At 42.2% G+C, this 576716-nt stretch overlaps 4 protein-coding genes, 2 long non-coding RNA genes and 1 pseudogene across 7 annotated transcripts; 4 read left to right on the forward strand and 3 right to left on the reverse strand.

The window, feature by feature from the left end:
• Positions 1 to 226: 226 nt before the first annotated feature.
• Positions 227 to 96575, reverse strand: PLEKHH2 (pleckstrin homology, MyTH4 and FERM domain containing H2). The gene is made up of 30 exons (XM_065929362.1): positions 96439 to 96575; positions 88079 to 88208; positions 75851 to 75913; positions 67196 to 67345; positions 65608 to 65691; positions 64929 to 65010; positions 61046 to 61228; positions 58613 to 59574; positions 55107 to 55182; positions 53692 to 53786; positions 52944 to 53088; positions 50261 to 50397; positions 50057 to 50167; positions 49810 to 49896; positions 48417 to 48575; positions 41641 to 41721; positions 37336 to 37515; positions 34883 to 34991; positions 33826 to 33938; positions 29303 to 29482; positions 27334 to 27431; positions 25538 to 25715; positions 24488 to 24643; positions 21897 to 21994; positions 15002 to 15143; positions 8536 to 8681; positions 7368 to 7497; positions 6531 to 6617; positions 4033 to 4170; positions 227 to 2489 (listed from the first exon to the last, which is right to left on the reverse strand). The coding sequence occupies exons 2-30, from the start codon at positions 88199 to 88201 to the stop codon at positions 2307 to 2309; spliced, it is 4476 nt and encodes a 1491-aa protein (XP_065785434.1). The 5' UTR covers positions 88202 to 88208; positions 96439 to 96575; the 3' UTR covers positions 227 to 2306.
• Positions 77593 to 78685, forward strand: C1GALT1C1L (C1GALT1 specific chaperone 1 like; the record flags this gene model as incomplete). The annotated part of the gene is given in 7 exon segments (XM_065927252.1): positions 77593 to 77798; positions 77800 to 77942; positions 77945 to 78012; positions 78014 to 78169; positions 78300 to 78347; positions 78349 to 78395; positions 78397 to 78685. Coding segments are annotated over 7 exon segments (957 nt in total), but the record flags the coding sequence as incomplete, so codon positions are not given.
• Positions 96576 to 125374: 28799 nt separating the features above from the next.
• On the reverse strand, positions 125375 to 125616 carry LOC136164012 (SS18-like protein 2 pseudogene; annotated as a pseudogene).
• Positions 125617 to 131541: 5925 nt separating this feature from the next.
• On the forward strand, positions 131542 to 456969 carry THADA (THADA armadillo repeat containing). 2 transcript variants are annotated; one of them, XM_065929363.1, is made up of 38 exons: positions 131542 to 131653; positions 135246 to 135345; positions 135643 to 135737; positions 136677 to 136807; positions 141600 to 141751; positions 141869 to 141901; positions 142145 to 142193; positions 145453 to 145634; positions 147814 to 147908; positions 149209 to 149429; positions 150401 to 151098; positions 152779 to 152930; positions 154067 to 154222; positions 155093 to 155215; positions 160012 to 160135; positions 172593 to 172744; positions 176283 to 176496; positions 181379 to 181514; positions 181790 to 181926; positions 185771 to 185929; positions 187320 to 187477; positions 197257 to 197366; positions 210129 to 210261; positions 212787 to 212900; positions 217917 to 218039; positions 230432 to 230523; positions 275717 to 275806; positions 277046 to 277177; positions 310659 to 310827; positions 357942 to 358057; positions 379372 to 379466; positions 401103 to 401482; positions 402254 to 402372; positions 402781 to 402853; positions 404994 to 405147; positions 408779 to 408910; positions 454321 to 454490; positions 455932 to 456969. In XM_065929363.1, exons 2-38 carry the CDS (start codon positions 135270 to 135272, stop codon positions 456325 to 456327), a joined length of 5841 nt encoding a protein of 1946 aa, XP_065785435.1. In that variant the 5' UTR covers positions 131542 to 131653; positions 135246 to 135269; the 3' UTR covers positions 456328 to 456969. The 2 variants fall into 2 exon arrangements, with proteins under 2 accessions (XP_065785435.1, XP_065785436.1); XM_065929364.1 differs by having other exon boundaries at positions 181793 to 181926.
• LOC136162957 (uncharacterized) lies at positions 326231 to 353068 on the reverse strand. The gene is made up of 5 exons (XR_010662179.1): positions 353006 to 353068; positions 352719 to 352818; positions 327620 to 327723; positions 327305 to 327379; positions 326231 to 326630 (listed from the first exon to the last, which is right to left on the reverse strand). It is a non-coding gene; the product is annotated as an uncharacterized lncRNA (long non-coding RNA).
• Positions 456970 to 460413: 3444 nt separating the features above from the next.
• On the forward strand, positions 460414 to 464640 carry ZFP36L2 (ZFP36 ring finger protein like 2). The gene is made up of 2 exons (XM_065929365.1): positions 460414 to 460772; positions 461267 to 464640. The coding sequence occupies exons 1-2, from the start codon at positions 460722 to 460724 to the stop codon at positions 462686 to 462688; spliced, it is 1473 nt and encodes a 490-aa protein (XP_065785437.1). The 5' UTR covers positions 460414 to 460721; the 3' UTR covers positions 462689 to 464640.
• Positions 464641 to 465871: 1231 nt separating this feature from the next.
• Positions 465872 to 473293, forward strand: LOC136163271 (uncharacterized). Its single transcript, XR_010662206.1, has 3 exons — positions 465872 to 466037; positions 469147 to 469357; positions 472996 to 473293. It is a non-coding gene; the product is annotated as an uncharacterized lncRNA (long non-coding RNA).
• Positions 473294 to 576716: the final 103423 nt, after the last annotated feature.

Below are 576716 nucleotides of genomic sequence, written 5' to 3' on the forward strand. Positions count from 1 at the left end.
TGTAAATTGAGAGTTAAATTCATTTCTAAGCTATGGCAGTATTTGACTTGAGGACACAGACACAAATCTAGAACATTTAAAATAAAATTTTAGACACAGTCCAATCAACTTACCTATAAGGGGCTTATTATGAAATCATGGGAGAACGTCATGATTTATACATATTGTATATATGTCAATAAGCACACATATATATGATAATTACAATTTGCCCAAACAGCTTCTTTTTATATGGATAGAGCAAAGCAACAAAGACAAAGAATGAGTGCAGAAGGAAGTAATAACTACCATTTTCACTAGTAGTACACTTCAGCTTTGACAATGAAAACATTAGGTATTTCTTGAAGATTATTCAAAAGATAATGCTTGAAATGGGTTTTGTAAATCATTTATTATGATTGAAAGGGAGGAAAATGATAGGAGACAAATATTACAATTAAACATGTAACATTATTCTCTTGTAACCAATCATAATAACATACTTTGAATTTTTAAATGGCTATATAAAAGTAATTTCCCAGAAAATAAAATTTTCACATCATCAGTTACAGAAAATTGATTTCTTTCCATCAAAATATTTTATCTCTGCTCTATCAAAAATAAATGCCAAGTCTAGGCTACTACCATTTAAGCTAAGCCTTCACTATTCATTTAAATTAGAAGATTTTAGGGGGGGCTTACCACATGGTGAACTAACTACTGCCTGAGAATAAACTCCTCATACATATGTAACAGCTCCGCCAAGCCTCTGGCTCACCAACTAATGATTATTAAACGGTTTTCTGGGAACTTAGAAACTCCACCGTATCCCAGCCAAAAGGTGCCTGAGAGACATCCTAAACTGGTAACCAGTTTATTCTCAAAAATTAATTTGCTTACACAGTGAGTGGCTGTGGCTCAAAAGATTAGGAGAACTAGTAAATAGCAATGTATTTCTATGGGTGGTTTCGACCTTTGTCATTGTCAATAAAGCACAATCGTACTTGATCAGTGTATTTCTTGGCTCTGCTGTTTCTAAGGATGCTAACGTAGGATGGAACATTTTTAAAAGGCTTAGTGTGAGGACAGTACATTGCCACAGGGAGAAAGCAGCAAAAAAGAAAACAAGAAGGCTCGCCAACAAATTAATTCAGCAGCTAACTTTTTTTCCCCAACTGGTTAAAAAAATACCATACACAAAGTGATAAATATATGTCCAAAATATAAATAAAAAATATTCTACACATAAATAAAATTAAGTATACTTCTGATTACTATTTCAATTAAACATTTTTACAATATAATTTTCATGTCTTATCACAGTTTCATTTTCATCATGAATAATAATAAGTACTTTATTTTGATACAAACTGGAATGTACTAACCATTTATGTAACCTAGGAAAGCAATAGGTTTCTAGACTCAACTAAAATTTATCTCCTTTGAAGAAGAGTTACTTTCTCTTTTCTTTAAAAAAAATATTTTGGGGAATTTATTTTCAAACTATAATTTAAAAGACTGTGTGAAGCAAAGCTTTAAAATTTCTTTGTTTTCAAAGATATTATTATTTAACAAAGCAAGGTCAAGATGACCCAGCACCAATGGAATGAAATGTGGGCAATATTCCAGTGAACTTGGGTTATGTTGATAGCCAAGGAATGTCAGGAATCAATGTTTCATTTTAAGTTTTACACTCCAGTGATCTGAAAAGGTGACAGGGTATACTTTCTAAAACCACATTGGAGGTTCTGGTTACCTAGCGCCTGCTTTTTCACACAGTGATTCACAGAACTAAAAACTTACCCTTCAACACCACCCAGCAGCTGCTTCTTAAATTGTATACTCTACTTCTTTCTAAACACCATATCATTAATTAAAAGCACATTTAATTATAGTACATAATTTTCTGGCAGTGAGCATGTCCAAATAATCAACTGGTTTGCCAAATGAGAGTTTGGCAAAATTCCCTTGAATCTCCCTTTCTAAAGATTGCTAGAATATTTTTTTTTAAGAGAAAAAAAGGCTTGATGTGTCTGATGCAAAGGAAAAGGTGATGGGAAAAAATGGCAAATTCTAACCCAGCTAAGGTAAAAGAAAATTAGCATGTGGGAAAATTTGTTTAGGTTTTATGTGTGTGTGTGTTTAAGTTTTATTACAAGCATTTATTTGAATATCTATGAATCAAATGGCAGAGAGTAACTCCCATTATTTTTAAAGAATGGACTTCTACTGTGTGGGTGTCATGCTGCCATGATGTAGATGAACGTATTTGGAGCTGATGCAGCCATGCTTAGAGGACAGGGGGAGGTGTTCAGGCCCCCGAGCTTTCAGAGCAGAGTGGGGCCTTTGGCTGGTCTGCTGCTTGCCAGCAGGGGCTGGCTTCCCATCACCCTGGCGTGGAAACCCTGGGTCTGAGCTGAGAGCAGCGCTGGAGCAGAGAGGTGGTGAACCGCCTTTTGCTGGTAGAAGTTGTTTATGTAGCTGGCGATCAAAAGGGTGATTTCAAGAATCTAAAACAAGAAAAGTGGAATTGTTATCCTCTTGAGAAGTTCTCATCATTTTCAAAAGAGTGAAGGGTTGGCCATGAGGGCACTCCATCTGCAAGTGCCCAGGCCACCAGAATTCCCTTTCAACCAGATCAAACAGTGGAGTACAGCTGACCCTTGAACAACACAGGGCTTAGGGACCCTGACACTCTGAGCAGTCAGAAATTTGTGTGTAACTCTGCAGTGCCCCTCTGCAGCCACGGTTCCTCTGTATCCATAGTTCCACATCCATGGATTCAACTAACCATGGATCGTGTAGTAATATAATATAGTCTTTACAATTGAAAAAAACCTATGTGTAGGTGGACCCGTGCAGTTCATACCTGTATTGTTCAAGAGTCAACTGTAACTTACATGTTCAGCACCATCCATTTTTCCATTAGTTAAACCAGGACAAAGTGGTACTTAAAAAAAAAAATCAAATTTAGTGGCAATATTAGAAAATGTGACAATAGTACAATTCTGTCAGTTATCTTAAATAGCCATATTTGTGAATACATGAATAAGAAATTCAGTGTATTATATTAACTCTTTATTTAAACTGAAGTTTGCCATGATCTTCTGCACTTACTATCTGCCTTCACTTAAATATAGATTTAATTAAGAAATATATATGCCATTTTTTAAAGCTTCAGATTATTAAAAAAGTAGTCTCTTTTAGTTGATAATTTTAAGACAAAGTTTTAGAAAAATTAGTTTCTCATTCTTTTCCCTAAAATTGGAATCACATGTTAGAATGCAGACCTTTTATTTATTGCTTTTACTTAGAGACATTGAAACTACATAGCTTGTTAAAATTGTAAAGAAACAAGTATGTCTTAATTTTAAAACTTCACTCTTCTCACTAATGAGTCCATTAAGTGAATTATTCCAAGTAAATAAGATAATGCATATAAAATACCTGACAATAACAACTTACAGCAGGACCACTTATTTTGATCTCTCTGTATACCAGGCACTGAGCTAAACATTTTAGGTTTTAAAATTAATTAGTTAATTAATTTTTGGCTGTGCTGGATCTTTGTTGCTGTACGGGCTTTGTCTAGTTGGGGTACGTGAGGGCTAATCTCTGGTTGGGGTTCGTGGGCTTTTTGTGGCCATGGCTTCTCTTTTTGCGGAGCACGGGCTCTAGCTCAGTAGTCATGGAGCACGGGCTGAGGTGCCCCACAGCATGTGGGATCTTCCCAGACCAGGGATTGAACCCATGTCCCCTGCATTGGCAGGCAGACTCCCAACTACTGGACTACCAGGAAAGTCTGGGCTAAACACTTCACGATTCTCTCATTTAATTTTTAATTCAGGAAAAAAAAAAAAAAAAGGAACATTATACCATTTTTTAGATGAAGAAACCAAGGCTTAGGGAGAAGATGCAAGCCAAAATTTGGACCTATGACTGTATGATTATAAGCAGTTTGTTTTCACATCAAGAATTTAAGTCTTCGCACAATTAATATTTTAGTGTGAGAAAAACTAGCATAAAAAAGTTAGCCTAAAGGCTTCTACTCACCTTGGGTTTTGCCATAGCAAAAATCAATTTCTCTGTTGGTTTGTCCTTTGAATGTGCATTGTTAATGACCACCATAAAATCATCTTGATAACCTCCAAAGGTCATTAGACTCTTGTATACATAGCTGACTATTAACCTCTTCAAAGAGAAGAAAAAAGTAAATATGTTATACACTATTTTCAAAGAAAGATGAGAGATGATTAATAACATATATCTCCATTAAGATGCTGATACAGATGGAAAACAACTGTAGATGGAAAATATTTTTAATTCTATACAGTTTCAAAAAGCAAAACTTGAATTTGCTGTGTACCAGTAACTATTTATGTAGCATTTACACTGTATTTTTCCTTAAAGATTTCTATCTATCTGTCTATCTGTCTGCCTACCTACCTACCTGGTTGAACCATATGAACCTGATGCTTTTTTAAGGTAAAAAATGGTCAAAAATTGGCAAATCCATGTAGTTAACCCTGATAAACAGATCTTGATATATGTAAACATAACCAGTATCAAGCATACTATTTCTTTTTTAACTTTCTGCTTCTTTTAACTTAACAGCATGTTATGAACATCTTTCCATGACACCGAACATACTTGCTATATAGACATTTATTTAGATTTTATAGACACAGACATTATTTAACTAATCTATTGAAGAATATTTAAATTTTTTGTTACTATCTTACTCCAATGAATATTTTGGGACATATTTCATAATACACTTAGAATAATTATTTCTATGGTTATAAACCTCAACAGCTAAAATTGTTATCTCAAAAAAGTAAACCTTTCGAAACTCAGAACCATTATACCCATTTACATTTCCAGCATTTTGCAGTCTTGATAACACAGGATACCATCATTTGTTTGAAGCTCTGCCAATCTGATTGGTGAAAAGTAGAATCTCACTGTATTAAACTGAATTTACTTGATTGATGGTGAGATTAACATTTAAAAATACATTTACTGAATATTAGTATTTCTTCTGTGAACTGCCTTAGCCCATTTGTCTATTGCTATGTTCATCATTTCTTTACTATCTGGAAAGACATCCACGTTCCTAAAGGGTAACAACTCTTTGTCATACATGCAGCAAATACTTTTCCCCAATGTGTTACTAAAACAATTTTTAAAATATAATTCAAAGATGTACAGCCTAAAAGGAAAGGAATCTATGTATTTAATGATTAGCTTGCAAGACCTGGAGCAGATCATCCCAGTACTGGACACCTCCCCTGTTGCAGGACAGCAGTGTTAATCTCCTGGTCTGTACATCCATCTCTCAGAATCAACAAACTGGTTTACTTAGCCAAGGTAACTCAATACTGGTGTAAAATTTTTGTTGACTTTAAGTCACTGGCTTTATAATCTATCTTCAGATTGTTTATTCAAGAACTAAAAGGCATTCAAGAAACATGCCATGGCGTGCTAAGTCGCTTCAGTCATGTCCGACTATTTGCAACCCTATGGACTGTAGCCTGCCAGGCTCCTCTGCCCATGGGACCCTCCGGGCAAGAACACTGGAGTGGGTTGCTATGCCCTCCTCCAGGGGATCTTCTCGACCCAGATTGAACCGATGTCTCCTGTGGTTCCTGCATTGTAGGCAAATTCTTTACCCCTGAACCATGGGGAAGCCCACTGAAGAAATATAAACACCTTCAAAAGAGTTTTCAACAGTTATAAGGAGAAACAGTAACTAAAACACTAAAGGATAGTCTCATTTCCAAGAAATTCTCAGTGATCCTGACTATAGCCACAAGTAGGAGAGCCCACTACACCTACCAGGTGAATTGAGCAATCCCTGTCCACCAGGTTAAAAAAAAGATTTTTTTTAAAGTAATCTGATATATATATATATATATATATATATATATATATATAATATGATAGAAAATAAAGTGAATTTCAGATAAACAAATGAATAAATAAAAATCACAGTTTGACTTTATAATTAATCATGTAAATAACTCTAAGATACTGTATATGTACAAGTGAATGCGTAAGTGATATTATGGCAAAGTATAGAAATTGTTACAGAAGCTTCAGTGAAACTGAACTTAAAATTTTGCTAACTAAAGTTTCTACCTTAATGTTATCTTCAAGAGATATCTTAATGTTGTCTTAATGTTATATATTAATGTTATACCTTAATATTATCTTCAAGAGATATGTTATCTTAGTGTTATTTTACACAGGAAGCCATCTTCTGAACACTATAAATGAGTGGTCATTTTACAAATACAACCGTGACTGCAATTTAGTCATGGTATCTTAATATTTTTCTCATACATAATACATAGCCTGTCTAATCTTGTTTTAAAAGATTAAATTGTAATCATGGTTGTATCTGTAAAATGATTTCACGATATAGTATTAGGAAGGATATTTTTCTGTGTATAAGAAAAATAAGATTAAGGTATCATTACCTTCTGTTTATGGCACACTGAGCAATGGAAATAGTTGACTCAATGCAAAACTTAAGGATTTAATCTTACCATGGAGTTGTATTCTAAGATGCTTAAACCATCCTCATGTATAGCCAGCCACATGAACGTACTTCCAAGGGATGATGGGGTTATGGGCTATGAAAAGGTGAAAATATACTATATAATAGATGCTAAGCAAAATTACAGAAATGTTTTAGTCTAAATGCAGTACGACATTTCTAAGAACCACAGCAACAACATCTTATTATTAAAAATCTCACTTGAGGAGTAGACAGTGTGGTATAATGGAAAGAATAGTGAATTAGGAGACCCAAATTTGGGTCTTGAATTTGGGTTCGAGACCCACATCTGTCATTTATTAACATGTGTATTTGGACAGGCCACTTAATCTAACCCCTAGCAGGGTTTGCCTCTCCTTCCTCAGGGTCACGTCATCTTAACCACCAGTGGTTTCCAGACCTATTGCAACACTGGTTGTGAGTTCCTGAAAAGTGTGAGAATAACTTATCTGAAACTATGGGCTTCTGTATCTCTAGAGCTCAGCTATGTGTTTGGCAAACAAAATTCACAATTACCAAATAATACAAATGAGTGGATGGATGAATGAATAAAGAGAAGAAAGCAGAGCTAAGCGGCTGTCTTCAGTCTACTGATTAAGCCTTCTGAGTGTAAGAAATGATTTTGGCAGGGTACACGGGAGCAGAAGGGAAAAGGCAGAGATACCGGTGGCTTTCCTGCTCTTTCCTCAGTGTCCTGTCATGGTTTTCTTTATATTGTTGGAAATTCCCTTATTTTCTTTTAAAAAGTTGAATATATTAAACCTGGGGTCACAGTTATCACTTTATATTCTACTAAACTGGATAACCTCCCCCTACCATTTCTTACTTTTGCAAGAAACAGCTTGGCACCAAAGAATGGCCACTTCCTGGCGACTGTCAAATAGATTCGCACACAGTCAGCAGCACTGTGTCCTCGGAGGGCCATCCACCTGGTTGACAGTCGCTGGCAAAGCTGCCTAAAAAAAAAAAAGAAAAAGAATAAAAACACACACAAAAAAACACAAACAATGTATCATCCTCCCGAGATAAAGCTCTTGTTGAGCCAATCCTAGACACCACTGGGAGACCTACTCACGGGGACGCTCCCCAGGGGAGACCTACCCAGGGGAAGCTGTGGTTTAGTGGCACCCATTCTTACCACTATCCACCCCTTGTCCCTTGTGTAGCATTCCTTTCACCAAATTCCCCTATCTGTTAGTGCTCTCAGTATGACCTAGGTTCCCTGCTCCCCACTCCCTTCAGGTAAAAATTTAAAATCTGATAAGCTAACATCAAACTTTTGCATAATTAGCCTAGAATCTCATGGGAATAACTTTCATTTTTAAAGAAGTACAAGAATTGGAGACTGAAGAATGACTCCCCAACGGTGGAATTTAGGTGCTACCACTCCTGGCTCGGAGAGAGGCTGGGTACAGGGGAAACCTCTTAAATAAAATCATGAAGGCAACCACTTATTCTACAGAGACAACAGACTAATCACAAATGTTTCTGTTTTAAAAAACTTCATGGTGAATTGGATTTGCCTCTATTTTTGAATCTATGCCTTTTCTTCATTAAGTTTTCAAAAATCAAAACTCCAAATTAGTAGAATGGAATTAAAATTTTTTATTAAAAAACTTTGTGTAAGAAAATACTTTATTTTTATTCTAATTTGTTTATAATGTAATACCCTAAGAGGTAAACATTTCATAAATTAAACATATTTGCCAATTTTTCCTTTTATTTATTAGCAAGATTAATTTGGACAAGAATGAATAAGATCAAATAATAAGAAAATCTTAAGGCAGATTTTTTTCTTATTGAAAAAGTTTAAATTTAGCTACTAAAGTTTCCAGACACATCTCAAATAAAAAGAACTATAACCTCTTGGTATTCAACAGTACTTTAAAAATCTTGAGCAAATCGTTACATATAATTTTTTTCATCTTTAAAATTTGTACAGAAAAATATCACTGAAAAACTAGTGCATATCTGCCCTTTAAATAGTTCTTTACCTTAGCTGTTCTTCAGAAGAGTCATCTCTATACCTTTTAGGATAAAATTTCTCTATGACTTGTTTTAGAGTTTGATTTGCTTTGCACTGATTAGTAACGTGACCTGCTGGAGTGGAAAAAGGTCTTTCAAAATCTCCAATCTCCACCTAATTGGAAACCCAAAAAAGAGAAAACAGAGGATATTTTAAAAGAATTTTTAGAAAGAAAATCAGTTTTATTTTTTTCTAAGCACTGTAACATACAACATATAAATCTATTTGTCATGATCATGTGATTATGGAATTTGTGATCATATATAAATACTATTATTTAAATCTAAATTCCACTTGAAGTTTAATTATGAGACAAATCTACAATTCAAGCATTCCCTGCGGGCTTCCCTGGTGGCTCAGCTGGTAAAGAACCTGCCTGCAACGCAGGAAGTGAAGGTGAAAGTGAAGTCACTCAGTCATGTCTGCCTCTTTGTGACCCCATGGACTGTAGCCTACCAGGCTCCTCTGTCCATGGGATTTTCCAGGCAAGAGTACTGGAGTGGGTTGCCATTTAGGTTTGATTCCTGGGTTGGGAAGATCCCCTGCAGAAGGAAATGGCAACCCACTCCAGTATTCTTGCCTGGGAAATCCCATGGACAGAGGAGCCTGAAGGGCTACAGTCCACAGACTTGCAAAGAGTTGGGCATGACTGAGTGACCAACATGATATGACATAGTTTCATTTCTATATTAAATTCTAGGTTAAAATCTGATAGTACAATATTTGCTCAAGATCACTTTACTATTGCCTGTAACAACACTCTAATTTTTCATTTTAAAGGTACAATTTTGGTTGATGATAATAAGGCAAAATAGAAGTTAGAAATAAAAAATAGATATAAAGCTATGAAAAATCTTTTAAAAGTATTACTTGCACTTTTTAAGGGTCTCCACTGAATATAATGGGAGCAAGTCCTACATTCTCATCACTTCCTGGATTTTCTCCATAAATGTGACTGTATGCATCCCCTCAAACTATTGTTCCATTTGTTCTGGAAACAAAGTCCTTCGTTACCTTTTTTTCCTGAATGAGAGAATGTTCAATCCTATTTCTATTAACAGACTACACAGATGCCACCCCTCTACCAACCCATCAAACCATCCATCCATCCATCCTTCCCTCTCTCCATCCACTCTCCCACCCATTCACTCATCCAAACCTGTACTGAGTTCTCATTATATGTCAGGCACTGTGCTAATTTATATGAGAAAGAAAACAGTTGAGCACAATTCCTGTCCTCAAAGAGTTTACTGTCTAGTAGAGGAGACTGAAGAATAAATATACACTTGTGATAAACTGTGTTAAATGCTTTCTTTGTATATGGTACCAAAGAGGGTTCAATGAGTGAGATGGGGTGGGAGGCACATTGAACATCCACATCCTTACCTATAACACACCCCAGCAAACAGATGAAGGGTTCCATCATGACTGAGATGGTCCTACAGAAAGCACTGGTTCTCCCTCTCAAAAGGGTTTCTCTGTCTCCAGGTAAGCTGTTGGCACAACATGCCTCTGAGATTCTGACTCCTGTGACTTCTCTTATCTAGTTCTTACTCTGACCAGCTACTGTCTAAATTCCTCAGCTGAGCTTTGCTCTTACAATCAATTATTATAATTTTCTAGGTTCCCTGTTCTTGGTTTGGCTTTGCTGTGCAACTTTTTCACTCCCATCTCCTATCTAATCAGTTGTTGTTTAGTTGCTCAGTCCGATCCAACTCTTTGCGACCCCATGGACTGCAACACACCAGGTTTCCCTGTCATTCACCATCTCATGAGGTATTATCCTAATTTCCTCACACCAAATAAAAGATGTCCATCTGCTCTTCAAATACACTGAAATCCTGCCCCCAGAGCAAGCTTTTCATTGTCCCCACCTATAAGCAGGCGGTACTCAGCACAGCTACCTGTGAACCCTCAGACCAGGATTTAACCTCCAAGGATATGGCAGTTGTACAAACAATAGCTACAAACATAGTAAGCTATCTAAGGCAACCCTGGCTGTTAGGGAACCCTGTAATGCAATATTCAAGTTCAAGGTCACTCTCTCTGGCCCCAGGCATACTGTGTAGCACAGAATGATCACAATAAATGTTTGGAGAATTAACTCCAAATAGTTGGAGTCAACTTAGGAAGCACCCTAGGTGGTATGAGTGGTAAAGAACCTGCCTGCCAATGCAGGAGACATAAGAGACGTGGGTTCAATCCCTGGGTCAGGAAGCTTCCTTGGAGGAGGGCATGGCAATCCACTCTAGTATTCTTGCCTGGAGAATTCCATGGACAGAGGAGCCTGGCGGGCTATAGTTCATGTGTCTGTGTTAGTTGCTCAGTCGTGTCCGACTCTGTGCAACTCCATGGACTCCTCTGTCCATGGAATCCTCCAGACAAGAATACTGGAGTGGGTTGCCATTGCCTCCTCCAAAGGAGAAGTCCCTGGGGTCACACAAAGTGGGATACAACTTAGCAACCGAGCATGCATGCTTGCCCCACATGCCTCACATCAACGTGGCACGTTACCAGACACCATATACAATAAGACATCAGCTCCAAGAACTTCCTGATTAAGACAGAGGATATCAACAAGGACCTACAGACCCTCAAATTACAACAGAGATAACTATCTTCTACAGAGCTCAGATTTCCTTAGTATATTTCATTTACCTCTGCAAAAACTATTCTGAGGAAGTGATCAGAAGTATTATTTACTTTTCCTTTTGTAGATGGAGAAATTACACTTTTTAGTTAGTAAAGCACTCAGAATTTTCTAGATGTATCGTTTTACCTTTCTACTCCTTTCAAAAATTCATCTAAAATTTTAGAAGCATGTATCTCCAAAGAATGTGATAATTTTTCCTAAAGAATGTGATAATTTTTCCTGGAGATAGTATTTTCTTTTCCCACAAAATTAAAAGTTAAGAAAACGAACTTAAATTTTAGCAAAAATGAAAGTGCTTTTAACAGAGCATCTGTGATGTTAGAGGATCAAAGCCTAGAAAAGCACATGATAGGAAATTACTCCTAATCCTATCATCAAGAAAATAGGTGACTTAGTTCTTTCCTCAGCTTTTCATCACTGCAAAAAGAAATACTTAGTGTAGCAGGAATGCTTTAGAGTCTGATGACCATAAAGTTGATATGAAAGTAAACTACATTATCAACTATTCATGCATCCAAGAACATGATGGAGAATGGACTGTGTGTAAAGCACTGTGCTAGATACAAAGACGAATAAGGAGAGCCCTTGCTTTCAGGAAGGCCACTGGGGTCAGGACAGTAATAGATACGTGCAAGGCATTGCCAAAACCTTAAGAGGAACATTTAACCCATCCAGGAAGAATTCAACAAGGGTTTCTGGTATGAGTGACACCCAAGATAAAAATGAAAGGATCAACTGAAGTTAACAGGTAGAGGCATGGGATTAGAGGTGTCTAAACAGAGGAGACAAATAAGTAAAGCATAAGAAGAAAGAATAAGTGAATCATATACAAATCAGGACCATAAAGTTCAAGGTAGAGAGCATTAAGAGATGAGGCTGGAGGGGCAAAAAGAGTTTAGATCATGACAGTCCTTCCATGTAAACAAGGGAATGACACGGTGATTCACGTTTTTTTCTGCGTCTCCATTCCAGTTTACTGTATTATCAGTGCTGCCTGACAAACCACCAGGCCACAGTTTCTAGGCCCAACCTTAGGAAAATGGCAGCTTCCACATACTGTCTCTTCTGGGACACTGCTCTTGTCATCCTACCACCATTCTGTGAGGAAGCACAAGCAGACACCTGAAGAGGGGACGAGCAGGTGTTCCAATTGACGTAAGTTCCAAGTAACAGCTGGCATCAGCCACCATGTGCAAGTGAAAAAGTTGGCTTAAGACTCAACATTCACAAAACTAAGATCATGGCATCCAGTCTCATCACTTCATGAAAAATAGATGGGGAAACAATGGAAGCAGTGAGACACTATTTTTCTGGGTTCCAAAATCACTGCAGATGGTGACTGCAGCCATGAAATTAAAAGACACTTGCTCCTTGGAAGAAAAGTTATGACCAACCTAGACAGTATATTAAAAAGCAGAGACATTACTTTGCCAACAAAGGTCCATCTCGTCAAAGCTATGGTTTTTCCAGTAGTCATATGTGGATGTGAGAGTTGGACTATAAAGAAAGCTGAGCGCCGAAGAATTGGTGCTTTTGAACTGTGGTGTTGGAGAAGACTCTAGAGAGTCCCTTGGACTGCAAGGAGATCAAACCAGTCAATCCTAAAGGAAATCAGTCCTCAATACTCACTGGAAGGACTGATGCTGAAGCTGAAACTCCAATACTTTGGCGAAGAACTGACTTGCTGGAAAAGATCCTGATGCTGGGAAAGACTGAAGGCAGGAGGAGACGGGGTCACAGAGGATGAGATGGTTGGATGGCATCACCGACTCAATGGACATGAGTTTAAGCAAGTTCTGGGAGCTGGTGATAGACAGGGAAGTCTGGCGTGCTGTAGTACATGGGGTTGCAAAGAGTTGGACACGACTGGGCAACTGAACTGAACTGAACTGGCAGATCGAACAGAGGCAGTGTCACAGTGAAGATGCAAATGTGAAGAAAGAAAAAGGAAGATAATTAGTTCCTGGTATGTTGAACTTAAGGAGCCCATGAAAGCAATATGAGCTGAGAGAAAAGATTTGGGAATCATGGGCATTGGTGGTAGATAAAATGAAGAGGATGACTAAGATGTTCTAAGATGGTAGAAGGAGTGAGAAGACCGAAAACCCTGGGGAATCTAAGCCAACAACACACCATTTTCCCTGAATTAAAATGTGCAGAGACCCAGGTGGGGTAGAGACTGCACATTGCGTCTCATGACCATTCTCTTATCTTTCTGAGCAATAAAAACTTTGCATTTTTTAAGGCTCATTGCTGCCCAGCTGAGACCACATTTTCTAGTCTCTAGTAAGTTGGCAAGGTCAGGTGACTTAAGTTTGACCAAAGAAACATAAATGGAAGCATTCTATATAACTGCTAGGAAGATTCTCAAAAGCAGGAAGGCAAGCCCTTCTTCAGTTCTTCCTCCATTCTGATGCCTGGAACACTGATGTAATGGTGGGAACTCTGGCAGATCCCCAGGACCATGAAAATGTCGGCAGAATGGAGGAGAGGATAAAGCACATGTCCGTCTTGACTACAGACACACCAGAATGCCTATCTCCTGCTGGGGAGGGGAAGATTTCTCCCCACTAACCATCTAGAGAACTTCAACTCGGTCTAATAATTAAATTGACACCAGACAGATTATCAGGAGAAGTGAACCAGCTGAATGCAGAGGTCTCATAGATACGCTGTAAGCATGTGAAGTCATTCTAGTCATGTCTGACTCTTTGCGACCCTATGGACAGTAGACCCCTTGGCTCCTCTGTCTACGGGATTCTCCAGGCAAGAATACTGGAGCCGTCGGTTGCTGTGTCCTCCTCCAGAGGATCTTCCCAACCCAGGGATTGGACCCATGTCTCTTGCATCTCCTGCATTGGCAAGCAGGTTCTTTACCCACTTAGCCACCAGGGAAGCTCGCTTATAGATACAAAACCCCTGAAATGACCAAAGCAAGCTATTTATATATCACTTTTAGACAAAGAAATAATTATTTACCAAGATCTAACAAAACAAAGAGGCCTGTGTTTGGGGTAGAAGATTAGTGAAGTAGTAACTTCAAAAGCTGCTTATACAACTTTCTTAGCCTTGAATTCCCTAACTGTTGACAAGGATGCTTTCTATCCTCCTCCTACAGGGAGGATTCCTTCAGATGGGAGATTTATTTTCAGCTTTTAGGGCAAAATAGGGAGGTCAGAGTGTTTTTTAAGTATATATCATTTTTTCCCACCAGTTGTTTCTAAAGTAACTTTAATTCAAAATAATCAACATGCCACTGAGGCATATTTGGGGGCAGACTGCCCTGGGCCCCAACACTTTCTATCTGAGGGTCAAATAATGCCAATATTTCTTTCTTGATTGTCTCTATTAATTTGCATGTGCAGTTTATAGTCATCTTAATTTAATCTTAATTGATATAACAGGCAAATATCAATAGAAGAAAATGTTTTAGCTTTTTAAAGACTGATCTTACTTGTTTACTGAACATTTTCAGCAAGGCATCCACAACCCCACAGCTCAACACTCAAAATTCTTTATTAAATGCAAAACCTAGTGGGATACTTTCAAGACAATTAAGAAACTAGGTTCTCTTTATGGTACATTGTCTCATTCTACATCACCGCAGTTGTCAGCAATGGGAGTCAAACTGTAATTATAATGCCTGTATTCTTAAGGTGTTAATCACAGCAAATTGAATTTAAAGAATTATGAAAAGTATATTGTTTTAGTATGTTTAATTCAGTGATGAAATTAGCATTTTATCTTTACAAAATATTGCTCTACATAACATGGAAGTTACCTGAGCTAAAAGAGCTGCCATTTCTAATGCCAGGTCCCTGTTCAGAGGAAAAAGTCCATTTACTATTTGATCATTTATCTGATACATTAACAGCAACTTTTCTCTCTCAGTCTCTCCTCGAACTTGCATTGAGAAATATAATCTGTAAAAAAAGAGGAAATTTTTCATTATATGATATACTTACAAAAGAAGAAGGTAAAGAGAAATCCAGATGACTGATATGGGGTTGTTCTAACAATAGTTCTCTCAGTGATACAAACATTATGATCTGTTGATGAACTCTGTTTCTATTCTTTATAACATTTACCAGCAAACTGAGAAAAACTGCTCTGAAGCTGAGGTTGAGGGGTGCTTCTATGCTATTTTTATGCCCTGAAATACCTTAGCTGCTACTGAGGAAGGACCTGACACCAGTGGGCTGTATCAATCCAATTTTAAAAACACTCCTGATCTTTCCTACACACCTTGGACATAACAGGGAATAGGAAATGAAGGTTTCAATTAAAAATCAATATCAAATGGTCAAATGGGGGCAGTTTTCTCCAGGAATCTAAAAGATGGCACATCTATCTGAAAGTAATTGCACATTTAAATGCTTTGACTTTTTTTCTTTTTGCCACATTCTGATAAACAGCCCTAGGATCTCAAATATAGTTTACATGCTATCATTATTACTTGTTGAAATATGATCTGGCTTTTGTTCACCTAGGTCTTCATCGATTCAGTGACCCTTTGTATTTAATCACTGTACTGTTTCTTTGTTCTTTTAAATTTTATTTATTTATTTGGCTGTGTTGGATCTTAGATGCATCATGCAGAATCTTCTTTGCACCATGTAGATCTTTCCTTGTGGCATGTGGAGTCTCTCTAGTTGCAGCGTGAGGGCTCCAGTAGTTGCAGCGCCCCAGCTTAGCTGCCCTGCAGCATGTGGGATCTTAGTTCCCCAACCAGGGATTGAACCCGTGTCCTCTGTATTGCAAGGAAGATTCTTAACCACTGGACCACTAGGGAAGTCCTGGGCCACTTCTTTATATGAGGTTTCTGAGGCTCTGACTCTAGGCTACAGAGCAGGCAGAGAGCCCTGTAAACACTGTAAATACGGCGACAGTGGGGCGGGTAAGCAGCACGGTGACAAGCCTTAACATTGTCATGACAACACCGTGGCAGGAAAAGAGAGATTTAGATCTGACATTTGTCAGGTGTGTGCTCAATTAACTGTAACTGGATTTCCAGCCTTTTTTCCCCCATCCACTTGAAGAAGAGGACACACTATCATCAGTTACAAAATTTCTCATGGTAATTATCTCAAATAGCAAGAAATGAGAGGGCAGCAGGCCAGAATCTCAGGGGAAGCATGGGCAGGGGGCGGGGGTGCACTTTGAAAAGCTCTTCTTCCCCATCGTTCTGATAATTCTTTCTGTTCACGCCAGCTTAAGAGTCACTGGCCTGGGCCATCATTCAGAGTGATTTCTTGAAAAAAATAATTATCTGTGTCTGCATGATGGCAAACTGTTAACTGGTAGAAGAACATGGCTGGGTAACAGAAATAGCTTCTAAATTCAAAATGATGTCAGCAAAGGGATATAGAACAAAAAGAATAAAATTGAAGATGAAAGCCCTCCTTTTCTGGCATGTGAACATTTTTGTACTTAGCATATTTCCTTCACTTGAAGTTAAGAACTCTGTCTTATTCATCACTATCATGCACTAGGGTTTATTTAGCTAAGTGTAGCCACTGGAAGGTTCTTAGTAAAAGTTTGAAAAGGTAATACACTAGGAGGGAGAAAAGAACTAAACGTTCAGATGGCTTCAGACAAGAAGATCTAAAGTGCATCTTCTATCATTTCTGGCCTGCCAGTGAGACTGCACCTGGGAAGGGAAGATGAAGCAGTATGGGCACAAAAGAGAAAAACAATTCCAGACACACATACAGGAACACAACTTGTAGGAATCACAGGCTCAAGCCCCGAATGGAACAGCCTGGGCCCCAACAACTATACAGGGATTTGGAGAGAATGTGGAGAGGAACTAACGAGTCCCCCAAATGATAAAGAAGTCAGAAAATCAAACCCATGGATCTTGAATAGGAAAGGCCCCAGGGAACACAATCTAAGTCGGTCCCAATATGACTAGCTTCCAACTGCTCCCCAACCCTGAAGGGGTCTGAAGCAGAGAAGTGGGGCATCTGTCACAGCAGGAGGGCACATGTTGGCTGGCGGGGGCATTCCCAAATGTCCCCACTTGACATCGAGGAAACTGAACACTGTGTGATGGAAACCACATCACTATGTGGACCAGTATCAGCAAACACACACCACTCCAAATGGGGCAGAGCTCTCCTGGTACTGCTGGGTAGTCCTTTAGCTAGCCTCCAACCAGCTCCAGATTTCAGTCCTCAGAGCATGTGTTTCCTACTGTTGCCTTTCTCATCACCATGTAAACCTACTGAGGAAGCAGCCTGCCTTCACTCCCTTCATCCTCCTTACTCCTCTGTCCACCATGGCCTGCTGATAACACTACAAAGCCTGCCGTTGTGACCCGTCCCCCTTCCCTGTTCTCCCCCGGCTTCTACGCCCACCACCTCTAGTCCTCTGCTCAGGAGTCATCTACTGCAAAGCCTTCCTCTCTGCTCCCACAACACCTTGCACACAGACATGTTATACTCACAGTAAGAGCGAATATCATTGGGGCATCTACTGTGTAAGCAGGCCCTGCTCCAACTGCTTTACACCTGCTAACCTTTAGTCCTTCAAGTGACCCTAAGTAGGTACTGTTTCCATCTCCATTTCACGATGAGGGGACCCGAGGCCCAGAGATGGTGAGTGACTTGCTTATGGCCACAGAGTGAGTGGGGGAGCCAGGATGTAATCCAGCAGTTTCTCTCAGAGGCCATGTTCTCCACTGCCCCGCTAGAGTGTGACTGTTACGGCATTAGTCTCATTACTAAGAATTCATGTCTTACATGAGCTGTAAGATTCTATAAGGCAGGAAACATCTATTCACTTTTGAATCTCTAGGGCTTCAATAAGACCTGGCGCTGGCAGACACTGGAGAGATGTTTATGGCATGAATGGATAAATGAATGGTGGTGAGAATTGAAAACTATGGAAATTATTTGCGAGAAAAACCTTGAAAAATCCTTCTGTAGCCTTGGGTAAATGGTTTAACTCTAAAGCTTCAGTTTCCTCATCTATAAGATAGAGATGATGATAATACTTACTGAGAGGTGCCGTTAGGCTTAAATGAGATGATGCATATAAAGAGCTCAGCACAGGGCCCGGTATATGGTTAAGTGCTCAATAAACACTGGTGGTAGTTATTATTACTACTACTATGATAACGATTCTTCTCTAGAGGTCTGTAGACTCACAACAGTCTCTTCATACAAGAAGCTTTTTTTTTTTGGCATGAACACAGCTGGAAGAAACGGGATAAACTAGGTGATCTGTCAAGAGGCTTCTTGGTTTAGGATTCAATATTCATGCTCTCACAGTGCACTAAAGGTGGCAGAGATGGGAACCTTAAACTATGATCCAGAGAATAATAACAACATAGAATTATTGATAATAAACTTTTGTTTCAAAGAAGGGAGAAAGAAGAGCTGTTCTCCATAGGGAAAGACCCTTGCCAGCTTAGTTTTGTTAAAAACATGCCTTGGTTTTGGAATTTCAAATAGACAGTAAGAAACCAAATTAAATAAGTGGTTTATTAATAGATATGAGTAGAATTTAAACATTACCAAATAGTTTTATTACCAGAGTTTTCCAAATGAGAATAAGTTCAAAACCTATTAATAAGAATCTTTAATGTCTAATCTAAATAATTAAAATTTTATAACTTACTAAACATAAATAAAAATTCCATGATAAAGAGAGGTGGTACTTTAGTTTTGCTTATCACAGTGCTGCTTGACAGATGAAGAATCAAGTCTGTAGCTGTGTGGTAGGTCACAGCCAGTTCCCTCGTAACTGTGTCACTGGGCATTAGGGCTCATTTCCTAAGCTATTTATACACATATGCAAAGCATGATCACATTTAGAAACAGTACTTTCTCATAGCTGTGGCTACCCAGCCATTTCAGATTTCTGTTACAGATTAAACCTTAGAGTTGAATTGCTTTTCTTCTGATGTTAAAGATACTGTCATGAAATTGTTTGTGTTTTTTTTTTTTTTGCTAACAAGGCAATGTGTTATTCATGACTGCTTTTGTCCTTCCTGGTGGAATTTGCTAGAGCTGGCACATTCTTCTTCTGTCTCTTTCAGACCACCTTTCTGCATTTCATCCATTTAACTTTGGTTCCAACTGTGGCCATCATAGTCAAAATCAGTATGTATTCAGCATTTGTAAGACATGAATTATTAGCAATAGTCCTAGACACGGACGTAATTCCATTTAGTGCCAACAAAACCAAATGAGCATTCCTGAACCTCTTCTAAATACATAAAAAACCAAGCAGGTCAGGTCGAGGTGCTGGCCTCCTTCCACAAAAGACACAGGCAGCAACATGGACCTCTGGATCAGTGCTTCTCCAAACTTAGCATGAGTAAGAATCACCTGGAGAATTGTTAAAACACAGACTCCGGGGCCTTTTCCCCAGAGATTCTAATTCAAAAGGTCTGAAGTGGGACTAAATAATGGGCATTTCAATGTGTTTCCATGTGATACTGAAGCTGCAGATCCAGGACCCACACTTTGAGAATCACTGCTCCCAGCGACCACAGAACTAAACCAATCATCTAGAAGGTCCGTAACTTCCAGCTGCTGTTTTATGCCAGTCATGAAAGGGCCAGGGTGGAAACAGATTCCTCCAGGACGAGAGACTGTTCGATTTTTACTTCCTAAGTAATCCTGCATATCTCTAGGAGCACAGGATTTTAAAATCTTAGATACCAAAGCTCAACAGTCACTGTCTCATTACCCAGAACTCTTGTGAATCACTCAGCTCATGATCCTTGAACAGAGAGGCTCTAGTGGCTCATGTGCTAAGTCGCTTCAGTGATGCCCAACTCTTTGCGATCCTATGGACCTTAGCCAGCCAGGTTCCTCTGTCCATGGGGTTGTCTAGGCAAGAATGCTGGAGTGGGTTGCCATTCCCTTCTCCAGGGGATCTTTCCGACCCAAGGACTGAACATGTTATCTCTTAGGTCTCCTGCACTGACGGGTGGGTTCTTGACTACTACCGCCACCTGGACCTTTTATTCAGATCAAAGGAGTCTGTTCAAACAGTGGTGGCCTTTTAGTGGCTGAGTGTATGAGAGGAACCCACAGTATGAATGCACAATATTTATTTAACCATTCTCCTACTAATAAACATGTGTCCCGTAACACATTTATTTTTCACTGTTACAAAAATTAGTGGAATACTCTTTCCCACTTATGTGGGTATTTCTCTGGGATAAATGATCAGAAAAAGAGATCCTGAACTGGATCAAAGGCTGTTACATTCTTTCTGTTATATAGTACCTTTACTTCTTACATCTCAATATCAGAAGAGCTAGGAACATATTCCAAAAGTAGGCCTCTAAAAATTTTAAAGTCAAGACTACAGCAATAATTCTACCAGGCTCTTACTCTGATATCTTAGATCCCTTATTTTATGAAGTATAAGAGTCAAATAAAAGAAGCAAACAAAACATTTTTTGTTTTTGTTGTTGTCGTACAGTTAATGTGACATGGTCAGTGAACACTGTTTATTAAATACCACCTTCTGCTCATACATGGAAGAAAAGAAGTGGTTTTTTATTTTGTTTTTTGTTTTTAAAAAAAGAATAAAGAAAACCCTAGTTTCTGACCATATGCTAAAGTCTATTGAAACTGTACCTGTCGTGGGCTTCTCTGGTGGTCCATCTTTACTCAGTGTGCCAGTGAGTTCATACACACGGGTATGAACCCTGGCCTGGGAAGCTCCCACGTGTCAAGAGGCAACTAAGCCCAAGCACTACAGCTACTGAGCGCGTGTGCTCTGGAGCCCGTGCTCGGCAGCAGGAGACGCCGTCACAATGGGAAACCCAGGGATCGCGACTAGAGAAAGTCCTTGCAGAGCAACAAAGACCTGGCACAGCCAAAAATCAATCAATAAACACTGAAATAAATTTTATTTGTTGAGCAAGTCCTACCAGCTCTTTCCCAGTTCCTGAAACACTGCTCAGCCTCCCTCTACAGGTTTTGTACATCCTTTTCTACCGGTTTCAACACTTTCACTCTCAGCCTCCTTCTGACCTTGACATAAGCATCATTTCCTCAAAGAACCTCCCAAAGCCTCCAGTCTAGGACAGGATTCTTGTTAAGTGCTCTCACACAGACATGTGCTTTTCTTTCAGAGAAAAATTAGCAACTATCTTCCTCACTAGCCTGTAAATTCCAAAAGATCAGGGATTGTGTGTTTGTTTATTATTATTTCATCCAAAGCATCCAGCTAAGTGTTGGGCTTATAGATGAAGCTCAATAAATACAGAGGAAGAGAGAATATGAAAGAACAAGAATGAATGAATATGAACATACCACTTCTAAAAGACTTGGGTAAACAAACGATTCTTATTACAGATCTGCAGTAGGATATTTGAATATTCAGTCTTATGGAAAAAATGTAATATCAGTGTTAAAGAAAATTTTGAAAGTGAAAAACTGCATCAACTGCCCTAAGAGAGCAACTATAGTTTTCTTCTAATCTTTGTCCAGATACATATTTTTATAAAACACAAATATTCATGATATTACTACAATTAGAGACAAAATTTTAGGTGACAGTTTCTTCCTACAGAAATAGAGCTACCATTTTAGGAAAACATACAAATAAATGTAAGTTTTAAGGCTATTAAACAGGAAACTAAATTTTAGGTGTATGATTTGAAAATAAGGGTATACTCTTTGGCTCTTGGCGATGGTATTACACACCTGTTTTTATAAGTGAGACGAACAGTTCTCGTACCTTCCCATTTCCCAGGCTGCTGTTCTTTAGAAGCCTGCTCCCATTTAGAGATAATGTCACAAATCTAGAAGGGAAGTAGAAAATGGAGAGTCATACTGTTTTTCACATTGGTTATTTTTTTAAGACAAGCATGTCTACAGACTGAAAATTTTCAATTAATACAATCAAACCAAATGGACTGAAGCTTTCTGTTTTAAGCTTCTGCAGTTCTGAGTTTAGAATTTAATTATAAATCACTCTTTGGTCCTCTTATCCTTTTGGACACACATTAACTTTGGACTATGGCCATGAATTTTTTACTCAAAAAGGAAACTTAACGAAGGATTGCATGAGACTGGAAACAAGAAGATTCCAGGAATTTTTTCATGCTTTAGTCACCGAAAAGCAACTTTTCCGCCTTCTGAGTTTAAAAAGATTGGAATAACTGAAGTTATACCAAAGAAATCTGAAATATAATGTTAAGGTTCTTGGGGAAAGAACAAAAATTCTTCAGGAACAAGATAAATTAAAAAAAAATCTTGTCATTTACAGAATAGTAAATAAAAGCTTTTAAAATTATGGGGTAAGCAATTATTCACCAAAGCCCCTGATATTTACTCAACTCAAGTCAACCAAAAATACTAGCTTATCTTCTTGATCAATTATTAAAAGTATTCAAGGGATGTCTGTCTCAAAAATTTACATTTGGAATTGTTGATCTGAACAGGATATACTTGAAACTGCAAAGAAAAAGACATTCATTTATCTAGATGCCTCAAAATGCAGCTGAAGAAACAGGTGGGAGTGCGGTGGAAATCCTATCTTCTGACCAGCACTCCTAAGGAACTAAGTATGAGTTTTAACATATCGCATATTTAACCCATGGAGATCCAACAGATCATTCCGCAAATGCAGTTGGACTTTGGGAGTTAAATGAAAGTACTGATGTTTTATATGCTCTGAACTTATGGGTGCATTGCTTGCTTTGCCCCAAATATTTCATCTCCAAATCAGAGAAGTACCTTTACTCCATAACAAGGTACTTATTCCCAAGAGCAATAAGGACCACATAAAGTAAGAGGATCCAAACCTGGTTCCAGCTATTTGATTTGCCATAAATTATTTTTCATTCTAAGCCTTGGTTTCCTCATTTGCAAAATAAGTGGGTTATTTCTCTAAGGTTCCTTACGGTTCTGTATCCTATGTTTTTAATCGTTGCCATCGCTAGATGGAAACTTCATTAAAGCTATTTTACTATGACCTAGAAAACATTTTTAAAGAATCTTCCAATTTTCTGTCTCTGCTCATGATCTTCCCTATGTCTGGAATCGCTTCCTTATTTCCACAGGTGCATTTTCTTGTGTGTGTTAGTTGCTCAGTCAGGTCCGACTCCTTGCAACCCCATGGCGTGAAACCCGCCAGGCTCTTCAGTCCATGGGATTCTCCAGGCAAGAATATTGGAGTGGGTTGCCATTTCCTTCTCCAGGGGATCTTCCCAACCCAGGGATCGAACCCACGTCTCCCGCATTGCAAGCAGTTTCTTTACCATCTGAGCCACCAGGAAAGCCTGGTGCATTTTCTACCAGTCAAAGTCCAGATGAGCTCTTCCCTAATTTCCACTGAAAGCAATCTTTTCCCCTGTAGAATGCGCACCACATTCTTAAACTATTTATCATTTTCAATTTTAAGGTTATCAGTGTATAAGGCTACTCTTCCCTAAGAAGATTAGGAGTTCACTATGCGCAGGGAATATTTCTGTTCCTTCTTTATATTCCCCAAAGGGTCTGCTCCAGCTCCTGGGATACAATGTGTATGTGTGAGTGCACAGTCGTGTCCAACTTTTGGCAACCCTATGGACTGTAGCCTGCCAGGTTCCTCTGTCTGTGGAATTTTCCAGGCAAGAATACTGAAGTGGGTTGTCATTTACTACCCCAGAGGATCTTCCTGACCCAGAGATCAAACCTGCATCTCTTGTGTCCCCTGCATTGACAGACAGCTTCTTCACCACTGTGCTACCCAGGAAGCCCTGGGACACAATATACAGTTAAATGGGTACTGCTGAGTGAATGAATAAAATGGAAAGCCATTTTATTAGAGCTTCCATACCTCCACTCTTTCTACCTTAATATTTAGGGTATTATTACTATTATTAATCCGCTTCCTCTCTTTAACATGTAGGATGTATGTGTGTGAGGGGTTTCCCTGGTGGCTCAGTGGTAAAAAAAAATCTGCCTGCCAATGCAGGAGATGTGGGTTTGATCTCTGGGTCAGGAATATCTCCTGCAGTAGGAAATGGCAACCCATTCCAGTATTCTTGCCTGGAAAATCCCATGGACAGAAGAACCTGGTGGGCTACAGTCTAAGTCAGACACCACTTAGCAACTAAACAACAACAATATATGTGTGCACAGACTTTATTCAGAATTCCTTGGCTTCAACAAAGTCCAAAGATATTTTTTTATTATGAAGCTTAGATTGCTTATATTTTTGGAAAATTCTTGAACTAAACTTTTTGCAAATAGCAGAATAACTTCTTTGCTGTTTGCTGGGTCTGCCTCCTAAAAGGAGTTGGTTTTACCTTGATGTTTCCTTGAAGACAATGCTCTAAATCTCGGCCGGAAGGATCATCTGTGAACAATGCAAATCCAGACTGTGCTGGCTTCCTCATTCCTGTATCTTGGTTCAAAGTATTCAAAAACTCTTCCACTGTGGTGGATGCATCAAATCCAACTACCTAAACAGAAACAACATAGTCCTTCTCTTAATAAAAAGGTTCAGACATTTCAAACCTAGATTTCAGGGGGGAAACAGGGCATACATGACGCACGATTAATAACATATATTTATCAAGGTGCTTTAACTTCTTTCAAAGTTCCCCTGGAGAAAATTAATGTCATCTTAGTCATTAGCCTGACATAAGAACTCCTGGCTTTAGCCAACAGACATGAATTCAAAATAGAAAGATCATTTGAGAGCTATAAACCTCTTGCAGAGATATTATGCTGGCCCATTAGGAACTACAGAACAGTATGTAATCTTCAAGCAAAGGGGAAAATAAAAAAAAGAAATACACTTAAACAGATGAACACTTTTAAGCATTTAATTTTGTTTCTTTAATATGCAGTTAAGTATCTGAATTCCACGATAAAAGGCTTAGAGCTACAAAGACTAACTGCCAGCTTTGGAATACATTTGCTAGTTAATAGGCAACCACCTAGATGTGAGTTGGAAGGGCCTGGACAGTTTTCCCAGAGAATTCCCAAAATGTGGAGACTTTAAAGGGACTAAACCTGTACACGTCCCAGGTCAGTAATCATTTCCTCACCTAGCTGGTATACTGCTGGGGGAAGCCCTCAACTGAAGTAATTTTGCTTTTCTCCATCAGAATTATAATGGTAATGAAAATCCTCCCTTATTTCATTCAATATGGATATTTTAGTGTGCATCATTTTTTAGCAAAACTGTTTCAAAACTCAACTATCCTGACAGAAAATCTAATATATTTGCATGTTTATCATTGCCAGCTGCTGACAGAAGTAGGGTGACAGTCCCACCTCTCAACACCACAGAGGTTATACACAGGATTCTGGGCTAAGCACGTGTTCATTGGGTAGAAAGTCTAATCTACCTGATATATTCCATTCATGAAGTGCACAGGGATGCTGAAGGGCAAAGAATGATGATATGGGTTTCGAAGAAGGGTGGAAAGAATCTCCATTCTTGAGGGTCTTGCTTCTCGATCTCCATTCTGTTGTGTTCTTTCTACACATCTCTGGCAGTAAATGGCATATTTTCCAAATTCTGTCCTATAATACAAAACTTAAGATAAAACCTAAGAATAAATTTAATTAAGATATATGCAACCATTAAGGAAACTTTCCTTGGTATACATTATTACAATGTATCATGCTAATATTGACAGCATAATATTATATTATCATTGAATGATAATATTAACTGCTATATTAATATATGTTAATATTATATAGTGTTAATTATCATAATCACAATAATATAAACTAAATATTATATAAGATTGATATATATTACTATAATATTATCATTATTGAGTGATAATATTAACTACTGTCACTTTTTCTCAAATTCTACTGTCTTTACTTTCGCCACAGACTTCCCACAAAGCAATCTTCATCATTATTGTATTATTATAATCACAAAATAAATTTAAAATTACCAGACATTACATGGTCAACATACAGTGATTATATTAACAAATATAAAGAAAATAACTGTATAAAGACTAGAACAGGATAACATGATGAAGAGAGTTCTCTTCTGAAGAACACAGAAGTTAATGCCATTCCTGCTGAGCAAGATAAGAAAATATCTTCAAACAAAAATAAAAATGTATTTTCCTTGCGACTTCCCTGGCGGTCCAGTAGCTAAGATTCTGTGCTCCCAATGCAGGGGGTCCAGGTTTGATGTGGTCAGGGGACTAGATCCTACATGTCACAGCTAAGACCTGGCCCAGCCAAATAAATAAGTAAATATTCCTTCTTTATAAAACAAGTACTTCTTTAAAAATGTTAAGCATTAAACAAAACCGCTGGGGTAAATAAATACAGTAAAAGCTGGATAGAGATCTTATTTGTCCTTATTTGTAACATATAATTTTTATTTCATTTATAAAAGCAGATTGATAATGTACCTACATATATGTGCATTCAAGTGCCTTTTAGGTGGGCTTTAAAATCTCACTTTGTAGGGGGCGGGTGGTTCTCAGTGACTAAAACTGTAATCACATGACCCTGATGACAGAGTCCCCAAAAACACATTATGAGCTAGAAGATATTTTCCTACTGCTTCCAAGCTGCTCTTTCGTTTCACTGTTTGTTTGAGTCCCAAAGTCTATTTAAACAACCTAATGTGAACCTCTTGAACAAAATGATCCCAATCACCCTTGGCTGGACACCCTAGGCCCCACTGTAAGAAAGTCATTCTAACAGTGAATTGGAAAAGTCTTTTTCAAAGGAGTAAAAATTCTGAGGTAATTCAAATACATACAATTATAAAAGGTGGGAAGACTATCAGAGAAGTCTTCTATATAAAAGAATTAAATGTGAAGAAAATAGTAATAGAAAAAATAAGGAAACAAAATAGTTGCTTTTATTGGATGAACACCCACTAACGATAAGACATTCATACTTGAAATGTACATAGACTATTAACTTAAAATATTCTTTGTCAGCTTTTCAAGCTTTTAGTGCAACCTTCCATGAGAGATTTTACGTAACAAAGGAAATATTTTTCTAGCTCTGCATAAATGATAACCAAAGGCTTCCTGTATCAACATTTGTTTCACACATTCTTCCACAAATGTACCTGGCAGGTTACTAAATACCTATGATTTATTGCAGACACAGAGGCCACATAAGTGGGACAGTTGTCTAGAACTCTGCGTACCTGGAATCTGCATTTCTCTTTAGGTGGAGCCTGAGGAGCCACAGGAAAGGATGATGGGGAAGGAAGAGCCCAACACAGAGTGCCAGGAGTTGCCAGCCCTGGGCAAAGAGAAGCATCACAGGTTAGACACCACGTGGTCATCAGAGATCTAAGTCAGGGGGAGTGTGACTGAGAGAGGAAGTGAGAGCGAAGGGATGATGACAGTCTTTCTTGATCCCAAAATGTTTTTGCTTTTTTCCACATAGACATCATCTCCTTAGAGCATTTATAATACATAAAAGCATAAAAGCTTCATATTGGGTCAGAACCATAATCCATCTAGTTATGTATACAGTTGTATACAACTGAGGTATCAGAGGATATCATATGGTAATCCTTTTTGATATTACACAAGGTTAGGGAAATTGTTTTCTTTTGTTCATTTATTTGTTAACTCTTGCACTGAAATATAAGTAATGGCACTAAGTAAGGGCAAATTGAAAAGTAGTAAAAAAATAATTTATACAAAAAGCAAAACGGATCTACCCATACATACATACATAGCTAAACAAGAGGCAAGCACAAAAATATTAACAGAGGTTATCTCTGTCTAGGTAATAGAGTTATATATGACTTTTATTATTCTCTTGCTCTGGCCTGTATTCTATTTTATATCTTAATTTTTTTTAATTAAGTAAGTATAACTTCAATATTTTTTAAATGTCATACAAAAAAAGGAAAAGCGGGAAAGGCCCTGCCCTTGAAGAATTTATGATCTAGGAGAAGACATTATATATATATTTAAACAGTAATCTATAATACAGCACCACTAATACACTGTAATAATGTTTTTTTAAGTATGACCAATGGACGGAATGATTACTGATGCGGGAGTCAGGAAAGAATCTACAGGAGGGATGTTGCTTGGGCTGGACTGTGAAGTCCACAGGTAGGAAGAATGCAGAGGGATCTGGTTTCCAGGTGAAGGATAATGAAAGGCAGGGTTGTTCGAAGAATGAGGAGAGTTTATTCATTCAATGTATACTGGAAACAGGATATACAAAATGAAGTGGAGAAAGAGGAGGCCACTGGAGCCAGATTATGAAGGGCCCCCGATAGACATGAAGCTTAAGTTTCAGAACCCCGCTCAATACAAAAAAGTCCCCTCCAAATACCTGGGACAGGCCCTATGAGCTGTCATAGTCATATGACATGCTCATTTGTTCTTTTAAAATGTGTAAAAGTAATAAATTTTGTGTTTTTTTTCTTAGTATTCATTGCACAAGTTTCAAGTCCCACAAAACCTAGGTCCACTCCCAAGAGTCTAGGGTAAGAAATTTCTATTTTATCCTGTGATTGACAGGGAGTCAGTGAGCATATATTAAAAGAAGCATTCATTGAGGAGTAAACACAAGTGACTAAAACCCTCCTGAAAATAAATCTGACTGTAATAATTAAGGAAATGTATCCAAAATCAATAGTGAAGTACTACTTTTTACCTGAAAAGAAATTAACAGAAGAATTACACTGAATATTGTTGAAGATATGGAAAATTCTAGAAGTGGACACAATGAAATTCACTAGACTTGCACACAAAATTTAGGTTCAAAGATATCTACTGTAGTGGCATTTATCATAGGAAAAGTAATTGGAAAAACCTAAACATATAGCAGTTGATATTAAAGCAACTAGTATTAATGTTTTGAAGACTGCTGAAAGCTATAGGGGAAATGACTATGTTTTATAGTTTTTAAAAAGTATATGCACATGGTAATGTTAGTAATGTGAAAAACTGTGAGTGCATAAATATACACATATAAACATTTATATATAGATTATAGAAACTGAAAGGATATACACCAAATAGTAATAACTGTTTTTCCATTTCATACTTCTTGTGTTTTCCAAATGCCTATATTGAATATGTATTATACTTACAATCAGGAAAACAACATCATTCAAAATTGCATGTATATGTATCAACACATACCTGCAGTGGTCCTGGTTGATTCTGTGGCTGTCTCCATCTTGTCTGTTTAATGAGCTGACAGCAAATTTCATTCTGTAGCTCAGGATGTGTCAGACAGATTTGCAAAGCACTCTGGGCTAGAGATATGTGGTAATCAATTGCGGGCGAGTCGACTGCTGCATTTATAAAAAGCTGGCAGGTCTGAATTAAATGAAAAAAATAGATATACTCAGGGTAAGAAATGATAAGATTTATTCTGCATGAATTATATTGATTCTCTTACTAGCAAAAGTTTTTGTTTAAAAGGATGGAAAAACTGAAAAATAAATAAATAAAAGGATGGAAAAGATATATTGTGATAACATTAATCAAAAGAAATCTGGAATGGTGACATTAATATCAGACAAAGTAGATTTCCAGGCAAGGAATTCTGCCAGAGATAAAGAGGGTCATTTTATAATGAAAAAGGGGTCAGCTCATCTAGAAGGAATCACAATTCTAAATGTTTTAATAATATTTTTAATAATAAAAATATGTGATGCAACAACTTATAGGACTGTAAGGAGAGACAGACAAAATTCACAATTAAAGTGAGAGACTGCAATACCCTCTGTCAACATCTGAAAGAACAAATAAGTAGAAAAATCACTTTGGATTTAGAAAACCTGAACAATACTATCAATCAATCTGACCTAATTTGTAGAACAGTCCACCTCTGAGCAGAATATGCATTCTTTTTAAAGACATATGGAACATTAATAGCCTCTAGAGTCTACTGGAACACAAACTTCATAAAGACATTTTCTTGTTCATGTTTATACTCTCTACACAGAACAGAGTTCAACCCCTCCTCATCTTTATTTTTTTTCTAGTAATATCAATTGGCATCTTTAAGAACTAATTTACTGAGGAAAGTATTTTGGGAAATAGTAGCCTAAATAACTTAAAGTGAATGTTAATACATAGTATTTTTCCTCCAAAGAGATTAAATTTTAGAGTAGGTTACTAGGAAAAGGTTATAGCATAATCTTTCCTAGACATTTTCCAAACTAGGATATTAATACTTATCATTCTTCATTTTAACAGTTCATTGTAATAAAACTGTGAAATTTCATTTTGATCTTGACTAGAGAAGTAGCTACTCTTGCTTGAGGAAGTTTGGGATGGATTGCCTAAAGGCATGGGAAGCAATACTCATAAAATGTTCTATGAATTCTGAAAAATATATGCATGCTAATTAAACAACCCCAAATCACTGTTATAAATGTATCAAATAACTTTAGTTATGGTGTTTTACATGTATATTTGTTTCAATGAATTAAATACATTGGGCTTATTAGTGACATTGAAATTTGAGAGTAAAACAAAGTTCTGGGAGTGAAATCTTTTGCGAGAGCTATTTAAGAAAGATGGTAATGATAACCCTATATGCAAAAATGTTAGTCTTTTTTTTCTTATAAGAAATGTCAGGAAACCAAAAAAGTACTGCTTGTGACAGGATATAGTTGGATCTTGCTTTTTTATACATTCTGACAATTTCTACATTGTAGTTGAAATGTTTAGACCATTTAAGTTGAATATTATTAGTATGTTGTTGTTGCTCAGTCTCTAGGTCACATCCAACTCTCTTGTAACCCCATAGACTGTAGCCTGCCAGGCTCCTCTGTCCATGCGATTTCCCAGGCAAGAATACTGGAGCAGTGTTGCCACTTCCTTCTTCAGGGGATCTTACCGACCCAGGGATCGAACCCGTGTCTCCTGCTTGGCAGGCGAACTCTTTACCACTGACCCACCTGGGAAGCCAATTATTAGTATGGTCAGGAATAAATTTCTCTTAGTCATGATTAGTATCATTTTTTTAAATTTATTTTTAATTGGAGGATAATTGCTTTAGAATATTGTGATTTCTGCCAGACATCAACATGCATCAGTGATAAGCACACATTATGTCCGAGGGTTACTATTCTTTTAATATGATGTTGGAGTCTGTTTACTAATATTTGATTAGTTTTTGTATGAAATGCTCTTGTTTTCTATAATATTTTCTGGGGTTTGGTATAAAAACACTACTTACTTCACAAAGAGAATCTAGTGACATGATGACTGAGAACTGCTTCAAAATAACTAGCCTTGGGGAGCAATAGAGATGGGGAGAATAAAACAAAACTGGTCATAGGTTGACAACTGTGGAGCTGGATAGTAGCATCTTATACTTTATAATATTCTCTCTACTCTTACGTATGTTTGATATATATATCTAAGCTTTGAGCTTTACCCTAAACAAAGTAAAAGAAAAAATTTTTTCAAAATTTCTTTCTTTCCTATGCTTTGGGACACCTTGAACAGCACTGAAATTATCTATACCTACAAAGTTTGGTAAATTCCCCTGTTTAAATTTTTATTCACCTGTGTAATTGGTTTTGGCCATTTATATTTTGTTATATAGTCGATCACTTCATCCAGATTTTCAAATATATTTGCATAAAGTCTGTCTTACTTTGGGTATTTGTGTATTCTACAGGTGGATTTTTAAAAACACTCCATGATTGTATTTTTAAAACATGAACAAAAGTAGAGAGAATAGTATAATATACCCATTACCTAGTGTCAACAGCTGTCAACAAGCATTTTGCCATATCTGTTTCATTCAGTCCCTGTCCTCACTTTTTTCTGTAGTATTTTAATGTATATCATGTTATTTTACTAATACTTCAGTAGGGCTCTCCAACTGACACCGATTTTTCCACGTAAGCATCAGGTCATCATCATCCACTTCCCAAATTAACAACAATTCCCTAGTATTATCTAGTAAGCAAATAATTTTTTGAGATGGGAGGAATATAGGCAAGAAAAAGAGAAAGAAGAGATAAAAACTGAAGACTCTAAGAGACTAAAGGGAAAATGAAGTACCAAGGTGCCAGCACAGAGTCAAGACAAGAATCCATAAAAGATACATTATATTCTGAGACTGAAGTAATGGAGGAAGAAACAGATGAAACAATGTCTCTTGGGATGAGAGATTCGAGGTGATCATTTGTGATGCCCTCTAATTTTTCCAATGAAATTAAATTTGTTCTGAGGAGCATTATTGAGTAGGGAGTTGGAAGGTATGTGACCAAAGACAAGCAAAGAGAGACAGTTGGCCCTGAGGAATGAAGACCATAGAGTCACATAGGCTCCAGTCCACACAGCTATTTGATGCTCTCTAGCATTACACATGCAATTAATACAGAAGCAGGCAAAACCACAGCAGGGATCTTGGCAGGAGCTTGGCTGAAGAATGCATGGGACCATAGGTTCTAAGGAACTACAGTGCTCTTTCTTGATCTCAAAGAAAATAAATTACTCAAAAAAAGGTCTTAGTGAGGATGAGAAATGGAAGAGTAAGAAAGTAAGAGAGCTCATGGGCTAAGAGATTATGGTTAAAGAAAGATATATTAGGATTTAAGATTTTAGAAGTGGTGTACTTATGAGGCATGTTGGAGTCAGGGTGTGGACATGGAGAATGGAAAGGTGAAGCAGGGTAGACAGCAACCTTACTGACACTGAGAAGGTCAGGAATCTTAAGGTCATAGCATTGGAGAGCAAAGTGATAGCAACATCATTTTAGCGTAATGGCAAAGGTTAAGGCAGAGAGAAAGAATGTGAGTTAGGAGCCAAAATCCTTAACGAAATTTGAGGAGTTACCAGAAGGTGACTGATGACAGAGATAATGGAAAGTGAAAGTGAAAGTGTTACAAAAGTGAAAGTTTTAGTCACTCAGTCATGTCGGACTCTTTGCGATCCCATGGACTGTTGCCTGTCAGGCTCCACTGTCCATGGGATTCTCCAGGCAAGAATACTAGAGTGGGTTACCATGCTCTTCTCCAGGGGATAATGAGGCAGGGGTAAAGAATGATATAATTGGCAAGTTTCAAGTGATCAGGGACTTAATAGAGGTTGAGTAATAAGAATTTGAGCATATTAGCATTGGAGAAGAACAACAACAGAAGAACAACTCCTCTCCCAATAGTGAGGTATGGTGATGTCAGAAATCTCTCCATCTGAGAAGCTGAAGAGAAAATGACTCTGATATTAAGTCTTTCACATGGCCCAACCATAGTTTATCATAGAAATTTCAAATTCTCACTCAGAAAGCATATTAAATTCATCTAACTTTAATTCAGTATATTTTGTCATTGTTATCATATTTTGAATTTTCTTGAAAAGAGTGAAACTTTATAACCTAGATTTTCATTTTTTCCTATTAAAATGCTTAACAATATATGTGCTGTGCTAAGTCGCTTCAGTCATGTCTGACTCTTTGCGACCCCATGGACTGTAGCCCGCCAGGCTCCTCTCCTCCATAGGATTCTCCAGGCAAGAATACTGGGGTGGGCTGCCATGCCCTTCTCTAGGGGTTCTTCCCAACCCCAGGATCGAACCTGTGTCTCTTGCATCTCCTGCATTGGCAGGCAGGTTCTTTACCACTAGCACCATTTGGGAAGCCCTGGCAAAGGTTAATTTCAAGTTTTTTTGATATATAATGCCACATAAAGTTTTACCTTAAATAATTTAATTGCTTCTGTCTGTAGAGCTTCTGAAGGTAGTGTTGTCAGAGGGGAAATGATTCCTTCTTTGCTGTGACACAAAGTAGGGTGTCTCCATATCTGAGAAGCTAAGTACAAAATGAAATGTAAATAAGAAACAGAAAGAATCATTTATTTGGGCCTCATATTAAATTAGCCCTTTAGAAATTAGCTCATTCAGATCTGGCTCCCAATTTACGTCATAAAAGTCATGAAAAACCTCTGATAACATTATTTTATTTCAGTTTCTAGGCCACTGGGATTCTCATAATTCTCTTTAGGATAAATTAAAGTTAGACAAGGTTGGTACAAGAGTCTAGGCCAAAACAAGTCTACCAGGACATTGGTTATATTGCTTATATGTGCTAAAGATTGGTGACCTAGGTAGGGAGATGACTGTATATGAAAAGGAGCTGGGGGCAAGTTGCAGAGAAGAAACTAGAGCAGGAGGAGATATAAAGATAGAGAAGAACTTGAAGTCATTCCTAAAATCAACATTTATTGAATTCCTATGCCAGATCACAAATAAAACGTGATCTCTATTAAGTAGAGCATCTACGCTCTCAATGGGGAAACTTTAGCCATTAAAAAAAAGAAAATTCAAAAAATAAATAAATAAATAAATAAATAAAAGAAAATTCAATGCAAAGCAACAAATGCTACGAAAGGGTTAAATGGTGAAGTGCATTGGGACATAATTATAACATTTATTAGGCACCTTTTATGAGCCATTTGCTGAGTTGGGATGGGCTGGATGGGGGACCTCCTAAGGTACATAGGATTTCATCAGGTTGGTGGGGAATATGAAGGAGGGTGGGCAGTCCAGGCAGAGGGAGCAATGCGAGCAAAGGCAGAGAGGTGAGACAGGATACAGCATGTTGAAGAAGGATGGTGTCCCTGTAGCTGAAGAGCTACAGTGAGAATCCTAGTCCATGACAAGCAAAGCCAGTAAGAATGGGTATACAGGAATCCACAAATGAAAACTCTACTAGGCACAGGGGGTTAGGGTCCATTTCATACATTATAAACTTACAAGGTTCCCCTTCTATATTTAGCAACTTGCAAACAAGTTGTTCAAATTCAGATCCAACATTCACATTGTTACTTCCAGCTGCAACCGTCAGGTGATAAAGCCAAGTGTCCTTAAAAATTAAAACATATAATAGAGATGTTAACCATGATACAGTTTTTGATGACTTAAGGAAAAAACAACTTGAATAGACAGTATAAAACTTTGACACTGGAAAAAAAATCTCTTAATTTTTAAATAAAACTAAAAGCCACTTAGGCTCTTTTGAATTGTGCTCATAGTGCCTTTCTCCCATTGCTCACATTTTTATTATTTTCTTAGAAAAGCATAAGAAAACTAAGACAGTAATATGACATTAAGAGGCTAGAATAAATATAACTAATTAATAGCCTTTTAAGGAATACAACAAATTCTATCAAATTTAAAATCTGATTCCTCATACATACAAATAACACACAAAAAATACTTAAGAAGTCCAGAAAATTTAAAGAAGGAAATAAAAGCCAGAAGGAACATACCTCAACACAATAAAGGTCATCTAAGAAAAATTAATAGCTAATATCATACCCAACGATGAAAAACTGAAAGCTTGTCCTGTAAGATCTATAACAAGACAAGGATGCCCACTCTTGCCACTTTTATTCACCATACCACTGGAAGCCCTAGCCAGAGCAATAGAGCAAGAAAAAGAAATAAAAGGCATCCAAATTGGAAAGGCAGAAGTAAAATTATCTCTGTTTGCAGATGACATTATCTTACTTGTTGAAAATCCTAAAGACTCCATAAAAACACTGTTAGAACTAATAAATTCAGCAAAGTTGCAGGACACAAAATCAACACACAAAAATTAATTGTGTTCATATAGACTAACAATGAATTATCTAAAAAGGAAATTAAAACAATCCCAAAACAACAGCCAAAATAAAAACAAAAGGAATAAAATAGTTAGAAATAAACTTAACCTAGAAGGCAAAAGCTTCATACAACAAAAACAATAAAATACTAATGAAAGAAACTAAAGTTGACACAAGTAAATGGAAAGATATCCAGTCATGGGCTGGAAGAATTAATATTAAAAATGTCCATGCTACCGAAAGCAACCAATAAAGGTTCAAAGTAATCTCTATCAAAATCCCAATTTTAAAAAACAGAAACAGAAAAAACAACCTTAAAATTCATCTGCAACCACAACAAATCCCAAATAGCCAAATCAATTTTGAGCAAGAAGAACAAAGCTGGGGAGATCATACTTCCTAATTCAAAATATATCACCAAGCTACAATAATCAAAATAGTATGGTGCTGCAATAAGAACAGACAGTAAGTTCATTAATGGGTTTAATGATTGTCCTATTAGGCTAATGGGACAGAATAGAGTCTAGAAATAAACTCATGCATATATGGTCAACAGATTTTTGATAAGGTTGCCAAGAATATAGTGGGCAAAGGATAGTCTCTTCAATTAATGGTACTGGGAAAACTGGGTATCCATATGCAAAACAAAGAAATTGGACCCTGATCTCCCACAACACACAATATCAACTCCAAAAGGAATAAAAACTTAAATATCAGACCTGAAATCACAAAACACCTGGAAGAAAACATTGAGAAAAAACTTCTGGACATAAGACTGGTCTTTCTTATGACACAAAAGCACAGGCAACAAAAGCAAAAATATATAGGCAGAATTATATCAAATTAGTAAACTTCTGCACAGCAAAGGAAATCATCAATAAAATGAAAAGACAATTTACTGAATGGGAGAAAATATCTGCAAATCATTTTTCTTATAAAGGGTTAATATTGAAAATATACAAAAAGCTCATATAACTGAATGGTAAAAAGACAAACAATCCAATTAAAAAATGGGAAGAGGATCATTTGTCCAAAGAAGACATAGAGATGCCCAACAGGTACACGAAAAGGAGTTCAACATCACTAATCATTAGTGATCACTAAGACCTAACATAGCCAAAAATGATAAATAAATATATATTTTTTTAAATACCATGAAATCTAACATCTGTTAAATAAAAAAGGGTGTATATTTTCTGAGTTTTAAATATATTAGAATAAAACTATTTTTAAGAGAATATTACATCTAATAAATGTATATGTGTCTTTGATTGTACTTGCCCTGCTGTGCTATGTCGCTTCAGTTGTGTCCAACTCTGTGTGAACATACGGACTGCAGCCCTCCAGGCTCCCCTGTCCATGGGCTTCTCCAGGCAAGAATACTGGAGTGGGTTGCCATGGCCTCCTCCAGGGAATCTTCCCAATGCAGAGAACGAACCTGTGTCTCTTATGTCTAACCTGCATTGGAAGGAAGGCTCTTTACCACCAGAGCCACTTGGGAAGTCCTTGACTGTACCTACTTATGCTCATTTGAAAATTATTACCAATTCTTAATCATATTAGTCTAACTCATTCTAAATCAACCAGTTAGTCCTTACATACCTTTTCATGCTTGGATCCAATTAGTAGGTAAGTTGGACCTTGCTCTTTGGGATGGATCACAATAGTGTAATGTGTGGATAACAGACTTCGCCCACTGGCTTCATAATCTTCATCTGAATCACAGGATCTGTCAACCTCTTCAACTTTAGCCTCCCAGAGTTTGATCTGACCTAAAGGAAACTAAAGTAAATATTAGTAATTGTAAGGAAGGAACTTTCTGAATCTTTTCCTGCTAAAGTTTTTCATAGTCCTCTTCATTCTTGGCTTTATAAACCATATCTGCTTTTAAATGAATGCCTAGAGGTAACTGGATTATCTACACCGTTACAAAAGTGGGGTAGCCACAGTTAACATGCCAAATGTGATATAAAACAACAATCTGAATACTAGGCATTTAGTTTTTATGGGAAAAGCAAGAAGCCATTTCTGTACAGTGGTTCAAATTATTCAATTTAACCAAAATGATCCACTACCTAGTCAAGCAATTAGGTTATTCAGTCAAAATATTCATTTGACTTTTAACCCTTCAACAAAGTTGATTTGATTAACCTATTGGATTAAAAGGACAAGTGTAGACATAGTCCCAATACTATCGATAAAAAAGTAAAAAAGTCAGACAGCTAGTGTGAAGAAGTATGATTAACTATCACCGTAAATCCCAATAAATGAGAAGTGTTTTGAAGCTATTTTTATATATGAAGAGTGAAAATGTGAAAGTCACTCAGTCATGTCCCACTCTTTGTAACCCCATGGACTATATAGTCCATGTAATTCTCCAGGCAAGAATACTGGAGTGGGTAGCCATTCCCTTCTCCAGGGCATCTTCCCAACCCAGGATTGAAGTGGGGTCTCCCTCATTGCGGATAGATTCTTTACCAGCTGAGCTACCAGGGAAGCCCCCAATACATACATACATATATATATATATATATACACATATATATGTGTATATATATATGTGTACTGTTGTTTAGTCACTAAGTCATGTCCGATTCTTTTGTGATCCCATGGACCCTTCAGGCTCCTCTGTCCATGGGATATCCCAGGCAAGAATACTGGAGTGGGTTGCCATTTCCTTCTCTAGGGATCATTTCCCAACCCAGGGATCAAACCTGTGTTTCCTGCCTTGACATGCAAATTCTTTACCACTGAGCCACCAGGGATATATGTACATGTATATACAAAATAAATCACAAAAAAATGCCACGATTTCTTCCATCTTAATTTAAGGGTAAGAAAAAAATTTTTTAAATAATTTACATTAAATTTTATCTACTCTTTTACTGACAAAAACAATTATTTGCTATGTTTTAAAACTTTTGCTTTAATTAAGTACACTTATTCCAGGAACATATACAGTCTGTTTGAGATTTGTTGCTTTTAAACTATCTCACCTAGATATTTTATCTAAAATGCAATATTATCTGCCTAAAACTTAATAGAAAAAAATTAATTCACTTAATTACATGTGTTCTATTTTATGAGAAAACTTCTTTCCCCATTAAATTCATAACAATTATTTTCTGAGTAGTTACTATGCGCAAAGTACTATTCGGGGTACTGAATGAAGAAAATTTACTTCTGAAAAAAATATAAAATTAACTTATCTATATTTTCAGAAAAAGAAAGGTAGTAAAACAAAAATAATAGGGCAGTAAAGTCACCTTAATAAATAAAAAGCAAGTTTTAAAAAATTGGATAAAGAAAACTAATTCTATTATGATAATACATGACAATACTATCCTAACTGTGTGCTCTAGGCTTGTCTAACCATATGACAATCAAGATTCCATCCACCACAATGTTAAGGATGGTTATTCCTTTTGAGAGTCCCTTGGACTGCAAGGAGATCAAACCAGTCAATCCTAAAGGAAATCAACCCTGAATATTCATTGGAAAGACTGATGCTGAAACAGAAACTCCAATCTTTGGCCACATTATGCAAAGATATAACTCATTGGAAAATACCCTGATACTGGGAAAGATTAAAGGCAAAAGGAGAAGGGGGCGGCAGGGGATGAGATAGTTAGCTAGCATTACCAGCTCAATGGACATGAATTTGATCTAATTTCAAAGGAGAAAGTGGAGGACAGAGGAGTCTGGCGTACTGCAGTCCATGGAGTCACAAAGAGTCAGACATGACTCAATGAATAAACAACAACACTCCTTTCACCAAAGGATCACCATGGCTCCATAAACAGTGAATAGACCTGGAGTTTTAAAATATTTTGACTGAATTTTTTAAAAGACACTGATCGAGATAAAGACAAATTGTTTCTGAAACATGTATAGCACAAAATGAAGTTAGCCTATACTGATTCACAAGCATTCTAGTACTTTTCCACTAATTATCATGGATTTCTGCTCATCTATTTACATTCTTCTAACTTGTTTCTTCTATGATCAATGTTATCCATTTTTATTAAATAATAGAAATTATTATTAGTAGTGGTAGTAAGAACATTTAAATTCTACTGTTGGTAAATTTTAAATTACTTTTCTATTTATAAAACACATACTTATTATAGAAACTTGGTAAAAACTGAAAGGTACCCAAAAAAGGAGAGGCTTCCCTGGTGGCTCAGATGGTAAGTCTGCTTGCAAGGCAGGAGACCCGGGTTCAATCCCTGGGTTGGGAACATCCCCTGGAGAAGGAAAAGGCAACCCACTCCAGTATTCTTGCCTGGAGAATCCCATGGATAGAGGAGCCTGGCAGGCTACAGTTCATGGAGTCTCAAAGAGTAAGACACAACTGAGGGACTGACACTTTCACTTTTCACCCCAAAAAGGAAAAAAAAAAGTCATCCATAATTCTACCACCACTCAACATTTTGGTACAGTTCTTTCTGACTTTTCTGCTATGTGTGTTTTAAAACAGATGTGCTAGATGGAGGATTATAAACTCAGCATCCTAACCTCCCTCTTCTAAAGTCTCCCTGTAATTGCAGAAAAGCAGCTGGGCACTATATGTGTCAGAATCCCTTTTACAGCATAGTTCCAAATTAAAGCCTGCCTGAGAGAATTTGCATGTAACGTGGAAGGTAAGGGTGTCAGAGGAGTAATTGCAGAGACAGCTGCAGTCAGATGCCTGGGCAGCTGGGAGCGTCACAGAGGCTTCGCAGTCAAGTGCTGAGGACCAGCTGCCTCTGTGCTTTGTGTTCAGACCGCTGGTCCTGCCTTCTTGGACCTTCAGTGGTAGCTTCTTCCCCAGCCTCTACCACCCTGACTTTTCTAAAAGTTATGTAAGTCCCTAATTCTACGTCAAAATTGTTGTAAATGGAATACACGGTTTTCCTGATTGATAACTGAGTTGGGGTTATATTGGGATACACAATTTTGTAATGTGCTTATTATTGTATTATTTTAATGAGCATATTCCCACACTGCTTCAGAGATAACACTCTCAAAGATTCATTGTGTTAATTTCCATCCCATGAGCAATACTGAGAATAAGGAAAAGCCTTTTAAATATGGCTAGTCAGGGGACTTTCCTGGCAGCCTAGTGGTTAAGACTGTGCACTCCCAATGCAGACGATGTGGTCAGGGGACTAAGATCTCACATGCTGCATGAAGTGACCAATAAATAAATAAATACAGGTAGCCAGAACCGAGAGTGCAGGCAGCAAAAATAGAACAGAGAAATACTAACTGACCTATGTGGTCAGTGGACCAAGAAGTCTGGTCTCATTAATACAGTAATCACTCACAGGCTGCTATTCTGTGAAGCAGGCATCATTGTTTTATGCAAATACTCTTGATCCAATGATAATTAGGCATACATTTCACCTTTGGAAGACATCATCTTTTTCCTCTGAAAATGAAGGTAACTCGAGTTCTTTGGGGGAGGAGATTAATTAAAAATGAACCAATGGGACATAAATAGGTAGGTGGATGGATAGATAAGTGGTGTCTAGGAATTCAAGGGCCTGGGACAGGACTGAATTCTTTCTTCTCTCCAGCTTCTTTCCTAGCTTGATGCTCCCATCATTCAAACTTATCTATTCTGTCAGGCCTGAAAAATATGAGGAACTGATGGCTGAGAGTGGGGAAGATTTTTCTAGGTCTTAGAAGAAGCATTAATTAAAAGTTGCTAAGGCTTATAATTAAGAATCAAGATCCCTCTGGGCTTGATTACCTTAGTTATAATAAGGTACCTTTATTACCTTAGTAATAAATTTTATGCAAAATTTCAACATCATCAAAAATTCTAAAGTTTGGGCTAGCAATAGAACAGTAAAAGGAAAAACTTGAAGCCATAATCAACAAAAAATTTCTCTAATCAGGATATTAAAAACATATACATACCTTATCTTCTTGACTACGAAAATAATATAATGTTTTTCCTATAAGTTTACACCAGACTCTCTTGGAATAACCATGTTTTACCTGAAATCATATTTTAAAGAATTATAAATGTAGTTCAGAACTCTGACACCTTAAGCTATGGCATATACACTCTATTTGAAGCTATTTGAACAGCTATCCAGTTTGCTCAAGTTATAAGTGACATTTCAACCAGACTATCTGAATGCTATTTGCAATTTACCTGTTATACTAGTATCATGGCATGTTTGCTTCATGCTCACCACTCAACATTTAATGAATGTTTACTAGATGTCAAGTATTACACCTAAGACTAAGGCTTAAAAGATGCCAATTTCACAAGTAAGTATTTTTCACAGTTTCCATATTATATAGATTTCCAACAATCCTGTGACTCTCCAGGTTAACACATGTTAGAAACAAGAAGACTGAAACCTAAGAATTCCAGTGATCTCCAAAATAGAAACGTTTCATTCATTCAAAACACTTGATGCCTTCTCCAGAAGGATAACACACAAAATAATAAAAGCAACATTAAAAGCTACTGTTATATATTAAGTACTTCCTATATGTCAGGAACTATCTTTCGTGGCGGGGATGGAATCTGAATCTGGTTCTTGACTGTGAGTAGTCAGGGACTGGTCCAGGCACTGGGGGAACAGATATGAACAAGACGGTTTCCTTCCTCGAGGAGCTCACTGCCTCACGAGGCAGACGGACAAGCAAACCAGCAGTGTGCTATGTATCTTCATTAGAAATACAAAGTTTGCACTTAGATGTGTGTGTGTAAGACACTTCACACACACGTTCTACATGTTTACACATAAATTTGTCCTGAATATTACAGGTTTTTCACTGTTCAGTGGATTTAGTAAGATCCTCACTATTGGGTTTCACAGGTGGTGCTATGGTAAAGAACCTGCCTGCCAATGCAAGATCCTCTCTCTGAGTTCCTCCCTGCCCCAGTCCTGTCCAGGTTCAGGCACTGAAGATCTCTGTCAGACAGTCCCAGCTATACCCTCAAGTCTAGAAAAACACCAAGAACCCTATTCCTTCCAGTGGATAAGATCTGTAATGGGTTCTGTTGCCCCAGACCTAGAATGTGGTATGCCTGGTTGAGCTTACCCAATACTTCCACTACCTGGGCAGCCCCACCAATTTTTGCCTTGAGGTTTGGCCCTCTCCTTCAATAGTCAGAGTGGACTTCAACCTGGAGAGACCCACCACTGGAAAACCAAGACACTGGCTGGTAAAACCAAAGCCCAACATTCTGTTGTCATGCTTGCCCATGGTGATAAATATGAAGAAGAAAAATAAAGCAGGAAAAGAGAAGGAAGTGCCTGGAGAAGCAGGGGATGTGTTTTACAATTTAAAATACAGGGGTCAGGAAGGCGTCATCAACACTGAAGAGTCAAGCCCTAGAGGAGGGAGGTGAGCAGTCACCCGAGAGAACACTCCGGCAAGGACGCAGCAAGCACCAAGGTCCTGAGATGGCGTGTGTCCATGTGTCCGAGGCTGAGCGAGTAAGGGAGACGTCACGGGGGGGGGGGGGGGGGCGCACGTGGGGCTGGGAAGCACACATATGTTGCGAGGACCTTGTAATGACAACATTTAAACAGAGAAGAATGGATTTTGCAGTGGGCAAGTCACAACAGCAGAAAGGGCCTGGGTTCTGAGGTCAAATGGACCAAGGTTTAAATCCTAGTTCTACCACACACTGGATAGACGATGCCCTCAGGCAACTGACTTGACCTCCCAACTTCTATCCTTAACGTGGGATAACTACACTTCAGCGGGCTGTTGTATGACCAAAGGAGAAAATGTAAATAAAGGATACTAGTAGTTACTCAATAAACACTTCCTTCCTTGCTATGCATAAGGAGAAGTAAAACACATGTTTCATTTAAACCCATAAATGCAGCCAGTCTTTGGGCTTTCCAAAGTATGGTTTAAGCAAACAAATAACTCCACCATCTAACAGTCTGATGGATTTAGAATGTTGCTTAAGGAGAAACAACAACAACAAAAAATGTTTCATTTGGCAAGAAATGCTTCAGTTTAATTGAATTTAGAAACATGTACTTACAGAAAAATATACTGGACGTTTTAAATAGTTTGTGTTATACAGATTACTTTTTTCTTCTTTGAAACAAACTCCAGAAAGAAGTCTCACTAAAATTGAAGCATAATGTATCTGGCTATAAACAGTATACTTCGGAAATGATTTATCTTTAAATAGAGCAATGTGCGCCTTTGAGGAACTACAAATTAATGAGGACTTCTGCCAAGTCACTGTAAAAGCTGTGTTTTAAAAACATAGTCTATCTTTTTAGGTAAATCTGATTATGTTAAGATTTCTCCCAACTCTGACTTATTCTGGGAAAAAAAATATAATAAATTACACTAGAAGAATTCGCACAAAGATTTAAAGACAATTTCAAACTTCAAGGCTTTGGTGAACTAAAAACCTGAAAGAATTTTTTTTTTTTTTTTACTTTGCATCCATAACAAAGGTACTTGTACCAGTTCTCTCTGAAACTTTGATGACAAACAGTGTATTGTATCCTGATTGGCCTTTGTCATCACACAAAACACAAGCTCCCATGGTCTTCTCTCCTCTACTATATTTTCATGCCTGTAATCTTCTCCAACTACAAATCCTGTCACCTGTCTCGCTGACTTCATCATCCAGAGGAAACTCTTTTGATAATAGTAGCTAGCATTTTGGATGTCTTTATGATGTGCCAGGCACTGTTCTAAAGCACTTTACACGTTTAATTTATTTAATCTTCCCAGCACCCTATGAGATTGGCACCAATGTTATTCCCACCTTACAGAAAAGGACACTTAGGCACAGAGATGCTAAGTAACCTATTCACGGTCCCACAAGCGGCAACTTTCAGAGCCAGGATGTGCACTGGTGTGCAGTCTGGCTCCTGAACTCTTTCCCGAGGCTCTATGCTGCACTACCTCCCTACAATCTTAACTCACAGTACCTCTTGTTCTTTTTGTTTCTAAAACCTTTGCTGTCCCTCCATTTTTGCTACTCATCCCCTTGGCCACACCCTGGTCCTTTTTCTTCATTGGGAACGGCTCCACTTCTGAAATTGACATCCTACTTTCTGATCTCAGCCTCCCCGCAGCTCCCCCTCTCCTTACTCATGCCACGCTCTTCTTTGACCTCAGTGCCTCTCCTGACACCATGTTCCCTCCCAGCTCCATTCTCTCTCATGTGCCAGGAAGCAGGGACAGTCCTCCAAATTCAGTACCTCTCTTACTCATCTCCCCATCACCCCTGAACACACCACAGTGCACTTCGTGCATCTGACACTGCAGATCACTCCCTCCCTGTCAAACACTCCACTCCTGGCCTCCATGACGTACTTTGCAGGGTCTCTTCATATATCTCCTTTATGTGTTCTCAAATTTGCGAAACCTAGTGTCCTGTTAATACAGTCCCCTGCTCTTCTCACTATACACATTTTCCTGGATGATTTCTCTCACTGTCATGGAGTCGACTATCACATGCACAATGATAATTCCCCAAATCCTTCTCTCCAACCGAGCCTTCTCCTCTGAAGGAGATTGTGTTGCCACAGCCTGCTGGACTTCTTAATGCAGATGTCTTCACAAGCTGTAAAACTGACAAGTCCCCAAAAAACCTTTTGATCATCCTAAACAGCTCCTCTTTTCTGAGGTCTCTATCATCTGGCACCATCTTTCACCCAGCTATCCTTCTCTTTCCCACTTCCTAGTCGCTGGCCTCAGTCTAACTGAAGATTTTTACCTCCCAACATTATTTAGATTCACCCTCTGGTCTCTCTCCCAATGACCAGTTCAGAGTCTCATCCTCTTCAGGAAAACCACCTCCACTTACTGTTCTTAGACACTCCAGCTTGCTTCCCACAAATTCATCTTCCTCTCAGCAGAGCAATCTGTTAACAACTTGAACACAGCCATGTCCCTATTACAAACCCTGAGGGGTTCCACATCACCTTTAGGACGAAGAACAAAGTCCTTAACAAGGTCAAAATAGTCCTCCGCGATCAGGACCCTCCAACTCTTTCTTCAAAGGACTTGCTCTTTACATAGGTGGCCATGCTTTGAGACACTGCGTCTTTTGTCCATGCTGTCTTCCAGCCCGGAATACCTTCCTTTGCTCATTTCCAAAATTAAATTCTATTTCTCCTTGGAGACTCAGTGCAGGCAAACCTTCTCTGAGAAGTTGTTCCTGATCCCACAGTCTAAATTATTCGGCTTTTCTGTGCACCTTATGATGCATGTCAATAATAGTGCTTTATGTATTAGTATATCATTATAAATATTCTTATGTTCTTTTCTTTCCCACTAGATATGAGCCTCTCTGGGGGATGGGGCAGCAGTCTAATCATCTAAATATCTCAGCTGTTTGCTTGACATGGGATAACTGTTCAATACACGTATTTTAAAATAAGTGAATTTCTATATAGGAAATGTTCTTCCAAAGCATTTTAAGTTGCAAGACTGACTATCCAGAATCAAATTAGTCAAGTTCTTAATATCTGCCTACATATTTTTGTACTTAATAATAACAGTGTGACAACTTGAAAAAGTCTCCTCCCCTGCAAAGTATTCAAACACTGCTCTGCTGTATCTGGGATTGTAGCCTGAATGTGAGCTCAGAACAAGTCACTCGGAAAGAGTTTTTCTCATATAAGGCTTTGCAGGTGAAAATATGGGGGTGGACAACCCTTCACAAATGGTAGGAAGGAAATCTAATAAGCATCCTGTCTATAAATCCTAGTGGTTTAGTCATCTGATAATCACATCAACTTGCACTCATTTAAAATGCAGTTGTAAAATGGGAAGCAGGGAACAGTAGAAATGTAATAGGAGTGAAAATTGACAAGGCATGCCAATAATTAAAAATAAGCAAAAAAACCAAAAATACTGATTGTGAAAGAAATTATAAACCCTTAGCCATGAGATTATATTAAAGCCTAAGGAGTTGATATACACCGTCCTTGAAACAGTAGACAATTAGTTACTATGAACTGGAATAAGAATGTGATTTAGAGTAGCACTGGGTTCATTGGAAAACATATATTAGCAGAATACCAGGGAGTTCTCAAGCCCATGAGTAAGAGAAAAAACATTTTCATGGTGATAGAATGATCCGGAAAAACACATAGTGCATCTCTTTGTTGAATGTATTTGTTAATTTTTTCTCTTACTTTTAGAATAGTTGGTCGGTCTTTGTAAATATTACTGAAGAGCACCCACCCATATTCCCACATTAATATTAAGTATAAATTACAGGGTGGCATAGCTCACCATAGTTAAATTTCTCTTCTCTTACATAAATAAAGCACATGAGTAATGCATGATGATGCAAAGATTACTTTTGTGTGCAGTATTTTATGTGTAAATATTTTATTGTATTGTTAAAAAATTTAAAATAATATTTGTCTTAGCATAAATCAATATTTACTCATTCTAAAAAAGTTAGAAAATAATTCACCTATGTATGTTTGAGGTTGACAGACTTGTAAAATCTTTTAAAAAAGAAAGCCAGACTTTATACTATAAAGTTAGAAAACAGAACTAAGCAAAAATGAAGTAAAAACCACACAGAGATATCCAGTATACCTTAGTATATTTCCTAGTCAGACATTTTTCTACAAATATGCTTACCAAAAGTGGGATAACTATGTAATACTCTACACTTATTTTATCACCTAACAACACATCATAATCTATTTCTAAAACATTAAACATTCTTTGCACATTTAAAATGACTGCACAGTAAAGCATTACCTGATTATATAAATATTTAAAACTATCCCCTACTCCATATCTAAGATGATCTCAGTTTTTCTGTATTATAAACCATGGAGTGCAAGTAATATTTCTGCAGCAATGGAAATGTTCTATATCTTGAGAGAGTGACAGTAAATATCTACCAAAACTGATTCAATCCTGTACTTAAAATCTGCATTTCAATGAATGTTAATTATTATCTCTCTTTTTTTCTAAATCAGAAAGAGGATGCTGTAATGGACATCTTCATACTTAAATGTTTTGCAAATTAAGATAATTTCCTAAGCATAAATTTCTTAGACTGAAACTGCTGGATCAAAGTCTAAATATTTATCTTCTTAAAACATTTAATATTTATTCATTTATTTGTTCATTCAAAATATTTACTGAGTAAAACACTTTGGCCAAGACATTGCCAAACTGCCTTCTAAAGTAAACTCAGTAGCAAACTTCTTAATTTGTGTCAATACTGTATTTCATACTTTTTAAAAAGGTCCTCCCTTGATCAGATTTTTTAAAATATTCATTACTTCTTGCTTTTCAAGAAAATTATTAATGATAGTAGAACGTTTTCTTATATGTTTATTGATCATTTGTGCTTCTATCTCTACCTCTCTCACTGTGTCCTTTGTTCTTTCCCCTCACTGATATTTACCCTTTGCTTACTGATTAAAAAAACTTGTACTTAAGTTTCAAATACATTTTCAAAGCTTCTCATTGGTCTTTTAAAAATTTGCTTAGAGAAGTCCTGATAGTAAGAACATTTACATTTTTATGCAGGATAGTCAAATTTGTCATGTTTCATCTTTATGGTTTTTGTCTTTGGTATCATACTTAAAACACTCTTTCCCACCGCAAAACAACATAAATAATATATATTCTGTGATGCCCACTCTTCGTCACTGCGGGGCTAACTCTCTCGCTGCCTGGGACGCTGCTATTGTATATGGAGTTCCCACCTTGGTGAGCAATCCCTTCACCGTCGGTTTGCCCTCAGGTTGCAGGAAAAGGGGGCTGGCAGCTTGTACTCGAAGAACGTTTTGTAACACTTTAATCCATTCCTCCAATATATTGGGGGAATCTGCAGTCAGATAGTATGTGTGTTTTTCAGTGGTCAACTAGAACGGGATGAGAAAGAGATAGAAAAGGAAACTAGAGATTTTAGAATAATTATCATTTCCTTGTCCATTTTTCAAATATCACTACCTAATATGGAAACAAATAAGCTGCAACTTGAATCCTAGGTTCCAGATAAACAATTCTATAAATCATGCAGCATATTTTAACCACTTTGTGAGAAAGACAATTAACTTTTTGTGGAAATAGTTTTTTCACTTCCATTTACTTTAAAACTCTTCATAGTATTATGCTTTGGGGTCATGATTTTTTAATCTTGTTTTCTCACTAGATTTTCCTTTTCTCCCTTAAATGTGCTATGGATTCCTAGTTGTTGAAATGAGGAGCAGAATAGTTACAGTTTCAGAAGCCTACAAATGATTCTTTTTTTAAATAGATGTTTATATTTTTTAATTGGAGGAAAACTGCTTCAATGTTGTGCTGGTTTCTGCCGTACAACAATGCAAATCAGCCTTAAATATACTGATTCTCCTTTCTACATTTTGGGGCAGTCCTCAGGTACTAGCCACTGAAAACAATGAAAATGTACTTTTCTAATAAAATGTTGTATTTCACCCTTCAAAAAAGGAAGATAAGAAAATAACAATTATGGAAGGCATTTCAGAAATAAATCATCTGAATTTTAAGTCACCTATCCAAACTATTTCAATAGCTTGTTTTGTTTTGTTTTTTAAACTTGGCAAAGGTTTCCCAGTAAGACTGGCATTATGTGTGTGTGAAATGGTCAGCAGCCCCCTCTGTGGTGTGACTTTGTGGGAACTAGGACAGCCCCTCTGCTCCCTAATATCCTTCCCACTTAGGTGTAAGAGCATCTGAAGTTCACAGAACTGACATTTTCTGGTTCTCTATTAAATTGTGAACACTTCTGAATTCAATAGTACATTAAAATATGGGTATCTTATTGGGAATTCATTTATCAAATAACCCTCCTCTAAAATAGCTTGACAGGTTGAGAATTAAGAATGGCTGGGAGGGTTAGGAGTGGGGAACAAACAGTGTAAGGGATCAAGGGCAAAGAAAATACAGTGGAGATTTACTTAACATAAACTCAGGTTATAACATAGTTTTAACTAAGAAATCCCAGGGTTTTACCCATTTTAGGGGCATCAAACTGATCACCAAATGGAATAAAAAAATACTGAATACCCAGTCTTCATTCTATTAGCTTATAAAATTGAGAACTGAGTTTTACATGATATAAAAAAAAAAAAATACCTGAACTGTTTGCTTGTTATCTCCTCTTAAAATGCTGCAGGACGCACTAAGTTCAATATGGCCCTGTGGTTTTCTGATTACATCGCTCTGTATGAAGGGAAGAAAACCAATGCAAAGTGATTACCTGTAATAGTCATAATAAGAAATGATTTGTCTCATTAACTGAATTACATGGAAGAAAATCTGTCAGGAGTCTGATTTATAGATTGAGGAATTCAGTGCTAAATAACAAGCAATTTCCACTCACCGGAGATTTGTAGTAAAGTAATTCACCACCTTTAAGAACAAACCATCTCCGCTTCCAAGTCTTGACTTTACCACTCATTTTTAATAAGTAGCCAGATTTTTCCAGTGGTTCCTAATTAAAGAGATTTAAAAAAATATTTAGGTTCCCTTTGGAGACTCTAACAGATTCATTAATTAAAAAAAACCAAAAACCCTAAGTGTTTACATTTTTCCCATTATCACTGGAAGATGAGCAAGTTTTCAGGAGCTTCTGCTCTGGCTGTGAGTACTCCAAGTCTGTGGAGTAAGCATCTGGGGGAATAGCATAATCGCTTTCAGAGGCCACAGAAGAGAGAGACACACCTAGATGAAAAGAAATAAATCAAGTCAATATTTAGCAATTGGATGGTCCAAATGCTGGTTGTCAGTTTTCCTAAGAAATACATCCATATCGCAAATCATCACCCTTCCTAGACTAGATGTATTCCATGCCTTTGACCATGAAGTACCTTTAAGGCAGAAAACAGAGCTAAAGGGTTAAGGACAATCATGCAGATCTCCGAGGAAGTCAAAGAAACAAAAATAATATTTGGGGATGATTGTAAGTATAGCTATTTTCACATATATAAAATGTATGTGATAGTCTAATAATGTATTTTATTAATAATTAAAAATACATGTATTTACATATTGACATGTAGGCAAGACACTGAGTTGGGAAGATCCCCTGGAGGAGGAAATGGCAACCCACTCCAGTATTCTTGCCTGAAAAATCCCATGGACAGAGGCGCCTGGCAGGCTACAGTCCACAGGGTTGCAAAGAGTCAGACATGACTGAAGCACCTGAGCACAGAGAGCACATGCACACGTAGGCAAACAAGTGTTGAACCTTAATTTATCAAGATCTGTACGATCACACTTTAATACACTTAATTTTTGTGATCATTTTAAAGTAACATCACATTAAAAGAACATAGGAGTTCAATACTACTAGTGCATAGATTTTGAAAATCTTGCATAAAAGAGAAGCAATAAAAAAGATATAAACTGACTATTTCATTTGCCAGCAGCTATAATGCAAAATTCAAAGGAACATTTTTCGCAATAATTCACTTGCCATTTTGGAAAACAACTTGCAAGTTGCAAGTCACATTGGAGAGCCACTACAACTGGAGATTTTGAAAATATTAAATAAAATCTAGAACTTAAGTCATTATTCATTATAGTATCTGGCAATTTTTTAAGTATCTACTAACATTTAAGGGCCATGTTAGGAGAATTTCACTATATTATTCTAATTTATTTGACTGAGTCAAGTAATGGATGTGATAATAGTAGTATCTTTATTTTTCAAAGAATAACAGAAATTCCAATCTACCAAAGAACTCAGAGATCATTCAGGTTCAGACCCTCATTCTCTACGGAGACTAAGGTCCACAGATTAAAGGATTTGTCCAAAGTCAAATAGCCAGGCAGAGGCAATGTTGGAATGCAAATCTCAGGCTCTTAGCCTCAAGATGCTAGGGACAGAGCAGAGAACAAAACAAATTTCTGTCCTCGTGGAACACAGATTCTAGCTGGGGGAGAAAGACAAAAAACAGAGAGCAAATGCTATGGAAAAATACACCATAGAGCCAACTAAAGGAAATAAAAAGTGCTAGGGAGTTGGAGAAGAGTAAAGGACTTCACTGGAATAGTGTGGTCAGGGCAGCGCTCACTGAGAAGGCAGTGTCTGAGCCCAGCAATGAAGGAGAAAAGGAACCAGCCATGATGACATCTGCGGGAAGAATACCAAGTACAGCAAATACTCAGTGCTCAGGTCCTGCAACAAAAGCATACCTGGCATGTTCCAGGAATAGCAAAAGGGTCTGGGTGGCCAGAGCTGAGTAAGAGAGGAGAAAGGAGGAGATGAGGTCAAAGACATCAAAGAATCATGTAATACCTTAGAGTCAGTATAAGGAGTCCTTGCACTGTTTTGCACAAAAGTGTGATATAACCTGATTCCAGCTCTCAAGGGGGCAAGGTAGTAGCAAAGAGACCAACGGAAGCCAAAATATTAAACCTATGAGAGCTGAACAGGTCCTGTTGAAGCTGAGGGGCTTGGGAGTACATAGGGGTTCCATGGAACAGTTTCAAAACCAACATAGCTTTTGTGAAATACAGATATCATTTAATATGACTGACTCTCTCTAGAACCTGTATCTATGCCGAACATTTCTTCAAAATTCACAAAAATTGTAGACCTGCCCAAAGTAAGTTTTCTTAATATCAGATTAACCACCACATTTTTAGGTGTATTCTCTGCCATTTAGCAGTGTAATGAATTTAGCTGAAATAAGTCCATCCATCCTATAAATTACTCAAAATCAAAAAGTAACTGTAAAAGAGAAATCTCATTTAACCTAAGTATTTCACTTTATTCCTATAACTAAGTGATCTCTCTTTTACAGATAAGCTTTAAAAAAATAGATTATCTTGTCTGCAATCACAAAGAAAATTCAGAAGAGGATTAGGACTAAAATATGTGTCTTAGTCCTCGGTGAATATTCTTTCACTATGAGCTTCCTGGTGGTGCTAGTGGCAAAAAAAACAAAAAAAAAAACCTACCTGCCAGTGCAAGAGATGTAAGAGACGCAGGTTCCATCCCTGGGTCAGGAAGATCCCATGGAGGAGGGCATGGCAACCTACTCCAGTATTCTTGCCTGGAGAATCCCATGAACAGAGGAGCTTGGCAGGCTACAGTCCATAGGGTCATAAACAGTCGGACACGACTGAAGTGACTTAGCACGTGTGAGTGGAAAGCAGTACTTTGGAGATTTTTTTTTTAAAGTCCTATTGTAGAGATAAAATTCCCACTAAATATCCTGAACTATTTGGAGCTGTCTTGTGTGTGTGCAACCATCCCTTACCTCGCTTCAAGGCTCTGGGGCTGCCTGGCCCACTCCGACTGCGGGAGTCTGACTCCGAGGTCCGGGAGCTGGATCTTGAACTGTCTTCTTCTTCTGACCCAGAGGAGTCATCCAGGAACGGGCTGCTGCTTATCTGGGTCGCCTTCTAAAGAAAACAAAATAGCGTCCCTATGTGTCCATCTCCAAAGTTATCTCTCTCTTTAGGTACAGAATTTTACCAGACGTTATGGAATAAGGTTTTTTTTTTTAAGGAATAGAAGAAAGCATCTTGCTATTATCAAAGTCACACTTGTTAAATTTCAAATTCCAATCAGAAAGGCATTTGTAAATGATAAAAGATTTCTAAGACTGTTCATATCTGATACTTTTTTTCTGATGATACTTAATCAGGCACTTCACACAAGGGAGGGGAACCCTGGCAGTGATTTGAAGAGCTTTCTAAATTAGTTGCTTTCTTTACACCATTAACACAATTTCCTTTAAACAATTAACAGTTATGGATGGGGCAGAGGCTCACATGCAGCATAACAAAAATGGAGCATATCAGACCTCTATTACGCTGATTAAAATAAATATCTTCTCGAGATTTTTTCCATTTCTTCTCTTTTAATAATGTGCTAGTGTGAACTTCTAAAACTCCTTATAAAGGGAGTTTATATAAAATGTTAAGATTGGAATTTGGAGCTTGAATAAACAGTTTTTTTGACCCACCATGAAGAGACCCACGTGTTTAACAATAATGAGTTACCCCCTTCAGTGTCGTATACACTGGGGTTGTCACGTTCTTGTATATCAGAGACGTATAAAGTCCTGATGCGGTGTAGGAAAGCATTGCAACAGAATCTGAAACAGAAAACAAAATGATTTTTTAAAAAAATAGATCTAACTAGCACTTAGGTCTATTTCTTATGAATGTGAATTAACAAAATTTCTAATTAAAGAGACACTGGATGAACACACGATATTTATTGTGCAGCCTACTTTAAGAACGATGGCATCTACAGTTTAAATTATACACTCTCTTACATGGTTCATTACATACCCAAGTGTGCTAGCTCCCCAACTAGCCGATAACCTCTTTGAAAGTGAGGATCTTAGCTTTTGTTTCTTTGGTATCTCCATTCAGCTCAGGTTGGGCGGAAATGAGTACAAATACCTATTGACTGATCAGTGAGCAGTACCCTGTGAAAATACTCTCTGATTATCCAGAGCCCTATTGGCGACCTGGCATTAAAATATCATCACTTTTAATCCTTTAGCAGGTGAACCTCAAACTGAAAGGTTAGAATATATTTCCTGAATGGCAAAAACCAATGATAAGATAGCTGAAAAGGAATAGAACATTAATGGTTACCTTTAAGATACAGATTACAGATAGGAAAGGAAGGGGCCAGTAGAAGGAACTACAGAAACATGTCTCTTTTTATTTCAGACAGTTCTTTGTGGTTTGGTTTTATTTTTCATAATGAGCATGTATTTTTTTCTATAATAAATTTCTGAAGAAAGAAAGAAAGGAGGAATGTGTTTTAAACTCTGGAAGAAGAAGACATAGAGATCAATATTTTTACAATTTAAACAGCTGAAATTGCAGTGTCCAGGATTTAGCTTCTTTGGGGTAAAATCATGAGATACTTGCTACATGAGAGTTGACCATCAATGTGCCCCTATACTAACATGAATTTCAATTTTAAAATATAAATCAGCAACTTCAGAAAGCATTTTCTGAAAGTTGGCAAAGCTGTGTTTATTCAAATGACTTTAGACATTTAGGAAATTCTTGGCTAGTGAAATGGCAATACAAAATCACTTATTCTTTAAAAAAATATTTTTATTATAGTAAAAAACACATAAGATAATATTTATCATCTTAACCACCTTTGAGTTCAGTTAGTGTTAAGCATATTCACACTGTTGTCAATCAGATCTCCAAAACATTTGTATCTTGAAAATCTGAAACTCTATACCCATTAAGCAACTGCTCCCCTTTCCCAACTCTTCGTAACCCCTAGGAACCACAACTCTGCTTTCTGATTCTATGAATTTGACTACTTTGGATACCTCATGTGAGTGGACTCATACAGTGCTTGTCTTTTGTGACTGCTTATTTCAATTAGCACAAAGTGCTCAAGGTTCATTCATGATGCAGCATGCAAAAGCACTTACTTTTATGAACATTCTCCATATTGAAGGCCTCAGACATTCGAATGCCTGATTTGGCTACAGCATAAATTCTGCTTTCCTAATGTAAAAGAGAGATTTAAGCTGGATATTTGAAGCAAAGAAGCAATTACTTTCAATACATATGTTTTTCATTTGTTCTTCATTTAACAGTCACCAGAGTACAGCATTATTATAAAACTGTCACCAGTGCCAACTAAAATATGCCACTGTGAACAGCACTGCAGAATTTTTTTCCATCCATTAGTCACTCCGTTATCTTTGTTCCCAAATTTTTGCTTAGTATTTTAAATTATTTTGAAAAGACAAGTAAAAAGTAAAAGAAAGCTTGTTCACAACCACTGACTATTCATAAATACCACCGTTAATATGCCATCATTTCAGAACATGGTCCAAGAAAAAGAAAACCTTGAATGGCTGTAACATAAAGCCGGAAACCATCTCTTATCTTTCACTACACACAAATATCATCGTTAACAATCTACCATTCTAGAATATGGTTAAAGAAAAAGAGGAAGCCAAAACTTGAAGTCAGAAAGCACATACAAAGTAGCATTAAGTGCTATCACCTTCATATTTCAATGAAGTTGAAGAAACACCTGAAGTCAAATAATAAGTGAATTTGAGAACTGCAATAGAATTTATACAATCTTGTTCCAAAAGTAGGTTGTTATTTTGTTTTCTCTTCTGTGAGATTTCTCAAATGGGTACTGGAAGGCTATTGGCCCTGTCCCTATGAGAAAAGGGACTCCAGGTTGTTCCTCACACATAGATCACCATGTCCTGAACTTTGTAACACACCTAACCTGCACAATTGTCTGGGTCAGGACACAGCAGGCAACTCAGGCAGTCCTCTTTAGGACTATGCCAGTCAGGGGCTTTGAAGCAATGTGTATGAAAACTCTAATCATCTGAGACACTTTAGATTGAAGAGTTATTGATGGAATGAATCAGAGGCAGCTTCTCTGACAGCGTGATGGTGAGACACACACAGAGACAAATAGCAGAGTGGGGAGAACAAAAAGACACATGAAAATAAGATCGTAAGTGAGAAGCCATGAGAGAGGCAAAGGTGATAGTCAGCAGTCGTGAGAGAAGCAGACAGTCACTGCAGACAGAACAGGGCAAGCTGAGCCATGGGACCAGGGACAATGGGTGTCACCTGTCTCTAAGGTGCGGACCATCAGAGGTGCCGCTGAATCATCACATGACCTGCTAGAGTGAGTGCTGTACTTTTGAATGATATTCCAGTTCAATAAGGATGGGCTATGCCCTAAAACTGCCTTAAAAAAAAACCCTAAAAGCCCTTAAAATAAACTTTCATAAATTGAGGTGATTAGAATATACCTCTTTAACGTGAAACTTGAAAATACCCAACAAACAGAAATAAAACCTCAAACTTAGCCAATGTGCTGGAAGGCTTCTGCAAGGCAATACTACTTTTTCAGGACTGGATAGCTTCAGAAGATAAAGTGAAGAGAGAAAGGCAAAAAAGCAGTAAAAATGGTTTGCCAAGTAAAATGAACGTGAAAGCCTAGCCTAAATCGCCAACATAATCTCAACATAACAAAAGCAGCAAAATTTCAACTCCTAACTGCCTAAAGGGTAACATAACTGGAATTCCAGAGATTCACGTGCCAATAATGTCCATTTTTTATGTTATCCAGAATTCAGTAATAAACTGCAGGTGGTTTCAAGTGGACTTTGCAATGAAATGTTCTTTTTAAAAGTCAATAAAAAGGAATACATCTCAAGGTCTGAATTTATAGCTGGAAAACATAATTGCCTTATTTGCTTAAAACTGCATTGGTCACTAAATAAAAAATAATAACAGAGCATGACTCTGAAAACCTCAAAATCCTGCAAACCAGATGATTCTCTTGAGGCTAAAGGTTAAACTATGTCCGTATGTGAAGGAAAACTTCAATCTAAAAAACAGATAATTTCACTTTGTTTCAAACATAGGAGGAATTTTTAAAAATTATTTTCATGAATTTATCTGGGGGGCTGTGCTGGGTCTTCATGTGGCACATGGGCTCTCTACTTGCACCTCATAGACTTAGTTGCCTGGAGCATGTGGGATCTCAGCTCCCCAATCAAGGATTGAACTCCCATCCTTTGCATTGGAAGGTGGACTCCTAAACACTGGATCATCAGGGAGGTCTCAGGAAGAATTTTCTTAATCTAGTGATTCCCAAGAAAGTGAAAGTGTTAGTCACTTCAGTCGTGTCTGACTCTTTGTGACCCCATGAATCGTAGCCCACCAGGCTTCTCTGACCATGGGATTCCCCAGGCAAGAATACTGGAGTGGAGTGCCCTTTCCTTCTCCAGGAGATCTTCCTGACCCAGTGATCGAACCCAAGTCTCCTGTATTGTAGGATGATTCTTTACTGTCTGAGCCATCAGGAAACCCAAGAATCACACAATTAATAGGTTAATTATTATATTAACGGTCAATGTTTAAATGGAAGAAATTTCAAACTATTCTAGATACAGGAAGATGCTTTTGGTTAAAGCAATGGATTGATAAGCTCATGACGAGTAAAATTAAATTTCTCTTAAAGTCAATCAAGTAAATAATTAAGTTCAAAACTTGATGACCAGTAGGTATCCTGGTCCAGAATTTACCCACCATTAGAGAGAACCCTTTTTCCTCACCCTGATATTTCCACATGGTATGCATGTGTGCCACGTCGTTTCAGCTGTGTCCGACTCTCTACAACCCTATGGGCTGTAGCCCGCCAGGCTCTCCCACCCATGGAATTTTCCAGGCAAGAATAGTGGAGTGGGTTGCCATGCCCTCCTCCAGGGGATCTTCCCAACCTAGGGATCAAACCCACATCTCTTACATCTTCTGCATGGGCAGGTGGGTTCTTTACCACTAAATCCACCTGAGAAGCCCCCTTCCATGTGGAAGGCACTCCAAAAATTGACCACTCCTGATCTCTAGCCTCTCTAAGCCTCTAAGCCTCACTTCCGCCTCTCTAAGAAAAAAGAGTGGCTTAATGTGACAGGAATGCCTAGAAGGAGAAACTGGACATGCAGAAACCAGCATCTTCCCCTTTCCTTTCTCTTGAGAAGTAGCTGTTGCACAAAAACAACCATTTGTTCTTTCTCTAGACCATAAGCGTTAGAGAAGCTGGGCCTCACTGGAGGGAGTCTGTGGCAGCTGGTCCAACACTACCTGCGCCTGGGTGGCAAAATCCAGCAATTTCCTAGGTGTGGTATTGGCTCCTGTGCCCACTAATTCTCTAAAATCTGTTTTATCAGTAATAAAGGTAACATCTGGATCTCCCATTTGTCTTACCCTTGTGTCTTATTTCTCAACTGATTCAGGGGAAAAGAGAAGGGAAAACTGAATTCTAAAAACTGGGAATGGTCAGAACAAAGCTGGACTGGAAAAGAACCAGGAAAAGAAGTAAAGCAAAATCAGAAAATGAGTGTTGAGAAAAAACAAATGTGTGTGCACTGCACACAGCAACATAATTTACCCAAGAGGGAAACCGGTGCAGAGGTGGAGTTGGAGGTTTGCCACAGGCTGCCTTCTTTGCTGAGTCACAGGCTTCCTGGTCCTCTGAACATGGGGATTCCAAGCAGTCATAGGAAAATAATCCATCATCACAATTAGTGTCCATGGTCTCTAAAATTTCTGTATTTTCGCCATCAACTAGATCAAGATCTGTTTCCTGAGGTCTCAGTGGGCGTATCATGCTTATAGCGTTTCTGTTTGTGCCAAACATCCTGTCGGAACTTAACTGTGGCTGGCTTAGGTGCCTTTTGGCTAGTGCGATGCTTAAGCTGAAAATATTAGGAATCCTTAATTTGGGGGGTGGCAGAGTTGAGGAAGGTCCTAGTTCTGTGCCTTTTCCAAGGAGTGGGTTAGGATGCTTTGGACTCAAAGCTGGGGTCAGAATAGGGCTTGGGGTGTTGGCTTCACTCGAGGAAGACGAATAATCCAACCTCTGAGACTGAAATTTTTTATTGAGTTCGTCTGAGGAACTATCACGCTCCTTTTTCCTTGATCCGGAATTTCCCTTTCCAAGAGGACAATTCTGAGCCTTCCACTGTGCCTCCTGTTGCCAAGAATACAGCTTCTTGTGTTCTGGTCTCTTTATGCCAAAGGTCTCTTCTTCAAATATTGAACTGCTGTCGTCAGAGGCTGTGAGATACGTCTCACTGCCCATCCTGCTACTTTGGACCCCCTCCTCTGATGTGTGGCTGGAAAGCGTAGACGTGTACCTGGACTTGGATCTTCCTTTGCTCCCATCTTCCTCATCGGAACTCCAGTCACTCCCGGGAGCCCCAGAGTTCTGGGATGCGCCACCATCCATCACAAAGCTCGTCCTTGTTTTACGAGTCTGCTCTGACATGCAGGGGCCTTGATGCAGTGTTCTCTGACCTCGGTTGTTTTCTTGAATTTGGTTATCAGCAGATTTTTCTGGAATTTCCATCTCTAGAAAAGTATACAGTATATTGGCACGCTGTCTTTAATCATACAATCTTTCTGTATATTTAGCTTTATATATCTACACTGTACAGACTGGAATTTTCATTTGAATCAAGTTGATTTACATTACGCTTTCAATGTCTTTTTTAAACCCAAGTTTGAAAACTGTAAGCTTCCTATAGACTACAATGCCCTTACACTCAACAGAAGAGTATCAAAATGAAATTGCTCTTTACAAAGAAACATGGAGGAAAAAACTGACAATAGACCAAGGAGCGATAATACAAGAAGCAAAATGAAAAACAGGGCCACACTGACTATCAAAGATAGCAGCCACTAGAAAAATGAACACCATTAATTCTATTTGAGAAGCAAAAAAAAAAAAAAATGACAACCCTATTTCTACTAAATTTCAAAATTATCATAAGTAAATTAAAACATAATAAATATAAAGCTATTGTTTAAAAAACCTTTATTCCCAAGCTTCAATACATGAAATATGCAAAACCGTAAAGAAAACATACACAGAGAAAAGCTTTACTCACTCTACTTTTGGTTTAATCATAACTACAAAATGTATCTTTGTAATAAAAATAACAGTCTTTAAAAATGTCTTTAGACATGGCTTATTTTTGTTAATAACATAACTAATAGAATGAACCACTGACTTCATAAACAATGAACTTAAAATGTAGTCTGAAGAGTACAAAAGAAAAACTTTGAAAACGTGAAAACACAGACAGGACCTTCGTAATTAAGGCTATACAGGCTCCGAAAATTGGTATCAGGCAGTTTGTTAAATCTGCAGAAGAGCAAGAGCTACAGTCCAGGCAACCCCAGCTGAACTGAGCTGTACTGAACTGAAAGTGAGAAAGTTAGAAAGTGAGGAAAAAATGAAAATGATTTCTCAAAAAAAAAAAAAAAAAAATCCACGTAACGGCATAGAAGCAAGTACCAAAGGAACCCTCTGAACGGAAAAAACATTATGTAGTTTTCAGAAGTTCATAACCAAGCATAGAGACAGCTCTTAGGGCTATAATTTTTCTCCTTCGGAGGAAGGAAGCAGGAGCTGAAAATAGAAAAGATGCAAGTTCAAGTCTCTCTAAAATATTTGGGAAAAGTCACACTGGTGTTGACAAAGCCAGAAACCAAACAAAGCAAAATTTAGAAGGGCTTTAAGACTAAAAGAAGGGTACAAATCTTCACACAGGTCCAGTGTTTGAACATGTGGCAAATACTTTCTTCTTTGAGGCAATAAAGGGAAATCAAAGCAGTTAACTAAATTTTCACCTGGTTTTCTTTTTCTTTATGAGTTTGCTGCATCGTATTTAATTTCATATTGAATATTAGATAATTTTTTATATTTTAAATAAATAATGAAGAGGAAGGTCACACTCCTAATCTGAAACTTGCATTACTCTTAACAAATGATTTTTCCTTTTTAAAAAAATATTAAATTCCTCTAGTCCATAAATACCTTCTATGTCTTTTCCTTCCGTGAACTCAGGTTCTTTAGATGATATCTTGCTCGTTTCCTCAGATTTTACAACTTGAGGAGGACTCCTTGCTCGGGACAAAAAGCACCCAAAGGTCAGACTGCTCAGACGCTGGCCTTCTGAGAGCTTTGGTGTGGAAACAAATGACTTCTTTCCTTGAACTTCTACAAGACCATTAATCGAAATCAAGATCTGAATTTTTCATAACACTTTGTTAAACAGAGAACCAAAGCATAAATAAAAACATGGACAAATCACTCCTTAGACCAGAAGAAAGACTAAAGTTCATCTTTATTTCTGTATAATAACTTGGAACCCTCAATGTCGAGCACCACACACCAATGTTTAATATCTGCTTATATATTTTGATGGTACAAAATATTTTTTAACTGCAAAGAGAAAACTTTCTAATCCTTTTAAAAGTAGTTAGCTCTCAAACAAGCTACAAACAAACAAAAATCCAGATATAAATATAAACAACTAGAGAGTTACAGCTTCTTGCAGTGTCAAGTACTAGTAAATACCAGTGAAGTATGTACTGGTAAATTTGATTGTTGGGTAATGCTACTAATAGTAAGAAAGTGGGAACGAGGTCTTGGTTGTCAAGACAACCCAGGAAAATTTAGAAGATCACTGGGGCAAAAATCACATGTTCACTGGAGTAACTTTTGCTTGTCATAGTTTTCAGTGTGGTTCTCATAAGAGAGCAAATAAAGGGACTTAGTCTATGACCATGATATGGAGAACCTTAATCACATAGAGGAAAAAAAGGGGAGGGGAAAGTTTCTAGACAGAGAATTCAGATAGCTGAGTGATTACTCAAGCACCTAGTGAAAGTGAAAGTGAAAGTCGCTCAGTTGTGTCCAGCTCTTTGTGATCCCATGGAATTCTCTAGGCCAGAGTACTGGTGTGGATAGCCTTTCCCGTCTCCAGAGGATCTTCCCAACCCAGGGATGGAACCCAGGTCTCCTGAATTGCAAGCGGCTTCTTTACCAGCTGAGCCACAAGGCAAGCTCAAGAATACTGGAGTGGGTAGCCTATCCCTTCTCCAGGGGATCTTTCTGACCCAGGAATCAAACCAGGGTCTCCTGCATTGCAGGCGGATTCTTTACCAACTGATCTATCAGGGAAGCCTGATAGAAAGCATCTAATCATGGGTTTAATTCATCTTCTAGGACTTCTAGCACTGCTATTTATAAGATTAAAAACATGGAGTTTTCAGCGATAGTAAGAAAAGTTTCCAAGAAATTAAATTCTCAACTCTGAAAGAGCACCAAAGGGTAAAGTTAAATAGTAACTGATAATTGAGTAGAGATACAAAAATATCTTTAAGCAGTGTCCACCTTCAGATGTATCTTTTAATATTTTCATATTGACCAAAGAACTCACAGAACTAATTCATGACATTTTAATAATCACATATGCACATGAAGTGAAGTGAAGTGAAGTCACGCAGTTGTGTCCGACTCTTTGCCATCCCGTGGACTGTAGCCCACCAGGCTCCTCTGTCCATGGGATTCTCCAGGCAAGAATACTGGAGTGGGTTGCCATTTCCTTCTCCAACATATACACATAGATATTTTGAAAGCACTACATCATATCTATATACGTCATATTTATTCTTCTCCAGTAATGCCTAGGTTCCAAGGATCAATAATCCTTAGCCTCCAAAACTAGAAGGCTACCAGTGAGGACTAGAATTGCAAGCAAAAAGTATCAGGGAAATAGCATTTTGTGATTAGGCTTAGTACATACGATCTATTTCAAAGAGGGTGAACAACACGAAGACCTAAAGCTTTACTTATAAATATGGAATTCCAGATCAACTAAGAAGAATACCAATTTTTTTTTTATTATACAGGTAGAGGAAATGTGTTACATAAGAAATATATTTTGGTCTTCATCCATGGTTCCTGGCACACAGCTCCTAAAACCCTTGGAATTTCCTAAGAGTGATAAAAATGTCTTTTGTTTTCATAACAAGCCCTTTCAAACACTTCTGAATATATATTAATGAGGCGATTTCTGGAAAGCCCTGAGATGGCCTCAGGAGGGGGTTGCCAGGGGAAACCAACCAAATCATGAGAGGGTTAGAAATTTCAGCCTCACCCCCCACCCCCTACCTCTGACCTCAGGGGAGGAGGAAAGGGGCTGGAGGTTGAATTGATCACCAGTGGCCAATGATTTCATCAATCATGCATCCCTACGTAGTGAAACCTCCATAAAACCTCAAAAGGATAGGGTTCAGGATGCTCCAAGTCGATGAACACATGGAGATGCTGGGAGGGTTTTTACCTGGTAAGAGCCTAGGAATTCTGTGCCCCTCCCCCCGTATCTTGCCCTATGCATCTCTTCTATCTGACTCTTCTTGAGCTACATCCTTTGTAATAAACCAGTAATCTAGGAAGTAAACTGAGTTCTGTGACCCTTTTTAGCAAATTATTGAACCCAAGGAAGGGATCTTGGGAAACTTGAATTTACAGTCTGTTAGACAGAAGCAAAACTATCCCTCTGTATTTGTGTGTGAGTTCAGTGCCTGACCAGAGTGGAGGTGGGTAGTTTTGTGGGGCTGAGGGATCTGGTGCTATCCAAGTAGATAAAGTTGGAAGTGCGTTAAATTTGTAGGACACCTAGTCGGTGTATGTTGAGAACTGAATAATTGCTTAGTGTAGGAAAAACTTGCACACATCTCATATCAGAAATATTAAGAGTCAGAAAACAGGAGTCTTTTCCCTTTACAGAATGACAGCAATAGATACTAACATGCAGTAGACAAAAGGCTTTCACACATCCTATGATCAACATCCCCCATGAAACTAGTTAGACACTATTACAATCACCATTTTACTGATGCAGGAAGAAAACTGGAGATATAACACAGCTATTTAATTGTGGGGCATTAAAGTTGATTTCAAAGCCCAAGTTCTTTCTACCACACCAGTATTCTTCCAATGCATTCTATGAAACTCCAGGGCTTTGCAGAAATGTTGCAGAGAAACAAGAAGAGGCAAGAAATGCAAGAAGAGGCATGGGTGAGACCAGGTCTGCAGAACTCTGGACCCATAACCCAATACAATTTTTACTTAAGATTCTACAGGAAAAAATGTTTTAAAAAGGGTTCTTCTAAGACTTCCCCAGCAGTCCAGTGTTTAAGACTCTGCCTTCCAAGGCAGGGGGTGTGGGTTCAATCCCTAGTCAGGGAACTAAGATCCCACATGCCACAGGGTACAACCAAAAAATTAAAAAATAAATTAAACTTGTTTTTTAAAAAATCACTCATTAAAAAAAGAAAGGGGTCTGCTGCTAAATAAAAGTGTGAAAAGCACTACCCTAGGCCATTGGTCTAAGAAGCACAAGCTAAATATACCCCCTGGTGACCTACCTTCTGGTCAGCTATATATGTACTTGCATGGTTATCACACCAATAGTGTATTAATAAGTAAATCTCTATCTTTAACTCTATTACCCATCCTTTGGCTTTGGAGTTAAAAAGAAAACAGGCCTAAGTATTGGAAAATGCAAAGAGCTTATTCACATAAAATATTGTGCAAAGTATTCAGGCTGTAAGAATTTCAATCACCAATGAGCACAACGCTATAAAGTGAAAATAGAAAACAACAAGACTGATTATTTTAAGTAAACATACCCCAAATTTAAATGTTCAAATTACCCTCTTTGGGTTATTCACTACTGTCTAGCTGTGCTCATATGGACATGTGGCTATTTAAATTTAAATCAATTCAAATTAAGTAAAATGTAAACTTCAGTTCCTTAAGTTGCACAAGTCATATTTTAAGTACTCAACAGTAAAATTCTACATAGGCAAATAAATCGAATTAGGCTACCTTAGTCAAGTGCCCATACCTTGTAGTTTTGACTGTATTGTTTTTATCTCTTCAGTTTGGTTTTGGTTGATCAAACGAAGATTCTGATTCTCCAATTCCAACTAAAAGAAAATAATTTCTAAAATGTACCAGTAAATTGTACCATTGAGAAAATGTTAATACCTCATTAAACATAAACAAAATACAAAAGAAATAACTAAACATCAGATGAATTTATCAGCACAGAATACCAACCTAGATAATTATGACTTTAATATTTATTCTTTCCAGAGCTAAAAGTTTTCAATGTTTTTCACGCCTATGCCTTTACCACTGTGAAGTTATTTTAAACCAAATTATTTCAGCATTTAGTCTGACATATAAACTAAATAATGTGTACCACTCAGATAATATTGAATACATTAATTTTATGAGAAATTAATATTCTCACTTATTCTTCTCTAATTACTTAAAGTTAACTATTTAGAACTAAAATCAACTAATTAGAACGAGGCTACTTAAGACCGATTATCATGATTCTATCAATCCTTTTGTAACTTTAGAATTGCATAAGCCATTAAAGTGAAAGCTACCTATCTCATATTAATCAAAAGTCAGCAGCACCACCAACTGATCAAAATTTTGTTTCAGATATTCTGATGACTGATCTATTTGAAAGAAAGAAAAGGTTAAGAAAAGATAAATATGGCAATAAATACCTCATTCAACTTAACTGTTACCCATTCTTTGATCTTAGCTGCTTTCTCTTCTATTATTTTAGCTTCTTGAATCCTTATTTGTTTCTGAAATAACATTAGCAATTTGTTTAGTTCAAACATAAGCTCACTGGCCTGGAAATAGTACAGTTACAGATATGAAAGACAAGTCTACTTAAAACTTGTTTCCAAGTTAAGATGTCTACCTTTAAATTACCAAAAGAGGATAAAATGAGAGTGGCTGTCCAGCAGACAGAATAATAAAAGCATACATATATATTTCTAGTTTTAACATCTGCTAGTCTTTCTCTGAAAGGTCACATGCCAAAATCAATCCACTGAATTTATCAATAAAATAAACCATTTCTGGAAACACCAGGGTTTAGAACAGTGGAAGAGAAGTCAACCAGCTGAGTGAGAGGAGAAATTAGAATCTCTTCTGGGGTATGGCTTGCTTCCCCCTCAAGTGCTATAGTTTTAAAAGGTTCAGAAAAAATAAAGATTGAGAAACTCTAGCTCACATCTTGGAAAAGGAAACGGCAAACCTCTTCAGTATTCTTGCCTGGAAAATTCCATGGACAGAGGAGCCTGGCGGTCTACAGTCCATGGGGTTGCAAAGAGGAGGACACGACCGAGCGACTGAGCACAGCTCACATCTGCCAACCTTTAAATCCAGCTATGGTCACAGAACTGCTGGGAATGTGACTATCATATAAATCCCAGTCGGTGGGGGCTGAAAACCACAGCTCTACAGCAACAGTGACATCCAGAGAAGTGAAAAAAAATGCTAAAAATAAATGATTAATCATTGAGTAATTTCATAGTGGTTATATCTAATTGATGCTAAATGACTTTTTTTTTTTTTTTTTTGCTAAATGACTTTTTAGGTTAATAACCTTAATGCAACTTTTTTCTTAAAAATTAAAAAAAAGAATATATACTATAAATTTGATCTCAATAGTGAAAGTGAAAGTGAGGTCGCTCAGTCGTGTCCAACTCTTTGCGACCCCGTGTACTGTAGCCCACCAGGCTCCTCCATCCATGGGATTCTCCAGGCAAGAATACTGGAGTGGGTAGCCATTTCCTTCTCCAGGGGATCTTCCTGACCCAGGAATTGAATCCAGGTCTCCCACACTGCAGGCAGTCGCTTTAACCTCTGTGCCACCAGGGAAGCCCTTAATCTCAAAAAAGTGATTTAAAAACAGTGTACACATTTCTAAGCAGAAGGATTAGTGTCAAACTCATGTTTAAAATTTAACCTTCCATTATACATTTCTAACACCCTAACAATCTAAAGCAAAGATTTATTGGAAACATTTTACAGGCATAAAGGCCTGCGGATAACCAAGTGTTTCCAACATAAAGACTCACATCCAGAAAGTGGTAGATACTGCCTTGGAATCATTCTGGACTTAAAGATAATGTATTTAACTTGCACTTTTCACCAGTAAATGTGATGCAATCTTAGGGGTTACCAAGTGAGATTTCTGACCAAAATTTAGAAATTTAGGCTTTCTCTTTTTAATTTTTGCAATTATGTATAAATGAATGCACATATTTAGGACTCTATGATGATCAGATTCTTCCTAACCTGCTCTTCAAGTTGCAGTTCCAAGTTTTGAATGATGTCTTCTTTTTCCTGTATTAGAGTTTCCAGATCTTGACACTTTTTATACAGTCTTGTCTCTGATTCACTGGTTTGAATATTAGCTGCTTTTAACTTCTCTTCCATAACTTGTACCTAAATTCAGAGGAGAAAATATTAAAACTATGCATGTACTTAATTTATCATAGTATTAAATTCAGATTTTACTTTAACATTAAATAGATTCCTAAAAGATACCATCATAAAAGGAAAACGGCAAACAGTTTTAATATTTAACAATTATAAAGTTTAAAGACTAGACTATTTTCCCAAGTGATGTTAATTCTGAGGTGTATGAGGATACATAAAAGATTCCGGATGGGATGGGGTGAGGAGGGAGGTGGAAGCGGGGTTCAAGATGGGGAACACGTGTACACCTATGGCTGATTCATGTCAATATATGGCAAAAACCACTACAATAATGTAAAGTAATTAGCTTCCAATTAAAATAAATAAATTAATTAAAAAAGAGTCTCAGAATATTGCTGTCATGTAAGGAAATGTACATGTTAATTAGATCTATGATAATATGCAAACTATCATATAAGCATAGAGTCAGAAAGTTTCCAGCCCTCATTTTTTCATATTTAAAAAAAGTAAGAATATCAAGTAAAAAAGTTGAATGGTGAGATAACACTCAGTTTGGAGGACCTAGTATAATAACACACCCTAGGAAAAAAAGCTGAACTTTAGGTGAAAAAGATACATATTTTTCAATGGAAAACAAAAGAACCTTAAAACCCCAATGATGAAGTCATAGAAAGTAAAAAAGCGTGACAGTCAAGATAGAGGTAGGAGAGTACAGTCTGTGAGAATTTACTGATTCAACACTTTAAAAAATATTCAATGAACACTTGCCAAGAGCCAGGCCTAGTCCAGGTCCTAAGAAGACATCAGTTTTAATAAAAAAGGCCCCCTCTCCCCCACAAATCTCTACCTGCATAGAAATTACCTTCTAGTAGGTAAGAGAGATCATAAATACAATAAAGATTAAAAATCACACAGTATGTTACAGATGGCAATAAAGCTAATGGGCAAAATAAAGCAAGACAAAAGAGATCGCTATACGACTAGGGACTGTTATGCTTCACTTTAATATCTAATATACACTGGCTCTGCTTGGATATTCTGCAAAACACATCTGGGTATACAAAATCTTTGGAGAGATATGTGTGATGCTAATATTAGTAAGAAAGAAAATAAAGTACTGGGCACAATACACAATATTAAGACTTTTATTCTATATACTCCCAATAGTTAAGAATGTAATTTTAGTCATGTTTCAGAATATAGGGGACAAAAAGAAAAACATATAAGGGCATTTCAGAAATTAAAGATGATAGTTAAGATGAGAAATCTTAAGCTATTAAAACATCTCTGAAAAATCACAATGGACTTACTTAAAGCTCAAAAATACTTGATTAATGAGGACTCCTAGAAGGAGGTGTTAAGGCTAGTTCAGTTTTGTTTTTTTAACCATGAGTACAAAGTTTCATTTGTGAATTCACTGTATAAATGTAAATTCAACTCAACTGCCAAAACTGTCCTATTTAAATACCACTCACATGGCTGGAAACTATGAAAATAAAAGTAGATCCAAAAAAATAGGAGAAAAAATGTATTCTACAATCCAAATGACAATTTTAAGTAACTTTAAGATTTAGATTTTTTAACATAATATAGCAGGCTTTTTGCAGGAACTTCAGACCAACAGGTCAAGGACAAAGGCCTATTTCAGAGATGTTGTCCTGAAAAAAGCCAGAGGCAGACAGAGAGCTGGAGAGTAAATACCAAAGGTCAGTCTTAGGATCGTATAGGTATTCTGTAGCTTTGGGAGCAAGGAAAGAAATCAGAGGCCAAGTTCAAAATGGTAGTTCTCCAAGGAGAAAGTAATAGATCATAATAGTCCAGAAAAACAAAATTAACTAAATATGAATAAAAGTAAATATTACCAGACCTACATCTACAGTCTCCTTTTATTAAGCTGGAGCAAGTCACCCTATGGACATTGGGCTGCCCCATAAAACTGTCCTACTATTACTTAGAAAAGATCTACAGTTCTGGAAAGCTATGACTTGGGAGGACTCTTCTTCCCTAAAAAACACATCCAACCTGAAAGGTGTTCTCATTTTATGAATGAATGCTATAGTCAGAGCTCCTTTGCTGCATCTTCGCCTTGTACAACTGTTTCATTAGACTATGACTTTTAGATAAACAACTTTCCTGGGCAAGAAAAATATTGACAGAAGTGGCAAAATCTCCTGGGGAGAGAGATCACAAAGTTGTTACAGGCAACCTTCCTACCAAAGGGTCCTGGTGAAACCAAGTTCCATAAGATTCACCAGCTTTCCTTAGCAACTAATGTGAATAAGAAGGTCTACAGAAAAGCTAAGAAGCCTACAGATAAACAAAGCGGCCTTTAAAAATATCTTACTACAAGTATACAGAAAATAGGCCAGATCTTCTTCCATTCACTTAACTTGAACCATATAAAAATGATTCCCTGGTGGCTCAGTGGTAAAGAATCGCCTGCCAAGGCAGGAGACACAGGAGATGTGGTTTTACCCCTGGGTCGGGAAGATCCGCTGGAGGAGGAAATGGCATCCCACTCCAGTGTTCTTGCCGGAAATCCCATGGACAGAAGAGCCTGGCAGGCTACAATGCATGGGGTTGCAAAGAGTCATACACAACTGAGCACACAAGTACATATAAAAATTTTAACTACTCAGAGACCGGTCAATAATAAACACTAAAAGAATTTAAATTAGTTATTATATAAACTCTTGCAATTATCAATATATGGATATTCTCCAGTGAGGAATGCTTTGTATTTTCAGGCTACCTTCTCTTACTTCAGGGGCGCCTCTGGTTACATCAAACCCTCAGCACACTCCTCAGCCATTTCCCCAGTCTTGATGGTGAGCTTTTGTGCAGCCAAGGGCTAATTTAGCAGGCTTGGGGTACATTCCCCGTACATTCCGAAAGAAAGAACTTGCCCTTGACTGTCTTCTGGGAAAGAACCTCTGAGCCCCTGGAATTTTCTTCCTGATAAGGTTTTCTTTATATATCTGATATATTGGGTCACACCAGTTAGTTTATGCTCAGTGTGATTTATACTGAATGTCTTTTTTATTTATGTGGGTCATGGGCCATGCTGTATCAGTTTGATCTCCGGAGGGGCTGGAGGTTGAGTAGCTAAAGTGGATATGCATTCCATGCCTATAAGACTGACCAGGGGAAGAGGTCTTGTAAGCACGGAATCAAAATTATGGACACCTAGGCTTGGATGACCAATCCTGGTTGGCAATGTGTCATATGTGTTGTCCGACATCACTGATGGAAGAATCAAGAACATTCCTGTGCAACTCCACTGTGAGAGGACTACTAGACGCTCATACCTGGTGTCTCCTGGACTCTGCCCTATGCGCATTTCTCCTTTGCTGAAGTTAATCTGTACTTTCACTGAAATAAACTGAAACCACTAGTATAACAGCTTTTCAGGATTCTATGACTCTTTCTGTGAATCATCAAACCCGAGGGTACTGTTGGGGACCCTGACGCAACTCCCAATGGTATTTTCCATTTTCTTGCCTATACTGGAGAAAGCAAAAGCTGCAAATATTGTTCCCATTGTAACTATCCATATCAATATTTCCGTTTTCCCACCTCTAACCTCATCCCTTCCTCTCCCACTACAGGTACTCAACATGTGAGTATATTTTTGAGTGGGGAGTGCAAGTTTCTATTCCTATGTAAGTATTGCAATTATGTGACAAAGACACTTAATCATTCCAAAATACAACAAAGAAATGGCTAAGGGTAGTTTGAATCCATACTATTTTCCAGTTATACAAAATTATTGCAAATTAATCATTCTAATCCTATTTTAAACAGTTTTTTCAGCAGAGTGCTCCATAATTTATGTAGTAAGGTCAGACCCATTCTCACTGAAAGTGAAAAGGAACATTGTTAAGTAGTTTTCCATATAACGAAGCAAATCATTATATGGTCCTAAATATTAGGATGACTGAGTAGTTATTTATTAAGAACCAGAAATGACTTGGATGCTAAGAACCAACTGTAAGAAAAGTAGATTAGCCCACATATTAGAAGGAAATTTAAATCTAACTCCTACTAAAACTGAATCAAACACAGGCAAGGGACTGGGTCCTAAAGATATAACTGAAAAGACAAAGTTTCTACAGGAGAAATTATCCACTCCTTTTTGGTTAGCATAAATTAGTGTATTAGATTGTACCAGGTAGCCCTAGTGGTAAAGAACCCATCTGCCAATGCAGGAGACAAGAGACAATCCCTGAGTCATGAAGATCCCCTGGAGGAGGGCACGACAACCCACTCCAGTATTCTTGCCTGGAGAATCCCATGGACAGAGGAGCCTGGCGGCCTACAGTCCACAGAGTCACAAAGGGTTGGACACGAATAAAGGGACTTAGCACACATGCATGCGTGCATACAACTGCCTAATCAGATAGTTGAGAAGGAATCCTGTATATCAGTGTCTCCCAAATGTGCTGTTTGCTTCTTTTCTGCCTCACTAGATTTCTCATAAACAGTACTGGGTTGAATTGCACATAACTGCTTTCAAAATTTATAAACAACAACAATAAAGATGTACTACAACATTGCCAGGATATCTCTGGAAGAATGTGTGATTCTTTTTTCTACAGGCAATTTATTTGATGGTTATGCAGGTGAAGCCCACACATTTAATACACAAGGGAAAAAATGTACAAAGTTAAAGTGTAGAGTTGAACTGGTTGCAGCTGACAATTGCTTTTTGTGAGGAAACATTCTTTCTAGGTTAATATAAATACAGTTTAAGTCTTAGGATATGGCTCAATGACAAAGGATAAGCTGGATTTAAGCAACATAAACAGCAGATAGGCTGCAGTCCCATGGAAACTGTTGAAGAGAGCAAAAGACTCAGTTACTCTAAGTTAATAATATTTACTTAGTCTTAACAAAGTAAGACTAAGGCAAAAACAAAGGCAAAAAAAAAGGGTAATATAATCAGTGCCTTAGAATTAACTTGCTCTCTGTTTATATTTGCTGTTAACTTTCAGATTCATTATGAAATATTTAAGCCAAAAATTCTTCTGAAGCATAACAAAATAGGTACTGTATAAATTTAAAGTGTTATGACAAAAAGCAATATCTACTGATTGATTATATGGAAACTCTGGGAGATAACTATTGACTTTTTCACCCGGGTCAGGGTGGGGGCGGGGGGGCATTAGTAGTGTTACTTTAAGGCAGTATATCTAAAATAACCAATAATTTTCCCTAAAATTTTATAATTTTATAAAATTGTATAATTTTCCCTAAAAATGTGGCAAATAGAATGAAATAATTTTATACTTGATATCCTCAAAGTGAAAGTCACTCAGTCGTGTCCAATTCTTTGTGACCCCATGGACTACACAGTCTATGGAATTCTCCAGGCCAGAATACTGGAATAGGGAGCCATGCCCTTCTCCAGGGGATCTTCCGAACCCAGGGATCGAACCCACTGCAGGTGGATTCTTTACCAGCTGAGCCACCAGGGAAGCCCAATATCCTCAAAGGACAACTTCAAATAAGAAATTCTTCTTGTTAACTTCTTAAGACCAGAAGTTGGGCACTGATGGCTACAAACTGCCATGGTTTCCTTTCTTTAAATTAGGAATAAGGATTCCTTTTTTCTTTCAAGATCCAGTGAACCAAACAGGAGGAAAATTAAAACTACAAATTAAAAAAAAAAAGATATTTAATTTACTTTAATTTTCAGAACTAAATAAATTTGCTGCATATATCAATTTAGAAAGTTAACTTAGGAAAAGGCAAAACAAAAACATCTTTAATTTTTTTCTTTTTTTCCTATAATACAGGCAGTTAAATGGGAAAAAGGGAAGGGAAGGGAGGGAAAGGGAGGGGAAAAGAAAGGAAAAGTAGCAGAACAGACAGAGATGCATGGAGACAGCCATGGGCGCAGCAATCAAGAGGGATGTCACCAGGAAAGGATAAAGTCAGGGAAAGACAGTGAAGGAGACACGGAAGTTAGAGAGGCTGACAAAAGGACAAATAAGTGCTGCAAAGCTTCAGGGTGAACTGCGACACATATAAAGAGCCCACTACAGAAAAAGACATTTGGTATAGAGTGACAGGGGCTTCCCTGTGGCACTAGAGGTAAAGAAGCCAATTGCCAGTGCAGGAAACATAAGAGAAATGGGATCGATCCCTGGGTCGGGAAGATCCCCCTAGAGGAGGGCACAGCAACGCACTCCAGTATTCTTGCCTGGAGAATTCCATGGACAGAGGAGCCTGGCGGGCTACAGTCACAGGGCTGCAGAGACGGACACGATTGAAACCAAGACGGACACGACTGAAGCAACTTAGCACGCATGCATAGAGTGACAGAATGAGGTAAATGCAACAATTTTCCTCTTAGAATATAAGTGGCCTTTAATGACTTTACTGTTAATTATTGGCTTTTTCTAGATATAAGTAATTACTACTTGGTCCCATCAGCTAAGGAATATAAAATACAAACACCAAGCACAGCTTACATCCTTACCATTTACTACCAGTACTTGTATCAATATCTACATTTGAGGTTTTAAAGAATTATGGCTAACTTTTTGGTGAGGTGATGGTACCTGCAGTTATGACTTTTAAGTCTTTATTTTTAGATGGGATGCTGAAACACGTAGGTAGAATGATGTGCTATCTGGGATTTGTTTCAAAATAACCTTGAATAGGGACAGGGAGGCAAAAAGTGGGTGGGGTATAGACTTGCTGTGAGTCAACTAATTGCTGAAGTTGCTGCTGCTGCTGCTGCTAAGTCACGTCAGTCGTGTCCGACTCTGTGCGACCCCACAGACGGCAGCCCACCAGGCTCCTGTCCCTGGGATTCTCCAGGCAAGAACACTGGAGTGGGTGAAGTTGATGATGGGGGTTCGTTATCTATTTTCTCTACTCTTAACAGTGGTTGGATTTTGCATAATAAAGTTTAAAGATCTTATTTTCAAGTATAATTAATTTAAGAAAATTAAGGGGGCTTCCCTGGTGGCTCAGCAGTAAAAAAAAAAAATCTACCTGCCAATGCAGGAGACAAGAGTTGGATCTCTGATTCGGGAAGATCCCACATGCCACGGAGCAACTAAACCCATGCACCCCAACTACTGGGCCTGTCTTCCAGAGCCCGGGAGCCACAAACACTGAAGCCCGCATGCCCTAGAGCCCATGCTCTGCAACAAGAGAAACCACCACAATGAGCAACGCGGGCACCCCAGCTAGAGCGTAGCCGCCACTCGCCGCAGCTAGGGAGGAGCCTGCGAAGCAACAAAGACGCAGCACAGCCAAAAGCAAACTTAATTAATAAAGTTATTTTTTAGAGAAAAGAAAACTAAGGATTAGGTTAAATTGGGTTAAGTTAGTCAGGCCACTAAAACAATCTACTGTGTAAAATTAAATCTTTTAGATGAAAATAAGGTTTGGTAGTAGTCAAGTTGAAGAAACAAATATAACAAACCTAGAGCAAGTGTAAGAAATTTAATATACACTTCTGAGAAGAAACAATTTTGTACTTAAGACTTCTGAAATTCTTGACTTGACTGAATCTGACAGAGATCTTTTCATAAAATGTGAATTTATCAATGTATGCTCCTTAGGCAAATTTTAAGGCTGGCAGGCTCATCCAAACCGCTCATTTCACTGTGGGCAAGGCCTAGGAAGGGCTAAGTGACTCATCAAAACTTTATTTTTTCAGAGTAAAAGTAGTACCAGAACCAAAAACTAGAAAAGTATGAGGATATACAAAAAGAAACCAATCATCTATAATTCCATCTATAATTATAACTCCTGTTAAATTTTGGTGTTTCCTAACAGTTTTTTTTTTTACTCACCCTGCCCCCACATCTATTAACATGTTAAATACAAAAATCTGTATATATTTTCCCCAATATAACTCTAAACATCTTTTCACATTGGCTCAGTCGGTAAAGAATCTGTGCAATGCAGGAAACCCGGGTTTGATTCCTGGGTCACGAAGATCCCCTGGAGAAGGAGATGGCAACCCACCCCAGTATTCTTGCCTGGAAAATCCTATGGACAGAGAAGCCTCGCAGCTACAGTCCATGGGGTCACGAGAGTTGGACACAACTTAGGGACTAAACCACCACCACCAATTGTTATTTTTAATGGCTGTTTAATATTTCATGGAATAGATACAGTTCACTAATTCATTCTCCTATAATATTGCAGTCATATTGTTTCCAACTCTTTATTACTATAACTAAAGCTGCCATGAACATCTTCATACATAAAATGTCATTATGGTTAGGCATAACCATAAAATTCATATTTGAGTTTCTTTAATAAGTAAAACTTCCTAATAGAAGCATTTGTGACCTTTTGAAAATTTGTTAAGGGGCAAAACAAAGTCAGAGTCTACATTTTCTCTATGGAGCTAGCTCATAAACAGTAAAAATTACAAAATGAAGAGGACAGCTGAAAACTATTTTCAAGATTATTTTGGGCAAAACAATGCTTACATTGGTAGAGGCAAAAAAAAAAAATTTTTTAACCAAAACTATACCCTACCTGTTGAAAAGCTTTTTCTGCTTGACGCTCAGCATCAATAACTTGTCTCTCAAGCTGTTGCATCTGAAATGTGAGAAAAGACATAAAACATAGAAAAATTCGTATTTCCCTTTTGGAATTCTTTAAGAACACTTAAAGTACTTCAGTGGATATTAATTGCATAGAATTTAGCACATTAAAGGTTCTTTCAGGGCATATGTAAAAATTGATCAAACAAAATACCAAAATTTTGATACTATTTGCAATATGTACTACATGAGTATTAACCAGTATAATTTTCTTCATTGGATTATATGTTAGAAATTACTGGTCATCATATTTTAAGAACAGTTAAAATCTAAGATAATAGTAAGACCTCAAATGTCATATTGCTTTGCTGACCAAAAAGTCCCAATGATGGGGGGAGGGATAAATTAGGAATTTGGGCTGGTGGCTCAGACGGTAAAGAATATGCCTGCAATGTGAGAGACCCAGGTTCGATCCCTGGGTTGGGAAAGTCATCTGGAGAAGGAATTGGCAACCCATGCCAGTATTTTTGCCTAGAGAATTCCATGGACAGAGGAGCCTGGCAGGCTACAGTCTATGGGGTCACAAAGAGCTGGACATGAGTGATCAACTAACATATATACATTACTATACATAAAACAGATAACCAACAAAGACATACTATATAGTACCAGGACTATACTCAATATTTTGTAATAACCTATATAGGAAAAGAGTCTGAAAAAGAATATACATGTACATACATATATATGTAAACTGATGGGATGTTCCTGGTGGTCCAGAGGCTAAGACTCTGCACTCCCAAAATGCAAGGAGCTCAGGTTCAATCACTGCTTGGGGAACTAGATCCCACATGCTGCAACTAAGACATAGTACAGCCAAATAAATAGATTTTTTTAAAAAAAACCTGAATCACTTGGCTGTATACTTGAAACTAACAACACTATAAATCAACTATACTTCCATAAAAAATAAATAATAAAAAAATTTATAAAGAACAAAAAAAAAAAAAAGAAAAAAGATGCACTGAAACAGGCTTAATATAGGGGGAAAAAGCCCCAGTGATATCAGAGTGGTACATTTTCATAAGCTTCATGGGTGGTATGTATAAGTCACAACTGAGTAGCTTTAATTCTTAAAGATTGTGATAGAAAGAATATAGAAGATACTCTGATAAAATATACATATGTCCACAAAAGCATACAGCACAGAGGTTGAAAAAACATCTGGGTATTTTTTTAAAGTTCTGTGGATAATAAAATGTTTGAAGATTTCAGAGGGTGGGAAATTAAAAAAACTTTGGAGATTTTAAGTAAAATACTAAACTGAATATAAGTAAAAAAACAAAAGTCTTAAAAAGGATCTAATACCAATTAACATAATACACAATGATGATGTAAAACTAAATTTTGAATTATTCTTTTCTGAGTGTTGAAGTCGCAACACTGGAGCCATCTGTGGCTCAACCCATGCTGTCACTTTTATTGTTGGCTGACATTCTCAGATGCCCTGAACTTCTAGAGCATCTCAAACTCACAGCATCCTGGGTGTGATACAATGGCACCCATGGCTGATACAACAGATCGCCCTCTTCTCAAAACCATGGAGGAGAGGCCTCCTGCAGCAGGAAGCAAGGCTGCCAGCTCTGGACCACATGGGTGACAGGAATCCCAACTGAGGCGTGTATTGTTCTCAATGCCTGAAAGATGGTTTCCGTTATGAACATATAATTTTTTAAAGCTGTACTGGTTGGGAGCATTTGCTGCATTGTGATATTTATGTTTGGGCAAATTACCAGTCGACACAGGTAAAACTCAAGACCATGATGAACACCATCACTTCGCCCACCTAACAGAAAAGATCTCTTAAACATTTCAGAAGTGCAGCACATGGAACTTAGTAAAAGTATCTGTATTTTCTGTATCATCCATGAAAACCCGATGGCATCACTGGGTACTCAAAGGATTGTATACCAAACACTGTGACAAAGCAGAGCACCATAATACTAAAAATAAAAAACGATGGTCTAAGATAAAAAATGACACGTGGACACAGACGAGGAAAATGTACAAATATGTCTCTGGAAAGACAGCAACAGCCACAACTGGTTCTTTCTTGCACATCCCACCATATTTACTGTCACTGAAAACTCAAGAGTATATGCAGTTTACTAAGGATGTATCTCAGCCCTTCTGTCTGGGCCACACTGTGACATCTGGTAACCTTGATTTCATGACAGTAGAAGGAGGAGTTGCTTTAACTATGGAGGCTATGAAAAGAATTACAGACTTCTGAATAAGGCTGCAAGCATGCGTGCTAAGTCACTTAGACGTGTCTAACTCTGGGACCCTGTGCACTATAGCCCACCAGGCTCCTCTGTCCATGGGATTCTCCAGGCAAGAATACTGGAATGAGTTACCATTTCCTTCTCCAGGGAAATAAGTCTGAAAAGTATGCAAATCAAAGTGTGATTTGGAACTTATCAGAAGATACGCATCTTAGCAGTCTGCCTGAAATATGCAGGAGTTCCTGCAGAAAGTAGAGGATTCCAAAGGAAGAATTCTATTTAACACAAAACCAACTACACATCTTATTCAAGAGACAATGCCTCATAACCCTGAGCAAGTAGTAGAAGGCTGCTGTTCAGATACAGCTATTACTTTTAATGGACTGACTCCCGAAAATATGATAGTAATGACATATGGTGTGTACCAGCCTAGAGCATTTGGACATTATTTTAGCAACACACTGATTTTCTTGTCCCCAGATGATTCAGAAAATCACAGAGGACTGGGGAATAATAGAACTGTGCTGTCCAAGAGCACTTGAAATGTGGCTAGTCCAAATTGAAATGTGGTAGAACTGTAAAATACACACTTCATTCAATAACACAGTATTTGAAAACCTATTACAAAAAGAATAAAAATCTCAGTAATTGTTCATATTGACTCATGTTGAAATAATATTTTAATGTCACATTAAATAAAATATAATATTAAAATTAATTTAATATACTGTTTCTTTTTCATTTTATTAATGCTATTAGAAATTTTTAAATTACATATGTTTCTCACTTTATATTTCTATTCGATAATAAAAGTGTAAAACATTCCATTGTAACTATATATGGCAATTTAACTGCCTGTCCACATAGCAATATTTTTTTAAGGTAGTTTATTGCAAGGATCTAGATTCTGGAAGAATTTTTGAATATTTGGATACATAAATAAGTATTTCCCAAGTGCATTCTCTGGACCTCAAATCACCTTTAATTTTTGTGAAGATATTTCCAGGTGGCACTAGTGGTAAAGAATCCACCTTCCAGTACAGGAGACGCAAGAAACGCAGGTTTGATCCCTGAGTCGGGAAGATTCCCTGGAGAGGGAAATGGCAACCCACTCCAGTATTCATGCCTAGATAATCTCATGGACAGAAAAGCCTGGTGGGCTACAGTCTATGAGGTCGCAAACAGTTGGACATGACTGAGCACATCAACACAGCACACTTCATGTTTCATAAACAAGCACTGTTGTCTAAAAACATTTTATTGAGTCTGTTACAGACTATCGTATTACATAAAGAAGCTGGACAAGCAATGTATCTCCTGTCTAGGACAGTCCTTAAACAAAAAAATTAACTGACATGCACACACTGACATCACATTCTTTCACTACTGACAATATGCTGACAACTGTCATTTCTACAATGCAACGACATTGTGTTTTCAGAGGAATTTCTACACTTGTGCAGCCTTGTCGCCAATTTTGAATATTTTTGAGATTTCCAGGGAAAACAGGAAAATCCACAAATGCGTTGCTGCTTTGTAAACTTTGGCTAGTGAAAATAAATGACTGACATACCTATGAGAATGGCCGAAATCCAGAACACCGACAATACCAAATGCTAGCAAGAATGTGGAAGAACAGGAACTCTCATTCACTGCATGCTTTCTTATAAAATTAAACATACTCTATCATACTATCCAGCAAGTGTGCTCCTCGGTATTTACCCAAAGGAGTTGAAAACTTATGTTCATATAAAAACTTTCACACAGATATTTACAGCAGTTTTATTCATAATTGCCAAAACTTGGAAGCCATCAAGATTTCCTTCAATAGATGACTGGATAGATAAACTGTGGTATAACCAGACAATAAAATATTATTTACTGCTAAAAGGAAACAAGCTATCAAGCTATGAAAAGGCATGAAGGAAACGTAAAACATATTATTAAGTGAAAGAAGCCAAACTGAAAAGGCCACATAAAGTATGATTCCAACTACATAACATTCTGGAAAACTATGGAGACAATAGAAGGATCAGTGGTTGTGAGGGTGGGGCTGGGGGAGAGCGTGGAGAGGGATGAATAAGCAGAGCACAGAAGCTTTTTAGGACAGTGAAAGTACTCTGCTGGAGAGGGAAATGGCCACCCACCCCAGTATTCTTGCCTGCAGAATCTCATGGACAGAGGCTACAGGCCATGGGGTCACAAAAAGTCAGACATGACTGAGTGACTAACACCACTCCACTAAATACTCTGTATGATACCATCATAATACACACATGTCACTATACACTGTCCAAACCCATGGAATGTACAACACCAAGAGTGAGACTATGAACTCTGGGTGATGATAATGTGTCGATGTAGGTTGAACAATTCGTAACATGTACCTCTCTGGTGAGGAATGTTAGTAATGGGGATGGCTAACTATGGAGAACAGTGTGGAGATTTCTTTTAAAAACTGGAAATAGAACTGCCATACAACCCAGCAATCCCACTGCTGGGCAAACACACTGAGGAAACCAGAATTGAAAGAGATGTGTACCCCCATGTTCATCACAGCACTGTTTACAATAGCCAGGACACGGAAGCAACCTAGATATCCATCAGCAGACGAATGGATAAGAACGTTGTGGTACATATACACCATGGAGTATTACTCAGCCATTAAAAAGAACGCAATTGAGTCAGTTCTAATGAGGTGGATGAAACTGGAGCCTATTACACAGAGTGAAGTAAGCCAGAAAGAAAAACACCAATACAGTATATTAATGCATATATATGGAGTTTAGAAAGATGGTAACAACGACCCTATCAACTCTGTGGGAAAAGGCGAGGGTGGGATGATTTGAGAGAATAGCAGTGAAACATGTATATTACCATATGTGAAACAGATGACCAGTCCAAGTTTGATGCATGAAGCAGGGCACTCAAAGCCGGTGCACTGGGACAACCCAGAGGGATGGGATGGGGAGGGAGGTGGGAGGGGGATTCAGGATGGGGGACTCATGTACACCCAAGGCTGATTCACGTCAATGTATGGCAAAACCATCACAATATTGTAAAGTAATTAGCCTCCAATTAAAATAAATAAATTTTAAAAAAGAAAAAAAATAATGAGGATGGCTATACATATGTGGGGGCAGAGAATACATGAAAAATTTGTATCTTCCACCCAATTTTTCTGTGAATCCTAAGATGCTCTAAAAAGACAAAGTCTTAATAATAGTCATTTTTTAAAAAGATTGAATAATTTCTCAAAAAAAAAAAAGATTGAATAATTTCTCAAGGGGGACACTTTGAATGTTTGCCCCCCACCCCAGCAAATTCACATCTTGGAATCTTAATGCCCAATGTGATGGTGATTAAACCTTGAGGGTGGGCCCCTCATGAACTGCGTTAGTGCTTTTATTATAGAGATTCTACAGAGCTCCCAGCCCCTTCTGCCAGGTAACAGTGCAAGAAGTCAAGTGACCCAGACCAGGGCCCTAACCTGACTATGCTGGAATCCTGGTATCATACCTCCAGCCTCCAAAACTGGGAGAAATAAGATTTCTATTGTTTGTAAGCTACATATTCTGTTGTTATTTTGTTACAGCAATCCCCACAGACTAAGACAGAGAATTGGTTCTGAGAGTGAGGTGCTGCTTAACAAATATCTAAAAATGTGGAAGCAATTTTGGAACTGGGTAATAGATAGAGACTGGAAGAATTTCAAGGTGCATGGTAGAAAAAACCTACATGACCATGAACAGACCATTAAAGCAATTCTGGTGAGAGGTCAGAAGAACAGGAAAGCTATAGAGAAAGCCTCAATCTTCCTGGAGTGCATAGCTAAGGATTGTGAACAGATTGTTGATAGAAATGATGGCTGGTAAACGCTCTTCTGATGAGATCAGGTGGACATGAGGAACATATCACTGGAAACCAGAGGAAAAGTGAGACCAGAGCCTACAATAAGCACTGGAGCATCCTGAACTTCTCCCCTAGAGCTGAATGCCCTGCACAACCCTGTAAAGACCTACAGGGGAAGTGAGTGTGGGGCTGGGAATAGTGCGTATTAATGGAAAACATGTGGCCCTTAGAGCCAACTAGTTCTCTGAAACATTCTCATTTATACCCATGTGCCCAATGTGCAGCAGCTAAGCATTTACTTCCTGTTAAAAGACTGAATGTTCTTCTCCTATAAAGTTGAATAAATTACTTGAAGGACTCTAGTCCAACAACTGTGGCATTTATGGGCTCATGGTGTAATAAGCAGTCTCAGACCCACTCATTCTAAAGCAAATATTGATAGTCAACCAGCACTGATTTTATACACAATTGTTGGTCAACTTTTCAGATATCCCATCCTTAAATATAAATGGACCACCAAAGATCATCAGACATTTGAGAAAAGCTTGCAACCTGAAAAAGAAAAAGCAAACTGAAAAGTGGAAAATAATCTCAGAGGAAAGAAAAATAATTCAAGGAAGAGAACTTAAAAAGAATTAAAATTAGAGTTCAGGAACCAGGAATTTTCAAATACATTATTTCGTAGCGATGTCATAGACAGAAATTGTCATTCCAATTAGAAATACCAGGAAATTGGTGTTTCGAATGCCCCCAGCCAGTGACATGGATGGGATGTGAGCCTTCATGTTCAGAATCCCTAGTGCTCTTTTAGTTGAACCACAGCTGCTTAGGTATTTATAAACTCCACCCACAGTGTATAGTTATACAGAACCAAATGTAAATCAGTCCCAGATACATGAAACCACAAAATCCTTGGCTGGAAAGCATCTGTCTTGATTTTTGTCCCTTGTATTCTATTCTTTTGGCGTAGGAATCTTTTATTAGCAACTTAAAATCATTAACATTCATAATAGGAACAATTTTAAGCTGCATGGTCTCAAGAAACCTACTGCAGAAGGAAACACACCATTTAAAAAAAAAAAATTGTCATCAAAAATAATATCCTCAGGATTTCCCTGGTGGTCCAGTGGCTAAGATCTGCAACTCCCAATGCAGGGTACCCAGATTTGATCCCTGGTCAGGGAACTAGATCCCACATGCCACAACTAAAGGTTCTGCATGCTGCAACTAAGACCTGGTGCAGCCAAATAAATAAATAAAAATGTAAAAATAGTAATAAGAGCCTCAATCAATAGCCCCTAAATAAAGTTATTTAAAATAACTTTAAATCAGCCTGAAAATCTCATTATTATTATACGTACAATTTTCATTGTGTGTTAGTTGCTCAGCCATGTCCAACTCTTTGTGACCCCATGGACTGTAGCCCACCAAGCTCCTCTGTCCATGGGATTTTCCAGGCAAGAGTACCGGAGGGGGTTACCATTGCCTTCTCCAGGGAATCTTCCTGACCCCGGATTGAACCTGGGTCTTCCAAACTGCAGGCAGATTCTTTACTATCTGAGCCACCAGGGAATGTGCTGTGAAATATTAGGTGGGGCAAAAGAGTAACAGGACATGTGTGATTTAAACAGGATAACCGTGGTGTTGACTGGACTTTTATATGAAAGCGAACACAATGCTGTCCAGGGACTCCTTATTCCTAGACAAGAATCCTAGACCACCTCAGGGAAATCACATTGACAAGAGGAAGGTCAAGTGGCAGGAACCGCCAGGCAGCAATGTTGTATCAGATAAAGGCAGCATTAGGTTATAGGAGCCATGCTGATGCCTAAAGGGAAAATTCTTCACTTGTTTCACCTTTTTTTTTTTTTTCACTGAAAATCTAACTAATAGGAAATAACATTCACTTCAACAGAAAAAAAAACTTTCCCTTTCCCTCCCTGACTCTGAAAATGAACTAGTAATACTATAAAGTAGAAAACTACTTAAATCTCAGCTTCCCTGAAGAGTTTATGTTTGGCATACTAGAGATATTTCCAACACCATTCCTTAAATTCCTCCAAAGACCTCTCCCACTTACAGCAGGATTTGCCCAACATTTCAATAAGGACTTTTTCTTCACAAGCTTCAGTATTCAAAGTTACTTGGAAATTGTAATGGAAAAATAAATAAGGTGAAAAAAATAGTTTAAAAAGATCTCATGTATTCTCCTAATCCTAACCTCCAAAATATATAATGTATATAAAATTGAAATCCATCTTTAATTATAGGAACATTCTGAGATCCTCTCACACATTTTTCCTAAAAAAATTCAGAAAGATGTCTATCAATCTATAGTTATACTATTTTAGTTTTTAAATAATAAAATAGTTATTTTTATTATTATTTAAAATAATAAAATAAAATATTTTAAATAATAAAAAATAATTATAATTTTTAGGTCATCTCCTTGTACACTTAACCAGTGTGTCCAGTCAGAAAGATACAGGAAAATAATAGTGAGTTCCTTCTATATGCCAGGCACTCTTTTAGCTGCATCACAAAAAAAAGTGTGAAAGATCTAAGGTTTTATGCCAACTGTGCTATTTGTTACCTGTGTGATACTGGGCCTACTGCTCAAATACTCTGTCTTAATGTCAACATCTTTAGATTGTGGATAATAATAGTTACCTCACAGAGTTACTCTGAGGTTTAAACTAGCCAATGGTTGTAGTCAAGGCTTAGGATCCATAGTTGGCACCTAGTGTTAGCTGTCTTATAATCAATGCCAAGAAGAAAGAACTAAGAACCAGAACTGTAGCAGAAAAGAAAAGTTGGACAGAATTTCTGGCAAAGAGCTGAGGAATCAAATTAGTATTCTCTCAAGAATCTTCAGCTTTAGGCCTGCATCCATCTGGAGGGAAGGTACAGAGAACTATTAGGAAGAATCCTTGGGGCAAACTGGTTCTAACACAAAACCAAAGATCACAGATGGGAACAGACTAGCCTCTGGAACGCGATATTTGACTCAAGTTGGGTTGGCATGCAGAAGCAATGCAACGGGGTTTGCCTTGAAAAATACGTAACATTATGTAAACTGTTATTACTACATACGTACAAACATCCTAACTTACACAGACATATGCTGCCAAGCAGAGATGGATTTATATGTTGTGTGACTGAAAAGAAGACAACAGATGAGTTGGTAAGAATATCAGAGAAAGCAAGGAATGTGGTAATAAAACTAGGTTAGAGATGTCATACAGGGTGATGACTAAGCATTCAGGCTCTAAAAACAAAATGCTGCACTTGCTTGCTCAGTCACGTCCTACTGTTTGCCACTCCATTGACTGTAGCTGGCCAGGCTCCTCTGTCCATGGGGATTCTTAGGCAAGAATACTGGAGGGGGTTGCCATGCCTTCCTCCAGGGGATCTTCCCAACCCAGGATTTGAACCGGGGTCTCTGGCATTGCAGGTTTTACTGGGTGAGCTACCAGGGAAGTCCCCAAAACAAAATGCCTATTTACAAATATTGGCCAAATATTGGCTTCATCATTTACATTTTAGCATGAACTCAGCCAAGGTAAATAACTTTTATGTGCCTTAGTTTCCTCTTGTGTAAATATGAATAATATTAATATATACCTCATAGGCCGTTATAAAGATTAAAAAATTATATATATAAAGTACTTAGAAGATTGCCCAGCACATAGTAAGCATCAGTTCCCTAATCTGTAAAACGGGAACAATAACACTTATTACTTCATAGGTTGTTATAATAACTAAGTAAGTCATATCTGTACAGTGCTTAGTACATAATAAATCAGTATTTGGTATTTTTATTTTAATACCAGTATTTGGTATTTTTATGGGTGGGTACCAAAAATAAATTTTAATCCAGAGAAAAAATTAGCGAAAAATACAGAAAATATCATGAAAAAGTGTTATTCCTATTTTGGTGTTGAATATATTTACTGGGAAGCCATGAGTAACTTGGCATGTTTATCCTCTTTCCCCTGTATAAAACACATATGAATCACTCCATCTCTGAGATCTGTCAAAGGATTTAAGACAAATAAAATTACAGAAGACACCAAAAAAAGGAAGAAGAAAAAGAAACCACACCTAAAACAGCAATTCTGAAATAATATTCCTCTCAATCTTCATTCACTGACAAAGCAAAAAGAAAACTTAGTAACTAAATTAATGACCAAAAACTATTTACAATCTTACTTACAGAGAAAATTACATTTTTAAGATTGACAAAATGGGCACTCACAAAGAAATTTCCTATGACAAGCCTACTGAAGAACAAAACAAATGTTGGCATTAAGAATTTAAAGGTCAATTAACTGGAATCCAAATAAGCATAACTTTTTATATCTTCTTATAAAGAAAGTCCATAAAGAAACCAGGAGAGTACAACAGTCAAGGGAACCAAGAAAATTTTAAGTAGGGGGCTGTGGTCAACAGTGGGCCAACTGTTGAAGGGCTGAGGTACCTGAAACACTTGGGAAGTGTCCAGTGAGGTTGAGCAGCAAGATTATGATTACCGATATTGCTGAAATCACTACAAGGGGGACAATCATAGTACAACCTGGGAAATGATTTTTACAGAGAGAGGAGCAAAAGACAAAGCATGAGTCACTAACTCTGAGTTAGGATAAGCTTTCCCAACTTGGAGATAATCAAACTGGGATTTTTTTCAAGTTAAAATTTTTTATTTTAATAGTGACAAATAAAGTAAATTGATAGTGGGGATTCATTCCACAAAACCTATGACCAGGTCATCCTCGAGCCCAAAGTGAATAGAGTAACTTCAGTCTTTCCATCTAAAAGCTGTTAGTGCACAAAATTTAAGAAGATACATATGAAAGTTTAAACTGAATGGTGTTTTACTGGATTTTATTACAATTCTTCTGTGCTAAGAGATTCTTGGTTAACAATGCAAGTAAGATTTAACATGATGTTTAGAGATGTGATATGTGTACCAGTCTCCACTCTAAAAGGATTATGCAGGCTAGAGTTTAAGACACCACCTGTAAGTTCTCCTGGTCAGTTCTGAATGATCATTAACACCATTTATACAGCCATCCAAACACTGCCAATACAAATATAATGTGAGTCACGTATATAATTTCAAAACTTCTAGTACCCACATTTACAGTTAAAAACAGGTATATAATTTTACTATTTTCTATTTAATCTACTGTCCAAAATATTATCATTTCAACATGTAATCAATATAAAATTATTGCACAGGTATTTCAAACTAAATCCTTGAAATCCAGTGTGTATTTTACATTTCCAACACATATCAATTTGAACTAGTCTCATTTACAGTGTTCACTAACTGCTTGTGGTTGTGCCTGCCACATTGGACATTGCAGGGCTAGAATCCAAGCTCCCTGAAAATAGCAACATGCATTGTCTTATTCACAGATTTGTAACTGTAGCATTAAGAACAGTGTCTGGCACAAACACACTGGCACAAACGCAATGAATATTTGTTGAATAAATAAACGAATTAATCTATTGGTTTTATACACATATATTAAAAAATCCTATGACATAAATGAAATTTTAATTACATGGTTAGAACTATTAAGAGAAGCAAAGAATTATATCAATTCAATTCTATAGTTTAGTGATACAATGTTTGTCAACACAAATTCTAAATAGATATATACTTCCATATACAATGTTTCACTGTATTTTATCTTACACAGGAAATGAACAATAATCACTTTAAAGATAATTTTTCTAAACATTTAGTAGAGCAAAATGCTATCACACCACACTAAAATCAGATAAATTATAGCTGCTCTTTCTAGCATGAATTAATTCTACATTCATCAAATACACACAATTATTACATAGTCCACCAGTATTTGCAAAGAAGTGTTTTTGTCTTAATGTCCAATCCATTCTAAAACTAGCAAAAGAATATGCCCAGTAGAGCATCAGGTCCCTGAAAAAAATTAAATAATATTCATTATTTTTTAAATGCTTACCTCCTAAAGTCCTGAGATTACTTTAATATAAATGAAATGAGCCCCAAAGAACTGATGTTTTACTAACAAAGGTGAGGGAGAAAAGCTTACCTTCTCTGCTAAGAGCTCTCGTATCTTGCTTGCTTGAACTCTAAATTTCATGAGCTGGGACTCCAGGGCTACACAACGTTCTTTCCAATCTACTGGCCCTTCTGACTCAGAAAGCTCTGCCATAATTATTCTAGGAAAGAAAGCATTCAAACAGCGTACTATCAATTAGCATTCAGGATAATTCCTTAAATCATCCAATGCACACATTCTAGCCACCATCTAATGATATCTAAATGCAAGTTTTGAATCCTAAGATAAATTCCAGAACCTGGTGACTGCTCATGGAAAGAACTTAGGAGAGAAGAGGCCAGGAAAGGAGGCCCAACTGGGTTATTTAAACTTTCTGTGTAACTTAACCCTTCCATGTCTCAGCAATCTAGAAAAAAGGGCGAATTCAGCAATAATGAACCATTCTTCTCACAGATAGGTAAGGAACAAATTAAATATTGCTGTTCTTACATCACTTTGGACACTATAATAGTATCACACAAGAGTACTGTCATTATTTTAGCTCTGCTCAACATGTAAGATTTTTAAAAATCTGTCAGTTCACAGTTTTACCACATTAAATTTACAAAATTATTAGTTTTGCTTCCATTGGTGGCATCGTACGTGCGTGTGCTAAGTCACTTCAGTTGTGTCTGACTCTTTGTGACTCCATAGACTATGGCCTGGCAGGCTCCTCTGTCCATGGGATTCTCCAGGCAAGAATACTGGAGTGGGTTGCCATTCCCTTCTCCAGGGGATCTTCCCTACCCAAGGATCGAACCAGCATCTCTTACATCTCCTGCATAAAAATAACCTAAAGAAACTTCATATCAGTGTTTCAATTATGACCTAGATTTGTATTATAATTATTATTTACCATTACCATAAAGTTATCCAGGTCCAGGTTATCTTTCAAAACAGAAACACTTTGGCACAATTAACTGGGTAAAGTATTATGACCCTGTACAAGTTTAGATAATTTTTATTTGGTGTAAGAAGAGAAAACATAGAAATATGACATTTGGAACCACCTACATTAAATAGATCTGGAGTCAGGGTATTCCATGATAGTAACCTTTTTTTGGAGGAGGTTAATCCCATGGAGAATCACCGTAAGGGGGAAGCCAAGAAGCAGGGACACAGATTTTGAAATTCTAAAGTGTAAAAAAACTACTGCTCGATTTTGGAAACACAATTGTTTCTAGTTCTGGGTGTTGAAAATGTAGTTTTAAATGTTACTATTCCATCAACTCATTTTCATAATGGCTTTATAATGTGTTTCTGAATTGCCCTTGTTATGAACTGACAAAATGTGCATTAGGAATGGCTCTTCTGGAGATGTCAAGCCCTAGTCATGGATTATGTGTGTGTGTTACGTTGCTTCAGTCATGGACTATACATGACAGCAAAACTCAGAATCCCAGGACAGAACTGCAGTTGAAGCATATTATTCTGTTCTTTTGTTTTTCAAAAACATGCCTGCTTCACACATTAACCAAGTTGATTTTCCCAATATTTCATGCAATATAACCCCTTCTTAAACCTATAACAGTTTTTTAAACCTGCAAATGATTGTTTTCCTAGCATAAATACTGTTTTGTGCTTAGACTGGCTTTCATATTAATACTTATATTACCACTCAATAATTTAGAAGTAAATATAAGCAAAGTTGTTCTACAAAGGCTACAACTTCATTAAGAGTCCCCTGGTCATCTCAAAGCCTTCAGATGCTACCAAATTCTAGCCATAATGTAAGGGAATCTTCCTGTAGAGCAAGTAATCGCTTTCCTCATTTCCTCATTTTTTCTAAAAGCCCCATCCCATTGTTTTATGAGTTTTCCCTAACGATGTTAATCATGTTAATGACCTTTTTCATTATTCATAATAGCATTTACTATCAATGTACACAAACTCTTTCTCAATTCTACTGCTACTTCATTTCTTTTCTCATTAGCTTTAGACTGGACAAAGAAGAAAATACAGATGAAATCTTAAAAATAGAAAGCAGACCTGAAATGAAATGCTTAAGTCTTGAACCATTCTTATCACTGCACAGAAATATAGGGAAGCTTCTATGTTTTAAGTAACAAGAAGAGTATTTCATACTGATAAAATTTTGCTGTACACTTAAAATAACCTTTTTAGTTCCACTATAAAATTTCTACAGCTTTAAAAATAACAAAAATTTTTCAACAAGTGAAAAATCAGTGTAATGAACCATATGAACAGAATAAAAGACAAAAACCATATGATCATTTCAACAGACTCAGAGAAAACCACTTGACAAAACTCAACATTATTGTATGATTAAAAACACTCAACAAACTATTAATAGCAAAATAAGTTAACTTCCTCACCCTGATATACAAGTATCCACGAAAGCCCACAGCTAACATCACACTTAATTGTAAATGAATGATCCACGTAATATCAGAAACAATATAAGGGTGTTTGCTTTCACCACTTCTAATGAGTCGCACCGGCCAGTACAAGAAAATAAATTAGGAAACACACAGATTGAAAAGGAAAAACTAAAACTATCTCTATTTTAAGATGTCATGGTCTTATATACAGAAACTTCCAAGTAATCCATTAAAAAAAGAAAGAAAAAAGCTATTAGAACTAGTTGAGATTAGAAAAGTTTCAAGAAACCAGATCACTATATGAAAATTGTTTTTCTATACACTTGCAAGGAAAACTCCAGAAATGAAATCAAGACTATATTCCTCTTACACCAGCATCAGAAAGAATTAAATACTTAGGAGTAAACTGAACAAAAGAAGTACAAGATTTGTACTCTGAAAACTAAAAAACATCATTGAAAGAAATTAAAGAAGACCTAAAGAAATGGAAGATTTCGTATGGATGGCAATACTTGCAAATGGATATACACATTCGATACAAAATCTATCAAAATTTTCACTGCATTTTTTGCAGAAACTGATAAGCTGATACTGTAATGCATACAAAAATTCAGAATACTCAAAACAATCTTAAAGACTCACACAATTTCAAAAATTACTGCGAAGCTATAGTAACTAAGACTGTGTGGTACTAGCATAAAGATAGATACATAGATAGATGGATAGATAGATCAACAGAATAAAATTATGAGTACAGAAATAAAGAAATAAGGATGGGGACAAGAATAGGTGAAGGGGATCAAGTGCACAAACCTCTTATATTAGCTATATAACAAATAAGGGCTTCCCTTGTAGCTTAGCTGGTAAAGAATTCGCCTGCAATGTCTCGGGAGACCCTGGTTTGATTCCTGGGTCGGGAAGATCCGCTGGAGAAGGGATAGGCTACCCACCCAATGGGGTGCAGACGACACCAACCTGATGGCAGAAAATGAAGAACTAAAGAGCCTCTTGATGAAGGTGAAAGAGGAGAGTGAAAAAGTTGGCTTAAAGTTCAACATTCAGAAAACTTAAGATCATGTCATCCGATCCCATCGCTTCATGGCAAATAGATAGGGAAACAGTGGAAACAGTGGCAGACTTTCTTTTGGGGGGCTCAAAAATCACTGCAGATGGTGACTGCAGCCATTAAATTCAAAGACACTTACACCTTGGAAGGAAAGTTATGACCAACCTGCTACTGCTGCTGCTAAGTCTAGATAGCATATTAAAAAGTAGAGACATTACTTTTCCAACAAAGGTCCATCTAGTCAAGGCTATGGTTTTTCCAGTGGTCATGTATGGATATGAGAGTTGGACTATAAAGAAAGCTGAGCGCCGAAGAATTGATGCTTTTGAACTGTGGTGTTGGAGAAGACTGTAGAGAGTCCCTTGGACTGCAAGGAGATCCAATCAGTCCATCCTAAAGGAGATCAGTCCTGAGTGTTCATTGGAAGAGTGATGTTGAAGCTGACACTCCAATACTTTGGCCACCTGACGCAAAGAGCTGACTCATTTGAAAAGACCCTGGGAAAGATTGAAGGCGGGAGAAGAAAGGGATGACAGAGGATGAGATGGTTGGATGGCATCACCGACTCAATGGACATGAATCTGGGTAAACTCCGGGAGTTGGTGATGGACAGGGAGGCCTGGCGTGCTGCAATCCATGGGGTCGAAAAGAGTCGGAAATGACTGAACAACTGAACTGAACCAACTGAACCCACCCCAGTATTCTTGGGCTTCCCTGGTGGCTCAGCTAGTAAAGAATCCACCTGCAATGTCCCTGGTGGCTCAGCTAGTAAAGAATCCACCTGCAATGTGGGAGACCTGGGTTTGATCTCTGGGTTGGGAAGGTCCCCTGGAGAAGGGAACAGCTACCCACTCTAGTATTTGGGCCAGGAGAATTCCATGGACTGTATAGCCCATGGGGACATGACTGAGCAACTTTCACCTTACCAAGTAAGTCACAGGGATGTAATATACAGCATAAGGAATATGGTCGATGTACTAAATTTGTATGGGAATAGGTGGTTGTTAGACTAATGAGGATCATTTCCTAACATATGCAAATAAGAAATCATTATGTAGTATACCAAAATTAACATAATAATGTACATCAACTCTATTTCAATTATAAAATATATCTATAACAACCATACTTCCAAATAAGATCACATTCTGAGATACTGTGGGTTAGGACTGTAACATTTCTTTTTTGAGGGGAAGAGAGCAATTCAATTCATTTTTAAAAATACACAAATAAAAAACCCTCATGTAGAGTGAACTGATTTTTGACAAGGTGGAATGAAAAGCTCTTTTTAAATAAATGGTACTAGGCAATTGGACATCCACATGCGAAAGAATAAATTTGGTTCCCCACCTCATACCATACACAAAAATTAACCCCAAATGGATCAAAGACCTAGATGTAAGAGCTAAGGCTCTAAACTTGCAGTAGAAAAAAGAGTCGTTAAGTCTTTCTGATCTTGAATAGACAACAGTTTCCTAATATAACATTTAAAGCATAAATAATCAAAAAAATAGATAAATTTAACCTAAAATTAAATATTTTTGTGCTTCAAAGGACACCATCAAGAAAGTGAAGGTTTCCCTAGTGGTCCAGTGGTTAAGAATCCACTGTGCAATGCAGGGGACACGGATTTGATCCCTGGTGGCATCCTGGTCATGCCACAAGGCAACTAAGCCCGTGAGCGGCAACTAAGCCCGTGAGCTGCAACTAGTGAGCTCAAGCCTGGAGCCTGGGTCTGCAACAAGAAACCACGGCAATGAGAAGCCCCTGCAACGAGATTGTAGCCCCCACTTGCTGCAATTAGAGAAAGACTGCATGCAGCAAAGATGACTCAGAGAAGCCAAAAATAAATAAAAACATAATTTTTTATTAAAGAAAAAGAAAGTGAAAAGATAACCCACATAATGGGAAGAAATATTTACTAATCACACTAGCCATAAAGGACTTGTATCCAGAAAATAAAAAGGACTCTTACAACTCAACAATAAAAAGCATAATTAAAAAGTAGCAAAGTATCTAAAGAGATATTTTTAAAGAAGATATTCAAATTAAGAATAAGCACATAAAAAGATACTCAACACCATAAATATTAATATAAGGGAAAAAGGAAATCAAAATCACAATGACATCATACTGTATACCAAATAGAACAGTTATAATAAAAAAGACATGTAATAACATGTGTCAGTAAGGATGCAGAGAAACTGGAACTCCTATATACTGCTGTTGAGAATGTAAAAATAGTACAATTGCTTTGGAAAATAACAGTTCCTCAAAAGTTTTAACATAAAGTCACTATATGACTCACTAACTCCAATGTTAAGTATATACTCAAGAGAACTGAATACAGAAGTCCACATCAAAACTTGTACACAAATGTTAATAGCAACATTACTCAAACAGTCAGAAAGTAGAAACAAACCAAGTGTCTACCATCAGATGAATGGATAAACAAAATGTGGTGTATCCACACAGTGGAATCTTACTTTGCCACAGAAGAAGGAATAAAGCTCTAATACATGCTCCAACAATGGATGAACCTTGAAAACATGACCTTAAGTGCCAAGTGAAAGAAGCCAGACACAAAAAGTGAAATATTGTATGATTCTATTCATATAATAGGCAAATCTCAAGACACAGAATATTAGCTTAGCGGTCTCCAAGGGCTATGAAGAGAGAGCAATGGTGATCAACTAATAATGGGTTGGGAGCTTCTTTGTGGAGTGATGAAAATATTGTAGAATTACACAGTGCTGTTGATTGCATGACCTTGTGAATACACCAAAAACCACTGCACTGTACACTTTAAAAAAGTAACTTTTATGGTTTGTGAATTATACCTCAATTATAAAGAGTATATATTTACTAATGAACAAACAAAACGTAAGTGGATGTATATTAATAAATCTATTCTTTGTGGTTATCCCTGCCAAGAATTCCACCATTAACTCAATCTAGAGTTAACTGTTAATCTCAAATATGACAAGTATCAGACATATATTTCGCCAAGAGTATTGTGCTATGAAAATGACATCAAATAAATTCTGTTAAACACATCTATTCATTTCTTTAGTTATGTAATTACATACTTTTACAGTGAAGTAGCAAAATGTTAGGAATATTATTGGTATTTAATATCTGCATTCCTTATTAATAGGGTCATTATTTTAAAAATTCAAAACTACAGATTGGTTGGCTTACGGCCTATAGTTGGCTAATGGTTGGCTGATGGTCCTGAGATCTAGACACCTGATTTCCTCATTTCATCCTGTAAATTCAGTTAATATAAAGTAACTGCCATGTTAATGCGCCAGCTTTCCTAAAGATTCTAATCTTGAACAACAGTCACCATCTTTTCCCATTACTACTGATTTTATAGAATCTAACAATATTCACAGCTTTGAGAACAATAGAAAGAAAGAAACAAGAAAGTGAAATTGCTCAGTTGTGTCCAACTCTTTGCGACCCCATGGACTGTAGCCCACCAGGGTTCTCCATCCAATGAATTTTTTAGGCAAGAATACTGGAGTGGGTTGCCATTTCCTTCTCCAGGGAATCTTCCCGACCCGGGGATTGAACGCGGGTCTCCCGCATTGCAGGCAGACGCTTTACCGTCTGAGGCACCACGGGAATCCCCTTGAGAGCCATAACTACCTGCTAAATAAATATCATTTTTAGATTTCGAATTTAAAAGTAATCTATCTTCACAGCAGCGGACAGGAAAAAGTCTTTGTTTTCCAAATACCCCCAATGACTTTTGGAAACATTTACTGACACAAAATGAACTGTTTACAGTTGTGGAATGAATGCTCTTTTCTCTGAATCTTTGACTTCCTGTTTCTCTTAACAAATCCCTAGAGGGAAAGAAAAAGAAAAGAAAGAATTCATCTACTTAGGCTTACCCCGATGAAGCTCAGGGTACCCACTCATATCCTTTAATTCTCTCCTCCTACGGGACAGATGAACTTGGCCAGGTAAGTGTGTGTGTCGGTGTGGATTGGTAGTGCTGCGGGAGGGGTGGGGGGAGCGGGCGGGGGGAGCCATTCCTAAAGCAGAAAAGATGTCTTTCTTGACCGCACTGAGGCTTGCCTTGTTCAAGGAACCTCCCGACCACCAGGCCGCCAGCACCCCTTGGGCAAAGCCGGCCGTTTGGCAGCACTGCTCAGAACCCGTGCTGGTCACTCCATAGCTCCTTGGGGGTACACACAGATGCGTGGTCGAGGCTTGCGACTGGCACTTTAACAAAGAAAGCAGTGACCTGTAGGTAACATAGCACTAAGGCTTTTCCAGCGTAAATGTTTCAACTTCTCTTTCCACGGCGTTTCGCACGTCAAAATCTATGGCTCAAACGTCCCATCTTTTAAAAAGTTGGGGGAAAACTTCAGAGACAGTGCAGTTTCACAGCGGGTTACCTAAGGGCATTCTGACATTTTGGCAACTCAAGGTTTAGAAAAAGGTTCTTTAAAGTTTTGGGAAGTTTCACCCCCGTGGTTGCAGTGGGGCTCCCAAGAAGTTGAGGCCGAGTCGCAGCATCTCTAACTGCGTGGGCCACTCGGCAGCGGACGCGCCGCAGCCCCGTGCGCCTCCTGACCAACCGCGATGCGCCACAAACCTGGGCCCAACGTTTTCAAACAAATGTCACGGGAGACCAGGGGGCGAGGAGTCGCCGACCACCGCTCCCACACGAAAGCCCAGTTCTGGAGGCAGCAAGGGAATCACCGCAGAGTGCGGGGGCTGCGGCGGGGGGCGTGAAGTTGAGTCCGGTACCAGCTTGCTCCATCCCCTGGGTCCCGGCACGCCGGATTCGCCCGCCGCCCCCATCCTCCTTGCGACGTGCCCACCGGGGGCTGCGCGCTGTAAAGAGGGCGGGGACCCCCGGGCATCCCCGGGCACCGGAATCTCTGGGGTCGCCTTTCGGCTCCCGGCCTGTCTCATGTGCCTACCTCTGCGCGGGTCCCGGCAACACCGCCCGTAATCCCGGCCACGTCTGGTGCGGGGTTCCTGGGATTCTCAGTGTAAACCCTCCTTACACCAAACTCCGAGCAGGCGGGAGAGAGGGGCGGGATGCCGCCTCCTCCAGGGACTGGCGGCCGTGTAAGCCAATCAGATGCCTCAGACGGCCTGTGACGTCACTAGGAGGTGTGGCCAGGACTTTGACCCCGCCCTGTCCCTAATCCCAGGAGAGAGTTCTGTCCAGGAGTTTCTAGCTCTGGCCTTTGCCACACTCAGAGCTCAGAGTCTGTTGTAGGGCTCACCTCTTTTCCATTCGCTCTGACCTGACTCAGCTCCTTCTTGTTTGGTCTACCTGCCTGAAGCGAGTCCTTTTACCAATCAATCCTTCACCCTTTGATCAGGTTAACTGTCCTGGTTTGATGTACACTCTGACAAAGACCTTCATTGGCTTCCTTTTGCTTAAGTTATCGAAAACAGATCCCTTAGTCTAGTGTTCATGGTCTCCATCCTACTTTTGTCAGGTTTATTCTTCACAGCTGCCCTTCACCTACCTGAGACTGATGCTATGCACTTCCCCACCCTAAGGAAGTCTATTTGGAACATTTACCTACTATTTCAAACTCTGTCCATATTTAAATGGTCCATCTATCCTCTAAGACCCAGCTCAAACAATCTGCGTGTAATCATGCTTGTTGCCCCACCTAGCAGTAATCTCTTCTCTTGTTTCTGCTCCCTGAGCGTTTAGGTTTTCACTCTTCTTGCTACTTAGTTCGTTCTGCCTCGTGTACAGTTCCTTGCATGTGTGTATACATGCTCAGTCGTGTCCGACTCTTTGCAACCCTTTGCAACCCTGTGGATTGTAGCCCAACAAGCTCATTTCCATAGAATTTTCCAGGCAAGAATACTGTAGTGGATTGCCATTTCTTACTCCAGAGGATCTTTCTGACCCAGGGATCAAACCCACATTTCCTGCACTGGCAGGAGTATTCTTTATCACTGCACCATCTGGGAAGCCCAATCCTGATCTCTCCATTAGGCTGTGATGTCTTTGAAACCAGAGATTTGTTTCCTTTCTTTTTGTATCCTCCTTGGCACCTAGCGCAGAGCCTGAGTGAGTGATCATTTTAATGTAATTGGATTTTTACATCCCAAGATGGGGTCTGGAAAGGCCAATCTCAGGATTAACAAAAAAAAAAAAGAGAGAGAGAGAGAGAGAGAGAGAATTCTGAATATTGTGGGTAATCCTTCTTCAGGTTACAAAGCTGGGTCAGACACATAACTCTCATTGGTTCACAGTTGGCCAATAGGAAGTGCAAGGAAGTTTTTCCACTACAATCTTTTTTTCTTTTCCCTTCCTTCAACTTATCTCACCTTATATAGAAAAAGCACAAAACAGATAAAGATTTACAAAGCTGCATTGAGGGGAGGCAATAAAGGAGTCAGACTAAAAGGCCAGGAAGGGAGCAGCAGGCTTCCATATCTCTTCCAGATGAGCACTAATTTTGGACTGGGTCCCAGACTACCCCCACACACCAAATTCCTCTTGCCTTCTGTGGGAGCTGATGAAGCACATCATATGAAAAAATTGTCTCCAAACAGCTTTGGCAAACAAGCAGGCTGGACTGGGCTTATTTTATAGAGCACACAGGAGTTAAATAAACAAAGTTTAAGTAACTTGCAAAATTTAACACAGCAAGTCAGTAGAGACCAAAGAGCTAAGATCAGGAGAAGAAAGAATGCCAAAATAGAATCATTTCCGCTTGTGAATCAGAATACTAAATAGACCAAGAGAGCTGAATGAATAAAGTCACTCATGAAAAGAAGCTTTCTAAACACGACTGCCACCCTTAGAAGGCTCAGCCAACATTTACTTACCGTCACTTTCTTCTAGCAACATGACAAACTGAATTTGCTTGGCTGTAGAGAACACAGAATCCTGTTTCTGGTGTGCTAAGAAAAATACATGGAACGATGGAATATTATTTAGCGATAAAAAGAAAATAAGTACCTTTAAATGCTACAATATGGATAAATCTTGTAAACATTATGCCAAGTGAAAGAAGTCAGTCACAAAAAAACATGTTTTGTGTGATCTCATTTACATGAAATGTGCAGAATAGGCAAATTTATAGAGACAGAATGTAGATTAGTGGTTATAAGGGGCTGGGAAGGATGGGAGTGAAGGCCAAGGAGAGAGGGGTTTCCTTTCGGATAATGAAAACATTCTAAAACTTGTGGTAATGATTGTGCAACTCTGTGAATATACTAGAGACCATTGATGGGTACAGTTTAAATGAGTGAATTGTATGTTATGTGAATTTTATCTCAATAGAGCTGTTCTTTAAAAAATACATGCTGAATTTTACATTTTCATTTTAGTAGCAGCAGTTGAAGAATATCTCTGATCAGCCCTTATGAATGTTCATGGCGCTACATACCTTTGTCTCATAGTATTTACCTTAGTTGTAATATTATGTTTATTTGTGATTAGTTGATTTTCTGTTTCCGCCCACTAGACTGCATGGAGAAGGAAATGGCAACCCACTCCAGTATTCTTGCCTGGAGAATCCCAGGGACAGAGGAGCTTGGTGGGCTGCTGTCTATGGGGTCGCACAGAGTCGGACACGACTGCAGCAGCAGCAGACTGCAAGTGCCATGAGAGTAGAAACTATCTGGATTCCCTCTTAAACATATACCCAGCATCTAGCATGTATGCACCAGGTACACAATAAATATTCATTAAATGAATGAATAAAGATTGCAGAAATATATATTTCATTAAGTATTTGTAATGTTCCAGATCACCAGGAGCAAAACAGGCATGTTTTCTATCTTCATGGAATTGTGTTCTAAGGGGAGAGACACATATTCATTAGGTCTTCACACAAATAAACATATAATTACAGACAGCATTAAGCGTGTTGAAGAAATAGCACAAGGTGCTATGCAACTGAAGAACAAGAGGATCTGGAAGTCAGAAAGTCTTTCTTTGAGAAAATAAAAGTTGAGTTGAGGTCTGAAGCCAAGCAAAAACAAAGAGATCATGAGAAGAGCACCCTAACTCATGGGAGCTATAGGTGCCAGGCCCTGGGGTCTGAGAGGAGGAACCTGAGTTGCAGGAAGGACTGAATGAAGACCAGTGAGGCAGGGGGACAACGGGGCACAGGGAGCGAGGGGATGCGTGGAGCAGGACAAGGCTGCAGAAAGAAAGAGGGCTAGACTGTGGGCCCTGGATTAAACAGGGCTTCTCCAAATTCAATGGGAATCTTTTAAAAATCCATGTTCAGACTAGTAAGCCTGGGCTGGGGACCAAGACTGTGCATTTCTAATAAGCTCCAGGGACATGCTTTGAGTAGTAAGGCTATGACAGTATTCCCAGAGCCCTGAGAATCCACTCAAGTTTTTATTTTTTTTATTTTTTTGTTCTACCAGTTTATTGCTACCAACCCATCTCCCTCCACCCTCTTGCACACATGCTCAGTCATGTAACCCTATGGACTGCAGCCCACCAGGCTCCTCTGTCCATGGACTTTCCCAGGCAAGAATACTGGAGTGGCCACTCAAGTTTTTAAAACAAGGATGTGATAAGATCAGATGTGGCATGTTATAGAGCGAATTAGAAAAGAGCAAGAGTGGGGACTTCCCTGAAGGTCCAGTGGTTAGGACTTCGCCTTCTAATGCAAAAGGTGCAGGTTCGCTCCCTGATTGGGGAACTAAGATCCCACATGCCTCGGGGCCAAAAGACCAAAATATAAAACAGAAACAATACCGTAGCAAATTTAATAAAGGCTTTAAAAATGGTTCACATCCAAAAAATCTAAAACAAGAAGAAAAGAGCAAGAGTGGATTCAATGTATTTCTGTTATCCTAGTGAGAAGTGGTGGCAGCTGGGGAGTGCTGGTGACGGATAAAAGCAGTGGGTGACCCAAGTTGTACTTAGGAACTCTTTCTAGTGTCCTAGAAAGAATAGCCAGAGGGAGAGATCATTCAGAAGCTAAGAGAGTAGTCCAATGAAGATCTGAAGTAGGGTGCTCACGGTGGGAGAATGAAATGGAGGCCATGGTGGGAATTAAAAATTTTGGGGGGAATAGGGGCTTCCCTGTTGGCTCAGTGGTAAAGAATCCTCCTGCAGTTCAGGAGACACGGGTTCGATTCCTGGTCAGGAAGATCCCTGGGAGGAGGGCATGGCAACTCACTCCAGTATTCTTGCCAGGAAAATCCCAAGGACAGAGGAGCCTGGTGAGCTATGGTCACACAGAGTCCAAATGCAACTGAGCATACAGGCAGCACCATGGGTGGAACAGATAAAAATCAGTAAAAAAATATGTGGCAGAGTCAAACACGACTGAACAACTGAACTGAACTGAACAATGCATAGTGAACAATTCCAAGTGCTTTCGTGTATATAGTCTCATGGCAATCCTGTAGTGTAGGTACAGTTGTTATTCCCGTCTGAGAGATGGGGCAGTTGAGGCACACGGTTTAGGTAACTGTCCCAAGGTTATACAGACTTTAGGTAGAGGGATCGGGAATTCTGCCTTCACAGTCATCTCTACTGCATCTCAATTTCTTTCAAGAAGTTGAATCTTCAAGTTCTGAAAACTGATTAGAGCTTAGGGATGTGAAGCTTTGGGAGGCTATGAGTAACTGGGAAATGATGGTCCAGAAGCAAGGAGAAGAAAGAATTAGTTTAGGGGAAGAAGAATGAGATCTGGCTTGGATGAGCCAAGTGCAACCTGAGCTGCCCTTGAAATAGCCAGGAGAGAGCCAGTAGAAAATTAGGCTGAGTTGAGGACAAAGGCTTGGGTTTAGGTTTACATTTCAAGGTAAACTGCACAGAGAGGAGATTTTTGTAAATTGCAGAATGATTGCTGACCATAAAGCCACTTGGCATAGTAGGAGTAAGAGCAGAGAGGTTGAAGGAAGCAGGGATAAGGGAACTGGGTAAATACTAGGGAAGAGGAGTCTGGCTCTTTAATCCAACTGCACATAAAATCCAAAATATACAAGGGGAAAGGAGATATTGATGCCACTAGAATGAGCAGGTGGCTTCTGGAACAGAGATACTGGAAACTCCATCTCAGAAAGTAGAATTCCCAGCACTTGGGGAAATATACAAAAGACAAGGAGAAGATTGAAGGAAAAAAATAGGGCTTGTGGGATCAAGCTTATTGGCTGACTAGGTTGCAATGTTGGGTGCACCCCATGTTGTTTGCCTGCAATTCAAGACATCAGCAAACTCTGTGCCTCTAAGTGTCCCTAGAACCAGGGAGACAAGACAACAACCTGGCCCTCCTACCGGGGATAAGCAGGAAGACGGCCTGCCAGGGTGTTTCCAGTGCCCAGGCATAATGGCCTGTTCAGTCCTCTGGATCTGAACGAAGGCAGGATCTCTTTAATCTCACCTCACCGGGTGAGCGGGGCCCCCTCTGTCATAGACGGGTGTGAGCAGCAGTTTGTAGGTGAGGCCAGGCCAAGGCCAAGATTGGTGGAAGTGAGAGTTTAATGCGCACTGGAAAGGCCACAGAGAGGACAAGTGTGCCCAGAGGAAAAAGAGAAGAGCTGAGGCAGAGCTTTGCATGTGTGCATGCTAAGTCACTTCAGTTGTGTCGGACTGGGGCCCTCCGGGCTCCTCTGTCTATGGGGATTCTCCAGGCAGGAATACTGGAGTGGGTTGCCATGCTCTCATCCAGGGGATCTTCCCAACCCAGGGATCGAACCTGCATCTCTCAGTCTCCTGCATTGGCAGGTGGGTTCTTTTGTGGGTCACTTATTTTAAGGGCTTCTCTGGTAGCTCAACTGGTAAAGAATCTGCCTGCAATGCAGGAAACCCTGGTTTGATTCCTGGATCAGGAAGATTCTCTGGAGAAGGGATAGGCTACCCACCCCAGTATTCTTGGGCTTCCCTGGTGGCTCAGCTGGTAAAGAATCCACCTGCAATGGGAGAGACCTGGGTTTGATCCCTGGGTTGGGAAGAGCCCCTGGAGAAGGGAACGGCTACCCGCTCCAGTATTCTGGTCTGGAGAACTCCATGGACTGTGTAGTCACAAAGAGTTGGACCTGACTGAGCAACTTTCACTTTCGTTATTTTAAGGCAAGTGAAAAGAAGTGCGGACCGTGGGAGCAGATTGAGGGGTAGTCAGCAGTGACTTGGTCAGGACCCATGAAGTTCAAAAGAAAATACACATAAAAGTCACACAGGAAAACAGTGACCCAAACCATATAAACAAGCATTAAATGTGAACAGAGGATTTTTGTGTTTGGAGTCAGTACCTAGCAGGCAGAGACAGCCATTCTGGTTCAGATTCTCCCAACAGCTAATAACTAAATGTTTTCCTCTCTTATGACATTGCATAAAGGGACAGCTTAAATCAGAAGAAAACGAACAAAAAACACAAGGAAATGGACCACAACATCCCCTGACACTGACAATTAGAGAAAAGACACATTATAAGGACATTATTACATGCCTTGGGATAACTGTAAAATCATTGCCTTCAGAACAATGGCAATTGTTTTGTTTGTTTCAGAAAACTGGCAAGGTGACTGAAGAAGTATTTGAGTGCCACTGATGAGATGGTTGGACAGCATCACTGACTCAATGGACATGAGTTTGAGTAAACTCTGGGAGTTGGTGATGGACAGGGAGGCCTGGCGTGCTGCAGTCCTTGGGTTGCAAAAAGTCAGACACAACTGAGCAACTGAACTGAACTGAACTTAATAAAGTACAATCTTAATGTTTTTGATGGGTATCAGAAGCTTGCATGAAGCATTTGTTTGAAGGATAGCAGATACACAGCAGGAAAATCTGAAGAGTTGAGGTGAGCAGGAGTGTACAGATAGAGCAAGGGAAATGTAAAAATGAGAGCAATCTTCCCTGGGCTGGGAAGATCCTCTGAAGGAGGGCAGGGCAACCCACTCCAGTATTCTTGCTTGGAGAATCCCCATGGACAGAGGAGCCTGGTGGGCTGCAGTCCATGGGGTCCCAAAAAGTCAGACACGATTAAGCAACTAAGCATAGCACAGCACATATAATGTAGGAACAGGAGAGAGGCAATGCCTTGTTGAAGAGGTGAGTTGAAATAATGTGTTATGACTTGGCAACAGCATTTTGAACTAACAGTTGGATAAAAATAATTACTTTCATCCTTGTTTTCAGTAAGTCTTTTCCTTTACTTATCCAAATTCATGTGGCCCGAGATTTTGAACTTTAGTGCTTTTTACCCCGTTACATATGCAAATCAATACACAAACTTTTTTTATAGTTCCCCATAGTTGTTTTTTTCTTATATTGCTTCCTGATTATAAAAGAAATATAAATTAATTTTCATTGGAAAATATAAAAAGATATAACAAAGAAATCTAAAATTACCCACCATCCATCATCAGTCCTGTTTTCTATAATACACTCCTTTCCTTTAATGATATTCCCTTATAAAATTATGCTGAATTCATACTTTTTACCTATCACACTTAAGATTTTACTGGGAACATTTTCTCTTTTTTTGAACAATTAGTTTATTTCCCAATTCTTCACTAGTATAGAAAGAACGTAACCACTTCAATACTTTCATGTCTTCCTAATAATCTTTTGGAAAACTTTTAAATAACAGCTTTATTGAGATACAATTCACATACTGCATAATTCACCTATTAAAAGTGTACAAATCAGTACACCATCACCATAATCAATTCTATAATATTTTCATCAACCCAAAAAGAAACTCAATACCCTTTAGCCATTACCTCCCTTCCCCGTACTAGAGCTAGGCAACTACTAATCCTCTTTCTGCTCCTATAGATTTGCTTATTCTGGGCATTTCATATAAATGGAACCATAAACTATGTTTTCTTTTGTGATTGGCCTTTTTCAGTTAGCATAATGTTTTTAAGATTTGTCTATGCTATACAATGTATCAGCAATATATTCCTTTTACAGCTAAATCCTATTCCATTGGGGAGAATATATCACATTTTGTTTATCCATTCACCTGATGCTAGACAGTTGGGTTGCTTCCATGTTTTGGTTATTAGGAATAGTGCCGCTGTGAACATTTGTGGACAAGTTTTAGTGTAGACTTAGGTATTCAGTTCTATTGGAAGAATTAGAGCAACTCTTGGCACTGGATCGGGAAGATCCCCTGGAGAAGGGAATGGCAACCCACTCCAGTATTCCTGCCTGGAAAATCCCATGGACAGAGGAGCCGGGCGGGTTACAGTCCACGGGGTCTCAAAGAGTCGGACACGACTGAGCAACTAACGCTTTTTCTTTCTTGGCACTGGAATTGCTGGATCATATGGTAACTTTAAGTTTAACCTTTTAAGGAACTGTTTGCAATGTGGTTGCAGGATTTTACATCCCCACCATCCGTGAATGAGAATACCACTCTGTCTGCATTCTTACCAACACTTACTACTATTTGTCTTTTTTATTATAGCCATCCTAGTGGCTGATGTAGTATCTTATTGTCTTTTTGATTTGCATTTCTCTAATGACTAATGATGTTGAGCATCTTTTCATGTGCTTTTTATTCATTTGTATAGCTTCTTTGGAGAAATATCTGTTCAAATCTTTTGCCTATTTTTCAATTGAGTTATTTTTCTTTTTATTACTGAATTGTAAAATATATATTCTAGATACAAGTCCCTTACCAAATATAGATTTGCAAATATTTTCATAAATTCTGTGAGTTGTCATCTCACTTTCTAGAAGAAAAAAAATTTAATTTAGACAATATCCAGTTTATCAGTTTTTTCTTTTGTTGTTTGGACTTTAGGCATATGAATGAGGCATGGACAGTCTCTGCCTTAGCACCTACATGTATGGTAGCTTGAAAATTAAAATATATATTTGCTATTCATATTCATAAATTTCATATCATGAACACCACAATGTCAGATTTTGGTGATATCATAATATTTATAATTTGTATCATGAACACAATGTCTATTTTTTCTAGTTTCCCTCTGGGTCAGCTTATCTATTAGGCAGAATAGACAAAAAGTTCAGTGCCCACAACACCTTTAACAGCCCATGAAAATATTTTAATTTTAAAATCCAAAGAGAAAAAAGGAAATTTGTGGTCAAAGAAATGTTCTTACATACCAGTATTAATACACTTCTTTTCATACTAGCACAGTAGTAAAATATCATTTTTAATATTGGTGGTGGTTTTTTTTCCATTGAGGAAAGAACCCACAAAGACAAAAGTGTCAGGTCTAGGAAAGTACTAATATGAAAACAAGAGGATTTTGGTTTTGTTCCTGAGAGAGAAAAGAAAAGAGAAGGGGCCATGAGGTAAATGGTAGGATGACAGAGAGCTGGTATGGTGTAGGGCAAAGCGGCAATGAGAAATACCAAGGGATGATGTGGCCAAGGACGTTTGAAGAACAGGAAGCCTACTGTGTTTTAGGTTATTTGCTCTGGGATGTATGCTGTGGCTTCTCTCAGGAGCCCAATCTTCCGTAGTGTCTGCAAGACTTATAAATGCTTTGCATAAGTAAGAAGATGGTATCAACTTTCACGTCTAATACTTATGAAGCAAAACAGAAAATCAGCAACCCAGAGGCAAAGTGATCATAAGTCCATCAGCCTGCAGAGAAATCACAAAAATCTTAGGTGTGCCTTATTTTCCCTATGGAAGAATGGGTGGAACTGGGCGATACGGGAATTGGGCTGCAAGGAAAGGAGATTGGACAGACCGATCCACATCTCAAGAGATTGAAAGGGCCTAGCTGACATCTAGTTAAATTTAACTTTTAGTATAACTTTTAGTGGGCCTCCCAGTGGCTCAGTGGTAAAGAATCTGCCTAACAATGCAGGAGACATGGGTTCGATCCACATCTGGATCCAACTGTAGCTGGCGGGCTACAGTCCATGGGGTCACAAAAGAGTCAGACACGACTTGGTGACTAAACAACAAAACTGGAGCCTAAGTTGATATATTATTTTCTTTAAGTTTTTACTTAAAAACATAAGATTTGTAGGAATAAAAATAGTATAGAAAAAAACTATATGAACTTAGCTATTATCACTTTATTCACCTTATTTGTTTTATACCCACTTACTTTTATCTCTTTACACCCACTTACTGAGACATCATGGTTCCTCATAGTGTGTGTCTATCTTAGCTGCAATAAGTAATAAACCCAGCTTGTTTACCTACAAGTGTGTTCCTGGTGGTCTCTGGCCGGAGGGAGGTGACAAAAGTAGCTATTCCATTGAGACTCGGAGGAAGCCCTCACCACCGTGCACAGGACCCCCAGCCCAACAGTCCTGCGAGCATCTGAGAGCCCTGTCTCTCTACCTGCACATACTAAATTAAATTCCAGTATTTCACTGAAGCCCTTCAGTGTTGGCTTTATTTTGTTTTCGTAGGAATATGCTCCCTTAAGATCTTTTTTTAAAACCTACCCAGCTTTGTATTGTTCTTTGGTGAAATTATTTTCTAGCCAACGCCTGCTTCTGCTTGACAAGCATTTTGAGAGTTGTTTGTAAAAGGAAAGCCCTACAGAGAGAGGATCTAAACTTTCTTCCCTCTCCTTGCAGAGAGAACAGAATTAGCTTTTTCAAAGAACAATTTCATATTTGTAGAGAGAGGTTCATCTTGAGCAAGTCTCGAGGACTAAGGCGTTCAAAGGTCTCCACAGACCAGCTTGAAAAGTTTGAACAAATTTTCCATGGGTTACCTTTACAGACCTTATAAGGATTCCCTCATCTTGTCTTTGTTCCCCTGAGAACTGCTGTGTTTAATTTCATCAGTGGCGAATCAGGAGACTCAGCTGAGCTCTGGATTAGCTACAGCTGGCCTTTGGCCAAGCTCTGGAGACACAGTTAGCCAAGCACCGTGCTTACGAGCATTCCATTCTCAGGGGGGTTTCTCAGTATAAAACTGCACCTCTTCCAGGCTAAACGCCTGCTGCCTTTTTGTTTTCTTTTTACATGCAAACTTGTGCACTTGACTTTCTAACTGGCACAGTTTCACCAGGGACATTTTCGAAGGCAGTGGCCAGTCAAGGGAACTTTTGACATGAACAAGGTTTTTCATTGGAGAAGTGCCTCAGAACAAAAAAAAGAAGAAATTTTCTTAAGGAGAGTGTCTATGTAAAAAAAAAGTTTTTCTCACCTAAGAAATATTCCCCCTTCCTTTTTTTTTTTTTTTTTTTGTAATTTAGAGATTAGTGATATCTAACTTCTAATTTATTCCTTGGTAAAAATTTTCAATGATTCAAGTTATGTCAAAATCAACTGCATATCACTCTTTTGTGTGTATATCATCAGATGTATTTTTCTATATCTAAATTTTCTTCCTCTCCTTGCAGAAGGAACGTGATTTGCTTTTTTTAAAAAAAGATTTTTGTATTTATCTGACACCAGCTCTGTGGCATTTTTTTCTTTTCCTCTCTTTTTCCTTCCTTGGGAAACTTTAAAGATTAATCAATTTTAAAAACTGATCAGTTGTTATGTGCTCACTCTAGGGGGATAGTTGAAGCAAGCAGTCAAAAATATCTGAAGGAAAGAAAAAAGTCATTAAACTGTGTTTCTCTTTATTAACACTAAAAGTATATTTACATATTAGCCTGCATAACAGCTATAAGACAGGAAGAAAAACATTAAACTTTAAGATGAAAGATCTTTTTGTCATGATTGAATCTTTAAAATTAGTTTATCATATAAAAAAATAATGTCAGCCAAACAGTTTGGTTCAAATAATACCATTAAATCACATTTCTTGTGATTTAAACATCCTATATTTCCTACATTGTTTTTCTGAATTAAATAAATTACCACTGTTTCTATAACTTGCTTTAAGTAAAAAATTATATATATAAAATTGTTTTCAACTAATTGAAATGATAGTGAATGTTCAAAGGGTTTAATTTTACGAAATTCTCACAATGTTGCAGATCATAAGAATTTAATGCTGCAAATCATAGGATTTAATGTGCTAAATTATGATTTCCAGATCTTTAACTAACTTTAAAACCTTAGACAAATGACTAAGTTAATTAATAAATAATCTTTGGATACAGAAACAGTTCCTAAAAAAAGAAACAGAAAAATTGGTCACTAAACAAAATTTGCTATATCATTACTTGAATTGACAATAGAGTAACAAAATTTGCAAGTACATTTAAATGATATTACACACAGCTTAGTTATTTTTGCCTCTCAAATTTGTTAGAATTATATGAAGTAAGTATTAAAGGAAAGAAATATTTTGGTTTTCAACTTTCTAGTTTTCTTTTGTGTCTGAATAAAAGAAAATCTGGTTACTCTGGTTAAATATGGCAATTAATATGAATGTTTAACTACACTAGATACAATAATATTTTTAAAATTCAAATATATATATACAACAATAATGTATTATCACTTTTTGGATTTTATTAAGAAAGAGAATTCCCTGGCAGTCCGATGGTTAAGAATCCATGCTTTCACTGCCAAAGGCATGGGTTCAATTTTGGGCTTGGTAACGGAGATCCCGCAAGCAGTGCAGCACAGCCAAAAAATATAGAAATTTTAAAAAGGAAGAAAAAGGAAAGTTTGTTCAGATGGCAAATTTACTAAACTATATACATTTTTTATCTACTCTAAGTTAATTATCTACACTAAGTTAATTATATTTTAAAACTATAGTTAAAGGCTTCAAATTAATATCTACTTTTATATTTGTATGTCTGTTTATGTATGTGGTATTATATATTTGCATATCTGTTACATATATACACACATGTTAAGACATCCCTGGTGGCTCAGATGGTAAAGAATCTGCCTGCAATGTGGGAGACCCGGGTTTGACTCCTGGGTTGGGAAGATCACCTGGAGAAGGAACTGGCAACCCACTCCAGTATTCTTGCCTGGAGAATCCCCATGGACAGAGGAGCCTGGCGGGCTACAGTCCATGGGGTCACAAAGAGCTGGACACAACTGAGCGACCACATAATGATGATAATTAAGGCATATCAATACGTTCTTTACTGCAAATGGTTACATGAAAACACACACAGGAATAAAAATAGAATTTGGATCCTTTTCCTATAAAATTAACAAGTTATTTTGTGAACAGATCAGTGAAGGTAAGAAAATTATGTTGCTAACTTTTAGCACAGAGTCAGACAGGGCTGAAGTGACTTAGCAGCAGCAGCAGCAGTGCTTCTTGACATAGTTTTAAATCATTTTTCAAGAGTCTTTACTGTTGAAAAAAGTTGAATTCCTAGCAAACATCATTGCTTATTGCTGTGTTTTCACAACTTTGCTGCAAGTTATTTTGTCTTTAGATATTTATGAAAATATTTCCCTGGTGGTCCACTGGTTAAGAATCCGTCTGCCAATGCAGGCGACATGGGTTTGACCCCTGGTCCGGGAAGATTTCACGTGCCGAGGAGCAACTAAGCCCATGTGCCACGACTGTCGAGCCTGTGTGCTAGAGCCTGGGGGCCACAACCACTGAGCCCACGTGCTGTAACTACTGAAGCCTGCGTGACCTGGAATCCATGCTCTGCAACAAGAGAAGACCCTGCAAGGAGACGCCCACACACTGAGACTAGAGAGTAGCCCCTTCTCGCCACAACTAGAGAAAGCCCACATGCAGCAACGAAGACCCAACAGAGCCCAAATGAATAAATACATAAAATTACATCAGCAAAAGGACAGAGAGTTTATCTTCTTAGGCAAACTATACTTAAGTAAACTATCTTTCTTAAATACAAATAGTTTTTATGATTAAGCAGTTTTCAAGTTTCAGAAAAAACAAAACAACATGTTCACGTGTAAGAGGTAGAAAAGCTGCCTATCAAAATGTGTTTCCAGGATTCTAGATTCACAATTCCTATTTTCCTTTTTGTTCATACCAAGTCTGAATAAACACTAGTGGTATTAATGCAAATATATGGTCATCTTGAGAGAAACTATTGCTCATTTGAGCATTTCACTGAGTAGCCAAAACATAGTCACCTTGTCCAAAAGTGTGACAGCAATAGTAAAATGTATAAAAACTTTTAATAATTTTGTTTTAAGGTTTTCACTAACCTCAGTACTTCCTGTGCTGTATAGACTCTTCCACTGACAGAAAATACTCCACTTTTCAACTTGTCATCTAATCTTTATAAAATATAGTTGTCTTTCCCCTCCCATATCACTGCAACACTAACACAGACACTTCCTCCCTTTATCTGAAAAAAGAGAACCCTGTGATTACTTAATCCCTATCAGGGAACTCTTCATATCTTTTATTGGCCTTATAAAGACTCTTGAGCAGGGGACCCCAAAGAATCTACCACCTGATGATCTGAGGTGGAGCTGATGCAATAATAATAGAAATAACGTGCACAATAAGTGCAATGCACTTGAATCATCCTGAAACCATCCCCCGTCTACCCCACCATCGGTCCATGGAAAAATTGTCTTCCATGAAACTGGTTCTGGGTGTCAAAAAGGTTGGGGACCGCTGCTCTTGAATATTAATAATAAATATTCCTGATTTAATTATGTAATAGCTCATACCTAAAAAGAAAATTGAAAAATTGCCAAGTGGACTATTCTATCACAGACATGAATTTATCCTTGAAATTTGAGCTTCTCATAGAAATTAAACCAGTTCAGATGGCCATATTAACTGTTCTTGCCAATGCCTGCTAATGAAAGATAAAATATTTGTACTGATAGTGGGTATTGTTTGGGTTAGTCTATGATTTCAAAAGGCTTTAGAAACAAAGAAATTTCCTGAGCATTACAAGAACCCTCGCAAAATGGACTGTGAAAAAAGAATCTTGAGATGCTTTGCTAGTACCTAAAGAGATAGCCACAATAAAAGTGAAAGTTTCACAAAAACCCCTCATGACATTATTCAAAATAGCTAAGAGAAATTAACCATGATGTAGAACTGAGATTCATACAGTAATTTTAAGAAGTACTGCTGCTGATTTTTTCAATGCATATCTTATTTGCCAAATATTTATAGTTCATTTCCTCATTTCCTTGGGACTTTGCTCAAATATAACCTTATGAATGAGGTTTTCCCTAACCACCCTATATGAAATAAGAAATTTCTTCCCCATCCTGCTTTATAGTTAAGAGCTTGTCTATTGTCTGTTTTCCCCAGTAGAATGTAAGCTCTATGAGGGCCTTTGTTCTTTCATTTTGTTTTTTTCCAGTGCCTAGAAATATCTAGCATATGATGGACACAAATAAGTATTTATTCAATAAATGAAATATGCCTTCCTAAGTCCATTGCACTTAGCAGCATTCATTTATTCATCAAACAAATAGTAAGGTTTATCTTTCAGGCAGTATGTTGAGATCTGGTGATGAACAGTGACTAACCTCTGCCTTCAAAGTGGTTATGGTCCACTCAGAGGGAAACTGACTAGTTAACTGGCAATTAGAGCAGAGTGTAGTAAATGCTGCATCAGGAGAAGAACTGGATACTACGGATCCATACAGCAGACTCATCTAGCCAGTCTTCAGGGAATGGAGAAGGAATTCCTGACAAAGACAAAGACATGAAGGACAAGGAGTTAACCCAGGTGAAAAATTAGTAGAGTCAAGAGTGTTACACACAGAGGGGTCTACAGAAAGACTGAAAGAGGCTGTTGCCAGATTAAAGACTTACACCAAAGGTGCCGATTGTTTCATGTGTTCAAGTCTTGCACCATGTTGTTTCCTGTGTTGGGAAAGCCTGGAATGCCACCCTATTTATAGCTTAATCACCTTTACAGTCTGAAAAACCTTTGACTATGTATCTTATCCTGTCTCACAAAAGCCGATGCAGACTTGCTTCTTTGTCCCATCATTAAAATCAGTGTTTCCTCTGTTCTAGCCTTATCAGTGTTTTTCTTCAGTATTAGATGGAATTTCTTAGAGAACAGAAAATATGAAAATAATGACTATTATTAGATAGATAGTTTTTATCCAGTATATCTATCATCTTCTAGCTCTCCTTTGAGTAGTAAGGAGGTGAAGAACCAAAAATGTGTCTTTTTCCACAAACTGGTTAATGTTTTTCTCCACTTGTCATTGTTGTTCAGTCACTCAGTTCAATGCGACTCTTTGTGACCCCATGGACTGCAGCGTGCCCAGCTTCCCTGTCCTTCACTATCTCCCAGAATTTGCTCAAACTCATACCCATTAGGTTGATGATCCCATCCAACCATCTCATCCTCTGTCACCCCCTTCTCCTCCTGCCTTCAATCTTTCCCAGCATCAGGGTCTTCTCCAATGAGTCTGCTCTTTGCATCATCCACTTAGTTTTATGAAAGCAAAAGCTGAGATGGAGCTTGACATGCATACCTATTCAGTTCAGTTCAGTACTCAGTCGGGTCCAACTCTTTGCAACCCCATGAACTGCAGTCCACCAGGCCTCCCTGTCCATCACCAACTCCCGCAGCTTACTCAAACTCATGTCCATTGAGTCGATGATGCCATCCAACCATCTCATCCTCTGTCGTCCCCTTCTCTACCCACCTTCAGTCATTCTCAGCATCAGGGTCTTTTCAAATGAGTCAGCTTTTCGCATCAGGTGACCAAAGTATTGGAGTTTCAGCTTCAACATCAGTCCTTCCAATGAACACTCAGGACTGATCTCCTTTAGGATGGACTGGTTGGAACTCCTTGCAGTCCAAGGGACTCTCAAGAATCTTCTCCAACACCACAATTTAAAAGCATCAAATTTTCAGTGCTCAGCTTTCTTTATAGTCCAAATCTCGCATCCATACATGACCACTGGAAAAACCATAGCCTTGACTAGATGGACTTTGTTGGCAAAAAATGTCTCTTCTTTTCAATATGCTCTCTATGTTGGTCATAACTTTTCTTCCAAGTAGCAGGCGTCTTTTAATTTCATGGCTGCAGTCACCATCTGCAGTGATTTTGGAGCCCAAAAATATAAAGTCTGTCACTGTTTCCATTGTTTCCCCATATATTTGCCATGAAGTGATGGGACTAGATGCCATGATCTTAGTTTTCTGAATGTTGAGTTTTAAGCCAACTTTTTCACTCTCCTCTTTCACTTTCATCAAGAGGCTCTTTAGTTCTTCTTTGCTTTCTGCCATAAGTGTGGTGTCATCTGCATATCTGAGGTTATTGATATTTCTCCTGGCAATCTTGATGCCAGCTTGTGCTTCATCCAGTCCAGCATTTTGCATGATGTACTCTGCATATAAGTTAAGTAAGCAGGGTGACAATACACAGCCTTGATGTACTCCTTTCCCGATTTGGAACCAGTCTGTTGTTCTATGTCCAGTTCTAACTCATGCTTCTTGACCTATATACAGATTTCTCAGGAGACAGGTCAGGTGGTCTGGTATTCCTGTCTCTTTCAGAATTTTTCAGTTTGTTGTGATCCACACAGTCAAAGGCTTTGGCATAGTCAATAAAGCAGAAATAATTGTTTTTCTGGAATGCTCTTGCTTTTTCAATGATCCAACAGATGTTGGCAATTTGATCTTTGGTTCCTCTATCTTTTCTAAACCAGCTTGAACATCTGGAAGTTCATGGTTCACATATTGTTGAAGCCTGGCTTGGAGAATTTTGGGCATTACTTTACTAGCGTGTGAGATGAGTGCAATCGTGCGGTAGTTTGAGCATTCTTTGGCATTGCCTTTCTTTGGGATTAGAATGAAAACGGACCTTTTCCAGTCCTGTGGCCACTGCTGAGTTTTCCACATTTGCTCGCATATTGAGTGCAGCACTTTCACAGTATCATCTTTCAGGATTTGAAATAGCTCAACTGAAATTCCATCACCTCCACTAACTTTGTTTGTAGTGATGCTTCCTAAGGCCCACTTGACTTCGCATTCCAGGATGTCTGGCTGTAGGTGAGTGATCACACCATTGTGATTATCTGGGTCATGAAGATCTTTTTTACATAGTTCTTCTGTGTATTCTTGCCACCGCTTCTTAATATCTTCTGCTTCTGTTAGGTCCATACCATTTCTGTCCTTTATTGTGCCCTTCTTGGCATGAAATATTCCCTTGGTATCTCTGATTTTCTTGAAGAGATCTCTAGTCTTTCCCATTCTATTGTTTTCCTCTATTTCTTTGTGTTGATCACTTAGGAAGGCTTTCCTATCTCTCCTTGCTATTCTTTGGAACTCTGCACTTAGTTTTATGAAAGCAGAAGCTGAGATGGAGCTTGACATGCATATCTATTAGGGACCAACTTCTGGTTGAAAATGGGAGGATGTAGGCTTGGAGCAAGAACTGTGACATAGGCTCCCCTAAGGCTCAGGAAAGGCCAGGGGGAGTCTGAGAGAATACACACAGCCCCCGTCAGAGACGTCCCACAAAGACCACACATATACTAAGAATGCCATCAGTTGATCAATACTCAGATGGAAGGGTGTGAGCTTGGGTGTGGCAAATGGTTTCAGGAAACCTTGACGGGAATGTCAGCTGGACACTGTCTGGTCACTGAATTCCCAGAAGCCTGGGTAGTAAGTCCTTCTTTGAAGCACAGTCTTATTCCAGAAACACACAATCATGATTTCCAGTGAGGTAGGTTATATTCAAATTCCCCTAACAAAAATGTGTGTATTTAAAAAAGTGTGGAAAACACCAAAGGTGTATGATTGAAATCAGTATATTGGGAATATAATACAAATACATTTTTCTCAGAGATTTTATTGAAATCTGAACCACTGCCGTGTGGCTTCCTTTCTTTAAGTTTGATGGTAATAACTTTAAGTCAGGATTTTGGTTTACTTTGTCCCAGAAGACATCTAACATTTTCCATGTTGGATTGCAGATCACTTTTTCCTTTGAGGTACTATGAACTTTATTTTCCCATCCGTTTTCCATGACCTCAAGGGCCAAGTATCCAAACAAATTTCACTTAAATTGATTCATATGGTAGCTCTGTACTTTGAAGTTCAGTGTTGATCTTTTGTATTATAAAATGATTCTTAAACTTATTTTAAAGCAATGAAGTCAAGTGATTTCTTGAAATATATTCAATGTAATAGATATCATTAAAGAAGTTTAACATTATAAAAATTACCTTTTAGTGGGAAAAAAACCTTTCCCTCTGGATCTAAGAATATTTTCTCTTGTGCGCTTTTTTCCCCTATCCTTGTCATTCTAGATCATTCTATTCTACTGCTGCTCTTTCTTTCTGACTGCGTTTCTTACTGATTCTAACCAACATTTCAAATGTTTTTCCCTAGCTGCTGTCTTTCATAGCTTATATGGAATTGCTATCAATAGGATCTAGAGATAACCAATTATACATTAAGGGTTAATTCTCCATTAAAAAAACATTCGACTCTTATATAGACATTTAGAAAACTGTTTGCCAGACTCTTAAACCTCAAGACTCTTGTGACTCAGTTGTGCTTCCCTGTGCACTTAAATCTCTAGCTGTCACTTGAGATGGTAGCCTTCTCCTCTTTGTTTTACTCCACCGTAACAGAACAGCAATTGGGTAAGACCAGCTCAGTTCTTTGGATGCTGTTGGAGCACTTGTTTGCAGCAGACTATAGCAAGGCTTCTCTGGTGACTCAGATGGTAAAGAATCCACCTGCAATATTGGGAAGATCCCCTGAAGGAGGGCATGGAAACCCACTCCAGTATTCTTACCCATAGACAGAGGAACCTGGTGAACTGCAGTACTCGGGATCACAAAGAGTTGGACACGACTGAACGACTAAGCATAGCACAGAGCAGAGACTAGAGGAATAAAGATAATTCCAGTCCTCCAGGATTCTGCTCTCTCCTGGGGTAGACTTTAGTATAAAGCTCAGTGCTAACGAAGAGGTATACACAGTGTTCAATGAGAAGACAAAGAAAAAACACAACTCAATCTAGAGGCTTATAAAGATGAGAGCTGATTTGAGTATTAAAGGATACTTAATAAGAGTTATCCAGTCCTGTATTACTAGAGAATTGTGTAGGAGGCACAGGAGGGGGACCATTGAAGTAATACATGCCATGCCAATAGCATGTATTGTATTCTATAGGGCATGGAGACCACTAAAGAGTTTTAAGCAGAGAAGTGCCTTGGATTTTGGAAATATCATTCTCGCTGACATGACAGAAAGGAAGCATCGAAAGTAGTGGTTCTCCAAGTGCCCTGGACCAGCAACTTTAGCATTACCTGACAACTCAGAAATGCCAATTCTCAGGCCCCACTCCTGACCTACTGAATCAAAAACTCTGAGATTGGGACCCACCAATCTGTGTTCAAATAAGCCCTGCAGGTGATTTTGATCCAGGCCAAAGTTTAAGACTTACTGCTCCAAATCAGCAGGTGAGTGCTCAGTCGCTTCAGTTGTGTCTGACACTGTCAGGGATGGAACCTGTGCCTCCTGTGTCTCAGGCAGATTCTTTACTTGCTGAGCCATCAAGGAACATTTGACAAAGCCTAGAGTGGGGCTGAGATTAAGAAGGAACTCAAAATTTAAGAGGGTGTTAAAATCTTCAGAACCCAAGATAAATAATACGTTAAATTAATGTAACATTTTGAAAAAATCAAAATGAATGCCAAAAATTCGCAGTGTTGTTTGTTTTAGGGCCCCATGTTATTGTGCAATGGAAACAGTTGTTTCCAATCTGCTTGGGGTTCCCAGGGCCCACACAGCTGTCGTATTTCCCAACAGGCTGATTGGGTAATGTGGGGTTCGGGTCTGGCTTCAAGGGTATGGGAACTGTGCAGGTGAACACGGCCTCGCATGCAGAGGGACCTACAGTTAGGGAGGGTTCCCCAGTCGTTCACTGTTCTGCTGTCACTGTCTTGGAATTCTTCATAATTTAAGAACGGGCCATGTCTTTTCATTTTGTACTGGGTTCTGCAAAGTATCTCTGGAATGGTTTTCAGTTATCTTTTTTTTTTCCTTCAAATTTCACATTAGCAAAGAGTAAATTCAGTTTTCTTGTTATTGTATAACTTTTTGCGTTTAGTTTAAAATATGAGAGGACATTTTGATAAGTGTACATAGGGCACACATTTTTCCTTTTGCCTCCAACATGGCCCAGCACAGGACTAATACAGACATTAATTGTTACAACTAACGGTTCTACTGACATCTAGTGGGTAGTGACCAGGGATGCTGCTAAACCCCCTACAATACAAAGAACACTTCACAACAAGAAATTATATGGTTCAGAATGTCAGTGGTGCTGGGATGAGGAGGTTGTTAACTGTGTCTTGAATTAGGACAGTTATTGCAAATATGGAACTATCTAGAACTTGGTGACTAGTCAGCTGGGAGGGAGTGGAGTTCAAGGGAAAGAAAGATCCTCAGAGTTTTTGCCGCTTTAGGAAACAAGCTATATGGAGAATTCAGGAGAATTCTGAAGCAAGACAAAAAGAAACAGGAGTTTGAAGCAGGGCATCCAAACAGAGATGTTCATTTGAAGGATAGCATCTGAAGCTCTGAACAGGGTTTAGCACAGTCTACAGGTACCTCTATTACGGTCCTCTGCCCATACCCAAACCTCCAGGACAATTCCACTCCTCCTGCTTCAGGGAGTGGACACCATAGCTCAACCTGGGGACAAGGAAGGCAATTTTTAACTTTTTAAGGTCCACGTGATTTTTCTGAAACTCATGGCTGAGAAATTGTTTTGTTCATTTCAAATATTTAGACCCAAAAGGGCTCAAGTACAGAGTTTATTGTCATGCTATAAGTAATAGACTGGGATAACAGGCAAGCACTTTTCTCTGAGATGAAATAAAGATTCTATAGGTGGAAGAAGAAGAGGGACAAAACAATGTAGGGAAGAGGATGGCTGGGAGAACGGGATTGGGTTGGAGCACCAAGCCGACAGGAGCTGAATCAGTACCAACAGCAGCACACCCCACTTGCAAAGGCAGCCCTCTTTTCCAGTAGCTGAGACCACTTGCAGGCCTCAGCATAGAGATAAAGGCCCATCACCTATTCTTGGGTAGGGCTGAAGGGATCTACCGTCCATTACAGATGAACACCAAAGTAATCTCCTGTGGCTTCAATTACATTTACTACGCAAGCTTCTCTAGAACAGTTCCTGAATGACTTTTATTTCTTCTTCGATTTTTTTTATCAGCAGAGAGTGATGATTTTTCACCCTAAATATTTCAACCTTTTAATTGCCATCAATAAAACGCAAGGATTTTTCTTTGTTAAGTTTATGGGATACAGCTTCTAACGACAAGATTATTTTCTATTTCCTGGTTTTTTCTTAAAAAACGTTTTTGCTCATTCTTTAACTCTGCATTCGTAGTTACCTTTGAAGGCAGAGACCTTGTCTTGTTCAATATCATATCACTAGACCATGGCATGGGCTTCCCGGTGGCTCAGATGGTAAAGAATCTGCCTGCAATGCAGGAGACCCAAGTTCCATCTCTGGGTTGGGAAGATCCCTTGGAGAATGGAATGGTTATCCGCTCCAGTATTCTTGCCTGGAGGATTCCATGGACAGAGGAGCCTGGCGGGCTACAGTCCACAGGGTCAGAAAGAGTCGAGCATGACTGTGCTAGTAACATACACACACATAGACCATGGCACAGTGCCCAGAACACAGTAGGGGCCAAGGCATTTGTCCCCTCGGTGTGGCTTGTCTCAGCTGCGACAGACAGCTCACTACCTGATCCAACAACTGCTTGATGTAGGACAGAAGCTCTGTCCCTTCCAAACAACTCCAGAGCTCCCAGGAGGATTGGCTAAGGCCTCTGTAGCAAATTCATCGCAGTTCAACACTTTCTGACCGGTTCTGTTTCCTTCAAGCCCTTGCCAGGGCTGTTCTCAAAAGTACTTCCCAGTAACTCTCCTTTACACAAATCTCTGCCTAGAATCTGTTTCCTGGGGAACTGATTGAAGACAATGTTTAATAAATATTCATTGAATAAATGGATAGAGGAGCTCTTTCACTGTAAACTATGAGGTTCTTCACACTAAGCAGAAATAATTGTGGAAACCTCTGACCTTTATTTGGAGACTTAACATTTTATCTTTGTCATTTCAGGCCCTAAAAAAAGTCAGAGCTCACACTCAAATCATTCACTCAGCTTCTAGGTCATGCATGACTTTCCTATGATGATAGTATCAATACCCAGTTGTTTCAGTTATATTGTCATTTGGCCACCAGACACTCAGAAAGTCATTCTTTCTGGCTCTGGGTCACCTACTCCAGGATTTAACATTAAACCCAAATTACCCATTTAGTACCATTAATTCCCCAAGACCTTATTATTATGGCATTGTTTCATTTTGTAGGAAAGTGTCACCGAGAGAGTTGGTCTCATTTGCATTTGAAAAGGAGAGTTTGGAATATAATGGAAGGAGCCTGGACTAAGTATCAGCACCACTGCACACTGGTCATTTGTTCCACTTGAATGTTTCTCCATCAGTCAAGCGAGAATCCCAACTCGGCCTGCTCTAAAGGTCTGGGTTAAGGAATACCTGAAAATGATTGGAATTGGGGGAAGGGGTCTAGCTGAAGGGACCACATGCGTTTGTCCCTAGTACAGGATGGCTCTGAGTATAGGGGGCTAGGATGTTGTCCCATAGGTAGTGAGAAGCTAGTCTAAGTCAGACTCCTGGGCTAGGCAGTAATTCCTTTTCTTGTAGGACCCTCTGAAGTATGTTCCCCCTCTGAGAACAGCACAAAGGTTTCTTGCATGCTGGGGTGCAGACAGCATGGTTTATTTCTTCTGAGAATCCTCAACTCCTGCTCACTTGGGTGGGCTACCAGACTTGGAAGAGGTAGCCGGGTTTGGACAAATATTTCACGTGGTTATGAGACGGACCCTCACTGTCTGAATTTACCCATTCCCACACCAAACTTTGAGCACAGGCAGAGGTGAGTGCCACACCAGCCAGGAAAGTTTGGGATAGGCTTAGGTCTCCCCCAGGAGACCACAGCTGTCAGCCAGACCTGGCCCCATAGGATCCACCTGAGACCGGAAGACCATGATGAAAAATGTACATGTGCTTAGGAGATGTGCAGGAGATGCTTAGGAGATGCGCAGGTTGGAATGCACTGCTGGTGGGCTGGAGAAATACGACCTAGAGGGCACTGCAGCCCCACACCCGAGGGAGTTTGTTAAGAAGTACGCCCCCACCTGGTGCTGCGTGGAGGGGAGGAACTTCAGTGGTCCTATGGCACAGGAAATCCAACACTGCATCCACTTCTACCACTGGACCAAGCGACCATCCTTCTGTTCCAATCTGGTTGAAAACGTGCATTGTGCTAGGCACCCAGGGATCTACCCACAAACAGGGCCTGCAGCCTAAATTCCAAAGTCCAGAGACTCAATCTTTCAACCTTTCTAAGCGAGCACCTTGATTTTTGAACCTGTATTGTGATGTTTTGTATTGGGTTTGTTGTAGTTTACTGTGGTTAAAAAATAACTAACAAAACAGCTTGCACTTGTATTCGTTTTCAATTCTATACTTCTCTGCTCCATGTCTGTTCTCTCCTCAAAATCTGTTCTTTCAATTAAGAAAAGAAAAAAAAAGCACCACACAAAAGTCCCAGCAGCACAGGGTTTAGTCTCCCTAGCCCTAAGGCTGTCTGAGCTAAGGGGCTGAGGGGAGAGGGCCAGGTGAGTACACTGGAGAGGGTCTGGCTTGGACATTGAAGTAAACAGAGCCTAGAATCCACCCTCTTTTTTAGTTAGGGAGTATATTAGTTTGTTATTGCTTCTATATCAAATACTACACGTTTGGTAGCTTAAAACAATGCACACTCATTTTATTACAGTTCTGCAGGTCAGAAGCCTGAAATGGGTCTTATGGAGTTAAAAATCAAGGTGTCAGCATGGTTGTGTTCCTTGTCTTTCTGTTTCTTTCTTTCTGTCTGCATTCCTTGGCTCATGGCTCTTTCCTTGATCTTCAGAACACGTCATGCTAACCCCTGCTTGTGTTATCACATCTTTTTCTGATTTCAATCCTCCTGCCTCCACCTCATGAGGACTCTTGTGATAGAGGTCACCTGGAAATCTACAATAATCTCATCTCAAAATCCTGTATTTAATCACATTTGCAAAGTCCCTTTTACCACATAAAATAACACATTCACAGGTCCCAGGATTACTACATGGACATCTTTGGGGAATCTTTGTTCAGCCCACCATTGGGGGTGCTGAAAATTAAGTGAGAGGCAGTGAGTGCAAGGGGGCTTATGGTTGACCATCAAGTGTGAGTGGGAAAAAATAACAGACCATTTATTGAACATGTTTTCTGTTCCAGAAACCCTGATAGGCACTTCCCATGTGCAATCTCATTTACTTATCACAGCAATGTAGGAAAATAGCTATTATTAAAAGATGAAAAAACTGAGGCCAAAAGAAGTTAGTTTACTTAGTCAGTGGTAAAGCGTCACACTTGGGTCTCTGACTCAATCCTTTCTCTTAACCTCAAGAAAAGTCAGTTTTCTCATTTGCACAATGGAGACAGTAATTAGCTGATATTAATACATTTGTATAAAGATTAAGAGAGCTCTCCTCTGCGGAGGGCTGAGAAGAGGTGTGGCTTGTGTTGAGTGCCCCATTAATGCTGGCTGTTACTATTATAGACCTGACCTTCCCTGGTTTCTCCTTGCTCAAGTCCCTCCTCTCTCAGGCAGGGAGAGCATCACCATGTTCTAAGCCAATTCTGACCAAAGGTGGCAAAAGCTCTGGCAATGTAAGTCTAGGCAAAGTAGGCTATAAGTGCTGACATTAGTGTGTGGCCAGAGAACTGGTACATTAGACACTAGGGTGGAGCATTCAGTTGAAAGGAGACTATTTTGCATGATATTTTAAAATAAAGTTAAATGGTCCTATTTTGTAGACTTTCTAACAGAAGTGCCCACAGAAGTGAACTGGGCTTTGCCTGAAAGGGGCAAGAGTGTTAACTATATTTCAAGTGAAGTAAAAGTTGCTCAGTCATGTCTGACTCTTTGTGACCCTATGGACTATACAGTCCATGGAATTCTTCAGGCCAGAATACTGGCGTGGGTAGCCTTTCCCTCCTCCAGGGATCTTCCCAATGCAGGAATCTAACCCAGGTCTCCCACATTGCAGGCAGATTTTTTTTTTTTACCAGCTGAGCCACAAGGGAAGCCCAAAAAGGTACTTGCTTGCTGCATATGACTTACGGCCATCTCTACCACACAGTGCATTCTATTCCCAACCCTGCAGAGTAACTCTGGTTTCCTCTCTGCCCTTTATTTATAGAACATAACTATATTTACTCATACCCCAAAATGCTCCAAGCAGCTATTCTGCAGGCTTTCAACTCAGTCCTGCCAGAGGAATAGGACTACTCCAGCATATTAACTTGAACCAGAATCCTAGAAATCAGCTCCAATTTTTGTCTTTCACCTACTGCTGTACTCAATCAGCCCACCCTGAGTTCTATTGACTGGGCCTCCTAGTCATTTTTTAACACCATTTAAGTTCCTTTCAAAGGTACTTCTACTATGTTCCACAAGTAGAACAGCTGAAAAAGGGTATTTGGGGTATTGAACAATATGTCTCCAAAACATTACCCCAAACTAGTCAATTTCTGTCCTCATGGCTGAAAGAACTTGTCAAAGGATTCTCATTATAGACACAGAAAATATGAATATGGAATAGTACACAGGTATATGGAAGCAGCCTATGTGTCTACTGACAGATGAATACACAAAGAAGATGTGGTGTGTGTGTGTGTTTGGGTGTGTATTAACATATACACACAATGGAATATTACTTGGCCATAAAAAGTGAAATATTGCCATCTTCAGCAACATGGATGGACCAAGAGAATATCATACTGAGTGAAGTAAGACAAAGTCAAATATTAGATAATATCACTTACATATGGAATCTAAAAAATAATACAAGCAAACTTATTTATAAAACAGGCCCATGGACAAAGAAAACAAACTTATGACTATCAAAGGGGAAGGGGGGAGGAGTAAATTAGGAATGTGGGATTAACAAATACACACTATTATATATAAAATGGATAAACAACAAGAACTTACTGTATAGCACAAGGAACTATATTCAATACTTCGTGATAACCTATATAGAAAAGAATCTGGAAAAGAATATGTATGTATAACTGAATCAATTACTTTTCTGTACTCTTAAAATTAATATTGTAAATCAACTATAGTTTAAAAAAAAACACACAATCTTTACCTTTTCCAAGAAATTCTGTTTTACAAGCTTTGTTTTCTTCCCTCACAGGACCCAGCTGAGACCTACTCTTAAAATTTAAATCAAGCTTTCCATCCCTTCCTGTCCTAGAGATTTCCTCTCCAGATGTCCCAAAGAAACAGTGGTAGGTATCTACAAGTTTGCTCCTCTGAAGAGATTTTGTTGTTGTTTAGTTGCTAAGTCATGTTGGACTCTTTTGCAACCCCACGAACTCTAACTCTCTAGGCTCCTCTGTCCATGGGATATCCCAGGTAAGAATACTAGAGTGGGTTGCCATTTCCTTCTCTATGGGATCTTCCTGACCCAGGGATAAAACTCCCATCTCCTGCATTGGCAAGTGGATTCTTTACCACTGGGCCACCTAATTTTTAAATTACTCACTGAAATTTTTTAAAGCTTAAATATGTGATTTTTTATGTAAAAAAAATTATATGCACCCATATGAATTTTAAAAACATAATATTGAGCAATTTTTATAAACAAAATAATTTTCTATTTGAATGTGGTATTTCAAAATAAATATATCATTTAAACTGAGCTGACAAGTTTTTCTAACATAATTCTGGGTAGGAAGTTAATAACCTAAAATCTATTTGTAAATACTTGTTTTATGTATCTTTCTGGATGAATTCTATAATCCACGTGAAAAAATATGCTATCATTCAAACAGTGCTGAAATAAACAACTTGGTAAGTGAATGCCCCTGTAATTTCACCCCCAGAAAAATCAGTCGACATATGGTGAACATTCATCCTGGCTGAACTCCTTATTAAAAGCCAAAAATAATTCTGTAGTTTGCTGCCACACAGTGGTAAAGTAAGCATCACTACACATGAACAAGGGAAAGAACTTGATGGTCTATTATTCCAAGCTAACAAGGAGATCCAATCAATCCATCCTAAAGGAGATCAGTCCTGGGTGTTCATTAGAAGGACCGATGTTGAAGCTGAAACTCCAATACTTTGGCCACCTGATGCGAAGAGCTGACACATTTGAAAAGACCCTGATGCTCAGAAAGATTGAGGGCAGGAGGAGAAGGGGACAACAGAGGGTGAGATGGTTGGACGGCATCACTGACTCTATGGTCATGAGTTTGGGTAAACTCCGGGAGTTGGTGATGGACAGGGAGGCCTGGCCTGCTGCAGTCCATGGGGTCACAAAGAGTCGGACACAACTGAGTGACTGAATTGAACTGAACTGAACAAGTATTTGGTGAGTTACACTGGGCACTGTTCTAGTCAACAAGGACCTAAGAATGGCTCCTGTCTTGGAAAAGTTCATAAATTAGTAGGAATACTGGCAAGGATACAAATAACTAGCATGTCTCAACAAAGTGACAATGCCGAGACAAAACTACTGGTAGAAAAAACCAAGAACTTCTCTATCACACATATGAAATTTCACTGAAGAGGTGATATGTGAGATGGATCTTCGAAGTGTGAGAAAGTTTCTTGGGTGAAAATAGACCTTCTGAGCAGACAGCATAGTACAATGCATGAAAGATCAGTGCTTTTAGGAAATATTGAGAAGGTCTCATAAATTGGAGCCTGGTATATGGGGAAGGAAAGAAAGAGTACATAGAAGACAGTCAATATGTGCTCTTAGGTAGGGAAGGGATAAGATCAGAATCCTTACTTATAATAAACCTAGGTTTTTTTTTTAAGGGAATTTGCTTAATTATTAAAATAAATATTACACTAAGCATAGTTAATTCTGTGACTTTCTTCACATTTTTTTCAGAGTCACAGAAGTTGCATTTATGTTTTAAGCAGTTGAGATGGTAAAGATTCTGTCTCTACTTCATAGGAAATAATTACATTCAATGACTCCTCACAACAGCCATTGGTTTTGAAGCACTGGTTGGGCTGGCATCTGTGATGGTAGCCAAATAAATGAGATTTCTATGCAACACATGCTGGTACTGGGTGCACTTGTTTGCCAGGCTTTTGTTCTGATACTCACGATAGAGCAGATCAGCTGGTCATTCTCCTTTAGGACCCATTGGATCATTTTGATTGACTTTTGCTCTGTTAGCCAGTCTGGTATGAAGGTTGCTGTCATCCATGCCCCATGAATCCCTGCGCATCTGGTAAACCTAGCCTCATGATTAAATTCTGTGGCTGTCTTCTATGAAAATGTATGTCATTAAAGGCAAGTAAGTTTGTAAAAACACATGTAAGAACATTTAAGTGTTTCTATAAGGTCTACTGTGGAAATTATAATCAAACAACTCATAAATAATTTCTTAGTTGTGATCCATTAGTCAGTATATTTTAAGTATTAAGAAAAATTTGCAGATGTGTTATAGACAGTGGCAGCTACCCTCTAAAGTGGCCCCCCAGTTACACTGGCCTTCTGGCATTTATGTTGGTGTAGTCCCCTCTCACAATGACCAGTACAATGAGTAGGGCTGACCTTTGTAATCAGTACTGTATTACTGAGATCGCATGTGACTTCTGTGGCTGGGCCATATAAACCACTGAAGCTTCTACCTTGCTCTTTCTGGGGAAGGCCAGCTACTGTGTTGTGAGAATGCTCAAGTAGCTTGGGGGAGAGGCCCACACAGGGAATAACTAGGGCCTTTTATTAACAACAAACACCACTGAATTAAGTTATCTTAGAAATGGATCCTCTAGCCCGAGGGTACACCTTTGGATAACTGCAAACTCCTCAGAGACCTCTGGCCAGAAGGACTGAGCCAAGTAGCTGCTGAATTTCTGACCCGCAGAAACTGTGAGATAAAAAGTGTTAATAGTGTTTATGGGCTTCCCTGGTGACTCAGACGGTAAAGAATCTGACTGCAATGCGGGAGACCTGGGTTCGATCCCTGGGTTGGGATGATCCCCTGGAGGACGACGGCATGGCAACCCACTCCAGCATCTTGCCTGGAGACTCCCCATGGATAGAGGAGCCTGGGGGGCTACAGTCCATGGGGTCGTAAAGAGTTGGACATGACTGAGCGACTAAGCACAGCACAATAGTGTTTTAGACATTAAGTTCAGGAATCATTTATTATGTATCAATACGTAAGTAATAGAAGCATCATGCTTTCTTTCATTGACTTGGGGACAAACTTACATTACCAAATAACATTTTTATTATATTAACAAAGAACAAAATACATTAACAAACAATAAATCATATTCATAGCTCTAGTATATGCTTTTGGATTTCATTTTACACATGAAACTATTAAACAGGGATTATTATGAGGGATTCCTTAATTACATAAATCACCAAGCATTGCTGGCAGCTGATCATAAAGTATACCTTTTTAGGATGTGGTGACTGATAGACTATTATGATTTTCGGTTATGGAAAACAACACCTATAGGAGATACCCACAACTGGAGTGAAGTTTATGAACAAATATTAAATGAATAGGCAATTGGTTTTAAAAGGTCAAATTTTAATTATCCAAATGTAAAAGAAGTAAAAAAATCATTATGTATGAAAATGTATCATTAAATTAAATAAGTAAAAAAATACTCCCCTAATTGAGGGAATTTCTACCTGCTTTAACAGGTACATATTTAAACTACACTTAAAACCCAGATATACTAATAACTTTTCATGATTTTTTGTAGTCCACACTTTCACAATAAGATGCCACTTATGTGTTTTCTTTTATACTTTTATACATTAAGGATTACTGTGTCTTCAAAAATTCCCTTGGAATACGTCTTTACTAATAAAATATATAGCCACTTAAAAAATGGTTCATAGCCCAAATTCATGCTATGTTCTGAAAAATCTCAAGCAGAGAATTTAAAATAGTCTCAAGTTGGGCTTCCCAGGTGGTGCAAACTGTAAAGAACCTGCTTGCCAAAGCAGGAGGTGCAAGAGATGTGGGTTCGAACCCTTCTGGAGTTTGAAGATCTTCTGGAGTAGTAAGTGGCAACCCAAGTATTCTTGCCTGGAAAACAGCATTCAGCCTGCTGGGCTGCAGTCCATGGGGTCACAGACATGACTGAGTGAGCACTTACAAGCTGGCAATGCAAGGTGACTACAAAAAAAAAATTTCTTTTCCAAACATGTTACTCTTTCAGTCTTTAAAACCTGAACTTTCTCTTGCCTCTATTTCCCTTAAACTTACACTCCATTTATTTGCCCCTGTGTCCTAGAAGCACTGGAGTTGTCTCTGCCTGATCTCATCACTGTCAGTTCCTTTCCTCCCAGCCTCTTTTACACCCATTCCAGCCCACTCTGAGCAAACTTTTGCTCCATCAGTCTATGAATGGCAACTTTATCCTTCCAGTTGCTCAGATCAGAAATCTTGGAATCATCTTTAACTCCTCTTTTCCTCATACCCTATTTTATCTTTCAGGAAATCCTGTTGGCTTACTTCCAAATCATATCCGGAATTTGTCTCTTCACTCACTGGTCTTCCCACTTCTGCTAAAGTCTAGTCTCAACAAAGTAGGTCCAGTGGCTCTTTGTAGATTAATTCTATCACTTCCTGCTCAAAATGACTCCCCACTTCACTTAAAGTCCTTGTAAGACTTTACATAATGGAAACTCCCTTGTTTCATCCCCTGTAACATATACCTTTGCTCACTTGGCTCCAGCCACACTGGCCTCCTTGTGGTTCTTACACACCAACCTCCTGCCCTGATACCACTGCAGTGGCTGTTCCCTCCACACAGAATTTTTTTAAATCTTTACTCCAGGAGGCCTACACTGACCACTCTAAAATGGCAACAAATCTCCCCACAGTCCATTCTCATCTTCTATTTCCCCTGTTTTCTCAATGGCAGTTACTGCCTTTTCACATACAAGTTTGTTGTGTTTGTTTGCCTCCAAGATCATGCTCTAATTTTGTGGGGGAAGAGTCACAATGTCTGCCCCTTAATTTCAAATGGTTGGGCCAAAATTTAAAAAGGGTTGGAATTCAGATCATTAGGATGCTAATTTCAGTGACTTCAAAACATATACTGAAAAAAGGGAAACACTTAAAAAGGGTGTTAAAATACAAAACTCAACCAAGTAAATTTGAAGATCTAATTGGCTTTATTCAATGATTCAAGGATCAGGCAGCATCCCACCTAGATAATAGGCAGGCACTCCATAAGTGGTACAAAACGGGAAGCTTCTATAGAAATGACACGGGACAAGGAGGTTAATAATAAAAGAAAAGAAAGGATTGTTTCAGGAAAGGTTACCTCTCTAGTGCTGTTTAGAAATTCCATTCTTGAGACAGGCTGAAACTGCAATGAAATCTTAGTTTGCAATGAAGTTTGGGGCTAGTGGCTCCACCCTGGGCCTGTTCTTTCTTTCTTTCTTCTTTTTTTTAAAAACCATGGTTAAGATGGTAAATTTTGTTTTGCGTATTTTACCACAACTTAAAAAAAAAAGACAGAAAATATCAGCGCACATAGCTCCTATAGAGTAATAAACAGTTCAAGAAATTTTTCTTTCAGTTACAGTGTATGAGTATTCAGGTGTAGTTGGTTTAAGGTACAATGCATTTCTTACTATCAGTCCCAATCAAAATTAGAAAAAAAAACTGATACAGAGAAAGTTCTACACACACTCATCAGCTGACACATACAAGAGAGTTCACAGCAGCATTGTTAGAGGAAAAGCTGGAACCTATCCAAATTTCGAGAGGAGAATGGATAAATGTGGTATATTAAACAATGGAATAGGTGGCACTAGTGGTAAAGTACCCTCCTGCCAACACAGGAGACATAAGAGACTCGGGTTCAATCCCTGGATCGGATCCCTGGAGAAGGAAATGGCAACCCACTATAGTATTCTTGCCTGAAGAATCCCATGGACAGAGAAGCCTGGTGGGTTACAGTCCATGGGGTTATAAACAGTTGGACACGACTGAGGTGACTTAGCACATGAATGAAATAACTACAGGAACCTGCTTTTCTGTGGATGCCAAAAGCAATGATGAGAGAAGCAAAGTCCTGGAGAAAACGAACCGATTCCATAAATAAAGCTCAAAATCAAACAAAATAAGATATATTTAGTAATACATAAACAGGTGATACAATTACAAAGAAGAATAAAAGAAGGTGAGATAAAATTCAGAAAAGTCATGACTGAAAACTTAAAATCATTAACCTTGCTAAAGGTGTCGGGAAATTCAATGTTTATCAATATGTCCCAAATTAATTGCATTTGAATATAGATAGATGGGAATACCAGACCACCTGACCTGCCTCTTGAGAAACCTATATGAAGATCAGGAAGCAACAGTTAAAACTGGACATGGAACAACAGACAGGTTCCAAATAGGAAAAGGAGTACGTCAAGGCTGTATATTGTCACCCTGCTTATTTAACTTATACGCAGAGTACATCATGAGAAACACTGGGCTGGAAGAAGCACAAGGTGGAATCAAGATTGCCGGGAGAAATATCAATAACCTCAGATATGCAGATGACACAACCCTTATGGCAGAAAGTGAAGAGGAACTAAAGAGACTCTTGATGAAAGTGAAAGAGGAGAGTGAACAAGTTGGCTTAAAGCTCAACATTCAGAAAACTAAGATCATGGCATCCGGTCCCATCACTTCATGGCAGATAGATGGGGAAACAGTGGAAACAGTGTCAGATTTTAATTTTTTGGGGTCCAAAATCACTGCAGATGATGATTACAGCCATGAAATTAAAAGACACTCCTTGGAAGGAAAGTTATGACCAACCTAGATAGCATATTAAAAAGCAGAGACATTATTTTGCCAACAAAGGTCAGTCTAGTCAAGGCTATGGTTTTTCCAGTGATCATGTTGTATGCATGTGAAAGTTGGACTGTGAAGAAAGCTGAGCGCCGAAGAATTGATGCTTTTGAACTGTGGTGTTGGAGAAAACTCTTGAGAGTCCCTTGGACTCCAAGGAGATCCAACCAGTCCATCCTAAAGCAGATTAGTCCTGGGTGTCCATAGGAATGACTGATGCTGAAGCTACTTTGGCCACCTGATGCAAAGAGTTGACTCATTGGAAAAGACCCGGATGCTGGGAGGGATTGGGGGCAGGAAGAGAAGGGGACGACAGAGGATGAGATGGCTGGATGGCATCACTGACTCGATGGACATGAGTTTGAGTAATCTCTGGGAGTTGGTGATGGATAGGGAGGCCTGGAGTGCTGCAATTCATGGGGTCACAAAGAGTCGGACACGACTGAGTGACTGAACTGAACCGAACCGATAGATAGCCTCAGTTTTTATTTACTGATCTTATCGTCTCCCCACCCCACCCCCAGCTTCTAGAGTAGAGGTTGTTGTTGTTCAGTCGCTAAGCCCTGTCTGACTCTTTGCGACCCCAAAGACTGAAGCAAGCTAGGCTTCCCTTTCCTTCACTATCTCCTGGACTTTGCTCAAACTGATGGTAATTGAGTCCGTGATGCTAGAGTAAAAGTTGGCACCTACTTATTTATGCATTTTTTTAAAAAGTCTGAACAATCTGATAAAACGTGGTAATCGTGTTATTCAGTCACCTGAGACTTTGCAACCCCAAGGACTGTAGCCCAGCCAGGCTCCTTTGTCCATGGAATTCTCCAGGCAAGAATACTGGAGAGGGCTGCCATGCCCTCCTTTCATCATCTTAGTCAAAGTTCGAACAGTAGTTTCAGGGGACTGCCCGTCCCAGCCCCTACGCCATCTCAGAGGCTCGAAAGTCTTTAGGCTCCGGTTCTAGCGGCCCGGAGGCAGTTTTCTCCTCTCTGCGCTGAGGAGTCTGAGTGGGAGGAGAGTAAAACATCTGGATTAAGGCAAAAGTGCATCCAGGTACTCAGGGGTGTGGAGGCCACAGTGAGAGCTGCCCTAAACGGAAGGATGCGAGCGGCGCCTGGCCCTTCCAAGGCGGTAGGTGAAGCACTCCGCGCTCTCTTTAAAGTAGAGTCAAATAAAACTCACTAGCACCGGTTCCCGGGTGACATCAACACCTATCTGAACTCCTGATTGGAGGAGCTCCTGACTCAATTCTCGCGATGATGCTTCCTCCACGTTAATTATTTCGCTCCCTCGCCCTGACCCGGTAGTCGATTACAGACCACGCTGTGAGCTATCGAGACACCGTAGAACTAGACCAGTTTCTGGGACTCATCCTGACTGCGGCGACTCTTCTCAGACGCTCACGGGCACGAGGTTTGACTTCCAAGCGTCTTCTTTGCCAGAGCCGCGGTGCGCGACTCTCCACCGCTCGGCCACTTTACTAGGGCTGCCAGGGGCTGCACATCAATTCCCGTTCTTTGGTTACGCGAGAATTTGCCGGTTTGGAAACTGATTTCCGGAAGCTTAGGTCTCCATGGAGATAGCACTTTAACCCCTCCCCCCCTTGTCATTCCCTAGACTCCTCGTGGTTGGGAAATTGTCCACAGAATGTTTGCGGGAGTCAGCCAGAAAGGTGTAGGTTTCACTGGAGCAGCAATCATAAGGGAAGCAGCCAGTGGGTGCAGGAGGAATATAATTTACTGAGCATCTTCTGGCTACTTAAGGAGTGCCTTAAGGTGGGCACGAGGTTTTCCACTGTTGGGAGGACAAACGTTTGGGCATCCACTGAGCACGCATAAGCACCAAACCTCTTTGTGCAGCCTTGAGGGTTCCAAGATAAAATTCTGCGGCAGATTTGCTCACCATTCATCACAGAATCGTCTCCCATTTGCTTATCTCTATCCCTTCTAAGCTTTGTATATTGGTGACTTACCTAGGAAGTGACCCCTAGTGCTATTCCCCTTGATTTAATCATGTCGCTTTTCAAATTTTTACCTTGTCGATGCGTTTATAGCAGTGTCCATTTTTACTACCATTTTCTGTTAAGCGGTATTTCACTGCTGTATTAATTTCTTACTTTGCACAGGGACCATAAGTTCCTCAGTGTCAGGACTAGCTTGTCACTTGGATATAGAATTTACTTAAGAAGTCCACTTTTCTGCTGTTAAAAGTACACATACTTTTTAGAACATCACTGATAAATGTTTGTTACCTCATTAGTTTATTCATCAAAAATTTTTTAAAGACCTGATATATGTCAGGTACTGTTTTGGGAACTGATGATTAAAACAGTGAATACATCAGATTAAACTTGCTGCCTTCATTAAATTTATTACTAGGGGAGACATATATGCAAATAAACAAGTTCTTGTAAGTTCAGGTAGTAGTAAGCGCTATAAAGAAAATAAAGCAATAGAAATGACCTATATGTGAGTAGAAGTGGTGGAATTTTAAATAGAGTGTCCATGGAAGGCTTCTTAGAGGAGGTAATGTTTGGGAAGAGACCTGAATGGTGAGGAGTTGGCCTTGCAAAGATTTGGTGGAATAAGCCTAACAGTAGAGATATCAGGACGTGCAAAGTCCCCTAGATGGTCAAGAGAAGATTGATTTGAAATGAACTGCAGAGGAAGGAAGGGTCAGGTTATTTAGGGCCTCAAAGGCCAAAGTCTCAAATTTGTATTTTATTCTAAGTATAAATGAAAGCCCTTAGAAATTTTTAAGCAAGGGAGTAGTTAAATTTGAAAGAAATTGCTTTGATGACTGTGAAAAGAGTGAACTCTTCAGAGGCAGAATGGAAGTTTGGAGACCAATTGGGAGTTTATTGCAGTGATCCAGGTTAAAAGGGTTCATTGAATTTCTGTTTGGATATTCTCAGTGTTGGAAAGTTCTCTGAAAGGCAGCTCATTTTGAACCATAGATTTCTTCCTTTGTATTAAGCTGTAATTGGCCTCCCTGAAGCTTGCACTGACATCTCCTAATTCTATAGCCATCTAAGACAGAAGACATCTGGGACTTCCCTGGTTGTCCATTGGTTAGGACTCAGCGCTTTCACTGCTGTGGCCCTGGGTTCAGTCTCTGGTCCAGGGAACTGAGATCCTGAAAGCTGCGCAGCAATGTGGCCAAAAAAAAAAAACCAAAAACCATCACAACAAAAAAAAAACAGAACCCCGAAAACTATAGAATAAAATCTATTCCTCTTTCTCCCAATCAGTCCTCCAACAGCAGCTCTTTTAAGGCACTCATCCTGTCCTCTCTTCTCTAGGCCAAACACCTTTGGTTTACTGAACTGTTTTCTGAAGGGAGGTGCTGTCCAGGCCCTTCAGAAGTCTGGCTGTTCCTTGGAAAGTGAAAGTGAAAGTGGCTTAGTTGTGTCTGACTCTTTGCGACCCCATGAAAAGATACAGTCCATGGAATTCTCCAGGCCAGAGTACTGGAGTGTGTAGCCTTTCCCTTCTCCAGGGGATCTTCCCAACCCAGGGATCGAACCAAGGTCTCCTGCATTGCAGGCAGATTCTTTACCAGCTGAGCCACAAGAGAGACCTAAGAATACTGGAGTAGGTAGCCTGTCCCTTCTGCAGCAGATCTTCCTGACCCCTAACTGGGGTCTCCTGCATTGCAGGCAGATTCTTTACCAACTGAGCTATCAGGGAAACTTGGAAGCTCCATCATTTGCTACAGATCCTTAAAACATGGCTACTAGCACAGTACCTAATGCTCTCTACATTCCCTGACCTGTGAAGATGACCATCCCTTAGTCTAGCTGATTTCTAATGTGGTTTTTAAGTCATGTGTACTGTTGGCTTGTGGCTCACAAACCACATGTTGAATTGTTTTAAATCACATTTTATCTCTCTTACCTCCCCATCCTGTATTTCTGGGTATTATAAATCCTGTACTGCATTGCTCTTATCCAAAAGCAGCATTTTACATTTCTTTCTATTTCATCTTGGTAAGTTTATTCCAGTTGATTAGCCACTTTTTAAACCCTGATTCCATCATCCAACACATGCTCCTAGCTCTGTGTCTTTTCTTAATTCACTGTATTGTGTCCTCTAATGTCTACATGATAAACACCGCTAAAAGTTCTCAAGAAGAGAGCCCCATGTGGCATTTCCCTAGTTACTTGTCTTCAGACCACATGGTATTCTGAGTGTGTATCCTTTGTGTATCTTTGTTCACCCTATTGTGAATCCTGTTAGCTGAAACAAACTGTGTTTATTAGCCAAACGCAAACTCGCAGGGATAGTATGTGAAAGTTTCCTCTGTCAAATATTTTTCAGAAATCAAGATACAGCTTGTTAGGATACCTCCTGATCTATCAGTCCAAGAAGTCATGGAGGTTAGGTAGGCCTAGTATATTTTTGAAAAGCCGTTCTGGTTTCTTTGTTTAAAATGAAGGTTTGTTGTATTTAAATCCAAAGACTGGGTAGGTAAAAGTAACCTTAGACAATAATAAACTCTTCTTGAGTCTAAAAAAACTTTTTCAGGGCAGCAATCCTTAGGCCAGTAGTTTTAGCCTGTGGCAACTTTGCTCCCCAGGGGACATTTGACAATGACTGGAGACCTTTTTCAGTTGCCCCAACTTAGAGGAAGACGGATACTACTGGCATCTATCTAGTGGGCAGAGGCCATGTCCTACAGTGCTTGGCATGATACCCTGTAGCAAAGGATTACCTGGCGCCAAATGTCAGCAGCACGGAGTTCTTCAGTGCATTAGACAGTCTCTTTAAAAAAATACTTATTTTTATTTATTTATTTGTTTGTTTGTTTAGCTGTGCTGATCTTAGTTGCAGCACGCAGGATCTTTCTTCTTCATTGCAGATCCGCACTCTTAGTTGTGGCGTGTGGGATCTAGTTCCCTGACCAAGTATGGAACCCAGGCCCCTGCATTGGGAGCATGGAGTCTTAGCCACTGGACCACCGGGGAGGTCCTTCAGCAGTGTCTTAAAACTCTTCTTTCTTCTAGTGACTACTGTTAATTCTACTTAAAATGGGTGTAAAGAAGAAGAGAGAAACACAGGTTACTTCATTGACCGTTTGTCATCAGGACCTTGAAACTCTGAAAGGTAAGTGATTTCTGACTTAATTTGTTTATCTCTATTCTAGGTTGCAAGTGGTTTGTTTATCTCTGGGACTCCATATCACAGAATGTTCAAACTCTTGGAGTTTCATTTTTCCATGTTCTTTGCATTCAGTTTTGGATAGAAAATGGTTTTCTTAAACATCTGTCTTCAGTCTAAGTTCTCCTGGGTTTTATTTGTTTATAAATATTGAAATTTTATAGAACACATAACAAAGATAAACTCTTATCTGTATATTGTGAAATCACTGAAGAAATTTTTGTTTTGTTTTGTTTTATGTAGCCTTGGCTGATGTGGAAGGGCAAAATCTAGCCTCTTTGCTGTTGCATTGTGTACAGCTCACTGATGGAGTGTCACAGATCTGTTACGTTAAACAGGTAAGGCTGATCTGATGTTCATGGATGCATCTTGGAGGTTATCATGCTATTATGGACTTCTAAAATGAACTGAGCCACCAAGGAAGTCCTAAAATTAACTGATAATTTTTGACTCCTAATTATGTTTTTAAATTTGGAGTATATGTATGCTCCACACTGTTTGTTAGTTTCTACTGTACAGCAGAATTAATCATCCTTATATATATGTGTGTTGGTGTTTAGTCGCTAAGTCCTGTGGACTCTTTTGTACCCCATAGACTTTAACCTGCTAGGCTCTTCTGTCCATGGGATTTCCCAGTCAACAATACTGGATTTAGTTGCTATTGCTTTCTCCAGGCTCCTAATTATTTAATACTGAGGTATCATTAAAGAATAGGAATTTTTTTTCTATTCATTTTATGATTTTTTTTTATTCAAAGTGGCAATGTAAGCCATATTGAGGCTTTACCACTGTTGGAGTTGTATATAGGTAGGATAGTGAGATAATAGTGCATACCTTTTTGGTGGAGATAAATTAAAAAAATATTTCTTTCGATCTGGATCTTCAAAACTTTTTAGCAGATGCATTAAAAAGTTAACGTAAAATGTAAAAATTGTCCTTATCAGTGTTTTGATATTAGGATTTATCACTTGAACTTGCATAGTATTTTTTGGAAAGCAGTTAAATGTGTCATTGGCTTTCAGTAATGCTACAGAATTCCTGTACCTTAAGCCATTAACAAGTCAGTAATTTTCAGTGAAGGTGGGTCTAGAGGGTAAAGTGAGTGTTGGGGGTTTGGTTTAAAAAAGTTGATAAATATTGAAATAGGTGTTTAAAACAGTGTAGTGTGGAAAATATTACACATTAAAGTTGAGACTTAAAGTATTTGAATCCATGTTACTTTGCTATACTTGATATTAGAAAAAAATTACTGTAACTTTGAATTTTTTGGTTTCTAGATTGTGCCCTTACTGGAGAAGGCAAATAAAAATGGCACATGTGATCCCACTATTCGAAGTTGTTTGGATATTTTAGCGGGCATTTATCTTTCTTTGAATCTAAAAAATCCCTTGAAGAAAGTCTTGGCAAGGTAAGGAAGAAAAGAAGGCAGAGTTAGGCACTGTAAGTGTTCAGTCTGACCGAAAGTAGCTAGTATTGAAGGTTCCCTCTTTGGTAAAACTGAAATGAAATATATCACCTAGCAATTTCATTCTTACAGTTTTGTCTTTGTTTTGTTTTATTTGTTTATTCATTCATCATAATTCTTTAAAAATGTAAAAGGCTTCTTAGGTCACAGACCTTAAAAAAATAGGCTGTAGACTATAGTTTGCAGACTCCTGGTTTAGTATATTTACATGTAATGTAATTATTGGTTAAATTTAAACCTGTCACCCTATAGTTTTTTTTCCTCTCTGTTCTGTCTGTTTTTGTTTAAACATTTTAAATTACATAGGTAATATAGAAATATATGCTTAGTGTAAAAACTTAAAGCTGTATACAAGTACACAAAATAAAAAGTGAGCTTTCCATTGCACTATTTCTGGTCTATCTTTTTTCTTAGTAAAGGTTATCACTTAACATTTTGGTGTTTTTTTCTAGATCTTGTCTTTGGATTTAGTGTATGCATGCTTTTACATAAATGGGGTTATACTCTGGGTGTTTCTTTGTAGGTTATTCTTCACTAAAGAACGTCTTAGAGATATTTTCATGTCAGTGTAGTCTTTACTTTTTTTTGTTGTTGTTGTAGTTAAAAATCCCCCACATAACATAAAATTTACCACCCTAACCATTTTTGAGTGTACAGTTCAGTAGTGTTAACTGTATTCACATCATTATGCTGTGGATCTCTAGAATTTTTTCATCTTCTAAAACTGAAACTGTACTCACTAAACAAGAACTCCTTGTTTCCTTCTCTCCCTAGTCCCTGGCAACCACCATTATTCTTTCTGTTTCTATGGTTTTGATTATTTTAGTACCTTGTATAAGTGGAGTATTTGTACTTAGCTTTCTGTGACTGACTTGATGTCCTCAAGATTCACCCGTGTTGTAACACATGACAGCATTCCTTCCTTTTTTTTTTTTTTAATTTTTTTTTTCATTCCTTCCTTTTAAGGCTGATTAATTGTTGTGTTTATATAGCACATTGTCCATCCATTCACCTGCTGATAGAGATTTGGGTTGCTTCTTCCTCTTGACTGTTGTGAGCAGTGCTGCTTTTTGGACGTAGGTGTGCAAATATCTCTTAGAGATCCTGCTTTCAGTTCTTTTGGGTATATATGCAGAAATGGGATTGCTGAATATGGTAACTCTAGTTTTAATTTACCAAGGAACTTGGAGCAATTGTCCATATGGCTGCACTATTTTCCATTTCCATCAAAAGTCCTCATTCTTTCTAACAGCTATCAGTTCAGTTCAGTCACTCAGCTGTGTCCGACTCTGAGGCCCCATGAACTACAGCACGCAGGCCTCCCTGTCCATCACCAACTCCCAGAGTCCACCCAAACCCATGTCCATCGAGTCCATGATGCTATCCAACCGTCTTATCCTCTGTCATCCCCTTCTCCTCCTGCCCTCAATCTTTCCCAGCATCAGGGTCTTTTCCAATGAGTCAGCTCTTTGCATCAGGTGGCCAAAGTACTGCAATTTCAGCTTCAACATCAGTCCTTCCAATGAGCACCCAGGACCGATCTCCTTTAGGATGGACTGGTTGGATCTCCTTGCAGTCCAAGGGACTCTCAAGAGTCTTCTCCAACACCACAGTTCAAAAGCATCAATTTTTCAGCACTCAGCTTTCGTTATAGTCCAACTCTCACATCCATACATGACCACTGGAAAAACCATAGCCTTGACAAGACGTACCTTTGGTAAAGTAATGTCTCTGCTTTTTAATATGCTGTCTAGGTTGGTCATAACTTTCCTTCCAAGGAGTAAGCGTCTTTTAATTTCATGGCTGCAGTCACCATCTGCAGTGATTTTGGAGCCCAAAAAAATAAAGTCTGCCACTGTTTCCACTGTTTCCCCATCTATTTCCCATGAAGTGATGGGACCAGATGCCATGATCTTAGTTTTCTGAATGTTGAGCTTTAAGCCAACTTTTTCACTCTCCTCTTTTACTTTCATCAAGAGGCTCTTTAGTTCCTCTTCACTTTCTGCCATAAGGGTGGTGTCATTTGCACATCTGAGGTTATTGATATTTCTCCTGGCAATCTTGATTCCAGCTTGTGCTTTCTCCCGCCCAGCGTTTCTCATGATGTACTCTACATATAAGTTAAGTAAGCAGGGTGACAATATACAGCCTTGACGTACTCCTTTTCCTATTTGGAACCAGTCTGTTGTTCCATGTCCAGTTCTATCTGTTGCTTCCTGACCTGCATACAGGTCTCTCAAGAGGCAGGTCAGGTGGTGTGGTATTCCCATCTCTTTCAGAATTTTCCACAGTTTATTGAGATGCACAGGCTTTGGCATAGTCAATAAAGCAGAAATAGATGTCTTTCTGGAACGCTCTTGCTTTTTCAATGATCCAACAGATGTTGGCAATTTGATCTTTGGTTCCTCTGCCTTTTCTAAAACCAGCTTGAACATCTGGAAGTTCACGGTTCACGGATTGCTGAAGCCTGGCTTGGAGAATTTTGAGCGTTACTTTACTAGCGTGTGAGATGAGTGCAGTTGTGCAGTAGTTTGAGCATTCTTTGGCATTTCCTTTCTTTGGGATTGGAATGAAAACGGACCTTTTCCAGTCCTGTGGCCACTGCTGAGTTTTCCACATTTGCTGACAGATTGAGTGCAGCACTTTCACAGCATCATCTTTCAGGATTTGAAAGAGCTCAACTGGAATTCCATGACCTCCACTAGCTTTGTTCGTAGTGATGCTTTCTAAGGCCCACTTGACTTCACATTCCAGGATGTCTGGCTCTAGGTGAGTGATCACGCCATTGTGATTATCTGGGTCATGAAGATCTTTTTTACATAGTTCTTCTGTGTATTCTTGCCACCTCTTCTTAATATCTTCTGCTTCTGTTAGGTCCATACCATTTCTGTCCTTTATTGAGCCCATCTTTGCATGAAATGTTCCCTTGATATCTCTAATTTTCTTGAAGAGGTCTCTAGTCTTTCCCATTCTATTGTGTTCCTCTATTTCTTTGCATTGATCACTGAGGAAGGCTTTCTTATCTCTCCTTGTTATTTTTTGGAACTCTGCATTCAAATGGATATATCTTTCCTTTTCTCCTTTGCTTCTCACTTCCTGTCTTTTCACAGCTATTTGTAAGGCCTCCTCAGACAGCCAGTTTGCTTTTTTGCATTTCTTTTTCTTGGGGATGGTCTTGATTCCTGTCTCCTGTACAATGTCATGAACCTCCGTCCATAGTTCATCAGGCACTCTATCAGATCTATTCCCTTAAATCTATTTCTCACTTCCACTGTATAGTCGTAAGGGATTTGATTTAGGTCATACTTGAATTGTCTAGTGGTTTTAACCACTTTCTTCAATTTCAGTCTGAATTTGGCAATAAGGAGTTCATGATCTGAGCCACAGTCAGCTCCTGGTCTTGTTTTTGCTGACTATATTAGAGCTTCTCCATCTTTGGCTGCAAAGAATATAATCAATCTGATTTCGGTGTTGACCATCTGGTGTTGTCTGTGTGTAAAGTCTTCTCTTATGTTGTTGGAAGAGGGTGTTTGCTAACAGCTATAGATACTCCATAATATGGATGCACTGAAATTCATAAGTGCCATATTACATATTATTTAATCTCTTCTCCATTGGTAGATTGCTTTCAAGTTTTCATTATTCCAGCCATGCTACAGTGATACTCTTAATTGTGTATGTAATTTAATATGTGTATTTCTCTGCAATGAATTCCTTGAAGTGAAATTTCTTGACCAGATTTATGCCTATCAAAATTTTTGATAGGTATTGCTAAATTGTACTCAATATTCCTATTTTTCAATATTTTTTCCTTCCAGAAAAACTTTAGAATTGTTGACTCAATATTTTTAAAAATGTTAATTTAGATTAACTGTGGTAAAATTGGCATTATATTTAATTTATCAATTCAGTAGATTTTTACTGATTATCTACTATGTGTCAAGTATTCTTCTAGGCACTGGGGACACAGTGAATGAAACAGTCCATAATGGAGGTTATTTCTAAGAGGAAGATAGGAGATAGAAAATTAAGCAAGATATATAGGAATTAGAGGGATTGAGTGCTATGGATAAAGAAATAAAGCAGAGAAGTAGGAAATGGAGTACCAAGGATGGGGGAGGGCTACAGTTTAAAATCCAGTAGTCTTTTCAGCTGTCTTTGTTTAGTGTCATTGATAGGGTGATCTTTGAGATTGACCTGAAAGGGATGAGGAAATGATTAATGGGAAATAATCTTTGGGATATTTGAGAGAAGAGAATTCCAGGTGGAGGAAATAACAAGTACAAAGACTTTGGCATGTTGTTGGAATGGAGGAAGGCTGTGTAGCTAGAGCTAAGTGAACAAGGGTCAAGATGAACCAGAGAGATAATGGGGGCCCATATTGTGTAAAGTCTCATAAGCCATCGTAAGCACTTTGGCTACTGCATTGAGTGAGAAGGACTTTGTAGGATGGCTTTAGGCAGAGCAATAAATGGTGTTTTAGTAGTATCAGTCTGGCTGCTCTGTTGAGGTTGGTTAGTCCTTGGAAAGGGAGAGAAGCAGGTTGAAAACAGGAAGACCAGAGGAGAGATGATAGACCAAGGAGTTTCAGTGATAGTGGTGTGAAGTTGTTTTCTGATTGTATTTTGAAGGTATAGTTCAATATTTCTTCATTTGTAATTTTCTCTTCCCTCCCAACATTTCCTTGAACATACTCTAAGGTTGTCAAATTTTTAATATTTGATTCTTTTTCTAGCTCACTAAATGGCCTACCTGAATTTTTGCTAATTGAGGCTACGCAAAGTTTTACTTCTCGTCTTCAGGAAGAATTGAATACCAGTACTGATCTCTACTCTTACAGAAAAGTTATTGACAATATATCTTCCTGTATGGAGAACTTCGACTTGGGTAAGCTAGCTTTTTTCTAGTACTTTTTCTGGCTAACATCTGTCATTCCATCAGTGTTTTGAATGGTGTTAATTTTAGTTCTGAAACTCCTTACCAGTGTTAATTTTCTCCTCACAGGTAGATCAAGTGTTAATAATCTTCTTGAAAATGGTAAGTTCTATTTTATTTTATTCTGAGAGGTGACTGCTTGTATAAGTCATTTTGTAACTGATTCTTTTAAGGTTCTTGGCAGTAGGTGGAGTATTACAGATGATAAAGGTATATTATACTCCTTCCTTTTAAATTTCTACTTCTATGATATCATTTTAGGTAGCAATGATTTTAGTATTTTCTTGTGCTGAAGTCAGAGTTCACAGTTTTAAATTCTGATTTTTTATGTCCTTTTTGTTTCAGTGCTTCATTTTCTGCAGAAGAGTTTAATTGAAATCTCAGAAGAAAATAGGCAAGTGTTACATGTCTTCATGCTTGTGCATGTGCATATGCACATTTGCAGTTGTATATATATATATATTTTTTAATATATATTATCTTTGTACGGGCTTCCCTGGTGGCTGAGTGGTAAAGAATCTGCTTGCAATGTGGGAGCTGCAGGAGGCGCATGTCCTATACCTGGGTCGGGAAACCCCGCTGGAGGAGGGCATGGCAACCCACTCCAATAATCTTGCCTGGAGAATTCCATGGACAGAGGAGCCTGGTGGGCTACAGTCCATAGGGTCGCAAAGAGTCAGACACGACTGATGCGACTTAGCATGCACACACGCCTTGTCTTTGTACAAAGAAATTTTTAAGAATTTTTCTTTCCATCTTTCTTCATTAATATTAGATGTAATTATTTAAATTTATTTTTTGAGATTTGATATTTAATTTAAAAAAATCAAATAAGTTGTGAGAATAAATGAGAAAGAGAAGAGTTCTTTTCTTCACCTGAGTGTTTTTCATAGCATCCTGTTATTATTTCATGGATGGCATATGCTCTGTTATCTCTCTGAGGATATTAATAGTAGAGTTTTCTTTTTTTAAAGTTTTCGTATCTTTACATAGGTCTCTGTTTCTTTCAAGCTGCTTATTTGTTTGTGGCTTTTGGTCACTATGTTTGTTGCCAGAAGCTTTCCTTGGAAGTCTGGTAATCCTTGTCTGAGTGCTCATTTAAGACTGGGGCACTGATACTTGATTTGAACCTCCGTACGTATGGGTGGGGGCTTCCCTGGTGGCGCAGACAGTAAAGAAACCACCTGCAGTGCGGGAGACCTGGGTTTGATCCCTGGGTTGGGAAAATCCCCTGGAGGAGGGCATGGCAACCCACTTCAGTATTCTTTCTTGGAGAATCCCCACGGACAGAGGAACCTCGTGGGCTGCAATCCACAGGGTTGCAAAGAGTCGGAGATGGCTGAACGACTAAGCACACACACACGTATGGATGGGGTTGATTGTAGGCTTTATTGAAGTCTGGTCTAGCTGGACTGTTTCTTTGGGGAACCCTTGATGTCAGTATCTTGAGGTCTTTTTGCATGGGTAGTGGATTTGTCAAGGAAGAACCTTTCAAACCATTGACTTAATATTCTGGTTGCTGGGTGAGGGAATAAAGCTGAGATCTTGGCGTTTAGCATTTATTGTGCAGATATTTTCCTAATTCTCCTGCTTGCAATATGGTATCATTGCCTTAACTTTGTGTGTTTTCTTTCTGTCCAGTTGCTTGCTGTTTTACCTTCCTTAGAGGTAAAACCAAGGAATGTTTGCTAGCTGGGAGATATGGTCCAGAGTTGGCATTCTTCTTCAACAGACTTATAACCACTCTTCCTGTTTTCATCCCTACATTTTCCTTCATGTCAAGGAGCACCTGGTGGCAACAATTTTTTAGCCTTTAGGGGCTGCAAATCAGGTTGCTCTGGTTGTGTTCTCTGACTTAGGATTCAGAATCACTCTTGATTCTGTTAAGTCAGTTATCACTCATCCTTCTGCTACTAATGTTTTAGTATTGTCTTGTTGTCTGTTTGTTACCCTTGTGTATTTATGTCTTTTAGTGTTTTAAATCCCTTGGCTGTGGTTTAGGGAGGCTCTGAAGGGAGAGTAAAAGTTACACCTGTGTGCCATCTTTAACCCAAGATCTCTTTTGCCTTACGAGGAGCTCCTCATCCCCTTTTAGGCTTCTCTTTCTCTGCTCATCTCCTCAGTGTGAGTTCTGTCCTTTCCATTCTGTTTGTTTTGACTGCTTAGTATTGTCCACTTCTTTGGTGTCGGCTACATCGCTATACTTAGGATGCCCAGATTTATGACTCCAAGTTAGATCTCTTCTCTGAGTGGTAGACTCCTATAGTGGTTGTCTTCTGTACATCTCAACTTGGATGTTTTACAGGTGCCTCAGATTCGATGTATCCAAAAGAAAATTCACTGTCTTTTTATCTCTTCCCCAAACCCCTGGTAGCCTCTATTCTACTTTCTGTCTCTTTGAATTCTGGATACCTCAAATAAATAGAATACAGTATTTGTCTTTTTTTGTCTGACTTATTTATAATGTTTTAAAGGTTAATCTCTGTTGTAACTTGTTTCAGAATTTCACTCCTTTTTATGGTGAAGTCATATTCCATTGTATGCATAGACCACATTTTGTTTATGCATTTACTTGTTGATAAACATTTGGGTTGTTTCTGCCTTTTGGCTAATGTGAATAATGCTGCTGTAAACATTGATGTATAAATAACAGTTTGAATCTCTACTTTCAGTTCTCTTGGCGTATACTTAGAAGTAGAATTGCTGGATCATATAAATATTCTCTGTGTAACTGTTTGAAGAACCCCCAAACCGTTTTCCCTGATTTTTCTTTTAATATCACTCTTGCATTCTGCTATGTTGAGAATAGGCTGCGAGTAGCAGGCATAGAAGCTGGGAGACTAGTTCAGAGACTCTGGCAGTAACAGTGAGAGAGAGATGGGAGTGGCTGGGAGTTATTTTGAAGGTAGAACCACAGGATTATTTTACAGATAGGTTGAGTGGGGAAGGAGTCAAGGATAATTGCTTTTTCTGTAGGATAGAGATTCTAGCAGGTGGAGCGAGTGTGGAGTTGCAGGTAAGTTCATGTAGCTTGAAATGTGTGTCAGACATCCAGGTGAAGATATTGAACAGAAAGTTGTACATACAAGTCTGGAATTAGGAAGAGAGGTCTGGGCTAGAGATGAAAATTGGGGAATTGTCAGCACTAGATTGTAATTTAAAGCTTTTGAGCTAAATAAGCTCAGCATCAAGGGAGTGAATTTAGATGGACAGAAGACGTAAGAACTGAGTTGTGGCGAAATCTAATGTAAGGACGTCAGGGAGAAGAGGATGAATTAGCCATGTTATCTCAGAAGCATGAAAAAAGTGAAATAGAAAATCTGAGAGCATTTTGGAAGTCAGGTCAAGGAAATTGTAAAGTTAGGGAGTATTCAGATTTTAAAATTGTGTCATTTATTCTTAATTTGTTATTTTTACTCTTGAAGAAATGAAGTTCGTCATTAGCTGAGAAAAAGGGAAAATTTTGAGCTAAAAGAGTGTCAAAAGTTTGCAATAAATGTCTACATAGTTGAATATTTGTGGGAATGGAAAAAAGAGGCATAGATGTTGATTATAATCTAAAATCAATTTTGGCTGTTTGATGAGGAATTATTTTGGTGTGAAAGAGGTTACATTTTGACTTTTCTTTTGTTGTAATGTCTTTGCTGTTGTAGAAAATTGGCTGGAAATCATATTGTTCAAACGCAGCTGATGAATGACTTGTTGGTGAGCATTAGAGTTTCCGTGATGTTAGTACAGAAAGTACAGGGCTCCCAGAGACTTCATTTGACGAACTCTCCTACCTGGCAAAGTATGTGTGGACTGCTGAGTATGTTTGCCAACTTCTTAAGTGATGGTAAGTGTAAAACATACAAATAATGATTATAATTGAGTGTTCATCAGTTTTCACTTCTAATGGTATGAGATATTCAATACTTAGCTGTGATAATAGAACTTCCTTTCCCTCAGCCCCTCAAAGTGGGGAAAGAGCCTGGATGATAAGGTTTTAGTACTTTTTGTCTTTCAAAGATACCAGTTCAGCTTATCAGGATAACACTGCATGACTTTTCTAAATGTGTGTGTGTATGTATGTGCATGTGTGTATTGTATACAAAGCAGAAAACTTAACAACCTTAGTGTTGAAAAGCCACAGACTTTAAAAAGTGAAAGAAAATTCTTGAGAAATTTCCAAATTTGAAAGTAAGGTCTGGAAAGTTTAGTGTAACCCATACCTTTTTCCTTAGCAGCAGATGCTTCCTTCAAATAACGCCCGTGGTTATTGTGGGGGTCATTCTTCCTCCTTATGTCTCATGTTGATTCTGTCCATATGATCTGTACCACTGGGAAACCAAGTGAATTAATGAGAGAAAATGTCCTTTTTTTTTTTTTTTAAAAGTATTTCAACCAAGAAGCTGAAATGATAGAATTAGAATATCACCATTCTGTACCCAGAGAAGGCAATGGCACCCCACTCCAGTATTCTTGCCTGGAAAATCCCATGGATGGAGGGGCCTGGTAGGCTGCAGTCCATGGGGTTGCTAAGAGTCGGACATGACTGAGCAACTTCACTTTCACTTTTCACTTTCATGCATTGGAGAAGGAAATGGCAACCCACTCCAGTGTGCTTGCCTGGAGAATCCCAGGGATGGGGGAGTCTGGTGGGCTGCTGTCTGTGGGGTTGCACAGAGTCGGACATGACTGAAGCGACTTAGCAGCAGCAGCAGCAGCAGCAGCAGCATTCTGTAACTCCCAGTGACTTGAGATGGGCATTAAGCATCAACGGCTGTTAACATTACAGGAGGAGACAACCAGATAACACGTGCCTCTTGCTTTGAGGTCTTGATTTTACCACTTGTAGTTTTTCCCAAAGGGATTGAACTTGGGATTGATCCATCTCTCAGTCACCCGCCAGTTTGCAGGAATTACAGAGGACAGAAGAATGTGTTGAATTGCACTAGGGGTAAACAAACATCCAGATTGTAGGAAACTGTACAGGTTAAAAGGCCAGAGTTCTTCAACAGAAATTATAACAAGAAGAAAAGGTCGAAGGGGGCACCTGTAGATTAAAGGACATGTCATATTTGTTTAAATGGATGAAACATCTCTGCCTTTCTGCTTTGCTGTCTTCAGTATGTTGACTTTCATCCACGTATTTGTTGTTTCATGGTTACTATGTGACTGCTCTATCTCCAGACCTCTTGTCTGTATTTAGGGCAGGAAACAGGACCAGTTACATCTTTATCTTTAATCTGAAAGAAAAAAATTAGCCAAAAGATTTCTACTTATATTCCATTGGCCTGAATCATCCTCTGGTACCTTCAGTTTTAATGAAGATTGAGCAAACAGGTAGCCCGTCTTTGCCTGGGCACATGGATGTCCCAATCCAAGTCAGAGTTGTTAACAACTGTGGGATGAAGGGCAGAATGAATTTTTGGAAGTTCGTTTATAGTAGCTGTTCGTAATTCTTACTCCATGTTGAATAATCCACTGTATTGTATACTTTCTTACAAACCCAGAGGCTAATAGATAATGAAAAGTATGCCAGCATTGTTTGGTTACATTGGGTACAGTGCCAGTGAGAGCAGAATTTGTAATTAGTGCTGATGTAGGCCATTTACACAAGCCTGAAATCACTTTCAGAAAAAGTAATGTACATGGGAGTTGAGATGTACAGGCAGCAGTGGAAGAGGGGGGCCAGGAGGTACTGCTGGGGCATGTGCTGGGAGACAGTAAATGGAGAGGAAGAGAATGGATGTCTGGATTGAGTATTTCTGTGCTGGGCATAAAAGCCTTTATGTTCATTATCTATTTCAACCTTACAACAATTGTGTCAGATATAGTTATTTTTTCCCCAATTTATGGAAGAGAAAACAGTCCCTGGGAAGTAAAATAACTTAACCTAGGCTTATTCACCTAGTAAGTGGTCAAGCTAGAAATTGCACCCTGTACTCTCTGGCCCCACAGCATGTGTTCTTTCTATTACACCACAGTATCTATCATCATTTAATACATGCTTTCTGCTTTTTTGCAAATAGATGGTCTCTTACAGACAATTCAGAGTACTTCTGGATTAGCTGTTATTCTTTTTATTAAGGCTATGTTTCATCCACCTGAAAAGATTCCTGATTTGGTAAGTGCATGTCCTTTTTAGAATTGTACTTTGTTGATAGTTAAACATGTTTTAAAAATATTTATAAAGAAGTGAAATAAAACATTTTTTTCATAGTCTTTCTGATCACCCTTTTCTCTTATAATGAGTGACAGTCTCGGGACTTCCCTGGTAGTCCAGTGGTTCAGAGTCTACTTTGCAATGGAGGGGACATGGGTTCAATCCCTGACTGGGGAACTAAAGATCCCACGTGCCAAGGAGCAGCCAAGCCCACACACTGCAACTGCTGAGCCTCCATGCCATAACTAGAGAGCCCATGAGCCTCAACGCAAGATCCTGCATGATTCAACTCAGACCCAACGCAGCCACATAAATAATAAGGAAAATAAGTGACAGTTTCACAAATTTGGATAAAGCAGAAAGAAGGCAATAATAGTCACGTGTAAATCCATCTCATGGAGATAATCATTGTCAACATTTTGGGGTGTATATCCTCGTTTTTTTCTAGTGTTGTTTTCAGTTCCATCTCTCAGTATCATAAAAGATATTTATAACATTAAAATTATACAGATGGAGAAGGAAGTGCCAACCCACTCCATTATTCTTGCCTGAAAAAGTCCATGGACAGAGGAGCCTGGTGGGCTGCAGTCCATGGGGTTACATGACTGAGCACTCATGCATGAGGAGGATGGAGGGAAATGGGTTGGTAGCAATAACCTGGAGGAACTGGAAAAAAAATTACACAGAGATTGATGTATAGGTATATTTGGTAATAACTTTTTGGTAAATATGTTGTTTTTCTTAAGACTAACCCAGATATTGCACTAGAATCAGTTAGTTGTTCAGTGAATTTGATTATATGGAAAGTATAAGTTCATAATTTGGGCCATAATTCTTGGATTTAGTACTAGCAGTATTTTTTTCTTATGGAGGAAACTTATTTTAGTTCTTTACTAAGAGCAAATTTACTTTATGCAAAATAGATGTGTACTGTTTTATGAGCTCACACAAAGTAGGATGAAGTTTAAAAATTCTAATTTCTCAAACCACCTCTAAAAACAGCATTAGTAAGTACACTCATCCACCTGCAGGTGGCAATGTGTTGTGCTCTACCAGTACATTCAGACCAGCAAAATGGTTCATATACTTAGATTTAATTTTTTTCCTTTTGATAATTTAAACTCTTGTGGCTTTTTGCCTTTAGGTTCAGCTGTTTTTCCTAGGATGTTTCAGGGGAGAGAGCATTTTGGATTTATATCTTGAAGTATCTCTGGAAAGTTTTAGAGGCTTTATGTGTATCAGCTCTGTTGTATTTTTGCAGATAAGCAGTGTACTTCTCCGTTCCGTGGACCCCACCAGCGCCCCTGAGTGGCTTTTGAGCTGCTGCAAGAGCCTTTGTTGTGCTGATGTTCCCCCCTCAGCTCTCCTCTTCCTGTGTCAGGGGACACTCACTATGTTGGATTGGCAGGAGGGCAGGATGGGCCCCAGTGGGGAGGCCCTGCTCTTGAATACTGTGCATGTTTTGTTCACCTTGAGCTCACAGTGAGTTTTGTCTCATATTTTGCTTTGCTTGTCAGACGTTTATAAGATGGCAGCTAAGTTAACTTGCTTAGTAATTCAGTGAACAGTGGTCAGAGTAATCTTAAATTAAAAGGGAGACATGTGTAGAGAATGAAGTGGGTGTGAAAGTAGAACAGGAGAAGATGGGATGATGGAACAGAGAGAGAGAAATTTTAGTGGAGGTTAACTTGTGACAATTTGTTACACTAATTTTAGCATTCAGTCTCTTATGTAAGCATTTTTAAAAACCATAAATATTTCTATATGAATAATGTTTTGAGTTTATGAATAACTTCAACATAGGTAGTTCAGTTTGATCCTCATATTTCTGATAGATAGGATAGGAAACCCAATCCATTGAATGGGTAAAATGAAGCTTAGCAAAGTAAATGCTTACCTGACAGCATATTACCTACAAACACCCAAGCCAGAACTGTAATGAGGTCTCTGACTTCATCGGATTGTACTTTGTGTGTGTTTTTTTTAATGTAAGTTATGTACATTTTAAAGCCATTGTAACAGCTTTATTGAGGTATAATTTACATTCCATACAATTCACCTACTTAAATTGTGCAATTTCAGTTATTTTTCTTCAGTATATTTATAGGGTTGTACAACTCTCACCATAATCAACTTTAGAATAATTTCATTTACCCCCAGAGAAACCTGATTCACTCTAATTTTCCCCCCTCCCTGGCCCCTGAGTACATTTTTAAACACCTGTGAAACCATCACCACAATTGAAATAATGAATCAAGTTTCTTTGGATGATTTTTTGGATTAGCTTTTTCAAAATAGAAGGATTTGAGATTTGTTTTGGCTGTGTTGTATTTTTGTTGTAAATATAATGATAATTCAATTTTATGATCATTATATTTTTAAGGTCTAAATGATTATAAAATTAGACTCCTTTCATTTGTCAGTTTATACTAATGTGCCTCATTTTTCTTCAGGATCAAGGAGTCAACTCTGGAAATGTTTCTGTCTAGGATTTTGGCATCTTGGACTAATTCAGCTATACAAGTCCTTGACTCAAGTTCCCCAGGCCTAAAGGACAGCCTGAATGGGAATGCAGATGTGGTTAGGAGGCTTTTGGACTATGTCTATACCCACTGGGAACATCCACTGGATGCTTTGAGACACCAAACTAAAATCATATTCAGAAATATTCTCCAAATGCACCAGCTCACTGTAAAAGAGTCAGGTTCAGATTTGTCTGCTGACCGTTTCATTTTTGAGCTGACTGAGAGTCTTTTGCAGTTGGAATGGCATAGTAAAGGGAAGTACTCATGCCTCGGTTGTTTAGTAGACTTCATAGGAATTGAGCATATTTTGGCATTAGCTAAAACCATTCCATCACAAATCTTAGAGGTGATGGGGGACCAGTCTTTGGTGCCTTATGCAAGCGACCTCTTGGAAACCATGTTTAAAAATCATAAGAGTCGTTTGAAATCCCAGGCTGTCGACAGCACTTGGATTGACAAGTGGCATGAGACTTGGGTTTCTCCTCTCCTTTGTGTACTGTGTGAAGGAAATCTGGATCAGAAATCTTATGTGATTGATTATTACTTGCCAAAATTACTGAATTGCAACCCTGAGAGCTTAAGCTACATGGTAAAGATTCTTCAGACTTCTGCTGATGCTAAAACTGGTAAGAAAATGAATTTTTTGTTTTAGTAATTTCTAGTTAGGCTGCTTAAATAGAGGTACCTAGGCAGATGTTGGCCATATTCAAATTTTAATATTACCATGTCTATAAATAGTAAAGGAGGATATTAAAGATAGAAATTTTGTATTGAAATGAATGTTCCTATATCCAGCTGAATAGGTTTTTTGGCTAACGTCATTTCTGCAAGCTAAAGATTGATTGCATTTATGATTATGGGGTTTTCTTATTACTAGGTTTTAATTCATTTTACCAAGTTTTTATTATTTGGTTGTCAGCCTGAAGTAGATGTTTGTGTGTTTTATATAATTTACTTATTCAGTTGGTTGAAGTAGTAATTACAAATTGGTGTAGGCAAGGTTAAAGACAGGTAAATTAGCAGTAGTAAGTGATTTCCTCGTCTTTCCTTGTCTCTAGGAAAGAGAGAAAAATTTAGAAGCATGACCTCAGGAAAAAGCTCTCTCTGGCTATTGAGAATAAGTATAAACATCCCACTGGAATTCAGTAGCTTTGTTTTTGTTTTTCAAAGTTTGCTTTTTATTATTAAAAAATTATCCATTTCTTTCATTTTCATAAGAAAATTTTGGTAACTTTTCCGTCATCATTAAGCACAGAGAAAGAATCCTCAGTATACTATTTTCACTATTAACTTTAATTCATTAGTAACCAAATCTTTGTTAAAGGTAGTGATGGGATATCTAGCCTGCTAAATTAATTTATTTAGCTTCCCAAAGAATTCAGTAACTTTGAAGAAATTGCATTAGAGCATAATTTAGTAATTAGTGTATAAAACAATGATCCTGATTAATCATGTAAATCTTACATTTATTATATTCTATTTAATGCAGCAGGAATAGGTACCCTGCATCACATTTTAAAGTTATTTCCAAATAAAATTTGAGTTATTCTTTCAATCCTTTAAAGAAACCATGAGATAGCTGGAAGATTTGATTCCTGTACACAGAAAAGAGCCATTATTTATAATCTTTATCAATGATCCCTCTTGCATTTTTGAGAAACCATCTAAAGCTGAGGATCCATGAGTCTGTTCTGAAGCTACACAGTCTTTATATTAAATCAAGGTCTCCTGTTAGCCCAGAGCTCCCTGTCCTCTTAGTAACAGCTGACGTCCTGGCCTCTGAAAGCATCAGGGTCTTTGTGATCTCTTTTTATCTTCTTTACTAAGAAGACACAGTAACTCCAAAATATACAGAGAGGTTCAGTGTTTGTTTTTAGAGAAATAATGGTGTTTAGCGACAGAAGTGTTTTTCTTATTTTTGGCTGAAAATCATTTTAGTTTTTTTTATTGTTTTAAATATTTCTGATTAAATTAAACTTGATTTTTTTTTTCCCCTGATTAACTTTCTGGTTTATTTTCTGTCAAGGAAAAGGTAAAAGGATAAGCAAAAAATTATGATTTCTTAAAGTTAACAATAAGTGGATTCAATTTACAGAAATCATTGACATAAGACCTATTTAATCCTTTTAAATAATGATTTTATAATAGGAACATTAATTAATGTTAGAGTTTAGCTAAAAATAAATTTTTACTTCATGAAATAACAGTGTTAATGGGAAACATGGGGATTGTTGAAGTTGTTAATAGCACAGTGGTGGTCTTTGTTGCTGTATTTTTGAGACAACAGTAATCTTTTCCATCCTTAGGATCTTGTGACAGCAGAGGGGCTTTGGGAGCTTTGATGGCTTGTCTAAGAACAGCTCGAGCTCATGGACATCTTCAGTCTGCAACTGATGCCTGGAGGGACCTTGTGTCCAGCACAAGAATAAAGCAAGGCTTAATTCACCAGCACTGCCAAGTAAGTAAACAGTGTAACTGGGAATTCATACATGCAGTAGATCCCTGATTCATTTATTCCTTTATTAATAGCAGTGCAATATGGAAGCCCCCAACATTATGCCCACACTGTTTTAAGGGCTCCATAAGAAGGATGTGAAGCGTGTAGACATTGCACTTGGGCTACTTAAAGTTTAGTTTAGGGAATAAGAAAACCTGCGTAAGACAACTGGAAAGTCTTTTAAAAGACAGCACAAGTATATCTTTATGCATAAGAACTTGGAAAGCTTAGAAGAAGAGACTCGTCTGAGTATAGGTGATGGTTGAGTAGGAAAGTGATAAATGTGATTCGAGGCAGGGAAGCCCTGGTGCCCACTCGTACTGGGAGGACGCAAGTAAACCAGGACTGGAGGGTGACTAAGGACATTGTTTGGCGAGAATGGAGTACTTTGTCCATTTTACGGATGCACCCGGTGCTGGGGCTGAAGACTTCGGGTTCTATCCAGTTGGTACCTGGGAGCCAGAGTCACTGCACCTTTAGCCAGGAAAGTGGCATGAATGGAAACAGAGATGAATTTTCAGAGTGGGAGCAAAAAACCCAGTGAGAAGTTCATAACAATAATAGGAGAGTGAAGTGATGTGGTCCTGGGGCAGAATGGTCACTGAGGAAAAGGAATGTAGTTAAGCATTACTGTGGAATAAGAATCTTTAAGATTTTTAACTTTTATAAATACTCAGTTTATACATTTAATGAAATAATTTTATAAGAAGTAACATAGAATCTTTGGGATTATAGGACCTTTCTGAAATGCATGTATGTACACTGAGATTTATCTTTCTTTTCTTTTTGATACCTTGTGTAAATAATTAAACATGTCAAGTGGTTTAGGATTTGCTTATGTCTTTGGGGCTTCCATAGTGGCTCAGATGATAAAAAAATCTGCCTGCAATGCAGGAGACCCAGGTTTGATCCCTGAGTCGGGAAGATCCCCTGGAGAAGGAAATAGCTACCCACTCCACTATTCTCGCCTGAAAAAGTCCATGGGCAGAGGAGCCTGGCAAGCTAGAGTGCATAGGGTCTCATACAGTTGGACACAGCTGAGCAACTAACACTTACGTCATTGAAAAATGAACATCTTATTCTTTGGTGTATTTTAGGTACGGATCGATACGTTAGGCTTGCTTTGTGAAAGTAATCGAAGCACAGAAATTGTCTCCACAGAAGAAATGCAGTGGATCCAGTTCTTTATCACATACAATCTTAACAGTCAGTCTCCAGGAGTGCGACAACAGATTTGTTCTCTTCTTAAAAAGGTAAAATTTCTCTTCAGAAAGTGTAGGAAAGTGGTAAACTTTGCCCTGAAAATTATTTTTCAAAAGAGCCCAAATTTGGGGAGAGCGTGGGAAGAAGGGTCAAGGAATTGGACTACCAGAGCTCTTCATGGCACTTCTGTGAATTGCTTGTTCTGTGATCCAGTTGAGTTTACATTTGGGCTTAAAATCCAGAGTGAAAAAAGTCCATTCACTTTGGTGTAATAAATCAACCTTGAACTCTTTTTTTGAAAGGAAAAAAAAATCTAGCACTAGAGTTTTCAGTGTGTAAAGAAAAACACTTTAATTTTTTGGCCGTACCTCATGGCATTTGGGGTTTTTGTTCCCTAACCAGGGATCAAACCTGTGCCCCTTGCAGTGGAAGCATGGAGTCTTAACCATGGGGCCACTGGGAAGTCCAGGGTGTAAGGTATTGTAAGAAAACTTTAGTAAGAAGAGGAAGGATGTCCTTGTATTTTTATCGTTTCTATAAGTGCCTTTAGTAATGGTCTTTATTGAATCATTCAGCTTAAATTAATCACCTGAAATGTTTCTGAGGTGAAGAGTTGGTAGAGGATAGAAGTGAGTAAACCTCTTCATCTTTAGGTTCACGTTGACCTAAGGGAAATAGGAGAACTGTGGTTTAATGACTGTGTATTCTGATTTGCAGTAATGCTTGAGTTTTTGGTTTTAAAAATGTAAATGTTAATTTTCTGTCAGAAAGAAACACTGTGGTAAATACTAAGAGTTTGAAAAGCAGTACTCCCCTTGCCTGAAGTTTTAGTCGGAAAAATTTAGAAAGTTCTTTGCCTTTCAAGCTGGTATTTCAGGTTAATGTGGCTCACATACACTTCATTTTTCTTTTTCTCAAAGTTGTTTTGTAGGATACAGGAAGGCTCTCAGGTACTTTATAAACTGGAGCAAAGTAAATCCAAACATGAACCAGGAAATGAGTCAACCAGACAAGACCCTTCTGTTTCTTTACAGCAGTATAAGGTAGGTGATTTCCAGACATACAGATTTTTAAGACACCTGAAACAATTTTGCATCTACATTAAAGAGAAATAACACTCGTGCTGAGTAGTATTTCTGTGCTTTTTTCCTTCAGGCTGGGTTTTACATATTCCTACTGGTGCTTTGTTACTTCTCTTAAGATAGCCTGAGTTGTGGAACCAGTGCTGGACTTGAAGGCTGTTACAGAATAACATTAACGGGCTAACCTTGATATTTGACAACTTATGTGAGCCAGATAAATTTAGTACTTTTTGTAAAAGGTAATTGCAGCCCTGACTCCTCCACCCCCTCCCCAAGGAAGAGGACTGTTGTGTCTGGACCTGTTGCCCCTATCATCCTTACATGAAAGTGGCTTGACGTTTGTGATTCCTGACCCACGGTCCGGTGACCGGGGTTCCTCTCTATCCTGTTCTGAAGTGGGCTTGAAGAATAGGACTGGATTTTAGGGCACTGGAGTTAATGACCTGGATGGAACCCCAGATATAGCAGCTGTAGTCTGGGCCAGGGTTCTGTTTGTGTCCATCAGAAGAGAATGAACTTTTCAGTGGTTTCTTACTCCAGATTTGTCCTCTCAGAAGCAGATGCATATTTTCTCCTAAGACCCAGATAGAGGACAGAGCTCACCTGTTTTATTTCATTTAGGGAAACAGGTATAATAAATGGTATAGTGGAACCATGACATACTCACTCATCTACTTAAGGTTAAACATTATCTAAAGAAGAATATTCCCATACAGAGATTGAAATTAACTTCGTCTTTGTAAAATCTGAACAACAAAAGTTAAGAAAGTCATAATCTGAACTTGATGGACATGAATTTACTCACAATTCTGCCACTGACCACTTGGCTTACCTTAATGAGTCTATAAGTGGGATGAATAATCTCTCTAAAAAGGTTGGTTTTGAGGATTAAACAGGAATGCTGTCTGTAAACTCTAAATCACACTGTGTGTGGAGCAGTTATTTTTTAGTCCTTCAGAAGCACATCTCTTTTGCTTCCTTTTTGCAAGGAATAAAATGACATTTGTGAAATGTCAATTAGGTACTTAGAAACACAAAACCAATTTTGTGGATGACATTCTGAATTTTTGTGTATGTGCAGTTTCTTAGTTTGTGCTTTTGAAAACCAGTCCTTCAGAGTCTTGATCTGAGTCAATCTCCTAGTTCTGCCATTTTCTCCCAATGGTAGACTCTTGTGGCTTTTGAAGGTTGCAACTTTGGAGCTGTTTTATGATCATCATTAGAATAGTGGGTGTTGTGTGCAGTGTCTGGTAGATTCTGCTAATCAACAAACTAATTGCTGTGGGAGAAGAGGAGGCTATGAGTTGGAAAAGGTGTCTTCTAGTCTAGTGAAGAAGGTTATTTCATATCTAAGTGATAGCTAGTGTAGTTAAAAATACATTAGCTATAGCAGTGGTCCCCCAACCTTTTGAGTACACAGTCCCTGTGTTTGTGGTACCAGGGGCTGGTTTTGTGGAGGACAATTTTTCTATGGACTGGGGTGGCAGTGGGTGATGGTTTCAGGGTAATTCAAGTGTGTTACATTTATTGTGCAGTTTATTATGATTACATTGTGATGTATAATGAAATAATTGACAGCTCACAACAGTGCAGAATCAATGGGAGCCCTGAGCTTGTTTTCCTGAGCTCAGGCAGTAACGCGAGCGCCGGGAGGCGGCTGTAAATGCAGGTGAGGTTTCCCTCTTGTCCGCTGCTCCACTCCTGCTGTGTAGCACGGTTCCTAACAGGCCCCAGACTGCTGCCGCTCTGTGACCCAGTGGTTGGGGGTCTCTGAGCTAGAGTACGTTAAGGTATACAATGCTTTATATCAGTGTTCTCATTTATTCTTTAATGATATAACTGTGAGGCAGAAATTATTATTGTCACTTACCAAGTGAGAGAAGTGAAGCTTGGAAAAGTTGAATAAGCAAACTATCCAAGTTTCCTTAGCCCAGAAGTGGTAGAGCCAGACTCGAATCCAGATCTGCTCTGGACAACCAAATCAGAATAATTTTCCCCTTAGTACCAGCTTGAGTGAAGGTTTGGAGGTAAGGGAGTACAGAGAATTTGGGGAATGGTGAATTCACTAGTATGAGTGACGCATAAAATACCTGAGGGACAGAGGAATTGAATAACGGGAGATGACTTGGAAAATCAAGTTGGGAATGAGTAGTAGAGAGTTCTGAACGCTAGGCCAAGGTATCTGGAAGCCTCGCCAGAAGCCTTTTCTAGTGGAAAAAGATTAGAGCATATATATTGAGCCCTTTCTGTGTGTGAAGGACACTATGTGCGGGACTAGGGACACAGAAGTCCATAAACTGTCATTCCTGCCTCCATTGTGGTTACAGTCTGGTTGAGGGAAAGAACTATTTCTAAAAGTATAATTGACACTGCAGTTAGGATAATTCCTAAAGGATGAACTTGTTGCTCTTGAATATACTACTCATTTATAATTAAAACTAGTTTTCTGCTAAGTCGCTTCAGTCATGTCCGACTCTGTGCAACCCCATAGACGGCAGCCCACCAAGGTTCCCCCGTCCCTGGGATTCTCCAGGCAAGAACACTGGAGTGGGTTGCCATTTCCTTCTCCAATGCATGAAAGTGAAAAGTGAAAGTGAAGTCTCTCAGTCATGTCCGACTCTTAGCGACCCCATGGACTGCAGCCTACCAGGCTCCTCCATCCATGGGATTTTCCAGGCAAGAATACTGGAGTGGGGAGCCATTGCCTTCTCCGTAAAACTAGTTTATTGGATTTCAAAGGAATAAAGTAGTTAGAGCCTACAGGATAAATCCCCAAGGTTGTTTATCCTTGACTGAAGAAATGAATGCAGGGATCCTGTCTAAAGACAGGGACTGGGGCTGCTTATATGCTGATGAGTTATATGTTGTTGAAGCATAGCAATATATGAGAGTCTTGAGGATAACAGCTTTTCTTATAAGTTTTTTCTTTGACCTTATGTAGAAGTTATAATTATTTCTTTTAATTAGATGAAGAATACTTTATCTTGGATGAAGTATTTCCCACATTGCTTTTTTTTAAATTGCATTTTTACTAAAAGTTTTCATTTTTGATCAGTTGTATAAACAGAAAGGCAGAGTAACAATCTCAAAGGGGCAGATAGAAGACAGTAAAATAGTTGGTTCTTTGTTTTGAATTGTTTCTTTATAGTCAGATATCAAGTACTTAGGTATCACATTTATCAAGTAATATATATTGGATATTTCTTTGGTCATTTTAAAACTTTAAAAAGTATACATACCTTTGATGCTTGAATGCTTCTGGTGAAGAAAATCAGTATTCATACAGTTTTAACACAAGTCAAGGCAGAATGGGTCATGTTTTCACCAAAAAAAGTTTTTTTTCTTGTCTGGACTACAGTTAGAATTGTACTTTTTGTTGTTGTTTTTAACTTAAAAAAAAATCAGGTATACTGATGTTTAGTTTCAGGTCTATAGTACAGTGGTTCATTATTTGTGTATATTGGGACATGATTACCACACTAAGTCTAGTTAACATTTTTCACCATATAAAATTATATAAAGTTTTTTTCTTAGCAGCTTCCAAATATATAATAGAGTATTATATATTGTAACTATAGTCACCATAGTGTACATTACATCCCATGTAATTTTATAACTTGAAGCTTGTACCATTTTTTCAGTGCCTCCTCCCCTCCACCCCTGGCATCTGTCAATCTGTTCTCTGTATTGCTTGGTTTTTTGTTTTGCTTTTTAAAATTAATTTATTTTATTCTATATACAGTGAGACCATTTGTCTTTTCCTGTCTGACTTATTCATCTGTTTATCCATCCATAGACACTTACGTTGTTTCTGTATCATGGCTATTGTAAACAAGCTGCAGTGAATGTGAGAGTACACATATCTTTTTAATGAGTGTTTCCATTTTATTCTGTACTTCTTGTTGACTCTATAAAGATAGGATTCTTTGAAGTCATGAGCCCATGGTCAAGGGTGCCAATCTGAATTGTCAAGCAAAGTGAACATCTAGTATTGCTTTGAAAACCTTTTTTTCTCTAAAGCAGAAAAAAAAAAAATTCACCCTTTAGAATGATACTAATGGTACTTTCAAGATAACCTGTTGTTCAGTTCAGTTCAGCCGCTCAATCGTGTCCGACTCTTTGCGACCCCACGGATTGCAGCATGCCAGGCCTCCATGTCCATCACCAACTCCCAGAGTTTACTCAGACTCATGTCCATTGAGTCGGTGATGCCATCCAACCGTCTCATCCTCTGTCGTCCCCTTCTTCTCCCGCCTTTAATCTTTCCCAGCATCAGGGTCTCTTCAAATGAGTCAGCTCTTCGCATCAGGTGGCCAAAGCATTAGAACTTCAGCTTCAGCATCAGTCCTTCCAATGAACACTCAGGACTGATCTCCTTCAGGATGGACTGGTTGGATGTCCTTGCAGTCCAAGGGACTCGCAAGAGTCTTCTCCAATACCACAGTTCAAAAGCATCAATTCTTTGGCACTCAGCTTTTTCCTAGTTCAACTCTCACATCCATACATGACCACTGGAAAGACCATAGCCTTGACCAGATGGACCTTTGTTGGCAAAGCTTTTTAATATGCTGTCTAGGTTGATCATAGTTTTCCTTCCAAGGAGTTAAGAGTCTTTTAATTTCATGGCTGCAGTCATCATCTGCAGTGATTTTGGAGCCCCAGAAAATAAAGTCAGCCACTGTTTGCACTGTTTCCCCACCTCCTGTGAGTTAGCATAATTATGTTTACAAATGTTTTTTGTTTTTCTTTTTTTTTAGAATTTCATGTCATCCATTTGCAATAGTCTTTTTGAAGCATTGTTTCCTGGCTCTTCCTACCCAACTAGATTTTCAGCTTTAACCATTTTAAGCTCAATTGCTGAAGTTTTTCCTGTGCCAGAAGGTAAGTTTTCAGTCATGTTTGGGGAAAGTGTTTTCTTGCAAAGCATACTTTGTCAACATTTTGCTTTATTTGAAGTTTCAGGTTTGTTGTCTTTTGTTTAGATTCTTATGGGAGGTGTTAGTCTGTTTAAGGGGCTTTCCTGGTGGCTCAGTGGTAAAGATTCTGCCCGCCAATGCAGGAGACACAGATTTGATCCCTGTGTTGAAAAGATCCCCTGGAGAAGGAACCTGCTCTAATAGTCTTGCCTGGGAAATCCCATGGACAGAGGAGCCTGTTGGGTTACAGTCCACGGGGTCGCAAAAAGATCAGACACAACTTAGCAACTAAACAACAAGTCTCATTATATAATTCTTATTTGGAGATAATTCAGTTTGCCAGTAAAGGGCATATGGGAGAGAAACTTTTTAGATTGTTATTTGTAGACCTGAAACTGCAGTTTTCATGGATTATGCTTATTTTGAGAAGAGTTGCTAACGTCATCCCACTAATTTATGTGTTTCTGTTTTAGGATAGTGCCCAATCTGTTCTCTTAAGTTTAAGCAATTAAAATAATAATAGTTTCTTTTATGTATAACATTCCTCAGTGAGTCTCTGTGGTTAAAATGTGGTTCCCCTTATATGCTATCTGTTTCATTCATCTCAATCTGGTTTCGAAAAGTCAATATAAGGATGTCATTTCCACGCATTCTGGTTTAATTGTACCCTTTGTTTCTCCTTCTGTGAAGTACTCAAGAAGATGAATATTTAATTTCCCTCTTTGAGTTGTTTCATTTTCATTTTGACAAGAAATGATTCTTTTTATCCCCATAAATGAGTGTATATGTGTTTTAATGATGATTTCTTCTTTGTGCTCAGTCTTCCTTGACTGCAGACAAACAGGAAAATGTCTTGCTCTTTTGGAGAGGATGGCCAAAGGACCAGACACTCTAGATGGATTTTTTTTTCTGTTTAAATTTTTAGGAAAAGTGTAATTATTTGGCAGAGAGACAGTTATTTGCTACTAATATAGCTTGCTTCATTTGAAGAAAACCCATTTCTTGCAAGTTTTTGTTTTGAAAAAGTTGGAATTAACAGAAAAGTTTCAAGAATAGTTCAGCCATGTACTCTCTACTTAGATTAATAAGTTGCTCTTTTGTCAAATTTGCTTTACCTCACTGTTCTTTAAATTTTCTATCTATCACACAGTGATCAAATTCCAGAATTAATGTTGATATGATGCTGTTATCTAATATACAGTTCTTATTCAGATTGTACCAGTGGTCCTAAAAAGTGACTTTTTATAGGAAATTTTTTTCCCTCCACAATCCAGGAACTACTCCAAAATCACACAGTACAATTCATTGTTGTGCTCTTTCAGTTTGGAAATGTCCTTATTTCATGACATTAACATTTTGAAAGAATGTATTTTGGTTTGGGCTGTTTTATTGTCTTCTTGTGACTTGATTCAGGTTGTGTATTTTTGGCAGGGAAATGCATAGGTGATGTAGTGTGTTTCTCAAGGCATGATAACAGGAGATGCATGATGTTGGTTTGTCCCATTATTCATGATGATAAATTTTATCACTTGATTAAGCTAAGTGTAGTAAACTGAAAAATGACCTCCAAAAGAGACCCACACCAAATCCTTAGAATTCATGAGAATCTGAACCTTACTTAGAAAAGGGATTTTTGTAGATACAATTAAAGATCTTAAATTGAGATAATCTTGGATTATCTGGATGGGCTTTAATGCCATTGCAAGTGGTATTGTAAGAGAGAGGCAGAGGGAAACGTGACAAAAAGAAAAGGAGTCCTGTGACAGTGGAGGTAGAGGTTGGCGTGCTGAGGCTGTAAGCTGGGGAATGCTGGCAGCCACCAGAACTGGAAGAGACAAGGAATAAATTCTCCCTTGGAGCCTTGAGAGTGATCACGGCCCTACAGACACCTTGATTTCAGACTTCTGGCTTCCAGAACTGTGAGAAAATAGATTTCTGTGGCTTTAAGCCACCAAGGTCATGGTGATTTGTTACGACATCCACAGTAAATAAAGTCAGGAGTACCCATCAGTTCATGGAATTTCAGTGGTGCTACAACTGAATTTAGAAATGAAGTTTTACCTGAGAATGATTGATTATCCATTTACCAAAAAGTTTTCCGTACATCTACTGTATTTATAGTTATACCTAGGTGTATGGGAAATTTTCTTGAAGAGATCTTTAGTCTGTCCCATTCTGTTGTTTACCTCTATTTCTTTGCATTGATTGCTGAGTAAGGCTTTCTTATCTCTCCTGGCTATTCTTTGGAACTCTGCATTCAAATGGGAATATCTTTCCTTTTCTCCCTGCTTTTTGCTTCTCTTCTTTTCACAGCTATTTGTAAGGCCTCTTCAGACAACCATTTGCCTTTTTGCATTTCTTTTCCGTGGGGATGGTCTTGATCCCTGTCTCCTGTACAATGTCACGAACCTCAGTCCATAGTTCATCAGGCTCTCTGTCTATCAGATCTAGTCCCTTAAATCTATTTCTCACTTCCACTGTATAGTCATAAGGGATTTGATTTAGGTCATGCAAAAATGGGCTCAATAAAGGACAGAAATGGTATGGACCTAACAGAAGCAGAAGATATTAAGAAGAGGTGGCAAGAATACACAGAGGAACTATACAAAAAAGACCTTCATGACCCAGATAATCACAATGGTGTGATCACTCACCTAGAGCCAGACATCCTGGAATGTGAAGTCAAGTGGGCCTTAGAAAGCATCACTACAAACAAAGCTAGTAGATGTGATAGAATTCCAGTTGAGCTATTTCAAATCCTGAAAGATGATACTGTGAAAGTGCTGCACTCAATATGCCAGCAAATTTGGAAAACTCAGCAGTGGCCACAGGACTGGAAAAGGTCTGTTTTCATTCCAATCCCTAAGAAAGGCAATCCCAAAGAATGCTCAAACTACCGCACAATTGCACTCATCTCACACACTAGTAAAGTAATGCTCAAAATTCTCCAAGCCAGGTTTCAGCAATACATGAACCGAGAACTTCCAGATGTTCAACTGGTTTTAGAAAAGGCGAGGAACCAGAGATCAAATTGCCAATTTCCTCTGGATCATCGAAAAAGCAAGAGAGTTCCAGAAAAACATCTATTTCTGCTTTGTTAACTACGCCAAAACCTTTGACTGTGTGGATCGCAATAAACTGTGGAAAATTCTGAAGGAGATGGGAATACCAGACCACCTGACCTGGCCTCTTAAGAAACCTGTATGCAGGTCAGGAAGCAATAGTTAGAACTGGACATGGAACAACAGACTGGTTCCAAATAGGTAAAGGAGTACATCAAGGCTATATATTGTCACCCTGCTTATTTAACTTATATGCAGAGTACATCATGAGAAACGCTGGGCTGGAAGAAGCACAAGTTGGAATTAAGATTGCCGGGAGAAATATCAATAACCTCAGATATGCAGATGACACCACCCTTATGGCAGAAAGTGAAGATGAACTAAAAAGCCTCTTGATGAAAGTGAAAGAGGAGAGTCAACAAGTTGGCTTAAAGCTCAACATTCAGAAAACTAAGATCATGGCATCCTTAGTATAATGTAAAAAAAAAAAAAAAAGATCATGGCATCTGGTCCCATCACTTCATGGGAAATAGATTTGGAAACAGTGGAAACAGTGGCAGACTTTATTTTCTGGGGCTCCAAAATCACTGCAGATGATGACTGCAGCCATGAAATTAAAAGACGCTTACTCCTTGGAAGGAAAGTTATGACCAACCTAGACAGCATATTAAAAAGCAGAGACATTACTTTGCCAACAAAGGTCCTTCTGGTCAAGACTATGGTTTTTCCAGTGGTCATGTATGGATGTGAGAGTTGGACTGTGAAGAAAGCTGAGTGCCGAAAAATTGATGCTTTTGAACTGTGGTGTTGGAGAAGACTCTTGCGAGTCCCTTGGACTGCAAGGAGATCCAACCAGTGCATCCTGAAGGAGATCAGTCCTGGGTGTTCATTGGAAGGACTGATGCTGAAGCTGAAACTGCATTACTTTGGTCACCTCATGCGAAGAGTTGACTCATTGGAAAAGACTCTGATGCTGGGAAGGATTGGGGGCAGGAGGAGAAGGGGACGACAGAGGATGAGATGGCTGGATGGCATCACTGACTCGATGGGCATGAGTTTGAGTAAACTCCGGGAGTTGGTGATGGACATGGAGGCCTGGCATGCTGCGATTCATGGGGTCGCAAAGAGTCAGACACGACTGAGCGACTGAACTGAACTGAACTGAACTGTATGGTAAATATCTAGGCTGAATTTATACTGCTAATTTTTCAATTGAGAGAATAGTTTAACATATTCAAATATACTTTAAAATTGAAAAACCTGTGTCATCTTCATAATGAATGAGTCACATATAGTTAAGACAGTGACTGATAGCACAGTAATGGTGTTAAACAGCTGAGAGGTAATGCCAATAGAGCAAACAATACTGTACCCACTAACTCTAAAGGAGGCTAAAGAAACATGACTGGGGGCTTCCCTGCTGGTCCAGGGGTTAAGAGTTCACCTTCCAATGTAAAGGACAAAGGTTTGATCCCCAGTTGGGAAACTAAGATCCCACATGCCCAAGGGCAGCTAAACTTGCATACTGCAACAAAGATCCAACATAGCCAAATAAATATTTTCAAAAAAGAAAGAAAAGAAACATGACTAAAAAATACAGGATGGGAAATGTAAATTCATTCTTCATCTTTATCTCAAAAATATTAATGTAGGTTTTTGTATCATTTTGTAGAAAGATTATGATTTGATATTAGTTAAAATGATTTTTGCCTTTCCTCAAGTATGTCCTAGTTCAAGAAGAATAAGTCACATGCACCCTTCTCATTTGAAATAAAATGTCACTATATTTGTGGTGAAAAACTGGATTCCACAATTAGATTAAAAGGGTTTGTTCAACAAATATTTATTTAGTGCCAAGGATATGCAGTGTACAAAACAGAGTTCTTCCCATTTTTGACGTTTGACTTTAGTGAATGTAGACAGACAGTAATTCAATGAATAATACATAGAATTTCAGATGGAGATAAGTAGTAGGAAAAAAATGTTTCAAGAAGAGAAGGGCAGGGAAATAGTATCTGGGAGGTTGGGAGTAATAGCTATTTCATACAGTGGTTGTCAGAGAAGGCTTCCAATTTGAGCAGAGCTGTTAAACACTCAGTGAATCAAAGAAGAGATCATGAGTGAAATTAGAAATACTCTGAGAGGAAGAAAAAACACAACTTAGCACAACTAAGAGGATGAAGCAAAAGCAGTGGTAATTGGGAGATTTATAAACTGTAAATGCCTACATTAAGAAAGAAAAAAAGATCTCAAATCAATTAACTTTATACCTCAAGGTATTAGAAAAAGAAGAGCATACTTAACTCACATCTACAGAAGGAAGGAGATAATAAAGATTAGAACAGAGATAAATGAAATAGAGAATAGAAAAACAATACAGAGAATCAATGAAACCAAAAGTTGGTCTTTTTAATAAAGATCAACAAAATTGACAAAGTTTTAATTTTACTAAGAGTTAAAAAAGATATAAATCACTAAAATCAGAAATGAAAGTAGAGACATTTCTATGACCTTATAGAAATAAAGATTATAAGACAATATTGCAAACAGTTATATTGTATTTCTAATAAATTAGATAACCTATATGAAATAGACAAGTTTCTAGAAACATACAAATTGGTAACTTAAAAAGTAGACAATTTGCACAGACCTGTGAAAAATAGAGATGGAGTCAAAAGCCTCTTAAAAGTAAAGAAGACTGGCTTCATTGGTGTATTCTACTAAACATTTAAAGAAGAGTTAATGCCATTCCTTCTCAAACTTTAAAAAAGTTGGAGATGAGGGAAATAGTTTCCTAACTCATTCTATGAACTCAGTATCCTCTGGTACCACTGATACCACAAGAAAACGAGAGCATCTTTTATGAATAAACATGCAAAAAGTCTAAAAAAATTGCTGGAAAACCAAATCTAAGAGCATATTAAAAATATTATTAAAAAAATATATATTATATACTATGCACCTGAATATATATACCCGAAATGCAAAGGTGTTTCAATATAAGACAGTAAATGTAATATACCACATTAGAACAAAGAAAAATAAAAAACTCATGATAATCTCAGTGCAGAAAAAGCATTGACAGAATTGCACACCCTTTAGATAAACACTCAGCAAACTAGGAATAGAAGACAACTTCCTCACCATGATAAAAGACATTATGAAAACCCTATAACGTAATAACTGTATTCAATGGTGAAAGACCAAAAGCTCCTCCCCTATGTTCAGGAAGAAGACACAGATACCCCTTTTCACTGCTGCTATTCACCATTATAGCAGAAGTTTTAGCCAGAGGAATTAGGCAAGAAAAAAGAAATGAGATGTCTAAATTGGCAAAGAAGAGGCAGATTTGAGCAGAGGTGTGATTGAAGTGACAAAAACTTCACTTGCTTGATCTATGAATTTTACAGGCTTGAACTAACTTGTGAGTTAAGATTAAGTAAACTCACATGCTGATTTCTATTGAGCAATATTCATCATTCTTCTAATTAAGCATAGAAATATTTTCAATTATTTTGAGGGATTAATTTGCTAAATTAACCCCTGAGCTTCCCTTGTGGTTCAGCTGGTAAAGAATTTGCCTGCAATGCAGGAGACTTGGGTTCAATCCCTGGGTTGGGAAGATCCTCTGGAGAAAGGAAAGGCTACCCACTCCAGTATTCTGGCCAGGAGAATTCACAGAGTTAGACACAACTGAGCGACTTCTCATTTCACTTCACTTCAATTTGTTGAATGCTCTTCACATCCTACTATGAAATCCCCCCATAGGTTTAATCTTAATCTTAAAAATTAAATGGATTTGGTGACCATCATCATTCTTTAGTGCTTCTTATTTCTTGGTTGGCTAGAATTCATCTTTTTTTTGAGAAGAGTTTTTGGGAAAATTAGTTCTTAATTTCTTGTACCTTCAAAAATGTTTAGATTGCTGTATACTTGATACTGGAATAGGATTTTGAGATGTAGATTTTCATTACTCCTCGTTTCCCTGAGGTTTTGGTTAGCATTGCTGCACTATCTTCTGTCACTACACATGCCTGTGGCAAAGAATGAAGCTAGACTGATTTTTTTTCTCATTTTGTAGATGAATTGAACTTCTTACCTGAATAGCAAAAAGATTCCTTCTTTATTGTTGATGCCCAGGAATGCTATTAAGATATGTCATTATATTGATTATTCTGTGTCTGTTCACCTAAAGCATGTTAGGACTTTGGATTCTAGGATAAGAAGGTTTATGAAGGGTTTTTTTTAAAGATAGATTCTTAAATTATTTGTACTAGGTTGTTGAAAAATAACTTAGTTATCTTTTATATAATATATAACTTTTTGAAAGAGAATAAAATAGGCTTAAACAAATTTAAAAAAATATCTATTTCCTTTCGTTTGTCCCTAGGTACTTTTTTGATTTCCTCTTTGATTTCCTGAGTGAGCCGTTGGTCGTTTAGTATCATATTGTTTAGCCTCTATGTATTTGAATTTTGCAGTTTTTTTCTAATAGTTGATTTCTAGCCTCATAATGTTGTGGTCAGAAAAGATGCTTGATACAATTTCAGTTTTCTTAAATTTACTGAGGCTTGCTTTATGGTCCAGCATATGATTTATCCTGGAGAATGTTCCATGTGCTCTTGAAAAAAATGTGTATTCTGCTTCTTTTAGATAGAATGCTCTTTAAATATCAGTTAAGAACACCTGGTCTAGTGTATCATGTAAGACCTGGCCTGTGTTTCTTTACTGATTTTCTGTCTGGATGGTGTGCTGTTGGTGTAAGTGGGATGTTAAAGTCTTCCACTGTTGTGTTACTGTCAGTTTCTCCTTCTATGTTAACATTTGCCTTATATATCAAGGTGCTCCTATATTGGGTGCATATATATTTATAATTGTTAAATCTCCTTCTTGAATTGACCCTTTGATCATTATATAGTGTCCTTCTTTGTCTTTTATAACAGTCTATATTTTAAAGTCTATTTGTCCGATGCTAGTATTGCTGCTTAGGCTTTCTTTTGATTTCCATTTGATTGGAATACCTTTTCTATCCCCTCATTTTCAGTCTTTATATGTCTCTGGATCTGTACGAGTCTCTTGTAGGCAGCATATATATGGGTTCTGTTTTTGTGTCCATCCAGCTAGTTTATGTCTTTTGGTTGGAGCATTTAGATGAAGGTAATTATCAGTATGTATGTTCGTTTTGTCATTTTGTTAATTGTTTTGGATTTATTTTTGTAGGTCTTTTCTCCCCCTTTTGTTTTTATGATAAGACTTTCAATAAAAACGCTTCAGAAAGTAGGCAGAGAGGGAGCATATCTCAACGTAATACAGGCCACATATGACAAATGCACAGCTAACATCATACTCGGTGGTGAAATGCATAAAGCATTTCCTCTGAGATCAGAAAAAAGAGAAGGATGCCCGCTCTCACCACTTTTATTCAACATAGTTTTGGAAGTCCTAGCCATGGCAGTCAGAAAAAGAAGTAAAAGGAATCCAGAGGGAAAAGAACTAAGACTGTCACTATTTGCAGATGACATGATGTTATACATAGAGAATCCTAAAGATGCTACCTGAAAACTATTAGAACTCATCAATGAATTTGGTAAACCTCCTGGGTACAAAATTAATGTAGAGAAATCTGTTGCATTTCTAGACACTAATAATGAAATATCAGAAAGAGAAACTACAGAAACAATCCTGTATATCATTGCATCAAAAGGAGTGAAATACCTGGGAATAAACCTACCTACGTAAGCCAAAGACCTGTACCCTGAAAACTGTATAAGACATGATGAAAGAAACTGAAGATGTTACAAACTGATGGAAAGATATACCGTGTTCTTGGATTGGAAGAATCAATATTGTTGGAATGACCATACTACCCTACAGGTTTAATGCAATCCCTGTCAAATTACTGGTGGCATTTTTCACAGTACTGGAACAAAGATTTTTAAATTTGAATGAAAACATGTAAGACCCCAAATAGCCAAAGCAATCTTGGGGAAGAAGAATAACACTCCCTGACATCAGACTACTACAAAGCTAATCATTAAAACAATATGGTACTGTCACAAAAACAGACATATAGATCAATGAAGCAGAATAAAAAGTAAACCCATGCACTTACAGGCAGTTAATTTACAACAGAGGAAGCAAGAATATATGTTGGAGAAAAGACATTCTCTTTAATAAGTGGTGCTGGGAAAATTGGGACAGCTACATGTAAACATATAAAACTAGAACATTCTCTAAAGCCATATACAAAAGTCAACTCAAAATGGATTAAAGACCTAAATGTAAGACTGGATATTATAAAACTTTTAGAGGAAAACAGAGGCAGAACACTCTGAAATAAATTGCAGCAATATTTTATGGCTCCATCTCCTGAGTAATGGAAATAAAAACAAATAAACAAATGGGACCTAATTAAACTTGAAAACTTTTGCAAAGCAAGGGAAATCATAAACAAAATGAAAAGATAGCCTTTGGACTAGGAGAAAAGATCTGCAAATAATGCTACAGACAAAGGATTAATTTTCAAGATATACAAACAGCTCATACTTTATTTTTTATCTTTTGCTCATACTCTTAATATAAAAAAAAACAATTAAAAAAATGGACAGAAGACTTACATAGACGTTTCTTCAAAGGAGACATACAGATGGCCATCTGACATGAAAAGTTGCTCAGTATCACTAATTACTAGACAAACACGAATCAGAACTACAACGAGTGGGCATTCCCTGGCTGTCCAGTGGTTAGGACTCTGCGCTTCCACTGCAGCAGGCCTGGGTTTGATCCCGGGTTGGGGAACTAAGATTCCACAGGCTCATGGCATGTGGTGCAGCCAAAAAAACCAAAAACTACAATGAAGTATCACCTCCCTCCAGTCAGAATGTCCATCATTGAAAAAGTTCTACAGATAATGACTGCTGGAGAGAGTACGGAGGGAAAGGAACCCCCTGTATTGCTGGTGGGAATGTAAGTCGGTGCAGCCACCATGGAGAACAGCATGCTGTTGCTGCTGCTTAGTCGCTCAGCCCTGTCCAACTCTTTGTGACCCCATGGACTGTAGCCCGCCAGGCTCCTCTGTCCCTGGCATTCTCCAGGCAAGAATACTGGAGTGGGTTGCCATGCCCTTCTCCAGAGGATTTTCCTGACCCAGGGATTAAACCCGGGTCTCTTGCATTGCTGGGCTTCCCTCATAGCTCATTTGGTAAAGAATCCGCCTGCAATGCAGTAGAACCCGGTTTGATTTCCTGGGTTGGGAAGATCCCCTGGAGAAGGGATAGGCTACCAACTCCAGTATTCTTGGGCTTCCTCTGTGGCTCAGATGGTAAAGAATCTGCCCGCAGTACGGGAGACCTGGGTTTGATCCCTGGGTTGGGAAGATTCCCTGGAGAAGGGAAAGGCTACCCATTCCAATACCCTGGCCTAGAGAATTCTACGCATGTTTAGTCCATAGGGTTGCAAAGAGTCGGACATGACTGAGTGACTTTCACTTCAGTTTAACTCCTGCATTGCACGCAGATTCTTTACTGCTGAGCCACCAGAGAACAGTAAGAAGTTCCTTAAAAAACTAAAAACAGTTACCATATGATCCTGTAATCCCACTCCTGGGCATATATCTGAAAATAAGAAAATTTTAATTCAAAGAGATACATGCATGTTCACGGCAGCACTGTTTACAGTAGTGAGATATGGAAACAGCCTAAATGCCCGTCAACAAATGAATGAATAAAAATGATGTGATGTGTATACACACACACTCTCTCTCTCTCTCACACAGAGTGGAATACTACTCGGCCATTAGAAAGAATGTCATTTGTGGCAGCATGGATGGACCTAGACGTTATCATATTAAGTGAAGTCAGGCAGAGAAAGACAACTGTATGATATGACTTACACATGGAATTCTTAAAAAATGATACAAATGAATCTATCTACAAAACAGAAATAGACTCATAACATAGAAAACAAACTTATGGTTACCAAAGGGGCTAGTGGGATGGGGAGGGGGGAGGTAAATTACTAGTTTGGGATTAACATATACACACTACTGTATATCAAATAGATAACCAACAAGGACCTTCTATGTAGCACATATCTTTTAATAACCTATAATGGAAAAGAGACTTGGATGAACCTAGAGAGTGTCATTCAGAGTGAAGTATGCAGACTGTAGTCTGCCAGGCTCCTCTGTTCATGGGATTTCCCAGGCAAGAATACTGGAGTGGGTTGCCATGCCCTCTTCCAGGGGATCTTCCCAACCCAGGGATTGAACCCAGGTCTCCTGCATTGCAGGCAGATTCTTTACCCTGTGAGCCAGGAGTGAAAGAGGAGAGTGAAAAAGTTGACTTAAAGCTTAACATTCAGAAAACTAAGATCATGGCATCTGGTCCCATCACCTCATGGGAAATAGATGGGGAGACAGTGGAAACAGTGTCAGACTTTATTTTTTGGGGCTCCAAAATCACTGCAGATGGTGATTGCAGCCATGAAATTAAAAGACGCTTACTCCTTGGAAGGAAAGTTATGACCAACCTAGATAGCATATTAAAAAGCAGAGACATTACTTTGCCAACAAAGGTCCTTCTGGTCAAGACTATGGTTTTTCCAGTGGTTATGTATGGATGTGAGAGTCGGACTATAAAGAAAGCTGAGCGCTGAAAAATTGATGCTTTTGAATTGTGGTGTTGGAGAAGACTCTTGAGAGTCTCTTGGACTGCAAGGAGATCCAACCAGTCCATCCTGAAGGAGATCAGTCCTGGGTGTTCATTGGAAGGACTGATGCTGAAGCTGAAACGCCAATACTTTGGCCACCTCATGCAAAGCGTTGACTCTTTGGAAAAGACCCTGATGCTGGGAAGGATTGGGGGCAGGAGGAGAAGGGGATGACAGAGGATGAGATGGCTGGATGGCATCACCAACTCAATGGGCATGAGTTTGAGTAAACTCCGGGAGTTGGTGATGGACATGGAGGCCTGGCATGCTGCGATTCATGGGGTCGCAAAGAGTCAGACACGACTGAGCGACTGAATTGAACTGAACTGAACTGAATGGAAGAGACTCTAAAACAAGTATGTAGGTAACAATCACTTTGGTGCACACCTGAAACTAGCAGAACATTGTAAATGAACTATTCTTCAATTTTTAAAAATGGTTATTTAAAAAATGTGTCTTCTCTATAGAATTATAATACTTATTATTTTATCATTTTTGAAAATTACTGGAAATATTTTTTATGCTATTGTGGGTGAAGTATAAGGTGTGAGTTCTTATACTAATTTTCTGTAAATTTGGCTAAATAACTTCAAAATGTTGATTTCCTTTTCCTACTGTTCACTTAAAAAAAATTTTTTTTTTAATTTTTAGGTAGAGTCCAAACAGTATATCAGCTGAGTCATGATATTGATGTTGGTCGTTTCCAAACACTAATGGAATGTTTAACTGGCACTTTTGAAGAAGTGAAAATTTTAGCGTTTGATCTTCTAATGAAGTTACCAAAAACATTTGTACAATTTCAGGTATTTGGACTTTTCTTCTGTAAGTGTCAATGTGATATATGCATGAAAAATTTCTGTCTTAGCAGCAGATAAAGCAATCTGTGGATTGTCCAGGGTCTCTGCTTCTGCCTTCTTGCATCTTCTGTTTCAGTTATCATTACTACCTCTCCAGTTGCAGGTGGTGGGATGGTGAAGGTAGGGATGGGTAGTGGGGCAGGAGGAAATGTTGTAAGAGAAAGAAAATCCAAATCAGTGAGCTTTGCTTTTTTAAAAACTTGTTTTGCTAAAAAGAGAGGTATAGGAAGTAGTAGGTTTTATTGTTTACAAGATTATTGATAGATTTCAGTAAACTGTGGTCTACCCAGTTCCCCTGGACCTGTTAATATTCGATCAAAACACATCACTTACAGTAACTTGATTTTTTTTTAGATAATCTCTCTGCTTCGTGGACTGGGAAGTGGGTGTAAGTGAGGTAGAGAACATGTTTCTGATGTTCCAACAAGCAATAGCTAAACTGAGACTGAAACTCAGAGTACTTGAGGTTAACAACAGTTCTCTTCCTGGGCGTTCTACCCCAGCCCCCACGCTTTTCCTCATGCCTTGCACGTCCTACCTCGGGGTGAAAATCAAAGATGGGCTCAGGAATGAAGGCACAGCTTGGGAATGGGTCTTCAGGGGACCCCATAGCCCAGGTATTTGACTCTACCCTTGAGACCTATTCTGGGGCAGTGAAGTCATCAGTAGCTGTGGGGTGCCTGGCTCTAGAGCTTTACTGTGGCTCCTGTGGGAGCTGTATAGAGGCCATGGGAGCCTTCAGGGGTAGCAGCTGAGCCATGGTTTGGGCTCCAGCTATTAGGCTCTTGTAGATGCAGTGGGATTCTGTAGGAGCATGTTTCAGAGAGTCCAAGGTGTTTCCACTGCCTCTGGAGGACATTGCAAAATCTCAGACATCTCTTCTGACTTGGCTTCAAATTTAGAGTTGCTCTCTAGTGTCTGCCTATCCTGGTGGTCTTTCAGGGACCTTGATGAGCAGAAACTTCTTCAGTGCTTAGGCTGCTCATTTTTGTACTTTATGAGTTTTTAAAGAAGATGCTTTCTCCTTATCTCCTTCTACCAACCCTTGCCTCTTACCTTTCATCACACTGTAACTTTGTATCATACGTATAACTATGCCTCATTCTTGACTATTTTGAGAGTATCTGAAGTGGAGTGGGGACTTCCCTGATAGCTCAGATGGTAAAGCATCTGCCTGCAATGTGAAAGACCTGGGTTCGATCCCTGGGTCAGGGGGATCCCCTGGAGAAGGAAATGGCAACCCACTCCAGTATTCTTGCCTGGAAAATTCCATGGATGGAGGGCCCTGGTAGACTATAGTCCATGGGATCACAGAGTTGGACACGACTGAGCAACTTCACTGGAGTGGGGAAAGATACATATTATGGTACCTATATGAAATACCTGGTTCTCACATGAACTGTGTAACTATTTTGATAAATATGTGCATGGTATAGAGACACAAACTATAGAATTCACAAAACTTAGCACATATGGCTTGCTTTAGGATTCTGGTGGTTATATATTTGATCTGGCTTGTATATTAGCAAACTGGTCCTAGGAATAGGCATTTGAGACTTTAAAATATTAATTATGCATTATATTTTCAAAGTCTTTGAGTAGAACCTCGGTAGTATATAATTAACTTTTTAATATAGTTAACTTGAAAACATTGTTTGAATGCTGGCCTAATCTCTCTAAGGACCTGTATATTCATATTTTGATGGCATATCTTTCAAATATATGACTTTGCTACTCACCTAGTCTCTTGCCCTTCTTTCTTTTGGAGCTACATATCCAAGGTCTTTTTGTTGTGTTTTGACTGTCCTGAAATGAAAGAACAAAGATGCTGTTTTAAATTCCAAAGGCTATTTATTTTATTTCTTACTAATTGGCTAGTTAGGCAGTTTAGGGGCTTATTGTCAGTTACAAAAATGGATTTAGATGCTTGATTGATTTCTTTCTAATGTTTGTTTAGATTTGAGCTTTTGACCAGTGTCTTTCAGTTTTTTAGGTAATAAAAAATTAAGCATGAAACAGCAAAGAATTTAAGTAAAAAGTAAGCTATATTTGAATCTATTACCTGATATTTGAAGACATTAATAAATATTGATATATCTATGATCAAATTCAAAATTACATTTATAATTATTTTTTCCCTTAGAGTAAAGTTATGAGATAATTTTAGTAGATTGAATATTATTGAGCAACAAAACCCTGAGTGGTGAAACAGACAACTTGTTAACGGTGGAGCTGGGACTAGGATCCGTGTCTTCTGTCCTCAGCCCCGTGCACTTCCATGCGTGATTACAGTGAACCGCCCTTCGTTCTGTCTTCATGAGGACAGGCTGTGTGAGTGGATATTTAGATGAGATACAGCTGTGGGAGCTGATGCAGAATTTCTGAGGTTGATCTTATCACTTTACTTTTCACACATATACGTGGAGCTTTGCCAGGAACAGCCTGATGAGTTTGTATTTTCATTGTTGTTGTTCAGTCGCTAAGTTGTATCTGACTCTTTGCGACCCTATGAACTGCAGCCTGCCAAGCTTTCCTGTCTTTCCCTGTCTCCCAGAGTTTGCCTAAACTCATGTCCATTGAGTCGGTGATGCCATCCAACCATCTCATCCTCTGTCACCTGCCCCCCCCCGCCCTCAATCTTTCCCAGCCTCAGGGTTTTTTCCAGTGAGTTGGCTCTTCCTATCAGGTGTTCAAAGTATTGGAGCTTCAGCTCAGCATCAGTCCTTCCAATAAATATTCAAGGTTGATTTTCTTTAGGATTGACTGGTTTGATCTCCCTGCAGCCCAAGAGTCTTCTTAAGAGTCTTCTCTAGCAATTCGAAAATATCAATTCTTTGGCACTCAGCCTTCATGTGTATGTGTCTTTTTTTCCATTGAACTAGCTCTATAGGAATCAGCTGGGGAGAGGGGCGGGAGGTTGACACCCAGTAAAATAAACCTTGCCATGTAAAAAAACTTTGGGCTATATAGAAATAATGAGGATGATCTGCTTATGGTCATAGCAGAATTTCTACAGGAAAAAGTATACTTTTGCTGAAGAAAAAGGTTTTTCTTTTTGATTTTCCCAACTGAAATTACTTTCAAGACCTTCATCACTAGAACTGATTAAAGTGAATTTGCTCAATTGTGTCTGACTCTTTGTGACCCCATGAACTGTAGCCTACCAGGCTCCTCCGTCCATGGGATTTTCCAGGCGAGAATACTGGAGTGGGTTGCCATTTCCTTCTCCAGGAGATCTTCCCAACCCAGGGATTGAATCCGGGTCTCTTGCATTGTAGGCAAACGCTTTACCGTCTGAGCCACCAGGGAAGATCTCTAGAACTGATTAATAATCATTTAATTAATAAAAACGTCAGCCTATCTTCAGGGAATTAACGTTCGTATTGAGTTACAGTTGTGTGGCGAGCTCTGTCTTTAAATATGTTCTTCCTTCAAATTAAAGAAATGTTTCAATGACAGTGACTGAGTCTCTGCTTTATCCTAGGGTTCAGTGAAACTGCAAGGCTTATTCCAAGCAGCTCTGGAGCTTAGCACTAGCACAAAACCATATGACTGTGTAACAGCTTCCTACCTACTGAACTTCTTAATCTGGCGGAATGCTTTGCCGTCATCGCTGTCTGCTTACTTAAAAACTCAGCGGGTTGCATGTGGAGATGGAGATAAGTCTGCTGCTGTGGTGGAAAGTAACACACTAATAGGTTTGTATTGAGGAAATGACCTTTTGCTTTTCCTTATCAAAACCAGTATCTTACTCTCTCACTGTTCATATGGTTAGGATATCTAATGGTTAAACACTTACTCTGCGGTTTTTTCTTTTACTTAACAGTTTACCAGCTTAGTAGTTTACCAGCATATAAGTATATTATGGATTTCTCTTTTGCACATAGTTTACTCAACTATATTATTTCTAAACAGAGGATTCATGTTAAACATGTACATATGAAAATGTACATTACTAGAGCTTTTATTTAAATAAGACCTTGTTTTGTTTACCAAAAATGTACTTTTTTCTCTTCAGAAATTTTACTATGACTATAGCCAGATCAGGCGTCCCTTGTGGCTCAGTTGGTAAAGAATCTGCCTACAATGCTGGAGACCTGGGTTTGATCACTGGGTTGGGAAGATCCCCTAGAGAAGGGAAAGGCTACCCACTCCAGTATTCTGGCCTGGAGAATTCCATGGACTGTATAGTCTATGGAGCTGCAAAGAGTCGGACATGACTAAGTGACTTTCACTTCACATAGCCAGATCATCTTTGTTAATTTTATGTAGAGCAAAGTTCCTCTGTCTGTTGGGGTTTGTGTTTTAACTGGCTAACACACTCTTTTCTTTTACTCTTCCCATATAGCCAGTTCCAAAACCTAGGATCTGAGTTGTTTTAGATCTTTAGACCTAATGATTTTAAACAAATATTTGTTGGAGGTTCGTATACTTAATTTTATCCTAATAAGTCTTCGTTTTGGAATTGTTCTAAAAATAAAGACAGGGGAATTTTTATTAAATAAAACAGAGGTCAGATCTAGAAAGAAAGGTGAACAGTGTTCTAAGATGGTGGAAAAAGCCATGAAAAAGAACTAATGGAGAAAATTAGAAGCCATGGATAGTTCTGGTAGAGATGTAGCCATAGAGCTTGGGACGGAGATGACAGTGCCATGGAAGGTGACATGTGCCCAACTCTAATTGTTTCAGGGCTGGGTTCCAGAGGAGACCCTGATAAGATGATAAAATGAGGTCTACAACTGGGGTGAACTGGGACGTTCATGCTTCATGTAGAGGCTTTTAAATTCAAGACATTTTGAAATTTCACAAAATATTTCAAACATAAAAAGTATGAATATAGAATATATATATATATAGAATCTAAATAGTAATAGTATAAAAATTTCACAAGTTGTGTCCCAAGCTTGTGATATCACAAGCTAGGTAAGAACTGTAGTAGCACCCATAACGTTGAAACCTCTTGCTTATCCTAGTTCCCTCCTCCCACCATATAATTATTGCCCTGTGTTTAATATTAATCTTTTGTCTTGCTTTTACCAAGATTTTACTACCTATTTGTATATTATTAAATAATATATTATTTTCTTTTATTAATACATGATTATGAATTGTATATAAATAGTACTGTATGTATTATACAAATTTACTACAATGTATTAATGCATTCTCCTATTGATGGAATTCTTTTTTCTATATAAGTAATGCCAATGTGAACATTCTTGTTTTTCTTGTTATGTTATTAGATGCATAATAACTTCTAATGCATATGTCTAAGAGTTTATGATAAATAGAAAAGTAGAATAGCCTAGTCATAAAGTATATGCATTTTAACTTTACTAGGTGATGTCAAGTAGATTTTCAATTTATACTCCCACCCACCAATAAATTATGAGAATTGTAGTACATCACTATAACTTGCTATTGTCAGCTTTAAAAAATTTGCAGAATGTCAAACAGTGTCTCATGTGGTTTCATCTTGCATTTTCCCGATTACTAATGTAATTGGGCATCTTTTTACATGTTTATAAGCCATTCACTTCTACCCCTGCTATGAAATGCATTTTCATGCCATTTGGTCAGTTTTATGTGGGGTTGTTTGTCTTTCCCCAAATGATTTTTGGGAGTTCTATATATTTTCTAAATATGGATAATTTACTGGTTATACACAATTCTGAAACTTTCTCCTGAATGGTGAAGGGAGACATCCACTGTGCTAGACAACTGGATGTCCACATGCAGAAGAACAAAATTTGACCCAGTACCTCACACTATATACAAAAATTAGCTTAAAATGAATCAAAGAGCTACATGCGAGAGTTAAACAATAAAACACTTAGAATAAAACCTAGGTGTAAATCTTTGATCTTGAGTAAAGTAGATAAATTGGACTTTGAAACTCTGACACACAAATTTGAAACTTTTGTGTCTCAAGGAGGCCAACAAGAAGGTGAGAAGACAGCCTGTAGAGTGGGAAAAATATTTGCAAATAATTTTATCTGTGGGACCTTGTATCTAGAATATATAAGGAACTTTTACAACTCACTAATAAAAGGATATAACCAAATTAAAAAACAAAGAATCTGAATAGATATTCCTCCAAAAAACATGAATATAAACAATAAGCAGATGAAAAGACGCTTAGCATCTTTAGCTGTTCAGTTCAATTCAGTTCAAGTCGCTCAATCGTGTCCGACTCTGCGACACCATGAATTGCAGCACGCCAGGCCTCCCTGTCCATCACAAACTCCTGGAGTTTACTCAAACCCATGTCCATCGAGTTGGTGATGCCATCCAGCCATCTCATCCTCTGTCATCCCCTTCTCCTCCTGCCCCCAATCCTTCCCAGCATCAGGGTCTTTTCCAAAGAGTCAACGCTTTGCATGAGGTGGCCAAAGTATTGGCGTTTCAGCTTCAGCATCAGTCCTTCCAGTGAACACCCAGGACTGATCTCCTTCAGGATGGACTGGTTGGATCTCCTTGCAGTCCAAGGGACTCTCAAGAGTCTTCTCCAACACCACAGTTCAAAAGCATCAATTCTTTGGCGCTCAGCTTTCTTCACAGTCCAACTCTCACATCCATACATGACCACTGGAAAAACCATAGCCTTGACCAGAAGGACCTTTGTTGGCAAAGTAATGTCTCTGCTTTTTAATATGCTATCTAGGTTGGTCATAACTTTCCTTCCAAGGAGTAAGCGTCTTTTAATTTCATGGCTGCAGTCACCATCCACAGTGATTTTGGAGCCCCCAAAATTAAAATCTGACACTGTTTCCACTGTCTCCCCATCTATTTCCCATGAGGTGATGGGACCAGATGCCATGATCTTAGTTTTCTGAATGTTAAGCTTTAAGCCAACTTTTTCACTCTCCTCTTTCACTTTCATCAAGAGGCTTTTTAGTTCCTCTTCACTTTCTGCCGTAACGGTGGTGTCATCTGCATATCTGAGGTTATTAATATTTTTCCCGGCAGTCTTGATTCCAGCTTGTGCTTCTTCCAGCCCAGCGTTTCTCATAATGTACTCTGCATATAAGTTAAATAAGCAGAGTGACAATATACAGCCTTGACGTACTCCTTTTCCTATTTGGAACCAGTCTGTTGTTCCATGTCCAGTTCTATCTGTTGCTTCCTGACCTGCATACAGGTTTCTCAAGAGGCAGTTAGGGAAATGCAAATCAAAATAACAATGAGGAAGTACTGCATACTCAGTGAGATGGCTATAATTTAAAGAATAGGTGATAACTGGTGTTGATGAGGATTTAGAAAAAGTGAATCTCTCCTACAGACTGATGGGAATGTAAAATGGTCTGGCCCCTTTGGGAAAAGATGTCTAGTTTCTCGAAGGGCTAAACATAGAATTACCATATGACTCCACAGTTCCTCTCTTGGACATGGTCTTAGTCAGCTCAGGCTGCTTTAACAAGATGCCACGAGTGGATAACTTAAACAACAGGCATTTATTTCTCACAGTTCTGGTGGCTGGGAAGATCAAGATTACAGGGTCAAAAGATTTGGTTCCTGGTGAGACCCCTCTTCCTGATTTGTAGATATCAGTCTTCTCAGTCAGTTCTCTCATGGAGGAGAGAGCAAGCTCTGATCTCTCCTCCTCTTATAAGGACACTAATCCCATCATGGGGGTACAACTGTCATGACCTTGGCTAAACTTGATTACTTCCTAAAGATTCTACCTCTGAATACCATTGCAATGAGGGTGAGGGTTTCAGCATGAATTTGGGGCATGGGCGAGGAGACACAGGCATTCAGTCCATTATAGGCATTTAGTGAAGAAAAATGGAAACTGTGTCCAGACAAAAATTGTGCATGAGTGTTCATAGCAGCATAATTCATAATAGCCAAAAAGTAGAAACAACTCACATGTCTATCGTCCCATAAATAAAATGTGGTATATCCATACAATGGGCTGTTATTCAGCTGTTTAAAGTAATGAAATATACATGCTATAACATGAAAGAAGCCGTGTATTGTTTGATTAGATTTATATGGTTGTGTCCGGAATAGGCAGAAAACAGGCAAAGCGATGGCCTAGGGCTGAGGGAGGTAAGGGGTACAGGGAAGGGAGTGTCTGGCAATGGGTAAAGCTTTTCTGAGGGGAGCAGATTAAAATGTTCCAAAACTCACTGTGGTGGTGGCTTTTGCACATTGCTGTGAATATCCAAAAGACCATTGACTTGTACACTTTGAATGTATAAATTGAATGGTGTGTGAGTCATATCTCAATAAAGCCATTATTTTAAAAAATCTGTCCAAGTAGTGCATGGCATACGGGCCTGGGGTCTGCTGACTGAGATAGAGGATGTCTAGGAGGAATGATCCAGATGAACGCTGTAAATGGATCCAGGAAGTCAGGGCAGAGACATGGTTCTGCCTTAACTGGAAATGGAGAACAGGCTGAATAAGCTTGAACAATCTCTTTTTTCATTCAGAAACCTCTAGTATAAAGTTCAGTTGAGTTGGGTGTCTTTGTGGGAACTGTTCTGCTGTGCACAAATTTGTAAATGTGTTTTTAAACTGGTGTTATTTTGGTGGGTGTTTTTTTTTTGGTTTTTTTTTTGCATTTTCTAGTTATCAAATGCTTGTTGGAAAATCTTGAGGAAGAAGTATCTCGGGCTGAAAATTCTCTGCTTCAGGCAGCAGCATCATTTCCAATGTATGGGCGGGTCCACTGTATAACAGGAGCTTTGCGGAAGCTGCCTCTAAAGTAAGTATATCCCCCCCCCCGCCCCCCGCCCCCTTTGGCTCCTAAATTATCACTTCTGAGCTTTAAACTCCTACTGGAATGCGTCTTGAGAAAGGAACATATTGCCTTAAAAATAATTAAAAATGAAAACATATATACATATACTTTTATGTCTTACATATTTCATAGATGGCATGATTTTGAAACCCAAATTGCTTTGATCCCTTTCATCTGTTTCCATCTTGAAAATGCGATTTTGGCTTTTCGTATAAATTCCTCTAACATCCTTGTTGCAGCAGCCTGCAGTTGGTGAGTGAGTGGAGACCCGTGGTGGAGAAGCTCCTTGTGACCTCCTATAGGCTCTCGGCCGTGGTGTCTCCAGTCATTCAGAGCTCCTCCCCAGAAGGCCTCATCCCCAATGACACTGATGCAGGTCAGTAAACGGGAAAAGTTAGAATTACTGTGTTTTTTCCCTTACTCATTTCTTCAGAGAGATAGGTTACATTGGGGACAAAGACATTATTATTATGACTGGTGATATTTCTGCCTATTGGGTAATATTTTTTAACTATAAAAAATAATCTAGGTAAATAAATAGTCAGGTGGTCAGCAAGGTGCTTCCTTCTCTGGGGTACACTGGATTTTATAATACAGCCTACCACGGTTGTGTTCCGGTTGGGACGGGGGAAGCAGGCCATATAAATTAGAGAGCAGTGGATGGGGTTCCGTCAGAGAAGGCAGCTTGTTAGGAATCTGGGATAGGCAAAGACCACTGACCACAAAGGCCATTTAAATTAAAAAAAAAAATTTGGAAGAGATGCTCAGAATGTCCAGAATTGAACTCATGAAATTTCATCTTTCTTTCCCTCCCCTCTTTTATCTTTGCAAACTGTCCTACCAGAGACCTGTGTGTGCAAGTTAGAAGCTCAGGCTGCCTGACATCTCCCCTTTACCCCTTGTATCCAGCCTATCTCCACATTCTTTCAGTGGTGCCCCTTAAATGTCTTTCACATCTCTTCTTCTTTTATCTGCATCTTCTTACCTTACCGCAGGCTTTTATCCTCTCTTGTTTCCCCACATCTACTCTCATCTCCTTCCATTTACTTTTTACTACATCCGAAGTGATCTTTTCTAGTCATATCATTTATCATGTTACACATTATCTTTACTTAATCCTTGTGCTCTGCACATCCCCTTTCCTTTTTATTTAAAACATGTTAGTGGCTAGGTCCTATAATAATTTCGCTCCTGCTGCCTTGCCAGTCTTGTCTCAGTACTCTCCCCTTCCCATAGATTTCTCCTTTGTTGGAGTTGTTGCAGTTTAACAGGGCGTTTTGTCTGTGATTTCCTCCCTTTCACCCAGCACAGTGCCTGGTGGAAGTAGATAGCCAATGAATAGTTGTCATAATGAATAAATCAGTGAATGAACAATTCCTGAAAGTATACGAACTAAATTCAGTGCCTGCAGTGTCCTAGTGACATATGTATACAGCAGTCCCCTCTTATCGAAGGGATATATGTTCCAAGACCCCCAGTGGATGCCTGACAGTGCAGATAGTACCCATACTTATGATATAACATGTTTTTTCCTAAACATACATACTTACAAAATTTTGCTTATAAATTAGGCACAGTAAGAGCTTAACAATGATAACCAGTAATAGTAAGCATTAGTCACTCAGTTGTGTCCAACTCTTTGCAACCCCATGGACTGTAGCCCGCTAGTAGGCTCTGCTGACCGTGGCATTTCCCAGAAAGAATACTGGAGTGAGTTGCCATTCCTTTCCCTCGGGTATCTTCCCAACTCAGGGATCGAACCCAGGTCTCCTGCATTGCAGGCAGATTCTTTACTATCTGAGCCACCAGAGAAACCCCAAACCAATAATAATATAGAACAATTATAGCAGTATACTATAGTAAAAGTTAGGTGGACGTGGTCTCTTTCTCTCAAAATATCTTACTGTACTGAGCTCACCGCTGCTTCTTATGACAATGCAAGATGATAAAATGCCTGTGTGATGAGGTGAAATGAGATGAACGGCATGCACATTGTGACTCACTGTTTGTTGCTGCTAAGTCACTTCGGTCGTGGCTATCACTGTTGACCACTTGGTGATCTATAGGAGGATTACCTGTATCAGTGTTCCTGGATCATCAAGCCCTGACAGTGTTGATGGTTGGATGTCAGCTTGCAGATGATGTTGATGATTGAGGATCCTAGGTAGAATGAAGAGGGCCAGCGTGAGATTTCATCATGCTATTCAGGACGGCATGCAGTTTAAAACTTGTGATTTCTTTATTTTTGATATTTTCCATATAATATTTTCAGATCATGGTTGACCAAGGATAACTGAAACCTGGATAAGGGAGGGGATTACTGGACCCATACTACAACAGGCCAGAAGTGGTTGACTGTTAAGGATATATACTAACAAAGTGTTCTTTTGAACACGTAGAAACTCATGAAGTAGATTTGTATTTCATGTTGAAATAAAGTTGGTGAGTGCATTTTGGAAAATACACTGAGTATATCATAAGCACACACTGAATTATACAATACTTTGCACTGATAATGAACTTAGAGTTGTATGCTTGCATAGAAAATGTTATGTTTTGTTGTTTACTGGAAATGAGCTGGCAGACTGGTGATGGTTTATGATGTGTGCGTGTGTCCTCAGTCGTGTCCGACTCTTTGTGACCCCATGGACTATAGCCTGCCAGGCGCCTCTGTTCATGGGATTTCCCAGGCAAGAATACTGGAGTGGGGTGCCATTTCCTTTGTCAGTGTATCTTCCCGACCCAGGCATTGAACCCACGTCTCTTACATCTCCTGCATTGTCAGGCACGTTTTTTACCAGTTGATACACCAGAGAAGCACCAGTTTATGATACTAAGATACAGTTATAGATTTATTTTGGCTGATAGACGAAATACTAAAACTTGTTGGTTTAGTTTTCCTTTTTAAGCAGTGCATAGGAATAAAGACCATCCAGTCTGATACCTAATATTTGGATCAGGCAAGTACCAATATATTTTGGATGAGAAGTTTGGAATGTCACCAATTATGGGTAGGGCCTTCAGAGTATGCTAAAATTCTGTTGTTATTAAAGTTTTAAAATATCTTCAAAACTGTCTATAGAAAAAAAAACTGTCTATAGTTTACTGACTTTTCTTTAATTTTGCATTTTCTTTTTTCCTCTGATTGTCTCCATTTTTCTTGTATCCTTCCCATGTTATCTACTGTGCATTCTGAATTCTTTGGTAAAAGTCTCCCCTGAATGCCACAAAAATGAATGAGTAGGGCTCTTACAATTTTATTCTGGTTATCCCTCTCTTTTTTCTTGGTTTTTCTGTGGTTTGTTTTGGGGCCAGTGCTGTTTTTTTCATGGCCATCAAAATTTGTTTTGGGCAAAATTTCATGGAAGCCACGAGTAAACATAAGATGTTGGCTGAATCACTACAAGAGCAGTTTGGGTCTTTGTGTTTCCTATAATACTTAAAATATAAGTGTATGAAATAGGTATACAGTAAATACTCATTCTTTTGATTTGTTAATTAGTTTCCTGTTACCTGTTGTTATTTTCCTTATAACAAATCTGAACCTGGCTAGCGCTTTATTACCTAGTCATCCATAAATTCCTTCAGTCCATGCTACTGAACCTCTCTGAGGCAGTTTCTGTTCTAGGCATTAGCAACTCAACAGTGAACAAAGTCTTGCATTCATGGAGTTTACATTCCCTAGTCCAGTGAGTACTTACAAAATAAAAATGAAGTTAAATATAATAGTAGGACTCTAAATCTTACTTAGAAAGCAGTATATTGCATATGCATCTCGAAGTCAGTTATGGAGTTTTTATGATATTCCTGGGCTAGAAAAGATCGTTTTTGTAGGTGATGGGGTTTCTTACCTGTTTAAAGAGAATTCATTGAAGTGTATTGCTCTTCCTTCATCTGAGGAGTATGTGTTTAAGATTCTTAGACAGCACTGAGAAAAGTCATGTCAGACGGCAGCTTTTGTCTGTGGACAGTTTCTGTTGTGTATTTTGGTCCAATCTTCACCCTACTTAAAATATTCACTATATTTTAAAAGTACACTCAAGTATCATGAAGACTTTATAAAAATAATTTTTACATTATCCACCGTGTGAGTCCCTTCTTATAGTGCTAATCATCAAGAGTTAAAAGTTACAAAATTTTTGAGAGCAAATGACCCTCAAGGGATATCTGCATTTGATCTGGAACTGGGGTTTTAATGTAATCTTGTCTTTCTCCCTTAGAGTCAGCAAGCCGCTTGCACAGGATTCTGAATGAGATTCAGCCACGAGATACTAATGATTATTTCAGTCAAGCCAAAATATTGAAAGAATGTGGTAGCTTTGATTTAGAGGACTTGAGTGTCAGTGTACCGAATATTGATACTTCTGCAGAAATCAAAGGTATATGTAAAATCAGTACTGGAGTCAATATTTAAGTGACAAAATGTGCAAAATGCTCTTTTCCTGTAGTAAATCAGGGGCTGCAGATGTATGCAGGACTGTGGAGAAAATAAGGTCTTTTTTGAGCTTATAATGATTTATTTTGGGGAATGAGTTTATAAAACTTTTACCAGAAATTGGTGTGCTCCAGTTCAGTGTATAAGGTGCTTCAACAAAAAGCCTTTGAGTCCTGAAACCTCTCTTGACAGCCAGATGATGTAGGAACAGTGATGTACAGTGAATTTGGGTTTGGGCAGCAGTCTGCTCCTCCCAGCAGTATGGTCTGATGCTGTGAGCGTCCTTATAGTCCGTCAGGCAGCCTTTTAAAGGAAACAAATTTGTGACTTATTAAAATGTGAGCTACTCTTTTGCACCAGGACTTCAGAATTCGAATCCTTACTGTTTGTTTTCTCAGTTATTCTTTTATAATTTTCTTTAATGCTATAAAAAGTTATCAGAAGCAGTAATATCTTATTGGTTTATAATATATTCTGCGTTCTCCACTAGATGGGGATATTGTCTTGTAAAAATTTCTCTAATTTTAAAAAAAATTATATAAATGTATGCTTGTTGTAATTGTTTCAAATAATACAGAGGTAAATGAGAGCTAAAAACAAATTAATTTAGTTTTTTTTCATTTCCTTATTTCCTCTCCCATCCTACTTCTTCCCTTCTTAGTGTATATGTTTCAGACCTATTTGATGTATTTAAGTGTATGTATGGACACATTATGCTTTGAGTTTAGCAGACTTTTAAAAGACAAAAGGGATTATGTTAAAGAGATTATTTTGTTAACTTACCTTTTAAATTTAATAGTTTGTTTTGGATTTTTTTTAATGTCAGTACAAAAATATTCCTAAAGCTAGAAAAAGAGAGTAAAGATTATAGCTAATCAACTATGGAATTTAAGTATATTTAGAAAGATAATTTGTATATTCCTTTGAAAAGAAAGTCATATCCTATTCTTCTACTGACATAGCAACCACCCCCACTGAAACAAATAGTAAAAGTATATTTATTATAGTCATATTTTATGGATGACTGAAAGGCGGAAAGAGTTGATTCCATTAATTTCCAAAAGTTAGAGTTTGGTTTTAGACTACTGCTGTTTTTTATTTTTCAATTTACCTTGAATATAGTTATATTAAAGAAAATACTTAGAGGGTGATTCCAACCCATCGCACATGCCCGACAAGTGTTAGTTATTTTCTCCTGAATAAATATAGCACATGACAAATTGGTTTGTTCAAACAGATTATTCTTGGGGAAATCATGAGTAAGCTTGTTCTAAGAAACCTGGGATGTGAGTAATCAAGTGTCTAGTGTTGCAATAGTTTTTTTTTTTTTTAAGGTAAAGAAGGAAAAACATGTGACGTAACTGCTCAGATGGTGCTGGTGTGTTGTTGGAGAAGCATGAAGGAAGTTGCTTTACTCCTAGGCTCGCTGTGCCAGCTTCTACCCATGCGGCCTGTGCCAGGGTCTCCTGATGGATTGTTGACGGTGGAGCAGGTAGGGTAGACGTTGATTCCACTGGTATAATCTCTGGTCAAAGCATATATCCCAAACTTTTAATTAGAACCCAACTTAAACAAATTTTTTGGAAACACTTTTCTTGAATAAAATCTTACAGATGTCAACCAAAGAAGGTTCACTAACGTGTAGAAATTGGACCTTGCAATATATTTCCACACTTTGGCGTTTTTAGAAATGTTTTTATTTTTCTAAGTTATATAAATAATGATAGCTCTTACCTCACTTTTGACTTCAGTATTATCATTTGAATTTTTGTTTCTCCATTGAATACACACAAACTTCAAATTTAAATGAAATCGTCTGTTTAGTAAAACTCCACAAACCTCTTAAATTTTGGAAAGAAAAAAATATATACATATATAGGCTAATTATGGATCTCATGGTTCCCTCTACATTGATGATAAAGTTATATAGTTATTTTGGTTTTTTTGGCTGACTTTTATTTTAAGACCACAAAGTTAGTTTACCATCTGGGACTGTTCAAGGAACTTGAGTGCAGTGTTTACAAGAAATTAGCTTACCACAAGCATTTCATTTGGAAATATTTTAGATTTATTAGATTTCTGTTTTTAATTGATTCCCTCTTCCTTTCCATATGGTTTCAACAAATCTATTTCCCACCATTTTCCAGCAAAGATATATAACATGTACTTTCATTTTTAACCTTTTTCAAATAAAGATAATTTTTCCCGTAGGGTGTTACGACATCTAAGAACAAAACAAATATTGTAGTATGCTAATACTGATTATTTCTGTAATAACCATATGACCAGTACCATGGAAATAATGCTAATATTTTTATTCTCACACTCGCTCTGGCTAATGTGCTCGCATCTGGTTAACAGCTGGGCATGTGATGTTGCAAGGCTCTGAGATGGAGAGCGGCGCAGGGGAACAGGACACTGCCGGCTTCATCATGTTCCGTATTCTCTTCCAAATCAAACAGGCGTTAGTGTCCTCGCGTTACTTGCAGTCCTTGCTGGTGACTGGCTAGAGTGCCAATGCCAACATCTTTGCTGAGGAATCCAGCTATGATTAATGATTACTTCACTGATGTTCACCATCTCACTAAGAAGTAAACATGGGCTAGAGCCCCTTGACTTCTCAGCTTTTCAAGGACAAGTTAAAACATCTCGTTTTGGGGTTTGTTGGCCTGTGTTTTAAAAAAGGAAAATTCAGGGAAACACTGTTTTCCTTTTACTGTAACTGAGAAAGACCTGAAAGCTTCCTGTGAAAATCATTTTGACTTGACACCTTTTGTAGGACATCCAAGTCTTGTGAAGTTATGTGGGATATCCAGGTTAAAACTGGGAATTAATTTTTAAAAATTGGAAAATAATATAAAATAGACAAGATGTTTGTGACAGCAACAACAACAACAAAGAGAGGCTGTTACAAACCAAAGAACCCTTCTGATAACTGTTTTCTTGAATAAGAAATAGAATCCTGTTTTTTCGTGAAATATTCATTTCCATTCTAATGAGGTCTGGTCATTTCTCCATGTTGCCATTCACATGGTGACCCCTCAAATATTTAATGACTGAGTGAGTGACCAAGTGTGTATGTGATAGCACTGTTCTGACATTGAAACCCTGCCCTCTTTGGAAAACTTGAATCTTGATCACCTTCAATTTTACTAAAAAAATTAAAATGCTCCTATAAGTGTGGGATCATTTAGACAATAAACTCTAAAGTCACCAAGAAGTTAGCGTTATTTGTATTATAGAGGATTCCTGCTTTTAAACCATAAAATTTTGTTCCATGAAATTCCTTTAAACATACTCCCATGTACTAAGTACTTTTAAGAGTTAAAAATATAAACAGAGAAGAATGTAGTTTGCATTGGAGTGACGGGACCAGGCCTAGGGAGTCTACCTTCCTTCCGAGGGCATAGATACCCTAGTATCACTGGACCTTCTGGGAACATAGTGGCAAAGCTACAGATTAAGGATCAACAGTGTAGGTGAATGCTCCTCAGGAGACCTGCAGAGACAAAGGTCGCGAAGTGACTTGCAGACAGAATGCTCTCTGCTTGGGGTGAAAATTGGGAATTTGGATTTCTTACTCCTGAGAATCATAAAAACCATGATCTGCTTTTTTCTCAATGGATGAGCGAAGCTGTTCTATAGATCCTGAAATATTCATGTTCAGCCTGATGCTTCTCTTGTTCCCCACTCACCCTTCACTCTTGAAAAAGTAAAAGGATTCCCTTCAGTCAGTCAGTCAGTTCAGTCGCTCAGTCGTGTCTGACTCTTTGCGACCCCATGAATCGCAGCACGCCAGGCCTCCATGTCCATCACCAACTCCCGGAGTTTGCTCAAACTCATGTCCATCGAGTCGGTGATGCCATCCAGCCATCTCATCCTCTGTCGTCCCCTTCTCCTCCTGCCCCCAATCCCTCCCAGCATCAGGGTCTTTTCCAATGAGTCAACTCTTCGCATGAGGTGGCCAAAGTATTGGAGTTTCAGCCTCAGCATCAGTCCTTCCAATGAACACCCAGGGCTGATCTCCTTCAGGATGGACTGGTTGGATCTCCTTGCAGTCTAAGGGACTCTCAAGAGTCTTCTCCAACACCACAGTTCAGAAGCATCAATTCTTCGGCGTTCAGCTTTCTTCATAGTCCAACTCTCACATCCATACATGACCACTGGAAAAACCATAGCCTTGGCTAGACCCCATTACAGCTGGGAATTTGAGGTCTCACATGTAGATGGCAAGCTGAATTTCTTTTGGAAATTCAGCTCCTTGAAGCCCATCCTGATTTGACAGCCCTTTGTTAAAGGGTGACAACTTCAGTCTCCCATGCATAAAGATACTTTTTACAGGCCAGCAGGTAGTGAAACTCCAACTTGGGGATTTTTGCTGCTATTTGAGGAGAGGACCTGGTACTTGTTTATAATTCTGAATATATAATTCACAGACTCCTCACTGGAAGGATCACAGAGATGATATTATCCAGCTCCCTTGCACAAGGGGAGACTGAAGCCTTTGGATGTTACCTCGTTTGCCCAAGATCACAAAGCTGGTTTGTGGCAACTCTGGGATAGGAACCCAATTCTGCTTCCCAGCCTGTGTTCAGACATGACACAGTGTCGCCTTTGTTCTGCATGGCTCATTTAATCTTTCTTTAAATTTAATTTTCCCAGCTTCCCATAGCCAAGCAGATTTTTGCAAGTAGTGGGTAGTCAGGTAACTTGCCACTGAACTTTTTAGCAAATGAGCCTTCCCTAGATGACTGGTTATGAAGCAGTGTGTCCTCCATGACTTCAGCAAGAGGAAAATGTGTTCATTCATAGGCATGTCTGACCTTCCTCCTGCGCTGTAATCATGAAATGAAAGGTTCTTTCATAAGGTCCCTGTCCGAGAGGCAGAGATAAAACCAGCTTTGAGGGATGTAAGTCGAGACCCTCAAAGAGTGAGCAGTGCATGCAACCTTATCTTACCACTTCCTGACTGGTTTGTGTCTGGGCTTTGAGATGGAAGCTTTGCTTGATACATTGTTGGTCCTCTTTCCATGGGATATTGGATACCAAGTACCCACTGATTTTCTTAAACAACTTCCTCTACCTGGGCCATCAGTTCATCTGTTTATATACTTCTCGTAATATTCCTAAAAAGAAGCTTCTGAGTAGAATTTTTTTTTTTTTTAATATCTGCTTTCCCCTTTCTAGTAATTATTGCCCCAGAAATCACATGAATAAAAATAATTATCTGTTAGAACTATTAGAAATTGGCAATTTAAAGAACTCCTACTTTAGATGCTGTTGTAATTTTCATAATGTACATGGCTAATAACTAGGTTTATACACTTCCTCAGTGCCTTTTGTTTCTGTTTTAGTTTTCGTTAATGAACTATAAATGGGATGGATGTTTATTCGTATTCATCAGTCTTCAAGAGATTGCTTCTGTGTTTTCTTCTACTGAAGTTTAGTTTTTAGAAATCAGTTCAAAGTATTTATTGAACTGTACTGAATGCAGGCTACACGGTTATGTTACTGGGATGTGAAGTTGAGCATGAAATCACATCATTTAGTCAACTATATATTGACTGCCTTACTGCATGAGTTGTGGCAACATTAAGAAATATAATATGTGGTTCTCTGACTTCAAAGGGCTTAGAAGTGTAGTAAGAGATTCAAGACAGCATTTCATTTCAGAAAGTCAGACTGAAGGGCAACTGTTAAAGTGGTACATAGTTAAGAATTTACCGGAAGACAAAGAATAAACGTTCTGATGGGAGGATGCCTAAATACCAGGAAACCATCATCTTTGTTATCATTATGTAGGAGGACAGTGTTTGGGCTTTGAAGAAATCCCAGGTGTTAGTAAGAAATCACAATGGTAGAGAATGTCCAGTGTAAAACGTTATCTTACTATACTACAAACTTTTATGAACTATTCCATTTAACCAAAGTGGAATTAGGAACTCCTGTTGACATTCCTAAGGTTATAAGAAGTGGCTGTGTCTTAAAGTAAAACTGAAGGTTTGAATGAATGTGTGTGTTAATCGCTCTGTCATGTCTGACTCTTTGCGACCCCAGGGACTGTCGCCCACCAGGCTCCTCAGTTTATGGGATTCTCCGAGCAAAATTACTGGAGTGGGTAGCCATTTCCTTCTCCAGGGGATCTTCCTGACCCAGGAATTGGAACCAGGTCTCCCACATTGCAGACAGATTCTTTACCATCTGAGCCACCAGGGATACCCTAAGAATACTAGAGTGGGTAGCCATTGCCTTCTTCAGGGGATCTTCCTGACCCAGGGATCAAACTGGGGTCTCTCACCTTGCAGGCAGATTCTTTACCATCTAAGCCACCAGAGAAGGTTTAGGGAAATCAGTTAAGGTTTTAGGAATTAAGTCTCACTACCTCATGACACAAAATAAAAACAGAAATTGACATTTAGCAATATTGCCTGCTACTCTCTGCCAGGTACTCTGCTAAATGCTTATATGCATAATCTCATTTATTTCTTAGAATAATCCTGTGAAGCAGGTTCTAGTTTTATCCCCATTTCACAGACGAGGGAGCTCTGTTACATAATTAGCTTGTATTGATAAGGAAGCTGAGTAGGGTTCCTAAACCCAGACTTCTTGTCTCCAGAATCCCACATCTTGACCATTGCATATGCTCTTTGTAGCAATGTCCCACCTGTATATTTGAATCTGTTTTGGCCTTTCTAACTTGTAGTGAAGGGAATTAGCTTTTATTTTTCTACTGTATTTCTCTCTACTATTTAGATAAAGAACAAATGAAGAATGTATTTACATTTGTCCTTTATGAAGTTTATGCTTTACATGAGCATTTATGTTGCTTCTCTGTTTAGTCCATTGTTGAATTACAGGTGCCTAGAAATGTGGCATGTCCCCTGTGGAAATTTACACTCTGTAAATCCATAAATCATGTTAATTTGTCTATAGAAGTAGATTTTATGGAAAGTTAGAACCAGAATATACAAAACTTTAAAAGATGGTGTTGTTCAGTCACTAAGTTGTGTCTGACTTTTTGCTACCCCATGGACTGCAGCACATCAGGCTTCCCTGTCCTACACTATCTCCCAGAGTTTGCTCAAACTCAAGTCCATTGAGTCAGTGATGTCATCCAGCCATCTCGTCCTCTGTCATCCCCCTCTCTTCCTGCCTGCAGTCTTTCCCAGCATCAGGGTCTTTTCCAGTGAGTTGGCTGTTTGCATCAGGTGGCCGAAGTATTGAAGCTTCAGGTTCAGCATTTTAGGATTGACTGTTTTGGCCTCCTTGCTGTCCAAGGGACCCTCAAGAGTCTTCTCCAGCACCACAGTTCAAAAGCATCAGTTCTTCGGCACTCAGCCTTCTTTATGATCCAACTCTCACATCCATACATGACTATTGGAAAAACCATAGCTTTGACTACATGGACCTTTGTTGACAAAGTGATCTCTCCTTTTTAACACACTGTCTAGGTTTGTCGTAGCTTTTCTTTGGTGACCAAAACCATCCCCCAAAGAGCTAGTGACTAGAATTTAATTTTAAGACTAGAAATAAGTGGCCTTTGAAAAAATTTTTATTGATACTTTAATTCCCTTTCAAAAAGTCTGAGATATGTATTATTCATTAAGAAAATATTTTATAAAGACATCATCCATGATAAAAGAAATGTTTTGAGGCTTTCTGGGTGGCCCAGTGGTAAAGAATCCTCCTGCACTGCAGGAGACACAGGTTTGACCCTGGTCTGGTAAGATCCCACATGCCAGGAGCAGCTAAGCCCGTGTACCATAACTATTGAGCCTATGCTCTAAAGCCTGGGAGCCACCACTGATGAAGCCTGTGTGCCCTGGAGCCTGCACTCTGCAACAGAAGAAGCTGGTGCACTAGGTCCCGCTCCCCGCAATTAGGCGGAAAGCCTGTGTAGTAATGAAGACCCAGCACAGCGCAAAAAAATAAATAAATAAAAAAGAAAGAAATGTTTTTGTGAACTTTAAATAGGAGGTAAGCATCAAATAGATTAAAAGACAATCAATTTTAATTTTCAGAGAACTGTTTCATTGTTTTAATTAAATTAAAAAATTCTTTTTCTGATTCTACTATTGTTGTAAGTTTCTGCAGAGTTAAATATTTTCCCTGTACTCTGTTCATCCAAGGGAAGGCATGGCTCCTTTTCCTTGTCCAGCTACTCATGGACCACGTTGCCAGGTTGACCCTTCCCACTCCTTGTGTGATAGGTACATCCCTACCTGGCAACCCTGTCTTCTTCCACTGTTTTCTAGCATGAAACCTCAAGGCCATTCAGCTAGGTTTGCTATCAATCTCCTGTATAGTCTGTGTTCATTCATATAGAAAGACCCCATGAAGTATCTGGGAGGTAACAGGTACTTAATAAGTGTTTGTTCATTCATTCTTATATCCCAGCTCTTTCTCATGTTAGTTATCTTTTTCATATTGATTCACCCAAGTATAACCTGTCTAAAGTCTAGCCTTTAATCTTCAGTTCAGTTCAGGTGCTCAGTTGTGTCCAACTCTTTATGATCCCATGGACTGCAGCACACCAGCCTTCCCTTCCCATCAACAACTCCCAGAGCCTGCTCAAACTAATGTCCGTAGATGACATCCAACCATCTCATCCTCTTTCTCCCGCTTCTCCTGCCTTCAGTCTTTCCCAGCATCCGGATCTTTTCCAGTGGGTCAGTTCTTCACATCAAGCCATTAATCGTACTGTAATAATTTATTTCAGTGTAAAAAGAACTTTTCATTTCTTAGTACAGTTAAGCTCCTGGTAGGTACCATCCAGCATATTGGTTTTCTCTGAACTGAAAGCCTTCTGAGGACAGATGTCTTGTTTTGTTCTTTGTCTACCAAACACTGAGCTATTAAGCATTTGACAGAGTGCTAAAGAAGTCCTTACTGTCTGATTAATAGAAATATACTCTCTTTAAAGGGAAAAATTCATATTAAACCTTGATATTACCTAGGTAGGTTTGTTGGGAAATTAAGTGCAAATTGAAATAAGAAAAACTGTCTACTTCTTACATATATTTTTAGAATCTCATACTGTTTTCTAAGGCCAGGAGTACCTAGGGTTGAGAAGAGAGACCATCCACTTGTCTCATTCACTTTGAGGTCTTTGATTTATTATATGCTTTTTGGTTTAGGCCTCTTTGAAGGGAATTAAGGTAAAGGAAGCAATGAACATCTGATCTTTTTTGAGAACTAGATTGTAAATCCACAGAGAAGCACTTTCCCGGTAACATTTATTTTCCTGAAGTATGTTTTAATATCTGTAATATAAAAAAATTCAGGATATAGAGAGACCCATCTCCATGACTTCCTGTTTTTATTTTTTGTGCCTTGAAACACCTTCTTAGAAATCTTTAGTTTCTCGAGTAATGGAAATGATGGTCATAACCAGTTAAGTAACTGATGTTTCTTTCGGTATGTTTTGTAAGGTTATTGAGCTACAGGTCTGTCTTGGGGGTTAAATGCAGATTTAGTGCTTGATAATTCTGTTCAAAATATACTCTGAAATTACATATTGAAGGCAAAATGATAAGGCTTACCCTGACAACTAGTGAAAGTCACTCAGTGGTGTCCGACTCTTTGCGACCCCATGGACTATACAGTTCATGCAATTCTCCAGGCCAGAATACTGGAGTGGGTAGCCTTTCCCTTCTCCAGGTGACAACTAGTAGTATGTAGCTTATCAAAAATATTAAAAATTAGGGGTATCATCAGATCTTCACCTGAAAACTTTAGCTGAAGAGCACGACATGCCATTCTTTGATGATATTAAAATGTTTTAAACTTAAATAGATTTAAAACTTCTGTTGTAGCCTGCTTCTTTGGTTCTTTCTTGACCTCATGTCTGATGCTTATATCTCTAAATGTATCACCCATCTTTCTATAATTGTATATATTTTGAGTTTAGAATATATCTTTACCTTTTCTCTGTTTGGAAGCCCATATGGAGCTCACGTTGAACTGAATGGGTTTATAAGTTAAGGGCCTATGCTGAGCTTTTAGATTTTTTAATTCACTTTAATACACAATCTATGAGGCAAGTGCTATTATTATTCCCAGTTCATAGATGAGGAGACTGAGGCAGTTGCCCATGGTCACATGTTTAACTGCTCTTTGTGCTGTTTATCATCTCTAATGTGTGCGGAACACCAGTCACTGCACTAGGGTAGAAGTTGTTTCTGGATAATTATGTGTGAGCTCTTTGGGGTAAGCTTACTTTACACCGTTCTGTAACCTGCTGGGAAGACCTGGATCAAGAAGTATAGAGGTTGTATACAGAATCTTGATTTTCTAAAGTGGATCAGCTATCAAATCTTATGGTATAAAATTACAAGCAACCCACTCATTAGTAGTTCATGCTGTACAGAGCCTCATCAGCGACTAATTGTCAGTCATGTCTTCTTCAAAATACATTGTCATATTTGTTAATTGTTTAAACTTGCATGGAGAAAGGCAGCATGTAGGAAAGTGATTGGGTAGCATACTGGAAAGCTCTGTGGTTCTGACTCAGAGTGAAGCCTGTCAATTTTTAGGAGGCCCTTTGCCCTAAATCTTGCATGGCCATTAACGTGTGTGTGTGTGTGTGTGTGTGTGTGTGTGTATAAAAAGGTAATTTTTGGAAATTATAGTTTAGTAGGTTGGAGTTTTAGTTTGGGAAGATGAAAAATTCTATAGATAGATGGTGGTTGTGCAACAAAGTGAATATACTGAATGCCACTGAACTGTAGACCTAAAAATGGTTAAAATGGTAAATTTTATGTATATTTTAGCCATAATAGAAAAAAATTTTTTGAAGAGGGAAAAAATAGGTAGTTATTTTACCTAGGCCTAGGTGAGTGAAGGGTGTCACTTTTTGTGGTTTGCTGTTGGTATTGAATGATATGAGCTAACAGAGAAAACAGCAAGATCTGTGAAGCTGGCATAGGGAGGCAGGTCTAGCATAGCTGTTAAACCTTGGTCAACTATGGAGCCAAATTGCCTAGGTTTATGCACTGTTTCTACCATCTACTTGATGTGTGACCTTGAATAAGTTACTTGGTCTTTCTGGGCCTCGTTTTGCCCCATTGTAAAGTGGAGATAATAATAGTGCTTCTTTCATGGCATTATTGTGATACTCAATTGTGATAGTGTCAAAATGCTTAAAATGTTAGCTGTTGCATAGTAGGTGCTAAACCGACCTCTAGACCTGAGTTGTAAGTGGTTACTGATATAAATACACCTGTCAGTGTAAACTTAAGTTGAATATTTATTTTTGATTTTGTTTTGAAGGTAAAAGAAATAGGAGATTACTTTAAACAACACCTTTTACAGTCCAGGCACAGAGGAGCATTTGAACTGGCTTACACTGGCTTTGTGAAACTCACTGAAATCCTAAACAGGTAAAACAAAGCAAGTATCCCTTTGTGTACGTTTTAAAAAGACTACATGTACAAGCCATGTGCTTGAAGTAGAATTTAGCTATCTTTTGATGTTTAAAAGAATAAGACTTAATTGGCTTCAAAACTCTTGGAAGAAATTGTTTTCTTGGGTTTCGCCGTATGATTTACTGCAGATGATGGAGTGAAATGTCCAAACCAAGTTGCTCCCTCATTGAAAGGTGATTTGACGCAAACTCAAAGATCTTACTAAAAATAGCTTTGAAGTTTAACATTTATTTTCATTGAATGAAATAACTGTTTTGTCTGTTTGAAAATTACTTGGCTTGTGGAATAAAATAAGCCCTCCATTTTTTTTGGATTTGTGTGCATTACAGACAGAGAAACGCTTAAGGATTTGTGTTTTTATTTGTAATTTTATCTTACAGAAAAATGTAAAAGAACAGTAAATAGGCCAAAAAATATAAAAGATTTTCCCACTTACTTGGAAAAATACTCAGGTAGATTTCATATATTTAGCCAAATGTATTTTTTTTTTTTTTACATTATAGGTGCTGGCTGATAATTTCATTCATTCATATAATAGATTTCCTCCAAAGAGCTTGTGAGGAAACCTTAAATTACTTAATGACTAAGTGTTCATGGCAAGTGTTCTCTAAATAAAGGTAGTATTTTCCAAGAAAACATTTCCATTGCCTGGAAACTTTTTGAAATGAAGCAGAGTTCTGCCAGCCTTGTAGCCTCAGCAAACATTTTATTTTGGGCCGTTAAGACATCTACTCCTTGAATATTTTTGAAACATTTTTTCACATTCCTGGTAAAAACATTTATAAAACATTTCGACAGTTATGGGCTGCACAGAATATCTTTAAATGATACATTTTTAAATGTCCCTGACATTAAACTGCTGATCTTGAAAATATTTTGTTATCTTTGTGACTCTTTCTTTCCAGCGTAGAGATGACTTAAGAATATTTTTTTCTCACAGCACAATCCACTTCACTCCCTTCAGATCAATTAGTAAATGTATGTATTGAACACTAGCTGTGTGTGTAGTCCTATGCTTGGTTTGGAGGCTGAAATACTTCTTTATGAGACAAACTTCCTGCTCTTAAAGAGCTTATGGTTTAGTTGGGGAAATAAGCAGGGATGAAATTCAAAATATTTAACAAATGGTATGTCATGGGCACTGACTGGTCAGAACAGACAGTGGCTGTAAGCACCCAGCATTGCTGTCTGTATGGTTGTGTGTTAGCTGAATACAAGTCTGGAAAGTGAGACCAAGACACTTGAACAAGATGATCTAATATAATTGTCAAATTTTGGGCGAAATTTGCAAATTCTGTAGTAATGGCAGAGAGAAAGCAACAGGGGTAGGTTAGTAGGGCTTAATGGAGGAGGTTGAATTTGTGCTAACACACATGAGTAAGGTTTAAGTAGATAGGAGGAGAAAGGAGGAGACTTTATAAGTAAGTATTGAGAGGCTGTAATCAGCATGGCAGATTGTTAGGTGAGTAAGTGAGCCAGCCTGATTATTGTGGTGGTGGTGGTAGAGTTACTAGGCAATAACATCCCGTTGAATAGAAAAAGCCTTATTAAGGATGCCTAGAAAGCAAGAGTCGCTATAGTAGGGATGGAAAGAGGCACTGAACATTTTTTAAATCTGAAATAGATCTCAGGAGGCATGTAGAATAGACATATTCTACATATTCTACATATTCTACATATACAGCAATAGTCTATGACACGGGGTCTTAGTTCTGCTGGCAGTGAGGTTGTATAAAATTGAAACTCCTAAGCCTCTGATCTCTTTATCTATAAAGTAAGGAAGAGAATATTTGCCCTATTGACAGATCTCTCTGGTCTTTCTTATATGGATCAAGTAAAATAGATATTTATGAAGATCCTTTTACATTATAAAGTTTTCTACAAGTGTAAAACATTATGAGACTGAAGATGGTTATGGTGTTGGTACATCAAAGTAGTTTTTCAGTTGGAAGTGTTAGGTTAGGTAGAGTGTTGTGACAGATAGTAGTGAGGAGAGCCTGGCATCAGCTATTAATAATCTAGAGCAGAGGTGATACAAGCTTTGATGATGGCTCTAGGAATGGAGGGAAAGAAGTGACATCTCAGTTAATGTTTAGCCCCATGTAGTAACAACTCTACACATGACATTTTGAATCCTTAGAAGGGAAGCCGTGGACATCTCTTATTTTATGATTTTATGTGTCAAGAATTAGGGCAGTGCATGCATACCTGAGTGATTCTTCTCCTTGGGGTATTTACTGAAATCAGTTGGTGGTATTCAGCTGACAGATGAACTGGTCAGGAGGGTCCAAGACAGATTTATTCATATTATGGCACCTTGGTGGGATAACTAGAAGATAGGGTCTCATTTGGACTGCATGTGGCCTTTCAGCATGGCAGTCGTAGGGTAGCTGAAATTCTTATATGGCAGCTGGCTTTCTCTAGAGAGCGGTTTCCAAGAGAACCAGGAAGAAACTGCATGGTCCTTTCTGACCTGGCCTTGGAAGTCTCATAGCATTACTTCAGTTACATTGTTTTGGTTCTAAGAGAGTCTTAAAGCCAGTTGAATTCAAGGGGAGGGGCTTTAGACTTAAACTTTACCATTTGATGATAAAGTGGCAAGATCATATTGTAGAAATACATTTGGATGGGAGATACAGTGGTGGCCATGTTTGAAGAATGCAATCTGCCACGTGAAGCAAACAGAATGTGTGTAATGAAGGTCCACAGAGAGTCCATGACTGTTCCTGTGGTTTAATTCTTAGTGACCAGAAAAGTGGAATTGAGATTAACAAAGGCAAGGGGACTGAAAGAGGGGGTTCATTTGATAAAGATGATTAAGTTTGTTTTGTATGTGTTTAGTGTGAGATGATGGTGGCATATCTTGGTGAAAATATTTAAGTCATAACTGGGAGATAGATTAGTGTGGGTGATATTACAGAAACGGAGATATCTTCTGAGCTGTCTTCATAAATATCATAGTATGATTGCAGTCTTTAGGGAAAAACTTAAAAAGAGAAACGAACAGAAGACCAGGGACAGAGGCTTTTCAACAACTGTATTGTGTAGTTGAAAGTACGATTGAAGGCATTCCAAATAAATGTAGTAGGAAGACAAAGCAAAGCCCAGTGCCTAGTATTGCAGCCACCCCTGATCTGCATTAAAGAACTCCTCGTGGCTGTCACTGTTGGCTTTTAACCAACCTGTTATGAGTTCCCAACTATTGCTTCCAAACCAAGTGGTTCTTGATCCCTTTGGAGACGTCTCAGATCTGCTGAACAGAATGTTTTACGGAGAACATCTTTGCAGTATGTGTGGCTTTATTTTTAAAAGAAAAATGTGTTTCTTTTGGATCCTTTGAAAGCTTTTAAGTTATGAAAAAGTTATTTAGGCATACAGCATTTTTAAAGTTTGCAGAAAGAAATCTGGACTTTCATGAAAATCCACTGAAATGGAGGCCAACTGCTGGCCACCTCTTGAACTACAGCTGTGTGAAGGAAGCAAGCACTTAAAGAGATTAATGGGTAAATAACCGAAGAGTTAAACATGAACCACATTGTTTGAATTGGTTTTTAATAAGATTATTCAGAATGTCTTCAAATGTAAACTGACTTCGCTATAAAACAATCATCTAAGAATAAATAGGAGTGGGAGACACTATTCTTTTTTCTGGGAATTTTTTGAAAGCAGCACTTGCACACACATACTTAGTACTTAATATGTTGAGTTAAATTTCTCAGATTCTAAGAATCTGATTTGTTATATGGTGCTTTTGTTTAAAATTTGATGAAATATTCATGTACTCTTTAAAAAAATAATCACCTTCCTATGCATAATTCTCTGCTTAAGCATTTGATTAGTGGTTAAATGCATTAAAGTTACAACTGTAAATTCAGATTTCTAATGAAATTCATATATGCTTATTTATGTGCTATCATTTTAGTATTTCAGGTTATTCTTTCAAAGAAAATGAACAGAATCCTAAACTAGGGTGCCAAACCAGGGAATCTAGCTTTCATTTGTTCAACCAGAAATTAAAAGCTTAACTCTTAAGGGGATTAAATTGTTCTGTAGTTCTAAATCTAGAAGGAAGGTTCATGAGTACTTGATAATGTCTTGCTCTTCATTTTTTTTAATTGCTCTGCTTATTGAAATGTATCTTAATCCATGAATATTTACTGCAATAATTACAGTCAGTTTCACATAATTGGCCTGAAAAACTGAACTGCTGACATTTAGCGATTTTTGTCATAGAATGCTAGTGCTTACTTACGGACATCAACAATTATGGTGGACAGAGGTAATTTTTATATGTATTTCAACTTTCATGAGTTAATTATAACTACTACAATTCAAATTCAATGGAAAACTTCTTATATACCTTTGAAATATAATAATAAAAAATAGTTTCACTCTACTGGAGACTGAAAGATCAAGTCTCTAAAGAATATGCAATTGAGCAAGAAATAAATGTAGAACATAATGTAGAGGTTTGAGGGAAAAGTCATTCAATGCTAAATTTAAAAGATATATGTGTATAATCTTCTCTCAGCCTTATTTTCATCTCCTTTGGCAAATGTGTCTAAGATACTTTTTATTTCTGAGTATCCTATGATTTTTATTTGAAATATTAATAATTAAAAAAGAACAAATTAAGTGATCTTTCACTCTTGGAAGCCATATTAATACTTTATATAGGTAAAAAAATCCTTTTCCCATTTCTATAGTAGATTAGAAGGATTTGAGGAAAACTAGAATGTCTTAGTGATTTTTTTTTCTTTTTTCTTTATTTTTTACATTGTTTTAATGTTTAAATCTTTGTGTCTTTGACTTGTGATCCTTGAGTTTCTATTTTTAAGTCCACTCCATAGTTGGGAAAGATATTACCTTCTTTCTGGAACTTTGAATACTCATTTTTTTTTAAAGTTCTCATAATAATTCTCAGTGATTTTAGACTCAGTAACAGAGGGATCTTGTTCTTAGTGAATAGCTTCTATCTCAGCTTTTTTAGTAAAATCTCAGAGTTGTTAATATTAATTTTTTCCTTCTGATCTCAGGGAATGGTTACATTAAATAAGAAAACCAGCACTTTGTTACATCCATCTAACCACTCTTTTTTTAATCCACCGTATCTTGCCCTCCTCCCCATGGCTTGCTGACTGGTAATTCAATTTCTATTTGGTCATTGTTGTCATTGCCTGTGCCTGCAGCTGAGGCTTTACAGTAGCCCCTGATGTTTTAGCCTGCAGTAAGCCTCAACAATATTTGATGGTGAAGAGGGAGGTTCAGATGGCTTCTGTTGATATGTAGCTTTCTCACTGGATCTCATTTGGGCAAATCGTTTTTCAGGCTTAAAATTTCTCCATGCTTCAAGGCTGTGTTTCCTTTTTTAAATGTGTATGTACATGCCCACAGCCTTCCTGCCCATCTGTCCCTGTTTAATTTAATTGAAATAATAAACATGAACCTTGAAATAATAAGCAGTACTTGACTGAAGAATGAATGGAGTGGAGAATTGGAGAATTTAGCTTATGAAATAAAAGGAGCTTGGAAAAATCTCTAAGTTAGGAAAAATAGCCCTACTGAAAAAGTCTGAGGAAATGAAGGTAACATTTCTCAATTAACAATCATTATATAACTAATCAGAACTTGACAAAAAATAGCTCTCTGTTACTGTCCTTAGGTGGATGGATAAACCATTGGAAAGCCACTCTGTAGTCAGGGGACCTGATTTATTGGCACAAAATAGTCTAATGACCAATTAGTTGGGTATACAGCATATGTAATTTGATTTCAGTCTGGGTTTTATGCTTATCTTAGAATCCTTACCCACTACCAGTGAGATAGCTTTGTGGATAGAAATTGGACTAATCTGTTTATGGAAGAATAATTTGCTTCAGTGATCTTCTCAAGACAACACAAAGACCTAAAAGGCAGCCATGGACTGGCCCGTTCATTTCTGTTACTTCTGGTAGAGACTCAAGCTATGAAAGTGTTAGCTTCTCAGTCGTGTCTGACTCTGCGACTCGGGCTATGGCACTTAGCATAGAAAAACCAAACCAAATCCAGACTCTCTTGCCTCTTGCCTGTCAGCCTTTTAATTTTTTTCTTTTAATTTCTACTGTTTCTCGACTGATAAACAGGAAAATCAAAATGATCTGATTCCCTCCACATCCCCATCCTTAACCTCCACCTCCCTCAGAGTGTAGAGGCAAGAGCAGTGAGGTGTGAGTTAGAGCTGAGTTCTCCCTCCCAGCTCTGTTGACACTAGCAAAGCCATGAAACCTCTCTAGGCTGCTGTGTCACCTTTGATAAAGGAAGAGAATGTAGCTTTCTAAGGCCTTTTCCAGTTTCCATTCTACTCCTAGTACAGTGCTGCTTGCTAGTTTCTGATTGGGAAAGTCTGGGGCTTTGGGGTATGAAAGATTGAGGGATGTTGGATACATTTTTAGTAAACTTCCTTCAGAAGTGGTAAACCAATCTCTTAGGAGTCTTTTGTGGATTAATAACATTTAGTGAGAGTGGCTTATGAAGAACCTTGAATCCCTTGTAAGAAAGTTACAATTTTTGTGATGTACTCAGAGATTAAAGACACTGTGTATTTTGCACTAATTTGACACTGGAGTGAAGTAAAACAAAATCAGACAGAGCGGATGTCAGCTGTTTCAGTGGAGAGGCACTAGCTAACCAAAGCAGGCTTGGAATTCCATGGCTGGGGCTGGTGAGCGCATGGGGCTGGCACAGACAGCCATGGACCGCTTTACTCAGCGACCTTTCCCTGGATTGTGTGATGAGGAACCAAAACAAACAAATAGAGTTTGTCGCATTGTTCTTGGGAGTCTTGCATGGTTCCATTTTTACCTCTCAGTTCCTTCATTATCATAAACAGCAGCAACTCTGGAGTTTTGAAATCACTTCCTTGTGAAGTAATCTTTCCTTGCTGGGGAGTAGACAGAAGCTTCATTGAACAGTCAAAGGCTAGGTTGGGCTGTTGTTTTTTTCTCGGCACAGCACAGTGACTTCACCACTGAGGAGCCTTATGGGTTTTTTAGCCCTCCTTTTCTACATCTAGTTTTTCAATTATCTGCCTAATTGGAAGCACAGCTAATATGGGGTAGCTGGCACCAATACTCATTGGTCTTTATTTATTCGTTCAGCAAACGATTTCCTGAACATCTCCTGTGTGCCTGTGTAGAGACACTCTGATCATTGAGAGTGTGATGTGGTAAGCCAGAGTTTCTCTGAACCGAGAGACAATTATTAGGATCTAAATTTGAAACATTTATCACTGTAGAACTAAGAGAGGTATGTGAGGACCTGAATAAGGGACTGTAGCCTATGAGGCCATGATGAGGTGTTTTGGCAACTGTCTAATGAGGAGCTTTGGGTACTTATATAATATAGGGTCATTGTTCTCTCTCTTTGGAATAGTAATCCAGGCAGTAGTGTCTCATTGAATTTCAAAGCATTTTTACAGTGATTTTATTTTCATTCTTGGGCATTGAGAAATCAAGTGATTTGTCCATAGCCACACAACTAGTTGGGCTTCCCTTGTGACTCGGCTGGTAAAGAATCCACCTCAGTGTGGGAGACCTGGGTTCAATCCCTGGGTTGGGAAGATCCCCTGGCGAAGGTATTTAACCTCAGTTACATACCACATTATACAAACCTGAACTCTCTATCGGGTTTTGAACCCTATCTGTGATTTCGTTCTTGAATATTGGGGAAAAATTCTCTCTTGGGGTAATATTTATGTTACCAGACTTGATTTTGCTTGGGGATTTCAGTAGAAAGTATCTTCATATCAGTGCTATGACCATGGGATGTGGAGATTTCTGAATGTGTACATTCCTGTTTGAAGAAGCTAAGGAGGGGAGTCACCTGTGGCTCTAATGGGCTTCTTTTGTGATTGGAAAGCGCTTTTGTTTATACTTTGCTTCCCAGTTGCTATACCCTCTTGGTGTGTCAGCCTGGTTTTTTTTACAATGGTACATTTAATGGAGTTGGTAAGTCATAAGTTGTTCATTTATTCAGCAGATATTTGAGCCAACTATTGGGATGCCAGCCCTATTCTGTGTGTTTGGGAATAAAGAAGTGAACAGGATAAAGTTTGTCCCTGATATCATAGAGTTTGTATTTTACAGGACATCTAGATAGTGATAAACTGTCAGATAACTTCTATGTGTTTCGGTGTGATAAAGTTTAGTATAAGGAAAAGTTTCTCTTTCTCCCTACACTAAAGTAAGCCAAGGCTCAGATGACAAGAAGCAGTAGCTTCCCAAGCAATGGGAATAGTTAATACAAAAGCATTTCGAGTAAAGAGTAGAATGGTATAAGATGAAGTTGAATGAGGCTGTTCAAATATGTAGGGCTTTGTGAGCCAGGATCTGGTGTTCCCTGGGTTTTTTAAAAAAATTATTGTTTGTAGATATTTTCATTCAGGTGATGATGGTGATGACTGATGATGCTGAGCTTGAGTCAGTACTCATCATTTACTATATATTAAGGTTAGGGGCAGGCTTCCCTGATAACTCAGTTGGTAAAGAATCCGCCTGCAATGCAGGTATACCCCCGTTCGATTCCTGGGTCGGGAAGATCCCCTGGAGAAGGGATAGGCTACTCACTCTGGTATTCTGGACTAGAGAATTCCATGAACTGTATAGTCATGGGGTCGCAAAGAGTCAGACATGACTGAGTAACTTTCACTTTCACTTTCAAGGTTAGGGACTCATCCTTGTTTTATTCCCAGACAGACTTATTTCTCTGCCTTATTTAAAATTATCTAAACAATTAATAAATGAAAAATAAGGAACCATGGTAAGGTAAAAGTTTATTAACAATCAGTAAATAAATAGCTTTGTTTTTATTGATGTTTGCTTTTCTGTACCCAGTAGCTTACTTATTTGAATGAATACTTATTACTTATTTGAATGAATTTTCATTTGGAGTTGCTCTTAAACCTGACAAAATGAAAGTGTGTTTATGGGAAAGGGAAAGGATTTACTTCCTTCTTGTGCTGGGAAAAAAAAAAAAAACCCTTAGGGATAATAGCTTGGTAAGTTATTGTTTTAGGAAAAGAAGATAATTGGTAGAGGCTTAACTTTTACTCAATTGGGGTTATACTTAACTGATTGCCTGGCAATTGAATTTTGATAATTTTCTGGGAATTTTGCTTCTTATTTTGGCCTTAAGTGTATTTCATATTTAAAATGTGAAATTAGTTGCTTTTTTTTGAAGGTGAAGTAATTTGTTTAGGCAAGCGGTGAGTCATTCAGTTAATTTAAGAAAATAGTTTATTAACAGTAATATATGTCCCCAGTTGTCTAAAGGAGTTAGAATACCTTCAAAATGAGTAAGACACAGTTTACCTCAAGTCAGTCACAAGTAGCTTATCTGCTGAGTGGATTTCTTGCAGGCAATTTTGATTCTCCAGCTAGCTTTCTTTCCACATCACCAGTTTGTTTTAAAACTATTTTAAGCCCTACTCTAATGGTGGATATTCAAGGATTGAAATGAATCTGAAAGATAACCTGACTAATCAAAATATGATTAAGAAGGCAATCCTTAAAAACAATATACTCTGGTAATGCATTCTAGGGCTTCCTAGTGACTCAGTGATGAAGAATTCACCTGTTAGACAGAAGACGTGGGTTCAATCCCTGGGCCTGGAAGATCCCCTGGAGAAGGAAACGACAACCCAACTCCAATGTTCTTGCCTGGGAAACCCCATGGAAAGAGGAGCCTGGCGGGCTACAATCCGTGTGGTTGCAGAGAGTCAGACACAACTGAGCAAATAAACAACAACAGCAGCAATGCATTCTGAGTCCAAAGGAACCTGCTTTCTAGATTGAGTGTAATTTGGAATTTGTATTCTACTGCTCCCTTCCTAGGGCATAGCATTGTGCCAAGCAGATCTTTTTGATCTTAATAGACCTTTCTTTTTCCAAGTGAATGAATGAAACCTACTGAAGGAAATAATGAGAGAGTTGATAATATCTCTCTCATGAACCAGATTGAGCCAAATACGTATCTGAGCATTTAGGGCAGGCACCCGGTGCTAGCTCAGGGAGGCCCCGGAGAAGCTCATTGACAGCGTTGAGGAGGGGGCATTACTGAACTAGTATTTGTTGTGCTAGTATTTCAGTGCCCTTGATAGAAAAATAAGGAAATAGGAAAACACCCCTCATCTCCTGCAGTTCCTTTTCCCCCTTGTCTTTTTCTTACTTTAGTGAATTCCTACAGGAATATTTAACCTTCGTCTGAAGTTTTATCTGTAAGCCAGTCCTACACTGCCAGTGGTCTTGTGGTGGGGAAGAAAATACGGGCCAATGAAATCCACAGAGAACCTTAGATCAAGTAGTCTTTCCTTTTTTCATCTCTGTGACCCCAGCTTTTAATCGTGGCTGGTAAGATCACAAAAAGATGTCTTTGTTTTAATTCTCTCTTTTTTTCCCCCCTCTGCTCACCCATTGTGTGTAAGTTAACCCAAATATACTTAAAAGACAATGAAGAATGAGCCAAAAAAGGCAGTAAGCGATAACTGGATCATTAGCACTTAAATTTAACAGCTCCTAGGGATTTGGGTTTCATCTTTTGACTGGGCAACTGTGTGAGGATTATACCAAGTTAGCAATGTTAATAGTAAACTAAAGATATTTTTCTGTGAAACAGATGCTTTCATCATAATTTGTAAAAGATATTAATACAAACCCAGTTATCAGAAAGTAACTTCCGTAATGTAAGTAATGTGTGGATTATTTTTATTAGTAAAAATCCAAACATATAAATGTATTTCTTATGAAAATTTCCAAACATAAATTATAAACATATAAAACATTAAAATTTCAAATATATATACACACATATGTGTCTCTGTGTGTGTGTATATATATATATATATATATAGAGAGAGAGAGAGAGAGAGAGAGAGAAAGGATAATGTAATGAAACACCTTTATCCATCATCCAGATTTAACATTTACCAGAGTTTTGTTATACATGCTTCATCTATCCCTCTCATTGTCCTTGGCTAAAGTTTTACAAAGTATATCCGTAAAATGTTATTTTTACTCCTATGCACTTTAGTATGCATCTCTAAAAAATACAGACACTTTCTTCCACATTCACAGTGCCATTGGCACTTCCTATAAATAATTCCTTGGGATCATATAATATTTAATATATTCATAATTATCTGTATTATTTGAAAGTATCCCTTTTTTTATTTGTTTTTTTCAAGTTGGAATCTAAACAAGGTTCCTACTTTGAGTTTGGTTGTTCTGCCTTTGAATCTCTTCTAATCTTGTGATTGAGACTGTTGATGGCTGGTTTTTGTGGCTGAGGGAGCCAAGTGGGAAGAAGCAGGAATGAGGTAACGGGTTTTAAGCCAGGCTAAAAGGAAAAACCGTTAAAAATCAGAGCCTGCTGGGAATAGGGAGATTTGGTTGTAACATCTGTGGCTGAAATGTTTTTCAGGCCCATGTGAAACTTTAAAAAATGCCTCCTTTCAAAGCAGTTGTATTTATGTATATTTTATTCTATGCAAGACATAACTAAATTTGAGTTGCTATTTGGAATGTTAGAAACTGAAGTTGTCAGTCTTAAGCCAAACTAAAATAACGAGAAAAAGTCCCCACCAGAGACTAACCCAACATTGTATATCACTATATTTCAATTTAAAAAAAAAGCACACAAAAAAACCACATATTTCTAAGAGCTCTAATTCTCTTTACAAATTAGAAATCAGTTACCTTTCTACAGATTGTCTTCTTCAATTCCAAAAAGAGAAGAGTATTTTTCCTTTGGACTTTATCTCTTTATTTTTGTATTAATTTTAAAAAAATCCAATTATGATCCTCCTAAGATAATTGTCTATCTACCATTAAATATGCTGTTTCTTAGGATAATGTTATATAATTGCATATTAGGGCATAGCCTGGTAGAGGAAATGGCAACCCACTCCAATATTCTTGCCTGAAGTATTCTATGGACAGAGAAGCCTGGCGGGCTAAAGTCCATGGGGTCACCAGAGTTACAAGGGGTCACATGGGGTCACATGGGGTCACAAGACTTAGTGACTCAACCACCACCACATTAGGGCATACGTTGAGAAAAAACTTGCATTCTAAAATAACAGTTAACACAGTAGAGCAGAATCTCACTAAGAGTAATGTCCAAATAACTTCACAATGTTTAAGACTCTTTCCAAACAACTTTCTTTATTAATTCTACATAGGATCTGGATGAAAATTTAATTTTTAATAGACTACACTTGGAGAAACCAAAGAGTGATTTACTAAAATATAGTTTCAAAAATATGTTTTATTTGAATATGTATAGTTTCTATAACTGCAGACTATGAACTATAATAAACTATAAGGTTATGTTCTCCTCACTGGAAATCTTGAGTTTTGCAATATAGAACATTGGTAAGTCCTTGGTTAACCTTCAGAACATTTTGGATGTGGGTTCAAGCTTAGATATTAAAGCTCATTTGCAGATAAGACACATGCTGTGTGTGTTTTTGTAAGAAATAGAACCTGTCACAGCTTCAAATCCTAAGACCCATCATAAAAAAGAAAGTAGGTGAAAAGTAGAAAGTGAGACACTTTTAATTTCCCTCGTTCCGAATGCCAGGATTTTGTTCTTTCCTGACAGTGTTAATGTGTGTCAATAGTTTGTGCTTTTACCTTTTGGTACCTGATAATTCCAAATGTTTGCTTTACATATGCCTTTTAGGTGCCCTAATGTGAGTCTGCAAAAGCTACCAGAAGAGTGGTTATTGAATGTTTTAGAGGAAATTAAATGCTGTGATCCTTCATCTAAACTCTGTGCTACAAGACGCAGTGCTGGAATTCCTTTCTACATACAGGTATTATGCTCACCTGCAGGATCATAGCTGGGGGTTTTGTTTGTTTCTGGTTTTTTGATAATAACCCCCCTGACCCATGAGTGATCGTATTGCATAAGGGACATTTCTGTCTTTTCTATAGTTCATCTCACAAATACTTTATTATAATGTGTGGCTATTGTGTTCCTATGACAGATCTCTTCTTGGAACAAACCCTCTAAGAGGTCAGTCTTATAACATGAACAGAGAGTGGTAGAGATTTCCGCCTGTGTATGAAGTACGAAGACATCACTGTGGTGCATTCATTACTCACTTCCAGGAAGTGCACATGCTACCTTTTTTTCAATTAGAAAAAGTATTCTTCCTCTCTTTTCAAAGACTCTGTAGGCAACCAGTGTTAAAAGTTTCTTTTGAATCCTTGCACAAAATATCCATGCATAAAATAATCCTAATCCTAATAGTAGCTTTTATAAGTGGTTATTTCACAAATGTTATCTCATTTAATCCTTTCTCAAGCCCTACAAGATAGATCCTATTATCATTCATATATTGGGCCATAGAAAAGTTAGGTAAATGACTTGCCAGTGGCCATACGGATAGTAAAAGCAAAACTAAGACTTGAGCTGAGGCACCCAGGCACCCTGCCTCCTGAACACCTGTTTTTTGAAAGAGTGTGTGTGCATGCATTTTCTTTTGTATCACCGATGAAAGCATACTCCACACATTGTTTTGCTTCTTGCTTTTTTTACTTAACATTATACCTTAAAGATTGCTCCATATCAGCATGCTCAGATATTGCTAGTTGATAGGAAAATATTTCCACAGTGTTGAAATTAAGAGGCCATCACCTTTATGAATCCAAAGAATAAAAACCAAGTCCTCACAATACTAAATTAGACCCGGCCTGCAAGATCTTTCTTTAATATTCAGGAAGATAAAATCTAGGAATAGGTTTTAAAAAAAACAAAATGAAAATAAGTGAAATGAAGTCTGTTTTTCAGTGCCCTAGTATTTTTTCCTTCCCTTTGTTATTCCTCCCCCAAATTCCCAGAGTCATGATTTGTTGATGACAGTGGGTACCAGTCGGAAAGGTTGGTTTGACACACAGATCACCATGGTGGTAGATTTTAGTGATCTTCAGAAATCAACTCACTCTGACCTGGTGTGTTTTGCCTCTTATGTCTGTCTGAGAATAAGTGTTAAGGCAGCAGCAAGGTTCGGTTGCACATTTGTGCTGTGTGCTTCTTTCTTGGTTCCCAACTAATATCACATATTGGTGATAATGATACAGCGATCAGGACTGCACTTTCTTAGCTCAGCCTTGAGAAGAATGTCATAACTACACACAGCTCTTGGGGGAAAAAAAAAACAAAAAAGCTATGTTTCCCAGGAGACACATCAGTAATCACATATGGCTTTCTTATTTATTTTAGTTGATTAAAATCTAAATTAATAGAAAAATCTGCTCAGGAAAGTCCCCTTTTCCCTAGTATAACTTTACCAATAAAGTGATACTCTTGTTCTAGTGGAAAGCTTTGCTCGGTGTTAGCTGTGAAGAAAAACTGCCTACTTAGTTTATGAGCTTACCTTTGGTGTAGATATATATAAAATTTTTTTGAATGGTCAAAAGATAGTTTATGTATTTTCTGAGCATCAATATATTATGAGAAGTTTCTTTTTAAAACCTGTTTTGCCTATGTATTTTTACTTTGCTCCTTATGGGTTATAAATGCTTCAGAAGAAGCTGAAGGACTTGAAGCTTTCACTCTTGGCACCCAGTAGCTACATATATATGAAATATTCTGGCTACTCACAGTCCTACACAGCCACTAACCTATTTTCTGTCTCTGTATAAATGGAATCATATAATATGTGGTATTTGTGTTTGTCCTCTTTCACTTAGCATCATGTTTCAAGGTTCATCCATATTGTAGCATGTGTAAGTACTTCTTTTTATTGCCTCAGGTGGTTTGATACTACTATTTTTACATTTATCAAAATGTTAGAAAGTAAGCAGCTCTTGAACATTCAAATATAGGACCTCTTTGAAGTTCATAGTATTTCCTTTTGTCCCATGGAGTTTCCAGTGCTACAGTTTGAGAGTTCTCCAGTCTCCAGTCCTCTTATGAAGAATTGAATAACTGATCTGTCTCCAGGGAGTTTCCACATCCTTACAAGAAATTTAATCCAGAGGTTTTTTGTTTTTCAAGTAAAGGGAAGTTTCTTGTTGGATAATTAAAACTTTTTGTATCTGAGACCTGCCACCCAGTTATGGTCCTAGAAGAGTTGTCAACAGGAGCTGTTTGCAACCTCTTAGTATTACATAATTGACACGCCAAACTAGAGGTAACCATAGAGATTCTGTAATATCACCACCTGATTTTACAGGTGAAGTATCTGAGGAATGGAGAGGTTAAGCTGCTTGCTCAAGGTCACACAGCTTAATTAACTTGCTTAACCCCACATTGGGGAATCCATTCTGGGGACTAGCAAGCAGGTGTATATAAAATAATAGTCCTGATAATTTCTTTCTTGTTTTTCCATAGGCATTGTTGGCATCTGAACCTAAGAAAGGCAAAACGGATTTGTTGAAAATAACAATGAAAGAGTTAATCTCTTTGGCTGGACCTGCAGATGACTCACAAAGCACAGTCCCCAGGGTAATAATGGAAATACACAAACTCTGCTAGGAAGTCAGTGGTTTTAACTCTTTGCTGTACTTAAAGAGAAAATTTAAAAATCTGTCAAAGATACAGACAGAGCTCTTGAAGATAAGACAAACATTTAAAGCTTATTCGGAGAGGATTGTTTTGGGTTTGATTTTTCTTCTCCACAAAATAAGCCATTGCTTTAGTTGGTATAGATTAACCAAGATGGTCTGATTTTTAACTCTAGTGAAAACATTCGATTTAGACAAGGTATTTTACAATATTACAATTGTATCTGAAAATTAAAAAATGAATGTGCTGTCACTTTCAGATTTCGTGTGTGCTTCTTTGAGTTGATATATATTTTAAAATTTAGCAGTTGGGTCTTCCCCTAAAATGTAGTGTCTGGCTTTTGGTATATTCACATTTTAATTTTAGCTAATTCTTAGTCCTTTTTTGTCACTGTTAACGTTTGATTAAGTATATACTTACTTGTGTGCATGAAGTTGGGTTAAGTGTCCCTCACAGTTCCGCCCCACTCCATGGTAGCACACACCTGTCAGATACATCTTGTCTAGGCTTTCTCAGCCAATGCCTCGTAGGAGGATGTTCCTGCCCACCCGGTGGAGGCCCACTTTAGGTAGAGAAGAGACTGACAGCTGAAGTTTACGGTCAAATACAGTAAGGACATATGGTTTTATGTCAGAGCCTGTGGGAGGTATTAGGGAAGCCCATGGGCCAGAATGTGGACCAGTGGGAAGGATAGAGTTTATTAACACATATCACCTAGTGGCCTGTGACTGTATGATGTAAAAATTCTTTAAAAGTTTTAAATAAAAAGTTACAGACCATCTTTCAGAAATGATCTGAAATCATTTTAAGATTTTTTTCCCCCCAAAATGTGAAAAATATAACTGGTTCCACTTTTTAGACTATCACTTAGAAAAATACTATTGTTTAATAAGAACATCTGAAAATAGTGGAATTTGATTATCAAGAGTGCTTTGAATTATTACCTTACTCAGCTTCAAAGTCATCGATTGCCATTAGTGATCATTTTTATTAAATCAGTAAAAAGTTAATATTTCATCTCTGACCAGTCTTCTAGGTGTTAGATGATTTGCTTTGCTGCTACTCTCCCATGGTTTATTTCTGAAATGTTTCAGCACATAAAAGTGTATGGTGACTAAACAACATCCATAAAACCAATTCCAAGTTTAAGAAGTAAAACATTACAGATTGAATACACTCTAGGTGCCTCCATATCCTATTTCCCTTTTTTCCTTCTCAGCTATAAATCACTAAACGAAAAATGTCATGCATGTTTTTCATTCTTTAAGAGCTTTTTTTCTCTTTGAATATGAATTGTGTTATCTGCACGTTGTTTTAGTTTGGGATTTTTTCCAATCAACATTTTTTAAGGTTAGTGAGCTCCAAGTTCATTTTAATTTCTGAGCAGTTTCACTGTATATAAATATTTTCTTTTCTGCTTGGTGTGAAATTATTGTGTTCCCCAGTTTTATTTGTATTTCTTTGATAACTGGTAGCTTTAACATCTCTCCATATATTTATTAGTCTTTTGGATAACCCCTGTGAATTGCCTTTTTAAAGACTTTGCCTACCTTTAATTTGGTTGTCTTTCTTTGGCAGGAGTTGGGTTTTTTGTTGTTGTTTTAAAATTATTTTCCTGATTTTTTTTTCCTTTTTCGTTATTTGAATTGCATGTCTTCTCTCAGTCTATTGCTTCTTTTCACTTTGCTTATTATTCTGTTATTGCCCAGAAGTTTTAAATTTTAATAAAATGGAATATATCAGCCTTTGTGGTTTGTGTGTTTGGATATTGTTTGAGAAAGCCTTCCATAACCAAGTCAGAAAGATATTCCATATTTTCTTTATATAATACATCCTTTTCTCTTGTACTGTTGTACTAACACCATTTTTCTCATATACTATTTCTGTCGATATATGTGTCTGTTTCTGTGCTCTATTACATTAGTCTGTCCCTAAATCACTGTTTTATTTACTGTATTTTTTAAAATAAGTTTCAATATCTGATAGAATGAATCTCCTCCACCCCCCCACCCCCCCACTTTGGAATTACCTTGGCATTACTTGTCCCATTGCTCTGCCATAAAAGTTTTAGAATCAGCTTGTTAAGTTCACCCAGAAAGCCCTTTTGAATTTTGGTTGGAATTTAAATTTATTATTTGGGAAAAAAGACTTCTTTTTTTGATTCAGTTCATGTGCATGGCTTTATATCTCCATTTATTCAGATCTTTCTTAATGTTTTTCATTACATTAAAAAATAATTTTCCATAAAAGTCTTACAGATCTTTTGTGAAATGTTCAGTCACCTACCTAAATTGCTATAATACAGCTAATGATTTATCTGTAAATTCCATGAATTTTCTTTATAGATAATCATATCCTTCATAAGTAATGTTAACTTTGCATTACTTTCCTGATTCTTTAAAAAATTTTTCTTAATCTGCTGGGTGGCACTTGTAGTAATAGTTTTGTATAGAAATAGAGATAATCAGCATCTTTGTGTTGTTTCTGATATTTGCTGTAGGTTTCCTCTTTTCAAGGAAATTAGATTTTATTGAATGCTTTTAAGCATTTTTGAGATAAATGTTTTCTTCTAGAATTTGCAAGTATCATGAATTATGTTGACTTTTTAATATAATATGACCTTTGCAATAAGACAATGAACTAACTTTGAAATGATAAATTTTTTTACATGTTGCTAGATTCACGTAAAAATTTGAAAAAAAATTTATTTCACATATTTTCACTGGATTTCAAACTGATATTAACCTGTGCTTTTCCTTTTTCATGCTGTATCTGTCCTTTTTTTATGTGAAAGTTTTTTGTTGAATTATGCTAAACATACAGAGATGTGTACAAATAGTGTTTGCCTCCACAAAGTTTCACACAGTGAACACACTTCAGCAAGAAGTGAAATATTTTAGCACTTTAAAGCCCACTCATACTGCCTTCTAGTCAGCACCTTTCCCCCAAGTATAACCACTTGCTTAGTTTTAACACCTTGGGTTTACCTGTTTTTTTAAAAAATTTCTTATGAATGTAGCCATACATTCTATACTCTTTTGATAGGATTTCTTTTGACAGACATTTTGTTTATGATATCATGCATGCTGTGAATTATTCATTTTCACTGCTATGTAATAGTATATAATTTGAACTTCCCTGGTGGCTCAGTTGGTAAAGAATCTGTCTGCAATGCAGGAGACCCAGGTTTGATCCCTGAGTTGAGAAGATCCCCTGGAGAAGGAAATGGCAACCCACTCCAGTATTCTTGCCTGAAGAATTCTGTGGACAGAGGAGCTTGGCAGGCTACAGTCCATGGGGTCACAAAGAGTCAGTCCGAGAGACTAACACTTTCACTTTTCAGTATATAATTTGTTTATCCATTCTGTTATGAACATTTGGATAGTTTTAAATTTGAGGTAATTAAGAACACTGCTTTTAAGAACTTTCTTTTACATGCTTAATGGTGAACATATATGTACATTTCCTTGGAGTACATACTTAGGAGTGGTTATTGGGTATGTATATGTTGAGCCTTTAATAGATACCATTTCTCAAAGTAGTTGTCCCTACCTTTTTTTTTTTTTTTAAGTCCATATCTTATTTTGATAACCAGGCTGTACTGGACTGATGAAACAAACTTGGGCATTTCTCTTAACAGTTTAAGTAAGATTGGAATTATCCATTCTTTGAATATTTGGTAGAATTCATCCATAAAATCATGTGGGTCTTTTGTGTGTATGAAGGTGTGTGTTGTTTTGTTGGGTTTGGTGTCTTGCTTTCGTTTTGGTCTATGCATGAGATTTTTAACTGTTGATTTTCTTTATATAATGGTAGTATCTCTATAGCTTTTCTATTTCTCCTTGAATTTGGCTTGATTAGTTCTGCTTTCTAGGAAATTGTTCAATTTGCCCTAAATTTTTCTGACTAGGAAGCTAGTCAGTTTATAACTGATGTGCCTTTGTAACTCTGATGTACATTTTGTTTTTTTAACTCTGATGTACCTTTAGTCATGTCCTCTTTAGTATTCATGGCATTGTTTATTTTCTTCTCTCTCTTCTTGGTTAGTCTCATGATTTGTTTCTATCTCAAAGAATCATCTTTTGGTTTTGTTAATGCTCACAGTTAAGTCATTGATTTTAAAATTCTTGAATCTTTTAAATTTTCTTTTTCTATTTTGAGTTTATTGTTCTTTCTCTGTTGTCTTAATTGGACATATTTTCCAATTTTTAAAAATTATAGCTAATCTAAATGTTTTATTAGTCTCTGCTGTACAGCAGGTGATTCAGTTTTATATGTATATATAGTTTTTTATTTTCTTTTATGGTTTATCGCAGGATATTGAATATAGTTTCCTGTGCTATGCAGTAGAACCTTGTTTTTATCCTTTCTATAAATAATAGTTTTTTTTTGTTAAATAGATGCATTTAAGGTATGTGTTTCTTCTAGATTCCACTTAAATGCATCACACAAGTATCAATGTGTAGCATCTTTATTATTGTCCACCTCTAAATATTTGTTTTCTTTGACCAGTGCTTTAAAATGTGTCAGTTTTTAAAGAATGTAAGGAAACTGATTCCTAACTTAATTCCACTATGGTCAGAGCATAATCTGTAGGAAATTATTTTTTTGTGTGTTTGTTGAGGCTTTATTTGTGGTAGATTTGAGGTCATTTTAAAAATAAATGTTTCATGTGTGCTTGAAGAGAATGTATTGCCTCTATTTCCTAGGTATAGGATTTTACATAGGTCCATTGGATCAAGCTTTTGTATTGCATTGTTCAAATCTTGCTAACTTAAAAAATTGATTGATCAGTTATTAGGCATGTTTTATTAAAAATCAATTTTATTCATGAATTATTCATTTCTTCCTGTAATTTGATAAGTTTTTTGTTAGGAAGTTATGCTACTGGATATATACAGATCTGAAATTACCATGGTCTTCAGCCTACAACTAATTTTGAACTTTTTATTCTAGGTTCATGCTTTAAATATCCTTAGAGCCTTGTTCAGAGATACACGTCTGGGAGAAATTATTATCCCTTATGTTGCTGATGGAACTAAGGCAGCGATTCTGGGCTTTACATCCCCAGTCTGGGCAGTAAGTGCATTTGCCATTTATTTTCATTGACTTAATCATACTTATGAGCAGATTTTAATAAACTAACCTTTCACTGAATGATAAAAAATATGTACTGCATTTTGTTAAGGAGTTACTCCAAGGGATGAATCCTTGGATCAAGCTACATTTTGATCCTTGGTATTTTATAGTTACATTCTATCTCCTCTATTGGCTGATTAGCCATGCTCTTTGTTTTATCATTTTAGTGTTTGCTTTAGAGTTTACAGTATTAATATATATCTTCAACATCATAGTCTGTCCTCAAGTAATATTTTACCATTTCCTTTAAAGTTTAAGAACTTAGCAGTGTGTACCCCCATTTCTCTCCTCCCAGTCTTTGTGCTCTTATGATAGATTTTGCCTTTATGTATATTGTACATTCACACTATATTGTTATTATTTTTGTTTAAACTGTAAGTTATCTTTAAAAAAAAAAACTAAAGCCGTTTTTAACTATACATTTCAGTGGTATTAATTACATTCACAGTGTTGCGCAGTCATTACCACTCTCCATTTTCAGAGCTTTTTCATCATTCCAGACTGAAGCTCTATATCCATTGGATAGTAACTCCCCTCCAAACTCTTCCCCCCCAACCCCTGGTAGTCTCTGTTCTACTTTTTGTCTCTGTGAATTTGCCTATTCTAGGTACCTTATGTAAGTAGAATCATATAATATTTGTCCTTTGTGTCTAGATTATTTCATTTAGTATGGTGTTTTCAGGGTTCATCCATGTTGTAGCATGTATCATAATTTCATTCTTTTTTAAGGCTGAATGAAGTACCATTGTGTGGATATATGACATTTTGTTTATTCATTCACCTGTTGATGAACACTTAAACTGTCTTTGACTGTTGTGAATAATGTTGTAGTGAGCTTGTATACTTGTATTGGTGTACAAGTACCTGTTTGAGTCCCTGCTTTCAAGTCATTTGTATATATCATGTAATAATTCTGTGTCTAATTTTTTGAGGAACTGTGCTCCCATCAACAGTTCACAAGAGTTCTTGTTATTTTCTGTTTTTTTGGTAATAGACATCTTAAGAAGTATGGACTGAAATCTCATTTGATGTTTTGATTTCCACTTGATATTGAGCTGGAAGCAGAACAACTCTTAGTATCTGAATGTGTCTTTTCTTTTGGATGTTGTAGGCCTTGGGTATCAGTGTGTTGAGTGGATGCTGGAAATACACTCTATCAAAAGGTGAAAAAAACAATCACAAAAGATTAAAATGGAGGTTAAATGTTGAGTCACTTATTTTGTTTTGTTTTCTGCAATATATCCAAAAACTTTTTGATTGAGAATTATAAGATTGTTGGCAATACCTAATACAATTGTTGGATTTAAGAAAGTAAACTTTCACTTTTTTTTTTTTTTTTTAATGTGCCTGGAGAAAACACCATAATTTTCTTGTTTTCCTGCATCATTGTGCCTTGTGGAATAAAGGATACTAACCTGTGGTTTGTAGGCACTTGAAGGCACTTGTAGGCCCTTGTGTCATTAGAAAAAGAAAAGAAAAGATTGGTAAAGGGAGAGGAGAGAAGAAGCTAGCTCTGCAGAACAAGAGAATTTACTAGAAAGGCAGACTTCCCAATCAGTGAGCTGCACAAACCATTTCATAACTCTGATGAGCCTCTAATTGAGACTCAGTATACTGCAGTGTAGCCCAGGGCACAGACTCCCAGTGCAAAGAGGAATCCTCAAGGTTGCCAACTGTTGCCTGGAAAACTGTGCGTCTTCCTGTAAGAAAGGTAAATGTCTGAAATCCTGCCTAGGAGCATTGCCTAACTACTCCTGAGGACATGGTGTTTACCTTTTGCATTTACAGGAAAACAGAGCAATACCTGTATACGGTCAGAAGAGGTAGGTAGGAATGTGACTTGACCGTCAGGAAGAGTAGAGATCGTAAAACTGATTGCCAGAAATCCCAGTATTGTTTTCTTTACTCCATTCATTCCACAAGAACAGACAAATGTTCTCTGTGAAAGGCCTTCCAGAGAGTGAAACCCAGCGACTTTTCCAACTGGCAAAACTAAATGTATTAGAAATGAATGAATCATTTTTTTGGAAAAGTCTTCTGAAAAGACCTTTTAAACAGTAACACATGTGCACTGCAGAAAGTTAGAAAATAAAAGCATAAAAGAAGTCACCTGTTTGACTACCATACAGATATAATAATTTTTAGTATTCCAATATGTTCTCTTTTTTTCTATATGGCTTTTACATGTGTGTAGTACTCACATATACCCTTAATAGCCCGCACAAATATATGTAAGTGCTTATATATAGTTTTATTTGGGAGGAATCTTCCCTTTTAACACTGGTTATAAAGGAATCTTTTTGTTTCTATTCAGTTTTTTTGTTTACCAGAAGAAATAAACATCACAGCTATAATGATCCATACTCTGACTTTAATATATTATTATGTTTCCTTCCTTATAAGAGCCTGATCTAAGGTAACACCAGTACCGTGTGAACGTACTCAATGAATGTGGAGAAGTCTTCGTTTTATAAAACAATTCACTGTAGCATTATGTGTGAAGTTGTTTAAAGAGTACTTTTTCCTGACGGTGTGTGAAATATGGTTTGATTTAGAGAAATCTTATTTGTACACATCTTCTCAAGAATATATCTTGTTCATAAAGGTGACTCCATCTGTACTTTTGACTTAATTGTTTTTCCTGGTAGGTTAGATGGGGGAAAAAAAAAAGAATAAGTAAAACAAGCTTAATTTTAATTTTGTAGTAAAGGAACATTTTCTAGGAGGCATTCGTGTATGTATTTGTACAGATTCTTAATCTTTGTATTAAGACTACACAAATCTTTCCATCTTTACCACCTATTAGGCATTTTTAAAACCCAGGGGAAATGTATTTGTTGCAAAATGTTAAACACTAGAAATACAAGGATAAGTAAGACATAATTATAATAATGACTGTCTCATTGACTATTTTCCTTGTGCTTGGTAGAATTTACTTTACCACAGTTAATGCTTGGAATAATCCTGCTGCTGCTGCTGCTAAATTGCTTCAGTTGTGTCTGACTCTGTGTGACCCTGTAGACGGCAGCCCACCAGGTTCCGCCGTCCCTGGGATTCTCCAGGCAAGAACACTGGAGTGGGTTGCCATTTCCTTCTCTAATGCATGAAAGTGAAAAGTGAAAGTGAAGTCGCTCAGTCGTGTCCGACTCTTCGCGACCCCATGAACTGCAGCCTATCAGACTCCTCCATCCTTGGGATTTTCCAGGCAAGAGTACTGGAGTGGGGTGCCATTACCTTCTCTGATAATCCTGCTAGGTAGATTCTATTATTAGAACCCCTGTTTTACAGATAAGAAAAACAAGTTTCAGAGAGGAGAAGTAACTTTGTCCAAGAACACACAACTATTATTTGTCTGATTCCAGAATCTGTGATATTATTGGGGAACATTTTGCATATTTCAGGAAATGTAGTGAATAAGTATATCTTACTTACCTTGTAGGGTTTTGACCTGTCCCTCAGCAAACAGAGCTGAAGATATTGCCTAGGTGCTAAGTTTTCATTGGATGATACAAACCCAAAGCAGCAGGAATGTTGGGAGGTGAGGTGAGAAAAGACATTAACAAGCAGGCCTTACAGGTTAGCTTGGAGGAAAACTGAGCTCGTTGTCTGGTCGTGTGGTGCTTCTTCTAGCCAGGCCATGTGAAACTACCAACTGTGGGAAGAATCCCACCCTCTGTCTCTTCTGGTCAAAGTTCACAATGTGGGCAGGTGTTGGCACAACCCTTGGGCAGCTGCTAGAGAAGCCAGATCCAGTGCCCCATGATACAGAGTCTCATCCGAGTCTGCAAATGGATGAATGAGCCGCAACCATCAGTGTCTGAGGTTTGATGCTTGCTGTTGAAAAATCCTGCCTCAGACAGTTTCATAGTAGGGGGATGATGGGATTTGACTGATGGAGTGAAAAATGGAGTCTTGATTATGAGGTGAGGGGAGGTGGAAGACCACTCAGGAAGACATTGTAATAATTCTGCCAAGTGACGATGGTGGCTCAGAACAGAGAAATATGAGTGAAGGTGGTGGCAAGTGATAATCTTCAACACGTATGTTAGATGACCCTTGTTTAGTTAAAAGTTAGGTACCAAACGTAATTTTCTAGGTATGTATACCCATGGAAACAGAATTTTCCAGGCAAGTTTTGGAATTGGGGACACTTCTGGGCATTTCCTTTTTTAGGTTCAGATGCCTGATCTCCTTTCCCTGTATCCTCATTGCTGGACAGGGAACTCATCTTTTTAGTTTGCCCGGAAGCTCCGTTGAGGAGGCCACATTAGGGTCCTTCCAAGACCCACACCAAGTTTATATTTCTCTCTGGTCCATCTGACTTTGCATCTCTTGGGCCAGCTCTGGTTTACAGTATGCAGTGGGCTTCAGAGGAGAAGGAGCCTTTGAGATCTTCCCAGGAGTGCTGCATGTGCACTCTGTGCCCCTGTTGGCACTGTCGTGAGGTTGCTGCAAGGGTGCCAGGCTGAGAGCTTTGCGGTCCTGAAATCCAGCCATGCTCTGCTTATTACACTACGTGCCGTGGCGTGGAGTTTCATTCACTCACAGGAAGAGTGCTTTTTCCTTAATTCACCCACAGGTGATGTATGGGCTACCGGGTGCTCTATCTCTTCTTTTCTCCTCTCGTGGGAAAAGTGTCTTGTTAACTTTGGAAGAAAGTCACTCCAAATTTCAGTCAGGGTTAACCCTCCCCCAATCATAGGACCAGAAATCCTGGTACAGTTTTCCTAAATTGAAGATGAGGGATTTGAGACTTGAAGTTTTAGATGTTGTTTTCAAGGTCCGTGGCTAAGAAGTGATGGAAGGCAAATTAGAATCAAAATCCCATTTAATTTTTTCAGAAAGCATTTCTTTTTAGGATAAGCTGGCACTGTGTGCACTAGACAAAATACTTCATAATTCCACCCTCAAGGCTATGACTGTCCATGAAGAGTGAAGATGTATGGTATGTAAATGATCAGACCACATAGTGATTGCACTTGGTAGGTTCTTCATTCATATTTTTATTTTTATTTATTTATTTTTCTTTTATTTATTTATTTATTTTTCTTTTTTCTTCTTTTTTCTTTTTGTTTCTTGGGTTTCTTTTTTTTTGTCTTTTTTCTATTTCCATTCTTATTTTTAAATTTGTTAAGGCAGCATTCTTATTATATAAGAAATTCATGTTATGTAAGAAAGTACAAATGTATAAGAAAAATATATAATATAGGGCTTCCCTAGTGACTCAAACAGTAAAGAATCTGCCTGCAATGCAGTAGACCCTGGTTCAATCCCTGGGTTGGGAAGATCCTCTAGAGAAGGGAATGGCTACCCACTTCAGTATTCTTGTCTGGAGAATTCCATGGACAGAGGAACCTGATGAACTACAGTCCGTGGGATTGCAAAGAGTCGGACATGACTGAGTGACTAACACAGACATATATATGTGCACATGCATACATACACATACACACACTCAGAAACACACACACTGCTTTGTGCAACCTTATTTTCATTTACCTTGGTCTTCTATGTCTTACAGAAATCTGTATGAAAACTTTGTCATACTAGAAAGGAAAGAAAAAGCATATGTACTCAGGAAAAACTTTGGTAGCAGTTGTCAGTTTGTAGCCAAATACCAAATCTCTATGAGCCGTTATGTTGGGGGTGTGATGGAGAAGGCAGTAAGGGAACAGGTTTCCTGGTATTTTGCTTGTGATGAGGATTGATTATAGCTAGAGTTATTTGGGAACCATTCTATTCTGTCCATTTCTAACTTTATCTTGACTTACTCTTTTTTGTCATCCCTTTCCTTTAAATTTGCGTTCTCCTTGGTCCTTCCTTGCTAATAAGCAGGACTGTTTTCATTGCCATTCCTGCTGTGAGTTTTTCCAAATATACTATCACTGTATATAAACTTTTTCATTACCCATGTTAAGATTTAACATCTGTGAATCACATTAGTATTTACTATCAGTGTTTTAGGAGTTGATGATGCAGTTTGTCAGTTAGTCACAAACTTTTTCCAATTGTACTTCTCCTTAGTTCGCCTCCTCATTAGCTATAGAGTGAGCAAGGACATGCTATGCTAAAGCCTTTGACTATGTGGGTCACAACAAACTGGAAACTTCTTAAAGAGATGGGAGTACCAGATCACTTTACCTGTCTCCTGAGAAACCTGTATGCAGGTCAAGAAGCAACAGTTAAAACTGGAAATGGAACAACTAACTTATTCAAAATTGGGAAAGGAGTATGACAAGGCTGTGTATTATCACCCTGCTTATTTAACTTATATGCAGAGTACATCATGCAAAATGCTGGTCTGAATGAATCACAAGCTGGAATCAAGATTGCTGGGAAAAATATCAACAACTTCATATACAGATGATTCCACTCTAATGGCAGAAAGTTAAGAGGAACTAAAGTTCTTGATAAAGGTGAAAGAGGAGCTTGAAAAAGTTGGCTTGAAACCCAGCATTTAAAAAACTAAGATCATGGTATCTGATCCCTTCACTTCTTGGCAAATAAAAGGGGAAAAAGTAGAAGCAATGACAGATTTTATTTTCTTGGGCTCCAAAATCACTGCGGACCATGGCTGCAGCCATGGAATTAAAAGATGGTTGCTTCTTGAAGGAAAACTATGACAAACCTACGCAGTGTATTAAAAAGCAGAGGCATCACTTTGCTGGCAAAGGCCTGCCTAGTTAAAGCTATGGTTTTTCCACTAGTCCTGTATGGATATGAGAGTTGTACCATAAGGAAGGCTGAGCACTGAAGAATTGATGCTTTCAAATGGTGATTCTGGAGAAGACTCTTGAGAGTCCTTTAGACTGCAAGAAGATCAAACCTGTCAATCCTAAAGGAAATCAGTCCTGAATATTCACTGGAAGGGCTCAAGCTGAAACTTAATACTTTGGCCATCTGATGTGAAAAGCCAACTCATTGGAAAAGACCCTGATGCTGGGAAAGCTTGAGGGCAAAAGGAGAAGGCAGCAGAGGATGAGATGGTTAGATAGTATCACTGACTCAATGGACATGAATTTGATCAAACTCCAGGAGATGGTGAAGGACAGGGAAGCCTGGCGTGCTGCAGTCCACGGGGTTGCAAAGAGAGTTGGACACCACTTAGAGACCAAACAACAATGAACAGGGACAGAAAGTATGGGTGAACTATTAGAAAATAAAAACGGGTACCTGAAACAGATATTCTTAAATTATTAATAGTATCACACAGAAACAAGGACACTCTTCTGTCTTAAGTAACATGTGGTCTTCATGCTAGTTATTTTGGTCTACATTTAGAATAACTTTAAAAAATACTATGTTGGATAATGTCTACATTTTTAAAACAGTATATATACTTCAACATATGGAAATCAATTAATATATAAGCTGTATGAATAAAGAATGAAAAACCACATGATCATTTAAGTAGAGGCAAAAAGGTAGTTGACACAATCTAACACTATTTCATGTTAAAAACACTTAATAAACTAGAAATGGAAGGGAACTTTCTTAATCTGATGAAGGCTATCAATGAAAAACCCATAGTTAACAATGTACTTAATGGTAAAAGACTGAAAGCTTTTACCCTCAGATTTTGAATAGGACAAAGACATCCACTCTTGTCACATCTATTCAACATCGTACTGGAGATTGTACGTAGGGCATTTGGGCAAGAAAAAGAAATAAACATCAGCCAGATTGAAAAGAAGATGCAAAACTATTTCTAATTTTTGATCACACTTATATATAGAAAATCCTAAGAAGTTCACACACACACACACACACACACACAATTAGGGCTAATAAACAAGTTTAGCAAGGTGATAGGACACAAAATCGATGTACAAAAATCAGATGTATTTCTGTACACTACCAATAAATAATCAAAAATGAAGTTAAGAAAGCATGGCTATTTATAGTAACATCAAAAATAAAATATTTAGGAATAGTGTAACAAAAGAAGTAAAAGATTTTTGCAATGAAACTTACAAACCATTGTTTAAAGAAATTAAAGAAGGCCTTGGTAAATGGGAAGATTTAGCAGCATTCAGGAATACAAGTAAAAAGCATCAGGAAAATACAAGTCAAAACCTTAGTGAACTGTCCATTTCATATCCAGTAGGATAGATATAACCTAAAAGATGAACAATAGCAGTTGTTGGGGGAGATCTGGAGACCTGGTGGGAATGAAATCCTCTTGTACTGCTGGTGAGCGTGTAAATGGTGCTGCTGCTGGGGCCGTGTCTCAGAAGGTTCACATAAAGTCACCACGTAGCCCAGCAGGTTCATTTCTTGGCGTAGACCTGAGAAAAGTGAAAACACATTCACACAAAAACGTGTACATGAGTGTTCATAGCACCATTATCCATAATAGATGAAAAGTGGAAACAACCCAGTGCTCATCAAATGATGAGTAGATTTTTTTTAATGTGGTATATCTATAAAATGCAATATTATTCAGTCATGAAAAGGAATGACATACTGACAAATGCTACAACAGGGGTGAACCTTGAGAATGAAACCCAAATATAAATGTGAAATGTCCAGAATAGGCAAATCCATAGAGACAGAAAGTCTTGCCTAGTGCTGGAAGATGGGAAATGACTGTTAATGTATACAGAGTTTCATTTTGGAGTCGTGAAAATGTTCTGGAATTAAGTAGTGGTGATCATTTCTACTTTGTGAATATAGTAAAAATTGAAGAGTACCCTTTAAGATGGTGAATTTTATATGTGAATTATATCTCAATAAAAGGATAATTAATTTTTTAAATGTCTTATAAGTTTATCTTTTGGTCACCTTTGGAAATTACTGTGGCATGAACTCATTATTCTGCAAAGTGATAAATTTATGGAAATAATTCTGTATTAACTGATAACAGAATGACCAAATAGCTCGGGAAAGTTTTTTTTTTTTAATGGTAGTTTTTCTAAAAATCGTAACTAATTAATGGTAGAACACCACTAATTTGCTATATCTACTGGAAAGATTAATGATAGTCATTGGCTACTAATGAGGGGACTTGATGGTGAATGGATCAGGATTGTGATTCATCTGATCCATCTTAACATTACTCAAAGACATTATGTGTCTCCTGCCTTCAGCCTATTGAATCAAACAAGGGAGTTTTCCTTCTACAGGTGCTCATTCAATCTGTAAAACAATTCTCTATATTTTTGATAAAGTGTGCCTCCTCAGGCTTCCCCTTTCCTCTCCAGGCACTCCTGTTTTAACTTACTGCCTCTGGCAGTCTTTGTCAGAAAGTTTGGTTTAGGGCAAGATGAAGTTTGTGTATTGATTTTTCTTTTCTTTTTATGCTTTTGTGTGATTCTTCAAAAAAAAAAAAAAAGACCCCAACTTTTTGTTTATATTGACGTGTAGCTTATTAACAATGTTGTGGTAGTTTCAGGTGCACAACAGAGCGGCTCAGCCATACATATACAAGTGTCTATTCTCCCCCAAACTCCCTTCCCATAGAGGCTGCAGCAGGACATAGAGCAGAGTTCCCTGTGCTACACAGTAGGTCCTTGTGGGTTGTTAATTTTAAATATAGCAAGGTGTACCTGTGCATCTCAAGGTGATAGGGTCATGGATGACTTGACTAAGTCATCTTCAACCTAAGGACTCTTTGGGACCCAAGTCAATAGACTACGTGAGAGGTGAGACCTGAGCTAGGTCAGAAGGGATGTCAGTAGAGTAACAGGACAGAGTGACTTGTTTGGGGATACCAGGGATTTCATTAATGTTTGTTAACTGTGGAATGGAAGTAAGTGAGCTTGTCTAGTTTTAGGGTTTCATTGCAATTAAGGTATGAATTGTGCCAGTGTATCTGTGGTCCATTGCAAGAGTTACCACGCATAAATTGAGTCAGTCATGTGCTTCTGGAGGCTTCTGGTGGCTGATACGTCAAATCTGGCCCACAACTATGTTTTATTTGGCTCCCACAATATGGTTTTTTTTTTTCTTTAATTTGTTGCCAACATTTCAAAATAGAAATTCACATAAAACTTAGGGTTTCTGGCTTCTGTTGAAAAAAACAGAAGATCTGGCAACACCGGGCTTACATTTTCCTTAGGGCATTAGCTTCAGCTTCAGCTTAATAGTGACTGCCTTAGACCCAGTCCTCTGCCGCCTCTGTAACTCACTGCCTTTGTGGGCGTTTGAGTTTGTGATCCTTACTGCAGTAGTTTTGGGAAGCTGTTTTCTAAATCCTACATTGTTACTGTCAGCTACCTTTCTTCTTACATTGCTATTTTAACACACTGTATAACTCCTATCTAATTAGAATATGAGCTGTGTTAGCAGTTAAGTGTGTGTCTTCTATTTCTGGATATTCTCCATGGTGCTAGTATACGGCCTTACATATTTAGGGAAGTCAGTACATATTTATACATCTCTGCTCAGATTTGGCAATGTAACTGAGGAAGCCCAGTATCCCTGGTATAGGGCTTCCCTTGTGGCTCAGCTGGTAAAGAATCCACCTGCAATGCAGGAGACCTGGATTCGATCCCTGGGCTGGGAAAATCCCCTGGAGAAGGAAAAGGCTACCAACTGCAGTATTCTGGCCTGGAGAATTTCATGGACTGTATAGCCGAAGAGGTTGCAAAGAGTCAGACACGCCTGAGCAACTTTCACTTTCACTTTCAATATCCCTGGTGGCTCAGATGGTAAGGAATCTGCCTGCAGTGCAGGAGACCTGGGTTTGATCCCTGAGTTGGGAAGTCCCTTGGAGGAGGGCATGGCAACCCACTCCAGTATTCTTGTCTGGAGAATCCCTATAGTTAGGGAAGCCTGGCGGGCTGCACTCCATGGGGTCCCAAAGAGGCAGACACTACTGAGCGACTAAGCACAGCACAATATGCCATGATATTCAAGACATTTTTCTGATACAGGAAACTGTCTTGACACATTGGTTTGGAAGCAGATTAGTATTTTATTGGCCATATTAATAATGTGGATCCATTGTGTTAGATCTGATAAGTATTTTCTCATAGGTAAATGATTGTAGAAAATAAAAGGAAAGAGCTAAGCTCTTTCTTGGGATATTCATCAGAAATGACGTAGAAAAATGAATTTATTGGTTTTGTTTTTTTTTAAAAGCTGTTACTTGATGATACAGGTACAAAGAGATAATGCAACAGTTGGTGGTTGTTAAGAAATATAGGAAAAAGCTATGTTGTATGCATGTGGTTGGATTGTGGAGCTCAGTTTAAGAGGAAGTCCTTCATAGTAATGAAGTATGGAACAACAGACTGTTTACAAGTAGGAAAAGGAGTACGTCAAGGCTATATATTGTCACCCTGCTTATTTAACTTACATGTAGAGCACATCATGAGAAATGCTGGGCTAGAGGAAGCACAAGCTGGAATCAAGATTGCTGGGAGAAATATCAATAACCTCAGATATGCAGATGACACCACCCTTATGGCAGAAAGTGAGAAAGAACTAAAGAGCCTCTTGATGAAAGTGAAAGAGGAAAGTGAAAAAGTTGGCTTAAATCTCAACATTCAGAAAACTAAGATCATGCCATCTGGTCCCATCATTTCATGGCAGATAGATGGGGAAACAGTGGAAACAGTGTTAGACTTTATTTTTCTGGGGTCCAAAATCACTGCAGATGATGATTGCAGCCATGAAATTAAAAGACGCTTACTTCTTGGAAGGGAAGTTATGACCAACCTACAGCATATTAAAAAGCAGAGACATTACTTTGCCAACAAAGGTCCATCTAGTCAAGGCTATGGTTTTTCCAGTAGTCATGTATGGATGTGAGATTTGGACTATAAAGAAAGCTGAGCACCAAAGAATTGATGCTTTTAAACTTTGGTGTTGGAGAAGACTCTTAAGAGTTCCTTGGACAGCAAGGAGATACAACCAGTCCATCCAAAAGGAGATCAGTCCTGGGTGTCCTGGAAGAACTGATGTTGAAGCTGAAGCTCCAGTACTTTAGCCACCTGATGCGAAGAGCTGAGTCATTGGAAAAGACCCTGATGCTGGGAAAGATTGAGGGCAGGAGGAGAAGGGGGCGACAGAGGATGAGATGGTTGGATGGCATCATGGACTCGATGGACATGGGTTTGGGTGGACTTCGGGAGTTGATGATGGACAGGGAGGCCTGGTGTGCTGCAGTCCATGGGGTTGCAAAGAGTCGGACATGACTGAGCGACTGAATTGAAATGAATTGGCATAAAGTTATTGAAATTGTCTTATTTTATGAACACAACTATATCTTCTTTAGCCACACACTAGGCAGTTGGGTAATGGTTTTGAATGTCTAGTTTGAACATTGTAAATGTTGGTTTCATGCCATGAATATTTCTTAACCTGTATTGTGTATTTTTACACAGGTGAGAAATTCATCCACGCTTCTCTTCAGTACCTTGATCACAAGAATATTTGGAGTTAAAAGGGGAAAGGATGAACTTTCCAAAAAAAATAGGTAAGCTTCATCTAGTGCTAACTTTGTTTTTTATAAAATATCGTTTTGGCCAAAAATAATTTTTAGAATTTTGCTTACTTTTATAGATTGATCTAGAGCATAAAACTATAAAAACACTATAGTAAATGAACCTATGCTGCCAAATTCTAAGCCCCTAGGCAAAAATATCTACTGTTTAATAAGTGGACCTTCCAAAGCAACAAAAATATTGGAAGTCAGCAAGGTCTGAAATGTAGAGCTGTTTCTCAGTGCAACAGCTAAAGTTGTTTTTTTTTGGTTTTGTTTTGTTTTTGATTTAATCTTCTTCAGGTATTCCTGAAATGTCCTAAATTGTTTTTTCTTGATATGTCATCAAGTACTAGCTTGTGTAATATCTTTGCTTTTATAGTAACTGGAAGTTTAAATGTTCATGGTATAATCATTGGGCCATGTCCCAGATTACTTCTGCATTAACCTGTAGCCAAGGGGAGTAGTTAAGATGTTGGCCACACAGAATAAACAATGCTTTTTTACTTTTAGGTCTTCTGTGTTGTTTACTCTCTAAGATGTTTTTCTCTTAAGATTTTTTTTTTTAATGTCTGGAAAAAAAACTTATTGAAACACTTTGATTATGAGTAATCTTTGGATACAATGCAGAAGTTCTGTTTGTTGGTTTTTAAAGAAGAGAAGCTTTGAATAATTGTTTATTAGCAGTTGGGCGGGTTTAATGGCAGTCTAGTGGCTTGCAGTTGTTAACACTAGATGTCACTGTCGCTGCATGTTTAATCACCTCCTGTAACTATTTAGGGTCTGATTTGGCCCAGTGGTCTTTCTCTTGATGCTCTAGAGATAAATCAAGCCCTATTCCTCTCCTGCCTAAAAAAGTTGATGATCAAACTTTTAATTCAGATTTTAAGCCCTTGTTTATTAAAATATATTTTCTTGTGGTGGAACTAAGTCTTAGGAATTAGAAAATATCATGAAATAATTGTATGATGCACCGTTAGTAATTCTAATGAAACCTATTGGTAGTTCTGAATTGTCATTTAAATTGCTGTTTATCACCCCGTGCCTGCTAAGTTGCTTCAGTTGTGTCTGACTCTGCAACCCCTGTGGACTGTATCCTCTGTCCATGGGATTGTCTAGGCAAGAATACTGGAGTGGGTTGCCCCACCCTCCTCCAAGGGATCTTCCTGACCCAGGTATTGAACCCACATCTTTTGCGTTTCCTGCCTTGCCAGATCGGCTCTTTACCACTAGCGCCAACTGGGAAGCCCTATTTATCATTCCGTAAAATTCAGTGAATATTTAAATGGAAAGCAAGTGGCTATAAATGTGAATTCCTTGAGTATACTAAGGAAATACTAGAGAGGTTTTTTTTTGGTTTTTTGTTTTTGTTTTTTTTTAGCCGAGTTGTATTTTTAATAAGGATAACATTATTTTTTTGAAAGAATGATTATAATTTTTACTATTTGGCCCAGTTCCTAAATAAATTCTTCCTATCACTAGTTATTTTTCTTTTTAGCTTTGCTTTTTTTGTTAATAATTCAACAAAGTGCTAAGGGTTAAAATGGTTTGGTCATATTATAAGGCCATGGTAAATAGTGTATAAATAAAATATGAGGTTATCAAGCAAGTAAAATTAATGTTTAAAATTGAACTCGGAGAAATGCGCTTTTTTTTCCCTTTTACTTTTTATAAAAGTGATTCTTGGATGTGTATGCAGCTTTTACTACGTATAGGAGAAAATGATCAGACTCATTTTAAGTAGGTTGCTTCTGAGGAGGGTGGAAGAAGAGCACAGTGGAACCACACTGCTGTAAGCTCTTCGCCACAGCATGCTGGTGGGAACCTCCATTATAAGTTCATTCCTCTTAAATAGGAAAAGTTACAGAATATATAACTTTCCTAGAAAGAGGGAAACTGAATATTCACATAATTGTTTTGAGTAAAACTGACAAGTGAAACGAAGGTACTAAAATGTTAACTTTTTAAAATGTGATGAGTAGTTTTGGTAAGAGTTTTTATTTCAGTAATCTGAAACTTGGTATATTTCATTACATTTTCAAGGCTTCTGTTCTCTGTTTAACCCTCCAAGAGTCTTATTTCTTTGCAGCATTGCTAGATTTGCTCTCTAAAACCTTAGTGTCTTCAGCTTGCCATTGTTTTTAATGATTCTTCTAGTTGTTCTTTGTTTAATTTTGTCATTTTGGGGTGAAATGTTTATGTACCTGTCTGCTACAATATTAAGTCCCTGAGGGCAGAAACTTTTTGCTTCTATTTTGTGTATATGTGATGGGTTGCTAGTAATAATGATGTCTTTCTTGTTGGTTGGTTGCTCAACCATTGAATAACTAAACTCAGCCAGTAAGACCTCACAGGCTGGTGAAGTCTACTTTCACAGCTACAGACTGTTCTGCCACAATCTTGCAAATATGTGCTCTTGATCAGAAGGGAACTGGACATAAAAACATCTGCCTTCGGGCCTGGTGCACTGGGAGGACGGGCCTGGTGCACTGGGAGGACCCTGAGGAGTCGGGTGGGGAGGGAGGTGGGAGGGGGGATCGGGATGGGGAATACGTGTAACTATATGGCTGATTCATGTCAATGTATGACAAGACCCACTGAAATGTTGTAAAGTGATTGGCCTCCAACTAATAAAATAATATTAAAAAAAAATAATAATAAAAAAATAAAAAATAAAAAAAAAATAAAAATAAAAAAAGAAAAAAAAAAAACATCTGCCTTTCCCATCTAGTGGGGGAAAAAGTGTCTATCTTGGAGTCAACAGACTTGGTTTCCAAGCTTTTTGCTGCCACTGGAGATGACCTTAATAAACACCCTTATCTGCTTTGCACTTCAGTTTCTCCATCTATAGACCAGGAATGATAAAATCTGTGTTCTGTATTCATAGGGCTACAGGGAGGATAAACAAGCTATTAGTTCATTTTCTTGTAAAATATTCAAAGTTAGTTAAGTCGTTCAGTCGTGTCAACTCTTTGCGACCCCGTGGACTATAGCCCACCAGGCTCTTCCGTCCATGGGATTCTCCAGGCAAGAATGCTGGAGTGAATTGCCATTGCCTTCTCCAGGGGATCATCCCGATCCAGGGATCAAACCCAGGTCTCCTGCATTGCAGGCAGATGCTTTAACCTCTGAGCCACCAGGGAAGCCCTAAGTTCTATGCAATTAGAAATATAATTTGCTTTTTCTCTGTTACCACTTCTTTTATTATACTCGTTCCATTGTCTTCTGGAGTACAGGATCAGTATCTTATCCTTATTTTCATGCCTGGTGCTTAGCATGGTGTCTGGCATGACCAGAAATACTTGCTTAATGAATAAGCAAGTTTTTTTTTACTAGATGAGAGATGAGACATCTGGTTTCTACTCCTGCCTTTGTTGTCATAGAGCCACCATAACCAAATTAGTTAACCTGTCTGGGCCTTGATTTTCTCCTCTAAGATAAGAGATTTGGACTATCCTTGAGGTCTGTTGTTTCTATCAAATACTAAGCTAGCATTTACATAATTGTTACTAGAATTGTGAGTTTGGTAAACTGCTGTGTTCCCAGTGCCTAGGACAGTACCTGCCTAGTAGTTCAGTCCAGTTCAGTCACTCAGTCGTGTCTGACTCTTTGTGACCCCATGGACTGCAGCACGCCAGGCTTCCCTGTGCACCACCAACTTCCGGAGCTTGCTCAAGCTCATATCCATTGAGTTGGTGATACCATCCAACCATTTCATCCTCTGTCGTCCCCTTCTTCTCCTGCCTTCAGTCTTTCCCAGCATCAGGATCTTTTCTAATGAGTCAGTTCTTTACATCAGGTGGCCATAGTGTTGGAGTTTCAGCTTCACCATCAGTCCTTCCAATGAATATTTAAAGGAATATTGATTTCCTCTGGATTGAGTGGTTTGATCTCTTTGCAGTCCAAGGGACTCTCGAGAGTCTTCTCTAACACCACAGTTCAAAAGCACCAATTCTTTGGAGCTCAGCTTTCTTTATGGTCCAACTCTCACATCCATGCTTGACTACTGGAAAAAGCATAGCCTTGACTAGATGGAACTTTGTTGGCAAAGTAGTGTCTCTGCCTGGCAGTAGGGACAAGAAGTCCCCCTTTCATGTATAAAGGAAGGAGCAGGGAATTTCTATGGTGGTCCCGTGGTTAGGAATCCGCCTTACAGTGCAGGGGACGTTGGTTCAGTCCCTGGTCCAGGAACTAAGATCCCACATGCTGTGGAGCAGCTAAGCCCGTGCACCACAACTGGTGAGTTCATGTGTTGCAGTGAAAGACTCCCACATGCCACATCTAAGACCAAATGCAACCAAATTAAAAATACATATATACTCTTTTTTTAAGAAAAAGAAAGCAGCAGAGGTTCTGCATCCCCATTAATAGGTACGTAGAGTGTACTCATAATGATTGAACTCTGGAGCTCATTAGCCTTATTCTAGATGGGCCTTTTGGATTATGAAGAATGAGAAAACGTAAGTTTCACTTGTTTGTTTTAAATACTGTTAATTACATTTTAATTTTCTAAAGCACCTTTCCTTTCTGTTTATTACCCCCCAGACTGACTTGGCCTGACAGAATGAATAATTGATCCTTTGTAGAATCAGAAACTACACAGCTCTGTGATGTGGGGAGCGTGCTGGGCTTCCCACATAGTCTCCATCTGCCTTGAATGGGCTCACCTGGGTAGTTCCTCATTCTTCACAGACAGGAGCTAAACCAATGTGATCTTTAACTCTGGTCTTTCCCTTTAACCCCTTTGTGTATTAACTGTCAGCTATTCTATTCCGTGGTAAATGACAAATATCAACATACATGTAGTAGTCTGAAAGGCTTTATTTTATTCATTACTTTTTAAGAGCTTATTTTTTTTTCTTTAATTTTTTAAATGTTTAGTTGGAGGATAGTTGCTTTACAATGTTGTGTTGACTTCTGCAATGTGAATCAGTGATAAATATACATATATCCCCTCCCTCTTTTTTTTTCTTCTTTTACTCAGCTTTATTGACGTAAAAATGACAAAATTATATATATTTAAAGTGTGCAACATAATTTGACATACGTATACATTGTGAAATGATTACTAGATTTTGCAATTCTGTTCGGAATTTTATCTCAGTTAAGTTGAAGTTGCCCTGAAATATTTTAAACATATAACTACCTGATTTTCCAAGATAAGCCTGAAATATTTTACCCTCAAGATGAAATATGAGGAATTCAGCCTTTAGTGCTTTTTTCCATGAAAAGCTTTATTTTAGACTTTGCCAAAGCTTCATGCAGGTGCTTAGTACAGAGTGTTCTATAGCTCTTGTTCTCTGCATGTTAAACCAGTCAGCCAATAAGAATTTATAAGCATTTGTCATTAACTCAGTGTTGACATAGCAGAGGAGTCCATGAGAAATAGAAAACGTGGACCTTGCTCAGGGAGCTTACCTTTCAGCTCAGGAAACAAGAACTGTCATTTGTGAAACAGGTACAAATAGAAGACAACATACCAGGAATCAGGCGCACAATGTGGTCTGAGTAATGGATGCATTAGAAATTCATCAGTGGAGAGTTGAGTGGGCCACTTGGGTGGACTGTGTTTCTGATAAAGCTTTGGGGATGAGTAGATTTGTGGTACATAGAAACAAGTAGGTTGAAAAGAACAAAAGAGAAATAATCTTGTTTTCAGTATTAAGTACAATCTTCATTCTGTTGTATTAGAGAGAGCTCATATTCAAATTAATAGCTTAGGATGGTTTAGTACAATTTAAGGGGAAAATGTTTGTAAAAGGATCACTACGTCCAAGTCAAATTATTTCTAATGAGTATGTTGGGAGATGTTAAATTGTTTTATTTTCCTGAGTATAAATAACAGAGACTTGCTTTAGTTATTTCCCTTAACGTCTTAGTGGTGTAGGTCTGGAAGGATCCTCTAAGGAACATCTAATCTAGTCCAGCCCCTGCTTATAGACAGATTTTGAAGCAATTTCCAGACAGACTGGCTTCTCTCCTGTTGTTCCTGTTTTCTAGGAAAAGAGATTCCGCAAGTTTTTGTGGTTACCCACTCCATTGTTTCGGAAAGAACTGGGTTCCCAAAAGTAAAATTGGGAGCTGTGGGGCAAGTAGGTTTTTATATTTTCAAGAATGTAATTATTAGAATTCAGAATAACTTATTTTATTTGCTTTGAACTACATAGTAGTTTGTAGCATGTGCCTATTTGGCCAAGCTGAAGATTCAAATTTTCTTTTGACTGTGGCCTGGATAATCTTAACATCCTCAGACCCAAAGGGTTCTCGTTTTTTCCCCATTCAACAGCATTTATATTGTGTGCCCTCTGCTTTATGTGATCCTCTGCTGGGCACTGGGATCCAAAGATGAATCAGACATACTCTTGGCCCTAAGGAAACTGACCATCTGACGAAGAATATGTCAGTTACCTTCTACGCTAGACTCTCTGTCCCACCCGTGTAAAAGGAAGGGAGAAGTAGTAAAGGAAGACGGCATATCCATTTGGGTGCTCAACATATGCCAAAGTCTTTATAAGTGTCTAATTTAGCCTTCATCACAGCCCTGCAGAGTCATTCTAATTTCACCGAGAAGTAAATTAAGGTTGGTGAGGTTGAGTTACTTGCTGGAGGTCATGCAGCCAGAAAGTGGTAGAACTTGAATCCACATCCAGCTGCATGTGCAGAGTGCCTGTGGATTTACCCACCAGCACACACAGCCCCTTGTGAGCAGTGAGTCACTGTTGAGAGCCTGGCTTTAGATTTTGCATCCTGCGACCATGGGAAATGAGGCACTTCACCCAGAGTTTCAGTGTGGAGCCAGGACTCTCACATCTCCCTTAAGGCAAGTTGATTTTAAGACCCTTTAATTACTCCCAATAGGATATCAGTGTGGCCAGTAAGCCATTTGCCTCTATAAAACTCCTGTATTTAATGATGGTTGGGTGCTATAGAGAGAGGATTTGGGGGTTTTGTGATAATCTTTGTCTATGGTATGATGTCTTCCAAGGCATAACCTAATGTTTTTCCAAATCTCTGCTTATATTTTTCATTCGTTTAATAACAATTATAATAATAGCCCTCATTATATTGGTTTTTGTATTGGAGAGGACCTAAGAAGCCACCCAGTCCTGTTCTCATTTTGCAGATGTGAAAATTGAGGTGCTCAAGGTCACACGGCTAGTGCTGGAAATAAGGTTAATGGATATTTTTAGCTCACAGTTAGCTCAACTAGAACATTTAAAAAATTTAGCTGATCATTTATAAGTGGAGTTTCTATTAGCAACAATAATACTAGTTTGGATTCAAATATTTTGAAATTAAGCTAAGAGCCCCAGTGTTTTGATATGGTCTGGAGGTGTCATTCATGCATTTTTCATAGTTGTTTATAGAACATTCAATCTAGGTCTTTAGGCAGAGTAGGTAAATGTGTACTTTTGGAGACTGAGAAGTAAAGTACAAGTCTTGAGTAACCCTTATTGAGAAGTTCTTAAAATCAGAATTCTGTCTACTCTGACACTTTGGCCTACTAGAGAGGAGAGTTTCATGTTTCAAGTTTTTGTTCATTCTTAGGTTCATGGATCACAAGTAGGAAAACCACAAATAAAAATTTTAACCAAAAAGAAGCTCTTAAAAAGAAATATGTTCATGAACTTGAAGTGGGAATTAGTCACTGTGTTCTTAAATATTGACTCTTGCCGGGGCGAAGTAATCTTTGTTCCTAAGTACTGCTTCAGGCCATTGCCTTCTTTAATAACTAAGGCATTGTTGCTTTAGTTTGAGCATGTTCTATGGAATTTTGGCAATGCATGCATCCTCTTTCTGTGTCTCAGTAAAAGCATGAGTAAATATTTTTTCTTAGCTTTGGTATTTTTGTAGCTTACATTTTATATGAACCAGACTAATATAATGTAATACCAGGATTACATAATTTAGGACATCAGGATTTCTTCCAGGGCTATGAGATAAAGTCTTCATTTATCAGGGACTTTACAAGCAGTATTTGTTGCTCATTCAGTACCTGTAGAGAAATACCACATAGCTCTTTTCCCAATGAGAAAATGGAGTCAAAGAGGTTAAAACCAGAGGGAACAGTTTCTCTAGAACTTGGATAATACTTTTTCTTTATTCAGAACTTGGTCCTTTTAACTATTGATTTTAGTAATGTATAGTTTAGGAATTTCAGACTATTCTTATTACACACCAAGATGCCAGACTTTTAATAAAATATAATCAGTAAAAAGTTTTCATTGAATACTTATTATGTGCCTTTCTACTCTAATATCTCCTGAAGTAGTTTATGACACGGTCTTGGACTTAAAGGAGTTTATTATTTACTGATAGAGAAAACATGTGAGCTAGTTTAGGAAAAATGAATATCCAACTCTTCTGATATTGTCAGGGAATGTGGGGCAGAGGGAGTCAGAGGAGGATGAGGTCAGTCTCCATGCAGGAGTTAGGGCTTAATCTCGATTTGAAAGAATGGTCAGGATTTGAATAGGTAGAGGGGAGGATGTTGCCTATAAGGTTATATAGGCATGAACAAAGATATCAGTGGTGGAACAGTTGTTGTATATGTCTGAGAAAGTTAGAAGATAAACCAGACTAGGGCTGAAAGCACATTATAAAAATATTCATTTATTCATCCATTTTTTTCCATTTATTCCTAAGGATTCATTGATCACCTTGTGTAGGCACTGGACCAGGTTCTGGAGCTATATCAATGAGTAAAACAGATAAGCCAAGGAGACTGGTTTGAATTTTACATGACATTATGAGTCATTTCAAAGTTTTAGTGTTGGAGTATTCCATGATACAGGCATTGTTTTAGGAAATCATTTGAGAAGTGATTGCGTTTTGTGTTCCCCACTGGTAGTACTGGAAAATATGATGCCAGACTATGGAAAAAAGTTACTTAGGAATAACTTGTACTCTCTGTAGATTGTTAAATCATGGTTCCAGCTTGATGTGTGTGTTTTTTTTTTTAAACATTTATTCTGTTTGTTACTTCTAAATTGAGTAGTGGCTATATCATAGGGGAATATACCTTATGTTTTGAGGATTACAAGTTTCCTCAAGGTATTAAAAAGATATTTAGTGAAAAGTAGATTATTATAAAGTCAAGTAAGTTTTGAAAATATTGGGTTAAATTCAAATTTCTTTATGACAGGACTTCTCAGAACCTTTCATATGCTCTAATAGGCTTTGTGAATCTTCAGTAACCCAAGATGTTTGACCATGGATCTCAGAACATCTCTTACCCTCTTGTGTTCCAGCACACATAGTTTAGGGGATACTGCCATGGGGATACTGATTGAGGCAGGTGAAAGGCATGTTTCCAATCATTAGGAGCTGTACTGTATATGACAAAGGAAGATATTCATTTCAGGTCTATCTTGGTAGCAACAGAAGGACTTCATATTAGTTGCAGTTAAATATGCTGTCAGTTATCTTGAGTTGTCAGGTAAAAATTTAAAATGGTATCCTCACATATGGTAGTGGTCAATAAATATGAGTCAGTAAAATCTCATAGCTTTAGACCTTTTAAAATCTTATATATAAAGTGCTTCTTTGGGAGAATAAACTTTACACCAAATTAATTTCTTCTACCATTTTGTCAGATGAAGATAACGTCCCTTTTCCCGAAAGCTTTGATCATTGATAATGGGGGAAATAGGGCTTACACCATGGTTGATGAACTTAACAAGGTTAGTGCCAAGCCCATCAGAGTGTGATGTATGTATCTGTGTGTGTGTTTGTTAGGAGGGCAAATAGGGAGAGGAGAACAGAACAATAACCATATTTGTAATATAATAGGTAAGACTTTAGGACTTACTAGTATGGCTGAGTTCTATACCTTTGGTCTGTATGTCTTGCTAGCAGCATCTTGTTGTTGTCCTTCATCAAGGACACTTGGAGCTATTATAAATAGCTCCATTGTAAATATTTAAACAGAGGCTTTAAATAATTCAGATTTGAAGCAGTTAGAATGCTTTTGGCTGCAAGTAACAGAAAACCCAAATAAAAATTTAAACTATAAGGAAAAGTTACTATTTCAAATATAACCAAGAAGTTTTAAGGGGGATTGATTTATTCATCATTGATTAATTTGATGAGGTTGATAACATCATCAGAGACCCCGGTTCTTTCCATTCTTCACCATGCAATCCTGGATGTGAAGGCACTGGCCCCAGGCAAGCTTTCTTCTTGATTTCAAGATGGCTGCCATTCCTGCCATCACATCTCGATGCAGCAGATGCAATATTCAGTGGCTTGTGTGTCCCTATTTCTTTTTCAGAATGACACCACCACCTCTTGTATGAGTTCCCACACTCTCAACTCCACACTCTACAGACTTCCCTTCAACATCTTTTTGACAGTGTTAACATCTTAGTGTGCCCCAGCTTATCCCGGACAAGGGAAATGGATCCACCATGATTAACTTAGACTAATTAGACTTCTCCAGTTGGATCTGGAGTTGGTGCCAGCCCTCCCTGAAGCATATGAGTATGGAGAGAAGGGTGAATACCCAACCAAAGTCAAATGCTGTTAAAGAAAGGATGGGGTGAGACCATGGATTTTTATTAGGTGACTAACAATGTCTGCTGTTACATCCTTCTAGGCTATCTCAAAAGCTTAGAAAAGGTTTTCATTTCATTAGGAAGATAAATTATATATGTAGTGTTTTAGCCTAATAGGAAAGTGTATTTCCCCTTTACTTATGCAATTCCTTCATGTAATTTTTAAGAGATATGAAGTAGTAAAAAGTGTCTGGCTTTATGGTTCTGTATCACTCCTATAGGCAAGGCTTCATTAAAAAAATTTCACGCAGGAATGAAGTTTTGTCTTCACACATGAAAGAAGTTTTGTAGAGCTTTAAAATAGAGATACTGAATAAAATACAACGAATTTCTAAGTCAGAAAATGCTACTTTGCAATATGAAATATCTCTCTGATTCATAGCTAACCTCCAACAAGCTAACAGAGCATTAACATTGTTTTTATTATAAACTCTAACTCACTTTGGAATTTGACCCATATTACAACATTGATTTTGTTCTTGCAGGGTCAAATGGTATGAAGTCAAATCTAAATTTATTGAAATTGGTACTTAATTATTTTTATTTATAAACACAAAATCCCTATTCTATTTAAACTGAGCATAGTATTTTGATATGACTTTTGGGGCCTCTGAATTCAAATTAGACTATCTGTCTTGAACGATTTCTCTTTATCTGCCGGGTTTCTTTCTTTTCTGTCTGTCCAAACTGTTACCATTTTGTTCTGTACAAACTGCCTCTATAGAAGTGGAACTGTCTGGGTCACAGTAAACCAGCCCAGCTCAAAGGAAGTTGGGGTCAGACTGGCTACATTTGACAAGGATCAGTAAGTCTGATCCAGGTGCTAAACCTTGGTGGTCTAGAATTTTCTACGGTATAAGCTCATCCTTAGAGCCATCCATTGCTCCTGAAACATCTTTGTCTTTCTTCTGTTTATCTCTATGATCACTCGTTGTGAACAACTAATTTAGATACATAAAAACGATCTTCTGTTTATAAGCACACTTCTCCCTTTAAATTCACCTGATCCCCGTTTTCACCCCCTACAATCAAAGCCCTCTCTCCTAGGCCACTGGTTTCACTTTTACAATTGGTGGTCTGTTTGGATGGGTATTTTTTTTTTTTCTTCATTTGTTCAACATGTTTCCTGTGTTCAAGACACTGAGCACTGAGCAGAGTATAGACCTTTGTAAAGTGTGACTTGTGTATTTGAAGAATAGTGGAGGAGGAGAGCTAAGACTTGAACTCAACTGTCACGCAAGGTGGAAAAGCCACGAGTACACTGAGAGCATCTTTCCCGCCCCTCAGGGGAGAGTTTGAGTGCGCCTCTCCTTCCGCTTCCTGGCTTCCGCTTCTTGGCTTCCGCTTCCTGGCTTCCGCTTCCTGGCTTCCGTGCCGCAGTGGAAGTGAGCTGTAGGCTCACACTCCTCAAGCGCTCGTCCTCTCTAAACCGTCCTCCTTCCCTTCCCAATTCTGCCATTTAGGTGGGACTATCTCACGTGACCATTTCTTTATCTTGCCTTTGCTTTATCTGTGAGACAAGCAACGGTTCAGATCATAATCAGTAAATGAGAGGGCAGTACTAATGATATCCCTGCCCTGTCTGTATTTGGAAACGCAGTTCTCTGTAGTGGAAAAAAGTGTCACTGGCCTCTGAAGGTGGTGAACGCCCACTTTTTTCCCAGAAACACACCACAAGTCATCCGCTCTGCCTCCTTTCTGCTTTTAATTAAGCCAACTTAATTTTCCTAAGCTTCAACATGTTAGGGAAATAAAAGAGAACTTCTTTTTCAGTGGTGTTCTCTTGCTTTGATTAGCTACTAATGCTGCATGTAATAACATAGAGTTTAACTTTTATCGTTGTTAAAATATAATGTTTAAGTGGGAAAGTAAATATATTTTCTAAGGGATACCTGCAGTGCCTCCACTTATAATATTTATGTCTTTGGAAAACGTGTTTCAATTGCCAGATGATCATTTGTAAATTGTGGCCTTTCTACAGATGGACATTTCTTTCTTAAATACTTGCTTGTTCTTTTCCTTCTTGTTTTCAACCCCGACTGCCTTCAGAATTGTACTGGCAAAGTGGTTGGTTCACCCATGAAAATTGAATTCCTGGGGATTCATGGCATTTTCTGTTTAGGTTTATTTCTCTGGAAATCTCTTCTTGCCCCCACCCTCCATTAAATTAAAATGTAATGATTTTTCTTGGTTTTGTAAATAAAACTCCTTCTAGCAGTTTTCTAGCACTTTAAAATAACATTCCTTGTGATAGCAAACCATGGTTAACTTAATAATTCTCTTACTATTAAATATTTAGTTTTCCACTAATTTAAAAAATATTTTTAATAATGTTGTGGTGAATATCTCTATTTACAAAGTGTTTTAAAATGTAGGGTTATTTCTTACAGATAAATTCTCCTCAGTGTGATTTCCTGGCCACAGTATATAAGTAGACTTCAGATTCTTTTTATGTATTGTCAGAATTCTTGATAAATTAATCTTGAAAAATGATTTCCCCCTGTCACCTTCTTAACTCAGGAATTTTCACTAGTTCTCTGTTGCCCGTGGTCTAACATCTCTGCCCCTTTAACTGGCTTTGTCCTTTTTGTTAAATCTTTTTTTTTTTTTTTCCTTGTTTCAACCAACTGCCTGCCATTGAGCATGTAGTCTGTCTTCTTTTTCCCTGTTATAAAAAGGGGTACAAGAAATACCTTCATAGTTTTTAACTTTTCCTATGTTTTCTGGACTATTGCTTTGGGATGAATGATCAGAAGTTGAAATACAGAATTAAAGAATATAAACATTCCATTAAACTGATAGCCAGATTTCCTTTAAATAAGATAACAATTTACAAATTTCCCAGCACGTATAATCTTTCTAGTAGTGGGTATTATTCTTTTTTTAAAGCAAGTTTTTGAGAAGATGAGAGGGGGAAATTACCATGTTGTTTCAATTTATATTGCTGTTATTAATGATAAGGTTGAACATTTGCCCACATTATTTGTTGGTTAATTGTATTTTCTTCAGTTTAGCTTTCAAGGCCCTATATAATTTGAACCTGCCCTTTTCACCTTGTCTCCTATTAGTCAAACCCACAAATATTTATCAAACTTCTCCTAACTACCAACGAATTCATGTAGTCTAATCAAGCTAATCTAACTACTGTTCCTTTCAATATTATGATTTTCCTTTTTGTTGCTTTTGTTCATGCTTTTTCTGTTCCTAAAATGCTTATCCCTTCTCTTCTGCTTACAGTATGCTGATTTTTCCCAGCCTTTAGGGTTCACCCTGAATCTTTTTTCCTTTGAGAAGTTTTCCCTGACTTTAATGTGGCTTCCTTGAGAACAGGGCCTGTGTCTGATGCCTTTTCTTTTGCCCTAGTATCTTGTAAAGGGTCTGCCTTACATCGGAGGCAAAGAAGTGATCTATTGATGTTGCTAAGAAAATGCATATAGTGTTCAGCAGCTCTCAGTTTAACCTTTGACTCTGACTTTGGGCAAGTTTAGTTTTCGTTGAGTCTCAAGTTTCTTTATCCCAGCATCATCATGGATTGGAGATGATACTTCAATCTGCCTCCAGAGTTGCTATGAGGAGTGAGTGTGATAAAGCTCATAAAGGGCCTGGTGCAGTGGTACTTGGCATACAGGAGGCTCTCTTTAAGTGAGAATTGTTTTTAAATTAGCTGAACGAATAATGCTTGGTAATCCCAGCACTCACTGGTCTCCCTTTCCTTAGGCCTCTTCCGGGTGTACCCCAAATGATGTGTGCTGTCTCTTCCTTGTGTTGGGTTGGTTCTTACGAATTAGTTTGTTGCTGTTCAGTTGCTAAGTCATGTCCGACTCATTGCGACCCCGTGGACTGTAGCCTGCCAGGTTGCTCTGTCCTTGGGGTTTCCCAGGCAAGAATACTGGAGTGGGTTGCTTTCTGCATTGGCAGGCAGATTCTTTCCCACTGAATACCAGGGAAGCCCATGTGAACTAATTAGGTACTCTCAAATCAATTCAAAGTTACTAAGGGGAGGAATTGTGTTTTAATTCTGTTGCATGTCCTAAAGCACTGTGTATTGATTGGTTAGGTATAGTTGAGTAACTTTGGTAACAATGAAACTAAGGGCAAAGCAGTGATGAAGATCTCATTTCTGTTTTTTACGGAAATCTTTACTGGACCTTTGCTAGAAGAAATTATTGTATTTTAGGGTCTTTAAGAAATGCTTAGTTTTGTTGCCTGTTCAGCCAAATGGAGTTAGTTATCCAGTAGAAAATGGTAAGAATATCCAGATAACACCACTGGATTTCACTTTTCCATATAGTGTTTCAAAGTGTTGTATTCATTAATATTTGTGAGAAACCTATGGTTAATACCACCAGAAGTCATAAACTAAACCAGATTTCCCCCCGTTTTAACTTTCACATGACTTGGATTAGCAACAGTGTTACTCCCTAATTTACACCTGGGATTTAAAAACCTTTGCAAAAAGCTGAAACAATGATTCATATTTAGTCACCATATGACTGGGTTATTTTCATTTATTGAAAATATAAACAAGAAAAAATATCCTGGATAAAGAGCTCCATGTATTTTAACTAGTGACAGATGCTGTGATCAGAATTTCTACTTAAGTCAGGCATTTTTGACATACACCTCAAGCCTTGCAATTAAGCTTTATGCCTTTCCAAACATAACAGTTAACCAATAAACCAAAATATCAGCCCGGTCTGGCTTAGCTCAGCGGTCTTTTGATTTCTTCCAGTCTGTTTGATGTGGAGGCTTATTGAGATTTATCTACTGAGCTGTTCATAGTTTGTAGGGCTGGCTATATTATATAAGATTCCATTAGTGACGGCAGAGTGTAGACAGTCTCTACAGTGGAGATAATTTAGTCAGTTGTGCTGGTCATGGTTTTGTTGAAACTTTTAAGACTTCTGTCAAGATTTTTAAAAACTTATACTCAATGATTTTTCTTTTCCAGTTTATACTATGAGCCTCAAAACAGATATAGTTTGATTGGTCCAATTTAGTAGAAAGTTTAACTGTCAGTAGGAATCTCTATGTAGATTGAAAAGTTTTCCACATATTGGGACCAGTTTATCCACAAGGGAGATAAAAATAAAAAATATACAGTAAGCAATTATAAATGTTGGGTATGCTACATACTAAGTCACTTCAGTCACGTCCGACTCTCTGCGACCCTGTAGACTGTAGCCTGCCAGACTCCTCTGTCCATAGGTTTCTCCTGCCAAGTATACTAGACTGGGTTGCCGTTTCCTATTCCAGGGAATATTGGGTATGTGGTGAGTTAGATGTCGTTCCATTATGCTGTTTGTGATGGTAATAGCATCAGTATCCTCAACTTTATAACATAAAAACTGCAAGGGACCTTCATTAACTTATGTCATGCAATCCTGGTTGGAATACTCAATAAGATAATTATTATTGTCCTCATTCTAAATGACATACTTGGAATTCATATTATTTATTTGCTACATGTCTTATATCTAATATGAAGCAGAGCTGGTGTTGAAGTTCAGATACAACTCCCAAACCAGTTGTTTTTGCATTTCGTTAAAGCTTTTTCTTCTATAATACACAATATTTCTAAAAGTAACAATGTTCTGCCAAACAGCTTTCCAGTGGTTTAATCACATCCTCTTTCCTAAGAAGTAGATTAAAATGACTCATGTTTACCCTGCTGGAGATAAGAGAATAAGAGCATATTGGAGGAATAATAAAATGTATTCATTCTTTCTGCCTCAGTTGCCTCATGTATTGAATGGGGAAAGTAACTAATACTCACCTCATTGGGCTTTGAGGTGGATTAGGTGAATAAATGGGGCTTCCCTGATGGCTCAGATGGTAAAGAATCTTCCTGCGATGCAGGAGACCATGGTTTGATCCCCGGGTTGGGAAGACCCCCTGGAGGAAGGCATGGGAACCCACTCCAGTATTCTTGCCTGGAGAATCTCCATGGAGAGAGGAGCCTGGCAGGCTACAGTCCCTGGGGCCTCAAAGAGTCAGACACGACTGAGGACTAAGCACAGCACAGCACAAATGGATAAATAAATGCGAGGAGATTAGAAGAGGGCCTGGCATAGAGTAAATGGTAATATGTTTTGCTATTATTGCCTTCATTTACTCAGCAGGGTTTATTCATCTGTTGCTACATGCCAGGTAATGCACTAAGTATTGAAAGGTAAATAAGTCCAAGTCTTTGGTCTCACAATCAAGGAAAGGAGACATACAGCAGACTGTACACCATTGGCATGAATGTTCTATACAGAGGTCTGCAAGGGGAGATTTGGAAGCATGAGTAGAGATGAGTACCTGCTGTTAGAAAGGCTTCCTGTAAGAATCCGGGCTGAGCTTAAAGTAAAAGTTAGCCAAGGAAACAGCAGAGGAAGAAAAAGGAGCCAGAAGGACAGATGACAGTGGTTGGTATGAACACATTTCCTCAACTAGGATTTCTTGAAGACTTTCCCTAGTAGTCACAGTATTGTTGTTCAGTCACTGTCACATCCAACTCTTTGTGACATGATGGACTGCAGCCCACCAGGCTTCCCTATCCTTCGGTACTCCCAGAATTTGCTCAAACTCATGTCCATTGAGTCAATGATGCCATCTAACCATCTCATCCTCTGAATAGTTACTTGTTTAAAATATTGACTTATGGAATCTTTCTTATGAAGAATATTATGAAGAACTATGTTTTAAGGAACACACTTTGGGAAATTAAGTAAATCTGGTGGTGAGAAATGAGTGCAGATCTGAAATGGAATAGACATGGAGAAGGGGGTATGGTTAGAGATATTAAGTCAGTTTAACAGTATTTAATGAAAAACGAAGAGACTAAGGGAGAGGAAAGAAAGATAGTGAGGTGAGAGCAGATTTGGGGCTTAGAATAGTGTCTGGGGCTGATGGTGCAGTTTATAGAGGTGAAGATTTAGGCGAACCATTGGGAGGGTGAAATGGGGGAGATTCGGACTTCAGTTATTGTACCTGTTTTGAGGTGCCTGAGGGACACCCAGGGGAGCGTACTCATCACACCATTCATTGTCCTGGGTGTGGAGCATGTGAGTGAGTTCTGGGCCGGATGAAGGAGTCATTCGTGAGAGATCGTATTTTATGCCTGGAAACTGGCTGAGAGAACCCAGTCGGGTGAACGTAGACTTGCTGGGGCCATCACTGTTTAAGGGACGTGTGGAGAAGGAGGCTCTCTCAGCAGAGATTATTTCGACAGTCTAATCTTTGGGACAGTTCTGATGTTCTTTGGGACAATCCGATGTGCTTTGTCAGTTCCCCTGTGCCTTCTTTTCAAGATCTATGAGTATTTTGTTTTTTTTTTGGGGGGGGGGAGGTGTCTGACTCCACCCATGCAGGAAACCTGCTTTTTGGGCCCCTCCTTCTCCCAGGAATCTGGGTAGTTGTAGACAGAGGCACTTCACCCACACCCTAAGCTCTCTGCGGAGAGTGTGAGAGATACCGCCCAACCCTTCCAAGCCCAATGGGGGAAGGTGGAGCCATGGTGCACTGTACGTTTTTGAGTATGAGGTGCTTCAGTGTAACTGGAAAAATCATGAAAGAGAAGTATTCCACTAGATTAAACAAGTTCAATGGGTTTTAATTTTCCTGATAAACTATTATTAAGAAATTGTTTTGGAGATTTACTCTCCGAGTAGGATTAGCTAACCTACATTTTTCGTTTGGATAAGTGGTTCTTTAATTAGAAACCAAGATTAAGGGAATAGTTTCCCACTGCTTTATATAGTGTAGAGAAGGTATGTGCAAATGTCAAATGAAAGTTTTCCTCATGCTAGTGAGGAGCAGGGAAAACAAGAGGAAATTATAATATGTTAAGGGAAAGGATTCTGTTCATCCAGCGTGCCTGCTTTTATCTTCAATTCTGGAAGTCTCTGCCGGCATTTTTTTTTTTTTTTTTCTAATTCCCTATTCTTGTTGTGCCAGAAGTTGCATATTTCTGGCAAAATGTTCATTACTGGCTAGGGGTGCAGCAAGAAATCCTTTGCCAGAGAATTAAGCAAGCAGAAGTCTGTCAAAACAAATATTCTAGTTTGAAAATATAGTCCTGTGGGGGAGGAAGGGGGAAGGGTGGATAGTGGAGGAGGCCAGGGCATGTTCTAAGGCTGAGTATTTATTTCATAAGAATTCTGTGTCCTAAAAGATTGTTGCTGGTAGGAGTGCTGGAAAAAACAGGATTGTGGTACATTAAATGTACCAATGAGCAAGGATGGATTTTCTGGGGATTTTTGGTTTGCTTTTGTGTTTGGTATTTAGCTCCTATAATGACAGTCTTTGCTAAGAGTGAAACATTTTGATAACAAATAGCCTTTAAATTTAATTGAAAAGGAATTTAACAAAACTTATGTTTACATGGAAAAACTCTCAGGCCTGAGGATATTAAACATGTATAAACAAACATGCACATAAACACACAGTCCACTTCATAAGCATTTATTTGACTGGGAAATGCCAGCTTTATGTAATTTCAGTCTTACAAGTATTGGCCTATTGATTCCGAAAAAGCACAATTTTTTTTTCTTCCCAACTTTTCCTTGTACCTCTCCCTTGTTACTTTAAAAGAAAATAATTTTATAGAAGAATGATTATAGATTGGATAGATGTCAGGTTTTGGGATTTCTCTGCTGTTTAATTGTGAATCTATTATAATTTTGCTCTTCAAGTTGGAGAAGCATAGACTGACATTTGTGTTACTTTCTACTGGGATTTGGGGTGGGATTAACCATATTAAGCTCCAAGGATGAAAATCATTGCACACAGAGGTGGATTTTGAAGATTTCCTGACCATATATCTGCCTACAAGTGATGTTATTTTTTGAAAGAATTTTAAAAACTAAAATGTGCTGCATTGTAATATTGAAGTAAGTGATCATACATAATAGAATGTCTTCATAATAAAGAAAAGCCCTCAAAGTAGTATTAAGGAAATGCAGACTGCTTTATTCTTATCTCCTTTTAGGCAAGTTTTAGACTAGCTGCCATCTAGGCAATTCAGGGAACACATATGTGCCTTCTTCTGAAGTAGTGGGCGGAAACCTTCTTCTTGCTCTTTGATTTTCCAATTTCCAATACTTTAGTTACTGGAAGAAACATTAATTAATATACTTAAAACAATATAGTCATTCAAAAGAATAAATTTTTTTGGAGAGGTTGAAAAGATCATGGTGCACCATTGGAATTTGCCTTTAGTAAATGTAACATTTGTTTTCTAAAGAATTATAACAACATACTTAAATTCCAGAACAGTAAGCAAAATAGCTTAAGTTCACTGACTTGAAAAAACATTCTTTTATACTGCACGGTTCTAAAATAAATACTTAAAAGAAACAGAGAGCAAGCCATTCTATCTTGGATTTCATTTTCCTTCAGATAGAACAGCTAGAGCAAACATTCTTGCTAGTTAACATTGCCTGTGTTTTTATGAAGTTAATAACTGACCTGTCAATCATGTCCTATATAAATACGGTAGTTGAATGCTTTCTGCTTTAGAAGCACTTTTATTTACAAGAGCTGCCAGCCAAGATTTCCAAAGGACTCCACGGGCTGTTTGCTTTGATCTGTTTTGAGGGCTGGTCTCTTTATACCTGTTGGTTCGCTATTTATGATACCTTTGTGTAATCAGGTATGGGGAGAGCAGATGTGCAGAATAAACACGTCTTAAGGAAACCAAGGCTCAAGAGAAATCATGTAATTATGCACCAACAGCTTTAAAAAGAGAGAGAGAGAGAGAATATTCCCTTAAATCAACCGAGTTGCTGTTATGACAAGAGAACAGATGTTGTGGTATTCACCCCAGAGAAGGAAAAGATGCTCTCTTAAATCTGAGTTTGTAATGAATGGAGGTGGTGTGTTTATCCCTACCCTTCAAACTGTTGCTCTCCTTTTAAATTTTTAAATTGCTGAGATGTTGCAGCTCCTCTCAGTTGACTTTTTACCTTTGACCTTTTTTCATTTGCTCCTTCCCTCGCAAATGTTTACCACATGTCTCTATCCAAATAATCGTCTCTCTGTGGGAAGGGTTACCTTTGCGTTTTGAACTGAAAGACATCTTTTTATGTTTAAGGCAGGTTTCAAAAAGGGATGACTTTTTGTTGTTGTGTGTTTTTTAATTTTGATTTGGGGTCCGCCTCCTAAGGGATCCTGAAAGCCAAATTCATCTCTGTATCCCCCACCATGCTAAGCATAGTGCCTCTGATAGTGTAAGGGCTCAGTCATGAAAAAATGGCAGAAATGAAGAGAAACCCAAGTCCTTCAGTCTTGTTTCCAAATTGATCCATTGATCTTTTGGTTTCTTTCATTTTTCAGTTAAATGTTGCCCTAATAATTCCTGTACATTTATATTTATATATTGCTTTTCTCTAGGAATCTGAGTGTTTTAATATATTGGAGAGGTGCTTAACTTCTATTTTACTTTGCAATTGGAAAACTTCCCCTACTTTTTCTAAAGTAGAAAACCCCCCATCACTTTGCAGTGCTCTACTGATTTAGAGATTTCCAAGTACTTGGTGTTCCCCTGCTACTTTGGGCAACTCTCTTCATCCTTTTCATTCATATCAATTTTACTGACATTTTTTGGTCAGCAACTTTTCCTCTTGTGACACTGGCATGAATCTTAGACTTTCTAAGGAAGGGTGCCTGAACATGTCCAAAGGTTTAGAGAGCAGATCTTTTATTAACTATTTTCTCCTTGCTGTCATTATTGCTCAGAAAAGTTTCAAAATCCAGTGCCTTGAGCTGATATGTTTGCTACTTATTTGATTCCTTATTTATAGTTTTACTTTTTTTTTGTTTTACTTTTTCCTCCAGCTTTATTGAGACATAATTGACATACAGCACTGTATAAGTTTAAGGTATATAGCATAATGATTTGACTTACATACATCAAGAAATGCTTACCACAGTAAGTTTAGTAAATCCATCATCTCCTATAGATACAAAATTAAAGAAATAGAAAAAAAATATTTTCCATGTGATGAGAACTCTTAGGATTTACTGTCTTAACAACTTTCATATTTAACACAGAGCACTGTTAATTATATGTATCATGTCGTACATTATATCCCTAGTATTTATACATCTTATAACCAGAAGTTTGTCCCTTGTGACCACCTTCCTCCAGAGTGTAACCACCCCCACCTCTGGTAACCACAAATCCGATCTCTTTTTCTGTGAGTTTGTTTGTTTGTGTGTTTTTGAAGTATAATTGACCTACAACACTGTTAGTTCCTGTTACACAACATAGTGATTCAGTATTTCTAAACATTTCAGAATGATTACTGTGAAAAGTCCAATTAATGCTGTGTCACCATACAGATTTTAAATGCTAGCTTATGTAAGATAATCAAAGTATAAAATACAGCATCAGATACTGTATTTTCAGCATATTCAGCAGCCTTCCCCAGATAATCACTTGCCATAGTGTAAAATCATTTTGTAAACTTCAAGGCAGATTAAAGCTTGCCTTTACATTCTGGACTCCCTCTTCACAACTTGTGGGGTCAAAAGTGGGAAAGTCCTGGGGTCACCTGGAACCAGTGAGAGCAAGAGAGGGCAGTCATGTCACCTTTGTTGAGGTACAAGGCTCTAAAAGGTATGAAATTGCCCAAATTACATTTGAGCATTCTCAGGCCTTGGATTGCAGAACCTCTATTAGAAGCTGAGTGGCAAGATCAGGTCTTGGAAGGAAGCAGGAGTAAGCTGGAGTCAGCCATGCCCCAGACACCGTGGAGGAGACTGCCTTTCCGCTTGATGTGCACAGGGACAGTTTTGAAAGTCCGTGGTACTGCTTAGTTGGCAGACTAGCGGAAGGAGAGTGCCCTCCAATATTTTCATTTTGCATTCGTCCAAGGCTCAAACCTATAATTAAATTTTCTGAACAAAGGCCCTATTAACGCACACCATCCAGATTGATGACTAACAGCTCTTCCTTCCAGGTCCATAAGGAAATCTGTAATGCTTTATGCAAAAATAAAGACCCTAGTCAGGGGCTTTCCAGGTGGCCCAGTGGTAAAGAATCCGCCTACCAGTACAGGAGACATGGGTTCAGTCCCTGGGTCCGAAAGATCCCCTGGAGTAGGAAATGGCAACCTGCTCCAGCATTCTTGCCTGGAAAATCCCATGGACAGAGGGGCCTGGCGGGCTACAGTCTATGGGGTCACAAAGAGTCAGATGTGACTGAGCACATACTTTTCAACAGGATAAAGATTTATTTAAAAATTTTTTAAAAAGACCCTAGTCAGGTTTGGAGAGAGGATTGAGTAAGGTGTAGTTAGGACTGGGTTTGCTTTTAAGAAGTCGTTTTTCAGTGCTGTGTAAAATGAACCTTTCAAGTGGCTGCTGCATATACTCAAGTATATGTGATTGAGTGATCTAAAACTTAGTCACAGTGATAGGATTTTATTTAAAAATCTATGAAAATATACTGGTTTTTAAATTTTTGAAACCTTGCTGAGAAAAATTCCTTCTTTTAATTCTTTCATGTGGGTGGTATAAACTTGCCTAAAAATATTTATGACAGACCTAAACACAATTTTTACCTCATGTGACCAAAACTTCAAGTAGCGTTCCAGTATTTGAGACATCAGGTTGCAATTCATTAGCGTGGCATTCAAGGCCTTCCAGGGTCCAACCTGCTCTCTTCCAGAGGAGCTCTAGACTTCTGCCTTGTCCCCAGGCAGGGCTTCCACATCTCTACCTCCATGGTGTCCTTGTGCAACCTCATCTCCTCCATATACTTCCTCTACTAGAAGCTCTTCATGCCTTGGGAAAGGGAAGCCCTAGCTGTCCTGCAAGGCCAGGCGTCACCTAGACTAGTTGAGGACCCCTTTTGCCTTTGCTCTGCATTACCAAGTGGGTCCACCTGCTGGTTGCCTTCCATCTGTGAAGCTGGCCTTCCCCAAGTGTCCCTTTGTAGGGTCTTCTCTCTGTTTTGGCCTCCAGAGCAAGGTGATACCACTCCACTGGCTCTTACCCTGCCAGTCCTTCAGCCATGCTTTGTTTTGATTTCTGCTTTATTTTTCACACTTGATTTTAAGTCTCTGAGACTTAGAATTGTGTATCTTCTATGTGCTGGTGTCCTCCAGAGCATTTAGCCTACTGCTGAGCACGTGTTTGTCCTTTTCCTTGATTGTTGCTTGTCTAGGCCCAGGACTTGATCATTAGCAGTTTGTAAAGACAGTGAGCTGTTTTCAGAACCACTAGGTACCTTTGTACACCAGGTTTATTTTTTGGCTTGTCAGCTCAGTCGTGGAGATGTCAGGCCCAGTTCTGTCCAAAAAACCTGTTTTCCAAATCTTTGTGTGAACAGAATGGTGTTACAGTCACACTCTGGAGCAGTTTCACCAGGGCTCTGCCAAATCTTTCTTATGCTGACTAGCCGACCCATGTGGGGTGTTCCTCAGATCTCATTTCAGCCTTCTGGGGTACTTTTATTCTTAATTAAAGGAAAGCTTATTTCTAAGACCTTTTCTTGAACCAAAGGCAAGTGATTATTCATTAAATGTTTACTTTCTTGATGTTAATTCACTTCAGCGGGTGATAACTCAGGTGGGATTATGCCTTGACAGTGATCTGACAAGGTCCTTGTTCATGGTAGTTATTGACTTTTCCAGTGTGAACCTTTTCAGTGTAGCACGAAGCCAGTATCCTGGTGTCTGAACCTTATAAGGAACTGGCTTTCTTTTAATTTTGTGTTTTGAGTTTGAGGAAGAGGCAGGCTGTGCCAAGTTGGGACTTTCAAGACTTCAGTGCTTAATTCATTTGATCTGAAAATTACTGGCAAAATTACTACTTTAGCGAAGTATAAAATCAAGTCTTAGAATAGCAAATGCTCTGGTATGACTGACACAGCATGCTTTAAGGCTTCTGAAAGCATAAGCTGGACTCTTAGAGATTTTAATAGGCCAGTGTGAACCCAGTGCCCACAGCAGTCAATCCTTCATGTTAGTATAATGCTTTAGACACCCCTGTGTTTATTCATTCAACAAATAATTTTTGAGCACCAGCTAGGAGCAAGGCATTGTTACAGGTTCTTGGGGTACAGTGGTGAACAATTACCAAATATTTCACTTCTCTATTATTTTGAATTCTAATCTGTCTCCCCTTAAACTAGAGTGTCAACTTGTTGGAGGTCAATCTTTACCTTATTCACTGCTCTATCTCTAATACCTAGAGCAGTGCCTGACACATAGCAGGAACCCAGTCAATATTTATCAATGTAGGAGTCAGGTTCTACAATGAGGGAAGGAAGGGTTGCTGCTATAATGGCACATTGGGGATACATGTAATCCGGGCTTTGAGGAATCCAGTAAGACCTAGAGCAAGAAGGATAACAAAAGGATATGCAGTATTCACCTGGGAAAGAGCAGGTGACAGCTCCTGTGCAGAAGTCTGGGGGTAACAATGAGCCGTCATAGTACAGAAGTGCTCTTCAGAGTGCAAGGGAGGTGGCCTGAGAGGAGGTGAGGACCTTGTCTGCCATCTTGAGGACATATGAGCGAGGTAAGTATTTTAAGCACAAGTGTGACAGGATTGGATTTGTTTTAGTTTGATTATTTTGGCCACTGTGTAGAGAACACACTGAAGCTGAGTTGGAAGTAAAAGTTGAAGACTGGGAGATCAGTTTGTTTGAGTAGTTTTGTTTGTTAAGATAACATAGGCTGATGGTACCCAGACATTTAAACTTCATGAACCAGCTGAAAAAAGGACATTAAAAAACACCTCACTTGTCAGAATCATTTCCTAAAATAAAGGCCATTTTAATATACATGCCCACAAATACACATGCACCACTCCCAGGAGAATCTCAAATAAATGGTAGATATTTAAATGGAACATGTTTAGCTCTACGTGCATTGCCCTGGGTTTTCTCCTTTTCCTCCTGAGTGGGCACCTGTGTGGTCTGATATTTGTAGAGGTGATCCAGCTATAAGGAAGAAATGTGAGTAATCTGAATTAGATTAGTGACAATGGAAATTGAAGTGAATAGAATGGAGAGAAAGGAGATAGAATCAGCAGAAATTGATGATTTCAAAGTACTTTCAGGTCTCCCACCTCATTTGATAGTAACAGGTAAGGTAGTAGGTTAGGAATGAAAGTGAAAGTGGCTCTGTCGTGTCTGACTCTGTGTGACCCCGTGGACTATACGGTCCATGGAATTCTCCAGGCCCGAATGCTGGAGTGGGAAGCCGTCCCCTTTTCCGGGGGATCTTCCTAGCCCAGGTATCGAACCCAGGTCTCCCGCATTGCGGGTGGATTCTTTACCAGCTGAGCCACAAGGGAAGCCCAAGAATACTGGAGTAGGTAGCCTATCCCTTCTCCAGCGGATCTTCCCAACCCAGGAATCAAACCAGGGTCTCCTGCATTACAGGTGAATTCTTTACCAACTGAGCTATCAGGGAAGCCTGGGATTAGGTATAATTATCCCCATTTCACACACGAGGAAACTGAGACTTGGAAGTTAGGTGACTGACCTGAGTCACATATATGAGTAATAGCAGAATTGAAGTCACCATTGAAGTAGTGTAGAACTCTGGACATGTGGCTCCCTAATCCCACCCCTTTTTGTCTTTTTTTCAAGTTTCAGGGAAGAAAGGAAAAGGAATTGTGAGCTCCCTGTGAGTCATGTCTTTTAGGGCAAAACATATGATATTGTCCATTCTTAGAATAAAGCAATATTTTAGTGATGACTCTGATTCATCCTTATTTTGCAATGCACATCATCCATTACCAGTCCATGAACTTGAGTAACCCTTTTTAAATTAGGCCAGAGGAGACTAAGAGGCTTCTTTGGCTATATTCTCATTTTATCCTGTTACTCTTTGTGCTTTCTATAAATAAGCCTTGGGTACCCTATTTATGAGTTTTTGTGGGGGGAGTGAGGCTTTGTGTGTATGTCAGGGTATTTATCTCCTACCACCTGGTTTGTTGTTTTTTTCCCTTTTCTTTCTCAGTGTACTTGCAGATTAGAGTTACTTGGTACTACACAAAATTTTTAAAGAATGGTATAGATTTTATAATGTGCTACCCCTGTTTGAAGGGTAAAGAAAGGAAGTGGAAATAAATATAAAGAACAAAATTGGACTTAAAGGAGGAAAAAATGAAGCCATAACAATTTGAATTGGACAAAAGGAAAAAATGTACTAGAAAATAATTGTGGGCAGTTCCCTGTAAATGGCTTTATAAACAACATTTTTGGTGTGTAGTCATAAAATCCTCTGACCTATGAAACACCAATTTAATGGAATTAATTAAAAATAAGATGGAATGCCAAAATTTACATATGAAAACTATTAGTGACTGTTCCTTCAATTAGTTATTTTATTTAGTGTTTTAGCAATCATTTTTGTAAGCTCCTTGTTTTCTGGCAAATTTGAAGACTTTTTGGAAAACTATTAGAAGACTTTATTCCCATAAAGACTCAACTGCTAGATGGTCTATTGTAATCACAAATAATTATGAGAAATTTGATTTTCCTTTTCCAAGGATGAAATGTACTTTTATTGAAGCATCGGTACCTATTTGTGTGTGTGTTCAGTTATGGAAGTGTCTGTTTTTACTAGTAGAATGGGCACATCCAAAATAAATACTACTTTCTTAGAATATATGAGTGGAAGAATGTGACAGCAGCATTGTGTACCATCGTTTTTATTGTCTCACACAATCCTGTGTGTGTGTGTGTGTGTGTGTGTGTGTGTAGTTTGTACTTAGACACCCTAACCATGTTTTTTTCTACCAATATAGATCCATTCATCCCACTTTATGGCTTTCTTCCTGGCCTTAGACTCCTATATTTATAATTTAGTATATGACTACTGCAAAAGTGCAGGCGTTAATATATTCAAAATGCTATGTAAAAGTTTTTGTGTCAAACCCAAATTTTACCCATATTTTCAGTGCCTGCACTTCTTGTATTTTTAAAAGCTATTTGTATGGCAAGACTGAAAGTGACTTATGTTCTCTGACACTCTTGGATCTTAGAATCTCAGAGTGTACTGACCTTAATTGTAATTTGTTCTAATCCCCTTTCTATTCTTTTCATCTCCTCTTTTAAAGTGGGGAAAGGAACAGACAGCTGTGTCACAGGAGCCAAGGCCAGAGAACAATGCATGTATAATTGGATGAGAAGATACTGTATTAGATTTGTCTATATGTTATGTCATTTCTCACAGTAAATCCACAAAATAGGTACTGTTATTCCCATTTTATAGAAAAGAAAGGGGAAAGGTACTCAGCAAGGTTTCATAAATCACCCAAGGTTAGTTACACTGCCAGTAAGTAGTCCTCCTCTGGTCTGGTTGATTCTAAATCTTTGCTCTTTCTCTACGTTGTGTTTCCTCATTTCAACTCCAGCACAGAATAAATAATCTATGGAACACAGTTTCAGATTTGAAGCCATAATGTAGTAGAGAGCTTTTCTAAAATAAAATGATGTGGGTATTGTGTAAAAATATTTTGCTATTGAAAATAGGCTTAATGTAGGCAGATAAGTAATATTTGAACTGCCCTAGTTTATATCATATTTTTATCTTTGAACTCATGGCATTATTTTACTTTTAATATAATTATATAATTAAGATGGGTATTTGACTTAACACTTGTGAGTTTTACACATGTTTAAGACTTTACTTGTAGGTATTTATATATTTCAAATATTTACTGGGAAGTATCTTTGCAAAGTGGGGTGAAGCATTTTACCAAGCTCCCACTTTCAATGAGTCTCTGTTGGGAAAGGTTAAATAGCACTGTAGAGTAGTCTTTTGGAATTCAGGCAATTCCTCTGCTCAAATAACAGCGAGTATAATTGACAGTCTTAGTAATAAGGTCATAAAGTCAAAAAAGAGTTACCACAGTGTGGTCAGCATTTTGACCATAAGGAACAGTATGTAAAAGTTGGTTAACTGAAAGGATTTCCTGCCTCCTTAGTAACTATTGTGTCTCTGTTTCTTTAGAGTCATAGCCAAACTGGAAAGAAGGGAAAAATCTTTTATGGTAGAATATTTGGCATTTAGAATTGGTGTTCTTTAGACTCACATGATGAAAAGTTTCTACGGAGAAAAGAAAACCAGAAGCTGTCCTTTGAATAAAATGCCTCTCTGCTATGTTACTTATTCAGGGTGGTCTTCATTGTGCCGTTTTTTCTAGGCCCATTTTCTAAACCCTGTTTGACACATTATGGAACTTCATGTTTTTAACTGATAGATTTATTCTTTGCATTGGAATGTGTGTATTTGTGCAGCAGTAAGAGAGGTACTATAATCACTCCAAGAAACCAGCTGCCACCTAAAATTTATAATCAGTATTAGAAGAATAATATTTTTTTAAAAAGGAATTGAATAGAAGCAGATATAACATAGTGGCCAGAAGAAAACTTAAAATGAAAAAAGGTAGATTAACATTCTCAGAGAAATGAGATAAAATTGATTACATGAAATAAAAACAGGATTGTATTTCTAAAAGAGCAATCAGAGTAAGAAAGAGCTGTAGGGAATTAGAAAATATGATAGCCCTCAAAAAGTCTACAAACAATAAATGCTGGAGAGAGTGTGGAGAAAAGGGAACCCTCTTACACTGTTGGTGGGAATGCAAACTAGTACAGCCACTATGGAGAACAATGTGGAGATTCCTTAAAAAACTGGAAATAGAACTGCCATATGACCCAGCAATCCCACTGCTGGGCATACACACCGAGGAAACCAGAATTGAAAGAAACACGTGTACCCCAGTATTCATCACAGCCCTGTCTACAATAATCAGGACATGGAATATTACTCAGCCATTAAAAAGAATGCATTTGAATCAGTTCTAATGAGATGGATGATACTGGAGCCTATTATACAGAGTGAAGTAAGTCAGAAAGAAAAACACCAGTACAGTATACCAACGCATATATATGGAATTTAGAAAGATGGTAATGATGACCCTATATTCGAGACAGCAAAAGAGACATAGATGTAAAGAACAGTCTTTTGGACTCTGGGAGAAGGCAAGGCCGGGATGATTTGAGAGAATAGCATTGAAACATGTATATTATCATGTGTGAAACGATCGCCAGCCCAGGTTCAATGCATGAAACTGGGTGCTCAGGGCTGGTGCACTGGGATGACCCTGAGGGACGGAGTGGAGAGGGAGGTGGGAGAGGGGTTCAGGATGGGGAACACATGTACACCCATGGCTGATTCATGTCAATGTATGGCAAAACCACTACAATATTATAAAGTAATTAGCCTCCAATTAAATAAATTTTTAAAAAAGGAAAAAAAAGATGGAAGCCAATAAAAGAACCCTTTCAGAGGCAAAACTCAAGAGATCACAAGAGATGGAAGGTGGGAGAGGGATTTAAAAAAAAAATTAGAAGGTTATTTCAGGCAATTCAATAGTCTGCTTACAAGACTTCTAAGGGAGAGCAGAAGGATATCCCTGGCAGTCCAGTGGGTAAGACTCTGTACTTCCACTGCAGGGGCAGAGGTTCTATTCCTGGTCATGGCACTAGATCCCACATGTGTATGGTACAACCAGAAAAAGTGGGGGTCGGGGGACAGGTGGTTGGAGCAGAGCAAAGTAAAATCAGGAAATTGTCAAAAAAAAACAGCAAAGGAAATTTTCCTGGAACTTGAGGACACAAGTTCTGGTACAGTGACTGAAAAACAATTCATACCAAGACACAATACATCATTATGAAATTTCTGAAATTTTGTAGAGTTAAGAAAGACAAAAACAGTTCACATATGGGGAATTAAGGATCAACATGAGAGCAGACTTAGAAGATAGAAGAGAGATACCTTTAACATTCTGATGGTGTATGATTACCTTTTATTTTATATTCAGCTAGATTCTTGATCAAATATGGAGATAAAGTAATGGATTATATTTTTATTCAAAATGTTTTTAAAAATTAGTCACAAGGGACTTCCCTGGGTGTCCTGTAGTTAAGACTTCACCTTCCAATACAGGAGGTGCAGGTTTGATTCTTGGTCAGGAAGCCAAGATCCCACATACCTCAGGGCCAAAAAACCAAAACTTAAGAGAGAAGCAACATTGTAACAAATTCAATAAAGATCTTAAAAATAGTCTGCATCAAAAAAAACTTAAAATTAAGACAAGAAAAGCTTGATTTTTCTCTTTCTACTTAAACAATAAAAATGATTTGTAAAGCTCCAAAATATTTTTTTAAAAGTGAGAGTTGCTGAACAATATTCAACACAAACCCTCCTGTTGACCGCTCCTCCAAAACAGCTATGTTTATTATATGTATAATTTTAATGTTTTTATATACATGTATGGAAAAGGTCTTGAATGGGGCAGTGTGAAATTTCTTTTACTACTTATACATTTGTATATTGTTTGGGTTTTTTTTAATGAGCACATATTAATTGTAATTAATAGAATATAGCTAAAAAGAGCGGAAAGAAAAGAGACATGATTTATTCCTTAATTTTTTTAAGTGAAGGCAGCACGTGTTATGTCTGTCTCTTCTACTAGGTGCTGTAGGAGACACAGTTGAAGTAGCAAACACAGCCTCAGCCTTTTGAAGGGTTTTGAGCCTGGCTGTTAAGGGGAAGCACGAATGGCAGGGAATGGCTCCCAGTCGTATTGAAAGTCTGCCTCTGTGTGATCTCAATGTACAGGCTGCTCTCAGGGCCAAGCATTTGGCTTTCCAGGGTCTGTGAAGAGGTGGTACCCTACTTCCTTGAGAGTATTTTAAAACACACACACACAAAAACCACAGCATTCATGAGAACACCAAACACAGAACCCTGATCCTGGAATGTCTAATTTAATAAATTTCATTTGCATTTCTACAGAAACCAACATGCTTCCTGCTTCCAAACCCAGGAGCCAAAGATTAGGATTTTAAATAATAATAATAATAATGAGTTATACTTACTCCAGATTAGTTTTCTGGCTCTCCAAAAAACAAATGGCTAAGATGTCCAAAATGTTCTTTTTACAACTCTGCCAAATGCTGGCTTTCCCTCTTTGTCTGGAGATCCAGCCAATCTGTTGAAAATTATCCCATCTTTTTGAGTACTGCCAGGCAGTTGTTCAGAGAGAAGACTAAATCCTGCAATCTAAGATGGACATGGAGACTCTTAAATACTTTCACAGCAGAAGAAATCATTCTTTGATTTCTGAGTCTTATTTCCTCTAGCTATGAATTTGGGAAAACATACACTGGACATCACATCACAACTAGTTATAGACAATGTTCTGCATTAATTGGGAGTGTGACATTTGCCTGGTGACTCCTTGGTTTTTTGGTTTTGTTTTGTTTTTATCCCTTGTAAATAAGCCTTGGCCTGAGTATAAACTTACAAAAAACATGGATTCACTAGGGAGACGGCCTTGAGTCTGAATAAGAACAAGTAAACACACTCTATTTTCTGGTTTGATTTGCATGAGATTTAATGGATTTTTTCCTTAATGTATTTTGGTTTTAGTTTTTTTGAGGGGAGGGTTGTGGTGGTAAGAGTGGTTAAGGGTATTGTGGTATATATACTAGGAAGAGTCTCTTAATTTGAATACAGGGGAGATGAGACTTATTAGATCAAATGGACGTTATCTGTGGCCCATTGACCTCTGAAAATGCTTTTTAAGGACAGATGGATAGATTTTTAAGGATTAGTTTAGTTGGCAGTTTGCCTGCCACATCTACTCCATTTAAAGGTGGTGGGTGGACTTGGCTCAGTGTACGGAAGTAGAAGCTTAGGTGGGGATATCTTAGTCTAAGTTTACTAGGGCTGATTGACAGCAGGGGAGAGATGGCTATCAGGTCCCATCACAAGCACATGAAGTCCTTTGAAAACTGGCCTCTCTGGGCCACAGTGTCCTCTCCTCATTAAGCAGATGCCTGGTACAGGATGAGTGGATTACCTGTGTAATGGAAACCCTAAAAAAGTCTAATGGCTGGATTGGGAAACAAGAGAATCGGGTTCAAGTCCTGAATTTCCCCCCAACTTGTATTTTGGATTTGGGAAACTCAGTTCTTCTGAGCACTGGTTTCTTCAACTGGAAAATTAAGTGATTAGAGTAGTAGACCTTCTTTGAGGGTCCTTCCTGTTCTGATATGTTCCTTGAAGTCTGGAACTCTGTTGGCACCTTCCTCATGCTTTAGTAAATGAATTTGGCAAATTCATATTAGTCTTAGTGAAAATGTCCATAAGGTTTAGAGTAGGATCTTGAAAAAAATTAGTTGAATGAAAGCATTACAGGGATAGAAACCAAGAAACTTTTATTCTGAAATATTGGACCTTTTGTTATATTAGTCTATTAATTGTTAATGAGTGAAAGAGAAGTTTCTAGGTGATTTCTTGCTAGAATTTTGGATGAGGATGAGACCAATTCAACACTGAACTGTTTGCATGTTTAGTGCATTTGCTTGACTATAGTTTTAATGCCTATATGATATTCTTTCAGTTCAGTTCAGTCCCTTCGTCATGTCTGACTCTTTGCGACCCATGAACCCAGCACACCAGGCCTCCCTGTCCATCACCAACTCCTGGAGTCCACCCAAACCCATGTCCATTGAGTCGATGATGCCATCCAACCATCTCATCCTCTGTCGTCCCCTTCTCTTCCTTCCCTCAATCTTTCCCAGCATCAGGGTCTTTTCAAATGAGTTAGTTCGTCACATCAGGTGGCCAAAGTATTGGAGTTTCAACTTCAGCATCAGTCCTTCCAATGAACACCCAGGACTGATCTCCTTTAGGATGGACTGCTTTGATCTCGTTGCAGTCCAAGGGACCCTCAAGAGTCTTCTCCAACACCACAGTTCAAAAGCACCAATTCTTCTCCACTCAGCCTTCTTTATAGTCCAACTCTCATATCCATACATGATATTCTTTACAGTTACCAAATAAGAACTTTTAAATCCTATTCTTATTTTTAGAGTCAGACTCTTAGGGAATGGACACTTATGGTTGAAAAGAAGACAGCCTGTCCTTTCCTGGAGCAAGGTTTGTGGAGGGAATTCTGAGAAAACAGTAAGAAGGGAGCCCTGAGTGTCCTATCTACTAGCACCATTCTAGGTGTTGAGGTTAGAGAAGAAATAAGACAATTTTTAGTCTCAAGGGTCTAACTTCCTATGAGAGGGGACAGACTTGGAACATGTTTTAATAAAATAGCAGTAACTATTAATGTTACAGAAAAGATGAAATATTATCATAGGAACTTACAGTCAGTGGCAGATGGAGTATGCTTTCTTAAACAGAGAGATTTGGAAAGTTGGGAATAAAAGGAAGTAAAGAGGTAAGGAGTGTGGACCGCTATCTTGAGTTTTACTGTCTTCCAAAGCCGCTCTAAACTGTGCCTCTTGGACTCACATAGGTATATCAGACCTTTACATCAGAGCCTGTGCTTGCTAAGGATAAAAGGGAGGCCAAACTGATGATCTCTCACCTCAGCCCTGCTTCCACTAGAACAATTCTGGTTTGTTGTTGTTTTTCTAGTGTTTTAAATATTGGGATTATAGTTGAAAAAAAGTGGTCTACTACTTTAAAGATTTGAAAAATAACTGCCTTGGAATAAACCAGTTACGTTCACTCTTGCCCTTAGTGTCTTACTTAACTCTTAGGTTTTCGCCGTTGTACGAGGCAAATACCGGTTCTCTCACTCCCTGCCCCCACCCCAGAGACATCAGTTCTTCATCCCCAGAACCTGTAAATGTTACCTTGTAAGCAAAGGGGGTCTTTGTAGGATCTTTCAATGAGGTGACTATCTTGGATTGTTTGGTTGGGCCCTAATGCCATCATTGGTAAGTGGAAGGCAGGGGAGATTTGAGAGACAAAAGAGGAGAAAGCAGTGTGACTGCAGAGGAGATTGGAGAGGGTGGGAATGCCAGCCACCATGCCGAAATAGAAGAGGTGAGGATTGTTTTCTCCCCTAGAACCTCTGGAGGTGTACCTCTGACTCTTTGATTTTTGGACTATCGATAATGATGTCAGATTTCTGGCCCCCAGAACTGTGAGAAGATAAATATAGAAGTTAAATTGTGAGTTCCTTGTTATCAGTGTCCTTTTTATTTAGTATTTTACCTTTTTCACAGAGTGGAACTCAATGTGTCAAATGTTATAACTGTGTTTCACTTAACCATTGCTACAAAACAAACATCCCCAATTTAGTAGCTTAAAATAATGACAGTTTTTTTTTTTTTAATCTCTCACAGTTCTGTGGGTTGTCTGGGTTCAGCTGGGTGGTTCTTCTTTACTGTGTGGTGTCACATGGGGTAACTCACATGGCGGCATTCATCTGGGGCCTCAACTGAGGCAAGGATGCCTGGGCAGGCTAGTGAGGACTCTATCGCAGAGTCGCCACGTCCTCAGGACAGTGAATACAGAAGCTGCCAGGCCTTGTGAAGCCTAAGACACAGCTGGCACTGCATCACTTCCACCACTTCCTGTTGATCGGAGAAGTCACAGGGCTACTAGACTAAAGGCCAGGGGAGAGGAGATAGACCCCACTTCCTGAAGGGAAGGGGTCCTGCACGTGGAGGGAGGCAGTAGGAACTGTTGTCGGCCATCTTTGGAAACAGTCTACCACAGACTGTTTACACAATGATTATTGAGTTAACCCAGATAGATATACTGAGATTTTTACATGATGGGATTCAGTAAGAAACATTTCCTAAGACAAAAATTTCTGATGTTAAAAAAAAAAAAGAAAGAAAATCCAGTAAAGGGAAGTCCCCTGGTGGTCTAGTGGCTAAGATTATATGCTCCCAGTGAAGGGGGCCCAGGTTTGATCCCTAGTCGGGGAGCTAGATCCCACATGCCTCAGTTAAGAGTTCGCATAGTGTAACTAAATATCCCACGTACTGCAATTGACACCCGGTGCAGTCAATGAAGTAAATAAATGAAACAGTTTTAAAAATCCAGTATAAGCTGCCAGAATGGGACCTTGCACACATGAGGAATTCAAGAGATGCCTGCTTACTGACCAACTGGCTGGGTAAGGACAGAAAACTTATTTCCCAGCTCTCTTATGACCAGTGATTTCACAAGGAGTAGGGCAGGGCATTTCCAGAACCAAGACCATTCACTTCCCTCCCTGGGTATTGCATAGTGATGGCTAATTTTGTGATTTGGAAGCTTCTCCACCTGGAAAGCAGTTCCTGCAGGGAAAGGTTAGGAAAGCTTTCGACATGGCCAAGAACTCCATGGCTCTCTACAGAGGTTAGGAAGGTAGAGGAGACTGGCAGGAAACCTTTAACTTCCTACACAGTTTGCCTGAAATTTAATAACTGAACTTCCTGGTGGACGCATCACAGTGATTACAAGTGCTTGTCGAGTGTGAGTTTCTGACCCTGGGACCCCTGACGTCCCTTTTGTCCAATCCCTTATTCTCATTTAGTTATTACAACTCTAGGGAGAAATTCTGGTGTCAGCCCCAGTCAGAGGTAGAGGGTTCTGGGAACGGAGTCAGAGATGGTTCTCTTGGTGGGATTCCAAATCCAGATTTCTTTTTATTGGTTGTTTCTGTTTTCTGAGTTTGCATTTGATCTTCCTTTGAAATGTGTGTGCGTGCGCTTTGTCTTCTTTTTAGGTTTGTTTGCATTTTGGGGTACTATTTTTCTTAAGATGAGTTTGCTGTTTTTATCAGCAGTCACTGTGGCAAGGAGACATAGGCCCTTAGCTGACTTCTCTTCTCTGGAGTGGTTTTATAGGCCAGAAACTAGGGAGTAGCTAGGTTTTGATAGTTTATTGGGTTCCTATTTGAAATACCAACTGAAAACCCCCCAGGCTTTTGCCCTCATCATTTGTTTTCATCTAATGACCAGTTTTATGGTGTTTTTTCCATGGCCTGTGAATAAGTCCAGGCTTTTTAAGACCATGCACACACTCTACCTTTGCTGCTATTTACTCTGCACCTCCTTGCTACCGCAGGTTTTTGTTTGCCCTTGCTAACTTTCTCTTTTTATACCTTTGTACATTACTCTGTTGATTCTTCTTCCTGGGAGGATTGAAAGCGATAGGGAGTATATATGTAGGAACTGGGAAGTGGAGATAACCTTATTTTTACTTTCAACATGTTTCCCCAAATACTTGTTTTCTTTGCATGATAGTTTTCATCCTGTGTGAAACTCAGAAGCATTTGTTCTTCTGGCATTTCAACTAATTAGGACACAGATCTCTAAGAGAAATAGAAGCTTGCTGCATGTGAAGGTTTCTCTAGGCTGTTAGATGGCAGGGAGAGTTCATAGACTACCAAAATGACCAAAGTCTTGATTAATTAGGACACAGATCTCTAAGAGAAATAGAAGCTTGCTGCATGTGAAGGTTTCTTTAGGCTGTTAGATGGCAGGGAGAGTTCATAGACTGCCAAAATGACCAAAGTCTTGATTAATTAGGACACAGATCTCTAAGAGAAATAGAAGCTTGCTGCATGTGAAGGTTTCTCTAGGCTGTTGGATGGCAGGGAGAGTTCACAGACTACCAAAATGACCAAAGGCCAGATGCTGTCCAACACTAGACTCTCTTGGCGTTACCAAGATTAGGTGTGGAATGTGCAGACAAAAGGGCAGTGCTGGAGTGAGGCTTTCTCCACACACGGCTTAGTTGTCCTGGGTTGATGTGTGGATTAGTGCCCCAGCCTGTGTTCAAACATAGGAGAAGCACAGAGTGTACCCCACAGAGGCTACTACATCAAAATGGGTTCAGATTGATGTGGACCGGTGTTCTTCATACACTAAGTGTAAAAAAGCAGATTATAGAGCAGTATATCAGGAGACAGGTATGAACAGACACCAAGACAGACTGGCCGCTAACTTTGGGTAGTATGATTGTGGTGAGTTTTAGATTTTTCTTTGCAATGTTCTTTATTTATCTAAATTTTCCTCAATAACTAAGAAGTGTTAGAATAGATTTAAAATAGCTTTTAAAATAAAAACAAAACGGTGGCAGGCAGGCATTTTCTTTCACTCAGTAAACCTCTCTTGCTAGCCTCTTCCGTTCTCAGCCCCAGCTGGACTCAGGGGGAGTCTGTCCCGGAACATGGCGGCTAAGGATCGCCTTGGTGGAGACGACAGCCACCCTGTGCTCTGGGCACCTTACTCTTGGTGCGGGGCATGTTGACTTATTCAAGCAGCTTCTGTGTTTCCCCAGGAGCCTCTCATCCATTATGCTGGCATCATTCTTACCTGGTGGGATGGGGAACAACTCACCTTTTGTATAGTCTGACAGACCCAAGGCTAAGGCTGATTATTCTCACCCTCTATCCTGGTCTGTTTGTTTTCTCCTGTGTCTGTCTGTTTTATCCCATTCAGAGTTTTTGCTGTTCTCCTTTGTCTTCCTAGGACATTGAACTTACAGAGGTTCAGTTTTTCCTTTTTAGTATTTCTCCTGTTTCTGGTAAAGTCGCTGGGCTAGTTTTTGGCCACATAGGTAAACAGGTTTGAAATGCTTGTCACTGGAGAATTTTACCCCCACTTCAGTTTAGTCGCTCAGTCAGGTCTGACTCTTTGCAACCCCATGGATTGCAGCACGCCATGCCCCACCCTGTCCATCACCAACTCCTAGAGTTTACTCAAACTCATGCCCATTAAGTCGGTGATGCCATCCAACCATCTGTCGGCCCCTTCTTCTCCTGCCTTCAGTCTTTCCCAGCATCAGGATCTTTTCAAATGACTCAGCTCCTCGCATCAGGTGGCCAAAGTATTTGGAGTTTCAGCTTCAACATCAGTCCTTCCAATGAATATTCAGGGCTGATTTCCTTTAGGATGGATGGGTTTGATCTCCTTGCAGCCCAAGGGACTCTCCAGAGTCTTCTCCAACACCACAGTTCAAAAGCATCAATTCTTCGACACTCAGCTTTCTTTATAGTCCAACTCTCACATCCATACATGACTACTGGAAAAACCATAGCCTTGACAAGATGAACCTTTGTTGGCAAAGTAATGTCTCTGCTTTTTAATATGCTGTCTAGGTTGGTCATAACTTTCCTTCCAAGGAGTAAGCATCTTTTAATTTCATGGCTGCAGTTACCATCTGCAGTGATTTTGGAGCCCCCCAAAATAAAGTCAGCCACTGTTTCCACTGTCTCCCCATCTATTTGCCATGAAGCGATGGGACTGGATGACATGATTTTAGTTTTCTCAATGTTAAACTTTAAGCCACCTTTTTCACTCTCCTCTTTCACTTTCATCAAGAGGCTCTTTAGTTCTTCTTCACTTTCAGTCATAAGGGTGGTGTCATCTGCATATCTGAGGTTATTGATATTTCTCCCAGCAGGTTTGATTCCAGCTTCCTCCAGCCCAGCGTTTCTCATAATGTGCTCTGCATATAAGTTAAATAAGCAGGGTGACAATATACAGCCTTGACATACTCCTTTTCCTGTTTGGAACCAGTCTGTTGTTCATTGTCTAGTTCTAACTGGTGCTTCCTGACCTGCATGCAGATTTCTCAAGAGGCAGGTCAGGTGGTCTGGTATTCCCATCTCTTTCAGAATGTTCCACAGTTTATTGTGATCCACACAGTCAAAGGCTTTGGTGTAGTCAATAAAACAGAAATAGATGTTTTTCTGGAATGCTCTTGCTTTTTTGATGATGCAGCAGATGTTGGCAATTTAATCTCTGGTTCCTCTCCCTTTTCTAAAACCAGCTTGAACATCTGGAAGTTCACAGTTCATGTATTGCTGAAGGCTGGCTTGGAGAATTTTGAGCATTACTTTACTAGTGTGTGAGATGAGTGCAATTGTGCGGTAGTTTGAGCATTCTTTGGCATTGCCTCTCTTTGGGATTGGAATGAAAACTGACCTTTTCCAAGGCTTGCTGTATCTGGGGAGGTAACATATTACCCTGTCAGCTTATTTGGGGGAACTGGAATCAAACCATTTGTAAATATGTATTTGTGTTTAAGAACATTTTGAGCCCTGCCAAGATACTTAGCTTATTAATTGAGATGATGATTCTGAATGACCTTAGATATAGCTAATGATGCACTTTAGGAAATTATTTATTTGTTATCATCTTAAGTCGTAATTCTTTTTCTCCTTGAGTTTGTCAAGGACTCTTTTCTCTAGCTTCATTCACCCAGCAACTGTTCACCAGCTATGAACTGAGCGTCATACTTAGTACCTGAGATATTATGGAGAAATAAGATACATACGGTTAGTCTCTGCCCATGGAGAATGTGTAATTGGTGTGAGAAATAAGCATATAAATAGGAAGTTCCATGTATGGAGTGTCATAAATGCTATGATGGGGAGATTGTAAGTTATAGTGTAAGACCAGTGTCAGGCACCTAACCCATGTTTGAAACATCACGGATGTCCTGGAAGAAGTTGGCCTAAGCCCCAATTTGAAAGATTGTTTGGGGTTAGTATGGGGTGGGCGAGGGCAGAAGTGTTCCTAGCAGAAAGTCTATTTGCCAACATCTGGAGACTGGAAAGAACATGAAATGTTGATAGAACTGAAAGAAGTTCTGTGTGGCTGGTTTTGAAGGTAGAGAGGCAAAAGTACCTGGACAAGTGAGTCAGAATAAGCACAACTTTGTAAATCAGGCTGAAGAGTTTAGACTATCCAGAAAGCACCAGGGAACTATTAACCTCATAATGTAGGTTTGTATTTTAAAGACAGTTGTTATCACAACAGAGTTACAGAGAGGGAAGATCTGAGGCAAAGAGGTCAGGTGAGAGGCTAATAAAGCTTCTAGACAAGAAACAGTGGCATCAGATTTGTGGTCTAAATAGGGGGAATGGTGGGAAATAGACTCAACACATACTCTGGTGGTAAAAGTGGCAAGACTTGCCTATTGATTGGTGCATTGGGAGTTTTGGACTTAGGAAGCTGAATGAGTAGTTAAGTGTCAGATAGATACCAGTCACTGAGAGAATAAAGGCATAAAGCATAGGTTTGAAGTCAACTATATTAGAATTTTTTTTCTTCTCTGGCTACCATTATTTAATTCATTCATTGCCATAATATTTACCAGTCAACCAACATGTACGGAGTATTATGCCGTGAATCAAGAGAGATGCAGGGAAGCCTTGATGCCTATAGATATTAATGCTCTAGTTGAAGTGAAAAGGCGTGCATGTAGTGAATGTCCGTGGGGCCACAGTGTTTCTGCTCTTTCTAGTCTATAGTCTGTCTGCTCTTGTCACGTCTCTCTCCTGTTCAGAAACTTTCAGTTCCTAGTAAGATGCAGGTGGGTCTGTCTAGTTTGGCATTCAAGTTTCTAAAAAACCGTATGTCATCCTGTGTGTCCTGCTTTCTCCTGTCATGAAGCTCTCTCTTCATCCAGCCAGCTTGTCCGTCCGTTTGATTCCTGTACCTCCCCATCCTCCCTATGCGGTCTTTTCTCCTTTTCAATCCATTCTTACCAAGTTTTCAAGACTCACCCTAGTTTCCATGTTTTCCACAAAACGTTCCCTGCCTTTCTAGTTCCCAGTGATATCTTTTCCAACTCTGTACTCTTACTGTAAACATCATTTATTTGACCCTTACACTGGTTTGCCTTATGTTCTTAGTTGCAGTCTATAAATATGCCTGCCTTCCTAATCAGATTTTAGCTCCAAGAGCAGTGGCTATCTTATATTGTTAGTATCTCCCTGAGGACCTAGCATAATGCTCAACATGAAGTATACAGGTGTGTAAGAATATATATTTGCTATGTTCTTGAGAAAAACATGATCACACAGTTTTGATTAAGCAGCAAGTGAAAGGTAAAAACTTAGATGTTCTAGGATTCAGAGGGAGATTCAAACATGGATTAAAATGTTTCCATGACCTTGGTCTTTTAAAATGAGTTTAGATTACAGACCTATACAGGCAGCCCAAAACCTATGAATTGCCTCCACATAGAAGCGCTGTTATAGACAGTGGTTCTCCATTCAGTATAATCATAAAATGTCGTCATTTGTTAATTGAAGCCTGGAATTAATATTTATTAGCAGCCGAAGTTCTTTAGAGAATTCCCTGGTGGTTCAGTGGTTAGGACTTGGTGCTCTATTTGCTGAGGACCTGGATTCAGTCTCTGTTGGGGAACTAAGATCCCACAAGCTGTGTGACATGGCAGAAAAAAAAAAAAAAACACTTGAATTTTAGAATTGTAGCTCCTCAGCTCTTGTCTCTGGCAGTATTGTGGTCAGCAGGGCCAGTTATTTATCAAGGCAGTTTTTAGATGATGTTGATAACAAGCATATGGTCTGCTTAAGTGAGAATGTTTATCTTTGTTATTACTTCCCCAAGAGATATCAGGCTGCTGGAGATTAGTGACTGATTCCTTGAGAAGATGTGTCCTCCAGGCTTTGTTGTGTAGATGAAGATGTTCTGTATGGGCAGGTAGTACTCAGGTATCCCAGTACTGAACTCCTAGAGTTTTACCTTTAACTGACTCCACTAAAAATGGAAACTGATATTCTTAACCATTTTGTTTGGAGATGGTAAAGAAAGTGACATAGCCTGTAGGGGAATTGGTTTGTCTTCCCCCGCAATAAAACATTGACCTTGCAAAACCCAGGTTTGCATTTTTAACTAAAAATTTTATATATGTCATCCTTTGTAAACAGCAAGACACTGGTGAGAACCCAAAGCCCTAACCATTAGGGATTAAGTCACACGTAACCATAATATGGTTTACTCTGCAGTCATTAAATGGAAAGAAATAGATCAAGGTGCCTGATATTGAATGATTTTGTAGATAAAGTTTTTTTTTTTATGAGAAGATGCTTCTAAAGTAACTTTATTTTTTTTTTCATTTATTTTTATTAGTTGGAGGCTAATTACTTTACAATATTGTAGTGGTTTTTGTCATACATTGACATGAATTAGCCATGGATTTACATGTATTCCCCATCCTGATCCCCCCTCCCACCTCCCTCTCTACCCGATCCCTCTGGGTCTTCCCAGTGCACCAGGTCCGAACACTTGTCTCATGCAGCCAACCTGGGCCAGTGATCTGTTTCACCCTAGATAATATACATGTTTCGATGCTGTTCTCTTGAAACATCCCACCCTCGCCTTCTCCCACAGAGTCCAAAAGTCTGTTCTGTACATCTGTGTCTCCCTTTCTGTTTTGCATATAAGGTTATCATTACCATCTTTCTAAATTCCATATATATGTGTTAGTATACTGTAATGGTCTTCATCTTTCTGGCTTACTTCACTCTGTATAATGGGCTCCAGTTTCATCCATCTCATTAGAACTGATTCAAATGAATTCTTTTTAATGGCTGAGTAATATTCCATGGTGTATATGTACCACAGCTTCCTTATCCATTCATCTGCTGATGGCCATTTAGGTTGCTTCCATGTCCTGGCTATTATAGACAGTGCTGCGATGAACATTGGGATGCACATGTCTCTTTCAGATCTGGTTTCCTTGGTGTGTATGCCCTAGATAAAGTTTTGATGAAAAAAAATCACGGTGCACAACAGTATATGTAATGTGCATATTTGTTGATGGAAAAAAGTCAAACGAAAAGTGTGTACTTGAATTCACTGAATTTTTTTAAAGGAGAAAGCCAAGATACTTTTGCATAGTTTTCTATGAGGAGAGGCACTGGGCAGTCTGTTTCTTTTAACATTTATTAATTTTTTTCCATAAAAATATATAAGTACAAAGAAGGAAATGAGCTTTCTTTACATAAAATGCCCAATAAGTGTTCAATAAATCTATAATTTGAAATGAGTAAGGACTTAAAAATTTTTTTATTTTACTGAATATGAAATAGTTATAAAAAGAAATTTATAAAGTTGTGGTAAGGTTTACAAAGTTTGCAACAGATGTAGAAAAAAAACTTAAAATACCAAGCGGGGAAGAAAGAGGGTGGGATGAGTTGGGAGAATGGGATTGACATATATACACTACTATGTATAAAATAGATAGCTAATAAGAACCTACTATATGGCATAGGGAACTTTACTCAGTGCTCTGTGGTGACCTAAATTGGAAGGAAATCTAAAAAAGAGGGGATCTATGTATACTTATAACTGATTCACTTTACTCTACAGCAGAACCTAACAGAAGACTGTAAAGTAACTATACTGTGATAAAAAAAATTGTTTTTAAAGTATGCAGTAAATAAAAGTAATCACTCTTCTCCAGAATCATAGGGAAGCCCCACTTTATACCCATGAGAATGGTGAAAATGGAACGAAAGACAACAGGAAAAGTTGGAAAGGATATGGAACCACTAGAATGCTTGCTTATTGCTGTTGAGAGCATAAAATTTTGGAAAACCATCAGTTTTCTAAAATACTAAACTTCAGTTTTATTCTCAGATATTTATCTAAGAAAAAATATATGTCCACAAAAAACCTTGTGCAAGAATATTCATAGCAGCTTTATTCATGAAAGCCAATAAATGGAAACAGTCCTTATCTGTCAAGAGAAGAATGAATAAACAAACTTGTATATTCATGCAGTAGAATACAAAGCAACAAAAAGAATCTACTGATACATTGAATAACATGAATGAATATCATAAGTTTTATGCTGAGTGGAAAAAAGGCAGACCCAAGAAGTTATGTAATGCATAATTACATTTATATGAAATTCTAGCATAGACAAAACCAAATTTGGGTGATAGAAATCAAATCATGGTTGCTTTGGGGATTCAGAGTTGACTGGAAAAGGGGTGTAAGAGAACTTTCTAGAATGATGGAAATCTCCCCAGGCTTCATAGAGGTGGATTACATGAGTGTATGCATTTATGAAAATTGACCAAATGGTATACCTAAGAGTTGAGCATTTCACTGTTCGTAAAATATGCTTCAGTTTTTGAAAAATGGTATTTTGGGTCTTTCTTATTAGGAGAATGCATCTAGAGTTGATAAAAGGGGCAGGTTTGGGAATATGTATGTCACCCCTTCAGAGTAGTTCCTTCATAGTTTTGGAGACACAATATTTAACCAAGTGCCATATTTAGCTTGGGCTTTTTTGTCGATTGTACAGTTGGAGGAACTATTTCCAGAATCTTGTCAGAGTGCAGGGAGCAGCGTTTGTAAAGAGGGAGAAGGTAATCCTCGCAAATTGGCACTCCAGAACCTTACACGCCATGTCTTCTGATGGTTTTGCTCCTGACCAGTGGGTCTCAACTGGGAACTTTAATTTTCCTCTCAGGGTGCATTTGGCAATGTCCAAAGATATCGTTGGTTGTCAGTTGGTGTGGGGAGGGGTGTTGTGCTACTGGCATCTCATGGGTAGAAGCTATGGAGGCTGCTAAACCTTCTACACTGCACAGGATAGCCCCCCACAACAAGGAGTTATCTCATCCAAAATGTCATTGATGCCAACTTGCAGAAACCTTGTTTTACATTTGTGCTTATTACTGAAGCTGAATCAGTCTCAGTCAACCAGGTGCTGATTATATTCATGGTCCAAATCAATTGTGGCAATTTGGCATTTTCACAAATTGCACATTTCTTCCCTGTCAGAATTTAATATTAAAGACCTGTAAGTATATGTAATCTTAAATTTTGAGGTAAAATTCCTTGTGGTAAGAGCATTTCCAAAATCCAAAAGAATTAAATTCTTCAAATGTTAAGTTTTGTTCTTTATTTCATTAAATATTTAAACAAATGATCTTAGTTGATGTTCTTTTAAAAAATGAATAAATAAAAAGGCTTTATCAACTCAGAGGAAATAAATGATAATAATTTATCTCCTTTTCTACCTCCACAGAATGACAGGGAGTGAATTTTTCTCTCGTTTCCCTGAACTCTATCCCTTTCTTCTCAAACAGTTGGAAACCGTGGCCAATTCTGTGGACAGGTAAGAAGAGAATAGGGTGGGCCAAAGTGGAATCAAGGATGTGAATTACTTTGAGATTTTTCCCTCCAGGCAACAGTTTTTAATCAACTCCTTCCTTGTAACATAGATGGATTTTTTTTTTTTAAAAAAACCTGCCTCTTTATTACATCATATTTCCTGATACTCTGTTGAAGATTTGTACCTGAAAAGTTATGTAAAATCAGGTTTTTAGATTTTATTTTACATTTTTACAAATCCTATTTTTAAAGTTTTCGATGTTTTACTGGAATTAGGTTTTTAGAAGCATATTGTGATTTCTTGTAAGAATCATTTTCTTCCCCTTATATTTAGGAGCCTGAGTGTTTACACTTTGAGTTTGCTTTAACAAACACCTGTCATTTTTTTTTTAATCACTGGCCTATTGCAGCTGACTCATCTGGTCATGTATGATCAGAAATGATACTGTTCCACTTGAGTGAAGATGGCCAGCGGTCCTGGAAACACAAAATAGAGCTAATAAGAGGGCTTCCACTCTAATCAGGACAAATAAAAAAAAAGTTCACTGTTGTCCTTTACATCACAATCTGTGGCTAGTAGTGGAATTTTTTGTATGGACATCTTAGAGCATGGGCCATTTTATTCTTTGAGCAGTTTTTGCACTTGGCATGAATTTATACCAATTGTCTGTAGTGAGAAAATAAAATCACATCAATGAATTTTTACTTCTGTTTATGATACATTTCCTCACATTTTAGTAATTTGTGCAGACAGGCTTTTCTGGCCCTGCTAAGCGACTGTTCACGCTTTCATAAGTACATTTGGATGTTGAAAGTTTCACATTTCATACTCTGGAACAGGCATCTCTCTACTGTCTGAACAGCTCAAATCAAAACAGCAAACTCTAATTATCAAATAATACGCTTTGAGAAGAGAATCGTGTGCAAAAGCCTAGTCTGCGGCTTTGCCAGTAGTTCTTCCTTATTTGCACAGTAAGAAGATATGAAGTGAGTGGAGGAAAGAAATGCAAATAAGGACAATTATCCCTGATCATAGAGTCTCACTTTATATATTGGGTTGGCCAAAAAGTTCCTTCAAGTTTTCCATAAGATGATATGAAAAACCCAAACGTACTTTTTGGCCAACTCAATATGTAATTATTTAATGAGAAAAATGTTTGAAGACAGTGCCTCGCCTCAAATTTTTTTTTTTTTTCGCCTCAAGTTTTAAACCTTTTATGTACAATGCTTTTTTTTTTTTCAGTGATACAGGAGAACTAAACCGTCATCCCAGCATGTTTCTCTTACTTTTGGTGTTGGGGAGGCTCTACCCTTCCCCCATGGATGGCACCTGTTCTGCTCTCAACATGGCACCTTTTATTCCCTTCATTATGAGGTAGTGTATGCTGCATGCAAATAATGGGAGTGGCATGGGGCTATATGGGCCTATTTAATCCTGTTTCTATTTCAGAAATTATAGTTGTTTTTTTTTTTTTTTTAACTTTGGGAGGGTGCTCGTGAAGGCGGGGGCCTGGAATTACTGCCATTGCCTCCAACTGGCCTCAAGTTTTTTCAGATTACAGATTTAGGAGCTCCTATCTACTGTTTAAGACGTGTTCCCTGGGAGTCCTACCTGCTAATGGACGTGTGGTGTTGATAGGAGATACCCCCTTTTGATAAATATAGCCTTATCCCTGTGTGGAGCCTGGTCAGCATGGGGTAGGCTTGCTTCTGGCATACACCCCTGTTCCTGGGCTTAAGGGGACACCTGGCTCTTCACTCTGGAGTTGGAGGGTAGTTGCGAGGGGTAGCATCTAAATGGCAATGCTGTGTAGCATGCGTTTACTTACCATTCATCTCCTCTTTAAAGCTTGGAGTGTCTGAGAAAAAGCATGCATAAAGAATATGCTTGGAATCAAATGATAATAGGCATTTCTGCTTCTATAGCCTATTACCATGTCCTCTGTTTCATTTGTTTTGAGACACTTGCCAGCTGCTACTTTCCTTTTTTTTTTTTTTTTAACCATATGTACTCTTTTACTGCTTTTACTCTTTTAAACTTATATTTCCATTGATAAAATGTAAAAACATAAAGGAAAGTGTTTCTCGATACATAGATAATATAAATTAAAAAACCCAGTCAAAATTAATATGCAGTGAGATGGAAACAACTATAGTTTACACTCAGTGTAATGACATTTGCCAGCTTCTGATCACCTTTTTCATTTTGGATCAAAGGCCTCAATAAATAGGCCTCTGAAAAGTACTGAAATTTTCTTATGAGATATTTCTGAAGTCCTGTCATCTCAGTTACCTTTTTACCTTTCTGCTTCCCTCTTGACAAAACAGCACCTTCATTTTTATATATCTGCCAAAAATTGAAATAGATTTAGAGCAGAAGGATAAAATATAACCAACTCAAGAGAGTGTGCTTGTTATTTATGTGGTGTCCTGGGTTCCACTTCCTGGTTTCACAGAGCTGACTGATGCACTTTAATGTGAGAAACCATTAAACACGAGATTCTGCTGTGTGATTGCTGTAGCCATTTGTTTGCACCAAGCCCTGGCTGTGGCTGTGTTATCTGTGATCACAGAGATGACTCACTCAGATTGGGTTTTGTTTCCTGATACACAGAGTTACCAGCCTCCCGTATCCAGCATTTGGTGATTCATTTGAGGAATTTGGGTCATAAATTTTACTTTCAGGAGCATTTAAAAATTGTACTTTCACATATAACTGGAAAGAGCTAAAAAATATTTCAGAAAGTTGATGGCGGAGGGAGGCCCATCTATAGAATGACAGTGTACATTAGAAACAAAGACAGGCTTTAGAACTTCATCATCCTGTGTTGAAAATATTTAGTTTATGGAAGCTTATCATCAGTCAGTCTGACATGAGTTACATCCTAGAAACCAGAAGTGACTACTTTGAAAGTATCCTTCTTGTTATTTATTAGTTTACGTATAAACAGAATGCTTATACTACTACACCTATATTCAGAGCACTTTGAAATGTAAACATATCACTTGAGGTAGGGTCTCATAAATTGTGATTAAGTAGGCCTGGGGTGGGACCTAAGTTTCTGCATTTCCCACAGACTTCCAGGTAATACTGATGCTGCTGGCCTGCAGATCACACTTTGAGAAGCAAGATTAAATTTGAGAACTTAAACATGATCAGAACCACACAGAGAGAGATGATTTTAATAAACTGTTCAGTAGTAGGGTCATACTTGGAACTTGGTTAGACTGTTTGGGAGGTTTATTAGAAGTAGCTTTTGATCCAGGAATGCAGAGAACAGCAAGAAAGTATCCTGAGCAGAGAAGTCAGTAGGGAGCAGACCAACCTTTGCTGAGCCTCCACTGTTGGCCAGGCACTGAACTGGGCATTTTTCTTGTAGAGACACCGAGAGGAAGTGTTACACCCCTCTTTACCTGTTGAGGAAATTGAGGTTCAGAGAGCAAGGCAGCTATAGAGTTAGAAGATGAAACCCAGACTGCAGGGCTTTTTGTCAAGAGTGAAGGGTGTTCTCTTTCAATTACAGCAAAACATCCAGCTCCCTTTTGTATATAGTAAAGAGTTGTAGCTACACTGAGTAGGCCCAAGGGCCCTGAAATTTATGTAACTAGGAGCCATTCAGAGCCTACATCCAGTCAGTGAATCTGAGTGCAGGCTGAAGTCATAGTGTAGAAGTTGTGCCTCGCTAGCAGTGTGATGTTTCTGACCTCACTCTTCCAGGGGTGGCGGTGGCTTGCTTTGGGGCAACCTTTCTCTCAGACTCACATCTCTGGGATCATTGCTTGGGGTAATGGGGCCATCTATGGCCCAGGATAAAAGAAGGCTGGCTGTTCTTTCTTGAAAAGATAGTGAGAAGATCCTAATTTTAAAGTGAAAATTTAAAGTGAAAAGTGCTTTATAGTGAATTTGGTAAAACTGCACACATTTGATTTATTGATCAATTACTTCTGAGAAAATTATTCATGAAGAAAGTGAAAGATTGATCAGAAAACCTGCCAATCCAGGTGGTATTTGTGGTTCTAATCATGGTGAAGATTGGGCTGCATTGACTTAGGATAAGCCAAAGAGGTGGCTGTATGCACACAAGTGGATGGGCAGTGTTTTATTTTTGTTGCATTGCTAATATTAATTCATGTTCTTGGAAGAGATCTTATCAGGCTCTCAGATACTCTGAGTTTAGCTGAAGAGAAATTTTTCAGCTAGTGGGAGTAGCACAAAGGTTGCTCTCACTGTGCTACAGTGAATCAGTTGTACAATGAGAAGATTAAAAGCTCAATTGACAACTTTTTATTTCCTTTTGATTTACATATACTTACCTGCCATTTCCTTCCTCTGTATGAGGTGTTTGTATTACTTGTATCTTTGTCCCTCATTCCACATTTAGGAATCTAAGCTTTTGTCTCTGTTAACTTAAATCTTAGAAATTTCTGGTTTGGATCTTCCACAGTTATGTGTGTGTGCAGCTATGATTTGCTGCATCATCTTGGATCAGAAATGATCATGTTAATTCCAGTGTTTTGTTTACAAGGTTTTTGTTTTTGTTTTTTAAAGAATCCAGTATATTTTATGTCCCCAGTGGTGTGCTGGATCCAGATCTTTTCCATGCAAAGTTGATGCCTTCAACTTAAGGCCATTCACTCTTCAGTTCAGAATCCACAAAGCAGAGTGACTCATGCTTTAAAAGGGACCCCAACTAGCTCCCTGAATACAGTTCGCTAGAGCCCACTTGTCTGGGGCTTTCTAGAGACCAGAATATCTCGGATATACACCTTGGAATTTCACAAGCAAGTTTCAAGTTTGAATCAGTGAGCAGTAGGAAACCAAATATGCCCCAAACCTAGATGATAGAGCATGGGGTCCTGAACAGAACCAAGGCCCTGGACTCAAGAGACTTGGTTCTTATTAAGCACTGCCACTGTTCACTAGCTGTGACTCTTGAACAAGGCTCTGTACCCTCCCTGGGCCAGTGTGGCACCTGTGTGTGTGAGGCAGAAAGTGCCCTCTGTTGCAGAGAACTGAGATCTCAGCATCAGACTCATTGCACTAATCCCCAGTGGGAGAAATACCTCCATTGCCTTCTATTCACTCCGGGATGCTTTCAAAATGATCTCTCACCCTCCCCCTTTTTGACTTATTTTCATGGCTTGTTTCAATTTCCCCAACTTGTTTCAATCATTTTTCACTTAAGGTAAATTTTCAGTGAAATCTGCTTTTCTTTTTCTGAAAAATTTTGAGGTACCAACAACCATACAATCTTAATTAAACACGTGGCAGTGGAAATCACCCATAGCAACCTATGCAGTGGAAATTTTTTTAGTTGCGATATCGAAACACCTAGTCAACAACCAAAACAAAAATGGAAAAATATGCATTTTATGTATTTTAAAAATATTTCATGGAACCTTTTGACTGTACCAGTCTTAGAAAGGAGGAGCCGGGAGTACAAAAACTAAGATATAGTCCTGTTAACCCAGTGATATTGGGAAATAACAGTGACTCTTGTTTTCTTTTCCTTGAAAGTTGCATAATGCAAGGATTATTACTTTATTCCTTACCCACGTTATGAAGTTGAAAGATCTTATTTGTATAGAGTTGGGGTTTTTGCAGTAGACCATTGTTGGCTTCCACCTTCATTTGTGATTATACTAGGAACTTTCCGCCAAGGCTATACATTTCTATCTGTTATGTCTTCCCAGAATCCTTGTAGATAAATAGAAGGCAGGTTTTGCTTTATAGAGAGAGAAGTGCTGCTGAGACACTGCTGGGAGGGAAGACTTATCCACCTCCCTCTCTCTACCCCAGCTCCTAATCCTCTCTCCCCCTGAACAGCTCTAGCATTAGTTTAAACCTCTCGTTATTCATCATTACTGTATTTTATTGTAATCTATATGCTCAATGCTTATTCCCTCCAAATAAATTGTAATCTCTTTCCATGGAGAAGCAGCTGTGGATTTTGTGGGTTTGTTTTTCCTTTTTGGTACCTTTTTCTGCCTAGCCCCAGTTTTGTCTCAGAGACTGAATTATTAACCCCAAAATGAAACTGTGAAATGAGACATTTTGTGTCTTAGCAGATCTGTGTATCTATGAAGTACTTTAGGGACTCCTAGTCCTACAATGTTGGAGCCATATTTTATATCCCACTGGTTACTGGTTATGTAGAAAGGAGGCTCAGCCCATTTTTGTGTTTTTCCTTACCTTTGAGGAATCTTGTGTTCTAATGTGAGCTCTGACATTTGCTTTTATTTTGACTTCACCTCTCTGTTCCTTGGTTTCCTTTTCTGTCAACTTAGGGACATTGTGCTGTATGCTCATGCTCTTCATTCTAAGTTGTGTCTTACTCTTTGTGATGCTATGGACTGTAGCCCCTCAGGCTCCTCTGTGCATGGGATTCTCCAGGCAAGAATACTGGAGTGGGGTGCCATGCCACCTCCAGAGGATCTTCCTGACCCAGGGATCAAACCTACCATGGTTTTCTTTGGCCTGTGACCTGAGACCTTCCTGGACTCTGAAATCCTCCTCCATGACTGCTGTCCAGTCGAGATCTGGAGGCCCACCTTGCAGCTGCCCTGCTGTAGGCTTTAGAGCGAAATGAGAGGAGCCTGGATTGACAAGAGGAGAGGGAGGTTGAAGAATTGTACACAAACCAAAACATGTGGGGGAAAACCTCTCAGATTAATGTGGGATGAATAGGGGGCCCCTCAGTGCTTCAGGCTGTCAGTCTGTATAATGGGGACAACCTTGACTATAAAATAGCAGATAAAAGCACCTTAGTTTGCTTGTTAAGAAAAATTTTAGAGAGAGGAAGGGGTTGATAATATAATGGTGATAGAAAGAGGGCAGTTTTTTTTTTTAACTCCAGCTTTAATTTTGTCTCTGCCAATAAACTGGAAGGAAGGCCCTGAAACCAGATGTAGGTGAGGTAACAGAAAAAGAATACTCTCTTCTGGGTAAAGGCAAATCCATGGACCTAGATAACTTATAGCTTTGGGTGCAGGTTAGCCTAGAACCAAGTCAATAATTTGGGGGATGTGTGGAATGAGAATGTTATCCTCCAAGCTTGCAGAAAGATTTCAGAAGAGAGAGAAAGACATATTTTTATCAGTGACCAAACACTTGTGTTGATATTGGTTGTTTCAGACTGGATCATCTGATGTATGACTTGCAAGTACTTCATACTTTATTTGCTGAGAGCTAGTAAGGATTCCCAAAGAATTAGTCATGCCTGAGTCACCTCATTGTTTTGATGGGATTACGAGTCTGATAGATGAGGACAGTGCTGCTTTATTCAGCATTTGAATTACTTAAAATGAAGACAGACTAGACTGTGTGCTTATTAGGTTTTCATACAACAAATATAATTGGTGATGGACTCAAATTCAAAACAGTCTTTAAGCATAGGAGTGACAAATTCAGGCTCGTAGCCATTACTTTTATGAAGTTTGGAAGGAAGGGAATGAAATTAAGGAAGTATATACTATAAGTTTGTTTTGTCTGTGGTGTGTTCTTAAGCTGGGTTTTGGGCAGTTGGTTGTCATGTTATTCTCTAAGCTCGGTTTTTTACTGGATGTATCTGGTGTCAAAATCATAGTTGAAAAATGTGATTTCACAGTAGCCTTGAAAAACTAGTTTGATGGGCTGAGACTATTAAGATAACATTTAATAGAGATATGTTTCAGGTTCTGATTTTTTTTTTAAGTCAAAATTGCACATATATAGAATGAGAGCTGTTGGCTTCATAGCAGCTTTTATGAAAAAATCTTGGGGAATGGGTTTTCCTGGTGAGCCCTGAGGAAGCATATAACACAGTTGCTGCTTCTAGGTAGTGATTGCTGTAGTCCTCCTGAACTCTTCTGGTCAGACTAAACCCACATCATTCTGCTGTTGTGTTACTGTGCTCTGGGCTTCCCATTTTAAGAGGGCCGCTGATAAACTAATATTTATCCAGAGGAGGTGACCAAGATGAGAAGGAAGCTAAAACATCTGGAAATAGTTAGACTGAAAAAGACTAGTTAGAGGCAACACGGTAACGGCCTTTATGTAGCTGAGAGGCCACCATGTGGCAGAAGGTACATAATTTCTGTCTTGTGCTGACAATGGGAAAGTAGGAGACGGATTTCAGACTTTAATAGAAGGACGAATTTTGTGAAAGTTTGCATTCTGCATCAAGAGAACCAGCAGATTTCTATAAGACTGAGCTGCTTGTCATTGAAAGCTATCAAGGAAAACTGATCACATGTTGTGTATATTTTGAAAGGATTTCTGCAGTGCATCTGAGGTTGGGGTAGATGACCAGCAAGGCGTCTTTTTGAGGTGTCTTATTTCAGAATTGCTGAACAACCCAGCCGTAGATTGTAAATGTGCAGTGAAATAATAAACCTGCCTTTAAACCTGCAACACATTTTTTATTTGTACGTTTTTATCCATGGGTTCTTCCATCAGCCAGGTGGGGTGTCATTCTTGGCATGGCCCACAGGTCATGGTGGTCTCCTGCATGGTGCCTTTCGGCAGTTAATCCACTTAAATTTAGCTTCTAAGTCACTTCTATAACTTTGTTCTGGATAGTTCTGAAAACATTTTTTTTGGCGTATGAGATGTTATGTCTGAAAAGGATTCCTTATTAATTTAATTATCTTTTTTGTGTGTGTAGTTGTATATTTTTCTCCATTCCAGATGCTGACTTAAGCCACATTTGTTTTCTGACAAGTACAAGGAACATCTGAGTCTTTGAGAAAAGTCAGAGATGCTTTTCTGAAGAGTGATTAAAATAGATAACTCTTTGTTGTTCAAATTTCCTGAATAATCTCCTTCAGATTGAGATGGCTGTTGAGAGAATAAGATAGTTGCAGACTCTAGCCTGTTACTAGTAAAAATATTGAAAGTAAGGGTTTTCTGGTTCTGTTACTATAGCACTTCCTCCTGCTGGCCAGCCTAGAGGTGTGGGACTCCACCCCTCCCATGGTTACTGCTAAATTCCATGAACCTTAGAGGACAGGATTAAAGGTTAGGAGTTTTCTCTGTACCATCCTGATCTGTTAACAATGGTCTGGTGAAAAAAAAAAAAAAAGGGACCTGCCATCCCATTAATGTGTAGAAACCCTGATTCTGGTTTTAGTGATGTGACTCGAGGCCAGGCTTTGAGCAGGACTGTCAGGGTGCAGATGTTCGTTCCACTCAGGGCTTCCTAGAGCACTCGGTGTTCCACTTTGCCTGTAAGTCAGACTCGTGCCCACTCTTTCCTTTCATACAGATGTGACTTGGTCTGTTTGTTGTATTACACAGACATACATTTTGAATTAAAGTGGTGAATCTAGGTAATGGAATGTGGAGCCTTACATAAGGGAGGACCTAAAACCAGAGTTGGAAGGTGGTTTCCTGTTGCTGGTGAAATCCCAGTTTGGGCAGCTATCTACTCGGTCTCCTTTTGACCACGGCCCTGCCTAGCTAGTGCTTGATTTGGAGGGCTTTTTTTTTTTCTTCTTTTTTTTTTTTGCTCATGGCCTTCTGAATTTCCAGATTCCACCCAGGAGTAGCTGAGGTTCAGTGTGTGGAATGAAATCATATTGTCTGCATTGTGCAGCTCTTTTGCAAAGAGTTCTGGCCTAAAAAGATACTCTGTCATCTGTCACTGATTTTTATATCTCAGTTCCTAGAGAGGGGCCTCGCCAACTTCTGTCTCTGGTGCCAGATCTCTTTAAGACCATTTTTTAAATATGTTTTTGAGCAAAAGGAATGAGGAGTTCACCTCTTGTGGAATGCATTGACAAAGCAAGCTAGAAAAACAAAACTTGTAAGGACCAGCTTTTCTGCAGCATTATCTGTTACTTCAACAGGCCAGTTTAGGTCATGTTAGAACAAGTGATTTGATCTGCAAACAGCCTCATTCTTAGGTGAAATTTCGACAATGATGATAATCCATGGTCTGTTGAGGCCATTCACTCTCAAAGTTAGAACCCAATCAGTTAATAGATTAACCAGGTAGTAGTTAAACATCCATTGTATACCTATCTAGCATGAGGTCTTGGGTAAGATGCAAAGTAAAGGAAAAAGGTCTTCATTCTTGAAGAACTTATGATCTAACTAGTGAGATAAAACCCACGCTTGTGAACCTGACCTGCCATACTGCACGTGTGTGTGTGTGCATGTGCACTTGTGTGTGCTCAGTCATGTCTGAATCTTTGTGACCCGGTGGACTGTGGCCCACTAGGCACCTCTGTCCATGGGATTCTCCAGGCAAGAGATTAAAGAGGTGAATGAAGTGGGCAGCCATTCCCCTCTCCAGGGGATCTTCCTGATCCAGGAGTCGAGCCCCTGTTTCCTGAGTCTCCCGCATTGGCAGGCAGATTCTTTACCACTGGGCCAGCTGGGAAGCCTATGAAACACTTAACCGTGTGGCAGGTATACTAAGGATTGAGGGCCTATAAGCAAGAGGGGAGCACCAGTGGGGTGGAGCAATTCAGGAGGCTTTCCCTAGTAGCACAAGAGGAAAAAACACAGGAATTCAGTGTGCCATCAGAAGGACTTTTAGAAATCTCCCAGGCAGGTTAGTAGCTCTTATGAGAGGAGAAGAAAGTCATGCTGTCCGTTCTGTAGACAGTGAGATCTAACAAGGGGAAGACTGTGACAGAGTTTTGTGATTCATAACTTGGAATTTATCATAAAGAGCTTCGCTTTGCTTGAATCATGGGTGACCCAGGAAATTCACAAAATAAATGGTTTGCTACTTAACAGGAGAAACCATCTACAGTGAATCTTTGGCAACTTTAATTATGAATAATATTTTCTCTAGATGTTCCATTTCCAGGTCTTCTGGTAATAATGAATAGTAATGGGGAAATTAATACAGATGTAATAATATTTAAATTGTAAAACATTTTAATCATGTTTTCCCTTAAGGAACCTTTATTTCCTGAGTCTTAATTGTTGTCTCAAAAATTATAGCCAAAAGTGCTCAGCAGGCATTTTTAATGCTGAATTGAAGATTTGAGAGGACCAAGCCCCAAATGCCAACTAATTGGAAGTCATCTTCTCCTACATGGTAGGGAACATTTTAGGATCAAAATTGTATGTTTTTCTCTTTAGGCAAAAAAGTCCAAATTAGGGAATAGAGTATAAGGTAAAGAGGAATTACAGTAGGCTTAAAATGAGCACAAGGAGAATGAACGACATGCCATGTTTTGATTATCTTTCTCTGATTGGAGCAGTGTTTTCCCCTCCCTCTCCTCTGGACCTTGACCCTTATCAGTCTATTTATAATTTTCTTGTTTTAATCAAGCTGCAGTAGTTGCATCAGATACATTCACCCTCGCATTTCTTGATTTTCCCCTTGTGTCTTATTTTCCTCACTCACCTTGCGCATTGAGAGTCCTGACTTCTCGTCTTGCCCCTCCTCCACACAGCAACAAGGGCTTGCTTCTTCATCATTTATTCTTGTCTTTCACTTTCTTTTGTAAGTGCTCTTCATCTCCTGGTTATCCAGCCATTGCACGTGTTTGCTGAGGGCCTCCTTTGTGTCGTTGCCCAAACCCAAGCGCCCTACTTTCATCACCTCTTCGTTGCAAGAGAAGATGGAATAGTCCATCAGGCATGGACTCTCTCCATGGAGACACCCACTCTACCTCCCACCATAGTGCTTTCTCTTGTTTTACAGCCAGGCTCTTGGAAAAGGTTGTCTGTGTTCACAGTCTCCGTTTCCTCCCCTCTTATTCATTCCTTAAATCACTGCAGCCCAGATGCTTCCTCCACAACTTCACTGAAGCTTCACTGACAAAGGTGAAATAGGAGTGACCTCTTCATTACAATAAAAGCCACGGGACGCTTTTCAGTCTTTATCTTTCTGGATCTTTCTCCGGTATTTGACACTCTTGTGCACTGGCTTTTCAAGATGCTCTTCCTCTGTGGCCTTCTTTGGCCTTTGTTTCTTCTTCCTCTTTTAGGGCCCCTTCCTCACACTGCCTCGCAAATGCTGGTGCACCTCTTTGTCCTGCTCTCCACTCTTTTCTTGATTCACTTTACCTGTACGGTACTTCTCCGGCTGGCAACTCACATATGTTGATGAGTCAGTCCTAGATCTAGAACGTGTATGAAATCATAGACTCAACTTTCTGTTGGACAGCTCCTTCTGTATGTCCATAGATACCTAAAAGTCAGCAGTTTCCCCCAAGGAGTTCCTCTGCACCCTGAGGTTTGACCATCTCTTAGGGCCTAGCCCAGTGTCCACACATTCCCTCTGGCTAACTGGAGTCAGAAGACTTCTTTGAAAGGAAACAGAACTCAGGATATTATGGAATATCCTTCCAGTATTATTGACTGTGTTCATATGAACTCAATAACAAAGGAAAGTTGGTTTAAAAAGTCGTTGACTTTTGATATCCCGCCAGTAAGTTTGAAATGGTCAGCTTTTTTCCTTACACTGATGATCATCAGTTTGAGGTAGCAGGTGGCAGCTGTTGGTAACTTTCATTGGAAATGAAAAAGGTCAGGCCCAAAGGAGTGAGCAGAATGTGTTCACAGTCAAAAACGGATTCATTAAGGAGTCAGGGATGGATCTGTTTATTTGTTTACTCAACTGTAAGCATCGATTATGGGTCTGGCCTGATAAAGGGAAGCGTCAGAAAGATGAGTTTTGGCAAAACGGGATGTCCTTTGTGCTGTGTTACCTCTTGGTCCCTATCATCTTTACTCTGATTTTTTCCATATAATTAGTGATGTGATAATAATTAGCAGATGTTTACTATGGGCTAAACACTGAATGCACACCAACTCATTTCATCATGACAGCACTCTGAGGTCCCTAACATTATTATTCCCATCCTATATCCTACAGAGAGGGCAAGTTGGGCAGTGGGAAGTTTAGAAATGTGCCCTAGGTCAGGGTACCCAACCCCCAGGCCACAAACCAGTACTGTCCTGTGGCCTATTAAAAACCGGGCTGCAGGAGGTGAGTGGCAGGTGAGCCAGTGAAGCTTCATCTGTATTTCCAGCCACTCTGCATTGAGGCTGTTCCTGCCTCAGCCTCGCCTACTGTCAGATCAGCGGCAGCATTAGATTCTCATAAGAGCGCAAGCCCTACTGTGCTTGAATCATCCTGAAACCACCACCCCCACCCCCACCCCAGTCCATGAAAAAATGTTCTTCCACGAAACTGGTCCCTGATGCCAAAAAGGTTGGAGACTGCTGCCATAGGTCATACTGCTCTGAAGTGCTAAGGCTAGTATTTATTTGAACCAAGCAATATGGCTCCAGCGCCTGTGCTCTTTGCCACTCCCTTAACTACGCTAGCACTTAATACTACAGTTCACTCTTTTGCTCCTCCGTTTACAATGCTCCCTCCATCTGTGGGGTGTGACAAGCTAGTTCTCAACATGCCAGAATTAACTTGCCATTAAATAACAAACAATTGGACTCACTCTGCTTTCTTGAGAGAGCTCTCCTCTGAGCTCCTTGGGCATTGCTCTCGCAGTGTTCTCTTCTAGTCTGAAATCAGTAGAGGGAGGAAAAACTTGCCGTTAAGCCCGAGTGATTGTGACAGTTTGCTGAATAAAACTGGTTCAGCTGAATTTCTGAGATTCTTGAGAAACACTGAGAATTTCTTACAAAAGCAATTGTCCTTATAATAGGGAATCGAGGGTCGTTGCACAGTTAATTATAAGTGTCTTAGCAAAGAAAAAATGTGTCTTGAGGCTAAGAAGCATAAAATCTTCATGAGATTATGTTTGGGCTGCTCCTTAGGCATACTTTTTAAATAATTAGAACATATATTTTCCATCTGACTTTACCTAAGTTTTTACTGTTAAAACTTAACATAATTTTGAAAATCTTCAGGGTCTGAAAGAATAAGAAAAAAAAATACTAACAAGCATTTATATAAAGAAGTTGAAGTTTACAATATACTTTCATACACAGAACCTTACAAGATCATCCTCCTTTTACTCTCTTAGAAAATAGTATCATAAAGGTATCAATATATGTTGAAATTTTAAAAAATTGCCAATGTTTTTTTATGTGGTAATCCTACACTTGAAAAGGAGCCTTAAAAGGCAAGTTTGAATCAGTGAAGTGTTCAAATTCCTGAAGATTATAAAATGAAAGTTTCATTACTCCAAATGGTATGTAGTAAATTTAGGGAACTGCTTGCTAATGGGTAGGCGACTGTAGCATCTGGTTAACGTATAAGTTGACACGCCACACGGTGAAGCCTCTGAGTCGGATTGAAATCCCCCTTTATTCATCAGTTTTGTATTTTTCATGTGCAAAGTACCACTTCCTTTCTTCACCAACCAAAAGTTCCTTGCCAACCCTGCTGAAGGGCACGCTGAGAGTGAGATGTGTGAGACGTGCCCGGTGACTTGCGTTCTGTTTTGTTTTGCATCAGGGAAAATTTCCTAGTTTGGGATATTTATGTCCTGGCCACCAGTCCCCAAGAGATGGCCACATTTCTCCCAGTTTTCAATGAAACTCTCAGTCCCAGAGGTAAACTTCAGCTCAGACTCAGTCTGAATAATCGCAAAATCAAAATTAGTCAGGCCCACGTGAATGAGATTTTCTGTTTGGTCTATACAGTCTCCAGTGCATTAGCAACATGTCTATTTGTATGAAGGGTGATGCTATGTCAATAAGCCTGCTTCTTTTTGATAATTGCAATCATACAGGAAAAAGCCATCTGTTTTGATAGAAACTATGGAAATATATCTAGGTAGCCAAGGAAAGCTGGATTGTTACTAAAGGATGTGTCATACCAACGAGAAAATAATTTACAAAGCAGTGTGTAGAAAGTATTTTCAAACGCTGAACAAGTGAGTCTCTTAAACTGTCCTTTTGCGTGATGGGTGAGTGGTGCTAGTTTGTTTTCTACTCGACTGATTATTCTTTTTTTTCCACCAGAAGAATCTCTTTTTCCAGTGAAGCCAGAGTTTAAGATTCAGCTTCTTTTCAGCTTTGGTAAAATGAAAAGTAAAACTCTTCTGTTACTAATGGTAACCTACATAAGTCTAGTGAAGAGAAACTTAAGAAATGTAATTCTTGTTTTCTAGCTGAACTTCAGTGCCTTATAATTAATATAATTCAGTCACTTCTTACCCCCCGCCTTTTTTTTTCTGCATGATTTAAGACATCAGAATTTAATTCATAGCCAGAATGAAAACCGGACTTAGGGAAAACTTGAAAAGACTAGAGAGGCATTTGCATTCTGTTGCATGGTTGAACACGTCCCTAGAGTAGCAACTTTAGAATGTTGTGTCCTGCTAGAATTCCCCATAGAAAACTGACCCGCAGAGCAGTCTCCTAATGCCCTCCCCCTGGCATGCACCACTGGGAACCTGTGAGGGCCCAGGATCCGAACCTAGGGGGCTTCACAGGATTGCGCCACAGCCTAATAGAAGGGCAGTAGTCTCACTGGGCAGTCTGTGCTCTGGTTCATCAGCCCCAGGCTGTGGGTTTTGGAGTTGGCCAGCCACCCTGGCTCGACCTTGGATAAATATTCCCAGGTTCTATGTAGGAGGGGGGAATTCAAAGCCCTGTTTTTCCCGAGTCCTTCCACAACTAATCCACAGCATGTTATGAAGTCTGAGTGGAGTGGCCGTGTTTGGAAGGCTTAGGGAACATGTTTTACTCCTAGTTAATATGTACACCCATACTCACACATAGAGCCAGATTTTAACCCACTTTATTCCCCCAGACCAGCTTCACCCCCAGTGCAGTTGAAACCTGTATGGGATGATTTGAGAGCAATGCCTTTTACCCACCCAGTTTTCTCAGATGCCTCTTCTCTTTTGAGCTGAATCTTGAAGTTTTACAGGTAGTCTTTTATTCATCAAGTTTATGGGTTTTGTGCTCAGTCCCTCACTCATTTCCGACTCTTTGCGACCCCATGGATTGTAGCCTCCCAGGCTCCGCTGTCTGTGGGATTTTTCAGGCAAGAATACTGGAGTGGGTTGCCATTTTCTTCTCCAGGGGATCTTCCTGATCCAGATATCAAACCCACATCTCCTGCATGGCAGGCGGATTCTTTACCTGCTGACCTATTGGAGAAGCTCTGATCCCTTCTAAAATGGACATCTCATAGTGAGGTATAATACTTTAAGATATTATTGGTCATTTAAACCATAGAATGAATTATATTGTTCAAGTTTCTTTGATCTTGACAGGAAGAGACATTGGTTGGGTGCAGTGTTAGAGCTGGGATAAGGCCAGTGGTGACCATAGGGTGTAGAACCTGGGGCAAAAACAGATTGCACTTTGCTTAGGAGAGAACCACAGTGGCTTCTTCCCCATCAGAACTCGCTGCCATGCATTTCCTGAAACAGGGCATCCTATTTTCTATTTACCTCTCCTTGCTGGCAGGGAAAAACCTGGAAGTCTTTTTACAGCTTTGACTCTTCCTCACCCCTTCTAGATGTGGCTCCATTTCCATTCCAAGATGAAAGCTTGTCTCTGTCCCCTCCCAGAATAATTCCAGGCTGCAGAACACAGTGAATCCTTCCAGATAAAAGACCTGCTGATAAGATACCAGATTGTTATCAGAGAAGCAGAGTGAGGGGAGTCGCTGCCATTAATTACCTACTTACAGCTTTGTTTATATCCTGTTCTTTTGGAGGCATGTTTTCGTTGGACAGTTTCTTGTCTGTATTCTGAACTGCAGGCTGATGTTTGTAAGAATCCCAAAGGTCAGGGAATAGTGAGTTCCTTATATTCTGAAAGATTTAATGGCAAGGAAGAGAATATCAGAGTTTCTGTCTTCCACCTGGAAGGAAATGGACGAAGGAATGCTTGGTTTGGGTGGTTCTTTCTTCACCTCAGGCATACAAATCATAGTGTGTTGAATGAACTCTGATTTTGTATACTTATTCAAGAGGTTACCTGGAAATAGAATGACATCTGTCTCTGTGAATCCATGAATATTAACTAATGAATGCCTGGATATCTAGATACTGAAGCCAGAGTCTAAAATGCTCTAACGTTGCTTGGTGAATGTGCTTAATGCCACTGAACTGTACACTTAACGGATGTGTAAATTTTAAACCAGCCCATATTTGAGGGTCTCTTGCCTCCTGAGATGGTCCACACTCTATGGAATTTGTTTCTCCCAAGTCTGTTCTCACCTTTTGAGATGGGCCACATTCTGTCTGTGGAATGTGTATCTCTCTAAATAAATCTATTTGTTACCTTAAAAAAAAATGTGTAAGTTGTATGTTATGTAGATTTGTGTTGCTTTTGTTGTTGTTTAGTCACTCAGTTGTGCCAGCTCTTTGTGACCCCATGGACTGTAGCCCACCAGGCTACTCTGTCCATGGGCTTTCCCAGGCTCACATACTAGAGTGGGTTGCCATTTCCTTTTCCAGAGGATCTTCCTGATGCAGGGATTGAACCCATGTCTCCTGCATTGACAGGCTGTTTCCGTACCACTGAGCCACTAAGGAGGCCCCCTATGTATATTTTACCACAATGTAAATGAGTGAATGAATGAATGATACTTGCTTCCTGGGAGCTCCAGTACTTTGGACACAGATGGAAATACCATAGCTTAAGAACCGTGAGACTAAAGCACAGAGAACCTTAAAGAACACAAGATGAAGAGACTGTTTTGCTGACATCATAGGGACATATTGGCAACTCTGGAGTTGGAGAAGAGCCATGTCTTGAAAATGATTGATTATAAACCATTCTAGCCATCCTGCTTCTACAAATGTAGCAAAAGAAGGGAGTGGGGTCTCTTGGTGGCCAGAATAGTAGCATCTATTGCTCAGATTCTCAAAGTGGCATCGAAATGCCCAGTGACCAGAAGTAATGTTAGGTTAATGTCATCTACATAGCTCCTTGAGTGGCCAAGCATGTGTTTCTTCACCAAATCAGACTCAAGCCTGACCTTATATTTTCCTGGTAGGTTCTGTTGGCCCAACTAATTTTTGCTGTAAGACTGACTCTTGACCAGTGATTCAACCAGTTCTTTTAGCTTCACTGGTCATGGTGATTCTTCTGGAGGACTAGACTCTTCCCTTTTAAAAAGTTTTTAGTTTTATTTTTGCTAAACCAAGAAACTTCTCCAACATTGCAAACATGTTACCTGGTGATATAGCTGCAATGTGATTTCAGCGTGGAAAAAGAAAGTATGAAAACAGCTCTATTACAAATCAGGAAACTTTTTTTGTTAAGCCTGAAAGCCCTGAACTCAGAATTCTGACTAAAAGGTGCTTCTTTTTTCCTGTGTGTGTGAGAGAGCGCGCTTATTCTTACAGTCATTGGAGGTAATTGTGAACATTCACCATTGTTTCAGCAATACCATTTTTTGTATTTAAATTTAGTACTTTCCTTAAAAAAGGTGAGAACCTATAGGAATTTAGGAAGAAACTAAGGTAAATTTAAAATATTAATGCTCACTTTGAATGAAACCAGTAGAAACGTGCCCTGACCTTCTCATACATAAGACAAATTTGAATTCGAGAAAGAAAAAGTTTTCTTTCAGGAAATAAAGATTATACCATAGTAACATGGTTAGATAAAGCAGTATGTTGTGAAGAGTGCATCTTAAAAACCTCCACTTTAAAAAATAAGATTTCTTTACTTTCTTTTTGACTAATGATTTTGTCAGATTAATCATTTGAACAGTAAATGAAATACTTGGAAGTATGTAAGGGAGTAGAGAACTTTTCTGTGCCTTGTACAAACTGGTGATACAGATTATAAACTAAATGATTCCAAATTTCACCAATTTACTGAGGATCCAAATACTAGCATTTGTACCCTAAGTCATAGAAATCTACGGAGAAAATCATAAAAATGAACGGAAGTGATCTAGATTGTTTCATTTTCCTTTGAAATGTTGTTTGCATTAAATCTTAGCACCCAGAAGTTAAACAGTATTGAATTTCACACATAGCACTGTATTTTTAATCTTAAGTTGAAGGTTATGTCCATGGCATGATTGAAGAATGATTCATAGTTTGCACTTTTTTTTTAATGGGCAAGAAGGGAAATTGGGGAGTAAGGTGATACTGAATTGATGTTAAATTTATTAGTTAAATTCAAATGGGAATAAAGAATGTCACTTAATGATTTTATTTCTTTTTATATTCATTTGTCTACCCTTTGTAAAGATTCTCTTGAATGTTACTTATGCTTTGAATGCAGTATAAAAATATCTTTTGGCCACTAAAAGTAGCAGTGGATATTAGCAGTGATTTTTCTCCTAGTCAATATATCAAGTTGTGTCACAGCCAGAGCCTTCAGTCACATGGACATATTGGAGGATATGACCAGAGTTCTTTATTAACATGGTCCCCATCTTAAAATACAATTACCATGAAATTAATGTATTAAGCCTTATTCACAACCTTAGTCTTAAGGAAAGACTTAAAGGTAATGTGACTCTCCTTATAATTAGTAGGCTAATTAAATGCTGGAAGGCTTCAACCACATTGTAATGTACCTTGCTTCTGAACAAAGAGAACATCACCACTGAAACTGTATACTTGTAACACTAGTATTTTTTTCATTAGTGGTAGAGTATGTGGGTATGTATGTTTATTATCTATTTTGTTTCATCTTCCAATTTTGCACAGCAGTTTCCATTGTGCATTCACTGGGACTATGTTAAATAATAGTATGCTAATTCGACTTCTGTTTGTTCAGAATCCAGCATGATTCAAATAGGGATGAGTTGAAAATTAACCTTTTCACTATGGAATAAGCAGATTATCAAAATAAGCACATGCACAAAAAAAGATACTAGAAATCAGGTTCAATCTACTCAAAGTGGAGGATAAATCTGTTTGACCTTAACCACATGAAAAATTCTATTGCTAAATGCAGTACTTATTAAAGCTGGCCCAGTGGATCTGGCATTGCTTGACAGAATGGTGTGGATTGTCAAGTATATGTAAGAGTTATTATAAAATTGTATTTCTTTTAGTATTTGTTATTGTTGTTCCATCCTATGGTGATAAAAATATTTTATAGTTGGGGCATGCTGGTTTTGTTTAACTACCCTGGTCTCTGGAGTCAGACAAACCTGACTTTGAAGCCTGGCTTGTCCGTTCACTTCTTTTGTGAGTTTGGTCAAGTCACTTACTGTCTCTGAGCCTGTCCTAGAAGAGCACATGGAAGACTCGGAATACTGGTTCTGAAAAAAGTTTCTAATTCTTACTCAGTTCATTGTTAGGATTTCAGTATTTATTGATTTAATTCTTTAAGAGAGCACAAGGGATGGGCCATTCTGGTTGTAAAAGTTCAAAGTAAATATCTGGGCTTGTTTAATATGAAGAAGAGAAGATTTGGGATGTTTTGGAGGTGTGACTGGTGGCTGAGATGGGAGAACAAGATAGGGTGTGTAACAACTTTTCTAATGTATGTGAAATGTTATCCTTTAAAAAAAAAAAACAGCATTTTTGAGGCATAAGGTAAACTGCACATGTTGAAAGTGTACAATTTGGTAAGTTTATACATCCATAAAATCATTCCCAGTGTCAAGATAGTAATCATATATAGCTCCCACAGAGGTTTCCTTGTGTCCTTCTGTAGCCTTCTCCAACAATCCCAGCCCCTCTCACCTGGCAACAGCTGTTCTATATCACTGTAGATTAATTTGCATTTTCTAGAATTTATATAAGTGGAGTCATATATTATGTACTTTATTTGTCTGACTTTTTCACTCAGCATAATAAATTTGAGATTAACCCATGCCGTTACACATATAAGTAGTTTGTTCCTTTCTATCACAGAATAGTATCCCATTGTACAGTTATATCATGATTTACTTACGTACCTGTTGAGGGACATTTTTGTTGTGTCTAGTTTTGACTATTACAAATAAAGTTGCCATAAATATTCATATACAAGTTTTTATATGGACATATGCTTTTGTGTTTTTTTTAGGGTAAACATCCAGGAGTGGAATGAGTGGGTTGTGGAGAATGGTATACATTTAACCATTTAAGAAACTGCCAAATTATTTTCCAAAGTGATTGTACCATTTTACATTTCCACCAGCAGAGGATGAGAGTCCCACTGGTTCCACATGCTGGTCAACAATCTGTGTGCTTGGTCTTAATTTTAGACATCGAGCATCTTTCCATGTGTTTCTTTGCTATCCATATATCTTCTTTGCTAAAGTCTTGGTTCAAAGTTTGACCCATTTTTTTGTTGTTGTTGTTGGTTTGATTTCTTCTCATCCACACTATATTTTGGGCACAAGTCAAAAGGTTATTCGTTTAGGTATAAATTCGTTTGTTTCCCTGGCATGTGGAACCAGAAAAACAAAATTAAGTTGCGGCAAGAAAAGAGTATAATTATCCTTAAGGAAGTACTTTTTGACTGTGAAATGAATGTGGGCACTGGGGCAATGAAAGGAGGATGTAAAACTTTCCCTGAGGGTGTTTACAGATAGGGCTGGCAGTGGTCTGCTTGGATGCTGTAGGGATGGTGATATGTGATTCAGTTTGCCTAATTTCTGTCTTCATTTGAGAGAAGAATCTTTCCAAGGGCAGATCTCTTACTAACATCTCAATATTCGTTGCTCGTTTGTGCTGTTTTTTCAGGTCAAAAAAGTACAATTTCTTGGAATGTTTTCAGAACTTTCCATGTACTTCATGGTTTTAAAAAAATTCACTCTTTCTGATTTTAGCTTAAAGTGATGCTGTGAAACCTGAGAAAAGTCATTCAGGGGTATTAATTAGCTTCAGCAAAAACAAATTGCAATCTCTGGAGAATAATCAGATTAAAAGAAACGCTCAAATTTCTCTCATCTAGCAGGAGCACAAATCACTGTATTAGTTGATAGTACTGGGAAGATTCATTCAGCCTTCCATTGAGGCAACATAATTAACTAGATTCTGGAGAAGAAGTTCTACATGATTAAAGGAATTGGAGTTAGTTTAGCCCACGGAAGGGAAGAGTAAGGGGTGACTTAATGACAGGATTCCAGTATAGCTAATGAAGGGTTTTCCTGTGTATAGAAAACACCGGTCATTTGTTTTCCAATTCCACAGAGGCTCAAACTAGAGAAAATTGGCTCCCAGCTATAGAAAGATTGAGTGTGGTTTGTGTTAGACATAAAACTTCTATTATCAGCATCAATATTGTTATGAGATTAAGCAATGGAGCAAGTCAAGAGAGGTCATAAAGATATTCTGAAATAAAAAAGATAGCTATCTGCCTGGAATGTTTAAATGTTCATTGAATTATAGGATTTTGTTATTGAAGGGGACCTTCAAGATCACTTACTCTAATCTCCTTTTACAGATGAGGATGTGAAAGGACATTATGTAACTGCCCTACAGCCGCATTTAGATACTAATATTTTAATTTGAGGATGTTTTAAAAGTAGTCTGGCTAAAGAGGCACCAAAGGGACTGTGTAAGAGTTTCTGCTTAAAAAAAAAGAAGGAAGTTTCTGCTGAACAGTAGGTTTCACTCCACCAAAATAGTCACTTGAAGCTGATGACTATGTGTATTATTTTTTCCTAAGCCCATGAAGATCCTGCCAGTGTGCTGACCTGTGTCTCTTTCCTTTAAAAATGTTAAAGATTTTTATTCTTGGACATTTTGAACTTGTCTCTAAATAAATGCTCCACTTCAAAAGACTGTAGATGATTTGACCCAACTTGGCTAATATTGATAGAGGATAGCAGAGGACATTCCCACAGCCCTTGTCCCAGTCTAATACAGGGTTCTCCAGCTACCTCTGGCTGCTGCCTGTGCTACAAAGACTACAATTTTCTGGACAGCTATCTCCTGGTGACTAATTTGCCTTCCTTAAAGATAGTGAGTTACACACCCTTAGGTTTTATTTTATTAAACACTATTTGGAGCAGTAGGAAACACATTTAGGCTGCCAGTTCATTGTGTATGGGATCTGCAAAAATGAGTTCTGACCATTGGAATTAATGGGATAAATTGCTTATACAGGATTGCACATCCATTAGCCACAACAGAAATCGGCACAGTGCACTTTATTTGCTTGTGGATACATTTTATTTGGTAACTCATCATTCTGTACATGTTCCCACTGGACCTTCTAGAGCAAAAACTGACATATGTGTATATAGTATTATATTCTCATTTCAAAGGGTTTATGTGAGTACTAAAAGTGAGATAAAATATTTGGAAGTGCCTTGCACATGGCCTGGTACCTGGCAGATACTCAGTAAATGTTCCCACTTTCCTTTCCCGTTCTCTTCCTTGGGTTTTAGCATGGATATTGGAATCTCTCAGAAATGTGACAGATTCTTGTCAAAAAGGAAGTTCATAAAATTGTTCACATTTATAAGTGTTTATTTAAAAATTATCAGCCTATGTTAAGCACTCACGTTAACTCACAAGTCTTTTAATATCTTCTCAGCAAGAGTCACCTGAAAAGTTAAGTTCCATTGGTTTGAGAAGGATGTACTCAGCACCTGTGATTTGTCCACCAAATACTGGGCTAGGTTTAGGGTGCTTTGAGGGCTTCCCTGGTAGCTCAGTGGTCAAGAATCTGCCTGCAGTGCAGGAGTTGCAGGAGACGTGGGTTTGATCCCAGGGTCAGGAAGATCTCCTGGAGGAGAAAATGGCAACCCATTCCAGTATTCTTGCGTGGAGGGTCCCGTGCACAGAGGAGCCTGGTGGGTTATAGTCCATGGGGTCACAAAGAGTTGGACATGACTGAATGAAAAAAAAGTCAAACATATATATTATCTTAAGAAGAAAGTATGTTTCCTCTGTATCTTTGTGTGATTCCTTAAATTGACTATCCTGTCACTCAGTGAATATGGAGCCACATGCCCTAAAGGTTAATGGGTCGTGTTTCAATTGTGTGAAGTCACTTAGAGAACTCGGCCTCTGATCAGTTCGGGACTATTTTTCTCCAACCCACCACTGCCTGCAAGGAACGGCGAAGACATGCGGAGAGGCCAGGGAGTCACCTCAAGCCCCTTAAAGACTCAGTGACCCCCTGAATGTGTTCATCTCTCGTCTTTACTGGAGCTGGGCAGAAGCATCGGGAGGGCTTTTGCTACAGAGAGGAATGCACAGCTCTTTCCCTCAGTCTGCACAAGCTGCAGCCATCAGCTCCTGCCCTGCACACAGCTTATCCCAGCTTGAGAGCCCCGGGGGCAGATCCAGAACGCTCTTCCAGCTGTCCTGCGGAGGCCAGTAGACCAGAATGCAGCCTGTTGATCCAGAGTCAGAGAGGAAAACCCACAAATGGACCGGGAGGAAGACTGTGCCAAAATTTCAAACTAAGTCTAGTAGTTATTTTCATTATGTAGGAAAGTTTTATACTGTTTGTGTTAGATTTTATTTTTTATTTTTTTACTTTATAATACTCCATTTTACTTTGGGTAATGACTGAAAGTAATGATTCCCTTTTAATCTCTAGGACCTCCAAAGTCTTTGTGTTTATGTTGCCAGAAAGTCTTTACCATGTTTTTCCGAGTCAGGAAAGAATCATTGTTAAGTTATAACTGCATTTCAGTGCTCCAGAGGAGAGGGGGGAAAAAAAACCCAAAAAAAACCTTCTTTCCAGCTGTCTAGACAATTTGGTTGGAATCTGAAAAATTAAGTTTCAAATTGTATTTGTTGTTGTCTAGGCGAAAAATAATGAAAGCATAAAATGAAATTTCAGATGAAATATAATTTTCATACTCTATGTTTGGATACCAGGAAGCAACCAGGGATTAGTATTCAGAAAGCATCCTTTCGTTTATTTAGAACATGTTTGTAATTGTAAATAATTAAAGAGTATTATTCAAAGATCTCTTTAAATTGAGCACCACACTGAATACCTTCCCCGCTTGGCACGTTCTCTTGCTTTATTTCCTAACACTAAAAGGAATGATATGAATGCAACTAGCCATTGCCACTGCGTCCATCACCCTGTGTCCCTGCCACATATGTGGACAGGTGTGGTGCCCAATTCTTACAGGGACAAGCGAAGGGTGTCAGAGTGTTGGAAGCCGATTCCCAACTCCTGGCAGTTGCCATTTTCAGCCCTTTGGAATTAACAGCCTATGGCTCGTTGACCTGGGGAAAGCCTTGGTAATTTAGAGGCAGAGTGGAGATGACCTTAAAAGGATGCTCTTTCTACAGCTTAGACTCTGGTTGGGATGTCCCAGAAATACACACTGTACTTCTCAGATGTTCTGTTTTGGCTTATTGATTATTTTCAGCATTTCTTTATATAAATTTTTGTAACGATCTTAACATGTTGATTTGCGTTAATTTGTAAAGAGCAATTACAGCTTTGAGCTGCCCGGTAGCTGTTTGAACTAAACACTCTGCCTGCAGAAATTATTTATATATATATACTTGTCCATGAAAGCTAGAAATGTACAATTTTTAGCTTAGCTACTGTCTCCTGCTCTTATTTCTCCCTTACTACCCAAACCAAGAATTATTTTTCAAATCAGACTTCAAAAGTCCTGAACCCATTACCCTTCCAAGAAATATATTTGAATAAAGAAATCCATGAGCTGTGCAGAAGGCAAGATTACAGTAAATGTGACTTCTAAGTGCTAGCGGTTTGAGTTGCAGGAAAGGGAACGAGTAGTTCAGGCGCTGGTAGGCCCTTTGATGAACTGAAAATCAGCAGAGGAGAAGGACAAGTAGAGACCAGCAACTGTGGCCGAATTGAACTCACCTTAGAATGTGCAAAAAGGACTTCAGGAGTAGCACTTGTAACAAAAACATATTTTATACTGACAGGACATGCTGAACTGTTTTTTTTTTTTTTTCCAGATTCGCTGGTACAACCTTATTTTTTTCAGTGGTTTCTCTCTTATGCATACACACGTACCCACACGTGTACATGTTTCCGAAGGCAAGACTGAAACTAGGAACCACAGACAATAAAAAGGAAAAATAAATCTTTGGTGAAATGGTGTTAGAAGCAGCATTAGAATTTACAGAAAGTAGAATTTGGGGCCTGGACCTGAGGAATAAAGGCAGCGGACCCCACATAAACAAGTCAGTTGGCCCCAAAGAAACTCAATCTTCTCTGGTTTCCAGCTTCTCTGGTGGGGAGGGAGAGGGACAAGCCTTTAGGAGCCCTGAAGCCTGTTGTGTATCGTAAGGCTCTATCCTCAGCCAGTTGTTGAGATAGACAACACTAGAGAGTTTGTATGTGTGGCTCAAGCTTTTAAGTAATAGGTATTTTGCCTTATAAGGCATTGTGTTTTCTATGTTGTCTCATTTAAGCTTCACAACAGCCTGTGAGATAGTTACCCTTCCTCGTTTTATAGATGGTAAAGACTTAGGAGGTTCACTGACCTGTATAAGGTCACCCACTAGGCAGAACTTGGACCTAAACAGGTTTTCTGGATCCTGGAACAGGTTCTTAACTCCTGTCTTATTTGCTATATTACTCAGAAACTATAAAGATCCTATTTTTGCTCTCAAGATCATTTTGGTCTAATAGAAAAGAAACTTACAGTTACCAAATGGGAAAGGAGGTTGGGAAGGGATAAATCAGGAGTTTGAGATTAGTGGATACAAAACTACTAAACGTAAAATAAACCACAAGGTCCTATTGTCTAGCACAGGGAACTATATTCAGTATCCTGTAATAAACCATAATGGAAAAGAATATGAAAAAGAATATACATGTTATATATATATATGTATACGTATTTATAAAATTAGATAACTTTATTGTATTCTAGAAACTAACACAACATTATAAATAAACTATACTTGAATTTAAAAAAAAATTTTTAAACATCATTTTGGTCTAGCCAACATGATACCTGAGAGAGGAATATAAGCAGGATGTGCCTCTTGCCCTGACACCTGTAAGCATGCCATTGAAGTGATAGGGTGTGTGCATGAATGCTCAGTCGCTCAGTCATGTCCTACTCTTTGTGACCGCATTGACTATAGCCCTCCAGGCTTCTCTGTCCATGGGATTATCCTGGCAAGAATACTGGAGTGGGTTGTCATTTCCTCCTCCAGGGAATCTTCCTGACCCAAAGATTGACTCCATGTCTCTTATAGCTCCTGCATTGGCAGGTCAATTCTTTACCTCTGGGCTACTTGGGAAGCCCAAGTGACAAGGCACGGGAGAGCAAAGGATTGAACAGAAGTTACACCTGAGCAGAGTTACAGAGGATATGGACGAGTTCCCCAAGTATACAAGGGTGAAAAGGCCATTTAGTCCAGTGAGTGTAAACTGTGGTGTACAAAGGCACTAAAGATGCAACAATATTTGGATTGACAAAACGTGCATAGGAAGTTTTTTATTTTTGTATCGTAGTATAACCTGTGGCCTCAGCCTACTTCTTCCTACCCAGCCTTCAGAGATACCTTGTGAGGTAGAGTCATCTCAGCTTTGAAGATTTTCTGTAAATGAAAAAAGTGAAAGTGAAAGTCACTCGGTTGTGTCCATCTCTTTGCAACTCCATGGACTTTACAGTCCATGGGATTCTCCAGGCCCGAATACTGGAGTGGGTAGCAGTTCCCTTCTCCAGGGAATCTTCCCAACCCAGGGATTGAACCAGGGTCTCCTGCATCGCAGGCATATTCTTTACCAGCTGAGCCACCAGGGAAGCCCAAGAATACGGAATGGGTAGTCATCCCTTCTCCAGTGAATCTTCCTGACCCAGGAATCAAACTAGGGTCTCCTGCATTGCAGGCAGATTCTTTACCAGCTGAGTGACCAGATGACCATTCTCTAAGAGCAGCTGGCCATGCTGTAGGAGAAACAGACCATAATGGCACGCATTCTTAAATAAACCTAGTGAAGGATTTGAGGAGAGGTCAGACATAGCTTCTTCAAACTCAGTTTAGTCCCTAAGATGCTGACACCTTGGTCAAGTAGGGGCATCTCTAGAAAGTGGATGATTATTTTCCTCAGCAGCAGAGAGTCCCCTACATTCAAAGTTACCTCCCCCACATTGCCAGCTAATGTTCTCTCAGCCCTTCTGCCTTGTAAGGATTAAAAGCACAGAGCTTTTAACGATAGGTCTGGCCCTCCATAGATCCTTAGTAAATGTTAGTTACTATCATCATCATCTTTATTGTTCTGCTCCACATTCTAACAATTAGGGACTGGTTGGTTCCATAAATCATTCATACCTCAATGTGATTAGGTTGAACATGTTACTTTGGAAACATTTGGTGTTTTCAAGGCTCTGAGGATTTTGAGGCAGCTGCACTGTTCAAAGTCTTTGACTAAATTTTGCAGGTGGACAAACCCTAATTAAAATGCAGGATCTGCCACTTGCTAGTTTTATGACTTTAGTATGTTAGGAAACCTTACTTTTCTCATCTAAAAATATAGCTGATGATGCTGAGCTTATAATGAAGGTTTAATATAAAATGGTGTTTCTGAAGTACATAGCCAGTTCTGGTACACAGTAATCATTTAATAAACCTCAGTTCCCTTTTGACTGCATGCCCTGGGGGGCAGTTTGGGGTCATGGGCAGAAAGGCATAGAGAGGGTACCACTTTCTTGTCAAACCCAAATCTTCCTTCTGTCTGACCCCACTTAGTCACAGCGGGACCCTGATGACCCAGACCACCCACCCTCCTTTCTGGGTGTCCCAGTTCAGTTCCTTTACAGCAGCCTGTGTTTACTTCTCATGATCCCAGTAGGCACTGGCTGATTGGCCCAAATTTCCTACTAGATTCTAGACTCCCCACAACCTGGGCAGTGATTCTCTCTGGTTCCCTCGTTCCTAATAACTCAGCATATGCTTTTGCTGGGCACTCAGTGAATATCTCCATGCCTGACAGCTGTGAGTGACGTCCAGCCACTTACCTGTGAAATGTTCCACCGGAATAGATTTCAGAGGCTAAATATAAGAGAAACACCTGGAGAAAAAGCTTAGCCACCACACTGTGAAACTGGATGATGTCAGAAGAATGATTTTTTCCCTGCTCAGAATCGTGCATTCTAAAATTTCCAGGGCCTGCCAGGCTTCCTAAAGTCTGAAGGTGTGTATCACCCTCCCTTGAAGATCCTTCATCTCCTCCAGAAAACGACTCGAACTCTCCCTCTTGTTCTCTTTTCTGTGCCGCTGTACACCCTTGAATGCCCCCATGGGTACTGCTGACTGGTGATCGTGAGGCTGTCTGGCTGGCTCCCCCTGAGCTGATGGTTCCCTGTGACAGCATCCTGTTCTCCATCCCCATATCTCTAAAGCAGAGTGCTTACCTGCCAGTCACAGGCACACTGCAAAGAAGCAACTGCAGATTCTTGACCTGGATCTGGAAAACTCTGCCCCAAGGGTTTTGAGCATGAGCCATGAACTGGTGGGAAATTGTATGTGTATGCACGTAAATCTACTGTTCTGGTGAGAAAATCCACAGTTTACATTAGATTCTAAAAGGTTTTCATGAGTCTACAAATGTTAAAAAGGAAAAAACCCACTAATTTAGAGATTTTCCACATACTTGTAAATTCAGGCCCATGTTTTCATTAGCTGGGAGATATTTTTATGGTCCTCCAATACGCAGGTGTGAGCTACAACTTGAAATAGCCCACAAGCTCCATCGCAGAGTCGTGGCTGGCAGTTCTGGTCTTGGAGCTGCTGCTTAACCATCATGGAGGGTTCTCTGAGCCTTTTGAGCTGCATTTTACTTTTTGTCCATTAACTGAGGTTTATAATGCCCCCATACCCTACAGGAATGCTGCATAGAGAGATAGGGGATGTACAGGCATTTATAAGCTGCCAAGGGTTGTACAATTGTGGGGTGCAGGTGTTACTATTACGAATGTGTCATCTCTCATATTACCCAGGGCCAGGAACACAGTAGGTAATTGATACATGTACGATTAAAATGAACATGGACAGGGTTTATTGAAGGGAGAGAGCTAGAGGTTTAAGACACCAGTGTCTGTGTGTTCTGCAGATCTTGTGAACAATTTAGTATTCAGGCCTAGAACACAGCTGAGGTACTGAGAAAATGCTTTCCAAACTATGATAATAGATGAAATAACCTTCAAGATTCAAAATCCATTTGTTTTGTTTTCCAGAGACTTAAAATGAGTAGAATTGAAACTTAAAAGAGTAGAAGCTGTCTCACTTTTTTCAGGCGGCCTCCAGAGTCGTCCTCATCACTTTATAATGAAGGCAAAAAAAAAAAAAAAAAAAAAAATCCTCCTTGCCATCATATCATCAATTTATTGTTCTTTTCTTTTTTGAGATCAATCCTGAATATTCGTTAGAAGGACTGATGCTGAATCTGAAGCTCCAATACTGTGACTACCTGATGCAAAGAGCTGATTCATTGGAAAAGAGCCTGATGCTAGTAAAGATTGAAGGCAAAAGGAGAAGGGGGCGGCAGAGGATGAGGTGGTTAGATACCATCACTGACTCAATGGAGGTGAATTTGAGCAAACTCTGGGAGATAGGGGAGGACAGAGGAACCTGGCGTGCTGCAGTCCATGGGGTCGCAAAGAGTTGGACACAACTGAGTGACTGAATGACAACAGCAGCATTCACACCACAGTCTTAATTCTCTCGTTGGAGCCACAGGGAGGCCTGCCGTTCCTAGACTCTGCCAATCCCACTGTAACAGGGCCATGGCACGTTATTGAAACTGTGTTTTCAAAGTACCTTCCTTCTTGGAGTGTTCTCATAGACACCATCTCACTGGGGATCGATAACTGCCACTACTGTCTGCACAACAGATCCAGAGAGGTTCCTGCAACTTGTCCAGGTCACAAATCCCAGTGTCCAAAACAGGATGATGCATTCCTGAAGATCGTCTCTGCCTGATTTTGGCACCTGTGCTGAATCAAAACTAGAAAATTGTATCTATGGGAAAGATAGATTTTTAGCTTCAAATATATTCCACTTAGAGCTGAAAAGACTATATTCCCTCACACTCCAGGTCACATATACCTGAAGAAAAGCTGGATCTCATCACACCTGCTTCTTGTCCCTCAGTTCAGTTCAGTTGCTCAGTCATGTCTGACTCCGCGACCCCATGGACTGCAGCATGCAGGCTTCCCTGTCCATCACCACCTCCCAGAGCTTACTCAAACTCATGTCCATCAAGTTGGTGATGCCGTCCAACCACCTCATTCTCTGTCATCCCCTTCTCCCCCTGCCCTCAATCTTCCCCAGCATCAGGGTCTTTTCCAGTGAGTCAGTTCTTCACATCAGGTGGCCAAAGTATTGGAGTTTCAACTTTAGCATCAGTCCTTCCGATGAATATTCAGGACTGATTTCCTTTAGGATGGACTGGTTTGATCTCCTTGCAGTCCAAGGGACCCTTAAGAGTCTTCTCCAATACCACAGTTCAAAAGCATCAATCTTTGATGCTCAGCTCTCTTTATGGTCCAACTGTCACATCCATACATGACTACTGGAAAAACCATAGCTTTGACTAGACGGACCTTTGTCAGCAAAGTAATGTCTCTGCTTTTTAATATGCTCTCTGGGTTGGTCATGACTTCCCTTCTAAGGAGCAAGCGTCTTTTAATTTCATGGCTGCAGTCCCTATCTGCAGTGATTTTCAAGCCCCCCAAAATTAAGTCTGTCACTGTTTCCACTGTTTCCCCATCTATTTGCCATGAGATGATGGGACCAGATTAGTTTTTTGAATGTTGAGTTTTCAACCAGCTTTTTCACTCTCCTCTTTCAATTTCATTAAGAGGCTCTTCAGTTTCTCTTCGCTTTCTGCCATAAGGGTGGTATCATCTGCATATCTGAGGTTACTGATATTTCTCCCAGCAATCTTGATCCCAGCTTGTGCTTTATCCAGTCCAGCAGTTTGCATGATATACTCTGCATTTAAGTTAAATAAGCAAGGTGACAATATACAGCCTTGATGTACTCCTTTCCCAATTTGGAGCTGGTCCACTATTACATGTCTGTTGCTAACTGTTGCTTCTTGACCTGCAAACAGATTTCTCAGGAGGCAGGTCAGGTGGTCTGGTATTTCCATCTCTTTAAGAATGTTCTGCAGTTTGTTATGATCCACAGAGTCAAAGGCGCAGGTGTAGTCAGTAAAGCAGAAGTAGATGTTTTTCTGGAACTCTCTTGCTTTTTTGATGATCCAACAGATGTTGGCATTTGGATCTCTGGTTCCTCTGCCTCTTCTAAATCCAGCTTGAACATCTGGAAGTTCTTGGTTCACATACTCTGGAAGGTTCATGTACATCTGGAAATTTCTTGTTTCATAAGAAAGCCTTCCTCAGTGATCAATGGAAAGAAATAGAGGGAAACAATAGTATGGGAAAGACTAAAGATCTCTTCAAGAAAATTCGAGATACCAAGGAAAAGATGGGCATAATAAAGAACAGAAATGGTATGGACCTAACAGAAGCAAAAAATATTAAGAGAAGGTGGCGAGAATAGACAGAACTGTACAAAAAAGGTCTTAATGACCCAGATAACCACGATGATGTGATCACTCACCTAGAGTCAGACATCCTGGAATGCAAAGTCAAGTGGGACTTAGGAAGTATCACTACGAGCAAAGCTAGTAGAGGTGATGGAATTCCAGTTGAGCTATTTCAAATCCTAAAAGATGATGCTGTGAAAGTGCTGCACTCAATATGTCAGCAAATTTGAAAAACTCAGTGGCCTCAGGACTGGAAAACGTCAGTTTTCATTCCAATCCCTACAAAAGGCAATGCCAAAGAATGTTCATACTACTGCACAGTTGCACTCATCTCACATGCTACCAAAGTAATGTTCAAAATTCTCCAAACCAGGCTTCAAGAGTGTGTGAATCAAGAATTTCCTGTCCTTAAAGACTTGACAAAACAGTATCCTGGAAATTTTTTTTTTAACTTGATAGTTGTGTGTGTGTGAGTGTGTGTACTAGAATCTATCCTTCCATTTAAACAATTTGCCATGAGAGAAGAGTTCTAAATTACGTTTAGTCGTTGCTTTAGAATGAATGGTACTTAATTAAATATTACTTTAAAAATAGGCTTCTTCTCTTTTTCTATAATTGCATTACTTTTTTTGAGGGGCAGTTTTGTTTTTCTCTTTAACCTGATTGTGTGCGTTTGGAAAGTACCCTAGTTCAGAGTATCAGAAAGCAGAAAATTCTGGCACTTCTCCGACTTTCCATTCTTTCTCCTGTACGGATGCCAGATTCCTTTGGGAAATCATCATTTGTAAAAGGTCAGGAGCAAAAGCTGGGGGATTCTTTAGTGTATGGTTTCTGCTAATTAGAAACTAAACATCTGTAACCATGTCAGAATTATTTGTATTTGAAAAGAAACATTTATACACAAGTGCTTTTTAAGTAACATAAAGCACACTATAACACAAAGTATTATGTGTCAGAAGGGTGGGGGAACAGACAGCCCAGGAAGCTTCCGACAGATGGCTGTACTGGGTGAGGTCATTTGCTAATTAAATCTCAGCTTTTTCAGAATATTTTCTTTTCTCCATCAATTGAAGTTTTCTCACTCACTCCCCCACTATGTGCCCCTCCCCACCCCCACCATGGGCCAAAAGCAAACATTTGACTCCTTTCGCCAATTACAGATCAAATGTTTAATCATTTTAAAGGGAAGACACGTGAGAAAATGGATGAGTTGGCAAAGCCCAGTCAAAACCTTTGGGAAATCTCTAGCTCTCTACTGTAGCCTTAGTCTTCAGTGTCTGCTCACATCATGTTGTAAGGTGAGCTATTCTCCATCCTGGAAGTGTGTGCTGACTGGCCCATCTCTAGCCTGCTGTCTTAGGGGAAAAAACAACACAGTGTTTTGACTTATCCTCTACCTCTTTCTCTTCTTTCCCTACTTTCTCCTACCTATCCTTCTCCCCAAGACGGAGTTTTGCTTAGATCGTACAGAACTATATCTGTACTTTTACTGTCATATTAAGATACGTGTCAGTGATACCTCTGAAGTGTTACACTTTAGTCATAGGGCTTTATCTCTCTACCTGCTAAGCATCAGTGGCCCCATGGGCCTCATGACCCAGATCTTGCCAGTCATTTTTTCTTGGAATATTGATTAATTTTGGAAAAAAGATAAGAGGCCATCTCTTTCCCCTGCAGAGTCTGCTATCTTCTGGTCTTCCCCATTCTTGTCTTGGCATTTAAGACATTTCTGTAAGTTGAATTTTTTTTTTTTTAATGGGATGAAAGATCTTTAAGTCTTGAGAGTTCTAGTCAAGAATTTATTTAAGCTAAGACTTAACCATATTGGGCTTTCCTTTCAATTAAGACTATGTCTGTGAAGGCTCTTAGGTGCACAGTTTCAACAAAATGGTTGTGGACTCTCAGGTTCTAAGTATTTACAAAAAAAAAGACCCGTAGATGACTTGCCTTTCTAATGCCCTTTGTAGAATCTCAAAATAACCTCTTGTCCCTGACTTTCACTTACGTAGGAACTGGCTTCTCTCCAAGCTCTTTGGGTGTGAGGCAAGGACTTGGTGACCCAAGGGTCTATCTCCTGTTCTCTTGACAATAAATTCAGAGCCTGTACTTGGCCATTTCAGACACTCCCCAGTGGGTCTGGCCGGACCCACTTCTCAGCCTGCAGTTCCACTCCTCTTCATGAACCTGATTTAGCCAGACACATTTAACTATACTGTACCTCAAGTGTTTCTACCCTTGCTTTATGTAACTGTCACTAGTTGAAACTGCCTGGTTTCTTTTGGCATACTTGAATCACACTTGCTTTCCTGATTTCCATCCTTTGCAATACGACAGCCCACAACCTACAATCTGTGGTAGAACCATAGATGTTAATGATGTTTATGAGAAGGGCAAAGTCACCTGTAGAACTAATATAAACAAAGAAACAAAAAATCATTTGAAATCAGGGAAGTATAAAAACATCATTTGGAATAGGAAGCAACTCCTTCCCCCATCCCTGCCATGGGATGTCTCAGCCAGAGCTAGATAGAGCATCAGCATGTACAAAGGTGTGGATGTAGATATGTGTATTGAATGGTCTTGTGTTTTTGTCTCTTCTCAGATGTGGTCACTCACCTGTCTACCGCTCCCGTGAAATGGCAGCTCGTGCCTTGGTCCCGTTTGTCATGATGGACGAAATCCCTAATACCATCCAAACTTTATTGGCCAAACTCCCTGACTGCACTGACCAGTGTTTCCGGCAAAACCATATTCATGGGACACTTCTCCAAGTAAGTAAAGTCAGTCTTTATGACTTTTGTCGAATACTGCTAGATGAACTTTGGTGCTGTTAGCAGGTGACGATTCGATATACGGACTTTTCACTTTATGCATAGAACTGTTTTCTACTGCTGAAAGAACAAATATTTCCTAGGTGTGCTTTTTTTCATCATAAACTTGAATGCAATGTCACAGTGTGATTCAGTCAGAACATCTTTTGCAATAAAATCTAGGTTTTCTATGGCCTGCTTTTCCATCTGACTTTCCTCTCTGAAGAAGTTGTGTCTTTTCCATCAAGTATGCCTGAAGAACATTCTGGGCCACTCCCTGTTCACAGTGAAGTTATGAGCATTCCTTAATACACATCAGGCAGCTTAGTACATTGAATATCAAAACCTACTTTCCTATTTTCTCTGTGCTACAAGGGAGACTTCTCTTTTGAATAAATAAGCAAAATGACTTATTGCTTTTAACTTAACATTTCTCTAGGCAAGACTCAAGTACAATAAATGATTGAGAAATAGGCTTCTTATTGAAACAGTCCTTTTTAAATCCTGGCTGTAAACGTGGGGACAGGTTGGTATCAGTGGGGTCTGCTATTCATGTGGCTGCTGTGGAGTGGGGTTGGGATGGGATTTAAATATCAGGTCATGCTTCTGATTTGTGAGCAGATTTGAGAGATGGCCTTGAGATCCAAATGTATGTTCTAAGCCTGCAGTCCACACTGCTGACGTGGCAGGCAGTGTGTAGAGTGATTAAAGCCTGCAACTCTGGATCCGGTTTTGTGTGGGTGTCGATTTCAGATCCACTACTCAATACCTATACATCTGTGTCTTCTCTTTTGAACCAAGGATAATAATAGTAGTATATACCTCTTAGGGATTTCTGTGAAGAATAAATGAATTAATGCATATAAGGTACTTGGTCCATAGAAAGATACATAAATATTCTTATCATTATTATTATTCATAGTTTTAATATCTGTGCTATAATGAAAACTAATGTTTTTAGTAACTTATTCTGTCTAGTTGAGAATGTAAAATAAACCTGGTTTTTACTTTCCTTCCATGTTTGTTGTATATATTCAGCAAATATTTACTTGTTGAGTGACTTCTTTATACTACTGTGTCAAAGTCAAAATAGAGACAAAGTTTGTGTTGACAGAGTTGAGGACAATAAACAAGAGGACTTCCCTGGTGGTCCAGTGGTTAAGAATATGCTTGCCAGTGCAGGGGACGTGAGTTCGATCCCTGGTCTAGGAAGATCCCACATGCCCTGGGGCAGCTAGACCCATGCGCCTTAGAGCCTGTGCTCCACAGCAAGAGAAGCCCCCACAGTCGGAAACCTGCTCACCGCAACAAAGAGAAAGCCCTTGTGCAGCCACGAAGACCCAGTGCAGCCAAAACTAAATAAATAAATTTATTAAAAGAAGAAGACCAGAAAGTGAGTGTGCTTGGCACTAGGGCAACACAGACAGTGCCACCGGATTGGTCCTGGGGATGTCAGGAAAGCCTTCCCAGAGAAAATGACATCTAAGAAGAGGGTGGAAAGTAGCTGAGGGAAGGGGAGAAGGATGCCTACCCTGCAGGGGGAGCAGCATATAGAAAGACTCAGACTGGCTGTGAGTCAGCCCCCCTGGGAACTGCAGGGTTGGGTGGGACAAGACTTCTAGGGTGGCGGGTCTCAAACTGTCTCAAGATCTCCTCACCCTCTTGAACAGTTTCTGAGGATCCCAAGTGGCTTTTGTCTATCAAAATTTAGTTAGAAACTAAAACAGAAAATAAAACACAGGAACTCATGAGCACACATTCCATTAGTCATTAGAGGGGTGACATCATCACACACCTTGTAGCCTCTGGCAAACTCCACTGTACACTTGGGAGAGAATGAGAATGAAAGAGGGAAGTAATGTCTCAGTGTCATTTTGAAAATAGTTTAATCTTGCAGATCTCCTGAAAAGATGGTGCAACTCCCAAGCGTCCCAGACCAGATGCTCTGGCCTCTGTTATGTGTGTTATGGATCATTGGTGGTTTCTTTAGTACAAACTCCTAAGCACTCATCTCCCTTGGTCCTCACTTTATCCCTGTGATGAAGAGGGGTAGGGGTCATTATCCTGGTTATAAAGATGGGACCCTGAGGCCCACATAGTTCTGTCAGACTCTGCTGTTTCTTTGAAGGGAGGCTTCAGTAATGAGTCATGCAGAACAGGGTTTTCAGAGATGCAGCTGAGTGAGAAGGAAGGTTCGGATTGTTGGGGGGCATCCGATTGTCTTTATTGAAGAGCCACTCTTGGCCAAACTTAGAAGCAGTGAGGTTGACATTGTTGCTTTGGCTCTTCCACCAGCGGTACAAAGGGCCTCGCATCCTCATTCCGCCACTCACCTCTAAAAGGTCTGGCTTGCGTTCTACCAGTCTGCCCAGCAACAACAGATAGTCTTTTATTCTGTCTCTGGGCGGCCTTTGATACTCTCCAAGTTACTTCTTCTGCTACATAATATGTGAAACAGTGTGGGAAAGTCAAAACCCTCTAACGCTGGGGTGCTTGTGGCTGTTGCCCTTGTTCCTGAGTGTTGGCAAAAACAACAACTACATGGGTGTTGGGTGCCGGTATTGTGTTTGTGTTTGTCAAACAGATTCCTGTCTTTACCAAGATTGGTTTATACCCTGGTTGATAAAAAGGAAGTCAAAGGCATGTGAAAATCTTTTTGTCATGTCTATTCGGGTGTCTCATCTGTGTTGCAATAGTTCTGTTTCACTCTGTTGTTCTTTGTGGGGAAAGCAGGAGCGGTTAAGATGGGGAGGGCTCTCTTTCTCATTCCCTTCTGTAGCATATACATTCCTTCTCTGCATAAAGCTACCTTTGAAATCAGTAAAAGACCTGCACCTGAGAAAGCGATATTAGGGCTTGAAAGGAAAAGTCATCTCCATGGGACTTTCAGAGCCAGCTAAGTAAATAGAAAATTGTTATGTTTTTCAAAAGCAGGAAATCATTTTGTATCAGAAAACAAATTCTTTCACAGAACAGTTTCTTGAATTATAAATTTTGACATCTTTGAAAAATGTTTACATAAATATATTAAACCTCAGAATTATCTCTGTAGTATACCTTGCAAACAAGAAATATGCTGAGCTCTGAATTTTGGGGAACCATGGAAGAAAGGCTCAAATTATAGGACATGGAAAAAAAGAAAGAACATGTGGGATTTGTTCCTTAATCATTTTAAAAACCAGAGGCTCGTAATTGCCATATTGAAATGGATGTAAGTAAGCATGTCAGAAAAGGTGAGATTATCCTGCAGGTTCACTAGAGCCAGTGGTAAATGACATTAAATCTCAATAAAGACTAGATAAGAGTCATGGACATTACCTCATTTGGGAACAACACCAGCAGGGCTACCCTGTCTTTTAAGTAGAATTAAACGTCTGTTCTTGCTGCCAGAATTCTTCACGTTGGGGACTTGACATTATTGCTAGGTTGCTTATCACGCCCAAGAAATCGCGCTGGAGTTCACAAAGTTCTCTTGTATGGAGGAAGACTTTGGCCAACAATCATGAGGAAAGATTTATTCTGGTTCTTGGGTACTTAACTCACCTTTGGGTGTTTCATAAGGAAATATATACTATTTGAAGTCAAAGATTGAGTTCTAAAGTTTTTCATTTCCTGCCCATTTCAGTTATTTTTCCTATGGTATAGACATATAAAAGGTGATCCTTGCTCTTTCTTTAATTAAGCTCTTTCATTTGGGCAAGCTGAAGTGGGCAGTTGAGGAAATTCAGCTGCTATTAAAGCAGAAAAACCACTTTTGCATTTATATGTATGTTCTAGGCAAAGATACTCTTTTTTCTTCAGTTAATCCAAATAATCTCCACAGTTCTACATGTCCCTTTCCTGGTATTACATTGCCTCCATCTTTACCAGGAGAATCTGTTGAACACTTTAATTCTTTTATTCCAGCTCCCTAAATTTGGAGCCTTGATTTCTGCACTTTGAGAATTCTGGGTTTAAAAGATTCTGCTTTTCTAGTTGCAGAGCTGAGTAGGATTGCTGTATCCTTGGGTTGACATGAAATATTAACCAGGGATGGGCTTCAGATAGCCTAGGCCACACACTGTCACACACACACACCTTTCTCTGTGTTTCTGATGAGGAAATTGAGGTGAGCCTGGGAGAGTGACTTGAAATAAAAGTCACAGAGATAATCAGGGTACAGAGAAGACATTAAAACCTGCGCTTCTCTTGTGTTTAGAACTTGCTGCCTCCCTGATAGTTATGTGAATAATGACTTTTTATGCCTAGGGAAACCAAATCAAGAATCTATCTTTGCTCTGTTTTTAATCCCTTGTCACTCAATTAGTCTGCTTAAGTCTAATTTGATATACCACAACACTGGAAACAAGTCCATCCATATTATATAGAGGGACAGAGGATGCCAGTGAAATCCTGCAAAGCTACAACTGGTAAAAGACCTTTCAAAGTACTTATTGTACCTTCCTTCCCTCTGCTCATCTTTCTCAGCATTTCTCTTTGGTCTCCCATTTAATACTGCTAACCTGGAAATACAGAATCCTCAGGACCTAGGTTATAGCCAGACTCACAGTTGCACACCTTCTGTTGTCCTTAAGGGTATAACAAAGCCTCTCAAACTTGGACAACCATATAGGTCCTAGGCCTGGGAGCTGCTGGGACCATGTAAAAGTAGTCAAGATTGAATTCAGTTCACACTGTGGAATGCCTGCCCTATTCTAGGCTCAGTGAAATCATGAGTTTGCCTTTAAGGCTTTTACCTCCCAGTGTGGGAGCTGTGGGCTAGAAGCCAGGTGAGCCAGTTAAACCCTCAGGGACCAGGGGGCGTATGAATAACAGAAACCAAGAAACAGCAAAAGATGAAGGCATCAGTCTTAAAAAGAGACTGAAGCTAAGGCATTTCTGCTTTAGTCTGTTACACCCTGATACACTCTGTGTTAGGGCCAGAGTTAAGATCTTTATGGGGGTGGGTGTAGGGGTGCTGGGCTGGGAGAGACAGCACCAAGACAAAAACAGAGATAGATCTTGGTGTTACTTTTGTGGAAAAAGAAGCAGAATACCAAGAAAGAAAGAACGATAGGCCACTTTGGTCAGCTAGGTGTCTGAAGGAATCACTGTTCAGGAAAGAGGAATAAGACCAACCACCCTTTATTCTCTGCTGTAAAGAGAAGCAGTGGAAACAAATAAAAAGTCAGTAGTGGAGGTGGCCTTAAGTATAAATTCTGTTGGAGTTTTCTGAATAAGGAAATGAATGTTTTTAGGAAAAAAAATTTTTTTTTACTAATATTGTTGCACCAAAACCTATGAGTAAGTAGAATGGAAGAATGATCAATTCCATCCTTTCAAAATGTGACCGTATAATACAGCACCTTATGCTTGAAGAATTTTAACATCTTTCTCATATTTCTTAAAAGTGCAAAATTGTGAAACATAAAGTAGAAATTCTCTTGAGCTGTCCAGAGATGAAACATTCCTTGACAGATTGCACTTGGTGACCTAAGCTTGGCCTGTCTCCGTTGTTTATTTTCTACACAGAAAATAGAATTTCAGAATGGAAAATCAAAAACAAAAGATGAAATTATGCTGATGTTGTAAGTTATAAATGGACGGCTGGTCAATGTGCTTTTTTTTTTCTGGAATGAGTCATGAAGAAAGGCTCGCTCTTGTCACTAGCGGCCAGATTTACTCATTCTTCCTGAGTACTTGTGTTCTTGTGAAAGGAGAAAAATCTAAATTGCTAGGTCCCCAGTCCAAGAAACACTAAGGCAGAGCTTCACATGGCTGTATGTGTCTTAAGTCTTTATTGACCCCTTCAGCACCCAGGGAGTCTGAGTGAGGCCTCGAGGGGCTGGAGGCTCCAGGCAGTCACCTGCAGCGTCTCTTTATCCCCAGGTGCCAAAGAAAGGTTATATTCTGCAAGTGCCTTGATGTGAAAAGGATTGGGAAGCCCTGGGCCCTTAAGTTAAAACAAACAAACAACCTAGACCTTGTTAAATCTTACCTTTTATTTCTATCTGGATATAAGCCCAGAAAAGTCATTTTTAATTAAAATGCTTCTCTTGAAGATGAATTAATCCTTTACTTATAAAAATCGAAAGGCTTCTATTTGATGTGTGTTGTTTAGGGAACCTGTTCTGGGTGTGGGAGCAGCTTCTAGCTGCCAGCTTTGGGACATCGACGGTAGTACACTGTGACCATCACTCGCCAGGGTCCTGCCGCTGTTTTCCGGCTCTGTACTGACAGTGGCAGCCCACTCCAGTCCTCTTGCCTGGAAAATCCCATGGACGGAGGAGCCTGGTGGGCTGCAGTCCATGGGGTCGAGGAGTCAGACATGGCTGAGCGACTTCACTTTCACGCATTGGAGAAGGGAATGGCAACCCACTCCAGTGTCCTTGCCTGGAGAATCCCAAGGACGGGGTCGCACAGAGTCGGACACGACTGAAGTGACTCAGCAGCAGCAGCAGTACTGACAGTATATCAGCCAGGGGTGTGTAGAGTTAAGACATTTTTCAGTTGCTGTATCCCCCGGCTTTTGTGCTGTTTGTCTTTAGAGTTGGGGAAGTAATGGTAGAAAAGAGTATGCGTACGTAAGTCTGTATGTAGATACAACACACACACACATACATATACACATGTATAGAGATGCCAGTTATTGAGAGAGTGTGTGTGTTTATATATTTGGGGGGAGGGTGGTGTATATATTGAGGAGCTATGGCAGCTCTTCTGAATGAAGGATATTAATCCCATCACACTGATGGGAAAACTGAGAGCAACAGAGGTTATCAGTTTGATAGTTATGCAAGGATAAATGGTCAAAATGTAGCTGGGAGTTAAAGCAACTTCTCTGGAAGAGGGAAAAAACATTTTTGGGCTAGAGTGACTATCTCCAGGGCTTTCAAGGTGTGGGGTAAAGTGGAAGCTGACACCATCTATTTGTTCGTTCATTCAACTGTTGATTGAGCACTGCTCGAGGTGCTTAGAATACTTCAGAGAACAAAAGAGACAGACCTTGGCTTCAAGGATCACAGCTCTCGATGAGTGTACATTCTAGAGGCAGGGAGACAGGCAATAATAAATAGTATTATAACAAAACTTACTCTAATTTATTGTACGAAGTATAATAAATATGTATGTCATTTATTAAGAAGTAATCACTGCTGTAGACCAAAGGAGCAAGTAGGATAAGGAGAATCAGGAATTGGCAAGCGAGGAGGGCAGACAGCAGTATTTACTGCATCAGAATAGTCATTTTGAAAAGGTAAATCTTGAGCAAATCCCACCAAGAGACAAAGGAAAATGTTATTGTTTTTTAAAATAAAGAATAAATGTCTTTTCTCCAGAAATTGGATTGGTTACACATGTCTATATGTTCAAGACTGAAGATCCCCTGGAGAAGGGAAAGGCTGCCCACTCCAGTATTCTGGCCTGGAGAACTCCATGGACTATAGTCCATGGGATTGCAAAGAGTCGGACACGACTGAACGACTTTCACTTCATCTCACCTGTAATCATGGGACGTGCCTGTAGCGTGGGCGCTGGTGGATACACAGGCCAGAGCGATGTTGTTACGTAGAAGCTTGCATGCTTTGTAAGGTCTCCATGCTGTATGTGCAGTTTACAGGGGACTGTGTGAAGTCCTTTCCCTATAGAATCACAGTCTGTCTTGGTCCCTGTGAGCTTAGGCAAATCTGAAAGTATCACATTGCCTCCTCGCTCTGTAGAATGATCCTTACCCTAACTGTGGCTGGGCCTTAGAGATAGGGAGTAAACGTGGAGAGAGTTTGTTTATTCTCTTATTTAGCAGATAGCTATTGCGTAGGGATTTTTGTTTGTTTGGGTTTGGGGAAAGATTTGTTTGTTTTTGTTTTGGCCATGCGGCATGGCATGCAGGATCTTAGTTCCCCTGACCAGAGATTGAACCCACGTCCCCCTGCAGTGGAAGTACAGAGTCTTAACCACTGGACCTCCAGGGAAGTCCTATTGTGTGGTTATTAAGTGCATAACACTCAGCTAGGTTCTCTGGAGAATACAAAGAAAAGTTAATCTATGACATGTTTTCTGCCCTCAAGAGGCTTGTGAGCTGCCATAGAAAACAAGCCATCCACACCGCAAACACTACAAGAGACACGCTGTTCTAGGCAGGTGGTCAAGAACGCCCGTCTGAGAGGAGCGCTCAAAGAGGCTTGGGAAGAACCTTTCAATTAGTTTTCTGTGGTGGAGACAAGGGGCTTGGTGCGAGCCAAGGCACGGAGGAGGGCAATGCAGAAGCTCTTTGCAGAGCAGAGGAAGTGAGGCGACGAGTCAGGTCCGAGTGCGCTGGGGAGCCATGGTGTGCCCAGCCTTCAAAGCGTGGTGTGTAAGGCAGTAAGGTGTGTGCAGGAGCATGTTAGCATGTTGTTTCTTGTCTGTCTGCTTTTTAACTACTATTTATATCAGGTTATCACATACACCATGTATTAATGAGGCCCTATATAGTTTCTGAATGAGTCTGCAGAAGCCGGGAGCATGTGCTCAGAGGGCATTCTGTGCGGTGAGGAAGAGCAGAGGCTTCGGGGCCAGCTTATCTCCGACTGGGTCCCTGCTCCGCTGCTTGCTAGCTGCCCTATTTCCAGCGAGCTGATTTCTGTGCCTCTACTTCTTCCTCTGTAAATGGGCAGATAAAACTACCTCCCAGTTTGGCTGTGAGGAGTAAATGAACGAACTAATACATGGGTCATGCATTCCAAGGTCTCCCGCACATAGTAAGTGGTCAGTGTCTGCTGGTTATTATTACTTTTTGGTGCTGCGGCTGCCACCACTATGACCACCACTGGATTAGGGGTTTATGATCCAAAAAATGTGAGGACCACTGATGCAGATGGCAAGTAAAGGATTTTGAGCTACAGAAAACTGTACTTTAGAAAAATTAATGTGTGTCAAAATAGTAATGTAATAATCTCTATTGATACTTGAGTGTGTGCGTAAGAGAGAAATAAGTCTATTTTCAGCAATTTTGACTTTCTGTGTTAGCACCCTTCACGAAGACGTTCATCAGCTCAGTCAGCATTCTGTACCTTCCTGTAGATCACACTGAAGATGATAAGAGCTGAAATTAGTTCTGATTTTTTTCAAGGGCTGAGTTCCTGCCCATCAGGTTGTTTTTCCTTGCACCTGTTTTGTTTTGAATTACACCTCCTCCCCCAGGCCCCATCAGAAACCCAAGGAAAGGAACATTGTCACACTGCCAAACAAAGGGGTCTTCTGCCATTTGAAGGGGGAAATTTGACGTTCATAAAGGGAAAGGGAAATGCAGGATCCTCCTAGGTAGATTAATCTAGCACTTTTCCAAGTTTGTGTTTCATCTTGGAAGACACACTTTCCATCCCCTTCCAGCCTTATTGTTTGAGGCTTTTTATGACAGAAGATAATTCTGAATGTACTTTAAGAGCAGAGCACAATGAAACATTGCTGTATGCGCACACTAGCACGCTTCTGTCATTTCCCAGAACTCCTATAAATATCAGATGGTGTGTGGTCCCACTAGGTGATTCAGTTCATTTGGTGGGCCTCCATCCCGTGAGAACAGTTTTATTTGTTGTTTGTTTTTGGTTCTGCCAATCTAACAGGCAAAAGGAACGCCTCATTGTTTCTATGCGGGAAGCATTTTTGAGCTTGCAGAGCACATGTACTTGTTGCATAGCCCTGGAGTTTATTTAGAGCACCTAGTGCATTTTAGTTACGGAGGACTCAGCCGGCTCTTCAGAAGAACTGTGGTTGAGAATAGCCAGACAGTGTGACAGCTGTCTTAGAGGGCTACAGTAAAATCAGTCCTGGGCCTAAGAGAAAGTTTAAATAAGCAATAAAAATCTTTCTATTTTAAACCATGTTACTGTTTGTGACATTCTTATATTTCTCTGTACAGTTGACTCTTGAACAACAATGGGTGTTGGGGTGCTGACAGCATTCAGTGGGAAACATACATAACTTAAAAAAATAATAATTTATTTTAGGTTTGCTGGGTCTTCATTGCTCATAAGTTTTTTTTCCTAGTTGCGGTGAGTGGGAGCTCCTCTTCATTGCGGTGCTCGGGCTTCTCGTTGCCGTGGCTTCTCTTGTTGCAGAGCACAGGGTCTAGGGCATGCGGGCTTCAGTAGCTGCAGCACTGGGCTCAGGAGTTGCAACTCCACTCCCAGGCTCTAGAACACAGACTCAGTAGTTGTGGCACATGGCCTTAGTTGCCTAGTGGCATGTGGGTTCTTCCTAGACCAGGGATTGAACCCATGTCTCCTGCATTGGCAGGCGGATTCTGAACCACTCAACCACCAGGGAAGCCCCACAAATAGCTTTTGACTCTACTTAATAGCCTGCTGTTGATTGGAAGCCTTAATGATAACACAAACAGTCAAGTGACATATTTATGGATGTATTATATACTATATTCTTATGATTAGTAAGCTAGAAGAAAGAAAACATTATTAAGAAATCATAAGGAAGAGAAAATATACATTTGTAGTTATTGTACTTTGTCAATACCATTAAGTTTGCATAGTCTGTTTACAAAATGAATCTTCTATCAATACCTACGTCAATATTATATGATATGAAACACTCGGCGTCAAAAATGAAAAGATAATGTGAAAAAGAAATTCACATTTAGTTACAGGTATAATGATTCATGCGTTGATAACACAGAAAGAGCAGTGTGAGTGTTTTGTGGTAGCCTAGCCTATACATTATGAATAGAATTGTTATGACCTACAGCATTAAACTCATATTCATAATACAATGTCAAAAACATTACATTTTTTAAAAAACTGCTTACCAGTGATAATAGGTTGATACTCTTGTTTCTCTAATTACTAAAGAGAAAGGTATACCATATGATAATGTAATTCTTTGAAAGCAGAGTTATAAAATGGTAAGAAAACTAACACATTATTAATTTTATCTAACCATCTCATCCTCTGCTGCCCCCTTCTCCTTTTGCCTTCAATCTTTCCCAGCATCAGGCTCTTTTCCAGTGAGTCAGCTTTTCACATCAGGTGGCCAAAGTATTGGAGCTTCAGCTTCAGCGGCATTCCTTCTAATGCATATCTAGAGTAGATTTCCTTTAGGATTGACTGGTTTGATCTCCTTCCTGTCCAAGGGACTATCAAGAGTCTTCTCCAGCACCACACTTGGAAAGCATCAATTCTTTGTTGCTCAGCCTTTTTTACGGTCCAACTCTCACATCCATATGTGGCTACTGGAAAAATCATAGCTTTGACAATACAGACCTTTGTCAGCAAATTGATGTCGCTGCTTTCTAATAAACTGTCTAGGTTTGTCATAGCATTCCTTCCAAGGAGCAAGTGTCTTTTAATTTCATGACTAAAGTCACCATCCACAGTGATTTTGAAGCCTAAGAAAATAAAATCTGTCCCTGCTTTCACTTCTTCTCCATCTATTTGCAATGAAGTGATGGGACTGGATACCATGATCTCACTTTTTTGAATGTTGAATTTCAAGCCAGCTTCTTCTCTCTCCTCTTTCACTCTCATCAAGAGATTCTTTAGTTCCTCTTTACTTTCTGCCATTAGAGTGGTATCATCTACCTATCTGAGGGTGTTGTTTTTCCTGGAACCTTGATTCCAGCTTGTGATTCATCCAGCCCAGTGACCACAGGACTGGAAAAAGTCAGTTTTTATTCTAATCCCAAAGAAAGGCAATGCCAAAGAATGTCCCAACTACCATGCAGTTGTGCTCATTTTACATGCTAGCAAGATTATGCTCAAAATCCTTCAAGCTAGACTTCAGCAGTACATGAACTGAGAACTTCCAGATGTACAAGCTGGGTTTTGAAGACTGTTTCACATGATGTACTCGGCATACAAGTTAAATAAGCAGGGTGACAATATCCAACCTTGTTATACTCTTTTCCCAATTTTGAAGTAGTCAGTTGTTCCATGTCTGGTTTTAACTGTTGCTTCTTGACCTGCACACAAGTTTCTCAAGAGATAGGTAAGGTGATCTGGTACTCCAGTCTGTTTTCCACAGTGTGTTGTTATCCTTCCAGACACAGGCTTTAGCATAGTCAATGAAGCAGAAATAGATGTTTTTATGAAACTCCCTTGCTTTCTCCATGATCCAACAGATGTTGGCAATTTGATCTCTGGTTCCTCTGCCTCTTCGAAACCCAGCTTGTGTATCTGTAAGTTCTCAGTTCATGTACTGCTGAAGCCTAGCTTGAAGGATTTTGAGCAGAACCTTGCTAATATGTAAAATGAGCACAATTGCATGATAGTTGGAACATTCTTTGGCATTGCCTTTCTTTGGGATTGGAATAAAAACTGACTTTTTCCAGTCCTGTGGTCACTGCTGAGTTTCCCAAGTTTGCTGACACATTGAGGCAGCAGTTTAACACCATCATCTTTTAGGATTTTAAATAGTTCTGCTGGAATTCCATCACCTCCATCAGCTTTGTTTGTCGTAATATTTCCTAAGGCCTGCTTGAGTTCGCACTCCAGGATGTCCAGCTCTAGGTGAGTGACGATGCCATCATGGTTATCTGGGTCATTAAGACTTTTCTTGTATATTTCTTCTTTGCTTTCTTGTCACCTCTTCTTAATCTCTTCTGCTTCTGTTAGGTCCTTATGAGATATCTTTCCATTTATCTGTGTCTTTAATTTTTTTTTGCCAGTGTTTTAGAGTTTTCAGTGTATAGGTCTTTCATCTCCTTGGTCAAATTTATTCTGAGTATTTTGTTTTTCATGTGACTGTAAATGAGATTGTTTATTTCTTTTTCAGATAATTTATTGTTAGTGGATAAAAGTGCAACTCATTTTGTATGTTGATTTTTGTATCTTCCAACTTGACTGAGTACATTTATTGGCTCTAACAGGTTCTCTTTTGGTGGAGTTCTGAATTTTCTATATGTAAGACCGTGTCGTGTGCAGAGATAATTTTACTTCTTTTTCAATTCAGATGCCTTTTATTTCCTTTTCTTGCCTGCTTTCTTTGACTTGTACTTGTAGTATAAGATCTATATCATTAGCTTCATCTTTGCTTTTGCACATCCTATGTTGAATAAGAGCGCTGAGAGTAGGCACTCTTGTCTTGGCCCTGATCTTAGAGGAATAGCTTTCAGCCTTCCATTATTGAGTATAATATAGGCTTGTTGTTTTGGGGCTTTATTTATGTTGAGGTTCATTCCTTTGTATACCCAATCTGTTGAGAGTTTTTATTGTGAACGGATGTTGAATTTTGCCAAAGTGTTTTCTATATCTGGAAGATGATCCTATGATTTTTATATTCTTTTCACATTTATATATATGTCACATTTATTATATTGCATATTGTTGACCCATCCTTGTATCTCAGAGATGAATTCTTCTTGATTATTGTATATGATTTTTCAATGTGCTGTTGAATTTGGTTTACTAGTATTTTTGCATCCGTATTGATCAGGGCTATTGGCCTGTAGTTTTTTTGTTTTTGTTTTGTTTTCTTGTAGTATTCTTATCTGGCTTTGGTATCAGGGTAAGCTGATCTCGTAAAATGAATTTGGGAGTGTTCCTTCTTCTTCAAATTTTTGGGAAGAGATTGATTTAAGTCTTTAAATGTTTCGTAAAATTCACCAGTGTCCTGGAATTTTTTTGTTGGGAGGGTTTTTTTTTTTAATTGTTTATTCAGTTTCCTTATTCTTTATTGGTCTGTTCAGGTTTGTGTGTTTGTTTTTTCTGATTCAATCTTGGTAGGTTCTTATATATGTTTTTAGGGATTTACCCTGTTGACCAATTTGTTGGTGTTCAATTGTTGATACAAATGTCTTTCTTCTTTGCCTTCTTTATTCTTGTGTTCCACTAGACCCTCAGATAATAATGCATTTATTCAATAGAATGATGTATGCATCTAGCTTAGCTCCTAGAGCAGTGCTAACCATTCTGACACGCTTGACCACCCTGGAATCCGTCCTCCCACCCCATATCTCATACTGTACTTAACCTTTACTCTCAGATCATTGGGCTTTGTCTTTGCCCTTGTGCGTCATCTGTGTTGCTTCTCCCAGTTAATAGTTCTGTCTCGGTGTCACAGTAGTCGAGAGGGGCAGGAAGGCCCTGGAGTGAGGCTGTCGGGGTTCACATGCCAGCTCCACTGCCGATAGAGTCCTCAACCTTCATTCCTGATTCTGTAAAATGGAGAAACAGATAGTGTTCTGGGGATAGCTGTGAAGAAATGAGATAAAGCAAAATGACTGTCATGGCCAGATCACTGACTCTAATGGTCTCCAGAAGAGGGCTGGGGAGGGGGAATGGATGTTCTTCAGGGCAATAAGGGGCTCTTTTGAAACTATTCTAAAGCTGCATTGGTTGTGATCTCCTCTGTGTGCGATGAGTTTCATGATCACTCTTGAGTGCAGGATGCTGTTGGGGATTCCTAGCAAGTCTCAATCTCCACATTCCAGATGGTCTCTCTTTTCTTTTTTTTTTTTTTTTTTACTAAATGAAGGTAGACTGTTGCCTTCCTGCTTCATCCTCCACTTTCTTTTCTTATTAATGAAGGGAATGTGTGTTACATACTTGAATTAATGGCACTCTGGGGCAGTTGTTAGGTATGTACAGGTGTCATATGTTTTAATATTTGCCCTATATTCATGTTGAAGAGGTAGGCCTCTCTTTTCACTAGGATCTTGATCATTCTCCTACTTGGGATGCCTTTTTATTCTTAGCAAAGAGAAATTTCAGGTGAAGGAGAAGTTTTTCATTAACTACCTGAGAACCATATTTCCCAAAAGGGAACTAAAATTGTTTGGAGTTATTTTTTATGTAAAATGAGTTTAACATGTTTTTTTTTAATTGTGACTTTGAAGAGTTTATAAGTACCAGAAAATTCCATCATCTTTGTTACACTTCAAAGAGATCAGTATAATTAACATCTTAAATGTGCTATTTGACATTTTTACCCCTTATTCACTATTTAAGCCTTTAAAAAGTATCTTTATTTCATATAGATGGTAAGACAGGTTTTACTTACAAGTTTAAGTCAGTCTATAGCAAAGGGACATGATGCCTTTCGTTTCTTCTTGGATTATAGGACATGCTTCTAAAATGCAGTTGTAGTTTCATGTTTTATAATTGTTTTTTCTAAGTATGTGAGACATTTACTAGTCCAATTAACACACTCCTTTTTTTATTTTGAAAAGTAGTATTCATTGATCAGCCTGAGAGAAAATTTAGTCACCAGGTTTGATTTTCAAATGTTTGTTTAAGGCACAGAGTTATAGGGCAGTTGTTTATATGAAAATTTATGATTGAGCATACACTCATGTATGTATGTGTGCATTTAGAATTAAAGTGCTGGAAATTTGAGTCCATATTCTCAAAATGAGATGGAGATACAGTACAATCTATAACCCACCAACTCAAAACGAGGTGATAGATTTCTTTTTTTTGAGGTGGTAGATTTCTGAAGATCAATATCAGTGTCCTTTATCCTGTAATCACTCAGCGGTAGCAGGGCTGCTGCTCTTGTAGCCCACTCCTCCCCAGGACCTCCTCAGCCTCACTGAAGAAGGAGGGGGACTTCCCTGGCAGTCCAGTGGTTCAGACTCCACACTTCCATTGCAGGGTGCATGGGTTCAATCCCTGGTCAAGGAACTAAGATCCCACATGCAGGATGCACAGCCAAAAAGAAGGAGGTGGACCATATTGTTTTGCATTGATGTCTTCAAGGTCATTACTCCATCTATTCTGTATCAATGTATAATTTACTTTGGTAATCTTCCTTTGTCCTCACATTTCCTTCTTTGTTGTTTTCATTCTTTCTCCCTCCTGAAGGAGAGTACAGAGTGAATAGAGATACACAATTCCCAGCTGTCTCCCCATTCCAGAAGTTAAATCTTAGATATCACCACCACCTCAATCACAATGAGTTTGGTCAGTGGAGGTAGCCTGTATGTGTGTTAGAGGCTGGGCCAGGAGTGGCGGTGGTGGTGCGCCTGAAGCATCTACAGATTAATTTAAAACAAAAACAAAAGCAACACCAAAAAGTTGACCTCAGAGTTTATATTCCAGAGACGACATCTGAGGATTGAAAACATTTCCCTTTTGCTTCCTCTCTTGGCCTTTCAGAGATGGGGTGGGTCACCGTGGAGCAGAATAAGCACTCATTCCCAAAAGAGTCGGGCACCATCTCGAGAGCCTTGTCACTCAGAGCGTAGCGCCAGGCCGGAAGTGTCAACACTGCCTGGGGCTGATCCAAAATGCACAATCCTGGGCCGCCCCAGACCTCCTAAATCTACATCTGCATTTCCCCAAGATCCCCAGTTAGACGTGTATGCGCATTACAGTTAGAAGTGCTAGTCCAAATAAGCCTTTTCCAGGATGTTGCAGTGGGCTTGTAACTTCCTGCCTACCCATACTGATGTAAATAAATAAATAATTGAACAAATAGATAAATGATAAAGAAGAGGTACAGAAGGATTCCAAATAATTTATGTAGTTACCTGGCAGTGCCTCCTTCAGAAGGTGAAGCTTACCTTCCCTCCCCTCATCCCTGGAGTGTGGACTGCATGCAGTGACTTGCTTTTACAGAGCATGCAGAGAGATAGAGAGGAGAATTAACTCCACGGTGGAGAAAGCTGGCCAACATTACCTCCCCATTATGTGATCTAGCCTAATATCAACAGTGATAAGTCATGTTGCTAGTGTGTGATAGCATGTACCCTTGTTATATGATAAGAATGGCATGTCACCTGTGTGGTCTTCCTCCCCAAGCCCATAATGCTAGTCCAATTAAAAAAAAGAAAAATCAGACAAACCCAAATCAAGGGGCTTTTTACAAAATGACCAGTACTCCTTAAAACTGTCGTCATCAAAAACAGCTGTGACAAACCGGAAGAGCCTGGATAGTACATCCTGGTACCTGGACAGGAAACAGAAAGAGGACAATAGGTAAAAACTAGTGAAATCTGAATAAAGTGTGTAAAGTTAACATAATGTGCCAATTGTTTTCTTAGTTGTGAGGATGAATCACAGTGTGGAAGGTGTAGCCATGGGGAAACTGGGTGAGGGATATACAGAAACTTTGTTTGCTATTTTTGCAACTTTTGATTTCCTCTAAAACTTAATTCTAGTACATCTACTTTCTCATCCTCTCACTTAGAAGACCAGATTTTCTTTCTCATAGAGCAGTGATGGGTAGAGGTAAGCATGCTGTGTGTTTTCAAATTGCCAGAGTCTCTGAAAGGCTCTTCTGAATGTCAGTAATTACTGACACCTGACTTCATCCAAGTGCTGCATTTGGGTCTCGTTCTGGAAAGTAGCAAGAGTCCTCACTGTTGACCCCAAGCAGGTGTTTGTTATTTTGCTTCTAAGTGGAGTAGAATTAGTCTTCACCTATTTAACAAGTGACCTTCAGCAACTGAGGCTGAGTGTTTAGAATATAGCTCTTTAACATTGTCTGGGGACATCCCGGTAAATCCCTAACACTAGATTCATTTCAGGGGGAGGGACGTTTGTCCTGTGTACTTTCAGCTTTATAATCAAAAGAACTTTGAAAATGAATTGAACCAAATGGAGGCCATGTTTGGAGAAAAGGTGCTTTTCATTAAAAATAAATGCCAGCTCGTTTGTCTCAGCTGCTGGTAGGGAAAAAAAAAAAATCATCCAAAGGGTCTTTTAAAGAAGAAGAGGATCTTTCTTCAGGAGTGTAGCAACAGTGTCTTTGTACCGGACAGTCTAAACAGAAGGCTTGCACTTTCTGAACTATATCTTAATACACACCAAATAAAGTAGAAGACAGTGCTGCTGGTTATGTGTAGAATTCTTGGAAAGGACAGACATGGAGAAGGGCTGTTCTGTTTTCTGCAAGTACAATGTTAACCATGCCGTGACTCTGGGAGTTTCTCAGTGTTGATCTGACTTCAGGGGCCCCTTTAGTCTGAAATGGTTTGCACTTGGGTGGTGTTTTTTGTGTTGAGTTGTGAACACTGACACCAGTTTCACAAAATTCTCTAGCAAAATGCTTTTGCTTGCTTGTGCTTTGCTTTATTCCTGCTCTTGGAGACTGCTGGTACAGGCCCTGTGCCGACTTTCCTCTGCCGTCTTACCACCATCAGCAGTTCTGTAACAGGATTAAAGGGATACCTCCATTTCCAAAAATAGAAGTTCAAGAGGCTTACTGCCCAGCAGAGGGAAGTCAAAATAACCTGTGTTTTATTCTTCTGGCATACAGATTTTCGGTTTCCCACATTGGGACCTTGTATGTAGAAAATGAAAAGATACAACATTTTCCTCAGTGTCAAGTTGTGTTGAAGCTCACTGTAGCTTCACTTTAACTCTTTTCTTTATTGGAAAGAATTTGGTATAAGGTGGATTGACCTTGACTATTATTCAGTTGCTGAAATGCCAGGCTCTCCTGACAGAGTGGAAATAAGACCTCAGCATTACCTTTATAAACTAAAAAAGCATAAAGAGAAGATACTATGTTTTATTGTAGTCACTTCATTCCTACTTGATATGCACAATTTATAATCTTGTACTTTTTTCTTTTTTATTGATTTACAATGTTATATTAATTTCTGCTATACAGCAAAGTGATTCAATTATACATTTATACATATAGATCTAATTCTGTCTTCTGTTTTTTTTCCATTATAGTATAAGAAATTGAATAATGTCCCATGGTTTTAATTGCTTCATGCTTAGAGTTTCTTTGAGACCTGTGTTATTTTATGGGTGGAGGATGGTATATGGAAAGAGGTTTGGCATCTAGGCTTGATGTACTCTTTTTCTACGTTGAGGGTATTTGACTTGGGGTAAATCACTTAAATTCTAAAATGAAGCTTAGACATCTATAAACTAATGATAACACATAATTTGAAAGGTTGGTATAAGGAGTAAAGATGTATGTACAACTTCCCAATATAGTGGCTATCATGCTATAATTTTTAATAAGTGATAACTGTCATTATTTTTATTATAAATTTAAAAATACTATTATGAAGATTATTGAACCTTATCAATAGGAATTAAAAAATAAATTAATGGACAGCTATTGCATTATTTTTTTGGTCCCAAATTCATTTATTGAAAAGTACATTTTATCACTCCTGACAGAAATGCTATCTTTCTATCATACACTAAATTTCAGTATTCAGATGCTCTTATTGTCTAGGTTTTTAGTCTGCTACATTGAGTGGTTTGTCTGTTTATACAACAGTTGCTCACAAGAACTTTGTAATATGTTCTACAATTTGGTAGGCTAATTTCCCTTCATTACTTTTCTTTTTCAGTACCCTGTGAACTTGAAATCAATTGTTTGGTTTTCCTATCTTCCATTCTATTAATATTTTTATTGGAATTGCATTAACTTTATGTGTTAAATTATTAATCATACATAACATCTTTTTTTATGCTGTTGACCTTCTCAAGAACATGGTATGCCTTTCCATTCATTGCTCTTCTCCATTCCTCAATGACATTGTATATTAAAGCTTTCTTCATGTAGATTATATAGTTCTCTTTTTATATTTCTTACTACTGTCGTCATGAATCCTTTTCTCATGCTTTATCTTTTGACTTGCTTTTACTCTTGAAGGTGATTGGTTTCTATATATATTCACTTTGTAATTATACTGTGAGTCATCACATTATACTTACTTTGTGTCAAGCACCATTTTATGCACTTAAATATATTTATTCATTTAATCTTCATTACAGTCCTAGAAAGTGAGCATTGTTTTGTACTATATGAAACCCCAAAGCTCAGAGAAGTTAACTTGCCCAAGGTCGCACTGCTAGAAAGTGGCAGAGCCAGGGTTTCAGGGCTTATGCTCCTAAGTTATATACTACCCCATGCTCAGTCACCTAACTCTCGTTTGTAATAATATCATTTGTAAAAATCCTGTGTAATATGTCTTCCACTGATTCTCTTGGGTTTTCCCCAAGGATGTTGCATATTATAGAGATGTCAGTTTTCTCCAGATTTAAACATGGGCTTAGGGAATTGCCTGGCGGTTCATTGAGTAGGACTCAGCACTCACTGCCAGGGCCCCAGGTTTGATCCCTGGTTGGGAACTAGGGTCCCACAAGCTCCATGGTATGGCCAAACAAAAGAAACCATGGGTTTAATACAATGCAAATAAAAATTTTAATTAAAAATATTTTTTCAAAAAAAAAAAAATATTTTTTCACATGACAATAAGTTCATATGAAGGAGTAAATAGTAAGATAATAGACAAGATTGGTATTGCATTGAAATTTTAGAGTAATTTGGGGGAGAATTAACATTTTTAAAGTGTAATTTTCACTAAGGTAAAATCATCAGTTTCAGGCAAATCTAGAATGACATGTTTAAAAGATATTACTTAATGAATAAAAGGGGACCAGTTAGATGTTATGATCAGCTCAAAGAGCATCTGAAAAAACTAGGGCAGTTTAATAAAATGTTAGAATAAGGTTGCTGGATTAGATATTTTTTTAGTTGCTAAGTTGTGACTCTTTTGCGATCCCATGGACTGTGGCCTGCCAAACTTCTCTGTCCATTTCCCAAGCAAGAATATTGGAGTGGATTGGCATTTCCTTGTCCAGAGGATCTTGCCAACCCAGGGATCAAACTTGTGTCTCCTGCTTGGCAGGTGGATTCTTTACCGTTGGGCTAATAGGGAAGCACAAATTAGATGTTAGACACTTCAATGTCCAATAGGTCATAAATATTTGGAGTATCTGTTCTACTGGACAGAAATTATTAATATTAGCGTCTCTACCCAACAAAGTCCTGCAAATTCATAAATAACTTTACTAAGTCTGAGATCTGGAGTTATTCCTCTAGACCAGGGGTTGCCAAACTATAATCTACAGGCCAAATTGATCCTGCCTGCTATTTTGTAAATAAAGTTTTATTGGAACACAGCCATGCCCACTTGTTAACTTATTTTCTATGGCTGCCATTACAATATAATGCTGGAGTTGAGTAGTTAACAGCAGAGACTGTATGACCCAGATAGTCATTTTTACTCTGGCCCTTAACAGAAAAAAATAATTACTGAATACAGACCTACATAGCCCTTGTATAATGAATCCTGCACATATTCTGTAGATTCATCCAAAGATGTTTTAGTTCTATTAGAAATAATAATGTTTTTAAGTTAAAAATTCCAAGTGTTCACTGCTAGTTTTTAGGGAATATAGTTAATTTTCATGTATTGACCTCATATTCCAAGAGCTTGCCAGTAAACTTATTAATTCTTGTATCTTTAAAAAAATATATGTTTTAGGGTTTTCCTGCATAAATAGATAATAATACCATCTACAAATAAGATAGTTTCTTTCTTTCTAATCGGCCTTTTTTATTTCCCTACCATGTTTTACTGCACTAGTTCACCTTCCAGTATAAGGTGAAATAGGAATACTGAGAATGGACATTCTTAGGTTTCCCAACCATAAGGGGAAAGCATTCAGTCTCATCAATACATATATTAGCTGTAGGTTTTTTCTAGATGTACTTCATCAAGTTGATGAATTTTTCTTCTATTTCTAATTTATTGAGTTTTTAATCATGAACAGATGTTGAATTTTGTCAAATGCTTTTACTTCATCTGTTGAGATAATCAGATGTTTTTCTTTTTTTATGTCTTCAACTCATGAATTACATTGGTTTTTGAATATTGAACCAACTTTGCATTGCCAAGATAAACCCCATTTCTTCTTGATGTGTTATCCTCTCTAGTAATGACTGGATTTAATTTGCTAAACTTTTATTAAAGACTTTGTGTCTAGAAAAATGTTTTTAAAAAAGTCAAGAATTGTAGAGCTTGCCATATCAAATCCTAAAATATAAAGGTATGTTAATATTTATAATCATACATTAATTTAAAAGTATAGTACTAACTCATCATTAGAAAGGAAGATCAGAGGACAAAGTGGAGAAACCAGAAATGCATCCCAATATGTGCATGCATGCGTGCTAAGTTACTTTAGTCATCTCCACTTTGTGCGACCCTATGGACTGTAGCCTGCCAGGCTCTTCTATCCATGGAGTTCTCCAGGCAAGAATATTGGAGTGGGTTGCCATGCCCTCCTCCAGGGAATCTTTCCAACCCAGGGAGGATGCAAACATCCTAGTATATATGAAAGTTAATATATTATAAGGCTTCCCACGTGGCACTAGTGGCAAAGATCCCACCTGCCAATACAGGCGACATAAGAGACGGGTTCAGTTCCTGGGTCGGGAAAATCCTCTGGAGGAGGGCATGGCACTCCAGTATTCCTGCCAGAAGAATCCCATGTGCAGAGGACCCTGGCAGGCTACAGGCCATAGGGTTGCAGAGAGGCAGACACAACTAGAGTGACTTAGCAGCAGCAATATAAAGGTACCATTCGTCCTGTAAAGCTCACAGTTTCCATAGGGATACTGAAAATGTTGGACTTTTTGTTTTAATCTTTCAATCACGATTTATAATTTAAGCTATATATTGTATATTGTACTTTAAGTAGCCATGTGAACATGTCACAGTTATTTTATGTACTCCCATAGCATTTGACCGTAAACCCTCAACAGACGTTTGTTGAATGAATGAACTAGATTAATGCCATTTTTAATAATGAAAAGGGTTTGAAATAGTGTTTTCTTCTTTTTCTCTGTGTTTTCCTATTGGTAGTATTAGAAACAAGTGCTTCTGGAATAATCTAATTTTAAATTTAAATTAGAAATTTATAAAATTTTTAAAATCTGATTTTAAATATATACTAGACTGATTATCTGCTATGTCATGTTGGAGATGGACCTTTCTGCCACTTTGAGATACAGTCTGGATGGCTCATTGCCTTCCGGTGACATGAAACATAGGAATGCGACATAGTCGAACAAGAAAACTCACGTTGTAGAAAACATCCCTTCCTCAGCTGTGTTGATTTGGTGGCAATTTGAAGACCTTCACATCCTGCAGTGCAAAGTTCTCAGCGTGGCTAGAAACTCCTACTTAGAATACCAGGTTTACTGGCCACGTCAACTCTTACTTTGTTCATTAAAGAGAATGAGATTTTTCTAGATTAAAGAGGAAATCTCATTACCTTGAATTTTACCATTTTAGAGTTTTGTTTTTGTAATTCTCACTAAGACTGCACACAAATTTTCCTTCCTCCCTGAATGTTCACTGCCATTGAAGCTTCTGAATTTATTCAGAATCAGCTTAATAGAAATACGACTTGACAGTCATTTGTTTGTTTTAGTGTGGTTCATGTTACTGACCACGTTTTTTAAATAGACCAGCAGTTCTTTAGAAATTATTTCTGTTTAAAAAAATTTCTTGTGCATTCAAATTGGTCTTTTCCCAATTATTTTGTATCTAGGAAGTATTGCTCTTTCTTAGATATTTGCCACTGATATGTACACATTTATCTAGCTAAACACATCATCATCATGGCCTACTAAGGAAGAAGTTTATAAGGAGGTGACAACAGGCAGTTAAAAGATGGAGGAGTGTGTTTGGATGAGTGGTGACAAAAACCTAACACCTACCAATGAGTTATCTCAACCATCAGAGAAGTCCAGAATGAATTGTATATCCTCAGCCTGGGTTATGTAATCCATCACAGGCTTGGGTGGTAGACGTTTAAACAATGGGAAAAGTTAGCACATAAACATAGCAGCTAAAATGACAAGTGATTTCTTAACGAACCAGAAAAGGGAAACGATAGTGGACCTTCTTAGCAAATAAGTGGCTGAATTATTTATAGAGGTTTGGGAAACAGCCTGAAGCAATTTGGTCCATAGACACTATAACAGTTTCAGTTAGAAAAATCGTAAAGATTTAATTCATTTTGTTTACTGAGGAGTCGATGTATTCAAGAGTGAGTTACCAAAAGAACCACAGAGTTTGAAAATCAGAATCAATCATTTCCCTCGTAGCAAAAGATGTACATTTTAGTTTTTCTTCTGTCTTCATTTTTACAAGAGCATTTTCTTACTGAATATTTTTAATATAATCTAAAGAGGCAAAGTATTTACTCCTGAAGATTTGTCTCTCCTCCAGCAAAAAGTGAGGGCTGCTCTTTGTTGTATTATGAATACTCAATATCTACTGTTAACATTTAAGTCAATGTAGGAGGTGAGAACAGTTAGAACTGGATATGAAACAACAGACTGGTTCCAAATCGGGAGAGAAGTATGTCAAGGCTGTATATGGTCACCCTGCTTATTTAACTTATATGCAGAGTACCTCATCAGAAATGCTAAACTGGATGAAGCACAAGATGGGATCAAGATTGCCGGGAGAAATATCAATAACCTCAGATAGGCAGATGACACAACTCTTATGGCAGAAAGTGAAGAACTAAAGAGTCTCTTGATGAAAGTGAAAGAGGAGAGTGAAAAAGTTGGCTTAAAACTCAACATTCTGAAAACTAAGATCATGGCATCTGGTCCCATCACTTCATGACAAATAGATGGGAAAACAATAGAAGCAGTGACAGGCTTAATTTTGGGGGGCTTGAAAATCACTGCAGATGGTGACTACAGCCATGAAATTAAGACGCTTGCTCCTTGGAAGAAAAGTTATGACCAACTTAGACAGCATATTAAAAAGCAGAGACACTACTTTGCCAACAAAGGTCCATCTAGTCAAATCTACGGTTTTTTCAGTAGTCATGTATGGATGTGAGAGTTGGACTATAAAGAAAGTTGAGTGTCAAAGAATTGATGCTTTTGAACTGTGGTATTGGAGAAGACTCTTGAGAGTCCCTTGGACAGCTAGGAGATCCAACCAGTCCATCCTAAAGGAGATCAGTCCTGGGTATTCATTGGAAGGACTGATGATGAAGCTGAAACTCCCAATACTTTGGCCACCTGATGCAAAGAACTGATTCATTTGAAAAGACCCTGATGCTGGGGAAGATTGAAGGTAGGAGAAGAGGACAACAAAGGATGAGATGATTGGATGGTGTCACTGACTTAATGGACATGAGTTTGAGTAAGCTCTGGGAGGTGGTGATGGACAGGGAAGCCTGGAGTGCTGCAGCCAATGGGGTCTCAAAGAGTCAGACACGACTGAACAATTGAACTGAACTGAACTGAGGAGGTGAGAATTCTACCATTTAACCAGCAGTGCACAAGAATGTTATAATGTATTTTCTAGAACAAACGTGATGACTTATAGATAAGCTTAGGTAATGGACTCATTTGTTGAGTTATATTGTTTTAAGTTATTTTTTAAAAAAAACAATATAATTAGGCATATATAAAAACTCATCAAGCTGTACACTTTGGATTTGACACTTGAACTTGTATTTCAATTTAAAGTTCTCCAAGGAATGAAGCTTGTGGTTAATTAAAAACATGAAGAATATTTTTAAACTCTGTACCTTCAAATCAAGTATTTGATACAATTGAAGTCCAAGGGCTAAACGAGAGTATGTTATGGACTTGATTTTCAGCATTCACTTCAAAGCAGAAATGTAATATTCATTAATCTTGTTCTTTGATTGTGATGTTAGCTCTTTTGTTACTGTTGAGTTTACCTTGGCCCGAGTGCTGGCAATTAAATGGCACAGTGAAGCTTACTGGGAAACATTAACTTGTTATTGTTAGTTGACATCATTCTAAGGTTGATGGGAATTAGGGTTTATAAATAGACTGTTCTAGGCATTCAGTTAGAAATCTGCTCAGTTTCAGAGATGAATCTCATCATATGGACCACTCATTGTTTATATTTGAGGCTTTTTAGTTAACACAGAGTGGGTTCATCTCTTTGAAAAATGTACTATTGAGCATAGCTTTGGTATACCCTACTGAAACTTTTGTTTTCAATATTAACTTCTTGAATAAATTGGTTTCTTATTTTTTGCTCAGCTTTATTTTTCTGGATGTTATGTAAGTGATAATCTTTCACTTTTTAGAAAGGGTCCTACTTTCTTTTCTACTTAATATAATTCATTTCTATTTTAATCCATCTTCATGCTTTGAAAATATGGTTTAAAATAATCATCCTTGAACATGTACAGTGTTCAACATGAAACTTCTCTCCATTTCTGAGAGCATTCCTATGCGTCCTTGGCTGAAAGCAGCCTGCTGCTTGAATTTTTATCATGCGCTGTCAGATGCAAATCATTAACTCAGAGCTCTCCCCAGCATGACGGTGGAGAGAACACAGGGTCAAAGTAGTAATCCTTGAGGGATAAAGGAAGTTGACTCTTATGAGAAATCTAGGCAGTCAGACAAGGCCTCACAATAGTTTCTAGAAATCTGGCCAAGTCACTGAATAATTGCCTTCTTTTAGGCCAAGGGACAAACCCTAAATGACCATTTTCTCATTCTCATTAACCTGATGGTTGATGAAGGAGGGGTTCAGTGCTACTAAGGTAGACTTTAAGGGAGGAAATTTTAGGGGTTTTGTTTTTTATTTTTGTTGTTTGGGGTTTTTTGTTTGCTTTTTGTTTTTGTTTCTTGAGTTGGGTGGTGCCTTTACCAACCATTCAGCAAGGTTTAAATTGTTTCAATTAAATGTTCAATACTGTCCTCCTTAGGCACTAGGTATATATAAAAGTGAAAGTGAAGTCACTCAGTCGTGTCCAACTCTTTGTGACCCCATGGACTGTAGCCTACCAGGCTCCTCCGTCCGTGGGATTCTCCAGGCAAGAATACTGGAGTGGGTTGCCATTTCCTTCTCCAGGAGATCTTCCCAACCCAGGGATCGAACCTGAGTCTCCCGCATTACAGGCAGACACTTTACCATCTGAGCCACCAGGGAAGCTCTAGGTGTATATAAAGCAGTATAAATTCATCACCAGAATCTTTCAATATGTCTGCAACAGAAAAACTAACGTGCAGAATCACAGAGTATTAATTTTTAAGTTAAATCATCAGCGTGGATGGAATAGGTAGAATCTTCATGACTAAAGCCTGTGTATTTCAGGCCATCTGGCTATATGTCTTCAAGTCTCTTTGTTAGGAAACTGCTAAAAGGTTTAATAGTCTGTCAGATATTCCCCAAACTTACTTGACACGAGAGTTACATGAGGCGTTGTTTAAAATACAGGTTCCCAAGTCTCTGTCCTAAAGATTTTGATTGTGTGCATCTGGAATAGGACTTCAGAATCTGCCTCTTTCATGTGTAACACAGGTGATTCTTATGATCAGACAAGTTTGAAAAACATTGGGTTAAGAGTAGAAGAGAGGGATTAATATACAAAAGTGAATTAATATAAGAAACAAATGATTCTTATGTCATGTCCGGGGGATAACAAAGGAGATTTATCCCCCAAGTGATGGATATTATATATCACTAGGTAATTTGCCACTGAAGTTAAGGGACCATGGGAGCAATAATAAAATCTTGACATTTTTAAACTCAAATATTTGAAGGGCAAAAAGTGTTCTGGGTTTCATTTCATCGCTCAGTTTCTCTCTAAACCTGTTCCACTCCAGGAAGGGTGCTCCTGCTCATTCATGTGGAGAGCAATTGGGCAGACGTGAGTCCAGAGGAAGCATTTGAAACAGCAGCTTGGCAGATGTAAGGAGAGACTCTTCCAAGTTTAAAGAGCAGCAGGCAAGGCTGCCCAAAGGCAGGAGTGGAGGAAGCAGGAAACTGAGGGAGCTGTCTAGTAGCACAATGTTTTGTGGTCAAGATTAAGGGGCATGAAGTAAGAGTTGTGGGAAACCAAGGCAGAGATAAAAATGTGCATGACCCATCTTATAAGGATCAAGGAGGTCAGCAGTACATGTAAACTCTTAGTCCTCATCCGGAGCGATAGAGGGGAGATTGGTTATATCATTTCAGTTTTACAGCTGGAGACCTAGAGGTAATGGGAGAGGTGTTTTTTGCTACAGATAGTGAACTTGAGAAGGTAGTAAGAGAATTAGAACCAGTAGGTTTTCTGACCTGTGGTGTTGGGTTGGATAATTGTTGGGAGGATGGAGAAGAGCAGAAAAGGATTATCTTGATGTTGAATTGGTGAGTTGATGAAATTTTGGATTTCAGGTTAGGTAAATGGAAAAAAAAACACTTATCAAGAGGTTAAAAAAGTAGTGTGGAATGGGGTTAATGAAAAGGGGTGATAATGTTGAGAGATTTTTAGCTGTGAGCAAAGAGAAAGTAGATATTGTATGGGAAGCAGGTTTGGCACAAGGGTATGGTACAAAGCACTTTTGTACCTCCTTAGGATGACTTTTAGATGATGATCACATTAATAGTCTCAACCACATCTTCTCTAATGAGCATTATACTTTTAAAAATAGTCTGCAACAGAGAAGCTTTAAAAAATTAAATTCTGTCTAAGAATTTAACCTATGGTGGTGGTTTTTTCCTCCATCATAGTAGAGAGACTGGAAAAGCAGTGGACATTAGAAAAGCAATAAAACAGGTCTTCACAGTGAACTGTAGTCAATGTCTTGAAATAACCTATAACAGAAAAGAATATATATATATAAAACTGAATCACTTTGCTGTTACCTGAATCTATGTAAATCAACTGTACATCAATAAAACACACAAAAATTGGGTCTTTACTGTTTGCTTACATGTTCCTCACTGTCACTTGAGGATTATTCCTTTTTCTACAGTTAGTACAATCTTATGGCTTGCCTCTAATGACAGACTTGGCTATTTTTAATTAGCATCTGATGCTAATTTTTGAGGTTCTCAGAGCATCTGATTAATGCAGGCTCACAATATCATTTGGTCCACTAAAGTAAATGTGTAGTTCACCCACAAGGCTTTTTAATAGATGAGGGACTGTATAATCAGAGATTTTAAAACATGTCCCAGAAATGATATTGAATATAATATCTTTTGAATTTAAAAAATTTTTAATTGTGATAAAGTATATGTGTAATTTATCATCTTAATGATTTTTAAGTGTTCAGTTCAGTAGTGTTAAATATATTCACATGTTGTTGACCAATCTCCAGAACTTTTTCATCTTACAGGATTGAAACTTTATGCCCATTAAACAACTCCCTATTTTTCCCTTCCTTCTCAACCCCTGGCAACCATCATTCTACTTTCTAGTTCTATGAATTTGACTACTCTTGATACCTAATATAAGTGAAATTATACAATATTTGTGTTTTTATGATTGACTTATTTCTCGTTGCATAATCTCCCCAAAGTTTACCATGTGTTAGAGTGTCCCTCTTTTTTGTGGCTGAATATCATTCCACTGTATGTGTATACCACATGTGTTTATCCATTCATCTGTCAGTGGATACTGGTTTGCTTCCAGCTTTTGGCTATTGTGAATAATGTTGCTATGAAATAGGCATACAAATATCTCTTTATGACCCTCCTTTTGATTTTTTAAAATATATACTCAGAAGTAAAACTCCTGGATCTTATGGTAATTCTATTTTTAAATTTTTGATGAGCTGCATTACTTCTTTTTTTTTTTTTTTTAAAGGAATGTAGGAAATCTTAATTTCTTGCTGTAGTTTGATAGTAACTTCACTGGTTACCTTAACGGTTTGTTTCTTGGCTTCACTCTCCTCCAGTATGAAGAAGTATTGTATATAAATAAACTTATGTTTTTTCACTCATAGTCCTCCTGTGTTGTGGATACCTCCCCCTCTGCCTACCATCATTCCCCATTCCTGTTGAAACCATTAAACCTCTTAGGTTTTCATTGAAGTTGTTTATACGGGTCTGAGGAATAAGACCCAAGTGGTCATGGAGGATAACTACTAATTGTATGTATGCGATTCCAAATCCTCTCTGGTCTCTGTCTGTAACTTCTTTCTAATTAAAACGTCACATTCTTCAGAAAGTGAGCCTTTCGTTTATCCCACTTTCCTTAGATCTTTCATTAACTGAATGTGTTTGTATATAATTTGCTTGATAGTAAATCTCATTTGTTGGTATTTCACATCTTAAGTGATTTTATTTTTTATTTAGGAGAATCATACAGAACTCATTTAGCTTGCTAAATATATGTAAAGTTAAAGAATAAAAGAGAAAAACTATTTACAAATCGCCTGCTGAGTTGTATTGCCTTTTCTCCCAGTGAACATGTGCCCCAGAGTGAACAGTGAGCTGTGAGTTGGAAATATACTGTCTCTTTTAGAGTCTGTGGCTGTGTTGACTGTGATTGAAGGTCATTTTCCCTGGATACAGTCTTCACCCTAGTCATTGACTTTAGACCTTACTCCCACAGAGGATGTGACCATATTGTACTTGTATACTGTCTCTTGAAATAAACCATAAACCTCTAGGAAATAGAGATTATAAGATGATGTTTTCCCATCTGAGCAAATACACACTCTTTATTCCACAACCTGGCTGAGCCATAGACATGGCGCTCCATCAAGCTTTACATTCTCAGTAAATGGCACTATCGTTTACCCAATTTCTCAAGAAACCTGGGGCTCAAGTTTTCTTTAGCTTGGTGTCTAATCCACCAGTATCATCTGCTTCTCTACTCTCATTCTCTACACCACTGTCCTTGTTCAGGCCAGTCTCCTCTTCTGCTTAGACAACTACATCCACCTCTCTGCTTGTACTCACGCCTCCTTCATTCTACTCTCTATGTCGGACAGAAGGACCTTTCTAAAACACAGCTGAAATTTTCTTAATCCCTGCTTAAAGCTCTTTAGTCGTGTTCCATCATGCCTTTTTTTTTTTCCATCACGCTTAAAATAAATCCAAACTTCTTACAGTAGTTTATAAGCACCATAGTGATCTGAGCAGCCTGTCTTTCCAACCTCATCTCATACTGCTTTCCTCCTGTTATTCGACTCTTACCCCTTGAACCTCCCTCTAATACCCAGGCCTTGTCCTGCCCCAGGGCTCCTGTACATGCTATTCACTCTTCCTAGAAGAGACATATCAACAGTATAATATTTGCTGAATGAATGAATGAGTCAAGGACTTCCCTGGTGGTCCAGTAGCTGAGACTCCATGCTCCCAGTGCAGGGGGCCTTTGTTCGATCCATGGTCAGGGAACTAGATTCCACATGCTGCAACTAAGACTTCACATACTATAGCTAAAAATCCCACATACCACATCTAAAACCCTGCAGAGCCAAATAAATAGATAATTTTTTAAAAATGAATGAATCAGGATCTTCTTAAGAAGGTAGACCATACTAAGTATTTGCTTTCCCAAAGTAGCTATAATACCTGGTATCAGTGTATAGATTTGAATTCCTAGTGAAGTGATTCTCAACTGGGAGCATTTCCCCCCAGAGAGGATATTTTGCAGTGTCTGAAGATATTTTGGTTGTTGTAACTGATGGTGTGCCGTCAGCATCCATCAGGTAGAGGCCAAGGATGCAGATAAACATCCCATAATGCAGAGGACGGGACCCACAACAAGCAACTTCTGGTCCCAAATGTCAGTAGTGCTGGGGTTGAGAAACCTTGCTTTAAACTAATACATTTGCGTTAGGAGAAGTCAGCTCTAGTTGCTCTACTGGGCCTTTGAGTCTGTCACATTACACAAAAAGCCTATTTAAGTAATACTAGGAAAGTGAATCCTCTTGATTAAAAACTACTGTCCTATCCTCAGGGGGTTGTGTGTTATTTCCATCAGACTCAGTGCCCCTCGTCCACAACTTAGGAACCAAGATTCCCCTGGTGGTGAGTATCTTGCTTACTTCCTCACAATGGTAAGATGAACCCTGTATTTCCATTTGTTTTTCCAACGGTGAAATGACAGTAATCGCCAAAGCTGAAGACATCTCTCTGGACCAGAATGAGACCCTCTTCTTCCTCCACCACTTGACTCAACTCCCTTTTCATGATAGCTAAGATTCTGCCAGTTATGGAGACATAGTTCATTCTCCTGAAGTTCACCATTAATTTCAAGAGGATTGGGAGTATATTGCCTATTTGTGAAAATCAAGAATCTGTGGAATTTTCAACACACACACACACACATATTAACACAACTTTTATACAAGGCTACAAGACCATAAGGCCTTCCTTGCTATATAAAATATCCAGATATCCATTTTATGAGACTAATATACACCTGGAAGATGCTTTGATTCCTTAAAAAAAAAAAAACTGAAATGATCAGATTCACCCAGGAAATGACCTGAGTGGAAGGTGAAGTATTTGTTACCTGATTTGGGACATTTAGGAAATACTTAGAAAAATAAGAAAATATGCTTCCTTAGCTTTTTTTTTAAAGCATTTGCCTCTCTGCAGCAGGAAAATGGAGCTGGAGAGGTGTACCTTTGAATATGTGAGTTTATGGATCATGGTCTGTTAGAGTATCAAGGATTAAACTCTTGAGGGTCATAACTTAGAGACCTAATATCTTTAAGGGTCACCAATTATTCTTCTAACAACACTGAATGGACAACTTAGCCTTCTATGTAAATCTAGTGTTTAAATTTACCTTTGATGCAGAAAGGTTAACTTGCAACAAAAGGGCAAACTTGGTAACAAGTACTGTACTTATACTCCTCAAAGCACCTGAGGTATAATTAATTTATCCTTGCCATACACTTTGTTATTGTTAAGCTGTAGTGAGATGATTAGTCAGAGAGCACAGTTATTGGGAAAATTGAGAGACCACTAAGAAAGCATTGCTAAGGAGCAATACCACAACAGGCAGAAGTCCAGTGGCCAAGTGAAAACAGTTGCCCAAAAAAAAGAACATAAGTAGGTACCACAGAGGATTAAAGAAAATTACCGAATAGCACAGAATCAGGGGAACATAGACCTCAGATGGATGAAGAGGGATATCCACGTTATGGAAATAGCACACAATCCCTGAGGATGGAAGAATAGTCTTTAATCAAGGGGATTCGCTTCCTAGTGTTATTTAGTCTCCTTTTTACCTCAAGAGATGTTTCAAATGCACAGCCGAATTAAAATCACACTTAGTCATGTATTCATTAATAAGTATGACTAATTTTTTCAAGAGTAATTACAAAGGTCTTTCATATCCGTTATCTTTTAGACTTCACTGTACCCTCATGAGATGAGCTATATTATTAGCTCCATTGGGTAGATGAGGAAATTAATTAAGACTCAGAGAGGTTAAATAATTTTCCAAAGGTCCCCAGCTAGATCTTGACTGCAGAGCCCATGCTGTTAGAGTAGGCCAGGGCTTCTCAACCTCAGCACCCTTGACCTTCTGGGCTGGATAATTCTTTGTTCAGACGGGTCGTTCTGTGCATCATAGAATATTTAGCTTAGCAGCCTCTCTGACCTCTCCCTACCAGATGCCGGTACCTACCCCTTTACAGTTGTGACAACCAACAATGTTTCTAGCCATTGCTAAAGGTCTGTTGGAGGTAAAATCACCCTGGATTTAGAGCCACTAGTCTAAAGACTAAAATCTAGTAAGTACCTAGAGGAGCATCCCATTGCCCTGTTGTAGTCAGCCCGATGTTTGACAGGGAGGGCTTGTTTATGGGGGAAATTTTGTAATAACTTTTCTTAGAACTTCCCTAAACCTGATCCTCATAGCCTTCCAGCAGTGTAGTGAAAGGGGACAGGCCAAAATGGATCACGGATGGTTACCCAGAAAGTCATTGTTTCATTCAGCCACTCATTCAACAAAGAAATCTAACAGTTTAGTTTCATTAGAGGCACCAGTGTTTGAGCTGAAGTAGGTTTAGAGGGTAGATTATGAGTTTCCTTAAGATGAGGTTGGAGGGGTGATGAGTTCTTGTACATAACGTGACATGTTAGTGGGCTCAGCCTAGCAGGCTGATGGCCCAGGCCACAAACATGTTCCAGGCTCAAGGACTTGCATTCATTGGTCATCTTACTTTGTAAGCCAACCCATTCGCAAGCAGTCTTGGTGTTTACTTTCACTATTGAGTTAACTATTGCCTTGGAAGTACTGTTTATCTCAGCCCACATGGTAATTGCCTTAAATTTAAAATCAAATCAACAAACTTTTGCATTCCAGTAAGGCTCTGTAGGAGATAAAAAGACATGGTTTACATAAAAAGATAAATAGCAATCAAGGCAACATATCTTAGGTGCCAAATGAGTGGTTCAGATAATAAATACTGTGGGATGAGAGGATGGAAAGATTGCCACAACCTAAATTTGTCAGGAAGAACTTCATAGAGGGACTTGATGAGCTGAGCCTGAATGGATTAAGTAGAAATAATATGAAATCTTTATAACAGACCAGGGATCACACCTTGATTAATGCTCATGGCACCCCATGTTTTAAAAAGTACCTTTTAGATGATTATTGTAATCCCATCTAGTTTCATTGTTTTGGAATATATCTCATAGCCTATAAAATCCTTTCAGAAACTCGTCCATAATGTTTGTCCAGAGTTCATTATCAGCTAAGCCCAGAAAACTCATGAGTGAAAAGGGTGTTTTTGATCACTCTCAGGGATCAGAGGAGGTTCATAAAGATTGGTTTCACTGACCCTTGGCTTCTGTTAGACCTCCCGGAATCACCCTTCCCTGAACTGAGGCGCTTAGAGGAAACAGGGCTCGAGAATGGGAGAGACCTTCCTGCAGCCGGGCTTTGTGACTCCGGGCCTTGGGAGCTCTCAGTAGGGTGGTGGAAGGCACAGTTAGCAAGAGGTGCTACAGAGGCTTTTGCTTCTTGAGACACTGCCTGGTTTATTTCACAAATCCCAGCCATCCAGTCGACTTTTATAATTCCACTAAAATGGACACAGCAGATGTTCCTCGACTTTGCTGCTGGAGGTGTCGAATGGCGAAGGAACAAACAGACTGGGGGAGGGGGAGAACTGCCCAAATATCCATTCCTGGGGGCTTAGAGGAGTCATTTTTTTTTCCTCCCTCCATGTGAAAATATAAACAGTTGCTTTATAAACAGTTGTCACTTTTTGACTTATAAAGAGTCACAGTCCTTTCCTTTTGTTTACTTTGATGACCTTTGAAATAAGCTACAAACTACAGAGTCAAAAAAAAAAAAAAAACCACTTTTTTTCCATCTTCATTTTTCAGAAGGAGGCATCTCTGTTAGCAGTGTGCTAGAAGCCAGCAGTCTCTGGCCCAGGCCCAGGTTTGTGGGGCTTTTGCCCCAAACCCCCTCACTGGGCAGCTGGAGTTACAAGCCTAAAGTCCAGATGCTCAAAGCCAGGCACTTCTATGGGTCAAACCCTTTTTATAAGGCACATTTTACAGCTTCTCTAAAGTCTGAGAAATACAAATTAGTATAATAACTCCATTTCCTTTGGCTTTGTTTGCTGGAGATAACCCTGGAGATAGATACTCCTGCCGCGCTCTCTCCAGCTGGCCCTTCCCCTCCTCCCCAGCCTTCTCCACCCTCAATGGGTCTCTTCCCCCAGCTGGCCCTTCCTCACTTTGTTTGGGCACAGATCTGAGCACTCAGAGGGGGAGACCAGGGGGAGCCTTGGAAAAGTCAGAACACCTTCTCTTTGATGTGTTGAAAGTTCCTTTTCTTTAATTTCTGTGGTGAAAAATGCCACGCAGCCACCCATCCCAATAATTATTAGTATGTGAATTTTCATACTGAATTTAAGTTGGGAAATATATGATAAAAAGAATGTTATTTTGTTTTATTATTTCTGACACCAAAGATAATGCTCTTCTTCCTTTGTGGTGATGAGACAGTTTGTATCTTGATTTTAGTGGTGGTCACACAAATCCAGGCATGGGCTAAAACTGTCCACCTGCCCCAACACACACACAAAGAAATACATGTAAAACATGATGACAACTGAATAAGATATGTAGTCTAGTTAACAGTAATGTGATTGTCAATTTTCTGCTTTGGTTTTAGTGCTACAGTTCCATCAGGTGTCACAGTTAGAGGATGCTGACTGAAAGGAACAACTCTATTTTTGCAACTTGTTATGATGAGGCTCTGCAGCTCACCCTTGATCAATGTGGGGGTTAATCCACAGATAACTCACAGTCAGCCCCCCATTGCCATGGTTTCTCTGCATCCTTGGATTCAACCAATCACAGATTGTGGTACTGTAGTATTTACTGCTGAGAAATACCCATGTGTAAATGTACCCTCGCAATTCAAACCTGTGTTGTTCAAGGGTCAGCTGTAATCATTTCAAAATAAGAAGTTTTAAAAAATAATACATTCTTATTGTGAAACTTTCTAAACTACAGAACTGTGCAGTGTCGAATGTAAAAGTCCAACCCCCATGATGTTAATAATTTGGCATCAAGTAAAATGGGATCATCCTATTTTTGCAGCTTGTTTTTTCACTTACCAGTGTGTCTTAGGGATATTTTCATGTTGATACATATAAATCTACAACATTATTTTAAATGAAGATACCGCTTGGCTAGATATGATGGAATACTATGTAGGAACATCCCATCATTTTTTCAACTAGTCCTGTATTGACTGTTTCTAAATTTTCCTCTTAAAGTAAGTGCTTCTTGAGATCATCCTTGGGCATCTGTTTCTGTGCCCATACCTGTAAATGTTTCTGTGAGATAAATTTCTAGAAGTGGGTATTTCAAGATTAAAGAAAGTTCATGTTTTCCATTTTGATAGCAACAGTGACACCTCCAAATTGCTGCTTTGTCTAATAAACAGATGAGACCATCTATATAGCATACATTGTATGTGCAGCAATGTGGCCATGCTCCTTACCTCCCGAAAAGGTTGAAACAATTTCTCCTCCCACCATGAATGAGAATGTCTGTTTCCTTATCCCAATATTGATGGGTCCTACCCTTTAGAGAAAATTCTCTGCTTATTAATGTTTTTTTCCTTTAAAAATTCATTGTCTGAATTGCCCTTCCTTAAACGTTAATGAAACTAAACATGTGTTCTCATGTCCTCATGTGTTTATTGGCTATTTGTATTTCATCTGTGAATTGCTTGTTTATATTCTCGGCTAAACAAATTTGCAGTTCCCAAAGTGTGTGCCAAAGTGTTGTGGGATATTTTCAGTTTGGGGGAGAGAAGGACAATGACACTTGCCATCTGTGGGATATTATGTGAACTACTCGCTTGAAGTCATTTACAGTTATCAGCATTAGCTCACACTGCATTCCTTTTGATGATTCTGTATGTCTTTGCAAAGTTGAGTGTTTGATAGTTGCTGTAATAAAGAGCTAGTCCCATGAGAAAATCCATGTGGAACAGAAATGAGGGTGGTGGAATCCCGAGATTTCCAGAGCTTGCAGAGTTATAAAGTATCCAGCAGGCACACACATCCCATTAGTAAGTAATTGTGGTTATTAAAGAATGAAATAAAAATATTTTTGCTTTCAACTTATGCGTCTTAATTTTTCAAACAGTTCCTAAGTTGTCGGGCATAAATACTTATTAGGTTGTTTGGACCTAACTACTTAATAAATGGAACTGTTAGGAATTTCCTTTGGCCTAGAGGCACCATGAAAAGATTATTGAGGTGCTGAGGGTGCTATGAATGAGGAAGTGTATAACTCCCTGCCACATTTCACTCAGTTACTTTCATTTTTGTTATTAAATTGCAAGAGCTTTGTTCCTTAGGGGAATTAGCAAATAGTTTACCCCTGGCTTACCTATACTTTTGAATATTCCTGGTAGTTTTCACTACACAAAAGATTTCAGTTTTTATGTTGTAAGCACATTGTTTTTCTGCTTCTTATTTTTTTATTCATGGCTTTGTGTTCATTTTTAGTCTGTTCTTGCCTGAAGATTGTAAAATATTTTCCTGTTTTCTTCTGCCATTTTTATGGTTTCTTTTTTCTTAATATTTGATTATTTTCTCCATCTTAAGTTTATTTAGTACAAGGATTTGGATACAGACCCAACTATATTATTTCCCAAAGAACTAGTTGGTTGTCTGTCTTAAGTAACTAGTTGGTTGTCTATCTTGAGTAAGTTAATATTTTCACTATTGTTTGTGTCACTTTTTATCATCTTTTTTCAGTTATTTCTGGACCTTCTGTTCTCTCTCTCTCTTACAACACTTACTGTTTTCTACCTTGAATCTTATTTATGTACACATCTTACTTCCTGCACAAGATCATAAGATCTTTTTATATTGATTTCATCTCTATGTCCTATAGCTGTTTTTTTTTCCTTTCCCTTCTCTCCCTCTGTAAATATTGTTTATAAAAATTTTAAATATACCCAAATGTAGACAGAATAATATAATGAATCCCTTATGCCCAACACTCAGCTTCAGTTTGTTTTTTTTGTCCTGGCCATGACACACAGCTTACAAGATCTTAGGCCCCTGACCGGGGATTGAACCAGGGCCATGGCAGTGAAAGTGCTGAATCCTAACCACTGACAGGCAGGCTAAGTCGCTTCAGTTTTGTCCATCTCTTTGCGACCTTGTGGACCGTAGCCTGCCAGGCTCCTCTGTCCATGGGATTCTCCAGGCAAGAATACTGGAGTAGATTGTCATGCCCTCCTCCAGGGGATCTTCCTGACCCAGGGATCAAACCCGAGTCTCCTATGTTACAGGCAGATTCTTTACTGTCTGAGCCACCAGAGAAGCCCACTAACCACTGGACCACCAGGGAATTCCCTGTGTTGCTTTCAGTTAACTGCCTTGACTAAGCAAATTTTATTTTTCCTTAGTGAGGTTTACTGCATTAGAGAGTTACTTGTTGGTCTCAGTATTGTCTTTAAGGAAACTCAATAGTTTGAGGATCCAGATGTTAGAAAAAATAAATTATCATGTATAATAAAGCTGTTCCTAAAGAATTTAAACTGGGATTTATTTTACAAAGAAATAATTTGTAATTTGAAAAATGTTGTTATGTAGCTTTTCAGAAATATGTCTGTGTTCTAAACCTAGAAACTCTTAAGTTCGAACAGATACTGTATCAGTGTTTTGTAAATTGTCAGTACTTTCTAAGCAAGCCTTTCTGTTAGGTGAAGACTAACTAACTCTAAACCTCATCCTAACCCAACTCCTTGGCACCCTTGACACTTCTTCTGGGTGATGGAACTTCTCACTGCAGGCTAGAGATGATCTAAGACAGATGTATACTCACTCCTTACTGTTTTGTTGTTTTAATCGCCAAGTCATGTCGGACTCTCTGCAACTCCTCTGTCCTTGGGATTTCCCAGGCAAGAATCCTGGAGTGTTCTTATACTCTCTTATTAATGCTGTGTGTTTCCTCCAACCCCATTGTGTGGGGAGAGTTTAGAGAGTTGGCTCTTAGCATTCCAACTGCTGCTGCAAATGGAGGTTCTGCTCCTGCCACCCTGGCAAGGGGGCGGGGTGGTACTCTAGATGGATACATGCTCTACTGATTGAGTCTCTTTGTGCCAGATAAAGCTGTATATCCCTGGAGTCCAGAGGCTATGAAGAACAAAACACAGTCCTTTCCTTCAGTGAGCCATGCTCCAGGAAAGGGAAAATGTGGATTGATAACCATGATGACAGGGTTTAAAAAGTTAAAAGAAGAAATCAAATGAAATGAGTCATTGGGCGCTGAGTAGGAAAGTCTTAGGGTGAGGATAGGAGGTGGTTGATAAAAGCTGAGCAAGGCTCTATGGAGGAGGTAGTATAGAAGCTGGGTCTTAGAGTATGAATGGATTTCAATGGCAGAGCTGGAGAGGCTGTGGGGAGAAATGGAAGGGAGTTCCTAGATGGAAAAGCATTGTCAGGAGTGGGAAATCATCGCTCACAGCCACAGAATAGGTCATGAAGTGGAGAAAGTTGGAGGGGAAACTAGAAAGACAGGTTGAGCCTTCAGTGCCCGGAAGATTATTTTAGGACAGTGGAAATCATTGAAGGATTTTGAATTTGGGAGTGATGTGATCAGGGCTTGGCTTTTAAGAATTCCCTGCAGCCATGTGTAAAATGAATTTTGGAGGCAGAGACCAGTCGTTTAAGTTGTTTGCATCATCTATGTGTAAGATCTTTTGGTTCCTGAACTGAAACAGTAGGAGTGTTGCTAGAGCAGAAGGCATGCATTAGAGACACAAAGTGAATTTCTAGGTCCCCACAGACTTTGTTTTTGTACATTTTAATCCTTAGAGGTATTCATGGCCTACTTCCCAAGCCAGAGTCAGCTAGGAAGTAATGACACTTTGTAATTAGCTTCCTTTTCCTGGCAGCAACAACACAACACAGCCAAGTGTCACCTTTTGGGAATTCACCCAGACCTTTCTAAGGATCTGTCCTCATCTGATAAACAGGTTGCGGTTTGGGGGAGTAACTACTTGAAATGCTTCCTGGACCTGCCCTCCAACCGAAGGTTAGATCAGTAAGTAGCCGTGGCTGGCACATGCCCACTAAGCCTGTTCTGGACGACCAGCATCCAAGGGTCACACCTCCAGTCCACCCAGTGACCCTCCAGGGCGGGTAAGAAAGAAGAGTATGTGGAGCTGTCTGTACAGATGACACAGGCGGGTACATGTACCCAGCGAGCACTGTGCTCTGCGCCGTGGGAGTCGGAAGCCTGTGGCCTAGTTAAGAGTAAGATTAATATGCTTAAAGCAGAAAATTAAGTCCTCAAACACATTGTAGTGATTGGAAACGACATAGAAGTTAGAGAACTCTTCTCTGTCTCACTTTCCCAATTTCACCTCCCCCTCCCAAACACACACATGCATACAAATAAACACAAATCTGCCTTTTAAATAATTTTTGCTGTATCCATTTCCCAGCAGTTCTATGATTAGGCATGTTTCTGTGAATTAGAAAGTTTAGATTCCTTCTTCAGCCATCCCCCTTCTCACCCCACCTCCTTTCAGTCTGACTTAAAGCCATAAAATACTTCTGCCTGCCTGCCTTTCGTTCTGTTTGTATGAATTAAGTCGACAGGATAAATATTCACATTCCCAGCTACAGGCTGAAACAATGTTTGCCTGTTCTGCCCAGTGAGTCGAAAAGAAAAGGGGGCCTGACATCACCCTATACTGTACATTCCCGGCATAGATCATTTATTTAAGTCCTTGAAAAAATACAGATGTTTTACCAGCCGAAATAAAATCCTGTGTAAACACTGAGCTTGGAAAAATGTGGCTCTGACTTTGCTCTGGGGGTTGGGGCAGCGTGGGGAGAAGGCCAGGAGCAGAGTAGCAGATACAGAAATTTTATACTTGGGGCTGGATGTGATAGGGGCAGCAGTGTTTGCCCCTAGTCTGCATGCTGCCCCAGAAGACCAGGCCTTTGTTTTTAAGGAAATAAATACGGTTGCAAAGGGGGGTAGATGTGTGGGTCTTCAGCAGGATTGTTCCTGATAAGGATACCTTCACCTCATTTATATCTGACCTCTGAAATGAACATCCCTTTTCTGAGTTGTCCTTTTTCACGGCCTGCCTAAACCTGGTCATGTTATTGCTGAATCCTGCTGGTTTCTGGAACTCAGCTGCTGTTGATCTTATAAGGGGGAAAATTGCCTAGAAGCCATGCTTGGTGGAGAGGAAAAGCCATCTCAGCGTTGCATTCCCAAACAGCCATATATCATCTTGATCTTGTCTAACACAAGTCACTATTTTAGTCCAATAGCATAAACCAGACGTATTTCACTGGTGCAATGCAAGTTCTTTCAGGGATCTGACTCATGACTCTCTTTAGGCATGTGGCATTTATTCAAAGGGCGTTACATTTGCTCTGTGGAGTCGCTTTTGAGATTCAAAGCTGCCAAAATGGACCCCGTGCTTTACCAGGATGTTTGGGGGCTCCCCTCAATCTCTCTGTGTTCAGCATGGGGATGAGGGTGGGCAGAGGCTGACTGTTCTCCAGACTCTTCTCAGATTCTCCCAGAGTTTCGTTAAGGCTTGCATCTCAGGGGCAAGAAGTCTTAGGTCCCTCTCGCTGCTTCCTGACCATCCCCTCCTCAGAGCAGGTGTGACCACCTCATCTCTGGGCAGTCCCAGGCCTGTGAGAGTCCGGGGTGATGATGCTAGTTTGCACTTGGTTGTTTTCTGTATGCATTTGTCTCCTTCTGACAACTATCTTAAGTCAATAAGATAGTTTTTGGGGTTTCTCCTGTTTTTGGTTTTTTTTTTTTTTTTTTGTGTGTGTGTGTGTGTGTGTGTGTCTGTGTGTCTGTGTGTAGACATCCCTAAGTCCACTCTAACCTTTCTCCAAGGGGTTTGCCATGGCTGGAGGTCACCAACTGTCTCGGTCTGTCGCAGTATGATTTAATAAAAGAGCTCTTTTTCACTCTCAAAAGAATTCCTAAAAAAAAAAAAGAATTCCTGGTTTGCAAGATAAATTACCCTAACAAGCGTCACATGGATATTCCTGACCAAACTCATTAACTCCCCCTCCCTCATTCCCAGTCCTGCCACCTATTCTCATGATCCTGGTCCTGAAACCTGGCCCTCCATCCCCAGCTGCCCTGGGGGAAGGTCTCTTTCCTGACCTTCAATGCCGGGTCTTCAGCAACTGCCAGGTCCTGCTTCTTCTGCCTCCAAAACGTCTCTCAGTTGCATCCTTCCCTCTGCGTTCCGCTGCTACCATCATTTAGATTGGCATGAAGTGGGGGGTGTCACAAAATTAAATTGTCGGATCTTCTCATTTTTCCAAAGAGTTTCGACATCAGGTTGATTTTGATGTGAAATCTCCCAGTTCACAAATGGTGATTTCAAAATACCGTGTAGGCCAAATAAAACATCTGCAGCCACTTTTGGTCCACAGTCTGTTCTTGGTTTACAGGCTCTGGTTTCAAGCCCCACCACCTTTTGTCTAGACTGGCAACAGTCTCACTCACCCGACCCCTTCTGACCCAGCCTCCTCACTGTCCCTGGCCTTTCCTTTTCGAATTAGAGATCTGATCTCTGAAGAGGTCTGTGCTGTCTCCAGAACAGAGCACACATCCCCTGATGCTGCCTTTGAGATCCTTCCCCATCTAACCTGACCCCTCTCTTCAGCTGTGTCTCCCACCGCCCTGCACACATCCTGGCTCCACTCTTGTTACATGCAACTATTTGCTGTCCCCTGAGCGGTCTCAATATTTTTCTTTTACTGAATGGGGTTTTTTTAGAATAATTTTGGATTTTCAGAAAACATGAATACAGATAGTTCCCATGTTATTCCTCTCTTCCCCGCCCCCTCTCCCCAGTATTCTCCTGTTATTAGTATCACGCGTTAGAGTGGTATGTTTATTACAATTAATGAACCCATATTGATACATCATTGTTAATAAAATTATATTTATTTTTCATTTATTTTATTATTTTGCACTATATATTTATTATTTTATATTTATTTATTTTAAATTAAATTAAAAATTAATTAAAGCCCATAGTTTATCTTAATGCTCACTTTTTTGTTGGTAATACCAATATTTTAATACTCTTTAACACTTTTTAATAATTCAGTTTCCTCTGCTTGTATATTCTTCCTCCTGGCAAGATTCTTTTCAAGGCCACGTATGGCTATCACTCTTCCTGAAAAGCCTTCTCTGTTTATTTTTGGAATGAGGGCTGGAAGGGAGGGAAGAGATGGAAAAAGAGAACTAGTGTTTTGATCAGGTGCCTAGAATGTGCCAAGTACTATCTATCTATCTATCTATCTATCTATCTATCTATATATGTTCTTTGAAATCTTTCTATAGTTCTACCAGGTATATATTATTATACTCTTTATATTACAGATAATATTATACTCATTATATTATAGATAATATTATACTCTTTACTGTAGAGTAAACAAGTGACCCAAAGCCCTCCAGCTAGAAACTAGGTTTCCACCAAAGTCCATTTGGCTCCAAAGTCTCTTCTCCTCTCACCCCCTTCAACTGGGTTGCATTCTGATCATTGATCCAGCCTCTCTGCTTTCCCCACTGGGTTAGCAATCCACTAGGTTAGGAATCCATGGAGTAAGGAGTGCATATTATCCAGCTCTGTGACTCTACTCCTGACTTGGGGTTGGCACCACCAGCAGCTCACCAAACCCATGGGCGTGTGTCCTAAAGGCAGAGGTAATAGAGGAACAGGCACCAAATACCAGCATCAGTTCAGCAAATGCTTGTTGAGCCCTGCTCTGCCCTGGACGTGGTGGAGGCCGGGGTCACGTGGAAGAGCAGAGTGATGGCGATGCCACCGTGCAGGTTAGAAGTCCGAGCCAGGCAGAGTCTGGGGAACGACTGATATATTTGTTTACCCACGACTGGAATGTGAGCTGCAGGAAAGCAGGGATTCTGTGTGCTCTCGGCTACAGCCCTGAGGATAGCGCCTGGTAATAATAGTTGTTTAATAAATATTTTTGGGCTGAATGTTGGAATCCCGTTGCCAATTTGGGACAAATAAAGTGACACTGAACTTCTCAGGGCTCTCCTGTGGGTCCAGTTAGTCGTCATCCTCAGGTCTGGCAGCTTGGGTTTCTCTCTGTTTGGTTTAGTGCAGTTTCCTAATTATCCCAGGCCTGGGCTTGGCCACGCTGTTTGCCCAGAAGTTCCTCTGGACCAGAATGTCAGGAAGGGAGCTGGGGGCAGGAGCTGCCTCGCCCCTGCCATCCTTGCAGAGCTGATGGACAGATGATCCTTCCTGGAGCTGCCTGGAACTACCAGACCTGTCCTTGGACCAGAGCTCCAAAAGTCTGGCCTCACTTCCAGACTTCATGCAAAGGATGGCCTCGTTTTCCTTGAGAGAATTAAGCCAGCACTCTTTTTTTGGCTATGCCACACATAGTGTGGGATCTTAGTTCCCTGACCAGGGACTGAACCCTCAGCCCCTGCACTGGAGGCATGGAATCTCAACCATTGAACTAACAGGGAAGTCTCAGACCCAGCACTCTTCATGTGATAGGAGGGTAGTCATGTATTCAAACATTTTCATTAATTATCTTTAAAGAAAACTTTGTCTCACACACAGTAACCTGTTTCAGACATGTGCTTACAAGCCTTTTTTTCCCTTTCGCCACCCTCTGTCTTCTCTCCCCCTCCTCCTCGCCCCCATTTTCTTTGTCTCCTCTGACCCTATCTTTCACGTATATTACTCTGTTTCTCCTGCATGTTTATTTCCACCAGGGTTCTTCTAAGTATACTTCCCCCACCATTGGTCCCATGTAAACAGACCACACTCCGTTCCTGGTGAATAACCAGGATCACAATTGTTGTCTGGTTTGTGCCCAAGGTGACAGAATTGATGGGCTCATAGGCCGGTTTTCATAAACCAGAGCTACCAAGCGTTTCAAAAACAGCCTTGTTTTTGCCAAGTAAGGTGAGCAAATATAGGACGAAGTTTAAACATCCATCAGGAGTTATTTTTGAAGTGATTGCTTTTAACTGAGAGGCGTTTGAAAAATCTCACAGCTTTCTTTACAAGTAAATTCCAAGGTCATGTATTTTGCTGGTGTCTGCTGATTAATTACAGTCCTCTGACACCATGAAAAGCCCCGGTGGTGGGTTCTGTGCAGCTGTGGAGAAAAGCAAAGCAAGGCCCAGTGGCTTTGCCAGCTCTCTCAGGATGGTGGGGATTCGGGCAGAGGGAGGTGATTTTTTTCACTCTGGCAGTCACCACATAAGAACAGAAGCCCCAGCCAGAACCACTGCTCCAGACTTCACGACGGGCGGTACGGGTCCCTATGGGGGTGCGGTGAAGTAGTGATATTTGATCTGTTGCTTCTGAAATAACAGATCCATTATTAGAGAAAGTATTTTCAGGCTCCACATTGAGACTTGTGTGCCTTCTCCAATTTAGGGGAAAAAAATTTTTTTTAAGTAGCAGTTCCATACAATAAAATAATCAAAACTGACTCTCTAAACCAAAGGTGCTTGCACAGTGTATATTTGTTGTTGGAAATTGCAGATCTCTGACCCAGGAAAACCTGCCTGCTCAGACCCCATTTAGGGTCTGATGGCTCTGGATGTCGTATCTTGACCTTTTGCTTTTTCTCATTACTTCCTTTCCATATTTAACTCTCCACTGACAGGAGAGAAAGAGAAGAAAAAGTAGAATCTTGCTGTTTAGAAAGAATCATCTGAAGGCCCGGTAAAGGATACAACAGAAAGAGAACATTCTGGTTATTAAAATAGGCTTCCCCCAAAAAGATAAAAATAAAAGAGGCTTCCCAAGTTCTTGATGTGCTTATCTATGCTCGCTTTGCCCCACCCTCCTCCTCCCCTTGAGAAAGGAGCTGAAGGATTTCTCTGACATGTCTTTTCCCTTGACACTAGCTAAGGCCAGTGATCTCGTTTATGCCCTCATCCTCTTTTGTTCTCTGCTGCAGGTCTCACCGAGGAGGCCTTGTTAGTGTCATCACGGAATGAACCTAAGGCACAGATATGGACACAAACCAGTTCACACACACAGGGGCTGTGCCATGGCCTTGCTGGGATTGTGGCCTTCGTTCTAAATATAGGCAGCTGGAGAGAGACAACAGGATTTGTCTTGCTCTGCCTAGTTCTAACGTATAAAGTCATGGAAGGGTAAGAGAGCAGGGTTCTGCACTGCTGCCTCAGCTCCTGACGTCTTAGAAAAGATCTAAGAAATCTCAGTAGTGTACAGACATCACTGTCCAGTATTTGCAAAGGCAAGTGTCATTACAGCCTGCTTCTTCAGCCAGGCCCATTCTGATAAACCCCAAACCAGATTAGACCCACAGACAGTTGATTTTTTCCTGTGTAGTAAGATTTTGACTTTAAAAAATACTGCTTGAGGGGCTTCCCGGGTGGCTCAGGAGATAAGAACCTGCCTGCCAATGCAGGAGACACGGGTTCGATCCCTGATCTAGGAGGATCCGTGGAGCAACCAAGCTTGTGTGCCACAGCTGTTGCGCCTGTGCTCTAGAGGCGGGGGGCCCCAACTCCTGAGCCCAGGCACCCTAAAGCCTGTGCTCTGCAACAAGAGAAGCCGCCGCAACGGGAAGCCCATGCACTGGAACTAGAGTAATCCCCACCCTCCGTAACTAGAGAAAAAGCCTGTGCAAAGAAGCGAAGACCTAGCACAGCCAAAAATAAATAAATGCAGAAATAATTTTTTAAAAGTACTTTTTTTCCATGAGACTGCTAAGATAAAGATGTTTGTATTTCTTTGCTAAAATAAATTTTTAGGCTGTTTATAAGTAATAAACTCTTGCATCTAATGACTGGTCACAGAATAGTCATCTTTTTCTAGACTTGGTGAGGAATTCAGAGCACAGGTAGAGATGAAAGACATAAGGTTTTTCACCACTTGCTGCGTCCTTCCAAAATCAACATGCTTTTCCTGCAAGGAGACCAGAGCCACATTTTGCAGGTGTCTGTTTTCTTTGAGGGGAATATTTTGAGGAAACCTAAAAGGGAAGAACTGGACATTTAGGAAAAATATATTTTCACAGCAGGATGTTGCTTTTTCTCTTTTTTTTTTTTGGTTTAGGTTTTTCATTTGTTACAAGCCTTCTCAGACTCCAAATACAGAATGAATACATACTTTCAGCAGGAACTGGCTGACGTCGCTGTTTGTACCAAAGCCAAGCTTTGGCTGGCCAAGAGGTATGTTAAAGCCCCACATGAGCACGGAATTATCGGGGGTTAGGAATACACTGGAGAAATGCTGTTCCTGGTTGTGGGAGTTTTAAAAGTCACTGGCATAAGTTTTCTAAACTTATTGGAGTTATATATCTTTTTCAAACTGGGTTGTGGTAAAGAAAGAAAAATATTTTCTTGACAGTTTTTCTAAAACTGCTGGGTGACTGGGGGGGCATGTACTATGGCTTTTTATCTGTCCACCAGTTTGGTTTTTTGAATATCTGCTATGTGCCCAGTCCTGTGTTGGATAACCTAACAATGAAAGGCAGTAATTGACTGAATCATGTGGTACCAACTACCAGACACCATGGCAACTCGGAGATGAGAGACCGGTGTAAGGCTTAGGCAGGTGCAGAGGGGCCCAGAGGGGCTGAATAAGGAAAAGATACAAGTTGCCTTTTTAGGTATGTAGTGGAGGAGCTTGATTAAGCCAAGCAAAGGAGGCTAGATACGTTTTTTTTTTTTTTTTCATCCTTGCCATCATTAGTTTATTCTGAAACTTAAAGCATTTTCTGTGTGAACGATGGAGTAAGAAGAATTTCTCAATTTTCTCGAATACACAGGAAGGACTCTGTGTAACACAGTGTTCGATATCTGTGTCTCAGGACATTATATTGGTAGGACAGTGTTTCTGTGAGGATCTGCCACCCCCATTTGCACCCTCTGTGATTCCAGGAGAAAGGAGTCCAGCAGAGGCCCACAGCCTACCACATTCCATGCTGTAGTATGTTGCCTTTGATTAATGATTAGTAGCTTGGTTGTCTAACATAGCAGCCTCTTTTTTATTTTTCAAAAATGTTCTTTTGTTCACTTTCCTTGGGCTCCCCACCTTATGTGGTGAGGCAAACAATGGCTAATGTGAGACCCACAAATCAGTGGAATTCAGCAAAGTCTCATTGGGCATAGACTACACGATAACCTCTGTGTTAGGAGCTATAGGGATAGAAAGATATAGAAGGAAGTAGCCTTGGCTTCAAGGAGCCCCGTCCAGGAGGCGAGAAAGATGTGTAAATAAATTATTTTCATTGAATATAGAAAGCGTGGTAACAAAAGTATATAGTAGGTACAGGAGTAGCCTAGGGGGTGGTGGGCAGGATGCCTTCAAGAGTTAAGAACTTTGCCAAGTGGTCACGACAGATGAGGGGTATTCCAAGCTCAGGGGATGTCATAGGCACAGACATAGCAATGTGGAATGCCTTAGGAAGTGTCGAGAACTGCACAGAAGTTAGCTCTTCTGAAACCTAAAGTGTAAGGGATGTGTGGTAGAGAATGGGACTGAGGAAATACATGGAAGCCACACAGTGAAAAGTCCTAAAGGAGACCTTTAGGTGAAAGGGACCCAGGGACTTCCCTGGTGGTCCAGTGGCTAAGACTTCACACTCCCAATGCAGGGGACCCAGGTACTATCCCTGGCCAGGGGACTAGATCCCACAGGCCACAGTGAAGGTCAAAGACCCTGAGTGCTACAATTAAGACCTAGTGCAGCCAAATACATGAATAATATATTTAAAAAGGAAAGAAAGAAAGGGATCTAGTGAAGAATTTCTCAATGAGTAGAGATATGAGGCTCTGTTTTCTAAGCAACTATAGCTTTGACCAGGGTTATTGATGGGAAATTCACTGGTATCTGACATGCCTATAAAGGGATGGGTAATGGTGAGCCTCTCAATTTTAGTCCAATTTTTGTTTCCTCTGCAAAAACTGCTCCCTTAAGCCTAATATCATTTGCCTCTGTGTGGCTTTCAGACAAGGTCCCAAGATGCTTTTTCTGAGAGAACAGAAATTGTGATCATATTCATGTTCTCCTCTGTTTACCAATTAGTGGGCCTAGTCCTCTTAGCTGTTATTTCTGGGGATCAGGAAGTCAGGGAAATCATCCTATAGAAACCTCTGCTTCCAGCAAGGACTGCCCCAAGACAAAATCTGAATCTCCTATTCTTCAAGTACTGTACGGAAGGACATTCTGCCCCCTTAGTTTGCTGCTTCTTGATGAATCTCATAGAAATTCATCATCTTTTTGATGTCTGATACTTGCCTTAATACAGCTTGAGGGAGGAGAGAGGATTAAGAAGAGTAGACATACTTTGATAATTGTTTAAGTCTGGTCATGGGTCTATGTGGCTTCATCATTTTATTCTCTCCACTTTAGTATATTCTTTAAAACTTCCATAATAAAAGGTTGAAAACAAACAAACAAACAAAAAGGTTGAAAACAGAAAAAAAAAAGAGAAATTCATCATCTGCTGGCTTCCTGAGTCAGTTCCTTCTTGGAAGGAGGAGATGGAGTAACAGGCCAGCCATCTGAATGAACCTTCATGTTGTGCAGTGCCTGAAGATGGATGACAGAGCTGCCACCAGCCTCCCCTTCAGCTAGAAAAATCCTCTTGGACTTCCCTGTGGTCCCTATTGCAGTTTCCTAGTCAGTCTTTTCATTATCCTCTGCCTCCATCCTCCCTCCCTCCCTTTCTCTGATTTTCCTCCATGATTTTCCAGCCTAGAAAACAAAGACATGAATCACTGAAATTCGCTGGGTTTCCAACTTCCTTGCCCGGAGTCTAGGAAAGCCACTTTTATGTTTCCAGTACAGTCAACTCTTTATTATCCAAGTGTGAACTTTACACTCTGTGGGTGGTCTATAACACCAGGCTTCCTCTTACTCCACAGCACACTTTTACCATATTAATCAGGATGTGTTCAGAGCCTAGAATAGAATTTGAGAGGAAAACACATGGCCAGAACACAATATATCCCAAACCCATCTGTCAGTTTTTCTGGATTATCCATGTTACTGGCAGGATAGCTTTGAATTTTCTAAATAGGAAAGTATAGCATCGGGTATAAGTGATGAAGCCTCAGCCTGCCGCATGCCTGTCCTGTCCTTGAGGTCCTCTGAGAGTGTTGTCCTAAGAGCCGTTTGTCTGCCCCGCACACCGCCAGTCCCGGCCAGCACCCGTCTGGCCCGGCCGGGCCTGGCGTGCCTGCGGGACCTGGGGTGGGGGGAGGGGGGGTGGGTAGAGCAGCGAGTCCCATGCTTAGAGGAGCCACTTCTGGGTCCAGGCGGGCCCTTCTTAAAGCCAACCCCTGACATATTCTCATATGCTTTTCTCCAAAAGGTGTTATAATGCAAAGTATTCCAAATGTCACTGCTCAAGAGGCTCTTTTATGTCCCCAGCAATTTACAAAAGAAAGAGGAATAGTAAATGTTCCTTTGTGCCTACTAAGGATTTTCTGTTTCTTTTGAATTTGGCTTGAAACTTTACTGTTATTGCAAAGAAAAAAAAGTCGGTTCAAATTTTAACACCAACAGCTTTTTCCTTCTTCAGTTTATTTGATCATTTAGCTTGAGTTTATTCAGTCTAATAGATACTAAAACATTAGTGAGGAGGTCATTTATTTATTCCCCAAAAGGAGGTTTAAAAAATTCATTGGAACCGTTGGATGATCAGTTCCATTTTTTAACATTTTGACCCCAAAATTGAGGGTACATAAAGACTTTTGTCCTGTATTTGTATTTTGACTTTGCAAGATTAATAGAGATTTATATGAGGTGATTAAGCAACAGCCATGGATTTGTTGGGGAATTTTTGGTGATGAATGGCCAGCTGGCAGCATGGCCGGAGTAGAGGACTGGGCTTCTGCTCTTACAGGCCACTTTTCATTCCAAGATGTCAAAGCCTTCGTGGAAATCAGCTCGTTCATCCTTTGAGTCCTTTCCTTCCCCTTTCCCCCCCATCCCCCTCTCCTCAGTCCAGTTTACTATCTCTCTCCTGGTGCAAAGACAGTTTACCAACTACTGGAAGAAATCTACTGACCCAGGCCAAAAACCAAGTGGGAATAGGGGTCAGCTGCTGGCCTGGCGAGGCCGGCTGTGGGGGCCACGGAGAGGAAGTCAGCGCAGCCCTGCCTGCTGGCCCTGCTCTGTGCAGATTCCAGCTCTGCCGTCCCAGCTGGACCGCAGGTCCTGCCTGGATAGGAAGGACTTTTCAAAAGCCCTGTTAAGTAAGAGAAAGAGGAGAAAAGATTTATTGACTTTGATTGAGAGTTGGAATTACTGTTATTTGGGGCTTTAAGTTTTTTCAGAAATCAGTCTGGTTATCTGTCATCTTTGGTTATAAAAGGAAAAACGTGTGTGTGTGTGTGTGTGAGTGTGTGTGTGTGTGTGTGTGTGTGTGTGTGTGTGTGTGTGTGTGTGTACGCGTGCGTGCCCTTTGAATAAATGTGGTAAACTAAATGGACTATCAGACTCCATGCGATGGATGATGTGATGCCCAGGAAGAAAACTGTGTCCTACTAAATTTTTTTCACTTTGTTTCTTAACTACCAGTGTAGTTTGTGCTTATCATAGAGAATTAGGGAAGAAAATATAAGTCTATCTCACCAACATCCAGTGGAACCCACTGTTATTGGTTAAATAGTTACTTCATCTTTCTTCCTGTGTTTTTTTAAATGTAGTTGGAGTTAAGCTGTATGTATGTAAGTTATCACTTTTTCCATTTAACAGTATATGAATGCATTTGTTGAAGTCTTCTTTTTTTTTTAAATGGGTTTTTTTTTTTTTTTTTTAATTTCTGGCTGTCCTGGGTCTTTGTTGCTTTCTCTGTTGTGGTGAGCAGGGTCTGCTATTTGTGGTGAGTAGGCTTGTGTGTGTGTGTGTGTGTGTGTGTGTGTGTGTGAAAACTCTTTATGGTGTAGCTGCTATGGAAAATAGTAGGGGGTTTCCTCAAAAAACTAAAAATAGAATTACCATATGATCTAGGAATTACACTTCTGGTTATAGACCCAAATGAATTGAAAGCAGAGTCATGAAGAGAGATTTGTACGTGTTATAGTTGTATTATTCACAATAGGCAAGAAGTAGAAGTAACCCAAGTATCCATTGATAGATGAATGGATAAACAAATACGGTATGTATGAACAAGAGAACATTATTTAGGCTTAAAAATGAAGAAAATTCTAACAGTACCACGTGGATGAACCTTGAGCATGTTATGCAAAATGAAATAAATCCATCACAGAAAGACAAATACTATACGATTCCACTTACATGAGGTTCCTGGAGTAGTCAAATTCAGAGAGACAAAGTAGAATGGTGGTTGCCAGGGACTAGCAGGAAAGCAAGTATCTAGGGTTCTACTCAGAGAGTTTTCGTTTTTCAGGATGAAAAGAGTTCTGGAGATTGCTGGTACAACCACGTGCGTGTGCTTAACACTCTTGAACTGTTCACTTAAAATGGTTAAGATGGTAAATTTTATATTATGTTTATTTTATCACAATTTAAAAAAATTTTAATGACAAATATTAAAAAACTCTTTTTGTGTTTTATCATTCCTCTAAAGGTTATCATCCAGACTTTCTTATGATAATTATTTTCTTGCTTTTCTGTCTAGTTTTTACTGTCTACACATCATTAAAAGTAAAATGCTTTTTTGCCTGTTTTTGTATTAAAAAAATCTTTGAAAACATCATTTGTTAAAGATAGCATATTTTTGTCACCGGAAAAGTCAGTCATTAGGTTGACCTTACTATTGTTCCATTACTGGCCATTCAGTTTGTTTCCCATTCATTCAACAAATATTTATTAAGCCCTGCTGTATGCCAGGCTGTATTAAACATAGAAACTACTTATTAAAGCCCCTACTTTAAGTATGGAGAAGGCTGCCAAACAGTCTTGTCAAATAGAGTCATAGGCCTAGAACTTTAGAACCGGAAGGAATCATAACGTTTGTTGTAGTTCACTCCCATCCCCATGCTTGTGGGAAAGCGCAACCCAGAGAGATGAGGGATTCGCCTGTGTTCAAACAGCTGACCAGGCTGTAACAACTACCTGACAACAGCTAACCTTTTTGGAGGGCCTAACTCCCTGCTCCTTGTCAGGCTCTTTCTGCTGGACCACGTTGTGTCTATCTATCCAGTGTTTTTAAGTCAGGGCTCTGAATGGTGGTAACTGAATATTTTCTATAACAGTGCTTCTCAGACCTTAACGTACACATGAATCACCTTGTGGGGCCCTTAGAATGAAGTCTTCTTCAGTAGGCCTGGGGTGGAGCCAGAGATTCTGCTTTTCTGACAAGCTCCAAGGTGATTCCGATGCTGCTTTCTGAGACAGGGCCCATTTGAGGGCCAAGGGTCAGAGAGTCAGCCACTGTGGATCACCCCGCCCTTTGAAATACTCCCACCTTCACCCCCTCATTCTCAGGGCTTGTGTCTGGAGCCTGGAGCCATAGGAGAGGGTGAGGCTACTGAAGGGATCAGCACAGAATTCTTTTGGTGTGACCTGCAGCAAGGCGGACCCCGGGAGTCCACACTCCCTTGTCCGGGCAGCCATCCCAGTAGACTCAGTGCCTGGGGTAGATCCAGGCTTCATTGGCATGCAGTGAATATTCATCATTTTGAAAAGTAATAATAGTCTGATACTCTGTTGAGAAATAATAGTCTGATTCCCTTGTGGCTCAGTTGGTAAAGCATCCACCTGCAATGTGGAAGACCTGGGTTTGATCCCTGGGTTGGGAGGATCCCCTGGAGAAGGGAAAGGCTACCCACTCCAGTATTCTGGCCTGGAGAAGTCCATGGGGTCGCAAAGAGTCGGACACGACTGAGCAACTTTCACTTTACTGGTGAGAAAAACAGGCTCTCAGGAATACAAGAACAGGTCCCAAGTTTACTAGGAAAGCAACCTTGGGAAATAAAGTTTTGAATACTCAGTGCTGATGGAGGGAAGAGATGATGGAAGGAGTTTATGTTTGTTGAAGACCTCCTCTTTGTCCTAGACCCAACGATTTGTTTCCCCAAGTTAATTCTTTCTTGCATAATGTGTTAGCTGTGTGACCCGTTCACTTCCCCTATACAACTTCCCATCAGTGCTCCTGACACCACCCAGTCCCTCCTCCATGTCCTGGACTTCCTTCCCTATCCATCCGCCTAGCCATACTCTCATTTGCTCTCCCCATTTTCTCTCCTTACTGGCCCCCTCTAAGCTGAGGTGGTATGCTCATGGAAGGCCTGGGATCTAAATACATAAGAAAAATATGCTTATAGAGACAAAGCTAAGGCTGGCTTTTGTGTGGCAATCCCATTTCTGCCCCAGGGGGGTCTGTGGCCAGCTGCAGAAGTCCTGGTTTAGGGTTCTGTTTTGCTTTACAGCTGAAGACAGCAGTTATTTTCTAACCACCAGATTTATTCACACAAGAGACTATACTTCCCAGGCAGAAATCCTGGGATTTAGGTCAGATTCCATTGTCCCAATGTCCCTTTGCCCTCCCCCTATCCCCCACATCTTCTGGACCAGCCCCCCTCCCCAAAGAAAAGGTCCTTCTTGCACAACTCCTGCGAGGGGCCTAACCCTTTGCCACAGCTGCAGGTTGCATTTCACTCCCATGCTGCTGAAATGAATCCAGTGGAGATGGGTTGTTAAAATATTCAGATGATCATGTGGCATTCTAAGGCTGTCATTTGTGGTCCCTGCCAAAACTGTAAGGGAAGCAAGTCTTAACAGGGATGGTTACTTACATAGCAAGTTTCCAGGCATTACTGGGGGTTGGGTTTGCTTCGGGTTTGTTTCTTCTATGCTCTTTTTCTTTTTCTCAAAAGTTTTCCCAGTACTCTGCCACCCCCTCCCCCTTTTAATTGCTTTTCTTTCAACCTCCAGATTTTACCAGGGAGGGAGAATCTCATCAGGACCCCTCTTTAATCCCCCAGCTCAGCCTATTCAAAGTCTCTCTGAGCCTCGTGCATACTTGAATGATGAGAGAAATGAAGCTGGTGTATTTTAGACCCAAGCTTGTTGACATTTGTTCACTTCCCTTTCAGACTTCTCAGGAATGTTCAAGGTCATGATATCTCGGGATGAGATCCTGTTTGTATTTTTAAAAACAGAGAGAAACATTAAGTTAGCACATTTCAACCCAAAGCAGTGAACAAGGCACAAAACCTTTTCTTCATTAGATATTCCTTTTAAAATTACGTCAAGTTTTAAAGGAATAAGCTGTTTAAGAAGTGAAGTTTGAGACTACATGAGGTATTTCTTGTTGACAGGCTGAGCTTATGGAAACTAGTCAGGTAAAAGCACTCAGAAGTGATCAATATATTAAACTGAGCCTTTGAACAAGTTGCCCAAGATCAAAACTTCCTCCTTACTGCAGCAAGAAATAAAAATAGTTTGTTTATGCAACTGCACATCAAGAATTCAACCCCCAACTTTCTACCTTTTAAATATAGAAATCTTCAAACTTAGCCTGGAGGTGGTAATTCATTTGATAAAGGGCTCAGAAAGATCTGTCTTGCTCCACTTGTAGCTGTTGGCTTCTTGGGATATTGCTGTTGGAAGATTTAGTCAGTGTTGTCATTGCCCAACTTGCAAGGGATGCAGGCTTTAAATGGCCTCAACACGTTTTCATAATATTATGTAAAACTGTAATATAGTGGGTTATTTTTTTTTCCTTAGCATGTGACATGTTTCATCCTTTGAGTAAATCAACATCTTGGTTACCTTCGTTGAGACATTACCAATGAAACCAAGCCAATTCAGGTGGCACAGTGGAGAAAGTAGAAATGAATGATATTGTCTCATTTCAAAAACCAAGTGAATAAGATGGGTATGGATTTAATTAACTGTAAACATGTAAGATTTTGGTAAATGCTAGAATGAGGTCAGAGTGTATTATAGAAGCCAACTATTGGGGGTGGGATGTCAAGGACATCTTTGAAGAGAAGGGAGAAGTCTTTCAAGATTTAGTGAGATTTAATTGTTAGATAAGGTTAATTCTCACAGATTGGAGAATGAGTGAAGTTACACTGATACAGAGCCTATGATGTTAAATCAGCTGTGAAGGTCTCACTGTCCACGTACAGAGAAAGGAATTTTAGTAGTGCTCAGCCTTGTGGGGACCGCTTTTGTAAATGCATGCATACTCAACCACTCAGTTGTGTCCGACTCTTTGCAGCCCCATGGACTGTATCTCGCCAGGCTCCTCTGTCCATGGGATTATCCTGGCAAAAATACTGGAGGAGGTTGCCATTTCCTCCTCCAGGGAATCTTCCTGACTCAGGGATCGAACCCAAGTCTCCTGCAGTTCCTGCATTGGCAGGTGGGTTCTTTACCACTGAGCCACCTGAGAAGCAGAGACCACTTTAGATATATAATTAAGCCTCTATTGTCAAGGTTTACTTATGATCCAGTCTGGTTGAAAAGAGCTTATCCATGTGAAAAAAACCAACAGTGACATTCATATAGAATTCTTAATTCCATAGTATATATATCAAGTATAAGAATTCAGAAAAGAATGCAGATTGGGATAGCCAGGGAAGGTTTCCTAGGGGAGTTAGGTAATTGAGCTGGGTTTTAATGGGCGTGATTTGGAAACACCGTAAGTGGTGAGAAAAGAGCATATCAAGATGGGGGACAGCATGGTCAGTGACGCACTAATGAAGAAAGTGCTTGCATTTAGGCCAGTGGGGGTGTAGAGCCAAAGAAGGCATGATGTGTTTGGAGAGCTGTACAAGATTTGATAAGAGACCAGTTGTGGCAGGCCTTAAATGTCAGCCAGAGGAATTTGAATCTGATCCAAGAGGGAAGAGGAAGTCAGTAAGCTCAGACTTACACTAGTAAATAGGCTGCTGTCTCCATGCTGATGAAACACACTGAGGAGCGTGTTACATCTTTCCAGCCTCTCTCAGTGACTGAAAAAATCTCCAGCCCCTGCTGGAGGTTCATAGAAGCTCCTTAGTAGCAACCCACCAGCTCTGTCTGGCACTTGGAAACTCCTTTGCATGCCTGGGCAGTTAGTGATGGGAATAGAGATACTGCCCATGTGCATTTTAGATTTCATGGTTATTGTCTGCTCAACATTACTAAGAGGACCGTAGAACCACAGAGTTTATAACAGGAAAGGGAATTTAGAGATCATCTAATCCAGTGGAATCCTTTCTTCAAACAGAAGCTTAAGTGGAAGTTCAAGATGTTTGAGATAATAGAGACGGCAAACATGGTGCAAGTTGAGATGGGGGCTTGGAGGCCCACCCACATAGCTTCTCAACCATTGGACCCCCACAGGGACTACAAAGAGCACCTGACTCCCTCTTTAAAAAAAGTGAAAGTGTTAGTTGCTCAGTCGTATCCTATTTTTTATGACCCCATGGACGGTAGCCCCGCCAGGCTCCTCTGCCCATGGGATTCTCCAGGCAAGAATACTTGAGTAGGTAGCCATTTCCTTCTCCAGGGGATCTTCCTGACCCAGGGATTGAACCTGGGTCTCCTGCATTGCAGGCAGACTCTTTACTGTCTGAGCCACCAGGAAAGCCCCCTTATTATTTCAAAGCAGGAATCTAATCCAAACCAGTGTCTGTAGACAGGAAAATAGACACAAGGGACAGGTGACTTCTTCCTACTTGACAGATGTGTCTGGCTCTAAAGATAGCCCAAATTTGGGATTTAAAGAGCAAATTGGTTTTCTGCCTCTTGGTCCTCTTGCTTCCTTTGCTGCAGCTGGATCATCCTCGTAGGAAACACTGCCACCCCCAGCCTCTGGGCTGCCCAAGGCCTTCTCTCAGGAGCTGCCCTCCTTGGTCAGGACCCCATCACTAGACCTTCTTGCCAACACAACTCAGCTTCTCTAGATCCCCTTTCCCCAGAAATCCACTCTCAGCTGACTAACTGCTGCTTAACATGACCCACACATCATGCTTACATGTTACTAAGCGCTAGTATGTAAATAATTCTTCTGAGTCTATAGCTGTTTTTCACTGTTGATCTGGAGACATTGCTTTTAACTGAAGTTAGTAACTTGAGGGCAGGCTTTCTGGCAACACACAGACCTAGCGGGCACACTCCCTGAGGCCTCACTTGGCTCCTCTGTCCTCATTACTGAGCTGACCTAGCGCTGGTGCCCTTGTCCTAATTGGCCGGGCTTTGGGCTGACCCTCCAAAGGCTTGTGGGGCACGTGGGCAGGCCTTATGTGAGTAAGTCAAGGGAGCGGGTGTGAGAGAGACCCTCCAAAGCCTCACTTTCCTCCTTGCTGATGGGACGCCCAGGCTTCCTCAGTGACTGGAGTGGCCTGCGGGTCTCTGGAAATAGCTTCCCCTCACAATCAGAACTTATTCCCACTTGGGCCAGAAGGGACCCTTACCAGCCCGAAGGCCCTGTGTTCCTGGGTACCCACAGGGGGTCACTTTGAGAGGTCCTGGGTGAGTGGAAAAGACTCCAGCTGTGAGCACACCTCCCTGAGGTTGAGGCGGGGCAGGATATACTCACTGGTGGCATGTCTGTGTCTGGCCCCCTGCTCAGCTGCTAACCAGTGACGGGTGGCCTCTAACTTCCTTGAGCCTCTTTTGTTTTGTTTTGTTTTAATGTTTATTTACTTATTTGGCTGCATAGGGGTCTTAGTTGTGGCATGTGGAATCTAGTTCCCTGACCAGGGCTTGAACCTCGGGCCCCCTGCATTGGAAGCTCAGAGTCTTAGCCAGTGGACCACCAGGGAAGTCCCTGTTTTTATCTGTTAAGTTGGAAGATCCAAAATGGGAGGCAGGTGAAAGTGGAAAAGGACATAGTGAGTAATGGGTATGCAAGTACAAAAGAGCTAAGCAAATGGGGAATATTTATTGTCAGATAATGAAGTCTTTATCAGTCTTGTTGGCCATGTTGAAAACAGGCCTTTCTGGCAGCCCTCACAGAAACAGCTGTACTTGGAGCCTCACTCTTCTCCAGGCTGGCCACCAGGACACACCACCAGAGCCTGTGGCTGCAAACCAGCATACTCTAACTGTTCGCCCCGCCTCTCCCTTTTCATCTCTGTGTCGGGGACACACAGATACAATTTGTCTACAAAACCTTGATTCTATTCTTGGTTTCTGCCCTGATCTTGGACAGGTCACTTGAGCTGTGTGAGCTCCTTTGTTGACTTATAAAAATGGGAATAATAATGCCTGTTTTTCTCCTCTCAAGAATCTTTTAAAGATAAAATGTTTTTTGAAGATAAAACTTTTAATAAAATGCAGTTGGTATTATTTTTGTGGCCAGGGCTAATTTCCAAGTGTGTGCTTCGCCAAGATTTCATGAACAAAGTTCAGACTATACTGTTAGAAATCCTCACCTGTGATCTACATTCAGACTTCTCATGCAGCTACTAGAAGTTTTCATTCACCTCACTTATATATTCTATTTTTTTTTTAATAATTCTAGGAAGAAAGTAAAGTTTGAAAAGAAAGGGGACTTCTGTTAGCATTTTATGTAATAACTGAAGCTATATATCCTCCAAGCCCCAAACTGTACAATAAAAGTTTTCTTGGATACTACCTTTCTCCCATAATCCCTAGCACATTGCTTATTAAGTTATTAACCAGCAATTTCTCTGGCAGCATATTAAACTTTACTTTTAAACAAGTCACAGAGGGGGGGAAACATGCATCTCTCATAAAAGGAATAAAAAACATACACCCTCTAAAATGGTTTCTTCAGGCTTTGAACAAATCCCAACCCCCACACAAGGTCTCTTTTCACTCATTCTCTCCACATAACTTGAGTGTTAGTACATTAATGAGAAAAAGATGCCTAATAGAAAGATGGAAAAATATGAGGGCCTCTGGGAGGGGTGGGTGGCTCCCTGGGGGTCCTCTGAAAAGGCAGGTGAGCCTTCCTGGAGGGAAATAAAAGCCTTGGCATTGAGCTTGTGGGCTTCCTCTCATATAGCATCACTCCCCTGAGAAGCAGAGGTGGCTGTGACTTTGACCTTGACCTAAGCAGAGCCCCAGGGCCTTATGCAGACTGCCTGGGCCTTTGCCAAGTGCCTACCCAGAACCTTGGTAGAGTAGTTGGGGCCCTCTTTTCACAGATTCCGTCTCCCAGAGGCAAAGAAGGGTTTCCCTGTTAGCTCAGCTGGTAAAGAATCCACCTGCAATGTGAGAGACCTGGGTTCGATCCCTGGGTTGGGAAGATTCCCTGGAGGAGGGCATGGCAACCCACTCCAGTATTCTGGCCTGGAGAATTCCATGGAGTGTATAGTCCACGGGGCTGCACAGAGTTGGACATGGGGCAGCCTTTCCAGGGGCAGCCCCTATGCCCTAGAGCACATGGCTTGGACATATGGTCCCTTTCTGGACAGACTCACAGCTCATAGTCTCCTGCCTCGTGCCTGACAACTTGGTAAGAATTCCTTACAAATTGGTCAGTACCCAGAGCAGGGCATGAAGATGGCTTCACTTTAAAAGGAGAATCCCAGGAGGAGGGCTGTCGGGCAGCTCATATGTGTGAGTGTGAGTATAAACACTCGCAGAGCTCCAGACCAAGAAAGGCTGGATGGAAGCTGAAGCATACCATAAAAATGGAGTTCTGCCACCACCCGCCTCCCCTCCCCCGGGGGAGCTGAAGGTAAACGAGTAGGGCCAAGAGGGGGTGTTAGCCAGCCAGGGGGTGGCTAACAGGGGGTGTTGGCCCTGCATGCCGATCTGAATTCTGGATGTTACACGGTGGGGGGAAGAACTTGTTTAAAAATATATATTCTGCAGTTCCTGACCGTCTGGCATCTTGGTTTAAACAAATACCCTGTTGTTTCTCCAGAAATGTCATAGGATGATTGCTTGGCTGGGGGCCGTGGTAAAAATGGAAATCAGAAGGGAGAGCGGGGTCTTTTCTATTTAATTTACACTTCCACATTTATATGACTTCATGCGGCCCACATCAGAGGAGTACCTCCTGGCTCCTCACCACGGCAGCTCTTCCTCTTATAACCAAACGTAAGGCGAGATGGCATCTGGTCTGTGGACAACTGCCATTGCAGAGTCTCAAACTGCAGAGGACTACGAAGATGGCCATTGGGATGTCTGGGAGATCAGAGGAAGTCCAAAGAGATGTCCGCCATTCACACTGTCCTCCGAGGCCAGTCTCTGATCGTTAGTCAGGGACGGTTTCCTAGAGGGCAGGCTTTGAAGTGAGTTTTAAGTACAGGACATGGTGCGGCTCGACATGTGTCCAGTGAGGGGACTGTGGCAGGGTGTGGGGACACGTTAGAGACCATTTCCACCCTCCCTTTTCTGCCTTTTCCCGCACCGCATTATTCTTCTCCTCCCACCTGTGGCCCAGCTTCTCACCTGCCTGCTTTCTGCCTTCCTCTTCACCTCCTTTCCCTCTTTTTTTTTTTTCTGGCTTTCTTCTTTCCAGCCTATTTCAGTCCTGGTGGTGGTCCCCAGAATACTGCTTCATTAAGCCCAGTGCTGGCTCCACGGCAAGAGGCTTTGTAGTCACTGTGGTGCAGACCGGACATGACCTCAGTGGGAGTGAGTTCATGGAGGAGCCCAGATCAGAGGGAGAGATCGCCATGGACCATGATGGGCCCCTGCCAGGACTCACGACCCAGAGTCATTCTAAGCCATGAAACTGGCCAGCTGCACCTGTTTGATTTTCTGGTCTTCCTTTTTCCCAGCAAGCGGCAAGCTTGCTCCCATCTTTGGATCTTTGCAAAATGAACTCTCTTGTCTGAAATTGCTGCTTTCCATTCACTTGCGGAGTCTTTCCACATCTCCAGCCCCTTCCTCCATGATATTCTCTCACGTTGTTTTATGTGTGTTTTGTTTTTCTCCACATACACCCTCTACCACCACACACACACACACACACACACACATGAAAGCTCACACACACACACACACACACACACACACACACACACACACACACACGAAAGCTCTTCAAGGCCAGAACCTGTCCCCTTCTCTACTCCTGTTCCAAGTAGTATACACCCCATGGTACTTAGTAAAGGTTTCTAGATTAATAAAGTTAAACCATGAGTCTAATCAGGATTCTGGGGGAGAGTAATTCCCTGGGGTCTGGAGTGACCTTCGACCTTGACTGTGTTGAAGTCCAGATAGACTTCTCAGGACTTAGACCTTAACAGACATTAGCAGCCCAAAGCCAGAACAGTTGTTCTCAGCCCTCTGAGGATGGCAGTGAATTCTTCTGTAAAAGTCATCCAAAGTGACAAGGAAAAATATGTCCTAAATGAACTGTCTGTTTCTTGCCGGGAACCCTCCAAGGCTGCAGGGTAATGGGCCCCGGGGGCCCTAGCCATCCAGTGAACCAGTGGGGTCCCACCTGGGCTTGAGCCATTCGGAGCTTTTGGAGCTCTGAAAGGTCACTCCTAAGCACTTCCATTTGGGGCATGTCATCATCCTGCGTCATTTCCTGCTGTCCCATCCATTCCACATCCCCTTCGTACTTCTTATTTTTCAAACATGTAATATGCCGTCATCTTCAGACATGCTGCTTCCTCTGCTGGAGTCATTCTGCCCATGGTCCATCTCTTAGACTCCTCCTGCAAAGGCACTTCTGGATTTACTGAGGCATTCCCACCCCCCACCCCCAACGAATCCTTAATTTTTACTCTGTCAACCCTCCTTTGACCGTCCATCATACCACATGATTGGTTGTGTGTTTCTCTCACTAAACCACAGCCTTTCAAGGTTGTTTGACAGCCAATCACAACCAGAAATAGATTTTACAGATGACTTAGTATGTATCTTTGTACCCCGTGTGTATATCTGTATGGATATATACACAAACATACCTGTGAAATCTTACATAGTGTGATATTTTACTGTCTACGTAAGATATGAACAGTTTGTAGAAAAATACAACAGAGAGAGAATTTACTCAAGATTTAGAAGATTTAGTTTCAGGAATGTTATCCACCATCATTTTGGATATCAAGAATACCCCACTGATACCATTTGGTATAATAGATGGTAGCTTATTACCTGGAAAAGAAAAGGACGTTAGGCTAAATCAGTCAATATTTTTACTCAAAATTATCACATTTTATAAATTATATCAAAGATAATTTATTAAAAATTCTTTCTGGGCAAAAATTTCCTCGAAATCCTAATATAACAATTTAAGGGAACGATGCTTACCCTTACTGCTTTGATGCAATGTGATTATCTTTTACTGCTCCCTTTTCCCCTAGCTAGCTCTCTCCTCCCTCCATCCCTGCTTCCTCTTCCTTCCTTTCTTTCTCTTAGGCTTTCTCTTAACACTTGTAGGTGGTCATCTAAACCTATTAGTTTATTTCATAAAAACAAAATGGGTCATAACCTACAGTTTGAAAAACACAATTCAGGACTCTAAGTTTCTTGAGGGCAGTGACGAGGGTCACTGAATCATTTCGTCTTCATATATCCATACCCTGGCATTATTTTTGGCTCTCAGTTTCCTCTTAGTAAATGTTTTCTGAATGAATGGGCTTCAGTTAAAAAGCTCTGCAGCCACTGGGATTCCGGAAGGGACAGAAGTGAATAATTTATCACAGGCTTCCCAAGAGCTTCTGGTGTCCTCCAGACACTAGGGCCATTGTGAACACGTCTGGGAAGCCTTGCTCTCTCTTCTCTGCCTTCTGCCTCCCCCAACTTCCAGGAGAGAGGGCAGGAGGTTTAATGAAGTTCAGAAATCAAGTTCTCGGGTGGGTATATATATGTCAAGGGACCAGTGATAAAAAGACTGGAAGAAAGTTTTAACAAGGCCTGCATTTCACTTTATTTATGTAAACTTAGTCCTCATAGTACCTGATTCCTGTTACTCCTTCTAAAACCTCTATTATGCTGTTTTTCAGCCCATTTGTTAGACCCCGACCACTCCTGAGTATTTTTTGAACACTCTCAATCTTTATTATACCATGCCCTGTGCCAGGATTTTTCCATCTGGGGGCAGGGAAAAAAAAACCCAAACCCACCAAAACCCTGTGGCTTGGTTTCCTGTCCAGCTGGCTTGCCTTTTCCCAGGATTTTATTCCCATCATCAAAGTGGCTTGACAGACCGAGAACAAACCTCTGGCTCACCCTGAACTCACAGTGTACCGTTTCCAAGTCAGAACAAACACCAAGTAACAGGGAGAGAAAAAGAAAGAGGAAAAAAAAAATTTATTTTCCTGACTTAGAAGCCAATTCAGAGTGAAGCCCAACTCTGATTCCAGACAGCGATGTTGTGAGGCTGTGGCTATCCTCAAGGGTGGAGCCTTGAACAGTGGGCTCTGGGCCAGAATTTCTCTCTGAGTCAGTCTTGAAGGAGAAGCCATGGATGGACTCCTTTGTAGCCCCAGATCCTCTCTGTTTCCTGGAATCGAAAGCAGCAGAATTTGAGGGAGCCTCCCACGATCTCGTTGACTACCTCAGACTTGGCGTAGAACCTCAGTTCTGGGAGCCGTCAGAGTGGTCCCTGCCGGGTCCCAGGCTGCCAGGAAGGTCGGCAGCCTGTGCCAGGCCAAGAGAAGGTGCAGAACACTTCAGCCTGGCAGGGGGACGTAAAGATTGCCAACATTTCCTGTATTCATTTAGAACTGTTCTAAAATATATTAATTTAGCTAAAAATATCATGGAAACTAGGTTCCTCACTGAACTTGAAAGTCAAACCAATTTCCCAAAAACTTCCCTTTATGGTTCTGTGTGGCTCCCCTAGCAGGAAAATATCTGAGGTGAGAAGCTATGACCCTGTAGGTCAAATGGAGCAGGCGGCACATTTTTATACCAAGGAGCAGCAGTTAGCATGGAGTATCCCATCTTCCATGGGTCCCCAGACAAGCAGGACTCCTTTCTCCCTGCCTCTATTGCCCCCTCTCAAAATCCCCTTCTTTGTCAACTTTGTCTATCTAAATTCCTTCCCTTGTTTAGAGTTGGACTTAGGTCTTCATACATCTCTTTCATGTTTCTAGTCCACCCTATTATGTTCTTTCCCATAACTCCTTACATTCTGTCCCAAGTTTTGTCTTTATTTTTGTCTCCAAAACACGACATAACTCTCTGAGGCCAGAAATCATCTCTTGTGCATCTTTTTCCAACATCTAGCTCACAGCTGGATGCTCAGGAGGCATTCATCCTGCTGTTTGCAGGCCATTTATTATTCAGCCCTCTGCCTCATGTCTGATAATTCATTAACCCTTTGCATTAGGTTTTCTTGCTTTCTTTCCCGAGTGATTTTCCATTGGGAGGAGGGAAGATATCCCACGTTTTAAACAGTGGAAGTACCAGAACAGGGAATGATACCGTTGAAGTAATTTTCATAGACTATGGACTTTTCAACTTTACAAGTCAAATCTGACTGACCTGAGGAAAACTGAGTAGAGACAAAATATAAAGGCAAGATTTGGGGAGAGTAAATTCCAAATAGATCAAAGTGTTAACAAGAACAAGAAATGAAACTGTAAGGTTTCCCTGGTGGTTCAGTGGTTGAGAATCTGCCCGCCAGTGTAGGGGCTCTGAGTCTGATCCCTGCTCCAGGAAGACCCCACATGCCATGCGCAACTAGACACGTGCCCCAGAACTACTGAGCCAGCCCTCTGCAAGTACTGCAGCCTGTGCTCCCTGCAGCCTGTGCTCCGCAAGGGGCAGCTCGCTCACAGCAACTGGAGAAAGCCCCCGTGCAGCGTTGAAGATGCTGCACAGTCATAAAGAAAGGAATAAATAAATGAAACTAAAGTGCTAGAAGAAAAAGTACTAAAGAAAAATTTATAAATATAAACCTATATTGGAGAAAGGTGAGACTTTGGTAGCATGACATTAAATCCAGAAGATAAAAATAATATACTTGACTGCATTAAACCAAACAGTTTTGAATTCCAAAAAAAGTGTTGTAAATAAAGTTTAAAGTCAGGTGATAAACTGCAAAAAAATATTTGCAACACATATGATAAAGGACAGATTTCCTTAATATAAAAAGAGCTCCTACAAATCAATAAGGAAGATACCAATAGCATGATAGATCAGAGATTTGATCACTGTTCACAGAAAAGGAAATTAAGATATCATTTTTGAAAAGTTTATGAAGGGATGGGCAACTTCATTTAAAATAATTATGACTTAAAATGATGAGGTACTGTTTTTCCACTTATCACCTTGGCAAAGGTCAAAAGGTTTAATCACAGTGTGAGTCAGATTGTTGGGGTTGGAGGGGAGTCTTAAACACTGTTGGTGAAAGCATAAGTAGTCCCAGTCTCTTTGGAGAGCATCTTATCTAAATGAAGCAAAATTTTAAATGTATGAATATCTTGATCCAGCACTTAAGCTTCTAGGGGTTTCTCTTTTGAATATTCATTCATATGCATAAACTAATGTACATATATATTTATTACATTGTTGTTTTCAGCAAAATATCCTAAACAATCTGAATTATTTCATTAGGGGATAGGTACATCCATGAAATGGAGCAGTTCACAACCATTTAAGAAATGAGGCAAATCTGTGTTTTTTAATAGAATGTTATCTAAAATGTATTAGTGAAAAAAAGGTAATGCTCAGAACTCAGTAAGTAGTAAACCACTACTTATATAAAAATAAACAAGTGGGTAGCTATAGATAGATGCTTGTAAAATGTGCCTGGAAGGATATGCTCTAGAAAGCAGTAATAGTGGTTGCCTCAGGGGAACAGAACATGTGGGTAGAGGGTGGGGGCATGGAAAAGGAACTTCATTTTTACTGTATACCCTTCTGTACTGTTTGAGTTATTTTTGTACCATGTGCATGTGTTACCTGTTTTTTAAAATTAATTTTTTAAAAGTAACTGGGCATAGGCATGAAACTAGGCCAAATGTGAAGTGTGCATATAAACCAGTCATCATGGCAGAGTCGGAATCAGCGAGCAAGCAGATACTGTAGGTGAAGTAAGTCAGGGAACAGAAATGAGGCAGGTCAGCAACAGGGAAATCTTGAAACAAGACCATTTTGTTTTAATTGAAAAGTATCTGGTTTGCTTCTCGTGCAGATATTGCATGCCCCTAGGATATGGGCAGTTCAGGATAGAGTGAGAATAAACTTTAGAGAAATGGTAAAACTGTTAACTTATAGGAAGTGAGAAGGATGCATTGAGGGATCAAGTCAGATGGAGATACATTAGCTGGAACTCATGTCATTCCCCCATCCTAGGTTGGAGGCAGAGGAGCAGAGCAGGGAAGCTGCCGAATCAAATGCTCACAGTGACTCTCAGTGAGGTGATTACAGTGTCCATTGTACAAGTCAGAAATCTGACTCAGGTCACAGAGATGCCAAATGGCAAAAAGCCAGGATTCAAACCCAGGTCTGTCCATATTGTTTTTACCACTTGTGTGCATGTGCTCAGTCACATCTGACTCTTTACAACCCAGTGGCTCTTCTGTCCATGGAATCTTCCAGGCAAGAATACTGAAATGGGTTGCCATTTCCTTCTCCAGGGGATCTTCCTGACCTAAGGATCGAACCTGTGTCTCTTGCGTCTCCTGCATTGGAAGGCGGATTCTTTCCTACTGAGCCACCTGGGAAGCTGTTTTTAGTGTTTATACTGAATTATTAGTACCCTAGGGAGGTTTGGGCCCTTTTCATGATCAGTATGAACTGAGGCTCAGAGTCAGGGAGCTTCAGTGCTTTTCTCAAAAAAAAGTCTTCATTCTTCCATTTTTATCTAGACCCCCTCAAGCCAAGCCCACTTACTTTTTCCAGCGTGTGGTTCAAAGAGTAAAAAGACCTCCATTTATTAAAAGAAGAAAAAAAAAATCTCATTTATCAGAAAAGCAGTGTCTGTCACAGTGTTTGTAAATACTTTCATGTTTGTTTTTTCAGCTGCTTTTTTAAGTCTGTAAATACAGTTTATCATTTGTGAGTGCAGTTCTCCTCCAAAATGCTAAATCACTGATATTCATAACCAATGATTTTTCCCCTGAATTTGTCCAGTTCAGAAGAAGATAATAGAATATGGTGTCATATTCCCACTTCCCTCTTGTTTTCAAATAACTGGAATAGGGTATTGGTTTTTGTTTGTTTTAAGTTAATTTTCTTTGGCGCCAGAGCATAGAATTTTCTGTTTTGTACAAACACAGTCCCAACCTCCACCATAAATGCTAGGATTTTATTTTCATTTTCTTTTCGTGAGAAATGAAAATTTCACCATTGTCACCATTGGTGACTGTCCATCATTTTTAGCGTTTGTTACAACTCTCTGGGGCTCCCCAGGTGGCACTAGTGGTAAAGAACCTGCCTGCCAATGCGGGAGACATAAGAGGCATAGGTTCAATCCCTGGGTCGGGAAGATCCCCTGAAGGAGGGCATGGCAACCCACTCCAGGATTCTTGCCTGGAGAATCCCCATGGACAGAGGAGCCTGGTGGGCTACAGTCCATAGGATCACAGAGAGTTGGACACAGCTGAAGCAACTTAACACGCACACACAACTCTCTAAGCCTTATGATATGCCTGGAAGAAAATACCCATTTTCTCTTTTCTGTGGCCCAGGCCTCAGAGAGAAAAAATACCAATTTATTTTCTGTTCTTTACCTTTCTAGGCAAAATCCATGTTTGGTGACCAGAGCTGTGTATATTGATATCCTCTTCCTGTTGACTTGCTGCCTTGACAAACTCTCAAAAGGCAACCAGCCAGGTATGATTCACAGTAATATTATATTTTGGAGTGATTACAGGTCTTTGAAATGTAGGTGGGGTTTTGAGTGGCTCTACCACGCACTCCCCCACTTCTGCTTTTGCAAGACTAAACCACATATCAAAATTACACTTAGTGTCATACGCTTCCTTCATAAAAGCTTCCCAAGGAAACTTGTCCTTGTTGAGTTGCAAGTTTGTTTTCTATTTGGTCATTCCGGGAAGAGTCTGGACTTGACTCTTGTCATTTTCAGTAACTCAAGAGTTCATTCTGTTCCATTTTGCGGCGATAACTGAGTAGACTCATTTGTTGCTGGAGCCTAGATATTTGAGACTCAGTCTCAAATCTACCATGTACTACCTTAAGCTCTGACTTTGTACATGTTCCTTGGTGTCACGTATGTTTCCTGGTATGGGCCCCAGATCCACATGCAGTTGTTCTATTTTCATCATGATTCACAAAGTGGTTTTCTTAAAATGGAGAGAGGCAGCTCCAAATAAAAAAAAAATGTTTTGATGTGTTTATATAAGAGGCCGCAGGAAGTGCTGTACATGAGTTCCAGGCCACAGACTGAAACTGATTTTCATCAACACAAACTGGAATGCAGGGTAATGAGCCTGCAACTGGTTAAAATCAGCCTCTTCTAATTGATTAGGCCTGTCTAAAGGAGGCTACAATTACAAAGTCAGATTCTGAGTACAAGCAGGCAAGGCCTTTCCTCTGTTACATTTAGTCTGTCAATGATTTGTTGTCTTCAGTAAATATATTCAGGCTGTCAGAGTCCAGCTCTGTCCATATGGAATCCTGTTCCCAAATTCAAACCAATTTAAAATGCTCTGGGGGGAGATGCAAAGCTGCCTCTCTCAGGTCAGTGTATATTAGCCCACAAGGCCCCTGTGGCCACGCAGAGGTAATAAGAACACGCCTGGACTTTGATCAGCTCCACATCCCTGCATAGGAGTAGCTGTTGCATCCGTTTGGTAGAAGAGGATCGTATAGTTTTATGGCTGTGAAACGGTTCTAGTTTATACCTCTTATCCCAGCATAATTATTAATAGTGCCCCTTTTACTCTTGAAAGTGTCCAGGTTTGCACAATAAATCACAGGTCACTCTAGCTGTAAGGGACCTGAGGGTTGTGTCCACTTTATCTTACACTTGAGTTAATTGAGGTCCAGAGAGTATAAAGAGATTAAGAATCAGACGTTACCATGTAAATCGTTTGTACCATTTTTAGTACCAAAAAATAGTTTCTACTCATGTAGCTTAGTAGTACTTCTCTGCTTGATGTTTTAAAGAGCCTCGTTCATGAAAGAGTTGCTCACTACTTACAAGTCCATTCACTGGGTTCGTATCATAGTTGTGTGATCGACTCTAATCTTTCATTTGTTGAACTAAGTTTTTCCTGGCGTATTAGTACCATTATTTTTTGTCTGAAAGGGTTAACCCTTGAATATTGTAAAATACCCTTCTCTCTTCTCCAATTGCCTGTCCTTTACTAATGAATCATGAAGATGACTTTGGCCTTTTGGAATCATCCTTTCCACAAATTCTGATGTTATTTAGTGTTTACACCCCCAATTAAGTGTGCTCACAAGCTGTTATCACTCAACAGCGTTTCACTTGAATAAGTGTATTATACCTCTTAGAGTCATTACTTTGCAGGGTAAGATGTGTAGGGGATGGGTCACTGTTACTTTTTTTTTTTTTTGGTGTGACAGCCATAGCTCTAAATATTTCATCCTGCCTTCTCTAGTATGGCAGTCACTAGCCACATGTGGCTCTCGAACTGTTGAGATGTGGTTGATCCAAGTTGAACTGTTCTATAAGAATAAAATACACACTGAATTTCAAAGACTCTGTATTTTAAAAAAAGGTTTAATTTCTCAATAATGTTTATATTGACTACATATTGGAATGATAATATTTGTGATATATTAGTTTAAATAAAAAGTGTTATTGAAGTTAATTTCATCTGTTTCTTTTTACTTTTCATTGTTGTTGTTCAGCTGTTAAGTCATGTCTGACTCTTTGTGACCCTATGGACAGCAGCACACCGGGCTTCTCTGTCCTTCACTATCTCCTGGAGTTTGCTCAAACTCATGTCCATTGAGTCAGTGATGCTGTTCTTTTTAGAATATAACTATTAAAAAATCAAAATTTACATGTATGGCTCATATATTCCTGTTGGACAAGTACTGATATTTTTCCCAGTCCTTTGGGAATTGCCCTCATAAAACACAGAATATATACGTATGTGTCTTTCTATATGAATGTATATAACTGTATACTATATCCACACAAATAGCAGTAGCAAATTTTCCTCTCTTGAGTATGAATTAGATTTTTAGAATTAACCAAGTATTAGATAATGGTGTATCTGGTGGTTCAGTGGTAAAGAATCCACCTGCCAATGTGGAAGACTCTGATTTGATCTCTAGCCCTGGAAGATCCCCTGGAGAAAGAAATGACAACCCACTCCAGTATTCTTGCCCGGAGAACCCAAAGGACAGAGGAGCCTGGCGTGCCACAGTCCATGAGGTCGTAAAGAACAGGACATGACTTAACGACTAAATACCAGGAATAATAAATCTCAAATAAAATGGTGGCCAAGGTAGGTAGCACTGTTTAGAATAAAAATAAACTGTGAGCTTAAAATAATTAAGTCAATTCTTAGTGTGTAATTAATTATTTCCAAAGGCAGTTTAAACAGTAGCTACACCAAGCAAGGTGAGCACTGGCCTGGATGTGTAGATTTCAGTGTGATTTCAAAGTATCATTGTGACGAGTTTACATCGCAAATGCCTTGAAAGAATAGATCATGCTAAGGTTCTATGTCCCCCAGCTAAGCATGTGGTAGTGTGTATTAAATGGATTTTTTAAAATTAATTAATTTATTTGGCTGTGTCTGGTCTTAGCTGTGCCACACGGGGTTTTAGTTTTATCATTGTGGCACATAGACTCTCTAGTTGTGGCCAGCAGGCTTGGTTGCTCCGTGGCATGTGAGACCTTAGTTTCCCCAACCAGGAACTGAACCCACATCCCCTGCATTGCAAGGTAGATTCTTAACCACTGGACCACCAGGGAAGTCCCCGAATGTCTTTGTTACTAATTGATTAATTGAAATAAAAAATTTTCAGTTTCTATAATAGTAACAGTTGTCACCAAGATACAAATCTTAGGACTCCCCTGGTGGTCCATTGAGTAAAACTCTGCCAGCCAGTGCAGGAGACAAGGGTTCAATCCCTGATCCGGGTAGAGTGCACATGCTGCAGGCCAACTAAGTCCAAGAGCTGCCACTCCTGAGCCCCCGGGCCGCAGCTACTGAAGCCTGCGCACTCTGGAGCCCATGCTCCACAACCAGAGAAGCCAACGAAGTGAGAAGCCTGCACACCGCAGCTGGAAAGTAGCCCCTACTCACCACAACAAAAGAAAGCCCCCGCCCAACAACGAAGACCCAATGCAGCCAAAAATAAATTAAAAAAAGAGAAAAAGGTACAAATCTTATTTAAACTCATGCCTTAGTCAGATGTAAATTCATTTTCCAAATTCAAATCAAATGTTTATATCATATGCATATGTTTGTAAATATACATCTGTCTACGTCCAAAGCTCATCAAACTCAGAGTAGGGAGTATACCCCAAGGGCTGTAAAACTTGATCCCTCGGTCTGAATCCCAGGTCTGCCATTTCCTAGTTTTTGTGACCTTAGGCAAGCCATTTAACCTCCTTGAGACACTTTTTTCTCAATTGTAAATGGGGATGTAATAGAGTCTATATCTTAGAATCTCCTTGGCCTGGCACAGAATAAGCACTCAATAAATATTCGCTACTGTTAATATTATTATCATCATTATCATTGGCTGGAAACCATGCAGTTAATCCAGTTCTCTGCAGCCTGGCAGAGTTATGGTCAATTCCTCACATTTACAGTTCTACTCATGTTCTTAAACATTTTCAAGAAAGAAGAAATGCCTGCTTTCCTAGTAAAACACTGAAGCATACCTGGCATAGAATGTCAGAAATCCACTTTGGAATCCACTGAATTAGGCGTGCTCCTGCCCCTCTTACTGATCCAGAAAATGGCCATCTTGTTCGTTGATTTTTTTTCATTTATCAGACATGACATGTTAACATCAGACAAGCAACTACATCTGGAGAGGCACATGGTATGTTTGAGGCTTGTAAATAGGCACAAAATGGGATTGAGATGCTATAAATGAAGTGTATATGGGATACATGTGAGGCACTAAAGAATAAAAGGTCGTTTCTACTTGGTAGAACAGGAAAGGCTTCATAGAGGGGGAGGTGGCTCGTAGAGGAGGAGCAGAGTTTTGAGGATATGTAGAAATTCACCAGGTGGTCAAAGTGTAGGTGGGTGTTAGAGACAGAGGAAGGAACATGTCTGAAGCCACAGAGGCTCACGTCAAAGAGCTAGCTGTCAAAGAACTAGGACAGTGTGATTGAAGTGTTGTGTTCAAGGACAGGGAGATGTGACTAGAAGTGAGACTGGAAGGCAGGATCTCAGTCAAGGAGAGCTTCGTGGGCCAAAGTCTGCATGCGTGCTAAGTCGTTTCAGTCGGGTCTGACTCTTTGTGACCCTATGGACTGTAGCCCACCAGGCTCCTCTGTCCATGGGATTCTTCTTGGAGTCGGTTGCCATGCCCTCCCTCCTCCAGGGGTTCTTCCCAACCCAGGGATCAAGGCTGTGTCTCTTATATCCCCTGCGATAGAGGCAGGTTCTTTACCCCTGGCGCTACCAGGGAAGCCTAAGGAGCTTGAATTTGACCCTGTAGACAAAGGAGATTATTGGAGGATATAAGACAGAGAATAAGGTCACATGGTTTTTAAGATAAAGTGATGTTTTCTGTGCCCACAGCCTTATGGGATATTTAGATTCCTTATGGAGCAAAGTGCCTTTGTCATGGAAAAAGAATATAACTGAAAATGCTTTCATGGAGTGTCGGGGCATTGTGGTAGGCACTATTGAGGGCTTGGGAGAAAGGGGATCGGAAGTGGAGGACTAGACTTAATGGCAACACTATGCCAAAAATAGTGCAATTTAAGGGAATTTCTTCCTCTTATTTTCCATTTTACTAATTTTACATAATTCTGTTTTACTCTTATATGTGTGTGTATACATGTATTTCAACAGTAACTATTTGTAGATATGAATCTTAAAGGATGTTAATTATTCCAAAAGAAATGAAGCAACACCAGTTTCTGGGAAACTTTTTTGGATGGAGGAGGATCTGCCCATCTCCTCTCAAACACTATTCTGTAAGTGACCTTGGCAGGCTATTTCTACCTCTGAGATGTCTTAGAACTACCCTGAAGGGCTGGGGGCATAAACAATGAGAAAACCAGTGAAGGGGAAAGGCAGAGAAGATGATTAGAACAGCTTAAGATAATGATGTGTTTTGTGTAATTCAAACTTTTATCTTAGTACTTCCCAATCATTTGAGGTTTCCTTAGCCATTAACTAGGTTTTAAAAATTCCAAATCTGGGGGTTTTGTTTTGAGTTTTAAAGTGATTTAAACCCACAAGGACTCTCTGTCCCCTGTATTCTTTTTCCTCTTCTGAATCCAGCTGTCATCATTAGTATATATCAGTTTCCTGCTAGAAAGAAAATTATAGTCTCCAGTTGGAGTTGGGGGGATAAGGAAGAAAGAGCCAAACTGCTGCAAGAACTCAGAGGCTGGGTTACAGGCCTGGGCAGGGACAGGAAAATGGAGAGCTTTCATTCTCATTTTAAACCCATCTTAAATTATTTGCTCTCAGGTTGGAAATTTTCCATCGAAATATCTATTTACTGAAATACTATCTGAGAGTTGACTAAATATTTACCCCCTTTATTCTGAGAGGTGAATTTTCTATTTCTCTCTTATGCCCACACCCCTTAAATTTATGTTTTTCACAGCTACTGAATTGAACATTTTCTTTTACCAAGTGTTTAAACAAATACCTTGCCTATTTGCACTGACTCTCAGCTTAAGCTCTCTTGGTGGGTTTATGTGTGGGCTTTTCCTTTCTTAGTCTCCATTTTACTAACTTTATATAACCCGGTATTTCTTTTGTAATTATCTGTATGAGTCACATATTAAAATATGAATCTTGAAGAGGATTAGTTAATCCCAAAGAAATCAAGAAATGACATCATAATAGTTTCCAAAAAATATTTCATGTGTGAGGAGGTTTTGTCCATCTGGCCCACATCATGTAAGTGATCTTACGAGGCTGTTTCCTACCCCTGAAATGTATACAGGATTCCAATTATATTCTCATTTTCAGGAAACATTGTTTGCAGTGTCATCTCCCTTGTAGGGGTCATAATAATTATGGTCAACCTGTATGGAGCACTTAACTCCATGCCAAACACTGTGCCAAGCATTTTGTGTGTGTTAATAAGAGGTGCTAGTGGTCCTTCATTTTATATTAATTTTTTATGGTTATTTTTAAATATTTATTTTTGGCTGTGCAGTCTTTTCTCTAGTTTGGCGAGTGGGTTCTATCTCTAGTTCCAGTATGAGGGCTTCTCCTTGCAGAGCACAGAGCACAGCACGGGCTTCGGTAGCTGCCGCAGTCGGGCTCAGTAGTTGCCGTTGCCGGGCTCTGGAGCGCTGGCTCAGTGGTTGTGGCACACAAGCTTAGTTGCTCCACAGGATGTGGGATCTTCCCAGATCAGGGGTCGAACCTGTGTCACCTGCTTTGGCAGGCAGATTTCTTCACCACTAAGCCGTGAGGGAAGCTGACCCTTCATTTTAGACTTGAGGAAACTGAGGTGCAGAGAGAGCCGCCCGGTGTCACGCGTGTAGAGGAGCACGGCTGAGCTCCCCAGCCACGCCCCTTCCCGGCCCCACAGCACACTCACGCCTGAGTCAGGAAAGCCGCTCCCTGTCTCGGGAAGACGAGCTTTAGAGCTGCTGTCGATTCAGCTTCCCAGGAGCCTGCCCCTCCTGCAGAACCCCCAGGCCTCAGAGAGGGATCCCCTTTCCAGGAGCTTCCAAGTCAAATGCTTTTATGGGGACTTTCTTGTCTGCGCTGCTGTCCCCCATCTCCAGGGTGTGTGGAATAATACGAGAGTGTACCCAGGACTAGTTACTAGAAAGAGAGAGCTTGACACTCCTGGGAAGCCCCCTGCCCTTTTTCCCTTTGAAAGTCAGGATCGCCAAACAGCCTGAATGCCAAGTTAGTGTGCTTTGTAGATCAGTATGAGATTAGAAGGGCTTCCCTCATAGCTCAGTTGGTAAATCATCTGCCTGCAATGCCGGACACCCAGGTTCGATTCCTGGGTTGGGAAGATCCCCTGGAGAAGGAAATGGCAACCCACTCCAGTACTCTTGCCTGGAGAATCCCATGGACAGAGGAGCCTGACAGGCTACAGTCCACGGGATTGCAAGAGTCAGACACAACTTAGCGACTGAACTGCCACCTCCATAAGGCGATTAGAAGACAGACTGTCATTTTTTACTGCTTGTATTTGTATCATGGAAGTTCAGTAATATAAGCTCTCCCAAAAGCCAACTTAGATGTTGATGGTGTTTAAATGGTAAAATCTGTGAGAAATATTCAGCAATGCCTTGTATTCGTACTGCCTTGAAGATGAATAATATATGTGTGACAAGAATATATATATATATATATATATATATATATATAAGGTCATTGCTTTTTACAACATTATTAACTTCCTTTACCTAAGTTCCTGGGAAATATAGCCAAACAATTATAGAGAATAAAAACATTGGCAACTTACAAACACCTGCTTTGATTATTTGGTCTAATTAGGTTAAATTTAACCAATCCCATCTGAACAAATTGAAAACAACTCTTATCTGTTCTCGTGGTCATGCACTTTCATCAGTGTTGGATGCAGATGTGTTTAATATGACACAGTTGGTGCTATTCTCTCAGCTCTGGGTGGGAGATAAAAGGTAATTGAGAACACATTTTTAGTCTTCTGGGGACTTTGTGGATCTGCAGCTATGAAATTTCAAAAAAAAAAAAAAAAATGCTTTGTTGTCAATAAATTAGCTGCTTTTCTCCAAAACACTGGGACTATCATCTGAACAGTTGATTTTGCCAAAAGTCTCTTTCCCAGGGAACAGTGAGCTACTCAAATGAGCAGATGATTCCTAGCTACCTTTAGGAAATTGCAATAATACAGGACATATTAGTAGACTGCTAGTTTCATGTGGTGTTGCCGTTTGTTAATTCCAAGCCTGGTGCTGAGTATGCTGGCCCACAATTCTTAGAATTTTTAGAGTTTAGAGATCATCAGTAGATAGAGTGGAAACTGTAGCAATTAAGTGACTTGCCCAAGGTCACATAGCTGGTTAGTGAAAAAGTCAAGCTTTCCTGTATCCTGGCTCACTGCCATTTCTGTGACCAAAGTCAGTGGTATTGAGAGTTGGACGACGTGTCTGGATCATAACAGAACCATGTTATGAAACCTGTGTACTCACATTTCCACCCCAGAAGTAAAATACCGTTCCAGTGGGCAACTGGGGTCCTAGAACATCTGTGATTTCAGTTTTCTCTGTGTTCCTGTCTTGCCCCACTCTAGCCCGCCTCCTCATGGATAATCTGGAACTAGTTTTCAACCCCATGGACTGTAGCCTGCTAGGCTCCTCTGTCCGTGGGACTTCCCAGGCAAGACTACTAGAGTAGGCAGCCGTTACCTTCTCCAGGGGATCTTCCCAACCGAGGGACTGAAGCCAGGTCTCCTGCATTGCAGGCAGATTCTTTACCATCAGAGCCACCAGGGAAGTCCAGCTACTCATGTCAATTAATTTAGTTAAGCAAGGTGTTTTTGTGAGTTTATCCTAGGTATTTCATGTAACTGGAATCAAACAACATAATCCAACTTTTGTGTCTGGGTTCTTTCACTTAAAGTTTTCAAGGTTCACCCATGTTGTAGCATGAATCTTTTTTTATGACTGAATGATATTGTTAGATATACCATGTTTTGTTTCACCAATTGATGAACTTTTCGACTATTTACACTTTTTGGCTGTTAGTGAATAAGGCTGCTGTGAAGATTCGTGGACAAGTTTTTGTAGGTACATATGCTCTCAGAAATGCAAAAAAGCAAAACGGCTGTGTGAGGAGGCCTTACAAATAACTGTGAGAAGAGAAGCAAAAAACAAAGGAGAAAAGGAAAGATATACCCATTTGAATGCAGAGTTCCAAAGAATAGCAAGGAGAGATAAGAAAGCCTTCCTCAACAATCAATGCAAAGAAATAGAGGAAAACAATAGAATGGGAAAGACTAGAGATCTCTTCAAGAAAATTAGAGATACCAAGGGAACATTTCATGCAAAGATGGGCTCAATAAAGGACAGAAATGTTATGGACCTAACAGAAGCAGAAGATATTAAGAAGAGGTGGCAAGAATACACAGAAGAACTGTACAGAAAAGATCTTCATGACCCAGATAATCACCATGGTGTGATCACTCACCTAGAGCCAGACATCCTGGAATGTGAAGTCAAGTGGGCCTTAGGAAGCATCACTACGAACAAAGCTAGTGGAGGTGATGGAATTCCAGTTGAGCTATTTCAAATCCTAAAAGATGATGCTGTGAAAGTGCTGCGCTCAATATGTCAGCAAATTTGGAAAACTAAGCAGTGGCCATGGGACTGGAAAAGGTCAAACACCTACTTCTGCTTCATTGACTATGCCAAAGCCTTTGACTATGTGGATCACACTAAACTGTGGAAAATTCTGAAAGAGATGGGAATACCAGACCACCTGACCTGCCTCCTGAGAAACTTGTATGCAGGTCAGGAAGCAACAGTTAGAATTGGACATGGAACAACAGACTGGTTCCAAATAAGAAAAGGAGTACGTCAAGGCTGCATATTGTCACCATGTTTATTTAACTTATATGCAGAGTACATCATGAGAAATGCTGGGCTGAAGCAAGCACAAGCTGGAATCAAGATTGCTGGGAGAAATATCAGTAACCTCAGATATGCAGATGACACCACCCTTATGGCAGAAAGTGAAGAACTAATGAGCCTCTTGATGAAAGTGAAAGAGGAGAGTGAAAAAGTTGGCTTAAAGCTCAACATTCAAAAAACTAAGATCATGGCATCTGGTCCCATCACTTCATGGCAAATAGATGGGGAAACAGTGGCTGACTTTATTTCTTTAGGCTCCAAATTCACTGCAGATGGTGACTGCAGCCATGAAATTAAAAGACGCTTACTCCTTGGAAGGAAAGTTATGACCAACCTAGACAGCATAAAAAGCAGAGACATTGTCAACAAAGGTCTGTCTAGTCAAGGCTGTGGTTTTTCCAGTAGTCATGTATGGATGTGAGAGTTGGACTGTAAAGAAAGCTGAGCCCTGAAGAATTGATGCTTTTGAACTGTGGTGTTAGAGAAGACTCTTGAGAGTCCTTTGGACTGCAAGAAGATCCAACTTGTCCATCCTAAAGGAGATCAGTCCTGACTGTTCATTGGAAGGACTGATGTTGAAGCTGAGACGCCAGTATTTTGGCCACCTGATGCGAAGAGCTGACTCACTGGAAAAGACCCTGGTGCTGGGAAAGATTGAGGGCAGGAGGAGAAGTGGACAACAGAGGATGAGATGGTTGGATGGCATCACTGACCCAATGGACATGGGTTTGGGTGGACTCTGGGTGTTGGTGATGGACAGGGAGGCCTGTGTGCTGTGGTTCATGGGGTCGCAAAGAGTCGGACACTGAGTGACTGAACTGAACTGAACTGATGCTCTCAGTTCTTTTGGATATTTCCTAAGCACTGCTGTGTGCAGCACAACTGCTGAGCCCATGTGCTGCAACTACTCACGGCTGAGCACTGCAAAAAGAGTAGCCTCTGCTCACCACAACTGCAGAAAACTGACACACAGCAATGAAGACCCAGCACAGCCAGAGAAAAAAGCAGCTCTGGGCATAGAAGTATTGGTGTGGCCTTATGTTTTTAAGTAAAACCTGGAAAAGGGATTACTATATTATGTAATAAGGATTGTTTAAGTAATAAGAAACTGCCAAACTGTTTACCACTTTGCATTCCCACCAGCAATGGATGAGAGAGGTCTAGTTGTTCTGCATTCTCATCAAGACTTGATATTGTCCCTCTTGTTAGTTTTAGCCATCTGGTAGATGTGTAATGGTGTCTCATTATGATTTTAATTTGCGTGTCCCTAATGACCAGTTGGGCTTCTCTGATAGCTCAGTGAAGAACCCATCTGCCAGTGCAGGAGACGTGGGTTTGATCCTTGGGTCAGGATGATCTCCTGGAAAAAAAATGGCCACCCCCTCCAGTATTCTTGCCTGGGAAATCCCATGGACAGAGGAACCTGGCAGCCTCACACAGAGTAGGCAGGGTCACAAAGAGTAGGACATGAATTAGTGGCTAAACAACAGCAACAGTGACCAGTTTTACTGAGCATCTTTTCATGTACCTTACTTGCCATGCATTTACCTTTTTTGGTAAAGTCTGTGTTCAAATGTCTCGTGCATGTCTTTTTTTACTTGTGTTTTTCTTATTATTGAGTTGGTTCTTTGTTCTGAATATACATACTTTATACAGATAAATATTTGTTAAAGACCTTCTATCTGTTGCTTGTCTTTTTACTTAACAATGTGTTTTGAAAAATGACTCTTTTTAATTTTGATGAAGTCAGATTTCTCCATGTTTTCTCTGTGTTTTATGGTTTTTGTGCCCTAGTCAAAAAGTTTTTGCCTCTCCAAGGTCACAGCAATGTTCCCTCAGGTTTTCTTTTAAAGTTTGATATTTAAAGTTTTACATTTAGATCCATGATCCACTTGGAGCTAATTTTCGTATATGTCATGAGCTAAGGTCGAAGTTCTCTTTTTTATTTTTTCATGTGACTATCCAGCTGTTTTGGCTCAGCAGGATCTCTGGGCTCTGGGTTCCCGTCTCTGTGCTGGGCTTGTCTCTAGGTAGTAGTCCAGGGCAACTGTAAGGCTTACTTTGTTTCCTTCTCTCAGGGAAATACACTACTCATGTCTGATGCTTAAGAACAACAATTTCATACATACATTTGTCTACTTTTCTAGTTGTTTATGGCAAAGGGCAATTTCTGTAGCCGTTACACTTCCATAGGCTAAAGCAGAAATCAGTTTCATCACTTTGTTTTGGAACCTCTTAGTTCCTCAGTTGTAAGATAGGGATAATACCCTCAGAGGATTGAAGTGAAGCTCACATGAAAAAAATTGTTAGAACTCCATGAAAAGGAAAAGTTCAACACTGGAAGAAAAAGAGCTGTGAGGAAGTAAAATTGATGGCAGGAACAAAGAAATGAATGGTCATCTCATCCATAATAGAAGACAGAGCTTCTGCTGGTCCCATGGCCAAGTGTGCTTACTCCTAGACTCACCTCTATTGCCCATCCGGCAGAATTTACATAATTGCTCCCTTTACCTTATTTAATTGCCACACTTCACCTTAAATTGAATTCCCAGTCCAACCAGACTGTTGGATTTGCCAGCTGTCAACTGTACTTTGCAGCATCATTCCCAGAGGAGCTGATGTAACCCATTGGTGCCAGGAACCTCTTCAATCTTAGAGTCTGTTTCTCCTAGAACAGTAAACTATAGTGTTGGCAAGGGACTGACTCATGGTCCTAGTCTTTCATTACAGGTGAGACAGCAGAGGTAAGCCCCAGTTATTTAAGGGAATCTTCTCAGACAGCTACCAAGACTCTTAAGTTGGTTTGGCACTGTACCTCATTGCCTAAGGGTGGAAGAGAACCCTGAGGTCCTTTGTGGGGGAAAAGGTTGAATTAAATGGGGGTGCTGCAGTCCATGGGGTCACAAAACGTCGGACATGATGAAGCGACTGAACTCAACTCAAGGTGTGATAAGGAAGTTTCTGATTTCCCAATCTTGTCCTTAGGAGCAATTCGCTGACAAAGAACCCAAAGCAGTGTAGGCTTAGAGGTAATTTTATGTTTGTGTCTTTGGGTTGTCATGTGTTTATCCGCAAGTATTTCCTGACTTCCTCCCAGTGTTGGGCAGAGCCAGGGATGGGATGGTGGGTGGAGACACGAAGTAAAAACTGCTGGTCCCACCCAATGCCTGATGAGCTCATTTTTAGCCGACCCAAATTCCTTCAGAGCTCTTCTGACTCCCTGTCTCCCAAACCACAGGGACTCTTCTTATTTTGTGGGTTGACTGAGAGTCTTCAAATAGTATTCTCAGAAGTACATCCTCCTTCCTCAATAGCAGATAAGGAATTCTTAAAATATGGTTCTAGAATATGCTGGGGCAAGGGAAGTGGGGAATGTTTTCAAAGGGGTGTGTGTCAGTCAGTCAGTTCGGTCACTCACTTGTGTCTGACCCCATGAACTGCAGCACCCCAAGCTTCCCTGTCCTTCACCAACTCCCGGAGCTTGCTCATACTCATGTCCATCGAGTCAGTGATGCCATTCAATCCTTCTTAAAGAAGTAAGGAGGGAGGAAGTACAAAGTAAGGAAATATCTTGTGCCGGGGGCCACACTTAATGCCCGTCAGGCATGAGGGGTTCAGAAACCTGGAAACAAAAGTAGGCAAGAAAGAAACAACTAGTACTGTTTCCCTAGACGAAGTTAGTCCCCAGACCCTTCCACCAGGTCATTCTCCATGTTTGTAACTGGAAGGGCCCCTCAGGTCAGAATTGCTGTTTACTGGGAGCGGCAAAAGATTAAATAGAATGGAATTTCCCTTTGATAAGAAGCAGCCAAGATTTATTAAATCAGTTGGTTTTTTGTTGTTGAACTGTTGTTGTTATAGTTCCTATGGTTTCCTTCTCTCTCCAAATATAATTTTTTTCTAACTGAGAAGTTTCGTAACAGGACATTAGCATTCACAGAGTGTACAACTTATCATCTGTGATTATTTTTAGAACCCATTTATCAACTGTTCCAGATAAGAACTTTTGTTGGATCTGATTACAGATCTCTCGGACCAGAGCTACAGTTCTTTGAAACAGAAAAAGCTGGCCATCCCATGATGCTTTATAAGTAAAATCTGCTTTGTATTTCCTCGCTCTTTGCTTCTTTAAGGAGGGTGGAGATTCTGGGGGCAGGGGGAATAGGGGAAATTTCTACAAACTTTTTTTGACCAAATGGTATCAGAGCATTCAAAACTGTTACAGTATATGAAAGAGAAATTCATTCATTTGTTCACTCATTCATTCATTCAAGGCAGAGGGAACAGCATGTGAAAAGTCAGGCAGAATGAAGAACCTTCTTCTGCGGCTCAGTGGCAAGTGACCAGCATAGTGTCACAATCAATATCATTGTCATTTATGTGGTATCCCCAATAGGTGACTTACTTCCCCCTTTATGGATTCTGACTGCTGCTTATTAGTAGAACATTGCTGTGATTACTGGGGCTTTAGCTTCTCCTATAAGCATCTCAGTGGGAGCCAAGAAAACTGTCTTGGACCCTTACCCTTACTCCCTCTGGCCCTTTTGATTTTGGCCAGCTCAGCACAAAGCAATGAGGCTATCTTAGTTTGGGACAGTAACAGTGAAGGCCAGGAACTGTATAATATTCAGGAACTCTTAGGTTAAGCACTAGATGAAGGGGTTGGCATATGATTAGCAGCCATGGTGTACAAAAACAAATACCATTAAACACTGGAATTATACACGTTCGGCACAGCAAGATGTTTATGCTGTGAGAAGCACGGATGATCTCAGATGGTCTGAAGTAGTGGTTCTTAAAGTGTGGTCCCTGCATCATCAGCAGTAGCAGCAGCATCACCCAGAATTTGTTAGATTGTGATTGGGGGATGCGGGGGCGGGGGGTGGGGGTGGAAATAGGCTGTCCCAGACCTACTAATCAGGAGCTCTGGAGGTGAGTGCCCCAAAGTTTGAGACTCACTGGTCTGAGGTAGCATCACAACCACCCTTCTGGGGATGTGCTCAGTGACTGGAATGTCAGCTGAAACTGCCCTCTCTTTTAATTGTTATTTTTCAATCTCTCTCTTTCTCTCTGTTTGCTGAGTACTTAAGAGTTAAATTTACCTAAATTAAATGCTCCTAGGTGAAACTCCACTGTGTCCATAATTATGTGGTAATGATATCACCCACATTGTTTTTCAGAATGTTCTTATTAAAGCTGTTTAGATTAGCATGAATCTTTTCAGATTACGTTGATTTTTTTTTTTTTTTTTTTTTAACAAACCTGTACCAGTAGCTCAGAAAATCAGAAATAAATGACCAGCAGGCCTGCCCTTTCAGGCTGTGCTACTCCTCTAGGGAGGAGATGAAAGTGAAAGTGAAGTCGCTTAGTCCTGTCTGACTCTTTGCGACCCCGTGGACTGTAGCCTACCAGGCTCCTCCGTCCATGGGATTCTCCAGGCAAGAATACTAGAGTGGGTTACCATTTCCTTCTCCACTAGGGAGGAGATAGACTTCCCTAAATAATAAAACAGGATTTGGGAAATAGGATGCTGACCTTGCTCTAGATTGTTGTTGTTGTTCAGTTGCTAAGTTGTGTCCCATTCTTTGTGCTACATGAACTGCAGCATGCCAGGCTTCCCTGTCCTACACTATCTCCCTGAGTTTGCTCAAACTCATGTCCATTGAGTCAGTGATGCCATCTGACCATCTCATCCTCTGTCATCCCCTTCTCCTCTTGCCCTCAATCTTTTCCAGCATCAGGATCTTTTCCTATGAGTCAGCTCTTTGCATCAGGTGGCCAAAATATTGGAGCTTCAGCTTCAGCACCAGTCCTTCCAGTGAATATTCAGAGTTGATTTCCTTGAGAATTGACTAGTTTGATCTCCTTGCTGTCCAAGGAACTCTCAAGAGTCTTCTCCAGCACCACAATTAGAAAGCATCAATTCTACATCATTCAGCCTTATTTATGGTCCAACTCTCACATCCATACATGACTACTGGAAAAACCATAGCTTTGACTAGGTAGACCTTTGTCAGCAAAGTGATGTCTCTGCTTTTTAATACATTGTCTAGATTTGTCATAGCTTTTCTTCCAAGGAGTCTTTTAATTTCATGGCTGCAGTCACCATCTGCAGTGATTTTGGAGCCCAAGAAAATAAAATCTGTCACTGTTTCATTGTTTCCCCATCTATGTGCCATGAAGTGATGGGACCGGATGCCATGGTCTTTGTTTTTTGAATGCTAAGCTTTAAGGCAGCTTTTTCACTCTCCTCTTTCACCTTCATCAAGAGGCTCTTTAGTTCCTCTTCACTTTATGCCACTGGAGCGGTATCATCTGCGTATCTGAGGTTGTTGATATTTCTCGTGGCAATCTTGATTCCAGCTTGTGAGACATCCAGTCTGGCATTTCATGTGATGTCCCTGATAGCTCAGTTGGTAAAAAATCTGCCTGCAGTGCAGGAAACCCTGGTTCGATTTCTGGGTTGGGAAGATCCACTGGAGAAGAGATAGGCTACCCACTCCAGTATTCTTGGGCTTCCCTTGTGGCTCAGCTGGTAAAGAATTCACCTGCAATGGCGGAGACCTGGGTTTGATCTCTAGGTTGGGAAGATCCCCTAGGGAAGGGAACTACCCACTCCAGTATTCTGGACTGGAGAATTCCATGGACTGTATAGTGGGTCAAAAGAGTCAAACACGACTGAGCAACTTTCACTTCACTTCACTCACTCTGCATACAAGTTCAATAAGCAGGGTGACAATATTCGGCCTTGACGTACTCCTTTCCCAATTTTGAACCAATCGGTTGTTCCATGTCTGGTTCTAACTGTTGCTTCTTGACCTTTACACAGGTTTCTCAGGAAACAGGTAAGGCGGTCTGGTATTCTCATCTCTTGAAAAATCTTCTGCAGTTTGTTGTGATCCACACAGTCAAAGGCTTTAGTATAGTCAATGAAGCAGAAGTAAATGGTTTTTTGAATTCCCTTGCTTTTTCTGCGATCCGGTGGATGCTGGCAATTTGATCTCTGGTTCTAGTTCTGCTCTACGTAGTGCTGCTTTTAAATCCTCTATTCACAGCCTGGATTGATGTCAGCGCCCTGCCTTGGTTGGTTAGGGAATGGCAGCTTTGAAATTCAGCTAATTTAGCAATCAAGTTTCAGACATACTACAATTTCCCAGAGAACCAAAACTGCTAAAATAGCACATCTGAGACTCCCAGAGGGAATTGTGTGAATGAAGGATTGTGCCTCTTCTCATGGACACTCTTGTTTGCCATCCTGAGGGATCGGCAGAGGCCCCCCATTCCTCTCTAGGAATCCTCTGTTCAGGTTGGGCTTGATCTCCAGATGGATCAACCTCAGGAAACTTCCACCACCTTCTCCAAGGCTGCAGTTCCCTAATGCTGCTCCCTGGTGATATTTTCACCATAAAACTACAGCAGAATGACAAACTAAGCAAATATTTCTTAAAACCACATTTCTCTCAAGAAGTGTCCTTTATGATGACCCTGGAAGTCTATGACTCTTTTGTTGTTCAGATAGCCTTTTTTTTCATGGAATAATGACAGCTAGTAGATTTTTTTAACATCCTTTCTTTACCAAATAAAATGTTGGCAACTTATACCAGCTTATCACATTGTTTTGATTTTTGATTGGTTCTTGAATTCCAAACTTGGGAATTATTTCTCCATTGAACCAGGACATAGCACAGCAGGAAGGATTGTCTTTCCAAGTGAATCCAGCCATTCAGCCATTCCTGTGAAGGTTAGGAATATACTTGGTCTAAAGAAGAAAAAAAAGAAGTTCTTTTCAAAACTGAAATCATATTGAATGTTTAGAATCAGTCACACATACTTGGGTGACTAAAATGACTACACTATTGGGAAGATCCAGCTGTTCCAAATGAGTGGGGCTGGAAAAAAAACTCCAATTACCAAGAGTTTACAAAAATCATCTAATTAATGAAAAATCAGATGGGGCCATTAAAGGGGAGGCACTTAATTCTTCCATTGGAACACTTGGCTTTCCAAGAAAGATAGAAAGGAGACATGCCAAAGCCAGCAAAATTGAAATTGCAAGTAGAAAATTTGTCTTCTAGAAAAGAGGGTTGTCAGACCTCAGACTGAAGAACTAAGTGCCATCAAAGTACTAAGTTGAGTTTTTTTATGTCCATGAAGCAGTAACGGTGACCCCAGGTGCACAGCAGCATCACTTGGGTCACCTTGAAACCAGGCTCGCCCTAGAGATGCGGTCAAGTGTCCCCTGACATGAGTGTTTTTCTAAAGCTCTCCAGATAAATGTAATGTACTTCCCAGGCTGAGAAACCACAGCTCTAGAGAGGAAAGCAACATTCCTGCTTCTATTTCTAATCCCAACCTCCTGTTCCACCCAGAGGCCCCCTCATTCTGACACCGGCGGTGAGGGTGTTCCCATTTAAAGGGGAGCTCCAGGAGAGCCAAGCCTGGTCTTTCTAATTTCCTGCTGCACCCTAGAGGCTTCCCAGGTGCAGCAGGAAAGTGGTAAAGAATCCACCTGCCAATGCAGGAAACGCAAGAGACATGCGTTCCATCCCTGGGTCGGGAAGATCCCCTGGAGGAGGAAATAGCAACTTGCTCCAGTATTCTTGCCTGGAGAATTCCATGGACAGAAGAGTCTGGTGGACTAGGACCTGGAACAGAACATGTATATAATGAACCAGTGTTGAAAGCCTGCCTGTGAGGGACCTTTCTAGAGCTTTATTCATTCTTTTGAATTCTTGGGGACTTCCCCCTCCTTTGATGTTTTTATTGATAACAGAAAATTCGGACGGTGAATTTTCTAGTTCTTCACTATGGTGAAGTACTGGGTTGGAATCAGCTGTGCTCTTTGGAACTGCAGCCCATATCTACCCACCCCCCCAAACCCTGTGAACCCCTGTGAAAGTCATAGCTTAAGAGTGTGGTCCTCTGCTGGGGGACAAAGCAGAATTACCTGCTGGCTAATTCCAAACCAACCAAATTGGAGTCTACAAAGATGGGATCAGGGCCGTCCGAATCAGAGTCTACAAAGAAGGGATTGGGGCATGTGTGTGGTTTTAATAACTTCTGGTTAAGCGCCATCACCTGAAGGCAGTGGTTTTCGGAGTACCTGGCAGCAGCAGCAGCATCACCTGGGAACTTGTTGGAAATGCAGATTCCTGGTACCACCCCAACCATCCTGGATCAGAAACTGGGGGTGAGGCCCAAGCAGTGCTCTGTGGTTTAACAAGCCCTCCAGGTGGTTCTGATGCTCACTCTGTTTGAGAAACACTGCTTTAGGACCCCTCATTGGGTCTTTCTGCAGAACAAAGTATTTCTAACCAGCGGTTTGGAGAAAGCACCTACATGAATGTCATCTGATAGTTTCCAAGCTTGTGACTATGACGGAACCTCCCCGGCTGCTCCTCTGTTGACAGGTTAATTCAGTGAAGCATCTGCTTGCCTCTCTTCATCTACTCTACTGGCTCTCCCACCCCAGTATCTGCCCTTTTCTCTTCCAGGCAGGCACCTCTGGGCAGCCTCAGTGCCCATCTTAAATTCTGTTCCCTCCTGAAGGCTCCCCAACCGCCATTTTTTTTTTTTTTTTTTTTTTTTACTTCTTCTAATAGAAAGTAAGTGTACGTTGCATTTCTTTTGGTTGTTCTGTGGCTTTCGTATTTCCTTTACCTACTATTTCCTGTGTGACCGTGGGTAAGTAACTTAGCCTCTGTTTCCTCATCTGTAAAATACTGAGGAATCATAATAGTGCCTATTTCATTAAATGAGTTAGCACTATTTAAGTGCTTAGACTAATACTCAGCAAGTGTCAACTCTAAGAAGACAAAGATTCAGTTGTGTGCAACTCTTTGTGACCCCACAGACTATAGCCCATCAGGCTCCTCTGTCCTTGGAATTCTCCAGGAAAGAATACTCTAGCAAGTTGCCATTTCCTTCTCCAGGGGATCTTCCCGACCCACAATTGAACCTGGGTCTCCCACATTCCAGGCAGATTCTTTACCATCTGAGCCACCAATTCTAAATGTAATTATTATTCATAGCATTAAAAAATGGGTATGTGATATTTTATAGTGCCTAGCACATTAATACAACAGTTACCAGCCCTTCCCTAATGATTTTAGGGCACTAAGCATTTTGCCGTTTCAGTAGTTGCTTTTATCCTCCCATCAGTTTTGAAGCTCTTTGGCAGCAGGTAAAATACATCTTCTCCCTTTCTCTTCCTTACTTCATCCTTTTTCTCCTCCACTACTGCAGCAGTTGTTCAGCTGGTCTCTTTGCTTCTAATATTGCCCTTTCAGCAATAAAAACAGTTCAGTGAACATGTTTTCTTGACCTTGTTGCTTAAAATAACCCCTCAGTGGCATCCTCTGGCTGCAGAAGAATGGGTAGGTTCCTTCACATGGCCTAGGAGGTTCTCTCCATCCTGGCCACATTGCTTCTCTAGTCACTGTGTTCCCCACCTTGAATTTTGTGCTGAGATCAAACTGCCTATGGTTCCCCACATGGTCCATTCCATGTTACACCTTTGAACCTTTGGCGGTTCCGATGCATTTTCCTCTCTCTTCCTCTTTAAGACTTCCACTATTATATTGGAATCCCCAAGTCATTCATTTCTCTTTCTTCAACAAAAATACTAAACTAAACTCCCTAAAGGCAGTGTTCTTATTTTACTTAGCACCCAGCACGTGGTAAGCAGATAGTAAGTATTTGTGATCAGAACTGAGGCTACAAAAAGATCTCGGCAATCTAAAAGGCAGATCACAAAATTTAACAGGGAGATAAAATTTAACAGATATCTATTTGGGTTTAAAGCAAATAAACAAAAGAAGTCTTGATCTGAGTCCTGAGTACAGGTGGGAGATGGGTGACCCACCACCGTCAGCAGACCATGTGAAAAAGAAGGACCTGCAGTTTCAGTTGACTTCATGCTCCACATGAGTCACTGGTGTCAAACAACGGCAGCAACCTCGTGTCAGAATAGGGACAGGAGCAGTCCCACTGCTCAGACCACGAGGGAGCCGTGTTCCCTTCTCTGTGGCCCTGCCTGAAGAGGGGGTGAAGCATGTCCAAAGGAAGGGGGGCTCAGAGCAGCGAGAGAGGGTGGACCCCATCATCTGGGAACTAGTTGAAGGCAGTAGGACTGTTTCATATGGAGAACACAGGCGGGATACAATAACTATTCAAATGCCTAAAGGGTTCACTGGGGACCTGATAATGCAGAATCGGGCCACTCAGTGGAAACTCCAAAAAGAACTTTGTGACAAATAAATCTACTAAACAGTGAAACAGTCTGTCTCGTGAGCTCCAAGTTGCTGTTGGGTTCCACCAAGAGCCTCTGAGAAAAGGTGCTGTAGAAGGGATCTAGCACTGCAGGGAGCTTAGACCAGATGTCCTTTTATCCTGCTCAGCTTTGAGACTTGGTGATGCAAGATGTCACTGAGTTTGCATGTATTGGATGTTAGGGAAAGGTACCAGGAGCACATTTTCTGATACGAATGCCTTCTGTGACCCTGGGGTGGCGAGGAGGGAATTATTTTACCTGAATAGGAAGTACTTCAGGGCCAGAATTCTGAATCTTAGTGGCCTCATCACTTCTTACATGGTTTATATGAAATCTACTCAGGAAGGAGGTCTGGTAGTTCTGCCCAGGGTATCCAGAGGCTTGCATATTCTCCCATGTCCTTTGTGGACCCCTGAATAAAGTGATCATCTCTTTTAATTTGCCTTTCTGTTTTTTTTAGTTCTGGAGCATCTTGGCTTCTGGGAGGAAGTCAGAAGGATCATCTCAGGATCAGAACTGATAACAGGGTTCCCCTATACCTACACGGTGCCAGGCCTACCCCAGTATCTCCAGAGCCTCACCAAACTGGCCATCGCTGCAGTGTGGGTAGTAGCGGCCCAGGCTGGAGAGCAGAACAGGGATGTTCCCATCTCCTTCTCTCAGCTGTTAGAGTCTTCCTTCCCTGAAGTGCGCCTGCTCACGCTGGAAGCCCTGCTGGAAAGGTTCTCAACAGCAGCCTCTGCTCTGGGAGAGAAGGGACTGCCGCCCTTACTGTGGAATATGGGAGGGACGTTCTTGACATTGGTACTGAAGGAAAATCACCCAGAATGCCTCTGCAAGGTAAAGTCTCATGACTGGCGGGTACACTTTCCTCTCCCCACACTCTCTGGCGAGCCCCACTCAAGTGGTAAGGTCATGAGGCAGGACTGGGTGTGGCGTCTCCAGGATAGGAAGGAGATTCAGCATCCAAAGGGCAAGGACTCTTTGCACAATGCTTGGCGTGGCTTCATGCCTAAAAGGGCACTAAGAAAAGTGTCTGATGATAATGGTATTGCCAACAGAGATTAAGCAAAGACAGAGATTGAGAGAGTAGGCCACTCCGTGCCCACGGAGACAGAGCATTGAAAATTGGCTGTAGAATGTGCTAAAGGGTAAGTCTCTGCTGACATGGCTCTTTAGGGGCAGATGGTTACCTGGAAAGCACAATCAGAAGAAAAGGGCACTGGGACTTCCCTGGTGGTCCAGTGGTCAAGACTCCATGCTTCCATGCAGAGGATGTGGGTTCAATCCCTGGCTGGGAGCTAAGATTGCATATGCCTAGTGGTATGGTCATAAATAAAAAAAAAATTTTTTTGTTTAAAGGAAAGGGCACTGACCTAGGAATATGGCATCTAGCCCCTGATCTCAGTATGCCACTGCTCCCAGCTGTCTTGTTCTCTCAAAGCTATTAAGCGGGGTGTGGGGGGGGGAGGGGCGAGAAAGAAGACAGTGGGAGCTTTTTGAAAGCTAGACTTCCTTATCCATACAAGTGATTATTTTATGTAGATTCTGAAGACTCTTTTCTGAGATTTTTGTATGTTTGTTTGTTTTCCATGGGTCTGGCTCACATAGATACTGAAAATTCTCCATTGCTTGGACCCCAGTGAGTGGCTCCCTCAGACAGAACACTGTGTCCATCTCAGCCCAAAGGAGTTCCTGATCTGGACGATGGATATTGCTTCCCATGAAAGGTTTGCCCCCAGTGCTCCTTGTGCAAACTCCGTACAACACATGGTCCTGTCAGTTATTTATGCAATGAACTTGAGCACAGCCCTGGCCTAAGGACTCAGGTCCTGTATTTCTTTCTAAGTCTCAGGCTGTGTTCTCAGCCCAAGCAATAGAATGATGTCAGAGTTTCCCATTAATTACCAAAAGGTAATTGCTTCCAGAAGCATTTGTGTAGCCACGAGGTAGAGATTATCAGTCTTCACATCCACATGGAGTACAGACTGTCTGCAAAAACCATATATATATATAAAAAATGATTGATTTTACTTGTTTTCATAATTGTATATTTATTGAAGTGTAATTGCCTTACAGTGCTATATTAATTTTAGGGTGATTTTTTGTTTGATATGTCTTCTGACTCACCTTTCTAGGTCTGAAATTCAAAGTGAAGCTCTGAGACTCACCTCCAAAGTGATTGCCTACCACATGCAGATGTGTGACGAGGTAAGACTGATTCCCCTGTTCTAGGGTCTAGATTTCTGTTCTCTGATTTCCCTGGAAGGTGTCAGTAAAAGTAAATCATCCCACGGGCAGAATCTGTGGCACAGGTGTGTAGCTTCTACAAGAACATTGCTCATGTTGATTTTTCACTTTGGTTATAACTTGAGAATTCTGTGAGCACCATGTTTAGCATCTCTCTTCTTTTGTTCTGGGCACTTTTGATTGGAGTCCATGAGGGTGACTCTATAATCCATTCATGTTATTTTTTACGATTTCACATGTAAGTGATATCATATGATATTTGTCTTTCTCTGTCTGACTTACTTCATTAATATAATAATTTCTAAGTCCATCCATGATGCTACAAATGGCCCTATTTTGTTCTTTTTCTGGGCTGAGTAACATTCCATTGTGTATATACACCACATCTTCATCGTGGATAAAGCTGGTGGGTGCTTAGGTTGCTTCCATGTCCTGCCTAATGTAAATGGTGCTGCTATGCACACTGGGGTGCATGTATCTTTTTGAATTAGAGTTTTCTTCTAATATATGTCTAGGAGTGGAATTGTAGGATCAATGGCCGCTCTATTTTTAATTTTTTAAGGAACCTCCACACTGTTCTGCATAGTGGCCTTACCAATTTACATTCCCACCAACAGTATAGGAGGATTCCCTTTTTTCCACACCCCCTTCAGCATTTAATATTTGTAGACTTTTTAATGATAGCCATTCTAATTGGTATGAGGTGATACCTCATTGTAGTTTCAATTTGCATTTCAAGAGTTGACTCACTGGAAAAGACCCTGATGCTGGGAGGGATTGGGGGCAGGAGGAGAAGGGGACGACAGAGGATGAGATGGCTGGATGGCATCATCGACTCGATGGACATGAGTTTGAGTAAATTCCAGGAGTTGGTGATGGACAGGGAGGCCTGGCATGCTGCGATTCATGGGATTGCAAAGAGTCGGACACGACTGAGCGACTAAACTGAACTGAACTGAACAGTGGTACTGAGCATCTTTTCATGTGCTTGTTGGCCGTCTGTATGATTCAATTTATATGAAATGTCCAGAACAGACAAATCCATAAAGATAGAAAATAGACTAATGGTTTAGGGTTGGGGGGAGTGAGAGCTGACAGGATGGGGATGATAACTAAAGGATACAGGGTTTCTCTTTTTGCTGACTAAAATGTTCTAAAATTGACTCTGGTGGTGGTGGTACACACATATCTGTGAATGTACTAAAAATCATGGAAGTATGTATTTAAAAGGGTGAATTATATGGTATGTATATCTTGATATAGCTGTTATTATAAAGAAACAACAATAGGGTTTTGTTTAAACAATAATGTTGGTTAGGATGCTGCTTTAAATGTAACAGAGGGGAAAAAATATAACAGAAACTCAGAAATACAGTGGCTTAAACCAGAAAGAAGCAGTCCAAAACATAGTGACTGGACAATATTGGCCCCCCAGACCCTTCTACCTATTGTTCTGCTGTCCTTAGCATAGCTTCCATTCTAAGGTCCCAGATAGTTGCAGCAGCTCCCATCACCTTGTCTTCACTCAACTAGCAGGAAGGAGAAACCCAGGATGTGAGGTTCACACCTATTTCCTTACATATGACCTGAAATTGCACAGATACCACTTTTAATGGCACCCTATTAGTCAGAACTTAAACACATGTTATGCCCCCAACACAAGGGAACCTGGGAAATGTAGTCTTCAGCAGAGCACCCACATGCCCAGGCAAAACTCTGGGGTTCTATTGCTAAAGATAGAGAATCTGGTTTGGGGGACAACAGGTATTGACTGCCAGTCTTCCCCCAAAAGTTTTGTCTTTACCAAAGCTATCAAATACATCAGTGTTCTGATAATCTGATTTGCATCCGAAAAGACTCCTGGAACTTGTTCTCTCATTACAGCGACTCCATATTACTGAAGGATCACATTTCCTTCCCTGGAGTTGTTTTTTTCTCCCTAGTTGGGATGGAAAAGCAGCTAATAAACCTTTCTTCCTTCCTCCTTCGCTGAGAGCTAACTTGCAGATCCAGTGTGGTGTACGCTATGTACTTATCCCTAATTCTGTGTCTGCTCATGCTGCCCCTTCTGAATTGGTGTGTGTACACTTTGTACTTTCAGACCAGAGACTTGGTGGCCCCCAACCTGCAGCAGTGGGTTCAGTTGGTTGTCTCTTCCTGTGGAGATCATCTCCCCACAGAGTCCAGGCTGGCTGCTGCTGAAGTTCTTGCCAGCACTGCACCATTTTTCCTCACCAACCCCCAACCCATTCTCGGTAAGTGCAGTGAGCTGCTGTCTGGCGGGGGTTGGGGAGGGATGGGGCATCCACTGTACCAAATGCACTAAAAAAATGTGAATAGATGATCTAGGTTACAAAAGAAGGGAGGATGAAAGATGACAGCATGCACCATACCTTTATATCTTTGAACGATATTCCCATCCTCTCAGTTCCTACTCTAATTACTTTTCACCAACAGCTTCCTAACTGGCCTCTTTTCTTTTAGTCTTGTTCCCCAAGCCATTCTCCTTATGCTTCCAAAAACCCTCTGTGGTCTTTCTGAAATACAGATCTGAGCATTTCCCTCCATGCTTGAAGCCTTTGAGTGGGTGCCCATTGCCTTCAGGATGAAACCTAAATACTCTTTAGCCTGGCTCAGAAGGCCCTTCCTCTTCCATACCCTGGCCGCTTCTCCCTCCTCACCGGCCCCCAGGCCCCACGTGTCATCAGCGGGGAACAGTTCTCTAAACAAACCGCTGCTTGACTGACTTCTCTGTCTTTCAAGGCAGCCTAACTATCACCTCTCTCAGGAAGCTTGTTGCAGTGATCTGGATGAGAAATGAATGGGTCAGAGTGAAGAGTAGCCTTGAGGAAGAGAAAAGGCCAGGCTTGAAGGTATTTAGGAAGTAGACTCAGCAGGACTTGGTGTTGAGGTTACTACAAAGGGAACAGTCAAGGATGACTTCCAGGCTTCTGGCTTAAGAGACTAGAAAGACTGCTAGTTCATTTCACTGAAAGTAGTTTTAAGTTTAAAGCATCTTTGGAATTCTTGGCGGTCCAATGGTTAAGATTCCATGCTTCCACTACAGGAGGCATGGATTCTATCCCCGGTGATGGAAGTTTCTACATTCTGCACAGCATGGCCAAAATATAAAATAAAAAGGCTTAAGGCATCTTTGGGAAAGAAAGGTAGAGATGTTTTAAAATCAGATGGATGTACAGCTCCAACTATATTGACCACGTTCATGTCTCTTGCCTCACTGTTACCACCTATCATTCAAGAGTAATAATTAGCAAAGAGCATCGTATCAGTGGTGGTTGAGAAAACCAAGCTTTAGGAAATCCAAAGGAATTGAAAAAGCATAGGGGTTTTTGTTTTCACTTAAAGATATTTTTTCAGATTGTAGTGTTTTGTTTTTTCTTTCTTTTTCCTAGTATAGGGGTATAGCTGATTAAGAAACAATGTTGTGATAGTTTCAGGTGAACAAGAAGGGATTCAACCATTTTGTTTTGTTTTAAGCATAGGGTTTCATAAAGGGAAAACTCAGGACCCAGAGCCATGTCTCAGTACTGACCCTGCCCCTCTCCTGCCATCTTACACTCACATTAACCACACTGGGATTCTCTTCCATCCGTTACTGGAATTCTGTTTTTGTACTCCTCCTCCATGCCCAACCCTGGAGAATAAATCATGGTCCCTGCATCCAGGGAGCTTTCAGTATAGTTGTGGAGAAAAGATTTTCAGAATAAAAAAGAGGATTGCTTTTTCAGATGGTGAGTTTCAAATTTTAAGTGTTATCGGAGTTCAGACCAATCAAGTGTCTCATGTCCCTGGATCTCTCTGAGGAACAGTTGTCTTTGGTATCTTCTTAAATCTTTCTTCTAAGTGACTTTTAGGCATTTTTTTCACACCCACAGGGGGACTTAAAGGGGGGCTGCTACCATTTTTGTTTAATCATTGGACCCAGATGAATAAGAGCCAAGGTTTATATACTTCAGTGACACTTCTCCAGGGAGGATAATATCATTTTGCAGCACATTTTCTGGGTAACATTGGCTGTTCTAACCCAAGTGCATATCAGGAAACTGTATATGGAATAATGTGGAATTCCTGAGTGAAATTGAGTCCTGGACAAAAGCCATTAGTTCATCATGAATTGCTGGAGCTGGTTAAAGCATTACAGGCAATGAGGAAGGAGGTCGGTGGCAGCTGATGGCCTGCCATAACATAAAAAACAGGTACAGAACTGAGAGGCAAAAGACTTAAAAGTGCGTGGGGACAAGTGAAGGACAGACCAAAGTTGTTTAAGGAGAAAGAAAAATTGAAATGGACTAAAGAGGAAAGATTGAGGACTTTGGGGGTATAAGAAAATATTAAGAAAGGAAAATTTGAAACCCTAGAGGACAAATGGAATGGATAGATTCTTGAGAGAGTAGCATTGACATATATACAGTGTGTGTGTGCATGCTAAGTTGCTTCAGTTGCTCCCAACTCTTTGAGCCCCTATGGACTGTAGCCCACCAGGCTCCTCTGTCCATGGGATTCTCCAGGCAAGAATACTGGAGTGGGTTGTCGTCCCCTCCTCCAGGGGATCGTCACAACCCAGGGACTGAACCAGCATCTCTTAAGTCTCTTGCATTGGCAGGGCAGGTTCTTTACCACTATCACCATCTGGGAAGCCCCATATATATATACTACCATGTGTAAAACAGATAGCTAGGGGGAAGCTGCTATATAATACAGGGAGTTGAGCTCGGTGCTCTGTGACAACCTAGAGTAGTGGGGTGGAGGGGAGGGCTCAAGAGGGAGGGGTTATATGTGTCCTTAAGCTGATTCATGCTGTGGTACAGCAGAAACACAGTATTATTATAAAGCAATTATCCCCCAGTTAAAAAATAAAAATAATAAATAAAAAGGAAAAAAAGGGAATGAAGTCATATTCAACTCCAAAAAAAAAGGAAAAGCTGAGTAAAATTTAAAGCCAGATTTATAACAGACCAGAGAGCACATACCCCAGAGGGAGCCATTGCTATTCTCAGAATGACTGAAGCGTTGGTGGCAGTGCAGCCGGGTGCTCTGCGGACGGATGTGGGAGAAGGTGGGATAAGGAGGGTTCTTGGGGCAGAGTTGGTTCCCCACTAAAAAGGCAAGGGACGGTGCGTGGTGGTCTCCTGTGGTGACCCGCCCCGCCCCCCTTCCCTCCCTCATGCAGCCCAGCTCCTTTGTACCAGCCCCCCGGGACCTTTCCCCTGTAGCGAGTCGCAGCCATGCACGCCCGGCCCTGCCTTCTCCTCACCACGTGTTCTCCGCTTGATGTCCGTTTCGGTCGCTCAGGGACAGGCGCTCTCTGCTCCTTCTCTGTGGCCCCAGCAGCACCAGGCGTGCGGACTTGACGGGGTCCCTGCCCAGTGGCGGTGGTCAGGACATTGCCCAGCCTACATTGTGGCTCTTGGCTTTTCTTTTTTTCAGTTCTTGCCCACCCTCCCTCCCAACCAAAACATAATCTTGATTGAAACTTTGCTTTCGGAATTTATAAGCTCAAACAGTCACTCAGATCAACACTTGGCTAGTTTCCCCAAAGCACTCTTGAGGCATAAAGTTTCATTCCTGAGAAATATGAGTCATTGTGGACAGCTAGGCCTGAGTCAGCCAGGCCATATCTTCTCGGGGGGGGGGGCCTTGCCTGGGGCTGGTTGCCTCCAAAAGCCTTTCCTATTCCAAAGGACATTTCCAAACCTGTCCCCTTAGGGTCCTCGCTATTCCTGTTTTATCTGATGCTCAGGTCTCCCTTCCTTGCAATACCCACAAAGAAAGGAATAGCTCATTCAGTACTGGATTTGAAGCAGTTATTTGTGCCAGCCTGCAGATTTCGTCCTAGGTAATCTGAATTCTTTTTGGCCTTCTTAGGACTGCAGGATACGCTTGCTCTCTGGAAGTGTGTCCTCACCCTCCTGCAGAGTGAGGAGCAAGTCGTCCGAGATGCAGCCACGGAAACTGTGATGACCGTCATGTCACAGGAAAACACTTGCCAGTCAACAGGTACCCTGTTCTTATCTCTCTTCAATGCCTCAGAGCTCTGAGACAGGAGTTGACGCATTTTCTGTGAAGGGCCAGAGAGTGAATCTTTTAGGCCATTCAGTCTCTGTGTCAACTCTGCCATTTTAGTGGGAAAGCAGCCTAAGCAACAGGTAAACAAGTGAGCATGACTGTGTTCCAGTAAAGCTTTATTTACAAAAGCAGGTGGCTGCCCAGATTTGATTTGCTAGCCACAATTTGCTGCCACCTCCTCGAGGACATTATAGAGAAAAACTGCTTTCAAAGGTAAATATCTATCAGTACCTTCTCTTGGTCACATGGTCATCCTTTTTAAATAAGGCCAAGTCTGGATTTTCTGTGTGGTTACATTATCCAGGAATTACAGATCCATCATTTGGTTCCTCCATGCATTTCAAGTTGATCCTCCTCGTGTCTTGGCTCTTCATTTGGTGGTGCCAGGAGCCCGGAGGGGAGTGGAAAGAGGAACAGCCGAGATAAGTAGTTCTGAGTTCATAACCACTCATAATATGAGCGTTTTTAGAGCTCTGGGCCCCGGTTACCTGTATGTGAGGCAAGTGCTGTGGAAGCAAAAGGGAGCTCCAGGCTAAAGACAGAAAATGGACTGCCGGGTAGGAGGGGCAGGGCCAATGGAATAGGAGCAAGGCCACGCCTCTGAGCAAATGGCCACACGGGAAGGTGACTGCTCTGCCAGACTTGGACCCCCGCACGTGGGGCCAGATGTCAGGAAAGACCTCTGGGCCAGCCATCCCAAAGGGGAGAAGAACACCATTTTGAGATGGATAGTCACAAGCTGAGAAAGGAAGTTTACACTAATGGATAGCAGAATGGGAGGGGAAGCAGCCATACAGTGTTGGTACCTGATTCGGGGTCCCTCATTCCCCTGGGTCACCTGATTTGGCCACCTGATGTGAAGAGCTGACTCATTTGAAAAGACCCTGATGCTGGGAAAGATTGAGGGCAGGAGGAGAAAGGGAGAAGGATCAGATAGTTGGATGGAATCACCGACTCAATGGACATGGGTTTGGGTGGACTCTGGGAGTTGGTGATGGACAGGGAGGCCTGGCGTGCTGTGGTTCATGGGGTCGCAAAGAGTCGGATGCAACTGAGCGACTGAACTGAACTGAACTGAATTCCCCTGGGAGCTTCTTCTGGAATGTGTGGACTTCCCTATACCTGAGTCCTCTCTTATAATGGTCTGGTCACTTTTCTCTGCACATGTAGAGGAAGCTACTGTGTTAGTAATCTCCCATGATACTACTGAAGTTTAGCTAGGATCAGCTTGGCCTCTCAGTGGGAAAACCTTCAGTTTGGCACTTCGAGCATTGCGCAAGCAGCCTTCTCCCATCCCTGTCCCAAGCTTTCAGAGTTCCTCATACCCAAAATTCTGCCGTTAATGATTTATTCCTTTTTCAGATTATACATGTTCCTTAGAAGGATACATGGAGCACCCAGCGAGTGCTCAGTAAGCATTTGGTAGAATGAAATACTCATTAGATTACTATAGGACCCTCTCACCAAAGATGGGAAAGATCATTTCATGCTGTAATTCATAAGTGGACTTCTTCTCTCCTAATCTTTAGAGTATTTGCCCTACTACTTTGATTTCTTTCCGAATTTTTCCAAGTTCATTACCATGTTCTCCCTCCTTCTGGTTTTTCTCAAGAAATAGAAATCAGTAATTATATATTCGGTGCCTTGCGTGTACAGTTCCATGTGTGAAAGCCTTGAGGGGTAAGTAGTATAAAAGGCTACTTGTCTTTGTATTCCCCATCTTGATCTATAAAAGACGATTTGAGGTGCAAAAAAAGACAAGAATCTAGAACGATTAAATGTAGTATGTTACCCTGGACCAGATCCTGTACTGGAGGGGTGAAAAGCCATACAGAAAATGATTAGAATAGCTGACAACATTGAAATATTGTCTGTAGATTAAAATCAATATTAAATTTCCTGAATCTGATAACTGTACTATAGTTTTGTAAAAGTATTTTATTCTTAGGAAATGCACATCTGAAATATTAAGGTGGAGAAGGGCACAGTGACTGTCACTTACTCTCAAATGGCTCAGGAAAAATAAAACTGTGTGTGTAAGTGTTAAACACAAGTAGTTGCTATACTTGCATCTTTTCTGTATGTTTAAAATTATTTCAAAATAAAATGTTTTTTTAAAAATCCAATTCCACAACTAGAAAAGACTCATACAGTATATATGTTGATAGATCATCTGCCTGGTTATTGAGTATTCCGCCCCCCAGTGTAACTTCTTTCATGTAAATTATGTGAAAACATCCTGCCCCACCTCCACCTTTTTTAAAAACTCATTTTGAGTGAATTTTGCATCCCAAAACTCAAACCCAACCCAGACTCCTCACATTCAGAGATCCCAGCAGCATGACGTCACTGTGTGAGGATATCGTTCACCGTGTCCCCGTGTGTTCCCTGTTCTGCCTGATAGCAATGCTTAGACAGAACTCCATAATGCAGAGTGGTTTTCTTAAAAAAAAGTGCACATCTTTCTGCTTTAGATGGAAAGTAACTGAGCACTGGGCACCACCACCCTGATTTTTCACTCTAGTCAGTATTTAGCCAGCTGATTCACGAGAACAGTATTGTCTTGTTTTGACATCTCTCAAGGATACCAAGCAGCTGATGGTTAAGTTTTCACATTCCTTCAGCATACAGGGGTTTTCTAGCATACTCTGCTACTGGCTTGCTCTTTGGTGTTCAAGTTAATTGCTACTACTGAGTCTTAAGTACATTGAAAAGGGTGGTGGTGGTTTAGTCGCTGTGTCTGACTTTCGTGGTCCCGGGGACTCTAGCCACTGGACTCCTCTTTCCATGGTATTTCCTAGGCAAGAATCCTAGAGTGGGTTGGTTGCCATTTCCTTCTCCAGGGGGTCTTACTGACCTTGGAAATGTGCTGTGTGTGTTGTGCTTAGTCACTCAGTTTTGTCTGACTCTTTGCAACTCCAGCCAAGCTCCTCTGTCCGTGGGGATTCTCCAGGCAAGAACACTGGAGTGGGTTGCCTTGCCCTCCTCCAGGGGATCTTCTCAACCCAGGGATCGAACCCAGGTCTCCTGCATTGCAGGCAGATTCGTTACCATCCGAGCCACCAGGGAATTTGAAAATACACGAACATAATTTTGTCCTCAGATCAGTGGTTTAAAAAGTGCCACAGTAAAATAATCATATTAAATGAGGCTAATATTTAATGACTTCTTTGAGAAGGCTAAGTGTTAATTCTTTTCCTCCTAAGAAAGAAAGAAACCATGAGGAGTCCTTGCCGCTGAGATCTCATCCTGTAAGTGACAGCTGGATAGGGACAGAAGGATCTCTGTGCTCATACTGACAGCCTGTTGGGGATGTGGAGAAGCTGGGGTGCATTTTGATTGTGGGGCCTGGGGAGGTTCCTCAGAGTGGAGCTGCCCAAAGCAAGGGATAAGCTGCACACAAATGAGAGCATCTCAACATGCAAGAAAAAGCCGGAGCCAGAGGTGAAGTTGAGGGCAACTTGAGAGCTTTCTAAGGAGCAGCTGGTGGATGTGTGTGGCCAGAACACAGGCTGAGGCCAGGGGAGTGGAGCAGAAATCAAAGCTAGAATGGCAGGGGCGGCCACCACATTTGGATGGCTTTGAATGCCAAGCCGAGGACCTCCTATAGGTGAAGGGAGACTGGCGAGGGTTCAGACAGAGGAGTAATGCTGCCAGGAATGTGGACCTGAGGAGCTCTTTCTGGAAGCCTCGTGTGAGATGGATCAGGGCTGGAGACGCGTCAGTGGGGGTGAGACAGATCAGCTGGGAGCTGGTATCAAGCATCCTCGGCTTCCCTAGTGGTTCAGACGGTAAAGAATCTGCCTGCAATGCCCAGGTTCGATCCCTGGGTTGGGAAGATCACCTGGAGAAGGGAATAGCAACCCACTCCAGTATACTTGCCTGGAGAATCCCATGGACAGAGGAGCCTGGTGGGCTAATGTCCTCATGAGCTGCCTTCAGCAGTGATGGGATGGAGAGTGTGTGGGGTAGACTCAAGAGCGTTTGGGGCTGTGCTCATGGGCGGTGGGAGAGAAGGGAAAGCGGAGATGACTTCAAGGCTTCAAACCTGGGAGGTGTCCAAGGGAGGTACCTGAACACACCTCTGGCACTGTCAGAGCACTGGGACTGTAGCGTTCCAGGAAGCGAAACTACCGGGAATCAGGAAAGGCATGTAGAGGCCACAGTCACCGTGATCTGGGACAGAGTATTCCTTAGGGCTTGGAGCATCGGCAATGGAGGATGAGAGGGCAGAGGGGGATCTTTATCTGCTGGAGGAACAGCGCGCACTGTTGGCTCTGTCCTTCCCTCTCCAGTACGCAGCGCAGTGCCCCCTGGGAGGCCCAGCACTCCATCACAGAGCAGCTGCTGGAACTGGTGGCTCTGGCTAGAAACCATGGAAGAGGCCTGCATGAAACCAGTCACTGTGCACACAGCTGCCTTGAGGTGGAAGTTTGTGGTGTGAATGAGCTAGTGATTCTGGAAGGCCTGGAGGACATGACTTGGTGTTTAGATAGCCCTCGTGAGGGTGGATTTGGTGTTCACCTCGTTGCCTGCTGAGTTCCACTGTGCTCTAGCCCGTGCTCCACCCCACACGGTCACCTGGAAAGCGGAACTCCTCGGCTATTAATAACACTCTGAGCACCCCTGAAGCTCCCTCAGCTTTGGACATGAGGAAGCCCCATCAGTGGGACCTGCCCCACCAATCGCCTCCCGTCCCCTCTCTACCAGTCACAGCATGCTAAGAGGAATAGAAGAAATGGCATGTGTGGTGTTTCTTGTGTGCGTGCATGCTTAGCATATCCCACTCTGCGACACCATGGGCTGTAGCCCAACAGACCTCTCTATCCATGGAATTCTCTAGGCAAGAATACTGGAGTGGGTTGCCAGGCCCTCCTCCCGGGAATCGAACCTGCGTCTCTTACATCTCCTGTGTTAGCAGGTGGGTTCTTTACCACTAGCACCACCTGGGAAGCCCTGGGACTCAAGGGGAGGGGATTGAAAGTCTCAGGAAGGAAGTGATGGTGTTTGGGCAGGACTGCAGCGGGGGCTGCACCCCCCTCTGCCCCTGCTCTGACTTGACATCAAGCCCTGAAATGCTCTGGAAAGTGCTCTCATGGCAGATGCAGGAGACACTGAAGGCCATCGCCTGGCTGCTCCCACTTCCCGGTCTCTCCGCTTCCACCCGAGCAGCTCACTCACTTCTGTCTTACAGATTCATACCCCAGGATTTCACATCTGAGCTCATTTGAACAAGCCCTTCCATATGAGGCAAAAAACCCCAGCCTGGACACTATTTAAATTGGAATCACTAGATTTGTGTGATTCTGCGTGAGGCAGAGCTCTAGGTAGAAGCAGCAGAGGAGGCACTTGTGAAGATACAAACTTCAACAGCCTGTTTAGGAGGAGAGGATGAAAGGCACCTTCAAAAAACAACATACCCAGAGGTGTAGAAGATGGCCAAAATTCATCAATTTGAGGTTATTCCTTAGCCTTTTTTTAAAAAATTCTATTGAAGTGTAGTTAACTTATAATGTATTAATTTCTTCCATACAGCAAAGTGATTCAGTTATACATACATATCTTCTTGTCATCTTCTTTTCCATTGTGGTTTATCACAGGATACTGTGCTATATAGTAGAACCTTGATGTTTATCCATCCTGTGTATGATAGTTTGCATTTGCATAGCCTTTCTTTTTTTGTAGAACCCTTTGTCTCTGATACAAGGTCTCTGCTGAGTCTCACTTGATACAGTAGCATCAGACTTGAAAACTCTAGGATAAGAGGACGTAGGGTCTGACCTGGGGGGTGCTGCAGAGATGCCTGAATCTAGAGGCCAGAGGTGGAACCCTGCATGCTCACCTTGCAGAGGGGTGCTCACTGTGAGCCGGAGGAGATGCAGGGGCGGGGGATGGGCTGTGGTGTTCGAGCATGCAGGGGTCTGGCCTTCTGAAGCACCCTCCTCAGGCTCCTCACCTTCTCTGGCTCAGGATCTCCCTCTATCCCTCCTCTTCCAGCTTCAGCCAGGGAATGCCACCTGATTCAGAAGCCTTCCTTCCTTTCCTTGTTTCTGTTTATGAGATTCAAAAAAGCTTCTGATACCCAACAGTCTCTTTGGTTGACGCAGGAAAAGAAAGAAGCCAGTTAACAAGGAGGTCCAGACCTCAAACCACTGTCAGTGTTTAGGTTCAAGAATGATGACGTCAAAAAAAAAAAAAGAATGATGACTTCATGGTAGAAACTTTGTTTTTGTTTTTGTTTTTTTAGATATAATTGACATAAAAGGCAGAAACTTTCTTATGAAGAGAATGTTATAAAAGAATAAGGGACTTTTGGGAGAGAGAGACAGAGACAGAAAGGGAGAGAGAAGCGAGCACACGTTTCCTTGTGGACATGAGCGATGGGTGGTTCTTTTCCTTGGAGTACTGGCTCCAAGTAGTTCTCATCCCTCCCTTCCACCACTCCCCACCCACAAAACAGTCATAGAATGCCTGCTTCTTCTGCCAAATAGAAATGCTGAGGGGTGACACCCTAACTCCCACCTTCTCTGCAATGCCCCCCACCTTCCAAGATCTCCCCTTTTTCTGAACTCCTGCAGCAGTTTGGTTATAAACAGCCCTTGATTTTCTACTCTTTTATCATTTGCTCTTTCATACACTTTAGTTCTATCTTCCCAACTCGCCCACGGGTTTAGAGACTGTCTTCTGTTAGGTACACAGCAGGTACTCCGTTGGTGTTGATGGCTGATCTTCCACAATAGGCCGCCTACCAGTCGGTAGTTGTGTCAGCAGTCGTGAGTCCCCTGAGGATATTAGAGTGCCCTTTGAAGCGACGAAGCTCCAGAACAGGCAGACTGACCCTCCCTGCTAGGACTGGCCCACGGGGCCATGCGTGATGATGTTCATTGCTTCGAACAATCTGAAGAGGCCATCTTTGTGCATGACTCACCGCCTGGGGCTCGTGGGGTAAGAGTCGGCAGCCCGGCCGGACTGTTTGGTCCTTCCTCACTCACACCTCTCGGGTCCGAGTCTCAGACTGCAGGGCCAGGGAGCCAGCCTGGGGACTGTGGGCCGTGGCCCTGGGATAACCAGGAAACAGTGCCGGCGCCTCCATGCTCTGCATGAGGGCCAAAGAAATGCTAGAACACTGATGGAGCTCAGCAGGGAGGCGGAAGAGTATAGACAGGAGCAGGATGTAGAAAACTTGAGACTCAGAGGGGAGAGAAAGGGGCAGGAGGCAGGTGGCTATAGTCTATTTGTTGGGCTAATTGGAAACAGTTACACAGCCAGGGCAAGGTGAGGAAGAAGAGAGCTGACACCTGGTCAGTTTCCCCCCAAACGTGTTCCTCCCCCGACCACACACACCCCACCCCTCACACATAGACACGCACACGCTGTCATCACTGCACAGAGCCCGAGGGACCGCATGAGAAGTGTGAACATGGCTCAGACGCTCCAGCCCTTGAGCAAGCCGGGAGCGAGACCGGGTCACTGTGACATTGCACAACAGCCCTGCGGTGACCGCTCCGTCAGCAAAGCCTGAGGCCCATGGGCTTCGTGCTGAGTCACAGACAGTTCCATCCTGGAACGTCCGGAGCTGCCCCCCGGCCGTGTGCCCAGCGGAAGGCCCTGCTCTTTTCCTGGTTCCTGCAGGTTCACAGGGTCCGGTCCTCTGGGTCTGGCCTCCCTCCTGCCTCGGCCTTCCAATAGCTTTTTTCCTCTTCTACTCAGATACACTGTCTCCAAAGTGTCTCTTCTGTTTGGAGGCCCCGGAGACTGGCCCCAGCCTCCATTTTTAGACAACCTTTATAAAGAGCCTCTAGGAGTGTCATCCCACATGCAGGTACCAAGTCCCTGTTTCTCGAGAACAGTGACCACCACCCTAGAATTCCCCTCATAGCTGCCTCCAAGCCTGACCTAAATGCCCCTGGGGACAAGCTAAACTTACTTGCTTCTCTCATTCCTTGTGCGTATTTTTAAGTTCTGAATTGTTTTCTCACTCCTCCTCTTACTCCTACATAGATAAACCACAGGTTTTTCTTTTTACTATTTAAGTATGAGGCCAGAAGTGATGCCATCACACATATTCATCCAACAAATATTTGCAAAGTGCCTGTCCACAAGGTCCGTTTCACGTGCCAGTTCAAGCCACTAGGATCTCTCACCTGGACACCGGCGAAAACTTCCAGCCTGGCCTTCCTGCCTCTTTTCTCATCTGCTGGCAGTCCACAGTCCCTGACGTTGTTGAAGGGCCCTTCTCAGGGAAGAGATCAGAGGATGTTGCCCCCCTCCTCAGACCTTCCCTTCCATCTCAGAATAAAACCCCACTCCTGAAGTAACAGACAAAGCCCTCCCCAACCTCACCCCTGCCTCTCTCTCCAGCCTCATTCCCTGTTAGGCCCCCTCCCTCTCTCTCAGCTCCAGCACCCTGACCTCCTTTGGGGGTCCTGTGGCTCACCAAGCCTCAGGGCCTTTGCACTAGCTGGGCCCACTGCTTGGAATGGTCTCCTCTGGTCCCACACAGCTGACTCCTTGTCTTGTCAATCTCAGCTTCAGTGTCATGTCTGCAGAGATGCCTTGACCACCCCACCCAGTTTACAGTTTCCACTCAATCATTTGCTGATACTTCACCCTGCTGATTTTATTCTCTGCATGGTTCTTGGACCGTCTTATTATTTTACTGTCTACTTACCTTGTTATTTGTCTCTCTCCACCAGAATAAAGGGCTTCCCAGGTGGTGCTAGTGGTAAAGAACCCACCTGCCAACACAGGAGACGTAAGAGATGGGAGTTTGATCCCTGGGTCGGGAAGATCCCCTGAAGGAGGACAGGGCAACCCACTCCAATATTTTTGCCTGGAGAATCCCATGGACAGAGGAGCCTGGTGGGCTACAGTCCATAGGATCTCAAAGAGTGGGACATGACTGAAGCGACTTAGCATGCATGTACCAGAATAAAAATTCCAGGGATTTAGGATTTTTACTTGCTTTGCTTGTTACTGTATTCCCAGAACCGGGTACATAATAGATGCTCAACAAAAATCACTCTTGCTGATCAATGGAGTGGAGGGATGTACAATCACAGTAGTTAAACCCAATAGAGGTTAGTATTTTTAGGAACGACTTAAGGTAGAAGAGGTGGAGCTGTGTGGATGCTCGGCTGTGAAGTTGCCCTGAGATGGCGGGTCCTTGTTAGGGTGGGTTATCTCAGCCATAGTTAGACCCACCTCTTCTGCAGTGGCAGGTCCTGGATTAATTCCCCCTCTCCCTCCCATCCCATCCTGCCCTTTACTTGAGCAAGGGTTTCATCTGTGGGGGCCCCTGGGTCAAGCTTGGGGCTGGCCCTGGGAAGTGCCCAGCCAGGGAATGCCTTTTAGCTGATCATCAGGCTCTGGTCAGTGGGCTGGGACCTGTGCCAAATGAATCCATCTGGAAGGCAAACATTGGTGGCTGCAGCTCTGAGAATGATGGCCCTTTCTTCCTGGGCCCTTGTCTGGCTGTGTAGGCCAGGGCAGGGTGGGCCAGCAGGGGAGGAGAACATTTCCGTCTGGAGGCTCCTGCTTCATTTTACCTTTTGTGATCTTCACAGCCACTCTGTGAAATAGTTTGCTCTCTTCTCCATTTTACTATCTTCTGAATTTCTCTGAAATTCGGAGAGTTGAGGTAATGGACCTGGGTCTTGTGGGAGATAAGTTTCAAGTCGGAATTGGCTAAGTTTCAAGTTGGAGCTCAGGTTCCTGTGGTGACAAAGGCTTTGCACTCAACACTTCTTCTAAGACAGGAAAAGGAGTCTAAGCCGAGCCTCTAGGTTTGTAACCTAAGAGTTAATAGAAAGCGGGCATTGGGAGTCTTCTAAACTCACTGCTGTGTTTAAAAAAGAAGACGCTGGAATCATTACCCAGGAAAATGGATTGGAGACCCAAGACTTCAGATAAACAAAATTTGTCCTAGAAAAGGGAATAGAAGTTGTGGCGGCAGGGGCAGTTGCAGCCAGATGTGACAGGAGGTCCTTGGTGAACGCTGAGTGTGTCCCCATTTTCCTGTCCTTCCTGGAGAAAAGGAATCACACAATCTGAGGGTTTTAGAGCCTCTACTTAACAGTTTGGGAAACTGAAGCCCAGGTAAATAAATGATTTCCCCAGTGTCACATAATTAGTAAGGAAATGAGGCCTAAAACACAGACCCCCGAGACACAGAAAAGCGCTTCTCTCCACTGCTCCCCAAGCCATTATTAATTTATAGAAACAAAGTGACAGAAATGTCATGTGCCCACTGAGAATAACCCAGACTTCTGGGTTGGAGAGAACCCATCGAGGGTAAGATTGATGCTGTCGCATAAGGCAGAGGAAATAGAAGGTTCCCTGGAAGAGAGAGCTTGGAGGAACTCCAGCATCACAGGGGTGGGAAGAACAGAGTGTTCTGTGAAATCAGGCATCTCCCAGCAATAAAACCACACCCTGCAGTCAGCCCTGAGATTCCACGGCCTTGCTCCCTCCCGGGCCTTCTCCCAGGGCCATCTGGATGTCCATCTACACTGTCAGTAGGTTCCAGGGAAGGAAACACAACAAGTTAGGAACTGCAATGCTAACTCCCAAGCAGACCGCTGGCATTGCCTGGGCAGAGGGCGAGGGGAAATGGCTGTTGAAGCAAAGTAGCTGAGCAGGAATTAGTTCTGTATTTTCTCATTTATTCCTTCAAAACTAGCATGCTTGATCAAGGCAGGAGCCCCACACACCCACCCCAGGTTCAGTGGACTAACCTAGCAGAGCCCCAGTTAGCACGTACCAAATGCCCTTCCCATTGTCGCTGTCCCAGGAAGCCTGGGCTCCTGACGTTCACCTGCGTCTCAGTGAGTGCGTCACTGGCAGCCGCCCCACCTGATGAGCAGAAGCAGATGCAGACTAATGCTCCGGTCTTAAATCGGAGCAGGTTACCACCACCACGTGGTACCCTGCCTCCACCTGGTTGCTAGGGTGATGGGATTGTTTCCATGGCCTCCCAGTGACTAAGCCTCAGAGGGATAACAACCAGCTCCTCTAGAGGAAATGACGGTCATTTTTGCATCATTTTGCCTCCCCTGTTGCTGCTCGTGGCAGCCAGCTCCTGAGGCACAAGGTGACAGCCCCACGGGAAATGATGAACCCACAGACTGGGGCTCAGGCCATATGGTGCTGGTGTGGTTTCATCTTCCCTCTTTGTCAGGGTGAGCCCGATGTCCTGTGATCCTCATTCTCCTGCTCATGACCTCAACTCTCCTCTTCTGTGCTTTCGTTCCCGACCTCAGGAGCCGCCACGTTCCCCCGAGAGGCCATGTCAGGATATAAGGGTCCTGTGTGCAGTCTTCCGTTTTGAAACCTGGGCCAGTTTCATGAGTTGGGGTCCCTTCTCTGTCAGGGATGACCAGAGATGGCCTGCATCTCCATTTACCCCTGGACTGCTTAGGATGACTGAGGCCAGCAGCACCCCTAGCCTCCACCCCAGCTCTGGGCCTAACTTCCGCTCTGAGAGTACCGAGCCCCACCGAGTACGCTCACCGACAGACTTGCCAGAGGACATCTTCTTCTGGTCCCAGCAACCAAAGGGTTGTCTAACGCAAACTGTTACAACAGCTACTGCCTGAAAAGTCACGTCTGGCCACCACGCTAGCCCCTCGTTCCTCAGCATCCTGTCAGAGACTTGTAAGGCCCTCATCCTGCCTATGAAACCCTCGAGCCATGTTCTCAAGTCTCTCAGAGTGATAGCCTGGTCTTCCTTGACTCTGCTGCTCTTTTTTGACTTCAGGAATCCATGTAGCAGGAGCTGGTGTAGACAGAACAGAAGGGGAGGTGGCTCTGGTAGTGGTAGGGCATCTCCAGGAGTGTTTTTACCTGTACGCACAGGAAAGGTGTGTGTGTGTACCTTTAGATCATGTATGGGTTGGTGTGTTATAAATCCGTATGCCCCTCAGGGTGGCTCTTTGTAGACCCTACACAGAAGCAGTTAGGAGGTAAGTGTATCGAGAGGAGTTCTGAGGAGAGTGGGATTCTAGGAGATTATGATCTGGCCGGTTTTCTGATGTATCAGGATTGAGGAAGGAGGAAGTGTTCCCACTATCATCTAAATGAGGAACTCCTCACTGTATTGCAGTAATGCAGCTTTTCCAAAGTGGTTTCTCATGAGGCTTATCCACAGGAGTGAGGGTGAAAGCATCAGGTGAGAATCAGAGACAGAGGCTGGCCTTGCCGGCAGCTCACCTCCTCTGTCTTTTCCTCTCTCTCTTCATTTCCTTCTCTACCCTCCCCCCACCTTCAGCTGAAGTGCCCCAGTGACAGGAGCACAGTTAAAGATCTTAGTTTGGGGCCCATCTTAAAACGGACTTTCTAAAGTGTTTTCTTGGAGTTTCAGACTGGAGAAAGCTGACGTATTGGCCAGGGTCTAGATTTGGCACCTGTAACAGACCCAAGTGAAAAGCAGCCTAAATGAGTGAGTGACGTGTCTCTCCCTTCTCACAGAAAGGCTAGTGGACGGCTGTGAGGGTCCACCATCATCAGGGACCCACACCCCCTTTCTTGGTGCCCTGCCAGTGTCGGCCTCAACTGTCCCTCTCCTGGTCCAAGACAGCAGTTCTGGCTCCCACTGCCACATCCGCCATCCAGTGAGCAGGAGAGAGGGAGTCACAGACACCACTTCCAGTGGCACTCCATCAGCCAGGACTTGGTCGTGTGCCACACAGCTTAGCATAAGAGGCTCGGAAATATAACGCCTGTGCAGCTGGAAAGTCTGTTCCTAAGTACGGAGGGGATGTTGATTTGGGGAGATGGGACCATCACGTCTCGCCATTTCCCATCTTCTTGTTTTCATATAGATACTAATTACTGAGTTCCTGGAAAGTTCTGGCCACTTGTTAATCGCCAGGGACACAGACATAATTAAGATAGAGCCTGTGGCCTTAAGCTATTGGGAGTTTACCCTCTCAGGTGTTATTTACTTAAAATCAACAGGGTTTCCCTGTATTTGCATCCAAATAATTTTTTTAGCAGCTCATATGGTCAATTTTGTGAGAAAAGGAGGTTAATCAATAATCCACAATAAGAATTTTAATCTACAATTTCTCACTGCCTTGGTAAGTTTAATTGCTTATCTCTGTTACGTTTCTTAGGAACACACATCACCCAAATTGCGAACAAACTTTATTAGGAGGCAAGATTACAAGCCTTGCAATGGCAATACCCGTAGCCAGAATTCCCTGGAAAAGTACCTCTTTAATGGGGAAACCACACTTAGAAGAGACCCAAGAATGGGGAGTAGGGGAGAGAGTCCCAGGGTCATCTCTTTACATACATCTTGCCAATTCCCTCTGTGCTTTGGCCCATATTGGTCTTGTGCCTGGTATGTCCTCATTTTGTTGTTGTTTAATTGCCAAGTCGAGTCTGACTCTTTGCGACCCATGGACTATAGCCCTCTAAGCTCCTCTGTCCATGAGATTCCCCAGGCAAGAGTACCGGACTGTGTTGTATGCCCTTATCTACCAACATAAATAATGGATGGTTCTATAAGGCCCAGCTCCAGGTGCTTCTTTCCCACAAAACCTTCCAGGCATTTGTATTCTCTTTCCTTTTGTCAGACTCACACTGCTAAGGTGTTCAATTGCTTCTTGGTTATGATCCCACCCACACCATAAACTTCTTAAGGTCAGGAGCCTTCATCAGAGCAAAAATGGGTAAACTTCTCAAGTCACTTGTGTCAGGCTGACATATCATCCTAAAGCATGTTTTAGTTTTTTGGGTTTTTTTTTTTTTTTTTTGAGAGAAATGAGGACATCAGATTTGAGGTGGGTAGCTCTCCGTGGGTCAGAATCCCCTTCCCAGCCTCATGACAAGTCCAAGGGTTCCCAGTGATCCAAACAAGGCTCGGTCTTTAGATTAGGATGGATTGGCAGGGGCTCCCCAAGCCATCCTGTCCCATTATACTAGAAAATGAAATTTTCCTGATCTTTTTCAAAACCAGTCACCAACTTTGGTTCTGCTTCAAAGTCACCAGTGTGTTACTTTTTTTTCAAAAGCAAAAGAAAAAAAAGTCAGATTCTTACCCTCTCCTCCTCCTTAATCCGTTCCAAATGAAAGCTTCGAGGAGGAAAACTCCCAGAACCTACTGTGTTCAGCAAATTGGTTTCTGCTGTGAAGCGGGGCTGGGCTGAGGAATGGAGTTAGGAAAATACATGGAACGTGACGTAAAAGATTCACTTTGTGTTTGGAAAAGGATTCAGGTTGTTTTCAGGTTTTGAGTTACAGCTCCAGTGAGTTTGAAGAAGCAGCATTGAGCGGCACCTCCACCCACGACCCTCACAGCCTTTGCGGGCTTTTCATTCGACTTTTCCTACCTTGGCCATCCCGGTTCAAGATTCCTGGCTTCGCAGGCTGGCTGGGGAACCTTCCTTCATAAATAACTCCCCGGGAAGACAGGAGTGATAACAGACTTTAAGTGGGAGCTGAACTGCCTTAAGCACTTAGGAAAGGCCATGCAGAAGTCTGGTCCAGGAACTTTTCTTGCAAAGGCACGTGAGTGCTCTTTAAGTTTTCAGTTGGGTTACTCTAATTTTATTATTCCTCTAACCTCTCTAACCAACAGAGTGATTGAGGCTCTGATTGTGAGCCCTGTTTTTATTTTTCACACTCTATTTTTATACTTTGAAGCTGTGGTTATAAAACAGACACTCAGAAATGTTGGCTCTGCACCCACAAGAGCCAGGAGGCTCTCCAGATGCATGGTGACAGAGTTGCTCCCAACAGGGCTCCTCCCCCAGCCCTGGCCTTTCAGGAAGGGACAGGGGACAGCAATTGCTGGTAAGAGACTGGTTCTACCATGAGCAGAATTCTGACCAAGAATGTTACATTTGACTCTGAGAAATTGGCAGGTATATTTTTCTAGTGGCTCCCCAAATGCACTGGGACAGCAAGAAAATCAAACCAGTCTATCCTAAAGGAAATCAACCCTGAGTATTCACTGGAAGGATGGATGCTGAAGCTGAAGCTGCAGTACTTTGGCCACCTGATGAGATGATCTGACTCACTGGAAAAGACCCTGATGCTGGGAAAGCTTGAAGGCCAAAGTAGAAGAGGAAGCACAGGATGAGAGGGTTGAATTGCATCACTGATTCAATGGACATGAGTTTTAGCAAACTCTGAGAAATAGTGCAGGACAGGGAAGCCTGGCGTGCTGCTGTCCATGGGATCACAAAGAGTCGGACACGACTGAGTGACTGAACAAAATGCACAATAATGGGGCAGAACTCTTAAAAGCAGAAGTTCCAGTTTCAGACAAAAGATTCATTTATCTTAATGTGGACAATTTTTCTGGCCCCCATCTTCCTCACCATCCATGCAGGAGGTGTGAGCCTCAGAACACTTAGGTAAAGACAATAACAAAAAACAGCTTCATTTATGTATCACTGCCATTAGCCCGAAATGGTTGTCAGTTCATGTCACTCTAGAACTCAGAGACTGGGCACAAGAAATCATCCCAAGTGCCAACCATCTTGTGTTCTCCTCTGCCAGTTCCAACCCCTCCCTCCATCCTCTTGCCATCTTTTTCCCCAAGCTCCTCCCTACCCTGTCCTTCCTCCAACCAGAAAACATCTAGGAATCTCCTGACATTGTTTCCACCTTGGCTCCAAGCAATGCTGGGTCTTTTTGAACAGACTTGTCCATAAATCTTAGATTGTTTTTCGTCTTTGAAAAAGCCGCTTCTATCAGCAAGTCATTATTCACATGTCAGGAGCAGGGAAAAGTTCACTGAATTTCAAACTTTAATTTCTTTTCACTCCAGTTTACATCTACTCCCCAGAAACCACAGAATTTTTTTTTTTTTAATCAGTCCCAATAGCCAAGGTACCCCATGACACAGCCTGCTAGAACCAAGGCCAGCCACCTGGGTGTGGAGGAGGGCAGGGTATGGAAGAGCAAGCTTAGGTCTACCTAAATGAGAGTGGGCTGGCTCTAACCCATGGGGAAAAATAATTTTGGCTTCTCAGAGAACAAAAAATCCACTGGTCTCACTTTAGAGTGATGGTTTGGAGAAGCAGGTAACATAATGAAAAGCTCAACTTAGCTGTGACTATAAATTACAAATAGGCGATCCAGTATAATATAGCTAATGAGCTAGAATATACTTCACTTCCATGTTATAATAGCTAAAGGATAGGTGAAGGGAGAGTGAATTTGGAGCCAATAGAGAAAAGAGAAAAGGAGGAAGAGAGAAAAGAGGAGTGGGGCAAAGAAACCAACTCCCAAACCAGAATCCAGCTCTTCCTGTCTTTCTGCTTTGTGATCCTCAGCAGGTTGACATTTGACCTCTTGCTGGTTGTCATGGTTACAGGATGATGTTTGAATCTCCAGATAGCTGCTCAACATTCTAGGTAGGAAGGAAGGAGCAAGAACATACAGTTTGCTTATCCCAAGGTTCTTTATCAGGAAGAAAAAAATGCTCCCAACCGCCTACCCCTAGTAGATCTCTCTGCATGTCTCCCTGACTAGATCTGGGAACATGGCCATCTGAGCTACCCAGGTAGGCCAAGAGAGGAAGAATCATGCAAAGGAGAATGAGATGGGGCTACATACATCACCTAGAGCTGCATGCATCACCTTCCATAACAGAATTGAATCTCTGTTAGCAAGGAAGAAGGACAGTGGCTATTAGGTGGCTCCAGATGAGAATTCCGTATGTCCCCAGGGAGTGCCATGACACATTAGGGGACTGTAAGTGGTCCAGCACGAAAGTATGAGTAGGATGGGAGAGGAAGGACCAAATCTGGAGAGGTGAGGGCGAGATCTTCAAAGGCCAGGAATGCCCTTCTGATGAGTTGACTCTCTTACAAGAGTCTTCCCAGGTTCTAAGTAGGAAATTGAGACAATAATGAACATTATCCAGAAGAGGGGAGGAGGCACCAGTGCCCTCTAAAGCAGTGGTTTTCACACTTAACTGTGTACACAGATGACCTCTGAGGATCTTGTGAAAATTAGCTTTTGATACAGTAGGTCTAGGATTCCACATTTTTTCAGATTCATGGAGGGTGTTGATGTGGCTCAAGAGACCATACTCAGAGCTGTAAAACCTGAAAAGGCTTTTCTTGAAAACCTGTCCAGATGTGATTGTTAAGTGTTTTTAACATAACTGCTAATATAACTGAAATAAGAATTAAGACTCAAATCTTTAAAGAAAAAAAGACAGGTACTCTTATATTGACTTTTCCTCCCCACCAAAAAGGCAGCATCTGATGTAATTTTTAGAAATCTGATATCTCCATGTAACAGAAAAACCAAACCGACCATGATTTGAACACCGTGGAAGTTCCGTCTCTCTCGGGCTAAAGGGGTCCCCAGGGCGTTGTCCAGGCTGATTGGCAGCTCCCAGTCATGAGGGACCCCCTCTGACTTCCTCTGTCTTCCTGCTTCCCTCTCCTGACATGTGGCTTCCATCCTCAAGGTCGCCTCTTGGTCCCAGGTAGCTGCTGGAAGCCTCAGCCGTCCCATCCTCATTCCAAATGAGAAGAAAGGAAAGAATGAAGAGCAGTAAAGCACTCGCGCCCTCCCCCTCTTCAGGAGCCCTCCCAAAGTCCCTTAGAACACTCCTGTGGACCTCTCATTGGCACTGATACTGTGGCCATATTTAGCTGCACTGTGTGCAGAGAAGCGTTTTGGCCTAGATGTATTACCTAGAGTTCTCTTACTGAGGAAGAAGGGAGTACCTCTAGCTGTATCACTTTGACACAAGAGATACACCAAAAATGCCTTGGAATGGTTGAAAGTAAAGGGATGGACAGAACTATTCCAGACAACCAAACAAAAGCAGAGGTGGCAATAGAAATAGTAGGCAAACTAAAGTTTCGACAAAAAGTAGGAAGATGGTCGGGCTTCCCAGGTGGCTTAGTGGTTAAAAAAAAAGAATTCATCTGCCAGTGCAGGAGCCACATGTTTGATTCCTGGGGCAGGAAGATGCCCTGGAGAAGAAAAGGACAGCTCACTCCAGTATTCTTGCCTGGGAAATCCCATGGACAGAAGAACCTGGTGGGCTATAGTCCATGGGGTTGCAAAGAGCCGGACACGACATAGCAACTGAACAACAGGAAAGTTGTCAGAAAGGGATGCCCTGGATAGTGATAAAACATGTAATGTACAAAGAAGATGTAACATGTGTAAACTTTTGCGTATCAGGCAAAATAACATCAAAATATCTATCCCCTTCAAAAAGACATGCTATAAGAAATATTAGGGAAAAAATTGTTAAAATTACAACCAAAGTAAGATACTTTAACTTTCCTTCCTCAGAATTTATAAAGTCAAGCAGATTAAATGTGAATAAGATTATAAAAGATTTGAATGCCATATTTAAAAGCTGGGTTATGTTGAATTTAGTAATCTGAGGACAGAAAATAAGCATCCATTTCAAATCACTACATAACATTTATAAAAGTTGATTATATTTTGAGTCATCAAGAAAATTTCAGTTCCATAAAGTAGGAACCTTTGCAGGCCGCATTCTGACCAAGTTGCAAGCAAACTACAAATTTAAAATAAAAATGCAACAGTAAAATACCACTTGCATATTTATACACCGTCTTGTAAATAAGTTATGCCAATGACATAAAAAAAATTAAAAACTCCTCTGAGGCAGAAACACTATTTGCCTTAGTTTATTTTTTAAATTTTTTGGCCTCGCCTCGCAGTATGTGAGACCCTAATTCCCTGACCAGGGATCAAACCCACGTCCCCTGCAATGGAAACACAGTCTTAACCACTGGACCACCAGGGAAGTCCAACTTTGCATTATTTTAGACAGTTTAATTTTTATCCATAGCCTACAAAGAATTCTTTGAAAATCAATAAATGAAGATAATAGAAAAAGAGGCAACCGATTTAAACCGAGCACTTTGTGGCAGGAAAAAAAATAGCCATGAACAGTACACATATGGGAAAAATGATCATCTTGACATAATAAAGACATGCCAACTAGAACAACAGTGCCCTGGCTTTTTCCCATATGTTACTGGCAAAGGATAAAAAGATGGCTTTTAACCCAGGATGGCTAATGTTATGAAGAAACAGGCATGATCATAGCCGGTGAAGACTAAATTGGTACATTTTTAGAGGAAATTCAATATTATCTTCAGAAATTTTAATGTATATATGTATGTGTGTGTGTGTCTATATATATGTATATATAGCAATTGATCCAGTGATTCCACTTCTAGGAATTTATCCTGTAGAAACTATATGCACAAGTGCAAAGATTTATGTACAAACTTATTCCTTTCACTCTTGTTTAAAAGAAAAGCAGGAAACAAAGGAACAACCTAAACATCCATCAGGATTATTGTTGTTGTTCAGACACTTAGTCGTGTCCAACTCTTTGTGACCCTGTGGACTGCAGCATGCCAGGCTTCCCTGTCCTTCACTGTCTTCCGGAGTTTGATCAAATTCTTGTCCGTTGAGTCGTTGATGACTCAATTCAGTTCAACTCACAACTCAATTCAACTCAATTCAACTCAACTCAATTCAACCATCTCATCCTGTGCTTCCCTCTTCTCCTTTGGCCTTCAATCTTTCCCAGCATCAGGGTCTTTTCCAATGAGTCAGTGAATCTCACTGGCTGACTCCAGTGAGTCAGCTCTTTGCATCAGGTAGCCAAAGTATTGGAGCTTCAGCTTAGACATCTGTTCTTCCAATGAATACTTAGGGTTGCTTTCCTTTAGGATAGACTGATTTGATCTCCTTGCAGTTCAGGGGACTCTCAAGAGTCTTCTCCAGCACCACAGTTCAGAAGCATCAATTCTTTGGCACTCAGCCTTTTTTAATGGTCCAACTCCCACATCCATACATGACTACTGAAAAAAACCATAGCTTTGACTATGTGGACTTTTGTCAGCAAAGTGATGTTTCTGCTTTTTAATATGCTGTCTAGGTTGGTCATAGCTTTACTTTCAGGGAGCAAGTGTCTTTTAATTTCATTGCTGCAATCACTGTCCACAGTGATTTTGGAGCCCAAGAAAATAAAATCTGTCACTGCTTCCACTTTTTCCCCATCTACTTGCCATGAAGTGATTAGGACCAGATACCATGATCTTAGTTTTTTGAATGTTGAGTTTTAAGCCAGCTTTTTCACTCTCCTCTTTCACCCTCGTCAAGAGGCCCTTTAGTTCCTCTTCACTTCCTGCCATTAGGATTTCTTAAATAAACTTGGATATATCTCCATACCACAAGACAATTAAGAATAATGAAATAATGTAGTAAATCTATAGGAACTGCTATACAAAGGTATTCATGATATATCATTACCTGAAAAAAGCACATAGCGTAAGAGAATTTATAGAATGATCCCACTTACAAACAATAGTAGTTTTATATAAATACATAATTTTTTAATATCTAGAAGACCATGTAGCAGTTGTTTAGTCACTCAGTCATGTCCGACTCTTTGCATCCCCATGGACTGTAACCCACCAGGCTCTTCTGTCCATGGGATTCTCTAGGCAAGAGTACTGGAGTGGGTTGCTATACCTTTCTCCAGGGGATCTTACCAACCCAGGGACTGAACCAGGGTCTCCTGCATTGAAGATGGGTTCTTCACCAACTGAGCCACCAGGAAAGCCCTAGAAGGCCATTCATTATAAATTACAGTCTCTGGAGCCTACAGGGACCTGGCAAGGAGCATGACTGCAAGAACTGGCTGGGTGTTCCATCAGAGTAAATAGGGACCATGGTGGAACAGAGTACGTGCTGCCTGAATTGTAGTGAAACGTTGAGCAGTTTGGAGCAAAGTCCCATGAACCAGTGGATCAAAACTTGGGAGAGGCCGCTCTTTCTGTTCCGCCCTGTGTCCTCTTCACCAAACACTCAGTGAACCTGGAGCTTCCAGCTGAGGTCAGCTTCATTACCCCTCCACTGAGCATGGTGGCCTGGGCCCAGTCATGTCCCTCGAAAAATGACAGTGATTAAAATTGAGGTTAATGTTTTTTAGCACCCTGGATTATATACTGTTTTAATTTGGCTCTACTTGTCCCTTAGTGTTCCGCAAGCTCGCTCTCCACCTCAGAGATTTCAGAATCTCACGGAAGCCCCTCACAGGCCAGGTCACCCACAATCCCAGTGTACCTCTGTGTACAGTTTTTAGCCTCTCTGCCTCTTGGCAGGGAGAGGGGGCCACTGACACGGTCTCAGCAGGATATAGTTCAAGAAGGAGGCGACTTGTGAATTGACACTTTGAATTGCTGGCTACCATCCTGCCTGGCAAATCTCTGTGCTGCCTCACTCCTCATTTCCAAAAGTGACCTTCCACTTGATTTTTCCCCCGACCCTCAGTGTACATATTGGCCAGGTCTTTTGAGTTCTGGTCCAAAGAATAGTTTGACCTCCAGTGTACGATTGCCAAATTTAGCAAGTAAAAATACAGGGCACTCAGTTAAATTTGACTTTCAAATAAACCACAAATAACTTTTTGTGTAAGGTGCCCCGTGCAATATTTGGGACATATGTACACTGGAAAGATGTTCACTGTTTACCTAAAATTCAAATTCAACTGGACGTCCTCTGTTTAATTCAATAAGTTTTCTCCCATGGACTCTTGTGGCTCCCCCATCCCAGGAGGGGACCTGAATATAAAGGGTAGAGATCAGTAGGAGTTGTAGGTGATAGTTACCCATGGACAAGCATTGCCCAGAGTCACTTGTCACTTCACTCCCAGACCCTACTCAGCACTCTCCTTTCTCTGCCTCCTGCCTCCTCCCTCCTCTCGCTTGCTTCCCTGCTTCTGAGCTTGGGCCTCACTTCCTGCCCCTGGGCTTTCTCCCCTTTAGTTTGTGGCTTTCCCCTACCCTCACCTCTCCTCCTTTTCCCTCATTTTACTCTCACTGGTCCAGAACATGTAATTAAAGTTTACATATTTGAGTGTTGGTTGTACTTAACTAAATAAGGATTTATGTCCCTTGCTGTAATTTAAATAGCAAGGGGAATTGAACTTTGTGTGTGTTTCATTTTCCTTTTATTGATAGGTGGCCTTAAGTTTATTTTTAGCTATGTGAATCACTGACCTTCACCTTGAGTGGGAAGAAAGGTCTCCCGTTTCCGGAGTGAGCTCATCTGCATCTTCCAAAGGCATCTGCCAACAGGAAAGAGGAGAGGGGAATAGATAGAAGTTGGGGGACAAAAGAGGAGCCCCAATATATGGACCCATGCAGGGAAGGAAACTCAGAAGCCTCCTGTCCTGCCCCACAGCAGACCTTTTGGAATTGAACCCAGCTGCCCAGGGCAGGGGACACCTCTCTCCTGTTTGTGATGGATCTCCTGACTCCTTCCCAGGGAGCAGCAGCCACTAACAGACAGTGAAGAGCACGCTGGGACTCATTATTAGTGTCCCCCTGGCATTCTGCTTCTACACTCTGCCTCTCACAATGGGAGCTGACACCTGAAGAAAGTATCTATGCTGCCCCCCCGCCAAGCTCCCTTCCCCTAGCCCCCAACACAGGTGAAGTCTGGGCAGGTCTCTGAGCTCCCTCTGCGTTAGACCCTCTGATTTCTAGCTGCTTCCCTGGGGGAGCTTGACTTCTGTCTTCTCCCTCATCCTCTCCCTCCCTTTGTTTCTCTGTTCCTATTCTCCACCCACCAGCAGAGGGCTTTCCCATCTGGGAAAGACACCTTTGAAGGGCATTGCCAACTTGTGAGAGAACAGTGATCTGAGAATCAGTCACCGCTGTCCTGAACTAGTTGGCACTATTATCTTGGCCTCAGTTTTGTCTTCTGTAAAATGGGGGTGATCACGTATCTCATAGCTATATTAAAATAGGAAGAAAAACAAATGTCAAAAAGTGAATATTTCTGTCCTCAATCCAAATGCTAAATGATATTTCTTTACTACTGGAAAACTAGAAATTTTGTTTGTTACAGGATCCTTTTCATGCACTCAATCAGAGAGCCTTACCACTGTATTTTGGAAGCGTCTTTTCATTCCTTCTTTCCTATAGAATTATGAACATCTGGGGGTTCTTTCCCATGTCTCTTTTCAGGCAGGGGAGAATTTAAAAAAGCATGAAAGAATAGCTCTATCCCCCTTGACATTCCATCTGTGTTTCACTAGAGAGCAGTTTGTCTCTTTCAAAAGTTTGACTGTTTAACAGTTTGTAACTAAGTGGAGGTATCTTCACTTTGTCAAGAAGGCAGCTGCCTGAGTTTGGGGTTCACACTTGCCAAACAGCTGGAGCTATCCAAAGATTTTGGGGGCAGGTCTCTCAGCTTTGATGGGAATAATAAACAAAGCCTCCCCTAACTGGAAGCCTGGTCCTGAGGGAGGCCTGAGAGCCTGGACTTGCCAGAGCATGGGGGAAATGGAAGATTTGAGGCCACCGCATTCCGACCCCGTACTTGGACAGAGCTTGTCTGTTCCCTTGGTTATGGCTGTGCGGGGCTTCGGTGAGAGCCCACTTCACCAGGTACCCCGCTCACCTTGCAGCGCTGTTCAGTCCTTACCTTCGAAGCAGGTCCCCCCACCGCCGGGGACCAACAATGGAAGTCAGCCATACCCATGGAAATTCATGTGGGGGAGAGAAGGCAGATCAAAGCCTCTGTAACCCAAGAATTCCTCAGCAGCTTGGAGTCCCTTAATAATTATGGTTTGGAGATTTGCCAGAAAGCAAAACCACTTAGCATGCCGGGTTTAAAAATGAACGTTTTCTGTGTTTGCAGTAGCCTCTGTGCAGAGCAAATAGGCACCTTGAACAAAGGGTAGGGTATTTGTATGTGTATATAAAATAACCTGCGCTGCCTTCCCCTAGAGTGCGTCTGCATGGAAGAATGCAGCACTCCGCTCTGCGCTGGTACCTGTTTTACGAGTAAAGTGGAGAAAGGCTACACGTCCTGCCCCCATCTCTACCTCTGTGTGTTAGAAACAAAAACCTTTGTTTAACTCAGAATTTTCCAGATTTATTGAATAAGCCAGATCTTTTTTCTCCCCCCTTAGGTCAGTTTTAGATTTTGGAGTTTTCTGTTTTGAGTATCTACTAACCTTCTAAAAAACCAATGCACATCCCAGGGGAAACTGGGAAATGATGGACAAAGAGGGTAGGATTCAGGGACTTAGACCAGTGGGAAGATGGAAAAAACAAGTCCCAAGCCCTGAGGGGGTGACGAACAGGATTGCTGGAACTCGGGTCTGGACAGGAGTCTGGTGAACCCCCTCCTTGGACCCTGTGTCATTGTTTGTCCAGTTAGTCATTTATTCGACAAACATTTGTTATTGGGGGAAACTGGAGAAGAATGGCTTCTTGGATGAAAGTCTGTTAGAGCTGAAGTTTTATAATTTGAGTGAGAGGAAATGGAAAAGATGGGAAACATTCCAGAAAGACAGAGATGGCCAAGTGTGAGGCACATTCAGGAAAGGAATAAATTAGTATACAAGCCTTCATATTCGAGTAGAGGAGTAGGGCAGGGCAGCGGAGGATGTTTGGATTAAGCAAGACTCTTGCACATGCAGAGGACAGAAAGTCTGATCCAACCCGCTCCAGCCCAGGGTGGAGTGCACTGGGTCATGTAACTGAGAGTTCCGGGGGGAGGCAGCTGGCTTCAGACGCAGCATAGTCCAAGGGCTCAGACAGTGTCCCAGGGCCCTGGTTTCTCATCGGAAGAAAAACTTCTCTGCTCTTAGGTTGTTTCTGTTTCCAGATAAGCTCTCACTTCCCTTCTAAGATGGCTGCAGCAGCGCTAGCCTTTGCATTTTCATTTATTCAAGGCCTGTATCAGTAATGTCTCTTCACTTTTAAATGCTTTCTTTTTATTTGTCTGTGGCATGAGGCGTGCAGGATCTTAGTCCTCGACTAGGGATTGAACCTGCATCCCTTGCAGGGCAAGTGCAGTCTTAACCACTGGACCACCAAGGAAGTCCCTAAATGCTTTTTTAATAACTGTAGCTGGGTTCCAGGCCCATCCTGGAACTAATCTCTGAGGCCCAGAACATGATGCCCTGAATGACTTAGACCTGGGGTAGGTGCCCATTCCCGGAACAGGAGCAGGTGATGTCAGCCATGCCCAGACCATGTGGACTAAAGACATGGAAGGGCTGACTCTCCAGGGAAGATCAGGTACAGCTATCCAGAGAAGGTGAATGTCAGCCAGGCCACAAAACAGCACATGTCCACTGAAACCGGTGTGCCAGGGCAAAGGATCTGGATATCATTTACACCAGAGAACCAGTAAAAATTTTTGAACAAGTAAGTAACATGACCGGAGCTATACATTAAAGTTAATTCAGCTACAGTTTAATAGCTGCCATGTGCTTGGCACATGATAAGGGCTCAATAATTTATATTTGGAAAGAGAGAAATAAATGGATGAATGGGGGTGGGGAGAGAGAAATGAAAGTTGGGAGCATCCATCAGAGGCCATTGTAATGGTGTGGGAGGGGAGCTAGCAAAGGAAGTTAACGAAAACCCATCAAGAAAACCAAGAAGTTCTGTCATTAGGAAACCCACATAAGGAAAAACTCAAGAGGGCGAGGTTGGTCAGCTGTGCCAATCACCATCAAAAGGTCAGGTCAAGGGGTATAAGGACTGAGGAAATGTCGTAAGTGAGTGTTGAGAGAGAAGGTCCATTGGTGGGAAGGTCAGAAGCTAGCTTCAAGGAGTTTAAAAGTACACTGTGTAACGGGCTTGCCAGGTGGCTCAGTGGTAAAAAATCTGCCTGCAGCGCAAGCAGACCTGGGTACAATCCCTGTGTTGGGATGATCCCCGGGAGCAGGAAATGGCAACTCACTCCAGTATTCTTGCCTGGAGAATCCTATGGACAGAAGAGCCTGGTGGGCTACAGTCCCTGGGGTCACAGAGTTAGACACGCAGGCGCATACTCTCTAACATTATCTATCTTCCTTCCAACTCAAAAACAACAACAAAAAGTGCTCCTTAACCTCCGCTCATTCTTCATGCCGCACCTTATGCCAACCCTGTGACCTGTCTCCAGCCACAGTGCCCTTTTCTCCTCTGCGTCTTTCTGTTCTCCTTCTCCCTCTCTAGGCTGTCTCTCATGTAAATATTGACATTACTCTCTTGTCCTAAAACCACATTTCCTAGACCCGGCTCTGCCTTCAAGCTGACATTTCAAAAGAATCATTAGAGAAATTTTGAAGTTGGGGCGGACAGAAGTTTGAGCTTATGTTGAATGTCTTCTGTAGAAGACAAGATTATCTATAAGAATGAGTGGTTAGGGAGTAGGATATAGGGACAGGGAGATAGTTGAAACAGTTTATAAAAAAGTTCAGTCAGAAATCACCAAAAAATGAGTGAAAGAATAGCCAGGGGTGAGAGGACAGCTGAGATTAAAAAGCATCAATGGGGACTTCCCTGGTGGTCCAGTGGTTAAGACTCTGAGCTTCTCCTGTTGGGGGTATAGGTTCCATTCATGGTCAGGGAGCTAAGATCCTGCATGTTACACGGCCAAAAAATACAGCATGAATGCATAGAGAGCCTAAAGAGCATCCTGCCTCTCTCCAGTGCAAATCAGTGGCTCACAGTGGAACAGTAAATGGGTTTGGGAAGAGATGGTTATAGAGCACTGTTGAGCCTGGAACAAGATCAAGTTGATAAGGGAGATGGGTCAAGGAAGAACATCCCAAACCCAGAGAGCCCAGGATATACATAGAGAAACAAGTGATGGCCTGAGAGAAGGGCAGAGTCAAGACATGGTCAGGATTAGGGTGAAAAGGTAGTTCCAGTGGAAGAAGTGGAAGGTTAAACCATTGTTTTAGGGATATCAGAGAGGCCATACAGTGTAGGAGCCCCAGTGGATAGACGATGGTCTTTAAAACCCATATCCTCACCCGTGTCTCTGCTTACGTCATTCCTAAAATGGGGCTCATAAAACCTTCAAAAGATCATTGTAATGAATACACATGTGATTAATTTATATGAAGCACTTATGGCAGTGCTTATACATAATGAGTGCTTCATAAATGTTAGTGATGTTGATATTCATTTAAAAGTGACAAAAAAGGTTAGAATTTAAGATCTTGAAGTCAAAACCATTCTAAGCAACAGCAAAGCCTCAGATGCTGTCATGGTTGTTGGGAGTTCAGTGAAATGGGAAATGGAGAGTACTGGAATTGAAAAGGATCAAGAATGGCAAAACCAGATACTGGGAGGGGTATCTGTATGGCTTTGACGTCACCAGTGGAGTGGCAGTGACTGTGTCATTGAGAAAGGTCAGGTCTCTGCTTATCAGGTTCACAAGAACAGGGAGGTGGTTAGCATGGACCTCAAAAGAAGGGAGGTTGTTGAGTGAGAAGGAGGCAAGGCTTGTCTAGAAGTGACAGAAGGCGTGGACTGATCTGTCCACATCAGAGACAGGAAATGAAGAGCCTCTTCTGAAAAGTTAGGAGCATGGCACCTTCTGCCAGGAGGAGAAAGAAGCAAGGGAAGAGTTCAAAATGTGGAGAATTTGCTCACTGTAGAGCAGGTTTGTTTTTTTGTTTTTGTAGAGCAGGTTTTGATTGAAAAGAGCTTCAAAAGGGCTTTTAAGGAAAAGCATTCCCCGAGTCTGGGGGCATGTCTGGAAAGTTAGGGGCATGGCACCTTCTGCCAGGAGGAGAAAGAAGCAAGAGAAGGGTGAGAAATGTGGAGAATTTGCTCACAGTAGGGCAGGTTTTGATTGAGAAGAGCTTCAAAAGGGCTATTAAGAAAAACCATTCCCTGGCTAGGGGCATGTCTGAATCAGGCATGAGTTGGGGAGGCGGGGGGGAGGAGAAGTGGAAAGGAGGTTCTGGCTGAAATTCCTGGGAAAGCCTGGAGAAGGAGGCTCAATTCCTCGCCTTGACTGTGAGATGTGTGACCTTAGGCAGGGTGGCTCAGGAGTGCGTGCCACCCAGAGCCAGACCCCACTCCCTGATGCCCCCCCCCACATCCCTGGGGGGGTCCCCAGTTCTGCATGCACTTCCCAGCTGGGCCCTCTGACAGAGGGACCGGGAGAGCTGGGATTGGGGGGCTTCTGTCTTTAGAGAGAGGACAAATGGCTTTTAAAGAGAAGGAAACAGGACACCAGCAAGCTTCGTGGCTATGTTCTCTTCCAAGAGCGCTGCTCTGTAATGTAATTGTATTCAGACATTTTTTTTACATGACATCAGGGAATAGCCTCCCTTAAAAGCTTTCATGAAAAAGCATGACTATAAAACAGACTCAGGCAATGAAATGGAAGCCAGACGAATGGGTCTGTGTAATTCGGGTAAAGAGACTGCTCCTTACAGCTTTGTGACCTGATCTCTGCTCTGTGCATAAAACTCTATTTCACGGGCTCCACTTACATATGACTCTTACCTGGCAGGTGCTTCTAGATGTGAAATGTCTTGCTTTATTACCAAACATGATGAGGTGTAGGAAAACAAGGCTTCCCTCCTCAGTGGCCACTCAGACCACCCTCCTGGGCTTGCTTGCAGCCTTTCTAGTCCTCTAAGCCCTAAATCTCTGTCCCTGTGGGGGTCACTATCCTCAGCGGGGAGGGAGAGCTGGCCTCTCTTCCTTCTTTGCCCTTTTAATCCCTGTGTACACCCTCATCTATCCATATACCCCTCATGCCCTGAGCGGTAGGACACATTCTTTGGGAAATGTGTCCTGGGAGCAGTACTCATTGAAGAGCCCCATTCTCACCCATTCCTTTTATTTAAAGCCACAGAGGTACGGAAGTCGATTACCCACCATCCCCTGTCCTTGGCACACCCTCTGGCTCCATCCACAAAGAGTCTTTGCTGTTTTGGATTTTTTTTTTAATTAAAGTGAAATTGACATAACATACAATTAACCATTTTAAAGTATACTGTTTAGTGGCATTGTGTAATTCATAATATTGTGCAACCATCTCCACCCTCTGGTTTCAGAACATTGTCATCACTCCCCCCAAAAAATCCCATATCCATTAAGCAGTCACTCCCTGTTGTAACCTCCCCTCCCAGCTCCTTGCAACCACTAATCTGCTTTCTGTGTCTATGAATTTTCCTATGCTGGATATTTCATATAAATGGAATCATATATGACCTTTTATGCCTGCCCTTTTCCCTAGGCATAATGTTCACTGGAGGCTTCTCTGTGGCTCAGATGGTAAAGAATCTGCCTCCAGTGCAGGAGACCTGGGTTTGATCCCTGGGTTGGGAAGATCCCAAATTTTTAGTCTGAATTATACCAACATTCCCTGAATATTTATTGGATGGACTGATGCTGAAGCTGAAGCTCCAATACTTCAGCCACCTGATGCAAAGAGCCAACTCATTGCAAAAAACCCTGATGTTGGGAATGATTGAAGGCAAGAGGAAAAGAGGGGTGACAGAGGATGAGATGGTTGGATGGCATCACTGACTCAGTGGACATGAGTTTGAGCAAACTCAGGGAGATAGTAAAGGACAGGGAATCCTGGCGTGCTGCAGTCCGTGGGGTCACAAAGAGTCAGACAGGACTTAGTGACTGAACAACAACAATACCAACATTACTAAATTTTCATCAAGAAATTATTTTCCAGTGTAACTCCATCAAGCCAGTTCAATACCTTCACCAATTTTCTGTACAGAGCAGTTAAAATTTTATAATGTTCTCCCTTATTTTCTTAAGCATCAACTCTTTTACCTATGTATTTGGCAATGAAGGTTTGCTTTTTCAGTCAAAAATTTTAGTAAGAGCTTTACCATACCTGGTTTTGCTTGTTTCCACCAAGTCACATTTTCCCCCATAGTTGTTGTTATCATTGTTTGCCGTTTGCAACGTCACAAACAAAATGACTTCTTTGGCCGGTTATTATGAATTTTATCTTGTGCTATTTAGCCATTATCAGTTTAGTTTTATGTTGATTGTTTTTACCAGTAACATTCATAGCAAGATCAAAACATCCTCAAGGTCAAAAACAACCTGCTTCTTCCCAGAGTACCTCCTCCTCTTAATCCCTCCTCCCACCCTTCCCATGGAAGAACTGATACTGAAAGCAAAGGAGCTGTTCTAAGCAGTGGCCTCTAGGGTCCCAAAACCCTTAAGACCCAGACGCTCTTCCTAGCAGTTCATTTAAATCCATCCTACCAACAGTTTGATCTTTTCTCCTTTTTAGTTGCTCAAAACCCAGAGCTTGTAGTCTCTTGAATGATCATCGCTTCCTTAGCTTGTTCTTAAAAAGAGAGGTTTTCTGTGACCTCTCCCTTCCCTTCCCTCCCCCTCACCCTCCCCAGGCTTCTCCAGCCTCAGCCTCACCTCCCCCAGCCCAGGGTCTTGGCAGCAGGCAGTTCGAGATGCCTTTGAGAGCTGGACAGTACTCCAGGGAGGGTGTTGGGGTATGTTGGTCACAGATAGGAAAGGCCTTGGGTAACCTGGGAGTGAACTCAATTTCAAGACACAAAATCCCCAGGAACTTTGAAATCACAGGCACTTATATTTTGAGCAGTGTTTATAAATCTTAAAATCACTTTGTGAGTTTAGGAGTCATTTATTCGTTGTTTTTTAAAGAATCCTCCTGCAACGGAGGAGACCTGGGTTTGATCCCTGGGTCGGGAAGATCCCCTGCAGAAGGGAATGGCAGCCCACTCCAGTATTCTTGCCTGGAGAATTCCATGGACAGAGGAGCCTGACGGACTACAGTCCATGGGGTCACAAAGAGTCAGACACAACTGAATGACTAACACTTTCACTTTTCACTTTTGCTCATTGTATTACCAAGGACTCTCTTTGTTCTGTTTAGAGCCATAAAAGCCTGAGAATGAGGAGTGGGCATCTAAAGAGTAGCTTTCTGGATTTGGGAGAAGGCAGGAGGTGATAGTGGGAAGGTTCTCAGGAGAGAAAAATGACCATCCTGGATGTTTCTTTTTCTTCTTCTTCTTCTTTTAAATGTAGCTATTTGTTTGTTTGACTGCACTGGGTCTCAGTTGTGGGATCTTTGATCTTCGTCATGGCGTGTGGGATCTAGTTCCCTAGGGTCAAACCCAGGCCCTCTGCATTGGGAGCTCAGAGCCTTAGCCTCTAGACCACCAGGGAAGTTCCACCATCCTGGATGTTTCTGATTTCAAATTTCTAGTCTTTAGACACACACCCAGACCATCCTCATCTTCCACCTTCCATGTCCCACCAGTGTCTTAGGGGAGCTGGGCAGCCCCCCATCTGAGGGCCAGAGAAGCTTCACAAAGAACTCGGAAGGAGCTAGTCAGTCCTGAGCACTCAGGCTGAGAAGAAATTCCCTGTAAAAGAAAGAAATTCCAACAGTGAGATAAAGCAGAGAAAACTAGAGTGACTTCAGGGAAAGGGAAAGGGAAATGGCAAGATCCAAGCTGGTGAGTCATGTGGAATGTACCTGCAGAGCCACTGAACTCTGCCCAGGGAGAGGAAGAGGAGGCTGGTGGAAGAAGGAATCTCAGGTTGCCCAACCTCTCCCCACCCCTCAAAAGGACTTCCCAATCTGTAGACATCCTCATTGTACCCCTGCTTCCATCAAAGTCTCTCCTGCCTGCCCTCACTGGCTCCCTAGGCAGGGAGAGAGGGAGATGGGTGTCAGATTGCCTCTTCTGGGAGGAGAGCTTTGGGGTGAGTGACAGTGCAGAGGGGATAAAACACACAAGGCACTCACTTTCCACGAAGAGGTGGAGGTGACTGCCCACTTTGGGAGGCTCCGCAGAGTGAAACCAACAAGGAGCAGGCCGAGTGCAGGGGATGCCAGAGAGGGCCTGGTTCACCTGGGGACCAGAGACTGACTTAGCACATTTCACAGGAGGGGCCTGGCATGATTTGTCCTCGCTGAATGGAGGAATGCCAAGTGTGGGCCCAGTGCTATCATGCAGAGCCTCTCTGGTCTGGATCCAACTCACTCCTCTCCCTATGACCCTGTCACCCACCAGGGCCCCAAGGACACGCCTTGGTTATCCTGCTCTGGAAGAGCCACGGACAAAGCCCGTGTGTGACTTACTCTTCCTGCTGACCTTGGGAGGTCACCATGAGAAACAGGACTGAGTATCACACACAGAACTGCAGCCCAGGAAAGGAGAGGCAGTGGGGGCTGCGCCCCTTTCCTCAAGATGCAAGCCTCTAGGAGGACCAGGTCTTGTCCACAGCGTTGCTGCCTGAGGGTGATATTGTTTGAATCCATGTCTTATTCTTTGGTGTGGTTGCTGCTGCTGCTAAGTTGCTTCAGTCGTGTCCGACTCTGTGCGACCTGAGACAGCAGCCCACCAGGCTCCCCCGTCCCTGGGATTCTCCAGGCAAGCACACTGGAGTGGGTTGCCATTTCCTTCTCCAATGCATGAAAGTGAAAAGTGAAAGTGAAGTCACTCAGTCATGTCCGACTCTTAGTGACCCCATGGACTGCAGCCTACCAGGCTCCTCCGTCCATGGGATTTCCCATGCAAGAGTACTGGAGTGGTTAGAAGTGAACAAATGCAAGTATTTTTATAAGCTTTGAGCCAAGGACACTGTTAACCAGCTATAATTTATCAACCCCTTTTTGGTAAAGTGTAGCCCTACTGAATAAGTGCACACTTTTAGGAAATGCTTATTTGTTTTCATTCATGTTGACTATATCCATTTTTTAAATGGGGGTGAGGGGAGGAAAACACATCTATATGGGCTCCCCAGGTGGCGCTAGTGGTAAAGAACCCGCCTGCCAATGCAGGAGACATAAGAGATGCTGTTCCATCCCTGGGTTGGGAAGATCCCCTGGAGGAGGGCATGGCAACCCACTGCAGTATTCTTGCCTGGGGAATCCCCAAGGACAGAGGAGCCTGGTGGACTACAGTCCATGGGGTCACAAAGAGTTGGACACGACTGAAACGACTTAGCATGCAGGCATGCAGACATACATACATGTATTTATTTATTTATTTATTTATTTATTTATTTACCCAGTGATTTGAGGTGGACCCACATTTTCTAAATTGTAGTTTTTTAACTTTAAAAATAAAGGTTTTTAAATATATGTATCTTTTTTTTTAATGAAAGCAAAAAATTTGCTGCAGTATTTCTGGTTTCACGATAGGTCACCAGGAAATGTGTGTATCAGGCACATGACTGTATCTGTGGGGATCTCCATCTTTGGGAACTGGGTCCTTAGGAACCTCTGGGAACTCAGGCCCTCTGTTCCATATGAAAATAGCTAGAAAATTAAGAAAAAGCAAATTACTAATATTTGAAAAAATTTTTTCCCCGGATTATTTTTAGAACTTCAAACGATGGTATTTTTATCCTTTCCCTTCAGAACTGGAAAATGTTTCCCTTCCATACAAAAAGGGCTCTGTAGCAGGCTGTTCATCTCACATGACTGAGTTCCATGTGCTGCCCCATCTCTGCCCAGAGAGCTGGGAGTGGAGGGTGGGCCTAGGGATTGCTTTCCAGAAAAGGGAGATGAGGAGGTGAGGTCCTCCTTGTCTCCCCCAAATAGAGAGTCAGGCCTCCGGTTCCTGATGAACACTGCGAGTTCCACCCCGCCCTCCCTCCCTCCATTTACTTGCTGAGACTTCACGGAAGGGACTCTGCAGTTGTGCAGGGTTGTGGGGAAGGTTAAAGCAGGGTTCCTCAGCCTCGGCACAGTCAACATTTCAGAGAGGGGGCTGTCGTGGCATTGTGGGATGTTTAGCAGCATCCTTGGCCTCTACCAAGCACGTGCCAGTAGCACCGCCTCCTTTGACTTGTGACAATGAAGGATGAGTTGGGTTCCGAGGGCCAAGAAGGCCTGGCTACGTCAAGACGGGGAACCTCTGTCAGGCAGGGAATGATGAGGAAACAAAGCCAGGGAGGTGGAGGGAGAGGGACGTGGGACTGATGTGGGGCGAGGCCTTTGGTCGTGGGTCTCGTCTATAAGATCAGGGGCTGGCTGGAGGCCTGCTGCCCTCGTGGGTACCCTAGTGTCAGCAGCACAAGCTCACATGCCTGCAGGGGTGAGGTGGGAGGCAGTGTGGTGGTCCCGAGAGGACACACAGATGCCTCCTGGAGTGTCTGGCCGCTCCTCTGCTCCAGGCAGCACATTAAGCTACACACCTAGAGATAACAGTTGCAATTTTCTGAATTTTCAAAAGATGCTGCACATTTGGATTTTTATGAAAAATCTCCCTGGTTTTTAAAAAACCTTGTGAGCTGTTCCAAACCTGTGTGAAGACCCAGTAGTCCATCTGCACCCCTGCCTGGTACTTCTGCTGGGTCCCTTGGGGCCTGGGAACCCCTGAGCTGTGTGCCTTTGATTGGGTTCTGCCTCCATGTGTCCTGTCTTTTAAACAGTGGTTTTCAGGGCTTAAGAAACAAAAAGACAAAGAAGTAGGAGGAGGGAGAGGGGTCTCCCTGGGCCAGCTGAAGTCGGAGTTCCCGGGCAGACTTAGTGCCATGGGCAGGTTGGGAGTGAGGGGAGGGGCTGGCTGCCATCCAGGGCACGACGTCCAGCAGTGGATGCGTGGGCTGTGGTCTCAGTTTCCGCTGGGGCTGCCCGTGGGAGCACCGACCGGCACATGGGCTGCTTCTTCTTTGATGAAATTTTCAAAATATTCAGACAAAGAACAGAGACTAATACCACAGATACCATGTTCCCTAACCTAGATTTCCTGCTCTCTTCATCAGAGCCACCGGAGGGGCCAACCTGCCTCTGTTCCTTAGGACAGAACCTTCCTCTGGGTCATTTGTCTGAGGCTGGGGGCATGTGGGAGCTCTGTTATGTGGTAAAGTCTGAGATGATGACCTCTGATGGTTTAGGAAGTTCTCTCACTGACTGAGGTGCCTGGAAATCCCACCTCTGAGCCCTGGCTCAGAGAGAGCGGAGAACCGGGGCTCTAGGGGTCAAGGGTCAACCGAGGCAGGGGCCAGTGAGGCTCCTGGAGCCCCTGCAAGAGTTGAATGGCAGAGTCAGCAGCTGAGCCAGGCTTTGGTCCCACGGTTGTTTCTCATGACTAGTTACAATACTGGCTCTTGACCTCCTGAGGGGATGTGAAGAAATCCACGGAGAAGACTGGAAATGAGGAAATTGGTCTGGAAACAGCCTGATGAAGCCTTAAAATATTTTCACTCAGAAAAAAGAAAGCACAGTTGTACTCACTCAGCTCTGCCCACCCCCCGCCCCCACCACCAAACCTGCCCTAGGCTGTCTGCCCCTCCATCTTCACCTCCAGCTCCCCCAAACCTCCCTCCTCAACAGGCCGGTCTAATCTCCCTACTCCTCCTCTTCATCCCAGCTGTGCTTGTCCTCTGACCCTCATCTGCGCAAGTGTCTCCTCTCTGAAGCTCCCCCCTTCTCCCACCCCGCGCTCTTTCTTTTTTCCCTTTTCTGTCCTTTCATTACGGCTAGTAATGGTATAATCAGTCCGCATCGTGCACCATCTTGGACTATTTCCTGACACTTCATATGTGTCAGCTTGCCTCTGACTAAACTGTTTGCTCTCTGAGAGAAGGGCCTGGAATTTTTCTCATGTTTCTCACAGCTTCCCCCCTCCCCTCATCATCCCCACAACAAAACCCCTATCTGGTGATCAACAAGTACTTGTGGGGAGATAAAAGCTTGAATTGATGGGTAAATGGGTGGTGAGGGGAGTTGGGTGGATGACAGGGTTGAGAGGTTTTCCACAAATGCCTGACAGGATTCTCTAGAGCTGGTGGGAGCACGAGAATCCAACTCCTCACCATTTGCTCAGCATTTCCTCGGCTGACGTCACCTCTCTTGGAAAGGACTGGGAAGGAGGCTTGACCAATGGCCTTAGTCTCGAAGGCATCTCCCTCATAATACTTTATAATCAGACGGTAGGCTTCTAATCCATGGTCTGAATTGATTTTCATAGTTGGCAATACAGAAAAAAATCCATGTCAGCATTTTCATTTTAATCAACACAGTTGAAAATGACCCCAAACCTGCCTAGAAACGAAAGATCACTTGTCTTAGTTGGGACATTGACTAAGCTACGATCTTGAATGATCCGGCACACTGGGTGAAGCCTGGGTTTTCAGCTCCCAGCCCCAAGGTGGGCCTCTTCACGGAGGTGGGAAGGAAGGCGCCAGGGGAGCAAGTCAGATGGCTCCTGACCCCCAGGTGGCCGCCTTGGCAGGACGCCTTGACATGGCCAGGGCATTAGTGAGAGGAGGTCTGTGCGGCGGCAGCCCTGCAGCCTCTTGTCCGCTGTCCTCCCCTGCGATCCAAGTGACTTATCCATTCTTGAGGATGGAAAGCATAGGATTAACCAGTTGTAAATGCCCGTTTGTTGGGCTTCCGACTTGCTTCCAAATGACTGTTAATCCAGTCTGCCTTGCATAGGCCCCCCCAGACACATATGTACCAGCACCCCTTCCCCACTTGAAGCACCCCCAGAGGGGTCCCAGAAGGGTCTTTCCTTAGCTATGCAGCCAGTGCAGGGAGAGTCTTGGAGATTATTTATTCCCCCAGGCTGACCTCTCCCCTTCCTTGGCTTCTGCGGCTCTTGGGATTCCGACCACTGAGTTGATTCCTCACTGTTGCCCGAGTGTTTGCCTGACCTTCCCACCTAGACCACCAGCTTCCTGCGGACAGGACAGGACGCGTCAGTCTCTTGCTTTGTTTTCTACGGTACTTAGCATATCACTGGCTCAAAGCGGACCATTAGCTCCTATTTCCTGATTGTCTGCTGAAGGGCCAGGCAGAGTCCCATTTCCTCCAGAATCCTTATTCAGCCTTCTTTCCACCTTCTGACCAACCATTCACCTCTGCAGAGCCCTCCAGCACCTGAGAACTAGGCCCCACAAGCATGTATGAGGCTCTAGAGGTTTGTCCCGTCTCCTCAGTAGACTGGTCCTTTCCAGACAGACTCTGTGGTCAGGCTTCCTCCGAGCAACTGGACCCAACTTGGGCACATAGCAGATTTTTTTTTTTTTTAACATCCTAGTCTTACTGAGATGTATCATACATTTACCATACAAGTCACCCATTTCAAGAGTACAATGCAGTGTTTTTTAACATACTCATGGAGTAATGCAATCATCAGCACAATTTTAACATATTTTCATCACTCCAGAGAGAAATACCACAACCTACCCTTTGTTCCTCCATATGAGCTGACTGTGGCTACTATAACAAATGACCACAAACTTGGTGGTTTAAAACAACACTGATTTATTGTCTCACAGTTCTGGAGACCAGAAGTCAGAAAATAAGGTGTCAGCGGGCCACACTCTTTCTGCAGGTGCTAGGGAAGAACCCAGTCCTTGCCTCTTCCAGTTTCTGGAGGCTGTCAGCATTTCCTTGCTGGGATCACTTTAGCCTCTGCCTCTGTCTTCACATAACCTTCTCCTTTCTCTGTGTGTGTTATGTGTATGTTAGTCACTTAGTTGTGTCTGAATCTTGGCGACCCCATGGACTGCAGCCCACCAGGCTTCTCTGTCCTTGGAATTCTCCAGGCAAAAATACTGGAGAGGGTTGCCATTCCTTCTTCAGGAGATCTTCCTGACCCAGGGATCGAACCCAGGTCTCCTGCATTGCAGGCGGATTCTTTACTGTCTGAGCCACTAGGGAAGCCCTTCTTTCTATGTGTGTCTAGTGTCAAGTCCCCCTCCCCCTTATTAGGACAATGGTGATGACATCTAGGGGCCACCCAGATCATTCAGGATTATCTCTTCATCTAAGTATCATCAACCAAATCACATCTATAGAGACCATTTTTACAAGTAAATTAACATTCACAAGGTCCAGGGACTTTACATAGGTATCTTTTGGGAGGCCATTTTTCAGCCTTCCACACTCTCCATACCACCCCCCCACACACACATAAAATACATCATATAGCAAAAGACATGTAAATTTTAAGTGTACATGTGTACAAATTTTAGTATATTCATAAAGTTGTGCAACCATCAACACTACCTGATTCCAGAACATTTGCATCAGCTTAAAAAGAAACACTGTATCTATCAGCAGCCATTCCTCATTCTCCCTATTCTCCAACCCCTGGCAACCGTTAATTTACTTTTTTGCCTGTATGATTTGCCTGTTACGGACATTTTATATGAGTGGAATTATACAATATGTGATCTTCTGTGCCTGGCTTCTTCACCTAGCATGATGTTTTCAAGGTTCATCTGCATTGTAGCATGTATCGGTACTGCATTCCTTTTTATAGCTGAATAGTATTCCATTGTTTGGATGTACCACATTTATTTATCCCTTCATTGGTTCATGAACATTTTGGTTGTTTTCACTTATTTGCTTTTATGAATAATGGTCTTATGGACATTCATGTACATGTTTCTGTGTGGACATATGTTTTTAGGTATATGTATATGTGTGAGAGCTGGAGAAACTTTCCAACAGTCAGTTTTCCAAAGTGGCTGGCACCATTTTACATTCCTATTAACCATGTATTAAAGTTTTGATTTTTTCACATCTTTTACCAAACTTAGTATATGTCTTCTTGATTAAAGTTACACTAGTAAGTATGAAGTGGTTTCTTATTGTGGTTTTGATTTGTATTTCCCTGATGATTAATGATGCTCAGCATCTCTGCATGTGCTTTTTGATCATTTGTATATCTTTTCTAGAGAAATGTCTATTCAAACCCTAGGCACATGTTTTAACTGGATTATTTGTCTTTTTATGATTGGGTTTTAAGAGCTTCCCTGATAGCTCAGTTGGTAAAGAATCCACCTGCAATGCAGGAGACCCTGGTTTGGTTCCTGGGTTGGGAAGATCTGCTGGAGAACAGATAGGCTACCCACTTCAGTATTCCTGGACTTCCCTTGTGGCTCAGCTGGTAAAGAATCTGCCTGCAGTGTGGGAGACCTAGGTCCGATCCCTGGGTTGGGAAGATCCCCTGGAGAAGGTAAAAGCTACCCACTCTAGGATTCTGGCCTGGAGAATTCCATGGACTACACAGTCCATGGGGTCACAAAGAGTCGGACACCATTGAGTAACTTTCACTTTCACTTTCTCTTTCTGTATTTTAAATACAGACCCATTGTATGTTCTCCAGTTTTGTAAATTTTCTTTTCACTTTTTTTTTCTTTTCACTTTCTTAATAATGTCCTTTGAAGTATCAAAGTTTTCAATTTTGATGAAGCCTAACTTTTCTTTTGTTGCTGGTGCTTTTGACGTCATGTTTAAAAAAGCATTTCCTACTCCTATATTTCTCTGAGTTTTATAGTTTATTTTGATTTAATTTTCATGTGTGTTGTGAGGCAGGGGCCTGGTTTCATTCTTTTGCATGTGAACATTCAGTTATCTTTGCTCCCTTGGTTTGGAAGACTTTCTCCCCCCAGCCAGTTATTTTGACACCCTTGTCAAAAATCAATTGACTGTAATTGTGAGAACTTATTTCTGGACACTCAGTTCTATTCCATTTGATCTATATTATGTCTATCCTTATGCCAGTTTCGAAATCAGGAAGTGTGAGTCCTCCAGTTCTGTTGTATTTTTCCAGATTGTTTTGACTGTTCCAGACACACAACAGATTCCTCCGACACGCTTGTTGTCTGATCACTTGCTTCCTTGCTTCCTTGCTTCCTTGAGGGACCAGCAAGCCTGTGAGAGCCTGGCTGGTCTGCAGGGTTAGGTTGAAAGTCCCTTTCCCTCCCCTTCAGCCTCCCTTTCAGAAGGCATTTGGCCAGTAGAGACTGGGCTGTTCTGGCTGAGCTGTCTCAGTCCAGGGCAAGGTAGTAAAAGAAGGAACTTGGCGAGGTGCATCTGGCCCCTCAAGCAGGTGGTCTAAGTCGATCTAATCCTCCCCTCACCTCCATCCCAGCTCCCCTTCCTCGTCTCTCCTCACCTGGTGGGGTCGGTGTTTGGATGGTTGTAATTCTAGTAGATTTGCTTCCAGACAACACACCAACTCTCCTCTAGAGCTTCAGTCATTCCCAGGACTCCCCTGGCACTTCCTAGGTGTGATGCCCAGCCCCATGGTGCAGGACAGGGAACACTGGTCCTCAGGTGGGGCAGGTGCAACAGTCCAGCCTTCCTGGTGGCATCTCTGATCACTTCTGAGTGGTCTTCATGGACCCATTGGGAGTGCTGCACGAGCTGCAGGCACTGGTTTTGCTGGTGGATGAAATTATGTTCTTCCCTATAGGGCTTTCAACCCTTGCTTTAAGGAGACAAAAAGAAGAGTCGGGGCAGGAAGGGATAAGTGGTGAATCAGAAGGAAGATTTTCCTGGAAGGTGTCAAGAGAAGCTGACCTGATGCTGGTGCCACAGTATAGAGGACTCACAGCTTTGACCCTTTCTTCAAAATATGGCCCCCAGCTGGGAGCTCTTTTTAATGCGTGAAAAGTGAAAGTCTCTCAGTCATGTCCGACTCTTTGCAATCCTATGGACTATACAGTCCATGGAATTCTCTAGGCCAGAATACTGGAGTGGGTAGCCTTTCCCTTCTCCAGGGGATCTTCCCAACCCAGGGATTGAACCCAGGTCTCCCAAATTACAGGCAGATTCTTTACCAACTGAGCTATCAGGGAAGACCCACTTTTAATGCATAAAAATAATAAAACTGAGTCTGACTTCCTCATCTCCATGGGGTACTGGGAGTGTTTCTCCAAGGCTTCCCTTCAGGATGGGCGTGGCCTGTGACTGAACGATACTTATTAGCTCAGTGCCACCACTGCTAACTGTGAGATTCTGGACCCGTTACCCAACCTCTGTGAGCACAGCTTCCTCGTTTATTAAATAAGGATACCTCCCTTTTGGTGGTGGGAGAAGCAAGGGTTCAAATAAAAGGAAAGTCTCTGTTATTATCAACTTATTGTTTGCTTTCTTTGTGGCTGTCCCTGTGTTAGAATTCAAACCAAATCAAGTGGGGTAAAGGAAGTTTCATAATCTCCAGAGTCATAAACTGGAATGTTCTGAGCATCTGCTGTGTGTTTCATTGTATGCTAGTCTGCATGTATATTTTCAGTCTTTGAGACTTGAAAGATGCCAATTAATGCTGTTCTCTTCCCCCTACAGACTCTAAAGTAGTTGAGAACTACACAGGGGAGTCAGCAGAGATAAAAATAGAGATTGTATCATAGGCAAAGCCTAGACCAACACATGGCTCAGTCCTGCAGCCAAAAAGGCACCTTCACACCTCCCCTCAACTTTTTCTGTTTCCCAATTTGAAGCCTGATGCCAAGCTGCAGAGCCTAAGGGGCAGGTGTCCTGGGGGATTGATTTTGGGCTTTGAAGATGGTAACATTGGTCCTTTGGCTGCTTCTGTGAGCCCAGGCTCCACTTCATGGGCTCTATGTAGTGCTGGCCCCAGTGGAGGGTCATCAGCTCTGTTCCTCTCACCATGAAGAACTACATCCCAGGAATGCTGGTACTAGTTCTCCAAATCTGCACTCTACATACACCATGAAACTTGCTGTCAGTTCCAGTTTCTTTATAGCCACTTAAAGCTCTCTGATTGTATGCAAGTGAGATCACCTAACTGTGCCTGGATTCCTCATCCGTGAATTAGGAAAGGTAATACCCAGCCCAGAGGATGTTGAAGGACTGGAGAGAAAGGACTTGTTTAGGTGACTGGCACTTAATAGGTCCCCAGAGGCTGGTTCAACACCCTAGGGAACTCAGCTTTCTATTCCAGACTCTGAGGCTTTTCCCTGTGTGTTGAGCAAGACTCTTTGGGGGCCAGATGGTCAAGGACAAAGTCTGTGGGCTGCAGTGAAGATGTGGATTACAGAAAGATGAGTTCTCAGTAGAAGTGGGTCATTGAAAGACAAGCATTGGTATATGGATGGGTCTGTAGACCTGTATTGTCTGTGTGGCAAGATTTCAGTCCCACGTTTCAGGCCTGCTCTAGGTTGGTGGTGGAAGGCGTAGGGTTGTTAATGGGAGTGTCAATGCCCAGAGCCTCCCATCAAACCCATATTTAGGGCTGTCTAAAAATCCTAAAAGATAATGCTGTGAAAGTGTTGCAGTCAATATGCCAGCAAATTTGGAAAACTCAGCAGTGGCCACAGGACTGGAATAGGCAGTTTTCATTCCAACCCCCAAAAAAAGCAATGCCAAAGAATGCTCAAACTACTTCACAATTGCACTCATCTCACATGCTAGCAAAGTAATGCCCAAAATTCTCCAAGCCAGGCTTCAACAGTACATGAACCATGAACTTCTAGATGTTCAAGCTGGATTTAGAAAAGGCAGAGGAACCAGAGATCAAGCTGCCAACATCCGTTGGATCATCAAAAAAGCAAGAGAGTTCCAGAGAAACATCTACTTCTGCTTTATTGACTATGCCAAAGCATTTGACTATGTGGATCACAACAAACTGTGGAAAATTCTGAAAGAGATGGGAGTACCAGACCACCTGACCTGCCTCCTGAGAAATCTGTATGCCGGTCAAGAAGCAACAGTTAGAACTGGACATGGAACAACAGACTGGTTCCAAATCGGGAAAGGAGTACGTCAAGGCTGTATACTGTCACCCTGCTTATTTAACTTATATGCAGAGTACATCATGAGAAATGCTGGGCTGGAGGAAGCACAAGCTGGAATCAAGATTGCTGGGAGAAATACCAATAACCTCAGATATGCAGATGACACCACCCTTATAGCAGAAAGCAAAGAACTAAAGAGCCTCTTGATGAAAGTGAAAGAGGAGAGTGAAAAAGTTGGCTTAAAACTCAACATTCAGAAAACTAAGATCATGGCATCCAGTCCCATCACTTCATGGCAAATAGATGGGGAAACAGTGGAAACAGTGACAGACTTTATTTTGGGGGGCTCCAAAATCACTGCAGATGGCGATTACAGCCATGAAATTAAAAGATGCTCCTTGGAAGAAAAGTTATGACCAAGCTAGACAGCATATTAAAAAGTAGAGACATAACTTTGCCAGCAAAGGTCCATCTAGTCAAAGCTATGGTTTCTCCAATAGTCATGTATAGATGTGAGAGTTGGACTATAAAGAAAGCTGAGCACAGAAGAATTGATGCTTTTGAACTGTGGTGTTGGAGAAGACTCTTGAGAGTTCCTTGGACTGCAAGGAGATCCAACTAGTCCATCCTACAGGAAATTAGTCCTGGGTGTTCATTGAAAGGACTGATGTTGAAGCTGAAACTCCAATACTTTGGCCACCTGATGCAAAGAGCTGACTCATTGGAAAAGACCCTGATGCTGGGAAAGATTGGGGGCAGGAGGAGAAGGGGACGACAGAGGATGAGATGGTTGGATGACAACACCAGCTCAGCAGACATGAGTTTGAGTAATAAGGCAAAATGGTGAAGTAAGCAATGGTTTCCCCAAGTCAGTTCAGTTCAGTTCAGTCACTCAGTTGTGTCCGACTCTTTGCGACCCCATGAACCACAGCACGCCAGGCCTCCCTGTCCATCACCAACTCTCAGAGTCTACCCAAACCCATATCCGTTGAGTCGATGATGCCATCCAACCATCTCATCCTCTGTTGTCCCCTCCTCCTCCTGCCCTCAATCTTTCCCAGCATCAGGGTCTTTTCAAATGAGTCAGCTCTTCGCCAAAGTATTGGAGTTTCAGCCTCAACATCAGTCCTTCCAATGAACACCCAGGACTGATGTCCTTTAGGATGAACTGGTTGGATCTCTGCAGTCCAAGCGACTCTCAAAAGTCTTCTCTAACACCACAGTTCAAAAGCATCAATTCTTTGGCACTCAGCTTTCTTCATAGTCCAACTGATTCATACCTAACCATTGGAAAAACCATAGCCTTGACTAGATGGACCTTTGTTGGCAAAGTAATGTCTCTGCTTTTTAATATGCTGTCTAGGTTGGTCATAATTTTCCTTCCAAGGAGTAAGCATCTTTTAATTTCATTGCTGTAATCGCCACCTGCAGTGATTTTGGAGCCCAGAAAAAGAAAGTCAGCCACTGTTTCCACTGTTTCCCCATCTATTTGCCATGAAGTGATGGGACTGGATGCTATGATCTTAGTTTTCTGAATGTTGAGCTTTAAGCCAACTTTTTCACTCTCCTCTTTCACTTTCATCAAGAGGCTCTTTAGTTCTTCTTCACTTTCTGCCATAAGGGTGGTGTCATCTGAATATCTGAGGTTATTGATATTTCTCCCAACAATCTTGATTCCAGCTTGTGCTTCCTCCAGCCCAGAGTTTCTCATGATGTACTCTGCATATAAGTTAAATAAGCAGGGTGACAGTATACAGCCTTGACATACTCCTTTTCCTATTTGGAACCAGTCTGTTGTTCCATGTCCAGTTCTAACTGTTGCTTCTTGACCAGCATACAGGTCTCTCAAGAGGCAGGTCAGGTGGTCTGGTATGCCCATCTCTTTCAGAATTTTCCACAGGTCACCCACTTCCTTTTTCTGTGCCCCGTTCTACTCTTTCACCGCCCTTCCTCCAGTCAGCTAAGATGAGTGTCTGAAAAATGAGTTCAGTCTAACACAGAGGGCAGTGGACTATGAGCTAATTCCAGTCCCCCACCTGTCATTGGGGAGCTTCCCAGGTGGCTCAGTAGTAAAGGATCTGCCTGCTAAGCGGGAGACACGGGTTCAAGCCCTGGGTCAGAAAGATCCCCTGGAAAAGGAGATGGCAACCCACTCCAATATTCTTGCCTGGGACATCCCACGGGCAGAGGTGCCTGGTGGGCTGGGTTGCAAAGAGTCCAAAATGACTTAGTAATTAAACAACAACTTGTCATTGTACAGCCTGTAAACTGCTAATGGCTTTTACATTTTTTTATTGGTTAGAAAAAGTAAAAAGAAGAATATTATTTGTTGATACCTAAAAATCACATGAAAGTCCACTTTTATTGGACCATAAATAAAGATTTATTGGAACCTAGTAGCCACAACCATTTGTTTACATGTTGTCTGTGGCTGCTTTCCGGAGAGTTAATTGTGACAGAGACTGGAAGACTTGCAAAGTCGGGACCTCCCTGGTGGTCCAGTGGCTAAGACTGCCAGTGCAGGAGGCCCAGGTTCGATCCCTGGTCAGGGAACTAGAGCCCACATACCGCCAATGAGACCTGGCATAGCCAAACAAATATTAAAAAGACTCCTAAAGTCTAAAATATTTACCTTCTGGCTCTTCAAGAAAAAGTTCGCTGATACCCTGCTCAGAGAAGTTAGAGATTTAATGTGTCATGTGCTCAGTGGGATTTGCTTTAGAGGAAGGGGCAGAGTGATGGAGGTCAGCAAGCCTGCAGAGGAGATGCTGGGTGGGATGCTTTCCTGATATCCTTCCAATTGGCTTGAGGGGACAGAAACATCTAGTCCTGTAGATGGGGCAGCTTCGATCCACACTGGGATAGGAGGCATGGCAATGGTGGGGTTCAGGCCTACGACTCATTCTAGTGTATAGACAGCAAATAACCCTTAGTGAGCTTCTCCCACCAGCTTCCCTGCCAGGCGGTGGCAGTGATTTTACCGGGGACTTTCATCGTCCCCGAATCCTGCACAGACTCCCGGTTGGCACTCGGCAGCACATTCACGGCTCACCTCTCTCGTCTTTGCAGAATTCGCCTTCTGTCAGGTGGATGCCTCCAGCGCACTGGACCTGGCTCTGGCTGTGCTCTGTGACCTGCTCCAGCAGTGGAATCAGCTGAGCCCCGGACTCCCAGTCCTGCTGGGATGGCTGCTGGGGGAGGGTGAGGACCTTGTGGCCTGTGAGGAGAGCGCACATCAGGTAATCCCCGGGGTCTCAGGCAGCGGAGGTGTGTGAGAGTGTCCTACCTATGCCCACTGGAGGCAGCACTTAACAGGCTTTCGTGGGCTTGATGTAGCTTGAAAGCATGCTTCCAGATGCTCAGCTACAGAGCAGTAACCGATTAACAAAATTTCCACATGACCCCAGCCGGCTGGGTGCTCCTCGGACAGCTCTCCTGCTGATTTAGGGGTTCCAGCGGTAAGCCTTCCCATCATTGTGGGGGAGGGGACTTCGAAAGAGGTCCTTTGGAAGTTGAGAGTTTAATTATGGAGAATGCTTATCCATCAACATTAGAGTAACCAGGGGCTCCCCACAGTTAGGTCTGAAGCTGAAACACTTCCAGAGAATCAGGGTCCTTCCAGGGTCTCGGCTGCTAGAAGAAAACTATTAAACCCCTCCAGGTTTAATAAACTGCTATTTTATTAAAATTAAAGTTATTTTATTAACTATTAACTATTATTATTAATATATTATATATTATATACAATAAATTATTAATAGTTATTAATGTATATTATATATTAATATATTATTATATATAATAAATTATTAATATTAATAATAACTATTATTAACTATTAACTAACTATTAACTATAAAACTATTAAACCACTCCAAGGGGAGCAGTCAACAGATAGGGAAGCTGCTGCTGCTAAGTCACATCAGTCATGTCCGACTCTGTGTGACTCCATAGACGGCAGCCCACCAGACTCCTCTGTCCATGGGATTTTCCAGGCAAGAGTACTGGAGTGGGGTGCCATTGCCTTCTCCGATAGGGAAACTGAGGACCCAGATAAGCAGCAAAAGCACCTTGAGAACTGAAATTCCTCTTCCCTAGTGTCTGACTCAGCTGGCCTTCTTGGCATCACCAGCAGGCCAAGAGTTCAAAAAGCAGTCTGTTTATGGGAAATTTGGAGACAAGATAAAGTGTCTACAGTAAAAATGACCTTGAAAGTCCCCAGCATCATAGAAACTGGGCTTCATCCTCAGAGAGCAGTGTCTCATGTTCGGCAATACCTCGCCCTTTGTTCTGCTGCTCACATCTCCCTTCCCCGCTCCTCTCTGATTTCTAGCTGCACCTTCAGGTCTAGGGCCCCCTCCTGTGTTGAGGTCCCCTTTTCAGCACCAGTCCCCCAAGGTATCTTGGCTGAGAACCACAAACACATCTTTATCAAAGGTCATGTTAAGTCTGCGGGGGGAGGAATTCCTCTCCGGTGGAGAAGTACGATGAGTGAACATGGAAGGTGACCTTCAAGGCTGCACGCGGTGTGTGTCCAGAGGTGTTGACAGGCGGAAGTGCGCCCGCTGTCAGGTGGGGGAGGGGACACACTGCTTCTGCATCTGCCAGGACCCCGCTCTGGACTGGGGCTGGGTCAGCATCCCCCGTAAGGCTGGGCTTTGGCTTTTTCATCTGATTCAGGTGGAAGAAGACTACCCGTTTGAAAAAACGGAAATCAACTTTTGGGCCGAGACCCTGATCTTCGTGAAATACCTCTACAAGCACCTCTTCCGCCTCCTCTGTGAGTCCAGAGGGTGTCCCCTCAGCCCGGAGATGCTCCGTCATTTTCAAAGGACTGCATCGGAGCAACGTCACCTGCTTTCCCAGCTCTTCAGGGTGCTGCCTCCCACTGCCGAGTTTTTGAAGACGGCGGAGTTCACGAGACTGCGCATTCGGGAGGAAAGGACTTTGGCTTGCCTGAGGCTGCTGGCCATTCTGGAAGGAGAGGAAGGGGAGGACACCCTAGTTCTCAGGGCTTTGGATTCTTCTGCAGCAGCGAATCAGTTAACGCTTCCAAGAACAGAAACAGCTTGTTGAAGGATTTGTGGGATTGGGATGGGGTGGGTTATTCCTCCACTCAATCAATAGGAAAATTTTCAACAGAAACGCCAGCATCTTCTCCCCTTCACACCGCGCCCCTGCCCCCACCTCCCTTCTGTGAGTCGTCTTCTGTCCCACAGAGGATTTTTTCTTCGGTTCAGTCATTCAAGGCAGCCTCGTTTATTGCAGCTACTGTAGGAAGTGAGGCTACCACAGTGAATATTGACTCTGTTCCCAGGTGCAGGCCACCTGCAAGCCTGAATTAACCTTTCTCATCCCCCAGGACCTCCAATGTCCAACCAGAGCCAGCCTGCATTTTCCTCTGAATTGACTACACAGAATTGGGTTTTAAGACATGATTCCCCACCCCTCCCCCCATTTTTGGCTGGTTGTAAGAGTTGGATTAGTTAGCAAACAGCCCACTTGGTCCGAATTTCAAATTTTATTCCATTTTAGTGAAGTAAGAAATATGTTCCAAATGTTGGATCCTGGGAGAATTAAGCATTAACTTCATACAAATAATTTTGCTTTTAGTGTCTGCATGTTTAAGCCTTCAGTGACCTGCACATGCCATCCTAATTATTAAAAGAGCCATTACAAGCTCCTACCCCCGACCCCCAATAAAAAGTATTTGTGCTATTGTTGAGAAATCATATTTTACCACCCACTGAAACCATAGCCTCTTGGCTGTTAGAAGGAACCTGGGAGGAGTCAGAATAAATGACTTATTTGATGTCTACACTGTTTACTATCATTTTCTTGGTTGCAAAAAGATTCTTACTTAGGATCACAGAAAATATTTATCCATTTTAGTGATTTAATATACAAACCTTAGGATTTTCTGCTTTTCTAAATCCAGCCCTCCCCACTTCCTCAGACACCCAGCAGGTGTCGCTATTGCATACGTTTTGCTGCTGATTTTGTTTTTCACTGGTTTACCGTTTTTAATTTGTAATTTCAAAGTGTCACCCAAAGACAGTTATCTTGAAACTCATAGCTTGGATAGGTCATAACCTCATCCACGTTCACTTCATCCTAGTTATCTGAAGAAACCATTTCAGTAAGTGTATGTACACTTGTTTCAGCTTTTAGAGTCTAAATATCTTTAAATACTTCACAGGTGAGCAAACAATTAGAATTATTTTATTGATGTTTGAGGGTTTGATCAGGCAGTTTAGCGGGGAGAGGGTTTGGTATGATCATTTCCTACTGCAGAAAGATTTATATTTCAAATATAATTTGTTTCTTTTTGAAAGAAAACCACCTAACACTAAAAAATAGAGCCTACTAGTAAAGAGCTGTAGGAAGAGGCATGCAAAAAAGTTAACTTAGTGTCCAAAGTTTTGTCCTAAAGAGAACAGAAATTCCCTGGTGGTTTTGCACTATTCAGCTCAAAATGTGTTGTGATCCTGAATTAATTACCTGGTTAGGCATCTGTGTAGCCCACACTTGATGGAAAGTTGCCAGCTTAACATTTCTTTTTGTTCTGAGAAGACATGGCTGGTGAGAAGTCAGGTAATTGTTGGTACAACATAATGATAACCATGGTAGAATAATTATGAAACTGGCTCTAATAAAGCTCAGCTCACTGGAAAAGACAAGCATTCCTTTTTTTCTCCATTTAAAATGAAATAAAAGCAGTTATATGATAATAAAAATATTTCTACCAGCAGGTATTCTGTACCAAAGCATGTTTACATGCAAGCTCCAAAGTCTTCTATCCAGCTCACAAAGTGGGTGTTCTCATAGGTGGTGACTGGGAATTACCCCAGATTTTGATCTTGGCTGGTTGTAGCCAGCTTGGGAGTACAGGAGAGACAGATGTTTCCACTGGTTTTTGTATCTGAAGTCTTGTCACTGACCTTCAGTAGCAGGGGTGGTGGCCTGGGAAATGGCTGTTTCACACTTTCCTGATGCATTCCCAGGGGCAATTCAGAATACCCCACTGTCAGAGCCATCCTCAAACTCTTGGGTTCATTTCAACAAAGAACAAAACAGGGTCAGGGTTCTTGGGTGTTCCAGGCTACAAGTCTCCGCCAGGATTGCCCAGCCTTGTCTAACGATCAGTGTAGGCTGGGTGGTGAGACTAAAGCAGTCACTTCTTCTGAGATCATTGCCCTTGGCTCCAAACTGGAGGGTCCAAGATTTGGTGCCCTCTCAGCTCTGCATTCACCATTCTTTGGACCTTCACCCATCCAGCCGTGCTCCAGAGGTCTGACTTGCTCCATTTTTTTGCTTTGTCAATTTGTTTTAATAAATAAGATGGAATATACTTGTTTATCTTTTAAACACCATAACTGATAACTCATTTGCATTGGCACCTTGACAAAAGGTGATAGATTAGTAAAGCAGGAATTATGTTAGTTTTACAAGGAAACCCAGGTGCCCAAGTGATTATGTGATTTGTCTAAAACCATGTGGTTTATAAGGGAAGGAGGCTGAACTCCAGCCTTATGATTCTGATCCCGAAGTCCTCGCAGCCCTGCCTTGGCTCAAGCACCCTGGATGGGTGGAGAGTCCAGCAGTTGGCTCTGCATGCAAGCTGAACTTGAAGGAGTTGGTTTCCTGAGAGACAGGCCTAGTTCATTCCTTCCCAGGGTACTGAGAGAAGGAGTGAGTGCAGCGGAATGTAAATAAGCACAAGGAAACACAGCCAGAAATAAGATCAACTGGGCAAGGGGGCGTGGGTCGCGAGAGCTTCTTTCTCTGGCAGGTACTGGACCTTCCAACTTAGGCCCAGTAACAGTCTAGGCTGCCAGGTGTGCGAAATCATGGGCCGGACTCCAGACTTTCAGAGGCAGCGTCTGCGTAGACGGGAAGTGTCCTGGACCGGACCCCAGATCTGACAGCGGCTTAAGCCTCACTGGGTGCTGGGGCGGGGTGGGGTCTGCCTCGCACCCGGAGGGCGCCGGTTGGCAAAATCTTATACCAATGCAGGCTTCTGGGGTGTGGGACTGGCAAGAGAAGGTAAGGCGAGCCCACTAGGCGAATCTTCGGTGCCCAGCCTTGCCTGGCTGCGGGTCGGCCTCAGCGGGAGCCCGCAACCCAGGACGAGCTAAGGCAGGGCGCAGCGCCCTAAATGGCCAGGGAGGGTCTAGGAGGGCGCGCCAGGCCAAGGTTGCGGCGGACGGGAGCCTCGGCTCGCAGCTGTACCTCGACCCCCAGGAGGACTGGGGAAAGCCGGACAGACTAGCAGACGGACAACGCGGCGGGAAGTGGCCTCCATGCCTGCGCGGCTCTCCTGGCCTTTCCTCCCGTCCTCCCAGCCGGCTCTCCCGCCCGGGACGCCCCGCGCCACTCTGCGCCTTTGGCCCTGGCTCAAGGTCTTGTGATGTGATTAGCAAAGCCAGCGCCTTGTCCTCAGACACTCAGCCCTGCCCGGCAGGCCTCGGCATTCAAGCCCTGTTTACTGCAGTCTGGGCGGGAAGAGGGGCGGAGAAACGCGCCCAGGCTCCTCCGGGAGAGACTGCCCAGGCGGCCGCCCGCGTGGCCGCTCCCGCCCCCACCCCCACCGCATCTCCACGTGCAGTCGGGACGCAGCCACCACCCATCAGACTCGGGCCCAGAGTCCCCGCCCCCCGGCCAGAGGGCCCTTTGCAAAGCCGCCGGGCCGCGCGAACGGTTGCAATATTCTTGCACTTTGCAATTCCCGCGCCCAGTATAAAACTGAGAGTGGGAGATAAAAGGTCCGCAATTTCGCCAAGCAGGATCGGGCGGGGAAAGACACGTTCAGGGCTGCAGAAACCCGGCCACGTTAGACGTGCTGGGGATTTCCGACAGAACAGCCCCAGAGGAGGGGAGCCGTATCTTCCCGCCACCAACCAGCAGCACCCCTCTCGGCCGAGATCTCCACGCCGCCCCGGGCGCCCAAGCGGCCAGCCCCGCCCCGAGGCCTCTCCGTCCCCTCCCCCAGAGGAAAAAAATTGGCGGCGGCCAATGGGAGGCCAGGAAGGCTCCTGACGTCCGCCAGCGGGCGGGCGGCGTTGCCTGGAGACCCCGATGGGGTCAGCGTTCTGTCCCCTCCCCTGGCACGCCCGCCCCGGGGCGGCCGCGCTCCGGGGGCTCTATATAGGGCGCGCGCTCGCGGGCCGCTGAGTTCCACCAGTCCGCGAGCTGCCGTCGGCTCCGCGCGGGGGGGCGGGCCGGGCACCCCGGGGCGCGGAGGAGCGCTCTAGCTTCACTCTTCTCTCCCCCCAACTCCGCACTCCCGGGCACCCTCAAACCAGTCCACGCTGCTGCCCACGCTCCCTCTTTTCTCGCCCCCCAGCAAACTTTCGGTCCTTCCCTCGCCCCTCGCCCGTTACTCGTCGTGGCTCGGGCCGGCCGCGCCGCCCCGAGGGCTCCTCCGGATCTCCCAGTCTGCAGCTCCGACCATTAGAGGATCCAGAAACATGTCGACCACACTTCTGTCCGCCTTCTACGATATCGACTTCTTGTGCAAGGTACGCGGGTGAGCAGGGAGCCCATCAAGTTTTCAGACTTGGCCTTCTGTCCTCGGCTTTGGGGGTTCTCTTCCCGCTCTGACTTTTTTAGATTCGGGAAAAATCCCAGAGTTTGCACTGCTGCTCGAGCCTTGTGGGCGGGGAGAAGGAGCAGTTGGGAGGAAAGGCAGAAGGGAGTCGCTGTAGCTGTTAGTTTCTCCGCAGCCGACCACAGCCACGCTGCCCGGGGCTTCCCGGACGGGGTTTGCGCCGCCCAGGCCTGCGGCCCACGGCTGAGGATCACATGTCGCGACGCAGCGCGGCCTAGGGTGGGAGAGTCCGGCTCCTCCCAATGCGAACTTGATTCTTGTGCCTGTTTAAGGGTGGAGGTTGGGCCGAAGCGAGATCCGAAAAAAGGAAAAAGAATCGAAGGGCTGGTAGTGGCTACTCGGCAACTCGTCCCAACTCTTCCCTCCTCCCTTTTCATCCCTTCCCCGCTCCCCTCCTCTTGGCAGACGGAGAAATCACTGGCCAACCTCAATCTGAACAACATGCTGGACAAGAAGGCGGTGGGGACACCCGTGGCCACCGCCCCCAGCTCGGGCTTCACGCCGGGCTTCCTCCGACGGCACTCGGCCAGCAACCTGCACGCACTCGCCCACCCTGCGCCTAGCCCCGGCAGCTGCTCGCCCAAGTTCCCGGGCGCGGCTAACGGTAACGCGGCGGCCGGCGGCTCGGCCTCCTACGGCACCCTCAAGGAGCCGTCGGGGGGCGGCGGCACCGCCCTGCTGAACAAGGAGAACAAATTCCGGGACCGCTCGTTCAGCGAGAATGGAGAGCGCAGCCAGCACCTCCTGCACCTGCAGCAACAGCAGAAGGGGGGCGGCGGCTCCCAGATCAACTCGACGCGCTACAAAACTGAGCTGTGCCGACCCTTCGAGGAGAGCGGCACCTGCAAGTACGGGGAGAAGTGCCAGTTCGCGCACGGCTTCCACGAGCTGCGCAGCCTGACGCGACACCCCAAGTACAAGACCGAGCTGTGCCGCACCTTCCACACCATCGGCTTCTGCCCCTACGGGCCGCGCTGCCACTTCATCCACAACGCTGATGAGCGGCGACCCGCGCCGTCCGGGGGCGCCTCCGGGGACTTGCGCGCCTTCAGCGCCCGCGACGCGCTGCACCTAGGCTTCCCGCGGGAACCGCGGCCCAAGCTGCACCATAGCCTCAGCTTCTCGGGCTTCCCGTCGGGCCACCACCAGCCCCCTGGGGGCCTAGAGTCGCCCCTGCTCCTAGACAGCCCCACGTCGCGCACGCCGCCGCCGCCCTCCTGCTCCTCGGGCTCGTCTTGCTCGTCGTCCGCTTCGTCCTGCTCCTCGGCCTCGGCAGCCTCCACGCCCTCCGGCGCCCCGACGTGCTGCGCCTCTGCTGCGGCGGCGGCCGCGGCCGCGCTGCTGTACGGCACCGGGGGCGCCGAGGACCTGCTCGCCCCCGGCGCGCCCTGCGCCACCTGCTCGTCGGCCTCATGCGCCAACAACGCCTTCGCCTTCGGCCCGGAGCTGAGCAGCCTCATCACACCGCTCGCCATCCAGACCCACAACTTCGCCGCCGTGGCTGCCGCCGCCTACTATCGCAGCCAGCAGCAGCAGCAGCAGCAGGGCCTGGTGCCCCCCGCGCAGCCCCCGGCGCCGCCCAGCGCGCCCCTCCCTGCCAGCGCCGCCGCGCCGCCCTCGCCGCCCTTCAGCTTCCAGCTGCCACGCCGCCTGTCCGAGTCGCCGGTGTTCGACGCGCCCCCCAGCCCCCCAGACTCGCTGTCGGACCGCGACAGCTACTTGAGCGGCTCCCTGAGCTCGGGCAGCCTCAGCGGCTCTGAGTCCCCCGGCCTTGACCCGGGTCGCCGCCTGCCCATCTTCAGCCGCCTCTCCATCTCCGACGACTGAGGCAAGAGGGCGCCAGTGAGGAGGAGGAAGGGAAGGCCGTTCTGGGGGTGTTGGAGGGCGCCCCTGCTTAGCGGCAGGGGGGCACAGGAGTGTGGGGGGTAACATCGGCCACAAGCAGACTGCAGGCTGTGCCGAGCACTTGGACTCGAACTTGAGTGCCGGGAGGGGCCCCCACCCCTCCCCTTTCGGTTCCCTCTTCGTTTTTTGTTTTTTTATTATTATTATTATTTTTATTATTATTACGAAGTTTCATTCTTGTTGAGCGGGAAAAAAGCCAACGAACTTTTTGTATTGATGAACAAAAGACTCACAACAGAGCAGTTGTGATGCGAATAGAACAAAAAACCAAACAACAAACTTTTTTAGGTCTCCGATGAGTTTGGGATTTTAGGAAAAATCAACCCAGCACCAGCAGCTATCAACCACCATTCCATATCTTCACTTGAAAAGCATTAGTTACAGTCCAGATGTCGGGACTCTTATCTTGAGAGAAGTTCCTAATTGTTTGTCCCAGACCAGTGTAAACAAACCAGCCAACCACCGCCTTGCTAAACCTATAAGCTTTTAGAATCCAATATTCTGCCAAGAATATGCCTTGATAGTAGACCTCAGCTCCATAGGTGTTTTGTTTTTTAACAAAGTTATATGTGTCTGGAAAAAAAAACCCTTGCATTCCAAAGTTTCATACTGGTTACTGGTTTCATTGCTACCACTTAGGGGATGTTTAATTTAGAACCATTTTGTCTGCTCTTTCTGGAAGCCTTGGGCAGAGCTTAGTTCGTAATTGTTGGGGAATAACTGCTGAATTTTTAGCTGTTTTGAGTTGATTCGCACCACTGCACCACAACTCAATATGAAAAAAACTATTTAACTTATTTATTATCTTGTGAAAAGTATACATTGAAAATTTTGTTCATACTGTATTTATCAAGTATGATGAAAAGCAATAGATATATATTCTTTTATTATGTTAAGTTATGATTGCCATTATTAATCGGCAAAATGTGGAGTGTATGTTCTTTTCACAGTAATATATGCCTTTTGTAACTTCACATGGTTATTTTATTGTAAATGAGTAAAAAAAAAATCTTAATTTAAGAGATTGTATGTAATATTTATTTCATTAATTTCTTTCCTTGTTTACGTAAATTTTGAAAGATTGCATGATTTCTTTACAGAAATCTATCTTGATGCTGTGGAAGTAGTTTGAGGAATATCTTATGAGTTTTTCTTAGAATGTATAATGGTTGTAGCCCATCCAACTTTAAAAGAAAAAAATGACCACATTGCAATCAGGCTTACATGTGGCATGCTTTTCTCATTCCAACTGTATAAATTAGCAAAAGATGTTATTTGTTTGCTTATTCCACCAGTTCTACTGTGACATACTCTGCATATAAAGACATGTAGCAATAATGGGGGGAGGGGAGGGTAATCTCACAGTGCCTTTGGAAGGGCCAGAACTTGCCTTAAATTTTCCTCAACCAAATAAGTATTTTGTCTATTAGTGCTTGAGAGAATCTGAATGTAGGATGGGTTCAACTGCACAAAAGGAGAAGATTTTTACCACTTTTTTTTATATAGATATAAAGTGAAGAGGCCACCTCTTAGTGCTAAAATGGTATGTAGTACATGAATATGCCTTGTTTAATTACAGAAAATTCCAAAACTTGTACTATTTTTTTCCCCGTGTGGAAAGGCAGGAATGCTTTTCTGGACAGCGGCTGAATGAGCAGTAGCTTTAGTTTGTACGTAGGTACAGTTGGAGCACTATGTATGTATGTATTGTGGACTACTTTGACAGAAGTAGGTATTTTGAATGTAACAAGGTTAAGTCAACTTGAGTTGTAATATATTTGGGGAATCAGTTCACTACAAATTGTGACTGTAAACATTGTACTGTAAATGTTTTGTAGTTTTCCCCCAATAAAAACTTCTGGGAAAAAAAAAAAGGTATTAATGTGTAAGATAGCTTCCTTTTTTAAAATGGGGATACCTACAGAACTTTCTAGCTTCCCACCACTGTCAGGCATTACCCAGGTCTTAGAGAGTTGGGCGCTAGGGTTTAGAGGGCTGGCAGAGCCCGAGTTCAGAAGAGCTTGTCTCCCTATGTGTTTTAATAGCAAGTTCTTTCAGCTGAAAGAAAGTAATTTAGACTGTCAAGGACATTAGTTTAGCTAGCTGTTCCCTTTGCTAATAAGATGCATCCCTGAGTTGGCTGACTGGTAGCAGGTCCTGGCTGGGAGGCCTGAGGGGTGTGGCCCGCTTGTGAGTCATCAAGCGATCACGTGTCCACTGTGGCAGCTGAAGGTCTGGATTTTTTTTTTTTCCAATGGGACACCCGGGAAACAACTGCTTGGGTGAGGAGGGTCTTGCCAGCCCCTGGCTGAATTGGGGGTGGGAAGTTAAAAGCCCAACCTTTCTGGGCCGGAGAACCAGGGTTTGGCCTGGACTTTGGAAAGCCTGGTTGTGCTGAAGACGGAAAGAGAAGGAAGATTAAACAAGTTAAACTTATATCTGGGTAGTGTTTGTTTATGTGGACAGCTTCCTCTGGGAGTGAGCACACACGTTATTTATGCAAAAGGATTAGTGTTTGTGCTTGAGACTGCTATAAGCGGCCAGAAAGCAAATTCAACCCAGGTCTGGAAAAAAGGAAGGATAAAAAAAAGCTTTCAATCTCTGCTGATTCTCACAACTGAACAAAACCTGAGTATGGTTCTTTCCTACAGTTGCTTTAAAGCTTAAAAATGTGCTTCATAAAACAATTCCTGTTTTTCCTTCTCTACCCCTCACCCACCCCTAACACACACACAGTTCACTTTTTCCAAAGTAAATAACAGCTTTAACAAAAGTTTGTTTCCTCATTTGCAGCAACTGGGTTCTATCACTCTACTCCCATCCCCTTGACCCTGTGTTCACTGGGGTCTCCTGAGTCTCACAGCTGAGTCTGGTTGGGTGGGGGTGATCAGTGGCGCCTGCCAGGCCTTGAGCAGCTGCTTCACGCTAACAGTGATTGCCCTGGTGTTAAACTGGAGCGTTTTGGTGCTGGGCGCACGCTGCCAAAGGGGATCGGGAACAATTTCAAAAGTTCCAAATGCCTGGCCCCTGGCTGAAAGCTTCAGCGGTGGGGGAAGGGAAGCTTGTGGCCCTGGAGGACTGGACGGGTGAAGACCTGCGGGCTCGGAGTCCTCTTTACCATAAAGAATGTGCAATGGCAAGGAAAAGTCTAAAATGTGGTGCTATGTAGGGCCAAACTGCATTTCAAAGGCCTTGTTTCCACTTCATTCCAAAACTGATTTTCCTAAACAAGTACTTTTTGATCAAGTGGAACGTTGGACTTCTTTTTGGGGTAAGCCACATTCATTTTTAAAAATCGGTTTGTTTGAAAGCCCAACTGCTAGGAGCTGATGTTTTGTATTTTAGACCCAGTGGAGCGTGCAAAGCTGCGGGTGTGTGTGTGTGTGGGGGGGGTCATTCAGAAATTTCCTCTTGCTGCAGATCAGTGGAGGGTATGGGGTCATTGTCTTTCTGCAGCGGCTGGAATTAACAGCAAACAAAAAACGCTCTACTATTGCTGGATCACTCTTAGACAAGTTTCCTTGTAAATTAAGGGAACTTGAAGTAAAAACTGCAAGTAAGAACAAGCCAGGATTCCTATCACAGGATGGGGAGTGGAACTAAAACTAACTCCTGTCTTATACCCAAGATAAAATTCTTTTGTAGTTAGTAGTGAAAATGAGCCCAGAGCATGATGGTGTTGGAATGGCTCAATAGTAGCATTTCTACTAGCTGTTAAAAAACTAAAACTAGAAAAAAACTAAAAAACTAAAACTATTTTTTAAGCAGCCCAATTAGTGTACATCACTTTCTAAATTATTTCTGAGACAGGCTGCATGCATGTAGATACTTCCCACCCCTCACTGTCTGAACCTACTGCTGAGTGTATGAAACGGGGGCGGTGGGGGCACACAAAAATACTATTGAGAAGGCCAAAGCTTTGCACCCGCCCTTGGGAATAGATGGAGGATTGTGAGCCCTGCCATGGTTCAGGAACCCACATGAAAGGACCAGGCCTGGAGGGCCCAAGGTGGGAAGGACAAACAGGCATAGCTCTTGGCTGTAGATCTGGCCCAGTACCAGGATGCTTGGCGGTGAAATTGGCCTGGGGGGTCTCAGAAACATCCAGGCTAAATGTATGCAGAGAGTAACCAAAGAGAGAGCATTTGAACCTGGAAGGGAACTGTCTCCAGGCATTTGATCATCATTGTGCTCTAAGTGACAAGAGTGAGGGCAGATATGGCCTCAAGAGTGTGGCAAACTCTGGCCACATCTTCTTGAAAGCAGAAGTTGGGTCCCTGCATCTTCCCTGGCCTTTGAGTTCATAGGAGCTTACACGGCCCTTGGTAAGCAGCCAGGCTTACCTTCTATCAAGAGCCTATAACTATTCTCCATTGTTGTTACATCATTGAACTGTGTTTATTCTTGTTCGCTTTCTGGGGGATGTGCAAATTTGTGGCCATCCAGGGCAGTTCCAATTTGTGCTGCTGGCAAGGCCAGGAGGAAGGGAGAAAAAAGAGGGAGGGTCAGGGAGGAGCCAGAGCCTGGCAGCTGAACATGCCTGCCCCAGGAGGAACCCTGTGGGAAGGGGGCCCCCCACCCCAGGGCAGCAAGAAGCCACAGCACCTCCAGGTCCACTGCTGCCTAGGGGGGTTCTCCCAACCTCTCCTGACAGTTTTTGCTGGACCTGGAAAGTGTATGAGTGTGGATGTGTGTCTAAGGGTGTATCTGTATGTGTGGAGGGAAGTCTTTTGAGAGTGTATCCACAGCAAGGGTGTTTCTGGGTCCTTGTCTCTCTGGCTGGGTGTATACACGGGCATGCATTGCTCTGTCAGGGGTCTGTGTCTGTGGGGGGTTGCTGTAGAATCCTGGTATATGTGGCTGCAACTGTGGGGTGAATGGATCTGTTACATTTGTGATATTTGTGAGGTATGTATGTCTGCAGGGTGTGAGAGTTGGTGAGTGGGTATGGAAATCTGTGAGTGTGGGTGTGGGTCTGGGTGTCTGTTGCTCTGTGTATGTGTGCATGAACGTGGGTATAGGTCTGAATGTGTCTTGCTGTGTGTGTGTAGGTATGTGTGTGTATCTGTGTGAGTGTAGGTTTCAGTGTGTCTGTTGCTCTGTGTGTGTGAATGGGTTTCAATGTGTCTGTTGCTGTGTGTGTGTTCTGTTGCTTTGTGTATGTATCTGAATGTGAGTGTGGGTGGGTTTGGGTGCGCCTGTTGCCGTGAGTGGGTGTGTCTGTGTAGCTGTTTCTGTATGGGTAGGTGTGTGGGTCTGTGGGGTGTGGGGAAGGATCTTTGGGTGTTGCTGTATGTTTGGATCTGGATGTGTCTGCGTGATGGAGGGGGGGGTGTCTCTGTTGGGGAGTGTTAACAACACCTTCCGAGGAACAGCAGTCCTTTTTCACAGGCTCTTTCAAGTTGAAAACTGTTTTCAAAACCCGGAAATGGCAGCCAGGCTGTCACCCGCTTCCTGCAGGGCAGTGGGCAGAACAAGGCTGAGTGGAAGGGTGGCAGACAGGCCTTCAGCCTGCAGGGACCCCAGACCCACTTTATGGCCGCTCACACCTGCCAGGCACAGGCCTCCTGGGCCTGACTGCAGGGACGTATTTAGAAACAATTAATTCTCTGGTTGGCGGGGGGGAGGGGCCCTTTTATTTTCATCTGTTGCAGAAATAGCTCTTGTCAGATAGAAGTTCTTGTGCCCTCTGGGGTGAGAGGCAGCACTGAAATAGAAGTAAAGATATTAAGGATTTTAGACAGACAAGAAAACTCCTGAGCTCGCTGAAACAGAGTTTAAAATATTTCTCTAAAAATAAGCTTTGTTTTCCTTGTGGATTCCTCTGGCAGTCAGGCCCTCCTGTCAGGGTGTTTAGCTGGCCTGGGAAGCCAGGCGGAATTTTTTTTAAAAAGCAAGTGTTTCCCAGCTGTGGCCTTGGAAAGTTCTCTGTTTTCCACTTATTAAACTCCTAGTTTCCGGCTAATTAAAATTATTTGCAAATACAACTCCATGGGCCCCCACAATATTTGATGAAACGCAGAATTCCCAGTGACCCCTCTGCAGGAGGCCGGACCAAGCTGTGGGGTGGCCTGTGACCTCTCCACTGGGCCTGGTGCCAGTTTTATGAGAGGAGACCCTTTGAAATGTAGGCCCAGGGCCTCGTCTTATCAAGTCCCACCGCCCCTGGAGTGGCTGGAGGCAGAGGCTGCTCGCACACAGCCTCTGAGCCCTGCACCCCTGGAGCAGGGACCTGCCATTTGTTCTCCTGCATCCCTGAGTGCAGAAGGGGTACACCCCAGAGGAGAGGAACTTGGCTAAGGTACATGGATAGGTAGGTGACCCCGGTTATTTCTCCCTGGCCTGGCTACCGCTGAAGCTTCAGGCCAACGTATCCACAGGATGTCTGGACTCTCAAGGTGATGCATTGTGAAGATGGAAATCCCAGGTGCCACAGGAAAGAAGGCATATATTGCTGAGGGCCTGGGCTGGTGTGAGTCAGACAGGTTGCCAGGCTCCCTTCCACTGCCTTGGGATGCTGTCCGGGACCCTTCATTCATCCCATGGATCATTCTTGATTGTCTGGTACCTGTCGGCATTGCAGGAACAGAGGTGAGCTGACATATGCCATTCCTGCCTTCACAGACTGTGCTTATTTTCAAGGTTCATTTTTGTTGAATTAGCCTTCATTCTTTCGTACGACAAGATAATATTCCATCCTAGGAATAAAAGCCTTTTGTTTTTCATTCATCAGTTGATAGACATTGGAGTTGTTTTCCACCTTTTGGCTATTGTTGAATTATACTGCTGTGAACATTGATATACAAATTTTTGTGTGAACATGTTTTCAGTTCTTTTTGTTATAGAAGTAGAATTGCTGGATCATATGGTAACTCCCATTTAACTTTTGAGGAACTGTTAACTCTATTTTGCAAAGTGATACATTGGTTTTTCTTTCTTTCTGTGTTTGTTTGTGTGTTTTTTGTTTTGTTTTTTTTTTTTTTTTTTTAGTTTGGCCATGCCACATGGCATGTGAGATCTTAATTCCCCAACCAGGGATAAAATCCATGTCCCCTCCATTAGAAGTGCAGAATCTTAACCACTGGACTGCCAAGGAAGTACCTACATTGGCTTTTATAACTCTTTTATTGTCTGTTTCCCCTACATAATGATACATGCTGCATAGATGACCACATAAAAATACTTGTGCACTCATTCTCAAGAGTCAAGACTGAAGCCCTGTTACTGTCCCCATTTCAAAGACAAGGAAACTGAGCTCAGAGGAGTTGTCATAGGCCTGAGGCCACGCAGCTAGAAAAAGGCTGCAGCAGAATTCAAAGGAAGCTAAGCAGTGGCTCTTCACATCATCCCAGGCTACCTCTCAGACTCCTGCTTTACTCCCACACTATCTACAAATAGAAATTTCCAGGAGGCCTTCCAGGATTTCTTTCCAGGGTAGACCCTGTCCTGCCTCATCTCTACTTCTAAAACACAGTGAGTTTGAGTCACCTTTGAGATCAAAACCCTCAGAGTAAAATCTAAAAATCTTACCAAGGCCTTCCAAGGTTCTTGTCTATCCCTCCCTGTCCACCCGTTAGCCCTTTCCCTTCTGACCTTGACTCTCCCTCCCCTCATCCTGCTCCGACCACTCAGGCCTCCTTACTGGTTCATAATCATGCTGGACCTACTCTCTGTCTCAGGACCTTTGCATATGCTATTCCCTCTGTTACGCTCCTCCACACTTCTTCAGTTTCCTGTAGTCACCTTTTCAGGGGGCCACCCAGACCACCCTGTCAACCCAACAGCCCCATCTGGCACCTCTCATCCTGCTTTATTTTTTTCCCTAGCATTTTTCATCCTCTGATGTATTATAAATGCATTTTTCATGTCTATATGGTCCTTCCTTCTTAGACTCTAAGCTTTATGAGGGCAGGCACTGTCCCCAGGGGGAAGCCATTGAAGTGTTTTAAGCTGGGGAGTAAGACAGCCCCAGTCACATGTTAAAATGATGTCAGTTGTGTGGCAAGTAGACTAGAAAAAAAAATGATTCCTTATAAAAACAAGTTTAAAAAATTTTATTTATTTGGCTGTGCTGGGTCTTAGCTGTGACACGAGGGATCTTTGATCTTCATTGTAGAATACAGGATCTTTAATTGTGGCATAGAGATCTAGTTCCATGACCAGGGATTGAACCCAGGCCCCCTGCATTGGGACCACAGAGTCTTAGCCAATGAACCACAAAGGAAGTCTCTAAAAACAATTTTAATGCTAAAAAAAACGTTTAAAAAACCATGCCCTAGTGTAGCCCTTTCATTCCACAGATAAGAGTAAGGGTAGGAGGACCCTTCTGGAGACTTCCCAATTTCTGGGTGTCTACATAACTCCTAGGAAAAGAGACCACCCAGGACACTGTCCTCCCTAGGTAGAGCTGTTGGTATTGACTCTTACCAATGCAGACCTAAAACCCTGTGGGCCGAGAGGCTCAGATCATCAGGTCTGGATATTCTGTTCATCTGGCTCCTCAGGGAGGCCCTGGAGGGTTTACAGGGTGGACATACCAGGAGTTTACTCAGCACAGCCCTGGGAACTCAAAGTTCTGCAGGGCCTGGAGTATGAGAGGGCTCCTGGGAGGTATCACTACCCCTCTATGCGGGGTCCCAGGCTTCAGGGGTTACCGGCCAGGGCTCCCACAGACCTGGGTTCAAATCTCACCTCGCAGCCACTCCCGACCTGTATAATCCTGAGCCAACTCTGAGCCTCAGTTTCCTCATCTCTGAAATGGGGATGATCATGCAGCTTCTGTTACACAAAGCCCCCAGGAGGGTCAAAATATGTCATCATGGGTGAAGTGCTTAGGAGAGGGCCCAACTCAGGGTCTCACGGTGACACTGTGGGCAGGCAAGCGGAGTGGGTAGCAGAGAAGCTATCAGGTTCAAAGCCTAGCTTCGCTACTGCCTATTGTGAGATCATGACCAGTGGCTTGTCGTCCCCATTTATAAAATGTCGCACCTATCACCCAGGGCTATCATGAAGTTCAGATGAGTCAGTCAACCCAAGCAGTAAGGACAGAAGGTAGGAAGTAGGATGTAACAGTTCGTTACTGCACTCTTGGTGTCTTGTTTTTTTTCCACACTCCATCAAATAGACACCAGTCTGACGGGGATTCAGGAAGTCTCTCTCACCTGCCACCAGCAAACCCACCCACCCACTTGGGCCTTAAGATGAGAGTAACCACTGCCTTCCTAGATAGACCTGTGCTGCCCCATAGGCAGGCACTAGCCACATGTGGGTATGGACATTTAACTTGAAATTTAAAACTTACTTCATAAGTCGCACCAGCCACATAGCAAGTGCTCAGCTGTCACTGGGGGCTATTGCACAGATCATTTCCATCATTGCAGAAAGTCCTGTTGGACAACACTGCTATTCTGGAATATTCTAGTAAAAGGCAAACAAGGATGGAAACTTCTATCATCTAACCCTTGAAGGGTTAGTCCTTTCCCAAAGCAATTCCTGGGATACACCCATGGTGCCCTTGATGGATATCCCTCCCTCCACAAGCCAAGAGACTCCAAAATATTCCTAGACTGCCCCTCTGTCCCATAGACTGTAAATGCCAGTGGAGGAGAGATGAAGGGACTGCTCACCCCTGGTGCCACCTCACAGCCCCACCCAGCAGCCTGGGACCCACCCCCAGAAGCACAGGCCCTCACTCCCACCCCTCCTGGTATCCCTGTCTCCACAGCTGTGACCCCATATCCATCCAGTCACCCATGCCAGAACCTGGGGTCCTCCTTGGAGTCTTCCTCTGGCTTCCCTCCACCCCTTCCCTCAGGCTGCCTGAGCTGGAGGACTGTGCTTTCTAACCAGTCTGTTCTACAGCCTCAGCAACTCAGGGGCCTCCTCATCTGGCCAGTGGGGAATCCAGCCCCCAGCTGCTCCTCCTTTCAGCCACCATCACCAGTGCCTACTTCTAAAACATCAAGGCCATTGGGCCCCTCCTGCCCTATGACCCTGACAGGTGCCCTCACCCCCCAGCTCAAATCCAAGCTTCCAAACGTGCTCTTCGAGGCTCTGCCTCAGGCCTGATGGCTCCTCACCTGGCCAGGAGCATGGATGGCCGATGATGCCTACTGCTCTTCACCATTCTGGTCTCTGCTCCCCCGGGACATCCCCCCATGTTCCCCGACTTCCTCTGCCTCAGCTGAAAATCAACCTCAGATCTAACCTTTCTCTCACTGCGTCCCCAGGGCCCCATGCAGGCCTTTGTAGGAGCACTGAGCTCATGATCTGACACCAACTGCTGACGGCTCTGTCTTCCTCTCTGGCCTGGAAGTTCCTTCAGAGCAAGAACGTCATGTCCCTCCTTGCACACCCCAGCCTGGCCCCTAGAAGGGCCTCAGTGACTTTGTGCAACAAGACTAGCTCCTCCTGACCCATGAGAGTGGTACCATCCACTCTCATTTGACAGTTGAAGAAAATGGAGCTCAAGGGAAATGAAGACAGTTGCTCACCGCCCCAGCCCATGAATGGTGGGGCCACAGTGCCCTCCCCACCCCCTTTGAGGCCCTTCAGAATGGAGGGGAGTGGGAAATAAACTGTTCCTTGGAACGCATGACCTCCCCGTGAGTTTGTCCTCTTATTCCAAACTCATGCATGCTTGTTCTGAATACCCAAGCAGCAGACAGCGTGTTCCAATGTGTCCAAATGGAAGCATTCCTCCAGAGCGTCCTCCAGCCCCACTGGGCACAGCTGACCACACAGTAGCTGCTTTGGGTGAGGCCTTCCAGAGACTTGATTGTGCAGCTATATCTCTACAAACTCGCACACACTTCAGTTCACAGAGCGGGGTCACACTTACCACCCTGGACATGGACCCACCCTCCTCAGCCAGTCCACCAGCATCTTCTCTCATGGAAGCATGGTACCCACCCACGGTAGGAGGGAGGGCTTGGTGGCAGCCACCAAGGCCCTGCACTTTTTCACTTTTTCACGAGCAATGCAGCACAAACATGCTTACCCACAGACTTTTGGGTGAGTCTTTGCCTCAGATGAATTTGTGGAGGCAGCATTGCTGAGTTGCAGGCTAGCCCATGTGGGGAGCAGAGGTTCCCAAACATTTTGGCACCAGAGACTGGTTTCATGGAAGACAGTTTTTCCACAGATCTGGGAGGGCAATGGTTTTGGGATGATTCCCATGCATTACTTTTATTGTGCACTTTATTCCTGTTATTATTATGTCAGCTCCATGTCAGATCATCAGGCATTAGATTTCAGAGGTTGGGGACCCCAGCAGAAGGCAATGTGCATTTAAAAGCTTAAAGCCGGCCATTATAGAAACTCCCCCAAAAGTCACACTACATCCCTCCCCCCCAAACCCCCCACCCCAAATCTGAGCCTCCAAGGCCATTCCCACCCCTGTTTGTTCCCTCTGTGCCTGTACTGAGGTTTTTTGGAGTCTAGGTAACAGGGGCTGTCCCCTGGGGTCTGGTCTTTCTGTCTCCCTGTCCTGTTCTCAGTTCTTCCCATGTTGAGCTCCAACTCCCCACACCCCCAGGCTCTTGGAGGGCAGCTCACCTTTATCCACCCCCATCCCCTGTTGAGCTGGAGCCAAAGATTGAGGCTGTCACCCGGGAGCCCCTGGCAGGCCTGGGTCAGTCCCGCTGGCTCAGGGCACCTAGGACTTGAGGGCCAGGAGGTGGGAAGTCTCTCCCCCTGAGCCCAGGGGGAGGCCCCATCCGTGTGACTGTGGTTGATGGCGGGGAGCCCGTAAAAATCCTCCCAAGACAAGAGCGTTTGCCCACTGATGTGAGACTGTGGAGGAGCATCTCAGCAAGAGCATGTGGGTGAGTGTGTACGTGTGCAGAAGCGTGTGTCAGCGTGTGTGTGTGTCTCAGGGGCCGTTGTGTCAGGGGTTATGTAAGGGAGGCACTCCCTGGGGCCAGCAAACCGCAGTGGTATAACCGCCGGCCAGCAGGGCCGCCAGAAGGGAAGGAGGGAAAACATGAACAACATGCTGGGCCTGTCCCTCACCCGCCACAGGCGGGCCCTGGACAGCACAGCCCTTCCGGCCCTCCATTCCCACCACCTCAAGCCCTGTGGGCTGGCCTGTGAAGGGGTGATCATGGAGGCCAAGGAGTCCAAGGCTGGGGGTCACGGGAGCCCTACAGGAGTGAACATCCCCAGCTCTTGATCTGGGCCCAGAGGACAGACCAAAGGGTCTCCCTGGGCTCCTCCTGGCCCTGCTGTAAGGCCATGCACCCCCTACAAATAAAGTATACTACCTTCCTTACCACCAGAGCTGCTCTCTTCTTAAAGCCTTTGGGGATGCGGGGTCTGTGTCCCAGAGGCCTCTGTCTGGCATGGAGCCAATCCCTCTGCCCTGAGCCAGTGTGGACTCACAGTTCACCTGCTCATATCCTTGGGGTGGCCTGAAAGCCAGCTGTCTCTGCCGCTCTCTCACAGATGAACAAAGGTGCACCAGTTCCCTGCCCCCACCCCCAACCTCATCCCAAGCCCAGACGCCTGCCTTCCAGTCAACTCCCAGCCTCAGCCCTTAGTACCACACCTGAGGCCCTCTCTTCCAGGAAGCCTCCCCTGACTGCTCCAGCCTAGAGTCCCCCTCTCTGCTCTGAGCTCCTGAGGTGCTTCTGGACACACAACCTGACATCTGGCCATGCACAGATGTTCCTTCTTCTCCAGGTCATCTTAATGATAACGGCCAACAATTATGCAGCATATTCTCCACCAAACCCAGTTCCTTGAAGTTGCGCTAGCCCTAGAAGGTGGCTTTCTAACTGCCATTACGTGGTGGGGAGCACATGATGGAAGCTAGAGGTGTCACAGTACGCGCGTGGGTAGACTGCTCAGCCCCAGGAAAGTCAGGCTCTGACCCAGAGGACCTGCAGCCGAGACTCACCCCAGTGGCTCCAGTGGGCTGAGAGGTTCGGGGTCCCTCGATCTTGAGGTTCTTCCCTGAGAGTCCTTTGCAGTTGTCACTGAGCTGGCTGTGTGTTCTTGTGAGTATAAAGGAGAGAGTGAGAGACAGAGAATTCTTACCAAGGTGGAAACTCAAACTACAGAGACAGGTGAGTAAAAACCAGAAAGCTAGAAAGCAAAGATGACTCAGGAGACAGCTGTGGGTCTGGCCAAAGTCAGAGACAGGGCAGGACAGCAGGAGGGAAGGGGGACCCTGGGGAGAGGGAGCGGTGGCCTAGGGCTGGCTCTCTGGCTCCCCATCCCCCTCTGGAGGAAGCATCCTGCCCACTCGCCCTGGCCTGTGAGGTCCCAAAAACCCAGGAGAATATCTCCTTCCCTCTGTTCCCCTGTGTCAGTGGGCCCGGGGCAGTCACCCACCCTCAGAGGGTAGGAGCTGGTCAGGAACTAAATGGCTAACCTCCCCCAGCAGGAAAGTTGTCTGCTGGGCAAGGATTAAATGAGGTAAAATATACCACACCTGGCACACAATAACACTAGAAAATATTAGGGCCCAGCTTTCTTTCCCACCCTTGCACCATCCATGCAAACCTTCCTCTGGTCACTTAAAAAGTTGGAAGTCTACAAAGGGCCTCCCTGGTGCTAGGTTCCAGGGAGGAGGGACGCAGAGAGGTGGCAACTCCCTTCTCACTCCCCTTGGGTGAGCACTGGATGAGAAGGTGCCTCTGCCTCCTTTAGCCCCTATTCATCCCCAGCCCCTTCTCCACCTAGCTTACTCCAGCCCCCGGACATTCCATAACGCCATGCCTTCCAGCAGCCTTCGTGGTCCATCTGGTTTCCCAGGGCACAGATTCTGGAGCCAGCCTGACTGGTTCCCTCCCAGTTTTCCCACTTATCAGCTGTGTGAGCTTGGGCAAGTTCCTCAACTTCTCTGTGCCTCTGTTTCCTCATCTATGATTGCCCTGTCCCCTGGAGGTCCAAGGGGAAGTTTTGTTTCATCAAATGAGCTTCAAGTTTCATAAAGGTAAAGGAAGCCTGCTCATTAGACCACACTGTCCTTTAAAAATCTCTCCCTCCACTTTCAGAGGGGATGATCCCATACCACAGAGACAGAAACTGAGGTTCAGAGAAAGTTCATGCCTTGCCCAAGGCCGCCAGGCAAACCTGCCTCCAGTAGCTCCCTCTGCTTGCCTTGGGTTAATCGCACATCTGATTTCTAGGCTCTGAGACCGTTCCAAGAGATTCTGGCCCAAGGGTGACTGGGGGTGTTTAGGAACGAGGTGAGTAAGCATTTAAAAATGCTCTAACGAGACTGGACATCACAAAGAGACCTGTTTGCAGGGGCCCAGCTCAGCTCCAACAGCATGTCTGTGAGATGGTAGAATCCTCATGGCCCAAAAATTGCCTGAGTCTGCATGTCCTGGCCAGAGAGATCTCTAAGTTATGAGGTTACGAGAGCAAGGGAAGATCTCTGTTTCAGCACTGCTTCTTTTCCTGTGCCTTCTGTTTAATGGGTACACATGCATGCATTATATGCTTGTATGGGCCTAACATTTTTTTCTGGCAGGTAGCACAAGAAACTGTTACCTGGTTACCCTCAGATAGAGGTTGGGAAAATTGAAGGCAAGGTGGGGGAGAGTTGTTTTACTTTAAATCTTTCTCTTTTGTTTGATTTTCCTACCATGTCCATATATTATTACAGGCATACCTCAAAGATATTGTGGGTTCAGTTCCAGACCACTGCAATGAAATAAATGTCACAATAAAGCAAGTCACACAAATTTGTTTGTTTGGTTTCCCAGTGCATATAAAAGTTATGTTTACACTATGCTGTATTCAGTGTGTATAGCATTATGTCTAAAAAAGCAACATATATACCTTAATATAAAAATACTTTATTTGCTTAAAAAAATGCTAGCTGTCACCTGACAATGCAGACTTGCCACAAACACTCAAATTTGTAAAACATGCAATATTGTGAAGTGCAATAAAGAAAAACACAATAAAATAAGGTATGCTTTCATTTTTTAAATGCCAACAGGTGTTATCTGAGTGCTCGGGAATAAAAGCCATTCTGCTCTTTTTCTGTAGTGCCAAAAAAAAAAAAAAAAAGAGGTGAAATGTAAATGAGTAGGAGGTGTGCATGGTCTTCTTGGGTCGCGTTGCTGGAGGCAGGGCCTAGCTGGGAACAAGAAGCTAAAGGGCCCAGAGACCTCCGGAAGGGGGTGGGGGAGGGGCGCTGTCTGTTGATTCTTCTTCCCCCACAATTGACTCAGGAGGACTTTGAGAGGCCTCAGCCAGCCCTCAAAGCTTTGAGGCCCTCTCTCCCATTTGAGCTAAACCTTCCAGAACCCAGAGAACAGGCTCCTTTCTTTTTTTAAAAATATTTATTTATTTATGTATGAATTTAGCTGCACCAGGTCTTAGTTATGGCGTGCGGGATCTGTAGTTGTGACATGTTAGATCTAGTTCCCTGATCAGGGATCAAACCTTGGCCCCCTGCACTGGAGAGCACGGAGTCTTAGCCATTGGACCACCAGGGAATACCCCTCCAGGTCCCTTTCTAATGAAGACAAGAACCAGGACCTCTATCTGTTTGCCTGAGGTTTGCCTGCAATTTGCATGACCTACCATTGGCTATCCTGCTTTATGAATCTCTGGTCTCAGGCTTCCCTGGGGGAGCGCCCTCTGTGGACAGGTTGCCACACCCTGCTGGCCAGTCCTGGAGGACCTGGGGATCTGCTGGGGGGTTCAGTGACCCCCTGACTCTCTCATCAGCCCTGGCCTGTGGGGCTCCTTATTTTGCAGTCACTCCTGGCCCAGTACCATGTGAAAAAGCCAGTGCCTGCGGGCTTCACTTGCCACTGGCCACCATACCAAGCCATGACCATATCCTAGTGAGGAGAGACACTTTATAGGCTAAGAAACTGAGTCCAGGTTGGTAATTGACTTGCCAAGGCCAATGGTGAGCCAGTGACTGAACAGTGCCTAAGATTTGGGCATTTCTCCATCCTGGGTACTTGACCCTCAAGAGTGGACTGATAAGAAATGAAGTTAATATGATCCTAACATTATTTGAAAAAAAAAAAAAAAACCTGCCTTAAAAAATTGACCCAGATGATCAGCATATGCCATTATGAAATTATGAATTAAAACAACAGATACCACTACATACCTGTTAGAATGGCCAAGATCTGGGACACTGACAACACCAAATGCTGGCAAGGATGTGGAACATCAAGAACTATCACTATCTCTAGTGAGAATGCAAAATGGCACAGCACTTAGGAAGGCAGTTTGGCAGGGCTTTTTTGCTTTTTTTTTTTTTTACAGAACTAAGCATACTATTTATGATCTTGCAATCATGCTCCTTGATATTTACCAAATGAGCTGAAAACTATGTGCACACAACTATCTGCCTACAGATGATTGTAGCAGCTTTATTCATAATTGCCATAACCTGGAAGTAACCAAAGTTTCCTTCAGTAGGTGAATGGATAAATAAACTCTGGTGACTCCAGACAGTGGAATATTATTCAGTGCTAAATGAAATGAATAATAAGCTAGGAAAAGACATGGAGGAACCTGAAATGTGTATTTCTAAGTGAAAGAAGCCAATCTGAAAAGGCTTTATACTGTATGATTCCAACTGATGACATTCTGTAAAAGGCAGAACTCTGGAGACAGTAAAAAGATCAGGGAGGGTTAAAGAGGAGAGAACGATGAATAAGCAGAACACAACTACTCTGTCTGATACTATAGTAGTGGATACATGTCATGACACATTTGTCCAAACCCACAGAATGTACAACACCAAGAGTGAATCCTAATGTAAACTATGGGCTTTAATGATAATGTGGTGTCACGTAGGTTCATCAGTTGGAAAAAACATACTACGCTGGTGGAAGATGTTGATAATGGGGGAGGCTCTGCATGTGGAGGGGCCGGGGTGGGGGGTTTGGAAGGGGGTAGTGTATGAGAACTCTCTTGTACTCTCTATCCAATTTTGTTGTGAATCTAAAACTGTTTAAAAAAATAAAATCTATGAAAACACAAAAGTCACCCAGGAGCGAGGGTTCTAAAAGACCCTCTTTCCCACAATGTCTCCCGTAAGAGGACAGTGTTTCCCCAGGGCATGCTTGGGTCCCTGCCAGCCAGGAGGTGGGTTGGGGGTGCTCAATGCCTGTGGTGGGCTTCTAGCATGGGGACTGCAGGGTGAGCAGCCCCGACATTGCCCCTGCCACCTCCCCGCATGTTTCCTGAAGGAGACTCAGAGATCCCCAGCCGTTAGCCCCCTTCTCCCCAGCTTCCTGTTTGGGCTCCAGAGAGACGTTGGGCCGTTTCTGCAGCTGAACTGGGAGCCAGTTGGGCTGGTGGGAGGGAGGACTTGCTTTGTGGGCGAGCAGGTCAGGGGGCTTTGAATCAGTTGGGGCCTCAGCTTGGATACTCAAATCCTGAACTGGAGGCCCTTGAGAGGTCAGCAAGTTCAGCCCCCTGCCCTCAGAGCAGGACATATTTGGGTCCTGCTCTGAGGTCCTAAACACCACGTGGCCCCAAACAGCAAGCAGACCTTCTTTCTGGCCAGTGTGCCTTGAGGAGTCACTTGACCTGGATGAGCCCAGGCTCATCACCTGTGACCACCTACTCTGTGGAACACAGTATGACACACAGCAGCTCTTATCCCTGTGGCAGACACAGGGGGCCACACGCCACACATGTCTGAAGGGAAGAAACCCTGACTTGTCCCCCCTCGCACCTGTCCCAGCCTCACTGCCCTGGAACACCTGAGAGTGTCGTCCCAGCTGCAGAGCTGCCGGGGTCATGGAGAACAGATGGGACAGCCTGGCCCTCAGGAAGCCCCGGGCTGATCAGGCTAGAGCCACACACAGGCATGTGTTTTCTGAGGGAGCAGCCTGGGAAAGGCCAGGGAGACACCAAAGTGACCCTGAGGTTGCTTCAGGAAAGGCTTCCTTAGGAAAGAGCTTCTCAAGGCAGATGTTTGGTGATGAGTGGAGTTAGCCTGGGACAGACAGGGTCCATTAGCAGAGGCCCAGTGCCTGGAGAAGCCCCATGGACAGAGGAGCCTAGAGGACTGCAGTCCACGGGGACGCAGTCAGACATGACTGAAGCGACAGCACAGAGGCAGGCAGTCAAGTATGTGACGCAGGCAAGACTGTGGTTAAAGAAGGTGCTGGAAGGGGAAGCCAGAGGTGGTTGCAACAGCCCAGCTGGCTGATCCCACTTCCCCTCCTCCAGGCATGGGGGATCTAGGACTGGAACGTGGCCCTCACTGCCCTGGGGTCTCAGCAGGCTAGCAGCCCTGCAGCCCCACCTCTGCATCCACAACCATCAGGCTCTGCCTGCTCCAGCAGAGGCTCAGGCCACTGCCCCCACCCCACTTCGTGGCTCCAGAGTGGGCGTGGGGCCCTGGGGAGGCCAGACCACACACCCTCAGGGCCTGGGAGCAGGGAGAAGGGAGGATGGCTGACCCAGGCTCCTAAAGGAAAGGAAACTGCAGTCAGGGGCGCCTGTTCTTGATGAGACCAATTGCTAGCCGGAAAGGCATTGCCTCAGGCCCCAGCAGGGGTCTGTTGGTAGACAGGCTTCTCTTTAGAGATGCTCCAAGAGGTGCTTTTGGAGTTGAGAGCTCTGCAAGGTGAGGACTGAGTGTGGGGCAGTCCCCAGCCTCTGTTTCTCCAGCCTCAGAAGCAGCCCACATCCCACATGAAAGTGGGATTCACTTTCACCCCTCCCTGCCCCAATGTGCCCTCATAAGATGAGGACCTTCTTGGACCAGGAGCTTGGCTTCTCCATCAGACCAACAGAAGTCAGCTTTCCTTCTAAGACAGTCAGGGTCTGTGCCCCTTCTGTTCTCCATGTTCCCTGGCAGTTCCTGAGCCATTCTCCCCAGGTGGCACTGAGGATGTACAGAAGATCTGTGCTTCTGTCCTATGGGCGGGGAGTTCTGACCATGTGAGGCCAGACCTTCTCCCTGGGTCAGTGAGGGCCCCACAGTGAGGTGAGGCTCAGGAGGGCCTGACGGGAGGAGAGGAAGCTGGGACATAACTTGGGGAGACCACCAGGACAAAAATGAATTGGGGCACCTTATTCAAAAATTTAAATTCCAGGATGCCATCAACAAGAGTAGTAAACCAAGGAAGAGGGTCCTTCCAATCCGCAGGGACTTGCATAACTGCACAATAAAGCCAGAAGTGGGGGCACTCTGTGGAAAGAGGAAAGGAGGCTGGAACAAGAAGCAAGGGGCAGGGAGGACTTGGGCCTCCTGGACTGCTGACACCAGGGGAAGATGGGGCTAAGTTTGTTGGACCAGATCCAGAAAGACCCTAAACACTCACATTTGAACTTGATCCTGAAGGTAAACACGAATGTTTCCTGAGCCCCCAGGGAACCAGGAGAGGCTGAACCAAGCTGGAACAGGAGGGGGCCGATGGGAATCAATTGCCCCGTAGATGATTTCCTGGAGAAGAAACGAAGGCCGAGAGAAGGACAGACTTGCCTAAGGTCACCCAGCCAGGGGTACAGAGCCAGGTCAGAGCTCCAGCTTCCTGCAATCTCCTCTCAGGTTCTGTGGGGAATAAACTGAGAACGGGTGTGCAGCGTGGGAGGCCAGGTAGCGCTGGACCTCTGACGTCTGGTCCACCTAACGAGCAAGAGCACCCCTCCCCCAGAATGCTCGGTCTCCGTGAGTTCCACCCCCGACTCCCCTCACGGCGCCTGCCTGTCCTCTTCTGGCCCTGCCTCTGTGTCTCTTGTGCTCCCCCTCTGCCAGGCCCATCCTCAGGCTTCTCCATTACCTTCCCTACCTGCCCCCAACAAAGTTGTGCCTCTCCACGCACCTGAACCTTTGACTCACTACCGCTCCCCAACCCGTACCCCCTGGCCTGCAGTGGTGTGCAAGTGAGTAGGTGCCCAGAACAGGGGTCTCTGCCCTTGGAAGGCAGACAAGGCTCAAAAGGTTCTTCCAGGCCCCGCCCAGAATCTACTGTTTCCCTTCCCCCCATTCAACTTGGTGCTCTGCCCCCTCTCTACTCCCTCCTGCACTCCAAAACCCAGATCCTGAGACCCACTCTAGGCGTTTGGAAACCTCGCTGAGGCCTCGGTGCCCCCTGGGGCCCCTAAATCCGTTACTTCTCTGTGTTCTTTGGGAAAATGGAGAGCTTCCAAATCTGCCATGCAAATAGATGCAAAATAGATGCAAATGAAAAGTTGAGAGCCGTCTATTTAAAACCAGTCTCGGCCTTGGGCGGTAGCTTCCCTCCTTCCTGCCCTGCTGGATTCACCTAAATTTGTGAGTGTTTGTCAGTGACTGTGTGTGTGTGAGAGACAGAAAAAGTCAGTGGCAGAAACGCAGAGCCCAAGGGAACAGCAGGGTGGAGACGGGCCTCTGAACCTGGGTGAAGGGGCGGGGCCTGGATGAAGGGGCGGGCCTTGGTGAAGAGGCGGGGCCTTGGCGGCACTTCCCTGCCCACAGGGTGGCCCTTGTCAAAGGGTGTATGTGGGGGGCGGCGGGAGATGGGAATATTGCATGTGACTAAGTTTCTTGGGGTTCCTCAGGGTCACTGTCAAGGGTGGGGGAAGGCAGAGTCTCGAGGTGGGGCAGCGGCCTGCGGGGAGAGCTGGGGCAGAGGGGAGCAGGATGAGGCTGCCAGGGTGAGCTGAGGGAAGGGGTTCTGCTTTGAGCCTCATATAGAGGCTGTAACTCCCAAAGGAAACCTGCCCAGGCCTGGAGGCCCCCATTAGTGCCAGGCCGAGGCCATCGTACACTCAGTGCCACTGCCGCACTGAAGAACTCATGTGGAAGGTGAGGTGTTTGACCTCCGGGGGCCTCGGTTTCCTCATTTGTAAACACAAGTAATGGTGTGAGGAAACCGCTGTGCAATGCTGATTCGAAGCAGTCTGGGTCTGGTAAGATGATTTACAACCTGCAGAAAGAAGGAAGGTGGTAAGTCCTTCTAGAAGTCTCTATGAGAATCTTAGCAAATTTAGGAGGGACTTGGAAATAAATCCTCATCTGAAGTTCCTGAGTCTCCGTGTGGCGTCTCCTTGGGTCACATCCTCAGATCATAGGAAACAAGGGGCATATTTGCTGGGAAGAGTCCCACACGGGGAGACTCTTCAGGATTGAGTACAAGTATCAATATGGGTGAGAGTTAAAAGAAGAAGGAAAGACATGGTCAGTAACTGGTTTGAAGAACTGGATTTGGGGTTCCCTGCTAGGTTCTTTTAAAATTTTGTGTGACTTTTGGGTCAGGCAAGCCAACCTCTTGCCACTTTCTAGCTGTTTAACCTCACCCAGCCTCAGTTTTCCCATCTGTAAAATGGGGATGATCATGTCTGTGGGAATTGCAGTGGGAATGCAGTTCTGCAGGATACATAGAGAGGGTAGTCCAAGGCCACGTGGGTGTTCAGCAGGGAAACCGGGGCTTCCCCCTGAGCAGAAACCGAGAGCTTTTCAGTACCATTATTACTTGAATAGAGAATTCAGTTTTTTCTAGAAAAAGACTGAGTGAGCCCTGTGTCATCCTGTCTGTGGTTCCTGCCGTGGAGAGGCTGACCACGGGCTTGGGTGTGATACAGCTGTCCCCGCCCTCTGCCTTTGGAGGACCACATGGGCTGCACGGTTGAACTTCAAAGGATGGTTCCAACAGATGCAGCCAGCTTCCTGCAGCTGTAGGCAACAGCCCACGCCAGCCTGAATCAGCCAGGGCTGAGGGAAACTGGGAGAGCAAGGTCCAGGACGGCCTAGAGCTAGGTCAGTCTCAGAGACTTCCTGGAGGGGGCTGACCCCCAGATCCTCCCTGGGGAAAAGAAGAGCTTGATTGGGGAGGGTGCCTCTCTTTTGTGATTTCTTTAGTGAAATAAATCTTTGTAGCCTGGGATGTTGGGGTCTGGGAAGCATAGGTTCAGAGAGGTCTCTAGGTGGAGGAAGGACTTGGGCAAGGAGATAAGAACGCTGATAAACCAGATCACACTTGGGAATGCAACCTTCTGACCCTCCAGTCTCCAGAAACACAGAGCAGTTAGCGTCAGCCAAGTCCTCCTTTTTCAGTAAGCCCACCAGAACTGCTTTCAGCAGTGTGGCTTGCATCTGTCAAGCTACAGGAAAACCTCTTGGGTCTGTGCTGTGGGTATGGGAGAGCACTTGGATGAGAAGAAGCTGGATTAGGGACGGGGCCAGGGTGGCTGCATGGGGAAGTGATGGCCAGAACAAGGGGCTTATAGGCCCTGTGCAAGGCTGACCCACAACAGGTGGGAGGTATTTTTAGGTAGGCTCAGGTGCAGACAGAGACATTACGCCATGGCCCAACAGGTGGTTAATATTTAATCCCTTCCTTAATCATTAACTCCGTGGCTGGCTGGAGAGGAACAGGACTGTTGTCAAATCAGTAACCACAGGCTGGGAACAATGTCCGCTGAGCTCGCGGCCCCTCCTGCAACTGGGAGTGCTGGCTGGGTGGGGTTGTCCCTGGCCATGGGGGCCCTGGTTCATCTCCTTCCAGCAGTGACCTCAGGACACAAAGAAGTTACAGGAGATCAGGAAGAACCCCCTCCAAGCTGGGGATTGCCCTCTGACTCCAGGCGCTTACTGGTAGGGAGGGGCTGGGGTTGGGGGGGTTGTCCATTCAGGTGTGAGGTTTCTAGACCCTGCTTCCAGACTGAGTGACCTTGGATGAGTCATGAAGCGGCCCTTCTGAGCTTCAGTTTCATCATCTGCTCACTGTGGATAAGTATTCTTATCTTAAAGGATGGTCATGAGATTTGAATGAGATATGGGTGTACAAGGAAGTACTCTGTAAGCTGAACATTGAGACAGCAAATAAGTTAGAGAAAGGGTGGATGGAAAGATACAGTCTAAGAGTTCAGAGCTGAAAGAGGAAAGCTAGTGGGCTGTAGTTTCCAGTCACCTAAATGCGTTTCTTCAATACAGTTGGGTTTAATTCAGGTCAGGAGTGTGTACTGGGCAAGGTAGTGTCCCCTGTCCCAAGCTGGATTTTGGGGTAACTTGAAAGGAGTCAGCCTCACCCCCAGGGAGCAAGGGTGACCAAGCTCCAAGCCTGAACCAGAACAAGATGAACAGTGTTGGTAATATAGGTCAGCAGGTCAGGGCTCCAGGATCAGCAAGGAGGGGCAGTGAGAGGACAGGCTTCAGGGGTGAGGCGGGCGGGGGCACACCCTCAGGGATGAGTGGGAGTTGGGTGTGTAGGGGAGGGAGGGCTCCTGAGTACTTGCTCGCCTGTACCCAGAGCATTCACGCATTTGAGCAGACTGCAAGGACATACATGAATCACACTTGCACACCCATGTATACAAATTGATTCACAGTCACCCATGGCATGTACACACATACACACACACTCACAGAGGCACACCCCCCTGGGCACGCATGCACCTCCCCTCCCTGCCTCAGCCCTGAGAACTTCCAGCTAGTTCAACACATCTGAGCCTGGCTGACACCCACCAGAGAACTGAAGCCTTCAGGGTACATCTGAAAGCATGCAGTAAACTACCCATAAAGCAGTGTCATTTTTCATCTGTTCCCTCCTTCAGCTGAATTTTTAAGACTGAATTTCATCATTTATCTAAAGAGAAAATATGCAAAATAACTGGTCTTAAGAGTGCACTATTATATTTTTATATAGAAATAAAAATTAAATTGGGATTATTCAGCATGAAACATAATATCATATGTTATTTAATTAATATAATATTGTGGGCTTCCCTGGTGGTCTAGTGGTGAAGAATCTGCCTGGCAATCCTGGGGACACTGGTTCGATCCCTGGCCTGGGAAGATCCCGCATACCATGGGGCAACTGAGCCCATTTCCCACAATTACTGAAGCCTGTGTACCCTGAAGCCAGTGCTCTGCAACAAGAGAAGTCCTACCACCACAGCTAGAGCACAGTCCCTGCTCGCCGCAGCTAGAAAAAGCTCATGCGTAACAATGAAGACCCAGAGCAGTCAAGAATAAATTAAAATATATATATATACACATATATAATATTGTATGTACTTGTGTGCTAAGTCGCTTCAGTTGTGTCCGACTCTTTGTGACCCTATGGACCGTAACCTGCCAGGCTCCTCTGTCCATTGGATTCTCCAGGCAAGAATTACTTGAGTGGGTTGCCATGCCCTACTCCAGGGGATCTTCCCAACCCAAGGATCAAACCTGCATCTCTTACATCTCCTGCATTCGCAGGCAGGTTCTTATTGTATATTAATATACAATATGCATATTCTAGCAAATATTTCTATAAATTATCACAAGCTCTGTTATTGTCACTGCCTCTTCAAATTGGGAATCAAGTTCATAAAAAAAAAAAAATTTTTTTCTGGTCATGCCACATGACTTGTGGAATCTTAGTTCCCTAACCAGGGTTGATCCCAGGCCCTCTGCACTGGAAACCTGGAGTCCTAACCACTGGACTGCCAGGGAAGTCCCATAGAAAAAAATTGTTTTAAAAAAGAGGTACAGCTAGAGTCTCATGTGGATATGGGGGAGATGCAAGGCAGAAAGCCTAGAGTCAACATGGGCCTCTGGACACATCCACCAGCTGGGACAGGAGACCAGCAGGAGAAGGACAAAGGGACTGACTAGACAGCGGCAGATCTAGGGGAAGCAGACACAGCTTCTTAGAGGAGGTGGGTATGGACTGGCCTTTAGGAAAGAAGGACTGGAGGGGCAGAGAGAGGTCCTGGGGGCTACTGGGACCCCCAGGAGCCTCATTGTCAGCCCCGCTCTGGCTGTGCCATCCACATCCCATGCTCAGGCTGGGACCAGGCCCCCATAGCCAAAAAGAAGTCAGGCAGAGACTCCTTGGAATTGGCTGTAGGGATAATAGGAATAGAATTCTGTCCTTCCCTCCAGGACTGTGTAGAGTCTGGGGTAAAGGTCCTTCACTGAGCTCTCTAAGCGCATCCTAAGACTCCTGTGGGAAGCCAGTCCTGCATGATCCCTGCCCCAAGGAGCTTCTATAGTGCAGTGTAGCCAAGGAGGGGGCCCTAATGGCTAGGGTCAGGCCACTGGTGGTTTACAGCTCAGGCTCTGGATCCAAACAACCGGAACCTAAATTCTACCTCTGTCCCTTTCCAGCTGTGTGACCTTGGGCCTGCTATCTGACTTCTCTATGCTTCAGTTTCTTGTCTATAACACGGGGATGATAATAGTAAAGTACTTGATACTCGTGGTTGTTGTGAGGGTTAAATGAGACACAGGGCCTTACCTGTGCTTGGGACATGGTAAGTGCTAAATCCGTTTAAAGGAGAATTAGTTTCTGAGTTGCATATTCAGGAAAGCTTCCTGGAGGAGTAAACATTCCAGCTGGTCTTTTAGGGACCAGCAGGGTTGCCATAGATATAGGTGAGGGAAAGGTGTTGCTTTCCTAAGGAGGGGCTGGAGTAAGCAGAAGCCAAAAAGGACATGGCATGTTTGGGGACCATGAGGAATTTTGTGTGGCCATATCCACTGCCTGGAGGATGGACATGGGAGTGGTGGGTGGGGTTGGGAGTAGTCAGGGAAGGGTTGGAATGTCCAGCTATCCTGGAGCAATGGGAACTCAAGAAGGCCGGTAAGTGAGATCCTGACAACACTTAAGGCTGAGTTCCGGCAGCAAAGATCAGGTTTTGTTGCCAGGGAAAAACCCAGGCAGGAGGACTTCTGGGGGCAGGAGCCCTAAAGGAGGTGGGTCTCAAGGCCCTGGGCTTGGGTGACTTGGGAGGATGGCCTGAGACCTCTGGGGACGTGGGGGTGCTGAATCTTCATCTGTGTGTCTTTCACCCTGCTTAGACTCAAAGTATAAGTTTGAGTCCATGGAACTCCATCGCAGAAGCCTTTGGGCACGTTCTCTGAAGCTCTTACAGTCCCTGCATTCTGTAGGTCTGGCCCAGATACCTTGGGCAAGTCACAGCATTTCTCTTGCTTCCATTTTCCCATCTGTCATGTGAGTATAGGTATTCCTGTCCACCCTGGGATATAGAAGCCCCAGGGGGGATGCTTTGCTGCTTTTCTGGCCAAGATCAGGCAGGCAAGAAGGTTCAGGGCAGTGTAAGACCCAGGCCACAGCTTCCCCTCTGTCTTGCTGGGGTGGCCCCTCAGCTTATCTGCGTCAGGGCAGATGGACGAGGAGGAGATACTCCTTCAGGCAGCCAGATAGTGTGAGGGAGTGATAAAGGGCACAGGCCCAGAAACCGACTTAGAGAGGGTGGGACAGTGAGACTGTCGCTTCCCTGACCCCTTGCCCCACCCCCATGCACCCTCCAGGTCAGCTGGGTACAGCCCAGTCTTCCACCATGCCCCCCACCCTCCCATCCCCACCATGGGGCAGGAGGAGGGAAAAGAGGCCATAGGAACTGACTTTGAAGGTTGTTGGTGGCCTTTGGTCACTGTCTCAGGGGACCAATGGGGGCAGAGGTCAGACTATGAGGGAAAGAGAGGGTGACCACCCTGTCCTTCCCAGTTTTAACACTGAAAGCCCATCCTCAGAAAGTCCTCAGTCCTGAGCAAATCAAGATGGTTTGCCTGGGACTGTCCAACTTTTTAAACTGAAAGTCTCCCCAGTCCCAGGGAAACCAAGACAGTTGGTCACCCTAGTAGAAGAGAGTAAGTCTTAGCAAGAGTGACTAGGATGTGGAAGCAGACAGCTCTTTTCTGAGTTTCCATAGCCCTGATTCTTTTTTTTTCCAGTTTTAATTGAGGTAACATTGGTTTCTAACATTACATTTCATATACTTCTGTATATATTACGGTGTGCTCACCACCAAAAATTTCATTTCCATCTGTCACCATACACTTGATCCTCTTTTCCAGTTTTCCCTCCCTTCTCCCTCCTCTCCTTTCCCTATGGGAACCTCTGTTGGGTTCTCTGTATCTATGTGTTTATTTCTCTTTGGTTTGTTCATTTACTTTGTTTATTTGTTTGTTTTTTATATTCCACATATGAACGAAATCATATGGTGTTTGTCTTTCTCTGCATGACTTATTTCACTTAGCATAATAAGTGAAAGGTCCATCCATGGTCCATCTCAAGGTCCATCCATTTTATCACAAGCAGCAAGATTTCACTGTTTATGGCTGAGTAGTATTCCACTCTGTGTGTGTGTGTGTGTGTGTGTGTATCTTCTTTATCCACATCTTCTTTATCCATTCATTTGTTGATGGGCACTGAGGTTGCCTTCATATCTTGGCTATGTAAATAATGGTGCAATGAACACAGGGGTGCATATATCTTTTTGAATTAGTGTTTTCGTATTCTTTGGTTATATGCCCAGAAGTAGGATAGCTGGATCATATGATAGTTCTATTCTTAATTCTTTGAGGAATCTCCCTCATGTTTTCCATAGTGACTGCACCAATTTATATTCCCACCAACAACACAGGAGTGTATTTACATTCTCCACATCCTCACCAACACTATTTTTTTCTGTAGCCCCACTTAGTAACCGTGCCTACCTGTCCTCGGTACACGCCCTGGGTGAGGGAACCACTCAGGTTGTATTTCCAGTGGAGGGATCTGGAAGTCTGGAGCTGCTTCATTAGAGGGCTTCTTTGCCAGGCTGAGGCTAGGAGGGAGGGGTGGACACTTCACATGAGAATCTTTGATGTTGGCTGCTCTGCCCACCAGGAGCCTTCAGAGATAGAGAAGGGGCTTGGGATGGGTTGTGTTTGGCGCTCTGGTGAGTGAGATGTTACAGTACTGCAGAGGGAACCAGCAACCAGATCTCTGGGATCAGAAATTGCTGAAAATCAAAGTTAGGGTGCCTGCCTGGCTTTGGGGGTCCAGTCACAATGCTCTGCTCAGAGCCTCTCCTCCTGCCTACCTCTCAGGCTCTCTCACTTGGCCCGGTCCTGTGTGGGCCTCTGAGATTCAAGCAGGTTCTGGAGACAGGCCAGGAAAACTGTTGGGGGCATGGGAGGACAGTCAGAATCTCCTCCCAAGAGAGGACTCAGAACAGGACAGGGGTGTCAGAAGGGCAGTTTTCTGTTGCTTTCAGTTCAGGCTGAGGCCTCTCTGCCTCCCTGCCTCGGGGCTTGGTTTTATCTCATACTCACCTGCAATGCGGGAGATGCAGGTTTGATCCCTGGGTTGGGAAGATCCCCTGGAGGAGGACATGGCAACCCACTCCAGTATTCTTGCCTGGAGAATCCCATGGACAGAGAAGTCTGGCGGGCTATGGTCCATGGGATCTCAAAAAGTCAGACATGACTGAGAGACTAATACTTTCACTTCACTGTCACGCTGGAAAAAGGATAGACTTTTCATTTTCCAACTTGGGACTTAGAGATCCCAGAGACCCTTGTCCCCAGCACCTCCGTCCTCAGAGCAACACTGGCTGGTCAACATGCGGCTAAAGCCTGATGGGGCTGATGACAGCAGGGCGTGGGAGGCACAACAGGGCACCTGAAGAGAAAGGCCTAGGACTATCTGTGGGGAGATGGGCGAAAGGGATGGGAGAGGAAAATGGCCCAAAGAATCCCATAAGACATCTCCCTGTCTACTGGCTCAGCTAGAGAAGATTCTGAGACACTTCATGGGCCCTGGGGAAGTGTCTGAACAACTATTTCTAGACTTGATGGAAAATCTACACCACTTCCCCTTCTGAGGATCCCTGAGTTGGCTGGGTGGGTGAGGTCTGTTAGTGAAGTCAGCTGTGGTCTTGCTTTTAACATCAAGGTTGGCAAATGGGCCAAACTGAGCTGACTGTGTCCTAACTCTAGGCTTGCTTGCTTCCAGAAAGTTGTCTTCCCTTCTTCTCTGCTCCCTCAGCCCCACCAGAGGGCCTTCTCAGAGCTCATTTCATTTTACCTGTATCAGGCCCTATTGCTTTCACTATATTCACTCATCCAGCACCTTTCTGAGTTGTGGTCCCTGTCTGGTCCCCTCTGAGCCCCTAGCGGCTCCCAGAAAGTATCTCAGCACATGTCTGGAAGCTTAACGTGTAGTGGGCCATGGGAGCCCCCCAACAGTGACCATGAAATTCCAGACAGGCGAGGGGCCTGGGGACAGGAGCTGGTAAGGGAGCTGGAGGAAGGGCCCAGAGACCAGGCTAGGTTTCCTGGCGGGGGAGAGAGATGGCGGAAGTCTCAGGGTGGGCCTGTTTTGGGGCCCTTTGTGTCTCAGACTCAGCCTTCTCTGCCTCCCACACCGACTCAGCCACGAGGCCAAACTGTGTGAACAAATGGTACCAATGGTCCAGGGGCCAGGACGGAATCCCCCCAGACAGGCTGGCCAAAGGGTCCCGAGGCTGACTTCCTTGGTCCGCAGGGAGCCCCAGGGAAGGGGGCCGAGGGGCTGAAGGGAGAGGCTGGGGGCAGGGCTACCACAGGGGTTGGGGCCGAGGGGAGAGGTGCTGAGGGCAGGGCAGCCAGGCCTGGTTGGCCTTTGAAGGGTAGGCCTTCCTGAGGTGGACACTTTAATCGCCCCCAATTAAACCATTGCCGGAAGCTTTTAACAGCCCCATACGGCCTTTCAAGGACTGCCCTTTTGTTAGACGGCCAAGCTGTTATGTAAAAGGAGAGCAGGCTGGGGGCCTCTGACCACTCACCCCAGGCCCCAAGGCCAGCCAGCCCCAAACTCAGGCCAGCCTCTGTAGGGTCTGCTTCTTTGCGAATCAAAGGCTGAGGAACCTGCTTTGATCTGGGGGAAACCCAGCCCTTCCCTGGCTCCCCAGAGTCAGTTCCCTCACTGAGGGTGTGGATCCTTCAAGGAAGGCTTCACCTACACAGTTTCCAGGTCTGGGGCCAGCCAGGCTGATCCCTGGGGTCCTGGGAGTCTGCCCCTCGCTTCAAGAAGCAGGTCCACTGAGATGGTGAAAAATTTCACTGCTCCTACTGCCTGCCTTGGGCAAGGAAACCCTCGCCCCACCTTCTCCAGCTGCTCTAGAGTCTTCTAGCCCTTGTGACAGGGTGTAGTCGTCAAATGAGTGTCCTCTGGGACCCTGTCAGAAATGCAGACTTTCAGGCCCCACTCCTTTCAGACCTACTGGATCAGAATCTGCTTTTAAACAACTCCCCCAGGTGAAGTTTGAGAAATCCTGCTCTAGTATTTCATCCCCTCTCTGCATTTCCTCTCCCACTCCCCCCACCTCTGCCCTCAAAAGCAAGATTAAGTGTAGAAATGATACTAGCCATGATAAGTTATGGACAATATAGCCCTCCGCTTTGCAGACTCTACAACATATACTTTCTAGAAAGTCAACAACAAAGCCCTTCTTGTCAATAGCAGTTTCTGGAGGACCCCAGATGGCAGGCTTCCATTTGGTCATTTGGTTAACATCAAAACCCTCCATCCTGACTTCCACACCTGCTCCTTCATTTCATTCTCAGAACTACCCAAGGAAAAGAAGACAAGCACCCCCATTATACAGAAGAGGAAACTGAAGCTCAGGAAGATTTGTGAATAGACTGGAGGTACTGGTGAAGTTGAGGGGGTGGGTAACCTAGAAAACCCTCCCCGGGGTCTCCCTGCTCTTAGGTCCAGCAGGACTGCCATCCACAGCTATGAGGTGTGTGCAGGAGCTAAGGTCCATTTCCCACTTCACTCCCCAAAAGTGTCCTGGGGGCGGGCAGGGCCCCCTGTGTGGGAGGAAGCCAAGCCTCTTTCTGTTACAGAAAAGCCTGCTACAGGCAAGGAAAAGCCTGGAGCCTCCAGAATTCCCCAATTCCTACCTCTTCCCCTTCCTCCTCACAAAAGCTGCTGGTCATCCAGCATCTATGACACGCATGCCAGTGTCCAGGCTTAGCGCTTTCTCTTTTACCATCCCACTTAGTCCCTGGGACAAATCTCTACCACATTCTTCTGGATAAGACTCAATTCTTCTGCTTCTTTCCTTGAAGTTGATTCCTTGAAAACCAAACAAGGCCAGAATAATCAGATCCTGTCGGGACAAAGGTCTCCCACTGCCCACCCTGGATGAACGGCTCTGCTCAGCCTGGGGAATGATAGCAGGGGCTGGTTTAGAAGAATTTCTTCAACATTCTCAGATGCTGAAACTTCAGTCCCACCTGGGGCAAGTCTTGAGTACCTAGGGATACAAAGAGGCTAAAATCCACCTCGTTTTCCCACCAAGATTCTACAGCAAGCACAGCACTTAGAGAAGGACGGCAATCTGTAGAGGCAGATGGTGTGTTTAGAACTCCATGGGTTTGAGCGTCATCAACAGGAGGCAGCCTGGTGGTGTCTTTTGGAGCTAACTTCTGTGAAGGATCAAAAAGTAAAAATTTTAGGCTGTTCTCCATCACAAGTCTGCCATTGTAGTGTGAAAATAACTGTCGACAACGTCTAAACAAGTGGGTGTTCCTGAGCTCCAGTGAAATTTTATTAATGGGCACTGAAATGTTAATTTCATGTGCCAAAATGTTATTCTTCTTTGGATTTTTTTTCCCCCTAATCATGTAAAAATCATTCTTAGCTCTTAATTTGCATGAAAGGAGACAGTGGGCAGAGTGTGGCCTTCAGGGTCATAGTTTGCTGGCTCCTGGTTTAGAGCAAAGGTTTTGAGGTCAGTCATCAGTCTTGGATTCAAGTCCTGGTTATTTCACTAACCAACTGTGTAACTTGGGAAAAGTCACTGAACCTCGCTGAGCATGCTTCCTCCCTGTCAAAGAGAGATGGTGGAGCCTGTCTTTCAGGGAGAGCACCTACTGACCTCAGTGAATGACATGTGGCAGGCACACCCTCAATGTGAGCGACGAACACTGCAGCAGACTGGTTGGAGGTCAGGGGCAGGGGGCTCTGAGGTGGGAGAGCTCAGGGGGCCCTTCTGGGAGGGAGGAGGTTTGGGGTAAACTGGGCCGGAAATGATTTGAGAGGTGTGGTGACAGCGGAGGGGAAGGTTGAGAGGTCAAGCCAAAGAAACTGACTTCAACATTATTAAAAAGTCTACAAATAACAAATGCTGGAGAGGGTGTGGAGAATGAGAAACCCTCCCAAACTGTTGGGAACATAAACTGGGGGTAGACATTATGGAGGACAGTATAGAGGTTCCTTAAAAAACTCAAAATAGAGTTGCCACATGATTCAGCAGTCCTACTCCTGTGTATATATTCAGAGAAAAGTAAAAGTTTAAGATAATGCACCCCCAATGTTCATAGTAGCACTATTCACAATACCTAAGACTTGGAAGCAACCTGAATGTCCACTGACAGAGAAATGGCTAAAGATGTGGTATATACACACAATGGAATACTACTCAGCTGTCAAAAATGAAATAATGCTATTTGCAGCAACATGGATGGACCTAGAGATTATCATATTAAGTGAAGTGAGTCAGAAGGAGAAAGGCATATATCATGTGATATCACTTATATGTAGAATCTAAAATATGAACTTATTTGCAGAACAGACTTACAGACATAGAAAACCGACTTACGAACCAAGGAGGAAAGAGGGTGGGGATGAATAAGCTAGGAGTTTGGGATTAGCAGATACAAACTTCTATATATAAACTAGATAAACAAAGCCCTATTGTATAGCAAAGGGAACTATATTGAATATCCTGTAGTAAATCATAATGAAAGAGAATATATAAAAAAGAAAAAAAAAAAGGAATTGTCTTCAATCGTAGGGTCTGGGATGGCCACTGAAGGCCCTGGAAAGGGAATCCTTCAAAGTAGGGTCAAGGGACTTCCCTGGTGGTTCAGTGGCTAAGACGTTGAGCTCTCAGGAGTGGGCCTGGGTTTGATCCCTGGTCAGGGAACTAGATCCCACATGCTGTAACTAAGACCTGGCGCAGCCAAATAAATAAATATTAGAAGAAAAAAAAAAGTGGGGCCAAGGGGAGGCCCATCTGCAGGGATTGCTCTGGCCTGGGGCAGGGGGTGGTGTGTGTGTGGGGTAGGGGCAGGGTAAAGAAAGGAGGAAGCCTGTAGGGGAAACACCAGGGACGTGTGATAAGGTAACTACTGAGTCCAGGTGAGTGGGAGCTGTGGGGTGGAGAAGAGAGGGTTATCAAGGGAGTGTCAAGGATCAATTGGTGGTAACATAGCCAGGTGTTGTGTTTCATTTTTAGTTACCTGCGGGTACTAATTAGCCCCCTTTCTTGACTGCAAGCTCATCTCCAGGTTAATAATTTGGACTGCCTTTTGTTTTTGCTGACCTGGCAGTCTTCCTTCCCCTCCCCCACCCCACCCCCACATGACATTGTAGATGCCAGTCCCTTTGTTCCTCCACCCTGAGCCACTGAGCAGGGGAGGAGGAGGTGCCCAAACAACGTGGAACCATGGCGAGTCCTTCCCTGAGATTCTGTTCCTTTGGGATCAGAATATAAGTCCCCCTCTGGTGGAGGGAGCATCAGGACATGAAATGCAGACGGGGTCAGCAGCTGCACGCCCCTTCACAGGAAAGAAGCTGAACCCAACAGGAAGCAGAGCGAGAGGCGAGGTCCTTGGAGGGACTCGGTTCTGCCCTTTGTGCCGTGGCTTTAGTGATTCAGTTCTTCCCCTGATTGTAGGAGATATCCTGAATCCTTTGAAGAAACTCTTTTTCTGAAACTAGTTTGAGATTCTATCACTTGCAAATGAAGGGAATTACCAACCAAATCCATCCTCGAAGCTTACCTACTCAGAGTTTGTTGTGCTTCTGCTGTGTGCAGGCGCCTGGTAAAGTGCCTTATATCCATTACTTAATATAATCCTCAGTTATGCTGTGAGCCATTGGGTATTATTACCTCCACTTTAGAGATGTTAAAACTGGGGCTCCTCCGTTTCACTTGACATTTAAATGGGGTGCACCTCAGGTCTTTGGCCTGGTCCTCTGACTGTCATAGATTACTCTCTCCCAGGCAACCTTATCCATTCCTTTGCTGATTCCATTTCTACAATTTCCAATTCTCAATCTAGACCTCTCTTTTAAACTCAAGTCTGAAATATCCAGCTTCTACTTGATATAGGTATTTCAAACAAAGATCTCTAAAACTAGACTTCTGTTATCCCCCCTCCCACGCAATCTGCCCCTGCTCTGGGGCTTCTTTTCTCTACCCTTCGCCGAGTTTCCCAGATCAGACCCTGAGCATTATACTCGACACCATCTCCTTTGACCTCCATAGTCACCCTATTACCAACCCCTATTGTACCCACTCCCTAAGCATGTCGTGACTCTACCCACATCTCTGTTAGCCCAACCACAACCCCCTCTCCCTTGAAAGATAGTCTGCTCCTTGGTCTCTCTGATTCCATTCCAAGCCATTATCCATTGACCCGCTGGACACATTTTTGAAAGCACTCTAACTGTATCCTCCACTCCTTAAAACTACCCAATGGTTCTAGTCCAAAGTCTTTCCCAAGGTCTATGTGGTCCCACCAGATCTAGATCTTTCTATTCTTCAACCTCATCTTGAACCTCTCTTTGGCTCATTCACTATAGGCTCCCTTCAGTAGGAGAACCAAAGTCTTCTGATCTCAGGGCCTTTGCACTTGTTATTTCTGCCGTCTGTACAGTGTTCTTTCCCTCTTCCTTCCCAGCTCTTATTTTTCATTCCTCAATATCCTTCAGGTCCTGGCTCAAGCCTCAGAAATACAGTCTCTTGAGCCCTCCATGAAATACCATTCCACAGCACCTTCACTCTCTGTCAGTCAGTCAGTGAAGTTGCTTAGTCATGTCCGACTCTTTGCGACCCCATGGACTGTAGCCCACGAGGCTCCTCCGTCCATGGAATTTTCCAGGCAAGAGTACTGGAGTGGGTTGCCATTTCCTTCTCCAGGGGATCTTCCCGACCGGGCATCGAATCCAGGTCTCCTGCACTGCAGGCAGATGCCTTACCATCTGAGCTACCAGGGAAGCTCTCTGTCGCACTCAATAATTATGTTACTGTATATACATTTAACGTTTGTCTTCCTTGACAGACTATGATTCTCTGATCTCAGGGATTGGATCTGTCTTTTTCATTGTACCTGCAGCACCCTGTACAGTGTCAGGCACAGAAATATTTGCTGAATGAATGAGTGATAGAGGCTTGTGACTCGGGACTCACTGCTAGTAATGGAGGAGACTGGATGTCAACACCAAGTCTCCAGTGCTGCTGAATTGGACTCAACTTCTTTTCCCCACTGGGGAAACCAGGAGGGAAACGGTCCAGAAGCCCGCCTAGGTCCTTGGATTCATTACAAAGGATGCAGGAAGCAGGGGTGGGGAGGGGTATCAATCTACTGCCAAATGGAGTCCGGCTGGAGGTAAGGAGATTCTCTGGTCTCGGGTGAGGACAGGGGTGGGGGTGGGCTAGAGGACACCCATCGATGGAGTCCTGCCCCCGGTGGCCTCACACTAAGAGCTTTGTCTGTGTTGCCTCATTTAATCCCCTGCCAGCCCTGCAAGGCAGGATTATTACCTCTTGTCACAGACAAGGAAAGAAGCTTTAGAGAGAGAGTAATTAACGTGCCCAGAGTCTCTCAGCTAGTGAGGTCAGAATCAAGATTTGAATTTGGTACTTGAGCCTAAGAAATCAGGCTGTTTGGGAAATTCAGTCCAGAAAAGAAAATGGAGGGACAGGTACCCCCAGTGGACTTCAGGGAAAGTTTGCCGCACCCCCCACCCCCACCCCCTGCCCTGCCCGGCCCCGCTCCGTCACTCCGCCCCAGCGGGCTGTCCATTCCTAGGGATTCTTTTTGAAATTCTAAAAGCTCTTGCAAACCCTCTCCTTGCAGCCCCTCAGGTGGCCAGACCCTCCCAAGGCTGGCGCCTACCTCCCTTGAGGATTTCCCCTGCACAACTTCCATTTGAAAAGGAGCTTGGGATCCCAGTGCCTACCTGCTGGGGCCCATCAATTCCCTCTGTTCGGGGATGCAAAGTAAAGAAGCTTGGTCCACTGAGGGGGGAGTGAGTGGGAGATGGTGGGGATAGGGGACTGGGAAATGCCCTCAGAGCATCCAGTTAGGGTGTTCATTACTATAGACCTTCCCCTACCCTCATTTAACACCACTTATATAGAGCTCTTTTTTTTTAAAAAAAAATATAGTATTTATATAATCCATTTGGGCTTCCCTGGTGGCACAGTGGTAAAGAATCCGTCTGCCAATGCAGGAGAGGAAGGTTCAATCCCTGGGTCTGGAAGATTCCCTGGAGAAGGAAATAGCAACCCACTCCGGTATTGTTGTCTGTGAAATTCCATGGACAGAAGAGCCTGACAGGCTACAGTCCATGGGTCACAACAGAGTCAGACATGACTAAACAATAACTACATATAACTCAGTTTAAATATGAACTCATCAATGCTCAGACAACTCTGAAGTAGGTAGTGGTATCCCAGTATTTTGTAGACCGGGGAGGTCGAAGCAGATAGGGTTGGTGACTTGCCCAAGGCCACCCACAGTAAGTGGCAGGCAGAGCTGGGATTTGAATGTGGGCACCAGTCTCTGGATGCTACCATCTGAAATCCCTCCCCTTTGCAGAGGAACCTGTCAGGGGAGAGGAATCTCTCTGGTCTCCAGAGATAACAGCCCCTTCTCTTCTCACATGTCCAGAGACAAGTGTGTTCACTTCGGGTTAGCAAGTGGCTGCCTCAAACAAAGGGGATGCAGGCAGAGATAGATAACCCAATCATCCCAGGCCTGCCTGGGCCGTTGGGAGGGCAGGGATTGAACCCAGCCTGCTTTGAGGCTGGACTTCGAGAAACTGCCAGGGCCTGGCCGCCTGTTTGTTGCAAAACAATGAGTCAGCCTGGCAGGGACGGGAGTGGGAGGATGGGGGGATGGGGGTAGAGGGGCCCCTAGCCCTGCCTCTGGCCTTTAGCAGGGTAAAGTCTGCCCACCCCCACCCTCCTAGCCCTTAGAAGGTTCACCAGTTTCCTTTTTTCTTGTTTGGCTGAGTTAGGAAAAGTATTGAAAAAATAGAAAGTGCCCTAGACAGGAAAACACTCTGAAAGCTGAAACCTGCCTGCTAAGGCCAACACCCCACTGGAGAGTGATCAGCCAGCCAGGAGTCCATCCCTGGCCTCCTTCCCAGGCAGTGACCCATGGCACCTTAAGCCCTGGGCAGGAGAGAAGAGAACTTGGAAGTCCAGGGATGAGTGGTGACCAGTTCAAGGTCACAGCTGTGCTGATGGCTGGGAGGGAGGGTGGGCAGATCCTGTGGGGGGCTCTTGTGGGCCAGGTTACTGGACGGGAAGAGCCTGAAAACAGAGACCTCTTTTTTTTCAGTTGGCCTTGCCAAGGGACCCTGCTCTTCCATCCTCATGTGGGGAGAGCCTTCACCGGGGGCACATCAGGGTATGGGGCAACTTTCTACTCTAGCTGTCACTGGTCAAGCCAGCATGGTTGCCCCTGGGGGATCCCATCTAGCCACAAGCTCTTTCATTCCTCTCCTGGCCCTGCCCCTTCCACCTTGGGGCTCCTCCCTCCTACTTATCCAAGAAAGACAGTGCTTTCCCCTTGTTAGAATGGGACAGAGGGGTTTTGCTCAAGGTCACAGAATAAATACATCAATTTATTCATCAAAACATTGGACTGCTGTTGAGCCAGACTTGGCAGGGGGTGAGATGGGGCACAGTCTCTTGGAAGCCAGTTGCCTAAACCAAGAACTGCTCTATAACAGTGTGTTGATCAGGATGTATCTACCGTGCTTGCAGCAGGGACACAGACGGGCCTGACCCAACGTGAGAACCAGGGAAGGCTTCCTGGAGGAGGTGAGACAGAGCAGGTCTTAAAAGATGGAGCAGGAGTGTGCTAGGGCCAGGGATGGCAGAGGAGGGTGTTCTGGGCTAGGGAGAAATCAAATCTGCCAGCTCTGGGCCCGCTTTCTAAGCTCTACACCCTGGCCTACAAGCATTACTGAACTCCTACAATGGAACAACAATAGCTAGGACCTAGGGAAGATATAGAACAATGGTATCTGCCTTTAAGAACCTTCCTGAGTCAGTGGGAAGCCAAAGAGTCCTCCTGGGAATGCTGAGGAATGCCAGCAAGTGTTGGGGGCTCCACTGTGTATCTCTATGTAGGATATATCTCATTTAACCCTCACCCAACCCCTACGAGTGGATACTGTTGGCGTCCCCATCTTACACAGAGGAAACAGAGGCTTGGGAAGTATCAGTATTGGTAACTTGTCCTGGGTCACCACTTGGTAAAGGGGGTAGATCCAGAATCTAAACCCAGGGGCCTGACTGTGGAGCCTGAGCCCCCAACCACTGTGCTCACTGCAGCTTGGGGGAGAGAGGCAGCTGTCATAGACTGTTTGGTGGGCAAGCGCAGGTGGCAAAGGCTTTGGAGGTCAGGAAGCCATGACACAACTGTGTTTTGGCACCATAGCTCCAGAGGCCACTTGGAGGATGTATTAAAGGCACTAAGAAGAGCGAACACTTACAGAGGTAGAAAGTCTGGCCTTAGCCCTGCTCTGGCCTCACCCTCAGGAAAGTCATCTTTGCTTGACCTCCTCTGACTCCCCAATGCCAGTGAAGCCCAAACAGTGGCTGTTTGTCCAACAGACACAAACTGAACACCTGCCAAATGCAGGCCTTGTCAGCTCTGGGAAACAAAAGGGAGCCCAGAATCCTGTGGTGCAATAATTCCCAAAAAGTTAGCAGTGTCACCTGTGTTCTTCCTCCTACCCTTACACATCTTCAAGAGGAGCTGAGTTTCCATTTAGACACTTCTCTAATGGTTTAGGCACAATTCTCTCCCTACCACCATCTCTCCCAGGTCTCCAGGAGATCCTGAGACTCATCTGTCCTCTTATACTTTCCACAGGACCAAGTACCATATGGAGTACAATACTAAGTACTTCTTTAGAATTTGCTGAGACTAGTTAGTCTCAACGAGGCAAATCTCTTCTCCAACTACTCTCTGACCCTGAAACTAGATCACAACTCCTTAATCTATCCAAACAATTTTCAAAAGGCGCTTTTGGTCCCAGAGTTGCTGTCAAAGAGTGAAGCTGACTGATGGGCCAATTCTGTGAGATCAAGTCCCTCAATGAGGATGACACTGCTGAGCCTTTAAGGCCACCTTGTATGCAGAGGGCAGACCTCTGAAGCTGTCAGTCACCCCAGATGAGCCAATCAGCACAAGATATCTGGAACTGCAAGCTGAACTAGGGGATGAATGGGAGGGCTCAGGCTAGGGTAAGGATAGGTGTCCTACAGTATCATGAACTGAAGGCTACTCCAGACTTTGATTGTTGTGGCCACTAAGGTATAGGCAAGTTGACTATAGAAGAATGGAACCCTGTGAGGTATCACTGCTCTATGGAGACTTCAGTGAAGGCAGCTCAGAAGAGAGAAATGGGGCAGGGCCTGGGAGCCCTGAGTGGGAAGTGGCCATGGGAGGTGGCCAGTGCTGGTTTGTATTTTAGGGAGGGGGTGTTTTTATTTCCTTTTTACCCTTCTTTAGGATTTACTAAAGCCCTCTGGGATGTTTCAATGGCCTCAGCTGTGTCAGTGTGTGTGATCTTGGGTGGTGAGATGACCAGTGGAGAAAGGGTTGGATAAGGACCAGGAGGTGGGGGTGCTTGCTGAAGCTTGGGTTTTTGAGAGGGCTACTCTCTCTTCCCCTCCTACACCTTGTCCGGGTAGCTAGCCTAAGGCTGGACTGGAACTATTTCTTCCTTTTATTTCTGGCAAAAGCTACAGAAGGGAGTTCCCCTTCTCTGTTTGTTTTGATTCTGTTGTTTTCTTAAAGAGAGGAAGGAAAACCATCATCACTTTTTCGGTTTTGTGAACAAAGGCAGGCAGAGAGGATGTTCGCTGGGGCAGGGGATGTGGGGGCTGGGTCAGGGGATGTGGGGGCTGGGCCTCAGCTTCCCCCTCTCACTCCCCCTCCCCTTCCCTCTGGCAGCTTCCACGCCACCCCCACCCCCCAGAACCTAGATCAGGCCCCACAGTGTGGCGTCAAGTTTAGGTACTGGCTCTGCCTTTTAAAAGCTTTTCACCTCAAAAAAATAAATAAAATAAATAAAAGCTTTTCACCTCTCAGAGGTACATCTGTCAAAATGGGAGCTATGGGATCTGCTTTATAGGATTGTTGAGGTTAAAAACAAAAGAAAATCTTAACCTGTAAAAACAGACTGCTCCAGAAATGTCTTTCCTTTGCTTCCTTCCTTTGGGGAAAAGGGGGTGGTCTATCCCTTTGGCCCGGTAGTGTGGAGTAGGGGTAATTTCCCCATTGAAAGCCCCCTCCCATCTTCCTTCTAGTCACACAAAGCTGGCTTTGGGCCAAAGGACCTACAATGCCGGCCTTAGGAAAAGGCTCCTAGAAGAAACGACAGGTAAGGCTGGTACTCTTGGGTCCTAGAATTGTCCCCACCCTCTGGGAGACAGTGAAGCCCCCGAATTTCTCCTAGCCCCTTTGTCCCTCAAGCTCCAAGCCCCACTGGGTTGTATTCCCCAGAGTCTACCCCTGAAACCCTAAGCAGGCTCCCTTCTGCGATGAGTTCTTGGGGGCTGCCCTGACCAGATAGAAAGGGAGCCCCGCCCCACTTCTAGTACCCTCTCTGGGTCCCCTGTTTGGTCTGAAACTTGGCCAGGAAGTGCTACCTCTCAGGGCATGGGTGTCTTAGTCTATAAAGTGGTTTCTGAACCTTTTTTTTTTTTTTAATTTTAAATAAACACTCTTAGAGAATCGAAACATTTTGCAGACCGGCTCCCTGCTTCACATGATAGCAGTCATACTTTAAAAAACCCTTTGATTGAGAAAAAATACAAATGATCATTAACAAATATGCATTCATTAACACTTCTAAATGAGTATGGGTTTTATTCAACAGTTTCTACACACAATTGAAAATATGTCTCCTTATGGGAAGATGTCAACTTGTAGATGGTGCCAATACCTAAGGGAGCTTGAAGCTCCCATGGTAGCCCCTAGTCTCTGAGGGCAGCGGGAGCCTGGGGAATGACTGGTTCCTCCTTGGCCCTCCTGGGGCTGACCCAGGGACTCAGGGACACCCTAACAGTCAATCTCAGGCCCAGATGATACAAAAGCTCAGGAGTGACTGACAAAAATGCAAATAGTGTGGTGGCTTTTCTCCAACACATGGTTGCTGCCTGGGCTTGGACACTGCCTGGGCTTGAATCCTTGCTCTGCTACCAATAAGCTGTGACCTGGGCGCATGGTACTTAACCTCTGTGGGCCCCAATTTTATCATCTGTAAAAATGTCATGGTCATGTTGACTTTTCTTGAGGATTCAGTGAGATAATAAATTCATGGACTTGGCACAAGGCCGAGCCAATGCTTAATAAATACTTCATTTTAAAACAAAAGCAAATCCACAAGTACCCCTGCCTGCCTTCTTGCAATGGCTGCCGGCCATCACGTGGGCTGGTGCTGACCCCTTTAAGAATGGCCTCCTGGGCTTCCCCCACCTGTCCCCCTGGGGACAGAGCTGGCAGCGTGCCCTTCCTGCACTGTTCCCTGCCTGGCCCTTATCTACCTGAGGCGGGATTCCAGTCTCCCCTCCACCCCAGGCCTGGCCTCTACTCTGGGGGCCAGCGCCTCGGTTTCCGACCACTTGAAGGGAAGGCACACGAAAAAGCCATAAACTCAAAAGGCTGAGAGGGATGTTTGTCAAAGCAGGACAGAGCTGTGGCCAGGGACGGGGAGGGGGCGTGCCGGGCCTCGAGCGGAAGCAGGCGCTTGGGGGAGAGGGGATGAGCACCCGGGGAGCTGGCTTGGGCAGGGCAGGAAGGAGGCCCATTAACACTTCGGCCGGACCGCGCTTCCTCCGGCACCTCGGCCAGGGCGGACACAGGCGCGTTTGTCCCGCTTTCACTGTGGCGCTGTGTTCGCAGCAGCCCCTGCCCCCCAGCCCCAGGTGGGCGGTGTTGCCCGGGCACAAACGTCCTTTATGGATGGGCAGTTGGAGGAAGGCAACACCTCCGAGAACAGGGACCACCCCCCAGAATTCCGAATTGACCCTGGAGCCTCCTCCCCTGGCAAGGCCGGCATGCAGGGAGCCTGGTCAGGGGGGGTGGAGGGGCGTGGCTTTGCCAGGGTTTGGGGGGCAATCATGAGGTGCGTCCTAGGAGAGGAGAGGGCAGCCGCAGCCCCTTCCTTCCAGGTCCTGTATTGGGGGACAGTCCTCTCACCCTGACTGCTGCCACCTCCTGAGGCTGAGGTGGGGGACTTTCATCTCCTTGAGGGGTCCTTGGGGGGGCCGTGCCTTGGTGAGACCTGAGGAAGAGGGAGGAGAGGGGGAGAGAGGAGAAGAGAGAGAGGAGAAGCAGGCAGACTCCAGCTATTCCACATCCCCCTTGCTCCCAAATCCCGTGAGGAATTTTTTTAAATAGATTTCACACCTCCCCAGTCCCCCCTCCCCGTGACATCTAGCAGCATGCAGGATCTTAGTTCCCCGACTAGGGATCAAACCTTCGTTCCCCCTTAACCGCTGGACGGCCATGGAAGCCCTAGGAGTGGGGTCTTAATCAAGCATCCAGGGACAACCTGACCATCCCCTCCATGGGGCGCAGTCCTTGAGAGCCTGGGACTGAATTCGGAGGGCCTACCCCCCCCCCTCCTCCCCCCTTCCTACGACCAGCGGGCGACAGAAATCACACATCTCCCAGACAAACCCTCCCGTCAGGCCCCACTGAACTTCCGTCCCCGATTCACACAGATCTTCAAGCCCCTCTCCCCGTCCCAGGCCTTTTGCTCATTTAATCCATTGACAGGTGCAGGCCTAACCCGGCTGCCTGGCAGCGCCCCCTAGAGTTTGCCCATGGACCTGCACCTCCTGCCCCCAAAGGGAAGGTCTGACTGAACCTTTTCTCCGGACTCCAGCAGGAGGTGGGGAAGGGAGCGCGGTTGCTGAGCTGTTCTCTGGGCACGTGACTTCAGGCTCAGCCAGGTGCGGGCAACCCCTACCTGCAGGATTCCTTGGCTTCCTTTTATACATGGAAAGACTGAGGAGAAGAGGCCCAGCGTTCCGGGGTTTGCAGTCTGGCTGGGAGCAGGGTCAGGTGGGGGGCTCACAGTGGGGGATAGACCCACGTGCTGGTGGAGGGGCGCCCTCCCTGTGGTGCCTGAACGGAGAATTGCCTGGCTCTCTGCTGGACTCTGCAGGGTGGGGGACCCCTGGGGATAGAGGGAGCAAGGCCCTGCCTCCCTTCCCCTGTCTCCTGAAGACCCCTGTGAATGTGACACTGCTCTGACCATGGCCACCAGGGCTGACTTGGTTTACCTCTGACCCTCTGTCCAGGCCGAGGGAGATGTGAATGGGGGCAGCATCACTGGCCTTGGTCACAAACTCACTATTTCACATCCTGCAGAGTCAGAGGCTGGGCTGGCGGCCCCAACACAGACACCCCCAATGCCTACATGAACACGGACATAAAGGATTTCCCCACCCGGCACCCACCTCCTCCACGACCCAGATATCCGTGCAGACACTTCTCAGGCACTCGCAGCATGCCTCTAGGGTGCGTGTGTGCATGCTCAGCCGCTTAGTCGCGTCACTCTTTGCCACCCTGCAGACTGTGGCTTGCCAAACTGCTCTGTCTATGGGGTTTCCCAGGCAAGAATACTGGAGTGGGTTGCCATTTCCTTCTTCAGGGGATCTTCCCAACCCAGGCATCGAACTCCTGCCTCCTACGTTGTAGGCAGATTCTTTACCGCTGAATCACCTGGGAATAGACACACAACACATACTCCTATGCCTATCCCAGCAGCGATGAGGGTACAGCAGCCCCCCCAACCCTGCACCCATAGAAACTTTGTTTGGACCACAACCTCACAGACCCTTGTATATGCTGCCACTCCCTTCACAGAGGTCCCCTCCTGATCTCAGTCATACAAATGAACTCACACAGACCCAGCGCATCAGAGACTCTAGAACACCTGTGGGCACACACACACAGACACATCCACGCAGATGCACGTATACTTCAGCTCTCTGAGCCATGCTTCTCCCCTCACCCGGTGCTGGATGGAGGTATTTATGCTAATAACCATTCATTTACAGTTTATGGATTCTGAAAGGCGGTTGCATGCGTGCGGTTGTGTTTGTGGGTGTATGTGCGTGAGTGTGAGAAAGAGAATCTGTAAGGTGTCGGGCAAGCAGAGTGGAGAGGAAGAGAAGGAAGGAAAAGCCCTGTGACTCACTTCCAGCTGAACAATGCCACATTTCAGCCTCCGTGGCTGGGGGAGGGCATGTGTGTCAACACAGCCAGGGCCTGGCTGTGAGATGGTCAGGGAGGTGGGGACCCCATCCAAAGAGACTTGCCCTTCCCCTCTCTGCACCCAGGGGTGTGAACGCAGCATCCCACATCCCCCAACACCTGTCTTGTCTACAGTAGAGTACATGAGCACATAGTCTTATGAAGAGCAAAGACAAAGTCAGTGATGCCTCAGCATGTGCCTTGTGCTCAGTCATGTCTGACTCTGAGACCCCATGGACTGCAACCACCAGACTCCTCTGTTAATGGGATTTTCCAGGCAACAATATTGGAGTAGGTCGCCATTTCCTCCTCCAGGGGATCGTCCCCACCCAGGGATCAAACCTGAGTCTCCTGTGTCTCCTGCATTGCAAACAGATTCCTTACCGTCTGAGTCATCAGGGAAGCCCCTCTCTTGTCTGTGAGGCACCTATCTCCAGATGCTTTGGCTGTACTCCTCATCTCTGACCAAAGAAAACTCCAGAGCTGTCTATGTAGCCTCACCACAATCCCTGAGGTCAGACGACCCCACCACTCACAGCCTTTACTCCTACTGCTCCTGTCTCTACAGTCCCTCATTTGCCACCTGACTGCTCCCCACCAGCTGCTCCAGGCCTTTCTTGCAGCCATGCCCACTGCTTGCTCCCCCACACTCATCCTGTCCATCTTCCAGGCTCCGGCTCTGTCCTTGAGCTCTTCCTCCCCCAAACCATGGTTTCTCTTCCTTGTCTTCTGCATATTCAGCCTCCCCCCTCTCTCCTCCCAGTTCATACTAGTTGCTGTAAAGGGCAGGCTCTAGAATGTCTTCCTCTGCTTCCAGAATCTTCTCTCCTTTCCTCCCAGCAGGGCCCTGGAAACCAGCTAGTTTCCAGCAGGGTTTTGAGACGTGAGAAGAGTAAGGGATGAGAAGGAAAGAAACGGCAAGGGGATCTCTACTTGGGCCTCTACTCACTAGGTAACTGGTTTCCCTCTGGACTTGATTCTCCTGGACAGGCCCCTCCCCATTCTGCAGCTCACACAGTCTGGGGCAGCTAGGGAGGGAGGGAGGGCTTCTCACCAGGCTCCACCCATGCCAGGGCCCAGAGAGCAGGAGCAGGAGCAGGGCAGGGCCTGGACTCTTGCATACCACCAGAGACTGGGCCTGCATTAGCTTTGCTTGTGAGCTCACTTACCCCCCTATATCCTGTTGGTGGGGGTCGCTCATTGGCCTCAGTTTACAATTGAGGAAGCTGAGGCTTCAAGAGGCTGGATAATTGCCCAAGGGACCCAGCTGGTAAGCGGCACAGCCCCAGAGCCTGTGCTCCCCACATGGCATCATTCGGCTCCTCAACAGCTTTGCCTCTTGTTCCCAGTTTGTCCTGGCTCTCGCGGGTCTCTGACTTTGAACTTTTATTCTGCTTCATCTGCTGATACTCTGCTCGTTTCTGCCCCATACTCACCTCTCGGCCTGACTGTGCCTCCTTTAACTGGCTCCTGGAGCAGAATGAAGTCTGCCTGTGGTTGAGGGTAACTCTTAACTGCTACTTCTTATAGGGAGCCAGGCTTAGCACACACATTTGGATGTGGAAGGCTTTTAAAAAATCTGGGTCAGAAGCTTGATGGAGAGACCTGTGCTTCCTTCTCCTGGGCACCAGCTGGGCTAGACTGGCTAGACACTCCTCATCAGCCCGTAACCTCCTTTCTGGCTCACTGTCTTACACACTCACACAAATACACACACATAGCAGACTTGCCCTCAGAGCCTGCACAGTCCCCATTGCAAACAATGATGGAAAAAACAGGTAATGGACTCTGGGAAATGCATAGGGCAGACTCTCCTTGTGGTACAAACTTGTGTGTGATCCCAGCCTGCAGATAGCATGTAATTATTTGGTAATAAATCGCATTCCAACCCCAATGGTTGGAATCACATTCTTTCCCATGCTCCTTGCCAGACCCACAATGTCTTCTTGGTGTTGGATATGAAATATGGTTGTGATTTTTCATGTCTAACCAAGTCAAGGCTGATTCCTCGATGAGTGCCATTTCGCTGGAAGATAAAGACTGACCCAGATTCTTGTGTGTTCATGTTATGAAAGAGAAGGGGTTCCCAGGGGAGGAGAGAGATGGGTACCCTTTAGATAAGGGAGAGGTAGAGTCTCTGCCAAGGGGGATTTGGGTAGCCCAGTTGGGAGTGACTGTTAGCACAACTGGGAATGAACCTGACCCACCTTGTGTGGCTTTCATGACATAGAGTTAGGAACACAGGCCTGGCAGGATGGAACTTCATCACCCCCTTGAAGTGAGTGTGGCTGAGTGACGCTCTAGACAATGAAATGTGATTGATACATGCCACATCCAGATAGTAACAATAAGAACTAAGGTATGAATCCTCAAATCCCCTTCTGGCTGTCATGGTGATTGTGACCAATGATGTTGATGGAAGCTTCCTTTGGCCTGGGTCCCTGAGTGAGAACAACGTGGCTCAGAACCCTCCTGGTGACCTACAATACTCCTTTGGCATGAAGGAGAAGTGAGTCTTTTTTAAAATTTTACTTTTTAAATTTATTTTTGGCTGTGCTGGATCTTTGCTGCTGCACCAGCTTTTCTCTAGCTATGATCAGGGGCGGCTACTCTCTGATTGCAACCCATGGGTTTCTCATTGCGATGACCTCTCCTGTTACAGAGCACATGCTCTAGAGCACACGGGCCTCAGTGGTCGTGGCATATGCGCTTAGTAGTTATGGTTCCCAGACTCTAAAACACAGGCTCAGTGGTTGTGGCCCAGGGGCTAAGTTGCTCCATGGCATGTGGGATCTTCCCGGATCAGGGATTGAACCTGTGTCTCCTGTATTAGCAGGCAGATTCTTTACCACTGAGCCACCAGGGAAGCCCGAGAGATGAATCTTTAAACCACTGAAATGTTGGGATGTTTGTTACTGCAGCATAAACTAGCCCATCCTGCCTGATCTGCCTATCTTACAGGGTAGATGAGAGGATTCATAATGTAATATGTATGAAGAACTTAGCTAAGTGCCCCTTAATATGCTACTTCCTCTTCCTCCTTCTCTTCCTCCTCTTTTTCTGATGTTATTTCACTTTGTATGCATTTTTGAGCCAAGTCACAAAAATTGACCCAGGCTCGTTAAATGTCTGGGACAGGAACGCAAAGATGAGGGGGAGGGCAGCTAGAGATGTGAGGGCAGCTAGCATGACGTGCTAATGCTACATTACCCGTATGAGCCAGAGCAAGGTAAGCCCAAGGCGGGGAGTGATAAATCTATTGAGGTCCTCAAAAATGAAGTCTGAACTAGATTTTTGAGGGGCTGGCTTGATTTCTTCAGACAAAGAAAGGGAACTGTTGTTTAGTCAGTCAGTTATGTTCAACTCTTTTTGACCCCATGAACATCAGCATGCAGAGGGAATGGCATGGTCTAATTGTGAGGGCAGCTGCCATGCAGCTGTCTGCTACACGCTAGATCCTGAATCCGGCACTTCAGTCAGTTCTCCCCAATTGTCAGAGCGAGGACAAGATCTATGCTGTGTGCTATTGTTATGCCCATTTTCTAGATGAGAAAACCGAGGCCAGCGAGGGCAGCTGGTAAATGGCAGGCAGCACGCGAGCATATATACAGAGGTGTGGCAACTCCTGACCAGTCTTCAGTCTCGAGCCTGTCAAAGGGCCGCGTGTTACAACAACTCCAGGGAGACCGATCTAAGGGCGTGATCACACTCCACTCTATGACCTGGAGACATTTCCAAAACATGGGCTCTGGGAAACTCACATTGCTGCTCACTAACCCGCTTCAGCTCCGCACTGTGTTCTCCCCACGAGGTCTGGCAGTCTGGCCAACTCTTTGAGCTCCGCCGGAAAATTTCCAGCATTGTCTGTAGATACAGCCATTCACGTTCCCAGGCTTCTCAGCTGTGCCTGAACATTTCCTGCCATTTCTGCCTCCTGGGTTTTGCTCAAGCATTCGTTTGGAATGCCCTCTCCCTATCGGTTCACCTGCCTGAGGCCTACCATTCCAGCAGAGCTCAGCATGACCTCTGCCTTCTCTCTCTGGCCCAGGCGTCACTGCTGGAATTGAGCCTCAGGGAGTGTCAGTGGGTTTGATTTGATCTGGTTTGAATGATGGGATGAGAAAAGTTGGCTCATTGGGGTGTAGATATTTGCTAATATTTAATATGCTGTTTTCTAGTAGTGCAGGTGTGTGATTGGTGGATATGTATAAAAATATTAAAAGTGTGTGCTGAGAGCTATTTTTCACTGATAAGAGCACTCAGTCAAGCAAGTCTGGAGACCACTGCCATGTAAGACTACCATCTGAGGGAGAGATTTGCCGTTTACTGGCTGTGTGACTTAGGAAAGTTACTCGACCTCTCTGAACCCAAGTTTTCCTGTCTGTAAAATGGGAATTATCTCGGTTCCTACCCATGGGGCTAGTGTGAGCTCAATGAAATAAAGCTATAAAATAAATGAGGCTCCAAAATGTGTCTAGAGAACCAGCCTAGGGACGTCTAGGCTGCCGGGGGGATCCTGATGGGAGAGATGGAAGGAGGAGGGGCAGGTGGCGTTCCTGTCGATGAGGACTCTGGCTTGGGAGCCCGGGCTGAGACAATCCCAGTGGTGTTTGATGAAAGGCGGGAGCTTTTCTCTGTCAAGTAAATATTATAAGAAAAGTCCGTCTCCAGGGAACAGCTCCCTCCCTCGAGGGTCAAAGTCCCCAGGGGCCAGTCTGGAGGCTCCTTTTATGTGACTGTAAAGTAATCCGGGGCCTGGCAGGGTCGAGGCTGGGCGGGCACTGACGCGCAGGGCGGCATTGATGCAGTCAATGATTACCTTTTATGCCTAGCCATAAAGGCAACCGCCCAGTCCCCTGGACAATGCCCCCTCCAGACAATGCCCCAGAGGGTGGGTACACATGCGCGCGCGCACACACACACACACACACACACACACACACACACACAAAAGCATGGCTGCTGGGCTGGGGCCCATCCCTGCCTGAGCCTCTGAGACATCCTCAAAAGGCAAAAGGCATCTCTGTCTCCCCTGGGTGGCTCCTGGAGACCTAGCTCACGAGCTAAGGGGCTTGGGGGTGGTAGTAAGTGGGATCCAGTGAGGTTCAAGACACAAAAGAGCTCCATCCAGGCCCCCGGATCCTGCTCCAGGTGGTTCTATGCAGGAGAGCCCTGTGGTCACTCAGACTCAGGTACCATATCTCAGTGGTTCTTCTAGGACAAGCCAAGGACCATTCCGGGTTTACAAGTGATGCAGTTGAGGTGTGGGTTCACAGTGACTTGCCCTGGGACCTGAGGAGGGAGACAGTAGCCAAGCTGGGAGCAGGACCCTGGTCTTCTGACATCATTAGACCAAGGGGGTCCAGGTAGAAATGTCAGTCAGGTGTCAGGAAAGGACTGGGTCACTTTGCAGAGAAGCCATCTCACCTGAGCTCAGAGGGAAGCAGGGAAGGACCTGAGGGCCTGGCCTGGAGGCTAATATTGGGGAGAGAGCAAGAAGGACCCCCCTGAATGCCCGTGGGCCACATGCAGGGCCTGCCTTGCTTACACAGGCCCCTTCCATGGCCTTCATACCCTGTCCCGATGGGTACACACCCCGCCTACCTGTAGTGGGGTGGCTGGTTATGAGGGGGCAGGGCTGGGGCATAGATGGCCAGATTAATACTCCACCTCTTGGGCTGATAAGGCCCTGGGAACCTTGGTTCTGGCAAGAGGGCCTGGAGGAGCAGGCTGGGGCTGCAGTCCCTGGTAGGGGCTTCTGGCAGTTTGGTTGCTGGGGGCCTGAGATTACAGGTCAGGGGGCCTGGTACCAGCTTCCTCTCCTGGCTGAGGGCAGACTGCTATACTGTCATACTGGTGGGCATGGTGGGGGCTCCATAGGGATCTCTGGGACAAGCCGTGCTGATATCTTGAGGAAAGAGGGCTGTTATTCACAGCGGTTATAAATGCTTCGTGGAATCAGAGTGAAGTTGCTTTGAGCCTCAGCCAGAATCCTCCAATCAACCTTTGGCTCTGATAAAGATAAGCGGACCCAAGGTGATAACACACAAACCAGAAACTGTCAACAGGTGCTAATTAGGGCACTGGGTACTGAGCCACACCCACTACACCTGACTCGGGGAGAAATCTCAGGTGGGGTACCAGGGCTCGATTTGGGTGGGGGAAGATATGGGCTCACTGCTGTATTCAGCCTTATTGCTTTCTTGTCACCTCCTCCTTCCAAGGCTTTCCCCACCCCGATCCTAACCCCCACGCCTGCCTACCTGGCACTACAAAACACGAAAGAACAAAATATATTCCAACATTGTGTAATAAAGCATGATGACTGTGATGTAACGTGGTGGAAAGAGACCTGGGCTGGGAGCCAAGAGACCCGACTTGCGTCTTGCTCTGTGTAACCTCGAGCCAGTCATTTCTTTTGGAACTCCACTCACGAGCACTCCCACCCCGCCCTCTGCAAAATGGAGGGTAGAAATGGGGCAGTTGTGGAGTAATCCCATGCTGGGGTCCTGGCCATGTCTAAAGTTCACGCTTTTCTGCTGCAAGATGCTGCAATCGGTGAAGCCCGCAAAACATGTCGCTGTTGCCACCCAGCCACACTGGGGTGTGTGTGACACTTGACAGAGTCACAGATCCGTTTGCAAGAGAGGGGGCCATGCGGAGTGCACGGAGGCGTAGACAGTTCTCAGGGCCCCTGGAATCCCTCTCTATCTGAGCCAGAGGTCAGCGTGACTGCTTTCTGCTCTTGGGGCACTCGGGGGCTATTTTTAACTCAGTGCCCCTTAAATAAATGTGGCATTGCGCTGCTGGCTCATTTCCCTTCCTGCCCCCAGTTTGTACACACACACACTGAAGTGGCTGCCCAGAGGTGACCCAGGGTGCATAGCTGGGGCTCCCAGACTTCAGGTCCATGCTGGGCCGGCTCGAGCTGGGGTGCTTGACCAACACCCAGCCCAGATTCTACTTCCCGGCAGCGAGGCCCAACCTGAGAGCTTGGCATGAGCTCGCCACTTTCCCCCGGGATCTCGTAGGAAAGGTGGGGACAGAGCTGGACTGGGATAGATGTAGAGAGGAGGAGGAGAGGAGGGAAGTGACCGGGGAATGGGACGAGGGCCCTGACCGTCCTTTCTCTGGCCAACATCTCCAGGCAGCAAAGAGTTACCTGCCCAGCCAGCTTGCCAGGCTCAGCGCTGGGCAGTGAGGCAGGTGATGACTCAGACCCAGGCCTGCCCACAGCTCTCACAGGGCCCTCCGCTCAGGACAAGGGCAAACATCAGTGCCTAGGGGCCGAAGTAACAGCCTCAACAGAAATCACTCAGGGGGTGGGGGGTGGGGGGGCAGTGGCTCTAGGCTGGGGGCAGTGAGAGGAGAAGGGAGGGCCCCAGGAAGGTGGGGCCCAAAGTGGATCTTGAAAGATGGGTGGAAATAAATGCATCACTCCTTAACCTCCCTCAGCTACAGTTTCCTCATCTGAACAATCGGTACAATTAATGGGACTTTCCTCCTGGGCTTGTGAGGATTGCATGAATGAAAATATGTCAAGCTCTTAGAACAGGGTCCAGTTAATGGTCAGTGCTCACATGCTGACAGTGGACTTTATATCCGGAAGACAAGTAGGCAGGGCATGTTGAGCAGAGCCAATGGCAGGTCCATGGGGGTGAAAATGAGAGAAAATGGAATGCCTTGTCCCGGGCGGTCCAGCACGTCCTGGGAAATAGCATGGAGCCACATTACGTGGCCCTGTGTGCTGGAGCAGGAGCTGGCTCGGCCAAGGTGTGCGGATGGTCATGAAGCCATCCATTGCCAAGTCCAGACTGGGGAATGGGGTGGGGATAGCGGGGAGACCAGCAAGGCAGAGCCAGGGAGGGGAATGCCTTAAGACTGGGGACTCATTGGGGCCTGACCTCAGTTTTCGAGGGTTGAGTCAAGGGCCAAGGTTTTGTGGAACGTGGATACTTTGTCCCAGAGGCTAGAGTAGTAGGGAGGAGACCTTGAGGATTTGCAGAGGAATCTAGCTCTGTGTGTGTGTGTGTGTGTGTTTGTGTGCGTGAATGAGACAGAGGGCGGGGCTGCAGAGCTGGGGCACAAGCAGAGGCACTGGCCCCGGAGGCAGCCAGGATTTGCACCTATTCCAGGGGTGGGGGGATACCCAGGCCTATACCTGGGCTTCCCTGGTGGCTCAGACGGTAAAGAATCTGCCTGCAGTGCAGAAGAGGCAGGAGACCCAAGTTTGATCCCTGGGTTAGGGAGATCCCCTGGAAAAGGAAATGACAACCATTCCAGTATTCTTGCCTGGAGAACTCCATGGACAGAGAAGCCTGGTGGGCTACAGTCCTTGGGGTTGCAAAGAGTTGAAAATAACTGAGCAACTAACATGGAAGGAACCAGAGGCACAGGCTCTTTCCCAGGCCCCTGGCTCTGCTGTCCTGTGCCAGAGGGTACTGGGGCCTCACACGAGAGGCCAGGAGGCTGTGCCCCACACAGGCTGTTCTGGTTCAGTCCAGCACCTGCACTGTTTCATCTCTGGTCAGAGCGTGGCCGGGTGTGAATGAGTGTGTGTGTGTGTGTACACATGTGGCATTTCTAGATCAAGGAATGCTCAGAAGGTCCTGCTAAAGGTCAGGCCAGTGCCGAGTGAGGGCCTGGCCCATCTCCTCAGGCCCTGGCACCAGGACAGCACCTTTCCACCCAGATCTGCGGACGGGCCTCTGAGTCAGGCTGAGCAAGGAGGAGGGGCCGGAGTGGCAGGCCGAGGAGTGGGTTAGTCATCTGCCCAGCAGCAGGGGTAGAGGGTGGGGCAGTGTTGCTGGGGCTTCCTGACAACAGAAGCGGAGCCAGGGGTCAGCACTCAGACTTGGATGGCTCTCCTGAGCAGCCCAGGGAGATCCCAGAGGTGTATCCAGGGCCACTCCCTGAGCACAGTCCGGGTAGATCTTTGGGGATGTGCTGCCACCCCAGGTCGCCAACAGCCCATGGGAAGGCTGCACGGGCCGTCCATGCGACCTGGTGAGCTGTCGGGGCAGGTCCGCAGCACCCGGCACAGGGCTGGGCGCTCAAGAGCACGCTCGCAGGACTGAGCGAAACTGGCGAAGAAGAGTGCTGGCAGCCTGGACTCCGCTGAGAGGCCAGAAGCAGAGTGCTGGAGGCCTGGACTCCTCTGAGTGGCCAGAAGCAGCCCCAGAAGACACACTGGGATGGGGAGGTGCACTTCGTGGGTTTCACAACTGCCCAGGCCTCTGCCACGGAGAAGAGGAACCACCCTGAGGCCCCGGGGCTGTGCCACGCCTTCTGACCCCAAGATGGAGCTGCCACGGGATTCTGGGTGGGACCCTTCTAGGCTTATCCCAATTCCAGCTGCAGAGAAAAAATCTCCCCTGAGAGGAGCTGCCTTTGAACTTTCCAGGAATGCTGGCCTGGGGGTGGAACCAGGCTGGCAGTGGAGGGGAGAGGTGTAGGGTGGAATGTTCCAGAACACACTTGGACCCAAACCCAAGGGCACCGTGTTCCCATGGACCTGATGCCTGACCGTGGAGAAACCAGGAGATCATGGATGTGCCTGGCAGCACCAGGATGAAGCACTGTGTGTGTGACAGAGACACATCCACACACATAGGACTGGGAACGACCTGGAATATCGTGAGGTCACGCCCCTAGGCCAAAGGCAGCCTGGATCAAGTAATCTCTATTTTACTTTAAAAAAAATTTAAAAGAGACATAGAATAGTCATTAAAAGTTTGGACTTTGGAGCCAGACAGCCTGGGTCTGAATCTGGATGCCTCTATACATTCCCAGCTGCTGTGACTTTGGGTAAGTTGGTTCATCCAGCTCAAGTTCTCAGTTTCTACAGTGGTAAAACGGGCATCAGAATAGCATCTGCCCTATAGGGTCACTGCAAGGATCATAAATAAAGTACTTAGAAACGGGTGACTCAGAGTGAACACAGTACAGGTGTGATTGGTCCTGGCTGAGGGAATGAAATGCCATGTCATTCAGCCCATCCATCAATCAGTCAATCAACGTCAGGCCCAGGCCCAGGCCCAGGCCAGGGTGAGCCATGGCCAACTGAACCCCAGTGGGGTGTGGAAGGGCTGCCAACGTCAGCACATCCGGAGTCCCTAGACCTGTTGAGTTGGCAGAGTGCCGGCCCTGACATTCTCCAGCCCTGAATAAAGCCCTAGAAAAGTGCCTGGACTCCCCAAAGTGTCAGAAGGTGGAGGGAACAGGAGACTGGGAAACCCCAGCCTTAGCTTGAAGTCTGCTTCTGTGGCCTGCTAACCTCCTCTGCTCTTGTTGTAGAGCTGGGCCTGGGTGACTGGTCAGTTGTGCATCTTTTCTATGGTAAGTGGAAGGTCAAGGGTGCAGGACTCACTCCGCGAAGGCTGTAGAGCGTGCGCTTCTACAGGTTCAGAGTCCCCAGCCCATGAATGCTCCGCACTCTGACTAGCCCATCCCAGTCTTTTCAGCACTAATTCTTAGCTGACTTATAGTTCTAATGAATTCATCAAGCTGGTCAGTTGGTCAGTCAATCAACAAACACTTATCAAGGCCCTACTATGTGTCACATTATTAAACCTTAGGTATACAGAGATCTGTCTTGAATGAGAGGACAAGCATATGGGGTCCAGGAGTGAGATGGGAAAGAGGTTCCTGGTTGCAGGAATAATGTGGATTGGAGCATATGGGAAGGAGAGAACCCACCCAAAATGTGAGATGTTGCCAGAGAGAGGGCAAATGTGAGGAGGTGAGGCAGGAGGCAGGGTTGGAGAGTGAATCAGGAAGAGCTCTGTGGGCCCAGCTTTTTCTGGAAGGAGTCACAGAAGACAAGACTTCAGATAACGGGAGGGTGAGGTGGTGATCTGGACAGCCAACCAGGTTGGTCCAGAAGCTGTTCAATGAACAGGTTTAATGACAGTGTAGCATTGGGGCATATCTGAGGGTTCAGGTGGCCCCATACATTGTAGCCCACATGATCAGCTCATTCTGTTGCTCTGCGTTTTGGTGGCGGTGGCATTTGGGGGCCTGGTGTTTGGGTTGTCAGCGACTGGGTCTCCACCTGTGCATGCATCAGCATTTGTGGGGCTGATTTAGCCAGTGTGTGTGTGTGTGTGTGTGTGTGTGTGTGTGTATGTGTGCGTGCCATGAGTGGAGCACTCCCTAGCTGCTGGGGGACGATTTTTAGAGATATTAGCCCATAGATTTGGCCCCTACCCCATCCCCACCTGCTCAGGTGAGAACACCTGGAGGTGGCTCCTTATCTGGATTTGTACTTGGCTGGAAGTGCATCTCCAGGCATCAGACCAAGCAGGTGATGGCCTCCCTGGGAGGGTGGTCTGGGGAGGAGTTAGGGAGTGGGGCTTGAGAGGTGGTCTTGGTGGAAAGAGCTGACTCTTCCGGCTTTGTGGGGCTTTAGAGAGTGGTTAAGGAGATGTACAGTGGCCATGCACTCATTTCTGAGTGGACCACTTGTCCATTCATCCTTCTGTGTCTTTCAGACCATCTGCTAGTCTATCCATTTGTCCATGCATTGGTCATCTCTCTGTCCCTGGTCCTTCCCTCCATCCGCTTGCCCCTCTGAGGCACCTTTTCCTCCAGTCTTCTGATGCAGGCTGTGAATACAAGCCCCACCTGACCCTCAGTAGCTCCTGGGATCACGGCATACCTTCCTCACCCATGGTGCTCAGTCCACCCATCGGCCTCCACTTCGCCCCACGGATATCTGAGCACAGACATGGTGCTCCTTCATCAGCCCCGAAGTCAAAGGAGCTCGGACGCCCCTTCCAGCCCTCTTCCTGGGAGGGTGCTCCTGTCTCTCACTATACAAGGTCCTCTCCTCCAGGGAGTTCTCCCTGAGCACCCTGCTCTGCTCCCGCGTCTCCTGGCCTCACTCCGTCACAGTGGTGTTCAGGCTGTGGGAAGCCCAGCCCAAGCCCTATGGGAGCAAGCCGAGGGTTCCTAGATGGGGGGGGTGACACCTAAAACGGGGAGCTCCCTCAGGTGAAGGGGCCAGGGAGGGCCGTGGAGCTGGTCACATGGTCCCACCTCTTCCTAGGATGTGGCCCAACCAGACCTCCACAATCCAGAACTCCAGCACACTGCTGTGGCTCCCCCAGGCAGGTTTTTCCTGTAGAAAACGAGGATTCTCACATGTTCCCAGACAGGGGTTCGAAGTTGCCCATCTCTGGGATGCCCTCCCCACCCCCCACCCAAGCCCTCACCCTGGCTTGGAGTCTGGCTGTGGGGGATTGGCCAGGCCAGAAAAGGACAAGCCTCCTGGTGTTGCCCTCTCCAGGGCTTGTAGCACCTGAACACACGGGCAGGGATGGAGTGAGGGTGAGGGTAACTAGTTATAGAATGTGTATATGTGTGTGTGAGTGGAGGTGTGCACACATTCATTTATAAAGCTAGGAATCTGGGCTTCCAATGGATTCCATTCAATCCCTGGTCAGGAAACTAGATCCCACATGCCACAACTAAGAAGTCACATGCTAGGTCACAATTAAGACCTAGCACAGCCAAATGAATGAATAAATAAAAACACATATTTTAGGGGCTTCCCTGGTGGTCCAGTGATAAAGGGTCTAGGCCTCCACTGCAGGAGGCACAGGTTCAATCCCTGGTCAGAGAACTAAGATCTCGCATGCCGTGTGGTTGTAACCAAAGAATAAAGAATAAAAAATACAGTGCAAACGTTTCCTGAGCACCCGGTGTATGTCAGGTACTGTTACAGACATTGAAGAAACAGCCGTGGGCAAATTCAATAGGGTGTTACCCTGGAGAAGCTGGTGTTCTAGCTGGGAAGGCCTCGGATTTGTGTGTGTCGGTGTGTGTTGGGGAGTATGAGTGCATTGAGGTTGTATGTGGACCAGGGACCTATATATAAACAGGATCAGGCCTGAGCAAGGTCGTGTGCATGCAGATTTGGTGCATGTGTCTTGGGGGTGTCCGTGGGTTCCTGGGATCTGCACAGGCAGCTGATGAGATGTCTGTGCAGGTCTAGAACTGCATATCAGCCAGGTTGGGAGGCTGTGTGGCAGCCACACCCGGCTGACTCCCGGGCTGTGGGGCTGTAATTTTAGGAGTGACAGTCTGTAGTTCCCCCTAAATACTTCCTCAGGTTCCCAGCCACTGGGGAGAGGGCACAGCTGGTCTGCGGGTGGGAGCGAACCTGTCTCAGCCAGCACCCCCGCCTCTCTGCCAGATGGACCCATGCTTCAGATGGAGCAGCCTCTGGTCAAGCAAGTGGGCTGTGCCTAAGGGCCCAATGGATGATGGATGGGGAATCTCAGCGCCCATGCCCCACACCTGCAGCTCTACCTCTTATGACCCAGTAACCCCCTGCTCCACCCCTCTTTGCAGGAGACCCACCTCTGGAACCCTCTGGGAGGCTGCTGACCCACCATACCCAGCTCAGTCACCCTGAGAGGGGGACCAGGCTGGGCTGGAGGTGGGAGGAGAGGAGGGGGAGGTGGGTCAGGGATGACCTCCTCTCTTACTAGACAGTCAGGTCCCTCCATCACCGCGTCCTTCCAAGGGGCTGCTTTTCTGGCTGTAGGCGGATTGTCCAGAGATACAGAGCAGCCGGGAGGCCCGTGTGTCACTCTTTTCTGCCTCTGACCCCTCCTCCTTTTCTCCCCTTTGTGTTCCATCCCTCGCCCCCTCTGTCCCTTTTCGTCTGAGTTAATGACACTGTGCGCTGAACTCCAACTGTATGGCAGGCATGCAGCCAAGTGCTGTACACACATCTCATTTAACCATCACAGTGACCCTGTGAGGTCTCTGTGATTGTCCCGCTTTACAGGGAGAAGGCTGAGGCCCAGAGGGACCCAAATCACCCAATGAAGAGGGCTCAGAGTAGGGGTTCAAGCCTAGGCTCAGGCATACCATTGGTAATGCTTGTCCTTGGGCTCACTCTGCTCTTCTCCTCCCAGACTTAATCTTCGTGGGAGCAGGACTGTGGCCCAGGACCCTGTCCCTGGGCTGTGGGAGGAGTGCACAGAAGGGAGGGTGACAAACACCATTAGGGTCCAGATAGTGGCTGTGGATCCAAGGCTCGGGCCCCTCCCTTGCTGCAGAATCTTCCATGGCTCCCTATGGGCATTTGGGGGCCAAGCTCAAAGTCCTCGCTGGCTGGCAAGCAGGCTTTCTTGCTCTACCACCATCTCCTCCTCCCTGACAACACACTCTTAACCAGGTAAACACTTGCTTTCCCTCCAGTGCTGCTAAAGTGTAAGAATAAAAAAAAAACCCCACCCAGGGTTAAATGCCTTGCTGATTTCATTTCATTTCATCTGCACCATGTCCCTGCAAACGAAGTCTTTTGGTGCCCTTTGTGTGAATGAGGAAACTGAGCTCAGACATGGGCAGTACCTCGGCAAAGGAGGGTGTCACAACAGTGGCAGAGAGCAGGAGTGGGATTCAAAACCACTCATCTGACTCCACTGTGCCCTTCAACTCAATTGGATTTCATAGACAGTGAGTGTAACAGTGCTAAATCCTGTCCCAGAGGCTGGCGATAGACACAGTATTGGAGAGGGGGCACATGTACACACACACACACACACACACACACACACACACACACACACACACATGCAGGCATGCATGCTTGCATGCATGCAAGACAAACTCAAATGGTTCTAGTGCCACTTCCCGCAGGTCCTCTCTGCCTTTTTCCTCCAGGTTTCAGAAGGGGACAGGAGGCAGACAGGGAGGAGGAAGAGGTGCTGAATTGGTCACCTCCCTGTCTTAAAACCTTCACACTTGCAGCTTAGCCCCCCAGATGGTCCCTTTCAAGGACAAAGCTCTATTTCCCTTTAAAGGAGGGCGAGAATAGGGAAGAGCAAGACACATTTTGCTCTGATGTCTCAAGACATCATTTGGGAACAATTTGTCTCTTTTCCTCCCTATCTCTGTCCACCCACCCCTATTCTCCACCCCCACCCCAGACTGGTCCTGAGACCACAGACAACATCACCTCCACCCCATCCTTCCCCACATGGCTCCATTACCCCATGGAGCTTTCCAGAATCCCAACGTCCAGTGCTGAGTCACTGGGCTGGGGGTGGGTGTGACACAGGAGACAATTTTTTCTCTGTGGTAGTCGGGGATTAGGAGAGAAGCCAGGGGTCCTTGGCTTGCCCAATACTCAGCTCCAATCCACTTCACTGCCTCTCCTACTTCTGTTGAGAAGGCAGCTTGTTCTTGGGTCAGAAACTCCATAAGACTGAGACCTTGTCTGTTTGGTTCAGAGGGTTATAGACTTTTTAAAATAAAAAAGTGTGGTCCTTGACACACTTACTTTTGGAGGCCCCACCCAAATCACATGAAACATATTAAAATGCACTCTGATTCCTCATTGAATGTCATTTTTTAAAAGGGTTTTCGATTCATTATGATTGTGAAATTATTCAATGCATTTAATTTAGTGTGTTTAAATTAAAATGGACTCTAATTTCTTGAAAAGCATCATGGATACTTGTAAATTTTTTTAAATGAGAACATCTAAACCAACAAATTGCTTTCATATGTAATGAAGTATTCAGGAGTTTCAGTTTTCAGTTAATGAACTTTTTTCATAAAGTTTCATTTCGTCAACATTAAGTTACATCATCTTAGGTTCAGTTTTCTGGTCTTTAAAAAATATTTTCAAGCCAATACATTCCCTACCCTGCTAGGTCTCAAACTTATGTTGTAGGACCTTGAAAGCTCCACAAGTCCCACACATGTTGCCTGTGTGGCTATGAAAATGAACAGCCTGGTGTACAGTGACTCCTTAAACACTACTGAAGAGAGGTAAAGGAAAGAGAAATACAATGATATGGAGACAGGAAAAAAATGCAAATGCCTCATAATTAAAGTGAAAGTGGCTCAGTTGTGTCCGACTCTTTGCGACCCCATGGGCTATACAGTCCATGGGATTCTCCAGGCCAGAATACTGGAGTAGGTAGCCTTTCCCTTCTCCAGGGGATCTTCCCAACCCAGGGATTGAACCCAGGTCTACTGCACTGCAGGTGGATTCTTTACCACGAACCACCAGGGAAGCCCAAGAATACTGGAGTGGGTAGCCTATCCCTTCTCCAGTGGATCTTCCGGACCCAGGAATCGAACTAAGGTCTCCTGCATTGCAGGTGGATTCTTTCCCAGCTGAAATATCAGGGAAGTCCCTCATAATTAAAAGTATAAATTAAAATGAGATACCATTTTTCAGATTGGCAAAGACCAAAAAGTGGCTTTTGGTACAATCTGGTATAATGTTTTCAGAGGACTGTTAGATGATATGTATCAAAATGCAAAGTACATGTCCCCTTTACCCCAGAAATTACTCTTCAAGGAATCTGCTGCTGCTAAGTTGCTTCAGTCGTGTCCGACTCTATGTGACCCCATAGACGGCAGCCTACTAGGCTCCGCCGTCCCTGGGATTCTCCAGGCAAGAACACTGGAGTGGGTTGCCATTTCCTTCTCCAATGCATGAAAGTGAAAAGTAAAAATGAAGTCGCTCAGTCGTATCCGACTCTTCGCGACCCCATGGACTGTAGCCTACCAGGCTCCTCCGTCCATGGGATTTTCCAGGCAAGAGTACTGGAGTGGGGTGCCATTGCCTTCTCCGGGTCAAGGAATCTAGGCTTCTATAATGTACAAAGGTCTGGTAGCAGACTATATGCCGCCCGGTTAGGACTGACGTAAATGGCAGGACATTCCCACACTGGAATAATACACAGTTGTGTAGGAGTGTGCTGATATGGAGCAAATACCTCACTACAGTGTTAGGTGAATAAAGAAGTCTGGGTGCAGAACAATGCATAATACATTACTGCTTTTGTGAAAAAAGAAAAACAATACACATGCATGTGCATGCATGCCTGTTAAGTCACTTCAGCTGTGTCCAACCCTTTGCAACGCTAAAGAGTGCTCACCAGGCTCCAGTGACCATGGGATTCTCTAGGCAAGAATACTGGAATGGGTTGCCATGCCCGCCTCCAGGGGATCTTCCCAACCCAGGTACTAACTTTCATCTCTTATGTCTCCTGCATTGGCAGGCAGGTTCATGTATTTACATTTATACACTAGGAAATACCTGGAAAGAATTGGAAGGAGACTTAAGAAACTGGGAGGGATGGTTGTCCCTGAGAGTGAAACTGGGAGGGTGGAGGAGAATTACTTCTTGCTTTTGCTACTTTTTTTGTTTTTTTAACCATCAGTACACATCTCTTTTTTTTTTTTTTCATGAAAAAAATGTAATTAACAGACAAATGTCTGTGGAATAAAAGAAGTAAATGAATGAATGGATCGTAGGTGCCACACGGAGGAAGGAATTGCTACAAGGGGCTCCCGCCTCCCCACGGAGAAGATCCGCAGGAAATGCCGAGAGTTCAACTGTTTGTTTGACTGAGGGAGGAGGGGAGGAGAGGATTCCAGAGGTTTCTTCCAGGAGGACCTGAAGGAGGCCGAAGGCTGGGCAGGGGGAAAGGAGTGGTGGGGGAAACTTGGTGGGATTTCGTTGTGGGAAGGCTCTCCATCCATGTCCCTACCCCCTGCTCCTCCCTAGAGTGTGTATTCTATTTCAAGCCTGGAAAGTCCCAGCTCCTAGCATGATGCCTGGCATATAATCTGTGGCAATAAATAGTGGATGGAATCAGTCACTGGTTAATCCAGGCTACAGTGTTAGTCACTCCTGTCCCTTCTCTAAACACCTCCCCTCTGCCAAACAGCAACAACAAATGACTCTCTCAGAGCTGCCGTGTACAGCTGTGTATTGGGTTCACTGCACAACGGCAAGAGGTGCCGTTTTCATAGACGGGCATGTAAGTGATGCCTTCTGAAGGTGTGGGACGTGGTGCACCTGTGAAACAGTTTCTTCTTCTTTCAGGCTTAGAAGAACCCTAGCCACACTGAGGGTGAGAGAGTTCAAGGAAGGGATCCTCCTAATCTAGGCACTGCAGGCCCACCCCCCGCCCTTTTTCCTTCTAATTCCTAAGGCCCCTTTCTTTGTTCCTCTCTACCTTGGGTTTAAGGTGGCTTAGCCACATCTGACCAATGACTCTGTTCCTGGACTACAGAGTTTAGGACTTGATCTTGAGCAAGTCCCAGAACCTCTTTGGGTCTCTGTTTCCCCATCTAAGAAGTGAATAGATATGCAGGAAGCACTTCTTTTTTAAAATTGTTGAAGTACAGCCCTGTACTAGTTGTTGATTTACAGCCTGTAAAATTGTTGATTTACAGCCCTGTGCTAGTTTCAGGCACATGGCAAAGTGATTCCGCTGTGTGTGCTGTGCTGGTCTTCCTTGTGGCACTTGGGCTTTCTGCAGCACACGGGCTTCTGTCATGCAGCATGGGTTCTAGAGCCCACGGCCTCAGTTACTGTGGGTGTGAACTTTGCTAGTTGTGGCTCACAGGCTCTCTAATTGTGGCATAAGGGTTTAGCTGCCCTGAGGCATGTGGGAATCTTAGTTCCTCAACCAGGAATCTAACTCGCATCTGCTTGTATTGGAAAGTGGGTTCTTAACCACACTGGACCATCAGGGAGGTCCCTACATATATTTTTTCAGATTCTTTTCCGTTATAGGTTATCACAAAACACTGGATATGGTTCCCTATGCTATACAGTAAGTCCTTGTTGATTATCTATTTTATGTATAGTAGGGGAGCAATTCTTGATGACCCTCCTTGACTTGATGGGACCTTATAGGGATAAAAGGTTGAAGGAATGCATCTTTGCAGGATGTGGCATTCTTGTAGGGGACAAATCTCCTGCCCAGTTCTGCCCAGTTCTGCCCAGTTCTGCCCGGCCATGCATGCCCTCGGGCCCTGAACTGAGTTCAGGGGGCAGCATCCTGAAATGCAAGGAACCTGTGTGGGGAAAAGGAGCCCAGGTTGAGTCGTAACGCTGATAGTAACTGCTGTGTGCTACTGACAAGCCACAGCCCTGCCTAGGCCTCAGTTCCTGCCTCTGTAGAATGGGTTCTTAGGCCAGATCAGTGTCAAATGCTAGACTGAGTCTGTCATGGACTTTTATTTTTCTTTTGAATTTCTATAATTTTCATTTTTTTCTTTCTGATTGCAAACATCACGTATGTTCATAAAAATTCAGACAGTGCCAAAATAGGTTATGTACCAAGTGAAACCCATCCTTATTGAGAATCACTGCTAACTCACTGCTTTTTTGGGTGGTAAGGGAGTAACCTTTAACTCTGATACAATTTCAAATTTACAAAAAAAGCAGCAAGAATAGTACAAAGACTCGAATAGATTTTATGCAGATTTATCTCTTATTTACACTTTGTCCCTTTTGCTTTATTTTTCCTCTGTGTATGTGTGTATAATTTCTTCCCAAACTACTTGAGATTGAGTTGAGACAGGTGCCCTTTTACCTCTAAATGCCACAGGGTGTATTTCCTAAGAACAAGGACATTCTCTTACCATGTAAGACTTACAAAACCCCTGCAGTTAGCAAAATCAGGAAACAGCATTGATAAATGCCATTATGTAGTCCACAGTCTATCTTCAATGTCACTTGTGTCTTTGAATGCCCTTTACACAGGCTTCCAGTGAAAGCAGAAAAATCCAGTTGATACCCTGAGGTTTTCTTTTTTTTAATTTATTTTTTTTTATTAGTCTGAGGTTTTCTTAAAGCTAACATATATTTAATTTTAAGGATTGTGCTTATTCCAAAATTGCACTCTCCACTCTCCTGTTTTTTGGCTGTTTGCTGTTGTGCTGTTTAAGATGTTCCCACTTTTATAAAATGATGGTGAGGGTAGAAGTGGTGTATTTATTTGCTTTTAAAATTCTTGGCAAGATAAAAAGTGGGCGATCCTATGTTAGTCTTCAAACTTCTTTTGCAGGGATTCCCAAGGTGTGGTTTCCCCAGTGCCACTGTTCTCTGATTCCAGGTGACTCAGACCTCCATACTTTCCTGAAGCCTGTTTAAGAGTATTTTCCTAATGCTGGGAGTGGGAGATGGGACAGGCAGCCACAGGCCCTGCCCTTCTGGATAGCAAATGGTCTCTCACTCAGCAGAGCGTACCTTTATCCTTCCCGTGGCTCTCCAGCATCTGTTTGGAGCATTCCCTACCTTTCCGAGCCTCCCCGGGAGGCAGGTCCCTCCTCCTTCTCCCCTGGAAACCAGACTTCACTTTCCCAGCCTCCCTTGCGGTTGTAGAGCAGGCACGTGACACAGCTCAGCCAATCGGATGCAACCACCTAAGGCCTCTTCTCTTAAGCAGGTCATACAAAGGAGCAGAAATGGAATGTATCTGACAAAACTGGCGGTAGCAGCAGCAAGAAGAATTTTCAGAGTCAGTGGAGCCTCAGGGCCAGTTGCACTGTTGTCTTTCCTGGTCTCTTCACCCTGTGGTGTGCTTTAGGCTGGGGTTCTGTCTGTAGTCTGGTGCTCCTTGGTTTCTGAGCCAGCTCAAGGAGTCTGTGAGCCTTCTGTGCTTGCAAAAGAACCAATAAATACAGAGAAGTGAGTATTATGGGAACAGAGAGGAGCCGAGGCCTGAAGTACGGATACATAGGTAGTTGGTAAGCAGAGATTCTGTAGAGTGGAAGCCACCAAGGAATCCAGTTTCCTCATCTGGAAGGTCATCTTGTCTAGGTGCAGGTAGGGTGGCCCACACAGGAAGTGGTGGGGGTAAGGGGCAGGAGGGATATGAGAGGAGAAAGCCTGGAGCCTAAGGATGAGGCTGGGAGGAGGGAGAAGAACTCAAAAGGAAGGAGTGTGTGTGTGTGTGTGTGTGTGTGCATGCGTGTGCACGCACATGCATGTGTGGTTAGTAGGGGGTGTGGGTCATCTTGTCTAGGTGCTAGGTAGGGTGGCCCACACAGGAAGTGGTGGGGGTAAGGGGCAGGAGGGATATGAGAGGAGAAAGCCTGGAGTCTGAGGATGAGGCTGGGAGGAGGGAGAAGAACTCAAAAGGAAGGAGTGTGTGTGTGTGTGTGTGTGTGTGCACACACGCATGTGCACGCACGTGCATGTGTGGTTAGCTGGGGGTGTGGGGGACGACTTTGTAGTAAGAGACAGTCTGGTTCACACGGTTCCACCTGCCCCCAGTATTTTCTGACCCTTTTCTATACCCAGGCAGTGTCTTGGTTAATAAAACAGTCTGAGGAATGAGTATTGTTATCCATATCTTATACATCAAGGAAAAGTGATACAGAGGCATGACACAACTTCTATAAGACCAGAAAAGTAGAAAGGGTCTGGGCCCAAGTTCAAACCTGGCTCTACCTTCTACACTGAAGATCTTAAGAACCTCAACAAATGCTCAGATGAGGTAACACAGTCTCTGCCTCAGTCCCTGTGTTTTTATATACTTCCAATGAGTGCTTTAGGTAAAATATACTCCCTTTAAGTACTTGAAGCAATACAGTTGATTAACAGGATCTGGGAGCCTGGCTCACTTTTAAATACCAGTTCTTTCCTCCTCTTCCCCTACCTGCTTGGCACACAGGAAAGTCCCTGTGGTTAGGTCCAGTGGTTAGGACTCTGCTTTCACTGCAGCAGCCTGTGTTCAATCCCTGGTCAGGGAACTAAGATTCTACAAGTAGCATGATATGGCCCTCCCCGCAAAAAAAAGGGACACAAGAATGAGATGTTTCCTGGGGTTTTGTTTTGCTGCCGTGGACATTGAAGGACAATGTGATGTCTTCAGTTCAGTTCAGTCACTCAGTCATGTCTGACTCTTTGCGGCCCCATGGACTGCAGCACGCCAGGCCTCCTGTCCATCACCAACTCCTGGAGTTTACTCAGACTCATGTCCAGTGATGCCATCCAACCATCTCATCCTCTGTCGTCCCCTTCTCCTCCCGCCTTCAATCTTTCCCAGCATTAGGGTCTTTTCAAATGTGATGTCTTGGGTGGGAGGAATCATCTTGTGACTATGAGGCAAGCTAGCCAAGGACAAAGCAACTTGCTGAGAATGGTAGAGGGGAAGGAAAAGAAATGATCTGGATCAATGATGCTGAGTTGCAGGATTAACCTCTTCTGAAGTTACTGTTCTCTGGACTTCTTGTTCAATGAGAGAATACACATTTGTTATTTTCTAAGCTAATGGAATAGAAGTTCTGTTTCTGGCCACTGAAAATATCTTTACTGATGGATGAGCCAGGGGATCAAAAGAATAAAACACCCAACAGACTAATTTGATATACTAATAGCTGACAGCTGGGACAACAGCTTTGGTTAAATGAGGAAAACCTGATTCTTTGACCAAGTGAGGCCCCCAAGAACTCCTTTCTCTGCTGGTGCAGAGGGGAAAGAGTGTGGCGGCCTAAGGCCCTGCACTCTGCTTCTTGTCTGGGCGTATGGGAGGCCTCCTATCAGAGACGTCCACTCCTGGCCAGCTGAACTTCTGACTCCCATTTCCTGTAGGGTCAGCAGAGGAAAGCAGCTTTATTTACTGAGTCAGGATGGAAAACAGATGTCTAAGCACCCCGCTGGGCCCAGGGTCACCCTGGACAGAGGCAGGGCCTGTTTTCAGCCCTGACCTGCCCACTAACCCCTTGAGTCCAGATGTGGCCACTTCCAAGCTCTAATAATAATTTTGATTTGTTGCAACTAAGTAATTTACACCCCCTCTAGCTCAACCCTCAATTCTCCAAGGAGAGTAGGAGTAACATTACGAAATATATGAAGGAAGCTCTGGTAGGGCAGAGAAGAATGTGGACTTGAGAAGCAGGGCAATGTGGGTTCAACCACAGTCTGATCTCATATTAACTGTGATTTCAGCCATTGTATCAGTCACCAACTGCTGTGTAACAAGCTACCACAAACCTCAGTGGCTCAGAGACAGCAAGTGTCTGTTTGTTCATGGGTCTGGAGTTTGGGCAGGACTTGGTGGGACAGCTCACGTAGTCTCCACGATGTGTAGCATTTGGCAAGGGAAGTCCGATGAGATGATGGAGCATGCATGTAAGCAGAGGAATCAGTATTATCTGTGTGACCACCTGGCTCCTTGCTTCCTTAACCTGCATAGATCATTCCTTTTCCCCTTGTCCTTCCTTCCTCATCAGCATGCTGAAATCAGAGAGCATTGCAGGATGTGTGCATATTAAGAAGAGAAGCTCTTCCCACAAGTGGCCTGAAGTCATCTCAGAAAATGGTTCGTTGTTCACTTGATCCAGAAAACCCCACAAGATCATGCAAATGAAGAGGTTCAAATCTTCTTGCTCACTTTATGAACATCCATGAAACTGCCCAGGCCATCGAGGATCTGAAGGGTGTCACTTCCTAGAAGCAGTGCGTGCCACCCAGTCATCACAACAGTAGGGTTATAGGTCTGTTCCAGCCAAACAGCAGGCCTGGATGCAGTGGCCCAAAGAGAGTGTTGAATTTTTGCTGCCCCTGCTTGAAAATGGAGAGAGTACTGTGCAGTAAGTACTGAAGGGTTTAGATGTAGATTCTTGGGTCATCGAGCATATCTAGGTAAACAAAGTCCCCAAGATGCACAACCAAACTTGCAGAGCTCCTGGTCTGATGAACCCACACACAAACTCACCCATGAGCTCACATAGAGATGACTGTTATTGCAAATGAGCAGACTGTTCCTAAAACAGAGGAAGAGGTAGAACAGAAGAATAATCTATCCCAGAAGAAACGGAAGAAACAGAAAAAACAAAACATATGGCCTGGGAATAAATTCAGCATAAAATAAATGCAAGTAAAAGCGAAATCAGAAAAAAGGGGAAATAAAACTTAGTTTTGTGCAGTATTTTGTGCACTGTTTCCACTGTTCTGGTAAGAATGAAATACATATGCATAATATGAGCGATGAAATAGGAACTGCATCATTTTGGTGGTTCCACACGGGAGTTAGATGCTCTCATATTTGCATTTAAAACTGGCATTGAAAAATATAAAGTTGAACAGTAAAATTCATGCTAATATTTAAATTTTTTCTTAGAACAGCATTAAGTAGCAAAAAATGATAAGAGAAACTATGGAAGGAGAGCTTTATATTTTAGTACCAATAAGGACGTTTTTGTCTTGCTTTTTGAACAAGGGGACCCACACTTTCATCTACTTTGAGCCCTGCAAATTATGTAACTGGCCAAGGGGCCAGTTCTCTTAAGACCTTGACCAAAACTGACACAGCATCACTTTTGCTGGTTCTGCTGGTCGAAACAAGTCACAAGACCAACCTGGAGTCAGAGAGGAGGGGAAACAGACTCCAAGTCTTGAAGCGAGGAGCCGTGTTCAATGCTGAGATGGGAGGGATTATTGGTGACCATCTTTGAGGTCATAGGTCATCACCTTTCTGATTCCCAGTCTTCTCATTTGTAAAATGGGAATAATTCTATTTACTTCCCAGGGTTGTTTGAGAATAAAGGAATATGTATTGTGGTTGCAAGTCCTGGAACACAGTGATGCCTCACTCAGCTCACTCAGGGTCCATCCCTCCTGTTGTTTAATCTTGCTTTATAGATAATTGCTCTCTCATTCATTCATTCACTCATTTAATATTGAGTCCTATGACCCAAGTACTGCTCTAGAAGTGGGCATCAAAGCAGAGAATAAACCAAAAGATGTCCCTGTACTGTAAACAGACAAAAGGTATAATCAAATAAGTGGTAGGTTCAGTGGGGAGAGATGCTAAGAACAAAAAATCAGGGTCGGGCTATAGAGAGCACTGAGCTGGGGGCTGCAGTGTTAGCTGGTGTGGTTAGGAAGGCCTCAGTGAGAGAACGTCATTTGAGTAAACCTTGAAGGCGGAGTCCTGAGGATACTCCAGGCAGAGGGAACCACTAGTGAAAAGGCTCTAAGAGGGGTTTTCTGGGTGTGTGCGGAATAGCCAAGGCCCAGGGTGGCTGGAGTTGAGAGTGAAAGGAAGAGAGGGGAGAGCAGGTCCGCATGGGTCCCTGTAAGGACTTTGCCTTTTACTGTGGATGAGATGAAATGCATTCTGGCTGGTTTGGAGGGGAGGGTGAGGGGCTCCCAGGGAGGCAGGGAGACCAGTGGATGGTGGCCTGGTTAAGGTGATCTCCTGGACGTGGGAGAAGTGGTCAGACAAAGAACAGGTTCTTGGAGGTAGAATAGGCAGGGTTTACCTATCGGCTCACAGTTGACTAACTTGGCATGGAAAGCAGGTGTCAGTGCACTCTTGTTTCACAGAAGAGAGAAATCAAGCCTTGGCGAGGCCGAGTGACTTCACAATGTCACATAGCGGCTGAGTGGTGTCTCTCGCAAGCAGGAAGGGTGACTAGGATGTGGGCACGGGTGCCATCTGCGTGTGGGTGTGGCTATGACGCACCTTTCTCTGTCTCCATATCTATCACCCCATCTCCACCAGTCCCCCCACCACTTTCCATCCTCCTTTCTCCTTCCACTTTGCAGACACATCTTCTCCCAGGCCCGTTTCCAAGGGGCCTGTGGGCTTCTGGTGCCCAGGGCACCCGATCTCTGTCGACGAGAGTGTGTCACTGTGGTCCTGCTGGCCCGCCTTACACGAGTGTGTGTCTGAGTGTTACTTTGGCTGTATGTGAGGAGTATGTGGATATCTCTGGAGGTGAGAACCTATGCGTCTTGGGGAGTGGGTCCTTAAGGGACTGAGTGCGTGTGTGTGAAAGTACAGACGTGTCCTCTCTCCTCTCCCACCCACTCAGATTTGCTGTCATCCTACAAGGCCCAGGTCAAGCCTCCTCCCTTTATGCTAGTTCCTGACCTCCCACTGCCCTGTCTGTCCGCATCACACCTTGGCTAGCCCTGCTTTCTTTGGTGGTGGTCTGCCTGATTTAGAGGGGAATCTGTCTTCTGGAATGTCAGTTCTCACAAACTTCAGGCAGGAGGGGCTACATGCACATCCCAGTCCCCTGGTCAACCATCAACCTCCATCTCCTGAGACCAACTGCCCCTCCCTCCTCCTCCCAGTGGGGTGCTTGAACGGGAGAGGGGCCCTGACCTCGGAAGGGTCTGGCAGCCCCAGGAGGCAGATGGGTGGTGTCAGGCTCCTTTCTCCCTGCGGATGGCCAGCTGACCCCAGTCCCCGCCCCAGGGCAGGATGCAGCCCCACACTGCACTCTCTGAGTGAGCTCCCAGGGCAGAGTTATGGGGGTCCTGGGACCCCTGAGACTTCTCCCCACTCTATAAGCCTCCCGCCTAGGGCCTTCTCCCTGAGCTCAGCCGTAGGCTCTTTCTAGTCTAAATGCCCTTTTCCTCTCTGTCCCCTACTTCCCCAGACATTGGCTCCTTAGAGAGCCCTTGGCCTTTTCTGTAGGTACCACAGGGTTCTTTTTCTTTAACCCGTGGACAATCAGGCCCTCGCTTTGAGCAAGGTGAGCAGATGCCAGGAGGAGTGCAGCCACGTCAGTCCACGCTCGGGCCAGCTTGTCCTTCCCTCAGTCCTGACCAGACACGCTTCTGCCCCAGGGCCTTTGTTCTGACTGCTTCCTCGGTCTGGAGTGTTTCCTCCCAGACCCTACTTGGCTTCCTCCTCCCCACGCTTTTTTTTTTTCTTTCTCTTTCCAAGCTTTTGTTAAATGTCAGCTTCTCAGTGGGGCCTACACAGACCATCCAGCTTATCAATAATTCTGTGACCTGTGTGCATATGGACACACACAAATGTCCTCAGAACACCCTTCTTCACATACACAGCCCGGTATACAGAGCCCCTCACACACACACCCCCTCTTACCTACCTGGCATTCTTCATCTCCCCTTTTTCCCCATGGCTCCCACCAACTACTTACATACATTATTTTATATATCCCATCTACTGAGTCTCCTGAGCAAGCACGAGGGTGGGGATCTTGGCTTTGCTCACGATGTTTCCTGAGTGCTGGGACTTGTGTTAGGCACTATAGCTGCTCCACCGACATTTGCACCGTTGTTGTTGGGCCTGTGGCTCAGAGAAGGGCACCTGTGGGAGACAAGGTTAGTCCTCTGTGGGGCTGGGGGGGCAGGGCAGCTGCTGGACCACAGGACCTGTGGTCAGAGGGGGTGGACTCCATGCCTTGCTTCCCAGGGGGGCAGCACCCTTCTGCCTTGCCTGCCTTCCTCCCTGGAACCACACCCCTCAGGCCAGCCCTGCACACACAAGGGGTACACCCCCACACCCTGCATCCATGGCCCCACCTCCCCCCAGCCCTGGTGCACACACCACTGACATGGTGGCTGTGGTTTCTGGGCCCCAGAGGTGAAGGCTAGAGTCGGGGCATCCTGTTCTCTGCGGCTGCAGTAGCAGGTGGGGGTGGGGGACAGGTTCCCCTGCAAACAGGCGCATGCAGAGGCCCCCCTCTCCTTGCATTTTTATACACACACACACACGTGTGTGCACATGCGTATGTGCACACAGGCAGGTGGACATCCAGATGGCCCCAGCAGGCTGGCTGCTCTTAGACCCCAGGCACAGGAACTCTGCACCCATCTGAAACAGGGCCCCTTGGGTGAGGAGAGCGGGGCAGAGGAAGCAGCTACAGTTTCCATTCCTGGTGCCTAAGCTCCCACCACTACTGCTCGTGCCCAGCACAGGGCTTGCCGACCTTGTCATCAGACCTTTCCTTTGGAGGAAGCATTGTGCTGTCTTGTCTTGTCAAAACCACAAAATCCAGTGAGAGGGGTCCCACATTCAGCCTCGGTGAGGTTGTTTGTCTGCAGTTGTGCGCACACGGCCAGTCCTGGGAGCATACTGGTCCCTTGCTCAGAACACTGCCATGACTCCCTGGTGCCCACCAGGTCCAGCTCACACCCCTTATCCCAGGCTTCCCTGTTCCAGGAAACCCCAATTCAAGGGGAGGTGAGTATGGCCTCTGCCTAGATTGAATGCCAACTCTGTGTGACCTTAGGCGAGTCACTTAACCTCCGTGTGCCCCAGTTTCCTCCCTCGCAGAGCTGTTGTGAGAATTCTGTAGATTCATATAAGTAAAGCGCTTAGTGGAGCGTCTGCTGTGCAGGAAAGTTGTCTGTAAGCGTTAACTGTCTCCATTATTGTTTCCTTGCAGGAGGGACCTGAGGTATGGCCTCAGTTGGGGCTTGCAGCCCAGCTCCGGCCTTCCAGACTGAGCCAGAGGCTTCCAGGCCACCTGGGAGCTTATTGGAGGCTCAGAGTGTCAGGCCCCCCTGGGGATCCTAAAGCAGCAGGTGGGTGGCAGTAGGGGCCTGCACACCATGGCCCGCAGTCATCTGTGGGACATGAGTCTGCCCCAGCCTCAGACCAGTTCATCACCTGCCCTCCAAGTCTTCCTGCCTCTCCAAGTCCCCTCTGCCTTGCAAGGCTCCTCTTGGGACATCTAACCCTGCAGCCTCAGTTTCCTCAAGTAAGAATGAGGATAAAAATGCCCACAAGTGGGATTCACATCCAGAGAGGTCATGGATAAACAATGCATAGCCGAGGCAGACAGTCAGGGCTGACCCTTATTACTGCCAGCACCCCATGTCTGGCGGGTCTGTGCTGGGGTTCTTTCGGGGATGCAGGAAAGACCGCTTCATGGGATGGGGGGAGTGCTGGGATGAACCCTAGGAGCTGAGAGGGAGCACAGTGACTGGAGCTTACTCACAGCAGCCTGAGGAGGGAGGAAGGAAGGGAGGGCAAGCCGAGCACACCCTGGGCCCCAGAGGAAGTTGAAAGCCGGGCCGTGGTGTGACAGTTCAAGGGCCCACACCACAGCACCCCACCCGACTCCTACCTGCTGACGTCAGTGGACTCCAGCACGGAGCCCTCCCCCAGGCTCAGGGTCTGTGAGGCAGAGCCCTGGCCTGGGGGGGCTCCCTCAGCTGTCCTCTGTACACATGAGCAGCTGGCAGAGCCTTGAGTCTTTAGGGCAGCGTTACCTCTCTGGGCTCCCTTAATGAAAGGCAACCGTTTGTGGCCCCTCTTTACAACGCCCCATCACCTCACCTCTCCCAGGTGTGGCCCTAGAGTCTAATAAGCACCTCCTATGTACCTGGTGGTGACATATCCACTAGCTCATTTAATCCTTCACAATACCCTGAGGAAGGCATTTTACAGATAAGAAAACAGGCTCAGAGAGACTAAGCAAGCTGCCTGAGGTCACACAGCGTGGAGGTAGTCAAGCTGCCTTCCAACTCAGGGCCTGTCATGGGGTTCCTCAGGCCCCCAGGTGGGTGGATTCAAGCTGGAGCAGCCCTCAGACAAGCAGGGCAACTAGGCCTCTTGTTTGCCAAGAAGGAAATGGACACCCCGCGCTGGAAGTGAGTGCCCCAGGCCATGCCACAGGCTCCTGGCAGAACAGGCAGGATTAGAGAACTTTCTTTTGGCATTGGATGCCTGGCGGGAGGGGCTCTGCCGGGAAAGTTCTCCACTCTTCTCAGGGAGAAGCCTTTCTGGACAGTCTTGGCAGAAGCAGAGCCCTGTCACCCTCCATCTCCAGGCCTGGCTTTATTTTTCTTCGTGGCACTCACTGTCACTTGCAATTTTATGTGTCAAATTATTTATTATCTGCCTCTTCCTAGAATGTGAGCTCCGTGACTCGGGGAGGGCCTGTCTTGTTCCTTTGCCTAGAAGAGGAGGTGGTACAAGCGCAACAATTTTTTGTGCTATGAATGAATGAATGAATGAAAGGAGTCAGGCGGTAAAGGGAGATGTTTACCCTCATAGAGTAAAGTTGGGTGTGAAGACAAGCTCCTTATGGGCAAGCTAAATAGATCATTCTAGGAGGAGCAGGGGAATGACAAGTAATTTAGCAAAGGGATGGGGCCATGTGGAGCCATGTGGTCTAGCACATAGACTATAAAGCGAACGATACCCCCACCAGTGGTACAGTTCTCAACCTGAACAACAGTACATGGTGCTCCTGGGGAGGGGAAGAACCCAACAGTTTGGGCCCCTCAGCAGGGCTGAGTGGAGGCAGTTGTAGAGCTGGGGGGACAGTCTGTACCCTCCGGGAGGACGCCACGTGGTCATGGTTAGCAGCGTGCCATCCGGTGGTGCTGTAGCCGCAGACGGTCATCCAACCAGGGCGAGCAGCTGTTCTGCTGTTAGTGATCTCTGGTGCCTGGAGTGCCCGGAGGGACCTGGTTGGGGAAATCACCCTGACACACCCCACAAACACACACTGAACGCGGTGGACAAAGATAATCACACACAGCGGGAGGGAGGGCTGTTTCCTGAGCCAGCTGTGAGCTCTGGAGGCGTAGGACACTGTGTTCTGAGACGACATCTCCACGGAGTGGAGGGCTCGGCCAGGAGTCTAGCCAGGCCCCCTCCTTCTCCCGGGCCCCACCGGCTGGGCACAACAACCACCAGCCTGCGATGGTGGGGCTCTGTCTGCGATGAGTCACCTTGCCCACAGCGAGACTTGCTGGGCGATGTTATCAGCTCCTCTGCTTACTTAATTCTTTGGTTGACATCACCACCACCTCCGACCTCTCTTCTCAGCACTGCCGCCTGCAGCTTGGTGTGTCCTGGAAGGAAAGGTGCTGGAGGGCCCTTGCCAGAAGCTAGCGGGGCAGGTAAATCAGGACCCTCAGCCCTTTGATCTTTAGCCTCGGGCACTTGGCTGAGTTCCTTGCTGCATAGGAAACTTGGTTTACCTCCCAGGAAATGCCGTCTGGAGTCAGGTCTAAGAGACCCCTTCTCCCCCCTGCCCAAAGCTTATTCCCTCTCTCCTCGTTCAGATACGGGCTGAGCCCCGAGCCCCTGTGTGTCCTGCTGGATCCTGGGGGTGCAGCCCCGGAATCCAGCCCTCTGCTGCCCCAGGCATGAGCTCTCAGCTCTGTCTTATTCAGGCACAGCTGCCCCTGGGCCTTTGGGATGGGCCTCTGAGTTCCCAGGCCCAGGCTGTGCTGCCTTGCTGTCCAGTCACCCTGCCCCAGGGACTGGCTCCCTCAGACCACCCTCACCCACCCCACCCCGCCCCAGGCAGCCTGCGGGGAGCCGAAGCCCGTCCTTTTCATCCATAGCCCAGGATCCTCTCCTCCCCTCACCTTGTCAGTGTCCCTGAGCTGACCCAACATGGTCAGTGGCACATGGAGGGTGCCATGGGGTCAGTAGAGTGGTGACAGGGGTGACCAGAGACACGTGCTCTTTCATTTCAGCCCCCCCTCCGTGGCCAGATGGGATGAGAAGGGAGGGGTTCCGTTCCTGCCCCCCCTCACTGTCCTACTCTGCCCCTCCCCACCTTGAGAAATGGACAGAAGGGCGGTGAGGCCGAGAGGCCGCCAAGAGAGGCTCAGGGTCCAGTCTCTGATGGAAGGCTGCCCAAGCCTGTCCTGCCAGGGAGGCGGTGAGGGAAGGTTGGGGGGGGCGGGTAGGGAAAGGAGCCAGCCCTTTGAACTGCCCCAGTCTCATCCTCTGTGGCCCCAGGAGACAGCTCCTCAAATGTCACTGCCTGGGGCCAGGGAAGGGGGATGGGGAGGCTTCTCAACACCCGCCACTTTTACTCCAGTTGTGAGATCAAAATGAATTGTTCTTAGAAGGAAAAAGAAAAAAAAAAACCAACCAAACAAAAAGACCAAAAAAACCCACTGCTGAGGTCACTCCTGTTGCCCCAGCAGCTGATGAAAAGATCCTGAGAGCAGATAACACACCTGGGCAGGGTCTGCTCCCCTCTCCCGCCCCCACTCTCCCTGTCTGCCCACTCTGCACCCCAACACCAGCTGCTGCCTTGGCTTTCTGGAACAGGGCAGAATGCTGCTCCAAGTAAGGAGGGGATGGGCCCTGAAAGAGACCTGGAGAAGCAGGCCTGGGCTCAGCCCCACCCAGCCCAGTCTTGCCGGGTCTCTGTCCCCCAACTGCCCCGCCAAGTGGGGGACACCACTGAGGAACCAAGGACATAATAAATGTGAAAAAGTGCTTGGCAGTGATCACTAACCAGCCAATAGGCTGGGGTCCTGTAGAGAAGGAAAAAGGGAGTTAGGGAGGGTTTCAGAGAAGAGGTCACTTCTCAATGATTTAAAAACATTAAGTCAGTTGATTCCCTTTTGAGTTCTTATTAATCCTCTTCAGCAACGTGCACACCTTGAGAATGACAGATACCATTGTTGAACTCAGCTTGTGGTCTGCTCAGACCCCTGGATCCTTTTCAAGTTTGAGATCACAGGGTCATCAGCTTAGTCTAGTGGGTGTTCTGCTGTAGTATTCTCCTCCTTGGCTGCAGACTAAGCTCAAATGCTAGTCAACCAGACTGCTTTCCTCAGTTAGAGAGTATAGCTTGATTTCAGCTGCAGTTTGAGCTTTTATTCCTTTTAACCCTGAGCCTGAAGCTCCCCTACACTCTCATAGCCCACAGACACCTCTCCCCGTTGGCTCAGCAGTAAAGAATGTCTGCAATGCAGGAGCCACAGGAGACTTGGGTTCAATTCTTGGGTCAAAAAGATCCCCTGGAGCAGGGCATGGCAACCTACTCCAATATTCTAGCCTGGAGAATCCCACTGACACAAGACTGCCCATAGAGTCGCAAAGAATTGGACACGACTAAAATGACTTAGCACGCACACACTTACTTGTCATCTTTCTCTCACTAGCCCCTTCCGTCACTTGTGTGCTAAGATGTTGGTTCATGGTAAGCCTCCCTACCATCTGAGCCGAAGCCTGAGTCATCCTTAACCATGGCCTCTGTCCACCACATCTGATTAGCCACCTCATCTAGTGGATTCTAACACTGGTATCTCAAGTCTTCCTCCCTTCTTCCCTATTCCCCACAACCCCCAGTGTTTGTAACAGCTTAGATCTTTTCTTAAGATCTCATCTCTTTTCTTAAGCGTGGCCAGTGGAACCAAGGAGACCTCCTGGGCCACCCTCCACCCAGCTGATGGGATGGCACCCTCCCCTCCTGGTGGCTCCTGCCTGCCTCTCTGCCCTCCTGTCCCAGCACCGCAGGACAGGCACAGCCCATGAGCATGCTATGCTGGAAACAGCTGGGCCAGACTGCTTCCTTATGTTTGTTCAGGCCGCTGAAGAGATTTCTGGGCCACTCCTTCCTCAGTGCCCCACTTTGCCCTGTCTACTCTGCTGAGCGGCTGAGAGTACACAGCCCTATTCTGCTCCCCCAGCCACAGACTCAGCTCTGACCCCAGACGCAGAGGGGCCTTCAACCTCTCTCTCCCTAGACCCTAATACCACCAAGAGTGTGGGGGTACACACCAGGGAAACCTGGGTGGGATCTTGTTTTTGCCCCTTTCCCACTGGGGACCTCAGACAAGTTATTTTATCTCTGAGCATTCTTTTCCTCATCTCTCAAATGGGGTAAAATCACTACCTGTCTCCCAGGATGGGTAATTGAGTCTGTCAAGTGCTTGGCACAGAGCCTGGCACACCATGAGAGGGTAGCAAATAGCTTTCATGTTTTCCACTCTTGTTATTAATCACTAGGACCTGGGAGAAAGTGCAGATAACTCAGAGTGGCTGACGCCTCAGCCCTTGCCTCCCCTCCCCAGACTCTCCAGCACATCCTTCATCCCCTCTGCACTTGTTCAGAGCCTCCTGTTCATCTCCTTTCTGGCTGTCTGCTCTCATTCCCTAAACAGGGGCTTAGGCAAGGCCACCTCGTCCCCTTCTGCCAGCCCTTCCTCCCAGGACCCAGTGCTGTCCCCACGGGGCTGCGATCCCAGCATCAGAATTTAACTCAGCCTTGGGGTGGTGTGGGTTGCCATGTTCATCTTTTTATTACGACGGAGTGGGCTTGTTCAGTAAGGCCCCAAAGTCTGACCCCAACCACACAGGAAGTGAGATGCTGAACTGGCATGCTGGCAACCCAGGTCTTCTGGCTCCAAAGCCAAGACTCTCTCCATTCTGCCCTGCTACTATCCCTTCCAGTCTTTTTTTGCCTCTGTATGACTCAGTCTCCTCATCTGCACAATGGGCATATAAATTCCTTCTCCTTCTTGATTCAGAGGAGGGAAGAATGGGGTTGGGATGGAAAGCTGGGAGGAGGTGGAGGCCATGCTGTGTGCCAGGCGGGCAAGCCTGGTTGGGGTAAGGACTATGAGAGGGTAAACAGGTGAGGGAGGCCAGACCAGTCTCAAGAACTGTGTCTGAGTCCACAGCGCCCCCTGCTGGCAGATCACCCAGAAGCTCCCTGCGGGCAGCACCAGCCCCAAGCTTCACATTTCCCTTTGGTGACCGCTGGGAAGGTGTCACCCCTCCCCTCAGGGGGCCCAGTCTGAGGGTGACGTGTATGCAAGGCTCAGGAAGCCCAGACTGGGGGGTGGGAGCCAGTGTTTCTGTCTGAGAAGGGAGCTCCCTAGGCCAAGGTGTTCAACATTCTCTTCCGGAGAGCCCTTTGAAATCTCTGCCAGAAAGACCTGCAGACCGGCCGGGAGCCAGGTGGTCTGCTCCATGCCCAGCAGCTGCCCAAGGTTAGAGCACCTCCCACTCCCCCACCCCTATCCCACAGGGATGACGGGGGAGACACTGAGAAACCAGGGCCCTTGCTTGCCCTCCCCCATCTACAAATGGTCCTTTTAGCCCTCCAGAGCCCAGGCCCACCTTCCTCCTTGTCAGGACTCTTCCCTACATCGGCAGTAGTTTCATCATCTCTGCATTTCCTTAGCCTGATTTCGTGTTAGGTGCTAGGGACTCAGAGCAACAAGCCCCTAACAAGCCCATCAGGACCTCCAACACGGCAGTATTCTCCCCATCTTCTCCCTTCCCACTAACCCCCTGGATGCTCCATGCTCTGGGCTCCAGGACCTGTTCTGCAGGCAGTCTTAACACACCCCAGATTAAAATCCAGCAAGTTGTGGTCACCCTCCTGCACCCTCCCTGGAAAGTCACCACTCAACACCTCCAACTTTGGGCTCTCCTCACTGCCTTTGAGACTTTTCCATCAACCTGCACCCTTCCTGAACTGTTTACATAAGGACCAGATTGCGATTCTCCTCTTCCAGGAAGTCTTTCTGGAGGAAGTCCAGTGATTTCCCTGAATTCAGCCTTTTCCAGGATCTCCTGGCACCCCCACATTGCTGTGTCCTGGGTACATCTGTTATCCTATCTATCCCACAGAAGCTCTGAGCCTCAGGAGGGAATACCTCTGTCACCTTCTTCCCTGGTAAGACTTGGGACATCCATACATGAGCCTTTAAGTCCACTTACATCAGTGGTTCTTAGCTGGACACAGTTTTGCCCCAGGGGACATTCAGCAACCTCAGAGATGTTTTTGATTGTTAGAAGTGGGAGGTGGTGCTGCTGGCAGCCACTGGGTAGAGATCAGAGACACTGCCCACCATTCTACGGGCACAGAACAGCCCCTACAACTAAGAAATGCCCAGCCCCAAATGTCAATATTGTCAAGGCTGAGAAACCCTGGTCTACATAAATCCACAGATTGAAACCTTCTAGGTGGTGCAATGGTAAAGAATCTGCCTGCCAATGCAGGATAGGTAGGAGATGTAGATTTGATCCCTGGGTTGGGAAGATCCCCTGGGGAAGGAAATGGCAACCCACTCAAGTATTTCCACTTGCCTGGAAAATCCCACGGACAGAGGAGGCTGGCAAGCTACAGTCCATGCGGTCGCAAAGAGCCAGACATGGCTGAGCACCTATGCACATGCACAGACTGAGGAATAAAAGGGTGGCCAATAAAGGGGCAACAGCTCACGCCGGGGAAGGGCCAGAGCAGATGTCTCCGAATAGACACAGGCTTCCCTTCTGCATGGGCTTTATCCTCCCATGTGCCTCCCGCACCTCTCTGTGGGCCAGTCCTGTCTTGCGTAAGTGGAGGTGAGCTGATACAGAGGAGAAGCCAGGGCCTGCCTAGAGTCCCTGGGGAAGTGGGCTCTGTGTGGGGAGCCTTTGGAGGCAGAGGGTGCTTTGGCCTCAGTTTGGTCATCTGTAAAATGGGGCGGGTGTCCCCACCCAGTCCAAAGGGTCCTCAGTGGTATCTCTCTGATGGGCGCAGTCATTTCCCACCCTGCTGATGAGCAGGAGCCCTCCCACAGGGCTGAGGGTGGAGTACCTGCCACCAGCCCCTTAAACAGATGTGAGGGTTTATTGTTGTTCCAATTGCCCTCCCAGGAAACAGCTGTTAAGAACAAGGCTTCTTTGATAGACTTCATCAAAGCTGCTTCCATGTTCCCTGGAGACGGAGTAGGGAGTGGGGGTGGGGCAGAAAGAGCCTCCATCTGAGAACAGCTAGTGGCCAAGCCCCAGCGCAGAGCTGGAGGCTGTGAAGGGCGCCTTCTTCTTTGGTTGGGGTTAAGAACGTCCCTGAGGCAAGTAACCCTGACACAGCCCTTTTGGGGGGCTCTTCAGGGCACTTCTCTGCTTCCTCCCTGGGTGGGCTTGGGGGACCAGCGCTCTTGGCAGCTGAGAGCTCGTTCACTGTGGTTCCCATTCCCCAGAGCAGGGGGTGAATAAGGAAGGTAGAGGCCAGCCTGCCTTCTCAGTTGCCTTCACCCCGGAAGGTCCCTGGGGCTCTGGTCAGGGAGGGGACCCTGATGGCGTCTCTCCCCAGAGCTCCCAGGCCTGCCTCACGCAGGGACCGAGCCTGTCCAGGAAAAGGACTGGTCTCTGAGGAGAACCAGCAGGAGGAAGAACTAGCTTAAAAACCTCTCTGCCAGTCAGCGCCCCTCCAGCACTTTCCATGATGAAAATGTTGCCCAAGAGCTCCTGCTGGTGGGTGGGATGTGGGCATGTCCACCTGTGTATACGTGTGTGTGTGTGTGTGTGTGTTTGTGTACACACACTGTCTGGAGACTGAACTGGAACAGTCACAAGTCTCCTTGGGGTTAAGTTTGTATTTTGGAGTTAGCCCCAGGCCAGAGGCTGGAATCTCTACCAAGACATTCATTTAGTTCCTCAGTTTTCTCATCTGTTAATGGTCCTAGTACTGTTCATGGGGTTCTCAAAGCAAGAATACTAAAAGTGGTTTGCCATTCCCTTCTCCAGTGGACCACATTTTGTCAGAACTCTCCACCATGACCCATCCATCTTGGGTGGCCCTACATGGCATGGCTCATAGTTTCATTGAGTTAGATAAGGCTTTGGTCCATGTGATTAGATTGGTTAGTTTTCTGTGATTGTGGTTTTCAGTCTGTGAAATGGCAACACACTCCAGTACTCTTGCCTGGAAAATCCCATGGACGGAGGAGCCTGGTAGGTTGCAATCCAAGGGGTCGCTAAGAGTCGGACAGACTGAGTGACTTCGCTTGGCTCGCCCTCTGATGGAGGATAATAGGCTTATGGAAGCTTCCTGATGGGATAACCTGACTGAGGGGGAAACTGGGTCTTGTTCTGATGGGAAGGGCCATGCTCAGTAAATCTTTAATCCAATTTTCTGTTGATGGGTGGAACTGTGTTCCCTCCCTGCTATTTACCTGGGGCCAGACTATGGTTGCTGCTCAGCACTGGAGCAGCGAGTGGCAACTGCACAGATGTGGAGTGGCAAGTCGTGGAAAGGAGATACCCCACAGCCAAGCTCAGTGGCGGCGGCCGTGAGGAGATACTCCATGTTCAAGGTAAGGAGCAACGGCTGCACTTTGCTGGGGCAGCCGTGAAGAGATACTCCACGTCCAAGGTAAGAGAAATCCCAGTAAGACAGTAGGGGCTGAGAGAGGGCATCAGAGGGCAGACAGACTGAAACCACAGTCACAGAAAACTAGCCAATCTGATCACATGGACCACAGCCTTATCTAACTCAATGAAACTAAGCCATGCTGTGTAGGGCCACCCAAGACGGACAGATCATGGTGGAGAGTTCTGACAAAATCTGGTCCACTGGAGAAGGGAGTGGCAAACCACTTCAATATTCTTGCCTTGAGAACCCTATGAACAGTATGAAAATGCAAAAAGATAGGACACTGAAAGATGAACTTCCAAGGTCAGTAGGTGCCCAATATGCTCCTGGAGATCAGTGGAGAAATAACTCCAGAAATAATGAACAGAGCCAAAGCAAAAACAACACCCAGTTGTGGATATGACTGGTGATAGAAGCAAGGTTCGATGCTGTAAAGAGCAATATCGCATAGGAACCTGGAATGTTAGGTCCATAATCAAGGCAAAATGGAAGTGGTCAAACAGGAGATGGCAGGAGTGAATGTCGACATTCTAGGAATCAGTGAACTAAAATGGACTGGAATGGGTGAATTTAACTCGGATGACCATTATATCTACTATCATGGGCAGGAATCCTTTAGAAGAAATGGAGTAGCCATCACAGTCAACAAAAAAAGTCCGAAATGCAGTACTTGGATGCAATCTCAAAAACGATAGAATGATCTCTGTTTCCAAGGCAAACCATTCAATATCATGGTAATCCAAGTCTATGCCCCACCCACTAATGCTGAAGAAGCTTAAGTTGAATGGTTCTATAAAAACCTACAAGATCTTTTAGAACTAACACCAAAATAAGATGTCCTTTTCATTACAGGGGACTGGAATGCAAAAGTAGGAAGTCAAGAAACACCTGGAGTAACAGGCAAATTTGGTCTTGGAGTATGGAATGAAGCAGGGCAAAGGCCCTAAGAAGCATCACTGAGAACAAAGCTAGTGGAGGTGATGGAATTCCAATTGAGCTATTTCAAATCCTAAAAGATGATGCTATGAGAGTGCTACGCTCTATATGCCAGCAAATTTGGAAAACTCAGCAGTGGCCACGGGACTGGAAAAGGTGAGTTTTCATTCCAATCCCAAAGAAAGGCAATGCCAAAGAACGCTCAAACTACCACACAATTGCACTCATCTCACATGCTAGCAAAGTAATGCTCAAAATTCTTCAAGCCAGGTTTCAGCAATATGTGAACCATGAACTTCCAGACGTTCAAGCTGATTTTAGAAAAGGGAGAGGAGCCAGAGATCAAATTGCCAACATCTGTTGGATCATCGAAGAAGCAATAGAGTTCCAGAAAAACATCTACTTCTGCTTTATTGACTATGCCAAAGCCTTTCACTGTGTGGATCACAATAAACTGTGGAACATTCTGAAAGAGATGGAAATACCAGACCACCTGACCTGCCTCTTGAGAAATCTGCATGCAGGTCAGGAAGCAACAGTTAGAACTGGACATGGTACAACAGACTGTATCTAAATAGGAAGAGGAGTACATCAAGGCTGTATATTGTCACCCTGCTTATTTAACTTATAAGCAGAGGACATCATGAGAAATGCTGGGCTGTATGAAGCACAAGCTGGAATCAAGATTCCTGGGAGAAATATCAATAACCTCAGATATGCAGGTGACACCAACCTTATGGCAGAAAGTAAAGAACTAAAGAGCCTCCTGATGAAAGTGAAAGAGGAGAGTGAAAAAGTTGACTTAAAACTCAACATTCAGAAAATTAAGTTCATGGCATCCGGTCCCATCACTTCATGGCAAATAGATGGGAACTTCATGGCAAACAGTGGAAACAGTGGCTGACTTTATTTTTTAGGGCTCCAAAATCACTACAGATGGTGATTGCAGCCATGAAATTAAAAGACGCTTGCTCCTTGAAAGAAAAGTTATAACCAACCTAGACAGTATATTAAAAAGCAGAGACATTACTTTGTCAACAAAGGTCTGTCTAGTCCAAGCTTTGGTTTTCCAGTAGTCTTGTATGGATATGAGAGTTGGACTATAAAGAAAGCTGAGCACCAAAGAATTGATGCTTTTGAACTGTGGTGTTGAAGACTCTTGAGAGTCCCTTGGACTGCAAGGAGATCCAACCAGTCCATCCTAAAGGAGATCAGACCTAGGTGTTCATTGGAAGGACTGATGTTGAAGCTGAAACTCCAATACTTTGGCCACCTGATGCGAAGAGCTGATTGATTTGAAAAGACCCTGATGCTGGGAAAGATTGAGGGCAGGAGGAGAAGAGGATGACAGAAGATGAGATGGTTGGATGACAACACCAGCTCAGCAGACATGAGTTTGAGTAAACTCTGGGAGCTGCTGATGGACAGGGAGGCCTAGCGTGCTGCAGTCCATGGGGTCACAAGGAGTCGGACATGACTGAGTGACTGAACTGAACTGAACTGAAACTATGGTGGAGGTAATGAAGATAATGGTGACCTCCCTCAAAAGATCTCATGCATGTACTGCTACACTCCGTGTCCCCAGTCCTGCAGCAGGCCACCACCGCCCCATGCCTCTGCTGGAGACTCCTGGACACCCACAGAGAAGTCCAGGACAGTCTCCTGTGGGTTCACTGCTCTTTTCACAAGGTTCTGTCATGCCCTCCAAGAGTCTATTTCCCAGTACTGTGTAAGTTTTCATTCCAATCCCAAAGAAAAGCAATGCCAAAGAATGCTCAAACTACCGCACAACTGCACTCATCTCACATGCTAGCAAAGTAATGCTCAAAATTCTTTAAGCCAGGCTTCAGCAATATGTGAACCGTGAACTTCCAGATGTTCAAGCTGGTTTTAGAAAAGGCAGAGGAGCCAGAGATCAAATACCAACATCCACTGGATCATTGAAAAAGCAAGAGAGTTCCAGAGAAACATCTACTTCTGTTTTATTGACTATGCCAAAGCCTTTGACTGTGTGGGTTACAATAAACTGGGGAAAATTCTGAAAGAGATGGGAACACCAGACCACCTGACCTGCCTCTTGAGAAATCTGCATGCAGGTCAGGACGCAATAGTTATAACTGGACATGGAACAACAGACTGACTCCAAATAGGGAGAGGAGTACATCAAGGCTGTATATTGTCACCCTGCTTATTTAACTTATAAGCAGAGTACATTATGAGACATGCTGGGCTGGATGAAGCACAAGCTAGAATCAAAATTGCCAGGAGAAATATCAGTAAACTCAGATATGCAGATGATACAACACTTATGGCAGAAAGTGAATAACTAAAGAGCCTCCTGATGAAAGTGAAAGAGGAGAGTGAAAAAGTTGGCTGAAAACTCAACATTCAGAAAACTAAGATCATGGTATCCGGTCCCATCACTTCATGGCAAATAGATGGGTAAACAGTGGAAACAGTGACAGACTTTATTTTTTGAGGCTCCAAAATCACTGCAGATGATAATTGCAGCCATGAAATTAAAAGACACTTACTCCTTGGAAGGAAAGTTATGACCAACCTAGACAGCATAAAAAGCAGAGACATTACTTTATCAACAAAGGTCCGTCTAGTCAAAGCTATGGTTTTTCCAGTAGTCATGTATGGATGTGAAAAGACCCTGATGCTGGGAAACATTGAAGGCAGGAGGAGACGGGGTCAACAGAGGATGAGATGGTTGGATGGCATCACCAACTCAATGGACATGAGTTTGAGTAAACTCCGGGAGTTGGTGATGGACAGGGAAGCCTGGCGTGCTGCAGTCCACGGGGTTGCAGTGAGTCGGACATAACTGAGCGACTGAACTGAACTGAACTGAATGGGCCTAATATCAGCTCCTCCCTTACATGCTATGGCCAGGGTTGAGTGAAATAATGTATGCAGAGCACAGAGCACAGTTCCTGGGGTAGAGCTAGCACTCAGGAAATGCTGGCGATTGTGGTTGCTGTTATCGCTGTCATCATCACTATCTGGGGTAACATCTTTCCAGGTTCCAGTTTCAATGTAATATATTACTTCAGCCTGATTTTAAGAAAAATGAAACACTTTCAAGGTTGAGTTGTTTGTGTTTTAGCTTCTTCAGGAGGTGTGGTTGGGAAAGCCTTGGACTCCAGTACCATCTTGGATATATCTGGTTCAGGATGATGACCCAGATGAGGATGAAACTGTGGGGCATGTGTGTTCTGGGTGTTTGCTAAGTGGGAACTTTTCCCAGCCTCTATGCCTGTGAGGCTTTCTCACTGTGACTGATACTCTGGGTTTATCGGCCTCACTCTTTCCATCTTTCTCCCACCTTCTGTTCTTCCTTCCTTTTCTCCTTTCTCTCTCTCTCTCATTTTTCTGTCTTTCTTCCTTTCTTTTTTTTTGGCTGCACCTCAAGGCATGTGGGATCTTAATTAACCCTACCAGGGATCAAACCCACACCCCATGCATTGGAAACATGGAGTCTTAACCACTCGACTGCCAGGAAAGTCCCCTTTCTTTTGTTTTTACATTTTAGATTTTTTTTTATTGAAATAACATTGGTTTATAAGATTATGTAAATTTTACTGTATACAACATTGTTTTCCTACTTCTATATACCATACAGTGTGCTCACAACCAAAAATAAAATTTCCATCTGTCACTGTTCATCTGAACTGAGCCCCTTTACCTATTTTGCTCTCCCCACCCCTCACCCCTTTCCCTCTGATAATTGTTACTCTGTTCCCTGCATCTAAGTGTTATTTTGATTGTTTATTCATTTTTGTTTTGTTAATTTGTTTTTAGAGTCCACACAGGAGTGATATCATATGGTATTTGTCTTTCTCCATCTGACTGATTTAGCATAATTCCCTCATGCTCCATTCATGTTGGCACAAATGGCAAGTTTCATCTATTTTTATGTCAGAGTAGTATTCCATTGTGCATGTGTGTGTGTGTGTGTGTGTGTGTGTAGATAAAACATCTATATCAGTTAATCTGTTAACGGTACCTCACTGTTTCTTTTACTTTTAAAAATATTTAATTTATTTGTTTATGGTTGGGCTCGGTCCTCATTGCACAATTCGGCTTCTTATTGTGGTGGCTTCTCCTGTTGTGGCTCAAGGGCTCTAGAGTGTGGGCTTCAGTAGGTGTAGTATGTGGGCCCAACGGTTGTGGTTCCTGGGCTCTAGAGCACAAGCTCAGTAGTCATGGCACACAAGCTTCGTTGCTCCAAAGTCTGTGGGATCTTCCCGGACCAGGGATTGAACCTGTGTCCCCCGCAGTGGCAGGCAGAGTCTTTAGCACCGAGCCACCGGGGAAGCCCCGCTGCTGCCTCACTGTCCATTAAGTGAACGCGTCTGTGTGCCTGTCCACGCTTTGACTTTTGCTGCCTTGTGCCTTTTTTGTGGGTACCTGGTCATTGGGTCCTTTCCCATGGGGTTGAGTGAGGAGCTCCGAGGCTGAGGTAAATGGAGGGGAGTAGGCTACTTCTTAAGGAGGACTGGGCTTGGAAATGTCCTTCTCATGCAGGCAGAGGTTAAAGATTCTCCAAAAGTATTACTAAGTCTAACCCTGAGCATGACGAGAGCTTAGAATTCCTCCCTGGACCAATTCTGTCCTCTTACTGACGGGGGGCGGGGGTGTCCTGAGACTAGCCGGTGAGTAGGAGTGGCTGAGGGGTGGGCTGCTAGGGCGGTGGGCCGCAGTTGGGCATCTCCCTGGCCCCACTCCTTTCGTCCTGTGGTCTTGGAAAGGACCCTGGATGGAGGCAGGAGTCTCAGCTGAGAACCTGGGATCGGGCATAGCCTTTAGCCAGACCTGGGTAGGGACCTTTCTGGGAACAGGCTTCTAGAGGAACAGGTTCCTCAATAAACAAAGAATCTTTTAAAGTATTAGTATATCCCAAATATTACATGGGACATACTTACAGTAAAAATGATTCACTATTGGTCTGAAGTTCAGATTTAACCAGGTATGTTGTATTTCCATTTGTTGGCTGTGACAACTCTATTTCAGGGCCAGGAGGCTGGGGGCTGGGGAGAAGTAGGGGTGGGGGTGGGAGGGGCATTAGTCATATTCCACCCAAGGACAGCTGCCTCAGGTCCACCCAAGCCAGCTTGTATCTGTTGAGTATTTCCTGGGGCCAGCCTCATGCTGGGAGGAGTGGGAGTGACATGCTCTGGGTCCCACGGTTCTGTCTAGATCCACATGCTCGTCTCGGTGGGCCTGCATGCAGGAGCGGGTTACTGCACGGGGTCTGGAAACCAGATTGATCAATGGGAGCTCTCCTGCAGATGTGGCCACTGTTTTCCAAAAGTCAAGAGATACCATTGTGATGGATAAAATGCACATTTGTTTAAAGACAAGGATTACATAACAGCTTTTGGCTCTTAAACTTTCTCTCAAGAAAATACCAAAAATGTAATTACTAGGGTAGAGGAACACTTTTGGGGTTTTCATACTGGAAAAAAAAATCTAAGAACTATTAGGTGAGAACTCTAAGACATGACTTTTCATGAGCCATGGACACAGTGGACATCTGCTGAAGCCTACAGACTTTTTCTTGGTGTTTTCAAACATATACAATCAAATCCACAGGTCTACAAAAGAAACCAGTGGTGCAAAAATACAGAGATCAAACCATGAAGGAAATAGCTTTATGAAAGAGTAACAGGCTTTTTTACTGACACTTTGGTCGTGTTCTTTTAAAAGTAGAGCTGGGTAGATATTTCAAAAGATGGGCAATAATTCCAATGTGGTCTCAAAATGATTTCTACTGGTGACAATGTCACAAATACTATATCACAAACACGATGTCACAAATGTCTACAAATACTACTGTAGATTGTTCCCTGCATATAGAATAAAGGAAATGGTAAATTTCAGTTTGAGGCTTGTGCAAATATATATATTTTTCTCACCCGAAGTCATGGATCCCTGAATTCTACCCACAAGCCTTTTGGGGTAGGGTTCAATGGGCATTGGGACCTGGACATTCTGGAGACAAGCCCTGAGGGGAGGGCTTTAGGCAATGCTGATAACCCAGTGAGAAGGAGGCCCTGGTTTATATATATATATATATATATATATATATATATATATTTTTTTTTTTTTTTTTTTTAATTTAAGTGGTAGAAGAACTCACACAATACAAACACAAATGCAGGACTTCCCTGGTGGTCCAGTGGTTACGCATCCAACTTTCAACGCAGGGGACATCCATCCCTGGTCAAGGAACTAAGATCCCACATGTTGCAGAGCAACTAAAAGAGAAACCCATCTTGCAACTACAGAAAAAAAAAATTCCATTAAAAAAATAATAAAACAAACATAAATGCAGACATGAAAGTACCTGGGCAACTTGATAAGTATATTGTCACAGGAATTAGGACTTAAGATGAAGATGTTCAGAGTTCATAAATAATGCCCTCTTGTAGGATGTCAACTCTCACCCCAGTTTGACTGCTTGTTAAAGCCTCAGGCTGAGCTAATCAAGAATATCTGCATTCCAAATATTCGACATTGGAATTAATCTTGAGCTTGCTGTGGATCGGGGCCTTTTAATTTTGAATTTTAATTTTTTCCAGGCTTATTGAGATATAATTGACACATAACATTGTGTGTAAGTTTAAGGTGAGCAACAGTGATTTGACAGATGCATACACTGTGAAATAATAATCATAATCATAATAAGATTACCCAACATCTATCAATCACCTCACATAACTATAATTTTTTTTGTGTGATAAAAACTTTTGAGATCTACCCTCTTAGCAACTTTCAAGTATACAACACAATCATGTTAACTGTAGTCACCCTGCTGTATAATGCATCCCAAGAATTTATTAATCTTATAACTGGAAGTTATAAAACTTATAACTGGAAGTTTTACTTTTTGACCACCTTCACTTGTTTTCCCCATCCTCTACCTCTGCCTCTGGTGGCAAAAAAAACCCCACCAATTTATTCTCTTGTTTCTATGAGATCTGTTTTTTCAGATTCCACAACAAGTGAGATTATACTCCTTCTGACTTCTTTCACTAGGTCCTGGTTCTGAAAGGATTATGGGTACATTTGGAATGAGGGGGAGTGAGGCAGGGAGGGTGGGTAGGTTCAGTCTGGGTTTTCCCCTGGTGGGATGGGAATACACAGTAGATAAGATACAGGGGGTAGGAAACCATAAGGAGGTTTCTGGAATTCTGTGTCTTTAGCCTCCTTTCTTAATTTCCCTTCCCCTCTTCTGAGCCCTCCTCCCACCCAGAACCAGGATCCAATTTTCTCTTCTTTTTCAAAAAACAATTTAATCTCTGGGGATTTTTCTGTGGAAGGAAACTAGAGGCTAGTTGTTTCTGCCATTGTAAGAGAAATACATACATACATATATATATTTATCAAGAGTCTGAAAATAAAAAGTTCATTTGAGACTTCCCTGGTGGTCTAATGGTTAAGATTCTGCTTGCCGATGCCGGGGACATGGGTTCCATCCCTGGTTTGGGAAGGTTCCTCTTGCCTTGGGGCAACTAAGCCTGTGTGCCACAACTACTAAGCCTTTGCCCTAGCGCTCACAAGCTGCACCTACTGAGCCCACATGCTGCTCCTGTTGAAGCCTCTGTGCCCTTGAGCCCATGCTCTGCAACAAGAGAAGCCACTGCAGTGAGAAGCCCATGTACCGCAACTAGAGAGTAGCCCCCACTTGTTGCAACTAGAGGAAGCCCATACGTAGCAATGAAGACCCAGCATAGCCAAAATAATAATAATAAAGATGAATCTTAAAAAAAATTCCCTTTGGCATGTGAAACTTCTTGCATCTCTGGCTACTGGTCACCTGTGCCCTGCCTACATAACCTGGGGCCACACCTCAGGGTTGGTGTCCCTCTGCTACCCCCACTCCACTGGGACCTTTCCAAAACAACCACATGGAGACCCTGGGAAGGGACTAGCACCCTGAGACCCATGGTGGAGGCCAGGAATGCAGATTCCTGGGCCCTCTTCCAGGCTAATGCATTGGATCTCCTGGTTGCCACTGGAGATTCTGCTGTAGGCCATCCTGTAGACAATACTACTCTGAGTAACCTTGGCCGGCTGGCCAGTGGCCCTGCTTACTCTGTTCAGAGCTGAGCCCTCTCTTTCTGCAGCGCTTTGGAGTCTGGGCTTTGGGAGGAAAATTTCAAGCCCTTGAAAAGCGCCTCCTGTTCTTCTCAGTCATTCTGAAGTGGGGTCAGATGTGGTGGGATGGGTGGTGTTCAGTGTGTGACCATGTGCCGGTGCAGAGGGGGTGCAGGGTGACACAAATGATGAGTCAAGGTCCCCTGCCGTGTGTTGTCTCAGCCCCTCCTCCAGTGGTGTAGAAATGATGCTCCCTGACCTCCCATCACTCCTGGAGACAAAACAGAGAGTCCCACAGACACCCTGGGCCTTCCAACCTCGTGGGATGAGATGTCTCTGATACACCATGGGCTACCTGTGTCTGTGACCCTAGGAGTCAAAAAGCCTTTTCCACCAAGCTTTCTATTCCTACTATGGTTCACTAGGCTGGAATTTCCCAAACTGTCTTCCCAGCATGTTGTGGAATGTAATAAAATACAGTTGACCCTTGAACAACACACAGGATTAGCAGTGCCAACACTCACACTGTCAAAAATCTGTGTATAGCTTATAGTTGACCCTCTGTTTTGGTGCTTGTGCATCCTCAATTCAGTCAACTGCTGATTGTGTAGTACTGTAGCATGTACTGCAGAAAAAAAGCAGAGTGTAAGTGGACCCACACAGTTAAAATTCATGTTGTTCATGGGTCAACTATATACTCCCACAAATATGCAAAACTAGCAATATTTTCCTTTAAAATTATTTTGAAAAAATATATGTATGGAAAGTGACAAATATGTGCATACACTTATTATTCTATGATAATCTGCTTTTACAAAATGAGATGCTTTAATCCAAAGATGGCAAGAATTCACATTGGGGGTTGTGTTTGCATGAATGGTGTTGAGATGCTGTGGCCCAGTACTACTTGGAAATGCTGTACTGGACTGTAAGATCCTTGAGGACAAGAGTCAGGACTGGTGTCCCTCATATGTTGGTTGCCTGTTACATTGGAGACCGTGTGACCCAAGGAACCATGCATATTCTGGTCTTCATGCCCCTGTATAGTACTCTCCCACAGGTGGGTTTGGGCATGTGACTGGCTCTGGACAATATGCCATCAGAAGCATGATTCAAGCATCGACCTGACAAGTGCTTGCTTCTCCTCTTGAAATGCTCTTGGGGAAGCAAGCCATAAGCTGTAAAAAAAAAAAAAACATGACAGACTATAGGCTGATGAGACAGCACTTGAAGATGAGAGGTCATGAGGTACCAAATAGCTCAGTCAAGTCTTCTTGGACTTTCTAGCCTAGCCCAACTGAATGAGTGGCACAGCTGATGTTGTCTGGAGCAGAAGAACCACCCAGCTGAGCTCTGCCCCAAATCCTGATCCACAAACTCATGAGAAAGAATAAACGGTTGCTGTTGCGAGTTAATAAGTTCTGGGATAGCTGATTATATAGCAATAGATAACTGAGACATTTATAGTAGCTGTGAGAGATGTGAGAAATGAGTGGATGGCAAATCACAGTGCCAGCTTTAGGGTTGGTCCTTTGCTTACACTGGCCCTGATACTCATTAAGCTTTGATCACATATACTGTCTCATGTGATTCCTGTGATGGTTAATTTTATGTACCAACTTGACTAAGCCATGGGGTGCCCAGATAATTGGTCAAATACTATTCTGGGTGTTTCTGCAAAGATATTTCTGAACGAGATTAGTATTTAAATTGGTAGACTAATAAAAGTAAATTGCCTCATCCAATCAGTCAAAGGCCTGACTAGAACAAAATGTTGACCCTCTCTTGAGTAAGAGAGAATTCTCCTGCCTGACAGCTTTCAAAGTGAGACGTTGATTGTTCCTGTTTCTATAGCCACCTGCCAGCCTTCGGACTTGAGCTGGGACATTGGCTCTGCAGATGTTGGACTTCCAGAAATCATAATTGCATAAGTCAATTCCTTATAATAAATTTCCCTTTTCATTTTTGTTTATCCTATTCATTTTGTTTCTTTAGAGATACCTGAATAATACAGATTAGGGTACCAAGCATAGGGTTGCTGCTGTTAACACATAAAAATGTGGAAGTGGCTTTTTTCAAAAAAAAAAAAATTATTTATTTATTTAATTTGGGGCTGCATCAGGTCTTAGTTTTAGCATGAAGGATCTTTCATTGCAGTGCCTGTACTTCTCTCCAGTTGCGGCTTAGTTGCCCCATGGCATGCAGGATCTTAGTTCCCCAACCTGCGTCCCCTCCATTGGAAGGCAGATTCTTAACCACTGGACCACTAGGGGAGTTCTGGAAGTGGCTTTTGAACCAGGTAATGGGTAGAGGCTTGAAGAGTTTTGAGCTGGAAAAATCCTAGATTGCCCTGAAGGGACTATTGGTGGAAATATGAACATTAAAGGTGATTCTGGTGAAGACTTAGAAAGAAAAGTCAAGAGCCACAGAGAAAGCTGTAGAGAATAGATACATCATCTGAAAGAGAATGCTGCTGGACTATGAATAAAATAGGGCTGCTTCTGATGGGATCTCATGAGGAGCAGACTGGAAGCTGACAGCAAGGTGATCATCATTACCAATGAGCAAGGAACTTGTCTCAGTTGTGTTGCAGTGTCTTATGGAAGGTAGACATTGTGTGTGACAACCTTGGATATTTAGCAGAGAAAATTTCTAAGCAAAGTATCAAGAAGGTGGCCTGGCTTCTCCTTACTGCTAATAGTAAAATGTGAGAGGAGAGAGATGGTTAAGCAAAAGGAACCAGAATTCAAGGATTTAGAAAATTCTCAGCCTATCATATTTCAAAAAATAAGAAAGCAGTGTTCTGGAGGAAAACATCAAGGGTGTGGATGGATGATCATTCTGTAATGAGATTATCTATGAATTGAATCAGCCATCTCAGCTGAGGCCAGGAATAGAGGTGGGATTATACCTGCAGAATCACTGCCAGCAGGGACTAAAGCGACAGAGAAAAGAGTGGAGGAAGGCTGTCAGATTTTTGGAATCTAGAGAGCAGGACAATAGAATAGCCAGCTTCAATATTGCTATCTTTCAAGAAAAGGGGAAAATGGCCATGAAGATGATTCATAGATTATCAGGGCTGCTGCTCCCACTGCAAGGCCCTTCAAAGGGTGGGGCCACTTCCTTGGTTTCAGAGGGCCAGAATGCCCTCAGCTAGTGCCTCGGGGGCAAGCCTGCCTAGCACAGCGGAGGAAGCAGGACCACTGCCTAGGTCATGGGGTTATGCTCCAATGGGCACAGAGGGTAAGACATTGAGCTAAAGAGGATCAATCTGGAGATTTAAGATCAACTGGAATTTGCCTTGCTAATTTTGGACTGGCTTGAGACCTGTTACCCCTTTCTTTTTTAAAAATTTCTCCCTTTTGGGATAAGAATGTCTATTCTATACCTGTTTCACTATTGTGTGTGTGGTTTTTTAAAATCCAACTCATTTTAATTTTTTAAATGCAATTAAAAATTAAAAAAAAATTTTTTTTTGGTTGCCCTGGATAGGCTGTAGGATCTTAGTTCCCTGACCAGGGGTCAAACTCCTTCCCCCTGCATTGGAAGCTCAGAGTCTTAACCACTGGACCACTAGGGAATTCCCCCACCATTGTGTTTTGGAATTCATAACTTGTCTGGTTTCACAGATTCACAGCTGGAGAGAAATTTTACCTGAGGATGAATCATACCTCCAGTCTCACTCATATCTGATTTAGATGACATTTAGTGAGACTTTGGACTTGGAATTGATGCTGGAATGAGTTAAGGCTTTTGGGGCTGTTGGGATGGGGGTGAATGCATTTTGCATGTGAGAAGGATGTGAATTTGGGGGGCCAGAGGGCAGAATGTTATGGAACTGAATTTTTTCCCCAAAATTTACATGTTGAAACCCTAACCAGCGTGACTGTATTTGGAGATGGGGCCTTTAAAAAGGTAATTAATAATTAAGGTTCAATGAGGTGATAGGGTTGGGCCTTAATCTAACAGTACTGATGTCTTTTAGGAAGAGACACCAGAGATCTCTACTCTCGTGTGCACAGAGAAAAGGCCAAGAAGTTGCATCTGCAAGCTGAGGAGAGAGGTCTGACCAGAAGCCAAACTGGCAGCACTCTGATCCTGGACTTCCAACCTCCAGAACTATGAGAAGATAAACTTCTACTGTTTAAGCTACTAGTCTGTGATACCTCTGCTTAGGTAGCCTAAGCAGACAAATCAATTCCCCAGAACGACTGATGACTGAGGGGTTCATACAGACTTGGAGTTTAATTCTAGCATTTACTGATTCAATTACTCTGCCAATATTTAAGTCCTGCTATGAGTTAGACACTGTCAGACACTGGGTTTCAATGGTAAGCAACATGGTCACAGTTCCTGTCCTTGCAGAGCCCAAAGTCATGGGAGGGAGATGACCTTCATCAAGTAATTACTCAAATAGGCATAAGATAATAACAGAGATGACTGCTATAAAGGGATGTCCCCCAGACAAGAAGGTCAGGGAAACTTCTTGAAGAAGTGACACCAGAACTGAGATAGGAAAGTTGATTAAGAGTAAGCCAGGCCAAAAAGGGAAGGACGGGTATTCCTCACAGAAGGAGCAGCATGTGCTCCCACCAAGGAGCGAGTTGGAGGGTATTCATGGTACCGATGTTCTAGAGGAGAGAGGAGGGGCAGGGAAGAGGTGGGTCTCTCACACTGGGCTAGTGCATGGCAAGACTTTCTCATATGAGCAGCAGGAAGCCACTGAACTTCCTAACCTCGGCGTTGACATGGTCAAATTGGCATTGACCAGCCCCAGGGCTGCTGTGTGGAGGTGGAGCTACGTGGAGGCCAACAGGGAAGCCATTGCAGGCTCCAGGAGAGATGAGCAGGGGATTGGGCCAGGGTGGCGGCAGCAGAGGTGCAGGGAAAGGCTAGACTGGAGAGCTACTCAGTATAATAAGATAAAGTAACTGGGCTTTGGTGCTGAAGTGTGTGTAGGAGGTGAGGGTGAAGAAGGAGTTAGGCATAACCAGAGGTCCCTAAGGTGTGGGTTGGTGCCATTCAGTGAGAGATAGGGAAAACCAAGTCAAGAGTGGGGCGGCCACTTACTGACCCGGTGAACTTGGCAGGCACTACTAAAAGTCTGTGTACCTCAATTCCCTATCTAAGCGCTTTGAGATGATGTTTGGAGAGTCCGGCTCAGAGAAGCTGCTCCTGCATATCAACACCCCCCACCCCCACCCCCCATCTTTCCCTCTGGGTGGTGGCATGGGCAGATTCTATTGTTCCCATTTTAAAGATGAGGAAGCTGAGTCTCGGGAAGTCCCATACTGCTGTACTGCCAGAGCCAAGCTTAGACAGCGGTAGTCAGAAGCACCTTCCCTCTCTGCCACGCTGCCTTTTGTATCAGCTTGCAGATCCAGAGAGAAGCAATGATTCATTCATCAGCTGCTCAGTCATCCCCACAGGCTGAGTGTGGGGTGGGGAAGAGAGGACAAAGTTCAGGTGGGAAATGCAGTTGGGGGAGGGGACAGAGACGTGTTGACCTGAGGGCAGGGCCCAAGTCCTTAAGAAGGCAGGAAGTTAAATACCGAGTAGCCAGCCAACTTCCCAAATGAAGGATCCTCACCAAGTTTATTTTTTATTCACATAAAGTCCAAGATGAGTGCCCTGATTGGCAGGCAGCCTTCCTCCCAGCAGAGGTTCTTTCCATCTTGCAGCTCTGCCATCTCCTAGATAATGAGGCCATGGCTGTAGGGAAAAGAGAGGTGGAAGGGACACCTGTCTGCTTCTTAACATCCTCAGCCCAGAAGAGAGACAGACTGCATCTGCTCATGCTCCACCAGCTTGACGGCAGGGGAGCTGGAGCTGGAGTCCAGCTGGGTATCTGGGAAGAGGAGATGAGTTTGGTGACCAGATACCCAATACTACTGCAACAGGTCAGAATGACCACTTGCTTGATAGGATAGGGGATGGGGAAGGGGAAGGATGCCCAAGACCTGCAAGAAATTTCCCCAGAATGGGAGAGGACCGGTCCTGGGGTCAGTGGGTTGGAGAAGCCGGGCTCCATTCCAGTACATTGGCTGATATTTGCCAGGGAGGAGGATATGTACTCCTTCTGGTACACTCTCATGGGCCAAGGCCAATGGGAAATCTACCCCAAGTTCCACAAGAGAAGAGGCTGTGAGGAATCAGTGAGCGATGCCTTCATGTCTTGTACCTACTGAAGCATCTGTGGCCAGGCAGAAGAGGGGGCATTGTTGTGACCTTTAATTGGGTGGTATCAGTGTAGGGAAAGCCTCCTGAGAAGGCACCTTTGAAGTAACACATGAAGACACTTGACTCATGGGGACGCTTGTGGAAGGGCAAAGGGGACGGCAAGTGCAAAGGCCGCGTGGTAGGAGCAAGCTCACTGCGTGCAGGACCCAAGTGTAATAACCCAGGCCAGAGAGCAGGGTGGTGGCAGTGTGCATGGAGGTTGGGGGGAGGGGAGGGGGGGAAAGTGGTTAGCTTCCGGATCCCTCCTTTTCTCACTTCCCTCCTTTCTCAGTGTTCCTAACGAGGACACGCTGACTTGGGTCCACTTCTGTGCCCTTTTCTGGACAGGAAGCCCCACGACGGCAAGGGCTGGGTGGAAGTCCTCTCTTCAGCCTCACACCTGGCACAGGGAGGGCCCTGGCCGTCCTGATGAACACGTCTGTGGAGGGAAGGCACGTCCTCCTGAGTCATCAGTTTCCTGGGGCTGAGCCCGGGCGCTGCTTGTCAGCATATTGCTCACTGATCTGGAAAGCTTTCCTGTCGTCTAGACACTCCCATCCCCGTTCTAAAGAGACCTTCTAAAGGAGGTCAGTGTACACAGTCAAAGAGGTGGGGCGCGGAGGAGTCAGGGGGGCGTCGCTGGGCCACCTAGTCGGAGGACAACTGCACAGGTTCTATTTCGTCCCGGGGGTGCCCACCTGCTGGGGTCAGCAAGCGACAGGAATCGCCTGTCCCCGGGTGGGATGCCGGCCCAAACCGGCCTGGACCTGCGCTCCAGAGCGGAGTGTTGGGCTTGCACTGCTCCCTCATTAGGGGGGAGGGATCCCCAGCAGCCGCTGAGGCGCCTCTTGAGCTTGGTCTCAGGGTCCTTTGCCCACTTTCCCGTAGCACCCCTCGCACAACACCCCCCTGCCCCTGATATTTACAGACACTTGGATGCGACTGCCCTTTATAGCCCAGCCGAGCTCTGGACCCCTGAGAGGGCTTCTCAGAGCCCTTGGGCCTTCAGTTCAAAACAGGGCTGCCGGCTTCCGGCTTTCTCCGGGATCACATTCTGAGAGTCACGCGTTTCCTGTGCTCTGATGCCACAACTTAACTGTTGCCTTTTCACTTTCCCCACAGTTTTTATCTCTCCTTCTATGTGAGGGGTGTGATGGCGCAGCGGTCACACGCGTGTGAACTCTGGAATCGGCCAGATTTGAGTGTGCACCATACCTTCTCCTCTCGGCTCACTGTGAGAGCAGCGAAGCCCTCTGAGCCTCAGTTTACTCATCTCTAAACTGAGGACGATCAGAGCTTGGTTGTGAAGATTAAACTGATGTAGTGACAAAATGCTTAGACCCACAATGGATGCAGGTTATTATTACTTTTAGTAACAACCCAAAAGAGAGGCCAGGCTATGGGGCAGGCCAGCAATCCTCTCCCTAGTCCTGCTCTGAGGCCTGCTTCCTACTTCCTCCAGCCTCTCAGGCAAGTTCCACTTTAGGTCAGAGCGAAATGAGAAAGCTCTGAGTGTTCTGGGCCCTTGGGGGAGTCTGAGAACAGCTGAATCCATGAATGATGCCTCTGAAGGTGCCAGGGACGCCTGGCCCCACCCTCACCCAGCGCCAGAGCGCTGCCTGCCAGACCCTTGTCAGCGGTTACAACCTCCAACTGCCTCCCGCTGCCCCAGTTTTATCAAAAGCTCAGTTGAGAGAAATAAAGTTCATGGGGGTTATTTAAAGGCCACACATTCCATCCATTCTTCCAGATGAGACTTATCCCTGAAACGACTTGGGCTCTCATGGAACCAAGCGCCTCTTGGACCACGCTATTTAGCCACCACAAAATCTTTCTTATGTTCCTCCTTCACGGTGGGGCTTTCTGGAAAATAAGGCCGGAGGAGTCTGCTACTGCATTTATTTTGGAATCCCATTGTCTCTAGTAGTCACTGCCTCAGTCAGTGCTGGCTATAAGACCTGGGAGCTGAATATATTTCAGGATCCAGTTTCTGGTGAAGCTCTGTATCCTCAGAGGAACTGGTGGGCTTCTGATTATGGGCAATCCAACTCATGAAACTGGCCCCCATTCTCATTTCATTTGGACTACCAGGAATCTCAGAGCCAAATTTGGGGCTCAGCTTGAAGAATCTTAGAAGGTCTCTGGGCCTGCTATGTAAGGAAGATGATTTCTTCCCAGATGCTGATTGCTAAGAGATGAGATGATGGTAGCGATGATGATGATAATATTGTATGTATCTTGTCAATTGCTTTAGGGCTCTAGGGGGACCAGAGTGGGAATTTCCACCCTGGAAAACAGGGATGGAGAACTGGCCAGGGGGGTGGAGAAGGAGGAAGTGACAAGGAGGAGATAGTGCCAGTTGCGGAGTCCGCGGGATGCATCTCTTTCTAGGCCACAGTGGAGGTGGTTAAAGGTCTAATTTAACTGAACCAGAGGGTGTGAAAAGAGGATTTTCCATGAATTTGTGAAGAGAACCACAGCCATTGCTCAACTTCAACTTCTCCCTGTGGCCCACCCCGCCCCCTGCCTTTCTGGGTATTTTTGTCATATTGTGAAACCCCGAAGCTTGCAGTGTCGCCTTTCTCTTCCTCTTCACTCCGCGGCCCAGGCACTCCCACCCACCTTTCCCTTTTTCCTTCTTGGCCTTTCTGCATTTCCCCCCATTCCACCACCCCCTGGGTGCAGGGGCGAGAGCTGGGCTGGCCACTGTGGCTGTGTGCCCATCTCTGGGTGACAGCAGAGGCCCTCTGGTCTAAAGCCCACAGCTTTGCCGGCTGGAGCAAACATAAGGGCGATGAAGAGTTCAGACCCCTTAAGGGAACAGTAACAGAGTAGTGACCATTCATTGAACTTGTTACTGTCTGCCAAACATTGAGGAACCATTACCACCACCCTTTTATTGGATTCATTTTAATGAGTCGTTTGCCTCAGCAGCTCATTGTCCCAGCCAGGCCTGTTCATCCATCGGTTTACCTATCTATCTAGTCCCAGGGTTCTCAGTTTCAACACTGCTGACCATTTGTGGCCAGATTTGTCTTTGTTGTAGGGGCTGTTCTGGGCGTTATAGGATGTCTAGCAGCATCCTTGGTCTCTACCTACTAAATGCCAAATAGCAACCCCCCTCCACCCCGTGACTACCAAAAAAGTCTCCAGACATTGCCAATTATCCCCTGGTGAGAGGGGGCAAAATCATCCCTATTGCCCCAGTCCTCTCTGATAGAACCTCTCTGACATGTTAACAGGTATTTCTTTTGTGTATGATCTTGCAGCTCTGTTAACTGCCTGCTCATATCATTTGCCCAGTTTTCTATTCTGGTTGCCATTTTCTTCTTTTGATTTGCAAAGGGCGGTCCTTGTATATTTTAGATATTGGTCCCATATTGGTTTGGATCTGTGTTGTCTTCTCTTTTTCTGCTATCCATGTATTAATTCTCACCTTACAGGTGAGGACACAGGGGCACAGAGCTCATGACTCTAGTAAATGGCAGAGCCTGAGACATGAGCCCAGGTCTCTGTCCTCAGAGCCTAGGCACTGGACCTCTGGGGCACAGTGACATCCCTTCCTTCCAAATATGTCTTCACAGGAAAGCAGATAAGACAAGGCACTGAGACCCAGGGAGGGAAGGGAGGTGGCTGGCTCAAGGTCACACAGCTAGCCAACAGCATCACTTGGGTCTCCCTGATATGGTGCCAAGCATATTGGGAGTTGGATTTGGCCTATGCTTTGCTCTAGGAATGGTCAAGTTTGATGGCCAGTGTGTGATGAGAGACCCCGCTGCTGAAGGGCAGAGGCGGTGGAAATCTCAGAGTGCCGGGCAGGGAGGGCTCTTTGCTAGCTCGGCCTAGAGGGCAGATGGACCAGGCTGCAGACTCAGAATTGGCAGGTTTCTGGACCTGGGCTTTCTGTATGGGCAGCAGCGCTGTCTGTGCCCAGGGCCCCAGCAGAAGAGTGCTTCTTACCAGGCCCAGGGGGAGACTGATGAAGGGCGAGCAGGGGAACAGCGCTGGGGGCTTTGTTCCCTAAATGCCATTCACATGACTTTCTGACCTCAGAGTCCTTCCCCTTTCTCTTGTCTTTTTCTCCTTCACTGCCTTCAGCCCAGTTTCAGTTTCCCTTCTCTATTTTCCTTTTCTTAATCCGTACAAAGCCCTAGGAGGGCTGGAGTTGCCCTGGGGCCTCCTGTCTCTTGTGAAGTTGGTTGCCAGTTCTTGGATTGCAGCCTCGGGGCCATCTGCCCCTGGGGGTGCTCGGGAGGCCTTGGGGCCTGTTAGGGAGCAGGCAAGGCCAAGGAGCCAGCATCCAGAGGCTGGTCTTGTACCAGGTGTCCTGCAGGGGTGTGAGGGTAGCAAGCCTCAGTGTCTGATGGCACCCGTGGTGGATACCGTCACCTCATGACAGACAGGCCTCTCTCGTCACAGGGCTCATCCCACTGGCCTCAAGTCCTTCTCAGCAGAGAAGGGGCAGATGGGGCATCTTGGGCTTAGAGCTTCATCTTTAGTTTCTAGAATCTTCTCCCACAATGCTTCTGAACCCTTATCTGCTCATTCAGAATCACCTAGGCAGGCCCCCAGCCGAGACTCTAGTTTATTTGGTCTGGAGTTTAACCTGGGATGGGCTTCCCAGGTGGTGCTAGTGGTAAAGGACGCATGTGCCAAAGCAGCAGACGAGGAGTGGGTTTGATCCCTGGGTAGGAAAGATCCCCTGGAGGAGGGCATGGCAACCCACTCCAGTATTCTTTCCTGGAGAATCCCATGGACAGAGGAGCCTGGCAGGCTATACCGTCCATAGCGTCGTGAAGAGTCTGACATGACTGAAGCAACTTAGCATGCATGTACGCACATAGATCGGGATGCATACTGTGCAGTCTTCCCAGGTGAGTCCAATCAGGAATCGAGAGTGAGTGCTTCTTTTTTACTGAGGGCTGCGTGTCACAGAGAGAACACGGGATGCAGTTTAGAAGCCTGTGCTTGAGTCAGACCACCCTCAATGAGACACTTGTCCCTGGGCACAGTCCCTACTGTCTGCTGTCCCTGGGGACCCTAAGGAGAAATTTACCAATTTGTGGAATTTCAGACTTGGAAGGGACCCTGAAGGTCAACCAATCCATCCATCCCTTGTCCTCCAGACGAGAGGACTGTGGGTGGAGGGACTTTGTGGAACACCCAGGGTCCCAGAGGACTTGAGCAGGGTCAGGAAACCAGCCCAGTATGCGGGCGGTCTCTTTTCCCTGGCTACACTCAGTCAGGCCCCTTTCGGGGAGTTCTCTCTAGATTAGATTGCTGAGGAGATTGTGTCTCTGTGATCTGGAGGGGCATCTGATCTCCCCACTGTTTCCTGGAGGAGGAGATGGGCCTTCTGAGCCTGGGGGGGAGGAGGGGAGAGCAATGACTAGAACCAGCGGACGTTGCTCTCAGCCAAACTTTGCAAGAGAACTTGCAGAGCTGCTGACTTTTTGCAGCTGTTTTTTGAAGCCTGTGAACTGAAAGGGGAAGTTTGGCTGCATTTAGCAAGCTGTCCACAAAGAGGAATGGCGGGGGCAGGGGTGAGGAGGGTGGCCGAGTTGCGGAGCTGGAGGAGGAAGGTGGGTGAGCCGGGAGACATGCCAGCAAGGGCCTGAGGACAAGCTTTTGATTTGGGCCCACATGTAGCCACTTTGGAAGCTCTTGGGGTTGGGGGGTGGGGGTGGGGGAAAGTGAGGGGGAGGGGAAAAGCAAAGGAAGGGGGGATGGTAGGAGTTCCCAGCCCGGGAGACTGGCTTTTTCTTGGATTGAAAGCAAACGTGGAGAGTGCTGGGAGCACGCCCAGTTCTGCCTCCAAGGCCCAGCCGGTGGTTTCCTTCAGAGGCGCAGGGACACGGCGAGAAGTGCCGAGAGAGGGAGAGCTTTGTCAAGATGGCGCAGCCCACGGTCGGGCGATGTTAAAGGGGGAACTTCCCCTCTTCCCAAGATGCACAGAGATTTCTCTGGGCAGCCTGAAATGTCCCTTCCTTTACGGCCAGGAAGGTGTCCGGCTCCTCCTGGACTGACGTGGGGCCCAGGTTCCAAGGTGGCAGCAGGAGGAATACGGCACAAACCTCCAGAGGCCTGGACGGTTCCCGAGGGGCCTGACTGAAGATCCTCATGCCCCAGTTTCCTGTTCTGCTGGCACCCAGGAGGAGCCGTCCCACTGCCCTGGACCAGGTGCCCTGGCACAGGGGGGACAGTGGGGTTCCTGGGGACCATGTGGTCACCCCCCTGCCCCCGCCAAGCCCGCTGCCCTGCCAAAGACGGCACTCTTGGGTGCCGCACTGTGGGCGGGGGCACTGTAACCTTCACCCCGAGCTCTCTCACAGAAGATCCTGCCCCCACCAGAAATGCGCTGAGCAAAGCTTCTCTTCCCAAGGCGGCCTCACTCCAGAGGACCACGAGAAGAGACACGAAGAGGCAAGAGGGCCCCTCTGTCCCAACACTGACCATGCCTCCCTGGCCGCAGAGATGGTGCTGCCGTCTTTCTTAGGAATGTCACAGAACTGGCATCCAGAGGGACCGCTCTGAGGATGGGCAGAGAAGGGGGCCCTGCATGGGTGGCACCTCTGTGGCCAAGCATCTGAGGCCAAAAGTGCACCTCTCAAGAAGAGCCTAATTAGTGTGTCCTGGGAAAGAAGGCCACTGGACTCAACTCAGCTCAAGACTTCCACTCACTTTGTTATTCAGTGAGTCTTTACTGAGGGCCAACTACGTGCCAACTGTTGTGCTAAGTGCCGGGGATGCAGACGAGAGCAGACCAGACATAGTGTCCCTGGTGCGGGAACTTGAAGGCGTATTGTGCATCTGTGTCTCCACCATACCCATGAGGATGGCCATGGTTCCAGGGCAGAAGGAGGCAAGACCCTTCCTCCCGTGGTCTCACTGGGGAGAAAAGATGCACACACATGAAACACTCAGAATGAGACAAAGATGAAATAAACACATGATTGACTCTGGTAACCACAGGTTGAAGTGAACATGACCAGGTTCCGGGTTCAGGCTATGAAGGTCTGTAAGTGCTGTCAGTGGACCTGATGGGGCAGCCCCACTGGGCCTGAGTGACTTTTTTCAGGCTTCTTGGAAGAACCTGATTAGGTGGGCCTGATTATTAACCTTGAAAAAAGGCATCAGTTCTGCCATGAGTGTATTGCACTGGAAAATCTCTATAGATTCTACCATCTTTCTTGATTCCTTTTTCCCATTTCCTCCTTCTCCTCCTCCTTCCTGCATCTCACTTAGAACAGGAAACCTTCCACGGTCAGGAAACCTTCCACGGTCAATGACTGGATGCCAGGTTTGGTTAAATGTCTTCTGTTTACAAAGCACGTTGCTAACTGCAACAGGATTATAGAGATAAACCACACAGACCTTATCCCTAAGTGAGTGAAGTCGCTTAGTTGTGTCCGACTCTTTGCGACCCCATGGACTGTAGCCTACCAGGCTCCTCCGTCCACGGGATTTTCCAGGCAAGAGTACTGGAGTGGGTTGCTGTCCTCTAAGGATCTGCAAACCAACTTGGGTTCACAGATTGATATAATAGGAGATAGTGAAAGATGTGTACAAGCATGCAGACAACAAGAAAGTCGAGTCCTATCCCTGGTATAGGATTTGGAATATTGATTCTGTGTTATTTGTGTGTGTGGTATGCTGCCTTCTGTTCGCTATTCGTTTTTATCTCAAACTTCAGAAAAATTATAAGAATATTACAGTAATTTCTGTTAGCCCTTTTCCAAGATTCACCAGTTTTTTACATTTTATTGAACCATTTGAGAACAAATTAGAGGCATTTTGCTCTTTTACCCCTAAACACTTCAGCGTGTATTTCAAGGACATTGTTTTACATAGCCTGGTCTCCTTTTAGTTAAACCTTTTTCCTCTCACTTTCAGAAAGTGTTGGATCACTCTATACTCTAAATAAAGTTTATTTAATAGGAGACAGCTAGCTTGATTTTCTGCTTGAGGCTATGCTGGTGGCCTGGCCACTGGGGACTGCTGGGTCACAGGGTCCCCTGGGAATCTCTGCTGGTTTCAGTGGCTGTGCCTGAATTGACTTGCTGCTGGACAGCCGAACTGCCCCCTCTGAGGCCTGGCCAGGCCTTGGCTGAACTCTTGCTCTCTTTCTTTCCACTTTGTTCTTAAGTTTTCTGCACATTCTCCCGCCCACAGATATGAATGTCGCATGATGTTGACTTTCCAGTGTCTGGCATGGCCTGATGGAAGCAGAGTGAGTTTGTTTGAACTTTCTCTCTGGGCCTTAGAGGCCAGCCTGGGCTCTCTGAAAACACAGGAGGCTTCCTTTCCCTGACTTGCAGGAGCGAGGCGCTATGGCATGCTCTGGCTCCCAGGCCTGTGGTCCTGCTCAGGACTAGCCGTCTTAGGCTGAGGGAACATTTTCCAGAGTACAGCAGAGGGACAGAACGTCTCCATGAAATGCGTTGGGATGGGCAGGGTTTTGGAAAGGCCCCTGCTTGTTCTGGGAGGTGTTCAGGAGGCTGAGGTTTTGGAGATCCATGGTGGTTTTTCATGACTGCTCCCGGTGTGGGGAGGAGGAATGGATGGGTGCACATTTCCTTGGGTTCAGTGGCAGAGGTGAAGCCCAGGACTGTTGGCCCTGGACAAGGCCCTCTGCTGGGCCCAGGGAGGGTGCTGGGCTTTGAAGGGGAACACTGCCTGGAGGACTGTCACGTGGAATCATGAGATGCTGTTCACATACGCTGAGCCTTGGCCAGAGCTCTCCCAGCACTGGGCAGGACACAAACCCCAAATGATCTTCAGGTTCCACTCAACGGTGCCTCTGATGGAGCGGGTAGGAGAAAACCCCAGTGAACCTACAAGACAGAACATACTGGAATAACTAGACAGATGGATCTCCTGAAAATAAAGGTCATAGAAGAGGGAGCCCAGAGCAGGCCTGAGCAGTCAGGAAGTGTTCTGGGGAGGAGGGAAGACTCCTTTTCGGCAGCAGCTTCTCCCTCTGTTCTTGCACACAGCCACCCAGGGTCCCGTTCAGGCTCTGTTCTATCCCCTTGGGCAGGTGGATTTACGTTCCTGAACCTGGTTTCTCCTCTTTGAAATAAGAAATGGGGCACCTGAGTCATTTCTCGGGGGCAGTGAATACTAAGAGATAATCCAGCCAGGTCAGGGGGCTGCAGCAGAGCTTGGAGAGCTTATGAAAATGTAGAAACCTGCGCCCTAGCCCAGACCTTGGGAGCTGATTCTCTGGGGGTGAGGCCCAAGCTTGTATAGGTTTCCTTGGAGCAGAGGCTAGGTAACCCTGGGGTCTTCGCATTTCTCGACCCCTGACTCAACCACAGGCGGCCGGGATCTAGACTCAGGCCTTTATTGTTTGCAGTATTTTCGCTGGTGTCGACAGGGCTGGGTACAGGTGGGGGCACCCTGGCCTTCCCACCTGGCGATCCAGCCCCTCCACCCCCTCCCCGCCCCTCACCCGGGAGCTGAGCCGAGGTCCTGAATGTATCCGCTCTCTCCTTCCCTAAGAACCAGTCTCAATGCCTCCCATTACCATCTCCATGGCAGTCGCCTCCAGGGCCCCATGGAAATCACAAGGCTTTCCGAGGAGTCGTGCAGACTTGAGAAAAGACCCCGGGCCCCCTGCCCACCCCGGGCTCCCCGGCCCTCTAATCCTGCTCGGAGCGCGGACACAGAGCTCTCTCTCTCCTTCGCGGCCTGGCCTCTCATTCTCCCACAGAGCTGACGTTTCCCTGCGGCCCAGCTGGCTGCAGTTTTTAGAAATAACAATATCCCCGGGGGGAGGAGCGGCGGGGTGAATGGGCGCCTTTGTCCTGGGCCCTGTGAAGCCCGATTAATTATGCGCTGCGGAGCGCGGGCAGCGCGGCGGCCCGGGCCCCCGGCGACTGAAAGGCCCGGGCTTGGGAGCGCGGCCGCCGGCTCCGCGCCGCCGCACAAAGGGCCGCGAATTAGAAAACCGCCAATTACCCCGCATTTTGTATTTGCCCTTGTCTCGCTGACACTGTGGACGGCCCCTTCCCGGGCGGCCGCACTTTGAGGGTTTTCCTGCTCTTTCTCGGTTACCAGGGGCGACTGGACAGAGGACTGGGGCGCATGTGCTGTGCGGTCGTGGGCGGGGGGCCGGCGTGTGGGGATCCCCCCGCCCCGCCCTTCTCCGGGACGTGGGTCTCATATCTCACGCTCTTGCCAAAGCAGGGACCCGTTCAGAATGCCGACCCCTGGGCCCTGTTCCAGAGGGTCAGTTGACTCAGTAGGTCTGGGATGCCCAGGAAGCTGCATTTGAACAGGTAGTCTGGATGATTATATTTAAAAAAAAAATTAAAGTAGAATAGTGACATGCAGATTATTTTTTTACAATATAGTTTATTTTTTTTAAAAACTGTAGTATGATCGTGTTGTACATGCGTAGATGTTAAGTGTACCGTTCCATGCACTTTGACAAATGTATATACATACATCTGTGTTACCTTCATTCCATCCAGATTTTGAGGGGCTTCCCAAGTGGCAGTACTGGTAAAAAACCTGTCTGCCAATGCAGGAGACATAAGAACCACTGGTTGGATTCCTGGGTGGGGAAGATCCCTTGGAGAAGGAAGTGGCAAACCACTCCGGTATTCTTGCCTGGAGAATCCCATAGACAGAGGGGCCTGGAGGGTTACAGTCTATAGGATCTAGAAGAGTCAGGACTGATGGGACTTAGCATGCTGAACCACAGATTTAGAACAATTCTCTCTCTCCAGAAATTTCCCTGGATCTTCTTTCCAGCTCCCCCCTCCCCCTCCCAGCCCCAGCCAAACACTGTTCAGACTTCTGTCATCATCTGTTCAGTTTCACCTGTTTTTGGACTTCATAATAAATGGAGTCATACCGTATCCACTCTTGTTTCTGATTTCTGTCATTCAGCGGAATGTGTCTGAGATCCACCCACGCATCACCCATGTTTATTCCTTTTATTAATGGTTTTATCTGTTTACCTCTTGATGGGCACCTGGACTATTTCCAGTTTTGGCTGTTATAAATAAAGCTGCTATGATCATTTTGTGCAAGTATTTTTTTCAGACATATGGTTTAATATCTTTTAGGAGTAGAACTGCTAAGGAAGGTATTTAGCTTTAGTGGATACTGCCAAACTTTTCCAAAGTGAATTTACAATATTGCATCCCTACCGGCAGTGTAGGAGAGTTCCAGTTGCTCTTCTTCATTAGCATTTAGTATTGTCAGTCTTTTTGATTTTAGCCATTCTCATGGGTGTCGGGTGGTATCTCACTGTAGTTTTCCAGCTAGGGGATTTTCATAGCTGAGCTTCAGAGACTGTACTTGGAGAAAACGCCCATCTAGTGTAATTCTTGCATTTGTCTGCAAGATCCAGCAGGGTGAATGGTGTCCCCAAAGCTGACAGCTGGCTGGACAGAAATGGGGTTAGAACATAGGACTCCTGACTATCAAATAAGTGCTGTCTCCTTGATATCCTTAATGTGAAATGCTACAGGTCGTGTGTGTGTGAAGTGTGGGTCTTCCTCTGCACAAGACCATTCAGAATAGACCTGGAAGGCCACTTCTGAAGAATCCTTGTCTGCCACCCAGGTAGCAGCATCCATGTCTCTCTGGGGTCGAGAGACTGTTCTTGACCAGGTAAATGTGAACACATGCACCCGCAGAGACAAGGGTAGGGGCTGGTGTCTGGTTACCTTTGACCCTTACTCAGAGGGCACAGGCCAATTCTGAGAGTCCCTTTGCTCAGTCACTCATAGAGGGAGAGTCTTAGATATTATCTCTTCAAACACAGAGGAGGTGCTGGGTGATGGGAATGAGGGGACAGGGATCCTGGGGCTTCCAAAGCCCTCCTTTGCCTATAAGCATTCTCCTAAATGGGTTTTCAAGACCCTCCAGAACCTGGCCTGATCTGTCCTTGCAGCCTTGTATCTGGTTGCTTCCACCTTGCATATTGTACTCCAGCAATAATGGACACCTATCCATTCATTGTTGTCTCTTTTTCCTACCTATCAATGTAGGTAGGATTGGGGATTGTATTATCCAAGGATGGCCCACCAAAACAGATACCCCACCTGCCACACTGTTCTTGCAGTAAAACTTACAGTCTTCCTGCTGAGAGGTGGGAGACTATCTTTCCTCTCATTGAATCTAGGCAGGGGCTTGTTACTGCTCTGGCTGATAGAGTTTAGCAGAAGTGATGATTTTGGATGCTAAGTAGTCTAAAGGATATAACTTCCACCTGGCTTTTTCACTTTTTTGGGCTGCTCCCCCTAGGAACCTAGCCTAGGAGAGACTGGGGTGGCGAACAAAGATCAGAGGAACAAATAAAACAAGAGAGGGCCTTGCATGAAAGGAACAGTGATAGGGGTGCCATGTAAAATAATTGACTCAACACCTGCACCTGAAGTCCAAATGAAAATCAGAATCCCTTTTGGAAATGATACTACTGACTTTAGTTTTTCCCTATTAATAATTATTTTAATTTTTGAATATTTTTTCCAGAAGTATATAACACTTGTTTTGTGTAATTACAAAATAGCACATTCATATTCAGTGAATATGATAGGAAGAGTTCAAAGGAAATGTTTTATTGAAGGGAACCCATGTCTGTGACAGACCATTCTCTGAGGACAGATGTCCTGAGTTTCAATATTTTCCTCTATTCCTCCTTTTTCATTTTCTTCCAATTTTATTGAGCTGTAATTGGCATATAACACTGTATAAGTCTGAATAAACTATGTGTAAGCACAGCACAATGATCTGACTTATACACTATGAAATGATGAGCAGAGTAGGTTTAGTGAGCGTACATCTTCTCATATAGATAGAAAATTGAAGATACTGCAGACTTTAGGATGGCACTTATCTGTAGGCAAAGGGGAAAAAGGATATGGGGCAGAGATGTAGCTACAGCTCTACAAAGGTTTCTTTCTCTAAAAATTAAAGAACTTTTTGGACTTTTCTGGTGTCACAGTGGATAAGAATCCATCTTGCAATGCAAGGGATTTGGGATCAATCCCTGGTCCAGGAAGATTCCACATTCTGCAGAGCATCTAAGCCCCTGTGCCATAATTACTGAGCCCACGATTTAGATCCCGTGCATGCATGCTGAGTTGCTTCAGTCGTGTCTGACTCTGCGACCCCATGGACTGTGTAGCCCACCAGGCTCCTCCGTTCATGGGGATTCTCCAGGCAAGAATACTGGAGTGGGTTGCCATACCCTCCTCCAGGGATTCCTGACCTAGGGATTGAACCTATGTTTCCTGCATCTTCTGCATTGCAAACAGATTCTTTACCCTCTGAGCCACTTGGGAAGCCCTTCAAGAGCCCACAAGCTGCAGCAAATGAGCCCACACTCTACAACTACTGAAGCCCACCCATGGTTCTAGAGCCTTGCTCCCCAACAAGAGAAGCCAGTGCAATGAGAAGCCCATGCACTGAAAAGAAGGATAACTCCTACACTCTGAAACTAGAGAAAGCCTACACATAGCAATGAAGACCCAGCACAACCAAAAAAAAAAAAAAAAAAAAAAAAAAACGATAAGGAAATCTGAAGCAAGATGGCAAACTGTTGACATCTGTTATATCTGGGGAGCAGATACATAGGGTTCTGTTAGATTATTTTCACTGTGTCATCATGTAAAAAGTAGAGGTTGCTCTTCAAGACACTGCAACCTAGTTTTGTGATTTTGCCAGAATTCATTTCTGGTAGTAGATTGGCCTCTGAGTAGTTTATGGAACTGAATGACTGCAGGTCTGTCAGAGTCACAAGTCCCAATAAGAAGCAGAAGATAAAGAGTTGACTTTCTATTGATGATAAAAGCATTCATAAATAAGATCTTTGGTAAATGGAAAATGTCATTGCCAGCTGTATATAGAGTGAAACCAAATGGCTGAACAGTCACAAAAATCTTTTTTTTTTGGACTGCTTGGATCAGATCAGCCTCTCAGGACTTTGTGGGAAGGACTTCAATTAGCTATTGGCCTTCCTGGGGCTGACCAATACTAGACAGTTTTTACAGAACTGCTGTAGACAACTCTTGGAGGGCTGCACAGTTCGCACTTGGGCCTCATGGTGAGGGGCTCAGCAGTTTAATCTACTGTCTAAATTTTTTTTTTTAATTAAAAAAATTTTTTTTGACTGCACTGTGCTGCATGTGGGACCTTAGTTCCTGGGGCAAGGATTGAATTCATGTCCCCTGCTTTGGAAATACAGGGCTCCCCTGGTGGCTCAGATGTTAAAGAATCTGCCTGCAATGCAGGAGATCTGGGTTCGACCCCTGTGTTGGGAAGATCCCTTGGAGAAGGGAACGGCTACTCACTCCATTATTCTTGTCTGGAGACTTCCATGGACAGAGAAGCCTGGCAGGCTGCAGTCCATAGGGTCACAAAGAGTCAGACACAACTGAGCAACTTACATGTTCATTTTTCACTTTCAACCACTGGACTGCCAGGGAACAAGTTCCCTACAGTATGGGTTCTGTACTAGGTGACTCCCCCACCATAGTTAGTGGGTATGGAGGGAGTAACTGAACTAAGTTGGGCTGATCAGATTCTTTCTCTCAAGATTCTGGATTTGGAGGAAGCCATTGGAATGGTGTTGCTTTAATGCAAGTGCTCTAGGGAGGAGGTTCATTGACTCTAGGTGCTTAAGCCCTTTGCATTGCCCTGGGTCTGGGCTTTCTCAAGATTCATTGTTCATCCTTTCCTTGAAATTTAATAAATTTATGTTTTTTAAATTTTTATTATTTATTTATTTAAATTTTAAAATTTTTATTAGTATAAATTTATTATTATCCCGTGCCAGTGTTGATTTCTGTTACTTGTCCTATGGAGTAGGTAAATGCAATGTTTCATTTTATCTTCCATACTTTCCCTGGTGCTGCCGCTAGTACATGTGGTGTTTTTGTTGGGTTAGAAGAAGGTGCCTCTCTGGGCGGACAAATTAGAAAAAGCTGTTTTTTACCTCCAGGCAGACACAGTTCATCACCCGAGTGGAAGGTCTGGCCATTGGAATGTGGGGTTGGGTTTCAGGCCTCATTCCACTCACTTCCTTGGCCAGGCCCCTTTGTGCAATGCACAGACCGCATAACCATCCATGGCAACCTTGCCTGACCACCATTTGTATTCTGGCTGATTCATCCTTTGTATCAAGGTGCCATCCAGAATATGAAATTTTATTCCAGATAAGAGTTGCTAGAAGTGTTGGTCTATTATGAAAACTCTATTCAAGACTTGATGACAAAGATGTCATTTTTCATCTGAAATCAGTTGAAAGTCAAGATTTAAAGGAAATCTAGGAAAACTCCAGGGCCTGGTAAAATAAAAAGTTTCATTTTCTGATACATAATCTGCAGGCTTTCATGGAAGCTCTCCATCAAATGGTCTGGCAGACACTCTTGAAATGTCAAGGGACCTGACTCTTTCCCCTATGTGAACACATTATTGAGAAGGTGAGAGCAGGTGCGTAGGAGTGAGGCAACAAGGCATTTCAGGCCTTGATGAGAGTAACATGGAAACCACAATAAAGGCACGGATGGCCACAGGGAAGAAAATGATCTCAGGGAGGAGAAGATGCCTTAGGAGATGGCTACACCAATTCCCATTCACTCATTCAGTTTCTTGCAGCTAATATGAGTCTGGCTATCTTTCTGAAAATTAAGTGTGGAAAATCAAGTCAGGAGCTTTCCCAAGACAGAGGACCCACCTGCCCTTAGATCATATACCATCTGCCCATGTCCATAAATATAGGAGGCAGTGTAGACTAGTTAACAGTTAAGGATGTGAGTCTGGTGGTGCCTCTTGAGAAACATTAATGCAGGTCAGGAAGCAACAGTTAGAACTGGACATGGAACAACAGACTGGTTCCAAATAGGAAAAGGAGTACGTCAAGGCTGTATATTGTCACCCTGCTTATTTAACTTACATGCAGAGTACATCATGAGAAACGCTGGGTTGGAAGAAGCACAAGCTGGAATCAAGATTGCCGGGAGAAATATCAATAACCTCAGATATGCAGATGACACCACCCTTATGGCAGAAAGTGAAGAGGAACTAAAGAGCCTCTTGATGAAAGTGAAAGAGGAGAGTGAAAAAGTTGGCTTAAAGCTTAACATTCAGAAAACTAAGGTCATGGCATCTGGTCCCATAACTTCATGGGAAATAGATGGGGAGACAGTGGAAACAGTGTCAGACTTTATTTTTTGGGGCTCCAAAATCACTGCAGATGGTGACTGCAGCCTTGAAATTAAAAGACGCTTAGTCCTTGGAAGGAAAGTTATGACCACCTAGATAGCATATTAAAAAGCAGAGACATTACTTTGCCAACAAAGGTCCGTCTGGTCAAAGCTATGGTTTTTCCAGTGGTCATGTATGGATGTGAGAGTTGGACTGTGAAGAAAGCTGAGCGCCAAAGAATTGATGCTTTTGAACTGTGGTGTTGGAGAAGACTCTTGAGAGTCCCTTGGACAGCAAGGAGATCCAACCAGTCCATCCTAAAGGAGATCAGTCCTGGGTGTTCATTGGAAGGACTGATGCTGAAGCTGAAACTCCAATACTTTGGCCACCTCATGCGAAGAGTTGACTCTTTGGAAAAGACCCTGATGCTGGGAGGGATTGGGGGCAGGAGGAGGAGGGGCCGACAGAGGATGAGATGGCTGGATGGCATCACCGACTCGATGGGCATGAGTTTGAGCAAACTCCAGGAGTTTGTGATGAACAGGGAGGCCTGGTGTGCTGCAATTCATGGGGTCACAAAGAGTCGGACACGACTGAGCGACTGAACTGAACTGAAGGATGTGAGTCTACAGCCAGAATGAAAAGTGAAAATGAAAGTGTTTCGCTTAGTTGTGTTTGACTCTTTGTGATCTCACGGACTGTAGCCTGCCAGGCTTCTCTGTCCATGGAATTCTCCAGGCAAGAATACTGGAGTGGGCAGCCATTCCCTTTTCCAGAGGACCTTCTTGACCCAGGGTTCGGACTTGGTTCTCCTGCATTGCAGGCAGGTTCTTCATGCTCTGAGCCACCAGGGAAGCCCAAGAACGAGACTGTGCTGTGCTGTTTCTTCAGTCACATCTGACTCTTTGGGACCCCCTGGACTGTCTGTAGCCTGCCAGGCTCCTCTGTCCATGGGGTTCTCTAGGCAAGAGTACTGGAGTGGGTTTTGCCATTTCCTTGGCCAGGGGATCTTCCCGACCCAGGGACTGAACCTGTGTCTCTTAAGCCTCCTGCGTTGGCAGGAGGGTTCTTTACCACTAGGGCCACCTGGGGAACCAAGAG

The sequence above is a fragment of the Muntiacus reevesi genome, chromosome 3 (genome assembly GCF_963930625.1).
Source record: "Muntiacus reevesi chromosome 3, mMunRee1.1, whole genome shotgun sequence".
NCBI classification, from domain to species: Eukaryota; Metazoa; Chordata; class Mammalia; order Artiodactyla; family Cervidae; genus Muntiacus; species Muntiacus reevesi.

Coding starts and splice junctions, on each gene's coding strand:
- ZFP36L2 (XM_065929365.1), top strand. CDS start 460,722: ATGTCGACCACACTTCTGTCCGCCTTCTACGATATCGACTTCTTGTGC. Junction 460,773..461,266: donor ATATCGACTTCTTGTGCAAG/GTACGCGGGTGA, acceptor TCCTCTTGGCAG/ACGGAGAAATCACTGGCCAA.
- PLEKHH2 (XM_065929362.1), bottom strand. CDS start 88,201: ATGGCAGAGCTTTCTGAGTCAGAAGGGCCAGTAGATTGGAAAGAACGT. Junction 53,089..53,691: donor TGTATACGACACTGAAGGGG/GTAACTCATTAT, acceptor TGTTTTCTTTAG/AAGGCGACCCAGATAAGCAG. Junction 2,490..4,032: donor TTGCTATGGCAAAACCCAAG/GTGAGTAGAAGC, acceptor TTCTTGTTTTAG/ATTCTTGAAATCACCCTTTT.
- THADA (XM_065929363.1), top strand. CDS start 135,270: ATGGGTGTAAAGAAGAAGAGAGAAACACAGGTTACTTCATTGACCGTT. Junction 172,745..176,282: donor AAACATTTGTACAATTTCAG/GTATTTGGACTT, acceptor GCTTTATCCTAG/GGTTCAGTGAAACTGCAAGG. Junction 379,467..401,102: donor CTCAAAAGGCAACCAGCCAG/GTATGATTCACA, acceptor TGTTTTTTTTAG/TTCTGGAGCATCTTGGCTTC.